At 41.1% G+C, this 562,103-nt stretch overlaps 3 protein-coding genes across 74 annotated transcripts; all 3 read left to right on the forward strand.

The window, feature by feature from the left end:
- Positions 1-1,244: 1,244 nt before the first annotated feature.
- Positions 1,245-49,979, forward strand: LOC103554661 (putative zinc finger protein 487). 50 transcript variants are annotated; one of them, XR_011531856.1, is made up of 9 exons: positions 1,361-1,456; positions 2,528-2,698; positions 2,847-3,195; positions 3,373-3,597; positions 3,850-3,903; positions 8,464-8,588; positions 19,497-19,552; positions 46,977-47,108; positions 47,345-49,979. XR_011531856.1 is itself a non-coding variant. In XM_070590859.1 (6 exons), exons 1-5 carry the CDS (start codon positions 5,659-5,661, stop codon positions 46,993-46,995), a joined length of 333 nt encoding a protein of 110 aa, XP_070446960.1. In that variant the 5' UTR covers positions 5,514-5,658; the 3' UTR covers positions 46,996-47,108; positions 47,345-49,979. The 50 variants fall into 50 exon arrangements, 8 of the variants coding, with proteins under 8 accessions (XP_070446960.1, XP_070446961.1, XP_070446957.1 ...); XR_011531835.1 differs by lacking the exon at positions 3,373-3,597 and adding an exon at positions 19,672-19,779; XR_011531843.1 differs by lacking the exon at positions 3,373-3,597 and adding an exon at positions 19,672-19,779 and having other exon boundaries at positions 47,348-49,979.
- Positions 49,980-98,062: 48,083 nt separating this feature from the next.
- FRMD3 (FERM domain containing 3) lies at positions 98,063-383,917 on the forward strand. Of its 23 annotated transcripts, none has more exons than XM_070590815.1 (16): positions 218,451-218,644; positions 220,709-220,805; positions 242,734-242,838; positions 258,718-258,760; positions 284,155-284,233; positions 288,915-289,012; positions 294,951-295,074; positions 310,901-310,988; positions 312,737-312,825; positions 315,871-315,934; positions 316,780-316,868; positions 326,629-326,703; positions 327,018-327,086; positions 332,620-332,744; positions 378,147-378,608; positions 383,694-383,917. In XM_070590815.1, exons 2-16 carry the CDS (start codon positions 220,755-220,757, stop codon positions 383,705-383,707), a joined length of 1,575 nt encoding a protein of 524 aa, XP_070446916.1. In that variant the 5' UTR covers positions 218,451-218,644; positions 220,709-220,754; the 3' UTR covers positions 383,708-383,917. The 23 variants fall into 23 exon arrangements, with proteins under 23 accessions (XP_070446906.1, XP_070446912.1, XP_070446904.1 ...); XM_070590808.1 differs by having other exon boundaries at positions 218,458-220,187; positions 220,709-220,791; XM_070590813.1 differs by having other exon boundaries at positions 218,461-218,644; positions 220,709-220,791.
- Positions 383,918-422,800: 38,883 nt separating this feature from the next.
- Positions 422,801-452,458, forward strand: LOC139078762 (uncharacterized). The gene is made up of 7 exons (XM_070590780.1): positions 422,801-422,875; positions 433,277-435,407; positions 436,678-436,792; positions 444,149-444,231; positions 449,760-449,818; positions 450,223-450,444; positions 451,967-452,458. Exons 2-6 carry the CDS (start codon positions 433,277-433,279, stop codon positions 450,232-450,234), a joined length of 2,400 nt encoding a protein of 799 aa, XP_070446881.1. The 5' UTR covers positions 422,801-422,875; the 3' UTR covers positions 450,235-450,444; positions 451,967-452,458.
- Positions 452,459-562,103: the final 109,645 nt, after the last annotated feature.

The following is a 562,103-nucleotide window of genomic DNA, read 5'->3' on the forward strand; positions in this document are numbered from 1 at the left end:
GGGAGCTAGAAAAGAATAAGACTGGAAAATTGGTGACAAAAAGGTCTGGAGGAGATGTAGATGGATGGAATTGTAGGAATAGGTAGTGAATGGAGTTTACAAACACTCAACGGAGAATGGGACATTAGAGGGATGACAACCAGTGAGATTTGGGTATTTATTCCTTTGGCTGTCTGTGCTGAGCCATGTAACGGCCATTACAACGTTTCTCTTCCTAAGGCCACAGCTCTCATACGGGTGACCTTTTCTGCCAGGGTCTGGTAATATAACCTACCCTCATTATAGGCCTGGAGTGATGATGACTCCCTACCATCACTAGTTACAGGATGCCTCACTCACCCTACTCATGTTTTTATAGTCTTGTTAGTAGACTCTCCTCAAGTGTTCTATTGTTTCTTGACAATTGACATCTGTTTCTTGAGGGGACCCTAATAGGTCCCCACAACAACCATGATCATAAACTCCATGGGGGGAGGGAATTTAATCTCTTTTATTTGATGGTGCTATCCAAGCATCTAGAATGATGTCTATTGCACCACAGGTTTTCAATAAATGTTTGTTAAATGAACATACGTAGCGACCACTTTTTCTCCATTAGTCACTTTCATGTTAAAGTCTATTATGATTGATTTAATATAGTTTGACCAGAATTGTTGTGCTTTTATTTGTAATTCGTTAAAGAAGGACAAAAAATAATAAATGTCAGGCAAAAGCAAGCAAACTCTTCGTTATGTGCACGGAAATCCAAGATGATTAACATGAACATTTGTTGAAACAATCAGAGAATTCGGCAAGAAACAGTGTTAACATTTAAAAACCAACAGCCTTCCTGTAAAGGTCTACGCCTGGAGCCCCTGTCTCCACCCCCAGTAGAACCTCCACCCTGGGCTCCAGGGGCTCTGGGACCAGGCTCAGGGGTTGGTGAATCCGAAGGCTGTAAAGGGGAGAAGTTTCCAGGTTGAAAAACTCTAATTTTACAGCTATATAATTTCAATCCTAAATACTTCAGTCGTCATGGCTGTTTTTTCCAAAATAAAACTTACTACATAACTCCAAAATTTTTTCACACTTCATCTAACTAACGGTAATTTTAATATTTTCAATATCCATTCCATATTCAATTTTCCCCAATCTATCTGCAACTGACTCACAAAAAAATGCTATTTCAATCATGAGCCAATAGAGGACCACCCTTCGCATTTAGTGACACAGTTCAGGTTTAACCCTTAAATTCTTCGGGCTACGGCTCAGAGAGCACATCATTCTCCAGCTTTCTGAAAAGCTGAGGCGCTGAGAGAACAACCTCAAAAGGGGCGCTGAGGCCTATGGGAAATGTAGTCTTGAATCCTTCTGGCTCACCGCGCGGCACTCTGGGAAGGGGAGTCCGGGCTCCCTCTGCGCATGTGCAGCCGTAGCCCCGCCTCCTCCCTCGTCTTCTCCGGAGTCCGCGGTTACTGTAAGTTGCCTGAGTCTCCTCAGAAAGTAAACGGCTCGCCTGGGGTGAGAGTGAGGGGGAACCCTAAGGGCGGGAGGTCTGGGGCCCCCGTCGCCCCCAGCGCCATGTGTGTGCCCAGGCCGGACCTCGGCGGGGTGGCGGGTGGGGGACCTCGGGCTCTCGGGGCGCAGGTGCGGCGGAGCCAGTTAGGAGTGGGCGCTGGGGCGGCCCGGGCGTGCGGGGACCGTGTGCCCGGCTCTCCTGCAGCCAAAGCCCACGTCGGCGGCGGGAGGCCGGTTAAAACGCGGATGGGGCCCGGGTCTGCGGGGCAGCCGAGCTCCGGAGCCGGAAAGGCCCGGTCAGTCCCGGCTCTGTCACCTGTGAGCAGGGGCGACAGAAGGGCCTGGGTCAGCGTGCTCATGTGGACGTGAGGTTAATAGCGCCGTCTCACGGCGTCGTTTTGAGGTCCGAGTCATCGTTGTACAGTATTTAGACGAGGGCCGGGTAGGAAGCCCTGGGTAAGGGACAGCTGCTGCCGTAGTTGGAAGTCAGTTTGTTGGTGTCGCTAGATGGCCTGATGTGCCCTCACGACCGCTTCCCCAGCGCCCAGGCTCAGGTTGGTGGCCCGATGTGCTGGGTCGGGAGGTCGCAGCGCGGGATTTGGGTTCAAGGGCAGGTGGCTTCCCTTCAGCCTCAGGCTTTGTCTGATGTCACACCTGCCCAAAACTGGCACTGCGGCCTTCCCGGCTCTTAGGAACATGGCCTGTCCCCACATCCCCAGGGATGTAAGGGAAGGGATGTGGATGGAATCCCACCGTGTGTTACATGTACCCTGGGATTTCTAGTGTCTCTTCAGGTCCCTTGGGTCAGACAGAGGGGCCTGGCCCCTTCTGCACTGACGGGATGTCCTTCAAGTCTGATATTATAGTGAATTTTAAGAGTCAGTCTTTGGCCTCTAACGTGAATTTATTTCCCAGATCCACCTCCCAGTTTCCTTGAACAAAGCAACCCTTGTGAGGCAGGAAGCGGGGGCCTCTGTGCAGGCGTCTTACCTGGAGGAGAGCACCCCTCTGACCTTAGACCTCTCTCCAGAGCTTCAGAGCGGAGACAGAAGAGCCCAGAAAGAGCAGGTCCTAGATTTGCAAGGTCAGAAGCTGTTCTGATCCCCTTGCCCAGAATGAGCCAGACTTGGTGATGATGCCACCTTCAGGAGCCGCCACACCGTGTGACAGTGGAGGGTTTGTTCGTCCCTGAGAAGAGCAGGTGAGCTGGGGTGGCCCAGGGGCAGGCTGCTCAGGAAAGGCTGCTTTGTTGGGGAGCTTGTGAGGGCGAGGTCCGGGGGACAGGAACAACCAGGCAGAGGGAAGAGGTTCTGGCTCTGGTCCCCTGAAATGGCCCCTGCTCTTTACAGAGGCTGCGCTGCTGTCAGACGTGTCCATCACCACATGTGACATTAATGACATCATCCTGACCTCGCAGGATCCCAGAATAATGATGCTTGAAGGATTTTCCAAAGTCATCTACTTGCAACTCTCTTGAAAACTTTGAAGACATTGGGCCTGAAAGTTTCAGTGACTTGTCCAGGGAAACCCGATTTGTGACAGAGTCAGAAGGAAAACTGCAGTTCCCTCTCAGATAAGTCACCAAAAGCATCTTATCAAAGGGGCCTTCTCAGGAATACATCCCAGCTGAAATGAACAATTAAAAATTCCTGCCTTCAGGCATCCCATCTCTTTTCTGTGAATTGTCTGTACCAAGAGGTGAATAGTATTACTGAGAAAAATAGATAAATAATGTATACTGACTATTCTTCTTCTAAGTTAATTTTAATGAAAGAATGGTGTCTTATCCTTTCGTGTAGTTTAATTCAACTAATCTGTTGTTTTTATTTCTTTCTGTTAGAAGGACCCATGCGTTATTATTAATATTTTTTTTAGGAAGATTAGCCCTGAGCTGACTGCTGCCAATCCTCCTCTTTTTGCTGAGGAAGACTGGCCCTGAGCTAACATCTGCCCATCTTCCTCTACTTTGTATGTGGGACGCCTACCACAGCATGGCTTGCCGAGCAGTGCCATGTCCGCACCCGGAATCTGAACTGGGAAACCCCAGACCACCGAAGTGGAACATGCGCGCTTAACCGCTGCGCCACTGGGCCGGCCCCCGTGCGTTATTATTAAATCAATCAAGAAAAGTTTATATTCATTCATTAAAAAACTGCAGATGATCATTTCAGAGTCACACAAAGACAGGTGGTGCCGCCTGTCTGTCATCCTCCTCATGCCTTTTCGAGGCACAGATGGCCCTATGTCTAGGGGAGGATGATCCCCAGCTGAGGTGCTGAGATGTGGGGAGGTGACTCTAGGAGCTGTGGCAGGTCAAATCTCAGGACCCCTGTCTTCTTTCTGTCCCCTTAGCTGAGCCACAGTTCTCTACACGCCCAGGAGCCACAGAAAGTGAACGTCCCTCGGGTGAGCGCTTTCTCCATTCCCCACTTTGTATTGTAAGGGATTTATAGGTTTAGAAGGATCCATGCATGATATGGAAAAAGGACAAATAGAAATAGATCAAGTCAATCTTGAGGGAAAATATACCCTGTCTGACTATTAACTATGATGTTTGCTGTCAGCTTTTGTAAGTGACCTTGTCAGGGTAAGTAGGTTCCCTCCGGGCACCAGTTTGCTGAGATTTCATGTTAGTCATGACTGCAATGCATTATATTGATTCCCTTTGTGCAGCTATTGGAGTAAAGCTATAGTTTATTTCCTTCCATCTATGGATACTGTAAACGGTACAATGGATTTTCTAATATGAACTTGAATTCCTGTATAGACCCTAGTTGTTAAGTGTGGTAAGTTGCTTCTTACATATTTTCCTAGGGCTTTTTGCTAATACTCTATTTAGGATTTTTATTTCTGTATCCACAGGTCGGATTAGACTGTACTTTCTAGTTTCTCTGTTCAATTATGGTATCAAGGTCACAGTCTCATAAAAGAAAATGGTTCTGCTCCTTTTCTTTTCTAATAATTTAGATAAGGAAATTGTGTTACATATAGCTTTTGTGAAACTCACCTGTAAATTTGAGCCTTGTGAAGACTTTCTGTGTGAAGATTTTGATTAATTTATTCATCATAAGGCTATACCAGATTTGTATTTTTTTCTTGGTATGACTTTGGTCATTACATTTTCATAGAAAACTGTTCATTTTTATGTATGTTTTTCAGTGTATTTTCATGAATTGATTGATATTATTCTCTTAAGGTTTCAGTCTTTTATCCATTGTATCCATAATTTTCTTTTCTGATCAGCTTTTAAATTCTGTTTTAGTATAAAGCTGCTAATCAGAAAAGGACAAAATGTGTTCTAGTTGGTTCAATCTGAAACCTAGAATTTCAGTATTGGGGGTCTTGATATTTTGTGCTGGCAGTGGACTGTAAACTTCGGGAGTAGAGGAACAGGCCCTTGCCATATTGTGCTCTCTAGCTCTGCACAGCCCCCTTGTCAGCACCATTTGCTGCAAGACTATCCTTTCTCCATTGAATTACCTTGGCATCTCTGTGGGAAATCAACCAGCAACGTAGGTATGGTCTGTTTCAGACTCTGTTCACGTCTTCTTTGTTTTTTTTAACTTTGCCATCCCTGATGGTGCATTTGGTGCTTCTGTCGTAGAGGGAATCCTGGGCTGGTAGACTGGTCTTTTTTTTTTAAAGCTTGGCACCTGAGCTAACAACTGTTGCCAATTTTATTTTCTTTCTTCTCCTCCCCAAAGCCCCCCAGTACATAGTTGTATATTCTAGTTGTAGGGTCTCTCTGGTTGCGCTGTGTGGGATGCTGCCGCAGGATGGCCTGGTGTGCAGTGCTAGGTTCACTCCCAGGATCCAAACTGGCAAAACCCTGGGCTGCCAAAGCGGAGTGCGTGAACTTAACCACTCAGCCACAGGGCTGGCCCCTGTTCACTTCTGATGGTCTGTGTTAATCCTATTGCTAATACCACACTATCTTGATGAGTGTCTCTTCAGTAAGTCTTGAAATCAGGTAATGAAAGTCTTCCAACTTTGTTTTTTTTAAAAATTGTTTTGGATATTCTAGGTCCTTTGAATCTTTACAGAATGTTTTAAAAATCAGCTTTCTTATCTCAAAAGAACCTGCTGAGATTTTGGTTTTCATTGCACAGACTTGGAGAATTTGTAGTGTAGATCAATTTGGGGAGAAATTACATCTTGATCATGAGTCTTCTAGTTTATGAACACAGTATCTCTCTCCATTTAGTTCGGTAATACAGAGGGTTTAGGTTTTTATACTTCTGAGTCAAAAGGAGAGTTTAGACTTAGAGTTGAAAAGAATAACTCTGTCTGCTGTTTGAAAATAGACTCTAGTGGGGCAGTCCTGGAAGTAGATACAATGTAGGAGGCCATTTCTGTAGTCCTAGCAAGGAATGATGATCATAAGGCCCTTAGTTAACTTTGAAGTGGTTGGGTTGTGGGTGTGATTGAGGGTAGAGCCAAGAGTCTGGGGGAGTGTGTTTCCTCCTCACAACCTTGCAAATAGAGTGTGCATCAAACTTTGGATTTTCACCAGCGTGACTTACAGCTGATCTCAGTTTAGTTCTGTAAGCTTTGCTCTTCTCATGAATAGGTGGGGCATCGTTGTTTTTTGTTGATAGTTCACTATAGTTCTTTGTTGTTGAACCCTTTATCCCTTATCCATTCTCATATTTATGTGCTGATTTTAATGACTGTATCCAGTATACCCTTATAGCCCTTTTTCTGTGAAATAAATTGTGCAATATTCCTGCAGTTTTTTGTATTTTTATCTGGCTCACGATTTAACAAAAGTTTTTTTTTGTTATTATTATTTTTGGTGAGGAAAATTGTCCCTGAGCTAACATCTGTTGCCAGTCTTCCTCTTTTTGCTTGAGGAAGATTGTCCCTAAACTAATATCTGTGCCAATCTTCCTCTATTTTATATGGGCTGCCACCACAGTGTGGCTTGATGAGCAGTGTGTAGGTCTGTGCCTGGGATCTGAAACCGTGAACCCCAGGCCACTGAAGTGGAGCGCACGATCTTAACCACTACACTGCCGGGCCAGCCCTGGCATTTGATTTTTATGTTGTCAAATTTAGCATCTTTTTCTTTTCTGATTCCTGGATTTTCAGTCATAGTTGGGCATTTCCCACTCTAACGTTGTAAAATCATTTTCTGTGTAGTCCTCTAGAATGTGATTTTATTTCTTGCATTTGAATCTTGAATGCATTTTATTTTATCCTGCTCTGGCTTGAGAGATCTGACTATCTTTTCCCAGGTGGCCTCCAGCTATCCCTGTGACATTAGTCTCCAGCCTTTCCTTGCTCATTTGAATGATGTCACCTGTGTTCAAACAGGAAGTTTACTCTGTTAATCGTTCTTCCCACCACACACTTTGTTCCAGGTCTTGTTCATTTGAAGCTTGGACTTCTTTCTGGGTTCTCATCAGTGCCTTGCTCCTTCTTGCCCACTTCTCTGTTTGCATTAGATTGTGGGCTACATTGTCCTGTCTTTGTTATCTAATACGACCTTACCCTCTGTCTTCCAAAATTTGTTCAACTTTTCGGGCAGCCTTCTGGGATGTTTCTCTGCAATCCTTTTTTGTTGTACTTCTATAGTAGGTTTTGTATTTTATCTGAGTGTGTTTATGGAGGCAGGGGATGTAAATGTCTGTGCCCAGGCTATTCCCTTGAACTAGAGGAGTCATTAATGCTTCTAAATCTCTCTTCTCTTAATTTCCACTACTTTAATCTTTATGCTTTCTCATTCCACCAGTTAGAAATTCTTTCTCACCCTTCATGGCCTGTTCATTTTATGCTTGCCTCTTCAATTTTGCTATTTCCCTGAATTCTGTATTTAGTGCCTTTTCTCTCCTCAGTTTCTATGTCCTTTCTCAACCAGGACTTTTTCTCTGATGACTTCAGTTGCCATCTAAATGACTAATGTCTCCTAAGTTCTAATTTTTGTTTTAGACCTCCCTCTCTGTTTCAAAAGCATGCAATAATAGTGAAATAAATAATTCCATTTGTATGTTCTACCAGCATTTTGGGTACAAATGAAAAACATCTGCCTCACCGTGACCCAACCTCTGACTCTTATTTATTCTTTTGGTCTCTGTGTATGGCATCAGCATCCACCCATTTGCTTGTGGAGCATCTCTGTGTGTAGTTGCACAAGAAAATGATGACCAGACTTTGTTTACTGTAAGAATTAGTTTCCCATTCTTTATCTTTGTTGCTTTGCCTTAATATCATAATTTCTTAAATTAGGTCTTTTGTTTTGCTGCTTAAGACCTTGTCCACTATTCATGTAGAGCAGTGGTTGCAAGCTGCAGTCAGTTTTCCTCCCCAGGAGACATTTGGCAATGTTTGGAGATAGTTTTGATTGTCACAACTGGGGATGCTGCTGGCATCCAATCAGTAGAAGATAGGGATACTGAAAAAGATCGTAAAATACACAGCACAGTCTTCCACAAAAATAGCATCGTCTGGTCCACAGTGTTGGTAATGCCATGTTGAGGAAATCCTGTTCTAGAGCATTGCTCCTGAAATAAAACTCCAGTGATGTTTAATGCCTCCCTGGGCTTACATGTGTCTCCTGCTGGTTTCCTATTACCCCAGAAGAGATCTCCAGGCTGGGGTGTGTATACTCTGCAGAGTGCTCAGTGTAATCCATTGGTGTATGGGAAATATATACAAGAATCCTGTTTATAATAACTTTACCTAAAAAAATAAGGCATTAAGGTTTCTCATTATTATATTAAGCGACAATATACATATATAAAATAAAAATAAATATAAATAAATCGGCATGAGAATAATTTTTTTTTTACTGATGATGTACGTCTCCTCAAAGTATAAGACAGAATTAGGGCCCCGTGATGGTCATCCTTTATAGCATTTTGTTTTAAATTGTGAACAGTAAACATAGTAAGACTTAGTTTCTAAAAGTGTTCTCTATGTCACTGCTTCTGGACCCTCACATTGAATAGAAATGTGCTATCGCAGGTATCAGTGTCATTCAAGGATGTGACTGCGGAATTCCCCAGGAGGAGTGGCAGCAGGTGGAGTCTGCACAGAGGACCCTGTACAGAGACGTGGTGATGCTGGAGAACTACAGTGGCCTTGTCTCGGTGGGTGAGCAGACCTTACCATGTGACTCCCTTTAGTCTGCAGATTTTGTGTTTTCTTTTTTAACTATTAACCAGTTTTGTCGAGGTGTGTATAAGAGAAAATAAAACTCAGCACTTTTCAGTGTACAAGTGAGTGAGGTTTCAAAAATGATATAATAGATGACCATCATCAAAATCATGATTTGGAATATTTCCGTCATCCCAGAAAGATCCTTGTACTCCTTTACGGTAAGTCCCCTCCCTCCACCCCTACCTCTCTGATGCCTGAGAACAATCACTGGTCTGTTTTCTATTGCAGTAGTTTTGCCTTTTCTCCACTTTCATATCAATGGAATCACAGACTCTTTTTGTGTTTGAGAAAGATTGGCTCTGAGCTAACATCTGTTGCCAATCCTCCTCTTTTTACTTGAGGAAGATTTTAGTTGAGCTAATATCTGTGCCAATCTTCCTCTATTTTATGTGGGCTGCTACCACAGCGTGGCTTGATGAGTGATGCTAGGTCCATGCCTGGTATCCGAACCCATGAACCCCAGGCCACCAAAGCAGAGCCCACGAACTTAACCACTATGCCACCGGGCCAGCCCCAAGTATAGGCTGTCGTTTGTCTGGCTTCTTTTACTCAGCAGAATGCTTTTGAGACTCATGCATGTATGTGAATCATTAGTTTATTCTTTCTGTTCTGAGTAGTGTTCCCTTGTGTGCATGAACCACAGTTTGTTTTCCTTTCAGTTGATGGACACATGGCCTTTTTTCCATTTGGGGCAATTATGAGTAAAGCTGCAATGAATATTTACAAATGATTTTTTGTGTCAACGTGTTTTCATTTCTCTTGTGTAAATACCTAGGACTGGGCTTGCTGGGTCTTCTGGTAAGTTTATCTGTAACTGTGTGAGAAGCTACAAATGTGTCCAAGCTGGCTCTACTGTTTTTCATGCCTATAAGCAATGTCTGAGAGTTCTCACTGCTCTCTGGTTACCAACAGATGCTCTGGTAAGTCTTAATATTTTTAGCCATTCTAGTTGGTGTCTGGTTGTATCTTACTGAGTTTTAATTTGCATTTCCCTGGTGACTCAGTGTTGAACTTCTTTTCATTTGCTTTTTAACCATTTATAATCTCCTTTAATGAAGTGTCTGATCAAATATTTAGCCTGTTTTTTATTGTGTTTACTTTGTTTTGGTCTTGTTGAGTTGAAGAAGTTCAGACCTTTATCAAATGTATTTTTGCAAACTTTTTTCTCCATCTCTAGCTTGCCTTTTTAAGAAGAAAATGCTTTCAGATTATTTTTGGCTTTTACATATACTTTGTAAATAACTTTTTATGTGACATAATTATAGATTCACAGGAATTAGCACAGTTGTACTCTTCACAAGTTTCCCCCAATGGTTATGTCTTAGATAACCATAATATAGTCTCAACACCGGTAAACAGACACTGGTACAATGTGTGTGAATAGCTTAGGGCCGTTTTGTCACATGTGGAGATTCGTGTAACCATCACCACAATCAAGATACAGAATTCTTCTATCACCACAAAGGGTTCTCTCGTGCTGCCTCTTTATAATCATACCCGTCCTTCTCCCACACCTTCGCTAATCCTGCCCACTACTTATTAGGTCTTCAGCTCTATAATTTTTCCATTTCAAGAATGTTATATAAATGGAATCATAGACTATTTGATGTGAGATTGAGATCAGTCCAAGTTGTAGTGTGTATCAGTTGTTTCTTTTATTACTACATAGTATGCCACTGTGTGAATGTGTTGTAGTTTGTTTAGCCATTCTTCTATTGAAGAACTTCTTGGTTCTTTCTTGTCTTGGGCTTTAATGAATAAAGCTGCTATGAACGTTCATGTTCAGGTTTTTAGGTGAACATAAATTATTGTTTCTCTGGGATAAATGCCCAGGAGTGTGATTGGTGTTGTATGGCAAGTATATATTTTGTTCTTTAAGAAACTGCCAAACTGTTTTTCAGAGTGGGAGTACCATTTTGCATTTCCTGCAGCATTGTATGAGAAAGCCAGTTACTTCCTGTCCTTCCTAGTACTTGGTATTGCCACTATTTTTTGTATTTGTGGTTATGTTATAATAGGTGTATAGTGATATCTCCTCATGGTCTTAATTTGCATTTCCTTAATGCCTGGTGATGTTAAATATCTTTTCAGTGTTCATATGCCATCTATATATCCTTAGACAGTAAGATGTCTGTTCATGGCTTTTGTGCCTTTTTTCCATCTTTATTGACACATAATGACAAATAAAAATTGTATATATTTGAGGTGTACAACTTGATGTCTTGATACAGGTATATATTATGAATTAATTGCCACAATCAAGCTAATTAACATATCCATCACCTGACATAGTTACCTTTATTTCTTTGTGGTGAGAATACTTAAGATCTATCCTCTTGGTAAATCTCAAGAATATAGTACAATGCTGTTACCTATAGTCACATTGCTGTACATTAGATCTCCATAACTTACTCGTCTTGCATAACTGAACTTTGTGCCCCATTTCCCATCACTGCAGCCCCTGGAAACCACCATTCTACTTTCTGTTTCTATGAGTTTGACTGTTTTAGATTGCACTGAGATCCCACAGTATTTGTCTTTCTGTGACTGGCTTATTTCCCTTACTGTAATGCCCTCAAGTTTTATCCATGTGGTGCAAATGTCAGGATTTCTGTCTTTTCTGTTTGGCTGAATAATATTCCATTGTGGATATATATACCACATCTTCTTTACTCATTCATCCATCAGCAGACATTTAGATTATTTCCACATCTTGGCTGTTGTGAATAATGCTGCAGTGAACGTGGGAGTGCAGATATCTCTTTGAGATCTTGATTTCTTTTCCTTTGGATATATACCCAGAAGTGGAATTGGTGGATCATAGGGTAGTTTTATTTTTAGTTTTTTGAGGAACCTTCATATTGTCTTCAGATGGCTCTACCAATTCAGATTCTCATCAACAGTGTACAAGGGTTCCGTTTTCTCCACATCTTCACCAATACTTGTCTTTTGTCTTTTGGTAATCACCATTCTCTAACAGGTGTGAGGTGATATCTCACTGTGGTTTTGATTTGCATTTCTCTGAGGATTAGTGATGTTGAGCACATTTTCGTAAACTTGTTGGCCATTTGTATAGCTTTTGAGAAATGTCAGCCTAGATCTTTTGCCTATTTTTTTAATCTGGTTATTTGCTTTTTAGCTATTGAATTGTATGATTTCCTTATGTATTTTGGATATTTACGCCTTATAATTATTATTATAATTTGCACGTATTTTCTCCCCGTCTATAAGTTGCCTTTTCACTTTGTTGATTGTTTTCTTTGCTGTACAGAAGCATTTTAATTTGATGCAATCTCACTTGTTTATTTTTGTTTTCATTGCCTGTGCTTTTGGTGTTATATCCAAAAACCATTACCAAGTCTGATATCAAGGAGCTTTTTCCCTCTGTTTTCTTTTAGGAGTTGCCAAGGTCAACAATTACTTCCTTACAGCTAAACCTAATAGACATCTTTCCATCTTTGTCTCACTTGACCTTACAGCGGCTGTGGATGATGATAATGTCCTCTTGGAGACACTCTCTTTGCTAAACTTTGAGAACTCAGTAGTCTTCTGGTTTTTCTCCCGTGCATATTCAATTGTAGTACATTGTTTTAGATTTTACAAAGGTGCCCAAAACTCAGCACTCCTCAACTAAACTTGCAGTCTTTCTCTGCAGATACTTTTTCTCCTATGTCCTCCTTCAAAATGAATGCCTCCAATTTGCATAGATGCTAAAGCTAAAGACTCAAGCAACATCTTTGAATCTTCCCTCTCCCTTAGTATCCAATGTCTCATCCCACCATCAGCCAGTCAGTGCTGATTATGACAGTCTCTAAATAGCTCTCAAATAGTTTCACTTTTCTGCATCCTTTCTGAAACCACCCTAGTCCTAATAACCAACCAAATAACTGAATTATCTTAATGACCTTATGCTTCTGAGCCTTAATATCTTGGTTTGTAAAATGGGGCAATTAGAATGAACACCAAGTATCTTCTTTCTCTATATTCTGTGATTATAAGAATTTAAAGCTAAGGAGAGGCTCAGGGCAAAATCAATTCTAGTGCTTTGGGAGATGATCTCACTTTCTCCATTTATTTATTTATTCATGCATTTATTTATCCTTCCTTCCTTAATCCCTTCCTCCCCCCCCCCCCTTCTGGGAGCATGCAAACTTAACTACTCAGCCCTGGGGCCAGCCCTGCACTTTCTCTATTTAAATTAACTCTTGGGGTGACTCAGATTGTGCCTCATATCCTCCCATAGCACTGCTTTGTAGGACATTCTCAGGGTCTTCATGACAATTTATAATGAGGCCCTTTTTCTTAAATAGGAATCTGCTTTATGCCACGTTTTAAACTCTAGAAAATATTTTAAAATCAGATTCTAATGTTGGTAACAATTTTACCTTGCTTTGTTAATTTGTCTGCAAGCTCCTACTGAAAATGTCACATGAAACAAAAAGGTCCTATGTAAAAATTTAGTCCATCTTTGTTAACTCCCTCTTGAGAGTATATTAAAAAACCTGGATAACAGGAGAATGTTGATGAAGATTGGGGGGAGGGCCAGTGATGAAGGAGTTTGGCTGATTTTCAGCAGAAGTAAGGTGAGAATAAAAGCATTATAAAAGAAGAGTAAAGGATTTAGGTCAGGGCTTTCTATGAAAAAAAATTAAAAACCATAAGCAGATGGAAAAAGTTGTGATATGATATGGCAGATTCCACTAATCAGTTTAATAGACAGCCATTTTAATGGCAGAGAGAGTAGAATGCAAAGTGAGAAAGTGGAAAATGTCAAGGAGGCAAGAGCCAGAAAAGTCAGGGGGGTCCCTTCCTGTCCTGAGGATTCTTTTGGTTCTGAAGTGCTTTAGCCCAGCTGAGTGAAGACCTGGGGAGGATATCATATATGCTCTAAAAGGGGCATCCATCAGCTGCAGGAACATGTGCCGTCTCTCCCCAAAGCTCATTAGCAGATTGGTCATTACTCTTATTAAGAATTAATTTTCTAATTCCAGGGATGGAACTCTCCTCTGCTTGAGTCAGGTTTCACGCAAAAACAGACGCACTTGGTGTGGATAAAACACAAGTGATGGTTACTGCTGCCTCCCATCTTCCCAGGACCCAGTGGGAAGGAAAAGGGAGGTTCTCTAGCAAAAAGCAGAGCTAAGGGTGGAGTTTTCCAGCTCTCCAGGCTGGGTGCAGGTCCCACGAATGAGGGAGAAGTGCGATGCCATCTTGCTGGCAGCCTGAGACCTTGAGAAAACTAGGTCCTTCTGATCTGGTTAGGGAAGACACAGTACTTCCAACAGCCACTGCCACAGGGCAACAGCAGCATCACAGATGAGATGAGGATCCTGTTACCTCAGGACCTCCCAAGGAGAGAGAGTTTGGGCTCCTACCATTTCTTGAGATAACTTGTTCCTGGCCCTTTGGAAAATGCCCAGACATCCCAAGGCTAGACTTCTAAGGAAAAGTAACTTGCCAGTCCCCTTAAAATATGTAACTAAAAGCTATCTACACTTTTATATTTTAAATATATTGTTGGGGCTTCATTTCAAATTGGTATACTGTAAAACTGTTTCAGATAGCTTTAAATCCAAGGCAGTGGCTTTCAAACTCCTTTGACAGCAACTTACAAAAAAAAAATGAAATAATTTTTATATAAACCACTATACAGACACACACACACAAAACTAATACAAAAGTTTTATGAAACTTTACTTCCCCTTATTACATGTGATACCCTCTAATATTATCTACTCCATTTTGTTTCATTGTTTATTAAGTGCTTGTCATAATCTAATCATATAGGTCAGGACGTGCAGTTTGAAAAACACTCTTCTGAAATTATGGATTCCACGTACTCTAGCTGGTAGTCTCTTGTCCAGATTTTTAAAAGGCTCATCAAAAAGCAGGATTTGCTAAAGGAACTTCAGTCCCCATTACAGCACTGTCTTTGGGATTCCTACCATAAGTTTCCAGATGAATAAGCAGCTTTTCCTTTGCAGAATTGTGATGTAAGTTCAAGAGCAAGTGCACAGGACGTAAAATAAGAATAGAGTTGAAAAAGGAGGAACATCTCCAAATGCAATGTGTGTCCCTCTGGAAAACATAAAGCAGCCTAGAGGGAGGTGAGGGAGACAAAACAGAAAAAAAAAACTAACAGAGAAAAGATCAAGCTTGCAGCATCATATCTCCAGGCTTTGCAAGGTGCACTTGTACTTTCAACCCCATGAGACAGAGTGATGTTCAGCATGACTCCACTAATCATGTGGCCTTGAGTATCTCAGCAGACATCAGTTAAGTCATTTAAAAGGATAACTGCAACTTAAATTAGTTCATCCTATTTATGCAAAAATGGTAAATTCAAATAAGCAAGGTAATTTGCTTCTATGTATTTCAATTTTAAAATTTTTTTAATCACTTGTCATCTCAAATCAAAGCAAATGGGTAATATTATCAATTATATCTTAAATACGTAAACATATGAACTGATTTAAAACTCTTATTTGATATGCACTTGTTAACATTTGCACTAGAGTAGGGAACCACATTCAAGACTTAAAACTTAAAACAGGGTCATGTCCTTGAAAACCAAAGAACGTCATCAGAAAAGCCCCCTTGTGAGAATCTAGCAACAGAGTGAGTCCCTAAAATCTGTTAAGCTATTCCATAGGGAAAGTACGGTAGATCACACTAGTAAAGGCAAAACTGTGGAAGCTTATGAAATATTTATCAAGGGAAATGTTTGATAAATAATAAAAATATTCAGTTTTAGGAAGGAGTATGATGAGCTTCAACATGGTTGCACTTATGAGCACAGAACTTTCATAGGAAAGAAAGAAGTAGAAATTTATTGAGTATGTTTTGTCAGGCATCACTAAATCTTTCAAATACATTATAGCATTGGAAACTGGGAATCAGAGATGTTAAGTAACTTGTCCTAGGTCACACAGTGATAAATGACAGAGCTAGAATTTAAAGTTGATCTTCTAATTACACATCAATTTTTTTTCACGTTGATAATCATTTGATCCTGAAGCAGTACTCCAGATATGATAATGCTTAAAATATTTGCTTAAGCATTTCCTAGGATTTCTGATCAAGGTGAATTCAGATTTCAGTTTCAAGGCTAATGAATGATAAAGTGATCTTTAAAATAAAGAAAATAGATTATAAATATGCATGCATTCTGAGTGGCATATGAATCTCTCAAACATTTGATGAAGTGTTCTTCATGTCTCATGTAAGGATGAAAGAAGTTATCTATTGTTGTGTAACAAACCACACCAAAGTATAGTAGCTTAAAACAGGAACTTTTTATTGTCTCTTATTGTTCTGTGGGTTGGCTGTGGTTGGCCTGACACTTCTCTCCTGGGGTCTCTTAGGAAGTGCAGTCAGCTGTCAGCTGGGACTGCGATCATCTATAGGCTCAACTGGGCTGGACTTCAAGATGGTTCACTTCTAGGATGGCAGGGGATGCTGGCTTTCTTACTTGGGGCTGCCAACTTGAGGGCCTACATGTGGCCTCTTTATGTGACTTGGGCTTCTCTCAAAGTGATGGCTGGGTTCCAAAAGAAAGCATCCCAGAAGAAATGTTCCAAAAGACCTAGGCTTCTTATGGCTTAGCTTCAAAAGTCCCAGAAACTCTCTTCCACAGCACTCTGTTGGTTGAGCCAGTCACTGAGGCCTAGGCAGAGGGACGTAGACTCTGCCTTTTGATATGAGAAGCAGCAGGCAATAAGGGAGGGAGGGAGACTGCCCATCTCACCTTAGTCTTTAGCCTCCCATCCTGGCATCTCTACTTTACGCAACTGAGTTAGAAGGGGAAATATATGCTACAACTACAATAACACAAATTATTGTGTGGTATTTTCCTATTTTTTTGGCACTGTCTCTTTCTCTGGAAGCACAGCCCTTCTTAAATGAATGAATAAATGAAAGTCTCTGGTCCTCCCCTTCCCATTCTACTCTTTTGTTCCCTCGTTGCCTCTCTTCTGTTTTCTATCCTTCTTTCTAACTGAGGATAAAGGGTGTAAAAACATTTTTTTTTAAAAGAAGCAACGTACTCTAATCAGTTAATTAACCTTATGGTTAATTTCTACCCAAATCTACCATTTGATATCTGCCTGACTGATTCAATCATCATTCTATATAGGAAGGTAATAAGATAATTTCTTTAAATGCAGGCAAAGGAACGAGAGGGAAAAACGGGAAAGAAAAAGTAGGTTACCAAAGGAGGAAGGAAAATATAAATGGGAAGTGAAACAAATCAGGAAGCTTGAATGATATTAAACCCAAAAGGCTGAAAAAACAAAAGGAAAGAAGCCAGATTCTCCCCTTATAATACTGTGTCCATCCTGCCTTCCTTTCCAGTCCATTGCCACCCGTCGCTAGCCGAGTCTAACCTTGTTTCTTAATGCCTGAATTATTGCTGTGTCATCTTACCTACTCTCCCTGCCTACGGTCTTTATCCTCTTAGAAACCATCAAAAGCACCGTTTTCCTCATCGTGCTCCCAATTTAAACAAAAAGAAAAAAAAGAAACACTAAATGACTGCTGAAGAATGAAATCCAATATAAGCATTTGAATGATTTTCATAATCTGACCTAACCTTCCTTGCCATTGTTTCTCAAGTCTTCCTTACATGAAACTATTGACTCAACCAGGACGCTCTACTCACTGAATCCAAATACACAGAAAAATGAGCCTAGATCCCACTGTTTATTACATCATGAAAAATATCAAACCTGAAACAAGGAAAAATAATTAATAAACAGCAAAAATCTGTTTCACAAAGCAGTGTGGCAACATTGTAAGCTTATAATTACAGCAGTTGTGGTCCAGATCACTTCTTAGGCATACAGCCTTCTTTTTGTCTTCTGTCCTTTGCTCTAACAGATCCTATCACCAGGAGTTTTCCCTGCTGCTGTCTGCCTTAGCAAATCCTGTCTCACCAGAACCCACAAGAAGTCCTCCTCTTCATGGAAACTGATGGTAGTTGATTAATCTGGAAGAAGTGTGATTAGCAGGATTATTCTGGATCTGAAGTACCTTGTTAACACTACAGCATCTGATTGGCTTCTCTATGGAGACCTAAACACTAAAGTTCCATTTCAGTTTTTACTCTCTAAATTTGTTGAGTATACAGTAGTTTAAAGGACCGTTTCACCCCAGCTTGATAGATAATTCAACTAGCATCCAATCATTTGTACAACTTTGATTTGCAATAATTATGAACAGTAATTAGAGAAACAGTTAAAAAACACCATTGCTAATATAACTCTGGGAGCATGCTATAAGTGGGCTTTTTAAAAAATAGGGTGTTTGAAGATAATGATGGGTGCAGTCCATGATCAAAGAGATCTTGTGATAAGAGAAGTTTATTTTCAGGTATAATTAAAGCTGTAGATACCATTTTGAAAGTACAGACTTTAGGGAGCGAGGGAAGAGAGTTTTTGAAGCATAGTATAAATCAGGAATAATTACATTGATGATTATGAAATGCCAACATCCATTTTATTATGAGGAGCTGTCTCCTTTGTAGTTCCATTGATTCCAGGAAAGCATTAGTATAAGACCAAAGGAAGCTTTGCGACGAATGCTTTTGAAGGGTATTAAAGAGTAGAGTGACTGGCAGTTAGCAAACATAAAAGTGGACTAATGAGTGAATGTTCTGATCACCCATAGAAATTGTACACTTCAAAATATCTTATTGAAAAAACTAATTTTCGTTTTCACGTCCAATGTTGAATGTGCATGCAGTTGTTTTTATTGTTTAATCTATTTTCATTTAAAACTGGGTAAAACTAAACTTTTTGGAGCAGTTTACAAAGGTGATAAAATTATAACAAAAAGTAGGTTATCAGAACAGGAGAGTGGAGGCTTCTGGGGCACTATCAGTGTTTTGTGACTTGACACGGGTGGTAGTTCATTTTCCTTGCTTATTTTTTATGCATTTTACTGTTCATGAAGCAGTTATGTAGAAAACCCACTGATAGTAGTGCCCCGTTCACCTTCAAGACTTTATTAGCCCACGGGTGTCAATTACTGCCATAATCCGGGCTTTGCTCACGTTCCCTTTTGCCCATATGAAGTGGTTGTACATTAAGAGATGACTTCTTGGGGCCAGCCCAAGTGGCCTAGTGGTTAAGTTCAGTGTACTCTGCTTTGGCGGCCAGGGTTCCGGGGCACAGACCTACATCACTCAGCAGTGGCCATGCTATGGTGGCAGCTCAGATAGAAGGAGAAAAGGGGGAAGATTGGTAACAGATGTTAGCTCATGGCAAATCTTCCTCCCCAAAACCAAAAAGAGATGACTTCTTGTTATAGAAGAAATAGTGAGCGTGGTCTGGCCCTCGGTGATATTTCAAAACAGTCCTATGAATGGACATGAGAAGAGGTCCTTCTTCTGCCGAGGATCAAGTCTTATACTTTGTGTTATTTAAAGTACCTGATGCAGTGCTACAAAACTAGTGTGTATTCATGCATTCATTTGACAGATATTTATTGACTTACCTACCACTTGAATCCTTGGAAAACTAGAGCAGTTTGCCAACTAATATAGTTAAATGATAGTTTATAAGTGCTATATAGACACTAGAGATTCAGCAGTTTCTCCTGGCTATCAGATTTATTTTGGCTAGTGGATATCACTCTCACTCTCATTGAAGTCTTAGAAAGGGATTCTAGAAGAGGATTGACCAGTTAGAAGGTGGAGACTTAATAAAAATGGAAAGAGTCAAAGACAGGAGGGATAAAAGCAGCAGAGGAAGAAGGAGGCAGAGACTGGACAGCCAGCAAGGCCTCAGTGCCCTGTACAGTTTAAGTTGAGTCACGTATTCTTCCTGTTTTCTTGTTAGATCCTTCCTCTTGCCCATGAACCCACCTGGAGGAGTCAAGCCCAGCATGGATGCCAGTGAGTTGGGTCAAAGCCAGGGAAAGGTCCTGGGATCAAGAACTGGCTGAGTAGAGTGAAAATTTCTGATCAGCCAGAAGTAGAAAGAGCCAGAAGATAAACCAAACCCATTTTCCAAGGAGTGCCAAAGGTGAAAAGCAGGAAAGCCAAAATACTCATCAAGACCAAAGGGGGAGCACAGAGCCAGAAGCTGGGAGGAGAAAGGGAGTCAAGAAAGTCAATGCCAGGTAAAAACAGAAATAGAGACTTGAATAAAAACAAAGCACAAAATGAAATGAAGGGCCCAAGACAATGATTGGGAACATTCCTTGGGGTTCGATACTGGATTTTGTTGAGTATGGGTTACTTAATTTAAAAGCACAGGCTCTGAGCAGGTACATTCCCTCCTTATGACTTTATTTCCCACCTAACTGATAGTCCACTATTAACCAAGGCATTAAAAACACTTAACCAGACAAGATCTGGAAGCTGTTTAGGCAGTCCTGCTAAGGAACCAACTTAGTCCAGACTGATTTTGCCATGACGATGACCACATCTCTTAAGGACAGTTCTCTCTAGATTCCTCCGTTGATTATTTTTGGAAACAAAATACTTGAACAAATGGTCTGCTTAAATAAATGGTTCAGGTGTGAGCACCCTAAGATGCTGGCAGGTGGAAATGCCTCACTTACCAGCAGGAAACTGACTGAGTGCTTACCCTGTCCCCTGCAGCATGCTCACCCAGATTGCTTTAATATAATATCCCAGTGTATTTAACATTTTAGTCCATTTGGTTAAAATCAATTAGGTTTTTTTGAGGATCTCGATCCTCCCCCACCCAGTTTAAACCATAATCTCCTGAAGACTAGGATTATCTTGCTATATTCTTTTTAACGCCCCTCATTTCTAGTCAAGCCTCAAAATGTTAAGTCTGTACTGCAGGTTCATAGCACCTCAGAGATCATCTCAATTCTCCCCGCCCCACAGTGGGAAAGTGACCTGTTCAGTCAACATGGAGCAAAGTCACCCTTAAAATAAATGTTTTCTGTTTTTATTCTTCTTTTCCTTTCTGCTTTTCAGAGACAAAGCACAATAATTTGAACTTTTCTGCTATGTGACCTACACTCTACAGGCACTCTATAATAGTTGAGCCAGGGCTTAACAAAGGACTTGGCGGGGGGGAGGTGTGCTTGTGTGTGTGTGTGTGTGTGTGTGTGTGTGTGTGTGTGTGTGTTACACAATGTGATTGCCGATGTACAGTGGGAAAGTGGAAAGAATGTTTAGGCACATGCATATTTATATCAAAGAGATGGTAGAACCCACAAAAAAGAATTCATTTTTTGTGGTCTTAATGTTATGGTTTGGGGAGAGGTTTGGGGAGACAGAAGAGGAGCTGCTAATAGGTGGATTCATATCTTTCTGGGGAGGCTCAGTTATGAAGACAACTGAAGTCTCTCACAGCATTGGGATATTTCATTCTGGAAAGGAGAAAATACAATACCCTTCCTCCCTCCCCACTTCTTTGGTGCCCTTCCAAGGTAGGGCCCCTTGGTGCTGACTGCTCAGTCCTCCCTCCAGGGAGGCTTACCAAGGCCAAGAGGGCCAGAGGGGGCTGCTGCCGGAGATGCTGCTGATCCGGCTCCTCACCCCACTTTCCCTCTGCTGGTGCTTTTGGTGGCAGCGCCTCTTCCTGACGAAATTAAAATTACCACTCTTTAGTAGGGGACGTGTGTACCAGCAAGCATCAAGTTGATTCACTAGTTACCCTGTGACTGCGCTGGGCTGTGATGTGCCATTGTCTTCCTTCTCCCATTTTATACTTCACACAACAGCTTTCTCTCCAGTCAGTTAACCACTAACCACTTTGAATATCAGGACCATGGGCTCATTTATTTTTTCTGTTTTAAAGGATTGTGCTGGTGTGCACAGGGAGCAGTCATGTTGATTTCCACAGTTGCTGAGGTGTCTAAGTGTGATCTACCTATCACGGTGCTGACTTTAATGAAAGGTTCTTTTTGTGATTGTTATTGAGCATTTATGTAGCTCCACACAACAACCCATTATTCCTCAGAGTACCTGTAATGGTGATCATTATTAGCAACCCCCATTGTAGAGGCAATAATTTAGGGGTCCTAGAGAGGTTTTAGCAACATCTCCAAAGAACACAAAGTGAATAACCACGGAACTGCCTGGCCTGGAGCCCCCTGCCTCTAGCATACTCGGCGAGTTCACTCATTCCATCATCTGGTTAGCAGACTTGCACAAGTTGGGCTCCTCTTCTAGGTTGCAGCTGAAATACCCTGAGATGCCTTCCTTGGTGGCTTTATCTACAACAGCATCCCCTCCCCAAGGCTCTATCACATTCCTGTGTTTATGGACTTCACAGAGCTTAGTGCTACCTGAAGTTATCTTGTTTGTGTTCTTGTTTGTTGTCTGTCTACACCATTCAGGAAGGTCATCTCCATGAGGGTAGCAGTCTTGCCTGGGTTGTTCATTGCTGTATCCATCCTCTTTGTTGAAAGTACCTGGCATACTGTAGGTGCTCAGTAATACTTGTTGCAGGAGTGACAGTGACAGGCTTTGTAAATGCTGTTACTCACATGTCATTTCTTTTGCCTTTTCATCTCTTTCTGGACTTTCTGGCCTCACACAGTCAATTATTCTCAGTTATCTTGGAGCTAATGATCTAGTTTGTGGATGGCCCAGGTTCTTGGCTTCCTTCCCTCCTTGGCTTCCTCTCCTCTGGAGATTTCTCCAGATCTTTCTGTCATTTCTGGCCTTTAGCTAAGTGGGGTCAAGAAAAGAGTAGGGCGATGAAAGTCCTATTAGACAGTTTTACTAGTCCTAATAACTTTGGAAAGATTCAAAGTTGAAATTACGGATTCTAAGGTTACTTTTTTGCTTTATTTGTGGATTTCAAAAAATTTCATGTTTTTTATACACAATACAGTGAAAAGTGGATTGAACAAGTTAAAAGCACTGTATAGATGTAAGATATAATTATGCATGCATGTAGTCCCATTAACCTTGGTGATATAGAGCTGGTTATACATTTAAGGTTTAATTAGTTTTCGTAGAACAGTAGCTCACATTGTTCTAATGGATGGGGTGAGATAAGGGCTTGGAAAATGTGCCTTTGGTTGATGTTCTTTTTCAACCATCAAATCAAGATTAAGCTTGAAGGCCCCTCAAAGCCTAATGTACACCTGAAATTACACAATGTTATAAACTAATATGGCATCAGTAAAATAATTATGTAAAAAAAAGGTTGAAGTTAGAATAGACAAAAGTTAAAGTAAGAATAGATGAAAGGCCCTAAACATTTGAATTTTCTTGCTTCAAATTTTGGACGATTAGAATATAATTTCCCCTGAAAAATCTTCGACTTATTTTGGAAGAAAGACCCTCTGGATAATCTAAAAATGAAGTTTTCTATTTAAAAGTTGTTTTTAATGTTCCTTAGAGCCCTGTGTGCAACCAGATAATAGGGTTGCACACTTTTCTTTTTAAACATAAGGAATCAGTACAATACCTTATATTTGATAACATGTGCTGTTGTATTTGGTCCTCCCTACAACTCTGCCCATGGATATTATTGGTGCCACTTTATAGGTAGAAGAATGGAAGCAAAGCTGTTAAGTGCCTTTCCCAAGGTCTTAGAAGAAGTCAGCAAGAAGATGGTCTGGCTCAAGTCCCCTGACTCCAGTTTACTATTCCCCACAATAATGTTGGAAAACCACATTAGGAAGGGAAGACTCATTCCTAGTACTGTTGTCACACCACTAAGCTTCAAAGATCAGGCAAATATTTTACTTTATGGTTAAATTGGTCACATTTACTCCCTGTGTACCTATATTCTGGGCCCTGTGCTTTGCCCTGGGAGAAGTCAGAGAAAGTAAAAGACAGGTTAGACTTCCCTGGCTCTTACCACCCAGTGGGGGTGGGAGAGACACACATACAAATGTGGCTGTAATACAAGGGTAGGGAGGTCGGACATGCATTAAGAGATACAAGATGAACTTGGCATGAATAAGATTTAACTGAGGTGAGATTGAGAAGAGTCAAGAGGGGAATGGTGTGTCGACCAAATTTTATCCACCAGAATTTCAGCTATTCACGTTTTACCTACCATGGCAAGCAGTTAGTAGATAATGTTTTTAAATTACTTTTAAATAGAAGTATTCGCCTATTATTTATATAAATAGAGGTAAATGCAAGAAGAACTGCAATAGAAATGGCTAAAGTGGTTTCTGTGGGGAACGGAACTGGGGGGATAGGAAGGATTGGGGTTGTGAGGTGAGAGAGGGCGTGTTGTGGCTCTTTATAAACCTTTCAGTACTATTTGGTTTTAAGGGCATGGGTATGAATTACTTAGGTAAATATTATTATGGGGGACTGGAATTGGCCACCCCAAGATATATCTCTTTGGCATGAGGATTGTTTTGGGCTGGTTACTTTTAAAAACTGCAGACAGGAAAGAAATGATGAAAAGTAGAATTTACTTACCCTTTGTTAAGAGACATTTACTTTGTAAAGGAAATCTCCATCTGTAAAGGTGTCTCCCTCTGTGTACCTGGAAGGAGGGATGACCTTATCTCTAGAAACTCTTAGCAATGTGAAAGGCAAGGACTCAAGTCTGCATAATAACCTGACTCTTGTTTACTGTACTTGTGTGGTAATCTCCCATGCTGGACTTCCCCCCACCCCCAACATCCTCCTTTGTCTTTAGCTGAAGGTGATATTTAAGATGGTGGCTTCAGCCATTTTGGCTACTTGCTCAAGTTGCCTGAGCCTCTCCTGTGTATACATGTTATAAAGCTTTGTTTAATTTTCTCCTGTTATTCTGTCTCATGTGAATTTAATTCATTCTCCAACCAGAAGAACCTAGAGCTGGTAGAGGAAATGTCTTCCTCACCTACGTTATTAAGTGGGCTTTAAAGAATGAGTAAGGTTTCTACAAGGAGAGGGAGGAGAGGGATGGTTGTAGCAGAGGACCCAGCATTAACACAGAGGAAGCAGGAGAGCAGAGGAAGGAGCAGGTAACCCATGAGGATGACAGTGTGGAACACACCTCCAGGGATAGGGACACATGCTCAATTGCAGAAGGGCTTGGTTAGAAGGACATGCACACACGCTCACGTGGTTGTTGGCAGGAAGGCAGTCAAGGGTGTTGGGCAAAGGGGTGATATGCTCAGCACTGAGCTCTATGTACAGCGGTGGTTCTCGCCTTGGAGGTTACCTGCTTGTTGAAGCAAAATTGCTGGGCCCCACCCCACAGCCGGAGTTCCTTCCTGAGTAGGTCCAGGGTGAGGGCCAAGGATTTCCATTTCTGATGACTTCCAGGCAATACTTATGCTGCTGGTCTGGGAACCACAACTTGACAACTGGTAACAGAGTAATCTAGCAACAAGGAGAAGGTGAGACTAGAGTAGTATGAGAATGGAGGTCAAGGGACTGTTCCACCAGGACAGAGCGGAAGGAATGGGGCACTGATGGGGAGCTGGTGGGAAAGTACAGAATAGTGATCAAGAGAACAAACCAACTGCTTAAAGGACAGGGGACCGTAGAACCATTGTTTTGGATCATGTCAAATCAGAAACCACCAGTGCCTGTGCCAGGTACACAAGAAGCATCTGAAATTCATGTTTTAAATCGCAATCCCGTCTAGAAATTAAGCTGTAAGATTTATCTTACTTTTCCTTTCTCTCACATCAATAACTTCAATCTAGTGCAATTTAGGTGGCAAAGGCATCTTCCAGGGAGAGCATCCATATATGCACCTAGTCAGAAAGTATATCTATCTGTATATGTAAAATCATGCTAGAACTGGTTTGCTTATTATTTCATTTTATTACATCCTTGTAGCTAAATACTGTTTAAAATAAATACAGAATACACGAAGCATCCACCTGTACCAGGTGGGGCGAAAAATGATTAACTCTCTATACCATAGAAATACTCCATGAAAACATAGAGGAATCCTTGAACCAACCAACATTCACTGAGCATCTACCACCTGAAGAGCACTGTGGATGTGCTTGGATACAAAGATGAATAAAACATGGGTTCCGTTCCAGGTCAACATCTAGCAGTCTTTGTCCTGTTCTCTTAAATCTGCCTTGGATTTTGTTCATAACAGAAATTCTGAAGCAGGCCAGAAGAAGATAGTTAGCTTTTCTAAAGTGACCACCTGTGTCGTCTAATTATTCCACTGAGGAGAACACTTGCTCCTGGATTATTTCACTGAGTTCAGATATGTTTTGCTGACACACAGAGACAGTCTGGGGAGCATCCAGCCCCTGATTACTCCCTGGTCTTTAAGTCTAGTGAGCATTTTATTGCTTACACCTTTTGATGCTAGAGAGTGCAACCTGGGGTTTTGGAAATACCATTTCCTTTACTACCTCCTCCAATAACAGGGTCACTTCAGGACCAGTGAGTGGTTGTAACTAGGATGTGTTTCCCAGGGGTACTAATAGTTCTGGAGAGGAGAAAGTATTTTCACAGCTGCAGCTCTGGGTGTTGAACTTCCTACTGTCAGTGAGAATCATGTCCCACTGAAACTATAGAAGTGGAATTGACCCTCAAAGGGATAAGGTGACAGGGAGTGGTGTTTACTTGAGTCAGAGAGCAACAGAAATTGACTTCTGCAGCTGGGAAAAACAAAGACAAGGGTTGAAGGTGAACTTCCTCTTTAATTTTGGCTAATCAGCAGCCCAAGTGGCCTTTCTCAAATGTTTCGGGTCTGCTGACTCTTCCAACTCTATAAAAGACCCCATATGTTGTATCAACCTAGACCTCCTGGGCACTGGAGGGAAACAAAAGGAAGAATGTTCCATCTCAGAATTAATGAAGTCATCCATGGCACCCAGCTCTCCCTGCCCCATCCTCAACCTCATCCATCTCCAAATGTTAGGAATTTTGTTAAATACCACTCACATCCATCCTCATCACTCCCTTTGGCCACCACCAGCATATTCCCTGCTGATGTCATCGCTCTCGTAGATCACTGCAGTAACCTTCTCACTGGCCTCTCACATCCTATTTATCCCCCTCTAAACCATTCTTCACATTAAATCATAACAACTCATTAATTCACAGTATTAATTCATGGTAATTCATTCACAGTAATCTTTTGGAAACTCAAATACTACTACTAAAATTGGAATACCCTACACATACACATAAATCCTAACTTTAAATTTTCTCCTGGGTCCACATTGCTCCAAAGACTTAACTAGTTGATTTGCCCCAGAGAGATCTGCGTAATCTGTGCCCCCTGTGCTTTTCCCTCTTGTTGCATCACATTCCTCCCTCCTCACTGTCTGCTCCCATCACCCAGATTCCCCTGCCCGGAGCACTCCTCCCTCCCTGCTTTGCCGAGTTGTCTCCTACTCACCTTTTACCTCTTAACCTTTATCAGCTCTTGAGAGACGCTTGAGGAAGACCCTCTCCTCCATGGTTAAGCCAGATCCCCGTGTTTTAAACTCCCTTGGCACCATCAACCAGCTCATGAACCCCTCATAGAATGTTATACAGGACATTTACATGAACTTGTGTGATTAATTTCTATTTGGTGGTCTCACTACACTGTAAGATCCATGAAGGCAGGAACTCTACCTCTTTTTGCTTTTCATTGTATTCCAGAGCCTAGCACAGTTTCTGGCACATATTAGGTACTAAATAAATGTATTTGTTAGGAAGGAAGAAGGTAAGGACATATGAGTGGAAAATTGATACTTCTAAAATAATAAAGAGGATGTCTAGCATTTTAAGTGAATGGTAATAATGGGTAACACCTGTTAAACTTCTAATGTTAGAAATTTAACTGTTCTAACTCTTCAGAGCTCTTTACTTGCTCATTCCAGTTCTCGGGGCCAACCCTATTAGCACATATTAGTATCTCTGTACTTAGTAGATGAGATCTGAGACTTAGGTTACTTGTGCAAGGCCAGGCAGCTAGTGCAAGGCGAAGTCTTAACGTGTCAATATTGTTACTCTATTTATTACTGTGATCACCTCTGTGGAGTTCCCTCAAGTCCCCGTGGAAAGGACCAGTGTCTGGCAGATGCAACCCCGCCTCCAGACCTCCAGGCTTTTTTTGAGCCAGCGAGTCAGGGTTCATGCTGAGAAGGCACAAGGCCTGGCTGGCCAGGATGGAAATGGCAGATGGAGGGAAGGACCCTTCAGGCACAGCAGGGGATAAGGTCGCTTGGGCATCCGGAAACCTGTGTGAGAACCTGTCTTTGAGTTAAATCTGAACTCTTGTCTTCCAGAAGCAATGGAAACAGGATCCAGCTGGCCTTTGCTGCTACTACTAGGTCAAACAGTCTCTCAGGCCCTGCCACTGAGTTGACCCCACCCCTAGAGGACGCTGGGTGGGGCCTCCCCTTAGGAATCCCTCCCTTTTCCTATATGTTCCTCCAGAGGATTCTGATCTCGGCTAGGTGTCCCTGGCTGTGATCGGGGAAACATGGTCTTGCTCCTCTGGGAAGGTAGATAATTAAGCCACATATTCCATACATGTGAAAAGTGTTGTGAATTGGAAAGCAAGGGCAGATCTCAGCTCGCGAGGATCAAGGAAAGCATTGAGGGAAACCTTTCAGTATAATGGGAAGGGAAGAAGAAAGAGGGAATGGGACTGCATTTTTGTTTTGTTGTGGTTTTCACGGTTTTATCGTGAGAAGTTTTCATTTGATGATTTCTCATTCCCCTGTGGCGGTCCAGCATATATGCTCAAGTGAGGAGTGTGGACAAGTTGTAGGAAAGTGGAATTGTGAGAACTTAGGCGAGAGAGTTGATTAGAAAACAAGCGCAGAAACTCCACCGAGGCAGGGACTCTGTTTGTTGCCTCCACTGGGTGTCCCATGTGGTGAAGAAGAGTGCCTGGCTCATGTTAACACAGGAGGAATGACTGCAGATTCTCAGGCAGTGGTGGAGCTGACCAGTAGCTGTAGAACAGACATTTATGGGGACCCAAAACTCTTATTCGTGTGATTTCATCCAAGAGGAATCAGCCCCTTATTTTAAGGCGGGTCTAAGAAAGGCAGAGTTGGATTTTGCCAGGCAGGACAGATGAAAGGAGAAAGGGGTAGGCCATTTAGATTAGCGCTGTTTAGGCCTGGGGTTAAGTGATGGACCATAAGGTTTTCCTTGGAGAAATGGAGACAGAAGGTTGTCAGGTGGACAGGGGAAAGTATAAAGTGGCTTATAGTTCCTGAATAGGTTGAAGAATTGGCATACCGAGGGCATAAGCTGAGAGAATAAAGGGTGGGATTTCAGACTGTCTTCTTTCAGAATGTGGAAACGTTCCTGGTGGTAATGTCTAGGATATGGCCATAACTGACGTGGAATGGAGGTAAAGGGCTCTAAGATGAGGAGGGGTATTCAGTGACAGGCCAGATTTTGGATGGTCTATCCACAAGGATGTTGGGACCTCTGACTGGTTCCTCCCCCTTTGAGTTCTTATCCTGAGCCTCTTTCCTCTTCCAAGGTCTCCACAGAATTGGCATTTCCTGCAGCTGTAAGCTTCAGTCCATGGCATGAGTTTGGACAAGAAGGCAGAAGTGGGGCGGTGAGAAAGAGGGGTGTGGTAGACATCTGTTTTGTTTTTGTTGTTGTTGTTGTTGTTTTGATACCCAGCATTCACTCACCTTCTGGAAATAGTCCTTCTATTGCCCTTTGGAGGACTAACCGAGTTCTCAGTATCAGTCCAAGTGCGCATGGAATTGTCTGTCATAACACTCTTACTTTAAGGGTGGGTGTTTAACTCAGGCTGGGCCAAAAAGATTGGTCCATGCTTTTGGCAACAGTGATTGGTCAGGGATGGGCATGTGACCCAACCAGAGACAATAAGACACAGTGGGACTTTTGAAGGGACTAGTGAGAGAGACAACCCATTTTAAGCTGCACTTTAACTTGGAAGATGTAGCTACTAACTTGCCAGACAGAAAGTCTTACAGTGAAGCCAGTCCAGAATATAGAGCCAAGAAATGGATAGAAACTGAATCTTGATGGCATCAACTGAGCCCCAGCATGAATCCTCCTGCCTGAGGGCAGCCTTACTCCCAGACTTTTTCAGGTGCCTGAATCAACAGATCCTCTTCGTATTTGCTGTCATTTACATCCAAAGAATCCCTCACAGTATAAGGGGGCTCTCCATCCCTGTCTCCCTCTTCTGTGCTAGCACATTAAATATGTATTACCTTCTCTGTCGTTCAGGTCATGCCCTTCTGTAAAATAGGGTAAATAAACCTATTTCAAAGGGTTGTAAAGATTAAATAGCATAATATACATAAAAGCATAACTTTGGGCCGGCCCAGTGACTTAGTGGTTAAATTTGCGTGGTCTCCTTCAGTGGCCCAGGGTTCTCAGGTTCGGATCCCAGGTGTGGACTTAGCACCACTCGTCAAGCCACGCTGTGGTGGCATCCCACATAAAATAGAGAAAGATTGTCACACATGTTAGCTCAGGGGCAGTCTTCCTCACAAAAAAAAGCATAACTTTGTTCCGCAACATTGAAGTACAACAAGCAGTACTTAATCTAAATTAAATTAAATCTGGCTCAAAGCCCCATTTTAAAGAGTAAAAAGATATCTCTTATTAGTCATTACTGGGGGCGTTTTGCCTGTATAGTTTAATATTCACTGTGAAAAAATATGTAGGAAAGAGCCTGTGATATTGAGTCCACCTGGGTTGCCCCTGGGATGTTCATTGTCTAAGCCCATCTGGCCCATTAAAACGCCAGTGGCCGCACAGCCTCTGTGCTAAGTGTGAGCGATGCAATGTCTGTTGCAACTCTCAGGGTGATGGAGCTTGATGATTAGTCATCTCAGCAACATCACTTGATCCTGTAAAACCTGCGGTGTCTCCTAGAGGACGTCCACACAGAACCCACCCACTTAAGGGACTCGTCTTTGCATTTTTACTCTCAAGACATTGGAGCTGCTGTTACCTTTAGGCTACTCTCCTTTCACCCAACACTTGTGTCAACCCCTATCTCCTCTTTCCTGGGGACACCCAGCTATCCTCCTCCCACATGATGGTCTGGACAGGACTGTAGAACAGGTGCATCACAACTTATGTTCAGGATCAGGAAACGTGAAAGCCATTAATAACCCCTGAGACCAGAAGCCCACAACTTGCTGTGAGACAAACGGGGAAAGATAACATTTATTCCTTCTGGAGCCCCTCTGGCAGGGAGTAGAAACAGCAGTCAACAGCTTGGTAAATTATCCTATTTCAAATGAAGGTTGCCTCAAGCTGGGCAAGAATCACTGTAGAGGAATATTGCCCCCTCTTGTCATTGTCAGCCCAACCCCCTCCCACAGTGAAACATTGTTAAACTTGCATAATAGTCAGTTCCTTCCTTGCCCCCTGCCCCCTGATGCCCCTAGAAGGAAGGAAGAGACCCTCAGTCTCCTGGGAGATAAGGAGACAGCCTCTAGAAGTCTTTGAGCTGCTACTTGGCCTCCTTAATGAAAAGTGAACATGTCCTTGTAACCCCAGGAAAATAGCCTAATTTAAGGCTGTGATCCAGAGCCAGTGGAAGTTCTAGAAGAAAGCCCTCAAGAGAAGAGCCCCTTCTCATAGCCTGGGCCCCTTCATTGTGACTGCAGATTGGGGCACAGTTCGCAGTGTTAATCCCCACGAAGGCTGACTCAAGGAAGCTGATTCCCTTAGGCGGCACCTGGCACAGGAGAAATTCACGATGCCTGAACCTGGGATCTGGGGTTCCCTGCCCAAGCCATGTTAAGGTACCAGTCAATTCATGCATTTTGTTTGTCCTGACGTGAGATTTGGAGTGTGGGCTTGAGGCTGTAAAAATTCAGGTAGCCCATTCCCATTGCATTCTATGTCAGTGATAATTCTTCAGGCACCACGAAATACGTGAATGAGACCCCCTGAAATTGCACAATACTGTGATACCTGGACATGGGAACCAAGCACATGAAATCTTTTTCTAGAGAAATTGGTCCTTATCTCTGTAATCATTGTTCAGCTAATACACATGCCTTCTTTTGATGACAGTCCTACTTTCCCATAGGAACAGGAGTCTGGGAACAAGGAAAACAGTCCTAGAAGCAGAACAAGAGTGTGGGATCACTTGTGGACAGTGCTACCATCTCATTTGGACAGGTCACTTCCTAGACGTGCTGAGTGTGTAAATTCTGTCTCCTTGTCTCATCCAGTGTTTCTCTGAATGGAAGCAAATATCTGGGTACCAGGTGTGACTTGTTATGTGACCCCAGCCAGTACATCAGCCCCTTTAGCCCACCAACTCTCCTTTGGTTAAAGTCCTCGGGCCATCGGTAGGTGGAAAACATCCCAGAATGGGAGTGACATGCTCTGAGTTCCCTAGTGCTGGCTTTGCCATCGATTGTGTGACTCATTCTGCTGTTCAAACTGTGAGGATCAAATTTGAAATGATGGATATGTTATATTAAATATATTAATAAGAGCAGAAATTAAACCTGTAGGGTTTAAGTGCAACCTGTAGGTTTGCTTCCTCTATAAGCCTGGCTGTCTCTGCAGGAGCTGAAGGTTGCTTCTTTAGGCTTATTGTCTTGGAGCTAGAGCAGAGTGGAGAGACTGAGGTGGAGCCAGGGTGAACCATATTGCACCTAGCTTTTCCTCCCCTCTAAGTCTGAATACTGGCAGTGGTGAGTCAGGTGGTTCTAAGGGCTCCTTTCACTTTACCGTTCATGATGACCCCACACCACCTCTACCTCCACGCCACCTTTGTCTCCTTCTTTGGATGCTCCAACGTCTTTGACGTTTTTCAGCCACCACTCCACTTAGCTCTTAAGCAGCTTTGACCTTGAGGACATGGATGTGGTTGAGAACAAGGATCCACTTGGCACCTTTGGCCACTTTTGCTTCAGTGAACTGAGTGGGGTGTCCAAGAAGAAACCCTGGTGTTAGGAAGACTTCTAAGAAGGTTCCAATGATCCTTGCCTCCTGATATTCACACCTTTGTGTAATTACGCCTCCCCTTGAGAGTAGGCTGGACTTAGTGATTTGCTTCTGGCTAATAGAATAAGGGAAAGGTGATGGGATGTCATTTCCATTATTAGTTTACAAAAGATTGTGACTTCTGCCTTGCTGTCAGACTCTCTCCTGGCTTTGATGAAGCAAGCTTCCATGTTGGAGAGGCCCACAGGACAAGGAACTGAGGGTTGCCTCCATCCTACTCAGCCCACAGCCACCAGGAATTGAGGATCTCAGTCCAACAGGCCTTGAGGAGCTGCATCCTGCCAACAGCTCTATAAGTGAGCACAGAAGTATGTCCTTCCCCACTTGAGCGTTCAGATGAGACCCCAGCCCCAGCTGATATCTTAGTTGCAGCCTTGTGAGAGACCCTGGAGCAGGGAACCCAGGTAGGCCTTGCCTAGACTCCTGACCCGGAAAAACTGTGAGTTAATAAATATGTTTTTTTTAAGCCAAGAAATTTTGGGGTATCCATTACATAGCAATAGATAACACACCCCTAAATTACTGTAACCTTGGTGTAAGATATAGCATGGCTGGGAAGGCGGGCACCAAATAGGAGGAGACCCTCTCTGACAGTCTCCCTGGAGAAACTGTCTTCATGCTCAAAGACTATCCCACATCCTCTTATGCTGCAGTGATAGTATTCTGCTCCACTAAGCCCGATCAGTCTCCAGGAAGCAAGGCCTAGGTAGTGTTGGGTGGAGTGCATGGCCAGGATGGGGTCATGAAGAATGATGATGAGGTCATTCTTCCCCTTCTCATTTTTTTCTTCCTTTCACACTCACTCCACCATTACATTTTCTTTACTCTCTGTTTCTTTCCCTCCCATATCCTGAGTGGCTGCCCGATGACCGTTCCTTCAGTGATGGCTCGGTGATCTCTTGGTCTTGTAATGCTGCTGTCAAGCTAGGCAGCCTGAAGAGATTTACCTGAGGGGCGGCTCTTCCCAATCTTCAGCGTCCCTCACAAGCAAGGAGACCTCTTTGTAGATCTCAAAATATTCCTTCTAGACAGATTAACACCCTATGTATAACAGACTCTTCAGCTGGATCCACCCAGTTCCTAGACCCTGCCCTGGCCACTCCAGTGTCCACAATCACAAAACCCATCCATACACAGCCCCCCATTGACTGCCCACCTGTGAGAGTCTCTGGAGTCAGCAACTTTTTCTAAATGAAAATAAGCCACTGTTTTCTGGAAAATATTCGTATCTCTGATCCTTTTCAGAGCTGCAAGCTCTGTTCTCCCTACTGTTCTGGGAATGGTAGAGGAAGGGGAAAGGTGAACTGCTCCCCATTTTCATCAGGGTCAGGTGAGGGGTGGGGACATGGCCCACACTCCAGACTTCCTGAGGGAGAGAAGGGCTCTGAGGAGCAGGTGACATTTATTCCTCACCAAGAGATCCAAGAGCAACATTTCCCCCTACCACTCATGCCAGGGCCTAAACACCTCCACACTTCCAATTCCAAAACTTTCTGAAGCCACAAGGGGGAATTCTGGCTGTGTTATTCCAGAGGAATGCATCCCACCCTGCAGCTGTGTATAGTTCAGGATAGTGAGGGAGCAGATGGAAAGACAGGTTGAGCCAAGTTCTGGACTTGAAGGGTTTTGCCCACTTTGAAAATGACTGAAGTTTTTAGAGTAAACTTTCTGTACTTTTTATGAAAGAATAAAGTGTTTTAAATAGAGGACATCTGAGCCGGGTCAAATAAAGGACCCAGGATAAAACTGAGATGGCCACTGTCAGGTCCCCTACAAGGGACTTGTCATCTTTTAGAAACCAAAAGAGGAAATCAGAGCTGACATCCCTCCTTCCTTTCCCTGAGCATAAGCCTGAGAGTACCCCAAACCTACATGCCCAATGCACTACACAGAGAACACCCCTCTCTGTTAGCAGAAAAATTTGAGGAGGATCAGTTTTCTTGGTTGTGGCTAATCATTGTTCTCATCAGAGGATGTGTTCTCATGAAAACTGCGATGCTTTCTCAAGAAGGACTGATTGATTTCTTTGGGGACATATTTCCTCCCTGGAAGTATTGGAGAAGCATTTTCTGTTTGAATAGAAGAGTCAAATCCCTGAACCCAGTACCTTCCTCAGGGGTGAGGGTGGCTGGAGGGACCTGGCATAGCTGACATGCAGGTGGGGCTTGGATGGGGCACAGACTCCCTGGAGGGCAGGGAAGGGGGTTGACTCTGGCATAAACACTGATCCTTGAAGGCTACAACTTTCCAGGGATGTCCGATCCTATCTCTGTTCTGGCTAACACTTATAAACAACTCTGGTCAGCAGTGCCAGGGTCTTGGCTGCAAGACATGGTCCTTGCCCATTCCCCTGGCTGGGAGTCAGAGAGAGCTCCGTAGTTGGCGGGATGTCCCTTGTCAGGCTCTACTGGGCCTGCAGTTTGTCCTTCTGCTGACTTAACTCCATCGCCTCAGGTTTGTACCCACATGCCAGTTTCTCTTCTAGTATCTTCCCGATGGTTGCCATGAGCTCATGAGCTTCAGGAGGCCAACAACTCACAAAGAGAGCTGTACTTTCAGTGGGGAGTTCATGTTGTGCAAAGCTTGACATGAACTTGGGTTTTTGCTGGGGACTTTGCTGCCCTATGATTTTTCCCTTGGAATTCATCCATTGAAAAAAAAATTGCCTCCTCTTTTTTCTGAAGTAACTCTCAGGAAGAAACTGTTCATTCTGTGACAGAGATGGGGAAGTGCCCTCTAATTCTCTGTCCTCGATAGAGTGGCTCTTCTTTCTAGCTTTAGATGTCCCTACTCCTGAGAGTCCTCACTTCCACATTCTGCTTTGGAGCTTTCAGAGGCCTCACTCTGTTTGCAGCTGATGGGAAATTCTTGTCTTGGAACTTCCATGACACACACTTAGAGACCCAGGGCTCCTGCAGCTACTCCATGCTGATCCCGGTGTTCTCCAAATGGATGTGCCCCACCTGGAAAACTCCCATGTCCCCACTGGAAATGCTCTGGGACTGAGTCAGGGAGGACTTAGAAGGCAAGCTATCTGAAATAAAGGACATGTCTTGAGCCTGGCTATGCTTCTCACTTTCCAGTTGAAACTTTAACTCACTTAGGAGCTGTATTTTAAGGTATGATCATTTAGAATCTTGGGGAACTGATATTTTTGGTGAGGGACATTCAGTGTGATAACATGGGAAACAACATATTCTTAACATGAGTCTGCCAGCAACTGGATTCTGAAATTGACAGGCTTGAATGGTCAGGACATCTGATTGTTGGGACAAGCGGACAACTTACCAGGGCTATCTGGAGGTGACTTCTCTGGAACAGGCCTCAATAGGATGGAAATCAATTTAGATTGAGTTACAGGTAATGGGCAGTGTGGTGGTTGTGAAACAGGATTGGTGGTGTGTGATGACAGGCCAATCAGTCAGTGGGATTCCTTGTCTGGGACAAATCTGGTAAAGGGTTGATATCTCGGGAAAGGGTGTGATCAAGAGAAAAGATGGAGTACAGAGATAAAGTGGCCTTTAATTGGAGAACAGGATCCACTGTCTAAGTGTCATGTCGTTGGAGAGGAGGAAAGGCAGGGGCTGGGCTGGGAAATAGTCTGGGAATTTGGAATCTAAGGGAGGAAAAGGCTCTGGTGGCATAGAGAGACCTGATGGTGAGGGTGAAAGAAAGTCAGCTAAGGGTGTCATTAGGTTAGGTTAGAGAATGCAGGTGGGTGAGGAAGGCTCAGGTAGAGGGGCTAGTATTAGGTCTCCTAGAGGGACTGCTGAGAAGGCAGAGGACGGAGTGAACAACGACTCAGTCACAGAAGCTGTGGAAGCCAAAGGGGACATAGAGGGAGGAGTATCTTCCAGGGCCTCCAGGCACTTCAGCCAATTGACTCAGCAGTTGCAGTATTACGCAACTCACGGAATGAGTCTGGACATAACAGTTGATGAAGGCAGAAGATATCATGATGCTGGCCCAGGGGACTGCAGGAGACAGGAGGTACAAAGCTGCAGCCAGAACCAGAACAAATGTATGGGACCTAGCAGGTCTGGCAGAGGTGGGGCGCCCAGTGTATACTGTCCTTTCACATTTCCTCACTTCCTTGAGCTCACAATGTAACTTGCTTCCCTCTACCCAAGGCTTTCACATTCTGACTCAGGATTTTCCCTCCCATGGCAATCCCAGGCTTCACTGAGGTCCTAGAAATTCATAGACTTTACTAAAAAGAGGGATGTGGGAAAGAAGGGTAATGTTTAGTCACCTTTGCAGAAGAGAAAGCACCTTCCTTGCCTCCTCTGCTTTGCTCTGGCAATCTCTCCAACCTGGGAAACCAGGAGGAGGATGAAGATAGAAGCAAAGATCTCTTTTAGGAGGCAGAGTAGAATGTCCTTTATGGTACCCTTGGTAGATTGGACTTGGAGATCCCCAAGAATTAGGATTCAAGATCACATAGTTAATGATAATAACAAAGCTCACATATGTATGTTGCTTTACTGTTCACAAAGGGTTTTCATGTATGTGTGTGTATGTGTGTGTGTATATATAATGCCAAGAGGTGCTCAAAACCACCCTGTGAGGAACATAGGTCAGTGGTTACCTCAAAGAGGCATCTGATCATCCAGGAAGTCAAAGTACTTTCACAAGGTCAGGAGACAGAAGTTCTGACTCTCGACATCTCACAAGGCCACCTGTTGGTCAACACCCATTGCCCAGGTCCATCACTGCTTCATGCCCAGGGATGGGCAGAGCTCGAATCTGAGAAGTGTTTCTGGTTCTGACTGCTTTCCTTTGAGCCTCTCCTCTGAGGACTGTGTTTCCTGAGAGGGACTGTATCTAGCAACTGACATCCTCAGAGATCATGGACCTGGGACCTCATGGAAAGGATGGGAAGGGTCACCCTTGGAGAGCTCAGGTGGAATAAGCAGGATCTTACCTCTCTATGTTCCACTTTTCCTTCTCCTCTTGGCTCTGCCCTTACGCTGAGAACAAAAAGAAAAGAATAGGGTGCTGGGCTCATTTGTCTCCCTTCTCTTTCTAGGAAACTCAGATATCCATTATCCAAGAATAATATGACTCTCTATTTTAATTAATAGAATTTTGTGTTCCTTCCTTTAGTTAATTTTTAAAGGTGATAAAATATTTTCACTTTTTCTTTCATTGGAAAGCTCAAAGGAGGATTTTTTTCTATGAGGTCCACACTTGATATTCTGAGTCAGAAGTCCTCTCCTCAAGGAGGGTATCGACTCTGAGGCCAACAGTCACGCCTGTGCTCTCTCAGAGAGGAGCCTGTATCCTGGGACAGAGCTCAGACTCCAGTCGCTGCTCAGAGGCTCAGCCCTGCTCTCTTGATCTGCCCAACACACAGGAAGCCTTCGTCAAGTGATACCTGAAATGGGAATGTGACTCATGATCAAGTGCTGGGAACTCTTTTCTCCTGCACAGATCCCAAACTCTAAATAACCCGATCCAGGAGTGCAGAATCACTGAGTTTGGGATCTTATCCTGGAATCCTTCACCCCTCTCGGTGGACTGTGAACTTCCTAGGGAAACATTCCAGGCTGAACCCCTAGCCCTGCCCAGCCTATTCCCCTAGAAGGATGCTATTCTATCCTCTACTCAGACTTTCCATCTTAGGTGTCTCTCTGAGCCAACTAAACTCATTTTAAAATATGAGGATAGAGATAGAAACAACAATAACGAGTCCCTGTTGGGGGCTTGCTGAGAGTTCCTTACCTTTTGGAAGTCTTTGGTTTTCCAGAAGGTTGGTAAAGTTGGAATCCCCACCAGGTAGCCCAGGAACGGAAGGAGCAACCCCAACCCACATAGGAAGGTGAGGTTGGAATGAGTATCCAGGAATGTTGACCCAAAGCTCAGACATGACTCAATAGGGCTATTCAGAAATGAGAGAAAAGTCCCTTGTCTGAACTCCATTGTCTGAATCACAAGCCTACCTGAGGGAACTGGGCTCTGAGGGTGCAGTCATTTGACTATAGTCCCAGGCCTGCATTACAGAGCATTGAAGTGTCACAAAGAGTTTTAGAGTGTGGGGGAGGGGACAGCATGAAGAGGGGTACCCACAGCCCTTCCCCACCCCCCAGACTGGCAGATCTCTCCACCCCTCCTGGGCCCTCTCTGTCCTTCTATACCTTGCCTGTCATCCTGTTTTCCAGCTCCACCCTTTCATCATATCATATATTTACTTCAGTGAAATTTTCTGCTTCTTTCATCTGTACCCCAGATATCACCTGGGTCCTCCTTTACTCTTTGGAGAACTTGACTTGGGTCTCACCAATTCTACTGCCTTGAAAGTCTGAAATGCTGCCTGGAATTTTTGCCTGTCCCGAGACATTTACACTCAGGATCATATATGGCCTCAAATTCATCTTCCCTATAGAATGTTTTTGCCTTACATGAATCCAGATATAGAACTTAAAGTTCTACACTTATTTAGCTTTGTGAATATTCAATAGCAAATTTTAGTTTTTTGCTTCAGTTAACCTTTATCATCGTCAATCAGAGAGGCTGACTCAAATAATTAAAATGAGTAATTCCTTATTCAACATTTGCAAAACTAAAATCAGTACAGATGTATGTCGCTTAACAATGGGGATATGTTTTGAGAAATGCCATTAGGCAATTTGATTGTTGTGTGAACATCATAGAGTGTACTTACACAAACCTAGATGCTGTAGTCTACTATACACCTAGGCTCTATGGTATTAGTCTTATGGGACCACCATGGTGTATGTGGTCTGTTGTTGACCAAAATATGGTTATGAGGCACATGACTATATGGGCGACAGAGCAGGAGCATTGGTGATGTGCAAGTGAAGTTTCCCAGGTGGCTAGTTCCTCAGTTTTGCTTCTGTTGCCTCCTCTAGAAATTAAAGTCATTTTGAAAATAATGGCAATGGTTGTGCTATGGACTGTAGCTGAATCTGTTTGGACTTTGGTTTCACAATAAAACAGAGAGTACTTTTCTCCCTAACCTCTAGGACGTTGAAGTTTAATGCCATCATGAGGGACAGTGCAGTGACCTTTGGGAGATAAGTTGCTCTGTCATACAAGCTGAGCCAGTAGCATTCTCGCCCCAAAGCCTTTGTATTTAAATGGACTTCTCTAATCAACTTTCCAGAAACAAGTTCTTTTTGTAAGACCAGGATTTCATTAGAACATCAGTGTATCTAATAGTAAAATGGTGCTTTCTGATCTTCTATCACATTTTCTAGACTCTTTATTTGCCCCAATGCTCAATAAATTTTTAGTTGCTAGAGGGTACATGAACGAGAACAAGAGCCTTTGTTGAAGTTTTGTGGTGAGGGTGGTTTTCCAGAATATTCCATGATGATTTGAAAATTAAGAACTCTGTGCATGACAGGGTCACAGTTGCTCTGTACACATTCTATGAGACTTTTCTTATTTCCCTCTAGGGCTTTCTGCACTCTGCCCTGTGGATTTCTACAACGTTGTTTTCATATTTGGCAATTGTTCCTCACTGAATGAATTACGACTATGCCAAATTCTTGTATTAAAAATAATTTTAAATGAATAAAGGCATTCTATTATTAAAGTTAACTACTTTCTTTCTTCACGTATTCACAAGAGATACCATAGATCTTACTTGAAGTTCTCATAAACTTAAAAAATCACCACCAAGGAATAAGCTTCTGATTATTCAAGTGACCACACTAACCAAAGACTGATCCACTGGTTTTTTTCCCTCTTCCTCTGAGAGATGCTCATCACAGGTCTTAATTTTTCCAATAGGGTCTAAAACAGGGATCAGGAAACTCTAGACCAAATCTGGCCAGCAGCCTTTTTCTGTAAATAATCCCTATGGGACACGGCCCCCCCATCCACATCAGCACTGTCCCTGCTGCGTTTGTGCTATGACAGTGCAGTGGAGCAGTCGCAACAGAGAGCAAACAGCCTGCAGAGCAGAAGACTTTTACTATCTGGCCTTTCATGGAAAAAGTTTGCCAACCCTGCATTACAATATGTTTCTAAATATTCTTTGACTATCAGTTAAGCTCCGAGCTCCTTGAAAGCACAGACCAAATAGGATTTCTCCTTGTGTCTTCGTTGCCCATCATACTGTCTTATTGGAAAGAAATGCCCAAGTTCAGAAAGAATGAAAGTAACCTAATCTGTCTGTATAAATAATCATACTCCCCTCACCCGCGACCTTAGAGACTATGGGAAAGAACCACTGAAAACCAGGGATAGGGTGATTTCCTATCAGGACAATTTGGTTTTGATTTTCAGGAAAATCTGTATCAATAGGGCAAACTGACCTTGGTGGCGGCAACCGGTTGCTTCTGTTCTCGGTCCAGCAATCCAGGGGTGGGAAGGCAGGGATGTGAGGGAAGGACCCACGCAGCCTTTCTGCCCCAAGAGCATCTTCATACCTGTGATTTCCCACAAGTCTTTGTAAGGACGTCGCCGTGTCAGGTGCTGGGCAGCTTGGCGGAGGACTGGCTCAGCGGCATGCTGGGGACATCTGTGTTCCCCACTCACTCATCCCAGCAGGCAGAGTCTGTTTGACATTTGATAATACGTGAAGAGGGTTCTGGGGAAGCACATGGAGCCTCTCCTCTGTTCTGCTTCTGCCTTGGTTTGGATGCTCTTGGTTGACTTTCCCTACATGTGTAAATCTGGGAAATGACTGGAATGTAAATTCATTTTTTAAAGGTTCTTGGATCTAATATTTTGTTTGAGTAGGCATTGGAAAGGCCTCAGGCAAATACTCTTGGCTTGTTTCCTTAATAACCAAGCCAGATGTGGCAAATTTGTACTAAGTTTATTACCACTCTGACCACTTATTGCACTTCTGCTGTCAGACATCACTAGTAGATCACTGTGTTCATTCAGAAAAAGCCTCAGAATCCTTCTTAACATGTTCCAAGCAGCCATCACCAGTTAGTCAGAATTGGCACATGAGATGAAACCTTATTTTCCGAAGCTAGTTTTGCATATTTCTAAATGTGAGAATCTTATTCCATCCTTTAGTTTTTCCATAGCTCTTCATGTGGTAATTGATCCAGGCCTGAAGGCAGGAACTGGGGATGCCTGGCAAACCAAGGCATTCTCATCAGAGTGCAGAGCACAGACAAGGTGTGAGGTGACCAGATGTAGTGAAGCAGAGTGTGCACTGGAAAGTCACATGCAGGCGACCTGGAATAGGAGGGAGGAGCCAGGTTAATGTGGGCATTGGATCCAGGCCAAGACATTTGAATGTGATTTGGAAAGTCAGTGTTCCTAAAGGCTGGTAAGCGTGTCAGGGTTCTCCAGAGAAACAGAACCAATAGGAGAGGATATGTATACACACACACACACACACGTAGAAAGTGAGACAGAGATAGACAGTGGAGTGGTGGTGATTTATTTTAAGGAATTGGCTCATGTGATTGTGGAACCTGGCAAGTTCAAAATCTGCCATCAGGCCAGCAGGCTAGAAATTCTGGCAGGAGTCGAGGCTGCAGTCTTGGATCTGAAGGCCGTCTGGAGGCAGAGCTTCTTCCTCTTCAGGGGACCTCAGTCTTTTCTCGCGAGTCCTTCAACTGATTGGATGAGGCCCACACACATTGTGGAGGGCCATCTGCTTTACTCACAGTTTACTGATATAAATGCTGATCCCATACAGAAAACACCAGAACTGCAACATTGACTGGTATTTGACCAAACAACGGGGCAACATAGCCTAGCAAAGTTGACACATTAAAATTAACCACCACAGTCAGCATAGGTGATTTTCAGTGGGAGACATTCATATTTTCAAATTTGTATTAAATATTTTAATTTCATTTACAAAAAACTTTTGACTTCACAGAAATATTGGTTAGAACAAAGATAAATTTATAGTAAATAAATATTAGGCACAGATGGTATATGGATATAGTAAGTATATGAAGATCAAACTGAAATGACCAAGATTAGAGAATGGCAAGTGACAGAGAATTGCTATTATTGATCTTGAACAAATGACAGCCAGTTATGTCCCCGGCAAAAATGGATTTATTTGGGATCAGCAAAGAATTGCAATTCAGGATCTGTGGCCATGGCAAGCCAGGTACAAGTCCCTAGCAACAAAGAGAAGAGAGACTCTTTGATAGAGGGAGAGAGGAAGCTGGAGCGCTGTTGTAAACAATGAGTCCATTGGAGGAATTGAGAGCTCGAAGTGTAGTGGCTTTTCATTGGCCGAGTTGTGACAGTCTCTCATTGATTGAACTTCTTACTTGTCAAGAAGAGGAAGTCTTTCTTCTCCTGTTGGGCTCTACTATGATGTCATCTGTGAGAGCTCCCCTTATCGGCCTCCCAACTCCATTTTAATAAGCTTTCTGCTTATTAATTTCCGCACTGTACTCCTGTAACAAGGAAATGTCATAAGGAAACAGGGTTTTAGGAAGACTAATTTTGCTGCCCTGTACAAAGGCCACAGACAGAAAAAATTCATCAACAAATAATAAATGTGAAAATGTTTTCTCATTATGGTGATAAAAATAATGTATTTTCTAAAGATGCTTTTTGCCCTATTTTCTGAATGTAATTTCCCAAATATGCTATTTTTTAAGAAATTGCTTATCCTACTTTTTTTTTTTTTACAAATAAAAGTTTTAAATTTTATGTAATCAGAGCAGTTGGTCTTTTGCTTCATGATTTCTTAAAAGTATTTTAAACTTAGGAAGTCATCTTTGGTTTTAAATTCACAGATCTAATACCTATGTTTGTCTCTAGAGTTGAGATGTGTTTCCTGGAGGCAGTATATTGTTAGGTCTTGTTCTTTGATCCATCCTGCCACTCTGTGTCTTTTGATTGGAGAATTCAGTCCATTTACATTTAGAGTGATTATTGATATATGAGGGCTTAATACTGCCCTCATCAGACATTTCAAGGTTCTTCTGCCTTTCCTTTGTTTCTCATCCCAAGTATTTCGGACTACCAATTTGATTAGGTAGTTTTCTCTGTTGGTTTTCTTCGTTTTCTCCTTGTTTATCACAAGTGTCTCTGTTCTAATTATTTGTTTAGTGGTTACCCTTAGGTTTGCATAAAAAATCTCATAGCTGAGATAGTCCATTTTATGATTGCCTCCTATTTCCTTAGACTATACTGATTCCATCCCTTTCCTCTTCCCTGTCTAACTTATTTTTTGTCATATCTCTTTCCATCTTGTGTTGTGAGTTTGTGGTTAAAAAGATGAGATCATTTTTGTTTTGGTGTTTTCCTTTTATTTACCCTTGATGTTGAAGTTAATCGTTTACTAACCTGATCTGATAGAGAGCTGCCATTTTCTGATTGTTGCCTACCATTCATCTCCTTGCTCAGGGCTTTGTAGCCCCTTTCCTATTTTTGTTTTCAGGTATGAACGCCTACTTGAGGACTTCTTATAGTGGGGGGTCTTGTGGAAATGAACTCCCTTAGCTTTTATCTGGGAAAGCTTTTATTTCTCCATCGTATCTGAAGGAGATTTTCACTGGACAGAGTATTCTTTGCTGAAAGTTTTTGTCTTTCAGGATTTTAGATATATCATTCCATTCTCTCCTAGCCTGTAAGTTTTCTGCTGAGAAATCCACGGATAACCTGTTAGGGGTTCCTTTGTAAGTTATTTTCTTCTACCTTGCTGCCCTTATTATATCTTCTTTGTCCTTGACCTCTGCCAGTTTCACTCCTGTATGCCTTGGCGTGGCTCTTTTTACATTGACAAAGTTAGGAGATCTAGAGGCTTCTTTCACATGGATTTCCAGCTTCCTACCCAGGTTTTGGATGTTCTCAGCTAATATTTCTTTGAACAAACCTTCTACTCCATTCTCCTTCTCTTCCCCCTCTGGAAGACCTATAATCCTTATGTTGCCTTTCCTGATTGAGTCAGATATTTCTGTGAGAGCTTCCTCATTTCTTTTCAGTGTTAGTTCTCTCTTCTCCTCCCTCTGAAGCATTTCTATAGTACTGTCCTCTAACTGGCTTATTCTGTCCTCCATACTGTCAGCTCTGTTGTTTAAGGAATCCCGATTTTTCGTTATTTCATCCATTGTGGTTTTCATCTCTAACAATTCTGATTGGTTCTTCTTCATGGTTTCAATCTCCTTTGTGAAGAAGCTCCTGAATTTGTTATTTTGTCTTTCTGTGTTTTCTTGTAACTTGTTGAGTTTTTCTATGATAGCTGTTTTGAATTCTTTGTTGTTTAATTTATGGACTTCTGTTCCTTCAGGGTTAGTTTCTGTGTACTTGTCACTTTCCTTTTGGTCTGGATCTTTAAGATACCTACTCATAGTGCTTGATGGGGTAGATTTTTGCTTCCTTATGGTGAGCTTGTCAGGTTGCTGTGGCCACATACTGCCACAGGATGGGGATCAGGCGCTGTGTATTCTTGCCCGGCACAAACAGGGGCCCCCCCAGCTCCAGCCACTGACTGCTTTCCTCTCTGAGTGACTGATCGATGGCAGATCCGGAGCACCAGGCAGGGGATGGGGTACTCTCCTTCCCCAGCACTTCTCATAGCCCCTGCTTGTTCCTCTGTGTGGAACTCTGGGCAATTGCAGGACTGTGCACTTTCCCTTTCTCCACCACCACTGCCAAGCTCTCTGCACTGTTCTCCAGACAATTCTGGCTCTGGAGTACTGGGCAGGGTCTAGCATGCCTCTCTTTGTTGTACACTTTTCCCTCTGCAGCTGCCACACACTCCACAACATGCTTTGGATGATTCTGGGGCTAGACCACCAGGTGGAGACCAGGATGCCTCTCCTGGCTGTGCAACATCCCCTCCACAGCTCCCACAGTCTCTGCACTGGTCTCCAGATGACTCTGGGGTTGCATACTTTTCCTGCCACTGCCGCCAAGCTCTCTGCACTTTGCTCCAGGTAAACCTGGGGCTGGAGTGCCTGCACCCTTTCCCCACTGCCACAATCCCACTCAACACAACATGCTACGGATGATTCTGGGGATGGAGTATGGGTGGAGACAGGGTGCCCTTTTCTCCTGCACACTTCCCGCTGCCACAACCAGTCTCTCTCCACCGAGCTCCTTCGGATCAGCTTCCACTTTCCAGAGGATCCAGCCCCACTACCACCTTCAGGCATATGGCTGCTTGGGTCTCCCAAATGTCTTTTGCGATGTGTATATGTCCTCTGTTGGTGTATGAATGTCCTTTTATTTGTATCTTAGAGGGGAGAGTCCAAGGGAAGAGTTTACTCTGCCATGATGCTACGTCACTCCGCCAATCTATGATATTCTTGTAATAGCAGCCTGGACTGACTAAGACAGGGATTTGTACACCTGTTAGGAAATTGATATAGAGGGCAAGGACTGTCTGTATTTTAGGTAGAATAAGAAAAAGTAGAATCAAAATAAAAAATGAAAGATTGAAGTAAAAGGACAAAACTCTTTATTCTTCGATTTGAAAATACCAGGTTAGTTTGTCAATGGTTGGGTGAGTATGTGTGTGTATGTGTGTGTATAGCCTGTGCCAAAAGTCCTTTGCAGTTTAAACTTCACTAACTTCAGAAAAATAAGTGCTACAGACTTACCCCCAAGATCATTTGAAGGTTTTAATTATTTATGTGTATTTTATAGAGTCATGTGTCATGTAACGGCATTTTGGTCAAGAACCAACTGCATATATGCTGGTTCCATAAGATTAGTACCGTAGAGCCTAGGTGTGTAGGAAGCTGAACCATCTGGGTTTGTGTAAGCACTCTCTATGATGATCACACAATGACAAAATCACATGATGCATTTCTTAGAATGTATCCCCATCATTAAGTGACGCTTGCCTATACTAGTCAGAGTGGTGGCAGAAAAAAGCACGCTCAAGGTCGGTCATTTGAAAAAGGTTTAACAAAGGGAGTATTTACAGAGATGCAGGTTGGGTTAGTAAAAGCAACAAGGGGCAGTGTCCTTGTCCTATTAACTGAGGGTAGGTGTTACAGGGTGATGGGAGAGAGTCTTTATGGGGGTCGGGAGACAGAAAGAGGGAGAGAGAGAGAGCTGTATGGATAGAGATGTCTGTCATGAAATGTAGCCTTAGGAAGAGAGACAGACACCATTTGTTGAGCCAGCAGGGAGGGGATCAGGAGAATAAATGACCTATCCTCGCCTTCTTTTGCCCTCTGATCTCCTGCTAAAGATCAAACCCCACTGACCAAAACCAAATGGGAGGGAGAGAGTTAGGTAGTCTGTTGAGCTGGCCCATTCATGCCAATCTCCTGTGCACAGAGCTTGGGAGAGAAGGGCAAAGAGTGTATCTGGTGAGACAAACAAAAGATTTCCAGCACTTTTGCTCTCAAGAGCCAGTGGAATAACCCTCCTGTGCTTTCTTCCAGGACAGCAGAACTCAGAGGTACCCAAGAGCTGACTTTCACATTTTTTTGGCTTCCAGAGAGAGCCACCTGCTAGTTCTAGTTGTCTCAGGGGTTCTCAGTTGTTACTAATGGTCAATCAGAGACTGAACATGGGTCTGGTATTAGGTCGTGTCTGTCTGTTGCAGGAACTGCTATGCTACCTGAGGCACATGGTACCCTGTAAACCTGAAGAGATGCTCAGTGAGGCACTGCTTCCTGCATGAGACACTATAGTAACCCAAGGCCAGATCACCCTCAGGTTGAGGATAGCCTGCACTGTAAGTCTCGCCCAGTAATGGTGGCTGTGGAAAGGCTCCTGTGTACAGCTACCCATTCCATAAGGGTTAATTGGGGCATAGTGGCTAACACCTTCTCTTAATGCACAGAAGCTCTTCCTGGGAAGTAAATCAACTACCATGATGACTGGGTGGGGCAGATATTCCCATAAAAGGTGCCTCACAGATCTGACATGTCTCATTAAGAAGAGGTTATGTCTGTATCACTTCTCTTCCAGAAGAGTCCTTCATCTTGGTTTAACTTTAAGAAGTCAAATGGATGCATGAGAAAGCTCCACAGACCAAATCCAAGATCTTAGCCAAGCCCCAAAGTAGCCTGTTACACATTCTTCTGGAAGTAATGACTGTACTAGCTTCACATCTTCATAACTAAAAAGGGCCACTTGAAGGGCCCAGAACAAGGTTTGCACAAAGGCACCATGATTTCTGCTACCTCAATAGATGCAGAAAAAACATTTGACAAAATCAAAATCTCTTCCTGATCAAAATACTCATCAAACTAGGAATACAAAATCCTCAACTTGATAAAGAGCATCCATGGAACCCCACAGTGCACATCATACTTAATGGTGAAAGTCTGCGTGTTTCCCCTATGATCAGGAACAAGCAAGGATGTCTGCTGTCACCACTTCCATTCCACATTCTACCTGGTGGTTCTACCCAAGGCAACCGGACAAGAAAAAGAAATAAAGACACCCAGATTGGAATGGAATAAGTAAATCTATATTTCCAGATGACATGATCTTGTATATAGAAAATCCTAAGGAATCTACAAGGACCCTATTAGAGCTAATAAATGAGTTCAGCAAGGTTTGAGGCTACAGGTCAATGTGCAAAAAGCAATTATGTTTCTATACACTAGCAATAAACAATCTGAAAATGAAATTAAGAAGGAAAATCCCATTTACAACAGCATCAAGAAGAACAAAATAATTAGGAAAAAATTAATAAAAGAAGTACAAAACTTGTACTCTGAAGATGTATGTATGGGATATGAAGAATTGAGAACATTCATCTTCTGCTGAAAGAAATGTAAGTTGGTATCACCACTTTGGAAAGACAGTTTGGCATGATAGTAAAACTGAATATGCACAAACCCTTCAATTCTGCAATTCTGTTCCTCGGTTTATACACCAGGGAATATGTACACAAATGAGCAAGAAGTCACATTCATAATAGCCCCAAACTGAAAAAAAACGTGCATATGCATTAGTGATGAGCTGGTTTAGTAAATCCTGACATATTCAAACAGTGGAACACTGTATAACCAATAATATGAATAAACTACGGCTAAAAAAGCATATCAAAACTATAATTCCGATTAAAAGAATTAAATCTACATAACTCCCATTTACAGAAAGTTTAAAAACAAGAAAATTAAGCAATACATTTATAGTATAAGGATATATACACATATAATAAAAATATGCATGGAACTGACTCTGTGGCCCAGTGGTGAAGTTCCCATGCTCTGCTTCGACAGCCCAGGGTTTGCTGGTTCACATCCTGGGCATGAACCTAGCAGCACTCATCAAGCCATGCTGAGGCAGCATCCCACATAGAAGAACTAGGAGAACCTACAACTAGGATATACAGTTATATACTGGGGGACTTTGGGGAGAAAAAAAAAGAGGAAGTTTGGCAACAGATGTTAGCTCAGGGCCAATCTTCCTCACCAAAAGAAAGTGATATAATTTTAAAATAATAATAAAACTATGCAGAAAAGCAAGAGAATGATTAACCTAAAATTAAAGTTGAAGGGTGTCAGAAGGAGCACAAGACGTCTTCTGGTGAACTGGCAATATTCTGTTTCTTAACCTAGATATTGGATAGTGTGATGGTTAATTTGATGTGTCACTTGACAGAACTAAGGGGTGTATTTGTGGGGATGATTTCAGAAGAGATTAGCATTTTAATTGATAGACTGTGTAAAGAAGATGGCCCTCCACAATGAGAGTGGACGTCATCCAATCCTTTGAGTGCCCACATGTATGGTAGTCCCCCTTTTCTGTGGTTTTGCTTTCTCAGGTTTTGGTAACCTGAGGCCAACCGAGGTCTGAAAATATTAAATGAAAAAAACCAGAAATAAACAATTCATAAGTTTTAAATTGCATGCCATTCTGAGTAGTGTGATGAAATCTCACACAGTCCCACTCCATCCTGCCAGAGATGTGAATCATCCCTTTGCCCAGCATATCCACACTGTATACACTACCTGCCTATTAGTCACTTAGTAGCCATCCTGGTTCAGTGCTTGCATTCAAGTAACCCTTATTTTACCTAATAATGACCCCAAAGCACAAGACTAGTGATGCTGGCTATTCGGATATGCCAAAGAGAAGCCATAAAGTGCTTCCTTTAAGTGAAAAGATGCAAGTTCTAGACTTCATAAGGAGAGAAAAAAGCTATATGCCAAGGTAGCCAAGATCTTCATTATGAATGAATCTTCTATCCAAGAAATTGTGAAGAAGGAAAAAGAAATGCTAGTTTTGCTGTCTCACCTCAAATATGTATGTATAGGAAAAAACATAGTATACATATAAAGTTTGATACTATCCATGGTTTCAGGCATCCACTGGGGGTCTTGGAATGTATCCCCATGGATAAGGTGTGATTACTGTAATGGAAAGGCAGAGGAAGGGCAATTCCTTCTCTCTGCTTGAGCTGGGACATCTATCTTCTCCTGCCCTTGGACTTTGGTGCTCCTGGTTCTCAGGCCTACATGCTTGGACTGGAACTATATCACTGGCTTTCCTGGGCCTCCAGCTTACAGACAGCATATTGTGGGACTTCTCAGCCTCTATAATCATGTGAGCCAATTCCTCATAATAAATTTCCTTCTGTATATCTCTATATATCCTATTGGTTCTGTTTCTCTGGAGAACTCTTACTAATACAGATACAAGGGTGTTGTTTTATTTTTTCACTTTAAACTGTACAAATACATTGTATATACTTCTGTATGTAGGATATATCATGCACACATGCAACTGGGATCTTATCTGCTTAATATACAAGTCCCAGCAGCAGTGAGGGACTCAGGAAAGTGAGCTAGCAAAGCAGGAATGAGGAATGTCTGATATGCTAAGAATCTAAATTGATCTTGACTTTCATCTCCTCCAGTTTGATTTATTCCTTAACCTGCTGCTAGTGTTTCTGCTGACATTGCATCTGAGTGTAACTGTCTCTGACACCAATGATATTGCACAATGCTCCTTCATAGGTATTGGTTTGTGAATGCTTGCCACTAAATAAGAATTACACTTTAGTTAAAAAAATATTTGCACTTTAAGATAAAACAAAACAAATATGCCCTTTACCTTATCTTTATCATCTCTTCTATCTCCTCTACCAGTGGCCAGTTGATTCAGGAAACACTTAAAATGATGACCTGCATTACTTATTTTATTTATTTTCATTTTCATGCACTCCAGGTACATTTTCTCTTACCTTTTGGTCAATACAAGTATGATGATAGTTTTTACAAGTAGAAATCCACTAGATAACTAAGCTTCTCCTCCAAATTCTCTTTGAATGGAAGATACAGTTATATTACATAATTCTTATAAAAATAACCTCTTCTTTAACCTCTTGAAGAAAAGTTAGTTGACTATTCTTAGTTTAATTCGAAGTATGCCAGCCTTTCAAAACTTTTGCTCATGTGGTATACACTTTGCAAATTTTCTTTAAGAGTGTGTTCCTCTAATTGAGTGAAAATTTCTGAGTTGCTCGTTATTTGGCTCCTCTCTCTTACTGTTTCTCAGTTCTTCTCTATAGTAAACTCTTAGAAACCCTGAAGGTTAGGGGGATATGCATTTCAGCTTAATCAGCCCTCCTTGTTGAGTGAGGGTTGCGATTAATGTCACCCAGGGAATTTGAGTATACTAAGCCTTCAGCAATATCAGTAGGCTGTTTTCAATTACCACTTCTTATTGAAGATTCAGAAAATGCATCAGGATATTTCAGTGCCCTGGATCATCTTTGCAAATATCAATGATCATCACGTAGGATATTAGTTATCTGTTGCCATGTTACAAATTATGCCAGATTATGAGAGTGACATCAGCATCATGGCAGACTCCATGTAGAGTCCCTTTGCCTCTCCCCTCTAAATTACAACCAGACATCCATTGACCAACAGAGGATTCTCTACACAGCACAACAGGATGACTAAGAGATCCAGGCAGCTATACATCTGAGGTGGGGGAACTGGGCCTTCAGGAAGCAGTGAAACTAGGGGAACAGCCTCATCTCTCTCCACTGGTGGCAGTAATCCAAGGGTGTGGATCCTCACCCAGCGGCCCGTGTGATAGTGAGTAGAGGCAATGGTGGCCTGGCCCTGTGCACCTAAAGACCTGTGGGAAGGCAGCAGCTCCAGGCATTTGTGAATCCCTGTGGGGCAGCAGAGGCAGCTAGCAGTAGCCCCTACCAGTGTGAACACCCAAGGAGTGGTGGCAGCCCCTCCCAGCAACAGTCAGTGGAGTGGCAGCAGTGGCAGTGGCCTGACCTACACAACTGCAAGCAGACCAGGTAGGAGCACCTAGTCCCCAGTGGCAGCACCCCTGACACCAACTTCATGAGGAGCAGGGGTTGCATACAAGTCCCTGGGTTCCCAGGCCCCTGCCAGTGACAGCAACACTAGTGAACCCAGCACACCTGACAGTAGTGCAAGGAGCACACCCAGACAACAGAGAACATCAATGCATGTGGTGCATGGGACAATAGCACCTGTGCCCACAGACAGCCAGTGGAGGAACAGGAGACCCAGGTAACCAGAACCAAAGTTACCAAAGCCATACAGAAATAAGAAAAGTGGTTACAACCACAAATGCACCAGCAGAGGATCAATTCATCAAAGACCATGAAGAACTACAGTAACAGAGCAGAACAGAAGGAAATGGTAACTCTCCAGAAATCAAATCTCAAGTCACAGAAAATTACAGTCTAACTGACAGAGAATTCAAAATAGCTCTCATAAGGAACTCAACGAATTACAAAAACCATCAGAAAGACAGTTCAATGAGTTCAGTAGTAAAATTAGTGAACAGAAGGAATACTTCACCAAAGAGATTGAAGCTCTAAAAAAACCCAAACAGAAATTCTGGATATGAAGAACACAATTAATGAGGTTTTAAAAAAAATGTAGAAAGCATAAAAAATAGAGTAGATTCTATGGAGGAAAGAACTAGTGAGCTAGAAGATAGAAACAGAAATGATTTAGGTGTAGAGTAGAGAGAACTAAGATTTTTTAAAAATGAGGAAATTCTTTGAGAAAATTCCAACTCATTAGGAAAAGTAACATAAGGATTATAGATATCCCAGAGGGAGAAGAGACAGAGAAAGGAGCATAGAGCTTGTTCAAAGAAATAATAGCTGAGAATTTCCCAAACCTGGGGAAGGAACTGGACATGCAAGTACATGACGCTAATAGAACTCCCAATTACATCAATCCAAAAAGACCTTCTCCAAGGCATACAAAATTATAATTGTTGAAAGTCAATGACAAAGAAAAAATACTAAGGGCGGCAAGACAGAAGAAAATAACCTGCAAAGGAATCCCCATCAGGTTTTCAGCAAATTTCTCAGCAGAAACCTTACAGGCTAGGAGAGAGTGGAATGATATAGTCAAAATACTGAAGGACAAAAACTATCACCTAAGAATACTGTATACAGTGCAATCGTCATTGAGATATGATGGAGAAATAAAAGTTTTCCCAGACAAACAAAAGCTGAAGGAGTTCATCACCACTAGACCTGCCTTACAATAAATGTTTAAAGGAACCCTCCTGCCTGATACAAAAAGGCAAAGATTTTAAAATCTTTGAACAGGAGATAAAGGGAATGAAAAAATCATAAAATTGCACCTCTCTATCAGAATAAGTTAGCAAACAATTATAACATGAAGGATACAGGAAAATAATGCATCAAAAATAGCTATAAACACTTCAATTTGGTCACAAAGTCAGAACACAAAAAAGAATCATTTTTGACTACCAAAACAGAAGAGGAAAGGGATGGAACCTGCATAGGCTAATGGACATAAGAGGCTATCAGAAAAAGGACTATCTCATCTATGAGATCTTTTATACAAACCTCATGGTAACCACAAAACAAAACAAAAAAATTAGAGTAGAATCACAAATGATAAATCAACAGAAAACTGAGAAAACCATCACAGAAAACCACCAAACTGAAATGGCAGACATAAGAACAAAGAAAAAGAAACAATGGAAATACTGAACAACAAGAAAGCAAAACATAAAATGGCAGTATTAAGACCTCCTGTATCAATTATCACTCTAAATGTAAACAGATTGAACTCACCAATCAAAAGGCACAGAATGGCTGAATGGATTTAAAAACAAGACCCAATAATATGCTGCTTCAAGGAAACATATCTCAGCTCTAAAGACAAACTCAGAGTGAAGGAATAGAAGATGATACTCTAAGCAAATGGCAAGCAAAAGAAAGTGGGTGTAGCCATACTTATATTGACAAAACAGACTTAAAGATAAAAAAGATAATGAGAGACAAGGATGGGAATTATATAATGATAAAAGGGACTTTGCACCAAGAGGACATAACACTTACTAATATATATGCACCTAAAGCAGGAGTACCAAAGTCTATAAAGCAACAATAGCAGAACTAAAGGTAGAAATTGACAGCAAAACAATAACAGTAGGGGACCTTAACACCCCACTTATGTCAATGGACAGAACATCCAGACAGAAAGTCAATGAGGAAACAGTGACCTTAAATGAAACACGAGACAGATGGATTTAATAGATATACATAGAACATTCCATCCAAAAACAGCAGAATACACGTTCTTCTCAAGTGCACATGGAACATTTTTAAAGATAGACTGTATGTTGGGAAACAAGGCAAGCCTCAAATTTAACAAGATTAAAATCATATCAAGCATTGTTTCAGACCTCAATGCTATGAAACTTGAAATCAAGTAAAAGAAAAAAGCAATGAAAGGCACCAATATGTGGAGACTAAACAACATGCTACTGAACAACCATTGGATTAATGAAGAAATCAAAGGAGATATCAAAAAATACATGGAGGGGCCAGCACAGTGGCCTAATAGTTAAGTTCAGTGCGCCCCACTTTGGCGGCCTGGGTTCACTTCCTCGGTGCAGACCTACATCACTCATCAGCCATGCTGTGGCAGCAACCCATATATAAAATAGAGGAAAATTGGTCACAGATGTTAGCTCAGGGTGAATCTTCCACAAGCACAAAGAGGAAGAGTGGCAACAGATGTTAGCTCAGGGCAAATCTTACTCAGCAAAAAAAAGAAAAAATACCTGGAGACGAATGAAAATGAAAATGCAACATACCAAAACTTACAAGATGCAGCAAAAATGGTACTAAGACAGAAATTTATAGCAATACAGGCCTACCTCAAAGAACAAGAAAAATCTCAAATAAATAAGCTTACAGTATACCAAAAAGAACTAGAGGAGGAAGAACAAACAAAGCCCAAAGTTAGCAGAGGTCAGGAAATAATTAAAATCAGAGCAAAAATAATGAAATAGAAACTAAGAAAACAATAGAAAGGATCAATGAAACTATGAGCTGGTTCTCTGAGAAGGAACAGAAAATTGACAAACCCTTAGCCAGATTCACTAAGAAAAAAAGAGGGAGGACTCAAATAAATAAAATCAGAATTGAAAGAAGAGAAATTGCAACAGACACCACAGGAATACAAAAGATTGTAAGAAAATACTTTGAAAAGCTATACACCAACAAACTTGATAACCTAGAAGAAATGGATAAGTTCTTAGAATGCTACAGCCTCCCAAAACTGAGCCAAGAAGAAATAGAGAATCTGATTAGACCAATCACAAGCAAAGAGATTGAAACAGTAATCAAAAACCTCGCAAGAAACAAGAGTCCAGGACCAGATGGTATCTCTAGTGAATTCTACCAAAAATTGAAAGAAGATTGAATTCCTATCCTTCTCAAGTTACTCCAAAAAATTGAAGAGGATGGGACATTTCCTAACTCATCTTATGAGGCCAACATTACCTTGATACCAAAGCCATATAAGGAAAATACAAAAAAGGAAAATTATAGGCTGATTTGTTGATGAACGTCAATGCAAAAATCCTCAACAAAATATTAGCAAATCAAATACAACAATACACTAAAAGGATCATACACCATGATCAAGTGGGATTTATACCAGGGATGCAGGGATGGCTCAACATCCACAAATCAATCAATGTGATACACCACATTAACAAAATGAGGAATAAAAAATCACACAATCATCTCAGTAGTTGCAGAGAACGCATTTGACAAGATCCAACATCCATTTATGATAAAACTCTCAATAAAATTGGTATGGAAGGAAAGTACCTCAACATAATAAAGGCCATATATGACAAACCCACAGCAAAATCCTACTTAACAGTGAAAAACTGAAAGCCATTCCTCTAAGGACAGGAACAAGACAAGGGGTGCCTACTTTCACCGCTCTTATTCAACACAGTATTGGAAATTTTAGCCAGAAAAATAAGGCAAGGAAAAGAAATAACAGGGTCCAAATTGGAAAGAAATAAAACTCTCACTCTTTGAAATGACATCATTCTATACATAGAAAACCCTAAAGAATCCACCAGAAAACTATTACAAATAATAACTACAGCAATGTTACAGGGTACAAAATCAACAAACAAAAATCAGTTGCATTTCTATACACTAATAATGAACTAGCAAAAAGAGAAGTCAAGAATACAATCCCACTTATGATCACAACAAAAGGATTAAAATAAATACATTTAAACAAGGAGGTGAAAGACATATATACTGAAAACTCTATGACATTACTGAAAGAAATCGAAGACACAAAGAAATGGAAAGATATTCCATGCTTATGGATTGGAAGAATAAACATAGTTAAAATGTCCATATTATCTAAAGCAATCTACAGATTGAGTGCAATCCCAATCAGAATCCCAATGACATTCTTCACGGAAATAGAACAAAGAATCCTAAAATTTATATGGAACAACAAAAGACCCCAAATAGCCAAAGCAATCCTGAGAAAAAAAGAACACAGCTGGAGGCATCACAATCCCTGACTTCAAAATACACTGCAAAGCTATAGTAATCAAAACAGCATGTTACTGGCAGAAAAACAGACACACATCAATGGAACAGAATTGAGAGCCCAGAAATAAAACCATCTATCCATGGACAGCTAATCTCCAACAAAGGAGCCAAGAACATATAATGGAGAAAGGACATTATGCTAAGAGAAGTAGGTCAGACAGAGAAAGAAAAATACTGTATAATGTCACTTGTATGTAGAATCTAAAAAAGCTGAACTTACAGAAACAGAGAGTAGAATGGTGGTTACCAGGAGCTGGGGGTAGAGGAATTAGTGAGATGTTATCAAAGGGTATATACAATCTGGCAACTAGAAGATAAATAAGTTCTGGAGATCTAATGCATGACAGACTGATTATAATCAGCAATACTGTATTACATTTTTCAAAATTACTAAGAGACTAGATCTTAAATGTTCACACCACAGAAAAAGAAATAATTGTATGATGTGATAGAGGTGTGAGCTAAAACCACAGGAGTAATCATATTTCAGTATATAAATATATCAAATCAACATGTTGTACACTTTAAAGTTATACAACATTATGTCAATTGTATCTAAGTAAGAAGACATCAGAACTCGTTAAAGAGGTTTCATCATGGTTGAGCTGACAGGTGAGGTGGGAGGTTAGGGTGGGGGCAGACCTTTCCTTTCCATCCCTCTACAAGATAAAGCTATCTGTGCACCAGGGACTCAGATGCCTATGCCATTCATTCTGTGTTACCAGAAAGACCTACGTTTTTCCTTTCTTGTGCAGTTTTTCTCATTGTCTTCAACTCTGTGCTTTTTATTGCATTTTCCTCACTTTCTGCCCATGATGACTGACACTAAAGAACAGCTAGCCCATTCTGAATTTTGTTGAGAACATATATTCATTCTCTCCATGTATACTTTACATCTCTCTCTTTTCATATATTTAGGGAAATTCCAACCATACACAGACGATTGAATTGCTATAGGTAAGTACAATCAGAGACATTTGCACTAGAACAGCCCTGGGAATCATCTCATCACAAACCTCATTTATGAACTAGGAAACTCAGTCTCAGCTCTGTGAAGTGACTTGAGTTGATGGGAGAGTTGAGACCTGAGCCCTGTCTCCTACTGCTGTGTCCAGAGCTATTCCTACGATAGCAGGTTCTTCCCTGATACAAATTTAAGTCATCCTAGAAAGTGAGAACGGGCCCATTGGGCCAGAGGTTGAAGGAATCAGGCTATATCCTGAGAAAGCTGACTCCAGATAATTGGGAATGTTGAAAAGGCGAAATGTTTGGTCTGGCTCACTCAGTCAACAAAGTGGGGAATGAAATGAATGTGGTTCTTGCCCTCAAGGATTGTACAGACAGGTGGAGAAGGCAGGCCTTATGCAAATCATTCCACACACACTGTAAGTATTTTCTTTCACACGAAGGAAGACAATGGGGTGCTATAGCAGAGGGACCTAGTTTGGATTGGGGTGGAGTAGGAAAGGTTTCCCTAAAAAGGGACATTTTTAGCAAGATCTTAAGGGTAAGTGGATTTGTCCAGGCGAAGAGGAAGAAGATCCTAGAGAGAGGGAGGAGGAAGTTGAAAGGCCATAGGGGCACGTGCAGAGTCCCACTGCTGCCCCCTTGACTGTGGTCACCCTGAACTGAATTTGCTACCAGCTAGTCTAGCAGTGGATCTTCGGGACTTGTGGTGCAGAAGCCTGGTAGCAAGGTTTTTGCTATATGACCCTGTTCCCCAGACCATAGCCATTTGGTCTGGGGTGGACCAATGATCGATGCTGAGCCAATCATATTTTCTCTCCTGGAAACTTAGAATCTGGAACTGAACCTGGGAGATACCCAGGCCAGTTGGGTGAATGGCAATTTTCTAGAGCAGAAGGCCTCCTGTCGAGGATGCTTGAGTTGTCCTGGTGCTGGCCCATCTCAAAGCCTGAAGGTTCGTCTCTTCCATCGATTCTATGAGCTATCCCAGTGTCTTTCCCTATTGGTTTATATTAGGTTCAGCTGCTTGTAACAGAGTGGAAAAAATAGTGGCTTATATAAGGCATAGGTTTCTATCTGCTCATGCAGAAGACATTTGCAAGTCACCAGTGCAGGCTGGTGTGGAAGTTCCCATGGTCATCAGATGCCGGGGCTCCACCATAGGGATCATGTAATAATAAATGTGTAACACATGTAAAGTTCACCCCACAGTTTGGCACATGGTAAGTGCTCAATGATTGTTAGAGACTATGGTCATTCATACCAGCTTCGCCCGATGACAGCCTGACCCTTGTCTCTAAATGTTGGGGCTCCTCAGGACTCTGTGTTGGGCCGTGTTCTCTCTCTTTCTGCCCCTCCTCCAGTGCCATGCCTTTATATACATACAGTCACAGATTCCAGGTGTCCCCCCCTTGCCTGTCTACATGCCAACCCTCTAGTCCAAGCTGCCTGGTCTCTCCCTGAATTGCTGTAATCGCCTGCTATTGCTTATCTGGCTTCCACTCCTGAGATGCCCTGAGCCTCCCCACCCCTAAAATCCATTGCACACCTGGCAGTCTGAGGATCTTTTAGAATTGGACCATCCCTCTTGTGCTCAAGAGCCTTCAATGGAGAATCATTGCACTTAGAATGAAATCCAAGCACTTTAACGTTGCCGACAAAGTCCCATGTCATCTGGCCCTTGCCCAACTCTCACCTTGGGCTGCCCCCCTTCTTTGTCACCCTGCATTGGCCTTAGTTAAATCCCTGTAACTGATCAAGTGCATTCCCTCCTGAGCCTTTGCATGTGCTGCTTCCTCTGACTGGAACGTCCCATTGCATCCCTTCCCTCCTCATTCCTCTTAGCTCCTGTGTTCTCCTCTGGTCCCAGCTCACATGGGCTTCCTTCACTTCCATTTCCTCAGAGGTGATTTCCCTGACTGCCCCTCAGCAAGTCTCTCCCGATTATAGAACGCACTCTTTTCCCTCATAGCACTCATCATAATTTATACTTAGACATTTATTTTAATTGTCTAATGTCTGTCCCCTACTCAACTGTTAGCTCTGTGAGGGTCTTGATCATGACTGTTTTCCTTCCAATTGTATCCCCATCACTAGTGCAGTGCCTGGCATGTGATGGGTACTGGGTAAATAACTGTTAAGTTAATGAATGACTCATCAACACAGTCGAATGACTGCCTGACACATGAGGATTACTTTTCCCCTCTAAGTTCTAACAAGAAACTAAAAAGGGAGGATTCTGAGAGCATAAAGAGGTCTGAGAGGGCACACCAAGGAGAAGAAGTCATAGTACAACAAGGGAGAACATTCTTTGACCGTGACTTGGCGGGGGGGATGCGCATCCATGTTAAGCCAAAATTAAGTTTAGAATCTGGTTATTGTCTGCTGAACTGCTGGATGGTGAACCCTCTCTCAAGGTTGCCATTTGCCTGAGTGGATATAAATGTGAAGGGAGAGGCTCTACAAGGAGAGGTGGTCTGCAGGGCGCCTCAGGTAATGGAGAAAGAAGGCAGGGAGCAGATGGAGTCTGACCATGCTGAGTCTCTGGGACTGGGCCTGAACCCCCGGGACGGTGGTGAACTGAACCATGTGAAACACTCAGCCCACCTCTGCTTGATCTCAGTATGGCTCTGGGACAGTGAGGACAGCATGAGGCCCAGCAGCACTGGGTCATCTGGAAACAGCTCTCCAGGCTCGAAAGCCCCTGCTCACACAGCCACTGGCATCAGAAAGGATGTCCAAGAGGAAGCACCTACGAGGAACCCCAAGAGCACCATCCTGTTTTATTCCCAGTGCCCTCTGGTTTCCAGAGTAACCATCTCAGCCTTTCTCACCTTTTCTCAAATCTCAGCTTACCCTCCACCCACAGCCTCCTGCACTCTCCACAGATGACTTACTCACTTTCCCAGTGGCCAATACAAAAGAAATGTCAGCTTCCTCCCATCATTCCTTAAAGATGGTAGTTCTGAAAGTTTTCGGTCTTAGGACTCTTAAAATTTATTGAGGACTCCAAAGAGCTTTTGTATAGGGATTATATCTATTGATATTTACTGTATTAAAAATTAGCACTGAGAAATTTTAAAATATTTCTTAATTTGTTTGAAAATCAAAATAATAAACCCTTTACATGCTAACATAAATAACGTATTTTAGGAAAAATGTCTATATTTTCTACAACAAAAGTTATCAAGAAGAAGAGTGACATTATTTTAGATTTTTGCAAACCTCTTTCCTGTCTGGCTTAATAGAAGATTGGAGGACTGTTATACTTGCTTCTGCATTCAATCAATGTGTTGCTCTTGTTTGAAGTATATGAAGAAAATGTGGCCTCACATGGACATGTGCTGGAAGCAGGGGGGTGGGTGGGGCTATTTTAAAAGCCTTTTAAGAGAGTTCTCTATATTCTCCTTTGGTATTATATCAAATCTGAATCTGAAGCCGTACAAATGAGCATTTTGTATTATTACATTAAAATCCCTTCATCTATCTTGCACTTTGAATAGATCTTTTACCCATGCCATGATTTTGTAACGTCATGTGTTGATCATTTGGTAAATATTGGTTCACTGATGCAAATTTATCCAGATGTTGACACACTTCGTCATACAATAGATAAAAAAATTGCATTCCGTAATATCAAAATTGATCTCATTAGAGAACTCTTTAAGTCTTGGGAAGATGTCAAGCTCCCAAAGGACCCCAGTGCTCTGTGGATCTCACTTTGAGAACTGTCATTTTAAGAGTTGTTCATTAACTGCTGACTAAGGACCTTAGCTTCTGTTCTAATTACTTTTTCTAACCAAGGTTGTGTAACAAATGATAAGGTATTTTGTTGTCTATAAACTTCTGTTACAGAGTGTTAGTTTCTTTTTTCTTGAGATATAATTGACAGATAACGTTGTGTATGTTTAAGATGTGCATTTTTCTATTGTGATATGATTACCCCCATAGTGCTAGCTAACACTTCTATCATGTCACGTAATTATCATTTCTTTTTCGTTGTGGGAACAATTAAGATCTAGTCTCTGAGCAACTATGAAATTTATAACACAGTATTGTCTGTAATCACTGTACTGTGCATTAGATCTCTAGGACTTATTTATCTACTAGTTGCAAGTTTGTACCCCTAACATCTCCCAGTTCCCTCACGGGTTAGTTTCTTTCCATGAGACTCATGTATAGGCCCCAGAACTTATTTATGCATTTGTGATTTACAACTCAACTCATCCCTTTGAGGTTCCAAAAACCTGAGAAAACAAATGATTAATCAGAAGATTGCTTGGGGGGCATGGATTCAGAGTGAAAAAGTATTGAATGACATTTACCACAAGCCCAGGAGGATCTAAGGAGCCACGGTCCTTACTGTGCATGTTCAGTTTCCTGTCTCAGGAATCACCGCAGACCTGCAGGAGACCTGTGATTGTAGCTCCTCATCTGAGGAAGGCCAATGCACGTCCTCTCTCCATTTTCTATGGGTCATCTTTCTTTTTCTTACTGTGTTGTAAAAGCCTCTTTGTGTATTTGTTTGTAATATTTTTTTTCCAATTTGTCTTTTATTACTTTATTCATGGAATTTTCTTTTTGCCCTGGAGAAGTTTAAGATGTTTATCTAACATAATTTCTGAAATAATTTTTTTCAAGTGAAACTAGAAGTCATGGCACTTTTTATATAATACACTGAAATTTTTTGATATTTATTTCTGTCATGTCAACTAGAAATCCTTTTATCAGCAAAAAAATGTCTTATGCATATCAGAAAAAATACATAATGAAAAGATTCAGTAAATATTTTTATCAGTTTATCATTTTAATCATTTACTGGTGATGCTCATCTATAGACAAGATCAGCATGTATCCAAAAATGTAAGAAAATATTTGGGAGAAAAACATAATCTTGAGAAAATTCTGTCCATAAACTTACTTTAATTCTGTGGATTGGTAAGATGTGAACTGCCATTGTATGATTTTAATTGGTCCATCTCATGGAAAAATGTTCTTTGTGAACACAGTTTGCAAATACCAATGTCATAATTATGAACTTCTTTCTCTCTGTAGGGCCTGTAAAGTATATTCAAGTAGCATGTGAACCAAAAATTTTCAGTTAATTTAAAAATATATTTGTCACAAAATTGTTTTTTGTTTTCCTGAGGAAAATTCGCCTTGAGCTAATATCTGTTGCCAGTCATCCTCTATTTTGTATGTGCGTCGCCACCCTAGAGTGACCACAAGTGATGTAGGTCCATTCCCAGGAAACAAATCTGGACTGCTGAAGCAGAGCACGCTAAACTTAACCACTAGGCCACTGGGGCTGACCCTACAGATTTTTAAATAATAAAATTTGGGATGAATCTCAAAAAGTTGATGATAAAAATGATAATAGTTTCATATTGATGAGAGGGATAACATTGATCTCTCTCATGAGGCATCTATATAAGACTTGATGAAAAGCTTAAGTTATAGGTGAAGTTCAATAGCTTGTTGGTTTTTTTGTTTAGACTTTACTTCTGTGAATTTAGAGAATACAAATTCACATTGATAAGTCATCAGGATGACAGCATGTGCAGGGGGCTCTGTCAGATGGTGTTGGATTGTAGGAAAATGATGGTCAGAGCTCCTTAGTGACTGCATTCAGATGCTAACCCAACCAGCATGTCGCACATATGTTGTCATGGAGGAGGATTCCTACTCCAGTGTGGCTTCATTCAGACCTGGAAGGTCAGTCTTCATGTTCTGTTACAAGAATATGCATATGGCATAAAAATAAGTCCAACAACGTGCCATTGATTTTATTATTGAACAAATGAAGAAACATCAACTATTGGGAAAAAGCCAAACTCCACAGTCACTTGTTTGTGCAATCGTCCATTATTCTTAAGATATCTTGATAAGCTTTTTTTTTTCCACAGTAAAACCTGAGATATTTTGGCCCTGAAGGAATAGGTAAGACAACTCACTTGAGAACTATTAAGTAGGCCAATTGAAATAATAAAAATCCATCGTTACTTTGCATTATTGGTATCATAAAGAAATCCTTGTTTTTGAAAAGTATTATGCCTGAGATAGTTCATAAAGAGTATAATGAAACAAAAAAAAGTATTTTTTGATGGCAGTTCAAATGCCCCTCATAGTCAGTACAAAGTGATCTGGAAGAAAACCAAAAACCAAATTCTCTAAATCATGCATCTTTGTAAAAAGAGTGATGGTTTCTCTGTTGCCTTGCATTATATTTCAAATTTTGGTGGAGCTACATTAATGGATCAGAAGCTATCGCAACCTTGGGCAAACCACTTAAATTTGGGGGGCTTAGTTTCTTCTAAATGAGGGGCGAATACTTGTTCTATGTACTTCATAGTGTTGTTGAAATGAAGCTGAAAGCATTTGTAAACTGCAAAATGCTATAGCAATGCTGGTGGCATATATTAGTTCATATCAGTTTAGAAGAAAATTGTTCAATTGTTAAGTCTATTCCTATCTTAGCTACCATATTAGATAATACTACTTTACATCAGGGGTAACATGCTGGTGAGGTGAAAATACTCCAAGATTAATTAAACAACAAAGTCCTTGAAACATATGTACAAATTAAAAAAATATATATAATGACTATTAAGAATGTAATAGGATGTCTGTGAAAATTGTGATTTACCATTACATTTCAAATTTCTGAAGTCTATGTAAACAAAATTATTTGATCACATTTTCCTCTGAAGTGGCCAAACTATCAAAAGACCGTCTGATAGAACTTTGTGAACCACCAATGTTTGTGGACCATATTTGGAGGAAGAGAGCCCCATATCAATGGACTGGGATCTGTCCCCACCATGGGCATACACTGGAAAGGCCTCCTGACTGCCATGATTGTCAACTGGGTAACAAGGCTCTTCCCAGCCTGCCAGTCTATCATATGGCAACTCCAATGCTTCTGGTAACCCCTGGTTCATCCTCTCTCCTTTAAGCAGGGTTGGATGTCTTGAATTGGCAGTATATATTGTTAATGATCATTCTATGGGTGGAAAAAATGAGATGAAAGTCAAAGATTTTCCCAAGGTCACAAAGCAAGCATGATTACCATCTAAATTTAACTTGATTTTTATACTTGGGTATGGGATGATGTGTGTCGGGGGAATGAACAGTTTTTCATTTGTAAATTCACAAAAAGTTCACTTTATTGTATACATTCTTACTGTCTTGTTTTTTGATTTAACTGTGGCTTTTACCATATGACACTGAAACTAGACATCCGAGTCCAACTTATCATGTTTTAACCTCATACAAAACTTCAAAAAAACGGTGGAATGGAAACCCCCCATTAGCATGGTCTGAGGTTGAGAGTGAAAGGAAGAGTAAAGAGACCATGAGTGAACAAGAGTGAGTGAACAGGAATCATCTGACAGATGGCTCCACCTCAGGGGAACTAGACAAGTGTTGACTCACTGACCTTCTTCTTGTCTGCTGACACCATTAGCCTGCTGAGTTGTGAGTGTGCTATGTTAAATGACCTGGATCCTTAATATGAAACAGTTCATTTCAATTGTTGCTGCTTTAGTTGTGTGTGGGAGGTACGTTGTCATAAGCACATAAGAACAACGGGGTAAATGTTGAGGGGGAAGCTTCTGGAAGTAGAAACATTCTGATTCAAGAGTGCAGTTAAAATGTTGTGGCAATCTTACTTAGGAAAAAGGAAACCTGAGAAGAATTACGCAAGTGAAAGGCTTCTTTGTTCCAGTTCCAAATATTTATTGACATCCAAGCCAGGTGATTGAATTTCTTCTTACCCTTTCTGGTTGGATATCCTTCTCAGAACGCAGCTTTTCCTGTCTCTTCAACCTGAGAGAGGTTTTCCCAATGAGTCTTTATATAGCGGACACTGAGAAATGTTGAAGACAACATCCTCTATTCCTTCATCACAGACTTTTCTTTAGCAGTTTTCACATGGCTCTTTCCTAAACATCCCTCCATACCAGGCAGTGGCAGGAGGCCCATGGGGAGTTCACTAAAAATCTACACAGCGGCAAACACGATGTGGTCTAGTTTCACCAGAAGGTCAAGTTGCACATGTAGGAATGGACAGACTACAGGACCTCCATGAAGACAAAATCTTGTATCAGGTGCTGATGAGATTCCAGCCTCAGCCTTCAAAGTTATGTCCTCAAGCAAACACCTTTGCTGAGATGTTAAGTGCAGATACATGGGGCTGGCCCCATGGCTGAGTGGTTAAGTTCCTTCGCTCAGTTTCAGCAGCCCAGGGTTCTCTGGTTCAGATCCTGGGCATGGACCTACACACCACTCATTAAGCCATGCTGTGGAGGCATCCCACATTGAAGAACTAGAATGACTTACAACTAGGATATGCAGCTGTGTCTGGGGCTTTGGGGAGGAAAAAGAATCAGAAAAGAGGAAGATTGGCAACAGACCTTAGCTGAAGGCCAGTCTTCCTCACTAAAAATAAATTAAAAAAAAAAAAAAGCAGATACAGAGATGAGAATGAGTCCAATATCTTCTTACAGAAAATAAGAAAGATTTGCAGGTCCTTTCTGTCCTGGCCAAGGTTCCTGGGTTCCTGTAAAGGCAGAGCCTTAGGCCTGGGCTTGAGTGTGAGCAGTCGATTTGGGGGTGTGATCTCTGGAGCATGGGTGAAGGGCAGGAGTGAAGCAGGGAAGGAGCAAGTGCCAACACAAGATGCCTTATCAAGTCCATCACCACCACTGGCTGAAGCCAATGCAAGATGTCCCAGAACTGTCCTTAGGGGATGCACACTTGGCATTGGCTCCTGTCCCCCACTGGTCAAGGGCTGTCCCTAGTCTGTCAGCTCCTCCACACTTCGGGGCTGCACATGTGAGTACCCAGCTGGGCCTGGTGGGCACTTCATCCTATAGCATCAGCAGCAAAGCCTTGGGTGAGGAGTGAGAGGCTCCTGGCTCTAGGGAGGTGAGGGACCCTCAGGTACACCTGCACAAAGCTGGTCAGGGCCTGCACGGGACTGGTGACTGAAGCAGCACCCAGTCGGAAGTGAGGCTGACAGGATGTGGAGTTTCCCGAGAAGAATCTGCACACACGTGTGCCAACACAACACCTACCATGAGGCCACGCACACAAAGCACAGCTCAGCACAGGTATAAGCTGTCTGCCAGCACCGGCAAAGTCAAATCAACCACTGTAATTCCCCAAATGGCCGACCCCTATGGCTTCTCTTCCTCTGTTCAGAAGGTGTCACTCTCTCAGGCATTTAGTGCTCAGAAATGATGCTATTCCTTCTTCCCTTTGACCCTGAGTCTTCTTCCTCAGGCCTCTCTCTCACTCATCCCTTCTCCCCATTTCCATGCCAGCTGCTGCTTCCTTCTCCTGGGACTCATCTCCCCATCCCTGGGTCCAAGAGACAAACCTGGATGGTCTCCTGTATTAGTCAGGGTTCTCCAGAGAATCAGAACCAGTAAGGTATACACACACACACACACACATATACATTTATGTGTGTATATATATAAATGTGTCTCATATATGTATATACACTTCTGTTTCATATATGTCTGTGTTTATATATATAATGAGGTATATTATAAGGGATTGGCTCATGCAATTATGGATGCTAAGAAGTCCCACGAGCTGCCATCTGCATGCTGGAGACCCAGATAAGCCAGTGGTGTTAATTCTAGTTTGAGTCCTAAGGCCTGAGAACCAGGAGAGCCGATGGTGTGAATTTTAGTCCACGCACAAGAGAAGATCGATGTCTCAGCTCAACCAGTCAAGCAGAGAGAGAATTCAGCCTTTCTCTGTCTTTTTGTTCTATTCTGACCCCCAGCAGGTTGGATGATGCCCACTCACACTGGGGAGGACGATCTGCTCTAGTGAGTCCACCGATTCCAGTGCTAATCTCCTCTGGCAACACCCTCACAGACACACCCGGAAATGATGTGTAAGCACATATCTGGGCATCCTGTGATCCCATCAAGTTGACACACAAAGTTGACCATCACATCTCACTCAGCCTAGTCCTTGCCAAGTCCATTCCCAGTATACTCTATCTCTGACCCCACTGCCCCTGGCTCTGCCCAAACAACCTACCTGGCTTCTTGTGACCTAGAGCAGGTGTTTCAAGCCTTTTCACATCAAGGGACATAGAGAAAATGAAACATTTTATTACACCCAAGTGTTAACTGGAGGGAATTGGGGTGTATGCATGGTGTGTAGTGAAAAAAATAATTGCTTTTCCTTTAAATAATTATAACAAGAAAATAAAATGCTAGATATTTGGGAAGATATGAAATTATTAATTTGGATGAAACTTCCAAATAATGCTTCTTCAATTTATTTTACTTATTGATGTATAACATATTCAATAAAATGTAAAGGTAGATGTGATGAATGTTGCATGTACACATACACACAACCCTGTAATCACCTCCCAAGTAGAGATATGGAACATTGCGGTACCTCAAGAGTTTCCCTTTTGCCCTTCTTCTAGCTCATAACCCTTAAGGGTCGAACGCAATTTTGACTTGTATCTTCATAGTTCAGTTTTATTTATATTTGAATGTCATGTACCTGGAATCATAGAATATGTACTCTGTAACTGATTTCTTTCATTCGACATCACGTCTATGTGGTTAATGAATGAAATGTATTGGAGTCCACTTTGTAGTTGCTGTGTAATACTCCGTTGATGAACATAACACAATTCATTTATCCATTCTGCTATTGATAACATAATGGTTGTGTCTAGTTTTTGGCTATTGTAAGTAAAGCTGCTGTGAATATTCTTGAACATTTCTTGGTGGACATAAGATCTCCTTTCTTTGAGATATACCCAGGAGGGAATTGGACTCCTTTTGTTTGTTTGTTGGCTTGTTCTATCAGTTGCTAAGAGAGATAGTTAAAATCTCCAACTTTGAGGATTTATCTCTCCCAGTAGTCTGTCACTTTTTGCTTTACATAATTTGAAGCTGAGATATTAACTGCATACAAATTTAAGATTAAAAAAATCTTTTTATTGGAATTAGTATTTTCTTAATATGAAAGTTCCCTCTTTATCCCTCATTTGCCATTTGGTATATTCACTATTCATTTCTACAGGAACCAGGATCAAATATCTAGTTTCTCTGATTAGGTTGTATACATATAAATTTTAAAAATCTTATTAGATAACTTACTTCTGTCAAATTTCTGCATCAGTTGGGATTGCATTTGTCTGTATGTATCAGAAAAGCCAAAAATAACAGTGGATTAAATAAATTGGAAGTTTATTTCTCTCTTGCATAAAAGAAATCTGGAAGTAGGCCATTCAGGACTGGATGGCAGTTTCACAAAACCATCAGGGACTCAGGCTCTTATCTCTCTATGTTAAGACAGGCTTCCAGGTTCAAGGTCACCTCAAGGTCCAAGATGGCTGCTTGGAGCTCCAGCCATCATGTCTGCATTCCGGGCAGCAGAGAGGAAGAAGACAGAAAAGCATAAGCTCACTTCTGCTTACATTCCATTAGTCAAAATTTAGATGCATAGCCACACCCAACCTCAAAGGATCCTGGGAACTGTAATCTTTATTTATGGGTATATATGTAACACTTTCTGTTACTGTGTTATATGTAGTATTTCTTCCAAGACTGCCCCTTTCTTGTAGGGTTCTTTTGGCCCTCAGGCTGCCATCCTGGGCCGCTGGTCTACTCTTTTAAAGGAACCACCCCACTCCTCCCAACCACCCTGGTTGGGAGAGGTCTCTAATTTGTACAGAATGAGGCTGCCCTGTGGCTGCCCTGTGGGTTTCCTGAGTCACTCACATCCCCTCTTCACCTGCCAGTGACAATGCTACCTATGGGGGTCAGCAGGACACCTCCCACCCCCCCAAAGTTTACAACCAAAACAGAGGAGGACCCAGGATGTTGACAGTCCCCCTGAGGGGCTCCAAATGAGAAAAGCGGACATTTCTAGGACTTTGATGTGGTTCTAGTTTAAGAAACCTAAGACCTAAACATGAGATGAATTGAAATGCTTCATTCTTGCTCCCAGGTAGCCCCTGTCTTTCAGTGTCTTACTATGAAATCTTCATTCACTTAATCCAATAATAGGAGTCTTGAATAATGATAACGGCTAACACTTACTGCATGCCAGGCATCTTACTTGTACTATTATAACCCCATTTCACAGACCAGACAACTGATGCACAGAGAGCTTAAGTAAATTCCTGAGGTCAGGGAGACAGTAAGAGGCAGGGTCCTGAGCTGTGTCCTGAGAGGAGCACTGGCCCTCCCTCATATTGCCTCTTAAGGGAAACTGGAAGAGTTATGCCACAAGTCTGAAAGCAAAGTGAAACTTGCTTGAAATCCCCAAGATGCCAGTTTCAAGAAACATCACTTTCTTGCCACCTTCCAAGTGTTCAGTCCTTCATGCCCACCAGGGTTTAGAGTTAGGAAGAACAGCGAAGGGGGTGCTTCAATTATCTTCTCATCTCTCCCCTTCTGTTTCAGTAGCCCAGCCGCCCCTCCCTTGCTCTGGGCTCTCAGATGCTCTCATCCCACTGAGGTGACAGCTGACAATCTACAGGCTGCCACGCCCAGGAGCAGTATCTGGTGGTGGAACTCCAGGTTCCAAGGAGGCTGTGCAGGCAGGATGTGTTTCTTCAGAAGCAAGTCCCTTCTTAAATCATCCCAGGTCCAACTTTCCCTCTCAACTTGCCCTTCTCTATCTATGTTTTCCTCGAATTAAAAAAAAAAAAACTGTATTTTTCCTTATTGTTTCATTATGTTATTATCTATATATCTCATTATATTCATATAATAGTGTTAGAAGCTTCAAAGCCCTGTGATCCAGGTTATGGTATACACGAACAGCAGCCTGAAGGTACCCTGTCTCCCCCAGGTTCCAGGAGGAAGCTCTTCTCCTGCAGAGTACAGAGCCCCCTGCCTCCCACAGGGCTCCTCCCTTCAAGTGGCCTCCAGCAATGGATTCCCTTAAAGGAACAGATGTCCTAAGGCAAAGACTCTTACACTTTATGCACCTCAGACTCCTCTGGAGGGCTCCTTAAAACACAGATTGCTGGGCCCCACCCTCAGGCTCTTTGATTCAGCTGCTGTGGAGCCTGAGAATTTGCTTTCCTAGCAGCTCCAGGTGCTGCCGCTGCTGCTCCAGGGCCCACACTTGGGGCATCCCTGCTCTGAGGGGAGCTGCCATAGTCCCCAGGCTGGAGGGCCTCACCTGCACTGAGCTTCCCACTGTGGCCAGGGGCGGGCGTTGAGCCAGCTGTCCCTGTTGTCTCCAGCCACACAGGCATCCCAAGGAGACCAAGCAATACTCTGAGTGTTGCCCAACTTGTGCACGTTCTACTTCACCTTTGTGCCTCCCTCTGTTGGAGGGGAAGGGAGGAAAAGGTGCCAGGCTGAGAACTTTCAATGGTCTTTTTCAACATCTTGCTGCTTGACTTAAGTTACTGGGATTGGATGCTTAACTAGCTGTCCCCAAACTGTCCTTCCTCTTGTTTATCCATCATTAGTACCATGGTCTGCAGCAATAAAAGTGTAGGATCTCATATTATATACAACAATGTCAGGTAGTAATTTCCTGGGATCTTGGGAGGGTCTTCCAGAAGGTAATAGAGAGCAGCAAATCTTTGCCATTTTCGCTGGGTCTAAAAAAGATCACGCAAAGCAAGAACGTGTTGGTTGTAAAAATTTCAGGTGGTATGGGCTTGTGTAAAGCATGAGTGAACATCCTCCTCTTCTCTGCCCAAGGCATCCAAAGCTAAAGGTCTAATATGTTTCCTCTTGGACCTATATCTGAGCTCATATTCAGGGTGGTACCTAGCTGGTTCCCAACTGTAGGGCTGTACCAGGTACTGAAATATTGAAATGCTTCTGTAAGCATTGGAAAACAGCTTCTGCCTGAGACCACCCTCCACACCCCACCCAACCCCCTGCCTTCCAGTTTTCATACTGCAGGACACGTTTTAAGTTGGAGTTCTTTGTGAACAAACTCAAGTCAAAGGAAACCGGGAAGGGTAGCTGGGAGCCCATAGTATCCACAGGCAGTTGGAGGATAGGCTGAGAAACAGAGAGGAACCAGGAAACTCTGGAGGCAGGAAGCACTGGACAATTTGGGCAGTGACCAGAGAAAATGGATCCAACCCTGTTAGTCTTGTCCCTCTGCTCAGGGTCTGATTCCAATGACGCAGTGTCTGGATGCGTAGTTGGTCCAGTGCCCTTCTTCTGGCTCTGGTTGGACATGGTACCCTCATGAACCTCTCCCCAGAGTGTAACCAAAAGGGGAGAGGCTCGTACCCCAAAGGAGATCAGGTGCAATTACCATCAGAAGGTAGAATGGATGCTGAGAAAATCAGGCAAACTATAGCATATCCTAATTTTCATAATTGTTTATTTCAAAATTTTCTACCTAAGCTCTTTTTAAAGAGATATTTGAGATGGCATACAATAAAGAATATATCTAAAAAATAAGGTGGGTAAAACAGAAAAACCAAGATCATTAAAATGAAGAACAGGGGCCAGCCTGGTGGCACAGTGGTTAAGTTCGCAAGTTCTGTTCCTGCAGCCCAGTGTTCACCGGTTTGGATCCCAGGTGCAGACCTACGCACTGCTTATCAAACCATGCTGTGGCAGGTGTCCCACAGATAAAATGGAGGAAGATGAGCACAGATGTTAGCTCAGGGCCAATCTTCTTCAAAAAGTAAAAAAGAAGAAGAAGAAAACATACTGGCAAAAGAGATAATATATTTGATGGGGCTGGCCTCCTTTCTTGAAGCTCCTGGTAGAAGGAAAGAGGTTATATGTTCTTGTTCTCAGAAAGGATGAATGATAGCAATTGTTAAAAGAGAGTTCTGGGAAAATTTAATAGACTTTTTTTTTTCCATGCAAGAAGCACTGACATGATGATGAACAGTATCTTTGACAGCAGTTTAATGCATGGAGAAGGGATAAACACAGTTACTTCTGGGAATGATTGTGGTGAAAGCTGAAGACTTACCATTAGCATGCACTTGACTGAAAGCAATCCTGTGGAGAAGAGCATGGAGATTTTTTGTTCATTCATTTAATAAGCATTTATTGCCTAATTACTATACTCAGGTACTTACTAAGTGCTGGCTCTGCGATGGTGAGCAAAGCTGACCTGGTCTTTGCCCTCAGGGAGGTTATAGAAGTGTCCAGTATGGTGGCTACTAGTCACATGTGGCTATTTGAGTACTTAAATTTGTCCAATCCAAATGGAGATGTGCTGTAAGTGGAAAATGCACAAACGATTGTGAAGACTTAGTACAAAAAAGAGAATGTTCAATATTCCATTAATAATTTTCATATTGATTACATGTTAAAATGGTATTTTAAATATACCGAGTTAAATAAAAGGTATACAATTAATTTCACCTGTGGCTACTAGAAAAATTTAAAGTGCACGTGTGGCTCATATTCTGGTTCTATTGGATAGCACTGGTGTAGAGGAAGAGGCAATCATCATCAAAAAAATAAGAGAAAGTACCCATATTAATAAATAATTAGAAATTGGGGTAAAAGAGAAGTAAACTAAAAAAGTTTGGGAACTCAAAGTTTAAGATCTTCTTGAGAATGTGGTACCTGAAAGAGAAGTAGGAGACAGTCTGAAGGAGGGAGGGATTAGTGATGGGGTGTTCTGGGAGACTGACGATTTTGAGCAGGGTGGTGGCAGGGTAGGTGGAAAGAAGGGAATGATTGAAGATGCATTTAGCTGGTAGGTTGATAGAACTTGGTGATTGGTTGGATGTGGAGATGGTAAGGGAAAGAGAGGAGTTAAGAATGACTCCCAGGTTTCTGTTTTAAGAAATGGGGTGGGTGAAGATGCTATTTCTGAGACAAGGAGGAGTGGAGGAGGAGGAGGATCATGGGGGAGGTCAAGAGCTCCTTTTTGGACAGAGTCTGTGGAGTCCCAACAGTTAGAAATCAGGTAGAAGAGGAGTCATCATCAAAGGAGACTGAAGAGGCATGGCCAGAGAGGTGGGAGAAGAAGAGAAAAGCTTCAAGGAGCTGCTAACCTTCTAATGCAACTGAGAGCAAGATGGGGATTGAGGGGGACCGGCTCTGTGGCCAAGTGGTTGAGTTCGCGCGCTCCGCTGCTGCGGCCCAGGGTTCGGATCCTGGGCGCGGACATGGCACCGCTCGTCAGGCCACGTTGAGGCGGCGTCCCACATCCCACAACTGGAAGGACCTGCAACTAAGATATACAACTATGCACGGGGGGAGGTTGGGAAATAAAGCAGAAAAAAAAAAAAAAAAAAGGTTGGCAACAGTTGTTAGCCCAGGTGCCAGTCCTTAAAAAAAAAAAAAAAAAGATGGGGATTGAGTGTGTGTTCAGTGGTTTTGGTCACACAATTTCAATTATTATTTGAAAAAATGATGAAATGTACTTTCCCTTTGTAAAAAAATATATATGTAACAGAAACGTGCTCAGTACTATGGGAAAATTGAGGGGGAGAAAAAGAGAAAGCTTTTGCATTTCAAAATTGCTGATAGTATTGCTTGAAAGGGCCTCTACTCCTCCCTCTGGTGGCTGGGATGGGACATGGCTGTTTCTGTGTTTAGGGGAACCAGTGTCAGCAGGGTAATGTAGGGTTAAGTATTTAAGGTTGAAGTTTTTCAAAGTGAAATTTATCCAGCATCTTCTTTGTTTTGGAGAAGAATAATATGAGCAAACTAAATTTTTATAATGATAAGTTTGTGTGCAGAAAAGGCAGTAAAAATAGGAAAATATAGTTTCACTTAAATGAATTCTCAAAAATAGAGGAGATTTGAAAGTAACAGAATTATTTGGGATGGAAGTTATTTGTGTCTGGCGGTGAGTCCCAAGTCATGGCCAGTGAGGATTCTAAATATCACCTGAAAAGGACTTAGAGTTTAGTAGAATAATGTCAATTCTTAGAACGCATTGCTTCATTATGAGTGAGATGTGTCCTGCGTTCAAAACCTTTGTGCACAAAGATGCTGCCGGCGTATCTACCTCAATTGCAATTTATCTTATAATTTGAGATTGATTTCAGGATCTGTTTGAGAAATTTTCTCAGCTGCTTCACTAATTGTACTTGATCTCAATTCTAGCTCATGGAAGGATCTTAAGTTTGAGACCTGACTCACTGACATGCTGAAATAAACTTTGGAACCGCTCCAAAAGCTACCAATTCCAGGGTCGTGAAATTGAAAGGGAGCGTCTCACCAGTATTTCCTTCTACTATTAATTCACCTTAATGTCATTATCAAGGATGTATAATGTGAGTAACTTTGTTGTGTTTTTGTTTGTTTAGTTAACAACTTCCACTTCGGAGAGTTTTAAACCTCATCCAAGATTGTCACTAGAGCACCATCTTGGGGAAGTTGGTGATTTGGGGGTGTACCAGCATAAGAGGAGTTAACATCTTTTTCTCTCCTGGAATTTTAAAATAAAAAGACAACTCTTTATTGAAATATCCAAGCTTAAACAAATGTTGTGTTCCCTAATGAAGCACGTTTAAGAGACAATAAACTGTGATATCACTTTAGCTGAATTTAAGAGTTGCAAGTGGGCCAGCCCAGTGGCACAGCAGTTAAGTTCGCACATTCCGCTTCGGAGGGGGTCGCTGGTTTGGAGGGGGTCGCTGGTTTGGAGGGGGTCGCTGGTTTGGATCCCCGGTTCAGACATGGCATCACTTGGCAAAAAGCCTTGCCGTGGTAGGCGCCTCATGTATAAAATAGAGGAAGATGGGCATGGATGTTAGCTCAGGTCCTGTCTTCTTCAGCAAAAAGAGGAGGATTGGCAGTAGTGAGCTCAGGGCTAATCTTCCAAAAAAAAGAGTTGCAAGTTTTCTTGAAGATCCATTGGATATGTTTTCCCTAACCTGGAATGCTTCACTCTCAACATTTCATGACCTGAGTCTTATCTCAACACTTGATTAAGATATTGCTTTTTATTTTTTATAACAGCTTTACTGAGATATAATTCACATACCATACAATTAAAAGTATTTTGTAGTATAGTCACAGAGTTGTGCAACCATTAGCAAAATCAAGTTTAGAACTTTCACTGCCCCAGAAGGAAGCCTTGCACCCATTAGCAGTCCTGCCCATTTCTCCCCAAGCACCCCACCCATTCTGGACATTTCATATAAATGGATTCATATTATATGTAGTCTTTTGTGATTGGTTTCTTTCACTTGGCATAACATTTTCAAGGTTCATCCATGCTATAGCATGTATCAGCATTTGGATTATTTCCACTTTTTGGCTATTTTCAATAATGTTTCTATGAATATTTGTGTACAAGTTTTTGTGTGGATATATGTCTTCATTTATGTTGTATACAAAATGTATATACCTAGGAGTGGAATTGCTGAATCATATGATAACTTTATGTTTAATCTTTTAAAGGAACTGCCACACTGTTTTCCAAAGTGGTTGCATCATTTTGCATTGCCATTAGCAGTGTATGGGGTTCCAATTACTCCACATCATCGTCAACACTTGTTATTATCTGTCTGTTTCATTATAGTCATTGTGGGTGTGAAGTAGTACACCACTGTGGTTTTGATTTCATTAGTGATGTTGGGCATCTTTTCATGTGTTTATTGGCCAGCTGTATATCTTTATTTAACTATTTATTCAGATCTTTGCCAATTTTTTAATTGGCTTGTCTTTTATTAAGAATTGTAAGATTTCTTTATACGTTCTCTATATAATTCTCTTATCAGATATATAATTTCCAAATATTTTCTCCCATTCTATGGGTTATCTTTTCATGTTTTTGATGGTATCCACTCAAGCATAAAAATTTTTAAGTTTGATCATGTGAATTTATCTATTTTTCCCATTGTTGCCAGTGCTTTGGCTGTCTTATCTAAGAAAACTTTACCTAACTGAAAGTCACAAAGATGTATACCTATGCTTTCCTCTAAGAGGTTTATAGTTTTAGCCTTCTCATTTAGGTCTATGATCCATTGTGTGCACAGGGTGAGGAATAGGTCGAATTTCATTCTTTTGTATATAGATATTCAATTGTCCCAGCACCATTTGTTGAAAAGGCTCTTCTTTTCCTCATTGAATTGTTTTTACATCCTTGTTGAAAATCAATTGACCATAAATGTAAAGGTTGATGTGTGCCTCTGATTCTGTTCCATTGACCCAAATGTCATCCTTTTGTGACAACAGTGTCTTGATTATTGTTCTTTGTAGTAAGTTTCAAAATTGGAATTTGTGAATCTTTTACCTTTATTCTCAAGATGATTTTGGTTCTTCAGGACCCTTTATATTTCTGTATGAATTTTAGGATAAGGTTGTCAATTTCTGTGAAAAAATAAAGCCAGTTGGGATTTTGTTGAGGATTGCGCTAAATGTGTAAATCAATTTGGGCAATACTGCCAACTTACTGTTCTTCCTATCCATTGACCTGGGATGGGATGTCTTTCACGTAGGTCTTTAATGTATTTCAACAATGTTTTGTAGTCTTTTAGAGTTTGTACTCCTTTAAAAATTTATTCCTAAGTATTTAATTTTTGATGCATTTGTAAATGGAATTATTTTATTAAAATTTCAGATGTTCATTGCTTGTATATAGAAATACAATTCATTTTTGTATATTGCTCTTGTGTCCTGCAACTTTGTTGAACTTATTCTAATAGCTTTTTAGTGGGTTCATCAGACTTTTCTGTATGCGGTCATGTCAAAATAGAAGTAGTTTTAGGGGTTGGCCCAGTGGTGTAGTTGTTAATTTTGCTCACTCCACTTTGGCGGCCTGGGGTTCATGGGTTTGGATCCTGGATGTGGACCTACACACCACTCATCAAGCTGTGCTGTGGTGGCATCCCATATACAAAATAGAGGAAGATTGGCACAGATGTTAGCTCAGGGACAATCTTTCTCAAGCAAAAGGAGGAAGTTTGGCCACCGATGTTAGTATAGGGCCATTATTTCTCACACACACACACACACACAAAAATAGAGACAGTTTTTTTTCCTCCTTTCCAATCTGGATGCCTTTTATTTATTTTTCTTGCCTAATTGCCTTTGGTATGATCTCTTATACAACGTTGAATAGAAGTGGTAAGAATAGATGTCTTCTTGATTTTGGGGGGAGGGCATTCAGTCTTTCACTATTAAGTAGGATGTTTGCCGTGGGTTGTTTGGTAGATACCTTTCATCAAACAGACGAAGTTCCCTTTTATTCCTGGTTTGCTGAGTGTTTTTATCATGACAAGGTGTTAAAGTTTGTCAAATGCTTTTTCTGCATCTACTGAGATTATCATGTGGTATTGTCCTTTATTCTATTGATATCATGTATTATATTAATTGTCTTGGAGCTGTTAAACTAAGTTTGTATTCCTGAGATAAATGCTACTTGGTCATGTTGATTAATTTTTTATATATTGCTGGCTTTGGTTTGCTAATATTTTGTTCAGAATTTTTGTGTCTATATTCGTAAGAGATAGTGGTCTGTAATTTTCTTTTCTTATAATGTCTTTGGCTTTGGAATCAGGTCACATAAAATGAGTTGGAATGTATTTCCTCTTTTTCTTTTTCTTGGAAGAGTTTGTGAATAATTGGCACTTTCTTCCTTAAATACTTGGAAGAACTCATGAGTGAAGCCATCTAGGCCTGGACTTCTCTTTGTGGGAAGTTTTATATTTTTACTACTTGAATTCTTTACTTGTTATGGGTTTATGCAGATTTTCTCTTTCATCTTGAGTCAGTTTTGATAGTTTGTGTCTTTCTAGGAATTTGTTTCATCTAAGTTATCTAAACTTGTTGACATACAGTTTTATGTGTTTGTTGACCAACTGTATCCCCTCTTTATCAGGGAGCTGTCCACCCCCATTCTCTGTGGTTACAGTGGTAGAGTTCCTTACCCACATTTATAAGATGTGAGCCAGGTTGCTCAGGTACCCTTGATTGGTTCATCTGACCACTGGGGGTTGAAAAATAGCTCTTTTCCCTCCAGTCACATAGACCAGTAACATGTAAGCTCAGAAGCACTTGGCAGCCACATTTGCCAGCCCATTGCCAGAAAAACAGAGAAAACCACTGTAGTGAGAGGCATCAGTGAAGCCAACTCAAGGAGTAAACAGGGGAGGCAGAGGTTTGATTAGGATTAAATCCCCAGTTTTAGTTCATATTATCGAAATTGAGTTGCATCTCTGCCAGTGATTCCTCACTCTCACAACATTTGTTTCTTAAGTCCTTTGAGAAGACATCTTTCAAATACAAGTGATAGAATCTTGACTAGTAGAGAACTTGTTCTTGGGAAGGGAGCATTGTAACTGGAGGCAGGCGAGGCTGTATTCTGTGTTCTCAGGGTGGTGTCACAGTCTGTGGTGAGCCTCAGTCAGAGAGTGACAGAACAGGGATATAACTCAGCCAGGCACATCCTTCCTATTAGTAGCTAGTGAACTGAGGCAACATAGGATCATAAAATTACTCATCTGGGTGAATAATAATAGCTGCATTCTCTGTTATACCCCATTTCTAAGACTAAGATTGAGGTTCTCATTAGGAAGATGGAGAATCTGACAATGAGAAAAGAGAAGTCTTGGAGGACCTAGGTCCCCCCCCCAAAGCACCTTCTTCTAGGTCCTGCATTAGACCAAGAGATGTAGCTTCCAGGAACAGGATAAAGCCTGAGGTTCAGGGACAATATTCCAATGTAGCTTACGAGGAGAACCACCTTGCTATCATACCCCATATTACAATTTTGCATGTGTGGCCCAAGACCAAGGTCCTTAAATGGATACAAAAGGGATGAGCTGATTCCTCAGTGTTTGTGCTAAGAAACAGAAGCTGTATGGACATGGGCCTATTCTCGAAGTACCACTTAGCAGACCTAGAGCTTTAAAGGTAATGAAAAGATTTGTCTCATGGAGTATTGTCAGTGGAGTACCCCCAAATGGAAATTATTAGTAATCCATGAAATACACCAATAATTTCATGTGCCTTACAGTCCAACAAAAAATGATGAGATATATATTTGGGGCCAGTGTCCAACTGGAGGTGTTTTGTTTGTTTTTTGTAGTTATCTTGTTTTTTCTCCACCATTGTATATTGGGTAAAGGTACACTTATCATTTTCTCACCAGTTGCAAAATCAGGAAGAGCTATATCTGGACCGGATTGAAATCACACTAAAGAAATAATAAACACTACCTAAAGATCCTGAATGAAGAACAGTGGGTCTGTGAAATCTCCTCTTGGTGCAGTAGCCATTGGGGAGAAGATAGTTGTTATTGTCTTAGGAAAGGCCACTTTTGTTTTTTTATGTGTAGTGGAAGAGTGTGTGTATGTGTTAGGTAGAAAAGAGAAGGAATGTGACTGATACCTACTTGGATGATAGCCCTGATATTTTTGAGAATGGCCTGTTGCTTCCATCCACATGCTTACAGTGGTGGGACTCTCTGCAGCTATGGTTTGAAATTATAATGCAGCCCTTGGCCACATTTGATCGGTTCAGAGGTGGCTATCTGACCCCAATGTAGCAAAAATACCTTTCTTAGACTCTGCTATTTCATCAGTTCAGTGATGGCTGTCTCAAACAAAAAGGAAATGTTGCGTGTTAGATGAGAGATTTAGAGAGAGAGAGAGAGAGATCATTCTTTTTCCCATGACTGGCCGAGTAACAAATAAAGCTATTCCAGACCATAATTTTCCACCATGTGGACTGTGGAGATGAGGAAGGAAGAGAGAAGAATAAAGGCAACATTCAGAGCAGAGATAAGATGAGAGTCAAAGAGACTAGTTGTGTTCAGATCCCTGCTTTAATGTGCTTCTGAGGTCCTAGTGTCCGGCCCTGGGGTGCTGTGATCCAGTCTTTAAATCAGATCTCCCTTTTTGCTTTAGTTGATTTTAGTAGGTTTCTGCTACTTACAACCAAAAGAATATTAACTAATGTGGTGCAGTAAAGAAACTAACATCCAATTTGCTACATTTATGATAATAAGTTTAATATAATGATTTGTCATGCAAACAAAAACATGGCAATATCTTTATTAGCCTATAAGCTTCTTAAGTGAAATAACTATAATTTCTCCTCCTCCTCTTCTGTCTTTTTTGCATTCTCCTCCTTTTGTGTGCTTGTGGAGCCTAGCACAGTTCCCCACATCAATAGATGCTCAATTAATGTTTAATGACCTGACTGAACATAAATAAAAAAAAAGTAAAAAAAGAAATTCTACCAAATCCCACTGCTGAGTCAATCAAACCATTGCATTTCTCCCTGGACCCAGATTTGACCAGATCTTTCATCGTTTTTATTTCAGTGTGATCCCAGGACAGACTCAGTTTTGTATTCCACTTTTTTCCAATAACAATGTATTGTAAGCACGTTTCCATGATGTTCACAGCCTTCAAAATTGCTATTATTATTACTTCACTAATGGGAGAGATAAATTTAGAAAACGTTTATACTGAATATTTCATAAGGGAAACAGAAATTGGAAGTGCTTTCATCACAGTCAACAAGGCAAATTCTCTCCTCTCCTGCTGCACTGTCTTCCCTTGCAGAACCACATCCTGCGCAAATCCAGGTCTTCTCCTACACCACACCTGCCCCTGCACTTCTGAATGGGGCTGGAAAAAACCCACCACCACGCTGACCGGTCTCACTTTCATTCCTGATCACTAACACCCAGAGAGACCATGATGCTGTGAGGCAATCATTCTACACTTCCCCAGTCTACTCATGCTCCCATTCTCCTAGGGGATTATTTAGCATTTCGCCTCCAACCTCTAACATCATCCCCTCAGCCTCTATCTGAGCCAATGAACTTGTGCTTTCTTTCACTGAGAAATGAGAGGCAATCCCAAGAAAATTTACAAGACCACCTCTCCTTAGCTTCCTCCATTTTTTCTGATACACTCTGCCTGTGCTCCTGTTACTACGAGTGAACTGAACATGCTCCTCTTTAAGACCAGCTCATTCTTGGTGCTGATTTTGTCCTCTCTCACCACCTCAAGGATTTTTCTCCAGCTATGCCCTTCACCCCACCACCCCCATCTCTTGCATCACTATTATTTTCTTTACTGGACTCTTCTCATTAGACTAAAAATGTGTCATTACTTCTTTCCTGAATACACATATACGTGCATGTGCACGCACACACACACTCATGCGTGTGCACACCCAAAAAACTTCTCATGACCCACTGCACCCTCCAGTTACTGCTCCATTTCTTACCTTCCTTTTCGAGCAGAATTCCTTGAATCCCATGGTTCTCAAAATGCGCTTTGAGATGGAGTATTAGCATCAGCAATTCCTGGGAGCTTGTTAGAAATGCAAATTCTCAGGCTCGACTCCAGATGTACTGAATCAAAAATTCTTGGGGTGTGGCCCAGCAATCTGTGCTTTAACAAGCTTCCAGGTGACTCTGATGCATGCTAAATATTGAGAACCACTCTAGCCTACAGTTGCTGACTCCAATTTCTCTCATTTCATTCTCTCTTTTTTTTTTTTTTTTTTAAAGATTTTATTTTTTCCTTTTTCTCCCCAAAGCCCCCCGGTACATAGTTGTGTATTCTTCGTTGTGGGTTCCTCTAGCTGTGGCATGTGGGACGCTGCCTCAGCGTGGTTTGATGAGCAGTGCCATGTCCGCGCCCAGGATTCGAACCAACGAAACACTGGGCCGCCTGCAGCGGAGCGCGCGAACGTAACCACTCGGCCACGGGGCCAGCCCCTAATTCTCTCTTAACCACATTCCAGCCAAGCTTCAGGTTCCTACATTCCACAGAAACTGCTCTGTCAGGATCAAGAATGACCCCTTTTGGTGGGAGCCACATTTCTCATTGTAAGAGAGGAAAGTTACAGATCAGCAAGGCCAGGAAGCTAGAATGAACCCTGTAGTACTGGAGTAGAGTTAGACACATGATATGAACTTACGTTTAGTTTAATATAAGTATACATACATACAGATATATAGAGACAGAAAAATGGAGATATATGTGTATACATGCATGAGCATACATGCACATATTATCTAGCTCTGTCTGCTGAAAGGAGCTGGGAACAATGACACCATGGTAGCAATGAGCATACTCAAGTTCTTGATTTTGGTTTCTAATACCGTTCTTCTACAAATGGGACCAGGGTTCCTTGAAGAAATGGCTGATTTTAGGGCTGGGATGGGGAAAATACAAGATGAGTTGGAGTATAGTGCAGTACTAGAAATAACGAAGTGCTAAAAGAAAATATGTTCCTTAGTCCAGGATACCATAGGCCCTGGTTTTATTTTTATCTCACTGGGTAATTGTTCTGAGTCTCCTTTGCTGATTCCTTCTCATCTCTCTGACCTCTAAACATTGGAGTGTCCCAGGGCTCAGTGCTTGGACTTTTTCTCTTTTCTGTCTACAAATCCCTCCCTGGTGACCTCATCCAGTTTCATGGCTTTCAATACTATCTGAAGACTCTGAAATTTCTATCTTAGCCAGTCCTCTCCCCTGAGCCCAGAACTGTATATACAGTTGTCTACTTGGGATTTCAACGTGGATGCCAACAGGCGGTTAAAATTCAGCTTGACCAAAACTAAGCTCCTGATACCTCCCCAACAAACTTGCTCTTCCTACAGCCTTCCTTGTTTTCGTAAATGGCAGTTTCATCCTTTTGGTTGCTCAGGTCAAAAACTTTGGAGTCGTCTTTAACTTTTCTTTTTCTCTTATCTCACATCTAGTCCATTAGCAAAATTCAGCTCTACTTTCAAAATACATCCAGAACCAATCACTTCTCACCACCTCCATTGCTACTGCTCAGGTCCAAACCACCATTATTTCTCCTCTAGATTCCAGAAACAGATTCCTAATTGGTCTCCCTGCTCCTTCCTTTGATGTTCTCAGTCTGTTCTCAACAGATTAGCAAGTGATCTTATTAGTTTGTAAGTTAGATCATGTCCCCTCTCTGCTCCAAATCCTTTGTTGACTTCCCAGCTCTCTCAGAGTAAGAGTCAAAATCCTCTCAATTACCTAGAAGCCCCTACATGACCTACTCACCCCACAGTGCCTTCTGACTTGGGATTCTATTGTTCTCATACTAACTCAGTCCATTCCAGCTACACCAACCTTAATCCAGGTAGACAAATGCCTCAGGATCTTTGCAGTCCCTTCATTTTTGCAGGAACACTGAGTTTGTGGTAATTTCTTATGCACCTACAGAAAACCCATGCAGATTGAATGATATGAAATTTCCAGTGATCAACCATGACTGACCTCCAAAATGGCCATTTCATATAGTTCTAGCTAATGAATTGTAATATCCACCTGTACTCTCAACACCTCCACTTCCTTTCCTTGCTTATTTCCTCCCAAAGAATGCATCACTACCTATTTTACTACTTTTCTTGTTCATTTATTATTATTTCTCACTGTATGATGAGCAGACGCCTTTATCTGTTTTCATACTGTAGCCTCAGTGCTTTGAGGAGTCCCTGACAAATAGCAGATATTTAGTAACCATGTGTCCACTGTTGCAGGAGTGATGGAGGTAGGTGGAGGAGCTGGGAGTTAGCATGAATCACTTTGTTGGACAAAATCTCAAACTAACAATCTGGTGAAAACTTGAAAAAAAAAAAACCAGGAGTTCTGTATCCACCCTTAAACTTTGGAGTTTCCAGAAATCAATCTTCTAGAGAATTTTAGCTTCTGTGCAGAAATGCTTTTGATTCAACATACACACAAAAAAAACTGAAATAAAACTTCCATGAAAATTCTCAAGTGATTTCACTCTCAGACGAACAGGTCAGAAAATCTGGCAGCCAAATTTAGCAAATTGGATATGGAAACAGCAGCAGTCAAATGGCTGCTTCCTTCACTTCCTGGATTTGAGGCTAATAGCAGGACAGAGGAAGGAAACAATGCAGCCTTCCGAGCTCATGCTGGGCACTGGACTGTGCACCTTTCCACGGGCAGCACACTCTCACCTCAGCTCTAGGACAGGTGGGTGCCTGTGGATGAATGGCCTTTCGGTTTGGGGGAAAGGCCATTTATCCAAAAGCATCCATCTGCAAGAGGAGAGAGATCTCTTCTAATGTCACTGAAGTTTCCCAGCCCATCTGAGAGAAATGTGCTTCATTAAAATGATAGCATGAGTTTAAACAATGGCATTAAGTATCTACTTGTTTTACTCAGCGCAGTCCAGTACCTGAGCCCACTTACCTCCTTGATCTGCCTTCAGAGTCTCTGGAACATTCAGGCTAGAATGTCTGTGATAATATCCTCTCTTCCCTTAGACTATTTTCTTCCCCAGAGAAGAAGTTTATCTGGACAACTTCAGGAAAAAAGAACTGGCTCTATAATCCTACCCCTTACTCATATGGGCTGTTTACATTTCCTAATACTGTGTCAAGTAGTATCCACATTTACATGTGTTTTAAAAATAGATACAATTGTAGTACAGATACTATTTTTATTTTTTTCACTTGGGATAATTTAAAATGTTTGTTGGCATACTTCTACATAATCTTCATAACTGCAATGTCAGTAGCTGTACAAGTTTCCAGAGAATGAATACATGGCCATTTCCATAGTTTGGGATAGTTGGACTCTTTAGTGTAAAGAATTCTTTAGCGCCCCACTTAAGAGCCTCTGTTCCTCTCACAGATGGCATGTGCAGAGCTGACTCAACATGTCAGCAGAATAACTAGTGGCTTATTTGTTGTGAAATGAGACCTTTTCCCCAACTCCTTTCCAAAAATACCTGCTATATTGCCTAAAACCCCCATCATTAGCAAAAGTCAGATTAAGGCTTAAACATTAGTTAAATGCATATTATGTTCATTTGGAGGGACAACACATGGGTCATTGTCACCCATTACTTGCCTATCACTGACTAATGTGCTAGGTTGACCCACCATTCACTAGCCAGACGTGAAAGGATTGGGACTGGGGACAGTCGAGTTTGACATGGGGCTTGGGCGGTGTCTCTGCAGGGACAACTGTGTCTCAGTGGGAGCCTGTGGCCAGCAGGGAGGCTCCAAGAAGAAGAGGCGCCCTGAACCGAGAGTGGCCAGCTCCACCCCTGACATCAGCTTCCTTACACTCGCCCTCTGGGTGAACAACAGCTAGCATGTGCTTTCAGTCATCCGAAGTGACACAGAAATCAATAGAAAATCTCTAACCTGAGGCCCTTTCGTATCTGTATGTGATGACCTGGTATGGTGGGGCCCAGTGAATACTTGAAGGACCAGGAGCCAGCTGCCTATGTGATGGGCAATGATCTCTGCCTCTTGCTTCCATTTCAAAAATAGCATCAGCTGTCTCTGGAAGACTGCAGCAGAATAATTGAGTAAGGAAGGCACTGGAACATTCGTGTACCTGATAATCTCATTATTATTATTATTCCCAGGAAATGGGCTCTCTGGATTAATGAGTTCACACAGTGTTTACATGGGGAAAATTAGGTTAAATATCTCTGGCATCAAGAACCTAACTATCAGCTAGCTCCAACTGGCAGCCAAAAAGCCTTAAATAGAACGCGTTTCCAACATCTGCTGCCTCTGCCTTCTGAGGTGATTGATTATTTTTCAACTTTGGCTCCTTCAGTGCCACTAGGTTGGCCAGCCTTTTCTGCCTGATGGCCTCTTGGTGTTAAAAGGTGAATAATCAGCTCTGCATGTTTCCTGGGCTGCACCTTGTACAAGTGCCCCCCAACTCCCCCTTTGACAAGCTAAGGAGAAATTCTTTAAGAAATATCTGTATTTTGTGCCAGCAATCAGAGCTACCTGGTGACTGAAGTGAAGGTTCTTGAGCAAGGAGAGTGTGTGTATTTTACTCCCTATAAATGGTCTAACATCGTCCAGTTCCACATAGACGCCGCCCAGGGAAGATTGGGTAACTGAGGCCGACTAGAGATGCGCTTTCCCTGAAATGTTGGGTAAAGGACACGATTTTCTGCTGAGCTTTAGTTGGGAAAACCAGCCCCTGTGTTCACACACTGCTTTCAGTTGGGCTTTATCAAACGGTCAGGTTATAGACAGGCTGGTTCTAATAGGAGACCCTCTAGTCATACAAATGTGCAAACATGGGACACTGAGCCTGCTGGCCTTGACACTGGGGGCTTTCCTAGGACAGTCCCGATCTTGGCATTTACTAAGAATTTAGAAAATTCCTCCCTCCTTCTTTCCCTTTCTTTCTATTTATGTGCAGTAAAATTGGAGAGGAATATTTAGGCAGTAAGTGGAGATAGTTAAAGGTTTATACAGCAGTGGGGATCATTTTTTTTTTTTTAATTGGATGCATTGCCAATGTTCTCAGTAAGTTATTTAACAAAGCTTTGATTTTATTCTCCACTTTTGATGATGAAACTAATTTTAAATAAATATGTCAGAATGTGTACAAGCAACTTTATTTCAAGTAGTCACCTTCTAAAGATATATTCTTAGTCCAATAAAATAATGCCAGTTAAATGTTCTGAATACCCTCAAGCACTTTGTGGCAGGATAATGTTGGAGATATTGAGTAGTCTCCACAGCCCTGAGCCCCATCATTTGTTACTTTTTTTTCCCTCCTTAGCAGAAAGCAGAGAAAAGAAGGTTTCTTTCCGGCTTTGCATTTCAAAAGCCCGCACCCTCTGTGAGTGGAGAGGACTCAGGCACAGCTCAAGTGTTGGGAAGCCAAGGAAAGGTTCCTGCTCATAGACTAGCTGGTGGGTGGGGTGCCAAGAGAACAGAGGTCAGTGGAGCCAGAGGGAGGAGGTTTCCCTCCGGGACCACCAGGAGCGGCCTTGTGGGCTTTCTTTAAGCACCCAGGAGCCAGCTGGGAACCAGGTCAGCACTCACACTTGAATAACATCGTTCATCAGCTGAGTGGGGGCTAGCCAGCTAACCTGGCTTTCTGTCGGGTTCCATGGAGCGTTTACTTCCACAGTCACCAGAACTTTACTCAGAGGCTGTGCAGCATGATTGTCATTTGAGGACAGTCCCCCTACCCTGCACTCCTTCACGACACCTGTGAACCCAGAGAAGTAGCATGGGGTCCTAGACACCCAGCGATTGAGGGTGGGGTGAAGGGAAAGTCCTTAAATCTATCTTGGCAAGAGTAGGGGTGAGGGGCTGAAAGAAAAGAACTTGGGAGTCCCTGCACTGAGACAGGGTTAACACAGCCTCGTGATGCCGTAAAAGGCCCTGGCTGGATGCTAGGGGGCCTGCCTTTAATCACAGCTCTGCCTGCAACTCACCATGTGATCTTGGGCACAAAACCACATTCCCTGGGTCTCAGTTTCCACACTGTGCATGCCTTCATTCATTTACCCTCTCATTCAATTTTCGTTTTCCCTTAACAAATACTTGCTTACTCCCCACCTCTTCTCTAATTCAATGAACATGTATTGAGCAGCATTTATAGGTGAAACCCTGGGCTGGGCACTGGATATACAAATGGACATGGACTCTGTCCTCAAGGAACTTCCAGCCCAGAGCACCAAAATGAGAGGGTGTAAGCACTTGGTCTAATTTTCTGCCAATTCTGCCATTCTGTAATTCTATTATTACTGCAAGTTTTACATTGATATCTTACCCACACCCCCAAAAAGATATAACCCCTCTTTCACAGAGCTGTGGCTCAATGACAGCAATTTCTTGCCCTGAGGGATTGGTTTCAATATTTAGAAATGTCTAAAGGCAATTTTGAGCCAAGTGTGGTGGAGAAGGCAGCTAAGGCGTAGAAAAGAACCAAGTTCCAGGTGGGCTGGCAGCAGAGTCTTCTGTTCCTGTATTTATTTTTGGTTGAAGTCACTGTGAGCACAGCTTTCGAGTGCCCTGTGGTGGTCTGCCCAGGGATGCAGTTTTTGTTAAGGTTTCGAATCATGTCCCCTGAGCACAGCTTGCTGATGCCTGAGTGAGAGCCTCCCAGCTGCTTGTGGGCAGCCTCCATCAGCCAGCCCATTGCAGTGACTGGCTTTGTCATCAGGATTATTTTGTGTCTCTGCCTCTGCCATAGTTATGGTTATTTAATCTTCCCTCTCTCCCGCCTTCCTTCAAGGACTGACAAAGCAGTAAAGGATGACCCAACTAAGAGCATACTTGTCATGAATGCTAATCCCATGCCCTCGCTCATCCCAGTTTGGAGGTAGTTTTGTACCTTCTGGGTGAAGAAGCCTGTTGAATGGAAGCAGCCATTGTCATTCCATTAGTACTTCCTAAATATTGAGCCAGATTGTTCTGTGAGTGTTCATTTGCAGATCTCCCACCTTCTCTAGACCAGGACTACTTGATTCCATCCACTCATTTACTCGTTTATTCTCCAAATAAGTAAGAGTCACCAGGAACCAGGCAATGTGCTAGGCTGGGATGATGCATAAGACATGATCCCTTCCTTGTGAAGCTCACAGTAGTGGGGAAGGGATGGACATGTACACAGTTATTGTGAGACGGCACAGTAGGTGCAGATAGAGAAATACATAAGAGAACAGTGGAAGCGCAGAGGAGAAGAGGGCAGGCTGGGCCCTTCTTTGTGGTAGACTGTGTTCTTGTTTGCAAAGATACACTGCTCTTCTCTGTGCTGAGCTTTGTACTTCCATGCTGTTGTTATTTTACTTCTCTCTATTAAAGTCAGCCTTGGCCATGGACTTGCTTTGGCCAATTAAATGAGGTGTAACATTTTCATTCAGAAGCCTTAAAATCCAGCATGTGGTCAGCCATAGTCTTTCCTTTTGCCCTTTGCAATGATGACCAGCAAATACTCAAGGTTGTTCTGTTTGTCTGGGTCCTGGAGTGGGGCTGACATAGGATGGTTATGCAGAATAATCAAAAAGTAAATTATCGTTTGAAGTCATTGAGATTTTAAGGTCATTTGTGACTGAAGCATAACCTAGTTAATTTTGACTGATACACTTTTATTTGTCTTTGTTCCCTAGTGTCTGATGTGTAGTAGCTACTTCATAAAGTTTGTTGAATGAACCAAGAGCTGAAAGGTTCAATATCCTTGAGCGATAGAGTGAGGAAGGGAGGTACTGTGGGGTCTGGAAGGCCTTGTGTAAAGACATTCAGCAGGAGCTTGGTCATGGTGGGTGTCATAATCTTTTCCAGATGAACTTGACAGGAAAGGCTCACAGGGCTTTTGTCTCCCTTTATGTCTTCTGTTTGCCGCTATGTCACACACAAGCTTTGGGAGCTGATGCTACTGATTAGCCAGAAAAGAAGTGATATTCATAGGATATTGGGAGGCTCATAAAATAACTGGGGAGGGGGAAGTGGGACAGAGAAGCGGACTTGGGGCTAAGTTTCCAGGAATAATACCACAGAACTTCTCAGAGAAGGCAGTGTTTCCCAACTCCACTAGTAAGGGTAAAAATAAATGGCTGTAACAAAAGCATTCGAAATATGGTGCCTGTAACAATATAGAACTTACTTCTCTTTCATCCAGCAGTTCCGAGGGGAGCAGCCTGGGTCATCCAGGTGCCCAGAATCCTTCCAAATCCTTGTTCCATTATCCCTTAGGGTACTGTTATCATATGGATTATCAAAGCTGAATGACTTCCATATCTGGGTCGCAGCCAGTAGGAAGAGAGAAGAGGAAGCACCCTCACAGTCTTGCCTAAATCTGAAAGTGGCATCTAACACTTGTATTTATATTTCATTGGGAAGAAGTTAGTCACATGTCTACATCCAACTGCAGGTGACATAGAGTCTAATGAAGTAGTCATGTGTCCAGCAAACATACATTAGTATTTGTGTTTGTCAACTCTCATTGCAATAATGCTGTGTAACAAACCCTCCTAAACCTGGTGGCTTTTAAACAACAAGAATTTATTCTCACCCTCACAAATTTGCATGCTGGCTGCTGTTCAGCTGCTCTAAGCTAGGCTGTGCTGGAAGGCTCTGATTAGTCTAGAGGTTGGCTGGGCATGTGCAAGGCTTTGGGCTGAGTTTAGATCTGCTCCACCTGGGGTTTTTCTGGGGCTCAGGATGAAAAGGCAGTGTTCTCTTTGTGGCACGTTCTTCTCATGAGAGAAGTGCGTAGAGTGAGCAGAAATGCTTGATCCCTTTGGAGGTTCAGCTAGAAAGGCCACATTGTCACTTTCATCCACATTCCAGTGATCAAAGTAAGTCATGTGACCAAGTCCAACATCAACAGGGCGGGAGAATACTCTGCCTCCTCTATTGAGAGATGCTGCGTACTCATATAGCAAAGGTGTGGGTTTTTAATTCTAATAGAGGGAGTGCATGAATAATGGAGAACAACATTTCAGCCCACACACTGTGAATGAAGAGGAGAATGTATTTTGATGGATAGCTAGAAATCTCTGCCACATATAAGTTTTTCATTTCTTGGGATTTTTAATTTTTGTATAGCACATCGGGATGAGTTGGAAGGAATTTGGGGCCATCTATATGGGACTGGGTGAAAAAATTCAGTATCTACTTATAATAACATAGATAAAATACAAAATATTAGTGTAGTGTTAAACTTCTAATAAAATATTTTCAGTGGGGTCCAGCCCAGTGGTGCAGCTGTTAAGTTCACACGTTCTGCTTCTCTGCGGCCTGGGGTTCACCGGTTCGGATCCCAGGGGTAGACATGGCACCGCTTGGCATGCCATGTGGTGGTAGGTGTCCCACATATAAAAAAGTACAGGAAGATGGGCATGGATGTTAGCTCAGGGCCAGGCTTCCTCAGCAAAAAATAGGAGGACTGGCAGTAGTTAGCTCAGGGCTAATCTTCCTCAGTTTCTGAGTTTTTATTAGAAACTTCAGTTTGCTTCTGTGAACCTAATCATTTTATTGAGGTATAATTTATATAAAAATCTACCCATTTAAAGTGTACAATTTGATGACTTTTGACATTTTGATATGTAACTTCATTTAGATCAAACTTTATACTTGAAAAGCCTACTTTCACTCCTGTGGAAGTTTCTTGTGAAACTTCCTACTACCATCTTCAACCTACTACAATCAAATTTTGCCTAATAAATTAATTCAAAAGAAAGGTGAAGCTTTTTATTTCAGCACATTTTGATAACAACATACTAATCTTAACAATTCACTAGTAACATTGGCTAAGTATCAGATGTGAACCATTTTAACTTCACTTCACCAAAGTTGCATTTTGCTTTGAATCTTTAATACTTGTTAACACACACACATTTTACACATTTTTAAATTTTAAAAATTTGCAGCTTTGAATTTAACTGCAGGTAAACAAAAATGTTAGTAAATAAGCTATTTTGTTTAAACCAGGAATATCCTTCAACAAATCTGCAAGGTGAGATTCATTTCTAAAAAGTCCTCATTTCAACTCACACATTCTTGACAACTCTTACTTTGCATGCCAACACACTTCAGTATGAAAACAGAGTGGTACCCTGATCTAATGCTTCACTGAAAGCTGAAACCAGATGGACTCTAGGAGCTTGTATTTTGTTAGATTTCCCCATTTTGGTTTCATCATTCAATGTGCATTTTGGAGCTATAGAGAAACATTTACATATGAGAGCTTCACTCTGAATAAAACAACGTGTGTTGGTTGAATCTTGGGATTTCAGAAAATTCATGCTGTATAGGACCATTACATCTTCCTGACCTTGCAGCAGAATCATGAGTGCACAAACGCTTGCAATGTTTCAATCATTTCATTTTGAAAAACATCTTCGTTTATCCCCTCAATTCAGCTGCAGTAGTAGATTTGGCACTTTCCTTGTGGCACAAGTACTGTTCCTCCAAGCAATTATCTCTGGACCTTCTAATTAGTGCTATTAACTGACACAGTTCCTCATATCTGCAGTTACATGAATCAATTACTAAACTTTGTAATTAGTGTGGTTTCTCCATTGTATGAAATGTCATCCGTGTGTTTGCTGAGAGTATCACCTGATGGGGGCTCTTTTCTGTGTCTTTTACTTTCTGTGGTCCCAATTAGGCTGTGGACAATTTCCATGCAGGCAGATGAAAAGCGCAATTCTGCATTTGTGTGATATATTTCAACTTTAGCTGTTACTTTCATGACTTTGTAACTAACATTCTGATATTTTTACTAATCTCATAAAAGATCTTCATTTCTTATTTGGAGTATTCAGATGCTTAGAAATGATTGCATATTTTTCTGTTTAATATATTAAACAGGAATTGGGCTGGGGTGGTGGTGTGGTTTAGATGGGGCCACTGCTTCATTTGCTAACTGCAAATATGACATCTAAGCTGAGGAAGAGAACATTTATCAGGGCAGACAAATCTAAACTTGAGACATTCCTTATAAATTCCTAATTAGTGACCCAAAATACTTTTTTACTGTTGTGTCTGTCTTATGAATCTAATAGCTTTTAAAGTTTACTTTAAACATTTTTCATAAATATGTGTAAAAAATAAATATTTAAATATAAAACTTTCAATGGAACTAGAGGCTATAATTTACAGCTTCAGAAAATCTTTTTGTCAATATATGCCTGGTCATCGTCATTCCTTGGAATGTTTTAAAATAAATTATGGCGGAGGGTTCTGGGAAGATGGTGGAGGAGGAAGTAGCAGGAATGTCTCTCCCCACCTAGACAATAATTGCTTTAGGAGAATCTGTCTGATGTAACCATACTGGAACTCAGAAGTCTATTGAAGGCTTGCAACTTTGAGGAGAGGCTTGGACAGGAAATTGTAAGTTGTAGTTAATCTCATTTAATTTTGGCTCTTAGTGTAGTAACAGCTACCCATCCTCACCCCTGGGTCCCCTGGCAGAAGGCCTGCACTCATTTCTGGAGCAGCCTACCCACAGCCTGCAGACACTTGAATGGGCAGTAAGGCCCCTGTCTTCCAAATATGAGGGATCTGTGCTCTGATTGCTGATTGATGCTTCTGAGCACAGATGTACAAAGAAAGAAAAGGGTGGCTATTGTTGGTGCACCTCCCTTTATACTTTCAAGCCCCTCCCCCTCTGGCTAAAGTAACTTCCAGAAGATTGAAGTGGCAAGCACCCTTTCTTCCCCCCTCTCTTCATTAAAGATTTGGACTTTCAAAAACAACTGCACATACAGGGAAAATTAGAAAGTGACCATGCATGACCACGGAAAGATGCAGGCTCAGAAAAGACTTTAGAATACGTTAAATTTATACCTCAGGCTGATCCTTTGAACAGACAGCCTACAACAAACAAACAAACAAATTTTAAAAACTAACTGAAACAATAGGTAAAAACAATGAAAAAAAGCAGTCTTCCTGGAGAAGGAGAAGAATGTATTTTTAGAGTTACAACATTATTAGATTCAAATATCCAGTTTTCAACAAAAAAATCACAAGGCATACAAAGAAACAGGAAAGTATGGCCCATTAAAAGGAAAATAATAAATCAACAGAAATCATTTCTGAAGAAGACCTAACGGCAGATCTAGTAGGCAAAGACTTTAAAAAGATTTTTTAAAAAATTGTCTTAAACATGCTCAAAGAACTAAAGGACGATGTGGAGAAAGTCAATAAAACTATATTTAAACAAAATGGAAATACGAATAAAGAGATAGAATCCTAACAACAACAACAGCAAATTCTGGAGCTAAAAAGCACAATAACTAAAACAAAGAATTCTCTAGAGGGGTTTGAAGGAAGAATTGAGCAGGCAGAAGAAATAATCAATGAACTTGAAGATAGGATAATGGAAATTATTGACTCTGAGGAAGGGAAAGTAAAAAGATTGAAGAAAAGTAAACAGAGCCTAAGGGACAGACCTGTAGCACACCATCAAGCAGACCAACATATGCATTCTTGGAATCTCAGAAGGAGAGGAGAGAATGGGGCAGAGAGAACATTTGAATAAACAATGGCTGAATGATTCCTAAATTAGATGAAAGACATGAATATAAACATCCAAGAAGCTGAAATAAAATGAAATCAAAGTGACCCATGTTGAGACACATTATAATCAAACTTTTGAAAGCTAAAGACGAAAAGAGAATCTTTAAAGCAGCAAGAGAGAAGCAACTCATCACATACAAGAAATCCTCAGTAAGATCATGAACAGATTTCTCATCAGAAACTTTGGAGGCCAGAAGACAGTGGGCTGATATATTCAAAGTGATAAAAGAAAAAAAAATCAACTAAGAATTCTATATGTGGGAAAACTTTGCTTCAAAAGTGGGAGAAATTAACACATTACCAAATCAACAAAAAGTGAAGGATTTCATTACCACTAGACCTGCCCTGCAAGAAATGCTTACGGGAGTCCTGCAGGGTAACTCAAAGCTGTATGAGGAAATAAAGATCTCAATAAAGGTAAATACATGGACCACTACAAAGCTGGCATTATTGTAACCATGGTTTATAACTCTACTTTTCCCTTCCACATGCTTTAAGGGACTAACACATTAAAAGAAAACAATCATTCATCTAAAAGGCAGTATTACTACAATTTTAGTTTGTAACTACAAATTTTGGTTTCTACATAATTTAAGAGACTAATTCATTGGAAAATATTATTAGTTTATGGTTTGGGGCACACAATACATAATGATATAATTTTGTGACATCATCACTAAAAGTGCTGGGAACAGAGCTGAAAAGGAGCAGAGTTTTTGTACACTATTGAAGATAAGCTAGTATAAATTCACATTAGAGTCTTATAACTTTAGGATGTTAAATGTAATCACCATGGTCACAACAAAGGAAACAGCTATAGAATATGCACAAAAGAAAATGAGAAAGGAACCTAAACAATTCACAAAATTGTGGAAATTAAACAACAGTCTTAAACAACTAGTGGATCAAGAAGAAATCACAAGGGGAATTAGAAAATACTTTGAGATGAATGAAAATCAAAATATAACTACCAAGGCTAAATTACAAAGAAATAGAAAATCTGATAGACCTATAAATAGTAAGGCTATTGAATCAGTTATCAAAAATCTCCTAAAAAAGAGCCCTGGGTTTGATGGCTCCACTGCTGAATTCTACCAAACATTTAAAGAAAAACTAATACCAATCCTTTTGAAAATTTCCAAAAGACTGAAGGGGAGGGAACACTTCCTAACTCACTCTATAAGGCCAGTATTATCCTGATACCAAAATTAGACAAAAACACTACATGAAAAGACAATTACAGATCAATATCCCTTATGAACATTAAAGCAAAAATCTTAACAAAATGTTAGCAAACTGAACTCAACAGCATGTTAAAACAAATATACACTATGACCAAGTCAGATTTACTCCTGGAATGCAAGGATGGTTCAAGGATTGATCAATGTAAATCACTATGTTAACAAAATGAAAGAAAAAACCACATGATCATCTCAATGGATGCAAAAAGTGTGTGTGACAAAGTTCAACATCCTTTCATGAGAAATACACTCAACCAACTAGGAATAGAAGGAAATTACCCCAGCATAATAAAAGCCATATATGAAAAACCCACAGTGAACATCATAATCAATGTTGAAATATTGAAAGCTTTTCCACTAGGAGCAGGGACAAGGCAAAGATGCCCACTCTTGCCATTTCTATTCAACTTAGTACTGGAAGTTCTAGCCAGAGAAGTTAGGCAAGGAAAAGAAATAAAGGTGTTTAAATTGGAAAGAAAGATGTAAATTTATCTCTTTTTGCAGATAATATGATTTTATATATTGGACACTCTAAAGATTCCACAAAAAATCCTGTTAGAAATAATAAATGAATTCAGCAAAATAGCAGGATACAAAGTCAACATGCCAAAATCAGTTGCATTTCTATACACAAACAATGAACAATCTGACATGGAAATTACAAAGACAATTCCATTTACCAAAGCATGGAAAGAAGAAAATACTTAGGAATTAACTTAAGGAGGCAAAGGACTTGTACAATGAAAAGAACAAAACATGCTGAAATAAATTAAAGACATAAATAAATGGAAACAACTCCCATGTTTGTGGATTGGAAGAATTAATATCATTAAGCCATCAATATGACCCAAAGTGATTTATAGATTCAATACAGTTCCTATCAGAATCCCAATGATAGTTTAGTTTTTTCAGAAATAGAAAAACCCATCATAAACTTCATATAGAATCTTAAGGTACCCTGAATAGCCAAAACAATCTTGAAAAAGAACAAAACTTGAGGACCCACACTTCCTAATTTCAAAACCTACTGCAAAGCTACACTAATCAAAACAGTGTGGTACTGGCATAAAGATAGACATAAAAACCAATAGAATAGAATGGAGATCCCAGAAATAAACTCTCAGATATGTGGTCAAGTGATTTTTGACAAGAGTGCCAAGACCATCCAATGGGAAAAGGACAGTCTTTTCAACAAATGATGCTGGGAAAACTGGATATCCATATGCAAAGAATGAAGTTGGATCATTACGTAACACTCTATACAAAAATTAACTCAAAATGGATCAAGGACCTAAATGTAAGACCTAAAACAATAAAACTGTTAGAAGAAAACAAAAGTTTATGACATTGATTTGGCAATGATTTCTTGGATATGACACCAAAACCACAGGTAACAAAGGACAAAGTAGGCAAATTAGACTTCATGAAAATTTAAAAATTTTTACATCAAAGACACTATTGAAAAAAGGTGCTATCAACAGAGTAAAAAGGCATCCCACAGAATGTGAGAAAAAATTTGCAAATCATATATCTGATAAGGGATTAATATTCAGAATATAGAGAGAACTACTAAACTTAATAACACGAAAACAAACAACCCAATTCAAAAATGAGCAAAGGACTTGAGTAGACATATCTGCAAAGAAGATATATGAATGGCCAACAAGCACATGAAGAGATGCTCAATATCACTAATCATTAGGGAAATACAAATCAAAAGTACAATGAGATGCCACTTCACACCCATTAGGATGACTAAAAACCAGAAAACAACAAGTTTTGGAGAGAATATGGAAAAATTGGAACCCCCTGTTCACTGTTGGTGGGAATTTAAATGGTCCATTCACTGTGGAAAACAGTATGGTGGTTCCTCAAAAAATTAAAAAGAAAATTACCATATGACCCAGCAATTCCACTACTGAATATATACTCAAGAGAACTGGAAGCAAGGTCTTGAAGAAATATTTGGATACCCATGTTCACAGCAGTTTTATTCACAAGAGCTAAAAAGTGGAAGCAATCCAAGTGTCCATCAACATATGAATGGAGAAGTAAAATGTGCTATACATACAATGGAATATTATTCAGCCTTGAAAAGGAAGGAAATTCTGACACATGCAACAACATGGATGAAGCTTGAGGACCTTATGCCAAGTCAAATAAGACAGTCACAAAAAGAAAAATACTGTATCATTTCACTTATATGAGGCACATTGAGTAGCCAAAATCGTAGAAACACAAAGAAGAATGGTGGTTTCCAGGGGCTGGGAAATGAGGGGAAGATGGAGTTACTGTTTAATGTGTATAAAGTTTCACTTTTACAAGATGAAAACAGTTCTGCAGATGGACGATGGTGATGTTTGCGAGCAGGGAATTCCAGAGACCCTAGTACCCAGAGATTGGTCTAAAACGAGACGGGCACATCTGGATTCCTCCGCAAGGGGGAGCAGGAGGAAGGTTCCTAAAGGAGGAGGGGCAGGATAGGGACCCTTTTGCTGGGTCTAAGGTACGTAGGGCTACCAAAGATCACAGGAAGATATTGGGAGACAAAACCGAGAAAAATTGCTTAAGGGAGGCTCTGAAATTCTTAGAGGAGGAGACTGATTCCTGGTTAATATTAAATAAAATACAGGCTTAAAAAAAACTCCCTATGAGTACCAGAGATTGTTGTTGCTATTAGCCACATTCCTGGTGTAGCCCTGCCAAGGCCTCGTGTCCCTCTCCGGGGTTCGCCCCTGGTCCAGCAATCCTCTCCCGCAGTGGAATCCTCCCCGCGAGTGTAGGCCAGGATCGCCCTCCACCCCCGCCCTCAGCCAGGTCCCTGGGGCCAAGCCGAGCAGGGCGCTGTCGGACGCATGGGGGAGCCCGGGCAGGGACGAGCGCGACCAGGAGCCAGAGAGATCGCAGCCGGAGAGGGAGGCGGCCGGGCCCAGCCTGACGCAGCGACGCTGGACCAGGCCACGCCGGGCGCCTCGGCCACCAACGCCAGTCGTCCCTCCGCCTTCTCCTCCCGCTGCTCCGCACGCGTGGGAGTGAGGGAGTCGCGAGCCCGCCGGGGGTCACGGGCTCTGGGCGTCCTGGGCAAGGGAGCCCAGGCGGAGGGAGGCGCAGGAGCGCGCGCGACGGGCGGAGGCGGGGAAAGGAGCGGGCGAGGCGGAGGCGAGGGAGGAGGAGGGAGAGCGAGGGAGGGACCCGCCTGCCGCGCCCCGGCTGCCCAGCATGTGTGGCCGCAGGCGCCCGTCGCCGCTGCTGTCCCGTGGCTGAGCCGCTCCGGGTGTCCGGGACGGTGCGTGCGCGAGGGTGTGTGTCCGCGCCGACCAGCGCCGCCCCGGCCCCTAGCCTCCGGCTCGCTCCTCCGGGCCGCGGTGCATGTTCGCCTCCTGCCACTGTGTGCCGAGAGGCAGGAGGACTATGAAAATGATTCACTTTCGGAGCTCCAGCATCAAATCGCTCAGCCAAGAGATGAAATGCACCATCCGGCTGCTGGACGACTCAGAGATCTCCTGTCACATCCAGGTGCGGGCGGCCCGGGGCAATGGAGCCTGGGACGCGCTGGACGCAGGGCAGGATGGGGGGGGGGGGGGCTCTGCGGGTGGGCGTGTGCTGGCAGGGGCGAGGAACCCACCCTGGCGCCTGCTAGAAAGCCAGATTTCGTTTCCTCCGTCCTCTGAGGCTGGGAGCCCTACCCAGCGATGGGGTCACTGTCCCGGGCAGGCGCCAAGTGCATGTTATCCGCGCCCCGGCCCCTTCTCCCGCGTGCACGCTGCGCGCACTTCTCGGTGCGCCCAGGCTTGGGGCGCGGAGCAGCTGTCTACTGGGGGATTCTAACCCTACTGTCCCCTACCCCGCCAGGAAACGGGAGCTCTGAGAGCCTGAAGAGGCACCTGCATGTCGCCCACTCTTTCTTTCTCCCTTCCTCCACGTGGAGAAGGCATGCACCAGCCTGAGTTCACTCATTTCTCTCTCAGGCGTCTGGGCTCCGGGACCCGCTCCCGCTCCCTGCCGCCCTGTTCCGGTGGCCTTTTTTTCGCATGGGGCGGCGGCGAAGTTTCCTGAGAGTGAGAGAAGCCAGGCAGCTTGGAGCTCCAGCCTTGAGGGATGGCGCGCGCGCTGCGCAGAACCAGAGCTACCTCAGAAGGAATCCTGTGAAATCTATTTCAGAGAAAGGAAAAGGGCTGAGAGGCAGGCAGGGAGGGAGCCCTACGGAACCTGAAGCGCCGCTTGGGTTATTGGTGGACGTTCGCTCTTGTCCAAGCTGGAGCATGGAGAGTTGTTTGGGCGAAGGCAGTTTTGCTGACAGCCCCATCCTTGGGTAGTAAGTGCCTTTGTGCTTGCAGGAGATCTGGTGTGAGCTGTGTGGACGTGTGTGTGCGTGTGTGGACTTTCGGTGCATGTATATGTAGAATGGTGTGTGCCGGCTGCCATGACCCACTCAGCGAGCACAATCTGGAAAGGTCTTGTCAGGGCTCAGCACTGCTAACTTCTGACTCTTAAATCTACTTGCGTTTATCTCTGGGATTTCCTCTTCTCACCTACTCCAAGGCTTGAAGCTCCAGGATTGAGCTGTTTTTTAAATACAGGGCACCCTGCCCTATTCTGGTGAGAAGAGCATAGGGGCTGCCTCTCCCAGTGGCAGGAATCCATCTCTGGGTTGTGTTAACCGAGAATGAGTGAATGAATGAAAGGTCTTTCTTTTTTTTTTTTTTTTTGGTAGTAGGAGTTTGTGACAGGGCGACAGTGTCAACTAATTTATAAGTTGACAGCTAGACAAGTTTCAAGGCAGGAACTGGTGCCCCATGACCTCCGAGGAAAGTAGGCTCCCAATGAATTTTCTGCAGGATCTTCAATTTCATTCTGAGCTAAATTTAATAATGAAAGGGGGGCCGGCCTGTGGCAGAGTGAAGTTCCACGGCACCTCTTAGGTGGCCTGGGGTTTCACCGGTTTGGATCCTGGGCTGGGACATCCTACCACTCATCAGGCCATGCTGAGGCAGCGTCCCACATAGCATAACTAGGGGTACTCACAACTAGAATATACAACTGTGTACTGGGGTCAGGGTGCGGCTTTGGGGAGAAGAAGAAGAAGGAACAAAAGAAGAAGATTGGCAACAGACGTTAGCTCAGATGCCAATCTTTAAAAAAAAAAAAAGGGATTAGCAACATGGGCAGTTTTCCTGCTGCCATAGGGTTGCACACAAACGTTTGTTGTGTACTGTCCTGTGATCCAGAGAGAGTGGTTTGTGCCCTTTGCTTTAAGTCCTAAAGTGCATGTACAAGTCCTTTAACCCATCCTGAATATGGCGATAATGAGGGGCAAGAGCAGGCAGTGGGCTGTGGAGTTCTCCTCTGCTCTCTCAGCCCTCTGTCTGCCCCATCCTGGCCCACTTGGAGTGGGTATCACTGTGTTGTTTCCCCTTTTAGGGATAAAGTCATCCCCAAAGAACATGTATTTATTGTCTGGTGTTCTGGGAAACAGTAAGTTGTCTCAGTCCAATAACAGTTTGGAAAGTTGGAGTTTGTATGGCCCAACTGATGCCAAAGAGGTTAAAATGCTGTGTTCCAAAATGTTGATTTGGGTATTGCTGACAAAAAATAAAATGTTTCATTTTGTGGCACATCTTTTTCTGCCCCTTCTACCCCTAAATGAAAATTATCATTCAACCAATTAAATGAATTAAAAGGTTTTTGTTTTGATAATTTTGGACCTTGTACCTTCCTAGAGTGTTCTATACCCAAGAATTGAGATTGCACTTCTTGGTGTAAGGTCACAAAAATCTTTCCAATCATTTAGAGTGAGAACAAAATGATTTTTTTTAAAAAAGAACCTTTTGGAGTCACCAGTCCATGCCCTGGGGAATCCATCTGTCTTTCCTTCCTTCCTTGCGTTTTTCTTCCATTCCAGGGAATCAGAAAGTTAAAGGGGAATATGGACTGTCACACAGTGTCACACACCTCTTCCCTTTATAAACTGCACACAATGTGGGTTATGGATTTTTTTTAAAAAAAACAACAGCTTTTAAATATTATTTTTCCAAATTATATAATTGTGGTTGTATTTTGGCAAAGAAGACTCCCCATCAAACAACCTAATGGCCAGTCTCAGCAGCCTGATAGCTATTCCCAGTAGGAGATGCCAAAAGTCACTTGCTCTGTCTTTTTTCACAGAGTCTAGGATGCTGTCCCGTCATGTCATTTGCCTATGGATGTTTAGGTAGAGTGGAAGAGGAATTCAAATGGACAGAGAGCAGAGCAGAGTCTAGGGCACCAGACAGAGCCCTGGGGAAGGGAAGGAGTTGCTGGAAGCTCCCCACTGGGCTTTTCTGATTGAACCAACTCTGAGTCTGGAGACTGTAGAAGGACATGGCTTAGCTCTAACCTCTTTCATTCAGTCTTGCTCTTTCAAGTAGAGTGGAGTCCTGGCCATGTTTCCCATCTGTCTACTTTTTCAGATGCCAGCATGGTATTCACAAGTCCTTCTAATGAACTTGCTATTTTTATTCCTGACTTTTATTGAGTAAAATGTAGACTTTTCACATTATTCATTCTTTAGCAAAGCCTGGTACACATGGTTGATATCGTTGGAATTGGCTGTGAATTTGGATCTGGATTTGAATAGAAATCCTAGCATAGTCTTAGCACATAGTAGGCACTCAGTAAATATTTATAGATATAGATTAATTTTCTTTCTAGACTATTAAATCCATGAGCTTAGCAACATTTTGTTATTGTAATTGTTCATCAAGGATTCCCCAATACCTAGATTAGTACCTGGCATGTAGTATGTGTTTAGTAAACACTTTCCGAATGAATGAGTGCCCAACTTTTAGGCTAGCTCATTACCGAGCAATATGAGGGGAACATGACAACATTAGATTGGGAATCAGAAGATGTGTGGTTTAGTTATGTTACCAACCAGTTGTGTGACATTGAGTGAGTCATTTGACATTTGGAGTCAGTGTTTCTTCTTTTGTAAAATAAAGGAATTGGGTAGATGGATGGCTTCAGTTTAAAAACTTTGTAGTTTATTTATTACCTAAAACCAATTACATTTGAGTAAAATGTTGCTATTGACAGAGTAGTTTATACATATTATCTCATGTGATTTTCATAACTCTCCTGCATTACCTCCATTTTATTGATGTTACTGTGTCACTGAGTGTTATCCCAATCTTATCAATTGAAAAATGAGGTTTAGAGAGATGGAGCAATTTGGTTCACCTAGGAAGTAAGTGAACCAGAACCCAGTCATTTGACTCAAAGTCCAGAGCCCTGTCTTCTCTGGAGCACTGCCTCTTGAGACTTGAGAGTTAGGATACTTTTGGCTGCAAGTAAGACAGCAGCCCAGCTAAAGTGGCTTGAATAGTAAAGACACGTATTATCTTACCTAAGGAGAAGTCCAGAGGTAGGGCAGCTTCAGTGTTGTTCAGCAGCTCTGCACGGCCCAGGCACTTTCCACCTTTCCACTCTGCCATCCTCAGCACACCAGCTATGTCACTATAGTTGTCATGATTATAAGGTGGCTGCAGTAATTCTAGATGTCAGTAGGCACTACCACATCCACCATATAAAATGTGGCATTTCCTCATGCATTTCTTTTAACCATGGAAAAACACCTTTTCTAGAGGCCCTCATAAATCTTCTTATCAGATCCTATTGGCCAGGATTGGGTCATTTACCCATGCCCTAGCTGCAGAAGTATCTAGGATGCTGTGCGTCTGATGTGTTCACTATTCACTCTCTATAATGGGAGATGGACCTTGCCATTATGGGGGGAATGAGAAGTGTGTGTGTGTGTGTGTGTGTGTCTGTGTCTGTGTCTGTGGTAGGGGGCGGGGATGGCTGTTGGCTGAGCAAGCAGTAGTATCTGTCAGAATAGGTCAAATTGACTTACACTTATTGTTGCAATAAAACTGTTAGGAGAGTTTAGTAAGAAGTTGCATAAACTCTGGCTTATTTCAGGCAATCTTTGTATGATCAAATTCCAGAACAAGAAAAATTGTTGGGTAATTCTTCATAGTTTATGTTGTTAAATATCAGCTCAGTCCTTACTGAACAGGTAGGTTCTGGGCGGCTACAAGCCATCTCGTATAGAGCAGGCACCTCCACTCTTGTTGCAGTGGCAGTATGGAAAAGTGGCTGCAAGCTTGTGTTCTGAAGCAGTACTCTCTGGGGTTTGAACCATGGCTCTGCCGTTGACCAGCCAAGTGATTTGGGGCAGGTCACTTTACCTCTTTGTGTCTCAATTTCTTCATCTGTAAAGTGGAGATGATAATTGCACAGACATTATGGGCTTGTTGTAAGGATTAAAGGTGCAATATATGTCAAGTGCTTAGTCCCTGGCCCACAGTAAGAGCTGAAAAAATATTGACTGTTATCTTAATATTATGTGAAGGTGTGTTAGAGGTAATCCTAAGTAGCAGGAAGACTTTGACTTAGAACCTAATGTTTTTAAGCCCAAACTCCATCACTTTCTGATTGAGCAAGACCTCAGGCAAGTCACTGGGACTCTGTCTTTCATCTGTAAAATGGGCCCAATAATTCCTCAACTGGGTCCTCCGCTGGATTGTTGAGACGATGTGTGTAAAAGCATGTTGTGACTGTCAAAACATCACCCAAATGTAGAATACTATTCTAATCAATTTAGTTAAAAAAAAAAAAAGGGAGTAGTTACTGCTCCCTGAGTTTCTTATCTTTTGAAACAGGAATTGGTCACATGTGTGCTAAATGTCAGGCCCCCGTGATTATCCTGCTGTGAAATCCAAGCCAGGTCCAGCAGACAGCCACGCCTTTTCTGCTAGAAGGACAATCCCACACTTTTCTCTATCAAACTCATCTAGAATGTCATTCAGAGTCCACTGAAAATCAGACACAAAAGGAATAGAAGGGAGAGACAGTTTTTTAAATACTGTGTCCCAGCTCTGACATTTTTAGCCTTAGATTACCCGGGCCAGCTCTTTATATTAAATATATTCTGAAAAACAAGTGATGTTATTTCAATGGTGTGCTAAGATCTTATCTCTTGATGTCCTCAAAGCAATGGTAGAGTGTATTGACTGTGAGGAAAATGCAGTACTCTTAGCTCCACATCGGTTGGACAGTATATCAGCTGGATGCTTTAACTCATTTAGCAAACTCTAATTCAAACTGACTTTAACATTAAGGACATTTACTGGCTCATATATCCGGAAGTCCTGAGTTAAGGACTTAATTCAAGGACCGTCCTGCCATTTGTGATGGCTTTATCCTAGGACGGGTGTTAAAATGGTTGTGGTAGTTCCAGTTCTCACATTTTCATAGGGTCCCCTCCAGAGGAAGAGAGAAACCACGTCCAACTGAGCATTCCAAGCAGAAGTCCTACAGTCACTCTGATCAGACCTCCTAGGCCACATGCCCAACCCTGAACCGGTGACTGCAATCAGTGGAAGAGAATGTACCGATTAGCTTAAGGTGACCAGAGCCTGACCCTAGGACTCAGGGTGGGACCAACTTCCCTCCTGATGGTGGTCTGCATGGGGGAGGAGTCAATACCTAAAATCAAGGCTGTCTTTGGAAGGAAGAGAGGGGGAAAGAGGAAACGATATTAGGAAGATAACCCCCAATCCTAGCCAAATGCTTTGTCTGGGTCAGTGGTTCTCAAAGTGTGTTCTGGGGACCTCTGGAAGTCCCTTTTTAGTGGGTCTGTGAGGCTCAAAATATTTTCAAAATAATACAAAGATGTTGTTTGCCTTTATTAGGTAACAGTTTTATTGAGATTGTCAACTTAAAAGAAATTTTTTCTATAATTTTATTTCAAAATGAGTTTATTTAGGAATAATAAAAAGAATTACAATTTGGGAAGTGCATGCTATGGCAAACCACAGTCAAAAAGAAAGAAGGGGAGCTGCTTTTACAGAGAAAAAGAGGAGTAGGGAGGAGCTGTTCTAAAGGAAAGTTCATTAGGGGAAAGCAACAGTTCCATGTGGCAACGCCTTCTCATTGGCTGAGGTGCAGCGTTTCTCATTACCTGGGCGGTTGCAGTGGGGAGAGAAATCTTCCTTCAATAGTGAAGTAGTTTTACTTCCTGTCCAAGATGGTAAGCCTCAGTCTCTTCTTGGTTGGTGTAATTGATGGTGTATGATAGGGCGTGAGAGCTCCCCCTACAGGCCTTCCCGACTCCAGTTTAGTTAAGATTTCTTTTATTAATTTTCACGAGATATGGTTCACATACCATAAAATTCACCCACTTAAAGTGAATAATTTTAACATATTAACAGAACTGTGCAATCATCACCACAATCAATTTTAGAACATTTTTATTATCCCCAAAAGAAACCCTTTAGCAGTCATACCTTTTTTCCCCCTAAACCTCCCAGCTCTAGATAATTACTAATCTACTTTCTGTCTCTATAGATTTCTGTCTTTATAGATTGTAGACATTTGATAAAAATGTAATCATACAGTATGTGGACTTTTGTGTCTGGCTTCTTTCACTTAGCATAATATTTTCAAATTTATCCATGTTGTAGCATATATTGGTATTTCTTTCCTTTTTATTGCTGAAAAAAATTTTGTTGTATGGATATATCACATTTTATCACTTCATCGGTTGATGACAGTTTTGGTTGTTTCCACTAATGTTACAGTGAACATTCTTGTAAAAGTTGCCGTATAGACACATGTTTCATTTCTCTTGGGTATACGCCTAGGTCATATGGTAACTCTATGTTTAATCTTCTGAAGAACTGCCAAACTGTTTTCCCAAGTGGCTGCCCAGTTTACATTCCCACCAGCAGTGTATAAGGGTTTCAGTTTCTCTACATCCTTGCCGTCACTTCATCTGTCTGTTTCATTATAACTGTCTTAGTGGGTGTGAAGTGGTATCTCATTGTAGTTTTGACTTACGTTTCCTTGATGTTGAACATCTTTTCAAGTGCTTCTTGGCCATTTGTATATCTTCTTTGCAGAACTGTCTATTTGGATCTTTTGCCCATTTTGAAATTGGATTGTCTTTTTACTATTGTCATGTAAGAGTTCTTTATATATTCTGGATACCAACCCCTTATACAAGAAATGATTTGCAATTTTTTTTCCCATTTTGTGGGCTGTATTTTTACTTTCTTGATGGTGTCAAAAATTTTTAAATTTTGAAGAAATCCAATTTGTCTATTTATTCTTTTGTTGGTTGTATTTTTGATGTCATAGCTAAGAAACTATTGCTTAATCCAAAGTCATGAAGTCTTACGCCTTTGTTTACTTCTAACAGTTTTATAGTTTTAGGTCTTTGATTCATTATTATATTAATATATAATTGGCATACCATAAAATTCACCATTTTAAAGTGTACAATTAGTGGATTTTTGTATATTCATGAGGCTGTACAACCATCACCACTAATTCCAGAATGTTTTCATCATCCCCCAAATAACCCTGTGCTCATTAACAGTCTAAGAGGGTTCTGGTACCAATTCCACTGTATGAGGGGGTTTCCCCACACATCCAACAATTCTCTGACACCAGCTACACCTACACTTCAACTCAATTCTGACACTGTCTGCCTGGAAATAGCATGAGAACCCACAGGTTAAGGGCTCAGTCCCACAAGACTCTTCCCCCTTCAGATGCCAGTCTCAAGTCCAGGTTGTTACCTGGGCTTCTGACCCACTGGCTAAAGATCTTAGGTTCCCATGACCTCCTGCATGGGTTCAATTAATTTGCTAGAGTGCCTCACAGAATTCAGAGAAACATTCTACTTACTAGATTACCAGTTTGTTATAAAAGGATATAACTCATGAAAAGCCAGATGGAAGAGCTGCATAGGGCAAGGTATGGGGAAAGGGCTCAGAGTTTCCATGCCCCCTCCGAGGGTGCCACTGTCCCTAAATGTCCACGTGTTCACCAACCAGGAAGCTCTTTGAAACACATCCTTTTGGGTTTTGGCAGAGGCTTCATTACGTAGTCATGATTGATTAAATCATTAACCACTGGTTATTGAACTCAATCTCCGCCCTCTCTCCACCCCCCAAGGTCAGGGGGGTAGGACTGAAAGTTCCAACCCTCTAATCACAGGGGTTGCTTCTCCTGGCAACCAGCTCCCGTCTTTAGGTGATTTCCCAAAGTCACCTTATTAACATAACATAAGACACCTTTATTGTTCTCACCTCTTAGGAAATTCCAAGAGCTTTAGGAGCTCTGTGCCAGAAACTGGAAGGAAGACCAAATATGTATTTCTTATTATAAGTCACAATATCACACAGCCACTCCCCATCTTGGATCCACTTTGAGTTAATTTTTCTTTAGGGTGTATAGTAAGGGTTCAACTTTATTGTCTTACATGTGGATATCCAGTTGTCCCAGAGCCATTTCTTGAAAAAACTGTTTTTTCTCCATTGAATTGTCATGCCACCCTTGTTGAAATGTTTGCCTTTCTGCTCTCGTTCTCTCATAAGTGTACAGTGGAGTTTTCCAGAGGCTGTGAGATAGGTGATATGGCAATACATTAAATAAAGAAACTGATGTGAGTATCCAGCTGTATTCTCTTGAGCCAGACATAAAAGATATTTGCAAAAATGTAAAACAATGCTACTTTTCTTACTAAATTAGTTATTATTTTTAAGTCAAAGTTATTTTTCATAAAAATATGTAATTTATGTTAATGTGCAGTAATTTATTATGTTTATTTGACTCAAAAATTGAATATTTAAAAAACTTCTCAGCAGATATTGATATATGCAACACAAATAAAAGTTCCATAGATCCTCAATAGTGTAAAGGAATTTTGAGGACAACAAGCTCAAGAATTGCTGGTTTTGGTGACTGTCAATTTACTAAAATTCCTGAAAAATTAAAAAAAACGACAAACAGATAAAACAAAATAGAACTCTCATGCATCTTGGATCTCCAAGATTGCAAGTTACAGCTACTTGAAATGGTGTTAGTTAAATAAAAACACCCAATATATACATGGAAAATGTGTATATGTGTATTTGGAATTCTTAGTAGTAACTGTATACCTGGATGTGTGTTTGTGTGTGTCACAATGTTAAGAGTAAGGACAGAGCTAGTCTCTGCTGTAGTAAGCATTTCCCAATTGTACTTGCTCTCCAGCTGAATCTAGATTTTTCAACTCTAATAATTAGATGAAGCCATGTCATACTTTGAGACTCATCTTTTGATTATGGAAAATGTACAGCAACAGTGCATTAATAGTGTGAAATGTGAACCACTTGAATGAGGTCTGTTAGTAACAAATTCTTATTACTACTTTTTCGAAGTAACATTTTGGGAAAACTTAAAAACATTACAGGAATGGAAATATCAGAATTTGTCCCATGGAGAATCTAATATGAGATTCACATGTGCGTGATAGGCATTCTGTAGAGAGAGCAGTGTGCTTCTAGTTCCCACTTTGTGTGAAGAGGGATTCAAGTTACTCCTCCTGTGAAGTATCAGAGAGCCAGATGGGGAGTCTAGAGATGGAAAAAAATGGGATTATGATCAGGAGCCATTCGGACAGGTTTTGCTGTTCAAACTAAAGTTTGAACTCGATTCAAACTAAAAGGAGTTGGTCTTTAGCTCTGAGAGGGATGTGTAAGTGCTTATCGGCCTTCGAACATGATCAGATGTTCATGTGGATCTTCTGTGCTCTTGTTAAAATGCAGATTCTGATTCAGGAGGTCTTGAGAAGGGCCCTGAAATTTGGAATTTCTGGCAAGCTTCCAGGGGATGCTGATGCAGCTGGTCTGTGGACCACACTTGGAATAGTAAGGTGTTAGTGAAATTTATCTGTCTCATAATAATATTCTTAATTTCCTTGAATGTGAGGACTTTTTGGCCCTTATCTGCCTTGATAATGCCTCATCCAGCACATTTCCCTTGGTAGATATTCAATGAATGTTTGAGTGAGTGAGTCAATAAAGAAATCCATCCTGTGTCTATCATAGATAGACTGGAGTGCTGATTAGATACTGATGATGGGGATGGAGTGTTTCCTTTTAACCCCCTACCCCATCCCCGCTGGTGAAATCAAGAGATTATTTTTTAAACAGGATTTCATATGATGGCCAATCTGATGAAATGTTGAAGGTCCCTGAGAGCACATGGTGGCCCAGAGTTAATGATTGATTTCTTGTCCCTCTAGGCCACACTTCCCAATCTTGCTTTCCTGTATCCTGGACTCTTGGTGCCATTGCAGAGGAACTCTAGCAACTTCTCAGCACAAACAAATCATTGTGTATGAGCCAGCAGTGTCTGGAAGCTCCCAAAGGCACAGGAGGCCCAGCTATTCTTACTTGCAGAAGTGACCCCAAGGGACAGTGACCCCAGAGGACAGTGAAAAATGCATTCAAGGTGTAACATAAGCTCTGGAGCTGTTTGCTATGGTGACTTTCCCTGAAAGTGCAAGAGGGAAATGAGTGGATCACTTTAGAAAAAAAGGAAGCTCGTTAAAAGGAAGAACATTTATATAGATCAAGCAATTATGTTTTTCAAAAGTGAATTAGTAAAGTTTTTTGAAAGAACATGAATCTTATTTGATAAATATTTTTTTTTTTTTTTTTTTTTTTTTTTTTTTTTTTTTTTAAAGATTTTATTTTTTTTTTTTTCCTTTTTCTCCCCAAAGCCCCCCGGTACATAGTTGTGTATTCTTCGTTGTGGGTTCCTCTAGTTGTGGCATGTGGGACGCTGCCTCAGCGTGGTCTGACGAGCAGTGCCATGTCCGCGCCCAGGATTCGAACCGACGAAACACTGGGCCACCTGCAGCGGAGCGCGCGAACTTAACCACTCGGCCACGGGGCCAGCCCCTTATTTGATAAATATTTTAAAAATATCTTCTATATGCCAAACACAGAGCTGAGAATGAGAGATAAAAAAAAATCATCCACCAAGAGGCTCACAGTCAGTTGAAGGAAGAGAGACAAGATAGTGACACAAGGACAAAATGACAGATATAGGGACAGGTCTATGCAGGTGGAGGACTAAGAGGAGGAGTCTGTAGCAGACTGGGGCATCAGGAGTATCTCTTGTAGAGATGACTTTTGATTAACAATGAAAGGACAAGTGGAGGCTAGCTCTCTGAAGATGGGGAAAAAAGGCTTTCCATGCAAGGTGATCATTTGCTTGGTACAAAACCCTGGGCATGAAAGAGCGTGATTGGGCGTGGAAATGAAGGAAGGGAGAATTGGGGAGTAATCAATGGTTTGGTTTCAGTGACAGGAGTAATGGCGATGCCACTCCAGGTGTGACAGGACTGGCCACACAATTTTGGGGGCCCAGTGCAAAATGAAAATATGGGGCTCCTTGTTAAAAAATTATTAAGAATTTCAAGATCACAACAGCAGACCATTATACCAAGTGTGGGGCCCTTCTAAACACGGTGCCTGTGCAAATACACAGGTCACACGCCCGTGAAGTTGGCCCTGAGCAGCTAGAGTAAAGGAGAAGCAGCTTGGGGAGGAGGTGAGGAGTTCCATTTGGGCATTCACTTCAAGGTGCCTCAAGGGTATCTGAGTGGAGAATTCCCAGCAGACGGTTGGAAGTAAGGAATGAAAGTCAGCAGAGGGGTCTGGTATGGAGACACAGATAAGGGAGACCTTAGTGTTCATGAACATGGAGGTCGAAACCATGTGGTTTCTGTTTGAGGCATCCTTGTAGATCAAACCATTGGATTCTGAGCTCTGGAATTGTTTCCTAGAGTACTTGATCATTTTTCCTTTGTTTAGCAACTGCAGCCTGAACAAGGGCATCTCCATGTTCTTCCACAAACAAGGCAGCCAAATAGAGTTATCAGTGGAAAAGCATTTTCCTGCTCTTAATCCTCATTTCCCAGCTAGGACCAGCAAATGAATAAGTCCTCTCTCAGCTTTAAGGTTCTGAGTTACAAGCATAGGATTTTCACTCTAGGAATCTTGATCTTTGAGACAGTATCATGAACATTAACTAGATGAAACATTCTCTCAATGTGGCACCAAATTAAACATGTTGTATAAGGAACAGCTTTGCAAGTTAAGCTGTAGTAATTTATCCTTTATTTAATATTATCTATATCCCAGATATCTTCTATGGCAAATTTTGTTTTCTACTTGGTTTCCAAGGAGTTATTGTGAATATTAATAAAAATAAATTCCAGTTCTGTAAAATTGCTCAAAGAAATAATCTAATATTAATAACATAATGACCTGGATCTTAGATGCACAGTAGAGTTTTGTCTGAATATATCTATGTACTATGCTAAGGTTTGAAATATGATGATTCTGTAGCAGTGGAAAGCAATTAGCATGTTAACAGATCAGCATTTGTTTTATTATCTGTCAGCTCAGAAGCATAATTTGTTGCTTTAAGGCACTAGGCCTTGGTGGTAAATGTTGGTCTGGAAAGGACTAACTGAACCAGGGTCTTCACACACAAACTGTGAAAATTCAAACAATTATCATTTACTAGTGGATTGATAATAAAGTCTTAAAAAAATCAGTAGTAATTAGCCTTATTAATAGAAGAGAGGACCAAAACTTAATAAGTTGGCTAATAGTTCTTCCTTGATGTTACTAGCTGATGTTATTTTTGGGGCTCTTCTGTATACATATTACTGCTTACTGTTCTGAAAATAATGTGGTCTGTATCTGTATGTAGGTGTCGTCTACAGTGTTACAGTGCTGTTGGGTATTTATTGGTTCTGTGATTAACAGCATCCTTTCTCTCCACTCATAGGCCTCTTGATATCCTTGAGTCTTATGTAAATAATATGCATTAGCTAGTTGACTACATTGAGATCCAGAGATGGTATGTGATTTGCCTAAGGTTGCATATTTAGCAAAGTTAGGATGAGATATGGATGGAGTTTCAGGTTTGCTCCTACTGTATTAAATATTACCATTATTTTGGTTTTGAATCTTCCTTGGTAGTCTAAATGATGTAGTTGTTTTCCACTGACAACTTTTTTAATCATATAAGAGAAAAATTGTACACTGACCACATTTCTGGGGCAAGCAAGCATCTTGATATCTTAGACCTGTCATCTAAGGACAGAGTTTTAGTTCTTCTCTACTTTCTTTTAGTCAATATGTGGCTCAATGTATATCAAAATGAAAATTGCAATCAACTTATCATGTATTCATGAATATTTTGCAATCTAATGTAACTAGGTAATTGAAAGATATCCTCCCTTTCCCTTTACATGTTTGGCGTGGTTCAGACATTGTTTGTAGTTTGGAATTTCAAATTAACTTCCAAGAAATTGCAAAAAAAAAAAAGAAAAAGCAATGAAGGATGATGTCAATAGAATTTTCTATCTATCCTCTATGGTAGTTTACCTTACAGTTTTGAGGTTGACTCTGGAAGTGGAAATCTTAGCAATCCTAGACCATAGTATTTGGAGGACTTCTAGAAAAATATGAACACGAAGTGTTCATTGGTGAGGCACTAGCTATATCCTTGTCAGGCTTTCTTTGTTTTGAAGGCCTATGTAGTAGAGCAATAAAATTGCTAGAGTCAGGGATGGAAAAAACACTTCATACCACCTGGAACCTTGTCAAGGATAACCTCACTTCTAGTGTTCCCAAACCTCAAGGGAGATGTATTTCTGCTGAGGAGCATCATGGCATGGGGGCACCTTGAAGGACACCTTTTGTCCCCAGGTTTGGAGACATAGCTTCTCTACCAGGTGTAGATGGCACCTTGTTGGTTAAGTGCTGATTAAGAGGAAAAAAAGGAGGAAAAGTGGTACAGTCATTCAAGGGCAACACCAAGTCTGAGTTTGCAGTGCCAGCAGCGGTGTGGAAATTTGAGAATAGAAAATTAGAAGAACAAAGCAGATTTTAATCATGTGCCACAGAGAAGAAGGTGGTTCAGGTTTATCTCCAAATTGTACCTTCATTAGAGAAAGGGAGGCTTTTAATGCTATTATCCAATATTTACTGTTTAAGATTTCTTTCTTCCTTTCCACCAGTCTTTCTTTAGACCACTCATTGGGTGGCAAATGCCAGCCTTTTTTCCCTCAATGTATTGAGCAGTTAGTAAATATAAAACATTTTCTTGGTGTTACTGGAAATGGAGGGAGGGAGAAAGAAAGAGAGAGAGATTTATTTTGAGATTCAAGATCTTTACCCTTTAGGAGATTTCAGTCTGAAGACAAAATTGAAGATTAAGAATTTTTCCCCTCCCATCTTTCTATACATCTATCTGTCCACTCATCCGTCCATTCATCTATCAATACACCCACCCTCTCCTCTACTCATCCATCCATCCACCTGTCCATCCATCCAGCTGTCCATCCATCCATCCATCCAACAGACATTTATGGAGCACCTCTGTTAAGGACTGGTCTGGGTACCAAGATACAAAGATAAATGAGTGTGATCCTTTCCAGTTTAGTAGAGAAGACAGGCACATAAACAGATTCAAGGTTGCACCACTATGATAGAAAAACACCAAGACATTATTGGAGCAGATGGAGGAGCCAACAGTACAGCTGAGGGGTAGCTCGGAGGAAGATGTCACCCCCCTTTATCTTTAGTCACTATGAAGCCACTACTCCTCAAAAGGATATTCTCTGAAATGGATCACTGATATTTTCTCATTCAGACTGAAGTGTGGATAAGGGCATCTTTAAGAACTTTTCCCTTCTTCTTGAAAACATCTCAGCAAAAACTGTACCTTGCTATAAAATGTGATTTCAAGAGAAGTCACACAACCCCTTCTGTTTCCTACCAGATTTTCACTCCCAAAGTTTGTCCTATATAGAAATTCTGAAGCAGCCACTGGGGCTCCTAATCCAGCCTGGGAAGGACAGCATAGGTTTTTGGGAGGAGATGATATCTCAGATGAGTTTTAAAGAAAAAGTAGGCATTGTCTGGCAGATAAGTTGGGAAAGTGTGTTGAATGGGGGCAGTTAGGGAAATAAGGGCATTCTAGCAGAAGGCTGAGCATAGGAAAACACATGGTGTTTGTGGGGAACTAAAAGAAATGCATTATGATTTTGTGTATTAACAGAGAGGTCCATGAGATGCAGTGGGGTGTTGGCAGTTACCTGTTCAGTCTATGAAGATGATGGAGTGGAAAGTTGGAGTCTAGAAAATAATATTGGCTACTGTTTACTATGGAATAATTAAGACAATGCCACTGAGACATGGTTTGTATGGTTCAATGACCTGAAGATTTGTTTTGCAGGGCCAGCTTGGCTACACTTCCAGAGCTAGAGGTAAGATGCATTGGGTGTTGTATCTCAGGCTTTGAATGCCTGAGGAATTCTGGAGTTTTCCAGTTCTTAGTTAAGGTTTTAAACTTTTATGTGCTGTTGGGTGATGATGGTTCCACGACTTGTGACCTTCCATGACCTGGAAGCCCAGCAACGAAGCAAGTCTTTAATTACAGATCAGGAAATTGACAGACCTTTCCAAGGCAACCTACCCCATTAACCTGTTAGGGTAGTCCCGAGCCCAACCAGAGAGGGCCTGATGGAAGTAGTTGTTGAGCTCCAGGAAATAAGTGTGGAACAGAAGTGACAGGAAGTGAAAAAGGGCTTCCAATCCGCTTTAGACCAGTGCTCTGCAATAGCATCTGGGCGATGATGAACTGTTCTATATCTGTGCCTTCCAGTTCGGTACCTACTAGCCCCACATGGCTATTAAGCACTAAAATGTGACGAGTGTCACTGAGGAACTGAATTTTCAAAGTTATTTAATTTTAATTCATTAAAACCTAAATTTAAATAGCTGCAATGCTCGATGCTACCATATCGGACAGCACCGTGTTAGCCTCTTAACGATGTTGCCTCTGCAAGGGGAGAGGAATTGAGAGTCCAGGTGGAGAGAAGCACAGGAGAACTTCCTTGCTTTTCTCTATTTACTTCTGTACCATTTGAACTCTTGGTAAACATGTGTTACTTTTGTAATTTGTAAAACATAAGTCATTTTGAAGATATACATGCCTTTATTCCCAGAGAGGGCTTAGAAAGTTGGTAAGGATTTTCGACTTTTAGTCCAATGCCTGCATCTTTCTCAGGAGAACCTGAAGTCCAGAGAAGAGAAGGATGCACTTAAGCTGGTGAGTGACGGAGAGGACTTGGACCCAGGCCTCCAGACTCCCATTTGCATGGTTCTTTTCTCTTCACGATAAGGCAATGTTTATGTGAACTTGGTTACCACTGCTATGTTTTTTTCTTTGTACATGGAAGTAAGTGACATACAATGATTGAAGTTCAAATTCTACTGTCCATTGCTGGTATATAGAGCACAGTGACTTTTGTGGTTTTTGGTTTTGTTTTTTTTGGAGAAGAAAATTGGCCCTGAGCTAACATCTATTGCCAATCCTCCTCTTTTTGCTTGAGGAAGATTGACCTTGAGCTAACATCTGTGCCAATCTTTCTCTATTTTGTATATGGGATGCCACCACAGCATGACTTGATGAGAAGTGTGTAGGTCTGTGCCAGGATCTGAACCTGTGAACCCCGGGCTTCCAAAGCAGAGTGCACAAACTTAACTGCAATGCTGCTGGGCTGGCCCCTGACTTTCATATAGTAACCTTGTGTCCTACAACCTTGCTATAATCCCTTATTAGTTCCAGGAGTTTTTTGTTGATTCTTTCCAATTTTCTACATAATGATCATGTCAGCTGTGAACAATGACAGTTTTATTACATCCTTCCCAATCTGTATGCCTGTTGTTGCCTTCCGTTGCCTTTTTGCACTGGCAAGGACTTCCAGTGTGATGTTGAAAAGGAGTGGTGAGAGGGGACATCCTTGCCTTGTATCTGATCCTAGTGGGAAAGCTGTGAGTTTCTCACTGCTGAGTGTGATACGAGATGTAGGGTTTTTTGTACCTATTTTTTATCCAGTTGAGAAAGTTCTCCTCTATTATTAGTTTACTGAGAGTTTTTATCATGAATGGGTATGGGATTTTTGTCAGATGCTTTTCCTGCATTTATTGATATGATCATGTGATTTTTCTTTCTCGGTTTGTTGATGTGACGGATTATATTAATTGATTTCTGGGTGGCGAGCCTGCCTTCCATACCTGGGATGAATCCTACTTGGTTGTGGTGTGTAATTCTTTTTGTACATTGTTGGATCATCTAATGATTTAGACAAAGGAAATTAACTCCTAAAACTTCTAATTATTGATAAATAACATCTCTCAAATCAGTAATTTTACCCCATCATTTATTTTGGAGATAGTGTCTTTTCTCTTTAATAGTTATTATAGAGCACATAGTAAAAGTTCAAGTAATACAAAAGGTTATTCAATGAAAAAATCACCTTCCAAACCTGACCCCATGTGTTTCTCAGAGGTCACCACTCTTCACATCTTTTATTAGGGAATAATAACAACCCCGTTGAGGGGTAGCTTGTATGGGCCAGAATGAGGAGAATTGTTTTATAGGGTTAACTTGGCTGGCACTTCTAGAAGTAGAGGTAAGACATGTTGGGTTTTTTGTCTCAGGCTCTGAATGCTTCCAAAAATGTCAGAGCCCACTTTATATTTACGTTTCTCTAAGTTCCTTTATTCTCTTTGGTGGGCTTGTATTTGTGCTGGATGATTGATAGTCACATCCCAGTTTTTTGGGGTGTCCTCACTGCTTCTTCCATCATGTCATTTTATTTTCCTCCTTTCCAGTGCGACTGGAATAAATACTCTTCCCCCTTCTCTGCTTGCCTCTGTGTCTTGCACACTTAGGATGCTTCAGAGAGGACCTTTCCCCCCAAGGACCTTGTTTAAAATTCCACTCCCTCAGTGATGTGTGAAGAAGAGTCAGAGATGCTGAAAGCCATCTGACCTGTGAGATTCCTTCCAAGGAATAGTGATTCATGTAGATCCCTGAGGACCCGACACAGTGGGGACAAGAGGAAAGGGGCCTGGCCTCAGGGAGGAGGAAAGCGGAAAGGGAAGGCCTGGAGATTTCTCAGTCGTGTGTGAGCGGGATGCAGCGAGGGTATCAGGTGCATGTCTGACCACTCGTCCCTGGTCTCACTTTTGCAGGAGGGCTTAGAAAGGTTCTCCAGTCGATCAGTTGATCAACCAGTGAGCATTTACGGAACCACACAATTTTAATGCCCCATCACACACACTGTCTGAGTCTTCTCTCTAAAGTGACACTCCTGATCACATTGCTCCTTGTCACTTTTTCATAGCACTTATGGCTGTTTATTAACTCCTTTCTTCGGGTGCCTGCTTGCTTGTCTTCCCAGGTAGATGGGGGCAGGGATGCTGCTGCTCCCAGGGTCTAGCACATCCCCAGCGCCTGGGACACCACAGGTGCTCAACACAAACATTGGTTGGCTGAAAGAATCCATACGTGAACACACTTTACCAAATAGTCATGACAGTGGTGACAGGGACTGCCACAGTCTGTTCAGTACTTGCTACAGTGCCAGCCCCCCACTAAGCTCCTTTCCTTTCATTTCATCCTAGAAGCAGCCCTATGAAGTGGCAATCCATGTCTCTGTGTTACAGGTGTGGAAAATGGGCCACAGAGATGTATCCTGTCCCAAGTCCCAGAGCCAGTGAGTGGGGGGCTGAGATTTGAAACCTGCTCTGACCAAGACTAAGAAGTTTAACAAACTAAAGTGTAATCCCTAGAGATGTCAGGCTAAGCGGTACCTTCAGAAAGGGGGCCGGCCATAGAGCAGGTTTCTGCCTTCCAGGTGAGGTCTGGCGATGGTAGGAGACCAGGCACCTGCTCTTCAGAAACTGAGATGGAGACACACACACACACACACGCACACACACATACAGAGACACACACAAAGGCCATCAACAGAGTGCTGTGGAGCGGGTTTATCCCTGATTCGGGTTCATGGGAGATATTTTGAGCAGTTGTGAATCATTTAGGTGCTGAGGCAGAAACGCTCCCTGGCATTGAATCCTAACTGAAAATTGTGCATGAAGTTAAAGTCAAGCACTTCAGCAGTTACTCATTTATTTTCCTGTTAATGAATGGGGGAGGGAAAACCACCCTTCAGCCATCAGCCATGTGTCTGACCTTTTTGTTTTTCTTTCCTGGCTCTCCAGATGGCCCTTCCGTGTTGCGAGTCTTTTTATTTTTGTTATGTCATGTGTTACCAAATACCTGAGAGCCATTTTCCCCTTTGGGTGCCCAGAGAGCGCTCAGTCTGATGCATTTTCCTACCAGGAGAGCTCCAGCAGAGAGAAGAGGCCTAATGAGCGCCTTTATGCTGTTTGGGGACCAACTGAGCCGATTATGGTGAATTTATACAGCACATTGTATTTTGTAAAAGTCCTCACCTTCAGTTTATGGTCATTGCCTAAGTCATTCATTAAGCAGGGAAGGAGAAGAACCTGGAAGATGCAGGCCCCACAGCCAGGCTCAGGCTGGTGAGGTAACCGGGGCAGGACAGAACTTTCAAGAGGGACCAGGTACATCTTGTGAATGAGGGTCAGGCCAGTTCAGAGTCTCTGAGCGGGATCCTCTCACGTCTGTTTGTTTAACAGCTTTATTGGGATATAAAATACATGCCATACAAGTCACCCATTTAAAGCCTGCAATTCAGTGGTTTTCAGTAAATTCACAGAGTTGTGCAACCATCACCACAGTCAATTGTAGAACGCTTCATCCCCTCCAAAGGAGACATCAGACCCCTTGGTTGTCACTCTTCCAACCTCTGCATTTCTTCCGGCCCTAGGCAACCACTAATCTGCTTTCTGTCTCCATAGATTTGCCTGTTCTGGACAGATCATATGATGGAATCATACAATGTGTGGTCTTTGTGACTGGAGTCTTTCAGTTAGCATAAGGTTTCCCAGGTTCCTCTATGTTGTTGTTTCAGGACTTCATTTCTTTTTATTACCAAATAATTTTCCATTGTATGGTGGTACCACAATGTGTTGATCCATTCATTGGTTGATGGATATTTGAGTTGTTTCCACTTTTTGGCTCTTATGAATATTGCTGCTATGAACGTGTGTGTGTGCGCACATTTTTGTGTGGATGTATGTTTTCATTTACCTAGGAGTGGACAGAATTACTGGTTTATGTGGTAACTGCATGTGTAACTTTTGAAGAACTGGCCGACTGTTTTCCACGGTGGCTGCACTATTTTACATTCCCACCGACAGTGTGTGAGGGCTGTGATTTCTCCACGTCCTCACCAGGAACACTTGCTATTATCTGACTTATTGATTGTAGCCATCCTAGTGGGGTGACGTGGTGAAGCGAATTTGCACTGTGGCTTGGGCTTGCATTTCCCTGATGGCTTCAACCTGCATCTTGACAGGAAATTTTTCCTGAGGCTGCTGGACGTTCTGTTGGGGTTAACATTTGAACAGGTGAGGAGAGTGGGACTGTCTCTGGAGCCCGACTCTCCTCAGGCAGCCTCATGGCCATGGGCACCCCCACCCTGAGCCTTTTCCATCTGTAGGGCATGGTGGACCATGACCGAAACACTGCCCAGGCCCTCACTCTGTTAGCCACTGTCAGAGTTGGCCTTCTGCTGTACTGGCCATTTTTAGTTATCACATGATCCACTAGCAAAATGAAGATTCAAATCAATTTGCTTTGAAAAGTCAGTTACAGAGTTGTCCTGTCATACCTACAACATTAGTTATGAAAGTTTCTAAGGTCATAAGCGTTTTTATGAAGACGCTGTACATCAAGCCCACAGCACAGAAGAATGTATATGTGTTCTAGCTTTCCTGTGTCCTCGAGAATGAAGAGATAAGCAGAGCCAAATCCTCTGAAATGTAGTTTGAATTAAATTCTTTGTTTAGAGATAGTTGTAAATTCACAGGTAGCTGTAAGAAGTAATACTGAGAGATCCCATCCTTGGATCTGTTTCACTGTGAGAGAAAGTGAAGATTTACTGAGGAATTGGAAAATAACTCTGGAAGTGAGCCAAGAATTCAAACTCTGCTGCCGTCAGCTCCTGCTTTTCCCAGGATGAGGGCCATAGGACCCAACGATCTTATGAGCTGCTCTCAAGGATGGTTCTTTCTTGACAGGGGCTCTTTAGCTTTGCGATTTCTTTTGGCTTAAAGTAGACAAACCTAATATCACACCCCTCTCTTCCCTCTCATCTCTGCTCTTAAGGGTCAGATGCTAATATTGAGTACTTTCTACCATGGCTGCTGCTACCCCTAATCCACTGAACTTTTAAAGGAAATTACGCCTGCCAAAGATCTCATTTTAACTTAGACCTACCCACACTGGGGAAAAAATCCTCTAAATGAGGCAAAGAATGTAGATGAGCTAAAGACTATAAAGTTAGTCAGTGTGGTACCTGGCATTCATTTGGATTCGGTGCTCTCATTGCTTCCACACGTATTTATAGAATCATCACTCTGTGTGAGGCCCTGTTTGAGGTGCTAGGGTCACAGTGAGAGCACAAAACCCACAGAAAGCCCTGCCCTAATGGAGCTTACATTCTCCTGATGGGAGACCAAAACATTTAAAACAACAACAACAACAACAAAATAAAATACAGAGTATGCCAGTTGTTGGGAAAAAAGTGTATGGGGGGTGCTGGTGGGAGGGGGAGGGACTGGAGATGGATTCCAGTCTTTAGAATCTTTTAATATGATGAAATATGTTACTTTTCCAGGACTTATTTATGATCTAAATGGAAGGTTGTACGTGTTGACCACCTTTACCCATTTCGCTCACCCTCCACCCCCACCTCTGGAAATCACTAGTTTATTCTTTGTGTCTATGAGTTTGTTTTTTAGTCTTTTAGATTCCACATATAAGTGAGATCAAACAGTATTCATCTTTCTTTGTCTGACTTATTTCACTTAGCATAATGCTCTCACAGTCCATCCATGTTGTTGAAAATGGTGGTTTTTCTTCTTTTTTGTGGTTGAATAATATTCTTCTTTATCCGTGCTTCTGTCGATGGATACTTATGCTGTTTCCACATCTTGCCTATTGTAAAAAATGCTGCAAAGAACATGGGATGCAGATATCTTTTCAGTATAGTGATTTTGTTTCCTTTGGATAAATACCCAGAAGTGGAATTGCTGGATTATACTGTAGTTCTATTTTTAATTTTTTGAGGAACTACCATACTGTTTTCTATACTTGTTGCCCCAACTTACACTCCCACCAGCAGTGCACAAGAGTCCCCTTTTCTCCGCATCCAGTGGATTCCAGTTTTAAACGAGGTCAGGGAAGCCCTCCCTGGGAAGGTGGCCTCAGAGCAGGGGCTGGTGAACCTTTTCTGCAAAGGGCCAGATAGTACGTACTTTAGCCTTTGCTGGCCAACTGCTCAACAACGTCCTAGTGCAAACGCAGCCCTAGACATTACGTAAAGGGATGAGCATGGCTGTGTCTCATGAAACTTCGTTTACAGAAATAGGCGATAGACCAAGTTTGGCCCAGGCTGCAGCTTGTCAATCCCTTGCATTAGAATAAAATGTGAAGGAGGTGAGAAATCAGGCCCTGCAGATATCTGTGGGGAGAGCATTCCAAGCAGAAGGATCAGCCAGTGCAAGGCCCTGGGGTAGTGTGTAAGAAGAACAGTAAGAGCTGAGTGAACACGTGGAAGGGCAGCAGGAGATGAAGTGAGAGAGACGGTCAGGCCAGTCCTACAGGGGTTCGCAGGCCAGTGTAAACTCAGTACATGTTTATTAAGAAGATTCAAAGAATAGTCAATGAACTGCTTTTTTAACAATGGAAGTATGAGATGCATATAGAAAAGAATGCAAAATTATAAGTGTACAGCCTGACACACTTTTATAAAGCTAACACTCTTGGGTGAAGCTCCAGAAACACCCCATGACTGGCACCCCAGAAGCCCTCCTCATGCCTCCTCTGGGGCGCAACTCCCGGGGGGTGACCACCATCTTGGCTTCTAACACCATAGGTTAGTGGTGCCCATTGGTGAACTTCATAGAATTTCTCATAAGGGCATCGTGTAGTTGGCACCCGGTTGTCTTCTTGCGTCTGGCTCCCTGTACGCATGGCCATGTTTTTGAGATGCATCCTTGTTGCTGCTTGTAGTTGCAATTCTTTAATTCTCACTGATGTGTGGGAGTCAATTCTATGAATATGACATTATTTAGTTATTTTTTCTACTGTTGATAGACAGTTTGGGCCATTACAAACTGGTTTGTTAGCTTTAACTTTTTTTTTTAATAAATAGTAAACTCTTAAGTACACAGAGCCAGCTAAATATTTAGGGGCTTTTGGAGTTTTTGGAAAGCTTTTGTTTGAGAACAGGACAGGCCAGGACCATTCGCAGACCCGTCCAGGGGTGAGGTGGTCATCCTGCTGCTGCAGCTGAAGAGGTCAGAGCCGTCCGCGCTGCAGCTGCCTGGGCCTGGCAGGCAGTGGACGTTCATCACGAGTTGATGCGGTTGCTCAAGTTATCCTCGGCACACTCCTCCTTCCTCTTCATTGTTCCTCCAGCAGGTGTTTGTCTGTTCCAGAATGAGGCTCCTGTGTGGTGGGGCCTCCGGGGCTCTCACGAGCTCGTCCACAGCCACGATCTGTAGGATCACGAAGAACCTGCTTTCTCCAGACCTGTAAGCCCACGATGCAGGAAACTTTCTTCCCACGTCCTGGGAAGGAACTTAAAAATATAGCAACTCAAGGTGGAATCTGCCTAGAGAAAAGATGACTGTGTTGGCAAATATTCTTCATGAAGTGCTCAAGCAGCACCGTGAGCAGATCACTTTTTGATGATTTTGAAGCTGAACTTTATGAGAACGTAGTTCTTGTGCTGAGAATGCAGACCAGGTGCAGCTGTAGCATCATGAGCTGGAAATCTGATCACCTTATTAGGATGAACTTGGTGGCTCTCCCATTTCTCCCAGCCCCACCTGTCCTCTTGACCCTCTGCTCAGCCTGCACAACTCCCCTCCCATCTGTAAGTCATCCTCTTAGTAAACAGTGTGGCCCCAGCTGTTGATCAGGTGGTCTCAGCACCTGGCTAATCATGGAACACTCCCAAGTCACCAGCGGGTTTCCGTGGCCTCCGTGTCCTTGAGCACTCTCTGATCCGACTGGAGAGGGAAATTCCTCCTTGTGGACTCATTCTAAATTGAGGAGCCCAAAGAAGACAAACAAACTGGTAATCTGAGGAAATAATTAGGCTGGAAAAAGCAAGAGAGACCTTGCAAGTTAGCAGTTCTGAACATTCCTACATGTTTATACATATATGACACATATATGACCAGTTCCCAATAGCATGGGTATTTCTAAAATATTCCATTACTACTATGAGAATCACTGTAAAATACTCCTTTTGTGGTGAATTATTGTAGGAGGGGTGCTCTCCTTCTCCTGCGTGGAAGAAATTCTCATGACAGGAATAGACACCTGGCACAGAGTAAATGTGTGGGAATTGTTTACTGAAAGACTGAATATGGAAAGTCTGTCTTTGAACTTCCTGCAGCTACTCTGACATCCACTCTACTGGGGTCTCCAGAACCCAGCATTGCTCGTTGTTTGACTCTGGCTGACCCAGTCTGACCACCCAACATCTTCCAGAAGACTTCCTGTTGTTCATTCATTCATCTGATATTCGCTGTGCCAGGTACCCAGAGGGGATCTTGGGAAACAGCGGTGGACCAGATGAGATAACCTTGTGTTCTGTGGGGAGAGGTTGACAGGAAGCAAACACTCACGCAAATCAAAGTCATGACAGGTGCTAATGAGGTCTGTGCAGAAAATAAAGCTGGGTAAGGGGGTTAGAGTGCAGTAGAACAGGGAAGAGGGGTGTTCTCCATAGGTGGTCTTGGAAGGTCTCTGTCCTGAGGTGATATCTGAGCAGAGACTGAAGGAAGTGAGGGAGAGAAGTTAGTGGATATCTGGGAGAAGAGCGTTCCGGGAAAGGAGAAGAGGCTCAGAGGTCTTGGAGCATAAGAGAGTATGGTGTGTTTGAGGAACATGAGGGAGTGGAGCGAGTGAGGGGAGAGAGCTGGGAGAGAAGCCCAGAGAGGGAGTGAGGGCCCACCAGGAGGGTGTTACAGGTCACTGGAGGAACTTGGGGGCCACTGGAGGGCTCTGGTAGAGGCTGGCCTGCTCAGACTGTATGTTTTAACAGGATCCCTCAGTTGCTGTGTTGAGAGTAGGCCCAGGGGGACAGGAGTAAAGGCAGGGAGACCCCTTAGGAGGCTAGTGCACTACTCCAGGGGAGATGTGCCCTGTGTGGTGAGAAGTTTCAGTACGCCCAAGGCTGCCAGAATGTGCAGTGGTCCAGAACAGGCGGCTCTACTTTTGTGTGAATTTCAAGGTCAGGAGATAAACACCATCTTGGCCTTGGAGGGGGAGCTGGCAAGGGCTTCCCTAGTCCCCAGCCCCCACCTTCTTCTTCTCAGAGGGCTCACCACAGAACACAAACCTCAGCAGAGAGCAGTGTAGCATCGGGGTGTCACACATTCAGTGCCCACCTGAAATTACAGTAGGACCCCAAGTGTATCCTCCTCCTTCATCCGAACCCTTATTGTCGCAAGCAGGCAAGCAGCCCTACCCCCCTGAAAAGCTGGAAAAGCTCTCACCTAGCATTGGTCACACAGGGCCCCCACAAACTGTGCTTCCCCCTGACCTTCTTGCAGGACTGAGTTGGGCCATTTCTTTATTGAGATATAATTGGCCTATGACATTGTCTAAGTTTTAGGTGTAAAACGTGTTGATGTGATACAATTATATACTGCAAAATGATTACTACTATAGTGTTAGCTCATGCCTCTATCATATCACATAATTTTCATTTGTTTTTGAGGTAGGAACATTTAAGATCTACTCTCTTAGCAACTTTTAGTATGGAATACTATATTGTTGACTATAATCACTCTGCCATGTGTTAGATCTCCAGACCTTATCATCTTGTAGTGTTAAGTTTTTACCCTTAAGCCACATTGCCCCAATTCCACTACCCCCGGCCCCTGGTAGCCTCCATTCTGCTCTCTGTTTTTATGAGTTCCACGTTTTTAGATTCCACATGTAAGTGAGATCGTACAGTGTTTGCCTTTCTCTGTCTGGCTTATTTCATAATGCCCTCAAATTCCATCCATGAAATGGCAAGATTTCCTTCTTTCTCATGGCTGAATAATATTCCATTGTATAAATAGACCATATCTTCTTTATTTATTCATCTGTTGATGGATGCGTAGGTTATTTCCATTATTTTGGCTATTGTGAATAATGCTGAATAAATGAGAGTGCAGATATCTCTTCGAGATCCTATTTTCATTTCCTTTGGAAATATACCAAGAAGTGGGATTGCTGGATAATTTGGTAGTTCTAGTTTTAAATTTTGAGGAACCTCCATATTGTTTTCCATAGTGGCTGCACCAATTTATATTCCCATAAACAGTGTACAAGGGTTCCCTTTTCTCCACATCCTCTTACCACTTGTTATTTTTTGTCTTCTTGGGTATAGTCATTCTTACAGGTGTGAGGTGGAGTCAGGCCTTTTCTGTCCATGATTTCGACTAAATCAACTGGGGCACACTTTCCTCAGACTTTTCTGAGTCTGGACTCGCCTGGTTCACTTAGCTGGTAGAGGTGTGGCCCTTGAGTGTGGGCCATTCCAATCCTTCTGTCTGGTTTACACTGCTTCATCTTCACCATTTGGATTCTGGATTGGTTATCTGTTGCTGTGTAACAAATGACCATACTGAGTGCCTTAAAACAACACCTCTTTATTAGCTCTGTAACCAGCAGTCTGGTGGGCTCAGTTGGGTCCTATGGCCAGGGAATCACAAAGCCAAAATCAAGGCATCGGCTGGGCTGGGCTGTTATCTAGAGGCTCAGGGGAAGAATCTGTGTCCAAGGTCATTCAGGTTGGTGGTAGAATCCAGTTATTTTCGGTTATAGAACCGAAGTCCCCCTTTTCTTGGCTGTCGGCCAGGAGATACTCTCAGCTTCCAGAGGTCACCCACATTCCTTGTCATGTGGCCCCCTCCATCTTCAAACCAACAATGGTGCATCGAATTCTTCTCATGCTTTGACTCTCTCTGACTTCCCTTCTGCCACCAGCCGGAGAAAGGTCTTGGCTTCTAGGGCTCACGTGATTATGTTTGGCCAACCTGGATGATCCAAGATAACCTCCCTGTGTGAAGGTCAGCTGTGCCACGTAGCAGAGCAGAAGCATGGATGTGTTCTCTCATCACAGTGATAGATTCCAAGGATTAGGGCAGGGCATCACTATGGGGAATTTGGGAAATTCTACCTACCCCAACAGTCTTTGCTTCCAATATCGATGGTATTCACATACTTGCCTTTGCCCTCATGACTGGTGTACCTTGGCAATTACTACAGTGCATTTATTGCCAGGACCTGAGTTCCTTCATTTTTAGAGAGGCAGTTGGCATTTTGAAGCTGCTCAGTACCCCAGAACTCAGCATAGTGACCAGAAATCAGTGCTTAGTATTTCTGACTCTGAATGGCAGGGAACCAAGGAATTATGGCCTATTATATCATTATCTGATAGTTGAATCTTCTCATTAAAGGTAAAATTATGAGGGCTGAGATGTTCAAGGCACTTTTTGTGTTTGATTTAAAGTCTCCTGAATCATAATATGGGAAGGAATCTCTAATGTCCCTGAGCATCTGCTTTTACCCGTCACAGCCAAATTCCAGGTAACATACCAGATGAGTCTTCTCACCTCTGCTGGAACCTCTCATGATCGGGAGCCCATTACCTTATGATGCAGTCTATTCCATTCTATTTATTAAAACATTCTTCCTTCCATTGGCCCATATTGGCTTCCTTCTGACTTTCACTCAGAGTAGCCATTTATGGCCTATAGCCACACCAAATGCTTCTTTTCTCTTATAAAAAATGGTTATTAGGATGTTTGGAGGCAAGTATCAAGGCTGGGAACATCTCTTCTCCAACTAGACTCCAGCTTTGCCAGGTCACCTGGCATGTTACCTTCACTTCTGGTGCTGGATCCTCCTTCAGAATGTAGGCTCCATCACTCGCAGGAACCTTCTCTGTTGTACTCTGCTCCATATCCCTAGCTCCTAGCAAAAGGCATCATACAGATTAGGTACCATTACTATTTATGTTGGGACGCAGTCGCCTTTGGAACTTAGGTGTTTGTGTGTCCTCCCTATTGACATTGCTGAGTCTTGTGAGTCATCCCAAGTCTCTACCTAGAAACATTTAATGCTTTCTGTCTTAAATCCTTTCCAGAACAAGTCCCTTAAATAGAAAAATAAAAGAAGTTAATAAGTTAATGATTCAGCCACTTGAAAGAAGTTGCTTCCATGAGTAACAAATTTTGGTGCTTGATTTAAATTGTACCTCTTTTAGATTTGCAGTGGAAGGAGCATTCCTTCCACTTCATTCATTACTTCCAATTCATTACAGAGCAAAAAAGATCATACTAAACTTGGAATTGGTTTTCCTTCTCCTCTGTACTCAAGTGCGTGGAGTCACTTAATCAGATGTGTCTCTGAATGTGGGCAATTGCTGCAAGCGTGGAAATGAAGATTCACCAACAAGAAGAAGGAATTCCTCCCTAGAACAAATACATGTGGCTGCCTTTCTGCTTATTGCATAGCAATCACCTTGTTTACCCAGAGGCAGCACATAGGCATTTTCGTGGTGGGTACTTCCTGCAATATTCCAACATTGCTGCTCTGTTTTAAATGCTTAGTTTGTATAATATAATTATTGACACATTTGTATCATTTTTCTACAGAAATAAATGTGGGTGATTGTATCTGTAAGAAAGTACATTTAGAGCAACCAGCTTGGTAGCTCAACTCCATAACCTGAATGCATTATAATGTTCCCATGAAAGAACATTCCACACTTATAAAAATTTCAGGATGTAGTTCTGCTCTCTGAAAAATTAATGTGGTACCTTATATGTAGAACAAGGGATCTTGCCTTGTCTTCACAACATTTATCTTTCCTCTTTCCAACAGATATTTACTGATTCCTGTGATATGTAAGGAACTGCAGTTTTTAAGTAGAATTTTCATAGGAAAATCTCTGGTTGTATCATATAAGATCTATAGAAAGGCAATTAATGCAAACATTTTTTAGTGTCCTTTAATACTGTTTGATAAACATCAGAATAAACTAGATTAGTTTGTTTTTGACAACTTTGATCTGGACATAATGTATTTCACACATTATTGTAAAAATCAATTTTTAAGATAGAGCTAACCATTCCAGGTAGGAAATTTCAGGTGTTTAATTCTTTCTTTGTTATCTCTCCTAATCGTGTGCTAATAATTACCTGGCAGATGATTATAACGCACTTAACTGTAAGTTATAAAGTGCTAGAGAGAGGCTAAGCCCTATTCTCTGGTCTTCTCTTCTTTTTGTATTTTGATGTCTATAGACGTTTGTGTGTTGTCAGAGTCCAAAGAATATATTAATTCTGTAACATTTTTGCCAAGTGCATTGACTAATTAGTTGACTCTGATTCAGCAAGTGTGTGTTGGGCCAGCCTTGTGTTTAGATCACAGCACTGGAGACAGAGAGAAGAAAAAACTTTGTAAAAGATAAAGGAGAGTTACCTTTAAAAAAACTATTTTTCTTTTTAGTTAACACATTTGTCACCTCACATAATTATCTTTTTTGTGTCTGTGCTGGGAACATTTAGGATCTACTCTCTTAGGAAATTTCAAGTATATAATACAGTATTCTTAATTATAGTCAGCATGCTGTACATAAGATCCTCAGAACTTACTTATCTTATAGCTGTACCCTTTCACCATCTTCCCATTTCCCTCACCCCTCACACCCTGACAGCCACCAATCTACTCTCTGTTTCTATCAGTTTTGTTCTTTTACATTCCACATTTAAGTGAGATCATATAACATTTGTCTTTCTCTGTCTGACCTATTTCGCTCAGCATAGTGCCCTCAAGGGTCATTAACGTTGTCTCAAATGACAGAATTTTGTTCTTTTTTATGGCTGAATAATATTCCATTGTATGTATATACCACACCTTCTTTATTCATTCATTCCTCAGTGGATACTTAGGTTGTTTCCACGTCTTGGCTATTGTGAATAATGCTCCAGTGAACATGGGGTGCAGATATCTCTTTTAGGTAATAATTTCATTTAGAGGAGCTTTACCTTTAACAAGTCTATAGACCAGTACTTCTCAAAATGTGGTCATACCCCAATATTGACATTGTGTGTGTGTGTGCGCACGTGCACACGTGTGTATACTGTATACATGCTGACAGCCCTGGAATATGCTAGAGTAAGAAATAGGCATCCAGGATGATTTAAATAAAGTTAATAGACTTTAATTTTTAGAGAAGTTTTACGGGTACAGAACTGTGCAGAACATAGAGTTTCCATCCACTCCCCCTCTTCTACTCCCTTCTCCCCTAATATTAACATTTTACATTAGTGTGGTACATTTGTTACAATTGATGAACCAATATCAATACATTATTATTAACTAAAATCCATGGTTTACATTGGGTCACTCTTTGTTTTGGGTAGTTCTTTGGGTTTTGACAAATGCATATCATTACAGTATCATACAGAATAGTTTCACTGCCCTAAAAATCCCCCGATTTCTACCTATTCATCCCTCTTCCTCTCCCCAGAGCTTTGGCAGCCACTGATCTTTTTACTGCTGTCTCTGTAGTTTGCCTTTTCCAGATTGTTGTATAGTTGGAATCAGACATTCTGCAGTCTTTTCAGACTGGCTTCTTGATTCACTCAGCACCCATGCAGTTAAGGTTCCACCATGTCTTTTTTTGTGCTGTGATAGCTCATTGAAGAGTAAATATGGATTCCATTGGCTGGATCTGCTATAGTTTATCTGTTCGCCTACTGAAGGACATCTTGGTTGCTGCCAAGTTTTGGTAATTATGAATAAAGCTGCTATAAAGATTCATGTGCAGGTTTTTATGTGGATATAAGTTTTAAACTCATTTGTAACTATTAAGGAGCACAGTTGCTGGATCATATGGTAAGACTATGTTTAGGTTTGTAGAAACTGCCAAACTCTTTCCAAAGTAACTGAAACACTTTACATTTCCACCAACAATAAATGAGAGTTCCTGTTGCTCCACATCCTCACCAGCATTTGGTGGTGTCAGCATTTGGGATTTTAGCTCTTTAATAGGTGTGTAGTGTGTGATCTCACCGTAGGGTAATTTTTTTAACAAGGCAACCTAGGCACGTGAGCCCCACAGATGCAGCGCACAGATGGGCAGGGGTGGAGAGCTGTGACTTAATAATGTGTTCTGAGGCCTGCAAGGTTCAAAGATAATTTTCTTCATCTTCGTTTTTGTTCATTAATGTAGCTGTTTTCAGTCAAATGTAAGAAATGATGAGAGCTCTCTGAGGCCCCCTCATCAGCTCCTCTGCTCAGACCGAGTGTTTTTTTCTAATAGCATATCCTTCACAGTTCCTCAGGTTTACTGGCTCTGTGGGGTTTCCATCCTATTGTCGGTGCAGTGAGTTTGGAGCTGATTTGCCTGCAGGGGAAAAGCATCTTGCTGTAAGGTGTCTTCTGGCATCATTTTGGACAGAACCTCACAGAGTTTTTGTTTAAAGAGACAGTCCTATGGTATTTTCTAAGTTGGGTTTGCTTTGGTGCCCCCGTGGGAGTCAGTATCCGTAAGAGTCATGATCATCAGCTTCACCAACTCTGCCTGTTTCAGGAAGATTTTTGCATCTTAGTGATAAAAACAAAAGACTCAGTAAATCTATAAGGATGTTGCCGTGTTAGAGATAACATATGCACTTCACACATTATGCCCCGTCTCTGAACTGTTCAAAAGGCTGATATGGCAGATCTTATGGTAAAGCCTCTCTTTATCTGACAGATATTTCTCTCAAGTTTTGCTTTTCTCACTTTTCTTCCATTAATAATAAGGATAATATTAGTTGGGAGAGGGGGCTGCAAGTCTTGTCCTGGAGCTGTTTTTGCATGCCAAGTACAGTGCTTTTTCTTTGTATATATATGTTATATATATAAATTTAAATTTAATTTTATTATTATTTTTTTGCTGGCTTTTGTCAGGGTATTCTAGGCCGGTGCTGTTCAATAAAACTTCCCTGGTGATAGAATTGTTCTGTGCTGTTCAGTACAGTAGCCACTAGCCACATGTGTCTGTTGAGCCTTTGAAATGCAGTTAGTGTGACTGAGGTACTATATTTTTCATTTTGTGTAGGTTTAATTAATTTCAATGTAAATGTCAGTAGCCCCATGTGGCCGGTGCTAAGAAATGTGGAGGAGTGCACACTGCTTGTGGAGCGCTCGCTCCTCCCTTTGGTAGAATCCTGGAGATTCTATGGGAGGTGGAGCTAAGCTAAATCTGAAAGACTTTTAGCCTGTTACCTTTCATCATGGAATTTGAGATGACTACTTAAAAATGTTTCTTGATTTGATTTTCTGGGTCAAGTCTGGTTCTATATGTTTGTTAAGAAGTTCGTAAATGACACACAGGAGTTTTGTGGAACAGGAAGCGTCTGTCTTTCCTTGATGTGCTCTCTGGCCCAGTGCAAAGACCCCAACAATTCAGAGCTGCAGGTTCCCACATGCGATGAGAACCATGGAGAGGACACTGTAAAGCTTTCTAGTTCCAGTGGTGATTGTGACTTGAGCAGAGCCATTGAATGAATTCCCTCTGCTCTGGAGAATTCTGGTTAGGAAACCAGGGAAGTCAAGTGACTGCCAAGTATATTAGTCAGGATTGGCTAGGTTAAGCTGTGGCACCAAATTCACCCTGAAATCTCAGAGCCTTAACACCACAAAGGTTCAGTTGTTGCTCCTTCAAAATATAATGTAGTTGGGCAATTGTTCAGGGCATTTGTCCTCTATGTAGTCTCTTAGCCTTCCTGGCTGTGTGCATCTTGTTCCTTCATCATAGACACCAAGATCCGTGCAGGAGAGAAACAGAGAGAGCTGGAGGGTTGTATGCCAGCTCTTAAATGTTTAGACCCAGAAATTACCAAGTTAGTCTCTTCTGCTCGCACTCCATTGGCCAGTGCTTGACCTTGGCCCTGACCATGCAAGGGGGCTGGGTAATATGGAGAAGCCCATCAATATTTGGTAAGTAGTAAATATTTTTTCTATACCAAACCCTTCACACTTAAAAAAAGTTCAACACTTTAGAATAGTTTTAAAATTTTAAGATATTTCCAGTAAGTCACTTAGATGTAATTTGGGAGGTTGTGCAAAGTATTTTATTTCTAGGTATTGGTCCCCTTTTGGAATTTACTCAGATATCCTATTTCTCAGTAAATTTCACTTCCATTTCATTTTTATATTTGTTTTTACAATGCTAAGTCACCCAGAGAATCTTTGAGCACAGGTGCTTATAACTAAAAAAAGTTGTGGTAATAATTTCATCATCTAACTGAACAATTTTAGTTCCTATCTTTTGGCATATGGATTGCAACACAAATGGAAAGCGTATTGTACGTAATTCCTTCAAGCTTGTACTGAACTTGGTCATTACTGTGACATTTTGTAAGCATATTCTGATTTATTTTGTTTTTAGTTTTGCAAAACCCAGTGTACTGCAGGTCTTGGTAAAATGCATTCTTTGCAGCAGCCGGCTTTAAAGTGACAAACATGGAGACATCTCGCCATTTTTCCTAAATCTCCTCTTTCCACAACTATCATTTTTCTACCTTCAAGTGGAACTTATATATATGTGCTTTCTGTCATCAAATCCCAAAGTTCTCTAATCACAGGAATCACCAGGGCTTTTATCAAAAATACAGATTCTGTTTTCAGTGGATCTGAGATGGAGTCTAGGAATGCGTATTTTAACAAGTACCTCCTGGTGATTTGTAACAATGGGATGGATTGGGAACTCTCTTATATCTTATTTTAAGGTAACCAAGTTGGTTTAGGATTAGGAAGTTGGATTCTTGTCAGGTTAGAGTAGGAGTCTTGTCGCATAAGTAGGGTTAATCACAAAACACTAGCTAGTGTCCTTGACAAAATACAGTTGACAAGTTGGGTTGTATTTCATCAGCTTCCCAAACTTCAGTCATTGCTCTGCCATTTTCACAATTTTTCCATGGTCTCATACCATTTGTATAGTTATTTATTTAATTTTTTTTCAATTGTATAAACCAGCTTATTTAAATTGGAAATTTTATGCTGTGAAATCATGATTTTTAACCTTAAAAAGTTTATGTACCACTTATAATTATTTCAGGTATTCATTGAAGAGCATGCACCGTATTTGGGAACACAGTGTAACATAATTCATCCTGCCGGTGTGAGAAGGTCTCTTCCTTATAAAGTACCAGCTTGTGAATTTGTTGACTGAATTATGCCATGTAAGCTTCAGACATGCGAACACGCTTGTCAAAATTCAAGCTTTTACATTTCATTTGTAGCCATCATTTTATCAAAGGAGAACATTTTCGGTTACACTGATAAATACTCAGATATGATAATAAATGATCGTCACAACTGTCATTTGTGAATGGAATCATTTGTTTGGCCCTGTGTTTAGCTGGATGTGTTCATCTCTGTGTTTATTTATGGTGACCACAGAAAAATACTGTTTTCAAATATACTGTTTTATAAAAAATTTTAATTTTAGTAAATATGATGTTCATTCATCATGATTTTTATTTCGGAAAAGAAGCTCATTGTACACATCACTAAGTAGGAACATGTACATATATGTTCAGACTTGGAACATTTTCTATGTTCTGTGGAAGGTTCTGTGAGGGAAATTTAAATGTGTGTGTTGTTGGTACTTTTGATAATTTGAAATGATATCTAATAATTCCAGCTTAGCTGATAGCTACATCCTTTCTATTTTCTTATATTGACCATCAGCTTAACCCTCTCTCTTGACTGCACTTCCCCTTTAGTCACCACCTGTTAGAACAAAATTTCTTGAAAGGAAATTTCTCTTCTCCGAGCTTTCTTCACCCACTCCAGTGAGGCTTTTGTCCCCTTATCAAGGGCACTACTGACTTCCACTTTACACAGTTCAGTGTTCCGTTCTCGGATCTCATCTTACTTGACCTATGGGTGGTGCTGACACAGATGGCCGCGCTCTCTCTCCCTGGAAACTCCTTCTCATTTGGCTCCCAGGATGTCCCTCCCCCAACCTTGATTTCCTCCTGCCTCTGGGTCTCTACTTCTCAGTCCCCTTGGCTGATTCTCCCTCATCTCTCCTCCCCTTTACCCTGGACTCAGATAAAGATGAATGTAGAGGCATCATTTGCAGCATAATTTATACAAGTAAACAACTGGAAACAATAGGAGGATGGTTAAATAAATCATGAAATGGCCATGTAATGGAATATTGTGCAACTGGTAAAGCATTTTTTCAAAGAATAACGAATGATGTTGGAAATGTTAATGATCTTTTAAATAAAAGTAACATATACAACTGTGTTTATAGAATTGTGCAATTTTATAAAAGATCACTTTTATACACACACATACACATGCATATATATCACATATATGCATAGACAAAAGGCATGTATAAATATGTCACAATGTTAAAAGATAAAACTATCTTTAAAAAATTCCGAAAGGAATGTATATTACTATTATAAAGAAAATAATTTTTGAGAAGAAAGAAAGCAAAATTTGTAAAGATCTGAGAAAGAGCTTCTTCCACTGGGTGGATTTCCAGGGAAGAGGATGTGAAGGGGGCCAGTGGAGAAATATCCCCGATCTTCCTGAGCCACATCTTTTGATGTTGCTTTTTAATTTTAAATTGGCATGTCATCCAAGGATATCATGCACATGCTTGTTCTAATGTTAGAAGAAAAATACCTGTGGAAAAACATAATGTGATTTTATGAATATCCATTATTTAAAAATATTTTGCTCCATTTCATTAATGCAAATAATTGAAAAGTAATATACCACCCCACACACTCTGAGAGAATTGAGAATGATTAAATAAATTTCATCTATCCAATTTCCAACTTTTACACATTAATGGCAATAAAAGTAATAATATTATCATCATATGTGAACATATGTAAGTCAAGTGAGAGAAGACTAAATCTAGTTTTAAAAAATCAATATACTCCCCAAATAGATGGAAATAAGCACCACACTATACTATTTACCCTGAGGTATGCAGAGAAATAAGTGGTGTAATTCTTGCCACAATGTAGCTGTAATTTTAGTTGGTAAATGTATTATTTAGGAAATAAATTGCTGTGACAGATCATTTGTGGTGGCTCAGGCAGATATGGCCAAATAGTTTTCTCACATACAAAGAATCTGGAAGTAGATGGTTGCAGGCTTGTCCGGTGGCTCAATGTGGGCAGTGTTTCTGTTTCTCTGAAATTCTCTTGGCCTCTTCCTCATGGTCATAACCTGGCTGTCCAAGCTATAGGCATCACATCAGTATTCAAGGAAGAAGAAAGGGAGTAGGTTGCAGCACTTTCCCAGAACCCGTCCAGTGTCAGCACTGTTGTCACATGGCTCTTCTATAAGGTGGGCAAGGAAGTCTAGTTTTCCCAGCCTCTATAGTGAAAGATGACAAAGAAGAAGGGGGTTGGGAATGGCTTTTGAGTCACAGGGAGATAAGATTAGCACAAAAGAAGAGTCATAGGGCAGGACATCCGAGTTAACTAACTAATGGTGTCAAGAAACATCCCAGCAAGTGCCTCACAAAGGGAACTATGGGGAGCTCCTGAAGATACTGGGAGGGGAGGGGCTTGAGCTGGGCATGAAGTGATTGCTAGGACTGCGTAGAATCTACGTTTCCCAAAGTCTGTTTCTTGAGATGTTCGTAGGTGTTCTGTGACTAAGTTTGAGAACTACTGTGCATTATCCCTGTCTTGTAAATTCTCAAGTCACATTAGCATATTAAAAGCTTTGAGAGGTCCTAAAATTTAAAAAAAAAAAAAAAACAACTAAACAAACCTATTTACCTTTTAACTACATGACTGTGTTTACCTCAGAATTTCCCAAAAGTATTTGGCCACAGAGCCCTTTCATATGTATCAGCTCTAAGTCTCTGTTGAACGAGTGTTTCACAGAACAGGTTTTGGGAAGCACTAGGTTAGCTGGAAAGTAGAGGAGGGCAGGGACCAGGAAGATTCCACAAACCAGCTAGTTCTGTGTGTAACAATATGTCAAATGAGTTTCCCTGGACTTAGGGCCAGTGCACAAAGCTGAGAATAGAGGATATTAAACTTCTCACTTCCTAAGGTAATCCTGAGGAGGTACCAGCTATTGAGGCCAACAGCTTTTGGGGGTGGGCAGTGTTCATAGAGATAGAGAGAGGGTGCTTCTCCTCCCTAATGTTAAGGGAGGGCCTCTAGAAGGATCACTTGTAAAGTTGAGGGCATCTGCAAGAAGGGAGACTAGTATTCCATTTTCCAGTAGGATGGCTCTTGTCCACTGGACTTGCTCTCCCACTTCTGTACTCCCTGAGCAGTGGAGAGGATGCAGAGGGGGCTGCTGTGAGGCCAGGCTCAGCAAATCTTCCATTAACAAACTGGGTGCCTGGGAATGTAGCTGAGCTTGAGCTGAACTGCTGTGACCCGTCAGGAGGGCTGCCCATAATGTCAAGCGACGAGTAAATTGTGGGTGGTGGAGGCTGTGGAGGTGGTGGGAGAGGTGAATACACAGCTGATTTTCCTGCATCTTAGAACTGAGTGGAGAGGAGACCCCATGAGACCCCTTCAAGGAATACAATAATGCTGAGTATCAGGGCACCTCACCCCCAGAGGCCTCAGTGGCCAGTCAAGGTTAGGGGGTAAGCAGCAGCATCCAAGAAAAAGGGGTGCAGACTTGAAGCCCCTGTGGTTCCTCCCTGCCCCTGCTCTGGAGGAGCCAGGGCGGAAGGGAGGACCAGGCATGGAAAGAGCCCTTGCATCTGTGCTGGTGCTCATGGGCTTTCACTTGAGCTTGAGGTTGAACTCTTTAATTGATGAGGACTGTGTCTTAATACCTACATGAACCTGTTCTAATATCTGAGAGTGACCAGAAAGTATGAAATCTAGATATCTTTAAGGAACTCAGTAGGAAAGTAGAGTTTGATGCAAAGCATTTGGGGCTAATTGTTGGGAGAAAACCAAACTGAATCCCATGCCTTGTTTACAGCCCAATGATCTGGGATTTCTAAATGGACTGGCACGGGTGCTTTATCATCATCTCCTCCGTGCAGTGCTTCCGCATTAACCAGGCCCCATGGTGTGGTTGTAATCTCCTTGTTTAACTCTCTCAGTGTATGAGTTTTAGGTTCCAGTGGGAAGAGGGTTTAATCAAATCATCTTCCATTTAGGGCATTAATTAATTGAGGACTGAATTGTCCTGGAGTGACCTGGGATAATGACAGAAATCTTGAGTTATTCCTGGTATATATGGGACTTTTTCCTTGGGGGCCCAGAGTGTGATGCATATACATTTTTAAGTTAAAATTAAATGATATATTTCACAAGTGCATACAAGAGTAGATAATAACAAACACCATGAAGCTGCATCCAGCTTGAGAAGTAGCACATTAACAACTATGTTAAAAAGTATTAATAAAAGTGCCCCACTGCCTGTGGATGCCTGTCCCTTCACATTTCCTTTTTCTCCTCCCCTGCATCAGTGCCATTTTGGGTCTGGTGTTACAGATGCATGTTGATTCTCTTTGAGGAGGATAATTTTTCCAGGCAACTGTATCAGTTAAGTAGATGGGAGCTCAAAACACCACTTCCTGACTGTAACGTAATCGCTTTCTTCCCAGTGATGGGGACAGGAGGCCTCCAAGGTGGTTTTCTTGGCTGACCTTCCCTTTTTCCATTGTGCTGGCCCCGCAAGGATTTGTGTGGAAGGACAAGGGCTGACTGAAGCGTTTGGAGTTGCTGATGTGGTGGAATCTTCCAGACAAGTGACTGCTGCGGGCTCATCACAGACTGGAAGTGCTGGTTGGTGCCTTCTGCCGCGTGTGGTGTCTCTCTCTGAAAGGCATGGGGGCTCACTGGCTAGCCTGTCTTGAGGATTCATTACTTAGGCAGGGCCCGAGTGCTTGCTGGAGGAGGCTCCCCAGCATGCGTGTCCCCCTAGCCCCCTGACAGAGAACATTAAGAGTCCAGGAGTCAGGAGACTCAGCAAGCATCATCTTTGTATTGTCACCAGTCATATTTACCATCTTTTCTTGATCAGGGCTCAATTTGTTATCGACACCCTTCCCTCTTGGCCCTGGGGGAACAGTGAACTGATTAGTAAGTCTCCTTTTATCTCCAGCTCTGTACTCAAATGTAATCAAGGTAGCTAAGAGGATGCAAAGTGAGTGCAATCATATTTCCTGAAATATTCTAGGTATTCCACTAAAAAAGGGATTTCAGGAGAGATTCAGGCTTAAATCACAACCCCACCTCCCCCCCCCCCCCCCCGTTTTTTTAAGTGGTGGGACTTCAGAGCTTCAATGTGTTAATGTTTATTGTGAGTCTCCAGGAGTGCAATGTACATGTGGTGATTATCAAAGTCATTTGACTTGGAAGTTTTAAAAATAAAACATCTCATGAAATGTTGGTCTCAGGACACACTATAGCATCTGCTGGAATATAGTATTTGACTTTCCATGCATTTTTCACTTTTTTATGCTTGCTTTTCTAAATGGCTGCTACTGGCAACAACAAGAAACTCTGTGTGTGTGTGTGTGTGTGAGAGAGAGAGAGAGAGAGAGAGAGAGGGAGAGAGAGACTGACAAACTGGATCTTTCACAAACTGATGAATCAGTATATCAGTCTGCAAGTTATAGAAAGCTTATTAAGGATTTAAAAAAAAATAAAGATTTTGTTTTTCTAGTATCCATGTCTACTACATTCTCCAAATCTCTTTTGTGCCAAGTAGATTAAAAGTTGATTCCATCATAGAATGTAGAACTACAAAAGGAAGTTAGAAAAATGCTGTTTGTTTTCCGTTGCAACCTTTCCCAGGAGTGTCCATCTTCGGGTGGGCTCTGCTGCTAATGGTCGAGTGCTGTTGACAGATTTGCAGTTGTCTCTGCTTCTGGGATGAGCAGACCCCAGGGGCTTCCTGTAATGACTGCAGGAAAGGCACAATTAGCAGATAAAAAGCCAGGTGATAGAAGATAAAAGGGAGTTGGCCATTAGGGTATTTTAGAGTTGGGGGATTGAAGAGAAGTAGGGCAGGGCACAGCCATATTTATTAGGATTGGAGCAGAGTCTGGCTGCCTTCCTATCTGAAATCTCAATGCTCAGGCCCACTGAGGGCATCTGTTGGGGAGGCTGAATGTGAGTCATGAGCCCCCTCGTTTCTCTGCATTTATCATGTATGGTTCTTTCATTTATTGAGACTTTGATTAGCAAGTTATCTACCTGGAAGGTAGCTGCAAGTAATAGCAGCTATGAAAAATAATTTTTCTACAGCTATTCGAGGTTGAATTGATAATGAACTTTTAGAAGTGTTCAATATGGTTGTATATAAGACCAGTGATACAATGTCTGAGACGATGGGAAATGACCGTCCAGGGGCTTTGCTGAGTTTCATGATGAGCTGACATTCATTTATTATTCCAAATGGCCATCTCTCAAGTGGCCCTAAAGTATGGTTCCAAGGTCCCACAGTACAGCATCTGGAATATTTTTCTTTCCTTCCACCTCTCCTTCCTAATATGGGATCCTATGGGCTTCTGCCATGGGTCATGGCAAGGCCACTTGAGAGGATTGTTGAGATTGCCAGAGACTGAGCAGAATGTCCTCCTGTCATTTAACAAATACACATATCTGTCTATGGGGCTGAGTTCCAGCTGAGGGGGAAATGGGAGACATTCTGGGAGATTAATACTCAGTCTCTCATAGCCTACTTAATTTCTTTACCCCATTTTCCTTGTAGAATTTTCTTCATTATGCAATATGGACAATGTCTAAAGTCATTTTCTGTTCATGTTCTTTAATGAATAAGTCAAACATTTAATGGGGGTGATGGTGATGGTCCAGTATTAGGTTTGGGGAGTGGGAAGGAGATTTGTCGATGAATGAGACAAGGCGCCTGCCCTTAAAATCCTCACCATCGAGTGGGTGGATCTCTGCGATTAGCTAGAGAGGTCTTCATGGAGAAAGGGAGTTTTGAGTGAAATGAAGTGAGGAGAATGACTCAAATACGCCAGGAAGGTGGAAGTACTGTATCTGATCTATTTTTTAACAGGGGTCTGCTTTTCTAAACTGTAGATACTCTGTTTATGGCTTCATTGACCATTTACCATCTTCTGTGCCCCAAGTGTCTTAATCCATAGTTTAAGCAGTTGAGAATTTCCTTTCACTGTTGATCAGTTTCCACTTGGGTTTCAGTGGCATCCATGACTAAATTTGCATTTGAAGATGGCTAAGTCAGTGGAGCTGCAAAATTAACCTTAGCTCAGAACTAATGGTGAGTGAGGGGTTTCAAAGGGGTTCCAATCAAAATACTTTTATTTCTGTCCTCCTCTTGTGTGTTGTTATGTTTCCTCTGCAGCTGAGCTGAAGGGGAGCATATCACTGAGATGTTTGTGCATCTTCCAGGCCAATTATTTAGTTGTATGCAAATTGTGTGACTGTAATACAGTTGTAGAAAAACCTCTGTTTAAGTGTGCTTCTTTTAAAAGGAAGAAAGAGCAGTATGTATTTTGTGATAAACAGATATGAGACTAGTGATGCTGATAGAAAAAAATCTAAGAGTTGATACCTTAGGGTCTGTTTCTATGCTGGCTGTAACAAAAATTGGTGAAAATTCAGTGTCTGTTGTTCTTGATTGGAACCTGAATGAAAATTTACCTTGAGCTAGCCTTACATTGCTGTGACGGGCAGTTAACTTTATGTGGTAAGCTTCTGGTGAAGACATTTTGATGAGATTTTCATCATGTTTTGGGTGCTGGAGTTTGGGGAGAGTCTACGCTTCTCCCCAAACTCCACCCTATTCATGTCCAAAAGCTCCTCTGAGGTGTACTCAGCCCTGGGAAGTCTCTTCACACTCCCATGAGGCACTTAATCACCCCCTCCTCTGGGCTACTTCCTATGTTTGTTTTTGTGCCTTCTACAGAGTCATCTTTGATTAAATCTCTCTTCCCTACTTGACTGATCAGGGGCTCTCCCAGTGCATCTACATTCCGTAGTCTGCAGATCAGGCTGCCGTATAGGGTGTGCTCAGGAAATAGATGTTGCAATAAATCCATTTGTTCAGAGTCTAACCACTACTGTAGTGTTTGAAGTTCACCAGCTCCAGTGGCATCCTGGAGATCTGTTATCACATCCCATCTGTGTCTTCAGAAGCCTTTCAGCAGATTTCTGAGATGAGGAAAAGGTGGTTGGTATTAGAATTCAATTTCCTACAAGTAGAGAGAAATATCCTACAGTCTTTAGCTCTCTCTTCTTCTATTGAGATGGGTTTTTTGGGGTGGGGTGGGGAGGGGAGTGAGGTGGTGAAGGCTTGGTTTTTAGGAACAAGAGAATAGTTAGAAGGGCTTTCAACAAATCCTGCTTGATTCATTTTGGAAGGTGGCTATTCAGTGACCTTTCATAATCCATTGCTCATGGTATTTTCCCCACAGGATGATGACCGCTGGTATAAATTTTACTTCCTGATGATGATAACTTGGGTGACACCATTAATATTCTCTTCCTTGCTCTGCTGAAGATGAACAACATGTTACATGAGATGAATGGCAGGGGTTAGATGGGAAATAATGCTATTTGCCACAAAAGCAGTGTTGCAAGGATCCCTACTGATCAAATGTTCAGACAAAATGTGCTCACAGTAGCTCTTGGGAGAATATTCATCAGCAGTCTATGGCATCATGTTGATTCAAGATGTCGTTGTTAATGCTAGAGTTTACTTCAGTTTTTCATGTTTTAAAACTTGGGCATGGAGCTGAATATTCAGTGATTGCTATCAAAGGACTTAGTGGGGTATGTGTGTGTGTGTGTGATTTGAAACATTAACTAATGTTCCTTTAAGCAAAGGCACAGAATAAGCCCCCATCGTGTTACAGGTTTTAATGCCTTAGACATAGATTCATGGCCAGTGGAACCAGGCAGGCTCACCTAGAAGAATACACATGTGAGAAGATGGACTGGGGAAGGGTTGGCCACTTGAATGACATGCACCCTGGAGTGCCATATTTGGGAAAGTGCATCTCTTCTCTCTGCTGCCCACTGGCCACTGAAGGTAGCTTCCAAAGGAACTATGGAGGCCATGATGGTCAAGTCCTTAGGCTACTGCAGAATGTACAGCCTGGAAGAGATGCTTTGTGATGGTCGACGTAGGTGAGCTCTCAACATCATGAGTAGGCAAAGTAAGTTTTTATAGCTCCATTGGTCTCAAATTTCAAAGTTGTTCCTCTGGATAGAATTTGGTGAATATATGCATGGGCTTTTACTCACTGTTGATCAGCATAGATATATGCTTGTGCAAGGAGGTAGTGATTCTTTGCTGTACGATATACAGTAGTATATTAACATATATATTATACACTCCATTGTATATTACTTGTGTATATTATATTTATTCTATTCACTATACATTATATAATATATACGTTAACATATTTGAATCTGGTAAAGAACCTTTTATTCCTTAAAAGTTTTTTGAAATTGTTTAAGAATCATTGGCCTGTAAGAGAATTTTGATCACTCTTGCTTAAATTCACCTAATTTTTAAAGATAAGCAATATTTGTGTGTGTATATTACATAGTGCATTAGTGCTGAATGGGAGCTGGAATTGAGGTTTCCTATCGCTTAGCCTAACATTCTTCATACCACTTCACAGTGACTTCTTTCCTTGCTCTTCTCTGGTTGAGGTGAGTCACATCTGGGTAGTAGGAATCCCAAAAGCAAACCCTTAGTGATTCACGGTGGTATTTCCCATCTGTCCCTGAAATGGGGGATCAGTGCAGGTTGTGCTGCACCCTGAGGGCTTTGACAGGAAAGCCAGCTGTAGATGTGAGACACGATGTGTCTCTTGTTCAGAATTTAATGACCTGAATAACTTAAATACTTCTAAATTGTTTTTCTTGGTTTTAATGAAATTTCTTAATGTAATTAAGGCTATGCAGCAGTAAAGAATGACACACTATTTACAGATCTCCCATCTCCTGAAGATCAAAAAGGAAATGGAAAATTAGTCATGTGCTTGTTAAATTACCTGAGGTCTAATGAGATGGATGTTAGTGTTGAAAGCAAACCAACTGATTTTCCACGTCAGATGACCAAAGGACATTTTAACATCAGAAATATGAACTATAAATGCATGTAATTCTACACACCAGGGAGAAAACAGCATAACTCAGGTTTATTGTCATATACATGTTCCCCAGCCCTTCTGTGTAGAATTCTGATTTAGGTTCCTCTCTCTGGTGTCGTCTCAATGAGGATTTATCAGTGAATGCCCAGACAGAGCTAGTCATCGATATTTTTTTCGCTGGTTGAGGCCCGCGGGACAGAATTACAACAGTCCTCCAGTACACACGGAAGCTAAGTCATTGACATATGTTTATTTAGTACCCAGAGCGGTGGACTTTATTTTATTAATTTTTTTGATTATCAGACTTTCTGTGTCTCTAGACTGATATGTCTGTAAGATACAGCATTTCTCTATATTGCTTCTTTTTATAACTGCTTTGATTTCTGAAACACATTTCCCATGGCCCATAGGAGTGTGTGCAGGCTCAGTACGTGCATTTGGATTCTTCATACCCAATGAATTTTTAAATTCACATCCTCTCACTTTACATTGTGCCACAGTTTACATTAGTATCAGGCAAGGTTTTAGTTGCAGACTTTAGGATCCACAATAGCTCACTTAAACACATAAAAGGATTTATTAAGTGGTATAGATGCTCACAGACTCATAGGCAGTGCTGAAAACAGATTCTAGGCTGAGCTCCCAGAAATGACTCCAAAACCACGCTGATAACAAGACCACTGAAGGCACTGCTGCTTCTGCCATGATCAGGGAGCTGCGTGTCGCACTAGGATGCCCCTGCCGCAGCTACTGGTCCAGAGCCAAACCTCCTCTGCCATCTTCTAAACTTTTACCAACACAGCACACAGGGCTGTCAGGGATGGGCATGGGCGCAGTGTATGTATGCGGGTTCTTTGACTCATATTGGTCTGCTAGGGGTACCTCCGCTCCTCCCTGCCTGTGTGTTTGCATGTGCCCTTCTACCTAACCGCACTGCCTCTATTTCTTCTCCTCCAATTGAATTTCCATCATCCTTCCTTTGGCTTGTAACCCAACATGTTTTACTTCTTCCAAGTGTCTATCCTCAACAGCTTCTGGCTTCAGGAACTTTCCTGTTTCATAATATCCTACAATACTTTTTTAAAAATAAAAATTGTATATATTTAAGGTATACAACATGATGTTTTGATATATGTATACATTGTGAAATGATTGCTACAGTCAAGCTTGTTAACATATCCATCACCTCACATAGTTACCATTCTTTGTTGTTGTTGTTAGAACACTTCAGATCTACTCTCTTAGCAAATTTTAGTATACAATGCCCTGTTATTAACTATAGACACCACACTGTCCATCAGATCTCTAGAACTCATTCATCCTACATAACTGAAACTTTGCACCCCCTTGACCAACGTCTCCCCATTTCCCCACTCCCCTGCCCCTGGAAACCTTCATTCTACTCTCTGTTTCCATGAATGCAACTTTTTATGTTCCATATATAGGTGAGATTGTGTGGTATTTTTCTTTCTATATTGGCTTATTTCTCTGAGAATGGTGACCTCCAGGTTCACCTATGTTGTCACAAATGACAGGATCTCCTTCTTCTTCTTCTTCTTCTTCTTTTTAGTGAGGAAGATTGCTCTCAGCTAACATCCATTGCCAGCCTTCCTCTTTTTATGCTTGAGTAAGATTAACCCTGAGCTAACATCTGTGCCAGGCTTCCTCTATTTTGTATGAGGGATGCCTCCACAGCATGGCTGATGAACGGGGTAGGTCCGCACCTGGGATCCAAATCTATGAACTTGGGCCACTGAAGTGGAGTGTACGGAACTTTAACCACTTAGCCATGTGGCCAGCTCCAGGATTTCCTTCTTTTTAAAGGCTGAATAATATTCCACTGCGTATATATCTCCCACAATTTCTTTATCTATTCATGCATTGATGGACACTTAGGTTGTTTCCATATTTTGGCTGGGTGAATAATGCTGCCAATGAACGTGGGAGTTCAGATATCTCTTTGACATAGTGATTTCATTTCCTTTAGATATATACCCAGCAGTGGGATTTCTGGATCATATGGTAGTTCTGTTTTTCATTTTTTGGGGTGACTCCATATTGTTTTCCATAATGACTGTACCAGTTTACGTTTTTACCCACAGCACACCAGCATTCCCTTTTCTCCATGTCCTCACAAACACTTGGTATCTTTTGTCTTTTTAGCCATTCTAACAGAGTACTTATTGTATATACCAATCATTCTCTTATTAAATAAATATGCATGTCCTATTTTTGTAACTAGCTTGCAGCTCCACATTGTAGACCTGTTTCCATTCCCTAAACCTAGTAGAACTTGCTGTAAATGACCTCTATACAGTCATGCATTGCTTAAAGACAGGGATACATTCTGAGAAATGCTGCGTTAGGTGATTTCATCTTTGTGGGAACTTGAGAGAGTGTACTTAGAGAAACCGAGATGGTAAAGCCTACCACAGACCTAAGCTGTGTGGTACTAATTTTAAGGGACCACCGTTGTATATGTGGTTTGTCATTGACCAAAACGTTGTTGCGCAGCACGTAACTGTATCTCTAGTACGCAGAATAATGTTAATGTTAACCAGAATCCCTAGTTCATGACACAGTTGCTTCATTGGAACATGCAAGGGCTCCTCTTATTTATTTGTTTGTTTGTTTCTTTATGATAATGTAAGAAGCATCATAAACCTGGGATCATAACAGTAAGTGACATCCATGTGCGTCCTCTCAATCTCATCTTCCTATGTCCTTCTACCTAGAGTACATCACCCCGATTCTGAGTTCATCATTCCTTTGCTTTTCTTTTTATTTAGTTTTCTTGAATCTGTATGTTTTCCTCTGAAATTTTCTTTTGTTTTTGGGGGGGTTTCTTTTGGCTTAGGAAGATTCACTCTGATCTAACATCTGTGCCAGTCTCTCTATTTTTTGTGAGTTGCCACCTTGGCATGGCCGCCAACAAATGGTGTATGTAGGTCTACACCCAGGAATTGAACCCAGGCCGCCAAAGCGGAGCACACTGAGCTTAACCACTAGGCCACAGGGCTAGCCCCTCCTATAAAGTATTTTTAAAAAGTTAGTGGTTTTTTATTTTAGAAAATGGGTATATCCTGCTCTATGTAATCTTTTGGAACTTAATTTTTTTCCACTCATCATATTGCCACAGTTCAGTCATATTGTCGCATATTGTTTTAATTCACATGTTTTGACTGCTGCATAATATTCTGTTGTGTGAACAGACCATGGTTTATTCATCTATTGTCTTATTCATGGGTGCTGTGATTGTTCCTAGGTTTTTACTATCATGAAAAGCAGTGCTATGAACATTTTTGTACATGTCTATTGTTGTACTTCAACAATAATTTCTTGTGGTATCAATCTAAGCATGGAATTGCTGGTGTGAAAATGTTCCACTTTAGGAGATATTATCAAACTATTTCCTTAAGAGTTGCACTAGTTTACTTGCCTAAAGTAGTTGCACTACTTTACTACTTTTCTTGGCAAGTACGTAAAGCAGTATGTACAAGATCCTGTGGGTCCACATCTCTCCAACATCTAGTATTGTCAGACTTTAAATTTTTTCCAGTTGAATCATTTAAAATGATATCTCATTCTGGTCTTGACTTGAATTTCCATAATCAATCACTGCTGATTTTGATTAGCTTTCCTTTTCTTACTGGCCGTAGTTGTTTCCTCTTCTATGAAGTGCCTGCTCACGTCTGTTCATTTTTCTATTGGGTTGTTTGTGGGTTTTTTTCTTTTGATTTTTAGTTCTTTATATAACTTTCGTGTTAATCTTTGGACAATTATGCATATTGTGAATATCTTTTCTGTTTGGTAACTCATCTTTTATCTCGTATAAAGATATCTTTTAATGAACAAAGGTTGATAATTTTATTAGTCAAATTTGTCAATCTCTTCTCTTAACATTTTTGTGTTTGTTGAATAAATGTTTTACCACACAAAGATATAAAAGATATGTGCTTACATTTTCTACTAATAGTTTACAAAGAATTAAAAAACATTTGTCTTAGTTAATTTGGGCTGCTATAACAAAATACCATTGATTGTGTGGTCTATAAAAAATTGGAAATTTATTTCTCATGGTTATGGAGCTAGAAGTCCAAGATCAAGGTGCCAGCAGATTACATATCTGGTGAAAGCTGCTTCTTGGTTCGTAGACATCCATCTTCTTGCTGTAAGCTCACATGGTGGAAGGGGCCAAGGGATCTCTCTGGGATCTCTTTTATAGGGTCACTAATCCCATTCATGAGGGCTCCACCCTGATGACCGAATCACTCCCTTAAAGGCCCGACCTCCAAATACCACCACGTTGGGCATTAGGTTTCAACATATAAATTTTGAAGTGACACAAACATTTGTCTATAGCAACATTTATATCCTTGACCCATCTGGAGTTAATTTGTTACAGGGTGTCTGGTAGGAATGAAATTTCATATATTTTCTTATGGAGAACTAATTTTTCTAGTTCTGTGTAGTAAAGAATCACTCCTGTCCTTACTGATATGACAAGGCACTTCTGTTATATATTAAAGTCCTATGTGTGTAAATGTCTCTTTCTGGGCTCTTTATTGTATTGCACTGCTCACATTGTCTATTTCTGTGCCGATACCCATAATTTTCATTATTATATCTTCATAATAAGTTTTGATATCTGGTAGGACAAGTCCCTCCTCTCTCTTTTTCTTTATCATATGTGTTCTAGCTATTCTTAGCCCTTTACTCTTACATATAAACTTTAGAATAATCTTATTACATTTAATGAAAAACCTGTTGTTATTTAGATTAAAATTACATTGAATTGTTACATCAATTTGGGAGAAGATCGGCATATGTATAATAGTAAGTTAATGTCTCCTAATAACACTTTACAAATTTCCCTAAAGAGGTCATACAATCTTTTGCTATATTTATTCCTAGACACTTGATATTCTCTTGTGCTACTGTAAATGATGTCTTTTCAGTTACTTTTCCTGGTTATTTTTTCCTGTTGAGTAGAAATGCAACTGATGTTTGTATATTATTCTTATATCCAGAAACTTCGCTAAACTTTTCTGTAATTTCTAATACATTGTTTTATTACTAATACATTGATGGTCATAATTTTGGGGGGTTCAGGACTCTATTTATTGTGCTCAAATACACAAAGTTCACCATTTTAACCATTTTTATTGTGGCAAAATATACATAACATGAAACTTACCATTTTTACCATTTTAAGCATACAATTCAGTGGCATTAAGTACATTCACACTGTTGTACAACCATCACCACCATCTATCTCCAGAACTTTTTAATCATCCCCAACTGAAACTCTATACCCATTAAGCAATAACTCCTCATTTCCCTTTACCTCTAACCCATGCTAACCTCTATTCAGCTTTCTGTCTGAATGCATTTGCCTATTCTAGGTACCCCGTATGAGTGGAATCATACAATATTTCTCATTTTGTGTCAGGCTTATTTCACTTAGCATAATGTCTTCAAGTTTTATTCATGTTGTAGCATGCATCAGAATTTCCTTCCTTTTTAAGGAATAATATTCCATTGTATAGATATACCACATTTGGTAAATTCATTTATCCTCTGAGGACATGTTGATGCAAATAATCAATAACCAATCTATAGATAACGAGGATGTTTAATGACCTATTGCTGAGGACTAGTCCTGAAGTGTTATCTTCCCCAGGGAAGAAAGCTCTCCAGAGAAGTGAGGTTTACAGCATGGTTGTATATGGTTTCAGAACAAAAAATATACATCAAACATGACAGAAATACAATTTTTTCTCCCAAAGTCACAAGGAGATGTTTTGCCTCAGTTTAGCACATACACTACAGGTCAACTTGACCTTGGTTCTCTGAGAAGAAAAGCTTATCTTCAAAGATGTACTGGTATTGATGTCAGAGAAAGGGAGCTGTTCATCCCTCTCTTTAAAGAGCACATTTGCTTTGGGAAAATGTTTGAAGCAGATGTACTGTGCATGTTTGGTGGGCTGTAAGTCAGGTTCTCTGGGAAAAACAAGCTTTAGGCCAAATCGGATTTAAACTGGAATGGCTTCCCCATATACCTCAATATGTGAAAACTTATTGTTATTCTTCTTATTATCATCAGACATTTGGGTTGTTTCCACCTTTTGGCTATTGTGAATATGCTGCTATAAACCTGGGTACACAAATATCTGTTTGAATCCCTGCTTTCAATTCTTTTGGGTATATTCCCAGAAGTGAAATTGCTGGATCATATGGTAATTCTATGTTTAATTTTTTGAGGAACTACCATAATGTTTTCCACAGCAGTTGCACCATTTTGCATTCCCACTAGCAATGCACAAGTGTTCCAGTTTCTTTCCACATCCTCACCAACACTTTTCTGTTTTTTAAAAATAAAAAAAAATCATAGTATCTGTCTCAGTGAGTGTGAAGGGGTATCTCGTTGTGGTTTTGATTTCAATTTCCAAATGATTGGTGATGTTGAGTTCATTTCACGTTCTTCAAGACTCTTTTGAAGATATATTAAAATTATGGATTTTATGTACAGAAAAGTATACATACCTTCACCATATATATTTTGCATAACAGCCAAGAGGAGGGCATCACAGACTCCCTGAAGGGGGAAACCACAGGCCCAGATTTAGAACCCTTCTTAGGGGATTAATAGTATGGTTATGTAGCTCTCTCTTAGCTATTGCTGTAAGGAGAATGAACTGCATAGTTGTGTTATTTTTTTAAATTTTTCCTTTTTCTCCCCAAAGCCCCATGGTACATAGCTGTATATTTTTCATTCTGGGTCCTTCTGGTTGTGGCATGTGGGACGCTGCCACAGCATGGCCTGATGAGCGGTGCCATGTCCGCACCCAGGATTTGAACTGGTGAAATCCTGGGCCGCCAAAGCAGAGCACACGAACTTAACCACTCGGCCACAGGGCCAGCCCCTGGACTGCATAGTTTTAGCTTTTGTTAAGAGATGTGAGAAATTGATAGTTATAAATTGAAATATCAGTCTTTGGACACTGGAGCTTTCCTTCTTCAGGATGTAGTTTTTGGGATGAGGGAAAGGATAAAGAAGGGAAGACAGTTCTGGGAAAATGAGTAAGGCTGTGGTTCAGGCAAAGAAAATTGGTTTAAACATTAGAGCAGAGCAAACAAGCATATTTTGGGATGAACTCATGGGGTAGAGTGAGAGACTGATGGCTTTTTTCACACTGGGAGCTCAAGTCACAGTGGGAAAGGACAAACAATTTGTGAATTCTTTTAAGGAAAGATCCAAGCAAGGTCCAAGGCTTGAAATGTTTAACTTGCATGGAAGAAGTGTGGAAAACTAGAAGCCCAGGTTGGTAGCATCAGGGAAGCCTGCAGGCAGAGATGGGAATGGCAAGGCGACTGAAGATTCAGGACCAAGAAGCTAATAACTGAGTCATGGATAGCATCTGGAAGGACTAGGGCAGAGCAGAATACTTTTGCTCTACAGCTCAATCAAATGGTGCTGGTATACGAGACAAAACCTCTTTCTTCATCAGTAATAGAACCTTGACATGGGAAGGTCTTGGTGATTGGCTGGGAGAAGTACAATCATTGAAGAACTTGGCAACAAAGCCTTTGTGTTCTAGGAAGGGGATCAGAATATGATCAGGTTCTGAGTGAGCCAGCTGGCTGCTGGTCTCCACTGGTTGAGTGGTCACCCACTGCCCTAGGGCTCAGCAAAACCCATGTCTAGAAAGAGGCTTGGTCACAGTCTGAGGCACACCTGGTTAAGAGGCTCCAGCTGTAGGAGTTGTGATTATCTACAGCAGTGATTCTCAATCTTGGCTGCACATCAGAGTCACCTAGGAAGCTTTATAAATCCTTGTGAACCATCCAAGCTCCTGACTCATTAAATCAGAATCTCTGGGCAGGGGAGAGTTTGGACCCAGGCATCAGGATTTTCTAAAAGTCCCAAGTGACACTAATGTCCAGCCAAAGTGAGGACTTCTGATTTAGTGCCAAGCAGTCAGATAGTCGTTACACATCCTAGTTGTCTTTGAAAAAAATAAGTTCTCAGATAGTTTTGATTGAAACCAGGCTGCTGAGTCAAAATCATTTCTGTCATCTCCCTCCACTCATTCAGGGGGAGGTTTTCTTGGCCTAGTCATCAAAAGTGCTTAAACTGAGCCAGTGCTTTTCAAAGTTTTCTGTGCATACTAATCACCTGTGAGTTGTAGATCTGGAGTAGGAGTTGAGAATTTGCATTTCTAGCAAGCACTCAGGTGATGGTGTTGCTGCTGGGCCACACTGAGTAGCAGGATTCTAGGCTCATAATCATTGAGCCAATTTTACTCATTCTTTTAATTATCATATTTATTGAAAGGTACTTACTTCCTGGAAGACATTTTCCTAGTTAGGTCCTGGGGATGTAGAGGAGAACAAGAAAGAGACGGCTTCCACCCTTAAGGATCATAAAATCTAGGAGGAAAGGCAGTAAAACCATCATTTCTTGAAAATTACTTAAGAACTACCCAACGATGATTAGGGCCACAAAGGAAAAGTACTAGCTGCTATGAAACCACATGATAGGGAGATGTGATCTAGTTAGTGGGACATGATTGTGACTCATGAGGTAAAGTAAGCCCCAAGAGACCCATGTTGTGTACTGATGCTCACCCTGGCTGTGGGAACCCATTGACTTCCTGCAGCTTCCAAAAGCACTGGCTATATTTAGTATATTGACTCTCTTTTCCCCGCGTACATTTTCCCATGGTGGCCTTAGCCAATCCCTTGACTTTTCTGATCCATCCAATCTCCACTTCTGCCTCTCTTCTGAGCTCCGGTTCAGGTTTCTAACTATTGATGAACATCTCCAAACTGGCGACATATTTACTCCTAAAACTCAACATCTTCTGGGATAAACTCCTCACCCTCTTCACCAACCCAGCTCTTTAATATCTCTGACTCTGTCACCACTATTATTTTAGCCAGTCAGGCAAAACCCAGGGTGTTCTTTTGACTTATATGGACTTCATTATTGTTGGACCAAGGATGCAGCGTATATTTTTGCCATAGGATCTGAAATAGGTGTACATGATGTTCCTTTGATTGATAGGTGACCTAAGTGGAATAAGTCACGCTCTCAGTGAATACCGTTTAAATAAGTGAGACTTGAGGGAGAAGGGAAGGGAACTAACATCCACTTCGTCTGTGGGATTTTGCTATGTATTTTATGTACCTTAACTCAATTAATCCTCGCAGAAGCTTTCTAGGAAGGTATTCTTGCCTTTCATAGGTAAGGAAATTAATGTTCCTAGCATGTCCAGGTAGTGGATGACAGCAGCATGTGCACCTAGTTTTTTCCAGTTTTGGAGACCATCATATCCTTTTACTAGACTTCACAATTTGTACATTTTTTTTGGTGTTTTTGGTGCGGAAGATTGGCTCTGAGCTAACATCCATTGCCAATCTTCCTCTTTTTTTTTTTTGCTTGAGGAAGATTGTCCTGAGCTATCATCCTTGCCAATCCTCCACCATTTTGTATGTGGGATGCCACAACAGCATGACTTGATGAGCAGTATATAGGTCTGTACCCAGGATCTAAACCCATGGACTCCAGCCTGCTGAAGCAGAGCATGCAAACTTAACCACTATGCCACCAGGCCAGCCCCCACAGTTTGTACATTTTAGAGTGCACTTTAAATTGTTATTATTATGGATATATTTTTAAAATAAAACTCTCTGAAATATCATTTATGAATTTTTTCCTCAAATTTGTATAATACAAATAAAAGTCTTTTATGAAATTAGACTTAATTGCTTGAAAACGACTTGTCTAGCCCGAAGCATGTATGTACTCCAGAAATCTTTGACCTCTTTCATAGATTCAAATATTCCCATTTTGGTTTTCTTTGGATTTTTCTTTTTCCTTTCCATGTTCTACTCTTGATGTTTTCTACTGAACCATCAACTTCCAGATCACTAATTCTCTCTTCAGCTCTCTACAGCTATTCTGCTGTAAATCCATCTATAGCATTCTTAATTTCTTCTATTACATTATACTTTCCAGTTCTAGAATTCCCATCTGATTCCTTTTTTTATATATAGATTCTAGTTCTTTGGTGAAATTCTCATCTTGTCACCTCTTTTCTTCAGCATGTTCATCACTACTTTAAAGTCTGTGTCTAATAAACCCAATATCTGGCTCACCTGTGAGATTGTTTCAATTGTCTGTTTTTCTTTTCCTCTTGATCCTGTCTCTTCATATGCCTGGTAATTTTTAATTGATTGTTGGGCATTATAAACGAAGAGCTTTGGAGGCTCTTGATGGTATATTCTTCCACAGAGGACTTTTTCCTTTGGCTTCTGGCAAGTAGGTGAGTTTTAGAGTAGAAGCAGATCATCTTAATTCAATCTCTCTTACCTAGAAGGTGTAGCTCTTCAGGGGTCCCAACTGAAGCCCTGGAGTATACAGCAGAGCTTCTCCACTGTGGTGGGCTCTCAACTCCAATTATGTCTCCCTATTAGTGGTAACAGCTCTGCTCAGTTTGTCATCCTTCTCGCAGCTGTTTTGTGCTCTGCTTCTCTATTCTCTGCCTGTGAAGTTTATAGGTCAGCACGTGCCTCAGTGGAGGTCGGGGGGGGAGAGTCTGGGGCAGCTTCCATGCTTCCTTACTCTGGGAACTTGGCCTTTGAGGTTCTGGTTGTCTTGGTAACTCTTAAATGCCTTCAAAGAGATTTTTTGTTTTTAAATTTTGTCCAGTTTTTCTGTGTGCTTGTCTATCATTGCTGGAAGGTGACAGCTGTTCTTTTCTTTTTTTTAAAAGCTTTGAAATGTAAGTAAATAGGGCTGGTTTTTGATTCATCAGATTGCTCCAGAAACAGGTGCCATTCAGATGCACAGGTGCGAGACCTCTGCTTGAGTTGCAGTCAATCTGCTGCCTGTTGTCCTGGGAGAACCTTTGGCTTTTCCTATGTGATCACTTTTGCTTTGCACTCTGAGGGAGGGAACTTGAAAATGAGTGAATTGGATATTATGTACTTTATCAGCTGTAGAATGGTAAGTTTGTTTAGTAGGAAAAGGTTTAAATAAATGGCAGAGACAGGGTAACCAAGGAGACTCAGATTCCTGGTGTGGTCTCCAGGCAGTAAGAAAGAGTGGCAATTCTTCCACAGAGGAGGGAAAACCATGCTGATTTCTAGTGGCCTCACCGTGCTGATATTTTTACTACACTTTATACTTTTGAAAGTTTGCGTTTTTAAAGAGTATGGTAACAAGTTCTGAAGTGTTTCCAGTGCTGTTTCTCTGCATTTGTGTCTGTGTATTGATAGCATGTGTGCATATAAACACATACACAGTCCCCTGCCCCTGTTTGTATCCCCTGTTCTTAGAAGGGCATTGAATACAAAAACATAAGTTCTCCTCAATCTCATCCTCTAGGAGAGGAAAGAAAATTTAAACCACAAGGTTGTTAACTTTGACAGGGGTTCATGGCTCTAAGATTTCATCACCTTGCTGTCTTATCTGGTACAGATACATCTGCCCCAGTTTATTCATTTTTCTGCTTCCTTCTCTGCCAGCAATGAACCTGGAAACTGAAGGAAACCCAGCTGCATTCTTTGTGGTAATTTTGAGGGAGGAGCCCTGTTCTCTGGAGACTGGAAGTTGGCCAGAATGCCTCCCTTCAGAGGGGTGAACTTCCCACCCAAGCTTGCAGACCAGCCTGCTCCTTCCCTCTCCCCTCCTCCCATCATTATTATTGTTAGTGGGATTACAAACAAAGTGGATGATGTGCTTTCTGTCCCTAAGAAAATGGGAATTTAGTTGTGCTGAAAGTCAAAGCCACATGAAAAATTAAATAGCAACAGAAAAAATAAAATAGCAACAGAAGTTAATGAAAGACGAAGTACTCAATGGAGAGTACAGACCCTGTATGGGAATTTGATGAGGGGGGGACTGGCCTGGAGTCATGTGGAAAGATTCTGTGGCCTTGAGGACTGGGAGTTCTTATGGATTTAGAGTTGGCAAGGAGCAGGTGGACATCTTCCTCAGGGAGACTAGAGTGCACAAAGGCTCGGAGTTGGGAAGAATCAAGGCGGGCATAGGGTCTCGAGGGTGTGGGTATAAGAATGTGATGAAAGACGTGGAGAGTGGTGAAGTCCCATGGTGGATAGCCTCACCTGCCAGCTGCTGGGTTGAGTGTGGACACCTCATGGGCAACGGGGCCATTTGTGGTCTCTGAGTCGGGGAGCGCAGTGATGATTGTCTCAGGAAGGTGAGGCTGGTGGGAAGGGGATGTATTGTAGGTACGGAGGGTGCCAGGTTTCACTGCGATCCCGTGAGTGTGGTTGGGGGTGGTGACATGAAACGAAATAAAGAGGCAGATTGGAGAGTGCTTTTGAAAGAACACTGGTGACTCTTTGGCTATGAACAGAGGCTGTTGACATTTTATGCCAATACAAATTATGCACATTTGAAGTAGTAGAACATGAAAATATTACCAAAGATTTTTTTTGAGAAAATATTTGAAATAACCATATTCCCTTCCTTCTCACCTGTGACAAATAGTCAACTGTCATAGTACAGATTTCCACACTTTAAAAAATGGATCCATTCACACAAAAAAATTTTTCAGTAAAGGGAATCTGATTTTTCTGTTGACATGCATTATAAATGTAAAGATATGTTCTTATGAAAAAAAAAGAAAAGGCCCTACTGGATACTGTGTTGGGCCTCTAATGAGGAGGAGCTGGGATGTGCCTGGCTCCCCTGGATTGATACTGGTGGCTCACATGGGCCAGCTGGTGTGGAGTTCCTCTGGCTGGCATTCTCCTTTCCTGGCAACATTATCATCATTCCTGACTCCAGAATGTCTCCTCCTTCATGGTGGTGCCTGGGCAAGTACCAATCAGGAAATGTCATACTCCATAGCGTTACTGAGCCAGCCACTCTCTCACATGCATTACTGACCTTTGTTCCAGATAAGCATTTCCTGAACTGGGGGCCATGGAACACTCTCCCAGGGGATATTCATGTGTATGTCAGAAAAGGAGTTCCTGGCAGGATTAAGTTTGAAAAATGCTGCGTATTTTATTTTTATACCCCGCCTTGGGTCTTCTCTGAAGATCCCTGTGACATTAGCATATTAACGGCTCTGAGCAGTTGGGCAAGGGAAGAAACTGCTTCAGCATCGTTGAACCCAAAGTTTCCTGTACTTACTTTTCCCATGGAACACTGTTATTGCATCACACTTACTGACATCTGGGTGTGGAAATCCAGGTTGGGAAGTGCCGTTCTTCCTGGTGGCCTCCGTGATGGCAGCCTAGTCCCTTAAAGGAAGGAGCAAAGGAAGGTTCTGAGTCCCCTGCTCTGTGCTGTCACTGTGCACAGGTTTATGTGTATCTCACATTCAACTCTCAGAATACCCCTCTGAAGCGGATCTAAGGAAACTGAGGCTCAGATGAGTCAGGACACCTGTCTAAAGTCACACAGTTAGGAAATGACAGGGCCAGAACTGGAGTCCAGATCAACCCCACATCCAGTGTGGGACCCCTTCACCAGCTCTCTGGGGAGAGTTTTGGGTTCTGTCAATAAAAAACTCTGTCATCACAGAGGTTTCATGCTTCACCACTCAAACCAATACAAAGATCTCTGGCAATACAACCCACATCCCAGGTATTTTCAGAGGCAATCTGTTTCATGGTGGTCAAAAAGGAAACTTCGAACCGGGTGACTCTGCAGTGGTTCCTTCTCAGCCCTCTCCCAGTGGAGTACAAGTGCCCACCGACGCCTCCCTCCCTTTGCTCCGAGCAGTGTGGACCCTGTGGACCCTTTCATTCAGTCCTCACCTTTCTGCTTTCGATTTCCTCGATCTGGTAACCCACCCACCTCACTGACCCACCTGTCCTCCTGCCCTTCCCCTGTGAGTGATAGTTCAAAATGGCTACAGAGGGACACAGTCCCCTCCTGAGCATCACAGCGTAAGGGGGCCATTGAAATGAGGAAATGGAACAGGGACTTGCAGATAATTACCTGTTTTCCAGGTGCCAATAGGTGGCAGGATTCTCTGACGGGCCTAGGAATTTCTGAGTAGCTCAGAATGTTTCAGTTTCATTTTCCTGCTTCCTCTTTTCAGTCCTTGTCCCTGCTTGGCCAGGAGAGCAGGAGGCCAGAGCAGCTCCCTGCACTGTCTCGTCTGTTCTGAGTTTATGTTATTGAGGGAGTGCTTGTCATTTCATGTTTTCTTCTCAGTTTCCTCTTACCTGTCAAGAGGCAGAAGGCTGCACCTTGTTCCCCTGAAATTGGAGCTTTCTAGGACAGAGTTAGATGGGAGCACTTGTCCTCTCGTATTAAATTGCTCTCTACTGCTGTTTGCGTCTCTATTCTGTTCGTAACAATTAATTAGTTTTGAAGACTTAGAAACTAAGCAGATGAGGGAAAATGTTCCAGCTTAAGGTTCTGTCTTTCAGTCACATTTATTGAAAGTGAGGGAAAAGGAGAATCACGCTAAAATGAAATTGACAGGTTGTGTCCACACCTTCTTTGACAGCCCTCAAACATTCATTTATGACTCATCTGCAATGTGCAAGGCATAGGCAAGATCTTGCACACCAAAAGTGTTGTATCAGACCCTGCCACATTAATCTGTGTGTTCTATTCATGTATCCAGACCCTCCTGGGGCATCAGAGTTAGCACCTTGCTCAGGGACAGGCACATTCGGGTGTGCTGCAAACCTGGAGAGCTGGGTTGTCACTAGCAAGGGGAATTTTGAGGCTGAAAATCCACCCTCTGTAGCAGCAGAGTCCCTCAAAGTCACGAACAAATGAACATTTATTAGGCCCCTGCTGTGTGCAGTCACTATGCCAGGGATTTACACATGTTCTCTCACCTAAATCTCTACACAGCCCTCTGTGGTGGATCTGAGAAACTGAGGCTCAGAAGAGATTGGAACTTATCTAAAGTTATCTGGGACATGGCAGGGCCAGAATGGGAGCCCGGATCAACCCTAAGTCCAGTGTGGGACCCTATTGCTCCCCCTCTGGTGTCAAGTGCAGTGGGGCGGATCCAGAACCTTCTCTGGGCTCTTCTAGCTGTGCTCAGGTGGAGGGAGAACTACAAATGGAGCTTTGAGGCAGCTGGAATCGGGGACTGTGGGTAGTAAAACCTCTCCTTCATTTAAAAAAAGTCTTAAATTTGCTGCATCAGTTTTTCCTGGAAAATTGGAAGTGGTTGTGAGCTCATAGCTCCTCTTAGCCAGATTTAATGATTTCAACATCCTGGGCCAGCTGCACTTTAAAATGTACAGAAGCCCAGCCCTATCCCCAGAGGCCCCTGTCCTGGGAATCTGCTTTTACAAAGCTCCGGGGATTCCAGTGTGCTTCTGCGTTTGGGGACTGGGGGACCTGCGTGGACTTTCTGGCCCTTCTAGCTCATTACTCCTGCCCAGGCTCCCTCCCCTCCCCATCTTAGTTTTCCAGATGTCCCAGGGGGAGGAGGGTCTGGCCTGTGAGTTTCAATTATCTATGACCACAGAGCCTTTACCTGACAGCCACTGGTGTCTAATTTCCATCTCAGCTTTGAATTCAGTCATCTCTCTGTCCCCCAATTTAATGTTCTTTTGTTTATTTTTTGTGAAAAAGATGTTCTTCCTCTTAATTCCATGCTTTCGGTGAGATGGTTTATGTGTGTTTATCAAGGACTTTGAGAATGTGCAATTATTTGGTTTTCAGTGTCTCCTCCACAACTGATGGCCTCATGAATGAGATGTGACTCCTTTCTCTCACCAGGCACCTGCCTGCTACCCTGCTGCTCTCCAGTTTGCCTTTGCTGGTGTGGCCTGTGGAAATTCACATCCTCCATGGCAGGTGTGAAATCCTGAGTCACGTGACTTCTAGAAATACCTTCTAGTGATGGTCTGAGAAGCCGCTGACTCCCTTAGAAATGGCATTACCAGAGGACATGTTGACTGAGTCTCTCCTGGATTGATTTTTGCCACAGTTGAGCCCTTTACAGTGACCTGACTGGTGGTTGGCCCTGGCTGTGAACTGTTTACCAGCTATGGAGACGAGGTTTGTCCCCAGCCTGGTTTGGACAAACTGAGTTTTAATTTCTGTCTGACTCTGCCACTGACATGGGCAGCTTTATTCACTTGGTGTTGGATTGTCTCCAGCAGTGTCATTTCTCAACCCTGCTGACATCCGTGTCTTGTTACCTTTCAGTTCAATCTCCTTTGAATGCTTTGCTGTGCAGTTGGGCATCTGTAGAGCACATCAGGGCGACATGCCTGGATCATCTTTAGTGGCAGCTGCCTCTCAGCTCTGGGTGTTCCTGGTGCTGATGTCTGTGATCAGGCTGGAGGGTTTGCATATGCTCATTGTGTCACCATGCTCTTCAGAGGGGGCTGGAGGTCAAAGCCATGGCCATGATTTGGCTGCTGGGTGACTGTCAGGGGCATGGCCCCAGAGAGGAGCTTCCCTGTCCCTCTCCACTCACCTCCCAGGTGCCTGCTCCTCCCCTTGCCCAACGTCAGGACACTGTGGGGAGCAGTTGCTGTGTTTCTCCTTTCTGTTAATCCCCTAATTGTTTCCACAGACAAGTTTACTAATCCTGCTATTGAGGAGGGTGGGAGCAAGCTACTAAGCCTCCAATTTTCTGAGGAATCTGGGGCAACTGGGATCTGTGGAGCTGGTGATGGTGCTGAGAACTCAATCCAGCAGGACTTGGCTTGTCCAGGCCCTGAGTCTAAATAATTCCTCATGGTTAATAAGGAGGAGATGTGAACCTTTTCAGAACCTGAAGTTTGGGCCAACCCTGTTCACCTCACTGTGCCCCTCTGTGGGGCATGTGTTCCAGCATCATTTGGTTCTGAACTCTGCCCACTGGAAATTCCTGGTTTGACTACTTCTCTCCAAATAGCAAGGGCCATTTAATGTAATTTGAGAACACAGCTTCAGGTGGTTGTTATGGTTTTGGTGGATGATATTCCTGGAAAAGACACATAAATGGAAATGACTTAAGTCAAATCTTTATTCTTATGGAAATAAAGTTTGTAAAGTCTTGGGTCTATCTTTCAGTTTGTTCTAGAAATGATTTTAAATTACTGCAAAAGCTCTATTTCAATTAGTCACAGAAAATGATTTCAAAACTACATTTAATCAAATGGCTTCATCTCTATGCAATGTCAATTTAACCTGATGTCTAACAAGATGTATTACTGACAATGAGCTAAGAAGTAGGTGGTTTTTTGGATAACGTCTTTATTCCCACTAGAATTTTTTAGCTTTTTTTTCAAATGGTAGCCGGGCCTAAGACTTAATCATGACCCACATCCATCTGCTGTTGTCTGACAGAGAAACAGTAAAACTTCCCTCTTAATATCCAGCAGGTCCTTGACTGATTAAAAGCATCTCATGTTTGTTAATCCTTTAGAAAACCATCACACTGTTTACTGACAGAAATCAGGAGGTAGGATTTTGGTGGCAGTGAGATCTCTGTGCGTGAACAATGTAAAGTTCAAACTGAAGACAGCTTGGAGGGTAGCCCCAGAGCTCCCAGAGACAGAAGACAAGATGGCGGTGCTCTCGAGTGCTGTCCAGTTGTGGTCTAACAAATCCATCCCATCTCGTCAAGGCAAGGGGAGGTTTACTTGTACAGCTTTCAAAGATATGTGTCAGTCAGTTAAAATCAAATCATTTCAGGGGCACTTTTATTTAACCTGATGTGTGTCATGGACTGCTATGCAATGCTCTGCATTATTTTTACTGAAAGAAATTAGAAGGAGGTGTGAACTCCAGGAGGGTCTCTTTTGGGGAGCTTTTAATAGGTATTTTGGAGTAAGCTTTTTGTTCTTCTTTATGGTCTTTTGAGAAACAAGCCAGAGCTCTCTGTTTTATTATTTTTTTCTCTCTGAGTAAAAATTCTCCACATCTCTGTGGTGATAATAGATCTGAAGGTGGATTGTTTCCTGACCCAGCATGGACAACAGGGACTCAACCACGGGGCTTCCCGCTGAGGTCAAGATTGAGGTATAATGCTTTAACCTTGGCCAGGCAATGTCTTTTGGTTTGGGTGACATCTGCCATTTTCTCCACCATTTGTGAAAGAAATCTTTCTATCATGAATGCTTTATTTTCTCATATCTTCATGGCAAATAGTTTGGTGGTTTTCCAAAGGATTAGGAAATTTGAGATTCTTCTGACTGTTTAAGAACCTGCTAGATATTAAGATGCAGGTCTTATGGTTTCTCTCTCAGACCTAAGTCTGGGTACCAGTTACCAATTAGCAGGGAGAGAAGAGGTAGGTGGAGCCTGGCCTGGCAGCAGTTGGAATGTGATTTTTCCCAGCCCTTCGTGTTTATTTCAGCAGTACCAACATCTTTTTGGGTGGTCCAGATTCTTCCATTTTAAACCTTCTCACAAACACTTGCCATCTCTGCCTTGTTTACTGAACAATTGAGCATTTTGTAGTTAATCTCCTGTATAATGCCTTGTATACACATACACATGTGTATGTGGAGAGATGTTAAAATTATTCTCAGCTGTTCACAGGGAATTACAGTTGAAGTTCAACTTGACAGAGGTCTATTTTGAAAGACATACCTCCAGACACTATTTCAAGCGCTCAATATTTGCCTACACCAGATGGTCCACATTTCCCTGGCAATCTTTCTATGAATTGGGTACCTAGAAAGGTTGGCTCTCAGAGTGACCTGGTGGGATGCAACGTCTGTTTAGGTAAATGCTCAGGACACAATGTGTAAACCCACTACTTTCCCTGGTGAACTTACTGAGATTGCTTTCTCAGAAACGTGTAGCAAATAAAACATGCAACGGAGCCCAAGTCCCTTGGGCTCAGCAGGATTACCGAACTCAGTCTTGTAGCCTTTCTTTGTGAAACAAAATATGGGAATTGCGTCCTCCTAAAATTCACATGTTAAAGTCCCAACTCCCATTACCTCAGAATGTGACTGTACTTGGAGATGGGACCTTTAAATAGGTTGTTAGGATACAACAAGGTCATATGATGGGCCCTAATCCAATATGACTGCTGTCCTTATAAGAAATAGAGATTAGGACACAGACATACACAGAGGAAGACCACATGAGGACACAGGGAGAAGACAGCCACCTACAAGCCAAGGAGAGAGACCTCAGAAAAAAATCAACTCTGCCAATACCTTGACCTCATACTCGCAGCCTCCAGAACTGAGACAATAAATGTCTGTTGTTTAAGCCCCCTCGTCTGTGGTATTTCGTCATGGCTGCCCTGGCAACCTAACACACACCCTGATAGGCGGTCTTTCTTGCCAGAAGAAAAGCATAATGTCTTTTGGAGATATTTGGCCCAAACCAAAATGCAAATTCTTATACAAATAAAATGCAGAAAAATCAAACCCACCTGTACTACTTGTGATAATGTCATAGACAGGAGCTCTGCTCCCCTTGGGGGTCCCTCAGTAATTACAGGGGAGACCACTAATGCCACATTGACTAACAGGGTCTTGATGGCTCTGCTCGTCTCCTCCTACTTTGTTCCGTGTTGTTTGCCCCAGGACTGGATGCTCACAGTCCTTGTGTTCCAGGGTATTGAGGAACCTGGTTGCTGCCCGAGTCACAGCAGTTGGTGTCTGTGAATGAGATGAGGGCCTTCTGAGTGGTACCTCTTTCTTAAGAAAGTCCCAGAATGCTCTAAACAGATGGGCGCTTTTTAGGCATTTCATGATTATCTCAAGAGCCTAATTCAGAGTTTTGTTGTTGGTCAGTTTACAGCCTATGATTAAGACTTTTTCAAATTTAAAAAAAAAATTTAAATGAGTTGAACACCAGTCTAATTGATTAGATGGCAATAGTTTCTGGTACTTTCTTCCCCACTATCTCCAAATTTTACAGCTGAGAGAGACAATTTCAGTTTAGCCGAGGGAGCTGGCTGCCACGGTGCACCTTGCAGACAGGCCCCATTGTTATGTCCTCTATTATCTTATTGTCACCTTTAATTCTGTACAAATCTCCCCTTCCCACAGAGTTTAGTCACCAGAGTGTCGTAAAATTACAGAACACTGGAAAAATGAAAAGCAATAGAAAATCAAGCCAAAAGGCCTGGCATTTTTCTATACTTTGGTGGAGGATTTGTGTAACATCCGCACAAAGAAAGAAGGAAGGAAAGAAGGAAGGACGAAGAGAAGGAGGGAAGGAAGGAAGGAAAAAGGAAGGAGAGACTGGAGTTTTGGGAAGAGCGTGGAATAGGAGTGAGTATGTTCAGTCGTCATGGACTTGCTGTGTTCTCCTGGGCACATTCATTACAGTTTCCTCATCTGTCAAATCTTCCTCTTACCCTTACAGCCTCCCAGAGCTGTTGGTGAGATTGAAAAGAAAGTGTATGAAAATGAAGAATGAAGAGCCAGTTGAGCTTAATAGATTCCCTAGGATCCTCTGATCCTATTCTAAAGAACCTCATTAATCTTTGATCAGTTTTAATGTCCAAGTGGGAGAGGGCTTCTCAGAGGAAACGAAAGCCCACGTCACAGGAGCAGGGTGGCCTCTTTGACTCAGATCAGTCCAGTGTGAGTTTTGGTCAGACTCCGGTGTGTTTGGGAAGCTTGAGCCCACTTTCTGAGAGACTTCTTTCCCCAGGAAATGCTGACCATTAAGACCTCCTGGGAGAGTGAGAGGATTTGATCTCAGAGTGGAGAGATGTGATCATGACAATGAGATCTCCCCTCCACCCTATCATGTGACAGAGCAAGAGCCAGAACCCAGCTGGCCCCCTTTGGGACATCACTGGTTCCAAATGTGACAGAGGATTTGGTCTTAGATCTGGAGGCAAATGCCTGGTCCATTGAGAATCCAGAAAGTCATGGTTGGATGACACTGCAGCTTTCAGTCAGAGCAGCCATTCCTTGCCAGCCCAGATAAAGAAGCTGTTGAATAACTCAGGAATATTGCTGTCAGCACTAACAATAGGAATTGTCCACTCTGACGTTCAAAGGGTGTTGGCTGCTCCCAGCAAGTGTCACAATGGGAGAAAATTTGACGGCCTTGGTTACTAGTGAATGATTATAAGTTGCACATCAGGTGTGTGCAGTTAGAGTTGGGCGTCTGAACAGGTGTGCCGAGGAGCAGAGGAGGTGCTCAGGAGTCCGAGACAAGGAGGGATGCAGTGGGGCTGGGAGGAGTGGGAAGAGGAGGCTGTGTAAGTTCTCACAGGACCTGGTGGCCAGGCAGAGGTGTCTGCACATCAGATGGCATGTCCTCGCCTTGCTCTACCTGGCAGAAAGGAAAGATTCAGATGAGCACCTTGGCCATCCTGGGGTAAGGGCCCAAATTCTCTGTGAGGTGGGTGGTAAATGTGAGCCATTTTGTAAATAATGTCACACTGATTCTGAATGGGTCTTCCCTGGGGTAGTGTTGGGGAGGGCAGAGCATTTTCTTTCTAGGCTGGAATGAATTTCCTTTGCAAAGCAAAATAGCAAACAGGTTATTTATTCATTCACTCGTTCATTCGTTTGTTCGTTCAGGGGGGGAACGAACAAACGAATGAACGAATAGGGGGAAAGCACCCTATTGTTTATTATTACCAATAAGGAATCCTGAATATTTCAGCGTTTAAGGTTAACATCCTCTTCAGCAGAATAAATACTCTGAGCATGATGCTTGCTGACCAGCTTCTGAGTCCCTGTTCTGGTCTTCAGTGCTTTCATTTCCTTTGCTGTCAGAGAATCCCCAGAAGAGTGTGGTGCCATTTTCACACGATCTGTCAAGTATGGAATATTTGCGTGACCCTGCCAACCCCCAAGCAAACATGATCATGTGTTTGGACTCAGTATACTGAGAGACTGTTGTTATTTTGGAGATAATATTTGTTGATAGAGACAACTTTACAGCCATCAACACTCAAATAGTTTTTTCCCCTAGAGAGTTAGATATTAACAAAAAAATCATGATCCCTTTTCCAAAAACATAGGTGTGCCAGGATACTTTATTGAGATACTAATTAGTTAACATGTGGTCTCCCTCTATAGCCTGCTCTCCTCTCTGATTTAATTAGGGAGGAAGCTGAAACTGCTGGAAGACTGTAGCTCTTCTTTTCCTCTGTCGAAGGTGAAATTCTAGAAAGAGGTATCTCCAAGTGTTTCTGATGGGTAGAGATGAAGGAACAGGATCCTTTGAGATCCACAAAGGAGTGAGAACGGGGAGGTTCCTGAAGCCTGGAAAGTGGTTACCATGGGAGCGGTGTTCTAGGGTGGTGGGGTAGCATGGGGTAGATGGCATCATGGTGATCCCGTTGAGGGTGGACCTTGGGACATGGTCTCCCAGTCTTGCCAAAGAGACATTGAAGCCACTGGACCTGAGATGCTGGCTGGGACAATGGGCATCTTAGCTGTAATCACTGAGAACCAGTGACCTGACTAGTAAGACCACAGGGGACTGTTCGATGCTTCGATGCTTCTGAGACAGCAGGGCACAAACTTGGCCAGAGTAGAGGGCATGTATATGTACCAGTCATAGCTGACATTGAATTTCCTTCTAGCTCAATGGTATGGGGGACCAGAGCCAGATTTATATGACAAAAATAGAGAAATGTTTTATTTTTTTCACGCCTGAGCTCATCTGCTAAGTAGTCATAAGAAGGCATAAGTTTCAACTAATCTAAATTGCTTTACAAATGCAGACAGTGATGCTCATAACTGTGAAACTTTTTGAGGTCCTTCAACCTCTCTGTCTCTTATTCATGATCTGTAAAATGAAGGGAGTTGGCTAATAAAAATCCTAAGAGAATTATTTGAGAAATTGCTGAAAAAATTGGGAATTTGGTTAACAAAATCTATAATCTTGCCATTTTAAATACCTTGAAATTCTCTGAGTGGATACCACAGGGCCTTTGAATATGTTCCTTCCACTGCTTGGAACTTCCCGCCCAAACCTCTTTATCCTTTAGGACCCAGACAAATGTCATCTTGTCCAGGAAGCTTCTTCCAAAACCTCTTGTCCTCCGAGATTGGGTTCGGTATCGCCCCTGGCATCCCAGGTTTACCCTATGTATTAGATTCTTATTGCTGCTGTAACAAATTACCACAAACTTCGTGACTTGAGACAAATGTATTATTTTATAGTTCTGGAACCCAGAAGTCTGAAATGGGTGTTAGTGAACTAAAAATCAAGGTGTCAATAGGGCTGCATTCCTTTTGGAGCCTCTAGGGGAGAATCTGTTTACTTGCCTTGTCCACCTTCTAGAGGTCTCCTGCATCCTTGGCTTATAGCCCCTTCCATCATCTTCAAAGCCAACATCTTCAAATATCTCTCTGACTCTGAATACCCTTGCCTCCTTCCACATCTATGGACCCTGTGATTACATTGGGCCCAACTGGATATTCCAGGCTGAGCTTCCCATTTCAAGGTCAGCTGATTAACAACCTTACTTCCACCTGAAACCTTAATCCCCCTTTGCCGTGTGACCTAACATATTCATGAGTTCTGGAGATAAGGACGTGGACATTTATGGAGGGCCATTATTCTGCCTACCACGCCCCATCAGTGCTGTTGTTGCTTTGTGTGGTAATTGCCTCTCACTTTGGCTGTCTGCTTCTCTAGACTCTAGAGCTCAGAGTCTGTGTTTGTTTCCTGCTTCAGTCCCAATAATTTGTATAGACATTTCAAACTGGAAGCTTTAAGCTGATGGTGTGATCTGTGTAGTGTTATGAATAGATTTAAATTCGTTACCAACTTTTAAAAATTGGGAGACTGCATAATAGCTATGAGTCCCTTTTTTGTGAAAAGTGTGAAACTTGGAAACACTGGACACGTGACACAGGGGATCTTGCTCTCACTTGGCCCCCTTCACTCATATGCATTAACCACCTGGGACCTGTGGGCATTTTGCACTAGGATCCTGACCTGTAAGAGGAACTCCATTAATTTATTTTTTGAATGGACAAATAACTCAGTGGCTGACTTAAAGCCTAGGTGATTGGATGGGTTAAATTGGGAGGGGGTGAGAACAAAAGACCATCCTGTGAGGGCCATTATTTATAGGACCGGCAGGGAACATCTGGCCAGGTGGGATTAAAGTGCGGTGCTAGGTGACACACCATCTCAGCTGGGTCTTAAAAGCAGATCCTGAGAGAAGGACTTGTGTGCAGGTGATTTATTTGGGAGATGATCCCAGGGAGCTGGAGTGAAGGAGTAGGGAGACGATGGCAGGGATGGAGGAGAGCCAAGGTAAGCATGCTGTTATGACTGAACGTTTGTGTCCCCCCAAAATTGATATGTTCATGTGGCATTATTAACCTCCATTGTGGTGTTATTTGGGATGGGGCTGCTAAGGAAGTAATTAAGGTTAAAAGAGGTCATAAGGGTGAGGCCCTGGTCCAATAAGATTAGTGTCCTTATATATATACATACCACACATATGTGTAGGTATGTATATGATATCCACTCTTTGACTGAACAATTCCATTTTTAGGAATGTGTTATGGGTGTTCTTGATCATTCTGAAATTCCATGTGTTGGGGGGTATTCAGAGCAGCACTGTTTGTTTCAAAGGTTTTGAAACTACCTCTCAATCTATGGGAGAGAGACTAAATCGAACATGGTGCGTGTATATAATGAATGTGACCATTACAAAGAATGAGGCGGTACATACAAATATCAAATCATTGTGTTGTACACCTGAGACTAATATAATGTTGTATGTCAATTATATCTCAATGAAAAAGAAAGACTGGGGCAGCCCCATATACACCAGTTTGAAAAGACCTCCAAGATACACTATTAAATGAAAACAACAGGTTGCTACCATTTGTGTTAAAAAGAGGAAGAATATGTGCATGACTGCTTGTTTATGTTGGCATTTCTCTGGACATAGACATGAGAAATGACATTGCTTATCTATGGGGAGGGTTCCTGGGTGGCTGGGGGCAAGGGCACAAGGAGGCTTACTTTTCACTGTAAACCCTTTTGTATATTTTGTACCACTCAAAAATTCTACTTTAAAATTTATTATAGGGAGATGTAGGCAAGTTATGTCCAATCTGCCCATTCAAAGTTTTTAATGATTATGGAACACACTGAACTTCTGTCATTCTTACTATGAAGTGTATGCTGTGTGTATGCACATAAATAATCATATGTAATATTTAAAATTATACTCATTTATATGTGACTTTGGTGGTGAGAAAAATAACATTTATTTTTCTATCTGCAAATTTGGAAAATTGTTGAGGTTTCTAGTACAGTCTGCCCTCTGTATCCACGGGTTCTGCATCTGCAGATTCAACCAACTGTGGTCAAAAGTCCTATGATGGTTGCATCTGTATTTAACATGTATAGACTTATTTTTCTTGTCATTATTCTCTAAACCATGCAGTATAACAACTATTTACATAGAATTTACCTTATATTAGGTATTATAAGTAATCTAGAGATGATTTTAAGTATACAGGAGGATGTGTGTAGATTATATGCAAATACTATGCCATTTTATATAATAGACTTGCATCTGAGGATTTTGGTATCTGTAGGTGTCCTGGAACCAATCCCCCATGGACACTAAGGGACAGCTATATAGTCAAAGATAGTTGCTTATCCCAACTTTATGTAAGTTGTTTAAAATTTCTATTTAAAACACACATGTATATGCAGTTTTAAAACATGTCAAACTACATCTTGCTTAGGGATGCATGAATATGAGAGATACATGAATATGTAGTAAAAGTATAAAGAAATGCGCAAATCTAGTGAACAGTAATTCGGTGAGGTCAATGATGAGGGGAAATACGGAATGGAATTCAGGAGGGATGGGTGCATGATTGTTCATTGCATTTTTCTTTATAACTTCTTGCATATTTCAAACATTGCATAATAATTTAAAAAGTTAATTTGTATTTCTAACAAACTGCCAGGAAATTATAGTCAGAATTCTGTAGAAAGAGGCTGAAACAGTGTGGGTATTGATGACCTTTATTTTTCTTGTTCTCTGCTGCGTCACACCAGTACATGGAATAGAGCCTGGCAGAGGGTGACCCCCACAAAATGTTTGTAAGAATGAATAAACAGATGTAAAAGCCCTCTGAGTGACTGAAATGGTGGCTGATGGGTTATGTGGTCTTCTGGTGTGTCACCTTGCGTAACAAGACCCCAGGAAAAGAAGTATACCTAAATGATAATGTCTACAACCTTTCAGATAGGTAGGAAAAAAGAACTTTGGGAATTTTCTCAATAACTGGAGATAAAGATGAAATATGGAGAGGTGATTGGGACTATGATAAAATTCAGTTGCCACCTGTACTCCAGAGCTTGTAGCTTGAAAAATACCTTTTAATGGTTTGTAGTAAGACTGGGTGTTTTCTTTATGTGTCATACTCAATGACCCTCTTTATAAATACTGTATACAGTCACAGGCTGCATAACAATGTTTATGTCAATGACGGACTGAATGTGAGACAGAGGTCCCATAAGATTCGTACCTTATAACCTGAATGTCTAGTAGGTTTGTGTAAGTACACACTACGATGTTCACACAATTAAAAAATCACCTAACGGTGCATTTCTCAGAATATATCTCCGTCGTTAAGCGATGCATGACTGTACTTGGTTAAGATGGCCAGTGTGAGTGTAACTCTTGAGTTCCCCTTAGTGATGCTGTTGCTGTCTGTCCTGTATCTATGCCCAGCCCAGGAGCCAGGCTGTATGGGAGTGAGTGGAATGACTGCCATTTACTACTGCCCACTGTCAGTGGAAGAATAACCTTTGTGTCTTAGGGTAGTAGTCAATCATTTGGTTCACATATTTATTCAATACCTAGAGACAGGGTGATATAGGTGTAAGAAAATAATAAATGTAGTTATCCTACAATAACTACAAAAGCTGTGTTAATATACGGAGCCAATAAGTGAGTAACATGCTGTTGTAGCTAGCTGCCCCGTCGTATAAGGTTAGCTCGAGAGGTACTGTCCAATAAAAAATAAGATGAGCCACATGGGTAATTTTAAACTTTCTAGTAGTCACATTAAAAAATAGAGACAGATGAAATTAATTTTAATTATATATTTTATTTAACCAACATAAAAATATTTTCATTTCAATACAAAATCAATGTTAAAATTAATGAGATTTTATATCCTTTTTCTTCATACTAAGTCTCAGAAATCCTATATTCCACATCTCCTGTGCATTGTGTCATGTGCATTGTACATCTCCAGTCAGATGCTAGATTTTTGCAGAAATATTTGATCTGTATTTGGATTTTACAAAATTTATGGTTGAAAAAGTAGATTCACATATCCAAGTTGTTCCGTACATACTTAAAAACTTTTCAATAACTGAATGGGCATCAGATTGTAAATTAAAATATGTACAATTAAATACTTAGTTCCTCAGTCTCACTAGCCACATTTCAATACAGTGCAGAGCTAGAACTTATTCAGGAATTTCTACATAAGATTTTTTTTCCTGATCCTAAGAACCTGTTTGTTAATATTTTTTTGAGGGTATATAATAAAGACTAGACATATCTTACTCTTGAGTAGATCATAAACTAATAAAACAGCTGTATATATTGCTTTGAGTTAAATTAGTTTTCTGAGTGAGTGTTGCAGCTGTTTTGATGAACCTGATTTTGAGAATTCAGGTTTAGATCTGAGATTTAAGATGAATAAAATTCTGCATGTTAATTCTTCCACAAATATCCTTAAGCTTGGGTCATAAGATCCAAGTAACTCTTACCCTAAGAAGTGATATCTAGGGGCTGGCCCAGTGGCGCAGTGGTTAAGTTCGCATGTTCCACTTCTCGGCGGCCCGGGGTTCTCCGGTTCGGATCCTGGGTGCGGACATGGCACTGCTTGGCAAAAGCCGTGCTGTGGTAGGCGGCCCACGTATAAAGTAGAGGAAGATAGGCATGGATGTTAGCTCAGGGCCAGTCTTCCTCAGCAAAAAGAGGAGGATTGCCAGTAGTTATCTCAGGGCTCATCTTCCTCAAAAAAAAAAATAAATAAAAATAAAAATAAGAAGTGATAGCTAACTTTACTAATTTTTTAGAGAAAAAGATAATAAATTTGAACAAAAATGAAAGAATCCATCCACAAATAAATTTCAAAAAATAGAGAAAATATAATTTCATAGTTTAAATGAGTCTCAAAAATTAGCTAACGGGATGGTTTATTTAGTTACTGAACATAAGCAAGTAGAATTTGAAATTGAGCAAGTATAGATTTTCTTCCAGATTTTTGATACCTCCCGTATCATGTAGGAGAAGAGTCATGTACATGTGGCTAGACTGTCATGTCAAAGGTCCAGTTGGCTAAACGAAAACTGTTGGAGGAAGGCCACAGGTATTTGTTCCCCAATCACGATGGCTGCTGGAAGCTCTCAGAGCCCAGAGATGGGGTGAGGGTCTTTAGTGCTCCTGTCTCCATGTCTTGGTAAGATCCCTTGTTAAGAGGAATCAAGTCCTGGGACTTGGGGTTTTCACAAGAAATAAAATTATTTCTTCCCCTTAAACTCACAAACCACAAAGAATTCACCAGGATCCCTGAAAAGTTACTAATAATGTTCAGACACCCTGACAGGCAGTTTTGTCTGTCAAAGGGAGGGGAAGGGAAGGGACCAAATCTGACTTAGTGCTATTTTGTGGGATGGATCCTGGGGACGACTCATTTTCAGGAGGGGAATGGCTCTCTTCTCACCTCATCCCTGCCAGCTCCTGCTTCACTCTCTTGCCTGGTTAAACCTTCAACCTGATTTCACAGCACATCCTGTAAGAAGCCAGCCAGGAGTGCTCCTGAAAAGTTCCTGTCAGCATCCCTGTCAGGCATTCCTTGGGCTGTCTGGCAGCAGCCTGCACCCAGCTGTGGCTCTGTCACCCTGCAGTGTTTCCAAGAGAATCACCCCGGTGGGTCCCATTACAATACAGACACAATGGGGGTATTTAGTATTTACATGTGTGAGATGTGCATATTTGTGTGCATGAGTATGTGTGCATTGGGACAGTTAAATATTTCCTTCTATTACTCTTAAAAGAAGTTCAAATACTACCTTTTCCAATAAATACCTGCATATTATGGAAAATATGGAAACCCACAAAGGACAATATAACCTCTCTTAATCCCCCACTTCAGGATAATCACTGAAGCAACCTGTCTCCCTCCAATTCTTTATGAAAAATTCCACTGGCTTTGTTTAAAAGGCTAAGGTATATTTTATTTTTCTGGTTGTAAAAACCAGCAAACAAATTGCTTGCAGCTCCGAGGAACTGCGCTCAGCGCTCTCGGGCTGAGGGGGGTTTTGCGGTGGGGTTTTGCAGTGGATTGCTTACGTCCCAGAGCTCATACAGATGTGATGTTTCACGTGTGGGTACTTCTTAAATGGGCGTTCGTTACAGCCTCATTCCCACATTTTATCCGTTTGCAAAGATCGCCCCCATCCTCCAATTTGAAATTCTGTCTTTCTTACACTGCTTTCGACTCTGAATGATCTCGCCAGAGCAAGCATTCAGCTGTCCCTGTTGCTGGCTCTGGCTCTTGGTTCCCAGCACGGCATTCTTCTAGAGAGGCAGAATTTCTTCTCTCCTGCCCAGGACGACGGGCAGGCAGTCTCTGCAGCAGCAGCCTTGGTGGATTGGTACCCGGCCCAGTGGCCACAGAGCCCCCTGCTCTGCTGTGTCCCTGGAGTCCCCGCCCTCCCTTCCCAGGAGCTGAGGGTCTTTGTTCCAGGCTGCCATGTGGGCACCCTGCTGTTGCAAAGAAGAGGCGGAAGAACGCTGATGGTATGCGTTCTGCCCATCACTGCTTTCTGAGCAACGGTCTTGGGAGGAAAACGTGAAAAACAGATGTAAAAACTGAGGGTGACACTGGAATCTCATTAGCTTAGTGGCTGTCACAGTATATCCAGGAAGGAGGCTGTGGGCATGCGGCTGATGGTGTCTGAGGAGCTGAAACTGCACGTGTGTGTGTGCGCTTGTGTGTGTGTGTGTATATGTGTGTGTCTGCACTGTGTGCCTGGAGGTGGGGCAGACATTTCAGTCTTTGCCATGTAATTTACTTGCTTCAGCTTTAAAAAACATTGTCAGTTGGGTTGCATCAGGCTTAGTTATTTTTCTTTATGGGTGCTTCTGTGAAAATCTTTAAATTTCAGTGTAGGCTTCTTAGAGGGGCATTCGCTGTGAAGAATAAACATAGTATGCCTTTGCTTTTTTTTTCTTTCATTACTGTGGGCTCAGATGCATACAGTAAATGACTCCAGTGCACTATTGTAAGCCGACAGCCCCGATCAAGGTGAGAGTGCTCCCATACTCTGGAGGGTACGGGCCTTCATTTGATCATTGTAGGAATACATGAGTTTCCCCTCTCAGCGTCCACCACTGCCCTGCCCTACCCACCCCCCTAGTCCAGTGCCCAGTTCCTGAATCTTCATGTAAAGCTCCTGAGATGAAGTTTGTCACTTGGTTATAGTTTCCAACCAACGAAAGTGATGCTAAGGCTGCGATATGTCTGCACCTGTCTTCACCGCAGACGAAGCTGAGGTTGGCAATAGGGCACGATGCCATGGAGGTCAGACGGACTCAAATGGGAGACTTTGATGCCTGGAGATTCCTGGAGTGGGAGCCGGAGGCCAGTGTTCTGCACCCAGCTCTGTCACTAGCCAGCAGGGAACCTCACTGTATTTGGGTTTGATTTCTGAAGTCCTGCCCTACAATGTGACGGCAGCATGATTCCAGTGGAAATATGGCCTGTCATGTAAAAACAGAAAACCCCAAAACCCCAAAGTTCATCCAGGAAACTTCCGTGATCCGGGAGCCAGATCAGATGTCTGTTTTCTAAAAGACATCTTACAGCTGTTCGCCGGCCTCATTGTGTCTTCCTAGAGGCAGTGGCCAGGCCTCTCAGCAGGCTGGACGCACGTTCACAGAACCATTCACTAGTTCTGTGCCAGGGTTTTTATTTTTTGAATATTTGTGCTAGGTTTTCAAAACCACAAAATGTGGATAATAACACTACTTTCTCCAGGGGCCTGTTGGCTGCTGGGACAATTGTTCTATTTGGCAGGGCCACCTTGTCATCTCTGTTGTTACATGTTTTGAATATGGTCCCTAGCCCCCCAAAGCATCCCATGTGAACTGGGCACCTCCGTCAATAAATGCAGTGTCCCCTCCTGACTTCCCTGCTGCCTACAGGGGCTCAGCCAGCCTTCCGCTTGGAACACAGTCATGTTTCACGTGAATAAAACCCCAGGACTGGTTCAGCTGCATCACAGTGAGCTGAGCAAGGCCACAGGCTGCAGGACACCTGGGAATCTCTAGCAAAGCCTGGATCTGCTGTCGGGGGGTGTCTGCTTTTGCTTCTTCCCGCTGTACCACTAGAGCTGCAAGAAATCCAGAGAAGAATGTGTTGGTCACTGCTCACTCCACTGCGGCCAGGATAATGGGGAACTTGTGGGACGAGGTGCTTTCAAGGTTTCAATAGCTTAAGTCATCTTAGCCAAAGCGAAGTGGAAGCTTGAAAATCAGGTCCGATTTCAAGCATCTTTTCCCCTCTGAGGTCTTGGGGAGATGATTAGACACTGGCTCATGTGCCTTTATTTACCTGGGTAGTTGTTTCTGTTCTGAGCTTCAGTGGAGCTTCAAAGACTGAGCTGATGCTGCTGACTTGCTACTTGCATTGGCCGCCCCCAGAAGGTTGCTGATGCACCTCCTTTCCTCACCACCTCGCCAAAGCACCCTTTGTCTGATGCCGCCTCAGGACTCAGAGCTGCTCTGCTGGGTTTGGCTCTGTTGTCAGGGGGTGTAGCTACTGTCAGCAGTAGGGTGGTCATCATGGATTGGTGGCTGCCTGTGATAGGGTTGAGGGTGGGCAATATGAGCTGTTGGCCTTTATCTCTCATATACCTGGGCCTCTGCCTGTCATTTATGCTGATTCTTGGCTGAAATGCAGGGGTCACAAACTCAAATGCCTGTAGGGCCAGGCAGGTAGCATTAATGTGCAAATCGGGTCAGGGGGAAGACAATAGGGAGTAGTGGAGACTGTGGCAGAGATGGACATGCCTTTCGTCAGATAAAGATGTTTACTTTTAGGTATGTGACATAATGTCTGTTAGAGGAGGGTATTTAGGAATACCTTTAGCTAGATTAGAAAGGTGTGAAGACTGTAGGGGAAGTAACATTGAAATTGGACTCTTGTACACACTCAATAACCAACATTTAGGTATTCAAACTAAAAATAACAAACAACAGAAAAACCCAAGCACACGTCTGCAGGTATTTAGCTTGGGCGCTGAGAATTTTCTACTTTCAGTAGAGTCTTGAAAGAAAAAGAAAGATGCACTAAGCACCTACTATGTACCCGATAATGCACCAGCATTTTGTAAATATTATCTCATTTAATGCTCACAACAGTCCTGTGAAGTAGGTCTGTCATCTCCAATTCTTGGATTAAGAAACAGGCACAGTGAGGACCCACCATTTGGGGTTACTCAGCCAGATGTGGTGGCGTTAGGATTTGACTTCTGTCTCCAGTCTGGAAGCTCCTGACCTGCACCACAATACTGCTGGGTTTGTGGCCTCTGCTGCCCTCTGGTCTCCTCCATCCCTGTTGGTTGCCCTTTGCCCTCTCTGGGGACTGTCTGCCTGCTCTGGGCAGACCCTCCGACTCTGAGGTCAGGCTCTCCTCCACAGCCTGTGTCCTTGCCATGCCGACAGCAGCTCCCCATTCTGCTCCCATGGCGGGTCTCACACCAGCCATCATGCTGCCTTCGGCCCATGGATCAGTCCTTCCAGCCTGGCTCAGTCCTGAGGTCTGATTCCCTGTTGGTCTCCTCAGGTGAGGATCCCTGTCTACCGAGTTTAGGTGTTTGCTAGGCGAGGGCATGAACCTCAGCCCACAGACTGCTTCCACAAACTCAGGGCCCAGAGGCCCACCCCACAGGACCACTGGAGAGGAGGGCAGGTGACCTCTCTCATTTTGTTTGAATGTGATCTGCTATCTGCGGGGAGGGCTTGGACGTTGGCAGCGTGTGTGGGGAGGAAAGTAATTCACTGTGCAGGGTTGTGTTTTCCTTCCCTTTCATATATTCTCGATTATAAATAAATTAGAACATTTGGAGTCCAGTAAATTTCACACCTCCCCCTCCAGTGCCCAGAAACGCTCCCTGATCATGGGGTGAGTGAAGGGCAATTGGTGAAAAGTACAAGGACTTTCCAGTGGCAGGTGCTTTCTCGGGGGTGGAGGTCGGCTGCGGCAGATGAGAGTTTTTTTTTTCAAGTGTGGGTTACAGTTTCGCTCAGAGATCCGTATTCAGGGTTCCCTGAAGGCTGCTGCGTGGAGTGAAGCCCCGGCTCTTGAGGACTCACAGTGAGGTCAGGTTCCCCCGGGGCATCCTGCTCCAGGCCTTCCTGCTGGTTTGTTCCACCCGCATCGTGTGGTTCTGCCCTATGGCTGATTTCTGTGGAAGGGACCCGTGCTCTTCTCTCACCTCTGCCACTAGATAAGTTGCACCCTTGGACAAGCCACTAACCTCCCTGAGCCACAGTTCTCATATTTACATAATAAGGAGAATAAGGGGGAGAATAAGGGAAACTTACAGGGTCATTTTGAAGATGAAATGAGGTAATATCCATAGAGAGCTCCTTGTGAGCTCGGAAATGCTATGAAGTGCTGGTACTAGAAGCATCAAGTCCTCACCACAGACTTGTAGGCTTGAGTTTGATGTTTGTACCAAATTGTGAAGTAGGTAAATGAGTCCTAGCCCCCTCCCACTCCCTCTCTGTGTCAAGAAGCCCTGTGTCTGCGAGCTTGCTTGTCCCAGAAAAGCAGCTCCCCACTGTGCGAATATTCCTGATCCCCAAACATCCCTTAAATCCTTCATTAAACTCAATTATCCTTCTTCGTACGTTTTCTCTCTTCCTAAACCCACACCTGTGCCAGGCTGTGTGTGATTAGACAGGATCATAGTAAACTCTTTGCAGGGATGGACAGTGCAGCCTCCCTCCCAAGTGTATTTGCTTTATCTACCAAGAAGAGAAGGAAGTGGTTTTGCTAAATGAGTGAATTTCAGATGGTGAACTATGGTGCATCTGAGACGACGTTGTGGCGGGGAGGGAGAGGCCCCTCTGATGCCCTTCAGGCTGTACTCTCTGGGTGGTGCCTCTTTGACGTGGCAGTGCCTGCTAGTGGCGTCTTGTTAGTTTATATCCTTTATATAGGATTTTACATATTTTATATTAGATTTGAGTTGGCTAACCAGTGGTAGTAGAATAAAAATATTAAGAAATAATACAAAGTAATAATCAGGATAAATGGAATGTCCAGCCATGGGGAGAAGCGGAATGCAGGTTTGCAGGCTGTGTGACTTGCACAGTTGTATCGAGTGGGCCATGCATTTGTGAGGTTTCTGGAAGGTAACTTGAAAAAGGAAATGTAATCTAACCATGAGAGGAAAAATTCATCGGTTACCGTGGAGGCAAAGATTTCTCAGGGCTTAGCTCCCCCCAGGGCTGCACGGACAACAGGAGATGTTGTCAACAGCAGCCTCAACATCTTACGCTGAAATCAGAGCAGGTTTCTAGCCTCTTGTTTCTTGGCATGTGACTTCCAGACCCTGGTGTTAATGGTACCCCGCCACTTTGGGTCAATGTGGTCCAAATAACACAGCTTTCTATGGCTGTATTGACTGTGGTTTGGGACAGTGAGAACTAACTTCACCTATGCCATGCTGAAGGACACATGATTTTTGAAGGACACTCCAAAGACAGGAAGATGTGAGGAGGACAGGCTGCATCTTATTCCTGTCTTGAGTTTTCTGAGGCCGTCTGGGCAGCCCTGACCTACAGAAGCTAAGCCAGACCTAAGCCTGGTTTTCTATATAGAAATGGTCACTTTGGGACGGGCGGGGGAAGGTTTGTCAGGAGGAGCTTGGGTGAACCTGGCTCTCGGACTGAAGTCCAGCCTCCTGTCTCGTGCAAGCAGGTCCTGTGGCTGTGAGTGGGGGTCTCCCCACCTCCCTCTGGAATAAATGCTCATTGTCTCAGGTCCCCCACAATTATGGCAGCCTGTTCACAGCATTGAAGGAACGTCAAGCTAATCAGCTCTAAGTGCAGACTAAATTTTTTCCTGTGCATTAATTGCAGCTTTTGAACATTTTTTTAAGTAAGCAAAAAGAAAGAAATATATTTTTAGTGACTGAAATACCCTTGTTTATTTTGGAAACAATATGCAAGTGTTGAAAAAATTAAAAAGAGCCCAATAATCTCCTTTTATGGCTTTGAAAATATTTTTTTTCCTGCTTGTCAAAGAAATGCACACTCTTTAGACACAGTATGAAAAACTTAAAGATGTTAAAACCCATCCATGATTCCACCACCCAGAGATAATCTCTGTTGACATTTCTTTCCATTTTTTTCCTGTATTTATGTCTATATATACACATCTAAAGCCATGTATATTTTATGTTGATATTCATATCTTCATAGATTAATGGGAAGATGAGTATGAAGGTCCAGATGTGTCCCAGAGTCTTTCTAAGACTACTGAAGATTCCAGGTTCAGAAGGAATATTCCAGATACACCATTAGGGGAAAAGGTGGAAAGATAAAGAAAAGCTAGTGGATGGCATGAAGACAATGAGGGAAAGGAAACGAACGCTGGCTGTGTGCGGACTTGGGGTCAGGGCAGCGCGGGGACTGACCTCACACGCTGTGATTTCTGTGACCCCAGAGGGAGGCTTAGAGTGAAAGCCTTCAGGAATAAGAGCTCAGGCGCAGGAGCCAGACAGAGCCGAATGTGTATCTCAGCTTTACTTCCTGCTGGTTTAGAGCCTCTTTTTTCTCATCCATAAGATCCATATAAATCCTCCCTCATGTGGTTACTGTAAGGGCTTGAAGATGAAATGCACACGAAGCACTTACTTTTGGAAGATAGCAGGCCCTCAAAAGTGGTACTGTTATTCCAAATGTGAGTAAACTGAGTCAGAGAGGGTAATGTGCCTAAGACCACACAGCTAGTGAGTGGTGAAGATGGGATTTGAACTCAAGCCTGTCCGGCTTTGGAGCTCACATTCTTCATATTGGAGTAGGTCACTGGAAAAGAAAACAAGACTATGTTTATTTAATGGTACAACATATTTCATTTCTTCTACATCCAGTGTCTGTGAGGGTGAATGCTGGTGCCTGGGATTTGATGCTGGCCTTTTCTGTCAACATCAAGGAAAGGGAACCATTCTGTTCTCTCTCTGGCTGTGAAGCGTCCCTCCTGTGTGGCATCTGTAGCTGGTGGCATCTGCAGATAACAAGGGAGGAAGGGTTAATGTGTGTTTCTTTTCCCAGGAAAATGGCAATGAATTTCTTGCTTAGGAGTGCTGACTGCTATTTAGCAATGAAGCTTTTTTCCACTATATTAGGAAACAGATGTTTTCTGGTCCGTGAAGGCTAGAAATACGTAAGAGTTACTTTCCAAGGCTGTTGACCTCAGTTCTTGGATTACGATCTTTCTGGCTGGGGTCCACGCTCTCGAGCTTTTAATCTGAAGAAACTCTTTTGTGTATTTATCTCCCTACTCAATGTGACCCTTTAAATCCTTAATTTATGGAAGCATAGTTCAGATTCAGGAACTGGGATTATGTGTTTTTGCTCCTTTTAAGTCTAAATAACTAAGGTGTCAGAGTCCTTGCCTGGTGAACTGCCTTGGGTTCAGTCTTCACTCAGTTCAGTCCAAGTCTTTGACTCCTCAGGCATTCTCACCTTCCTTTTGAAGGCGGCATTTTGAAATAATGAAACAGAATCATGTTAGCTAGAATTCACTGAGTACTTGTTCTCTCAGTCAGGATGGGAGAGGTCATGGGCAGTAACAAAATCACTCCCAAATCTCAGCCACTGAATACAACATCTCTTTCTTACTTATGCTGCAATGTCCTCTGTGGGTCTGTAGCGCCCTTCTTCTCATGATGGTCACATGGTGACCCAGGACGACAGAGGCTTCATCTCGAAGCTTCCATGACCATCACAGTAATGGGAAGGGACTGTGGGGAAGGGAGTGAATATCTCACTGGCTCCTTAAGCTTCATTGGCCGACACAAGTCACCTGGCCAAGACTTACTTCAAATGGAGTCAGAAAATACAATTCTACCATGTGCCTTGAAGGAGAGGAGAACCAGAATACATAGGAGCCCCCCAGATGGCCACCACCCGTCCTGGGTACAGACTGAGTTAGGTGTTTCACATGTATCATCTGTAATCTTCACTGCTATTCTATAAGGTACAGCTTCCTATTATCATTTGATATATAAGAAAACAGACTCAGAGAGGTGAGGTGAGTTGCCCATGGACATACATGGTTGCGATTGAATCTAGACACTAAAATATATACACTTCCCTCTATATTATCCTACCTTTGACAGCTTTGACTTTCACCTTTTCCCCCAGCTGGACATTTCCCCTGGATACAGTGTTGCCAGTTAATCCTCCTCCCATCATCAATTTTTATATGCCCTTTGACTGTTGAAAATTTCCCTGGGAGGCTGGAAGGGACAACAGCTGATGGCCTGTGAGAGTCATCTAGCTGGGAGCTGGTCCACTGAATCATGTCTGTAGTGATATGGAGAGTCCAGAGGTGACTAGAGAAGAAATCGAGGTCCTTTGGGACAATCCGAAATTGGACAAATGCTGTCTTTGGTCACTGGACTCTAGGGACCAACACATGACTATTATGCCAACATGATATACTGATTAAGTTTACATTTACAAGGAGAGCTTTGTGTGTTATTTATCTAAGTGACAACTTGGTCAAAATTTTTCCTGGGCATGACTTGTATTGCAGAATGAGAATAGAGGTGAAATGCTCTCCTTGAAATGACCAGGCCTCCAGTCAGCAGCTAGAAAAAAGTCTCAGTTTAGTCTCTTCTGCCGATAGAGACAAGAATGTTCTCTTGGGCAGCAAGTCTATGACAAGACACCTACTGATGTCCAAGAACACTGTCTCTGATTCTCATAATGACTAGTTCCAGGGAAATAGTGCCACTGAGGTGTAAGTGAGTGAGTTTGGGGACCTTGAGATGGGTCTTGAGAAGAAATTCCTTGCTTGAAAAAACATCTGAATTATAAGGAAATGAATTTGAAATAATAGATCAGTGTCTTGTATCTGGTCATTCTACCAGCTTCTTCCTATTTTATACACACCACTGCTCATGTCACCTTTTGAACTGAGTGCTATCTTACAGTCACTTGCTGACTGAACAACTTCTGATGGCTTCTCCTTGCCTGCAGGGTAAATGTCACACACCCTAGCAAGGTACACATAGCTCTTCGTGATGCTGTCTCTACCTACTAATAAAATATTCACAGTATGGAGGCCAGCCCCACGGCCTAGTGGTTAAGTTCAGCATGCTCTGCTTTGGCGACCTGGGTACACATCTATGCCGCTTGCTGGCGGCCATGCTGTGGCAGTAGCCCGCATACAGAATAGAGGAAGATTGGCCTAGATGTTAGCTTAGGGCAAATCTTTCTCAAAAAAGAAAAAAAAGTATTCATAGTATGTATGCAATGGTGCTGTTCAGGAAGTTTCTGCATAACAGAGAACCCATTTTTAACTGCCCACCAAACAGAAAGAAAGAATTCCTGCTAAGAGAGTGTAAAGAAAACCTCAGTCCTCCTGCTGGGTTTTTCCTTTACTCTCACCCTACTCACACTCACAGTCCTCTGAAACCACATGTGGGGGATTTCCTCAAAGCAAGAAACCCTCAGACACCAGCTGAGTGTCCTGCAATTTAACTCAATTCTGACTCTGTCTACCTGGAGATAGTGTCAAATCCCACAGATTAATGGCTCAGTCCCTTGAGACTGTCCCCTAACTTCAGATGCCAATAACAAGTAGTGGGTCCACAGGTTGCTCCCAGCTTCTGTCCAACTTGACTGCAAATTGGAGGTTCCCATGACCTCCTCCCCCTTGGATTCAATTATTTGCTAGAACAGCTCACAGAACTCAGGGCAACGCTTACTTATGTTCACCAGTTTATTATATAAAAAGGGTATGGTAAAGGATATGGATGAACAGCCAGATGAAGAGATACATAGGTTGTGGTCTGGGAGGGTCTTGAGCATAGGAGCTTCTATCCTCATTGAGTTGTGGAATGTCGCCCTCCCATTATGTGGATATCTTCACCAATTCTCCAGAAACTCTCTGAACCCCATATTTTGGGATTTTTATGTAGACTTCATCACCTAGGTATGATGGATCATTAACTACATTTCCATCTCTCTCTGGAAAATGAGGAGTGGGGCTAAAAATTCCAAGCATTTAATCATGGCTTTGGCTTTTTAGTGACCAGCCCTCATCTAGGTTCCATCCAGGAGTCACCTCATTAGAACAAAGGATAGCACTATTACCTAGGGAATTCCAAGGGATTTGGGAGCTCTGTGCCAAGAACTGGGGGCAGAGACCAATATATATATGTTCTCTTTTCTCACAGAGGGGTTTCATCTTCCCTCCCCACCCCACAACATGCTGATCCTGCAGAGAGAAGCTAACTACAAGAAAGATGGCGGGCAAGGAGTGGTAGCTTTAGAGAGACAGATGTTTCAGTGCTTTGTAACCATTCATTGCCTGCGTCCAACGAAGACTGAGGGCTCTCACTGGTCCATAATAAGCCAGAAGTAAGCTCCTCAGAGTAGACTAGACCTGAGGAAGAAATATTCCATGTTGTTACTGAGAGAAGAGGATCTAGACCCAGTCATTATAGGGACCTTCCCTTGGTCATTGGTTATGTTGTTACTGTGTCCATAAGGAAGAAGAATTGGAAACTAATATCCTAATCCACTCTGGAGCCTGTACGGACACTATCCATTTATAGACATTAAATATTTTATGGATTTCATGTCTTAAATCATATTTTACCATCCTCATCAAATATTAATAAAAAATAAATTATTACGTATAGTTTCCCAGACTGTGTATGGCCCCAATTTAGTGATGATCAAGATTCTGGGGCTCAGAATGGGCATGTCCAGTGAGCAGTGCTCACTCAAAGACGCCTTTTTAAAAGAAGCTCACGTGTGTAAAGGTGCAGCTCACACAAAGGGGTCAGGGTTTGCAGGCATCTCCTCCCTTCTTCCAGAACAGTTTTCTTTCTCTGGACAGCAACCTTTGCAGCCTATTCCTTTTGTGGGAGGAAGGCTATGCTGAGGCAGAGCCCAGAGGCAGGAGTAGTTCCTCTGAATGGCCTCTGAGCTGCCTCACACATAGAAGGCTCAGAACAAGGAAGGATGTTTCTGCGTCTTGCCCCTGATGAGGTTGTTTGGCCTAAGTCAGGCTGTGCCCACGGTCAGTCCTGATGGTACGAGTCGGCATTTGTGTGGAAAAAACACTCCCTCCCTTCTGAGTCACGTAGACTGGACAGAGGGAAACCATCTGGGACTCCTCCTGAGTCCCTGTGTTCAAGACGCATTTAAGACGTCTTCTGTAAGTGACAATCATGGTTTTCCCCAAATAACCAGTCAGTGTTCATTTCAGCAATTTAAGAAGTGGAATTCATAGGTTTTGTCCCTTTGGGATAATGTCTATGTGCTTAGCCACCCCACACTTTGTGGCTTGCTTTGGAAAATACATTTTCCTTTTTAAATCTAGTAAGGTGTTTCCTTGAGTCAGATCTTTTCTTGGCGTGCTTAATAGTAAAGCAGAAGAAATTTTGAGCCTTGCACTGGCACTGGCAGCCTCACTGGGAGTCTACTTAGAGCACCAGAACAGCCAGTGTGTAGGAGGTGAGGCTGAGAGTGGAGGCTGATTCTGCAAAATTAAGTGTGTTTCCCTCACGTGCCCTCACATGGCCTCATTCTTTCTCTTCCTTGGCTTCCTTTATCTCACACTCCCTTTTGTGCTCTTGAGGATAAGTCCGGCTTCATTCATTTAGCCTTGCTCTGTCACTTCCAGTGACATACACATGCTTCCACAGTGATGAGTCTGATACAAACTCCATGCCCTGGAGCGAAATGAAATAGGACACCGGACTTAAAGAGACGCAAGTGTGTCTTGTCTCTCTTTTCTTTGCATTTTGTTCTGCTTCCACGGAAGAAAGACCCAGATCTGTACACCTTGGTGAAATGCTGAGTCTTAACCTGGTCAGAGGATGGTGGGGTCTGTGGAAAGAGCTGTTTGGTGTTGGCTACAGGAGCCACTGTGACCTTGGTCAGTGATGATGGAGCAGCGACAATGGTGCAAGCCAAATGGAACCTTCCCAGGCTTTACGGTATTTTGGAAGTAATTTTCAAGCTCTGACTTCAGTGAGAAAGAACAGAGCAGACATTTGCTTCCAGGGCAGGGAGATAGGTGGACCGAATGGTAAAGAAATTCTCAATGTATAATTTTCAATAAATGAAAATTATGACTCTTCTTATACAAACATACAGTAAGCATGTGTCAAAGATTTATTTACCTCATTAATGAGGGAACTGGCAGAATGGCAAAGCTGATTCCAAGGAGAATGTGGAGACTTAAGTATACACAGTCAATGAAACGAAATAATGCCCAAATAAGGTTTGGTGAGACAGGACTGAGATATATAATTTTATATAAGGTTATAAAATCATTGCCTTTGGCTTATGGGACAAAAAGAAAATGGGACAGAAACTATTTTCAGCTCATCATTCTTCTTCAAGTTAACATCTAACTTTACAGGCTGCACCCTAAAGAGTAGTAAATATTGTCAAGTTATTTTCCATAAAGCATCAGGTGCCCTATGTGGCTTTGTAAGACAATGCTCTATGTGACCTGAAAGAAAACCTAGTCATATTCTTTACTTATTTCCAAATTTCAGACAATCTTTCTTAACAGTACATAATGGAACTGTTGCAGAAGTGGTTCCACTGGTGAACATCTGGACAGCCTTCTGATTTCATTTGCTGTTTATTCTAAATGGTTAGCTATTTCAGGGGTACCTAGGACCTGAATGTTGTCTCAGTTTGCTCGATCCTCCTTTCTTCCCAGTGTGGTCTGATGGGACTGTTTTCAGGGACGACAGCGTCTAGGAAAACCATCTGGATCGATATTCTTTTCCTGTGCATCTCTCTTGTTTTTTTAATCTTGGTCCATGTTGGAAAACTTCAGTCATAGAGTGAAAATGTATATCCTTAAATGGCATGATTATTTTTGGAAGGGCATAATTTAAAAACAAAATTGCATTTTTGTCTAGTTCCAGAACAGAATTTTAAATGAATTTTGTGAATTAACTGGTTTCAATATAGGAAATGACTACTATATCTTTAATATAAGCAGCAACATTTTATATTTTTGAATTGAAAACATTCAAATTACCCCTTTATTGCCCCTGAAGCAAGGTTTTCTTTGCTAATGGATTGATCTTTTGTTCATGCATAGGCACACAGCACACAGACACACATACAATAAATCTTATTAATTTAGACTTCATGAAAAAAATGAGTGAGTAATTCAGACACACTAGATTCTTATTTAGGAAAAGCTAAATATCATGAAGCCCTTCGAGTCCATTGTGGTGTCTGCTGTGCAGACTGCTTTATGTGCCAATTACTTTACTTAATTATGTTTCAGGAGCTATGATTTGACCCACAGCATGACAGAACAACAAATAGTTTTAATGGATTTCCACAGTCATTTCTTTCTTTGGGGAGCTGCTTAATCTCAAGGAGGATGCTGCAAAGTCAGAGTCCAGGATCAGAAGGCTAGGAGAGGGATTTCTGGGAATAGGAGCAGGGTGAGCTGCAGACTGAAGCTGGGACCCATGAGTCACGAGAGAAGACCCAACTATATGTCATCTACAAGATACCCACTTTAAATATAAAGGCGCATATAGGTTAAAAGTCAACGGATGAAGAAAGATATACGATACTAACACTAATCAAAAGAAAATGGGAATACCTATATTAACTTCAGACAGAGCTGACTTCAGAGCGAGGAAAGTTATCAGGGATAAAGAGGGGCATTACATAATGATAAAGGGGCCCATTCTCCAAGAAGATATAACAATCCTTAGAGTGTGTGCCTGGCAACAGAGCGTCCAACTACGTGAGGCGAAGACTGGTAGAACCGCGAGGCGAAGTAGATGAATCCGCTGTTGTCGTTGGAGACTTGACCACCCCTCTCCCTGCAATGGAGCCGTGAGTGAAGGGAGTGGGTGCGTGGTGGGGGCTGCCTGGGAGGCCTCGGTGCTCCAGGAACTCCCGGGCATGTGCAGATTCAGGGCACTCTTCCTAATAATTAGTTTGTGGGGATTAACTTTTGTTTCAAGCTGGGTTCTAAGGTCCTAGGGATTTTTGGGTGGTCCAGCCAGTTTCTCTATATTGTGGTCTGAGGACCCCATTAGAGTCACTGGGGCAGGCGATCGTTAAAAATATGTAGATTCCTGGTTTCCACCTCAGATTTGCTAAATTAGAATCTGGGGGTGGGTCAGGAAGTCTCCATTTTAAATAAGCCTCTCAGGTAATTCTCAAAAATTTGAGAATCACTGAAATGAGTGTTGTATTGCTTGTGCCTCCCTCTTTTACCCCTCAACCCTCGTCCCAAATAAAAAGCAAAGGAGGCATTCTTCGTTGCAATCATCTTGACTTCTTGTTAAGACGAAAGCTGTATATTAAAATAATTCATACCAAGGAGAAGTAACAAGACTTGTGGAGGGTGTTTTTGGTTTAGGGAAGAATTTTTTATCCTGGTGACTCACCAAGAGGCCCAATGTTCAGTGGAAGCTTTTTTGTTGGGTGTGAGGGGTGATCTTTTTTTCTCTTATTGTGGTAACATTGTATAAATTTCAGGTGTACATCATAATATATTTCAAATTCTGTAGATTACATCATGTTCACCATCCAAAGACTAATTACAGTCCATCACCACACACCTTTGCCTAGTCACCCCTTTTGCCTTCCTCCCTGCCCCTTCCCCTCTGATAACTACCTATCCAATCTCTGTTTCTGTGTGTGTTTGTTGTTGTTTTTATCTTCTGAGTGACATCATATAGTATTTGATTTTCTCCCTCTGACTTGTTTCACTTAGCATAATACCCTCAACGTTCATCCATGTTGTCACAAATGGCCAGATTTCATCATTTCTTATGGCTGAGTAGTATTCCGTTGTCTATGTATACCACATCTTCTTTATCCATTCATCTCTTGATGGGCACCTATGTTGCTCCAAGTCTTGGCTATTTTGAATAATGTTGCAGTGAACACAGGGGTGCATGTATCTTTATGCATTCATGTTTTCATGTTCTTTGGATAATACCCAGGAGTGAAATAGCTGAATTGTATGGTAGTTCTATTCTTAATTTTTTTAGGAATCTCCATACTATTTTCAATAGTGGCTGCACCAGTTTGCACTCTCACCAGCAGAGTATGAGAGTTCCCTTCTCTCCACATCCTCTCCAACACTTGTTTCCTGTCTTGTTAAATATAGCTGTTCTGATGAGAGTGAGGTGATATCTCATTGTTGTTTTGATATGCATTTCTCTAGTAGTTAATGATGTTGATCATATTTTCATGTGCCTGTTGGCCATTTGTATATCTTCTTTGGAGAAATGTCTCTTCAGATCTTTGGCCCATTTTTTAATTGGATTGTTACTTTTTTTGTTGTTGAGATGTATGAGTTTTTTATATATTTTGGATATTAACCCCTTATCAGATATATGATTTGCAAATATCTTCTCCCAATTGTTAGGTTGTCTTTTCATTTTTTTGATGGTTTCTTTTGCTGTGCAGAAGCTTTTCAGTTTGATGTAGTCCCATTTGTTTTTCTATTGTTTCCCTTTCCAGGTCAGACATGGTATTTGAAAATATGCTCCTAAGACTGGTGTCAAGGAGCATACTGCCCATGTTTTCTTCTGGAAGTTGCATGGTTTCAGGTCTCACATTCAAGTCTTTAATCTATTTTGAGTTAATTTTTGTGTGTGGTGTAAGATAATGATCTACTTTCATTCTTTTTGCATGCGGCTGTCCAGTTTTCCTAACACCATTTATTGAAGAGACTTTCCTTTCTCCATTGTATGTTCTTGGCTCCCTTGTCAAAAATTAGCTGTCCTTAGATATGTAGGCTTATTTCTGGGCTCTCAATTCTGTTCCATTGATCTGTGTGTCCGTTTCTGTGCCAGTACTGTGCTGTTTTGGTTACTATAGCTTTGTAGGATATTTTGAAATCAAGGAGTGTGATACCTCCAGGTCTGTCCTTTTTTCTTAGGATTACTTTGGCTATTTGGGGTCTTTTGTTGTTCCATATAAATTTTAGGATTCATTGTTCTATTTATGTCAAAAACGTTGTTGGAACCTTGATAAGGATTTCATTGACTCGGAAGATTGCTTTGGGAGGTATGGACGTTTTAACTATGTTAATTCTTCCAATCAAAGAGCACGGAATATCTTTCCATTTCTTTGTGTCTTCTTCAATTTCTTTCAACAATGTCCTATAGTTTTTCAGCGTACAGATCTTTTACCTCTTTGGTTAAGTTCATTCCTAGCTATTTTATTTTTTGTTGCAATTGTAAATGGGATTGTATTCATAATTTCTCTTTCTGCTGTTTTGTTGTTAGTGTATAGAAATGCAACCGATATTTGTTGATTTTGTATCCTGCAACTTTACTGTATTCATTTATTATTTCTAAAAGATTTTTAGGGGATTCTTTAGGGTTTTCTATATATGAAATCATGTCATCTGCAAAGAGTGACAGTTTCACTTCTTTTCCAATTTGGATCCCTTTTATTGCTTTTTCTTGCCTGATTGCTCTGGCTAAGACTTCCATTACTATGTTAAATAAGAGTGGTGAAAGTGGGCACCCTTGTCTGGTTCCTATTCTTAGAGGAATAGCTTTCAGTTTTTCTCTATTGAGAATGTTATTAGCTGTGTGTTTGTCATATATGGCCTTTATTATGTTCTATACCCATTTTATTCAAACTTTTTGTCATAAATGGATGCTGTATCTTGTTAAATGCTTTCTCTGCATCTGTTGAGATGATTATGTGATTTTTATTCTTCATTTTGTTAGTGTGGTGTATTGTGTTGATTGATTTGCTGATGTTCAACTATCCCTGCATCCAGCGGGAGCTTTTTGATCTGGAGCCCTGAGTTTCCCCGCTGATTTCCTGGTTCACAGTGGCTTCAGACCCCACTTTGAGAGGCATCAACTTTCTCTTAAGTTGAAAACTTGATTTCATTAAAACTTCCCTTTTTTAAACCACGTTGATTTTCTGGGTAGTACTGGATATTTGAGATCGGAAGTCCCCTGGGCACACTGCATGTTGTCTGAGAGGAAATGAAATGAAGTCTTTGTGTGAAGTTCATATTACATCCCAAGTGCCAAGCATGTTTATATCTAATGTGTGTATTCCAGTCTTTTCTGTCATTCTGTGTACACATGTGTGCACGTATGGGCAATTTTGTGTAAGTGGATCCATATGTATGTGTATATAGTAATATATATTGTATGTGATAATATGGTCGTATTCCATAAATACATATACACAGTTATAAAAAAATCATTGAAGTGATGGTCCAATTTCCACATGGGCGCCTGCAGAACTGGAGAAGCACCAAACAAGAACTAAATAAAGGATGCAGATATTAGCATCTAATGTTAACAATAGTTTTCTCTTTAAAGGAAAGGTCATAAATTACTGATCGTGGTGCAACACTGTTTTCCCCTTGCTCTACATTGGAAACCACAAGAATCCCTAAGCTTTAAGTCTAAGACATTGGGAGAGAATTGTTCACAAACAATGGCCTCTGTCTGCTTTGGTATGAGCTGGTTTGCTTTTAAAATCTCGTTGAATAGCTTAATGATCCAGAAACCCCACTGTTCTACTACAGTTAAGTAGGAGGTGATGGTTGAGTTGAGGTTTATTGGGCTGGTGCCATGTGCCAGGTAGGGGGCCAAGTGCTTCATGTGCACCATCTCATTTAGTGGGGGACACTTGCCCCAATTCACAGTTGAACAGACTGAGGATCAGAGAGCCAAATTGCTTGTTCCAGGTGACACAGCCAGGAGGGGACAGGGCTAGGGTGTGAACTTAAGTCTCTTTGTGTCTAATGCTGCTGCCTGGGACAAGAGACCCAATTCTTTTTTTATGCTCTGTGGAGACCAGTGACACAACATCCTAAAAGTGACCTGAAACTCTACCTGAGACTCAGGTGGCCAAGAGTCCAGGAATGAAGGCACAGAACAGCCTAGCCAGCAGGAGTGTGCATATTCTAGTTTGGGGAGGATTTGTTATTCATGAAAGCAAATTGCTAAGCCTGTGGCCTTAAGGAAAGAAGTCTGTGGAAAAGCCTTCTGCCTCCCACTGTCTCAAACAGTGCGCCCCCTGCTGCTCTGAAGAGGAGGTGGTAAAGTGGGAAGGTGCAGAACTGAGCAAGATGGTGGCTTCTCAGGGATCCCCTTTAAAGAGTGTTGCCTGTAAGGAAGACAGGAGAGGGACAGGCGTGGTTCTGGGAGAAGGCCTAATCCCTCTTCCCCTTATCTTATGGTCTCTCCTCACTTCTTGCTTCCTCCATCATTACTGAGCATGCAGAATTTTATGATGGTTAAATGTCACTTCCACCCGTGTCCTTTGTTAATATAATGCACGAAGCAAGTTACAATTGGGCTTCTTATGGTCTTCAGATTTTTTTTTGTAAAGACACAATTTAAAAATGAAAATGATTCAAGTGCCTATATATTACACTTGCACTTATATTGCATATGAAGTTATTTCGTTTTTATACTGTACTTGTAAACAGATATTTCTGCAGGTTTTGGATGAGTGACCTATGACCTTTGTTTTCAAAGTTTAACCTGCTGGGCTGGACAGCCTTGAAAGTTCAAGAGGGCTTGGGGCAGTGGTGGCATTCTCTGTGATGTGGTGTCAGGGTTCACCATGCTTCGCACATGAGACCTTGGAATGTGAGTGGGCTGTGGGGGAACATGGCTGGCCAGGCTGTGGGCAGGCAGCCACACAAAGGGCACACAGTTGCATTCCTCCAAGGCCACCAGGCAAGCATGGTGGCTGCTGGCCATTTGGCAGTGTTCTCTGGCATTCTCCTTGGAGTGAATTCCTGGATTCCTTGGTGCAGGGGAAGCACAGTGACCCAGGCAGACACTGCCTCTGGCTCAGTGTCAAGGCCAGAGCTGTAGAAGCAGTTGATGGGGGGGGGGAGGGGTGGCAGGGCTTCTAAAGGGTTCATCATCCCAGGAAGAGACTAGGCATGCAGAGGGCAGGGGCACGGGGAAGACTCTTGAATTGCAGTGTTTTGATCCCAACCCTGCCAGGTGTGTGGCACAGTCCCCTCCAGCTGCCAGATTTGGGAGGGCAGCAGTGGTAGGGAATTGGGTAATGATTGGGATGTTCAGTGCCCAGTGAGGATTGTCTGTGCCTAGAGCTGCCACGGGTTCCTCTGAAGAGTCCCGGGGTTTCTCTGAAGAAGGCAAAGCCCCACATGCAACTAGGTGTCCTCTCTCTGCAGAACACAGTGCCAGCAGCTGGCAGGCAAGCATGTTCACTACGTGGAGATCATTCAATAAGAGCTCTTTCCTGAAAGGCAAATGGAAACTTCCGATTAGAACTCAGGCCAGGCCGTGGGGCGAGAGTATTGAAAAATAACGACAAATGCAGGCGCAAAACTGGGAAAACCAAAATAATAAGGGAGTTTCCAGTTTGCAGAAATTGAAAAGGGTATTAAAATCAACAGATCACCGAAAAGGGAGAGCCAAGGCAAGTGACACTTTTGACACCTTTGTAGGTTCAGGAAAAGCTGATACTCCCGGGAACTAAAATAGCAGAGATGTCAAATGTTTAATTTCAGTGTTCAAAAAAGAAACAAAACTAAACCACAAAACTGTTTAAGATTATAACCTGTGAAATACAAAGTAAAAAGTTAAAATAGAATCGAAAAAAGTCAGAATAGACTAATGATGAAAAGTATTGAAAACAAATTAAGATAAATTGAAACTTTGGATTTAATTAAGTTTGTCCTCAAGTTTTTAAGAAAACAAAGATGACCTTGGAGGGCAGAACAAGTCCTTCTAACTCCTATTCCTGGAAATGGACTAGAATAAATTATTAACAAGAAAATAGTAAACATTTGGAAGCACATGTGGTGCTAGATTCATTTTGCAAAACAAGAAATACGTTACAGCAACGTCATGTTCATTTATGGCTGAGGGTCTGGCTGGACAAGGGAAACAATGCATCTAAAGTGGGCAACGTTCTGAAACATCCACACCATCTGACAGTCCCAATAAGCTGGAAATGCAGAATCTGGAACACACAGACTGCTTAAACGGGTTCATAAGGGGCCAGTGGATCCCATCTAGAAGGCAGTGCTGCTCAATGTGAACTTACATGACATGCTTTGTGTGTCAGAGGGCTCCAATGTCATTTTAAATAAATCACAAGAAAACCTCATTGCTGAGCCTAGGGATCAAAGCCTAAAATTCCTAGTGAGATCAGACAGGTGATCTGAGTGAACTAATGAGAGTAGAGTGGGTGCCTGGCCAAAGGGGCAGCTGTTGGTTACTCTCCCCTGGCTCACTCCCTGATGTGCTGAGCTGCTGTTACCTGATCAGGTGAGTTTGCAAGGGAGTCCAGCTTTTCAGATTTTGGGGGAAACCTTCTAATTGTAAAACATTGGCTTTGAGACATCAAAGATATGATTTTTGGGCCACCAGTGTGCTAACTCTGGCTTTCAACCTTAAAGGATAGAACAGGCAAATGTTTGCTGTCTCCCTGGTGTGAAATCAAAGAATTTATTTATTTATTTATCTATCTGTCTATTTACTTATGAGGAAAATTAGCCCCGAACTAACATCCCACTAATCCTCCTCTTTTGCTGAGGAAGATTGGCCCTGAGCCAACATCTGTGCCTATCTTCCTCTATTTTATATGTGGGATGCCTGCCACAGCATGGCTTGATAAGCAATGCATAGGTCTGCACCTGGAATCTGAACCAGCAAACCCTGGAGCATGAACCCAACCACTACGCCACTGGGCCACCCCCAAAATGAAAGAATTTTTTAAAGAGCAAGTTTGTAAAAGCAAAAAGAGTTTTCCTTTATCCTGGTCAGGGTTTCATGAACTTGAGGGATAGATATGTGAAGAGATTGATGATGTGTCAGCTTACTAATTACTCTTTTCTCCTCTGAGCAGTAGTCAGATCTTTGTGATCTGTGTGTATCTAGACACATATGATATATATTTCTCTATATATACGCATGTACATAGATAAAAATTCCTGTTTGGCTCTTGGTACTTATTACTCACTTTCTCCCAAATTGAGCTGATCCTTGGGTTTTATTTGGCAGATGCAGTGGGCTACATAAGGACAGGGTAGTGGCAGAAATAGGGCTGTCCTTTAGGAAAGTCTCTTTGCAGTGGATTGTAGAATAAACAGGAGAGGGATGAGATAGAGGAACAGGGAGATGACATAGGCAGGAGTCTCTTGAAGATCTCTCAACTAAGGTTGTTGAGGCCAAGTGTGAGGATAAAGTAGACTCAATGAGATAAGGAAGGGCTTGATGAAAACATTATGGGTTGTATAGGATAAGACAAGATTTAGTAAATGGTTAGTGATGGGGAAACAAAGGAGTTCATGGTGGTTGCAAAGACTCAAGTCTAAGAAACTGGCAAATGGGGTGAGGGGAAGCAGTTGGTGAGTAGTGGGGTTCTGTTTGATCAGGGAAGGTGAGTTTTGCTTAGGACCTTTTGATTTACAGGTGAGATATCAAGTCTGGATATACAGCTTGAGAGTCATCTGCTTCTCTGCATAGAAGTCAAAGTTGGATCTAGGTGGCAGAGATATCTAAGCAAATGATAAGCAGATAAGAGACAGAGACCCACGTTCAGGAAAAAGAACTGGAGCTAAATGTAATACCAAACCTCTTAATTTCAAATTTGTGTGCCCAATACACTATAAGCCAATCACTGAGACACGGATGCTTGGAGGTAGAGAAGGGTATTCAAATTGGCAAAAACAAGAAGGCAGGAGGACAGGTTCTCTCAAATCCACCTTAACAAAAGAATAAAGGAGGAGGTCTTTATGGAGCTAAGGGGCTTGGGAGGAGGCGTTTTGGGGAAACACTGGGGAAGTCTGTGTTTCTTTTACCCCAGATAAGCCCTTGAGCAACCAGACTTCTTGGCGTCAGCAGCAGCTGGGGGCTGGTTATCTGGTGGTCATAATTTCCTGAAAGGCATTCTTTTTCTTCTGCAGAACAAGCTCATAAATCCTTGTGACCCTTGAGTTACCCCTCTGGTTAAACAAGAAAACAGTGAATTAACAAGCTGTAATGATGCGTGGGCTCCAAAGGAAGCATTTGGGCTCAACAAATACATGTAACGGGGACTAAGGTTATTTATCTAGGATTTAAGTGGGTACTAACTTCTTTTCATCTGTGGCTGTGTTGGGAACAAGGTCAAATAGTAACCATGTTCTTATTGAATATTTACAGTAACCCTCAGGTACCTGGCTTCAAATGGAAGCCAAGAGAGAAAAGAGTTTCAAGAAGTGGTTGACTAATAAGCTCCCGCTTGGTACCTGGTGTCATGCATATGTTCTCACTGAAGCCTCATAAGGGTCAAGCAAGAGATGTGATTTCCCCCATGTTATAGATGAGGAAACAGGGTTAAGCAATGAAAGGCTAGAAAGGAAGCGGGACTGTGGGACAGACTGGGTTCTTTCTAGAAGATGGGTGTTGAAGGGAGTGAGAGACAGCTTGGTGCATGAGAGCATATCAGAGTGAAAGGAAAGGGTGTTTCTGAGAATGTCATGGGAGCATGTGTGTCACCCAAAGGGAAAGGTCAAAGGGAGAGGGCGATACAGATGAGGCTGGAGATGGAATAAATAATTGATGGGCAGAAATGAAAAGCAGGGTGTGAGACATCTTCAGAGTGACAGGAACCTGAAAGGAAGCTGACTATGAGCAGAGGATCTCGGCCCCAAGCAATGGTGAAACATCACAGAAGGAGAGGAACTACAGATTTGAAAGGAGTGACCTGTCCTAGGAAGCTGATGGCCATTTACGCATTACTATAAACAGAAGTATTAGTTGTTGCTTTTCTTTTTATCTGAACATTTTCTCTGGATCATTTGTGTTCATTCTCATGAATTATAAATACTTCAGCTCAAATTAATCCAGCCTAGATTAAGTAGAGATGACTTTAATTGGCTTTCACTTTTTTCCCAGGAGACCATGCTATTATTAGTTGCTGTCACATGAGTGTTTTGTTTTTAGCTTCAGTGAAGAATAGGGCTACATATCAAGAGCAATATTGGAGGGATTAATTTGTTATTGTGCTTGCATCATTATCAAGATAATGGGTTTGACATATACTGCTGTGATTGAGAATTTTCTGGAAAAAGCTCCCTATAATGTGGGAAGAAGGAACTTGGGATTTGGGGTTATTGGGTACAAATCTAAGGACAGTATTTCCTAGGGGTGTGATCTTAGGCTGAAGGCATTGCTTTAGAGTCTCCAGTTGGAAGGTAACAATTACACCTTTCAATGTTTATGTTATAATTAAAAATATGTGAAAATACCTAGCACATGCCTTAGTAAACGGTGGAAATAATAATAATAATAAATCACTGAATGAACTGGGGACTGAATGTTGTTTATAAAAGGTATCAGACAAATGTAAGAGTATAGTGTATATATACTTTGTGTGTATGGTCTGTGTGTGTGTATATGCATATACATGTGTATATGAACTGTTTCCCAATTCCCTCGTTGATGGATATTTGAATTGTTTCCAGTTTTATTCTATTCTATTAAAATTCCATTCTATTAAAAAGCATGCTACTATAGAAATTCTTGTACATCCCTCCTGGTGCGCACGTGCTAGACTTTCTTCAGACTTTCTCCCTGAGAGCGGAGGTCCTCGTGATGTCCATCTTCTCCTCTGCTGGGTAATGGCCAATCATTTTCTAAAGTGGTTCTGCTCATTCACACTCCTACCAGCAGGGTGTGAGAATTTCCAGTTTCTCTGAATTCCAACAACCCTTGGAAATGTCAGACTTTAAAATGTTTGCCATTCTCGTGGGTATGAAATGCCATCTTGTTTTATAATTAGTATTTCCCTGATTACTGATCAGTTGAGCATCTTTCTGCATGTTTGTTGGCCTTGTAAGTTTTCTCTTTCATGAAATGCCTATTCATGCTTTTTGTTCATTTTTTTCTAGGCTCATCTTTTTAAAACGTATAAAGGCACTGAGTCAGGCATATGTATATGTATATATGTATACGTATATATATATATGACAAAGTTCAAGAGTCAATTCATGCTAATATTAGCTGATATTCTTATTTTATGTGGCAGAAACATGAAGTGTAGTGCCTGTACCCAATTAGTATCTGTCATAGCAGGTGCTGGATGATGAGTATTGCGTGAATGAATACAGAGAGACAAACAGGTCTGCCATCAAAGATGCACACTTAGCACATCACAAGAGGGGCTGTTCTAAACCAGGACCCTGCAAGCCTGTTTTCCACGTTCTGCTCCCTAAGGATTGGGTGACTGGACAACCCCTTAGTGGTGGCTCCTTCAGTGAAGTCTGCACCTCTGGGGCCTCTGGGGTTATTGTGACGGAGGGAGGGGAGCCCAGATGTGCCACCCCCCACAGTGATAGAAGCCAGGTACCCTCCATACCATGCCCCAGAGGTCCCAGGTTTCCTGCTGTGTGGAAGCACCTTGGCTGCTCCCCCAGGATTCACATTCCATGGGGTGTGACCAGGGCCTGGGAATCTAACTTGTCAACAGATGCCCCAGGTAATTCCTATTTCTAGGTGACTTTGGGAAATCCTGCTCAAGCCCCATTCCTGGAACTGAGATCCAGTAGGGAAGGTCCCTTGAGTGCTTTCCTTTTTACTTCTTTGGCACAAATGGAGCTGGGAAGCAATATAATTAGGGGACAACATGTGGCTCTAGAATGAAGATTTCTTGGTTTCCCATAACCAGCTATGTTCCCTTTCCAAGTGCTCAAGTCTGTGCCAGACGACTCGTGGCTCCCTCCAACCAGCAGCTGGCCCCCGGACCACCTAACTTCCTTGGTGTCTCCACTGCCACGTACATTGATGTGTCACATAATTTTCTCCATGGCCCCCAAACCTGCCCCTTCCCCACTGCAGCCAGGCAGTCTTTCTAAATGTCCCCTGCATGAGACCTTTCAAGGGCTTCCAGGGCTCTTAGGAAAGACCTAGCCTGGTCCTGGAGTCACAAGGACCTTTCTGTCCCTTCCTGGAAGCACTTTCTTTGACCACTCCTTGCCTGTGACTTATTCTGTGCTTCCAGCATGTTGATCTCTGCGGTTTGGGAACATGAGACCCTCTCTCTCACCAGACATTTTGCTTCTGCTCTTCCCTGCGTCTCAGATCTCCCCTCCCACTTATCTCCCTCTGCTTACTCGTCGTTATCCTTTAAGACAGTGTTTCTCAGACTTGAATGTGCACACAGATAAACTAGAGAGCTTGTTAAAATGCAGATTCTGATTCAGTTGGTCTGGGGTGGGCCTGAGATTCTGCATTCCTAGTGAGCTCCTAGGTGCTGCAGGATGTTGCTGAGTCTGGGAACCTCACCTGGAGTCTTAAGACTTTAAGACTCAGCTTGGGCATCACCTGCTCCTCCCCAAGCTATAAGTGCCCCTCCTTTGTGCCCTTTAGCACCTGGGCCAACCTCTTCATGCATCTCACCCTGTGTTATAGTAACTGCCTTTCTGTCTGTAAGTTTCTCAAGGGCAGGAAATGTGTCCTGTTTGTTGTTTTTTATATTTGCAGTGCCTGGCACACAGGAGATGCTCAGCAAATATCTGTTGAACAAACGAATGATTCCCACACTCCAGACAGATATTAGTCTGGCTGCATTTTGCTGTTTGTGGCTGTTTCCCTGTTGAGGCCACTGACTTGCTGCTTTTCCAGATGATGCCCTGTGGCCTGAAGGGTTGGCTCCACTTTCTGTAATGCAACAAACTTGCCAGGGGAGGAGCAGAGGAGTGGGTGGTGAGCTTTGGCATTGGGAAAATTCAACATCTTTGTACTAATTTAAGTCATTTAGATCAATTTAGATTAGTGAGTTTAAAATTAGCCCCAGCTTCTGGATTTTCTTTGGCTCATTTGCTCATGCTTGTGAGCACACGTGCACACATGGGTTATGGAGTAGGTCTCTGAGGTTTCATAGCCTCTTCCTCTTCTGACTCCATTCTCCACAAGGTGCCAGAATGGGCTTTGTGACATGCCAATTGGGGTTATGCCACTCTTGGTGCCTCCCTCTCCTTTCAGGGAAAAGTCCAAACGTCCCATCATTGCTCATGAACAAGGCGCCCAGGACAGTCCACACTTACTCCTGTTGTCCCTGAGGGCCCCGTTTCACTCTCAAGGTCTCCAATGAGGATGGTAAATGCCATGACAGCCCTCATGGGGCCCTTCAGTTACTGGCCCTGGCCTCTCCCCACAGCCTCCTGCTTCCCCTTTTCAGCCAAGTCGCTTGCTTGAGAGAAGGTGCTTGCACAGCTTGTCGGGTCCCAGGCTTCCAGCTCTGGCCATTAATGCTCATGAAGGGGTCTTCTTCCCAGCTCACTCTTGCATTTAGTCTCAACTGTTATTCTGTAAACTAGAATATATGTTCATTTTAACTTATAAATACTGTACATCTTCTAAAACCCAGCCAAATCAAATAATAAGCACAAGGGTTTATGATCTCCCTCAGCACTTTCGGCAGAAATCTCTTAATGATTGCAGTAATCCTTTAATGGACTGATGGGTGGGGCATTCTACTTGTGGGTGAGTAGAGAGTAGATAGATGGGAGAAGAGGTTGCCAGTCTGCAATAGTTATTTTGCTTAAAGGATGTAATCTCCTCCCTCTCATCTTTATAAACTCGTTTTTCAGTACTGTTGAGCAATAGCCCAGGACAATAGAGTATTAGTTGCTAAGTCAGAGAAACCTGGTCTCACTAGGCAGCTTCTTAATTCCCCTGAGAGTTTGTATTCGCACCTGTACAAATGAAAATATGGAGACCTGCTTTGTGTGGATAGGTTTTCCGATTAACTGAGATAACATGGAAATGTTGAGTTATATAAGCCATAGATAAGACTTGCTCCTTGTTTTCAAAGACTAAACCAAATGAGTTATTTCTGTTCGGAAACAGTGTCAGTGCTATAGATATATTATTTGGTATTTACCTGTGGCACTGTGTTTTCTTATTGTTCTGTTCTTAAGCTGGCAGAACCTCTTTCTTCCCCTTTATTACTCTGAATATGTTTTACTAAGGCAGCCACATTGCATCCCTGCACCTGCCTGACCGTTTCTCTCTGAGATCCCACTGTGTCCGGGATAGAAAAGGACTGTTCTGATCTTCTGAAAACACATATGCTTCACTCATATCAGCCCAGGTTTTCTGTTAAGGAAATCTCCACTGAAGATAGTGGGAATGTAGCAAAGATAGAGATTCAGTGCTCTGCACATTTTTGCTGTGAATCCTGGAATTTTTTTAAACCAGAAAGAGCAAAGATCTCAGAGAAGTAGGCAAGGAAAAAGGATTTAACAAGTTCTCTCTTGTCTGATGCTCACTGTTTTGTAGAACTGCAACTTGAACATAAGAGTTGCTCCCTGTATCAGAACAGGAGAAACATTCACAATTCAGCCCCAGGACAGCACTTAACAGGATCGCTGTGAATCTTCTCTAGCCTGTCAGTGTGGTCCATGGACCAGGGCCATGAGCACCCCCGGAAACTTGTTAGAAATGCAGTCACAGGCCCTTCCCCACACCTACTCAATCAGAGCCTGCATTTTAACAAGATCTTCAAGTAATTCAAATGCCCATTAAAGTTAAAGAAGCTTTGCTCTTGGCCATTGCTGTCCACTAGAGCTTTCTGCGAAGATGGCAATGTTCTATATTTGTGCTATCTAACGTAGTAGACACTAGCCGTATATGGCTAAGAACTTTAAATAGGGCCAGTGCAACTAACGAACTAAAGTTTAAATTATATTTCATTTTAATTAATTATAATTTAAATTTAATTAGTCACATGTGGTTTGTGGCTACTAAACTGGGCAGTGCAGTGTAAGATTCTACTAGGCTTTGCTTACAGGATTCTTGGTGATGGTGAAGTCGGCTCCCCATCACTGCCAACAGGTAGTCGGTTTTCCTTGCACTGACAAGGGGTACCTCTGCACCTTCTAGGGTCTTTGTCCATGACTGTGGCTCTGTGTACAGTCCCTGGAATGAGTCTAAGAGCTTCAACGTTCTTGACATGCTTTCTTCACTGGGGGCTCAGAATGGTTAGCTTCTCAGTCTTCAGATTGGAAAGAAAAGAAACAACTTGGCAACCAAACTCTTGCTCTAAATCAACACAAGACATTGAAAACTACCATTTTCTAATTGTGTATTTCTATTATTTCAAAAATCTCTGAAGATCAGAAGACATATTTCTCTCCTTTGCTTCATCTACAAAGTATCTGGCTTACGAAATAAAAAGTGGTGCTTGTTCTTGGCTTTATTTCTCCTTTAGTATTACTCTTTCCCCATAGGGAACTCTAGTTCAAATTATTTTAGTTACGGTCTTCTGAAGAGGCCTTAAGAATCCTTTGCTTCTACATCCTTCTCTGTCCTCTTGGCCTAAGCAGTGCCCAGCTGGGGGCAGCTGTTGCATAAACATCACTTGTGTGATTGTGATGATTTAGGCGGGTTCTATAAGACTTCTCTCATTTTTCTACCTTCTCCATGCTGATTATCTCTTATCATTGTTCCAAATTTAAATTCGTTTTATCAAATTTGGCAATACTAACACTTCCCAGCTGCTCACTGGTGATACATGGCTAAGTGATGATGCAAACATCTGTTCTGGCTGGAATAACCCTCATATTTCATCAAATGGAGTTCTGTGACCATCTGTCTCGCCCTTCTTCCATGTGACCCCAGAGTTCCGTTGACATAAGGGAAAACCAAGAGCGATTTGCTGAATTAAAACGAAGCTTAGTGTGATAGCAAATAACATTTATTCTAAAATTGAAATATTTATCAACAAATGTAGATTTGATTACACCTGAGAAAGGTTTTGTCATCAGATATAGGGGAGCTTTTCACCTCTTTATATTAATTTTGTCCTTAACTGTTGCCTGACTGATTAGGAGACATCCAGACTTGGACCCTAAGAGTGGAAGAGACTGGAGTGTCATTTCACAGTGTGGAGGAGCGAAGGGTCTTCTGTGGGGCTTCCCTGGGAGTGGCAGAAGAGCCAGCTTAGGAACTTGGGTCTCTTGACTTATAGGTCTATAAATGGGCTTCGGGGGACCCACGAACCCCTAAAATTGCAGCAAACGTTAGTGTGTATGTGCAGTGTTGGGGCAGAGAGTCCAAATATTCCTCATATTAAAAAATAGAGGGAGAGTAATACCTGCTTTGCAGGCCGTGATGAGGATTCAGTGCCAGATTGTATAGAGAGTCCCGAGCACAGAGCAGGCCCTCCACAAATGACAGCCATTTCCATTGTCCTCTGCTAACTATTTCAGAGATGCTGTGGCATGACTTGTGTCTTTCTAGGTCAAAAAGTATCTTTTCGGGGAGCCAGCCTGGTGGCACAGCAGTTAAGTTCACACGTTCCACTTCGGCGGCCCAGGGTTCACCAGCTCGGATCCTGCATGCAGACCTACGCACCACTTGTCAAGCCCTGCTGTGGCAGGCATTCCACATATAAAGAAGAGGAAGATGGCCACAGATGTTAGCTCAGGGCCAGGCTTCCTCAGGAAAAAGAGGAGGATTGGTGGCAGATGTTAGCTTAGGGCTAATCTTCTTCACCCCCCAAAAAAAGCATCTTTCAGGTTTACTATTGTCATAAGCAGAGGGGTGGGTGGCTGTGGAAACACAATTCCTGGGAAAGCTTACCATTGAGCTACTTTGGGAATGAGTGTGGAATATGTATATTTGTTAATTTGGAGAATGCAGGAGGCAGAAGTAGAACTATGTTTGCTTATGTCTGATTCCTTAAAATGTAAATGTCCCGACACCCACATGTGTGAAGCCAACTGGCCCACTTTCTGCTGTTCAGCCTTTTGAGGAATTCAGGATGATGTGGTGGGTTATTCTTTTCTTCAGTAGCTTTTCCACTCTCTTTCTGTCACCACCCACGAGACGTTCCCACCTGCTGGCTGGAATTCTACTGCCTGCAGCAGTTACAGGATAATGAGCACATGATCTTCCAGGAAACTCAGTGCTGGCTGGACGTATCATTTGGGGAACAGAGCCATGAAGACATTGTGTTTTTGGCAAACATGGATCTGTTTTGTAGGGAGAAATAACAGAGGGATATGAATTTCTATTTCAGGCCACAGATGAATCTTCATGTGGAGGGAACATCTAGAGTTTCTAGTCCATGGCCTATCTTTGTTTTGTAGCATAGTTCAATTCACTTTCCCTCATCTCTGAAAGAGAAGTGGCCCCAAGAGCCGGTGTAAAAGATCAACATTTGTTTTAAAATAATAATGATAAAATAAAACAAAACAAATTCAGGAGAGAGTTAAGTTGGCTGATATAAGCTCTTCTCAGAATAAGGTGAACACAGAATATGAGTGATGCCTCCCAGATATTTCCTGTCCTGCTCCCCACTGTACCCACATAGCATATACATATCACACACACACACACACACACACACTCACATACACACCAGACCCCATGATCATGAAACCTGTGATGACTTCTCTTGCATCCAACATGCTTGTGAGACTAGGGACACATTGTAATGCCTGATAAAACTATCCCTAACAAATAGTTTCTTTTAGATTTCTCTCTTCCCAAATTAAAAAAATAAATAAAGTGAAAGCAAAAACAAACTTAGCTTCAGACTTTATTTAGCAACACAGGAGTGATGTCAGCATCTTAAAAGAGTGAGCACTTCCCTTAATCTTTCCCCACTAAGATACAATGAAAAGTACGTTCATTAACCAACAGAAGACATCCACATGACACAATAGACATATGAGAGATCCATGCAGCCATACATCTGAAGGTAGGGGTACTAGATCCCCTGGAAAGCAGTGGAAAGAGGTAATATCTCCTCCCCCTCCCCAGTGGCAGTTGATCTAGGGTGCAGGACCTCATGCAATGGCCAGTGCATGACTGAGAGGAGATGAGGGAAAAGGCAGCCCTCTGTGGGAACACTTTCACTATTGGAGTTGCTTCTTAGCCTGTCAGAACACTCCACACAAAGGCAGCCCAGTCACCATGGGGCCACCCCTACCAAGCCAAGCAGCCTAGGTGGGCTGCCAGTGAGTGCAGAGTGGGAGCTTGTGTGGGAAGGATAGTGCCACCCTATCCTTCCTGGTGCACCAGTGCAGCCATCAGCCAGGGCAGAAGATCCCTGCCAGAGTGCTTGGGCATGCATATGTGAAGCGGTAGTCAGACAGACAGCCCTATCAGCACAACTTTCAATGGACAGGCACAACTGCCAGGGGATATGGAGGGCTCACCACCCCAGTCATGGCAGGTGGAATCTGTGACTAGATACTACCACTATGTGCCAGCAAAGGTCCACCCCGTAAAACAGCATGAAGAAATACATTAACATTCCAGACCAGAAGGAAAATGACAAGTGTCCAGAAACCAATCCTGAAGTCACAGAAATTCACAATCTAAATGAAAGAGAATTCAAATAGTTACCATAAAGAAACTCAGCAAGTTACAAGAAAACTCAGAAAGATAGTTCAACAAACTCAGGAATAAAATTAATGAGCAAAGCCAGTTCTTCACAAAAGTTGGTTGAAACTCTAATAAAAACCCAAACAGAAATGCTAGAGATGAAGAACACAATGAATGAGATTAAAAAAAAAAATCTAGAATCCTTAAAAAACAGAGCTTACATTATAGAAGACAAAATTAGTAATTTAGATGATAGAAATATAGACCTGCTTCAGGTGGAGGAGGAGAGAGAAATAAAACTAAAAAGAAATGAAGTAATTCTCTGAGAAATATCTCACTCAATTAGGAAATGCAACATAAGGATTATAGGTATGCAAGAGGAAGAAGAGAGACAGCAAGCAGAGAGCTTGTTCAAAGAAATAATAGCTGAGAACTTCTCAAACCTGGGGAAGGAGCTGGAATTACATGTAAATGACATGACATAACAGAACTCCTAATACCTGTAGTGTAAAAACACCTTCTCCAAGGCATATATTAGTAAAACTAGCAAAAGTCAATGACAAAGAAAAAATATTAAAGTCAGCAAAACAGGAGAAAATAACCTACAAAGGAGCCCCGGTCAGGCTTTCAGTGGATTTCTCAGCAGAAACCTTATAGGTGAGGAGAGTGTGGAATGATATATTCAAAATACTGAAAGACAAAAACTTTCAGCCAAGCATACTGTATCCAGCAAAACTATCCTTCAGATATGATGGAGAAATAAAAATAAAAACTTTCCCAGATAAACAGAAGCTGAGGGATTTCATCATCACAAGACCTCTCACCCCACAAGAAATGATCAAGACGGACCTCATACCTGAAAAAAAGGAAAAAGCTTTACAAAGTCTTGAGCAAGGAGTTAAATTAAATAGACAGACAAAATCAGAAAATGGCAACTCTTGGTCAGAACAGGTTAACAAACAATTATGTTAAAGATAAAGGGAAGGAAAGCATCAAAAATAACTATAATCCTTTTAATCACAAACTCACAACACAAAATGGAATAACTTGTGACAACAATAAATTAGATAGGGGAGAGGAAAGAGATGGAAGCTGCTTAGGCTAAGGAGATAAGAGGCTATCAGAAAATGGACTATCTCATCTACAAGATCTTTTATACAAACCTCATGGCAACCACTAAACAACAACAACAACAAAAAAAAACAGAACAGAGACACAAATGATAAATGATGAGAAAATTATCATAGAAAATCACCAAACTGAAATGACTTGGAAATACACAGGACAAGAAACAAGGGAAATACAGAACAACCACAGAAAACAAGAGACAAAATGATAGTATTAACCCCTCTTATATCAATAATAACTCTAAGTGTAAATGGATTGAATTCTCCAGTCAAAAGACACAGAGTGGCTGGATGGATTAAAAATAAGACCCAACAATACGCTGCCTCCAGGAAACACATTTCACCTCTAAAGACAACAGGCTCAGAGTCAAGAGATGGAAGACAATACTCCAAGCAAATGGCAAATGTAAGAAAGCAGGTGTTACCATAATTCTATCAGACAAAGTAGAATATAAGATATAAAAGGAAATGAGAAACAAAGAGGGGCAGTATATAATGATAAAAGGGACATTTTACTAAGAGGACATAACACTTGTAAATATATAGGCACCTAACACAGGAGCAGCAAAGTACATAAACAACTATTAAGAGACCTAAAGGGAGAAATTAACAGCAACACAATAATAGTGGGGTACCTCAGCACCCCACTTACATCAACGGACAGATCATCCAGATAGAAAGTCAACAATGAAATAGTGGAATTAAATGATAAACTAGACCAGATGGGCTTAATAGATATATATAGAACACTCCATCCAAAAACAGCAGAATACACATTCTTCTCAAGTGCACATGGAACATTCTCAAAGATAGACTGTATGTTGGGAAACAAGGCAAGCCTTGATACAATGAAGAAGATTGAAATCATATCAAGCATATTTTCTGACTATAATGCTATGAAACTAGAAATCAACTATGAGAAAAAAGCTGGGAAAGTGACAAATATGTGGAGACTAAACAACATGCTATGGAACAACTAATGGATCAATAAAAAAATGCAGGAGAAATAAAAAAATTTGGAGACAAATGAAAATGAAAGTACATCATACTAACTCATATAGGATGCAGCAAAAGCAGTCCTCAGAGGAAAATTCATAGCAATACAGGCCCACCATAACAAACAAGAAAAATCTAAGAGAAGTAATCTTGAACTACACCTGACAGAGCTAGAAAAAGAAGAACAAACAAAGCCCAAACTCAGCAGAAGGAGGGAAATAATAAAAATTAAAGTAGAAATAAATGAAATAGAAACAAACAAAAAATAACAGTAGAAAGGATCAATGAAACTAAGAGCTAGTTCTTTGAGAAGATAAACAAAATTGAGAAACCCTTGGCCAGACTCACTAAGAAAAAAAGAGAGAAGGCTTAAATTAATAAAATTAGAAATGAAAGAGGAGAAATTACAATGGATACCACAGAAATACAAAGGATTCTAAGAGAATATTATGAAAAACTATATGCCAACAAATTGGACAATCTACAAGAAATGGATAAATTCTTAGACTCATACAACCTCCTAAAACTGAATGGAGAATAAATAGAGAATCTGAATAGACCGATCACAAGTAAAAAGATTGAAACAGTAATCAAAAACCTCCCAAAAAACAACAGTCCAGGACCAGATGCCTTCTCTGGAGGATTCAAAGAAGATTTATTACCTGTCCTTCTCAAACAATTCCAAAAAATTGAAGAAGATGGCATGCTTCCTAACTCATTCTATGAGGCTAAAATCACCCTTTTCCCAAAGCTAGACAAGAACAACACAAAGCAGGAAAATTACAGGCCAATATCGTTGATGAACATAGATTAAAAATCCTCAACAAAATATTGGCAAACCGAATACAGCAATAGTATATTATTAAAAAGATCATACACCATGATCAAGTGGGATCTATACCAGGGACTCAGGGATGGTTGATCATCCACAAATCAATCAATGTGATACACCACATTAGCAGAATGAGGAGTGAAAATCACATGATCATCTCAATAGATGCAGAGAAAGCATTTGACAAGATCCAACATCCATTCATGATAAAAACTCTCAATAAAATGGCTTATAAGGAAAGTACCTCAAAATAATAAAGGCTGTATATGACAAACCCACAGCTAACATCATACTCGACAATGAAAAACTGAAAGCCATCCCTCTGAGAACAGGAACAAGACAAGGGTGCCCAATCTCACTACTCCTATTCAAGATAGTACTGGAGGTTTTGGATGGAGTAATTAGGCAAGAAAAAGAAATAAAAGGTACCCAAATTGGCAAGGAAGAAGTGAAACTCTCACTGTTTGTAGAGGACATGATTCTATATATAAGAACACCCTGAAGAATCCATCAGAAATCTACTAAAATTAATCAACAACTACAGCAAAGTTGCAGGGTACAAAATCAACTTAGAAAAATCAGTTACATTTCTACACTCTAATAATCAACTAACAGAAAGAGACCTCGAGAATACAATCCCATTTACAATTGCAAGAAAAAGAATAAAATATCTAGGAATAAATTTAACCAAGGAGGTGAAAGACCTAAACAATGAAAATTATAAGACATTATTGAAAGAAATTGATGATGACATAAAGAAATGAAAATATATTCTATGCATTTGGATTGAAAAAATAAACATAGTTAAAATGTTCATATTACCTAATTCAATCTACAGAGTCAATGCAATGCCAATCAGAATCCCAGTGACATTCTTCACAGAAACAGAACAAAGAACCCTAAAATTCATATGGAGCAACAAAAGACCCAGTATAGCTAAAGCAGTCCTGAGGGAAAAAGAACAAAGCTGGAAGCATCACAATGTCTGACTTCGAAATACACTACAAAGCTGTAGTAATCAAAATAGCATGGTAATGGTAAAAAACAGACACAGAGATAAATGAAACACGTTTTAAAGCCCAGAAATAAAACCACACATCTACGGATAGCTTATCTTTGACACAGGAGCCAAGGATGTACAATGGAGAAAAGAAAGCTCTTCAATAAATGGTGTTGGAAAAACTGGACAGACACAGGCAAAAGAATGAATGTAGACCATTATCTTATGCCATACACAAAAATAAACTCAATGGATTAATGACTTGAAGGTAAGATGTGAAACCATAAAACTCCTAGAAGAAAATATAGGAGGTACACTCTTTGACATCGGTCTTAGCAGCACCATTTTGAATACCATGTCTACTTGAGCAAGGGAAACAAAAGAAAAAAATAAACAAATGGGACTACATCAGACTAAAGAGCTTCTGCAAGGCAAAGGAAACTAGGAATAAAACGAAAAGACAACCCGCCAACTGGCAGAAAATATTTGCAAATCATATATCTGACAAGGGGTTAATCTTCAAAATGTATAGAGCTTATACAACTTAACAATAAAATAAACAAACACCCAATCAAAGAATGGGCAGAGGACATGAACAGACATTTTTCCAAAGAAGATATACAGATGGCCAATAAGCACATGAAAAGATGTTCAACATCACTAATCATTAGGGAAATGCAATTCAAAACTACAATGAGATATTATCTTATACCTATTAGAATGGCTATAATTATCAAGATAAAAAAATAACAAATGTTGGAGAGGATGTGGAGAAAAGGGAATCCTCATACACTGCTGGTGGGAAGCAAACTTGTGCAGCCACTATGGAAAATGATATGTAAATTTCTCAAAAAATTAAAAATAGAAATACTATATGACCCAGCTATCCCACTACTGGATATTTATCCAAAGAATTTGAAATCAACAATTCAAAGAGATTTATGCACCCGTATGTTCATTGCAGCATTATTCACGATAGCCAAGATGTGGAAGCAACCCAAGTGCCCATCAACTGATGAATGGATAAAGAAGGTGTATATATATACAATGAAATACTACTCATTTGCAACAACATGGATGGACCTTGAGGGTATTATGTTAAGAGAAATAAGCCAGACAGAGAAAAACAAACACCACATGATTTCACTCATGTGTAGAATATATACAAACACATGGACAAAGAGAACAGATTAGTGGTTACCAGAGGGAAAGGGGCCAGGGGGTGGGCATAAGGGGTAAAGAGGCACATATATATGGTGACTGACAGATAATAATGTACACCTGAAATCTCACAATGCTATAAACTATTACAACCTCAATAAAATTTTTTAAAAGCAATACATATTTCATAAGTCAAGTTTTCTAAGAATGGAAAACTCCTAATTCAGAATAAAAGCACTGGCTTATAGGTCTTGCCACCATCAGAAATATTGTTGTATCCCCAAATATATTTAACTAACGTATCCCGTGGGAAGTATTTGCGTGTTTAGACTTAGGTGTTTTACTCACTATTCAGTGAGTTTCCTTGACAGCAGCATTGGTGAAGGAGCAATTCCAATGGCCATATTTCATTCTCACCTGGGAAGAGCTCCTTTCTTCTTAGTCACCACCCCGGTGGTCATGCCCCTTCCTCTCTCTTTGCATGAGATCTAGGAGACTCACTCTAATGACTGAATTTGGTGGCTTCTCTCTGGCCCCTGGTCCATCTCTCTAGTCTGGTGTCTCCCTTGAAGTTCACTCTCCCTATTGTTTGGCCTCACCAGCTCTTCCTTCCCGGTCCTTCCTGGAGCCCATGGTCTTGAACATCCCTCATTTTCCAGCATCGCACTACACCAGTGGTTCTCAGACAATCAGCCTCAGCATCACCCGGTCTGGTAGGAAGATTGGTGACCTCCCAAAGAGGCCCATGTCCTAATCCCTGGAACCTGTGAGTTTGTGAAGTTACACGGCAATGGAGAATTGAGGTAGCACATGTCATGAAGGTTGCTTAGCAGTTGACCTCAAGATAAGGAAAGTAACCTGCATTATCCAGGTGGGTCCAATGTCCTTTAATCACAGGGGTCTTTAATGTGGAGGAGAGAAGCAGAACAGTCAGTGTCAGAGCAAAGTGATGTGAGAAAGACTTGCCCAACTATAACTGGCTTTGAAGATGAAGAATAGAGGCTATGAGCTAAGGAATGCAGGTGGTTTCCAGAAGCTGGAGGAAGCAAGAAAATGGATTTTCCCCTAGAGCCTCCAGAAAGGACTATAGCTCTGTGGACACCTTGATTTTAGCCCAGTGAGATCTATTTGGACTCAAAGTTCTGAATTCCAGAAGTATCAGGTGGTAAACTTGTGTGGTTTTAAGTTATTAAGTTTATGGTAATTTCTTACAGCAGCCCTAAAGTAATACTCCTGGGATCTTCTTAGAAATGAGAGTTCTAGGGTACCCCCACTCCAGACCTACTGAATCAGAAACTGTGGGGATGGGGCCCAGGAGTCTGTACTTTGACAAGCCCTCTGGAGGAATCTGATGCACATGAAGTTTGAAAATCTCTGCTTTAGGACATCTGTTCTCCCTTAAGGGAATCCGTTGCTAGAGGCCACTTAATGGAGGAGCCAGCTGTGGGATGCATGGGGCTCTTTACAAGCTTCCTCCTTGAAACTTGGGCAAGAAAGGGTATATTCAGGCTGCTGTTTGTATATTCCACAATTTGTATCACAGGGCTTTGAAACTTCTAACATCATTACGTACAATGATGAGAAATACAGATTTTTTGAGATGTAATTGACTTATATTAGTTTCAGGTGTACAACGTAATGATTCAATATTCGCGTATATTTTGAAATAACCACAATTCACTGCATCTGCCTGCAAGCTCTCCCTCTTCCCACCTGATTCAGCAGGAGAGGTTGCTCTCTCCTCTTGTCCAAACCTGGTCTCTGATCTGTGTGCTTGTAATGCCCTGTCTCATAATCTCTCATTGCTCTCTCATAATCTCTCATTGCTCTGCTCTCTGACATTTGGCCTCTCCAGCTCTGTTGGCTCTTACCCCTCAGCCTTGTGTTTTTCTTACTTTAAATATCCTTCTCCTACCCTCTGCTCTCCCTCTTCTCCAGCTATTGTGCTCTTGCTTGCTTTCTTTTCTGTCAAGCTTGTTGAAAGCATGGTCTTGCTTTAATGTTTCCCATTCATGTCTCAGTCATCGTCGGCCTAGCTTCTGCCCATGGCTCACTCTACTGCTCTACGAAGCAGTGGTCCACACACATCCCTAACTGTCAAATCACATGTGCCAAATGCACATTTATCAGCATTATTTATCTCTTTGCAATGTGGATGCTGTGACTCTTTTGGGAACTTCCTTCACACCATTCTGCTTTGGTTTACTGTCTGTCTTCGTCTTCTTCGAACTCTGCACATCCCTTAAATGTTGGTGTTCCTCAGGGCATCCTACAGCCCAATTTTTAAATAAAAGAATTTATACGCTTTCTTTGCAACTCTTCATTCATTCCATGGCTGACTCCCAGGTCTCTATCTCCATCCTAAACATCTTCTCTGAGCTTCACATCTGTACATTTAAATGTCTCCTAGACGTCTCCACTCGGATGTGTACAGGCACTTCCAGCTATTGGGCTCAAAGTGAAACTCTCTTCACTCTTTTAAACTTGTTTTCATATCTATAAAATGAAAACATAGGATCATATTAGTAGTTTTCAAGCTGTAGTTTATGAACCATTAGTAAGCCTGGGAAATAATTTAGAGAGTTGCAATCAGCATTAATATAAACAAATCGGCAAGCAAGTCAACAAAAGATAGACACACACACATACACAGAGGTGAGTTTATGTTAGAATGTAAGCCCTGTGAGAGCAGACAGGGTTTTTTTTTAATATGTTTTGTTTACTATTTTATTTTTAGCATCTAGAACACTTGGTACATGTGCCAACTCTCTCTCTTTGAAAACTCTTGGACCAAATGAACTCTAATATCCCCTTCATGTCAAAAATTATAAGTAGATGATTGTATTATTTTTCTTTCAATGCTTGGTTGTTTGGTTTTCTTTTTTCTTTTCTTTTCTTTCTTTTTTTTTTTCTTTTTTTTTTACCAGTGGCCAAGGTTTGTGGCAGGACTCTAGGTCTTTTCACTTGTGTGGTGAACATTAGAGAGATCTGAGTGGGAGGAGAAAGGAGTGTTATATGGTGAATGTGGTTGGGAAGATGCTGTGGACCAGAAAATAGTGTGGTCAGATGGCTGCATGTGTGCTGACTATTGAGCTGGCTGGCTTAGCACAACATGTGTGACCTGAAGCAAGATGGCGGACTCTGCTCCTGCAGCTGGCCAGGCAGCTTTTCAGACAGAGAGGTGTTTTAAGGCGTATCTTTAAGTCTCTTTAACTTATCACAAGTGTACTTTTATTACAAAGGTAGCTGAGTTAGAGTGGGTGGCAGACTTAAGGCCAAGTGCTGCTAAAGGAGACATTGGAGAAAGGACGTCACATTCAATTACTTGTTTACTTATTCAACGTGCATTAAGCCTGCTAGGTGCCAGGCACTGTGTGAGGCTCTGAGGATACAAGCTGAACAAGAAGGACAAGGTCTCTGCTCGTGTGAACCTTCACACTAGTGGAGGAGACAACACACATATACCTTGATGAGGGTACAAGATTATTTCAGGTTCATAGAAGCCTCCTACACAAAACAGCTTGGTTTGTTTTGTACCACAATGCAGAGAAGTTTAGAACAGGAAGCAACTCAGCAGAGTCCCAGATCACCTTGCAGGCTGAAGCTTGAGCATCAGCATGCTTTTCGATGGACACTTTTAAAACCTTTTAAGAAAATCAATGCAGACAGTGTCTTGGATCCTGCACTAATGGAAACTGTGGTTGAGAACTGAATTAGAATAAGTGATGAAGAGAAGAGAGTGGGCTCACTGGGGTGGGGTAGGGTGGATAAGGAAGTGTATTGTGATGGAGAGGTGACCAGGAAAAGGCTGGAGGGTTCAAAGTAAGAAGTACCTATTGAAGAGGAGATTTGCTTTGTATCTCTGTGGGATAATAACCTTCCCCAAGTGCTCAGATGCTGGCTCTGAAATGAGTTTGAGGAGGAGAAGTTGTATCATTTACTGCTGAGGATGTCAATTCACTTTTGGACAGGAGTCAGCTCTACGTCCAATCAATAGAAAATAAATTATGCAGGGCGTTATCGTGGTTGGCTATATGATAACAAACCACTACCCTTTGCCTCTTCCTTCTTCTCCTCCACAAATTGCCCATGAAAAGCTAATATAATGTCTCCAAAGAATCTCCTGTTCCTGTTCCAGGAGCTTAGTTTTACTGGTTGTGGTATTTGTTCATTATTTATTCCCTGCATATTTTAAAAGAGACTCCAGGCAGCCTACAAGGGAGTTCCAGATCTCTTCCATTTGCTCCTCCAGCGCCACTCTCTGTCTTCTCTTCCCCAGGAGGCAGACCTGATCAAGGACACTAATACAAGAGCCACCTTGTCCTTTGGCTTCCACTTCAGTTTGACCAGTGGGAGCCCCAGCCAGGTGGCCACAAGGATGAGAGAATGAGGTCTGGGTATTTTTTCCCTGCCTCTTTCCCTGTGAGGTGGCCTTGGGCTGGCTGTGTTCCTGGACCTGTGGTCACTGCTTCACCTGAGGCTGCTCCTCTACACAACTCTCTCCACTGGGCCCTAGTACCTGCTTCCTCCCTCGTCCCTTTACCCCTGGTTGGGGTATATGTCTGTGGTGGGGGTGACAGTTCTGCTGCTCCTTACCGAGTGCCCGCACTACCTCTGGTGGTGCCCTTCCACGCAACTCACACAATTGTAGAAATCTCTTTGGAAAGGAAACCTTCTTGTGATATCCTAAATTGAGTGTGCCCTCTGCTTCCTGTTGGGATTTTGGTAAATATGAATATCAAAGCATATAATAAGTAGATAAACACCATTAAACAAAGTGGAAGGCATAGGGATGCAGAAGTAGGAATGGAGATACCCATGACATTTGTGCACCTTTCCTGTGTGTTGGCCAAATGGATCTCTCTCTATCTTTTGTGAACTACCTGTTCAAGACTGTTGCCCATTTTAAAATTGGATTGTTTATCTCTTTGCTTATTTGTAGGAGTGTCTTAAAAAATATTCTGAACATGAGTTTTTTGTCAGATAGAAGTATTGCAAAGATCTTTCCCCACCCTCTGGTTGGCTCTTCGTTATCTTATTGACATCCTTTGTCTAACAGACATTCTGAATTCTAATGAAGCCCATTTTATCATTGTTTTTATTGTGTGGTTAGTGCTTTTAGTGTTCTATATAAGAAATCTCTGCCAGAGGCTGGGCCGGTGGTGTAGCGGTTAAGTACATGCCCTCCACTTCAGTGCCCCTGGGTTCGCCACTTGGGATCATGGGTGTGGACCTACACACTGCTTATGAAGCCATGCTGTGGTGGGTGTCCCCATATAAAGTAGAAGAAGATGGCCACAGATGTTAGCACAGGGCCAATCTCCCTCAGCAAAAACAGGAGGATTAGCAATGGATGACAGCTCAGGGCTAATCTTCCTCAAAAAAAAGAAAAAAAGGAATTTCTGCCTACTCCAAGTTGCAATGATGATATTTTCTTCCAGAAAATTTATTGTTTTAACTTTCACATTTATGTCTATGATTCATCTCAGATTGATTCTTTAAGACAGCTTTATTGAGGTATAATATACATACCATTAAATTTACTCATCTGGAGAGTACAATTCAATGATTTTTTTTAGCATATTTACAGAGCTGTGCAGCCATCTCCACAATCTAATTTTAGAACATTTCCGTCACCCAGAGAAGGAACCTCATGCCGATTAGCAGTCACCCCCCCTTCCCACGCCCAGCCCCAGGCAGCCACTAATCTATTTTCTGTCTCTATAGATTTGCCTTTTGAATTTGTGTGTGTGCGTGTGTGCGTGTGTGCATGTGTGTGTTATGCATAGTTATTTTGTCTGAGTGCAAATGTTAACTCTAAGCTTTCTGGAAGCCAGAGCAGAAGGAGAATCCCAGTGCTTTGCATGGTCCTCCTGGCTGGTTGCTGCTAGGACTACAATTCTATCATTTCAGGAAGAATGATTTGTATAAAGTCTTATAACAGGCATTGGGTGATATAATGGGCAATGTCTATGACAGCATTTTGACACAAGTTAGAGAAATCTTGAATAGTTGTTTCTTCCGCTGCCCCTCTCTGAGAGTTAAGGAATCATCTGTCACCCACTTGAGATTAGGGAAGGCAATCTGCATAAATAATAAGGTTTACTCCCACGGATTTCTGATGGTCTAAATGAATACACTAGGAGAACCTAAGGAAGCTAAGGAATAGGCAGGCAGGATGATTCTGTTAAATACCACGAGGCTGAAGCAGACTTTTGGTGAGGGCAGATCAGTCATTTTCTCAGTTGGATTCTCTGACAGGCGAGTGCCCAGAGTGCTGAAAAGCTGTACTATTTGTTTAATTTTTCTTCTTCTAAAATTTCCCCTGGCTTTATTGAAGAATGATTAACAAATAAAAATTTCATATATTTAAGTTGTACAATGCACTGTTTTGATATACCTATACGTTGTGAAATGATTACCACAATCAAGCTCACTAACACATCTGTCACTTCACACAGTTACTATTAGTGTGTGTGTGTAGTGAGAATACTTAGATCTACTCTCTTAGCAAATTTCAAGTGTACGATGCAGTATTACTGACTATAATCACCATGCTGTATGTTAGGTCTCCAGCACTTATTCGCCTTATAACTTAAAGTTTGTACCCTTTGACCTACATCCCCCACAGCCTCTGCTAACCACCATTCTACTCTTTGCTTCTAGGAATTCAACATTCAGCTGTATTGTTTATTAACGTAGGATCCATGTGCTGTGTTATGCAGATGGCAGAGCTGACATATTGGTGGGAACATTGAAGGTTCTGCTGTGTCCTTGTATTTCTACCCATCAGTGGCTGGCACACTTCTCCCTTGTGCATGGATAGAGGGCGTTCTGTGAGTAGGGCCAACATTCCTCACTGAAACACCTTCCATTCTGCTCTGACACCTGGAAAAATAGATAGCCAGCTCCCTAAATTTCTGTACCATAAAGTATGAGAGAAAATGGTTTGGAGCCTAAATAATTTTAATAGTTCTTACCACTTGGACCCTTCAAAAGATAGACATATACTTTGATATACTAAACTGGATCAGTCAATTTCAAAATACAGCCTTGCATAGCTAAATGAATTGACTTGTTGGGCAGAGTTACTCGTAGCCTATTAAATACTGAAGAATGTCTACCAAATGCAATGACTTTATTTGGACCGTATTTTGATGTTTGATGAAATGTTTTCAAGGCATCATTTAGCCAACATGGTCAGCTGCTCACAAAGGCTACTTTTTGGTCAGTCATGGCAAAAGCCACATCACTGGCATAGAGAAGGTTGCTTTCCTGTTTGTCTCACAGTTGTAGCATATCTATCCACTCTACCCAAAAGCTATATTAACTAAACATGTTTAAAAAGAAGGATTCTCATGCACTGCCTGTGGTGCAACCACTTTAGAAAGCTCTCTGGCGGTATCTACTGTAGGTAAACACACACACACTGTGTCTCAGCAATTCCACTCCAGTAGAAATAGTTATACATGTTCACCAAAGATGGGTACACGTATGTTCAGAGCAGCTTTATTGTAATAACCAAAAACTGGAAACTACCCAAATGTCTGTCAGTAATAGAATGGATTAACAAATTGTATATTTATAAAATAGAAATACCATAGAACAATAACGTGAATGAATGGTTTCACGTAACAACGTATATGAAACTCAGAAATCATGTTGAACTGAAGAAGCAAGACACAACAAGAACCACACGTAGGATTCCATTCATGTAAAGTTCAGAAACAGGCAAAACTGATGATAGAAATCAGAGTAGAGGATACTCTTTCGGGAGGTAATGACAGAAGAATATGAAGGGGCTTTGGAGGAGCTGGTCATGTTTCATTGCTGATCTGGGTGGTGGATGTATAGATTTGTCCACTTTGTGAAAATTCATTGAGCTGTGTACTTATGATATGTGTACTTTATATCTGTTATGCCAATAAAAATATTTACTTAAAAAACAAGAAGGGCAGCTAGAACAGTACTGCCTTATGTGTTGAGGATTATCTGAGAAAAGTCCATTTCTGTGCATACATCGACTCCAGAATTGGTGCAGAGTTTGAAGAATCATGAAGAACCTGAGATAAAATGTGAATGGGTAGCTTGGCTCATAGAGGGTTTCTGCATTTAGACACAAAATGTGCCATGGATTAATGAATGAGGTGGAAATTTGCATGTTTTCTAATGTTCACCCCTCTTTGATGAGGTGAAATAATGCATAATAGTGAGTTTTAGTGAAATAGTTGTATCTAAAGCTGTTTGCTTCTTCTCTAAGATATTAAATTAAGAAACTCAGGTTTCTGGAATCCCCCCCCCCCCACTTCTCTACTCACCTAGATGAAATAGCAGCCTAGTTTTACAAAGGGGTATCTGGCAGAGTAAGAGTCTGGACTTCTGAGGACTTCCTCCCTTCCTCTCTCTGTGAGGAACTAGTAAATAATGCCTCAAGTCCTTGTTAGAGTAAGTTGGGGGTTGAATCATTTGGTGCAGATTGGGACCTACCTTCTCCTTGTCCAACAAGATCTGTCCACCTTCACCTCTCTGACCTCATCTACTCCTGTCCCCTTGGCTCACTTTTCCCCAGCCACACTCCAGCCCCGCAACATTCCTCAGACCCATCCTGACTCTCCAGCCTTAGCACCTTTGCCTACCTGTTCTCCTACCTGGGATGAGTTTCCTTATTCATCTCCATACCTGATGCCTTCACGTCCTTCAGGTCTTTGCTGAAATATCATCTACCCAATGAGGTGTACTCTGACCTTCCTGCTTAAAACTGCAGCCAGCCTCCCCCACCCCTCACTGCATGGCTGAGACATTTCTAGACACGTGTAGGAGACAGCATGAAGGGATGAAAGAACCATGGTCTTTGGAATGAAATGAAAATGGAGTTTGAAATGTAGCTATTGGATCTTGGGGGAGTTCCTTAGTTTTTCTCTGGGCCTCAGTGTCCTGAAATGTAAGATGAGGTTACCTTATAGTATTGTTGCTAAGTAGGATCCTATAGGTGAAGCACTCAGCCCACAGCTTGCTCATAGCAAGTCTCAATAAATAGAATCTCTCATCCCTTTCTCTCTAACCATTTCCTCCTGCATCAGTAGGGACTGATTTAGACAGTAAGATATTCCAGGAAGTCAGTTCCACATGAGGGTTAATATACTTTCACAGGGAGAACAAGCTGGCATTGAAAAATGGAACCCCTAATATATTAGCTGAAATTATTATGGTTAGCCTCATCTTACGAACTCAAAAATGACTTTGTTAAAAGCCTGAAAGAGGAAATAGCCTGAAGTCTTAGACACAGATGGGAACTGACTATTTGAGAAGCCAGGTCTCTAAAGGGCAGGTGATGTTACAACCCTGAAGGAAGGTGAGAAGATGAGGATCTTCACTCCTGCCCCAGACATTCCGAGGCACTCCAGGGAGGAGCTGTGTCATTAAGAATCATGTTCCCAAACACCCAGAGGGTCAGCAAAAGGTACCATTTACCTATGGGGTACATTCTAGTTACTAAGTGATCACAATCTAGTGATTCTAGTTACTAAGCAACTCACCCTTCTCAGCTGGCCTGGCCTCATTATTCAGCCTGCAGTGGAGGGGAGCAAATCTGTTGTTTTTAGAAAGAGATTGGAGGGTTTCCTGGCCCTTTCATTTGTGAAAGGAAAGATCCTGGTGAAAAATCAGTAAGACCCAGGAAGGATTTTTCCCTTTTGTGGTGAGAACAGGATTAGGAGGGGTTATGACCTGGAGGGAAGACTGTCAGTAGAAAAGTGAGCGGTGGGTATCTGTCCATCACTTTCACACTTAGTCCAGTGAATATTCAGGAAAACTGTGAGAGAGACTGGTTGGTTGGGTAACAGAAGAGCTCATTGAAAAAGAAGTGTTCTCGAAGGTGCACACCAATGTTTGAGGACATATGACATGGTGGAAAAGAGCAGAAGCTTTAGAGAGGCACAGAAGATAGTGTAAGTCTTGAGTCCAGCTTATATTTTTTGCTCGAGCCTCTGTTTCCCCATCTGTGAAGTGGGGATGATAGCAGTGCTATCTACCAAAGTGATTGTGAGGATTGGATGAGCTAATACATGTAAATGGCTTATCACAGTGCTGGGCACAGAATATAAGCTAAAATATTTGCTCTTACTGAAAAATTTGGATGGTTGTCATTGTACACAAGAGTGTGTTGTGGACACTCTGAAGAGTCTCCCATTCTCTTACAAAAGTTGTTGTCCATCTTCTTCTGAATCAACATGGGAAGAAGCTGGTAGAGATTTCCCTGTGCTGATGGAGTGTTATTTGTTTGTTTCCTTGGGGAAAGGCAGAAGTTGGTTGACAAGGCAGGGAACCACAGTCAAAGAGAAATTAGGAGTTTCATAAATGGGTGTCTGATGATTGGAGTGAAATGCTAGAAAGGAAGATGGAAGCCAAGGGCAGCAAAAGTGGGGCAGCCAACCTCATTCTCAAACCAGTAACTTGCAAAAGGAGCAAGCTTTCAGTTCCACATGCCTGGCTTCTTGTTCTGGGGTGCACACTCTGTGCTTTTAAATCACCCTCTGCCTCCATCTTCATGGCCTTTCTACTCAGCTTCCCACCTCTATTGGGGCTACTCTCTGCGAGACTGGCAATGAGGAAGTTAACCTTCATGCCTGTGGACCCACAATGTTTGCACTCCCCAGTGGGCTGCTGACCTGCACTGAAGTGATTATTTGGGGGAACAGAGTGGAGTGTGTAATTTGTTGCAGCATTCTTGGAGCTGCCTAGGAAGACTTTGAGGACAATGGATTGGGGTTATGTTGGTTCTGGCTGAGTTGCTGTCTCTTCCTTCTCTCCTCTTTCCCATCATGAGATGGAAAATCCATCTCCAAGTTGAGCTCTGCATTAGTCTTTCCTCCATCTTCTCTTCACTTGAATGGTTGATCTTTCAACTCACATGCTGCTATGTGGACTGTGCCTCCAGGTGCCTGTGGGTAGCTTTAATCTGTTCTGTTAGTTGTGATGAAAGGACACAACCAGAGGGCTCAGCTTTGAGAGACAGAATGACTCTTCACTGGAGAGTCAAGTCGGGGGAAATAAAATTTCAGGTCTGATACCAAGTGTCATAACAAGGATTCCCTGTCACCAAACCCAAGGTGGAAGAGATATTGCAATTCTATTTTCCATGAATAAACCTAATTTTGATGCTAATCTCCCATCCTACTGAGGTGATTGGAGTTCCTCGTCTGTCTTTTCTGAACTTTCCCCACTTGGGGAGGCATGGTCATCATTGACTATACATCCATATCAGTGTTGGACTTGGTGGATATTCCTGGGACACGGCAACCTGGTGAGTCCAGAAAGCCTAGTTCTTATGGTTTAATCTCTCTGGGTATACCATACCTTTCCTCCCTGGTATCTTTTTGGCAACACAGAGCATATCCAGGGAGCAAGCTCAGGTCCATAGGGTGTGTCCCCTTCCTTCTTTTTAATCTGGAAAGAGTCTCTTTTTCCCTGTGATAAATTAAAGGTAGACACAAATTCTTTGCTACTGCTCCCATTGAGAGGGAAAGTCTAATTGCCCTTCCCTTGAATCTGGGCTGGCCTTAAGGAGTCACTTGTAACCAATAGAAAGCAGTGAAAATGACATTGCATGAAAGGCTACTTCTGCCTGGACCCTTTGGGAATGCTCATCCTGAGGGAAGCAAGCTACCAATTGAGACTGCCATGCTGTCAGGAAGCCCAGGCTAGTTACAAGCAGAGGCTGCATGGAAAGAAAGAAAAAGAAGAGAAAGGGGGAGTGAGGGAGGGAAGCGGGGGAGGAGGGAGAAGTGGTGGAGGAGAGACTTCACCAGCCTCTGTCTGTTCCAGCCAGCCCAACCCAACGTATCAGACATATGAGTGAAGAAATCTTCAGATGCTTCCAGCCACAGCCACCATCTTACTGCAACAGTGTAAGGGATCTCAGGCAAGAACCATCCAGCTGAAATTACACACACAACCATGAGAGATAAAAGTAAATTATTGTTTTAAGCCCCTGTGTTTTGGAACAGTTTGTTACACAGTAATAGGTAACTGGAATACTCTCATGTTCTATTCTGTTCAGTGGGTTTAGAGATTTGAAAACCAATACAGGAGGTTTTGTCAGCTATTAATTTTCACTCTGTCACATACATCTTCTGAGGTCAGGGATTGCAGAGCCTGCTGCCTCTTAAATGGGGAAGAAGTCTCAATCAAGGGAGGGAAAACAGGGATTAAAAAAATCCCCTAATTAATATCTAAAATTTTTCTCTCATACCCAACTTAAATTTGACCTCTATTAGGATGTAATTCCATTGTTGCACTCTTGTTGGGGTGGCTATTTTTAGAATTTCTTGGTTTTGTGAAATTGATGGGTAAAAATGGTATTTTGTTATTGCTTACTAAATATTTTTAATCATCTACTATGTACAAATTATTCTATGAAGCCCAATGAGAATTCAAAGAAGAATAACTTTACTTGAGAAAAGAAAGCTTGAGAGAAGAAATAAAACAAGAGTTACAGTCACACAGGACAGCAGTAGGAGAAGCCCCAGGCAGTGTTTCATCAATTTCAGATGCCATCAGAGGTCAGAGGTGTCCTTGAGGGCATAGGTAGTCTGTGAGGGCTCTGATGTAGGGGCAGGTCCTGCAGCAAATTCTCTAGCCCAAGCAGGCGAACACGTCAACAACAGGGTTTTGGTATGTCAAGGGGAGGGCTTGTGCAGGGAGGGCACGAGTGAAACCATGGTGGGGGAGCATTTTGCATAGTATTTGAATGATAAAATGAACTGGAGGAAATGGTGGAAAATAAATCAAAAACAAGCAATAACAAGAAAAAATAAAACTCAGCTGCTTGAACAGGAGATACATACAGCTTCCATTTCTGGCTTTGCCTATTCTCTTCAGTGAGGTGTGTCCTCGTTGGCATCGGGTAGCATCTACCAACCACCAAGTGAGGACCCTTTGACTCCTGTGCATTGTCCAAAGCCCAAGGAAGCAACTTTCCGAGGTGCATCTTCTTGGGGGAGCAGCACTCGTGGGTTGAAAGATGTGTCCTGAACTGGGAGGGTTATCACCAGGACCTTTCCTTGGCCTGCATGAGAAAAGCCACCTCATCTTCCCTTCTTGAGATCTTTATAGTTAACCAGTGATTGTTACCTGTGGGGACTTTCTTCCCTCCCAGGGGGCCTAGGTGGAATCTTTGGGGTGCTGGTTCTCCTTGTTTGCACAAAGCATGTGTATATCCACTGTGCAGTGGAGCAGTGGACCCAGAGTAAGGCTTCCAGACTGGTCCTCCGAGACACTTCACCTCATCGTGAAGAATTCTCTGGCTTTGGTGGCCTCTGACTTTTGTCCTTCTCATCTTCCAAGTTTTGGCCATTTAGATGGTGAGGAGAGATGGGAGGCCCTTCATAGAAAGAGATAGAAGCTAGCAGGTGTGGGGTGGAGGGAGGTAGATGGTGTTCCCTGACTGGAGGCAGAAGAAGCAGAGAAGGACCATTTTCTATGTTTTGGGAAGTCTGGAGATATGTGCAGTTTCTAAGCAATACTGTTTATCTGCTTTGTTGATTCCTACGCCTAGCTGCCTTGCATGAATCTCAAGCCCAACTTCTCAAAGTGTGCATGTGTTGAGGGTAGGAGGAGTGGGGAGAAGGAATGGTATGTGATAGAAGTGATGCAAAAGATAAGAAATTAGCTATGTAAAATGAAGCGTAGGTTATTTTTTCTGGTTTATTCCCTGGTTATTAATCTTGTTAATCTCTGGATATTGGAGATAATCATGGTATTTTTCTATTTATTTTGTTTCTTCCAGCTTTATTGATAGATAGTTGACATATAACATTGTCTAAGTTTAAGGTGTACAACACAATGATTGGATTTATGTTTATATTGCAAAATGATGGCCACAATAAATATAGTTAACAATTCCATCACCCTGCAGAGTTATAACATTTTTTTGTGGTGAGAAATTTAAAAATCTTTTCTTTCAAATATACAGTATGGTATCAACTATAGTCACCATGCTGTCCATTACATCCCTGAACTTATTCATCTTATAACTGGAAGTTTGTGCCTTTTGACCACTTTCACCCATTTTCCCCACCCCCATCCATACGTTACTATTTAATATAATCTGTGACTGAGTAAAATTGGCAGAATTTTCATCAGGACAGAAAGTAGAGCCAATCATGCAGTCTCACCCCACTCCCAACAAACTTTTCAAGCTAAAAACCTCTGTCAGCTCTGGTCCTACCCTCATCACAGGCATTGGCTTGGAGGAGGGGTGATGGACACTTTCAACATCATCTCTCTTTATCTCTGAGCTGCCCCTTCCTTGTCCCATCATACAACTTTCAGGGACCCCTGCTAGTTACATTTAGATGCAAATAAATATGCTTCAGCCCTAGTCAAAGTGGGGCAGCCCTCTGCTGAGGGAGATGGTGTGGACGCCCAGAACTGCTGGAGCTCAGGTCTGGGAATGACCTTCACCGTTATCCGGGCCAGCCCACTGTTGCATACGTGGGCACCCTGAGGCCCACGAATGTTGGTAACATGCCCATGGCCATCATTTTGCAGAGGCAGGGATCTCTACACCTATACTGGGACTTCAAGATCAGAGACATCCTCATGACACCCAGCTTCTTGTCTCTTCTTCTCCTTCTTCCTGGAGGAAAAGGAGGTGGGACTTCCCGATAATATGATAATAACTTGAATTCTGGCTTGTGCGAATCTTAAGGATACTTATAGCCATTGGCCTGTGGGAGGATAGTCTGTATGTCCCCTTCCAAGAGTAAACCAGTGATTAAACCTTAATGATTAGAAAGCGATTAGAAAGAAACACGTTACACTGATAACCAATCTAATGCTTGTTATTCATTGAAAAGCTAGAAAATGCAAATAGGCACAAAGAAAAACTAAAAATAACCTGACTCTCATCTCCCATAGATATCACCATAAACATTTAGCCTTTTAACCTTTAAGTCATTATTCGTTGTGTTGATATGTATATATAAATGCATGTGTATAAATATACATGCATATGTAAAAAAGGGAATTTTCCCAAAATTGTTCATTCCATCTTCTAATCTTTTTTTTCATTTTGTGTTGTGTCTTGAATATCTTTGCATGCCTTCTTAAGAGTCCTGAAGTGGTTCACACTTCTATACTCGTTTTTGAACAGGCGTTTCTCTGCATTCTCATGTGTTTACATGGTGCTGTCAGGCTCCGTGCTGTGCATCACTAACCAATGGACCAGCATGTTCTTCAGGTGTGAAGAGCTGGTGGATGCATCTGATATTTTCCTTTCTTCAGGAAGCTTGTGTCTGCTGCAGAGAGTAAAAACAAGGCAGAGGAGAGTTTGTAATAGCTAATAATGGCTGTTAAAATTCACATTACTCATTCTATGTTTAGTTTCATAAAAAACAAAACCTCATTGGCTAGGATTGCTGTGTAGTCAGAAGAGATATAAATACAACCAAGATAATGTTTCTCCTTTGTGACTATCACTGGAAGAAAGAGGGAGTGTGATCATCAGGAACCCAGCCTACGCCTTTCAGTCTTTAAATGTTTGTGATAAATTGTTCTCGTGCATGTGTGTGTGTGCAGGCAGGAATCCCCCAGCACACAGAGGGTTGTTTCAGGAGTTTCAGGGGCTGTGTGGGCTACAGGCCTGCTGATCGCCTGACTACTGATGTGAGAACATTCTGGAATGAGGCATCAGGCCTTCACAGAGCAGAAATTATGGACCATGCAGGGTTGATCTTTTACCAGAATAAGAAGTAGAGATTGAGAGGAAAAAATGCAGCTTAGAAGAGTTAGGAATGGAAGTGGGTGGAAATCATACATTTCTAGAAGGTCATCCACCCAAATAAGGCTGGTGCTAAGGTTGTTGGAAGGAGCGAATGACACAGTCTCCATGCAGCTCTCAGCACAGGCCCGTGTTTATAATTAGCACTCAGCAATTTGTAGCTGTTATTCCTATTATGGTTCTGACCTTTGTCATATTACTTATCACCCTAAATTATAATTTCCTGTGGGAGGCCCTGTCTAGACATGTGTATGCCAAGTAGTGGAGACATTCTGGGGCTGACCTGTTGTCTGATGGGATCTCCTTTCCCTGTCCAGTCTTCTCAACTTCCTCAGAGTGCTTCTCGGGCAAGCTGCACCGAATATGACAGTGATACACTTTGGGCCATTGCACGTGCTCTTTGAAACCACATTACCCCTGTAGTTCAGAGCACACAGGAGTGTTTAGCCACCCTTCTGCTTGGCCTTCACAGTTTCCCCTTCCTCCTCTCTCCTGGAGAGGAAAGGTTATATCTTGCTGTAAAGGAGGCCACCGACCTCCATATTAGTAGGGGAGAGGTGGCAGGTGGAGAGATGAAAGATAAAGCCTGTGGGTTTGCCACTGGGGAGGGAATTTTAGAGAAAAAGGTGTTTTCCCAGCACCTAGAGGTTACAGGAACATGTGGAGAGGCTAAGGGGCTTTGGGAAATGGTGTTGTGGGTTAGATCGTGGGTTCTCTTTAATGTTCCTTGAAAACAAATAAAGAAGAATTGAATTTCTTTCCAAGTAGTTTTGCTATTGATCTATGGTTCTTTAAATGTGTCAGGTGTGCAAAGAGCCGTGTGGACACCCATGGATGCGTTAGGGCTACGTGTGCACAGTGTTCTCTTACATTCGTCTCTCTGCCTTTGTTCAGTTGTCTTTTCTTACTGACCTTGGTTGAGGGGATTTCTTTCCTACCTGAGTGAAGCCTAGCTAACTGTGTAAGTGGTTTCTCCACAAACCATTCAACACCACTTGTTCTGGCTGCTTTACCTCACCATCCTAGATGGACCAAGAGCTGCCCTGTCAGATTATCTCAGAAGCTGGGAATCCCTCTGCCCCAGGCTCTCGACAGATAGCCAGGACTATGGAAGAGTCCTATGCTTAAATGGACCTGGTTGTCTCTAAACTATTGAGGTCAGTGTATATTATGTGCAATTTCCAGAGGAATTTTATCTTCCGTATTAAGCTCCTGGGTGCATTACATAAGCTCCTTCTATAAACAAAAGCAATCTCTTTTTTGTCCCTGTGTGTGAATGGCAGCTCCTAATTGACTATTGCCATATTTCCTTGGAGCCTTATATTCTCAAGTCATTTTAAAAATAATATTAGTGGTGGGCTATTCAATTGGATCATGGACTCCAAACTCATTGAATTCCTTCTGTCATTATAGAGATGCTCAAGGTAAATTTATGAGGATTGTAAAATAGGTGGCTATGTTGTTCTTTTAGGTAAGTATTTAAAAAATACTCTTTTGGAGGGCAAACCTGGCATATTATGCTAATTAAGCAAAGTGTTGAACCAGCCGTAGTACGATAGGTATTAGGATTCTTCACAAGCATTCCATTTGTCATCCTGTGGGCACATGGCATTTCAGTTCCCTTCCCTCTTTAAAGTTAGGCAAGATTTTTAACTTTCTTTGGCTAATGAGCTGAAGTGACATGTTGAAAAGCCACTGTGAGATTCAGCACATTCCTTTACCACTGATGGGGTGATTGTTGAAGCTGCTGTCAAGAGGAGGCCTCCATCATTCTGACCCCTAAGCAATGATGAAAAAAGCCCTCCCCTGGCCAATCAGCATTGGCCATAGATTCTATGTGGGAAATAAACCTTTGCGGTGTTAACCCACTGATGTGTGGAATTCTTTGTTAGTGCAGCCTAACCTAACCTATGCTGACTGATACATCTTGGTTCCATCTCTTGATTTTAAATCTAAATTCCAACACTAATTTGTGTTATTTCATCTTAACCTCTCTGGGTCTAGTTTCCCCATTTCTGACATGAGGGATTTGAATCGACTTCTCTCTATACTACTGTCAAACTCCAACATTCCATGATTCTGCCTCATTTAATATGCAAGTTTGTACTGCTCCCTAACTATTAATAATTCTAGTGTTTTCTCTTTGGACTCTGAGGAGCTAGGGTTCAAACCTGAATTCTTCCATTTGTTTCCTCTTTGACCTTACTCAACCTCCCTAAACTTGATCTTCCTCTCCTAGAAAATGGAAAAGCAACTAGCTCCTGTAGATTAAATCATATGAATAGTTGAGATAACATAAATAAAGAGCATTGCCCAATGTGCCAGGCACTAAGGAGGTTCTGAGCAAACGCCTGCTGATTCAGATCTGGGGAGAAGAGAAGGGGATGCTCACATCTCCTGGTGCAGCTCAGGGAGACCATGAGGCCCTGAGGGCTTGGCATGTCAGTTCACACGGCTTGTTAGGAAAATGAATGTTGCAGCTCATAGGCTAGACTAAGGGGAAAAGCAGGTGTTAAATGAAGATGTATTTAAATTCGGGAAGTGCCGATCCATGAAGACAGCTGACTTCTGAAAGCACTTTGCTTAACGTCTTGTCTTGGCTACTGGAGTGGGGATCACTTAAAAATGTATTTTTCTCCTTTGGAACTTCAAATAATGAAAGAAAATATCTTTATGTTTACTTTTATTTGGAATAATTACAAGATTATTTTCTTGGTCAGTCTCCTGATTTGGAATTTTTATGTTAATGTTCCCCCTGAGGTGCTCTACGGTTTCTTTCTTTTCCCTCCTCCCCCCTCCTCCTTTCCTCCCTCCTTCCCTTTTTTCCTGTCTCCCTCCATCCCTCCATCCCTCTCGTCCTTAATTAATAGATTTTATGTTTTAGAGTAATTTTAGATTTACAGAAAAATTGAGCCAAAAGTACAGAGTTCCCATATAATCCCCCCCATCCCTGAATTTTCTCCCGTTATTAACATCTTGCATTAGTGTGGTACATTTGTTACAGTTGATGAACCAATCCTGATACCTTATTAACTGAAGTCTGCAGTTTATATTAGGGTTCCACTTTGTTTATATAGTCTTTGTGTTTTGAGAAATGCATGATGTCCTGTATCCACCACTGAACTATCCCACAGAATAGTCTCACTGCCCTAAACGTCCTCTGTGCTTCACCTGTTCACTCCCTACTCCAACCTCATCAGCCCCTGATCTTTTTACTGTCTCCGTAGTTCACCTTTTCCAGAATATCATAAATGGAACTGTGCAGTACGCAGCCTTTTCAGACTAGCTTCTTTTTTATTAATATATTTTTCATTGTGGTCATAATAGTTGGTAACATTGTGAAATTTCGGTTGTACATTATTATTTGTCAGACACCATATAAGTGTGCCCCTTCACCCCTTGTGCCCACCTCCTACTCCCCTTCCCCCAGCAACCACTAAACTGTTCTCTTTATAAGTTTGTTTATGATCCACAAATAATTGAAGTCATACAGTGTTTGTCTTTCTATGTCTCACTTCTTTGACTTAACCTAATACCCTCAAGGTCCATCCATGTGGTTGCAGAAGGGAGAATTTTGTCTTTTTATGGCTGAGTAGTATTCCATTGTGTATATATACTACATCTTCTTTACCCAGTCATTGGTCAATGGGCACTTGGGTTGCTTCCACATTTTGGCTATTGTGAATAATGCTGCAATGAACATAGGGGTGCATAAGCCTCTTTGTATTGTTGATTTCAACTTCTTTGGATAAATACTCAGTAGTGAGATGGCTGGATCATATGGTATTTCTATTTTTAATTTTTTGAAAAAATCTCCATACTGTTTTCCACAGTGGCTGCACCAGTTGCCATTGCCACCAACAGTGGATGAGGGTCCCCTTTTCTCCATAACCTCTCCAACATTTGTTATTTTTTGTCTTCATGATTATAGCCATTCTAACAGGCATAAGGTGATATCTAAGTGTAGTTTTGAATTGCATTTCCCTGATTAGTGATGTTGAGGATCTTTTCATGTGCATATTGACCATCTCTATATCATCTTTGGAAAAATGTCTATTCATATCTTCTGCCCATTTTCTGATTGGGTTGTTTGTTTTTTTGTAGTTCAGTTGTATGAGTTATTTATATATTATGGAGATTAACTCTTTGTCAGATATATGATTTGCAAATATTTTCTCCCAGTTGGTCGGTTGTTTTTCCATTTTGATCCTGGTTTCCTTTGCCTTCCAAAAGCTCTTTAGTCTTATAAAGTCCCACTTGTTTATTTTTTTTCTCTTGTCCAAGTAGACATGGGTATTCGAAAAGATCCTTTAAGACTGATGTCAGAGTGTGCTGCCTATATTTTCTTCCAGAAGTTTTATGGTTTCAGGTCTTACCTGCAACTCTTTGGTGCATTTTGAGTATATTTTTGTGTATGGAGAAGGATTGTGGTCTAGTTTCATTCTTTTGCATGTGGTTGTCCAGTTTTCCCAGCAACATTTATTGAAGAGACTTTCGTTTCTCCGTTGTATGTTCTTGGCTCCTTTGTCAAAGATTAGCTGTCCATAGATGTGTGGTTTTATTTCTGAGCTTTCAATTCTGTTCCATTGATTTGTGTGCCTGTTTTTGTACCTGTAGCATGCTGTTTTGATTACTACAGCTTTGTAATATGTTTTGAAGTCAAGAATTGTGATGTCACCAGCTTTGTCCTTGTTTCTCAGGATTGCTTTTGCTATTTGGGGTCTTTTCTTGCTCCAAATGAATTTTAAGGTTCTTTTTTCTATTTCTCTGAAGACTGTCATTAGGATTCTGATTGGGATTGCATTGAATCTGTAGATTTCTTTAGGTAGTATGGCCATTTTAACTATGTTTATTCTTCCAATCCATGTGCAAGGAACATCCTTCCATTTCTTTATGTCATTATACAGTTCTTTCAATAATGTCTTATAATATTCACTGTATAGGTCTTTCACTTCCTTGGGTAAATTTATTCATAGATATTTTATTTTTTTGTTGCAATTGTAAATGGGATTGTATTCTTGAGTTCTCGTTCTATTGGTTCATTATTGAAGTATATAAATTCCACTGATATTTCTAAGTTGACTTTGTATCCTGCAGCTTTACTGTAGTTGTTGATTATTTCTAATAGTTTTCCAATGGATTATTTAGGATTTTCTATATATAAAATTATGTTGTTGGCAAACAGAGCAAGTTTCACTTCTTCATTGCCTATTTGGGTTCTTTTTATTTCTTTTTCTTACCCAATTGCTCTGGCCAAAACCTCTAGTCCTATGTTGAATAGGAGTGGTGAGAGTGAGCACCCTTGTCTTGTTCCTCTTCTCAGAGGGATGGCTTTCAGTTTTTCCCCATTGAGTATGATGTTGGCTGTGGGTTTGTCAATATATGGCCTTTATTTTGTTGAGGTACTTTCCTTCTATAGCCGTTTTATTGAGAGTTTTTATCATGAATGGATGTTGGATCTTGTCAAATGCTTTCTCTGCATCTATTGAGATTGTCATGTGGTTTTTGCTTCTCATTTTGTTAATGTGGTGTATCACTGAGTGATTTGCAGATGCTGAACCATCCTTGTGTCCCTGGGATGAATCCCACTTGATCATGGTGTATGATCTTTTTAATGTATTGCTGTATTCAGTTTGCCAATATTTTGTTGAGTATTTTTGCATCTATGTTCATCAGTGATATTGGCCTGTAGTTTTCCTTCTCTGTATTGTCCTTGTCTGGCTTTGGGATAGGTGATTTTAGCCTCATAGAATGAGTTAGGAAGTGTGCCGTCTTCTTCAATTTTTTGGAATAATTTGATAAGGACAGGCAATGAATCTTTGAATGTTTGGTAGAATTCTCCCAAGAAGCCATCTGGTCGTGGACTGTTGTTTTTTGGGAGGTTTTTTATTACTGTTTCAATCTCTTTACTTGTGATGGGTCTAGTCAGATTCTCTATTTCTTCTTGATTCAGTTTTAGGAGGTTGTAAGAATCTAAGAATTTATCTATTTCTTCAAGATTGTCCAGTTTGTTGGCATATAGTTTTTCATAATATTCTCTTATAATCTTTTGTATTTCTATGGTATCCATTGTAATTTCTCCTCTTTCATTTCTAATTTTATTTATTTGAGGCTTCTCTCTTTTTTTCTTAGTGAGTCTGACTAAGGATTTGTCAATTTTGTTTATCTTCTCACAGAACCAGCTCCTTGATTCATTGATTCTTTCTACAGTCTTTTTTGTTTCAATTTCACTTATTTCTACTCTAATTTATATTGTTTCCCTCCTTATACTGAGTTTGGGCTTTGTTTGGTCTTCTTTTTCTAATTCTGTTAGGTGCAGTTTAAGATTGTTGATTTGACCTTTTTCTTATTTGTTAACATGGACCTGAATTGCTATAAATTGCCCTCTTAGGACTGATTTTGCTGCATCCCCTATGAGTTGATTTGATGTGTTCTCATTCTCATTTGTCTCCAGATATTTTTTGATTTCTCTCTTTCTTTCTTTGATGATCCATTGCTTGTTCAGTAGCATGTGGTTTAGTCTCCATATTTTTTTTTCCTTTCCCAGCTTTTTTCTTATAGTTGATTTCTAGTTTCATAGCATTATGGTCAGAAAAGATACTAGATATGATTTAAATCATCATACATTTATTGAAGTTTGGCTCGTTTCCAAATATATGATCTATCCTTGAGAATGTTCTGTGTGCACTTGAGAAGAATGTGTTTTCTGCTGTTTTTGGATGGAGTGTTCTGTATATATCTATTAAGTCTATCTGGTCTAGTTTTTCATTTAATTCCTCTATTTCTTTGTTGACTTTTGTCTGGATGATCTATTCATTGATATAAGTGGGGTATTGAGGCCCCCTACTATTATTGTGTTATCATTGATATCTCCTTTTAGGTTTCTTAATAGTTGCTTTATGTACTTTGGTGCTCCTGTGTTGGATGTATATATGTTTATAAGTGCTACGTCTTCTTGTTGGAGTGTCCCTTTTATCGTTGTATACTGCCCTCTTTGTCTCTCTTTACTTGTTTTGTCTTGAAATCTGCTTTGTCTGATATAAATATGACAACACTTGCTTTCTTTTGTTTTCTGTTAGCTTGGAGAATCATATTCCATCCCTTCACTCTAACCCTGTGTTTGTCTTTGGAGCTGAGATGTGTTTCCTAGAGGCAGCATATTGTTGGATCTTGTTCTTTAATCCATCCTGCCACTCTGTGTCGTTTGATTGGAAAATTCAATACATTTACATTTAGAGTGATTATTGATATATGAGGGCTTAATATTGCCATCTTATTGCTTGTTTTCTGGTTCTTCTGCATTTCCTTTGCTTCTCATCCTGTGTATTTTTGGCAACCAGTTTTATTAGTTAGTTCTCTATGGTGGTTTTGTTTGTTTTCTCTTTGTTTATCATATATGTCTCTGTTCTAATTGTTTGTTTAGTGGTTAGCATTAGGTTTATGTAGATGAGATAGTCCATTTTCTTATAGACTCTTATTTCCTTAGACTATGCCAATTCTGTCCCTTTCCTCTTCTCCTTCTAAGTTATTTTTGTCATATCTCATTCCATCTTGTGTTGTAAACTTGTGGTTAAAATGATGAGATTATTTTTATTTTGGTGTTTTCCTTCTGTTTATCCTTAATGTTAAAGTTAGGTGTTTACTAACCTAATTTGATAGAGAACTGCCATTTTCTGATTATTGCCTTCCTATTCATCTCCTTGCTCAGGGTTTTGTAGCCCTTTTCCTATATTTTTTTCAGGTTTCTGCTGAAAAATCCACTGAAAGCCTGATAGGGATTCCTTTGTAAGTTATTTTCTTCTGCCTTGCTGCTCTTAGTATTTTTTCTTTGTCATTGACTTTTGCCAGCTTTACTGCTATATGCCTTGTTGTAGTTCTTTTTACATTGATGAAATTAGGAGATCTACTGGCTTCATTCACTTGTATTTCCAGCTCTTTCCCCAGGTTTAGGAAGTGCTCAGCTATTATTTATTTGAACAAGCTTTCTACTCCATTCTCCTCTCTCCTCTCTGGAATATCTATAATCCTTATGTTGCATTTCCTAACTGAGTCAGCTATTTCTCTGAGAGTTTCTTCATTTCTTTTTAGTCTGTAGTTCTCTCTTCTCCTCCATCTGAAACATTTCTATATTACTATCTTTTAGATTGCTAATTCGGTCCTCCATATTTTCAGCTCTGTTGTTTAGGGACTCTAGATTTTGCTTTATCTAATCCATTGTGTATTTCATCTCCAACAATTCTGATTGGTTCTTCTTTATACTTTCAATCTCTCTTGTGAAGAAGTTCCCGAATTCATTGATTTGTCTTTCTGTGTTTTCTTGTAACTCATTGAATTTTTTATTATAGCTATTTTGAATTCTTTGTCATTTAAGTTATGAATTTCTGTATGTTCAGTGTTAGTTTCTGGGTGCTTGTCACTTTTCTTCTGGTCTGGAGACTTAATGTACTTTTTCATACTGCTTGATGGCATGTATTTTTGCCTCCACATAGATATTATCTAGTCTCAGCTTCCACCTGGCACCACTGGGTGGGGCTCAGGCCCTGTGTATTCTGTGCCTAGCATGATCCAGAGCTCCCCTGTTCTAGCCACTGACTTCTTTTCCTTCTATGTGACACTCTGATTGAAGGCAGATCTGGGGCACCAGGTGGGGGAGGGGTGTTTTCTTTCACTTGCCCTTCCCCCAGCCTCTACTTTTCTCTCTGTGTGGAGCTCTGGGTGATCAAAGGGCTGGAGTGCTGGGTGGGGGTAGGAGCACCTTCTTACACCTGCACACCTTTCCCAGCTACCAACTCTCTCTCTCCACTGCACTCTGGGTGATCATGGAGCTCGAGTGCCAGGTGGGAGAAGAGGTGCATTCTTTCACTTGCACTCCTTTTCCAGCTGCCACCTCTCCCCACTGCACTCTGGGTGATCATGGAGCTGGAGTGCCAACAGGGGAAAGGGGCACTTTTTTTCACCTGCACACCTTTCCCAGCCACCGCCTCTCTCTCCCCAGTGCGCTCTGGGTGATCACTGAGCTCAGTGCCTGATGGGGGAAGGGGCACCTTCTTTCACTTGTGCACCTTTCCCAGCCCCTGCCTCCCTCTCTGTTGGGCACTCTGGGCAATCATGGAGACCTGCATGCCTTTCACAGACACCACCTCTTTCTCTGCACAGTTGTCTGGGAGATGAAAGGGATGGAGTGCCAGGTGGGTGGGGGAAGGAGCACTGTCTTTCTTCTGCATGATCCCACTCTTCTCCCTGGGCCCTCGCCCACTGCTTTCCTGGGGTGTAGTTTCCAGTATGATGTTGAATAGATATAGTCAGAGGGGACATTTTGCTTTGACCTGATTTTATGGGGAAAGCATCTAGTTTCTTTAAGTATGATGTTAGCTATGGGCCTTTTGTAGACCTTCTTTATCAAGTTGAGGAAGTTATTTCTTTCAAACATTTAAAAATTTGGCTATAATAACCAAATCAAGCAGACCTGGGTATAAATATTGACTCTGCTACTTTCTAGCTGTGTTGACCTTGGGTAAGTTAATTAGGCTTTCAAAGCCTTTATTTCCTCAGCCTGAGAAAAAATACTTTGTTGAAATTTTAGAAAGAATTGGCGTTGGAAAGCTTTCATATTATTCAGAGGTGAGTGGCTTCAAGAACTGGGTCTGGCAATGGCACTAAATCTTGAAACATGAAGAAGAAAAAAAGATGGGGAAGGAAGAACCTTTTGAGCACTGAGCAGTGGCAGAAATTGCTAAGAAGAGCTGACACACCAAATATGATTCCCCAAGCATTGGGATGGATCTGTGTGCCAGTCAAAAGAGAAATGACCCCATGCACACAAGCCATCTTTTAGAATGAAAGCTGTGGAACACAGGAGAGGTAATGGAGGTGGAGAACACCCAGGAGAAAACCAAAAGGAAACATTACCGACTCCAAGCCACTCTGCCTGCTTATTCAACCATGCCATTCCCTCAGAAACACCATTCAGGACCCAGACAATGCAGTGGCCAACCTGTTATGATTGTTCTCCCTTCTTGTAGTTGCACTGTTTCTTTGTCTTTCTTCCTTGGGGCCCTTTTATCTTCCCCAACCTTGATAACTCTAAGCCTCTTGCTGTGAGGATGGCAGTACATTTCTGTCTTCTCCAAATGCATAGTGGCCACCATGGACTTGAGATTGGCAGTTGTGTTTTGACTCTCTACCAAAGGGCCTTGCTGGGCGAGGCGGCCACTTGTGCTTTGCCTTTAGTTTTTTAGACAGATGCTCACTTTCAGGTAACTATTGATTTTTCTATCCCAACGAGTGTCTGGCTTGGTGGTAGTTTTGTTGTTATTCTCTGGTTTTTAGGTCACTCCTGCAGTCATGCCCTTCCCATTCCCCAACTTATGAAGGTTTATTGTGTACAAAAATGCTTTTAATCAATCTAGCTTATATTTTCAAGTACCTTAGCCATAATATACTGATTATTACTATGTAACATGTGTGTGCAGAATTGGGTACTGCAGGTTCCCCAAACCTTGGCATTACCTTTCGTTCATCTGAAAATGTTTGAGTAACACAAATCAAAGCAACTTTTTTTTTCTTTTTCTCCCCAAATCCCCCCCAGTAGATAGTTGTATACTTTTAGTTGTGGGTCCTTCTAGTTGTGGCTCAAAGCAACTTTTAATTTCTGTGTGAGAAAATGGATTCTCCCTCTATTCTTATTTTTCTTTAGTTTTCTCCTCATTTAAAGAACTTTAATATTACTTCTTTCCTCACTGTCCTGGGATGATGCGATTTTCTGAATGTTATGTCACAGCCAAATATCAAATACCAGTTACTGTCTGCAATGGGAAAGAACTATTAACAAAACAATACATCACTTGCTATTTAAAATCCAATTATAAAAGCTAATTTCTTTCTAAAGAAATGCTCTGTTTTGGGTAAAGCTGTGGTGCTTACCATAACAAAATTAATGAATTTATACAAATATACTTGAATTTTTTTAGCGGCGATATAAACAGAATGTTTTTATGTTGTTCAATTAAACCACAATTTTTCTTAAGTTAAGAAATGCGTGTCCTTCACAATAGAAGGAAAACTATTTAGTTCACCAATTTCTCATTACTATTCTTAGTTTATCTGCCTATGAAGGTAAATGGATTGAGGCTCTTAATTCATGAAAGAAATGCAACCACCTGTCCCTAGAAGACATACTCTTGGCAGTGAGCCCTGAGGATTCAGTTGCTGTTCAGGGCCTTGTGGTTATCCAGAATCCCTCTGGAGTTTCTAGGTATCCCTGTGGGAGTTGGATTCCTCCTTCCCAGGTAGAAGAATCATCAGAGACTGTCAATTCTGTCTTCTCCGGATGTGCATATGTGCAGGCTGTACCTTCTCCTCAAGAACAACTCTGGCTAGCATAGGGTGCCAAGCCACAGAGCTGTTTGAACAATAACCTCACAGCCTTTATTATCAGAAAGTGAGGTCTTGCAGTCCTACTTCTGTTTGCCAGAGAGGGCTCCTGGGGCCACAGTGCCAGCCCCCAGATGAACTGTTTCCAGTGTCCAGGATCTGTGCGTCTGCTTCTTCCAGCCGTTGCCTGCTCCCCTCTTCTTAGTGATCCTCCCTTAAGCCTGTTCTGTGTTGGGCCCTTCCTCCTCCCACGAGTCCTAGGACTTCAGTGGCTGGACAGTCTTAGAAGGCAGCTAAAAGGTGTAGATTGAGGATGTTTCCTCTCTGTGTAGATGCTCCCAAGTGGTTTTAAGGAAAACATTTCAAGGAACCCTTTCAAAAGCCTCTAGTTTGCCTTAGATCAGGGTTGTAAACTCAGTTCTTCTGGGGTCCTGGGAAGTGTGGGAAATGGAAGATGTGGAAGACACTAGGATGAAGGGGAACATGGTAGACTGCAAGGTTCACTCTCTGTGGAAGGGGCAGCTAATACTGAGCTCCAGCAGAGCTTTATGGGCCAGCTTCCAGACCCTCCAGCTCTTCCAGAGCAGCCAGCATCCAGATTTTCTGTGCAGTCTCCCAACTTAAAAATATGAAAACACTGTGCTGACTGAATAGACATGTTGGTAGATGCACTTGGTTCTGTGGTTCATTAGTCGATAACCTCTGTGATCATGTTTCACACTTGCAGTATTGTCCTTTCCATGCTCTTCTACTTGGCCTGAGGTTGATTCACCTTCTCTTCCAAGTGAACATTTTGGGTGCAACAAGCAGAAAAACCAATTTGTACTAGCTGAAACAAGAATTTTGTTGGCATCACTGGGAGTTCACACTCAGGGTGAGCTTCATGATTGATAACCTGGAGACAGAAGTTCCATTTTCCTGTGAGTATTTTGGCTCAACCCTGTGTTGGCTTCATCTTCAGGCCGATTTCAAGATGGCTGCAGCAGTTCCAGGCCTCAGGCCTTTGTATAATGACTTCCAGAGTGAAGGCAAAGTGTCTTCCTGAAGGTCTTTCAGAAGAGTGAACAAGAGCCATCCCAGAAACCCCAGTCAATTGCCCCTCATGTCTTCTTGACCTAAACTGGAGGTAGGGGTGGGTTATAGTACCCCGAGGCTCATGGACTTTGTATGTACCCGTGTGTGTGTGTGTGTGTATGTGTTATATGTATGCACACACATGTACATACCTGAACAAAGTTTGGGTTCTAGTAGGGAAGACAGGGTTGTATGGATGCTTGGAAATTAACCAATGATGTCTACTATAATGTGGTGTGTGTTTTATAAAACTGCCTCTCCCTGGACCTGGTGTGGTGGTAGATGACCTAGTGTTCCTTCCTGCCAGTGTCCAAATTCTAAGAACTGGGGAACTTGATACTGTTCCCAGATCCCCATATTGTTCTTTTCTTCTGTGTCCACATAGAGAATGGGGAAGATAGGAGGACTGAATTCCTACAACAGCTTGGGCGTAGGTGTTGGACCTGGGTTTGACACACTTACAAACAAACTTAACATTTCTGAGTCTGTTTTTAAAATCTATAACATGGGAGAATAGTAGTTACCTCAGTGGGTTGTAAAGAGATTAAATGCAAAGTATGTAACAGTTCTGGGTGTACAGTAAATGTTCAATAAATAGTAATTATCATTATTATGTTCATACCTTCATTCCTGAAGGTAGATATTCAAACTCTAAAACTTAGTTTATAACAATACACTAGGTATTTTGGGGTTAGTACTCTTTGCCTCACTTAACCAGTATCTAAAAGGTAGCAAACTGTCTTGGCCTAGAGTTTTAGGAATTGAGGATTGAAATCCACCATACTTTTCCATTGAAGACAAGACATTGCTGACTTACCAATTGATTTCTCTTGCTCTTTCTTTAAGCACAAATATATTATTGTTTTAACTTTACCACTGAACTGGAGAGTTGAAGTAAATACATCATCAGCAATTGAGTCAAGAGGAATTAGGGGAAATAAATGAATTATTTGTTTCTTTGTTCACTTTTTCTACCACTCAGGCCAGTTTTGGGAGGTGAATCCTGTTCCTCTCAACTTCCTTGTATCTAGAAGGATCTATGAAATTAGAGACAAAGATTTAAGTTTAAGATATTCTCAGTATTGTTAATAATGACATCTTACATTGGTAAAATGCTTTCACATTTTACAAACCGCAGGGTTTTAAGGTCTGTGAGAGTATAAATTATATTTTGCTCACTATCTCTAATCCTTATCCCAATGCCTGCTGTATAGTAGATGTTTATCAAACACATGAATGAGCCTCAAAGTAACCCATTGGTGTAGATTTGAAAGTTATCATCATAATTCCCCTTTTATAGAAGAAGAAACTAAGTCTCAGAGAGATTTCATGACTTGCTTAAGGCCACCCAATTGGTAAGTGGTGGAAACAAGACTAGAACATAGTGGCTTGTTCTGTTTTTCTAGTACATAGTTTGTGTGGGAGAGGCGAGGTGGGATTTTCTGAAAAGTAGGCTAGTTTGTGATTACAAAAATTAGGTTCATTTCCCACCTATGGGAGGGCACCCTGAGAGAATGTGGGGTTATTGCAAGGTGTTCAGGGATCCACACGCACACCAAGAATCGTGTAAAATGTGGTTGAGAAGGTGGAGAGAGGACCCAGCCCCTTCACACTTTGAGGCTCCTGGAGTGAAGAAATCCCAAACAGAAGCCCAAACATGGTAGCTCAGTTTAGATCAGAGCATCTCAAACTCTCTCTGGTGAGAGACCAGTCCTAGGTTTTGTTCCCCCGATCTATTTTGGACTAATAATTGTAAAAAACACTGAAAATAAATCACTCAATTTCTGATTTATGTCATGAACTAGTAACACACAGCACAGTCCATAAACCATAACTTGACTAGCATTGGTTTAGATTTTTAACACATTAAAGTATTACAATTGTATTCGCAATATTTTAGTACAGTATTTGTGAAAAAATATCAATCCACAGTGCGCTACAGGCGGTGAGGACCAGTAGAGGGACACAAGTTTAAATGTGTGCTGAACCAATTCTTCTTTCAACTTTGTCCATGCACTTCTGACTCTATGACCTCATTAAGAGGCAGCATCAAGAGTCTAGACTTAAGGCACTTTCGTGAGGTACAGATTATAATAACCTACTGCCCCCTGATAAGCCCTGCTCACACATTCATGTCCTACTGCTTTTCCAATGTGTGAAACACAGTTGTGTTTAATAAAACACAACTTAGGCACCAGCTCTAAAGAATTTGTATTATCTCTGTAACTTTCCCCTATTCAGTCTGTATTGAAAGTACAGCTGCTATCTTGTGGGAGAATTGACAGAATTTCAACATTAAAAATAAGTCTTTACACTTAGAATCTTTGGTAACTATTTCTCCACGTAGACCTTGAAGGATCTGGGTGAAAGTTGACTAATTCCTCTCTCTTTGCAGAATCTCCAGTGCAAGGACTCTGCTTTCTTGCCGGGGGCTCATTGTCAGTTCCCAGACCCCAGGTTTTCCAGGAGAGAAAGCAACACCTCATTCATTCACTTGATACCATCCGGTGTGCCAGGCACTGGCTTAGGCAGCAGGACAGGGCAGTCAACAATGCCCTCTCCCCCCAGGAAGCTCAGGAGGAAGTGAATGGAGGGTTTGAGTCAGTTCACCAGGGTTCCAAAGGGTGGGATGTGGAGGGCAGAACCAGCATTCACCCCCAAGCCCCTCGCCTGAAGTGACACTGTGGGGCTGGGAGCTGGACTTCTGCCCCTCACACACCTGACCCTGAAGGATCGCTTCCAGCCCTTGGTACCGGGCCTGGATGGCCTTGTCTTTAGTGCAAAGCTGGGCTTAGTGCACAGAAATGGTAGTACTAGCAACTTACGTGGCCTAAGAACACTGTCCACAGTTCCAGGCAGGAGAGGAACAGAGCAGAACAGGAGGCTGCACGCTGGCTTCCTCAGCGCGAAGCAGTGACATGGAGCATCTCAGGATGATGAGGTTGGCTGACAGCAGACTCAGGGGTGGAGCTGCAGGGTCCTGCCTCTGACAAAGGCAGAGGGAGTTTGTGTACTCGAGGTTGGGCAAGACTGACTTTTCTGAGTTGAGAAACAGACAATTCTCAAGGGAAAATGGGCTTTTGTTCTAGTGACCTCTGGAGACAGGTACAATTTTTGCACTTCTCCTGTGTCAGGGAAATTCTCCTAGACCAATGCTGCTCACACTTGAATGAGCATGTGAATAACCCAGGAACTTGCTAAAAGGCAGGTTAGTTCAGAGGGTCTGGGCAGGGCCTGGGACTCTGTGTTTCCAACAGGCTCCCTCCTGGGTGAGGCTGAGGCCTCTGCTCTGCAGCATTGCTGCCCTGCGGGTGGTGTGTTCAGGAGCAGGGACCTAGAACCCACCTGGTGGCAGATACCACTGGAACTGGCCTCACCTGCTCTTGAGGAAGGCAGTGATCCCTGTTTCGGCCACACTGCTCACTCCAGTCGCCACATTGTCTGCAGTGGCACTTCCTTCTCTCAAGGTCTTAGATCGTCTAAGGAGTTATTGCTGCAGAATATGTATTGGTTTCTGTGTTTAATCATTAAAACAATCTTTGTTTTGGGGCCGGCCCGGTGGCACAACAGTTAAGTTCGCATATTCCACTTCTTGGTGGCCCGGGTTTCTCTGGTTCGGATCCCAGGTGCAAACATGGCACTGCTTGGCAAAAACCATGCTGTGGTTGGTGTCCCATGTATAAAATAGAGGAAGATGGACATGGATGTTAGCTCAGGGCCAGTCTTCCTCAGCAGAAAGAGGAAGATTGGTAGTAGTTAGCTCAGGGCTAATCTTCCTCAGGAAAAAAAAAAAATCTTTGCTGCGCTTTTGAGAACATCTTCAGGGCAAAGTGCCAGCAGTAGCTGTCAGGCACAATCAAGGTCTGCTTACTCCGACGTCATTACGAGGCATTGCCCTGACCCACACATCTGGCATGTATCGTACATGGTGGGGGTTGTCCACCCCAGCAAATCCTCCTTCAGAGACCTTGGCAATCCAGCCATAAAATGATGGACTCACACATTATGTTTAGTGATTTGATCCTGCAGCAGCCTCTTTACAATGGATGGATTGAAGACTAAATCTGTAAAAGGAACTAAATTCATTGGTTATATTCTGGGCACTGGATTCGGCTATTATCAGATATAGCTTGTCATCTGAGCCTCCTGGGTTAAAAACAATTACAGAAATCTAAAAACAAATGCCATTTTGATGTTTTGTCCCTTTTGAGCCACATCAGATAGAATTTCTCTTGGAAAGAATGTAAAGGCTCAAAATTCATTCAAAATTAAACTGCAAAGTGATTTCGGGAGACTTGAGGCTTCATATCACCATATGTGCTTATAAGCCTCAGTCCTTCATTCAGTGCAGTGCATCCCAGGCCAGTGAGTTGCTTTTTCATCAACCCTCCGAGCTGATGGTAATAGTTTCTAATGAAAAGATAATCATGCAACATAGATCACACTAATCTTCCAAAATTATTTTTAGTGGATTGGAAGAGGGGTTCAGTTAATGTCTGTAATTTCTTAATTTATTTTATAGGTCACATTCCATCCCTAAAACATTCCATGGGTCTGTCAGTGACTTTGATTGAAGCAGAAATTAATCTTATCAAATATCCTGATGAGGGCTTGGAAGAGTCTTTGGTATTAAGAGGATTTTGTGGTAATAGTATTTATCTTAATCAGATTTGGTTGGAATTTTAGAAGGAAAAGTAATCCAACCAACTTGGAAATCATCTAGTCCAGCCAACTCATTTTACTGATGTGGAAACAGCTGGGGAGTTTGCCCAAGGTTATCTTGGCCCAGTGCTGATCCCTCCTGCCTCAACGTCCCACAGTGCCTTTCTGTGTTGATTTATGGATGTGATACAGTGGCTTTGAGGCCTGAGGCAACAGGTTTTCCACCTTTCCTCGTGAGAGTCAGGGTGTCGCCATTCGTTGCATTTCCACACCATTCAGACTGGGCCTTCCAGCAGAGTCACAGTGGATTCACCAATGCTCCAGGGAGACAAAGTAGTGTGGTAGGAGCCCGGATTCTGGAGCCTCTTGGCCCTGGTCCAGTCCTATACTGCTCTGTACATGTTATGTCACTTTGGGCAAGCCACTGAGCCTCTCTATGCCTCAGTTTCTTCAGATGTAAAGTGGGTACCTTCCTCATAGGGTCATTGTGAGGACTGAGTGAGTGAATACCTACCGAGCAATTACAGCAAGAAGTCAGGTGCATTGTATGTGGAATTGTGTGTGGGTTTTCAAACCAAGGGTCCCCATTAGGTATTGAGTTGTGAAATCAGTGTTCTGAGTCCTAAATAGCTTTAGAAAAATCAAATGGCACATAACAGAATAAAATAGAGCATATTAGAGTGCATTGCATCTATGCACAGTATTGTTTAGTGTCTCTTTGGCTCCTCTTTTTGGTGTTCCTTTGGTTCTGTGTGTGTGTGTGTGTAATGGCTCACAGTGCAAAATATATTTCTCACTGTGGTTGGTGATTGAAAGAGCTTGGAACTCCCTGCTCCAGCGACTGGAGTGAATGAATGCATTTCTCTAAGCACAGACCTATTGGAGTGAAGGAGGCAAATTTTAGACATCATTGTACAAGGTGAGCTCTGGCTGAAACTTAAATGTGCTTCCTTTGCAGAGGGAAACCAAAGGGCAGTTTCTCATTGACCACATCTGCAACTACTACAGCTTGCTGGAGAAGGACTACTTTGGCATTCGTTATGTGGACCCAGAGAAGCAGCGGGTAAGAACCCACCTCTGTCCGGACCCATTTGCGGGAGTGACTCAGGCTGTGGGGTGCTTAAGTTGTTCCTCTCAGAGCAGTTGTGATGCACCCTTGTTCTCATGGCTGCTGATCACATGAAACTGACCAGTCCAGTGTGTGTGTGAGTGGAAGTGCCTGGTACTGTTCCCATTGGACTGGGTGGGGCAGGAGAAGAGAAAGCTTACCTTAGGTCTTTCCAGAAAGCTGCTCCCACTTGAAGAGAGAATGTTCCTGTGCCCTTTCAACCCAAAGTTTGCTAAAGTTCTTGAAACAGTGGCTACATAAAATCTCATTGTAGAGAAAATCTACCCTTCACTGTAAAACCATTAAAAGAGAGAGTAATGGGGGAGTTACTGATTAAAGGATATGATGTTTTCTCTTGGGGTGATGAAAATGTTTGGAACTTGATATGGGTGGTGGTTACACAACATTGTGACTGTACCAAATGCCACTGAAATGATTAATTTTATGTTGTGTGAATTTCATTCCAATTAAAAAAAGATTTTGGTGGATGAAGGCTTAAGATAGTTTGAAAGCTGCTCTTTGGGCACCACTAAACTCCACAGCCCCCATTGTATCCCTGCTTCTGGACACACCTCTGCTTCCTGGTTTCTGCTGGTGTGTAAGAGTGAGCAATGGAGTGTTGCCTTTTGAGCTGGTGTCCCAGCCTATGTGCATTCAGGCATGGCATATGCTGGAATCACAGTGATGTGTGTCCCTCACATCCAAAAGGTCCTGGGAATCTTCATCCCAGCTCCCACCCCCTGGGTTTTCCTGTGTCTGCAACCTTACTGTGAGCCCAAGCTATGTGTCAGGGGCCCCAGTACCTGCTTCAGTCTCTGCTTCTTACCCTGCCCCACTGCCAAGCAGGGCAGTGTGTGAAAGGTCAGCTGAGGGTCATCAGAGATGGGGGGACAGGTCTCCTCTGCTTTCTTTAATTTGCTGTCCTCTTTACTAGTGTCCCTTGTCATCTTCCTGTCCCCTCTTTTCTCCTCACACCCTCACTCGGCACTTGGTTTCGTATTTATTGACCCAATACAATGAGGAAAGGCTCACAGAGTATATTTTTTGTAAAAGAGCAGGCTATTTAAGGAACAGGTTAGATTTCCTTCTGAAACATGGGAAATCTTACTTAGTTTGTAGAGTCCAGTGGGACCTAATCTCCTACAAATGGATGCAATGCAGGGTGTCAGAAGAAGGAGATTTTCCTTTCCCATAGAAATTTGAGAAACCCTTTAATGGGACAAGCATTCACCTGAGTGAGAGGAAGAGAGCAGGACACTGCTGAGGGTGTAGGGCTGACATGAGATCACAGAGGGAATTTGTGTGGCATTTTCTACTGTTTAACTGGCCCTGCAACAAAATCCCTTTAGGTGTTAGCTACAAATGCTTAGTGTTATCCCTATTCTAGACTTTCCGATTTGGAATCCCTGGGGCTAAGGTCAGGAACATGTATTTTAATTCATCGCAATTCTACTTTTGATGCAGCCATCCAAGCTTTGGTTGTCTGACTGGTGTTGGGGACCATGGGATAAAAATATGCATAGACATAACTTCTTATAAGCCTATGAAGATATCACCCTGGTATGGAGAGAAAAACAAGCTCAAAAATGTTGTTAGTTGCCCACAGGTTCCCACAGCTAGTAAGTGATTGAGTGAGTATTGAGTTTAGGCTTATGGTTCAAACCCTAAACCCTATGAGCCAGACAGACTCTGTGGACTGTATTAGTCATCTAACTGCCACTGAAAATAAATTATTTTCATGCAAAATTCCATTCCAAATTCTGAACAGTCAACCTGAAGAAGTAATTCTAGCTACAATTAGGTGAGAATCTGTCATGTGCCAGGAATTTTACTCACTTAGTCTCTAGTCTTCTGTAAAACCCTGCAAGGAAGGGGGCAGTAGAGGTTCAGAGAGGGTCGGTGGTTTGCCTAAGGCCACATGGCTAGTAATTGTTGGAGGAAGGATGGAATTTGAACCCATATTCTTTCCATTCCATCTCCCAAATGAAAATTTGAGTCATAGCTTCAACCAGGGATCTGTAAACCTTTTCTATAAAGGACCACAAAACATATTTTCAGTTTTATGAGCCATACAGCTTCTGTCATAATTACTCAATTATTCTATGCTAGTGGAAAATAGCTGTAGACAATACCTAAATTAATGCATTTGGCTGTGTTCCAATAAATCTATTTTACAAAATACAGACAATTGGCCATAGTTTGCTGACCCTTGGCCTGGACAATAGCTGGAAACCACTTAAATGCATAAACTTTTTTCATTTCTCTTGACTCTTTTATTGGGGAGATATTGGATAAAATATTAAGAGAAGTCTTTACCATTGGAATCTGAGATATCAATTTGAACTCATTTTTTAAAAAATACATAATGGATGCAGAAGTAAATATATATGTGTGTGTGTGTGTCCAAGTTCTGTCCACAGAGATGCCCTAGCAGCAATGATACGCCAGTAGCAATGAGCACACTCAAGGCCTCAATATTGGTTTCTTTTTTTTTTGAAGATTTTATTATTTCCTTTTTCTCCCCAAAGCCCCCTGGTACATAGTTGTGTATTCTTCGTTGTGGATTCTTCTAGTTGTGGTATGTGGGACGCTGCCTCAGCATGGTTTGATAAGCAGTGCCGTGTCCGCGCCCAGGATTCGAACCAACGAAACACTGGGCCGCCTGCAGTGGAGCGCGCGCGAACCCAACCACTCGGCCACGGGGCCAGCCCCTCAATATTGGTTTCTAATACTATTCTCCAATGAAGAAACAAGGGCTCCTTGAAGAAATGGCTGATTCTAGGGCTAGGACAGGGAAATCACAAGATGAACCTGGAGCATCTCATGGCACCAGAAAGTAAGGAAGTGCTCAAAAAACTAAAAGATAGGGCACTAGGAACGGCACAGAGCCAACCTGAAAGAACTGCCAATGGCCAAAATGGAACAATTGGAACAGAAACAATAAATAACAATATTTTTGGATTATATTCCACAGAATAAATATCCATGAGTCCATACTGATATAAATAAATAAAAGATGGAGAAGGAGCAGCTCTTTCTTACAGAAGAATTCCAATTATTAAATGTTGAAAGAATGACAGAAATAGAAAACTGTGATTAGAACACCACAATAATAACTATTGTGGGCAAGATCCATAGATTAATGCTAAAATTAGTGGGCAAAGGTTTGAGGAGAAACAAGATATTAGCATAGTCTCAAGGTATCTCCTCAAGATATTTAATTGCAGAGGGATGAAGAATAACATTATAGTGCAGAAAACTGGCAGACGCCACTTTAACCAAGCAATCAAGGTTAACATCACCAGTACAGGCATACCAACATCACATCCCCCCTGATATCATGAACTGAAGGACACATCATCTCTGTGGTATTCTCCCCAGTAATTCATGACCTCATTCACATCTTGAGGAAACATCGGACAAACTAAAGTGATAGACATTCTCCAAAATAACTTACCAGTGCTCTTCCAAAGTGTTAAAGTCATGAAGGATGAGGAAGGACAGGGGCACACTCACAGGTTAGAGAGACAATTAACCAAGGTAATGTGGGGTCCAGGGTTGGATTCTGAAAGAGAAAAGAATGGTAGTGGGAAAACCGGTAAGCTCAAATGAAGTCTGTGCTTTAGTTAATAGTGTGGTGTTAATATTAGTTTCTTAATTTTGGTAACTGTACTGTGGTTATACAATACGCTAACCTAAGGGGAAGAAGGGTGAAGGTTATATTATTTTTGCAACTTTTCAATATGCCTAAGAATTTTTTTTTAAGTTAAGAAAGGAAAAGTCTTTAGGTTGGTGTGCTTCACTGTTCTTTATATTTTGACTTGGTTTAGCTTAATTTTTACTAGTGGATTAGTGGAAAAATTATGGGCCACTCCCAAAATAAAACTATCTTGGGGCTGGCCCTGTGGCTGTGTGGTTATGTTTGCGTGCTCTGCTTTGGTGGCCCAGGGTTTCGCTAGTTTGGATCCTGGGCCTGGACGTGGCACCGCTCCTCAAGCCATGCTGAGGCGGTGTCTCACATAGCACAACTAGAAGGACCTACAACTAGAATATACAACTATGTACCAGGGGGCTTTGAGGAGAAGAAGAAGGAGAAGGGAAAGGGGAAGGGGGAGGGGGACGAGAAGGAGAAGGAGAAGGAGAAAAAAATTGACAACAGATGTTAACTCAGGTGCCAATCTTTAAAAAAAAAGAAACAATCTTATCAGATGTGTTCATTCAGTTGCTTAGAGGACTGCCTGAACAGTTCTGTTTCTCCCCCACATCACACAGCTCTTATAGCCTTTTGATTTTGAGGATACAGTGTGAGTGTGGCTTCCACATAGGTTGTAGAGGGGGTGCTACACAAAACTGCATGGCCTTTGCACTCAGAAAGATGTGAATTAAATCCCATCTCTGCTGGTTAGTAAGCTATGTGATCTTGACCAAGTTCCTGAGCCTCTCTGGGTCCTTGTCCTGATTGTTAAAAGAGATAATATTACATATATGTAGGATTGAGATGGGAATTAGAGATAAAGTATGTAAATGCTTAATAAATGGTATATACTGAGGACATGCTATGTGATATTTTTGTTATTAATTGTTGTTGTTATTACAATTATTTTGCATTGCTAGGTCTAGGTGCAGCAATTGCATGAGGAAATACAACCATGATTAGCAAGTCTAAAACCTAGAAGTGTCCATAACAGCTTTTTTTAAAGGCAGGAAGGCCATTATTAGGATCTTTGGGGAGAGAAGGGGGAAAGTGGGACTTAGATAATTGGAAAAATGGGCTCATCAAAGGCACAAAGATATCCCAATATGGGAGTTTTAAGCAGAGATTAATTGACCAGCATTGGTTTTTTACCAGCTCATGTACTTTTACTCAGTGGACAATAAAACAAATGAATTATTTGGATAGAAGGCTAATCACCAGAGAAAATCAAGTTAGCTAGAAAAGCTAAAGTGGAACTCACCTCTGCTGTGGGAGGTGGGAGTTTGCGTACAACTCTTCCCAACTTGATTGATGGTAAACCATTGTGGAATATTAAATATTTAGCCCTCTTACATGCGGAACACCATATGGTTGACAAGATGTCTCATACCGCATATGCTCTGAAAGTAGTGAGGATCGAGTCAGCAAATGATAACTATCTTTTGCTATTTTAATGGCAAATACTTAGAATTTCCATTATTTTAAAAATTTGAGGTAGGGAGGACAGATTCAATACAAATACCCTTGAATTTTCACCACATTCATCTTCTGAGGAATTCATATAATCTTAATTGCCTACAATTAGAGAAAAGATGGGTGGTAGTCCCCTCATTTTACTGATAGAGAAAGCTGGAACTATACATTTAGAAGTCTTGGAAGAAATAATTCCAGAAGAAAAAGGTTAAGCCCAGGTATTTTTTCTTAAATCTCGCATATTCTTTCCACCACTTCTGCTCAGGTGTTTGGGTAACTTTTCTTTGGAGAGATGAAGTTTTGAAATAATAAGTTGGGTTTCCTAATTCTAGTTTCTATGGCTACGCTTTGAGAGGTCCATTGTCCTAGATTTCCCTTCTTGTTCTTGCACCCTTTCCCAAACCCAGGAGGGAAACCACCCCCAGTGCCTTAGAACTAAGGATGTACCCAACCCCAGCCCAGCCAGAGGAGGAATTATAGCAGGACGTGGTTGTAGGTGGTTGATGCGTAGTCTGCAGGAGATAGACCCAGTGCTTTTGATGTTAACTTCCCTATTTCTAAGCATTTGTTCAACCCACTTACATCAGTGTCATTGACTTTTCTAATTTATGACCATTCTTATTCATACTCAAAGACAACAAATTCACATTGGAAATCCACACCTCTGGGATGATCTCCTCAGGCACCCTTGTGTTAGGGCATTGTGTGTCATGTGGCCACCAGACACAGACACACTTTCAGGTAGGATGACCTGGGAGATCATGGGTGCAAGGACACGCTGAACACTGATGCCTCCTCCCTCCAAATGTAATTATAGCCATGGGGTTTTTATGTTGGCAGCCGGAAAGAGCTAGTGAGCGTATCAGTGAGTTTTACTAATAATGGCAAAAGACCTTTTCTATGTTAGAGCAATTTGCTTAGACAACCTGGAATGGACTAAAAACAGGCCCAATGATTTGAAGTTTCACTCTGGGGATGGCGCCAGGAAGCCAGGCAGCATTATGTCCCACAAGCTGCTCCTGCCATTGAAAGGCTGCTTCCTGCTCCTGGGGACAAATGCTTCACAGATGCTTGTAACTAGGATGAGAATGGTACCTAAGATTTAGGGCAGTTCTGCACGAAGAGAAGGGTGTACTGCTGCCTCATGTCACTGGTCACGAATTTGTCTCCTTCATAAGTCCTCTTTTAAGTCTCAGGCGTATTAAAAATCAGGACTGCTTGGATGCTTGTTTTGAGAGGGAGTACGGACAAGTAACTTGGCTTGATGGGAAAGGACTTTGGGCGCTCCAGTTACAAGGAAGGCAGCACTATCCTCATACCTTGAAAATTGGATACATTCTCTAGTGGTTCAATTGTGGTGCAGGGTGTTAACACTAACAGATTTGGGGAAAGTGTCACATTCTTTCAGTAGAAAGCAGAACTTGGTGTTTAACTAAAATGATTGCTTATAATTGACTCTGTCTACAGCTGATGCCCTCTCTGTGGAAGGGACAGGATGCCTGATAAAGACAGGTTGCAATCTGGAAGTCACTTAGCCAACTGGCATATCATAATTTTAGCGGTGGGAGGAGAAAACACAGGAACTGGTTATCTTGTTTGGGCCAAAGGCAGATATAAGGTTGAGTGGGCTGGGAAAATGCCATTTTATCCCAATTTGAGTTAGGAAAAAACAGGAGGCTATCCAAGGTCAGGTGGTCTTCCTTCTTGTGGTGGGAACCTCCTGGGCTTGGTTCAGATGAGGACAGAACTTAATCAGGGAGATAAGGTTTAAGTACTGTCATTAGAGAGAGAAGCACTCACTGGAGGCTTCCAGCAGGCAAGAACATCAGAGCTGACTGGAGACCGGCAGGTTTGGAAGTTTCAAAGTAGCTTTAAAGACAATTTTTAAGTCAAGGAGGGAAGAAGACTAGAAGGTAAGTATGATGTATAATTTGGAGAAATAAAAACAGTACAGGTTAGGAAGTGACAATCTGAAGCAGACTTATTTCTTTTTCATGCATGCTCCAGCAGGTGTCTTTCAGAGGTTCAACTATATGTTATATCCATGGAGGGTAACAGTGAAGGGTGTCTCAGTTAGCTTGGGCTGCTGTAAGAAAACACCCTAGACTGGGTGGCTTAAACAGGACATTTGTTTCTCACTGTTCTAGAGGCTGGAAAGTCCAGGATCAAGGTGCCCATAGATTTCGTTCCTGGTGAGAATTCTCTTCCTGGCTTGCAGACAGCTGTCTTCTCCCTGTGTCCTCACATGGTGAAGGGAGAGAGAGAGAGCGAGTGAGAGAGAGAGAGAGAGAGAGAGAGAGAGAGAGAGCTCTTTGCTCTTTGGTCTCTCTTCGTCTTCTTATAAGGACACTAATCCCGTCATGGGGGCCCCACGCTCATGACTTCTCCTAAACTTTATTACCTTCCAAAGTCCCCACCTCCAAATACCATCACATTGAGGGTTAGGGCTTCAACAGTTGAATTTCGGGGTGGGAGCACACACATTCAGTCCATAAACAGGAGCGAGAGTTCTAGTTATCTATTGCTGTGTAACAAGTCTCCCCCAAACTCAATGGCTTAAAACAGCACAATTTTATTATAACTCAGGATTTCGTGGGCCAGAAATTTGAGCAGGGCTCAGCTGGATGATTCTTCTGTTCCACATGGTGTTGACTGGGCTCACTCAGTGGTATTCAGCTGGTGGCTTTTCTGGTCTGGAGGGTCCAAGACATTTTCATTCATATGACTGCTGCCTTGATGGGGGTGGCTGGAAGGTGGGACTTGGGGGCCCCCTCCCTCTGCATGTAGTTTCAGGGCCTCTCCACACAGCCTCTCCAGCAAGGTGTTTGGACTTCGTACATGACCACTTTGGGCTCCAAGTGCAGGTAGAATTGCTTATGGAATAAACTGTACAAAGAGAGTGGGGTTTGGGGAGAAGTGATAAGCTTCAGGAATGTTGAGTTTGGGATGCCTGTGAGATGCTGAGGTGGAGATGTTCAGTGTATAGTTGCAAAGATGGATCCGAAGCTTAATGAAGAAGTTTAGGTCACAGATGGAGATTTTGGAGCCCATGAGGTCTCCACTACTACAAAGCCTGAGAATGGATTGTGGAACTAAAGGAGAGAGAATGGAACAAGAGGAGTATCTGAAAGACAAAGAAAATCTATATTTTAAAGGATGATCCAGAAAGAGAAACAGCAAAGGAGACTGAACAGGAACGTACAGAGCAGAAAGAATAGAATGAGGAGAGAGAGACATCCTGGAAGCAAAGGTAGTTATAGACATAATACAGGAGAATGGACCACAGTTTCAAATATCAAGGAAGAAGGAGGGTTGGAAGACGTTGTTGCTCAGGTGCTAAGAACTTTGACACCAGGAAAACCGGGTCAAATCCTGTCCCTGCCACTTGCTGGTTGTATGACTTTGAGCAGACTCCTTAACGTATGCCTCAATTTCTTTACCTGTAAAATGGGGATACCAATAGTATCTATGCCACAGCCATAGAGTTGTTATTTAAATGAATTAGTCCACATTATCAACAGGTGTAACTGATCTTTTTACTGTTTCATGCTTTGAAGAGTCTGAAAAGATCCATGGGTCTGGCAACCAGGAGATCTTTGCACCTTAAAACAATTTGATGGCAATGTTAAATTTATATGGCTCGACAGCAGCCATTACCAGTGGTAAATTCCATTGTAAAAAGCTTGAAGGAATCTCATAATTTCCCTCATGACTGCATTTTGCTATCCTAGTGTACTTTAATATAAACAGCAATAAATGATTTGCAACCTCTATTGTGTTTTCTTTTTACAATACTGTTTTTTCTTTAAGTGAACATTGTTATGAGAACACAGAGCAGCGGCTGGAACACAAGGGTCAGGATTTCCCCCTTCTCTTTTCATAAATAAAGTTTTATTGGAACACAGCTACTACTATTCAGTTATGTATTGTCTGTGACTGCATTCATGTTCCAGCAGCAGCATCGAGTAGTTCTGACAGAGACCATATGGACCACAAAGCCTAAAATATTTACTATCGGTTCTTTACAGTAAAAAAAAAAAATGCTGCTTCTGCTTTCTTAGGCTTCCAGTTTCCACCTGTTTTCTACAATGTTTCTTCTCCTGGCTCTTACTTCTATTTAGCTCATCCCTGAGAACCTAGAATGCAAAGGCAGTTATGGCTGAAGGAGGAAAAAACACTACATAGAAGAAACGAAGATTTTCTTACACAGATTGACTTCCAAAAGGACACTCACCTTTGAGTGTACCTGATCTACAGATATTTTCATTGTTGGTGGTGTTGTGTGGTCGATTTTATTGAACCTGGAGCAGAAACCATTGTTGCTGAAGCTAAATCACTAGGCCCAGCTCTCACTTGACTGTCCAGGTCACTGTTAGGCTGCATTCATTCAGATGGCGTTCTTTCCCCTAAAAGAGGCCAAAGGACCTAGAAATGGCATAAATTGGCTACATAAAGTAGGGAATGAGTTACTCTGGGGCTTTGTCCAGGGGAGACCTGAGAATGAGGCACCTTTTCAGGGCTGTGATGGGAACTGGTCAGATTTTGGATCTTGTTACTCAGAGGGAAAAACAAGCTCCTGTTTGGGGAGGTACATTCATTCTGTTTAAAGCCCCATTGGTTATTTGACACATTTCTCTCGGCTACAGATTATTCTGATTTAGGGCATCAAGCGTTTTGAGAGAGATAACAGAGAGGTATGTAATTTGTTCTGTAATCATAGCCTGAATCCAACATTCATAGATAACTAAGTGTTATACTGTTTACATTGGGGAGCCTTTTTTTTGGTCTTAGCAGCTACCAAATTAAAAATCAATCTACTTTGTCACAAATCACCACTTCACACCCACTTCTTTTTTCCCAAAAAGCCAAAATTAGAAAGTACAAAAGAAATGCACCATTTCTAGGATGGGGTAGAGAAAATTATCTTCTTAGGGCTTACTGCAGCTGGGCCTAGCAAAATTACAAAGAAAGAAATATCTGTTGGCAACGTTCTCATCCTTCAGGTTCAGAGAAGGTGGCCCGTGAGGGCTGACTGAAGGACTCTTAGGGTCCTGGACTCTATTGCCCCCGCCCCAAGGTCCCAGGTGAGGGAATCAGGGCCTGGAGGGTTCAGGCCTCTCTCTGCTTTTCACCCTTTTGTGTAGCTCCTTCTGCTCTTCCTCTTTTTCTTCAAGCTGCTGTCAATCAAAATGCATTTGTTCTAAGAAATGACTTGAAAAGTGTTCAGGCCAGATGTCACTACTGAAAACCCTGTTCAGTTGGGCCCTCTCACAGAGGCCTTGCAGGTTCCCAGGGCTCAGGCCTAAGGCATAAGCAATAAACCTCCAAGGGAAGGATTTGAAACACCACGGAGGGCAGTTTCTGGGGGAGACTTAGGGAGCCTGTCTCAGGTCCGGTTCCCAGGAAGCAGATCCTGAGATGAAAACTCCAGTCTTAGTAGGAAGTGTTCCCAGGAAGAGACTCACAGGAGAGGGGGGATTGGGACAGGGAGGAGAAGGAGGCCCTGCAAGTGTGGATGGCGGCACAGTCGTGCAGATGGGAACATGGGCTCAGGCCACAGAGGAGCCCTGGAGCAGTGGAGGTCATGCCTGAGAGTTGTCCTGGCCCAGGGGCGAGGGAGCAGAGGCGTCTGTCCTCCCACCCTGTCAGTTGTTAGTTAAGAGCTGCCCTGCCGTGGGTGGGGGAGTGGGGAGGCTCACCTCACCCTGCAGTGGACTCAGTGACCTGAGGGCAGCCTTCCTATAAAGAGTGGGACGGCTGTGTACTGAAAGGGAAGGGCACCCGAGGGTCCTGGGCAGAGCCCTGACAGTGCTTCTGCAGACACCTTCCTGATCCTTCACATCAGGCTGAGGGAGACAGCCTCGGGGTCATCTTACTCCCCAAGCTCAGTCGGAGAATCAGTGGTTGAGTCTTAGCTTCCTTACCATTTGCAATTTCTATTCTCAATGAGATTTGAAGAAATGAAGGTTTCAGCTACAGTAAACAGCCACAAATTCAAATGTTTGGTTGGCAGGCTTTCCTTTCTGCCTCTCTTAGGGAGTATCAGTTTCCAGTACAGAAGCAGACTTTAAAAATAGCGTATATTCCAAGTAGCAATTGAAAGGAAAGTAGCAGTGCAATAAATGTTCTGAGCCTCATATCTAAGCAGCAAGTCATTACATCATGGTTATTTTCTCATGGGTGTGCAATCCGTCTGTACCTACAGTAACGTTGGTGTAGAACAGACGACTTCATTGCCCAACCCTAACTCTGAAAGGAAGAATGAAAATGGGGAGGAGAATTATCTGTCCATGCAGAGCAGAAGGCAGGTAGGGCGGGGAGTGAGAGAGGAAGAGAATGAGAAGGTGGGCTCACCAAGAGGGGCCATTGCACCAACCCAGGAGTCTCTCTCAGTGAACATGAGGAAGGTGGGAGCAGCTGGGGTTTATGGAACCTGCACTCTGTTCTAAGGGCTTCTTAGTGAGGTAACCCATTCAAACCTCCTGGCGATGCCATAAGTGAGGGAACAGGAACTTGCTGGAGGTCACACCACCAGTAAGTGGCAGAGCTGGGATTCAAACCCAGGCCTGCTGGCTCCTGAGCTGGACCACAGTGTCAGCCCTAAGTGCTCAGCTGGATTTGGCATCTGCCTGTTATGCATGAAATTCTTTCTCATGAATCTAAATTACGTGAAATTCACCCTTATCCTCTGAGTAGAGCTTAGCTTTCTTTCTTTTTTTAAGTCGATTTTTAATTATTGGTGTAAGGCACTGGTACACATAAAAGGTTTAAGTTAAAACACCACAGATGAAACTTCAGGAAAGTCATGGTTTCCTTTCACCAGCACCCCTGAATTCCTGTTCTCTCCTTGTTACCCACCCTCACTGGTGTCAGTTTAGTGTGTATCATTTCACATCTTTAGAAATACATTTAGATTCTTATTCTGTATTTTTTGAAAATATATGGGAGTGTTTTGTACTTTTCATTTAAAAAAGAAGACACATCAATTGTATGATAGCATAGTTCAGAGGTTCCCAAACCTTCTCGTTTTATGGCTCCCTTAGTATCTTAGTAATTATTTCCTGGTGCCCTGGGTCAAAAGGATATCTATCAGTTCCATCTAGTAAGAGTTAGACCCAAGCAACTTAGTATTTATGTCCTAGCATGGCCATTATGGCCTTAGTGGCCATTTGAAACATTACACACAGGAAAATAGTATTTTCAGTTCATTCTTAACCACAGTTACTTACTAATGGCATGTGTGTGCCTGTCGGGCACCCCATGGCTTCTCAAACTCTGGAGTTGGATCAGACACTGACACACTCATTGCCTGTTGCACACCTGTTTTCAAAGTACTTCCTTTTTATCACAGCAGCCACTAGAAACCCAGCTTTCTGAAAAGTATGGCATCAAAGGAATATCGCATGATCTAATGTTGCAGTTGTGGACTTCCTCCAGCTCATGGTTCGCATGGCGTCCGACAGAAGTCTAGTATGCCTGTTTCCCTGGGGCGCTTCAGTGCGTGATTTGGGAACTAACTGCAGCCATAATTATAAATTTTGCAGCTCACCTTTTTTATCCCACAGTGTGCCTCAGAGATCTAACCATGTTCCACATAAAGACCTACCTCATATAAAACACTGCTGCAGAATCATCCAGAATATGAACAGACCACAGTTTTTACCATTTTCCTGGTGATGGCCATCAATGTTATTTCTAATATTTTGTAATTTTATATAATATTGCAGTGAAAACCCTTGTTACGCTCCTCTGTGTTCACAAGGGCAAATTAGAGAATAAAGGAACTGCTGGGCCATAGGCCAGTCAGGTTTTTAAACGTTAGTACATACAACAGGTTGAGCTTCACCCTCTTTGGAGAAATGATTTCCTGTAACCCCTTGAAGGATGGTTACCGCTGGCTTATTTTCCTTAGGGCTCTGTACCCCATAACTGTCCCACTGAGAAGAAGAGCTGTCCTGGAGAAGTATGTTGTGATCACACTGTGGACATAGGTAACTGAGACACACGAGGCCTGGGAGACAAGGACAGGATGTGAACAGGCCGAGAGGAGGAAGGTCGAACGGATCACAAAGTGCGGGTGTTTCCTAGGACAACGAGGAGGCCAGTTCATTTAGGGAAAATAATTGATTTAGAACACAGGTGGTGAATACCTTGCAGGCATGCCTCAAATGTTCCCTACCCCTCCAGGCAGACACAGCCAATCCATCATGGCTCTCATTCCCACAGAGCCTTCACCCAGTCTTGGGATCCTCCTCACAGTCCTGGGAGATGGCCGCTGACTAACTGGTGTGGGCACACAAATGAATCTCACCTGTCATCCCTGGAGGCAGCGAGAAGGTGGAGAGGTAGGTTGAAGCTAGGCAGAGAAGGGCCAAGGCGTTCAAAGGGTGCCAAGCAAAGAGAATTTGGAAAATATGTTTATATTTCAGATTTTATTGGCAAGATGACTGGTGATCCTCCCTCTGTGAGACGATAGCAATAGGTATTGATCTCTGGCTGCATTACTTGTTTTCTCCCTTTAGTTCTATATTATCCTATTTATTTATTTCAAGAAAAGCGATTTCATCACCAGAGGCCCCTTTTATTATTCTCCTCCGTGAGTCCTGTATATTGAAAGATGTATCTCCCAATTAAACTGTACTTATTAAATAGTAACAGCAGCATCAGCAAACAAGCACTGATTATTTTTCACATGCCAGTGTCTTAACATTTATTAACTTTTAGCATCCTCACAACAACCTTGTAAGGTAGGTACTATTACTATTACTATTCCCATTCTATAGTTTTGGAAATAAAGACACAGAGAGGTTAAACATTTTTCACAAGGTGATACAGCTGGTAAGTTTTGTAATCAATACATTTTCTACTGTTTGATTATAGCTATGTAAAGACTAAGCATAATTTCTGATTAGAAGGAATAACCAAAAGTAGAATATTGATTTCCAAGGGCCAGGAGGAAAGGGAGACTGGGGAGTTATTGTTTAGTAGGTGTAGAGTTTAAATTTTACAAGATGAAAAGAGTTCTGGAGATGGATGGTGGTGATGGTAGCACACCATTATGAATTCATTTAATACCACTCAACTGTACACTTAAAAATGGTTAGGATGGTGAATTTCATGTTATATGTATTTTACCACATTAAAAAAAAATGGAGAATAAAGGAGATAACCGGCATTCCCAAAATGAGCTGATATAATTTAGGCCAGAAGCATGGAAACTTCCTATTTTATTTGTCTGTGCAGCATGTCAGGGGTAAATGTATGGTTTTCTGTTAGATTCTCCATATGGAAATAGTTAAAAGACCCCCATTCTTGTTTTTTGAGGGCTGTAGAGATCTGACTACCCTGGATTGGAAACTGCTGTTTTTACTGCTCAACTTTTCTGTTCCTGGGGAAAGAGAGAGTGTTCAGCAAGGAAAATAATACATTTTAGAGCAAACTGACCCATCCAGAGGCCACATGGCCAAGGTCACAGGCCTGTGTTCTGGAATCCGACTGCACGCTGGCTTCCACATTTATTCACTGGGGACCTTAGGCAAGTTGTGTAACATCCTGATCCCCAGATTTCTCACCTGTAAGTGGGATGGTGGTGATAGCCCATGGAAACTTGTGGAACAGCACCAGGCACTTAGTCAGCACTCAACAAATGCTGGTTCTTATTAAACTTTATGATTATGTGTTTACATCAAACAATAGGGGTAATACAGACCCTTGAGGCTTACTGGAAGACAGAAATGAGAGAATGAGGTAACTTATGGTAAGTTCCCTCTTATTCCTTCCCCCTCAGTATCAAGCAGGAGTGGGGGTTGCCCCATAAGTGAGGGCTTCTTGACCTCTTGATGTATACCCATTGCCATTCCTCTTATTGTCTTTATAAACCACAGATGTAGAAACTCTTCCTGACATTCCCTAAGCAGCTTCAGGGACATTGTGGCCAGTGATATCAAAAGCTTCCTGGTTCTCGGCATGTATAAGTGACCTTCACATGTGGTGTGGAGAGAGTTGGCCACCGAGGCCAGCATGTTATCTGCTTCAAACACCTCTCAGTAACACGATTCTGAGCTTCCCAGGTCTTGGTGCTTCTTTGTTTTGTGATGGAGCTAATTTTTCTTCTTGATGACCTCAGCCCTCTGAAATAAGATATTTCATTTGCTCTTCCCGACCATAGAGGGGAATTTCCTCTGTGTGATGGGGCTAATACTGGCTTGGCCCACTGTTAACCTGAAAGGAGGCTGCCTGGAAGGGGAGCAGGGTGCTGATGCTGTCTTGGACTGTGACTCTTTGAGGTCATGGATGTCAAAGTCTTTAGCTGTCTGTGGCTTGCCCAGAGCAATGGAGCTCAAAGAATCACCTAGGAGTCAACTGAAGCAGCTAGAACCTCCCATTTCAGTGTATAATCTACCCCCATCCTTCTCTCCCAGCAACTGTATGACTCAAATACTCCTCAGACAGTGTTAGTTCCCTGTAATTTACACCCTTGCCTGTGGTGTTATTATTGCCAAATTGTTCATGTTGACCTTCAGAGGGTGGAACCCTGAGGAATATCTATGGGAACCAAGGCTGTGCTTTGGAAAAAGAATATCTTTATTAAATTCCTTTTAGTTATTAGGTATGCATTATATGGTCCAGCCATCTGACCTAGAATCTTTGGTTTTTTCTCTTCCCAGCACTGGCTTGAACCTAACAAGTCCATCTTCAAGCAAATGAAATGTAAGTGTCGATCTATGGGTTCACTTTTGCTCTGAAATGTCCAGGGATAGATTCTGTTTCTTGACAAAGTTTCCCCTGCTAAGGAAGAAACGGATGGAGTTGAAGCTCTGTGGGTGGATGGGGGTTGTCTCTCCCATGAGAGCTGTGTACCTTCTTCTCTCTTATTTGCTGGCCTGGGTCCTCCTTGCAGTCACTATGCCTGTAGCCTCCTGTGTCTTCCCCTCCCCATCATCTTACCCTCATATTTCAGATTTGAATAGCAGCGTTCGAATTAGATGGTTGAGTACCTGGTAACATAATCACCAGGTGCCTGGTTCCTTTTGATGGTGAGGTTGTTATAGTAAATGGTTCAGGATGGGGGGTACAGTCTTGGGGGGATGAGTGAAGCACATATGATTCAAAACTGGAATCTTGCTTGTCACTTTACTGAAGATTGCATGATTCTTTTCCACCCCCCAAACTCCCTAAAATAAATATTTTTTTCTGGGTGATTGTTTTCAAGCTCTGGTGTTCTGAACTGTTTTGGTTTTTTTTTCTCTTTTCCTGATGAGCTCTTGGAGAAGTCAGCCTGGGAAATATCTCCCTAAAATATCTGGTCATCCCCTTGGGGCATTGGAAGGAGGGTGTTGACTGGTGGTCCTGGGTGGCATGATGTTTTGCCCTGGTCACTGTGACAGGATGTAGTCAGCATGCTTTTATTTATGTTTGGAGGAGAGCTCCTGAAATGCTCCTCAGAAATTCATGAACCGCCCTGAAATCCATCTATCCCTCATGTCAACTTTCCCAGGGCTCTGAAATGTAGGTGACAAATGAGTTTCTCACTGGAGATCAGGTTAGCGCATGTTAGGTCAGTTGTCATCATTCAAGGGAACTTTTTTTTTTCAGATATGGAGAAATTATTTCCAGGCAGGGTTTTCAAGTGGGAGAAGGAAGAAACTGAACATGTATGGCAAACTAGCAACCAACACGTCTATCCTTTAGCTATCTTCTTTTCCTTTCTCCCTCCTCCTCTGTCCTCCCTATTCCTCCCCCTTCCCTCACCCACCCCTCAAGAGCAGGCTCTGTCTGGCCAGTGCAGTAAACTCAGTGGCTTGTTCTGGGACAGGGTACCCATGGCTGCTGTGGGCAATGGGTGCTGCAGGGAGAGGGCAGGAAAGATGTGAGAGTGAAAACAGGGGTAGCATTGCGCTTGGGAGGTCCAGTGAGGTTGGGCTGTTGGGGAGAGGCTGGAATAGAGTTGGGACAAGCATCCAAGAAGAAGTAGCAGGACAGAGGTATTAGGAGGCTCTGTGTACAATGATGTGCAGGATAAAGAGAACGAACTGACATGCCTGAGAAAAACAGCTGTGCCCAGCTTTTACCCCTTAACTACCAAGTTTTGGTAGTTTTGTTTATATATTTAGAAATATTTGGACAATTTCCTAGTAAACTTGTTTATAGTAAATGATTCTTTGACTTTGGTTCTTAAATGTCTTGAACTATTTCTTTTAGGCCACATACATTTTTGATATATAAATTTATCTCTAAAGGAAGATGTATTTCAATACTAAATAGAAGAAAAAATTTTAAATTTGTGAAGAATTTGCTGCTTAAGAGCTTTGCCTCTATAATTAGTAAATCTGAACAACCAATGCAAACTTTATAGTGTTTTGTAAAAGTGGTTTAAAGATTGACATGTGACTCCTGGCCAATTTCAACCTAATGACAAATGGAATCTGAATCTGGAAAAAAGAACTGTGTTAGATTCAACCTCTAAACCAGACACGGTGACTCACCGATTGTATGAACTGGCAGGGGGCTTACCTGTCACCCAGACCCCTGTTGTTAAGGATATGAACATGCATGATCAAAAATTATGTAATTTTCTCAAGATCACAGACCTAGCTTTGTTGTTGGTGATGATGTCTTTTAGTATCAAGAATTCCTGTGTTCTTGTACATCTGTCCTAGAAATGTTAACTTTAATGTAAATTACACAAAAAAGAATAAACTAGGGCTTATATATTGTTAACCCAGAGACACTGTGTCCAACCGCTGGGACTCATCCATGAATTTACCAAAAGGATCTGGCTGCAGAACCCAGACAGCTTCCTCCGTGGTATGGGATGCATTTTATACTCTGACTGCCTTTGAGAAGGCAGAGAGGGCATAATTCCTTGGAGGAACATTTTCTTCTATTCCCATCTCACTTAGAGGTGATGACCAACTTTCAGGTCTTTTGCCCTGACTTTGTTAAGATCCCCCTGACTATGGGTGTTCCCAGGAATGGTGTTTCCCAGGGTTGGCTGAAGGTGAGTTGTCCTCATTAACAAACTCTTTACAAGGGCATTATTACTTCTAATTAGTATTTTTTAAAATAGTTTTTTAGTATAGTCATTTGCTGCATAACAGCATTTCAGTCAACAATGGACTGCATATATGATAGTGGTCCCATAATGTTAGTACTATGTAGCCTAGCTGTGTAGTAGTCTATACCATCTAGGTTTGTGTTAGTACAGTCTATGATGTTCCCACAAGGACAAAATCATCTAACAGTGCATTCCTCAGAACGTATCCCTGTCATTAAGTGACACATGGCTCTAATATCATATTCGTGGCATTTCCAAAAGTTCAGAAAAGTTAAAAATTAAAACCAAAACGATTTCCTTTTTACTCCCACTGTATCTCCAAGCCCACCCCAAAGAAATAACTATTGTTAGCAGTATTTTACATACATTTCTTGGAATTTTAATGTATATATAATCTCCCCCAATATATCTAAGTCTTTTTATAAACAAAAATAAGTTGAATCTATATATTATTCTTAACCTTGTTATTTTTTCCTTAATGATTTTAGAGATTTTTAAATATCAGTGCTTGATGATTGGCCCCATTTTTATAATAGCTTTCTGAAAGTTAATTGTATACATGTATGTAATTTACCTATTAATAGACATCAATGTTGTTTCTGGTATTTTTCTATTATGAATTATGCTGCATTAAACATGCTTATATGTACATTCTTGCATATTGTGCAAGTACATCTATACTAGAAACTCCTAGAAGCAGAATTGTTGGATCAAAAGGTACACACAAGTTACATTTCCTTAGTGATAAATATCCATCCAAAGAGCTCATAGTAATTTACTTCACTAATGTTACATGAAAGTGCTTGTTTCCCCAAAACCTTGTTGAGAAGAGGTATAATCAAATTTATTTGCATGGAGACCTCAAATTTATTAAGAAAGAGAAATACTTAATTGAAAAACTAATTAATTGGACAGTTACTTAATTGGATATAAATTTTAAAGTTGGGAAACTTCTTAAACCAAAGTCTTATTGCTCCTCTAAACTTGGGAATCACTTTAAATTTAATTGTTGAATGGACATTTGGTAAAATTGATTTTATTTTGTTGTATAGTTCTATGAATTTTAACATATAGACAGATTTGTGTAACTACCACCACAGTCAGGATACAGACCAGATCCATCACCCCAAAAATCTCCCTCATGCTGCTCTTTTGTAGTCACAGCTTCTTCCCCTAACCATGAGTGACCACTGATGTGTTTCCGTAATAATAGCGTTTTGTGTTTTGAGAATGTCATATAAATGGAATCACATAGCATGTCATCTTTTGAGACTGGCTTCTGGAACTCAGCATTAATAACTCTGAGATTCATCTAAGTTGCTACTTTTATCAATACATGATGCAGAAACTCAATGAAAATAAAAGTAAGTCTTTGAAAAGATAAGACAATTAATGAACCTCTAGCAAGACTGATGAAGAAAAACAATAGAAGACACAGATTAAACTACTATGAGGAACAAAAGAGGGGATATCACTACAGACCCCACAGAACAACTTTAGATACATAAGATTGCCAACTTAGATGAAATGGACCAATTCCTCAAAGACCAAAAACTCACCCAATATGATATACATAACTTGAGTAATTCTATACCTATTAAAAAAATTAGGTTAAAAACATTCTAGAAAAGAAATTTCCAAGCCCCTGCCTACTGCAGATGTTGCTGCCAGAGCCCACTGTTCTGTTCCTCGAGCCTTAACTAGGAGTGTCTCTACAAGCGTTCTTCGTCCATATTGATGCCCTTCCAGGTGTCTCTGAGTTCTGTCCAGAGATACTGAGTAAAAGCATGGTAAACTCAACACTGGTTCAGTGGTCCTCTGAATTCTTGTCTTCTTTTTCAATCTGCCTGCTACTGTTTACTTTCCAGAGTCATTAAATAGCTATGGACATATTCTGTCCAGGTTTTATAGCTTCATTCAGTGAGAGAGACAGTGTGGGGTGCAATTAGTCCATCCTACCTGGAATTGGAACCTCAAAATCAAATTTTTAACCATTCTTTGTCTCCTAGGTAAAAATGCAGGTAGGTGGCATAACTTGTCTGGGCAGCATTTCACTTTCCCTATTCCATCATTGTGTGTCTATGGGTACAAAAGCAGACTGAGAAGTTGGTCTTTTCTTTTTCTTTTTCTTTCAAGAATACTCAGATAATAGATTGCCTGCAAACAAGGAGTTAAATGAAGTGACATATTTTGGATGTTTGATTTCCAGAGTCCTTTCTTTCCATGGAGGAATGTTACTCTGTAAGACACAGTGACTCTTTTCATTTGCAATCTATGGCTTTTAGCCTTGTCCCCAAAGCTGTGCAACATACCCCAGTGTGTGTACATGTGGTGGTACACATCAAGAGGACAAAGATTACATGTCTGACAGGGTCTACATAACCACACAAATCATACTAGCATGAAAAGGTTTTAAAAAGTTACGCACTTTGACTCAGATGTGCAGAAATGTAACATTATTTCCCCATGACTGAATTCAACTTGCTGTGAACCTCTATTTCCTCTGGGGCAAAAAGTTTAATTTTGCCACTTCAGGGTACCTCAGGATCTGCCAGTTTAGAATTTGATCTCTTTCAGCAAATTACCCAGAGAATTCGTAATTTGAACATAGTTGCTTGAAAGCATATACTCTATAGTGGGGTAGTTTTCCCAAATTAAGAGCTTCCCCACCCCCAGAATGGCATCCTGAGGCAGGGAAAGCTTACATACCATCATGGCAGTGAGCAGGGCATCTGTCTTGTGCAGTCTTCCCCTGGCATGTCTTATGTGGTTTGACCTTTGATTGCTGGCCTCTTTCTCCACTGCACCCTCTCTGGGTGTAACTGGTCCCACCTGGACATTGAGTGTGCACTGGCATCTTCTGTTACACCTGTGGTTCCCACCATGGTCTGTCCTGCACATCTGTAGACTCTGCCCTCTGTGGTCCCCACTCCAGGTCTCTTTCACTCGTTGGCTGTCAGAACTTCTGTATTCACCACTAGGACAGGCAGAAACTGCTCAGCCTCTTCCGTGCCACGCTTAAGCCTCGGGGAAACTTGTGGGTACTCTCTAAGGCTTCATCTCTGCTTAAACACACTGTGCCACCATTTCTTCAGTGTTCTCAGTTCCAAACAAAACACTTCCCCTAAACTACTCTGAGATTTCTTTGTCTTGCCCCTACACCTCACTCCATTCAGCCAAGCCCAGTGTGCTAAGGGGTGCGAGATTCCCTCTCAGAGCTCCAGATAGCATCTTAAACCTGGTATTGTCCTCTTTGGATCTCTTCAAGCTCTCCACCTGCCCTGCTCCCCACCTCTTCCCCACAACTAATAATGGTTTTTGTCCTTGGATACAAGATTAATATCCTAGGGGCTGGCCTCATGGGAGAGTGGTTAAGTTCAGCATGCTCTGTTTCAGTGGCCCAGGTTCACAGGTTCAGATCCCAGGCAGAGACCTACACCGCTCGTCAGCCATGCTGTGGTGGAAACCCATACACAAAATAGAGGAAGATTGGCACAGGTGTTAGCTCAGGGCCAATCTTCTTCAGCACAAAAAAAAAAAGGTTAATATCCTAAAACAATATCTTTTTAAATACAAGAGCAGTAACTATTTCTCAAGGGTAATGGAAAAAAGTACTTTTGTTTACAATAGCAATAACAAGTAAAGACATAAATTTCTTATAAATAAATGTACAAGAAATGTGTGAGATCTATATAAATAAAACTCTGAGAGCCAGCCCTGATGACCTAGTGGTTAAAGTCCAGCATGCTCGGCTTCAGCAAACTGGGCTGAGTTCCTGGCTGTAGAACCACGTCACTCATCTGTCAGTAGCCATTCTGTGGTGGTGGCTCACATAGGAGAACTAGAAGGACTTACAACTAAAAGATACAACTATGTACTGGGGCTTTGGGGAGGGAAAAAAATGAGAAAAAAGAATATTGACAACAGACATTAGCTCAGAGTGAATCTTTCTCAGCCAAAAAAGAGGAAAAAGATTAGAAAAAAACCTCTGAAATTTTACTGTGGAGGTATTTAGAAAAGAGCTCAATAAAGGGAGACTTCTCGTTTTTCTGGTTAATATTGTTAATAAAAGCAGTTCTTCACAAATTAATACATACATTCAGATCAAAATTTCAGTGAGATTCTTTATAGCGTTTAACTAACTGATTCTAAGGCTCATTTGCAAAAGAAAGCGCTTAGGACTAGCCAATAAATATGTAAAAATGGACAATGATAAGTCCTTGTTCTATTAGGTAGCAATTCAAGGCCTTGTGATGGACACACATGGTGATTCCGGTGGACCCAGGAAAAGGAGAAGAATCAGTGGAACAGAAAAAAACAGTTCCAAACTGACCCATTATGATGGGAATATGGGTTATGATGAAGATTGTATTTCAGAGACAGAAAGGCAGATTATTCAAGGCATAATTTTTGGATCACTTTGCCACTTGGGAAAAAAAAGCTAAAGACATAACTTCTTGTATGAAAGTACTCCTAAATTCCAGATGAATTCAAAGGCCAATATATTTAACAATCTATAGAAGTTTTAGCTAAAAATTTAGGAGTATTTTTAACAGAACATTTGGTTTGTTCACTGAACAGAGCAGATTCTCAGTAAAGATTTGTTGAACGAATGACTATAAAATGAATTATAAACAAATTAAAACGCGAGCAAAATAATTGGAAGAATATTTTCCAAATATATAACATACTTGTTATATATATCAGTTGCAGAGGATGGAAAGTGGATACTGCAAACCCAAAGATCAACAACTCAATGAAAAGACACATTGAAGGAATAAAAATAAGTGGCCAACAAACTTATAAACAGATGCTCAAAATCATTAGTAACAAGGAAAATGCAAATTAAAACAAGATATTTTTGTTTATTATACTGAGAACATTGTAAGTGTTGATAATGTCCAGTTGATGAGGATGAGGGTGAAACTTCTGGGGGGAGTGTATAAGCTGGTACAGCCATTTGAGATGGAAATTTGGCTGTATCTTTCAAGATTAAAAGGCCTATGTTTCTTGATCCAACAAGGTCGTTTTTATGACTCTATCTAAAGCGAAGTTTATTTCAGCACAGGTGTGTATTATGCAAGGATGTCCATTGGAGCATTGTTTATAACTGGAAGCAATAAAAAGCCCAGCAATTTTGGCAAGGATAAATAAATTATGTGGAATACATGCAGTCATTAAAAGGAATTAGGCAGGCATATTATTGACGCTGAAAGACTTAGTGGATATATTCTAGAGTTAAAAAAGTTAGTAAAAATACCATATATATATGATCCATTTATATGAAAATAAATTATTTTATATGACTATATAAGTGCATAGAACAAAGACTATAACGATGCGAACTATCTGTGGTTACCTCTGGGGAAGGGAGTAGGGTGGAGGGAAGTGAGGATCTCACATTTTGTTATATCTTGTTATAGTTTACTCAGATCTTTTACAATGAGACTATTTCATATATCACTTGGTAATAAAAGAAGAGGAAATAAAAGGAGAGAAAGCTTTATGCAAAAATCAAGAAAGAAAGAGAAGGAAGGAATCAAAGCGCATTATGCACTGAGCGTGTACTGTAAAGATAGAGCCCTGGATGAAAGGAAGCCCGCTTACAAGTCTTTCACAGAAGCTCTCTGTTTCATCTTGCTTGCTGCCTGATTAGCCCAGCAGAGTAGTTAAGATCTTCTTATTCAATTTACCAGGCACTGTGCTCAGCCAAGCACCCTGAAGAGACAAGGGTGCTTGTACATGGCTTCTGCATGCAAATCAGAGTGGGAGGACCCCCAGCCTCTGCATCATACATGGCTTACTCAGCCATAAGAGCAACGTTGAGTCAAGTTGCTGGCTGATGTCTGTAGTGCTCCCTCCCTGAGGTTACAATGACTTTTCCTGGAATCCTGAGATGGCATATCTCTGATGGTGATATTTGTGAAACTCCATGTTTATGCGGCATTCCTTAGCATTCTGGTACCCCTTGGGTACTGCTTGCTCCAGTCCCCTCACAGCAGAATGATTTCGTCCGTGGGGAACAAATCTTCTGTAGCACAGAGAATGTACCAGGAGTGTAGATTTTGCTCTGGTGTAAGGAAGAGAAGGAGAGAAGCTGTAGGTCCCATGCCCATTCATCAGGCCAGTTTAGTGCCTGCCTCCCAATTCTTTTCTTCTTCCAATTACTCCCCTTGCTGAGTATATTAGTTTCCTTTAGCTGCCATAACCAACTAGCCACACTGGGTGGCTTAAAACAACAGAAATTTATTCTCTCACAGTTCTGAAGGTTAGATGTCTGAAGTCAAGGTGTCAGCAGGGCTTTGCTCCCTCTGACGGCTTTAGAGAAGAATTCTACCTTGCCTCTTCTAGCGCTTGGTGGTGTCCAGCCATCCTTGGCATTGTTTCATTGGCTTGTCACTGCATCATTCCAGTGTCTGCCTCCATCTTCACATCACCTTCTCCCTGTGTGTCTCTATGTCCGAGTCTCCCTCTCCTTTCTCTTATAAATACATCAGTCATTGGATTCAGCTACCACCCTAACCCAATATGACCTCATCCTAACTTAATGATTTACATCGACAAAGACCCTATTTCCACATAAGGTCACATTCTGATGTTCTGGGTGGGCAGGAATTTCTGGGGAACACCACCTTGCCCATTGCATGAGAGACCCCACTCAGATTGCCCACCCTTCAGTATTTCTGTTTGCTCCTTTATGATCTTCATGCTTCTGCTTCATGGCTCATTATTCCCCCTTCATGAGTGTGTTCTTTTTTGCTAAAGTTTCATCATATGCTTCTGACAGTAAAGCGTCACACATTTTACTTCTTTGAATACCTGTGTTGACAGTAATCCCATCTCTGACCTTTTGGGGCATCCTGTCCCATTGTCCTCATTCATATACTTGTCTAATCATGTCCCCAGTATTTAGTTTAGAATATTTCTTCACCTGGTCCATGGCTTAACACAAGGCTATGTGTCTAATCTGTTCGTAATAAATGCTTGTTAACTAGAATTGAAATGCTTCTTTTAGGGAGCAACTAACATGTTCTTTAAAAAAATCAAGACACACAGCTGAACAAAACTCATTATTTCATAAATCAAATAATTCTAAGTCCCCACCTACTGCGGCTTAGTATTGGCTGTTTTTGCTCTTTCCTGTTTTCTCCATTCCAATGCTTCTTTCCAGCTTTGTAAGCCGACTTCTCTTACTCTAGTATGAGGTCAGTATGTTTGGTAAGATATCTCGTTTTTTCCCAAGTTCAACTGTTTCATCAAAAATTTCCATGTTTGGGGGCCAGCTCTGTGGCCGAGTGGTTAAGTTCATGCGCTCCGCTGCAGCGGCCCAGGGTTCGGATCCTGGGCGCGGACATGGCACCGCTCGTCAGGCCACACTGAGGCAGCGTCCCACATCCCAGAACTAGAAGGAGCTGCAACTAAGATATACAACTGTGTGTGTGTTGGGGGGGGGGGGGGTTGGGGAGATAAAGCAGAAAAAAAAAAAAGATTGGCAACAGTTGTTAGCCCAGGTGCCAATCTTTAAAAAAAAAAAAAATTTCCGTGTTTGATCCTTCTCTCAGGAAGTCCAAATTTGTGACATCAGCAACATGGCAGAGTGAGGTACTCCCTTTGTCTCTCCTCTCTAAGTTACAACCAGTAGGACATCCATGGACCAACAAAGGACTCTTTCCACAGCACACCAGAACGCCTGAGAGATCCATATATCTATACATCTGAAGGTAGGTGGACTGGATCTTGTGGAGATGGTGGATCCAGGGGAGCAGTGATGGCAACTCCTGAGACCTGAAGCCCCAGGAACTGTGGTAATGCCTGTGAATGGAGATCCCAGGAACCCAGGCAGCCAGTGCTCCCAGGGGTGCCAGGAAACACTGTGGGGCCCATGACCGGAGACTCCAAGAACGGTAACAATGGTGTGATCCAGTCCCCTCCCCCTCCCATGGTGGCAGTGCCTTCAACACTGGCCCTCCCTGTAGTGAGGACTGCATCCAAGAGCCCAATACCCTCAGCAGCAGCAGTGATGCCCACAACCTGAGGTTCCATGAATCATGCTGGCACCTGAGACCAGAGGCTGCAGGAACTACAGCAGCACTTGTGATTCAGCTTCTCTCCCTCCCTCAGCAGTGACAGGTGATGCCTGTGATCTGTGGCTTCAGGAACTACAGTAGTACCTGTGACCAGCCTCCTCCCCTCCTTTGGTGGTGGCACCTCTGACACCAGCCCTTCCAGCAGCAGGCCTGCATCCAAGACCCTGGGAACTTGACAGCAGTGGCAGTGCCCCTAACCTGAGGTTCCAGGAACCTTGCTGGCAGTGCTCATGACTCAGGTACCACTGCCCTCATAGTGGTGGTGGAGTTGCCTATGACCCCAGCTCCCCTAGCTGTGGTGGTGACACCCATAAACCTGGAACCCCTGGCAGCAGTGGTTCCGGCACCCCGAGGAAACCCGGGAGCAGTAGCACCAGAGCCTGCGGAGAGCCAAGTAACAACAACAATGGAGCCGACAGCCCTGGTCCCCCCAGCTGCAGTAACACCTGCAGCTTTGGCCCCCTCACCCATAGCAGTGGCACCTGTAGAGCCAACAAATCCGGATGAGGTGGAGGTGTCTGTGACCCAGGCTCATGCCCAACTCTCCCCCTCCCTCCACTGCAGTGGGGGAACCTGTGACCCAGGTGACCCCAGAAGCAACAGAGGTGCTCGCCAGCCCAGTGACCTTAATGGTGACACTTCTGACTGTAGCAACATTGTAAGAAACAAGGTACGAACAACTTCAGAGGTACAAGCAGCTCAACAAGGGCACTGACACCTCTGGCAGAGGCATTGGAGGGTGGAAAGTGCAAGCTCTCATACAGAACCAGAAGCAGCTCTGAATCAGAGTAAACAAAGCCTTACCCAAATAAGAAGGGTGTTTGCTACCAAAATGTGGCAGAGGAACGACTCATCAAGCACTATGAAAAACTACAGTAACACAATATCACAAAAAGAAAATGACAACTCTCCAGAAATAAAACTTGAAGTCATGGAAGATTGCATCTAACTGTTAGAGAGAATTCAAATTAGCTGTCATAAAGAAACTCAGTGAGCTACAAGAAAAGTCAGTTCAGTGAGCTCAGGAATAAAATTAATGAACAGAAGGAGTATTTCACCAAAAAGATTGAAACTCTAGAAAAAAACAAATAGAAATTCTGGAGCTGAAGAATACAAAAATGAGATGAAGAATAAATTAGAAAGCATTGGAAATAGAGCAGACCATATGGGAGAGAGAATTAGTGAGCTTGAAGATAGGAATCCAAAAATGATTCAGATGGAAGAGAAGAAAGAACTAAGATTTTCTAAAAATGTAGAAATTCTATGAGAAATGTCTGACTCAATTAGGAAAAACAACATAAAAATAATGGGTATCCCAGAAGGAGAAGAAAGAGAGGGAGCAGAGAGTTTATTTAAAGAAATCATAGCTGAGAACTTCCCAAACCCAGGGAAGACACTGAATATACAAGTACGTGAAGCTAATAGAACCCCAAATTGTCTCACACCAAAAGACCTTTTCCAAGGCACATTATATTAAAACTGTCAAAAGTCAATGACAAAGAATATTTAGGACAGCTAGAGAGAAAATAATAACCTATTCAGGAACGTCCATTAGGCTATCAGCAAATTTCTCAGCAGAAACCCTGCAGGCCAGGAGAGAGTGGAATGATATATTCAAAATATTGAAAGATAAAAACTGTCAGCCAAGAATACTTTATCCAGCAAAGTTATCTTTCAAATATAAAGATGAAATAAAGGCTTTCCCAGATAAACAAAAGCTGAGGGAGTTTATCATCACTAGACCTGCCTTACAAGAAATCTTGGAAAAAGCTCTTCTACATGAAACAAAAAGATGCAAAGGTATACAAAGCTTTAAGCAAGGTGATAAATAGATAGAATCAGAAAATTGGAACTTGGGACAGTCCTGGTGGCCTAGTGGTTAAGTTCAGTGCACTCTGCTTTGGCAGCCTGGGCTCAGTTCCTGGGCACAGACCTACACCACTCGTCTGTCAGTGGCCATGCTGTGATGGTGGCTCATGTAAAAAAATAGGAGGACTGGCAGCAGACGTTAGCTCAGGGTGAATCTTCCTCTGCAACAAAAAAGAAGAAGAAGCAGCAGAAAGAAAATTGCAACTCCATAGCAGAATAGTTTAGAAAAAATTATAGCATAAATCCTAAAGGAAAGAAATCATTAAAAAAAACTGTAATCACTTCAATTTGGTAACAAACTTACAGTACAAAAAAGGCTAGCTTGTGACAATAAAAACATAGAAGTGGAAAAAGAAAAGGACAGAACCTGTATTGGCTAAAGGAGATAAGAGGCTATCAGCAGAAAAAGGACTATCTAATCTATGAGATCTTTTTCACAAACTTCATGGTAACAACAAAACAAAAATTCAGAGCAGAGTCACAAAACTTTAAAAAAAGAGGAAACTGAGAAACACATCACAGAAAACCACCAAACTGAAATGGCAGAAAGAAATACAAGGAAAAAGAAACAATGGAAATATAGAACAATGGAAAACAAAATATAAAATGTCAGTATTAAGACCTCGTATATCAATAATCACTCTAAATGTAAATGGATTGAATTCACGAATCAAAAGACACAGAGTGGCTGGATGGATTAAAAAACAAGACCCAACAATATGCTGGCTCCAGGGGACCCATTTCAGTGCTAAAGACAAACATATCTTCAAAATGAAAGGATGGAAGATGATACTCCAAGCAAATAGCAACCAAAAGAAAGTGTGTGTAGCTATACTTACATCAGACAAAATAGACATAAAACCAAAAAAGCTAACAGGGGATGAAGAGGGACATTAGTCTGTTAAGAAGACATAGTTTTATTAATATTTATGCACCTAACATAGGAGCTCCAAATTATATAAAGCAACAATTAACAGACCAAAAGAAGAAATTGATAGCAACACAATAATAGTAGGGGACTAATACCCCACTTACATCAATGGATAGATCATCCAGACAGAGAGTCAACAAGGAAACCTTGGCCTTAAATGAAACACTAGAACAGATGGACTTAATAGATATATAGAGAACATTTCATCCAAAAGCAGTGGAATACACATTCTTCTTAAGTGCAAATGGCACATTCTCAAAGATAGATCATATGTTGGGAAACAAAACAATTCTCAGTAAACTTAAGAAGATTGAAATCTTATCAAGCGTCTTTTTCAACCACAATGGCTTGAAATTAGAAATAAATTACAAGAAGAAAGCTGGAAAGTCACAAATATGTGGAGACTGAACAACATGTATTAAACAACTATTGGATCAATGAAGAGATCAAAAGAGAAACTAAAAAATACCTCGAGACAAATGAAAATGAAAACACAACGTATGAAAACTTATGGGATGCAGCAAAAGTGGTTCTGAGAGGGAAGTTTATAACAATATAGGTCCACCTAAGGAAGCAAGAAAAATCTCAAATAAACAATCTAACACTACACCTAAAAGAACTAGAAAAGCCAAATGAAGCCCAAAGTCAGTAAAAGGGAGGAAATAATAAAAATCAGAGCAGAAGTAAATGAAATAGAGACTGAAAGACAATATAAAAGACCAATGAAACTAAAAGCTGGTTCTTTGAAAAGATAAAATTGGCAAACCCTTAGCTAGACTAACTAAGAAATAAAGAGAAAAGTCTAAATGAATAAAATCAGAAATGAAAGAGGAGAAATTACAATGGATACCACAGAAATAGAAAGGATTATAAGAGAACACTATAAAAAGCTATATGGCAACAAATTGGATAACCTAGAAGAAATGGATAAATTCGTAGAATCATGTGATCTCCAAAAAATGAATAAAGAAGAAATAGAGAATCTGAATAGAATATTCACTAGTAAAAAGATTAAAACAATAATAAAAAACCTTCCAAAAAACAAAAGTCCAGGACTAGATGACTTCTCTGGTGAATTCTACCAAACATTCAAAGAAGAAGATTTAGTACCTATCCTTCTCAAACTCCTCCAAAAAATCGAAGAGGATGGGACAATTTCTAACTTATTTTATGATTTTGACATTACCCTGATACCAAAAGGAGACAAGGACAACACAAAAAAGGAAAATTACAGGCCATTATTGCTGAAAAATATAGATGTAGAAATCCTCAACAAAATATTAGCAAATTGAATATGGCAAGACATTAAAAGGATCATACACTACGATCAAGTGGGATTTATTACCATATGCAAGCATGGTTCAACATCCACAAATTAATAAATGTGATTCACCACATTAACAAAATGAAGAAAAAAACCCACATGATCATCTCATAGGATGCCAAGAAATCATTCATTTATGCTAAGATTCAGCATCCATTTATGATAAAAACTCTGAATAAAAATCTCTGGGTATAGAACGAAAGTACCTCAAGATAATAAAGGTCATATATGACAAACCCACAGCCAATATCTTACTTAAGAGTGAAAAACTAAAAAGTATCCATCTAAAAACAGGACCAACACAAGGATGCACACTCTTACCACTTTTATTCAACACACTATTTGAAGTTCCAGCCAGAACAATTAGGCAAGAAAAAGAAATGAAATGTATCCAAATTGGAAAGGAAGAAATAAAACTGTCACTGTTTGCAGATGCATAATTTTATATATATAGAAAATCCTAAAGAATTCACAAAAAAACTATTAGAAATAATGAATACAGTAAAGTTTCAGGGTACAAAATCAACATGCAAAAGTCAGTTGCATTTCTATACACTAACAACGAACTAGCAGAAAGAGAAATCAAGAATACAATCCCAATTACAATCGCAACAAAAAGAATAAAATACCTAGGAATAAATTTAACCATGGAGATGAAAGACCAGAATACTGAAAACTATAAGACATTATTGAAAGAAATTCAAGAAGACATAAAGAAATCTAAGAATCTGGAAAGATATTCTGTACTTATGGATTGGAAGAATTAACATAGTTAAAATGTCCATATTACCTAAAGCCATCTACAGATTCAGTGCAAGCTCAATTGGAATCCCAATGACATTTTTCATGGAAATAGAGCAAAGAATCCTAAAATTTATACAGAACAACAAAATACCCCAAATAGCCAAATCAATCCTAAGAAAAAAGGCAAAGGTGGAGATATCACACTCCCTGGTTTCAAAATGTACTACAAAGTTATAGTAATCAAAACAGCATGAAAAACAGATACACAAGTCAATGGAACAGAATTGAGAGTCCAGAAATAAACTCACACATCTATGGACAGCTGATTTTCAACAAAGGAGCCAAGAAGATACAATGGAGAAAGGAAAGTCTCTTCAATAGTTGGTGTTGGGAAAACTGGACAGCCACACGCAAAAGAATGGAAGTAGACCATCATCTGACACCATGCACAAAAATCAACTCAAAATGGATTAAAGATTTGAATGTAAGACCTGAAACCATACAACTCCTAGAAGAAAACAGAGGCAGTACACTCTTTGACATCGGTCTTAGCAATATTTTTTTTGGATATGCCTACTCAGGCAAGGGAAACAAAAGAAAATATAAACAAATGGGACTACATAAAACTAAAAGCTTCTGCACAGCAAAGGAAACTATCAACAAAACGAAAAGACAACCTACAGTTTGGAGAAGATATTTGCAAATCGTATATCCCATAAGGCATTAATATCCAAAATATGTAAGGAACTCATACAACTCAACAACAAAACAACAAAGAATCCGATCAAAACATGGACAGAGGATCTGAACAGACATTTTTTCCAAAGAAGATATGCAGATGTTCAACAGACGCATGAAAAGATGTTCAACATCACTAATTATTAGGGAAATGCAAATAAAAACTACAATGAGATATTGCCTCATGCCTGTCTCAATGGCTATTATTAAAAAGACAAGAAGTAAGTGTTGGAGAGGATTTGGAGAAAAGAGAACCCTCATACACTGCTGATCAGAATGTAAATTGGTGTGGCCACTATGGAAAACAGTATGGAGATTCCTCAAAAAATTAAAAATAGAAATGTCATATTATCCAACTATCCCACTACTGGGTATTTATCCAAAGAATATGAAAATATTAATTTGAAAAGATATATGCACTCCTATATTCATTGCAGCATTGTTCACTATAGCCAAGACTTGGAAGCAATCTAAGTCCCCATCAATGGATGAATGGATAAAGAATACCCACACACACACGCGTAATGGAATACTGCTCAGCCATAAAAAAGATGAAATCTTGTCATTTGTTACAACATGGATGGACCTTGAGGGTATTATGCTAAGCTAAATAAGTCAGACGAAGAAAGAAAAATACCATATGATTTCACTCATATGTGGAAGATAAACAAACACATAGATACAGAGAACAGATTAGTTGTTACCAGAAGGGAAGGGGTCGGGAGAGGGAGTAAAGGGTAAAGTGGCATATTTGTACAGTGATGCATGGAAACTAGACTTTTGGTGGTGAACATGATGTAGTCTATACAGAATTCAAAATATAACAATGTACACCTTGGGGCTGGCCCCATGGCATAGTGGTTAAGTTCAGTGCATTCCACTTTGGGGACCTGGGATTGTGGGTTCAGATCCCAGGCATGGACCTACAGCACTCATCAGCCATGATGTGATGGCGACCTACATATAGTGGAAGATTGGCACAGATGTTAGCTCAGGGCTACTCTTCCTCAAGCAAAATACAAGGAGGATTGGCAACAATGTTAGCTCAGAGCTAATCTTCCTTAGCAATAATAATAATAATAATAATAATAATAATAATAATAATGCCTGAAATTTATATAATGTTATAAACCAACGTGACCTCAATAAAAAATTAAATAAATAATTTTATAAAAGAAAACCCATGCAGTTCGAGTCTATAAATGGTTTTCACATTGTGTTCTTTATTTCCCCATATGGAAGAAATAATGGTAACAAATAAAACTTGATTTTATAGTGTTGAATTCTGAATGATGCATGCATTTGATAAGCCGCAGATTTATAGTTTTTAACCTTATCCTTATGGTATGGTTGGTGGCGACATTGATGTCATTTTGATCAGGTACGATGGTGGATATTTGTGCTTCAGGGAGGACCCGACACTCCTCCTTGTGGGAGGGAGGGGATGTGGCAGGAGTAGTAGAGAAAGCAGAAAGCAAAGGAGCAGAAGCCTTTATATCACTGAGGAGGTACTTCCCGGGGCTTCCTTCCTCCTTCAGGAACACCCACCTTGTTTCGTAGTGGGCCACATGATGCAAAACTACATGTGTGTTGGCAGCATAAATGTCTGAAGGAGAACCACGATGGGCCGAGAGATTCTGTGCCTGATACGTGAGTACTGGAGGGGATTCAAACGTGGGTAGGAAAGCTTATTCCTGTCTGTTTCACTTTGGTTGGAAATCCTCTATAATACCTCATTTTTGGATGCAATTTTATGGTGTAAAATCTCAGTTACAGAAATAATTGAATTTGGCTATTGTAATTATGATTATTACTAGTTGATTTACACCTACCAACATGACTCCAAGGGGGCAGTTAGTTACACAACACCTGCAGCAAGCAGGCACCTGGAACTCTTGCCTTCAGTTTCCTGTACTTACGTTAACTTTTGTGGCTGAAATTCTCAGGTCACTGCACCCTGGGCTCAGGCAGCAAAGCTCTTCAGTAGAACCAGGACTGCCAGATATCTCTTCATGTGTGCACCTGTTGCTTGCCTATTTCATCCCTGCTCCTTCCTGAGAAATGACAGTTCCCCTCTCACCCTTTGAACCAAGATGTAGGGCTGGGTCAAGTTGAAGGGTTTTACCTCAACCACATCAGTTTCTTCTTCGGCCTCTAGAGTGATAGCTCCTGTGGGTTGGGTACTTAGGTCTCAGGCAGTCTGCGGAGTGCTTTGCATCAGTGACTCATTTCATCCGCATCGAGGTCTCTGTCAGGAATCAGTAAACCCCGGCCCCTGGGCCAAACCTGGACCCCCATCTGTTTTCATAGGACCTTCATGCTGGGAATAGGTTTTATTTTTCACCCAGCGTTATTGAGTTATAATTGACAAATAAATTTGTAAGGTATTTAAAGTGATGATTTGATATATGCATACATTGTGAAAGGATTCCCCATTGACTTAATCAACACATCTGTCACCTCACAATTTACCTTTTTTTTTTTTTTTTTGGTGAGAACATTATTCTACTCTCATAGCAAATTTCAATTATACAGTGTTATCAACTATAGTCACCAAGTTATGCATTAAGTACTCAGAGCTTATTTATCTTATCTTAAAATGTAAAGTTTATACTCTTTTACCAACCTCTCCCTATTTCCCCCACCCCCCAGCCCCTGGCACCCACTTTTCTACTCTGTTTCTAAGAGTTTTACCTTTTTTTTAGATTCCACACTGATCCCATGCAGTGTTTCTCTTTCTCTGTCTAGCTTATTTCACTTAGTATAATGCCCTCCAGATTCATCCATGTTGTCCCAGGTGACAGCATTACTTCTTTTCATGGGTAAATAATATTCCATTGTGTATATATACCACATTTTCTTTACCCATTCATCTGTCAGTGAACACTTAGGTTGTTTCTGTACCTTGACTACTGAATAATGCTGCTATGATCATGGGGGTACAGATGTGTCTTCAAGATAATGATATTGTTTCCTTTGGATATATCATATTTTTAGATGATTGATTAAAAGAAAAGCAAAACAATATTTTGTGACACACAAAATTTTTATGAAATTCAGATTGTAGTGTTTCAGTGGAACACAGCCATGCCCATTTGTTTCCATCTTGTCTGGGTTCCCTCACATTACAACAGCCAAGTGGAGTAGATGAGACAGAGACCTTGAGGCCACAAAGTCGAAAATATTCACTCTCTGGCCCTGTACCGAGGAAGTTTGCTGATGTCTCCTCTAGGTGGTTAGTTCCATTATTATCCCCATTTCACAGAGGAGGAAATGGAGGCTGAGTTTTAAGTTTGGTCATAACAATTTGTCCAGATGGTGAACCTGAGATCAGAAGTGTTGGACACAAAGTCGCTGTCAGAGCTTCTCCTGAAGGACAGGAGGCAGAGAATTCTGAACACAAGTATTTGTGAGGCAGCTGCTCAGCGCTGCGGTATCCCGTAAGAGAGTTGTTAGAGTGTGACCTCGCTCAGGACGTGCATGTGTGGGCGCCTGCATGTGCTATTAAAGCTTAAGAGAGAACTGCCCCAGGAGGAGGAGGAAGTGAATATGATAAAAGCCCATCTCTGCTCTGGAAGCAGAGGCAACACAGTGCCAGGAGCATCTTGGAGGCTGCTGGTTGTCATCAAGTAGAAGAGTGATGGAGGGATAGTCACTGCTGTTGATGAGGATGATGGTGGCAGTTGTCGTTGAATGATGACAATAGTTTCCACCTAGAATAGAGCAGTTCTCTGTGGCTGGCTCATTTAAACATATCCCAAGAGTTACAGTTTGTTGAATGAATGGGTAATGCTCTGCCCTATTGGTGCTCAAGTGTCATTTTGCACATGTGCAGGAAGAGTTTGTGCTCCTGAGCTGTTTCATCATCGACTGCGACACAGATGGATTCTCAGCGTCACTATGCATGATGTGTGCATAACGAAGAAGTGGGAGTGTGCTCCTGTTGTCACTCTAAAGCCCCCTCCTCCTTTGGAAAAACATGGGAAGGACACTGTTCATTTAGCTTGGAATAAGAAGGTCTCAGTTGTGCTGAAAGGAACTGGAGCTCCTGATGCCTGTTTGGGGTCCTCATATTTCCACAGAATTAGTGGTCCTTTCTGCAATGCTAAACCCTTTGCAGTATTTCTTCCGAGTCTGAAAGTCTGACAAATTGGTCACACTTTTTTTTCAATGGAGTCCCAGAGGAGGGAGACATAAGAGAGGCAAATTCTAAGTACAGAAATTGCCCTAACATCTGCCAGAGCTACTGGCTCTAGGCCCCAACTGCTGTTCAAAGGAATTTGGGGAAATTTTTCATAGCTGTCAGCCAGAATGTATATGAGAAAGATCTTAACTTTATATATATATATATATATATATTCCTGAAATTGTGCTTTTTTCTTTTCCTATTATTCTTTGTGATGATTGGAGAAAGACTTCTGCATTCTAAGAAAAGCTACTAAGTCATGTTTCTCAAAAAAAGCCTATTTGTTTTACAAAAATTTCAGGACAGTTATTGGTTAAAAATAGAAAGTCTTTTTTTTTAATTTTCACCCAGAAGCCTGCTCAACTAATTGTTTCGTATCCCATCCCCATTTCTGGGCAAGGTCTCAAAGTGGAGATGAGGAAGTCTGTCTCTGCTTTGCAAACAGCTGTTCCTCTCCTGATGTTCTCACTGTTAACAAACTACCAAAGTGATAATACTCCTGGATCTGCTGATGCAAGAAGGGGCCACTGAGCTGCCCCATGGAGCCACTTGACTGGCAGGGGGCAGGGTTGTGAGAGGAGCCCTACTGTTCTCAGTGCAAGTACATGCTCCTGGCATTTGGAAAGCGGATCTTTGCATTTTCTCCTTCTCTGCTACTCAGTGGTGTTCTCATTTCTAGCACTTACATGGCTGAGTCAATGCTTTCCAGCTGTCAACTTGAGTTGAGTTCAGTCTTCTCCATCTCCTCCTCCCATTGCCAACTCGTTCTTTCCTCCTCTTCTGATGGGAGTGTCTGTCCCAACAAAACAAAAGCTCACATTTAGGTACTGTGCCCTGTACACGTGCCAAAAACCCAATGGATCAGTCCAAACAGCCCTGGGAGGTAGCTGTGGCCCCTGGTGATGTCCCCTCTTCCAGAGGGAGAAACAGAGAAGCTAGGTGGCTTGCTCACTGTTGAAAGTCCCCTTCAGAATTTGGACACTCGTCCTATGGGGGATTTGGGGTTCCCACCATCCCAGGTACCCCTGACACTGATGCTGAAGCCTTAGTACCAGAGTAGAGATGGAACACAACATCTTCCCCTGTGGGATGACCATTTGCCTGGTCTGGTAAAGACACACAGTGGCTGTTCATGATGACACCATGCCAGGTGCTTCCTGCTCCCCAGATAGCTCCTTCCTCAGACATTTCCAACTCTGATTCTGATCCAAATGGCTGTCCCAGAAAAGAGTCATCCTTTACTTCTTCCCCCTTTCCCTGTAGCTTGAGAACAGGAAGACATGGAAGCTGGAATGTCAGAGACACTTAGCTGCTTGGAGAAGGGGACAGAGTCATCCCCACAAGGGGATTTCCGACCCTGGACATAACCCAGGGAGTAAATGCCAGCTGCCAGGTTGAACCTGGGAAGGCTCGTTTTCAGCTGGTGTGGACACATGCTAATGCTCCAAAGCAGAGCTTTTGACCCCAAACCAAGTGCCAGCACATTTAAGGATGACTTTTCCCCATCCTCTTGTTTAATGACTTAAAAGTTTAAATGATTGTCTTTCTCCCCTGGTTTGGTTTTCCAGAAGGTGGGAAAGAGAATTGTACTTACCTTTGTGGACTTGGTTATAGGGAAGATGAGACAAGGAAAAGAGCTGGGTGGTCTTCTCTCACCCCTTAAATCCTTTCTGCCTTATTCTTCTCCACTCCATCAGGACCTTCTAATGTCCTACATACTTCACTTGTTTATTTTGAATTTAGACCTGTTTACACATGAGAATGTGTCCTCCACAAAGACAGAATTTTTGTGGGTTTACAGCTGCTATTATTTGTACATCTAAACCTGTGCCTGGTACCCAGTAGGTGCACAATAAGTATTTGTTGATTGAATTAATTGATCCTTTCACTAGAAGTAGCTGTTCTAACCAATCCCAGAGTCCCTGAATTTGTTCTCTATAGGACCAGAGGTTTTCAGAATATAAATCCTAGAAATTGCTGTCGTGATTCAGACTGTGGACCAGTATTTGATGGGATGAATGTGATGGCAGGGCCTGGCTGTTCTCCTTGACATCTGCCTCAAAGGTTGGGATCATCATTCCTTCATTCATTCAACCAGACAGGCAGAGAGTCAATCTTTTGTCAATAATTAGCTCTGAGGATAAAATGCTGAACAAGACATAGAGGTCCATATCCTCATAAATCTTGCCATGCAGAACTAGATCAGCATTTTGGGGGAAAATTATTTATCTTTTCAGCCTATTCCAATCCTGTGATGAAGCATTCTGTAGCTTTACTACTTGCTTTATAATGAAATTGTGCATCCAGAGCCTTAGGTGAGCTCTTCAAGGAGAAGCGTGCTGCCACAGTGGACTCTTCAGACCCAGAGGATGGGGTCGAGCTTCTTGTCGGCACAGGTCTCTGGTGCTACTTGTGGTTCACTATGTCAGAAACATGTGACACTTTTAACTTATAGGGAAATAATTTTTCTTCAATTGGTGACATGGTGTCAAGGATTCTGGATCAATATGAGAGAAAGACACAGTAGGGGTGTTTATGATGGTAGAAGAAAAAGGATAGAAAATTTCAGACTTGAAATGTGCCTTCTCCTGTTTTTCCTCCTGCTGACTCTCCTCCCTTCTCTGATAAGGGATATAGTGGTGAGTGCGTCACTAGTACTGCGTATTAATTTCTTCCATGGTCACATCTCAGGAAGTGGAGGGAGATGTCAGGAACTTAGTGACTTTTTCTGTATGACTTAGTGATGGCACATATGAAAAGAATCCAGAGTGTTGGTCTATTGTAAACTCAGGGTGAATCAACACTGAGATGAGATGATGGGGAACAACAATTATGTCCACAATGAGGCTGGTGGTGGTCCCCTCGCCTGAGTGGATGTGGCAGCCTCTGGGGCCCTGTGCTGGAGGAAATACAGAGTAGACAAGAATATACCCAGGGTGAGTACACTCAAAACTGTCCCATATGAGGAGCAGTTAAAAGAACCGGGGACGTTTGTTTTATTGAAGACTCAGAAGGACCATAAGGGCTGTCTTCAAATGATGGAAGGGCTTTCCATGTGGGAGAAACATCAGAACATTCTGGAGCCTCAGGTCTTGGCACACGGATGACTGGGTGGAAGGACTTCCTACAGTCAGGGGTAGTCAAAGATGGCTGCCTGGGGAGCTGCCTCTGAGCATCACTCACTGCCTGATCCCCTAGGAAGAGTGTGAGTCCTGATCTGTAGCCAATGAGCTCGGATTCCTCCTGAAGCCAGCCTAGGGTGCGGTAAGCAGATATGCTGACCAGGTCGAAGAGAAAATGATAGCTCTCGTTTGAGACCATCTTTTGTGATTCTCCTTTCCCCAATTTGCCTTCAGTCAGCTTTATTCTTCTGCTCCCTTTAAAATATCTTCCCATACCTGTTGACCTAACAATTCAAATTTTGGGAGTCTGTATTACAGAAATGAAATGTAAGTGTTTAATGATTTATATATCTTCTTTTGCGCATATCAAATACATAGAATTATATATAATTATGTATTATACTTATGTATAATAGAATTGTTTGAATTGATAAAATGTGGAAAAAACCTGGATGATTATTAAAGGGAAGAGTGGAGTGAATTCTAGTGTATCCATGGTATGAACTCTTATGCAGCTATTATAGACAATGAGTTAGATCTCCGTCTACCATCCTAGAGGTGTGGACAGAATGTAGATTTAAGTGAGAAACATAAGAGAAACATATAAATTATGACCTCATTTTGTGAGAATAAATTACAAGAAACAATCCCTCACCTACGCAATCATGTTGGCATGCTTTTGTGTAAGGATGGCGAGCAGTGGAAGAATAGAGAGGGAGTTGTGAACAGTGTTGGAGAGTTGGGGGTGGGGCAGGAACCTGAGGGACAAAAGGGGTAGGAATAAAGACAAGCAGAGTGGAAGGATGGCTCCTGCATCTGTCTGTCTGTCATCTGTCTATCTATCATCTATCTATCTATCTACCATCTTCATTGGTTGTGCTTAAACATGTATTAATTTTGAGGACTTTAATAAAAGATAGAAAGAAGAAAGGAAAGAAAGACAAAAGAAAAATTCCTTTTCTCTTTTATCTTATTTCCATTTTTTTGCTCTGTTGCTCTTGCAAAAAGTGTCTCAACCTTTCTATTTAGGACGACTCAGAGGTATTATAATAAACTGTTAGTTTTAATCTTTTAAAGGTAATGACAAACAAATTAAAATAAATCTTGGAGGTGTGTAAAGATAAAATATTTTGAATCAAAACTGAATTCCTAGATAATCATGAAAGATGAATGACTTGAGAATCATCTATATTTTTCTTCACCATTTCTTTGCTGTACAGGAGGTGTCCATTTTTTTTACTACACTGTGTGCATTTAGTAGGTTGATATTGCAAGTCAACAGTGGTCTTATAATTAAAGGTGTTAGAAATCCTATTAGAATTAGAAGTGTTCTAATTCTAAAAGGTGTTAGAATCTCATGAGTTGGTCATCGAGTTCCAGATATTTGAAACAATTAAAACATTCCAGAATCATCAACCTCAACCAGAATTTCAGTCTGCATAGTGCTATCTTGATTTAGACAAATCAAAAAGTTATAAAAGTGTTTATTTTCTTACAAGTGACTGCCTCATAGACAGATCCTACTTTGTATATTTTAGTATTATCTGTGCATGGCTGCCTACATTTTTAAAAATCTCAATTTTAGTTCAAAGGCACCATCAATTTGGGAAAACTAGTCATGTGCAGTGACATTATTCCACCTCACAGGCTAAAAAATATTCCACTAGACAAAAAACCTGAATGGTGCTTGTGGGCAATTTATCTGTCATGGGAGGGTGGGGGAAGAATTGGAAGAGAAAATGTTATTGAAACTGTGACCTGGCGGGAATGAAGGAAGGAAGGGAGCTGTGAGGTGGGAAGCTGTACTCACTGACTAGAGGGCCTGTGTCCCTCATTGGCTCTGGGCGTCCTGTCCACCATTTTCTTTGAGTCTTGTTGTCGCTGTTGCTTTGTTTTCTTGGGCATGACATCTGCTTCTCCTGGCAGGTCACCCTCTCCCCTGCCCCAGCCCAGGCAGTGTGTGGGCTTCATGCTGACTTGCCTATGTGTGTGTGACTCCATGGTCTTTTGCTGCTTTTCTCATGCCTTTTCTTTATGACGTTTCAGCTCATCCACCATACACCATGTGCTTTAGAGTGAAATTCTACCCACACGAACCCTTGAAGATTAAAGAAGAGCTCACCAGGTATTTCCCGTTTGTTTGTGTGTTTAACGTGCCCCTCTGCCCAGCCAGGGCCTCCAAGTCTCACAGGCCAGACGAGCTCCTGCCTAGGGCCGAGCATCGCAGTGAAGCAGGCGTCCACTCAGCATTCAGGCTTGCAGGGTTTCTCTTGCACTTAATTGTTTTGGGATTTTTCAAACAGTTGTCATCGGGAGTGTAATTAACTGTACAAGAAAGCAGTGGTTATGAGGAGGAGGTCCTCTCTGAAAATGTCTGACAGTGGGATGCTAAAAATAAACAGAAAGCGACTCCCTAGGATATGGGCGAATTCCTAGCTAGTGCAGCCCTAGGGCCTGTCTTTTGGGTCTAAGTTTCTCTGGGGGAGAAAAGATCCCCTGATAGAATGGACTGTTTGTCATCCGCCTTTCTCTTGCTAAGTGACCCACTGTAGGAGGGCCAGCTTCCCTCTACCTGTAGACTCAACTCTCACCATTTTCCAGTCCTCGGGCCTCCTCCCTTCTCCTCTCCCTCTGCTGGGCCCATGTTCAGTCCACTTTCTGGGGGGTTTGTTTCCGTGAACAGCCTCGGCCAGTGCAGCTGAGCAGGGTCCTGGGAGGGCCACTGCAATGGCTGGAGAAGCTTCCATGTGTGCTTAGTTCTTGACGAGGCTCCGATCAGGCGACGGCGAAGATCACTGGGCATAGTCCTCTCTCAGAATACTCTGCATGGGTCTGAATGCCGCAGAGAAGCAAATGCAGTTTGCTCTGATCGTCACTTGCAGGGAGTCATGTTGGGTTCTGGGATATTTTGCTTTCTTGTTATCCACGAGCATCCGGTAAAGCTTGACCTTAGTGGCACTGAGGTGACGTTGGAAGGGAGCACATGGCTCGGTTCTCTACTATTAATTTGTGTGCAGACGTTTAGTGAGCTGGTGCTTGGGGGCGGGGGCAGGGTGTGTGTGTGGAAGGAGGGACACGTAGATGGTGGACATCAGGACTGGTGTTGGTATTTTGCAATCTGGCCAGCTTGTTTTATTTAATTGATGTAAAATTCACATAAAATAAATTAATTTCAAAGTGTACAATTCAGTGGCATTAAGCACATGCACAGTGTTAGGCAACCATCCCCACTATCTAGTTCCAGAACATTTTCTCATCACCCCAAAAAGATAACCCAAAGAGACCCTGTTCTGTTTATTTCATATAAATGGAATCATACAATATGTGGCTTTGGCCTGCTTTAGGCTTGACAAATTTATTCATTTATTTCATAAATTTTTCGTCAGTTCCTACTATCTGCACAGCCCAGGGGGCGGGGGCTGTATGAGCGACAAAAAGAAAAAGAGAGAGATTTGTCCTGCCCTCCGGGTGCTGACAGTGTGATTAGGAAGGTCAAATCAAATCCAGACTAATGCCAGGCATTATTTTGTCAGGTCCCCAAACGGCTCACTTTTCTCATTTGTTCCTCTAAAATCTTGTCTGGAGGATAAAAATTGAATATGTGTCACAATATAAATTAAAGATGGATCTTTTATTGTCGAGAGAGTCTCGTTTGAAGGAGTATGAAGTTTTAGTTAGTAACCCTGGTTAAACACCTGTCAATTAAATTTGCTACCATTTCCTGCATTTGACTGAATCGCTAAGGTATGAATAGTGGAAAATTGCAAACGTTTTTATGTCTCCTAAGGCAATGAAGACAATGCCGTGTCCTTGCACAGGTAGAAATAGACTTTTCTTATTCAACACAGTCCTTAGAATTCAAAACGAATCTAGAATCTGCGGAATGTCCCTCGTACTTACGGTTTGAACCCTATCTTGAAAATGTTTAGTTTTTCTGTTTCATAAATTGTTATTTATTGTAAGATTAATCTGAAGTCTAAGAAGAATTTAATATATGAGAAATTAAGACCACATTCATGACCATGCTCAGGGGTAAAGAAACATTGAGAAAAGGCAGGTTTAAAAGAAGAAAACACCAAAAATACTCACAAAAAAGGATATTTGAAATCACCTTTCATGCTTTCTTTATCTGTCCTTTCAAGCAGTCATCTTACAGTTCTTTGGATTTCTATGGCTTTTGTAAATGCTGTGTAAAATTGAATGTAATCTACATACGTTGATTTTAATTTTTTTGGTAAGAGCCATCTTTGAGTTCCTAGTAGGTAGAGCAGTAGCATTAATGGTGGCACAGTAGTGTAGGCCCCTGGTTCTCTTGTGCTTCTGCTCCTTACTCCTTGTATGCAGAAGTGATACCAAAGCATGATGCGTTATTTATTTATTTAATTTGGTGGCTATTCTATTCAAAAATGAACATCTGGACATGAAGCCATTTGTAAGGCTCAGTGGATTATGCTGAATCCAGAATGACCCACAGTCATCTCTAGTGACCACTGATATGAGCAGGGACCCGAGCTCAGATGTTGTGAAACCTGATTTTCTTTTCTCAGGAAGCTTTCATCAAACTTGATTTCTGAGTTATGGGATTAGAGCCCAAACTTCTCGTTCATCGTAAATAGTTATTTGAATCTATTTTTCCCTACTAGACTCATCAAAGAGTGGAAAGGAATGCTTTTATGTTCAATGCATACATTCAGCAAGCATAAAAGAAACCCGGTGGCCTTTGGCCTGAGTGGTTTACAGTCTTTAAAAAAGAAAAGATTCGATCATTTCAAGTGTTTGTATCACACTGATATTCTGAATGGTCTAGGGCCACGGTCCTCAAAGCAAGGTCCCCCGACCCACAGCATCAGCATCCCCTGGGAACTTGGCCCCTGCCCTATAACTGGGATGGGCCCAGCAATCTGTGTTTTCATATGCCCTCCAGGAAATTTTAAAGCATGTCAAAATTTGAGAACCACTACTCTAAGGCAATTGGATTTTCAAGAGTATTAGTTTTGGGGGGCAGATTGTACAGTGTACACTTCAGTGGGTTTAGTATTTTCACAAAGTTCTACCACCATCACCAGGGTCTAATTCCAGAACATTTTTATCACCCCAGTAGGAAACCCAGTGCCCAAGTGGTCATTCCCTGTTCTCCCCTCCCCCAGCCCCTGGTAGCCACTAATCTACTTTATGTTTCTATAAATTATCTTTTCTGGTCATTTTATACAAATGGAATCATACAATATGTGGTATTTTATGTCTGGCTTCTTTTCACATAGCTTAATGTTTTAAAGATTCATCCATTTTGTAGCATCTATCAGTATTTCATACGTCTTTATGGCTGAATAATATTCCACTGTATGAATATACCACTTTCTTTTATCCATTTATCAGCTGGGCATTTGGGATGTTTCCACCGTTTAGCTACTAAGAATAATTCTGCTGTGGACATTTGTGCACGAGCTTTTGTCAGGACCCAGATTCTGATTTATTTGGATCTGGGGTAGGGTCCATTAGTGTTGGTACTTTTCAGAAACTCCCCCAGGTGGTTCTAATGTGCAGTCAGGGCTGAGAACCTTTGGTTTAGAACCTTATTATTCAAAGTGTGGTCCTGGGCCTGCAGCACAGCATCGCCAGGGAGCTTATTATAAATGTGGGCTCTCATGCCCACCCAGACCCACTGAGCCAGAACCCACATTCTAACAAGATGTGCAGGTCACTCATGTGCTCAGTGAAGTGTGGGAGGCACTGGTTTAGGGAGCTGCTCTGGTCCTTCTCTACCAAGTGTGATGTTGTCCCTCTGCTCAAATGCACACCAAACTCCAGATATGAAATTTGTTAGTGACTGCCTTTATCCCCTGCACACAATTCCATACAAAGTTGGGGACAGAGAGTATCATCTGAGCCTCCACCATGTCCCCAATGCCCATCACAGGGCATGTGTAAAGCAGGTGAGATAAAGATTCATCAAATGAGCCCCTGAACCCTGCAGGGTGTCCAGTGTGCTTTAGGTGAACCAGCGCCCAGAGAGGGCAAGCTCCAGCGCCCTGGGGTGGCAGTGCCTATGTGATCTCAGCATGTTAATCACACTCTCTGGATGAGGTTTTGCACGTGGCTCCTCACAGGCTGAGTGAAGATCAGATTATTTCAGCACTAGAGGTGGTGACTGGGACCAATTGAGTCGTGTCCCCTCCCCAACCAGTGCTCTCCATCCTGACCCCGACCCCCTCAGCCTGCCCATTTCACTCATTATCAGGTCTGCCTGGTTCTGTGGGCATCTGAGTTTGCCATCCCTGGAGAGGGGAGAGGATGTTAAACAGATGACAGCTCTAGCTGTGAAGACACTGGCTTCTGGCCACATAACCAAGTCTTTCTGACATTGACTAATGCAAGTCTCTCTGACCCCGAGACTGGTCCCCATCTGACTGAGTCCCTTTCCTGACTCTCCATTTCACACAGAGCCTGGGCAGCATGTACTTGAGGTGCGGGTGGTGGTGACAGTGGCTGTGGTTGTCATCATGTGGGAGTTCCTGCCAGGGACAGTGGCTTCTGGGCCCTGTGGCTTTCCTTGGTCCTTCTCCCATCTCTTTGGAAAGGGCTAGCCACCAGCTTTGGAAGCTGCCGCAGACACTTCAGATTTTCTGGATTCTGAGGGCCCCTCTCAGGCTCCTCTGCTTGCCCTCCGAGGGGCTTGGCATGTCTCGGCCACTCCTCGGAGCTGGGTAGGGCTCTGGGGACCCAGGTGGATAGGCACGAACAAACCTTCCTCTTCTTCCAGGCCTCAGCCAAAACTGAGGGCGACTCTTTCCCCTTTTGTATTGCAGGTACCTCCTCTTCCTGCAAATTAAAAGAGATATTTTCCACGGCCGACTGCTCTGCTCCTTTTCAGATGCTGCCTACCTGGGTGCCTGTATCGTTCAAGGTGAGTGTGGCCGCAGCTGCCCACCCCACCATTGCACTGGACTGTAGAGCTCTGGCTGTTCAGCCTCCCTCCTGCCTGACCTGTGCCCATCCTGCCCGTGTCCATCATTTGAGGCCAGGCAGGGCTGGGGACTTAGCAGCAGAGCCCTACTCACCTTCCCTCTGAAGCCAGTGGGGTCCTGGGGAAGGCTGAGCTGGGATGGTCACAGGGGCCTCTGCAAGAGCAAGGGGGCCTCAAGGCCCCGTGGTGGAGCTCAGAGTCTCTCTTTCAAATGGGATGGAATGTGTGACTTTATAAGAAGCTCTGAGGGGATGTGGGGTGTTCTGTGCTCTGAGCTCCAGCCACCAGCTGTGGACCTAATGGGTATATTGATGAGGGAAAGTATGTCCAGGGAGATAGGTGTCAAACAGGTGTCATTTCAGACATTTGAAATGAAGTGTCAAAGCATTTATATATATATATATATATATATATATATATATATATATATATATATATTCATAGGTGAGGTATATGTACATATGTGTACATGGGCACTGTGTTTCATTCTTCAGCTTTTCTAGCCACGCAGCATGGCGAGGAGAGCACCAGGTCACAGTCTGTTGTATCTCGGTTTGAAGCTTACTTCTCATTTCCTGGAGATTTCACACCAGACAAATTATCTAAGCTCCTAGGTTTCAGTTTCTTCATATGTTAAATAGGTGATCCTTCCTCCTTCACTGCCATGTGAAGATTTCATAAGACTTATTTTCAGGGTTCAACGAGCCCCAGAGGGTGGGGCAGTGGGAAACAGCAAGTGCGTATGACTCAGAGCAGGCTACTGGATGTTTCCACCTGTAAGAAAAAGCGGTTTGAGGGAAGGCAGTCTCCAGGGCCTGAGGCAGCGCATCACCAAGGGGATGGCCTAGGAGCCCAGTAAAGAATGACTCAGGTGTCCTCTTCCCCTGGGCCCGTCGGGAGGCAGCTGGCAGCAGGGCCTATTTGGAGGGACCCAGGTGATCCAGCCATTTGTTGCATGAACGCTAATGATGTGTTTATGAGAAAAGGCGAGGGCAGGGAGGAGAGGCAGGCACGGAGAGGAGGGATGGAGAGAAAGAGATTACTCTGTGAGCATGTCACCCTCATAAAGGGTCTGGAATAACAAAGGAGCTTGTGATGGGTCACAAGCAAATCATGACAGTCTTCAGCCTATCACGGTTCCAAGCTTCATTCACAGCTTCAGAGAGACAGCCATCCTTGTCTTGTTGCCACCACTGTTGCCACCACTGTCCCATGGGATGCTCTGTGCTTGAAATAGTTCCTTGGACCTGTCTCCAGGCGTGTGCTCTCTGAGAAGTCTGAAGAGTGTGTCTGTGCTGCTTTGGCCTCCCCCTTGGAGCACCCTAGTGCTCTGTAGCAGATTTGGGCAGAGATGTTAAAACCCTTGGAGGTATTCACATTTAAAGTCAGAACTATAGTGACACTGTGATGAGAAATCATGCTTCCATCTGCCCCGGAGTGGAGTATGTGCTTCCGCGAGCCACCTCTCTTATATCAGAGCTAAGGGATGTTAAAACCCCATAGTTCTTCTCCTTCCCTGTGAAGACTGCAGATTCCTAGTTAGGGAGCACTGCCTTCCGAAAGGGAAAAGTGAATCGATACTAATCCAAGCAACAGACCGGCATATGAGGATTTCAGAACGCATTTAGGCATTAGTGAATTATGGTCAATTCTCCAAGGACAAGCTCAGTATGGATCTGTAATGGGAAGCTTTCCATCCTGTTTTACATTTGAAGTAAAGCCACACGGGCTCCATCCAGACAGTTAGGGCCCTCTTTTATCCCTTATCGCTGTTACCAGTGACCACACACACAGATGCTATAGAGTTGGAAATGGACTGGCAGACTTCAAAAGGACCTTTCAGCACTAAAATACATCAGTATCCATGGGCCACTTGTAGCAAATCCAGTAAAAGCTGGATTCATTAAATTCTCTGATGCTCGGGAGATGCTTAAGCAGCACTAGAGATCATTACAAATGCGGAGGAAGATCTGCTTTGTGGGATCTGCCTGTGCTTACAGAGCGTGATGGGAATGTGGAGCAAATGATGAGAAAGCAGGAGGCCCCGTGTTTTCACTGGCTTCCTATTTGCTGATGTTCTTTGAAAGAGCATGTTTTAAGCTTCAGCGTATTCTGAGTGTATAAAGAACAGACAGCCACCAAGAGTTTTGCCTCCTGTACGTGCTGGACACAACAAACATATTCGATGCATGCAATGCATATATTTTCTTTCATAATGCAAATTGCAAAACAAACACACAGAACCCCAGGGATCTATTTGTCTCCTCTCTTGCTAAAAATATCTTTCCTCTTCCTTCTACAAAACAGCAACATGGCAGGATTATTGTTCTTATCTCTCTACCTGGTGTGTTCAACCCCTGTGGCTCCTTGTGGGTATTCAGAACTCAGTTCAGATGTCACTCCCTCTCAGAAGTCTTCCTGGGTTACTAAAACAGCCTCTGCCCTGCACATTGTTCTTTCTCACACTCCTGCTTTGTTGTCTTTTAAGCAGTTGTATCTGAAATTACTTCTGTTGAGTTGTTTTGGCTTATTATGCATTCCCCGCTATGTAGAATCTAAATTCCACTGCTGCAGGACTCTGGGTGTCTTTTTCACTGCAATCTCCATGTCTGGCACACCGTAAGTTCTCCACTCAATGTGTGAAGTGAACCAGGGCACCTGCCTAAATTGCACCAACGTGTGCTTTGTTTTTATACTTGGGAAAGACTGGTTGGTTCACTACCACCTTCATTTATTTGTTCATGTGCTCTCCAAACATTTGTGGGACAGCCGCTAGGTGGCAGGCACTGCAGTGTAAGTCCCTGTGGGGGGTGGGGGTGGGGGACAGACAAGCACACAGGCAACTGTGATGATGTATTGATGTCTAAATGGAGGGACACACGGGTCCCTGCTATGACCTCAGGAGGGCCCCTGACCCAGCAGGGAGGCATCAGGGAAGACTCCTGAAGGAGTTGGCACCAAAGCTGTAACATCCTGTATTTCAAGTTCATTTGGAATGGGTCCTCTACAGAGCAGGGGAAATGCCATGGCCAAGCTTGCCCTTTGTGCTCACCATCACTCGATCACACTCATCCATTAGCTTCAACTTTTTGGATTTTTCTGACAGTTAAATTCTCTTAGAAAAGTGCTAGGGCCTGTTTCAAATTGTAAGCCATCCAATGTGCTTTGTGTCATTTGCCACAACTTTATCCTAAACGTGATGTATAGGAGAGAGAACCACAAGCTGCTTACTCAACTCCTTTTGGTATGGAAATAGTTAGAAGTCCTTAATCATTTATATAAACTGCCTTTTGCTTCAGAGTTTGAAATCAGAGTTAAATACAAGCTTTAAGGGACAAAAAAGCAGGGCCTGTGATGGGGGAAGCATTGACATTTACCTTGTGAGCAGCCCTGTGCAGGTTCCGAGACATTTCTTCTCTTAGATCTCTGGCATTTGCATTGTTTAGCAATACAAGTCCATCATACCTCACAGGTTTTCCTGGAAAGAGAAGTACCCCCCACAAACAATGCCTTCCCTCACCAATCACCATGCAAGCTGACACTTGCATTGAAGATGACCCAGTTTCGTATCAGTTGTCCCTTCCTTGTGGAAAATGGGATTATTGAGTTATACCATCTCCTAAATTTTTAGGCCCATGACCAGCCCACAAGGGCGTGTGTGTGTGTGTGTGTGAGTGTGCACGCGTGTGTAGATATGTTAAATGTGTTTCTTTTGAAATTTAGGTTGAGTTAATCATCAGTTCATGGCCCATTCTCATCATGGGTCCCTTTGGGCCCATCCATTGATTGATTTCCCTCTTTTCATTATTCTCCATTTCCATTCCTAAAGGCAACAACTGGGTTCATATGTATCTTTGACTTTGTCTACATCTTTATAAAATGGTTAGTAGTGTTTTGTCTGTATACATTTTTAAGTTTCATAATTAAATGGAGTTACAGAATTCATTTTATTTCTTTTTTTTTATGCTTAGAACACTATTTTGGGGATCTATTCACATTACATCTATTTTGTTGCTTTTAATTTCTACACAGTATCCAGTAGGGTGCATCACCCATGTTTTATTTATTCCTCCCACCAAGATGAGTACCAAGTTGCCTCCATGTCCTTTTTGCACCCAGAGTTTCTCTAGAATCTGTGCCCAGAAGTGATATTACTGAGCCATAATATTTTACTAAATGCTCTCGACTTGCTCTCCAGAAGAGCTACATGCATCAAGAATCCTATAGAAGTGGATGAGTATTTCCATATGCTCATGTTTCTGTCAACACATAGAATCATCCGACTTCCTAAACTTCTTGACAGTCTTATAGCTGTAAAGTGATGGCTTGTTTTGGTTTGCATAGCTCTGATTACTGGTTAGTCTGAGCATCTCTGTGTACACTAGTCCTTTTGGTTTCCCCTTCTGTGAATTGGCTGTTTATATCCTTTGACCGTTATCCTATTGGTCTTCCTGCCCATTTTCTTATTCATTTGTAGGGATTTCTTTTTTATTCTAGATATTAGCCATTGTCAGCTTTACATTTTGCAAATATATTCTTTCAACTTGTCATTTATTATTTTGACTGTGATATCCTTTAATTAACATAAATATTTTAATTTTGATATGATCAAATTAATCAATTTCCCCTCTGTGGTTGATGGTATTTTGGGTCTTATTTTAAAAGTCCTTCCTCATGTGGTATACATTTTAGGTTGTTGTAAGAACTCTATAATTTGAATTCTATTAAGAAGCTTTAAAGAGCTTTGCTCTCCTCCCAATTTTGTCCTTTTACAGTCATTAGATGATTCAGCAATGAAGGGACAGTAGATACAAATTACAGAGCTGGATGTGATTTTGCAGATGTGCTCAAGACATATTGATTTTTATGTACTTCAAAGTCATGTTGGTGATCAAGTTCTTCTAGTACAATTTTCCCACCATGTTTAATCTACTCTCCTGGACCATTTCTGCCTGAGATGCTTGCCCCTTCCAGCTCATTTTCCTTAGCAAGCTTGTAGAATCAATAGAAAATATTCCCACTGCCAGAGCATCATCTTTGCTGCTCCTGGCTGCGGTCGGTGCACATCCCAGGTCCATCCTCTCCTAGACCCACCAGCTGCTCAGAGATGTGCAGGCATTTCTTTTGACCCTTAAAGACCCTCTGGAGGTGCCCTATATTAGAATCTAGCAATAGCCTTCATCTGGTATGCTTGTCCCTACTTAGATACACACTCTTTAATTTGAGGAGAAATTCATTTATTTTTAAGTGCAATCCTCTTGGGAGTCTTATGTTGTGATTTTTTTTTTTCATTGAATGAGCCACACCTGCACAAATCTCAGAGTGGGCAGCTCCAGCCAGGGAATTCCTAGACTCCCAGAAAATGACCTGTGAAAGGAAGCTTGAGGAGCGTCCAGTGGTTTCTAACTAGAAGTGGGACCATGTCCTATCCTGGGAAGCATTTGGAAATCCTGGGGAGGGGGCATTTTTGGTGGTCACAATGACTGGGTGTGCCACTAGCACTTGGTGCCTGAAGGATAGGGGTGCTAAATGTCCTACCATCCCTTGGAAGGTCTGAAACGGTAAAAAATCATTTATCCCCTAAAATCCCAATAGTGCCCATGCCACACTGAGAACCAATGATTTAAATTCCTTTATTGTATAGATGAAGAAAATGAGCCGCAGAGAGGTTGACAAGTACCCAAGAAGCTCACACAGCTAGATCTGACTAGAATATGAGTCTCTGGACACTCAGGCTGTGGTCTTTCCATGGACACAAATGCATTTGTTGGCTGAGCTTATTCCAAGCTCTTCTGGGTGGCAGGAGCCATTCCTTGTGCACCCTGCTCTTGTTGTTTTTAATCTCTCTCTCTCTCTCTTTACTTTTTACTGGTTACAGCTGAGCTCGGTGATTATGATCCTGATGAGCATCCTGAGAATTACATCAGTGAGTTTGAGATTTTCCCCAAGCAATCACAGAAGCTGGAAAGAAAAATAGTGGAAATCCATAAAAATGAACTCAGGTAATATGCGTAGACATTTGTAGGAATGATAGAAATGAGAAAGTATTCTTATTGCAGGGAATGTGGAAATCATGCTGCGAAGTAAGAATATTTGTAATGTATAGGTAGACTGGGTCTGGTGGCAGAGCAGTATTTCTGGGCACTGTCAAGGTCCCCCATCAATAACAATCTCAATAGTTGGAGTGTCCTGGGTGGCTGTTTATGAACCATCAGCAGTTATTAGAGCCATATCTTTTCTTATAGGTTTTATCCACCTGAGTTTCTGAAAGTGAAATTGAGAGTCAATAAGTAATCCTTTCTATTTTTAATTTTGCACTTCCTCTTCCCCTCATGTGGCCATTGCTGGAAGCCTTGACTCCAAGTAGGGCAGAATCTACCGACAAGGTTTCCTTTGCTGAGCTGCTTTCAACATGATAGATTCAGCACCTGCTCTTCTTTTCCTTGTCTGTGATGCTCCAGGATGATTGTGATTGCTGACTACAGAATAGTAATATTAGGAGCAGCAAAATCACATACAGTGCTCACTGTGCACCACATACTGTTCTAATTACTTGCACCTATTGACTCATTTAATCTTTGCAACAACCTAGGAGATAGGTGTCATGGTTGTTCCCACTTTACAGATGATGGATGAGGCACAGAGAGAGTGAGCATCCTATCCAAGATCACACAGCTAGCAAGTAGCAGAGGCACAATCCAGGCAGCCTGGCTCCAGAGTGCTCTTAGCAATGTAATGTTTCTGCTCTGCATAGGCTATACCAGGAATGAAATGAAGTGGGCATAGGTAACAGCACCAATTCAGAATCCAGGTGACTCAGGTGTTCTCGTCTGTAACTAGAATTTAGATCAGTGCAAATCGCAGAAAAATTCATTTTAAGAATAGCAAGTATAGGCTGTGCTATGACAAGTATTAATGAAGAACTGTAAGAGCTGAGATGCTTCCATCTTCTGGGCCTCTGGTAATTATTAAAAAAAATAGTGTCTCTGGATTATGAGTTCTGGAACAAGTAACTGTCCCCTTGTGAGGGAGTGCTGGAGCTCCCTACTTTATGCAGGCACACCCCCTTCTGGTGAGTCTGAGAAGAGTATACATGTGGGTTTTAAAAGTGGCAACACAACTTATAGATGAATTTTTGGATGAACATTGGAATTTCAGTTTGGATGAAGCTTGGAAAAGATGACTCTCTTAGAGATAAAGATGATTAGACATCAAAAAATTGTACCAATTTCAGAAAGCAATGTACCACGTCCGTGGGTAATTTTAGAGTATTATCTCCTAGTGGAAAGCTTTGTTGAAAATATATGACACAATGACTATTCCTTTTACATTTGGGGGCAAGCACACTAGAGGTAAAAATAAAGTTCCAGTGTGCCAGTTGAGGGGTTCATGGACCGGCAGTGTCTGAGGAGCACAGGGGGAGAACCTCTCAACAAAAGAGTCACATCCACTGTGTGGACTGGTAGGAGATGGGAATTGAATGTCTGCTGTGACCAAAATTTGTAGGGCCTCAAATGCTCAGATTATATGATAATCATTGATATTGATATATCAATATATAATAATAAACATTTATTCAGCACTTACTGGATGCCAAAACACTGTGCCAAGAAGCTTACTTGCTTTACTCCATTCAATCCTCCCAAACTCTATGAGGGAACTGCCATTGTTGTTCCCAGTCTGAGGAGAAGAAAGCACCACCTGGAGTGGCTACAGGACTTGCCCTCTTAGTGGCAGAGGCGGGCCTTGAACCTTGCTCTTCTCCAACACTAGCACTCATGCTCTTGTCCACTGTGTTGAGCTGTGGTGAAGCAGTCAGGAAATCATGTTCCACAGTGACCAGCATGGCAATGAGGCCTGAGGGTGGAGACTGTGGGCAGCAGAAGCAGTTAGTTATTCCTACCGTCCAGGCAAGAGATGCCATGGATCTGAAAAAGTCAGGAGTAGAGAAAATTGAAAATAGAAGAGAGTCTTGCGAGACATTCCAGCATACCTGGTGACCCACTGGATTTCACGAGTGCATGAGTGAATTGAGGAAGATCCCAGATTGTCTTTTATAAGCAGAGAGCTGTGGATTGGACCTTGTGTCAGCACCTGAATTTGCTGATAACCCTGAAAGCAGTCATCATGAACCCGGAGGATATAGGGGGTCATCAGTCAGCTATGGTTTATAGGTCTCAGAGGTAAATTCCATGGCTTGATCAAAGTTGCCATTCTGTGGCACTACCCATTTGTAACATCCAGAAAGCCCTTGTGAAGAAGTCAAAGTTGTATGTCTGAAGGATGAGACAGGTAGAAATCATGTGATATTGCCAGGAGAGTTTCAGGGGGTATTTCCCTGTGTATTTTTGCTCATCTTCCTCAAGTCGTTGTGCATTTCTATCTGTGTCAGTGCAGCAGAGAGAGATTTTAGGTTTGGATGGGAAGATAAGAAGAGCAGAACAAGCTGACAGTGCAGAGGGGGAGGGGCTTTCTAGAATTGGTTGGCAACCTGCTATAGAGACTGAGTTTGCTCTGGGGGCTCAGTGGACCCTTTACACACAGGTGTGAAAGGGTTGATCTTTCAACTGTGGGAATTGGACCACTGGATTCTGGGAATTGGATTACTTTGCAAACCTGACAGTGTCAGGAAGGAGTCTCGGATGGAAGATACCTGTAAGAGGCACCATGACCCTCCCACACAGCAGGAGAGAATGTGTGGCCATTGAACTGTTGTTATGGAAACTTCCTGAGAGGATTCCACTTGGCCTTTGGTGGGGTTTGAGGAGGCCCAAAAATAATAGCCACCTGCTTCCTACCTGATTTCTGAACCAGTTGAGAAAGAAAACAAAATAGATGGCCATAGAGATACTCAAATATTAGCAGAAATGATGGTGATTTACAGTGAGGGTTCACAACTTTCTCTAGCCTTTTTACCTGGTTAGCACTGTTCTCCTGCACTCTCTGAGGAAGGGACAAAAGCTGTGACTCTTGGGAGAAAATTAATCAGGGAGGAAGAACTTCTCTCCCTAGGAGGCTCCGCACTTATTGAAGGTGAAACCCAGTGGCTTGATAGACAGGCATGAATAAGAGAGTTCTTTAGAGGAAAGAGAGGGAGAGAGAGAGATTCCTTGGAATTTGGAGGTGCTTGAAAATAGATTTTAGTAAGAATTTCCGTGAACCAAGTGCTTAGACTCCTTTAGATGTTTAAGAGATTTGCAAGTGAACGTTGAAATTCATGCCTGTGTCGACTTTGCTTCCTTAAATGTGCCATATCTTTGGCTGCCAGGAGAGTAGGGTAGAGAGAAGTCACAGTTTTGAAAATATGATAACATAGTTATTGACCATCTTTATATCAGTCAGGATAAGCCAGATTTTGCTGAGGAAACAGCCGCAAAAGCTCAGTGGTTTAGAAGAAAGGCTTATTCCCTGTTCTGCCCTGTATCCACCAGAGGTCAGCTGAGGGGCTCCGCTCATCATTGTCACTCAGGGCAGTCACAAGCTTGAATTTCTCAGTTGTTGAGCCAAAGGGAAAAGAGACCTCTAGAAGGTCTTGTTTCAACTTAGAAGTGATACTTGTAACTTTTGCTTCAGCACTGACAGCAAGGAAGCACAATTGTATCAGATGTTCTGAAGGTACAAACTGGAAACAGGTGGCAAACAGCTCTTAATGGCCTTCACAGTCTTATTAACTAATAGAGGTGTATTTTTTTTAGTAGACTTCATTTTTTAGGGCAGTTTAAGATTCACAGCAAACTGAATGGAAGGTACAGAGATTTCCCATCTAGCCCCTGCCCCAACACATGCATAACCTGCCACATTATCAACATCCCTCACCAGAGTGGTACATTTGTTGCAATTGACAAACCTGCATTGATATATCATCATCACCCATATTCCATATACCTTAGGGTTCACTCTTGGTGTACATTCTGTGGGTTTTGACAATAGTATAATGACATGTATCCACCTTTTTAGTATCATACAGAATACTTCCACTGCCATAAACATCCTCTCTGCTCTGCTTATTCACCCCGCCTTCCTCTAATCCATGGCAACCGCTGATCTCTTAACTGTCTCCATAGTTTTGCCTTTTCCAGAAAGTCATATAGTTTGGATCATATAGTATGTAGCCTTTTCCATTGGCTTCTTTCAGTTAGCAATATGCACTTAAGTTTCCTCCATGTATTTTCATCAATAGCTTGCTTCTTTTTATTGCTGAATAATATTCCATTGTCTGTATGTACCATAATTTGTTTATCCATTCACCTACTGAAGGATATCTTGGTTGCTTTCAAGTTTTGGCAATTATGAACAAAGCTGCTATAAACATCCATGTGCTGGCATTTGTGTGGACGTAAATTTTCAACTCATTCAATTAAATGCCAAGGGGCTTGATTGCTGGATTGTATGGTGAATGTATGTGTAATTTTGTTAGAAACTGACAAACCATCTTCCAAAGTGACCGTACCATTTTGCGTTCCCATCAGCAATGAAAGAGAGTTCCTATTGCTCCACATCCTTCCCAGCATTTGGTGTTTTCCATGTTCTTGACTTTGGCCACTCTAATAGGTGTGTAGCTAATAGAGTTTTATTTAGAAAGATTTTATAGAGGCATCTTGGGACTTCTTAATATCCTGTGAGCTAGAAGATGTGAAGATGTATGATTCACATTATTAAATAGAGGTTGGTGCTAAAACTCAGGCTTAATGATTCTTCTAGATCAGGAGTAATTAATAATTTTTTTTGGCTTTCTGTACTTTCTATTGCAGCCACTCAGCTATGCTTTGGTAGGACAAAAGAAGACATAGGCATTACATAAATGAGTAGGCTATGATTCAATAAAACTTTATTGACAAAACAGATGGTGGGCCAGATTTGACCATGGATTCTAGTTTACTAACTCCTATTCCAAACACGTGGCAGAGCACATCTTGAATCCATTTCTGCTATACTCTTCTGCCTCTGTAGATAATTTTAAGGCAACAAGAGCCATATTTGTTTTGAAAACTGTGTATAAAAAAGAACCTCTTATAATTTACAGATTTCATTTGAGTTTGATACGCGGAGATGAGGCCCTAGCGCTGGGACTGCTTAGAAATAGGTTATTCCTCCTGCTAGAGCCCTCTAGTGGCTGGGGGGAGACATTGCCACAATCCCTGGGGACATGACAATTGTATTATTTTTGATTGTCTTGGTTTCTGTTTTCCAAAGCTTTAATCATTGGCCATCTGGGTTAAGAGAGAATACCGATTCCATTCGTCCTGACGGTGCTCAGAGGGGGTTGAAGATCAAGAAGAAGATTGATTTCACTATCAGGGACCCTGATTGACTTTTCTGGAGGTTTTCCTAGAGTTTTTACTCAGCTGGTCCTCTCATCACCAGATCATCAGGTTTCTTATTAGAGGCAAAGACATTTGGATTAGCTTCAGTCACAGGTCATCAGCTTTTAAATAGTCAAAAAGCTCAATTGGCAATGAAGTGGTTTTGATGAAGTGTATTCCTTGCCCTTGAAGAGCAGAAAAATCATCCAATTAGCCACCACCATAACGACCTGATACAGTGAGGTTTGTGCTGGAAGCAACAATGACACTGAGTGTATTTTAAAGAGTCATTATCTCTTTCTGTTTCTTAAAACTGACATTCTCTGTAAATCATATGCCATGGCTCCCTGGCAAGGATTTATAGTTTGAAAAATGCCTAGCTTTCTAGAAATAAGTGCCCTGCTGTGATAAATACCCTCTACCTGTGCTTCTGATGAATAGATCAGGAGGGCCCCCTTATGAAATGTTTTTGTGCAGTTTTGAGATGAGTGTTTATTGTGTAAAAGGAGGAGAGGAAATGTCAGATTATTTTGTAACCCTATCTTTCTTGAAATGTGTTTTTCCTCTGCCGTCTCTCCTCCCCGCTCCCTGTGTCCTTTCCCTTCTCAAGTCTCTCATTCCAAAACCCTAGAATCTCTCTTTCTGGTTGGTCATAAAATCCTTTTCCGTTCTCTGTTTTTATTTGATATACCACCCTTCATAGGAATGGGAAGATGAAATGATTTGGCATCAAATGCTTCTCTGTAAAAACTAAATCCTTGTGTTATGTGTCCTAGAGTCAGGGATATTTCTAGGGAGGGTTGGTCAACGGACAAATGATGTGTGCACCCAAGCTGTCAACATTTTTTATATAGGTGAAATCTTGCTAAAGTGACTTGGAGGGAGAAAGAGCAATGTTACTGAAGTACAACATGGCCTTGAAGAAGGAGAGAAGGGTAGTACTGAAAGCTGGAATCAGCCATCACTTCACACATTTTTTTGATCGGCCCTGGCATGTGATTCTAACTTATGCATAGAGTCAAAGACTTTTTGAACTTTTTATGAGACTGTAACAGTGTATTTATCCATCCATCCATCTGTCGACGTACCCATCCATGATTCATCCACATATCCATGCATCTATCCATCCATCTGTTCATGCAACAAATATTTCTTGAAGGGCAACTATGTGTTGGGAACTGTAGAAGTGTTAGATGACCTACCCCAGTGATCTTCAACTGCCTCACCACCAAGCTGGCATCCCCTTAATCATCTCCACTCGCCCATGACCTCATGTTTTAAAAGATTTTATCTAAAAAATGATATTCATGAAGCCACAATTAATTTGCTTCCTAATTTTTATTAGTCATACCCAGCTACCATCTAGAGCCCTTGAATATCAAGAGGTCACTAGCCAAAAGCAAAGAAACTTGACACCCAATTATTACACTTGAGGGACCCTTGGAGTCAAAGCAGGGGTTATAAAATGACAGTCCTTGGACTACACTCTGACCCAGATATATGTTCTTTGGGCCAAATAATAGTGTTTAAAAGTGGAATCAGTTGCCATAAAGTTCCAGCTTTACTCACAACTGGGGAATTTGGTAACACTAGGCCCTGATCCCTACGTGGCAACATTCAGCTCAAGCTAATCAAGAGTGCCTTTTAAAAGAATCATTTGCTCTCCAAATTTGCCACTGTCCCTGCTCAGCCAATTCACCTTCTGTCCATTGGTATTGAGTTTGTGACCATCTTCTTTTACTAATGAGGAAGCAGAGGCCTGAGAAATTAACTTATCTAAGGCTATACAATTATGAAGCCATAGACCTTGGCCTGAAACCTGAGTCTTCACGTACAGTGCTCTGATATCTTTCTAAGTGGCTGCTCTCCTGTAAGTATTGTCCTTGCCTGGCCCCAGGGCATCACCACTGTCTCCCTCATAGCATGGTAGTTACCCAAATTTGCAGTGTTCTGTCTAATGCTCTGTATAGAGATGGTCCCTAATGGTTCCCAAGGAGTTTGAAAGAGATGATGTCCCTCTCTAAGTAAAGAATTAGAAATGACAGACTGGATTTTCCCAACATCATTTATTGAAGAGATGTCATTTCCCCATTGTATATTCTTGCCTCCTTTGCTGTAGATTAATTGACCATACACTCATGGGTTTCTTTCTGGGCTCTTTATTCTGTTCCATTGGTTTATGTGTCTGTTTTTGTGCCAGTATCATAATATTTTGATTACAAGAGCTTTGTAGTATAGTTTGAAATCAGGGAGTGTGGTTTCTCCAGATTTTTTTCTTCTTTCTTAAGATTCTTTTGGCTATTCTGGGTCTTTTGTCATGCCATACAAATTTTAGAATTATTTGTTCTAGTTCTGTGAAAAATGACATTGGTATTTTGATAGGGATTGCATTAAATCTGTAGACTGGCTTGGGTAGTATGGACATTTTGACAATATTAATTCTTTCAATCCATGAGTGTGGTATGTCTTTCTATTTATTTGTGTCACCTTCAATTTCTTTCATCAACGTTTTATAGTTTTCAGAGTACAGGTCTTTTACCTCCTTGGTTAAATTTATTCCTATGTATTTTATTCTTTTTGATGCAAATGGAAGTGGGATTGTTTTCCTAATTTTTCTTTCTGATAGGTCATAATTAATATATATAAATATTACAAATTTCTGTATATTAATTTTGTATCCTGCAACTTTATTGAATTCAGACTGGAGACTCCCACTTCCAGTTAGGAAGTAGGAAAGCATGAGACTTTGATTTTCCCCAGCCAAGATAACATTAACAAGCTGCATAAACTACAAAATCATATTTTTAAAACCTATCCTGAGAGTGTAGCTTGCAAAGAAACCTAAATGTACCAAAAGTCCAGAACGTCTTTCCTAGGAGAGCTGAGACCTGCAGTTTCTTTCTCTTCTGGTGGAGTGGTGGGAGAAGGAGAGACATCCCACAGGTGGGGTGCAAGAGGAACTAGCTAAACCTTTAACAAGCTTTTAGTGCCCATGAATGGGCTAACTTGTCCGATTGGGACCCCAAACACTCCAGCTACAGAATGAGTTGCACTTTCCCACCACCCTTGGGCTCCAGGCATTCACTGACTGAAGAGGAGCAGTATGCCAAAGTCAGACAGGATGGGAGAGCTGAGTGAAATCCCTCTGAGGCACTCCAGACCTTTAACCAGCGCGGGGAAGCTCTTGACAGTGGTGAGGGACAGGACCACAGGGAGGAAAATGATCTTTTGAAGTGCAGACAGCCAGGGATGGGACTAAAGAGCAAAGAAAACTCTCTGCAGCTCAAAAAAGTTGCCAGCCAGGCTACGAAGAAAGCATAGAGAGATCTCCAGAGTCTCCTGGGAGCTAACATCCCAAGCCCTGCCGAAGGGCGAGTCCTGAGAGCACCTACAAGCACTTGAAGCCAATGGTGAGCAAATCTAACTAAAATTGCAACCAAGTCGCAGCAAAACCTAACCTAACTCATACTGAGAATTTTACTTTTCAGTAGAAGACAATTATATTGGTCTTTTACCAATGAGTTTAATTCTGGAGTTCATAGACCCAAGTGGGTCCAGCGGAGCCCAGTCCACCTCCTTCCCTGCCAAAATGCTCCAAGCAGTCCAGATCACTGCTGGCAAGATCCACACCTCTTTCTACAATTAATGTCCACTGATAATTTGCATTCATCCTTGGGATGCTGTACACTTTTGTACTGTGTGTGATAGCATGCTAAAGGAAGATCAGTAAGAGAATGTTCCTCTTTGACAAAAAATATTCAAGATAGGCAGAAGGGAAAAACATAGCTAACTCTATAATTACTTGACCTCACCTAATTTATTAGAAAAGCATATCTTTAGAGAATTGTTAGCTCTTAAAAAAGAATTCAGCTAATCACTAGCCTTTACTTCTAAATGTCTCATTAGAGACACTATTAATCTTAGCAGAACAGCTCCTGGTGCAAGATTTAAAGGATAGAAAATCATTAATTTCCATTACCAAACAAGATTTTTGCCCGAAACAAATGTCCAATGGCAGATTTGAGGGGAAAAAAATTCTATTTAATTGGTCTTAGTGTCTTCCTGAAGACCTGATCACTAAGTGGTTTCTTCCTCAGTGAGTCGGGGGACTCAGGAGACTTCAGTGCTGTCGGGTCTCCACCTTTTCTCCATTGGTTTTGAACCCTTTCCTTTCTCTGAACATTTGCATTAGTCTTTCTCTGTGTCTGACTTTTTAGATTAGTCTTTTAAACACTTAGCTGTTGGACATCTGCAGTTAAACCCAAAGCAAACGATACCAATTTGAGGATTTATTTGAGAGGCCTTTGCTTTGCTGTAAATATCTCGACATGCTTCCTGACATTTCCTCCACCATTGTATTTCTGATTTCAGTCATGTGCATGGCCAGCAAGGAAACAAATGCTATTCTGAGGGTGAGGGGGGAGCATACTCTGTGCCAGGCACTAGTCTAATGATCTATTAACTGCCTACTCTTTACACCAAATCTGGGAGCTAGGTACTGCTTTTTATCCTCATTTTATGGAATCAGAGAGACATAGCTTCACTTGTTCTCTATTCCTGTGTTCAGTTCCTAGGTCAGGGTTCAGCAAACTTTTGCTGTGCTAGGCCAGTTAGTAAATATTTTAGGCTTTTCAGAACGTACAGCCTCTGCTGCAACTGCTCAGTTTTGCCATTGTGGCATGACAGCATCCATAGACAGGACACAAACCAAAGGGCGTGGCTGTGTTCCGATAACATTTATTGACACTGAAATCTGAATATTATGTAATTTTCATGGGTCATGAGATATGATTCTTCGTTTGATTGGTTTAAACCATTTAAACATGGAAAGATCATTCTTAGCTTGAGGGCTGTACAAAAACAGGCGGCAGTATGGATTTAGCCCGCAGGCTTTAGTGTGGGGAATCTCTGACCTGGATTAAAATTGAGACACCGCTGCTCTCTAATCAGCTCTAAATATCAGTCATCTGGAATGGCTTGCTTCATCATGGATAAGGTGCAATGTTTGGAATTTGGAAAATGCTTTCTATAAGAACTTATAGAAACCACGTCATTTAGCAGTGCTCTGCCGTGGCGTCCGGGAGGGCAGGCAGACAGCTCTGGACCATATCGTGTTGGGACTGATGAAGGTGCAGGCACTGAGCAATGCTTTAGAGCCAGGCACACTTGGATCTGCACCTCACTTCTGCACTTACTAGCAGTGTAACCTTGAGGAAGTTACTTTCCTTCTTTGAGTATCAGAATCCTCACCTGTAAAATGAGGATAAGAATTCCTCCTCTATGAATATTAAGTGAAAAAATATGTTTAGAGCTTGGCAACATAAACAATTGTATATTGCTCAGAAAAGTATGGTTTAGTAAAAGATAGTTCTGCATACTTAGCCATCATATTTGTCAAAATCAAATTTGTTTAGTTCAGCAGTGCTTTTAGACTGTATAATATTCATCCAATAATTCTTTTATTAAGAGGGCAGGAATTTGTTTCTCTTTCAATCATTGTAAATATATAATACATAAAAGAGTATATACAATATATGTAAAACTTAAAGAATGGCTGAAAACACCCATGACCCGCTAATTCTACTTATGAATTAGAATACGGCCAGCTGCTCTGATGTCTCCTGTGTGCCTCTCCCAGTTCGCCTCCCTCCCTCCTCTGCACTATTCTGAATTGGGAGTTATTCATTATCCTGTTTTGCTTTTATAAATGTACTTCATATGTATCACTAAATAACGCATTGCTTGGTTTTTGCCTCTTTTGACTTTCATATAAATGGAATCATACTACTCTATTTTTGTACCTCGCTTTTTCCCCATCAACACTATGTTTTTGAGGTTCTTCCACACTGATGCACGTAGCCATAGGTGTTCATTTTTCCTTCTGTGTAATTAGTTTTCTATCCTATAACATGTTGCATTTTATGTATCCATTCTGTTGATGGACATTTGGGCTGTTTCTAGGTTTTTGCTATTACAAAGAAAGTTGTTATGGCTTCTTGAATAATTCTGGTGGGAGCATATGTAACAGAGTGCCCAGTCTAGGTACAAACCTAAGTGTGGAATTTCTGGGCCATAGGCTTTGCACAACTTCAGCTTTTCTAGAACATGGTAGCTTGTTTGCTAAAGGGGTTGCTCCAGCTTACTTTCACACCAACAATATATGAGGCTTCCCAGTGCTTCACAGCCTTTTTTCTTTCTTTTCCTTTTTTCTTAAACTCTTAAGAATTGAAATATAACACAGATACAGAAAAGTATGCAAAATGTAAATGTAAAGCTCAGTGAATTATTATGAAGCAAGCATGAATGTATCCACCACCCAGGTCATAGAGAGAACTGGTAACACCTCAGAAGCCCCTGTTATGCCCCTTCTCAATATGAACCTTCTCCCTCCTCCCCAAAGGTAATCACATCTCTGACTTTTTTTTTTTTGAGGAAGATTAGCCCCGAGCTAACATCTGCCAATCCTGCTCTTTTTTCTGAGGAAGACTGGCCCTGAGCTAACACCTGTGCCCATCGTCCTCCACTTTATATGTGGGATGCTACCACAGCATGGCTTGCCACGCGGTGCCATGTCTGCACCCGGATCCAAACCCCAGCGAACCGCAGGCTGCCAAAGTGGAACATGTGCACTTAACCACTGCCCCACTGGACTGGCCCCCACATCTCTGACTTTTAACACTTTAGTTTTGTTTTGCTCATTTTAAAAGCCATGTAAATGGATTTCATTCAGTGTGTATTCATTTATATCTTCCTTCTTTTGTTCAGTTTTCCTTTGGTGATAGTCACCCATCTTGTGACATTTATTTTCCTAGGTGTATAGTATTCCATTGTGTATCCGTTCTACTGTTGATAGACCTTCCTCGAGCTTCTTCCTCCCCCAGCTATTTTTTGCTATTACAAATGGCACTATGAAAATTCAATATATTTCTTGGTGCAACATATACTAGTTTTGTTGCATATATAATTATGAATGGAATTGCTGTATTATAGGGTAAACATGTTCAATTTTAGTAGATAATGCCAGTTTTCCAGATAGTTCTACCAAATTGCTCTCCCACCATCAGTATATGAGAGTTGCTTTTGCTGAACATCCTTATGAGTGCTTGGTCCTGTTTTTTAAATTTTAGCTATTGGATGTATAAGTGATGTCTCATGGCTTTAATTTGCATTTTCTTGATCATAAAGAAATTAAGCACATTTTCATGTGGTTGTTGGCTATTTGGATATCTTATTTTGTGAAATGCCTGTTCAAGTCTTGTGCCAATTTTTCTTCTGGGTTATCTCTTTTTTTTAATTTATTATTTATTGATTTACAAGGTTTTTTCAAAATTCTATATAGGAGTCATTTTTTTGATTGTACATGTTGCTGAGATCTTTTCCCAAACTAGGGCTTGCCTTTTCACACCCTGGATGATATTTCCTGATGGGCAGAGAGGTCTTTGAGTTCAATGGTGCATCCTTTGGAGCTGTGCAGCACCACACCCTACTGTCATCTGGGGTCGAGTGTTGCAATTAGAAATCAGATGTCCATCAGAGTTACTAAGGATAAGGAAGTGGTCAGAAAGAGACCACCTGGGCAAGCAAAACTTATCTTCCAATGTGAACTTCCAAATTATAACCTTTCACATTTAACTTTTCCCAGACTGAATAGAAAAGAAGGGTGTGCTTCAAAACCAAACTTGAATTTTAAGAACAATGTGTAGCTTGTATAAAGGTGCTGACAACTTAACCACTAAGGAGAAAGGCCAACTCTCAGGAACAGAGGAGCTCTTATTGGTGTGGACAGAGTGAGGGCCTTTCATGTCAAGTGGGAGAGCTATCCTGGGAGCTAAGCTCATGGCCTGTGGCTGTGGGAGGCACTGGGCTGCTTTGGCCCCAGTCCTGGTTCACTTTGGCCTCAGTCTGGGTCATTAGGCTGTGTTGAGGGCCACCAGAGTGGGGTCCCGCTTAGTAACATGCTGGATAGCTCCACTGCATGCTTTGTCCCTAGTCAGGGGGGTGAGATGAGTGTATGAGTGAGTGAGGCAGAGAGAGAGAGAAAGCACCCCAAATTTGGATTCAATAATTATCTTGATTTTCTGGTGAAAGGTAAGCTATCACTTTAGGAACTTATGAGAGAGCTATGGAGAGAGAAATACTTATATGTATTGAGAAAACTTTCAAAAAATCCCTTTCTCCTCCCCTGTCAATATAGTTGGTGACGTTTTTGAATCTATTGCTACTTTATCAAGAAGAGGAATAATTATAATGACTGTAACTTGAAAAAAAAGAATCAAAGATAGGAGTTGTTGGATTGAAAGGGCCCATACAGTGCTGATCAGGATGAATAAACACAGATACTCCCTTTACATAAATCACAGTGAAATTTCAGAACACTAAGACTAAAGAGGAAATTGGGAAAGGCTTTTAGACTTTGTTTTCCTAAAGCAAGTGTTTGAGTAAATCCCTCAGGAATATATTCTGTAAAAGGTGAATTTAAAAATTATCTCTTCTATTAAAAGATAAAGGTAGTGTATGTGGCTACCTTCCATTTCTTCTCCAAGTCCCTATGGATTATAGAAAAAGTATTAGAAAGCAGATACAAGAAAGAATGTCATCTTTGGATCAGAAGTCCTGCAGTGTCTCTGGAACACAGGAAACAGGTGGAGGGAATCTGGGTCACACACTTGTATAGGATGGGAGTGGTCCTGGGTGCTTCAGGCAACAGATACACAGATTGGCCATCATGGTGAGTGGACAACTGTGTTTGGAACAGTTGGCAGCTTTGACCCCTTCCTCTGGTTCCTTGTGCTGAGTCGTGGGCAGTAGCAGGCCTCAGCTGGAGGGACTTTGTGTGTGGGCAACACCCAGAAGGAACTAGAACCTTCAGCCTGAAATCAAGTTGTTAACACATGCTCTTCCCATATGGCATGTCCTACCCTACCCTACAATCTCTGGAGGCCACTGCATGAAACAAATAACATCAGATTCCAAGATGAGCATCTAAACAAGAATCATGAAACACAGAAACATCAGCTTAGTGAATGAGAGACTCTGACTCAGCAAACCAAGGGCCATCACCAAGAAAGCAGCTTAAGGAGCAAACAGGATTGAACTTTGTTTCTTTTCAAATGGATTTCCTCAGAGGAATCAGCAGATTTTATTCCATAAAATAAGAACAGGCAGCGATTTCAAGAGCCAAATAGATAATACATTGGAAATGAAATAATTGATGTTAAAAAATAAACTCATAAATGGGATGAAAGCAGGATGCACACAGCTGAAGAATAAATTAGCAATTGGAGGTTTGAATTAAGAAGTACTTCAGAATATAATACAAAAGACAGATGTAAAGAATGAAACAGAGGTCAAAAGACGTGGAGGATAGACCTAGAAGCATCACAATCCATTTACTGGGGCCTCTCGAAGGAGAGACGAGAGATTGTGGTTGGAGTGACGGAGGAGGTTGGGAGCAGAAGAAAAGAATCAAAGACACGGCCAAAGAAAGATGGGAGTTCCTGGTTTAAAAGGGTCCCCGCAGTGCTGATCAGAGTGAATAAATAAAGATGCTCCTTAGACATAGAAGAGTGAAATTTCAGTCCACTCAGGTAACCGAAGATCCCAAAAGGCTTTAGGGAGAAGGTAGATGGGATCCTATTTTGATTTAGAGGCGTGATGACTCTTAGCTGTCTTGAGGGGGTGGAGATAGGAGAATCTGTCTTTGGGGAGAAGCTTGGGTAGAAATAGAGTTGATATTGCAATATAGTTTTACATTTTGAAAATAAAAATGAATTGTGTTTTCCTTAGCAAACTCTTCTTGGTTGTTAGAGTTACATAGTTGTCTTTGGGGAATGGTTGAGATTCTCTAAGATACACGTGGGATATTAATGTTGGTCAAAGCAGAGTCTGACATGCTGCACAGTCCTGGTTTGGACGTTAGCTCAAAAGGCCTTCACTACCATCTCTATTTGTAGTCTCTGCCAGTCCCCGCCAAGACCAGGACCTTGTTTACCACCCTGGAGGACAGTGCTGGGACTAATGGCTGAGATTTCCTTTCAAAATCCAGGGCTTTCCAATGGAATGGTTGACAGTTCTTCCTACCCCGACGGTTCTGTTTTGGGCTTGTTGACGGAGTAACAGGATTGCCCACTTTCTACCCTGAGCAAGAAGGAAATGCTGTCTACCCTGGATCATCTTTTTAAATCAGTAGGAAAGAACAGATGCTGTATTTTATTTCATATTAAGATTGAATTTGCAAGCGCCTACTAATTGGTAACTTGATAACCTTGATTAACTGTACAGGTCACTGGAGTCCTCAGAGTGCATGTGAGTTTATTATGGAACAATTAACCAGGGAACATGAGCTCAGATTCCGTAGCAAAGGGCTCCTTGTGGTGAGAAATAATGATTAGCCTTACTGATTACTATTCATATAGGGATTTCTCTCTTTATTTAGTTTAGGATGTCACATTTTATTGAAGGAAGGAACACCATGTTTCTATTATTTTTTGTATTAACACCCTAAACTTTTCTTATGTGATTTTAGAGGCCAGAGCCCACCAGTTGCTGAATTTAACTTACTCCTGAAAGCTCACACTTTGGAAACCTATGGGGTGGATCCCCACCCATGCAAGGTAACTGCCCCTCACAGCAGGTCAACATTTAATCATTGTTTTGCCCAAAAGAGAGTTAATTGGTGTGCAGGCCTGGAAGACCCCTCCTATGACATTTCCCCAGTCTGACCCTCTGCCCCTAATTGGAAGGGATGACAGTAGGCTGCAGTCTCATGTTTTGGCAGTTAATTCTCTCCATCAGGGTCTTCCAGTTGCTTGCTAATTGCTTGTAGTCACCGCATTTTCCTAAATTAACCTACATGGATTAATTTATCAAGTAGATGGTTTTACCCCTGAGAAGTTACAAGATCCTAACAGATTTATTCTCCAGGCCATTACCAGCAAGAATGCAGTCTTAAAAAAATAAGTGCAAGAAGAAAGGAAAGATTTAAAGCTGTATTTTGACATTAGGAGTATTTGTTTTTCTGTTTTCCTTCACTCATATTGTTTGACAGTATTTCTACCAAACGTGAAACCAGTCACATGTCTTGGAATCACCTGGGCCCCACCCCAGCTACTAAGAGTCACTGGGGGTGCAGCTGGATAATCAACCTTTTTAATCAGCTCCCAAGGTGATGCTCGTGCACAAATTTTCCAGAAATATTTTATAAAAACAATGTTCTCCTTTCCATGTCCTAAACTATGCATCAACCAGACACTAACCTGAATCCTAAACTAAGCAATTATATCAGCCAGGCTCTTAAAAGTAAGTTTTTGAGTCATACCGGAACATTTCTTTACCCAGATGGGACCAGCTAATAGGATTTGGTAAAGTATTCATCCTCCAGCTCGCAACTCAGGCTGCTCATTGGAAGCACCTGGGGAGCTTCAGCAACTCCTTCTGCCCAATTACAGCAGGATCTGTGGGGGCGCAGACCAGGCTCTGCAGATGATTCCAATGTGCAGCGGAGGCAGGGCCGGTGGTACTTGCCCACGTGGGTATGTGCATCTTCCTGCTCTGCCCACACAATTGTTTATTTTATTTTATTTTCATTGGCCTAATTTATTTTTTTCTTGAGTGATTTTTATTTACTTATTTTCTTTGTTGAGTTCTAGTTGACATACCATATTATAGTAGTTTCAGGTGTAAAACCACATAATTATTTTAGAATGTTTGCCAGATGCCGCTTCCTAGTAGTGGTATCAATCAGATTATTCCATTTAGTGAATTCGATTTTATCCGCAAATTTGAGCCTCTCTGTTTATTTTACTTATTGCTTGGAGACTGATTTGATTTTTCTTCTTGTTGTTCCTTTGCCTTTACTTAACTTATCAATGCTTAATTTTCTTGGTCAAAGTTGGAAGCAGGTAGGCCTTTCTGGACATATCTTTAAATTAAAATTGCCAGAAATCCTGTGTGGCTTTGAATCAAGTTACAGCAGAAGCTCAGGGCTTTGCTTTCACAGCATCTTTGGTTCCAGAGCTAATGGCCACCAAGAACAGTTTGCCCACATTACAGGGCAGATCTGAGAACTCCAGTGGCCCCCGAAGGCACTTGGAAGTAGACATGGTAGTTTGAGACTAATCTATATTTTTCCCAGGAGGTTCCTGGTGAGGCAGAAGGTCTGTTCCTCAGAGGGAAAGCTACACATTCCTGGACCTCTCCCAGAGTCTGGAAGTTCCATCCTTAAAAGTCCCAGCTCAGAAACTTAGTTTATTGCTACAGTCATTGGGATTAATCTGAAATTAACCCAGGGTGACGTGAATAAGCATACCATTTATCATTTATTTTCCTCAAACCCAGTAAGTTTTTATTTCTATTTTTTCAGGATTCAACAGGCACAACAACATTTTTAGGATTCACTGCTGCAGGCTTTGTGGTATTCCAGGGAAATAAGAGAATCCATTTGGTAAAATGGTGAGTACTTCTTGGAATACTGACTTACCATTTTTCTTAATCTTGTTTTTCTTTCTCCACCTTTGGCTTTTTTTGGGGAAACATCAGGTAGAATGCCTAGTGCCCATTTCTTTGCCTTCAAGCTTCATTTTAAAAGGATTTATCACCTATAGATGAAACCCAATCTAGGCTGCCCTATCTTAGTGGAGAATTGGATTTTTCAAGCTCAGGAGTCAACCCAGGAGACCTGGGATGTATCCTGGGCTCAGGGGCTCTGCCTCCAGAGAAGGTTTCCAGTGTTTCCTCACCAATAGCTTCTGCTTTGGCCGGAGGGGTGACCATGGAGTGCGTCAGGGTGGGTAAAGGTGAAAAACCTCATGGGCAAGTCAAGACCCACTCTCTCCCACTGACTTCTCTACTTTCTCCTCTGTTGAGTCTTTGGTGCTAACTCATGCTTTGTTATCCAGTGTATCAGTGAAGATGCATTTTGTTCAAAGGATCAGGAATGTCTACTCACAATGGTTTACAACTAAGAGGACTGATTATCTTACACAACAAAAGTTCCAGAGATCAGGCAGTTCCACGGTCCATTAACTTAACTGCCCAACAACACCATGAAGGATTTGGGTTTCTTCATTTTCTTCTCTGCCATCCCAGGGTGGTGTGTTTTGTCCCCAGGCTGGTGCTCATAAGATGGCCATGCATGCAACTCTGGCCATCACATCTTCCCACAGCAACTCCCAGAGCCTGGAGGAGAGCAGCCCCTTCCTATGTATCTCCTATTAAAACATGGATAACTTTTTCGGAAACCCTGTAGGGATTTCTTGTGTATCTAATTGGGCAGGATTAGGTCACATGCACCTACACAAACCAATCCTTCCAAGAAGAATTGGAACTCCATTACTGGGTTGGTCAAATCCAGATTCATCCTCTTGAGTCTGGGAAGAGTAATCTGCATGACCTCAAGGAAGAATAAAGTCTAGGCTGTGTCAGTAAAGAAGTGGGACGATGGAGTGAAGTAGGTAACCAGCAGTTCCCACTATGTCCAATCAAGGAACAAAGTGGTTTTGTCAAGAGTAAAGAAGGCTGAACATTATATGTGGAATATTGTAAAGGCTCAGTCTTGTTCATACCTTCAGCTTCATTCACTTCCTTCTCTGATGGCCCCTGACAGGTTTGTCACCTCTGTTGTGTCTCACTGGGTAGTGGGCTCACTCCTTTGGCCTCAACCCTTAGGTCTGACATTCTTCTTGATGGGCCCGTGGGCATCCATCCTCTGTCCTGGGTTGGAAATGCTCTCTTGCACTAAACTGAACCTCAGTTTCCTGGTTCTTTTAGCTTCAGGATTTCTTCCAGCACCTCTTTATCAAGTCCTCCCCCACCCCTGCTTGGCACTCTCCTCTTAGCACTTGCACACTTGCCTTCCTTTCAAACCTTCTCTACTAGCATCAGTCAACTAATGTCCACTCTGCTCCCTATGTCTCCTGCTCTTGTTTATGATCAGTCTATCATTGCCTTTTACTCAATTCATACTTTGAACTCCCCTCTGTGCCCACTTCTTCTCTTATTCTACAATTAGCACTCTCAAAACTCTTGTCTACCTTTAATAAATCACTTAACTTCTGAGTCTCAGTGTACTCATTCATAAAATGGGGATCGATTATATCTGACTGCCTTACAGGGAGGGAAGGAGATGGGGGAGAGGCAAATGAAATAGTGTGTGTGAGTGATGTGATTCATGAACTGTGACATTATATACATGTAACGTGCTGGTGTTACCCAATTTTCTTCTCTGTATTTCAGCACCTTGTAGAGAAGCTCTAAGTTAGTCACTATTCAGTCCATTCCAGAATAAGTTTCCTAAGGATTCCTATGGACTTTGGGGAGTATAGGTAATTCTAGGACTTCCCTCATCCTACCCTATGGCTACAAAAGTCTTAGGGATCCTAAGGGTGTTAGATCCTCAGGTGTCTAAATTGCTTGAGCTCTGGAGTAGTTAGGTTAGAACCTGACTTGTCTCAAGTGCAGATTAATTGCAAGTCTCTCCCCTTTGGGCTTCAGTTTCTTCCTGGGTCCAGGAAGAGTTGACTGAGATGGACAATCCCCTGCTTGTTTCTGGTTTCTATGTCTTGATGTTCCTGGTGGGCTCCTGATGTCATCCCCATCCTTTCCAGCCTCTGCTTAGGCACATGTATTTATAGCAGCCGTGTAGATGTTACTAAAACAAATTTTCTTCCCACGTTAATCCTAGATTTTTTTTTTTTTAACATCCATTGAGCTTTGTCACTCTCACAAATCCTCTCCTGAGTTAAAACAGCTTAATGTGACCTCACTGTTCTTTTTCCCCCAGGAAAAACACAGGGGCACACATGACTGTCCTTGGAATTAGATCAAAGGAATAAAAATAGAATTCTCTCCTCTCTTTACACATATGTTCTCACCAAGGAGGTGACCCAGGGTCTACATTTCAGGCAGATTTTAATCCAGCAGCTCCTTAAGATGGAAACTAAAGTCACTCTTTTGACTATAATTCATCAAGTTGTTCTCACAGTTTTGAGCATCTCAATATCTAACAACACTATTCTTTATAAACAGGGAGAGCAGAAATGAAAATTTTGCACTGTGGTGTGTGTGTGTTTCTTGGACATGGATGTAAAAGAATGAAGGAGACAGATCTTGTGAATCCGTGTGATTTCATTAACTGAGTCTGAAAGAACCACATTCTTCCTGCCTTGAAAATTGAGCCTGCCAATTAATATTGTTTTGGACATTAATGTTCATGAAACCTCTAGAGCTCCTGGAAGAAAGGTGCAGCTTAACTGTAAAAAATGGAATAAATAATTCTGGGCTGCCTACGGATCCTCCCTTGGGAAGAAAATTGCCGTATAGTTCTCTCAGGGGCTTTCGCTGCTCATTAGGCCTTCACGGATGATGAGATAATATCTTGTTTCACTGCAGTCTGTGTTGGCATTTGTGAGTCAGCCGGATTCCTACGGGAAGGCCAGGTACTTTGGTTAGCTGCCACTGTTTTTTTCCTTCTTACCCAAAGAGATTTTCTTTTCTTAGGCCCGATGTCTGCAAGTTGAAGTTTGAAGGAAAGACTTTTTATGTGATTGGCACCCAGAAGGAGGTCAGATACCACTTTTCTAACTACCTGTTTTAGTGTGCATATGTGTAAGTGTGTGTGCATGAGAGAGATTCAAGCATAAAATGTGCCGTTAATATTGTAGCTTTAAAGTTTGTGATGATCATGGAAGCTATATGCAGAAAACAGTTTAGAGGTAAACAAACACTGAGTTTGTACCTTTAAGAATAAATCATAGCAATGCTGACCATCTAGCCCCATGTGAAAAATAGACTGGATAGATTGCAGAAATGAAAATGGAACCTCCCTCTCCTCTGTAATTTGCCAAAATACAGATTTATGAAACAGGTGAAGAGTACTTACAAAGCTAGATATCAACCAGCGCTGGTTAGAGTTTATAAACAAAGCCTGTGAGTCCTGGGAATCTTAAGATAATAGATAGATACAGATACAGATAGACACAGGTTGGGTTCTTCAGGAATGTATTCGGTTAGAGGCCATTATCGAAACATTGAGCCTCAGAGCTACGTCTGGAAGCTTGCTGATTTTCTTGACCCTAGTTTTCAGTTCAAGAGACAGTTATTCAAGGATGCAAATAGTTTTTAAACTAATTCAAGTCTGATTGAGGGGTAGGCGATGCCTGGAGCGTCAAGAGGCATTACGAGGCTGCTTTTATTAGAAATAGGGCCTAGATAGATTAGTGATGTCTGCACAGGGTGAAGGGGGCAGGGTACCACTTTAACAACACCTTTAGGAACATAGTAATGCATTAGTGACTTCAAATCTGTTTGCTAGGTGGGATGCAAATAGGTAAATATCTAAAGGAAAAACAGGAAAAACGTAAACTGTGTTTAACATGCCTTTTCTTGTCCTGTTATTTTTTTTACTAGAAAAAAGCCATGTTGGCATTCCATACTTCAACACCAGCTGCCTGCAAACATCTTTGGAAGTGCGGGGTGGAGAACCAGGCCTTTTATAAGTAAGTAGCTTTTATTTATTTAATCATAGGTTTTAAAAGCACCCATGGAACTCTTTATGTTTTGCAAATAGGTGCATCCTCATTTCTTTTAATATAGTCCTTTGTGTTGTATTTAAGTGAATTATAAATTTGGTGCATCGTTCAGGGTGACTCCCAACCACTGTTGGCCTCACCAAGTCCTGAGCTCTATGGTGGGGGTGTCCCATAGAATTTCTGTGGGCTTTTTTTGCTTTTTTCCAATGTTGCTGTTTCCGTTCAACATGTCACAGGATCTCATTTTCGTCGAGTGCCCCCCTGAGAAGCAGACCTTGAGAAGAGTTTGGAGCAAGAAGTTTCTTAGGGATGTGGTCCCTGAGTGTACCAATGGGGGTGTGGGGAAGGGAGATGGGAAGCAAGCAACACAGAGTGTGTCATTGAGCAGGTCATTCCTGTGGGCAGCTGGGCTCAGTTCTGCTGGAGAACCCTAGAAGACACTAGAATATGCCTCAAAGTTCTCCCCTAGACCAGCAAAGAGGCTGGGCTGTTTATGTACCAATTCCCCATTCATTTTGGTTGTAGGCCACTTTAGAGGGCAGAGTTCATATTCTCTGGCATGTCTGGTTTACTCTGAGTGTGGGTTGAATGTGTTTTTACAACGAGAAAAAGAAACCTTTGGCAGAGAGTCACATGTGTTCATAAGTAAGAAGCCTTCAGTATATGGAGATGACAGCCAAAGGTTTATGGGTGGAATGCCATCAGAGTCTAGGATCATAGAAAGTCAGTGCTGGACAGGACTTCAGAAACCATTCATAAAGCTCTCAGATTTCAAAAGAGTTTCAAATTTAGCATCTTTCCACTGAGTCTCAGCTTCTCCCCTTTGAGACATACTTATTGATTGGAAGAGCAGTGGTGATGGATGCAGTTAAGAACCTTGCCCAGCCCTGCCCAGTGTATCAGCACCACTGACCCCTGGAGCTCATCCTGGTGGCTATTGCTCCACATCCCCCAACACTGAGATTCTATCTTACTCATTAGACTCACCTCCCTGAAAATGCTGACTCTCTGAACCTTCTGGGGTTTGGCTGATGAGGACCATCAAGAGAATAATGACTTAGACAATGATTTTCAGCCACAGAGCTCTTTTCCTTAAACAGAATTGTAGGTAAAGTCTAATAGATAACAGAGAAAGGAATAGAAAAGCTGTGCTTGTTAATAGGGACCAGAGTTGGGACTGGGGACTGGAGACCCTTCACCCGTTACTGTTCCTCAGGAACGTGGGTGACCAGTTGTCCTGTTTGCCTGGAACTTTCCCAGGTTTAGTATTGAGAGCCCCATGTCCTGAGAAAGCCCTCAGTCACGGGCAAACCCTGTATCAAGAGCATAATTTGAAAACCTCTTCATGAGATGATCCACAAAATACTGCGCTTCTAGGAACGATGAGGTGTATCAGCAGACCCCCCCACAACCACCTGCACCTCAGGGCATCCGTGGGTCCCCTGGGGTAGCTGGGGACTGGCTGAAAAAGGATACCTGATGGCCTCTGAAAAATCAGCATGTCTAGACCTCTCCTTGACATGAAGCTGAGACAGAGAAAGCAGAGGGTTTGGTGCTCTTAGTCTGTAGGTGGAGCCTGCACATTTTTTATTTTTGTTTTTAATTACTTTGTAAATTGAGATAATACTCATATACCATAAAATTCACCTTAAAAGTACAATTCACAAAGTTATGCAACCGTCACACTATCTAATTCCAGAACATTTTATCACCCTGAAAAGAAACCCTGTATCCAGTAGTGGTCACTCCCTATTCGACCCACTCCCCGACCTTGGCAGCCACTCATCTACTTTCTGTATTTATACATTTCATATATTCTGAATATTTCATAAAAATGGAATCATAAACTATATGGCCTTTTGTGCCTGGCTTCTGTCTCTTAAGGTAATGTTTTCAAGGTTCATCCATGTTGTAGCATGTATCAGTACTTCATTTCTTTTTATGACTGAATAATATTCCATTGTTTGAATATGCTGCATTTTGTTGATCTATTCATCAGTTGATGGACATTGGGTTGTTCCCTCTTTTTATCTGCTGTGAATAGTGCTGCTGTGAATATCCATATAAAAGTTTTTCTATGGACTATTCTCTTAGGTTTATACCTAGGAGTGGAATTTCTGGGTCATAGGGTAAGTTTCTATTTAACTTTTTGAGAAACTGACCAACTGTTCTTGGAGCCTAAGCTTTTGGAACTCTTCTGTTCCTCCTTTAATGAGATCAAAGGATAACGTAGAGATGTTTAGTTAGTTATTATGAATGAGTATTTTCTCACAAATGAGGGGGCTAGTAGATGGAGTCTAGAAGCAAGGTAAAAGCAAGATATAGCATGACATTATTTTATTGTAGATTTTTATGTCATGTCTGTACTAGATTTGATCTCTCTGAGGGTAGGAGCTAGGTTCTGTTTATCTCTGTATTTCCTAAAGACCCCAGGCATTCACGAAATATTTTCTGGATCAAAGCACTCAGGCATGGTTCCTGTCCTCTGGAGATTTGTCCCCTGCAGTTGTCTGTGGCTGCTTCAGAAGACCCAGATAGTTTAGCTGTGAGCACAAGGGGCACTGCAGAGAGTTGACTGAGTCCTTGCATCAGCACCTCTGCTTTGTTTAGGCTGGGCTACCCCGTCTCTCTCATTAGGACTTTTAACCCCTAATGTTTGTGCTGATCTGAGATTTACCAGAATCTTTTCTTCCTGCATTATCTCATAACCATCCCTGTTCCTTAGGAAAAAGGAAAGATACCACTTGTTCTGACCCAGCTGTGTGACCTTGCACAAGTCCCTGGCCTCAGCCTCTCATCTGCAGAGTGGAGGGGACTGGAACTCAGCCAGGACTGGCTTGCCTCACTGTGGCCTGGCATTGCCCACTGTGGGTTTCTGAAGCCAATGGGCTTGGGTTCGAGTCTTGACTCTTCACTTACTAGCAGTATAGCCTGGAACAAAGCACTTAAACTCTTTGAGCCTGATCTGTATTTTTTTGTGTGTTAACATGTGACTGTTTAATACCTGCCTGCAGTGTTTAGTTCTGCCTGGAGCACTGACCATCAGTAAGCGGTGGCTGCTATGACCACGCCTACTAACGCCTCCATTATTGAAAGCTTTTTGAGTGCCGGTTGGTTGCAGAGCCAGTCCCTTGATTCTGAAGGGCTCCGGTTCTGTTAAGCTCGGGGATGGGTGCCTGCTTCCTCCACTGCCCCATCCCTTTCCTAGCAGAGGTCCTAGACCTGCTTCCAGCTCGTTCTGACTAGCACTGCATCTTAATGGTTTTGGCTGGCAGAGCAAGGCCCTGATATTGTTTCCTGAGTTGGAGGTGGTTTGCTCCCTCCTTTTCTACTTCACTTGCCATGGGAACGGCTGCCTGGTGCCTGGGAATTCCCTAGTGTGCTTTTAAGACATGAATGTGCTGCTGGTTGTCAGCTGGCTCCAGGCCACCGATCAGGTTGGAAAGCCCTGCCTCTGAGATCTGCTGCCTGGGAATGAAGCCCAGCAGCAGAAACTCTGATTTCCCCTCCTGCTCCAAACCCCAGGGGATCCTTGATGCAGACTCAGTCACCGTTTCAGAGCTTCCTTTATGCCATGTGTTTTCTAGGCACTGCCACCCCAGGGCACTGGAGCTTGCCCTCTCTGGGTGATGGTTCACCCAAAGCACACTGGACACCCTGCAGGGTTCAGGGGCTCACTGGTGTTTCCATTTGATGAATCTTTATCTCACTTGCTTTACACGTGCACTGTGCTGGGCAGTGGGGACACGGTGGAGGCTCAGATGACGCTCACTGTCCCCAACTTTGTATGGAATTGTGTGCAGGGGATAAAGGCAGTCACTAATAAATTTCATATCTGGAGTTTGGTGTGCATTTGAGCAGAGGGACAACATCACACGTGGTAGATCAGGACCAGAGCAGCTCCCTAAACCAGTGAGCACACTTCACTGAGCACATCAATGACCTGGAGATCTTGTTAGAATGTGGGTTGTGGTCCAGTGGGTCTGGGTGGGCATGAGAGCCCACATTTATAATAAGCTCCCTGGCAATGCTGTGCTGCAGGCCCGGGACCACACTTTGAGTAATGAGGTTCTAAACCGGAAGTTCTCAGCCCTGACTGCACGTTAGAACCACCTGGGGGAGCTTCTGAAAAATACCAAGACTGTGGACCCTACCCCAGACCCTATTAAATCAGAATCTGGGTCCTGACAAAAGCTCGTACACAAATGTCCACAGCAGAATTATTCTTAGTACCTAAAAGGTGGAAACATCCCAAATGCCCGACTAATGAATGGATAAAAGAAAGTGGCATATCCGTATAATAGGATATTATTCCACCATAAAAATACGTGAAGTGCTGATACACACCACAACAAAGATGGACCTTGAAAACATTACGCTAAGCGAAAGAAGCCAGCCACATAATATCACATCTTGTATGATTTCATTTATTTGAAACGTCCAGAATATGCAAATATTTAGAGATGGAAAGTAGATTAGTAGTTGTCTGGGATTAGGAGTGGGGAAGATAAGGAGGGGAAATAGAGACTGATTGCCAATAGGTATGGGGGTTCTTTTGGAGTGATGAAAATGTTTTCTGATGATTTTTTTTACTTTATGAAGCATACTGAAAACTACTGAAGTGTACAATCTAAGAGGGTGAATTTTTTTTTAAAAGATTGGCACCTGAGCTATAACATCTGTTGCCAATCTTCCTTTTTTTTTCCTCCCCAAAGCCCCCCAGTACATAGTTGTAAATTCTAGTTGCAGGTCCTTCTGGCTCTGCTCTGTGGGATGCCGCCTCAGCATGGCTTGATGAGCAGTGTTAGGTCCATGCCCAGGATCCCAACTGGTGAAACCATGGGCCGTCGAAGCAGAGCGTACAAACTTAACCACTCAGCCATGGGGCCGACCCCCTGAATTTTTTGGTATATGAATTATATCTCAATAAAGCTATTGTTTTAACAGTCAGAATCTGGGATGGGGGTCGAGATATTGGTAGTAATGAAAGTTTCCCCAGTGGTGCTAATGTGCAGCCGAGGGTTGAAATGCTCTAATCCAGTGATTCTCAGAGTAGGGTCCCTGGACCTATATCAGTATCTCCTGGGAGCTTGTTAGAAGTGCAGATTATTAGGCTCTGCCCCAGACTACTGAATCAGAGACTTGTATTTTAAAAAGCCTGCTGAGTGATTCTGATGCTCTCTGAAGTCTGAGGACCTGCATGGCTAAAGCTTTATTTTCAAAATACAGACAAACCTCGGTTTGCAACCTGCTTCCTCCAGCTTCTATCATGTGACCATAGTTAAGTGACTTAACCCTTCTGTGCCTCAGTTTCCTCATGTCAAAATGTGGATTGTGGGGCCAGTCTGGTGGCATAGTAGTTAAGTTCTTGCACTTCACTTTGATAGCCGGGGGTTCGCAGGTTCAGATCCCAGGCATGGACCTACATACCACTCATCAAACCATGCTGTGGCGACATCACACATATAAAACAGAGGAAGATTGGCACAGATGTTAGCTCAGGGCCAATCTTCCTCACCAAAAAAAGAAAAAAATAAGTGGATTGCTTCTTCCTGTGAAAGAGCTGTGAAGATAAAATGAATTTGCATATTGAAGGTGCTTCCAATGGTTTATGGCCCATAGTAAGTGCTCAGTAATAATGTAGGTTGTTGCTATGATTACTCCAGAAGCTCTAAACTGTGATTTCAATGGGAAATTGTATTGTTAATTCTATAAGTGGCCCATTGGAGCAGCACCCATTGTCTCCCCAGCACCTCCATCCCTAGCCCCTATAGTGGCAGGTGCCAGAGGAGAAGTTAGAGGCAGGGGTGAGTGGGACGCGTGCCTACAGAGCTGTGCTGTGTGTGCATCATGTGATACTGACACTCAGCAAATGCTTTGCTTGTTCCAGACCCTGTCGGCATACATGGCACATCTCACATGTGTTACCCCATTTAAAGTACAGCTTTGTGTCAGAACTGGGCAGCAGAGCTCTCTGGTGCGGTGGGAAGGGGTCTTTGGGTTCCGTGGCTGCCCCGGCAGTTCTGGAGTGAGGAGTGGTGGAGAGCTGTGACAGCAGAAAGGTGAGTCGTGACCAGGCCACGATTTGAATACACAGTTGTTCCCGAGTCAGGTGTTGGTAAATTGGGGACTGCCTGGATTTCTCTGTGAGGTCACACACATTTGAGAATAGCCAACACTTTGGTGCTGGGATTCTGATGGGGAGGTGGGAGTGGGGAGGGGGCGGGCGGGGAAGCACCCGGCAGAGGGAGAATTGCTATTTTAACTAGGTTGTCTGCAGTGGGAAGGAGACTTTGCTCTGGGCTCACTGATGTGAGAGCCCAGGAAATGCAGCGCTGGGACGCGTCAGCTGGAATTAGGGCGTGAAGGCCTCTTACTGGCTTTCAGAATGTTTGACAGGGTCCCCGGAATCTCCCTGACTGAGAGGATCGGCTTTAGTAGCTGAGCAGTGAGAAGGCACTGGAGAGGCTTGGAGAGTGATCAGAGGGAGGGAGGGCAGGCAAGTGTTACATAATGAGCAGGCACGTGCCAGGTGCTTTCACATCCTTTAATCTCACTAGCCCTCCTCAGAACACTAGGAATTAGGGACTAGTATACCCTCCCCCTTTAAAAAATTCACGGAGAAATCGAGGCTTGTGCAAGGTCACAGGATCAAAAGCAGATAGGAATCCCGGGCCTCTGCTCCTTTAAGGAAAATGTCACCTCTCAAGTCTTCAGGGAGAATACAGGGACTCAGAGGTTCTCAAATGAGAGTGGGCTGCCTTGGAATGACCTTGGGGTGTTTGATAAAAATAGCAACTCCTGGGCCCTCTCCAGACCTGCTGAATGAGACTCTAGCAATGGAGCCTGAGAACTGGTGTTTTCAACCCCTACCCCGAGTGCTGCTGGTGAGCAGCTAGGTTTGGGAACAACTGGACGCAGGTCCTGCAAGCCAGCCACCTTTCTCCTTCCCCCTCTATTTCCCTTCATCCCACTGTCTGTGTCCCAGTTCCCAGTGGGTTTGTGTTGTCCAAGATCTCCTTGAACTCCCCTGTTAAAATTCCATTAAAGATCTCACCCCAAACACTATGGGGAGTCTACATGGGCATTTGGGAGGGCAGGGAATTGGCGATAAAGCTCCCGGGAGAGCATCTCTGAGCAAGTCAAATGACAGGAGTAATCACCCAGGGCAATCAGCTGCCAGAGGGAAGCCAGTGCTGTTTTCCCTGGGCTCACGCTGAGCAGACAGCTATTCGCTTTCTCTGTGAAATGTGTCTTTTGACCTGTTTTTTGTGAGGCTCTTTGAAGGTTTGGGTGGATGCAGCGCAGGCCTGAGGCCTCCCGCCAAGAGGCATTTCTGGGTGTGAGGAGAAGACAGCGGCCTCCTCTGGGGCCTGGAAGGGCAGAAGCGGGGAGGCTGCACCAGTGAAAAACAGAGCTGCCCACCTCTCCCCCCGAGAGGTTCCCTGGGACTGCTGCGCTGGCCACACTCCTTTGAGCTTCTAGTATCTTCTATAAACTGGACACAGAGTTGAGTTTGAATTTCAAAAAGGCCAATTAAGGTTCCTAATAATCTTCTTTTTAGCAGACTACCTTGCCCCAAGGATCCTTAGAGACCTAGAACAACAACAACAAAAAATATTTAAAAAGCAGAAACTTCTTTAAAGTTCTCTCCTCCGCTTCTGCGGACTTGGGAGCAACAACCCTGCCGAAAAGATGGGCAGAGGGAGATGGTGATGGTGACAGCTCTTTTCTCAGGCTTCAGTAGGTGTGTCAGGCCCAAAGCTCTCTAGGGCTCAGGGCAGAGGGTGTCCTCACAGGACGGGGAGGGCACTGTGGGATGCTTGCTAGGGACTCTTCTCCTCTTCACCGTGACCCAGCTCTGGCCAGCAGCCGGTGCTGCCTGTCCCAGGTGTCCAGAGCCTCAGCGTGTGGATCTCTCTCTCTCTCTCTCTCTCTCTCTGTGTCTCTCTCTGTCTCTCTCTCTCTCTGTGTCTCTCTCTCTCTCCTGCTCCCGCCTGTCCTTAGGGATCCCACGTGGTCTTCTCTGAGCCCTGCCTTGCCAAGAATCCCCCTCCCCGAGCCTGCTACGCCTCCCTTGCCCATCTCACTCTCCCTGCTCCTCCTTTCTAGCCAGTGCCCCTCTGCTGACTCAGGCTGTTTGCAAAGGTGGAGGGGAGAAGGGGCTTCTTTGCAAAAGAGTGCTAGTTACTATGGCTTTCCATTGTTCTGAAGACAAAGACCAAAATCCTTAACAAGGACAGTACAAGGTCAGGTCCTGCTAAACGAGGGGGAAAAAATTGTGTGTGTGAGAGTGTGTGTGTGCACGCGTATATAATAACAATAATAGTAATACCCTGGGGAGATACACTTAAGATCTTCTTTTAGTTCCTCCAGGGCTCAGACTCAGGGCTTTTGTGCCTGCTGGGCCTTCTGCCCAGACATGACCCACTGTCCTGCCCTGGTTAACCTTCCCACCCTTGGATCTCAGCTCAGGACACCTTCCCTGGCCCCCAGACAACCTCAGTCCCCCCCCCCGCCCCCCCCCATGCTCTCAGTGCATCTCTCCTTTCATAGCTTGTAATTTACATTTGTAACTTATTTGAGCAGTTTCTGAATTAATATCCATTTCCCCTCTAAGCCTTAGATGGCACGAAGGCAGAGACCCTGTGTCTTCCCTGAGCTGGGGAGAAGGGAGCAGGCATTCAGTTCACAGCTGCAGAGGGAATGAACACAGGCTTCAAGACACTCACGGGTGGGGATCACTGCCCACAGGGAAACTTCTCACCAAACCCCTGCGGTGTACACTTCCTTGCTCAGAATTCTATAGAGCACAGTTTTGTGGTGTTTTTGTAATTAAGATTTTATAACTATCAATATTTTTAAATGATCCTGAACTCTGGGAGACCATTCTTTCTAACTTGTTGGATTTAATTGCCTAAGGCTTAAAGCGATTGATTAGAGGCATCCTCAGCGGCCAGAGTAATTTAGTGCCCTGTGTGCGGCCTCCGGGCAGCCCATGTCCTAGATTGTTTTTCAAAGTGTTGTTGTTTGTGCGTATTTATGGGCAGGGCTCAGACGTGCTGAATCAGTGCTTGGCTGGCTTCTCATTCCACGTGTGTCTTAGTCATCTACCAGGGCGGGTTCTTCGAAAGGGCACTGGGTCACGGTGACTTAGCCAGGGAATACTCAGAAGCCAGCAGCCATTCCCATGGTGACATGGGCCCCTCGTGCCCTCTCTTGGGTAATACACTGCAGTTGGGTCTTTTGTGAGCTAGTGATTGACCTGGGTCACTGGGAAGCTGTCTCCTGCTGCAGTGTTGCTCAAGGCACAGCCAAGAAAGTGGCCCCCCTGCAGGAAACTGAATGATACCATGTGACACAGTCAGTCCTCTCCATATCCTTCAGATAGAAATGGGAAAGAATCCCTTCTGATCACCAGTATTGCCTGCTCCTGTTTGCAGGTCGTGACCTGGTAATGGATTATGAGACCAAACATGTGGGTCATCACCAGCATTTAAAAGAATGAAAAGAGATAGCATAGAAGAGACCAGATTGCAGTACACATGGTGAAAATAACTATGCTTTTGTGGAACTGTTCTTTCAGGATTGTGTGTGCGTGTGGCAGGGTCATATAATACAATGTATTTCTTTCTTTCAGTCAAAAATACCTGATTACCATGCCCTATAGCTTGTCCCACTTGGACTTTCCAATGTCACTACCACCCCGCTCTGCTTTTTCTTAAAGGTATGCAAAATCCAGTCAGATCAAGACTGTGTCAAGCAGCAAGATATTTTTTAAAGGAAGTAGATTTCGATATAGGTGGGTACCCATGGTTCCATGTTGATGGCAGGGTTGGGGTAGAGGCAGCCATTTACATTTAAATATTTTGCTTATAAATCAGTGCACGTTGGCTTGTGGGCTGTTTTGGTCCTCCCTTTCCAATTCATTCATCTCTTATGCTCACGGGCACCCTTAAACTCTGTAGTAAGTTCCCCTTGTGGAGAAAGAGAAGGTGGGGATTCCCAGTGCTGGGTCAGACCACTGTGAAGTTAGAAAACAAAGATACATGTGCACAGCCCTCACCTTCTACTCTGAGTGTCCTTGAACAGATGTTGTGTTTCTGTCTTTTGCAGCGGTAAAGTTGCCAAAGAGGTGGTGGAGGCAAGCTCCAAAATCCAGAGGGACCCTCCGGAGGTGCACAGGTGAGTGGGGTGCTCCCAAGGCTCCAGGAAGCTTCTGGGATGGACAAAGGGATTTAAAGGCTGGCTTTGCCAAAAAATCCTCTATAATGGGAGAGGGTGTAAGGGCACCAGCTCTCTACTGTTTTGGGCTCCGACTGCAGGCATGACACTCTCACTGTTCTGGAAATCTCCCTCAGACAGATTTGGCCTGGCCGTGGCGTGAGTGCGACTGGGCTCCATTTTGAGTTACTTGCCCTGTGGGAAGTCATCGGCCCAATTCGGCCTGGAATGTCACATGAACAAGCAGGACGTGGGTGAGGCACGGCTGTGTCATCTCCTGGCTGAGTCTTTCATCATGTCCTCTTAGAGCCTCTTGGTTCCTGCTTCTGTTCATCAGATATGGCCAGCTCCCATTAGCCCGACTCCTTCTAGGCTGTTTCACACAAAGGGACATGGGTGCTCATGTCTCATTGGACTCTTTACTCCCAAAAGTCAATCAGAGGAATGAGGAACTTAGTCATTAGTGGTTCAGGGGTACGCATCTTCATTAACATGGCATTATATGTAAGTCTTAGGAATTAAATATTCTCTTGGTCATATTGGACTTCATACCACTACAAGTTACACAAATCATTGTACACCCTAAACCCCAAACACGCTAACTGTCTGAAGCTGAACATTCTCATCATGACGCTTTCCCTCTTGAAGGTAAGATGATCATAAGCCATATGCTTCAGGAAGTTCTTGCACACTGATTGGCACCTGTCCTTCCTTCCCTGTCTTCGGACTTAGAGGAGTCTCCTTTATGCTCAGGTTCGCCTGGTCCCCTCTAGTTCCTGGGTGACCCAGTGAGCCGGGTTGTTGGGCACTGCCTGGCATATAGTAGAAGGTCAGTACATATTTGTTGAACGAATACATGAACTAGGAGTGTGGATGACAGCAGCACTTCTGCTATTTTCTGGGACCTGAGATCTGTCCACGGTGCTGCCCAGGGACCTCGACCTCCCAAGAGGCAGCACTGTAGTCAGAGCCGTGGTGACGGGGGCCACTCTCAGGAGCAATTTCTCATTCCTTCCCAGTAGCCAGTCGCATGGTAGGGAATTGTTTCATTTTCAAATTATTTTGACTTCTCTGATGTGGCTGTCAAAAGTGAGAGTATAATATATAGTATATATATTTCTCTGGCAGTGTTCAGAGATGGCCACTAGTCTAGAATGGTGAGGATAAAGCTTCAATCAGCTCTCTTTGCTCACACTCGAGATTCTACTCGTCAAAGAATGACAAGTTCATGGACTCCTACCTCTACTGATGTGCGTATTTAGAGACAGATGCAGACAGACTGAGAACACTGTCTTGAGATTTTTCTGTTTTTCAAAAACAAAAGCAGCTAACTCTCATGGTGGCTCACTGGTCTTTGCTGGATGAGAATCACCTGCACACCCCCGAGGCCTGGTGAGCCCTGGGCTGGCTGTGTGAGCCGCCTGGGCATAGCGGCCACCACCTGGGGACCCCCAGAGGCAGAATTTGTACCTGAAACGAGCACCTGTCTGAGGAGTCATGAATGGATTCTAATCTTGGCTATGTTGCTTAGTGCTGTGTGGCCTTGGCTTAGTCACTTAACTTCTCAGATCATCAGTTTGTTCATCTATAAAATGACATTCATGTTTCTTTGCCGGACTTCTAAGTTTTGTTATGGGGATTCAAATAAAGTTCTTTAAAAATATAAAGTGCCATACAAATGTGAGGTGGAGATATTATTATCGTCTCTCATCCACAAATGAGGAGCTAATGTCTGACAGACATGTTCACAGTAAAGTCTCTTCTGATGGAGATTTGCCAACAGGCCAGCAGCAGCTCCTTTCCCTCCGAGGAGTGGTGCAGGGCTCCATGAGCCTCATTTTAGTTGCTTTATTTTATGCCACCATTTTTGAAGCCAATCTTAGAATATATTTGCAGTTCCCAAAGGAAACCTTTCTACGTCAGTAGAATTCTTAATGACAGTTTCATTTGGAAACCATTATCTGCCAGATTATGCACATGTGAGCGGGCTGCAAAGCAGGTCAGGCATTTTTGCAGAGTCAGCTGATGGGTGCATGGGAGGAACACAGCACAGACCCTCACCAGGCCTGGGGAGACCGAAGCTATGGAAGCCATTACCACAGGAACTCAGGTGGAAGGGCGGAGTGGGAGCCCACTGGAATGTCGGCACATCCTTTAGAATGTGCATCTTTTAAGGATATGACACAGAGGGAGTGCATGCAGCCACAGACAACACGGCATTAGGGGTAGTGAACGGAGTCCCTCTGGGGTACAGCAGGATAAATCATGCAGAAAAGTAGTGTGGAGTGCAGCAGAGGCCCTGGGCTGGGAATCAGATGATCCAGCTTTGAGTCCTGAGTCTGCTTTTATAAGTGTCTTTAGTCAAGTTCCATAACCTCACTGAGTCAGTTTCCTCATCTGTAAATACAGTATTTTTCTTACCTATCTTATAAGCACATTGAGAAAAACAAATGAGGTAAAGTGTATACAAATCACTTTGTAAACTAGAAAACAGCCTTCTGAACCCTGATATCATTATTATTGTTATTATTATTATTATTTGAGGAAGATAAGCCCTGAGCTAACATCTGCTGCCAATCCCCCTCTTTTTGCTGAGGAAGACCGGCCCTGAGCTAACGTCTGTGCCCATCTTCCTCTACTTTATATGTGGATGCCTGCCACAGCATGGCTGGACTAGCAGTTTGTAGGTCTGCACCCAGGATCTGAACCAGTGAACCCTGGGCCACTGAAGTGGAACATGCAAACTTAACCACTGTGCCACCGGGGTGCTCTTACTTTAAATGAAGCTTGCATCAGTTTGCACCTTCACAAAAGATACAAGGAGAGAGGTCAAAAATGGTAATCTGTGGTCTAAAGGAGTCAGTAGGGAAGGTGGGAGACTTGCATTTTGATTCTCCTTCTGCTGCTTCTCTCTGCCTCAAGCTGTCCTGGTGTCCAGCACCAAGTCCAGAGCGCTGGAGTCCTTGTGCTCCAGGAAAACCCCTAGTTGTACCACCTTTGAGTTTATCTGAGTCTTGTACTTCCCAGGGAAGTAATGTTCATCTCTGAATCAAAGAATTGAAGAGTCTTGGGGTTGCAATCGACTGTAGGGGTCATCTGGCCTAACCCTAGGCAGACCTTATAACCCCCTGCCCCCGGCCATTGACCTCTGCTACAGCACAGCAGCAAGAGCTCATGAGCGTAGGGGCTGAGTCAGCATCTTCCTGACCATCCAGTGCCAAGCAGGCTCACACATGTGAGGTCACTCCTGGTGAGCTCAGCCTGCTCCAGCACTGGCAACTGCCCAGACATTGCAGTGTGGTGGGGGCGGGCTGTGGGCTGCTTGATATCTCCAACTGAAGAGTGTTGGGAGGAGGGCTGATGGGGCTAAAGACCCTCCGTAAAGGCTCACTGTGGGCCCCTCCTTGCTGCAGCATATGCAGTGATTTCTGGGGGCTAGGACTGCTGCCAGCTCAGTGGGCATGGATTCAGTGGGGCAGAGCAATTCTGAGTTGGTTTGTGCAAGAAGGGAAAATGGGCTTTTCCGAGGTCAGAAAGCTACATGGTCCACACAAACATGGCAACACGCTATGCTTTGCAGAGCTGGCACCACAGTCATGAAGGCCACAGGGCCAAAAGAAATCCCATGAAAGCTCAAAAAGTGGGAACTCTTCACAATCAAAGAAGGAACTGCTTGTGGTAAATTTTAATCTCCCCTCCTATTCCTTCCTTCCTTCCTCCCACAAGGGATCCCCATCTCCATTTCTTTCCCCATAAACCCCCCAAGCTTGCTAGGACTCACAGCAGACATCACCTCCCCTGGGAACTCATTCTTGGTTCTCCCCTCACTCATGGCAGGATCATAGCCCCTCCTTAGTGCTCCCGTGGGGTCCTCGGCCATCAGTCTCCTCTATGAGATGCATGCTTTTCTAGCTGTGGCTGCAGCACATTAATGAATTATGAAGTGAAAATGGGGGTCAAGACCAGCCTTAAAAAAAAAACTGAAATAGAATGAAAAGAACAAATACAGTAATTCATATGAAATATCACTTTTGTTGGGTGTCTTCCTGCATGTGTGCATGTGTGTGTGTGTATATGAATAGCCAATATAAAATGTATTTGTTAATGTGAGTCTCAGCCAAAAAAGTTTGGAAATCGTGGTTCTAGAGAGCGAGTTACTTAAGGTGGGGACCACAGTTCCCCAGAACAAGGCAGACCGTTCAATACAAACTTATCAGCTGCATAAGTGGTCAGAGAATGAAATAGTAAAGAAAAGTACTCTACAGTTAAGCTAATCCTTATAAATTTCCCTTCCAGCCAGTGCCAACTGTTGGTCATTTTAATTCCAGATGTTAACAGGCATCCTGATCTTCCCCAGCCCACTCCCATGCCCAACAGAAACTCCCGGGCTATAAGACAGTCTCATCAACCAACCTAGGGAACTTCTGGGCCAGTCTGAAATGGCAAATTATGTCAAGCCAGGATATATTCAGTTTACTTCAGTTTCCATCCTAAACACCCCTTAAAAAGATGCCAAATGAGGTACTGTAAGGCGCTCGAGGATTCATAGGTCAGTGTCTGCCCTTAAGGTACTTCTCAAGGTGGGACTCATTAGTGTACCAGTAATTACAGAGAGACAGAAGTGACAAACGTGGTGAGTCAGGTGAGAAGAGAGAGAGAAGGGAAACTTGTGTGAGAAGAGAGAGAGAGAGAGAGAGAGTGTGTGTGTGTGTGTGTGTGTGTGTGTGGTGAGTGCAATCCACGAGGGCTTCAAGGGGAAGGAAACATTTGACACCATCTTTGAAGGATGGGTTGGTTTGATTTTGACAGGAAACATGGGGAGGGGAAGGGTGCTCAGAACCCACCACCTGCCTGTGCCCCACCTCCCTGTCTGTCAGGGAAGACAGCCGATAGTCTTGACAGGACACCCGCACAACTTCCTTGCCATCTGCTGCCCTTCGCAGCCACTGACACACGTGCATGCTCCTTTCCAACGGAGAAAGCAGAGCTGGGTTCCATGGCTGGTTGGCGAGTGGGGTGTGAATTTGAATTGGAATGTTAAACATTGATATTAAATGTTGGACATCCAGCAATACCAAGACAGCTCATAGCTGTAGAACATCTGTGCTGTCTGTCTGGCAGCAGGTTTTTTTGTTGTTTTCTTGGTGGTGTTTAAATTACTTTGAGCCGTGCTCCTCATTCACTTTTCTGGTTACCTAGTTCAGTGATACCTGCCTCCCATGTATTTTTCCAATGCCTGTGTTGTCACCTAGCATGCCCACATCTGATGACATTGGGGAAATACCTTTTCTTTCACTATATTGCATAAGAACACATGGACATTTTATCAGGACCTTAAGGATAAAAAGGGCTGTGTTGAGTGTTATATCATCTTTACCACTGGCCTAATCCACTGTGTGTCTAGAAGCAATTCTCAGCTTGGGTAGCCATCTGAGATGGAGAGGCCGGCATTCACAATGGAAACCAACTTCATCTGGCTTGTGTCTGTTTTCAGAACCAACATTACTCAGAGCCGCAGTTCTCACTCCTTGAACAAACAGCTCATCATTAACATGGAGCCCCTGCAGCCCTTGCTGCCGTGTCCCAGTGAGCAGGAGGAGGAACTTCCGTTGGGTGAGGGTAAGTCCACTTCCTTCTAGAGGCCAGCATTGCAGGCTTACCCCAGAGGAACAAGCGAGGCACTAATCCTGGGTACCTTGGGTAATGGTCGAGGTGGAGGACAAAGAGAGTCATGAACTGTGTTTTTAGTAAATGAGCTGTTTTTGCAGCCAGAAGACTGCATTATATTGAGAGTTCTATCAGTTTCTCCTAGAGAGTCACTGGTACAAAGTATTCCTAAAATTACATGTAAAGCAGTAATGGTGTTAGACCTGCACTGTCCAATATGGTAGGCACTAGCCAAGTGTGGGCTATTTAAAATGAAGTTTAAATTAGCTAAAATTAAAAATTCAGTTCCTCAGCCACATTAGCTAGATTTCCAATGCCCTGTAGCCACATGTAGCTAATGACTACCATCCTAGATGGTTCAGACTGAGAACATTTCCATCATCATAGAAAGTTCTATTGAATGGCAATGATTTGATAATAATCACAATTAAATTAGTGTTTAAAGAATTCTCCACCAGTATCTCTACACTGGTTTCCCTTTCTGCCTCAGTATTTCTCTATCCTCAAGTTCCTTTTCCACAGGTCCTTGTCTCACAGTTTTGATACAAGCTAAAATATATATGGTCCACTTCAACCCAAAAGTTGTTATATTTTTAAAGACCATGGTATATGTGCTTCTAGGCTGCTTCTTTTGCTTTTAAGGACTTTATTTACTTCAGGGAAGTATCTTACCATGCTGCTTGCTGCAGACACCTGGTGAGGCAAATCTCACACATTAATTTCAAAGTAAATTTTAGAAATTCACATAGGGGCTGGCCCTGTGATGTAGTGGGTAGAGTCCAGCATGCTTCACTTCAGCAGCCTGGGTTCACAGGTTTGGATCCCAGGCATGGACCTACACCATTCATCAAGCCATGCTGTGGTGGTGACCCACATACAAAGTAGAGAAGGATAGGTAATAGATGTTAGCTCAGGGCTAGTCTTCCTTAAGCAAAAAAAAAAGGAAGATTGGCAACAGATGTTAGTGCAGAGTGAAACTTCCTCACCCCCCCCCCAAAAAAAAAGTCACACAGAAGTTATTGGAACCCTGAACACAAACATGACTTGCTTTTCCTTAACTTTATGTAATTTTAATTTTATTGTTTAAAATCTGGAGACTGGGTAGTTTCAAGAGGGCAGGTCACTCTGTCCCCAAAATATCACCTTCCCCTGCAGCTTCAAGTCAAGAATTCCTTCCATAGAGGAGAACTCTTCAGCCCATAATAAGAATATGGGTTGGGATGCAAATACCCTTGGGAGAGGCAGCAGCAGCTGATTCACACTGAAGTGTAAAGAATTTTAGTAAATCTTTTCCTGAAAGGAAGCTTTAATGGTTATAAGGAGAACTGGGCAACTGGATGCCAAAAATTCTATAGATGGAAGGAATATGTGCAAAAGATGATGGATGGGGTCTCAGAAGACACATTTATCCCCAGCGGGGCAACAAGATGATGGTAATGAGAACAGTCTTGTTATAATGGCCTTTACTCTCTGTCTTAACAACTAACACTATAAGTTCCAGGCTGAATTAATTTTCGTAGCCTAAAGGTCTCTGGGTCCATGTTGCTTGTTTACATTTTTCAACACCTTCTCTGTTTTTCAAGTGAGATAAGAGAAGCTTCCATTTCTAATCATGAATGATTTTCTGGGCTTCCTCCCATATGTCCAGAATATTGGTTTGAATGGAAATGACTCTTTCTGGAGGTCATAATTACCCTAAGGTTGAATGAAGGAGGAGTAGCTAATGGAGAAGAGGAGGGAGAAAGGACAACCCAAGCTTAGGATTGTGACTGTCCCTTGTCTGCAAAGATGGAAGCCAAGATAGGAATAAAGATTGGAAGACAAGTTGCCACAGGGAATATGGAAGCTAGGCCACTGTTGCCTCAGGAGCCCCCCAGGATATGAAGGGGAGCCCAGACAGCTTTCCAGTGGGTGCATCATGCCATTCAATTGGAAACTTCCATTTTGCTACATTTTCTACAAGGAAGTTCTACTGCTAAATATAACCTTGTCTTTAACATGACAACTGTGTGGACAAGAGACACATACATTATAATTAACTGCAATAAAAATAAAAATTTTCATGATATATGATAGAATGTATAAGCCACCTTTTCAATTTTCCACTTATTTTAAAGAAGGGTCTTAAATTCTTTCACCAGCAATAAAGTCAAACTGATGGGTCTAAATCTTAAAAAGCCCGAAATAGCTCTATAAATGTCTAATAAAACTTTTTTCTAGGAAATCCGTCCCCTTATGGGACATCTTTGTGGGTTCTGAAGCTTAGGAAAATCATAACCTCCAGGATATAGAATCAACTTAAAATGGAAGAAAAGTAATAATGACAGTATTGTTACATGTCCAATAAATAGAATGAACCTCCCAATCTAGAGAAAGAGAGCCAGATCATCTTAGGTACCACCCAATTCAAAGTTATGATTCCCACGGTGAACCCAGCTCTGCGTTCTTGACACCATTGTTATCTCAGTTGCTATTGCAGAGTCAAATTCTGCTCCACATGTCTTGTGTTTAGTGTCAGGCAATGGGATTTAGACATTCCATATACAGGATAAATACTTATTTTATAGAGTTTATATTTTTCTGATATATAAAGAGAAGAGAGGCAGAGAATATAGTTTTAAACAAGATGTCTCCATCTTTGTGGATGCGCTCTCTTTCTGGGTACGCACAGTGTGATGAATTTAGTTTCATCCTTGTATTTTGTTATTTTAGTACCTTTTATGCCTGAGCAAGAGTCAAATTGCAAGAGGCTAGGAATTCATCCATTCTGTAATACAACTACTAGGACAAAGACAAGGTGTACCACTAGTAGACCACACTTAGGTTGTGCAGGTTGCTGTGGCCCATAAAGATGAAGACTCTCTCTCTTCCCTGGAGGCTCACAGCCTGTTGGGGAGATGGCTGCAGGATCACAGAGGTGATGAAGAGATTCTCCCTCTGCTGATTGAATTGCATGCTCACTTTTCTGCGCGCCTCATGAGATATCAGTGCCTCCAGCTGCCTGGAGAGCACCCTGTTCCCTTTTAGTCTCATTAGAGTATCTGATATAAAATTGGGACAAAGGAATGAATGGATGCAACTGAAGGCAGAGGGAGTTGTGGGTGTTCTGGTCACCTGCATTGGTTGCTTGTGTGGCTTTGGGGAACAGGGGTCAGGGCAACAGTGAAGGGTGAGGCAGAAAGTTAGGAAAGGGCCAGATCGTGGGTCTCATGCGACTTGCTGAGCAATTTAGACTTTAACCTGAGGGCGATTGGGAGGTCCTGGAGGAGTTCAGGCATGGAAATGACCTGATTGGAACTGTTTCATATCATTTGTGTGTATAGAGGACAGTTTAGAGGCAGGTATGGCTGGAGCAAAGTTTCTCAACCTCAGCACTAATTGGCCTTTTGAGCTAGAATATTCTTTGTTGGGGGCTGGACTGTGCATTTTAGGATGTTTAGCAGTATCCCTGGCTTCTACTCAGTCGATGCCAGCAGCACCTCGCCAGCCTTGATAACCAAAAATGTCTCTAGGTATTGCTAAATGTCCCCTGGGGAACAAAATCACTCTGGTTGAGAATCACTGGGTTGGAGGCATAGAGACCACACAGGAACCATTGCAATAGCCCAGAGAATAAATAAACAGGGCTGAACTGAGGCAGAGAGAGTGGGACTGGAGGATACAGTGGATTCAAGCTAGTAAGCGGCAGAGTCGTGGAGACGGGGTCACTGATCACATGGCAGGTGAGTAGCACCTGGTCTCCTCCTATCCAAGTTTTGTCCTCGTCTCCGAGACTTTGACGAGAGTGAAAAGACTTCACCTTCTTTAAAGATGAGACTCTCGAGACACAGGAAGATTTAAGTGACGTGTCAGCATCACACAGGGAGTCAAGGGCAGAAACGATTTCGTTTAGGTGTTGGAGCCATCCAGAGAGTTGGGACTGTGCTTCCACTTCAAACGTGGAGCGGAGGACACTCGGACATCACTGGTCGCCTTTGATATCACTGTTCCCACCTCTGCATGGTGGTTCACTTTCTTGTTTGGGGGAGTTTCAAATCACACATTTTGGAACTAGAGCCATAAACAGGTCAAGGTTGGCAGCCTGAGTCCTGTTAAGTGTTGTCTGATTAGGATTTTGTTAAAATCAGGTTGAGAGAAGAAGGAAAGTCTTGACCCGAACACTTGGAAACCCCATCTCCGTGAAGATGGGGAGGTCTTGGCGCCCTATCTCACATGAGTGCCATGGTGGTGGCATCTCTGCTGCCGCCATGACTCTCTTGGGTCATGACCAGCCATTTGTCTGACAAGCTCTTTCTAGTCTTCCTAGAACTTAAAGTTTCTCAAAGACAGCTGGGCAGAGCATTCTTGCCCAGACTAGCCCAGTGGCACTCTGGGAGAACATGTGACTGCATTCACCCATATGACAGCTGGAGGATTAGCTTTGAAGTTGGCTGTATCTGAGTAGAGAAAAAACAAAGTCAGTTCCTAAGCACCACTAGGCAACGGGAAAGTTTTCCGTGTTACCCCAAAGTTGCTCGGTTACAGGATCCGAGTAGATTAGTGCTGTGGAATGGCAAACCATTTGAAAAGTGCCACTTAGAGTTTATGAAAGTTTTGGGAGAAGAAAAAATTGAGAGTGGGAATTGTTCTGGGTGAAAATGACATTTTAAGGAGTCATTAATCTGAATAAATTCACATGCAAAATGGAGTAGGACCTCCATAGTGTAGATTGCAAAATGCTTACATGTTTTATTAGTGGAGTATATTTTTTGTTATGGAAAAATGCTGGATTATGGTAGAGAAGAGGAATGAAATTAATCACATGAGACATGAGAGCTGGCAATTACTGGCGCTCAATGAAGATCATTCCTGTCTTCTAGAACAGTGGTACAGGCTGGCATAATTAAACAGGCAGGAAAGCCATGCTTTCTTCCCCTTGGTAGACAGAACTAAATAAGAGTTGAAAATGTTTGATACCCTCCTGCTAGCAAAACAAACGCACAGTGGAGACACCGGAATTTCTATAAGGGAGTGTCTTGGGGGTCACAATGTTGTTGGATTGAGTGCGGCTTGAAGCTGCATTTGCCTGTGATTGAGAAAATGGCTACTGCAAAGAATAGGCAGAAATCACGGAGGGTGATAAAACTAACTCTCCCAAGCCACCCCTTAGCAGTGTCCCTGTAAAGATGTGTGTGTGTGTTTGTGCATGCGTGTGTCATGGATGTGGCTCTGTAGGGGGAGAGGGGGCCCGGGTCAGTGGCATTGTTTAAAAGGTTGTTTACAGCATCTAGCCCTAACCATAGAAGGCTTAGGGAGCATCATTGAAATTCTAGAAAATCTGTATGGGAACATATGAAAGCATTTTGAGTATTTAAAGAGAGTATTGTCCTCACCCAACAAGCATGCCGTACTCTTGACCCCATTCCACCCTGCACCCCAACACAGAACAGGTGACCTGTGGGGCCAACTGCATTTTCCATGTGCAGGTCTTTCAACATACCAGGCAGAGCCTTTCATATACTGCACAGTATATGAGGCTGTCGGTGTATCTAACAGCCCAAGCTGCTGTGGTTACACTGACTGTGAATTCTTTTTCCCCACTCTCCACCCAGGTCTCCTCCCTGCTTATCTGGGATGAAACTTCTCCTCCCTCTTTTCTCCCTTTATAGAGCTCTGTGGCCATAGCTTAGGCAGATTACCCTCTTCTCAGGGTTTCCATGTTTTTCTTCCCCACCATTTTCCCCATGTGCTGAATAATTTCTTCCCCTTGGCTCAGGGTATTTCAGAACATGCATTAGGAGCAATGCACTGGTCTGTTTGAAATGTCTTTTATATTATGTTCCATCAAACAGTAGGAGCTGCTTATAAATCTTATGGAAACACCTTTCCCCTGTGGTTACAGCTACCTGGTGATGGCAGACCAATGAGCACCAGCTCTAATTGCACTTGTCCCTGCCAAAGGGTTTGTGTTTGCTATTTGTTTTTATTTTCTTATTATAGAACTAATTTGTCATCTTTTAGAAAATTTAGAAAGTAAAAAAAATTATAAATAAGCAGAAAAAAATCACCTCCCATATTGCCCCACCTCCTAGAGGCAATCGAGGTCAATGTATTAGCAATTTCCTTCCCTGTGCATTTTGATGCCATTGTGATCATCCTGTGTGTATGGTTTTTTAAATTCCTGATTTATTTGCTTAATGTTGAAAACATTAGTGCATGAAAACATATCACAAATTGAACTATATGTCAACAATGAATTGAGAACATATTTAACACAAATGCAGACAAGTGGGTTAATATCCCGAATTAGAAGGAACTCATACAAAGTGCTGTTTTAAGCATCATTCTAGCCTTGCACAGGTCTGGGCTCTCCCAAACTTTTCCATTTACTGGCACTACAGTCTCCCGCGGCTGACAGGCACACAGCAGCCAAACCTGCTTCTCTAGGAGCTAAGAGCCTCCACGGAGCAGAGGTCACCTTCTGGTTTTATTTATAACTGCAGTATCGGATTAGCAGAGTCAAAATTCAGAATTCATTATCACATCTATTGAATTCCAGAAGAAAGAACCACAGTTTGGGTCGGCAACTCCTTTAGGGTAGGAGATGCCAAGAGCAACTCAGGGGACAGGATTAAGTCCTGAGCATGCTCTGCAAATTCCCGTCTGTAAGCTCCTCAGAGCTTCTCATTGTCCCCTTTTGTCCTTTTCTTCAGAGTTTGTTTTTTCTTTGGAACTTTGGTTTCTGGGATTTACTGACAATTTAAGTACTCATAAGAAGGTTGTATCGTTTGAAAGGTCTTTGAAATTTTAAGTATTTACACTGCTGTAAGGAAGCTAAATGCCTTGCTCTTGATGCACTTTAAGTGCATTTTATCTTGTAAGGATTTTGTAGTTTACACCATAAGGGGCCAGTAGTGTGTGTGCATCATTTCAGTTCTGTAGCTGGCTAATTCCCACAAATTGTTCATTTTATGAACTATCATCTTAAGGTAGCCACTCTGTTTCTGCATCAATGCCTTGGACAAGTGAGGAAGTATGAACTCTGGTCTCAGCTCCTCCACCAGGCAGCTGGGTGACCACAGACAAGATGCTCCACCATTTGGAGCCTCATATTCCTTGTCTATAAAACAAGAAAATTGGACTTGACCACCACTCAAATGCTTTCTAGCTCTAAACTCTTTGATTCTTTTGCTGAATGCCCAGGTCAGATTTCAGGACCATGGCTTGAGGCCTTTTACAATGAGAATGAGAACGTGGGGACAGGAGTATTTTCCTAGCCCATGGGGATTAGAGGGAATGTTGTAGATGTTCAAGCACAGGAGTTGGCGACCTATGGCCCATGGCTGGCCCACCGCCTCTTTTCTTTTTCCGGCCTAGGAGGTAATGATCACATTTTAAGTGATTATATAAGTGGCTATATAATATCCTTGATTTTACCTCTTAGTCCACAAAGACTTAAATTTATTATCTGGGGCTTTATAGAAAAAGCTTGCCAGTCTCTGATCTAGCACACCCCCTTGGGATTCTACAGATGAGAAAGCCCAGAGAGGGGAGACAGTTTGCCCAAAATCACATTGCTGGGTAACTATCAGGGTTGGGATCAGGTCCTGCCTCTCAAATTGCTGGCCCTGGTATCTTAGACGACCTCAAACACATCTAAAATGGCTCAACTCGTTCTTGCTAACACAGAACTGGTAACTAAGGAACTGCCTTTATTTTTCAATTATATCAAATGAATTATCAAAAGAGATGACTTCTCTTATATAAATGTAGGGAATCTCTGTGATTCAGTGAGAATTGCTCCTGCATATTCGGGGCAGTGTCTGAGTCTTTGGTCTCCCATCCTAGCAAACCTGGATCAAGGAATCCTCGGAGACCTCTGGCACAAGGGAGAGCATCACCTCCCCTCAGAACCAGTGGGGAGGAGGCTGTGGACAGAGTGTGGCACCAAACAGAATCCCTAGCAGAGCCAGGCTGCAGGGGAAACAGACTTTGCTTAGGAAGGCTTGCTCCCTTCTGGGAATCACGTTCTGATTTTAAAGTTGAATTTGTTAAATAAGGAATGGCTCACTCCAGATCTAGTTCTAATTACTCATTTGTTCATCATCTGTTAAAGCTCTTTGTTTTATTAGCACAAGTAATTCAGTGTGGAATTTCCCAAATCATTGCTCCTGCTCAGGTTGGCACTTTGCTGCTGCACTTAAGCATTAATAAGTAAATGCTTTAAAGGATTTGGCTGGGGTGAAAAAAAATATGTCAGTCAAGAGTCCTATGAGGTAATCCAGTCATAGGCCTTGAGGGTTGGGACGTGAGCCAGGGGAGAGCGTATATGTGAGCAGCTGTGACAGCCAGAGTGTGGTCTGTGACGGGGAAGACATTTTGCTTGGCACTTAGACAAGTAAACACTCCCATCACATCCCTAAAGAAACCGCAGGAGAGGAAGAGTGAAAATATTACCAAACCAGCATCATTACAAAGGAGGCTATCATTTTCTGATTTTTAGACGCATTACACAGTCAGCATGGAGTTCTATTTTCTGGTGTTTTTGTTAGTGGGTTGGTGGTGAGTGTTAAGTAAATGTTCTTTGTGACATCCAGGCTTAAATGGAGGCAGGATCTCACAGAATCTCCGTCCCTCCTTGCTCTTCTGTTAAGACCAGAGCCAATTACGTGGAAGAAAGCATTGTGCAGTGTGTGCTAACTCCACTCTTTTAGGCCCATAATGGTAGGTCCATGGCAATAAGGGCATTACAGGCAGGGTCCAGAAAAGAGGCTCTGGTTGTTTTACTTTTAAATGATGATTTTTAAAATTTTGAGTGTATTAAAATTTTTTATTGTCTGCAAGAATGGTGTCTGTTGGCACAGATAAAGAGAGGAAGTTAGTTGTGTCAGGAAATTATAATACTGAGTAGCAAGAATAACGTGTTCTCATTTGATTTTATAACCTCTGAAGTTTCTGGATTCTGCCAAGCAGTGTAATAAATATATAACAACAACAACAAAAACAAAAGGAAAGCATGCTCTGGTCCGTCGGCACAGGCTGGATGTTGGGGGTGTCCACTGGGGTGCGCGTCCAATGCTATCTGTAGAGGGGTGCAGCTTGCTTGCAGCTCCTGCTTGGTTGGGCTGATGGTGAGCTGGGGGCCCTGGAGCCACGGTTTCCAGAGCGGGTGCATGTGCAGTGGGTACACACACTGGCCCACTGAAGTGCAGGAAGAGCCTATTCAGACTTCTACTGGCATTTTACTTTTATCACCTCCTTATAAAATTTCTATTGTGTAGGTTTTCTAATGGACATGATATATGAAGACAGCTGTACGTGTATCTAATTTATAAATAAATATGCATTTATTCACAAGCATGCAGAAACATTTTTTCCCGATTAAAGGTCTGGATACAGCTGCTCTAGACCTCACAGAAGTATCCACAAAGAAGAAAAGGCGGGGCATGTTTTTGAGACTCTGAAATCCCTGTTCGTGCCAAAACTCCAGATTCCTAAAATAGACGTGAGATGTGTCTGCTCTAGTTACGGTGGGGACATGCCATTTTACATGCTTTTGGCCTTCGACGCTGAGAAACCAGGGTGAGTCAGCCGAGCACAGTCTAGGCCTTTGCCAAGCGATTTGGTAGGTGCTGTGTCACGCACTGAAGTGCTCTGTGGTGGCCCCGAGCCCCAAGTATGCATGGGAGCTGGATTCCACTTTCCGAGGGGACACAGGGCACAGCCTTAGTGGGGATTCTCTGGTGGTTGGAAGAGCATTGGATAGAGTGTGAGAGGACTGGGGTTCGTTCATTCATTCATTCATTCATTCAATAAACATTTACATCTTATCTGGTACATGCTGGACAGTGACATCACCTGGATCTTACTTCCTCTTTTGTAAAACGAGGTGAGATGATTTCTGTTTCCTCCCCACTTTGACTGTTCTTTACTTTAATAATTCTTCTCCCAAATTCATGCTGTTCTTAAATATGTACTTTTGGATCTTTCATCAGTACCTTGGAAAACAGAAGGTATAGACATCTTCTGCTTAAATGTGGTTAATGAAACAGTAAGCATGTGGCACAATAATCTATAAAAGCAGGGTTACATTTTTTCCCTTTCTTTTTGTGAGTTGCAAATTTCCAGCATAAAATTGAAAATTAATAGCAGCTAGCTTAAAAGGGAATATAAAATGAATATTTCCCCGCTTGAAAGAGCCCTCACATCCTTTAACATCTCCTCTTAGAAGAGAAATCCAATTTGGAACCTTTTTAACCCCCAAATCACTTCAGCATAGGAAGTGTGAAAATGGGTAGATGCTTTGGCTGAAAGAGAAATAAATAGGGTTTCCAGGATGACCCACTTGATAATCTGAACATAGACGGGAGTTTGCTAATAAAGGAAGAAGTATCCATATTCAAAAAATAGAGCACCCTTGCAATCTACAGGCTTGCCAGTCCCTGCCTGAGCCCTCTGCCACAGCCACACAGTTTGGCCCCTAAATTCAGGCTCTGCCCACCCCCGACTCTAGGGCCAGTCCTGCCCTTACCTGGGACCGAAGTAGGAAGTAGGAAGACAAAGCCCAGCCCTGTGGACCAGGCTTCTGGCCCTGCTCTCTCTACTGCTCTGCTCTGTCATCTTCTGCTCCTCATGCCAGCCTTGCTCCCTTTCCTGAGTCTCCCTCTGCCCTGGTGGTGCCCCTGATGCTCTCCTCCCCCAGGAGCTCGACGGCCTCTCTCCTTGGGGCCAGGCCATACTCCTGACCTCCACCCACTGGCTGGACCCTGCCTGGCTCTCCCTTCCTGTCTGTGTCTCTTGGGGCCATGTTCTATTCCTTCCAGAGCAGACTCTTTCCCAGAACTTGCCCCATCCTGAGTAGAGGAGCCTGGTTTTAAATGCCCATCTTCTTTGCTTAAGCCTTCCCCACTGCCCAGGGGTCATAAGATAGTAAACTGTCAAGTCCATCAGCGAAATCTTATTCACTTCAACCTTTCAAATATAGCCCAGAATCATTGCCACTCACCACCACAGCTATAGCCCCTCTTCTCTGTGCCCTGGATGGTGTTATCTCCTGAGGGAGATAATTCAGATCTTGTTAGGATAAAATCTAAGTTCCTCACTCTGGCCTATGAAACCCTGCATGTGTTGCTCCCTGCCCACCCTTAGACCATTTCCTACTGCCCTCCTCTTGAATTGCTGTGTTCCTACCACACTCATTTTCCCACTCTCTGTTGAATATGCCCAGCTCACTGTCACCTCAGGGCCTTTGCACAAACTGTTTCATACACCTAGGAGGGCCTTTCCTCTGGTCTTTGCAGGGCTGGTTGTTTCTTTAAGTTTTAGCTCAAATTTCAGCTCCTTGGACAGTCTTCCCTAAGTACTCAATTCTGAGTGGTTCTTCCAACCTACCCATTGTTCTCTCTCATGCTGTCACCCTGTTTAATTTTTGTCAGAGTGCGTAGCACTCTTCAACACTTTCTCATTTACTCATTTGTCCTCCTGTTTGTTCACCATCTTCCCTTGACTAAAATGTCAGCTCCACAAGAGCCAACACTGCCTGCCTCGTCTCCTACTTTATCCCTGGCACTTAGAGATGTTTTGGTACACAGCTGGAGCTAAATTAATACTTCCCAAGTTTGTGAACAAATGAATGAATGAATGTATGAATTCTAAATTCAGCCACGACAGCCTTTATTTATGTAATAGAAAGCACGTAAGGAGAATATTCTCCTGGGATTATGGTTTTCCAGAGGCCGACCATGTTCTTTCTTTTTGTTTTGTTCTGTTAATCTGAAATCAAAAGCCATACTATAACCATTGTAGAAAATTTGGAAAATACGGAAACCACAAATAAGATATACAAAGCACCTGCAATCTCCTATGTTCAAACTGTGGTATGAATGTGCCTAATCCATCTATATACTTTTAACAAATATCGAATTACACTAGAGACTATTTTGTAATCAGCTTTTTCACTTATTAATATAACATGAGCATTTCTCCATGACATTATTCTTTCACAATTTTAATTTTAATGGACATTCCATCACCTAAATACACAAAAGTCTCTCTCACCCCCTACCTCCCACTAAATATATATATGAATGTCTCTTATTGTAGCTTTACAAAACTGGGTATAACAATTTTTTTAAATCTTTGATAATTTAAAAGGCAAAACTTAGAGTGGTTGGACATTTTTCTCGCATTTAGTGGCCTTTTCTGTTTCTCTTTTTGAGCATGAAACTGGGATGCAAGCGAGGGAGGCCCTCGGCTGGTGTGGTGGGTGGAAAGATTAAGTCTCTACCTTTAGGTTCTTGATTACATAGCAGCTGCACAAGGAGCCCATGGTTCCAGAACAGCCTGGTTTTTTCCACAGGGAGACACAGATACTTGTTTCTTAATACCATCTGCAAAGCTGTTGGAAAATATGGAGAAAAAAACTAGAGCTCCATTTATTAATGCTGCCCAATTTAATTTCCTTTACTCAGAGAAAAATGGTTTATCTGTAATGGTGACTTGTGCCTGGAGGTAGTGAAATAATAAAGCAGAAGTGATGGGAAAACAAATTCACCCCGTACAGAGACAAAGGAAATAGATTCTTGGTCGAGAGTCCTAAACACAGACCAAAGGATGCTGTTCTAATTGGAGCCAGTAAGGACAGCACTGTCACCCATTTCTTCTTCCAAGGAAACCTCTGGGCAGCTACATTGGCATCTGACAACGCTGCACTGTCAATAGATCGCCTTGATGTATCTAGGTCAGGGAATATCAGGGACTGTTTAAGCCCTAGGTGCAACCACGATAGAGGAAAACACTGTTTATATAGAAGGAAGAATCTGAATTATGGGTAGCCTTAGTCAGCGAGATGGTTTAAATTCTACTCCGAGGGAATTCCTCATGTGTGTTTCTGAAGAATGCATTATAGCCGTGAAATTACTAGTCACTCTCCAACCTCTGTGGGAGATTTTCAGCTGGTTTCATCTATAGAAGGTTGCCCTTTATGCTACCACCACCCCTCTAGTGGGGGTAATTATAGGTATTTAGGCCCTATCTTTATTCACAGGGTTTTAAGAGCGCCTTGGACCAGTGAGTAAGGGTGTCTCAGAGCAGATAAGTCAGAGAGAGGACGGACAGTTACGTTGCTGCACCATCTATGGGTGGCTTGTTGGGTAATGACTCCCATGAGGCTCTCTGGTGCTGTCAGTGGATGGTACTTGATCCTTGGAGGTTGGGATCCCTTATTCACCCTCTCCTCCACTTGTGGCCCCTTCAGTTCTCCTTTTACTCAAAGCATGGATGCTTTTGTCCAGTCTTCAGGTGGGGGAGGTCTTTCTGTCTTGGAGTCATGGTTGGTGAAATTAATGGTCCAGTATTTGTGGTCATTGTTTTATTGTTGGATGGGTTAGGTTTGCTCTATGGGCTCAGGATCACAAAAAGGTCTCCAGGAATTTTGTGAGCATGGGTGGAGGGAGAAGCCCATCAATTAATATTTCAAAATATTATCTTACAATGATTTTAAGACAGTAAAGCTTGCTCTACACTTGTGTTTGAAGAGAGACAAGGTAGCAGAGAAGAGAAACCCTTGAATGTGGAATAAGGAGATCAGGACTCTAGGTGCAGTGTTTTCACTCAGATATTGACACTGAAAGGTTGGGACAAAAAGAGCCAGGGACAGGAGGCAGGAAGTGAGAGCAGAGCAGGGTCTGATGGTCTTCTTCCCTGATGTGCTCTGTCTCAGTTTTTCTGCCTGTTTAGAAATAATCACCGGCAGCTGGGCAGACAGAGAGAGGCCCTGCCAGCCTGCCCCCACCCTCTCCCCTCTCGTCCCCACCTCTCTTTCTCTCTTCTTCGCTCTCTCTCCCTCCCTCTCTTTCTCCCTCCCTCTCTCTGGCATGGCTCAAAGAATAAGCGGGCTATTTAGAGATGCCACACTTCTCAGTGTATGGGAGGGTCAGGAAAACAGATGGATGCTCCTTATGCCGGGCTGCTCTGCAGCCATGGAGTTCTCCTTCCCCACAGCAGTTCCAAGGAGAGCCCAACTGTGCTGTTTGAGTTCTAGTCTGTCTGCAGCTATAATTCTCCAGAGGATTCTTACTGGCCCTTCTCCCACCACTGCAGGGTGATGCCTGGCTGTACAGAGCAGTGCTCTCAATGCACAGGCAGGAACCATGCAGTGAGTGCCTCATCTGATGAGGGGATACTCAGGAGAGGAAGAGTATCTGATACGCCAAAGCATCTTACACATTTTCAGGTTTTTCTTCATGGAAGTTATCATTATTTGAGGCTCATGACCACTTCTTTGAAATGGATAGGACAGATATTGTTGCCTCACTTTACAAATGAGGAAACTGAATTATACTGATGACTGACTGCTTACCTGGCCGCACAGCCCTGCCACATAGTGGTGTTGGCCACTGCCTCCACCTCTCCTTACTATACACCAAGAATATGCCCATCCAATCACAAATATATTATTAAAATATTTTATATCATTATTATATTTTATTGTTAATAAAATATTAGAAAAGTCCTCTAAGGTATGTGATAGTCCCAAGGACTGTTAATAATCGATAGTTAATGTTTAAATTTATTACACAGAATATTTAATGTATATAATAACTTTCTATTATTTTTCTAATTGGAGTTAGCAGTTAGCTAGAATTTCAGTGACTCTCCATAACTATTTTAACTAATGACCAAATCCACGACAACTGTGAAATCTGTTAATTATCAAAACAGCTAATGAGGTACATGCTATTGATGATGATACAGTAGAACAGCTAGCATTTATTAAGTTCCTACTATAGGTCAGCCAACCACTTACATAAGCGCCACTATCCTTACTGTTTTACAAACAGAAAACTGCCTTTAAACCAACTTATGTAACTTCCCCAAGTTTACAGGGCTGGTCAGGTAAACTCTTAACAATGCTGCTCCCCTACTATCTGGGGAGAAGTAACTAGAAATGTTAACGACAGATGGTTGACAGAAGGGAGAGAATCCAGACTATTTAAAACCTTCACACTCTTCCCCTTGAGTAGTTAAAGGAGAGAAAGAAAGGAGCATACGTTGGGAAAAATCGCTCATACTTCTTAAGTGATTCCTGTGCCAGGCCCGGATCTGAGCATGCCACGTGGGCGAACTTCAGGAATCCTCACAACAGCCTTCGGAGTTGTTTGCTGTCGTTGCTGTGCTCATTTGGCAGGAGTAGAAACTGAGGCTCAGAGATGAAAAACATCGCAGCCAGGATTAGAACCCAAGGGCTGCTCCAGAGCCTGTGCTTAAACCTTGCTCTCTACAAAGACTTAGTAAGACCCAGTTCATTGACAAGGAACCGGCACTGAGCTAGGCAATCACTATGATCTCATTTCCTTGTCGTTACAACCACGAGAGGAGTGTTGTCTCCATTTTACAGTTGCACCAGGGCTCCGAGGTCGTCGAAGAGCTCCCGGTCACCCACAAAGCAGAGGCAAGCCAGTTGCGTGGCCCCATATCTGCATCAGGAAGTCTGTCGCAGAAGCAGACATGGAACCCAGGCCCATGAGCAGCTCTTATCTCTGAACTCTGTTCCTCCTCTTTGGCTTCTGCTTAGTTTATCAGTGTTTCTGGCACTTCATCATGGGAAATCGATTCCCCTCTTCCCACATCCTCTGCTCTCTTTAGCCTCTTGTCACTGCACAGACATGCACTCCTGATCCTTCAAACAAACAGATGAATCTCAACAGGAAGAGTGTTCAAGGGCGTCCGAATGTTGTGTTGTTGATTCTGTTCTTTTGAGCACAGCGCCTGGAACAACAACAGTCCTCGCTGTTCCCTATCTCACACCATCCTCGGGTTAGCTCTGCATCCTTGCCCCCCTTTGCTTCTTCCTCTTGAAAGGCAGCCACACCTTTGGGCCAAGCAGAGCAAGGCAGAGAGAAATGGCCAGGATGACATGGAATGCTCATCCTGCCAGCTTCTCTCTCTCTAAATAAAAGCAGAAGATCCCAGAAGAAAGAAGGTGAAAGAATCTAGGTAGGATCTCTGGAAAGTAGCATAAAGAGTGAAAATGAGTTTAAGAGAGGGAAAAATTAAAAACATATGAAATGCAAGATATTATGACTAGCTATAGTTTAAAAAATAATGAAAGAAGGAGACATTTTAAAACTATGATGAGATTTTAAGCTCAGGAAGTAATAGAGAGTAACTCCGGGTGGAAAAGAGCAGAAATAAAGTATTGTGGTGGTTTTGTTTCAGGATTTTTACTTGCTTTCTGTTTTGTTTTCGGAAGGTCTGTTTGTTTAGAGTGAGCTGTCAAGTCACATGTTGTTTTAACGTAATGATTTATGTCACAGATTTATCTATATTCCTGCCAAACAGGCAAAAAGGAGGTTTTCTAAGTTTCTGAGCCTTGGCCTACTGCCATGCATATGAGCCCACCATAATCTCTGAAATCCTTGATCTGTGTTACTGCAAATCACTGATTCATCTAGAACAGAGATTGTCAGATTTGTTCCTCAGCGTCCTCAAGATTGTCAGTGGTTCTTCAAGAACCACCGTTGGTGGCTAGTGAGGGAAGGCCTAGGAGGTACTGTCCCAGGTCCCCACCTCTGTGTCAGTATGTCTATTTTATATATGGGCATTCTGCTCAGCATCATTTTGTGAATTTTTAGTAATGTTAGAGATATTTTCCTTTCAAGTTTCAGGTGTGGAAATTGATTAACCCCTGTGAGAGTAGGAACTGCCACTGCTACACCTTACCTGGAACTGATAACCTGTGGGAACAGCCCCCCCACAACCGGCTTCATTCCCCCCACCCCAGAAGTGACTACCCCCACCTCAGTAAACACTGCACAGCTCGCTGCCCTCCTCCCCTTGCAAGATTTACAATCCAGGCTTACTTTTTCTCCTCTGTACATTTTTATATAGTTGAGGTCATATTGCTTATATAAACTGCTTTTTTCATTTAGCAATATATTGCAAGCTTTTCCCCCACATCATTAAACTAAACATAAATTAAATTGCATGTACCATATTCCATAACATCCATTTAACCATTTTCCCACTGGAAATTTAGGTTGACTTTTTTTGCTATCATAAATGATATTCTGATGAACATCTTTGTCCTAAAGTTTTTGTCAACATTTCTAATCATTTCCTCAGGATAAATTCCTAAAAGTGGAATTTCTCAAACAATATTACACCTATGAAACTCAATATATTTTGCTACACTTCTTTCCAGAAATGCTAATTCAACCTATATTCCCACAGTGAATATAGCAATGCAGAATTTTAGCCGACTGCTCTGAATGTAATGCTTTGTTTCATCAAGAAAGAAAAATATATTTTTATTAGAAAATCATTTTTCTGCTGCAGTAGCTATTTAAAGTAGAAAACTGCATGCATGCATGCATGATGAAATTGTGTGAGAAAAAGTTTTTTCTTCTGAAAATGAGGGTGAGAAAAATGTACCCACAAAGAAATATAACTGAAAGATAGTATGTGGGTCACAGTTGTTAATCAGTTGACGTTTTTCAAATATAGCATGTCTTAAAAAATGAAAACAGTTTGCTCCCTGAGCAGTGACACAGATGCAATTTTATGAGACAGACATGCAAGTGCAGGACTTTCAAAGTGCTGAGAGTTAGAATGTAGTATTTGCATCCTGCATTTAAAACACCTTTGGTTACAGGTAGGTAATTACTCTCATCTTGGAGCCCTGTTTTTTCAGTCCACATGTTCCTGGGATGCCTAGGTTCAAACCATGGCTTTGTCACTTACTAACTTTGTGAGTTTGTAAGTTTCAGGTCAATTACTCTCTCTAAGGCTTGTTTCCTTCCCTCTAAAGTGAAGAAAATACTAGCGTGGTTGTGAGGATGGAGATAACGCTGTGAGGAGCTCAGCACTCTGTCCAGAGCTGTGCGGTCCAATACAGCAGCCTCAGGTGGCTACGGGGCACTTGAATTGTGGCTGGTCTGTACTAAGATGTGCTGTAAGTGTGCAAATGCACACCAATTTCAAAAGACTTAGTGCCCGAAAAGAATGTAAACCATTTTATTAGTTTTTTATTGTTACATATTGAAAGGGTACTATTTTAGATATCTTGGCTTCAAATAAGACATATTATTAAAATTAATTGTCATATATTTCTTTGACTTTTCAAATGCTTCTTTTTCCATTTTTAATGTGGCTTGCATTATATTTTCATTGGACAGCACTGCTCTAGAACATAATAAAGGCTTAATAAATGTTTTTTAAATGAAATCAAGGTGGGTTGTTTCTCTCTTGTAGAGTTGCTGAGTTGTCACTTTATCTTCGGGGGGGGGGGGGGGGGGATTCGACTCAGGACTGTAAGGCATTTGGGTGGGGTCCTCTGGTCCGGATGGTTTGGAAGAGCCTGGGGGAGGGATGATGCATAACATTTCATTGTTTGTTAGAAGAGTGAGTAGAGAGTTTAAAAATAGTATCCCCCTCCTCCTGCTCCGGCCCCATGCTGATCCCTCCTGAGTTATTTCTGTTGGCCGCATTAGGAACCTGACATTTGATTCATTCAGTGGGCCCTGCCTCGGTCCTTTAAAACAGAATGGACAGTTAGTGAAAGGTCAAAGCCACTATGGCTGGTGGTAGCTGCCCCGGGCCGTGACAGGCACAGGAGACTGAGGGAATCGGAAGAAGCGGTATGGCAAAATGCTTGGTCAAGATCCAGACTCGGAGGGGCCTCCGCTTGCACATGGTGAACCACTGCCGCAGCGACGTGTTTGTCCGTCTGCTGAGACACGGCTCCAAGATCACAGCTAGAAACACCGGTAGGTGCCCTGCCCTGGGCTGTCATTCTGTGCCTGGGGGAGGGTGCGGGCTTCCAGCTCACTGCTGGCTGGCAGCTGGGAGAGCAGCCAAGGGTGAACCTAGTGTCAGAGGTTTGTGATAAGGATGGGAAAGAGACAGGGAGGGAGAAAGGCAGAGAGACGGGCAGGAAGGAGAAGGAACCAGCGAGTGTGAAGGGGAAATGGGAGGGCCTGAAATGAGGATTCTGACTCCGTTAATAAGTGAAAATGGTATGAAGTTGTCATAAAGGCTAATAAATACGCTCTAGTCAGCAGTCAGGTTAGGCAGGAGGCAGCGGTGGTGTGTCCAATCCAGATTGCTCAGGAATGACAGAAGGTTGTGGAGAAGGCAGACTGGATGATCAAAACAGGCTCCCCACCCTTCATTGTTTAGAGGGTAAAGTCTTCAAGCCTGCTTGCCTGGATGAGGCAAAACCCCCCTTTATCTTCACCGCAGAGCTTTACTGAAAGACGATATCAGTTAAAGAATTGGGATCAAACTGATGTTCTTCCAATTTACTTTTCATGGAAAATGTCATATTTTGTGTGTTATTTTGTGGTCATTGAGGAAAATAGAAATTGAAATAGGAATTTTAAAAACCAGAGCTTACAACAAGAAAGAAGCTGCTGTTATATATGTATATGTGGTTTTCACCAATTGATTAAAATAAAAGAAACCTTGGGGAATGTCTGGAACTGGCCATACTTCATGCACACGTGTGGAACTGACTCCTAAGTAAACTGAAATGAAATTAATTGTATTTTTTATAATGACATAGATAATAGATATGTTCTTGTTGTTAAAGATTTAAAAGTACAATTATATAGAATATTTTCCTTGACCCTAATACTCCCAGCAGCCAATCTATGCATATTGACAGGTAGGATATAGGATATATATACATATATATTTTACACGAATGAGCCTGTTCCATATGTATTATTTTACAATTCATTTTTTTCACCTTATCTTATGACTTGAGGGACTTTCCATATCAACGTATATTAATGTATATCCTTTTTTAAAAATGGCTGAATAATATTATGTAGTGTAGAGGTACTGTAATTTATTTAATCACCAAATTATTGTTGGGAATTGATATTTCCTTTTAATTGACTATAAGAGACAGTGCTGCTGTGAATGTGCATACACAGGCATCTCTCTATGATTGATTCTTAAAAGTGTAATTGTTGGGTTGAAGGATATACACATTTTAAATTTTGATGGAAATGCACAAATTATCCTCTAAAAGAGTAACCCTCACTAACAAGATGAGCATGAGAATGTCTACTCCGCCACATAATCACTAACCTTGATGTAAGCAATTTCTTTTGCAAAAAGGTTGAAAGAAAAATGAAATGTTATTTTAATTTACATAGCCCTTTTTACTAGTGAGGGTGAGCATCTTTTCAAATGATAATTGTCTATTTGCATTTCTCCTGGGAATTGCTTGTTTTCTTTGCACATTTCTGTTGTGTTTTTGTCCTCTCCTTATAGATTGTAGGAATTCTTTCATATTATAATCTGAATATTAATCCTTTGTCTTTTACAAATGTTAACTTTTTTCTCCTAATTTGTTCTTGGCTTTCAATCTTTTCAGATGTTAACTTTGCAACATAGGCATTTTCCATATCCACAGACAAATTCTACATGTGCACACTAATTGATTTTTATATATTCTAAGTTTTACTTCTTTTTTTATTGTCAGTTTTCCTCACTCCAGGATTATAAAAATGTTTCCTGTGTTTTCTTCTTCATAGTTAACACATTAGCTTGAACTATGAGAAATGGCTGATAATCAACTACTTTGGACCTATAAAAATGGCGATTTCACATGACTTGATCTAATATTTGTTTTTATTTAGCCTGTTAATTTATTTGGAATTTTTATGTATGTATGACATGAAGTAGAGATACACCTGGGAAAAAACCCAGATTGGTTAGCAATTTTTCTCAAAGTTAGTTATCATAAATTTCTATTATTTTCAAAGGTATGTTTCTGAATAATGTATTTTAGTGTTCCTGCTCCATTACTAACTTTATAGTATAGTTTTGATATCAGGTGGGTCAAGTTCTCTCTCAGCGATCTTTTTCTACCCAAAATTTCTTGATTATTCATGAGCACTTTCTCCATTTGTCATTTTTGAAAACTTGTGGAGATTTGTTTTGAATTGCAGTGGATTTTGGTTTAGAGGAGATCTGAATCTTCAAAATATTGAATTCTCCTATTCAGGAACATTGTTATGTTTCTTCAGTTTTTCAAATTTTCTTTTATGTTACTCAGCTATGTTTTAACATTGTCCTCATGCAAGTTGCATATTTCTTATTATGGATTTTCCTGGATATTACATAGCTATTCTAATTTGCGTATTTAGCTATTTTGAATGGGATTTTGATCCCAAATGATACATTGATCTTGCATTTGAACATCTTACTGAACTCTGATGAATTCCCCTAGCTTCTTATTTGAATTTTTTACTTTTTCTTGTAGAATGATAGTATCACCTGGAAATAGTGAGTTTTGTGCCTTCCTTTCCAATATTTACGCGTCTTATTTTTTCCTTTATAATGCTGTGTTACTGAGGGCCACCAGAATATTACTGAAGTGCAGTGAGGGTTTCTGTCATGTTCCTGACTTTGGTGTCATGATTAATTGTGATGACAGAGAGATCCACGAGATGGTATAACAGCTGCATCAGTTAGGATGCCACTAGCGCCAAGTCACAGAAAATCCTAACAGTGGTTGAAATAATAAGGTGATTTATTATCCAAGACAACAGGAAGTCCAGAGTCAGGGAGCGTTCCAGGATTGAGAACCCAGGTTCACTTCATCTCTCTGCACTGCTCTTCTGAGTTGGCCCAAATTCCCTTCAGACCAGTTGCAGTCAGCATCAGAGGATGGCTGCCGGAATTCCTGGTGTCTCCTTCAGATACAGCCACGTCAAGAGAAAGAGCGTATCTTTCCAGGATGCTCTTCTTAGAAGCAGGAAACTTTTCTCCGAAGCACTTCCCCACCTCTGGACTCTTCCCTTCAATATTTATTTTTAGGATTGGCTCACATGCCCATTTCCAACCAGACACCACCCTCTGGTCAAATAAATTTGGAAAATATTGAGTTAAATAAAGCAACATTTCTTCTGGTTTCTTCTCTTCAGGACCTGCAGACATTTTTATACGCTAATAGTAACGTTACTGAGAGCTTACCGTGTGCCAGGCTTCACATGCTTCTCCACACAATAGCCCCATGTGCTGTCTCCTGGATTTCTTCCCAATTTCTAGATGAGGAAACTGAAACAGAGTGATTAAGTAACTTGTCCAAGGCCACAGACACTTAGTACAAGGTCTGGATTCAAACACAGAAAGATATCTTCAGAACTTGTACTTTTTGGGTTTTTTTTAAATTTCAGCTTTATTGAGGTATAATTGACAAAATCGTAAAATATTTAGTATACATCATGGTGATTTGATATACATTGTGAAAGAATTCCCCCCAGCTACTTAATTAACACATCCATCATCCCACATATTTATCCTTTTGGGAGGGAAAGTGAAAACTTAAGTTCTACTCTCTTAGCAAATTTCTATTATACAATACAGTATTATCAACTGTAGTCACCATATTATGCATTAAATACTCAAACCTTATTCATCTTATAGCAGAAAGTTTGTATTCTTTTACCAACCTCTCCCTATGTCCCTATCCCCAGCCTCTGGCAACCACTTTTCTACTTTCTCCTTCTATGAGTTTGACTGCTTTTTTTTTTAGATTCCACATATAAGTGATACAACGCAGCATTTATCTTTCTATATCTGGCTTATTTCACTTAGCATAATGCCCTCAAGGCCCATCCATGTTGTCACAAATGACAGGCTCTCCTTCTTTTCCATGGCTGAATAATATTCCTTCCACTGTGTGTGTGTGTACATACATACACACCACATCTTCTTTTCCATTCATCCATTGATGGACATTTAGATTGTTTCATAACTTGGCTATTGTAAATAATGCTGTAATGAACATGAGAATAACAATATTTCTTTGATATCCTGATTTCATTTCCTCTGGATATATATCCAGAAGTAGGATTTCTCGGTTGCATGGTAGTTCCATTTTGCAGTTTTAAGGAATCTCTATACTGTTTTCCATAGTAGCTGCGCCAATTTACCACCAATAGTAGGTGCACAACAGTATACAAGGTTTCCCTTTGCTCCACATCCTTGCCACCAATTGTTGTCTCTTGTCTTTTTGATGCTAGCCATAACTTTTTGATGAGAGACTATACTCTTAACCTTGATACTAATGTTCAAAAGGGTGATAGTGTGCAGTTTTCCAAACTAATCTGACCACTCTTTCAAGGAACAACTGGCAACACCTTTAGCGACACAAGTGACTTGCCGAGCGGTGTTGAGCAATGCTGCAGTAGTAAATTAGAGCCATGTGATGGTTGAGACTCCAAAGGAGAGGGTGCAGAGTGACAAGAGCAGAGAGTTGAGGCCACCACAAATAGAGGAGAGGAGACTAGAGAAGACAGAGGTAGCTTAGAATCATTAGATGAAAACCAAGAGAAAGTGAAATCTCAGAGGTGGAGTGGTCAGTAGGAGGACAGAAAAGAACACACATTATCTTTAGCAATATGGTGATCATTGGAGACGCTGGTGAGAGCCATTTCAGTTGACTGGAAAGGGTAACTGACAACTGCAATTTAAGGACAAGGACTGACTGAATCATCCTCTTGAATTCTAGATATTAAAGTCGCCCAAAACAATGGTAAGACTAAGAGTGTCGAAATGTTCACCTACTCTTAGAGCATGACTAGCAGGTTGGTAGATGATGACCCCAAGAAGAGAGATTGGGGTGCATGGGTGGGCAGAACATTAGCATTTGCTCTGTGTGGGTGTGACTTAAGTTTCCATTCATCTCTGCTTTCCTGAGTCACTGGGATGATTCTTCATGGGTTTTAAATAGAATGAACAGGCAGCCTCCCAAGGGTATTTAGAGGCATCAGTACATTTCTAATAAGAGGTATTTTGCAGTAGCCATGCCTGAGAGTGAAGCCCTTCATCTGGAAAAGTAAATGTCATTCTTAGGATCTTTTCCTTAAACTCACGGGACATGAGCTTCACTTAAAGGATTAAACTTTATCCCTAACAAAAGGAAGATAAGAGAGTCACGTGGGAGGTTACTGTCTTACTAAATTTTGAAAGTTTACATGCTGCTTAATGTGGATAGAAAACATTTTAGGGACTGATAGCACATGCAGAATATAGTAAATTTTAAAGTTCATTTTATTTCTGTCCTGAACCATTAATCCCCAAAACAGCAAGTGATTTTTTTTTTTTTTTTTGCTTCTAGCCTGGCTATGATACAATCACAGGAGAGCTGACATATAATTAGGTGACCATGAAATTTATTAGGCAAACCTTTGGAGAGTGAAAGGGGCACTTTAATAATGCTTCTAGGATAACATGCGTACAGCGGGACTGTCCTGGGCAAGTGGGGACAAATGATCACCCTACATATAAAGACACTGTGATTTCAGCAAGTGAAATTGGGCCAATAACAGAAGACTCTTAACTAAGACTCTTCCTTAGTTAAGAAGCGAGGGTGTCTCTGGGCCTCTCAGATCCCCTTCTCTTCAGGCAACATGGTGGTTTGGAACAAGCTTTGCAGTCAGACAGGCTGGGTATAAACCCCTGCTCTGTTGCTTCCTGGCTTCATGACCTTGTGAAAGTTGGTTAACCTCTCTGAGCCTTAGTTTCCTCATCCCCTCTAATGAATATCACGTGATCATGTACTTAAAGTGTCCTGCCCTGTAAAAATTAATTAAAAATCATAGTGCCCTTGCCTTTTCCCTTCTCCCACACATTTCTCAGTAGATAAAGGAGACATAGCTCTGCTTATTACAGGCAGGTGAACAGTGCTTTCAGAGAAAATATATGTATAGTTTTAAGTGGGACAGTGTATTGATAGACATAGACTAAGATGTAGCCACAGAACACTGGAACTGGAAGGGGTCCGGACCATTTGTAAAAAGTCCAAGACTCCTAGAATTGAGGTGACACGTCTAAGCACACACAGAGAGTTCTGCCTCAGCTGGGAACTGAATCCAGGTCCCCGGAATTCCAGACCACTGCTCTTTCCACTCCATCGTACTTCCCAGAAGTGGAATGATGACCTGACTCCATCCCCTCTCTCACTCGTCCTTTACTCTTCTCTTCCCTACTCTCAACTCAAGAGTAAAGCATACTTCCAAAGCCAGCATGGCTAAGCTGATCAACATAAGTAGACCAACCAGAGTTTAGCCACCTCAAGGAGGATGGTTCTGGTTAATAAGCAACAAATGTGTAACCTCTGTAGAAACCTGACAGTTGGTGTGTGCTTGGGCAGTGGTTGTCAGCCCTTCCGGGTCCAGTGTCCCCCTTTAATAACAAAGATCTTATAATGTTCTCTCTACTGTCCTGAGACGAAACTCAGAAAATAACAGTTTTCTTACACATAACTTTCAAAGTCAAAGTAATGTTCTAACTGTAATGTCAAGAGAAATTATAAGAGAGAAATTCATAATAAAATAGTGAGTCTTTCCAAAGGTTTTCTCAAGCATGACTCATGGGGAGGCAGAATGAAGGAGTGGGATGCTGGCCCCCCTGAAAATGAAGTGGGGGAACACAGGCATCGAGGGCACCAGCCAACAAATGCAGGAACGTGTGCTACTATGTAGGCAACATGGACCCCTTATGGATTCTGTACGGCAGTGATGTGATAATCTGAACAGGTACACAATTCTTGGCAAAGATCTTCCTTCAATTTACCGAGTGGTTGCATTCTTGAAAAATTCAAAATATGTTAAAATCATACTCAAATGCTTTGAGTTTAAATGTAAAACAGGTAGGCTCTAGATTCAGATCATTCTAATGGTTTTCCATCTACATGGATAATATTTCACAGGACATCTGAAAGTTTGTAGATGCAAAATAAGTCTTTGTTTTGTGGAACCATCCTACACATTTTAGGATGGCTGCCATCCCTCACCCCACCCACTAAATGACACTAGCCCCTCCAATCACTGCGACCTCCAAAAAAGCCCCTATGATTTTCTAAAACACCCTCCTCCCTGCAGGGTGGTGGTACCACTTTCATCGTCCCCCTGCTCTGCACGTTTAGGGGGCATTCCATAGTTGGGTATCAGCCTGGGGTGACTTGGGGTGCTTCAGAGGGAACCAGAATGGTGGTTCCCAGTGGTGCTGTTTGCCAAAGCCTGAAGCAAGGAGGAAAGCCTGATGATCATAGGGAGAGCATCATGTGGCCATGGCACGGGGAACGAGGAGCCAAGTAGAAGGAGTGCCTCCTGCAAAGGGAACCAGTTTGGTTTCAGCCAAATGACAGCAATGACAACGGCAGATTCCAAATGGGAAAGGCATTGCCAAGTGGGTCTGAAGTTACCCCGAGTAATCCAAACTCCACGGTCATTGAAGTTAGTGCAGATGTGTGCACATGACAGGCGATCAGTGATGTCTGGATAGCGCTATATTGTCCCTAAAGTGCTTTTTCATTTTTCTTTTCTACATACTTTTGATATAGTTAGGGGTTAGAATTATTGTCATTTTAAGATGTTTGTTCTGGTGACACCCAATATCGCATTGCTTCATTCATAAAGATCATCACACACAGCAAAATAGATGAGGACCATGAGCCGGTCTCTTTAGCTGTTCTAGGCACACACAAGCTGCTGGTAATCTTGGCTGTAGTATTTGGGTTTGTCACAGATATGCTCAGAGTTAATACAGGGGCTGACTGCTAAATGTAAACAAGAGCAATGCTTATTCTATTTTTACCTGCCACTAATTTTGCTGTGTACTAACAAAGGTCTCCATATTTTGCTTTCAGCAATAAGATGAAGAGCAACTTTTTCAGTAACAGCATCTGTCAGGAGCCTGCTGAGTAGGTTGTATTGTGGTGCACGGCGTATCTTTAGGGAATGCCATTATATTGGGATCATGTGAATGGTGTTGACTGGAAATGGGCAGTGCACAACCTGCTTGACTGTACATGACAGGCACACTGCCTGTCCATCATCAATGGCCAGTCTTTTCCATCAGCATCTTTTGACTCTCACTATTTCACTTCATAAAGTACTTCTTTGAATTCAATAATAACAATAATGGTATAGAAACATAGTTATACTAGTACACTAAAATATAATTATAATACCTAGCATTTATTGAATGTTTCCTATGTGTCAGAAACTTTATAGCTATATTCTAATTTAAATGGGCTGCATAGTTATATAAATTTGAAAGCTATTTCCTTTTCCTCAATCACTGTCATTTCACTTCTAAAAAAAGTTTTCAGTCATTAAGCTTTGTGAATATATTCAGGAGGCTTCTTATATATGGATGAAGTAAAATAAATTTAATGAAGCAGTGTAGATAATCTTACCTAATTTAGTATTTCTGCTGTCTTTGGATGTTCTTGTTGAATTCACCATAAAAGGTGTGTAGCAAACTTTTAAGCATCTGTCATATAAAGAAAATTAAGAAAATATGGATAACTATAATTCTCCTCGTACTCTATAATAGCTTGTTATAAAACTTGTTAGAAAACTAATCTACGTGTTGATAAAATGATTTTGCTTAAGTGTAGCCTAATATTCTAATATTATAGCCTAATAATGTAAGAAAAATAAATGACGGAAGGGGAATAGGGAGTTCTGGGGTTAGGGACTGAAATTCTACGTGGTGTCGCTAGGAAAGGCCTCACTAAGAAGGTGACATTTGATTAAAGACCTGCACAGAGGGAGAGAGTGTGAACCTATCTGAAGGGAGAGTGCTCCAGGCAGAGGGGACAGCCAGGGCAGAGGCCCCCGGTGGGAGCACGACTGGCCTGTTTGAGGGACGGCCAGGCGTCTGTGTGGCTGCAGTGGAGGGAACAAGTGAGAGTGTCAGAGGAGAAAAGCTCAGCGAGGTCAGGAGAGAAGTGGAGGGCACACTGAGGAGGGTCCTAGACAGCCCTGCAAGGGCTCGCCTTGTACTGAGTAAGATGAAAAGCATTAGAGTGCTGAGCAGGTGGGCGGCATTATCTGCCTTAGGTTTGAAGAGGACCACTCCAGCTCTGTGTTGATCGCAGCCTTTACATGGGCAAGAGCTGAAGCAGGGCAGCCAGATGAGGTGCTGTTGCAATAATCTTGGTGAGAAAGGATGACAGCTTGGACCAGAGTGGTAGCAGAGCGGGTGGTAAGAAGTAGTCCACTTCTGGATATGTTTTGAAAGTAGAGACATAGAAATTGCTGATGGGTCTAATGTGGGTGTGAATAGAGGAAAGTCAAGGTTTTGGGTCTGAGCAACTGGAGGAACAGAGTTGTCATCGACAAAATACTACAGTCTGGAAATGAGATTTCCCTTACCCTCTTGTTATAGGAGAAAGATACGGAAGCAGAAGACAGAGGGAGAGTGGTTGTGTATTAGGAAAAGGAGACTTAAGGAGGAAAGCCCATACACATGAGAAAATGCTGTTAGGTAAGAATAAAGAGCATGGAAGATCATGGACCAAAGGAGCAAAGAAAATAGCCAAAGGGGATGGGAGTGGTCTTTCTAGAGCAATAGCACCACTCATATACAATACTTTACTTCCACTGCTTTCCAGAAGAGGAGAGTACAATGACTCCTTCTGGAGATGCAGAATACCAGATATGTAAAGATGTAGCATTACCAAAAGTCGTAACTCTTGTCATCTTTCCCTACACTGTGAATATTTTCTCCCTTCAAGTTTCATGGAGTATTATATGGTAATAAGAAAGTTATGGTTTGCATTTTTAAAAATTTTTAGGGGCCAACCCCCATGGCAGAGTGGTTAAGTTTTCACCCTCCACTTTGGTGGCCCAGGGTTTCGCCAGTTTGGATCCTGGGCGTGGACATGGCACCGCTTATCAGGCCATGTTGAGGCGGTGTCCCACATGCCACAACCAGAAGCACTCACAAGTAGAAGACACAACTTTGTACTGGGGGGATTTGGGGAGAAAAAAGAAAAGAAGATTGGCAACAGATGTTAGCTCAGGTGCCAATCTTTAAAAAAAAAAAATTAATTCACTCTTTCAAAAAGAAAAATTTTTACCAAAGTGAAGTTCACATAACAGAAAATCAAGCATTTTAACGTAAACAATTCAGTAGCATTCGTGCATTCACACTGTTTTGCAACTAACACCTCTGTTTAGTTCCAGAACATTGTCACCATCCCAAAAGGAAATCCTGCACACATTAAGCAGTCACTCCCCATTCCTCTCTTCCCTCAGCCTCTGGCAACTATCAGTGTGCTACCTGTCTCCAGGGATTTACCTATTCTGGATATTTCATATAAATGGGATCATATGTTATGTGGTCTTTTGTGTCTGTCTTCTTCCGCTTTGCGTGTTTTTGAGATTCATCCATGTTGTAGCACATATCCATACTTCGTTGCATTTTATGGCTGAATAATATTCCATTGTATAGATATACCACATATGCCATCTCTATTCATCCATTGATGGACATTTGGGTTGTTTCCACCTTTTGACTATTAGAGCAGTGCTGCTATGAACATTTGTGTACAAGTATTTGTTTGTGTACCTGTTTTCAATTCTTTGGAGTACACACCTGGGAGCAGAATTGCTGGCTCATATGGTAATTCTATGTTTAGCTTTTTAAGGAACTGCCAAATTGGTTTCCACAGCAGCTGAACCATTTTAAATTCCCATCAGCAATGTACAAGGATTCCAATTTCTCCGTATACTTACCAAGAGTTGTTATTTCCTGGTTTTAAAAAAATCATCACCATCCTAGCACATGTAAAGTGCTATCTCATTGTAGTTTTGATTTGCATTTCCCTGATACCAATGATGTTAAGCATCTTTTCCTATGCCGGTTGCTCTTTGTATACGGCTTGCATGTTTTATGGTATCTTTCATCTAGGCTGCTCAGTGCTAGCATACCAAAGCTGTCAGGAAACATCTGTTGATTTTTTAAAGCTAAAACAGTAATTCATGCCTGCACATCTGTTTTTCCAGTTTTATTAAATTACAATTGACATATATCACTGTGTACATTTCAAGCGTACAGCACAATAGTTTGACTTACATATATTGTAAAATGATTACCACCATAAGTTTAGTTAGTATCTATTATCTCATAGAGATGCAATAAAAAGAAAAAGCAAAGAAAGAAAATAAATTGTTTTCCTTGTGATGAGAACTCTCAGGATCTACTCCTTTAATACCTTTCATATATATCATATAGCAGTGTTTACTGTTGTCATCATGTTGTACTTAATATTCCTGGTACTTATTTATCTCATAACTGGAAGTTTGTACCTTTTAACCCCCTTCCTCCAATTCCCTCTCACCTCCCCCACCTCTGATAACCACAAATCTGATAGTTTTTTCTAAGAGTTTGGTTTCCTTTAGTTAGATTCCACATATAATTGAGATCATACAATATTTGTCTTTATCTGCCTGACTCATTTCACCTAGCATAATGCCTTCAAGGTCCATTCACAGTGTTGCAAATGGCAAGATACCCTCATTGTTTATGGCTGAATAATATTCCATCGTATGTGTATATATGTATATACACCACACCTTCTTTATCCATTCATCCATCAGTGAACACTTAGGTTGTTTCCATGTCTTGGCTATTGTGAATAATGCTGCTATGAACATGGGGGTGCAGATATCTTTTCCAGTTACTGTTTTCATTTCCTTGGGATATATTCCCAGAAGTAGAATTTCTGGATCATATGGTAGTTCTATTTTTAGTTTTTTGAGGATCCTCCATACTGTTTTCCATAGTGGCTGTATCCGTTTACAATCTCACCAAGAGTGTATGAAGGTTCCCTTTTCTCTGTATCTTCACCAGCACTTGTCATCGCTTTCCTTTTTGATGATGGCCATTCCAACAGGTGTGAGGTGATATCTCATTATGGTTTTGATTTGCATTTCCCTAATGACTAGTGATAATGAGCATCATTTCATGTACCTGTTGGCCATTTATATCTTCTTTGGAAAAATGTCTACTCAGGTCTTTGCCCATTTTTTAATTGAGTTATTTGCTTTTTTTGGTGAGTTGTATGAGTTTCCTTATATATTTTAGTTGTTAACCCCTTATCAGATATACGGACTGCAAACAGTTTTTCCCATTTCATAGATTGTCATTTTACTTTGTTGATTGGTTCTTTTGCTGTTCAGAAGCTTTTTAGGTTGATGTAGACCCACTTGTTTATTTTTTATTTTGTTGCTTGCACTTTAGGTTTCATATTTAGAAAATCATTGCCAAGATCCATGTCAAAGATCCTTTTCCCTATGTTTTCTTCTAGGAGTTTCATGGTTTTGGGTCCTATATTTGAGTCTTTAATCCATTTCAAGTGAATTTCTGTGAGTGGTGTAAGATTGGGGTCTAGTTTCATTCTTCTACTTGTGAGTATCCAGTTTTCCTAGCACTGTTTATTGAAAAAACTGTCTTGTCCCCTTTGAGTACTCTTGGTTCCTTTGTCAAATATTAGTTGACTATATATGCTTGGGTTTATTTCAGGGCTCTCAATTCTGTTCCATTTATCTTTTTGTCTGCTTTTATGCCAGTATCATTTTGATTACTATAGGTTTATAATAGCTTGAAATCAGAAGTGTGAAGCCTCCTGCTTTGTTCTTCTTTCTCAGGATTGCTTTGGCTATTCAGGGTCTTTTATGGTTCCATACAAATTTTAAGATTGTTTTTTCTACTTCTGCAAAAAAACTGTCATTGGGATATTGATAGGGATTGCATTGAATCTGTAGATGGCTTTTGGTAGTATTGACTTTTGAACAATATTAATTCTTCTGATCCATGAACATGAGATACCTTTCCATTTATTTTTGACTTCTTTCGTCAATGGCTTATAGTTTTCAGAGTACAGATCTTTCACCTCATTGGTTAAGTTTATTCCTAAATATTTTATTGTTTTGGATGCTATTATAAATAGGAGCATTTTCTTTATTTCTTTTTCAGATAACTCATTGTTAGTGTATAGAAATGCTACTGATTTTTGTGTGTTAATTTTGTATCCTGAAACTTCACTGAATTCTTAATTAATTCTAGCAGTTTTTTGGTTGGTTCTTTAGGATTTTCTATATATAAAATCATGTTATCTGCAAATAGAGACAATTTTACTTCTTCCTTCCAATTATGATACCCTTTATTTCTTTTTCTTGCCTGATTGCTCTGGCAAGAACTTCCAGTACTATGTTGAATAGGAGTGTTGAGAGTGGGTACCCTTGTCTTGTTTCTGATCTTAGAGGAAAAGCTTTCAATCTTTCACCACTGAGTATGATGTTAGCTGTAAGCTTGTCATATATGGCCTTTTACTATGTTGAGGTAGGTTTCTTCTGTACCTATTTGTTAAGAGTTTTTATCATGAACAGATATTGAATTTTGTTAAATGCTTTTTCTGCATCTATTGAGATGGTCATATCATTTTTTCTTCCATTCTATTAATGTGATAGATCACATTGATTGATCTGTGTATGTTGAATCATCCTTGCATCCAAAGTATAAATCTCACTTGATCATGGTGAGTGATCCTTTTAATGTGCTGCTGAATTTAGTTTGCTAGTATTTTATTGGGAATTTTTGCATTTATATTCATCAGAGATATTAGTCTGTAGTTTCCTTTTCTGGCTTCAATATCAGGGTAATGCTGACCTTATAAAATGAATTTGAGAGTGTTCCTTCCTTTTGATTTTTTGAAAGAGCTTGAGAAGAATTGCTGTTAATTCTTCTTTAAACATTTGGTAAAATTCACCCATGAAACCATCTGTTCCTGAGCTTTGTTTCCTTGGGAGATTTTTGATTCAATCTCCTTACTAGTAATTGGTCTGTTCAGACTTTCTATTTCTTGGTAGTTTGTATGTTTCTAAGATTTTTTCCATTTTTTTCTAAGTTGTCTAGTTTGTTGGCATATAGTTTGTTCATAGTAGCTTCTTATGATTCTTTGTATTTCTGTGGTATCAGTTGTAATATCTACTTTTTCTTTTATAATTTTATAGATTTGGATCCTCTCTTTTTTTCCCTTGGTTACTCTAGCTAAAAGTTTGTCAATTTTGTTTATCTTTTCGAAGAACCAACTGTTAGTTTGGTTAATCTATTCTATTTTCTTGTTCTCCATTTCATTCATTTATTTTCTAATCATCATTATTTCCTTCCTTCTGCTAACTTTGGGTTCAGTTTGTTCTTCTTTTCTAGTTCCTTAAGGTGTACAGTTTAGGTTGTTTATTTGGGATCTTCCTTGCTTCTTAATGTAGGTGTTTATTGCAATGAACTTCCCTCTTAGAACTGCTTTTGCTGCATAACATATGTTTTAGCATGTTGTGTTCCATTTTTGTTTGTCTCAAGATAAATTTTTTTATTGAGGTAACATTGGTTTATAACATAAATTTCAGGTGTACATTGTTATATTTTGACTTCTGTATAGACTACATCATGCAGACCATAAGGAAAAGAGAACTAATGAGCTCAAAGATAAAAATCTAGAAATTATTCAGGTGAAAGGGGAGGGATAAGTAAGATTTCTTTTAAATGGAGAAATTCTACAAGAAATATCTGACTCAACTAGGAAAAGGATAATGGATGGTCAAGATACAAAAGGATAATGGGAGGTCGAGATACTTTTTTATTTCTCCTTTAATTTCTCCTTTGAGCCATTGATTGTTCAGGAGAGTGTTGTTTAATTTCCACATATTCATGAATTTTCCAGTTTCCCTCTTGTTATTGATTTCTAGTTTCATACCATTGTGGTCAGAGAAGATATTTGGTATGATTTCAGTCTTCTTGAATTTGCTAAGACTTGTTTTGTGGCCTAACGTATAGCCTATTCTAGAAAATGTTCCATGTGAACTTGAGAAGAATGTATACTCTGCTGTTGTCAGATAGAATATTCTATATATGACTGTTAGGTCCATTTCATCTATATCGTGGTTCAAATCCACTATTTCCATATTGATTCTCTGTCAGGATGATCTGTCCATTGTTGAGAATGGGATATTAAATCCCCCAACTATTATCATATTGCTTTTGATTTCTCCTTTTAGCTCTGTTTTGCTTTATGTATTTAGGTGCTCCAATGTTGGGTGCATAAATATTTACAATTGTTATATCTTCTGATATATTGACTCCTTTATCATTATATAATTCTTTATCTTTTTTTACCATTTTTAGTTTAAAGTCTATTTTGTCTGATACAAGTATAGCTACCTCTGCTTTTTTGGTCACCATTTGCTTGAAATGCCTTTTTCCTTCCCTTCACTCTCAGTCTATGTGTGTCTTTAAAGCTAAAGTCAGTCTCTTTACGCACCATCATTACCTTGTTACAAAATCTAACTTTGACTGTATTTTTACCATTATGTTTTACCTTGCCTTCTTTTTTTTAATAATTGCAGTAACATTGGATTATAAGATTGTATAACTTTCAGGTGTACATCACAATATATTTCAAATTCTGTGTAGATTACATCATGTTCACCACTCAAAGACTAATCACAATTCATCACCACACACGTGTGCCTAATTACCCCTTTTGCCCCCCTCCCTCCCCCCTTCCCCTTGGTAACCACCAATCCAATCTCTGTTGCTATTTGTTTGTTTGTCATTGATTTTATCTTCTACTTATGAGTAAGATCATACGGTATTTGACTTTCTCCCTCTGACTTATTTCACTTAGCATAATACCCTCAAGTTCCATCCATGTTGTCACAAATGGCCAGATTTCATCATTTCTTATGATGAGCAGTATTCCATTTTGTATATATAGCACATCTTCTTTATCCATTCGTCCCTTGATGGGCACCTAGGTTGCTTCCAAGTCTTGGCTATTGTGAATGATGCTGCAATGAAGAAAGGGGTGCATGTATCTTTATGCATTTGTGTTTTCAAGTTCTTTGGATAAATATCCAGCAGTGAAATAGCTTGATCATAAGGTAGATCTATTCTTAATTTTCTGATGAAACTGCATACTGCTTGCCATAGTGGCTGCACCAGTTTGCACTCCCACCAGCAGCGTACGAGGGTTCCCTTTCTCCACATCCTCTCTAAAACTTGTTGTTTCCTGTCTTGTTAGTTGTAGCCATTCTGACCAGAGTGGGGTGATATCTCACTGTAGTTTTGATTTGCAATTCCCTGATAGTTAAAGACGTTGAACATCTTTTCATATGTCTGTTGGCCATCCATATATTTTCTTTGGAGAAATTTCTGTTCAGATCTTTTACCCATTTTTTAATTGTGTTGTTGGTTTTTTTGTTGTTGAGATGTATGAGTTCTTCGTATATTTTGGATATTAACCCCTTATCTGATGTATGGTTTACAAAAATATTCTCCAAGTTGTTAGGTTATCTTTTCATTTATTTGATGGTTTCCTTTGCTATGCAGAAGATTTTTAGTTTGATTTAGTCCCATTTGTTTATTTTTTCTATTGTTTCCCTTGCCGGGTCAGACATGGTATTTGAAAAAAATGCTGCTAAGACCAATGTCAAAGAGCATACTGCCTATGTTTTATTCTAGAAGTTTCACTTTGAATTGATTTTTGTACATGGTATAAGATAATAGTCTACTTTTATTCTTTTGCATGTGGCTGTCCAGTTTTCCCAACACCATTTATTGAAGAGATTCCTTTCTCCATTGTATGCTGTTGGCTCCTTTGTTGAAAATTAGCTGTCCATAGATGAGTGGATTTATTTCTGGGCTCTCAATTCTGTTCCATTGATCTGTATGTCTGTTTTTGTGCCAGTACTATACTGTTTTTGTCACTATAGCTTTGTAGTATATTTTGAAATCAGGGAGTGTGATACCTCCACCTTTGTTTTTTTTCCTCAGGATTCCTGTGGCTATTCTAGGTCTTTTTGTTGTTCCATATAAATTTTAGGATTCTTGGGGCCGGCTCCGTGGCCGAGTTGTTAAGTTTGCGTGCTCTGCTGTGGCGGCCCAGGGTTCGGATCCTGGGCACGGACATGGCACCACTCATCAGGCCACGTTGAGGTGGCGTCCCACATCCCACAACTAGAAGGACCTGCAACTAAGATATACAACTATGTACCGGGGGGCGGGGGGGGGGGGTGAGGGAATAAAGCAGAGGAAAAAAAAGAAGATTGGCAACAGTTGTTAGCCCAGGTGCCAATCTTTAAAAAAAAAAAAAAATTTAGGATTCTTTGTTCTATTTCTGTGAAAAATGTTGTTGGAACTTTGATAGGGATTGCGTTGAATCTATATATTGCTTTAGGAAGTATGGACATTTTAACTCTGTTAATTCTTCTAACCGAAGAGCACAGAACATCTTTCCATTTCTTTGCTTCTCCTCAGTTTCTTTCAACAATGTTTTATAGTTTTCAGTGTACAGATCTTTCACCTCTTTAGTTAAGTTTATTCCAAGCTATTTTATTCTTTTTGTTACAATTGTAAATGGGGTTCTATTCTTAATTTCTATTTCTGTTATTTTGTTGTTATTATATAGAAACACAGCTAATTTTTGTATGCTGATTTTGCATCCTGAGGCTTGACTGTATTCATTTATTATTTCTAAAAGATTTTTAGTGGATTCTTTAGTTTTCTATATATAAAATCAGTCAACTGCAAATAGTGACAGTTTCACTTCTTCTTTTCCAGTTTGGATCTCTTTTATTTCTTTTTCTTGTTTCCTTGCTCTAGCTAGGACTTCCAATACTATGTTAAATAAGAGTAGTGAAAATGGGTATCCTTGCCTGATTCCTGTTCTTAGAGGGATAGCTTTCAGTTTTTCTCCATTGAGAATGAAATTAGCTGTGCGTTTATCATATATGGTCTTTATTATGTTGAGGTACTTTCCTTCTATACCCATTTTATTTAGAGTTTTTATCATAAATGGATGTTATTTCTTGTCAAATGCTTTCTCTGCATCTATTCAGATGATCATGTGATTTTTATTCTTCATTTTGTTAATGTGGTGGATCATGTTGATTAATTTGCACATGTTGATCCATCCCTGCATTGCTGGAATAAATCCCACTTGATCATGATGTATAATCTTTTTAATGTATTGTTGTATTCAATGCACTAGTATTTTGTTGAGGATTTTTTCATTGATGTTCATCAGTGATATTGGCCTGTAATTTTGTTTTTCTGTTCTTTTCTGGTTTTGGTATCAGGATAATGTTGGCTTCATAGAATGAGTTAGGAAGCTTTCTCTCCTCTTCAATTTTTTGGAAGAATTTGAGAAGGATAGGTATTAGGTCTTCTTTGAATGTTTGGTGGAATTCACCAGGGAAGCCATCTGGTCCTGGACTTTAATTTTTGGGGAGGTTTTTGATTACTGTTTCAATCTCTTTACTGGTGATTGGTCTATTCAAATTCTCTACTTCTTGATTCAGTTTTGGAAGGTTGTATGATTCTAAGAATTTATCCATTTCTTCTAGATTATCCAATTTGTAGACATATAGCTTTTCATAGTATTTTCTTGTAATCTTTTGTATTTCCGAGGTGTCCATTGTAATTTCTCCTCTTTCACTTCTGATTTTATTTATTTGAGCCTTCTCTCTTTTTTCTTGGTGAGTCTATCTAGAGATTGGTCAATTTTGTTTATCTTTTCAAAGAACGAGCTCTTGGTTTCATCAATTTTTTCTAATTTTTTTTAGTCTCTATTTCATTTATTTCTGCTCTGATTTTTATTTTTTCCTTCCTTCTGCTGATTTGGGGCTTTGTTTGTTCATCTTTTTCCAGTTCCTTTAGGTATACCATTAGATTTTTTATTTGTAATTTTTCTTGTTTGCTGAGGGAGGTCCAGATTTCTATAAACTTCCCTCTTAGAACTGCTTTTGCTGTATCCCATAGATTGTGGCATGTTGTATTTTCATTTTCATTTGTCTCCAGGTATTTTTTAATTTCTCCTTTGAATGGACCCATTCACTCTTCAGTAGCATTTTGTTTAATCTCCACATTTTTGTGGCTTTTCTGGTTTTCTTCCTGTAGTTGATTTCTAGTTTCATACCTTTGTGGTCAGAAAAGATGATTGGTATTATTTCAATCTTCTCAAATTTATTGACACTTATTTTGTGGCCTAACATGTGATCAATCCTTGAGAATGTTCCATGTGCATTTGAAAAGAATGTGTGTTCTGCAGTTTTTTGATGGAATGTTCTATATATATCTACTAAGTCCATCTGGTCCAATGTGTTGTTTAACACCAGTGTTTCCTTAGTGATCTTCTATTTGGATGATCTATCCATTGGTGTAAGTAGAGTGTTAAAGTCCCCTACTATTATTGTATTACTGTCTATTTCTCCTTTTATGTCTGTTAATAATTGCTTTATATATTTAGGTGCTCCTATGCTGAGCGCATAAATATTTACAAGTGTTATAGCCTCTTGTTGGATTGTTCACTTTTTCATTATGTACTGCCCTTCTTTGTCGCTTATTACAGTTACTGTTTTAAAGTCTATTTTGTCTGATATAAGTATTGCTACCCCCACTTTCTTTTCTTTGCCGTTTGCGTGGAGTATCTTTTTCCATCCTTTCACTTTCAGTTTGTGAGTGTCTTTAGGTCTGAAGTGTGTCTCTTGTATGCAGCATATATATGGGTCTTGTTTTTTTATCCAATCAGCCACCCTATGCCTTTTGATTGGAGCATTTAGTCCATTGACATTTAAAGTAGCTATTGATAAATATGTGTTTATTGCCACCTTGCTACTTTTTTTTTATGGGTGTTTTAGTTGTTCTGCTCTGTTCCTTTCTTCTTCTCTTGCTCTCTTCCCTTGTGGTTTGATGGCTTTCTTTAGTAATATGTTTGATTTCTTCCCTCTTACTTACTTCTTTATTTATTATAGGTTTCTGATTTGTGATTACTGTGAAGTTCCCGTATAATATTCTATGTATATAGCAATCTGTATTGAGTTGATAGTCTCTTTATCTTGACCTCTTTCTAAAAGCTCTACTCTTTTACTCCCCTCCTCCTACATTTTATGTTTTTGAAATCATATCTAATCTCTTATTTTGTCTGTGTCTATCCATTACCCTCTTATCATTGAAATAGGTAATTTTATCACTTTTGTCTTTTAGCCTTCATATCATCTTCATAGGTGGTTGATCTTCTACCTTTACTGTATTTTTGCCTTTACCAGTGATTTTATTGCCTGTTTGCTTTTTCTTTTTTTGAAAGGTTTCTTATCCATATTTGTGGTCTTCTCTTTTCCACTTAAATAAGGCCCTTCAGCATTTCTTGTAGAACTGGTTTCTTGGTGATAAGCTCCTTTAAATTTTGCTTCTCTGGGAAACTCTTTATTTCTCCTTTCAATCTGAATAATAACCTTGCTGGATAGAGTATTCTTGGCTGTAGATTTTTTCCTTTCAGCACTTTAAATAAGTCATGCCACTCTCTTCTAACTTGTAGGGTTTCAGCTGAGAAGTCCACCAATAGCCTTATGGGCTTTCCTTTGTATGTCACTCCTTACCTTTCTCTTGCTGCTTTTAAGATTCTCTATCTTTAATTTTGGACATTTTAATTATAATGTGTCTTGGTGTGGGCCTCTGGGTTTATCTTGTTTGGTGCTCTCTGTGCGTCCTGATTTGGATGTCTGTTTTCTTCCTTAGGTTCGGAAAACTGTCAGCTATTATTTCTTCAAATAGATTCTCTGCCCTTTTGTCTTTCTCTTCTCCTTCTGAGGAACCTATAATACAAATGTTAGTGTGCTTGATATTGTCTCAAAGTTCCCTCAGACTGTTCTTATTCTTTTTCATTCTTTTTTCTTTTGTCTGTTCTGCTTGGGTGATTAACTCTAGTCTTTTGTCTAGCTCACTGAGCCATTCTTCTGTATCCTCTACTCTGCTATTGAATCCCTCTAGTGAATTTTTCATTTCCAGTATTGTATTCTTCATTTCTGATTGGTTCTTTTTTATATTTACCAATTCTTTGTTGACAGTCTCACTGTGTTCATCCAGTCTTCTACCAATATCAGTGACCATCTTTATGAGTTTTTATTTGAACTGTTTATCAGGTAGATTGCTTTTTTCTGCTTCATTTACTTCTTTTTCTGGGGCTTTGTCCTGTTCCCTTGCTTTGAACATATTCCTTTGCCCCCTCATTATGCCTCTTTCTCTGTGCTTATATCTATGTATTAGGTAAGTCAGCTATGTCTCCTGATCTTGGAGAAGTGGCCTTATGTAAGAGATGCCTTTTGAGGCCTGGCAGTGTGCTTCCCTCTCCTCACCAGTCCAAATGTTCCTGGAGTGATCCTTGTGTGGGCTACTTGTGTCCTGCTGTAGCAAGGTTACTCTTACTGCAGGTACTCAGGGAGTCTAGGCTTTCCCTCCCTGTCCAGCTGTTTGTAAATCGGGTTTAGCAAGCCCCAGCACTGTTGGCTACAAGGTCTAATGGTACACTCCTGTTGCAGTTTTCCTGTTAATTGGGTAGGCACCCAGTGTAGCTGGTTGCTAGTCTCAGGGGCTTACAGTTGCTGTAGGCCTCAGGCCTGCAAGTCTGTTGTCAGCTCTCTTAGGATTGCAGCTGTGTTGGGCTAGCCCCAGGCATAGGAGCACCCAATTGTGTCAGGCTTTGGAAGGTAGGGCTGATCTTCTTTGTTGCTGTTTGTGAAGCACAGGTCTTCTGCCACTGATAAGCCCCACCTCCCACAGATCCACACTCACTGTCAACATAGTCCTGACCTGTGCACACATCCCAACCCCCTGGAATGAACCCAGTAATCCCACTGCAGAGGCCCCCACCTCTCCACCAATGTCCCTCACAGTTCACCTGTTCCTCACACACGCCCTGCCCCACAGAGGCAGACACACTTGCCTGCCTGTAGAGGATCAAGGCACCCAGTCTATGCAGGCCAACAAGTAGCCTGAGGGCTTGCTGTTGGGTGGGGCCAGTCCCTAGGGCAGGCTGCCTTCCCTGCCTGAACTGGATTAAATCTGGGCTCTAGTGGGTGTGGCAGGCCCCAGGGCTAACAGGCCAGGGAAAGAACTTCACTGGCATCTGCCAGCACCTGTGTCAGCATGCCTGTACTAGGTCACAACAATGACCACCACCAATGTCTCAGTCTCTGGAAAGGTCTCACCTCTCACTGAGATGCACCCAGAGCCCACCAGGTGAGTCTCTTCACCAAAGGACTATGCAGCTTTCTTTATGATGATTTTAGGTTGCTCCCTGAGATGGGAGAATTTGTGCATGGGCCCTTTAAGAGCCAGGTATTTTGGGCTTTCATTCAATAGCTTTTCTTGGGGTATTCCAATGTTGCAGTTAATAGCCAGTGAAGCCAAATAGTAGGACACTCGTCTCAGTTGTGCTGAGTCTGCAAGATGCTTACATCAGTAATGGGCCCCACTCATGTCCCCACTTCTCCAAGGAAAGCTACATACCTTAGGGTGGCTCCTGCCGGGCTGGCTGTGAATCTCTGTGGCTCACGAAGGTGACTTTTTTCTCTTCAGAAGGAATTTCTGCCTTTTCTGCCTCAGTCAGGACTGTCCCTTGTTGTGGGGGTTCTTTTTATCCAGTTTTCAGTTCTCTCTCTGCAGTAATTTTTCCAAGGAAATTTGTAATCTGGTTGTGTTTGTGGGAAGAGTTGAGTTCAGAGTCTGCCTATGCTGCCATCTTGACAAGATCTCGAAAATACATTGCCTTCTTATTTATTTATTTATTATTTACTTGGCGAGGAAGATTGTCCCTGAGTTAACATCTATGCCAATTCTCCACTATTTTATATATGATATGCCGCCACAGCATGGCTTGATGAGCAATGTGAGGGTCCACACCTGGGATCCGAACCCACAAACCCCGGGCCACTGCAGTGGAGCTCGCGAACTTAACCACTATTCCACCGGGCCAGTCCCTGCCTTCTTATGTTTTTATGATGTTAATTCACATCCTTTTATTTCAACTCAAAGAAACTTTAGCATTTCTTTTAGGGCAGGTCTAGTGATGAATTCCCTCAGCTTTTCTTTGTTCAGAAAAGTCTTTAAAACTTCCTTCATTTCTGAAAGACAGCTTCACTAGACATAAAATTCTTGGTTTACAGGTTTTTTTCTTAGATATTTTGAATATATCATCCCATTCTCTTCTGACCTGAGAAGTTTCTGTTGAGAAATCCACCTATAGTCTCATGGGATTTCCCTTTTATGTAACTTCTCTCTTTTCTCTTGCTGCTTTTAAAATTCTTTGTCTCTGACATTTGACACTTTAATTATAATGTGTCTCAGTGTTGACCTATTTGGGGTCCCTTGGGCCCCTTGGATCTGGATGTCTATTTCTCTCTCCAGGTTTGGGAAGTTTTCAGCCGTAGTTGCTTTAAATATACTTTCTGTCCCTTTCTCTTTCTCTTTTCTTCTTGGAATTCCCATAATGCAAATATTGTTTCTTTTCCTTGTCCCATAAGTCCCATAGGCTGGCTTCACTCTTCTTCATTCTTTTTTATTTTTGCTCCTCTTACTGGGTAATTTCAAATATCCTGTCTTCCAGATTGTTGATTCTTTCTTCTGCACAGTTGAGTCTGATTTTGAAGCTCTCTATTGAATTATTCAGTTATTTTCTTTTTCAGCTCTAGGATTTCTGTTTGTTTAGTTTTTTTTTATGGTTTCCATTTTTTTGTTGAACTTCTCATTTTGTTCACTCATTGTTTTTTGTTTTGTTTTGTTTTACTGAGGACAATTCGCCCTGAGCTAACATCTATTGCCAGTCTTCCTCTATTTTGTATGTGTGTTGCCATCACAGCATGGCCACTGATAGATGAGTGGAGTAGGTCTGCACCTGGGAACCAAACCTGAGCCACCAAAGAGGAGTGCACCAAACTTAACCACTAGGTCACCAGGACTGGCCCTATTCATTGTTCTTTTACTTTTGTTTAGTTGTCTATGTGTTCTTGTTGTTTGCTAAACTTCTTTAAGAGGATTATTTTGAATTCTTTGACAGTTCATAGATCTCTATTGCTTTAGGGTCAGTTATTAATGCTTTATTAGTTTCCTGCAGCGTGTCATCATTTACCTGATCTTTCATGATCCTCAACTCTTTATCTTGGTGTCTGAGCATTTGAGGAGGTGGTCTCCTCCTCCAGACTTTGCAGGTTCACTTTGGCAGAGACAGTTCTTCACCAGTCAGGTCACTTTGGGTTTCTGGATGTATCTGCCAGTAATATCCTTAGGCAGACCCTGCTACTAGGGTCTATTTTTGAGCCAGGAAACTGTTTGAGCTCCAAGGTCGTGGGTGGAGGGGTGTGCCCCTGGCTGAGAACAGCGGGATACAGCTGCTGGTTTGGTTCGCTGCCCAAGCAAGGTTGTAGGATAGGCTCTGCAGATTGTCTGGTCAGGCTTACTAGATGGTATGGGCTGGGTACTCTACTCAGCAGTAGGTGGGGCTATGAATTAGCTTCCCTTCCCTGATGAGGGAGCAGGATGGGACCCAGGGCCTGCATGTCATATTGTTTTGGGACCCAAATCAGGCAAGAATGTGCACTGGATATCCTGTTCTGGGGAGGCCACCAGTTTTGCTCTGCAGACAGGGAAAGCCACAGGCTGTGCTCTCTGTTCAAGTGCCACTGTATGCAGTGCTGTTAGATGGGTTATACAGCTTCCCATGTGCTCTGGTAAGATTCCCTGGTCAGTGGGGTGAATTCTGTATTTAGCAATGAGTGAGGCTATGAATTAGTTTCCCTGCCTGGGTGCAGTGGGAGAAGCAGCTCCAAGGCCACCAAGGCTCTTTGTGGTCTTCACACAAGCTGACCCATGCTCCAGTTTCTTTGCTCTATGGGTAGTCAGCTGTGTCTGCCCACCTCTTGGCTCAAGTTTTGCTGGGTAATGCAGCTTCCAGGTGTTCTCGCCAGCTCTTTCTATCAGATGGGGCTGGAGGCCACTCTTTGCAGGAGATGGGGCTGTGACTCAGTATTTCTGCCTGGGCATGGGCAGACCAGGCTCCAGGGCTGGCAAAACCCCTCATCTGAGGACCCAAATCAGGCAGACCTGCACCCTGCCAAGCTCCCTGGCCAGAATACACCACCACTTTGGTTCTACACATGAGCATAGCTGCTGGTTGGGATTACTACTTGGGCTTTGCAGGAAAGAACTTGGTCTGCCAAGATCTGAGAGCTGGTTTTTGGAAGCCCCTCCCCCTTCTCTGTCACAATCAGATTCCCAGTGGTTGAGCCTCACAGATTCCCCTGTGATCCCTGTGGGGCAAAACCGAGTAAAGGATCCCACAAAGCAACCCACAGTGTTCAGGGGTAGAGAGTCTAGATGTCACCCCTGGGTTTTCTTTTCCTACTGTAGGAACTATAGGCTCCTATAAACCTAGGGGGACTTCTCAGCATGGTGCTGCACCAGCCTTGGGACGGGGCAATGTGATCAGTGTGTAGCTGCTCCTCTTACTCTTCTAATGCAGTCTACCTTGGTCTCTGTGGTATTGGGCCGGGAGGGGTGGGGTTCTTCAGCCTCACTCCCATGTTCTCTCAGTGGTGTCTTGTCCATGAACAGTTATTAATTGTTCTTCTTGTGAGGGGGAGTGAAGAAAGGAACAAACTATGTCGCCACCTTGGTAACATCACTTTCTGCTCATCTTGCAGTAACAGCAATCCTGAAATGTATCATTAAAAGGTGGTTTCCACTTACCTGATACACTTGGCTACCAATTAGGTATTATATTATAGAGCCATCCTTGGGAACACTTCTTTGATTTTGCCTTTATTTACCACTAAGAACCCAAGACTCAAAATTAGGAGAGCTAACCTTAGGCCTGACAGTAGGTAACTGGGTTTCCCATCTGTAAAAATGAGGGCTGAGAAACACCTCTCCCTGAATAAACTCTAAGAAATAGTGCTCATACCCTTTGACCAAGCAATTTTCCTTTCAGACATCTATGCATGGCAAATGAACTGAAATAAGAGGGGAAAAAAAGGCTTTATATGTAAAAATGTCTCATGGCATTTTTTTTTTACAGCTGCAAAGCAATCTAAATGTTTGCTAATAGGAAACTAATTTATTGTATTAACTAAATAGAGAATTCGGCAACCATTATAAGGAATACCAATGGGAGTTCATGTCAACAGAAAATGTCTAAATTAAAATGTCAAATGAAAGGAGGAAAATGTAAGTCTGTGCATACAATATAACTACAATTATATAAAAATAGAAACCACAAAATTGTGCCTAAGATGAAGACTAGAAAACAATACATAAAAATAATAAAGTGATTATCATTGGATGGTAGATTCTATATTTTACCATAATACTTTATAGGATGACAGGTTGAGTTCTAAAAGATACCATTCACAATTATAATAGTGATTTATTGTCATTTTATTCTTTCAGACATGACCAAAGTTGGAAGTTTGCAGACCATAATTGCACACGTAAATGTTGTAAATATTGCCAACCATTTGAGTTGTGGTGGTTATTTTTGGTTTAGCATGTTGACCTTAGAACGTATGGTACAGGGTCTCTTACTAAAATGACATTGTTAAAAGTCAGGATTCCACACAGAACAATTTCATGGATTCCTTGAATTCCATTCTTTTTTTGGTTTGTTTGCATCTGCAGATCTTTGTGGAGAAAGAAAACCTGAAATTCTAAGAAAAAAATGTCTGTTTACAGGTGTTCCATTACCCAAAGAAGACAATATTTCTGCCCCCTTGATCTCCAGCTCACCAGTGAAGGAAGCCCGGGAGTATGAGAACCCCCCAAGAGAAGAGGAAGATAAAATAAGAGAAGAGCCCTTGACCATCTCTGAACTGGCATATAACCCAAGTGCCAGCCTGCTCCCCACTCCCGTTGATGATGACGAGATTGACATGCTCTTTGACTGTCCATCTAGGCTGGAATTGGAAAGAGAAGACACAGATTCATTCGAGGATCTGGAAGCAGATGAAAATGCCTTTCTGATGGCTGAAGAAGAGGAGCTGAAGGAGGCTCACCAAGCTTTGTCGTGGAGCTATGACATTCTGAGCGGCCATATTCGGGTGAACCCACTGGTCAAGATCTTTTCCAGGCTCCTGGTGGTGGGCCTGGGGCTGCTGCTCTTTGTATTCCCCCTGCTCCTCCTCCTTTTGGAGTCAGGTATTGATCTCTCCTTCTTATGTGAAATCCGCCAGACGCCAGAGTTTGAGCAGTTTCACTATGAATACTACTGTCCTCTCAAGGAGTGGGTGGCTGGCAAAGTAAACCTCATTCTCTACATGCTGGGTTGCTCATAAGGCTCATATCTCATATGACTAAGGGCTATATTCAATACTAGTGATTTGTTTTTTTCAGCAAATGCCTGGTTCTGAATGGTCACAGGGCCATCAACAGGTGTTCTTTACTCATAACTGATTATTCAAACCTTTAAGTTAGCTTTCCATAATTCACTGCAATTAAATAAGTTTAAATCAAATACATTTATTTTATTTACAGGTCAGGAAGATGGCCTTTAAATAACCAAAAATATGTTTATTTTTTATTATATTACAGACATACTCTTTATCTATTATATCATAATACGTTGAGCTGAATTAGATTTCCCCTTTTTTAATAGTTAGCAGCATTACAAGCTATAAGGTTCAGAATCAGAATTTTAGTAAAAACCCAAGAGAACGTTTTTGAATATAATCCTTAGTGAAAACAACATCTTCTAACCAATGCCTATACAACTAAATTTATGCTGGGCTTTTGTTTTTGTTTTTTTAAAAATATTTTTATGTGTTCAAAATATTTTGGTAAATTTTTAGCAAAAAAAAAAAAAGAAGAAGCCACCTGGAGTTATTTAAGTGTACAGATTGTAAGAATAATGCACAAAGAGTATGTCAGGAATTTTTTTAATGTTTTGGCACTGGTTTGTTTTTAAAAATGTTTTTGGCTAAATCATTGCATAATTTGTTGTTACCTGCATATGAGATAGAAAATAGGTAGAAAGACACTGTAATAAGTAAGCTCCTAAGATGGATGATGGAACCGGAGGATGTAGAAACTGAGAGCATCAAATGGACACAGGGTGGTCCATTTATCAAAGTATTTGGACAAGATGACATTACTTTCATTTGCATTCTGTCCATATATTTTGGCTGGGGAAGTAGAATGTTTTTAAAGGAAAGTGAAACTTTAAAGGAAAATAGTTAAAAGATATGCTAGTTAATTGCATATTATTGTACATTAACCCAAGAGTGGAAGCAGATGGGAATGGGGCAAATGGCAAGTAGCAAAACAGAGTTCTGGTGAGGCTGATAGGCAAGTGGCAGCTGGCAGATGATCTGTTTGATGAAAGTGATGATGATGCAAGGTCCTGGATGATGTAAAGAACAGTGTACTCACTGTCCGAGTTGACATGAATATGCGTAAGTGGCTCTAAATAAAAGTGGGGAAACTTTAAGTCATGTTTTTTGGTCCCTCAGGCCATTCATTGTGATTCTCTAGAAGAAACTTCAAAAGAAGTGTGTGTTTGAGAAAGAGAGAGAATGAAAAGAATGGATTTTGGGTTTTTGATAAATGCCGATGATCTTTCTTTGTGGTGGTCATTATACTCCCTTCCTTTCCTGGTTTCCTTAAGATCGTAACTCATTCATAATTAAAATGAAAGTGGAGGGGACTCTAGATGATATGGTGTTTCTGCTTGGGTGAAGTAGTGAAATGACTCCCTAATCAGACAGTAGATGGGAAACATGCTCTTGAACTTTCCTTCAGACCATTAAAGCCATGAAGGAAAGGCTCTAACGTCCTCCCATGGAGAAGTACCTACCAATACTGTGGTACAAATGAGAAAGAAAAGCATATGGAGCTTAGAGCATGGAGCACTGGGATTTCTCCGTGGATCGAAAACATTCCATTGCCTTCATTTACAAAGACACTGGGCTGCCTGTGATCTCCCCCTAACTCTAATAGACACTCCAACTCCATCATTAGCACAATTTCCAAATTGGCCATTCCAGTCCTACTCAGTGGATCTCTGAGTGCTTTACTAAATACTTAATTTTGAAAATAAGTTTTAAAAGTCAGCTCACGGAGCCTTCTGTTGAGCGAATATGATACACATTGGCTGTGAAGTTTGTAGGGTGTTCTTTCCCATGTGCTTTTGGTGATTGATTTTGCTTTTTAATAAAGAACATTTAATACCTGAAATTTGATATAAACATAGAAATATATCGTCTATAGTTTATTTTGGAAGTTTTCAAATGGCCAGCTTTGAAATTGAAGATTTCTTCCCTCTTCTTTTTTCATATGACTTCTAAGTCATACCTTCTGACATAAGGATACTCCAGTGTAATCTGCATAGAATTAGTCCCCCTTCTAATCATGCTTCATATCATTTTCTTTGAAGTTCTAACCATAACAAATCATTTAGCCCTCACCCTTTTAAATAATATTGAATAATATTTTTTAAATTATGGAAGTAATCTATTTCCCATTATAAAACATTTGAAAAATAACTGACAGGATAAATATCACATGTAGTCCAACCATGCGAATTTATATTAAAGAGTAATAAATACATTCTTTTAACATTTCCAGCTAACATCTCTTTTCTCTTAGGCAAAAACTTAACTGTTGAATAGAATTTTTGTGTGTGTGTGCGATGAAGATTCACCCTGAGCTCATACCCATTGCCAATCCTCCTCCTTTTTCACTTGAGGCAGGTTAGCCCTGAGCTAACATCTGTGCCAGGCTTCCTCTATTTTTTGTACGTGGGACGCCTCCACAGCATGGCTGATGAGTGGAGTAGTAGGTCTGCACCTGGGACCCAAACCTGCGAACACAGGCCGCCAAAGAGGAGCACGCAGACCTTTAACCACTCGGCCATGGAGCCAGCCCCTGAATAGAAATGTTTTTAAGTGAAGGAGCTGACAGGATAGGGTCTGCTGAATTTAAACAATAGCCACCAAAAGTAAACTGGGATCCTAAAATGCCATTATGCTGGGGTAGAATAAGAGCCTCTTAGAAATATCCACTTAAGCATTGTTAAAAGACAGTCACGGGTTGCCTGAATCAAATGAGGAAAAGACTGCACCCACAGATGGAGGGGACATAATAGCATGAGATAGAGAGTTCACAGCAAGTGTGTGAGTATATGTATATTCCATATTATTGGTATATATATGTTTATATATGAATCTGTATTTATATACACACAACTGATATGCCCTTCACACATAGTTGTGTTTATTTTTCCCCAATTGAGGAATTTGTGACATGTTATTGTTCCTTTTCCTTCTCAGATATCATGGTGGATAAAACTCACAGTCCCCAAGGTTTATATTTTCCATGAAAACCACTGTGTGTACATTTGTGGTTATATATACGCATATATATGGCAAATACATATACACACACAATCCTGTCTTTAGTGCTAATGCAAGTTGGATCATGCAAAAAATGTAGGTAAAGTATCGTGTATTTCTGTCTGTGCTTGGAATATACTGTAAAATGTTATGTATTTGGAATATATTTTGTGGTTTGTCTAATATTTATAAAGACAACTCTGGGAAGAATTCAAAATGAGTGGATTTCATTGAAATACTAGCGATATGGGGCCATGTTACCTATGATTGGAGCCTTATCTTTGTATAGTGAAATTTGCATTTCTATGTCAACATCCAGATTGTTTTATATGTTAACATGGTGGCAGGAATCCCTAATAAAAATACTCTGGGGAAAAATGTTTCTGCAATCATTTAGTTTTATTCGAAGTAAAGTTGAATAAATAGCCTTTTGGAAACTACAGAAAAGTGCCACGTAGTACCATGAATGAGGTCATGCTTGAATGGTGATAATATGGGGAAAAAAAATCACAGGTAATGGATAGGATTGACCCTTTGCAGAAGTCACCCAGGCCAAAACCAGGAATACTGAGTGCACTGAAAATGCACCCAAACATAAAAGACAGTATAGCCTAATTAATGGCATTAAGATAACAAGAGAGAGAGAAAAAATTAAGAGGAGCGTTCTGCATGACAGGTAGGAGGAGGGATTTCACAATGCTAGATGTTAGCATGTCATCACTTTTGGCCGGAAAAGGATGACTTCCTGTGCCAGAGAGAGCTACAGCAGACTCAACGCTGTCACACTTGCCATTATACTTCTCCTATCTGTTCATGGGCCCTGGAAGAATCTTACTATTCTACTCCTATCTTGCCCTGCATACAGCGTGACCTGAAAGGCCCTCTGCTTTGGTTTGGCATAAAGCTAACAACTCCACACCTGACAGTTCAGTCAGAAGGTGTTACTCTGAATGAAGCAAAGGGGGCTCTCTTTACGATAGGAACACCATAGATATCAAGCCAAGTGGTACCCCAGCTGCAGTGGCCTCTTAAGTCTGTCAAGTTCTTTTTTGCTCCAGTTTTATTGAGATTTAATTGACATACAACATTGCATTCATTGTAGGTGTACAACATAATGATTTGATATATGTATATATTGCAAAGTAATTACCACAGTAAGTTTAGTTAACATCCATCACCTCACATAGTTACAAATTTTTTTTCTTATGATGAGAACTTTTAAGATTTGCTCTTTTAGCAACTTTCAGATATGTAATACAGAATTGTTAACTAGAGTCACCATGCTGTATATTATATCCCCAGGACTTATTTATCTTATAACTGGAAGTGTGTACATTTTGACCACTCATTTCACCCACCTAGGGGGCTGGGAGTGGGGGAAGTTTGTCAAGTTCTTGCTCAGCAGTCCTCGGAGGTTCAGACTCTAGAGTACAGGCAAAAAAAAGGAATTCCGTGGTAAATTCAGGCCTGAAGTGACTTATGGACCTACAGTCCCAACTCCAGCAGCTCTAGCCAGCCCCTTCGTTTGGATTAGTGTCTGCAGACTGGAAGGCTCACACAAAATGGCCCTTGGGCACCTATTCACTGAGCAGTCCAGGCTCCTGACTCAACCTGGCCGCTTAGGAGTAGCTCTTTTCCTTATTCCCACATTCCTTGCTCAGCCAAATAAGGGAAAGATCTCCTAACTACACTTCAGCTTGGAAGGAAAGCACTGGGGAAAAGCTCCCACCTGTGGGGTGACCTTGGGATGGTTGTGGTTGATGAACTTGAGACTCTTCGCGCCATCTTTCTCTACTGGGTGGAGATAATATACTAAAGATCTCTGCTTACTTGTCCTCCTGCTTCTTGTCTCTCTCTCTCTCTCTTTCTCTTGGACCTGCTTTTGGGCTTCCAGTCTACATGCAGTAAACAGACCCAGCAGGACCTGCCCATAGTGGGCCCAGCCAGGACTCGGCTCTCCACAGTCCAGCCTCGGTTTGTGACGGGGTGGGTAAGTTTGGTGAGCCCTGCCCAGTGGGTTCAGCTGTCATCACTTCAGAGAGGACAAAGGAAGCCTCACTTGGGCCTCAGACCCCAGCTGTGTTCTCCAGTCTATTAATAAAGCTGATTTTAATCCTCTCCTGGCCATTGTGTCTATTGTCAACTGGGAACTGGAGTGGGAGAGTGGGGCAGGATGGTGGTGAATATTTAGGATCTCTGCAACCTCCAATGTTGCTAGGAAAGAAGGAGTGGAGAAGGCTGCTCCTGGCTGAACCTCAGGCATCAGGGGATATCTGCCCGTGACACTGGCTTTGACAGGGCTTGCAAACGGGTGAGAGAACGTGGGACTTAATGTTAGTAAAGAACAGAGAGTAGATTGGAACCACACATCCCTATTCTTTACCTGTAGCTGATGCTTACCCGAAATAGCTCTTTGGAAAGAGAACCAAGACCACATTCCTGGTTATAAAGGAAAACTCTTAGTAGGACAAAGGATATGCTTTGTGTGAGTACCAAGTATTAAAACCTGTCTTACAGATTATAGCGTCTCCTCTCTCGGTCACCTTGAATCTCCTCATCCTCAAGAATGATGACTTTGATAATGGGCTTTCCAAGGAGACCACCCTTCAAGGGAGGGAACACACTAAAAGACCCACATTAGTTTCTACTCTGCTTGGCAGTTACATTCTTCATAGTAAGTGTAAACCCAGTGTTCTAGTTTAAGCATCAGTCTCCTGTAATTTCCTTGGTGTGACCCAGCCTCCTCCCATCCTGGATCATCCTAACGACCTGAGCTGCTGGTTCTGCAAAATTGCAAACCAGCCCGTGAACAGTGGTGGCCACATAAAGGGACTGCCCCCTGGTCATAGGGTTACTGTATAACTTATCATCCAAACCAGGACTCTTGTGAGGGTGAAAGGGGGTATTTTTAATGACTGTATCACAGCAACGGGCATTAACTAGGACCATTCCAGAAACTCCACCTGTAGGGCTTTGCTCAGTCAGTTGATGCCCTCTTTCAACAAATTCTCCAGCTTGTTTCTCTAAAATATCGACAAGCTGAAATAGGGAAGGATAGCCCTATAGTCATAGCTCTCTTACTTGCCATCAAGAATCAGATTAAAATTCACCAAAATTAATTCTATCATGTGGTTTGTGTGACACTGAATTGCACAGATTATTTTAAATGAGACTTCTGGCATTGCGTATTTAATGCTATACACTCAACTTGTTTACCATTTATAATGTTGAATTTCTTGTTTCATGTGAGGTGGGTAGAGGGTTAGAATAATCTCAGTGCTGCTTTTACCTCCATAGTCCTGCATCTGACATTTCCGATCTGCGCCTACAGAATGTTGATGATCAGCTTAACTGAGCAGCTGATTCACACGAAGGATGACTCAAGACTGAGCTGTGCAAAAGCCAGCTTGATCATTTATAATGGAAGTGTCAGTCAGCTTGGCATCAGTCTGATGCTGGATGCTCCGTGAATGCTCTTCTCAGAATGTAAGCTGTAATACGAACCAAACACTATCCGCGAGTGCAAGGAATCACAGCTAGAAAACTCTCTCAGAGCTGTATGCCTCAACAGAAGACGTCCCCATCCCATAGCCATACCTGTCTCAGAAGGGCTGGGGACGTGTTATACACACTTGACTCCAAATCTCCCATTTTTGCACATCTCTTGTGGCAGAGGCTGGCAGCTGATCATCAAAACTGCTTCCTCTTCATCCTGTGTGCAGAATTAGACTAGATTTTCCAGGCCTCATGTACATAAGTATAGCCAGATTCCTGAGTGCTGGCCAATGGAATTTGAATAGGAAGCAATCTGTTTCACATCCAAGCTCTGGACTAGGTGTGAGCCTACATTTGCCACTGGATGTCAACACCTGCAGTGACCTTGAAGCCACCAGTTGAGGATATTAGAGCTACCAGCAACTTGGATTCTTGAATGACTGTGGAGCAGAGTACCCCACATCTCACCCTAAACTGAACCCATCTTGAACTGTTACTTGAACAACAAAATCTTACTTGGGTGATTTCCAAGTCAGTTGCTGTCACCACTTTTTCTCCCACTATTCGAGTTGGCTAGCTCTCCCAAGAAAGAAGAGTACAGCTGGAAGCAGGGATAGGAGCTGCCCAGCACTGGAGTCTCCCCGGAGATTCTACTGTAGAACCACCGTGTGGAGGGGAGAAGATGACCTTCTGTGCCTTAGAATGCCAGACTCTGGTGAGGACCTACTTTGGTAACATATCTTGTCACTCATCTTTCACAGGCTCTTCTTTCAGGGCTTCTTTCAGAATCTCACGCAGGTAGAACACAAGGTAGCCCACCCCAATGGGCAAACTTCAGCCCTGGCTGAGAACTGGATTCAGGAGTAGTTTCATGGGCATGTGACCTGTGAACTTGTACAGGGCCCTGCTCGCAAAGGTTTGGCTTAATGCTCCGCTCTCACCATCCTGAAATTCTTAACAATTCTATCTTCAAACTTCTGTTTTATAATCGAAGTCCAATGGGACAATGAAAGCTGTGCAGGAGATCCGCCAGGCAACAGTGGACACCATGCATGCTGAGCAGTTGGCCTGGATCCCAGGCATGTACACACACATACACAGAGCAATCTGAGGCCCCAGGGGTCCCTGAGGGGACTGCTTGCACCAGAACCTGAGCCCACATTAATCGCGAAGAAGACAGCTGCAGCAGAAGCTGGCCCTGGAAGAAAGGAGGCAGCCACATAGGGGCAGTGCTGGCCCACACGGTGGGAGGCCAAGTGCCCATCAGTCCCCGCAGCCCACCCCTGAAGCATCTGCACAGACACCAACTCTCTTGCCTGAACACTCAGGTAATAAACTTGGTCAGTAACTTATTACAACATAAAAGTATACACATGGACATTGCAATAAACTATGTCAGAGTTATTAGAATTCTTCAAAGAGTTTAGAACCTTTGGTTTTGAAAAACACTGCAGCCTTAGGTAACAAATATCCACAGGCTTGGAAAGAGAAATTAAATTTAAAGATCCTCACGTTCCACAGAGAAAACCCACTATTTTCATTAAAAAACTTGCATGGACCAATTATTTAAAATAATTACAATTTACAATGGTAAAATTACTTTTCCTTGTGATTGAACATATAGTTGCATTAGAATTCATAGACAGGCTTTTAAAATTATATACAAATCCTGAAACCATTTTCAGCTTGTTGTACAACCTCGGCAAGTTACAGGAAATGTCAGGGGAAAAGTTAAAATGCTTATATAAATTAACATTTAATCCTAAATTGAGACTTGCAAAAAACAGATTTGTAAGAAGAGGTAAATCTCTTCAGAAAAATTTTTCTGCAAGAATCATTAGCTCAAATACACTAAAATTTGTTTCAAAATAATTTATCAGAAATTTATCCTAATGTTGTTACAGCCTATAAAACTTTCTTAACAGCTCCAGTAACAGTTGCAATAGCAGAAAGATCCTTCTTAAAATTAAGACTTATTATAAACTATTTGTGGTCTTGCATTTGTCAAGAGCAACTGATGTTATTTTAACTATATCAATTGAAAATGAAGTTGCTAAAATAAGTTTTGATGGCTGAATAAATGAATTTTCAGAAAAGTGACCCCTCCAAAAATCTATGATCAATCAAGATATTTATATATTGATATATATGTTGATATAATAAAGTATTATTTATTGTATTATACAAAATTATGGCATCAAAGTATTGTTTTTTGTAATTTGTAACATTATATGTTGTAACATAAATGTTGTTACTCATGTATCACTATTACCCTATTATGTTTTATAAGTAATAAAATAGTTTTAAAAGAAAAAACTTTATCTTTTAGTACCTTTACCTGCACTTTTCCCCTGTAGTTTGAACAAGGGTCTCCACATTTTCATTTTACACTGGGCCCTGCAAATTATGTCACTGACCCTGACTGGGTTAAAAGAAGCGAGGGTGGGAGGCATGAAAATGAATTTTCAATGATCAGAACAGAAGATTTAAGTGTGAAAGCCAAATGCATATGGCTAATTTTTCTTTCACTGAAGAATTTAAAATCATCTAAATAATAATGAAGAGTTTATCTTATAGAAAAGATTTCCTCTTCATCAAAATGAGGGAGTGATCTTTTTGCTAATATTTTGATTTTCTCAAACTTTTGTGATTAGGTTGGGTTAAACAAGTTGCCTTTAAGTGAAAGAGAATGAATAAAAATTAAAAGTCAGCATCTAAGATTTGGTAAAGCCTTTATGGTAAAGCCAAATTCTGTATAACTGAGAGGGTGAATGATCCTAATGACAGTGTGACAAATCCTTTTGCAGGTCAGGTCATTACTGACTCTTTGCTTTCAATAAAATGGAAAGAGTAGCTAGTTGAACCATTAGGGGACAGGTTATTAAAATTATATTTGAAGAAGCACTTCCAGAGGGTTGGAGTAAGGACCTCTGAAAATCCATTCTTCTATAAAAGCAATGAGAATACTGGCAAAAACTGTGAAAATTAACTTTTCAAGAACTATGGAAATTAACCAAAGGCTTGCAAATAACTAATAAAAATTTATCCAAGGAAAACCTGCTGAATCTTGGTAAGATGAGCAAGCTTTGATGCATTTTAACTTGCCCTATTCCCACCTCCTTCTCACCAGCCCTGCAATATCCTAAACCAAAAACATCATGACTATGATGGCTGTGAAAGACAACAGCACAGTAGCCACTGGAGAGGCCAGAATGGGTTTGGAGTTCCCTAACAGCTCCATCCCCAGAGAATTGTTACTATCTGACCCTTAGGGCAGCTCCTTGAAAAGCTCCATTTTCAGACTTCTCTGTGTTTTACCTTATTCAGAGCTCCCTCTGTGCTCCTAGCTTTCCTAGAACACTTCTCAAACACAATTAGTGGCAACAGTTTAATACTGCAGCTGCCTGAGGTGGGGATACAAGCTGAGTCTAAAAAGAACTGAACAAAGAGGAGCGACCTGAGTAAGATGGTGGAATAGGAATTCCCAGATCCCTGTTCTTCCATGGAGACACTAAATTAGCCACAATGCATGGATGAATTGCCCTTGTGAGAAATCCAGAAACCAGGTAAGAAGTACCTGCATCCCAGGTGAGAATGAAGCCAACGGCATTGAAGCTCAGCAGAAAAATTTGTGACATGCACTCACCAGAGCCTTTCTCTCCAATACAGCATGGCGTGATTGGAACAAAACTCCCAACTTCTCCTAGAGGAGGGAAAGAGAAGAGTGGAACATAAGTCTGACATCCTGATTTTTCATGGGACTGACAAAAGAACTGATTTTTGTCTTGTCTGAATCTACGTGTTGATAGGAACAAGACACGGGATGGCGGGGGGGGGGGGAGACAGTTGAGAACAAAGGCAATCAGTGTGCACCAGAGTGCAGTTCCACAAATAGACACTGGGTGGAAATCCAGTACCATAGCTTACTTTAGCACCAGAGAGGCTGCAGTGCCAAAGAAAGCCACGAGGGGGAGCTCCTCAGTAGAAACTGGCAAAGCTCTTCAAAAAGGAGATTATAAGCACAAGTCTAGAGAGGACACATCCCAGAAAGGCTTGAGAGGTCTTCAGAATCTCTAACAAGGCTGATCAGAGGAAGTCCCCCCCTGTATGAAATCAAACTGGAAAGACTAGGAGAGATGGCTGATTTCACTAAATGCTGAAACCAAATATAAGATAGCAAGGCATACAAAGAAACAGGGAAACATGGTCTAATCAAAGGAACAAACGAAATCTCCAGACACCAATGCCAAAGAACTGGAAACATATGAATTACAGACAAAGAATTCAAACTGTAAGGATGCTCAGTGATTAAAAGAGAGCACAGAGAGACAAATAAATGAAATCAGGAAAACAGTGCATAAACAAAATGAGGATAACAACAAAGAGGTAGAAACTATGACAAGAACCTAACAAGAATTCTGGAACTGAAGAATTCAGTCAATGAATTGAAAAATTCACTTGAGGGACTCAACAGAAGACTTGACTAGGCAGAAAGAAGAATCAGTGAACTCAAAGACAGGACATTCTAAATTACCAGGGCCAGGAGCAAAATTAAAAAGAATGAAGAAAATGAAGATAGGCTAAGAGACATATGGGACATCATCAAACAGAACAACATATGCATTATGGGAGTCCCAGGAGGAGATGAAACAGAGAAAGGGGCAGAGAGCCTATCTGAAAAATAATGGATGAAAACTTCCCCAAAGTGAGGGCATATAAATTAAAGGAGCTCAAGGAACTCCAGTTAGGATAAAGCTTAAGAGATCTATACTGAGACATATCATAATCAAGCTGTCAAAAATCACAAAGAAAGAATCGGGAAAGCAGTAAGAGAAAAGCAACTCATCATGTACAAGGGAGCTCCTATTAGATTATAAGTGTATTTATCAGCATAAACTTTGCAGGCCCTATAGGAGGCAGTGGGATGATATAATAAAGTGCTGAAAGAAAGAAAACTGTCAACCAAGGATACTATATCTGAAAAAACTGTCCTTCAAAAAAAAAGGAGAAATAAAGACTTTCCAGACAAACAAAAACTGAGGGAGTTCATTAGTAGGCCTACCATCCAAAAAATGCTAAAGCACGTGCTTCAAGATGAAGTGAAAGAACAATAAACAGCAACACAAAACCCTTATAAAACTCCCTGATAAAGATAAAATATACAGAAAAATATAAAATCCCATAGTATAGTAATGTAGGTACATAAATCACTTTTAAATCTGATATACAATTAAAAAGACAAAAGCATAAAAATAATTATAAATCTATGTTAATGGATAGAATATAAAAAGAATTAATTTGTGTCATAAACAACATAAAATAAGGTGGGGATAAGAGGTGTAAAGGAGTAGTTTTTATACATAATTGAAGTTATCAGTTTAAAATAGATTGTTATAACTTTAAGATATTTTATGTAATTACAATTGTGACTGTAAAGAAAAAATACATAAAATATAGACAAAGGGAATGTGCCACAAACAGAAGGACCCACAACTAAAATATACAAGTATGTATCGGGGGGATTTGGGGAGAAAAAGCAGAAAGAAAAAAAAGAAAAAAGAAGATTGGTAACAGTTGTTAGCTCAAGGTGCCAATCTAAAAAAATAGAGAGAGAGAGACAAAGGAAAATGAAAAGGGAATCAAAGTATGTCACTACAAAATAAATCAATGAAACACAAAAGAAGGCAGCAAAAGAGGAAAAGAGGGACAAAAAGGCTATAAGACATATAGAAAACAATTAACAAAATGCCAGTAGTAAATCTTTCCCTATCAGTAATTACTTTAAGTGTAAATGGATTAAATGCCCCAAATAAAATACATAGATTGGGGGTGAAATGAAAAGAGCTGGAAGACAATAGGGGCCACCTAAAGAAGATGTTATAAGGTGGAGGGAAAGAAATTTTCTGACATAAATTGAGGAGCCTGAAAAAAACTACTTCATTATTTTGACTGAAGTTCCTGAATGTGATTAGAACCACCAATATACAGATTCAGGAAACTGGAAGAACTGTAACCAAAATGAATAAAAAGAAATCTACACTGAGGGACATCAGCATCATGGCAGCATATGATGTCCCTCATTTTTCTCTCCCTTCTCAACACCAAAAGTTTGGCATCCATCCATGGACAAAAGTGCCTTTGAGGGGGCTGTGGGATCCGTATCATATGCCAAGGGATCCAGGAGGAGTTTTGCCCAGCCATGCATCTGGTAATAAGCAGACAGACCTCAGTCCTGGCTGTGAACCCTGCAGTGGCCCGAGAACTGGCTCCAGCCCCTCTAGGCCATGGTTGGGAGTCCCTGAAGAATGCTGACTTAGACAACCACTCACAGAGAAGAGAGCCTTTGTGGAAGTCCAGGATTCCAGAGGAGAAGTTCCAGCACCCCATTGGATAAAAAGTAAGAGTTTGGATGCATTAGAGTGGGTAAGAAGAATAGTTTGACTTTACCCACATCACACTTCCCTCAAAGCAGCACAGCTTAGGGTCAAGACAGATCTTCCTTAGCTTGTGATTTATCCTGTAGGGGAAAGGGAGAGTATGTGAGTGAGCACATAGTGTCCCCAGTTGTATGGGATTCTGCCAAAGAAATTCATTTCTCACTCCACAGAGAGTACTGAATCATGAGCCACATGACTGGGGGCAGAAAGCAGTGGGGAGAGCAACAGATAGAAATATCAGAGCACATTAAAGGGGTGCAGATCCTAACTGCATTGTGGATTCCATCAAGGAGCCTGCCCATGAGCTTCTGGGCACAGCTCACCCATTGATCCCCCCACCTCGTCCATGGGCACCCCAGCACTCCCCATGTTTCACCCTCTTGTTATTGATGGAAATTAAACAACACTGTCCTGAACAACCAATGGATCAAAGAAGAAATTCAAAGAAAAACAAAAATGTTTTTTGAGTCAAACAAAAATGGAAACAGGATATACCAGAACTTATGGGTTGCAGCAAAAGCAGTCCTAAGAGGGAAGTTCATAGCAATAAATGCCTACATCAAGAAGCAAGAAAGATCCCAAATCAACAACCTAACCTTATGCCTTAAGGAACTCGAAAAAGCAGAAAAACATGAGCCCAAACTTAGCAGAGGAAGGAAATAATAAAAATTGCAGCAGAAATAAATGAAATAGAGAACAGAAAAATAATAGGAAAGATTAACCAAACTAAGAGTTGGTTGTTTGGAGAGATAAACAAAATTGGCAAACCTTTAGCTTGACTAATAAAGGAAAAAATAGGGGCCAGTCTGGTGGTGTAGTGGTTAAGTTTGCATGCTCCACTTCAGCAGCCCGGGGTTCTCAGGTTCAATCCCGGGCGTGGACCTACACACCACTCATCGAGCCATGCTGCGGCGCCATCCCACGTACCAAATAGAAAAAGATTGGCACAGAGGCCAATCTTCCTCACCAATACTCACAAAACTCGTAGCAAAAGAGATCAGATCTGTGGTTGACAGAGGCAGGAGTAAGGAGAGGGGGAATTGGAGGAAGGCAGTCAAAAGGTATAAACTTCCAGTTGTAAGATAAATAAGTCCCAGGGATGTAATATGCAGCATGATGACTATAGTTAACACTGCTGTATGATACATAGGAAAGTTAAAAGAGTAGATCCTAAGAGTTCTCATCACACAGAGAATTGTTTTTTCTTTTTCTTTTTATCATAAGAGATGGATGTTAACTAAACCTATTGTGGTAATCACTTCACAATATATGCAAAGCAAACCATCATGCTGTACACCTTAAACTTATACAGCGATCTATGTCAATTATTTCTCAATAAAACTGGAAAAAAATTAAAAAGTACAAACTTACAGTTATAAGATTAATAAATTCTGAAAATCTAATGTACAATATAGTGACTACAGTTGATAACACTGTATTGTATAATTAAAATTTACTAAGAGAGTATAACTTAAATATCTTCACCAGAAAAAAAAGAAGCCTAACTATGTGAGGTGATGGCTATGTTGACTCAAAGGAGGAATTCTTTCAAAATGTATATGAGTATCAAAACATCTCATTGTACACTTTAAATATCTTTCAATTTTATTTGTCATTTATATCTCAATAAAACTAGGGGGAAAAGTCTTACTTAAAAAATCAAAAAAAGAAGAAAAGGAGAAGGATAAATAATCTAAGTTTTCACCTTAGGAAAGTAGACAAAGAAGAGCAAATTAAGTTCAAAGTAATAATAAGGATAGAAAAGATAAGAAATAGAGAAGAAATCAATGAAATTGAAAACAGGAAATCAGTAAATAAAAATCAATGAAACCAAAAGCTGATTATTTGAATAGATCAATAAAATGGAATAAACTTCTAGCCAAGCTAACTAAAAAATAAAAAGAGAGAAGACATAAATTGCTAACATCAGAAATGGAAGAGTGGAGATCATTACAGATTACTAGTAAACAGACAAGCCATGAAATGGGAGAAAATATTCACAAAATATGCATCTGGTAATGGGCCGTTATCCAAAATATACAAAGAATTCTTAAGTCTCAACAATAAGAAAATACACAACCTGTTTTAAAAATGAGTCAAAGACAGACCCTCACCAAAGAAGATATACTGATGACAAATAATCACATGAAAAAATGCTCTCCATCATAAGTCATCAGGGAAATGCAAATTAAAGCAATGTGATACCAATGCACACCTATTTGAATGGCCAAAATCCAGAACACTGACAATACCAAATGCTGACAAGGATTTGGAGTGACAGGGACCCTCATTCATTGCTGGTGGAAATGTAAAATAGTACAGCCACTCTGGAAAATGGTTTCATGATATCTTATAAAACCAAACATACTCTTACCATACAATCCAGCAATCACACTCCTTGATAGTTACTCAAAGGAGCTAAAAACCTATGTCCACACAAAAACCTGCACATGTGTGTTTATAGCAGCTTTATCCATAATTGCCAAAACTGAGAAGCAACCAAGAAGTCCTTCAGTAGGCAAATAAATAAGTAAAGTTTGGTACATCCTAACAATGGAATTTTTTTTTCAGCACTAAAATGAAATGGGCTATCTAGCCATGAAAAGACATAGAGGAAACTTAAATACATACTCCTGAGTGAGAGAAGCCAGTCTGCAAAGGCTATATACATTATGATTCCAACTATATGACATTCTGTAAAAGACCAAACTATTGAGACAGTAAAAAGATCAGTAGTGGCCAGGATTTGGGAGGGGGTGATGAATAGGCAGTACACAGAGGATTTTTAGGGCAGTGAAAATACTGTGTATGATACCACAATGATAGATACATGTCATTACACTGCTGTGAAAACCCATAGAATGTAGAATGTACAACACAGAGGGTGAACCACAATGTAAACAATGGACTTGGGGTGATTATGATGTGCTGATATAGGTTTATCAATTGTAACAAATATACCACTCTGGTCAGGGATGTGGATAATGAGTGAGGCTGTGGGTGTGTGGGAGCAGGAAGTATATGGGAAATCTCTGTACCTTCCTCTCAATTTTACTATGAACCTTAAACTGTTCTAAAAAATTGTTTATGTTATGGAAGTAAACAAGCATGCAAAAAAAGACAAATGAATAAAGCAACAACTATAAAACTGTTTTATGGGGTTTATCATGTATAATAAGATGTATAAAGTAGGGTGTAGTAAACAGAACTATATTGGAGTGAAGTTTTCCTATGCTATTGATATTAAGTTGGTATTAATTGAAAATCGATTTTTAAAGTTAATATGGTAATTTCAATCCCCAAGTCAAGATTAAGAAAATAACTCTAGAAATATAGTAACAGAAATAACAAGAATTTACAATGGTATGCTAGGGGCCAGCCCGGTGGCGCAGCAGTTAAGCACCCATGTTCCATTTCGGCAGCCCAGGGTTCACTGGTTCAGATCCCGGGTGTGGCCATGGCACTGCTTGGCAAGCCATGCTGTGGTGGGCGTCCCACATATAAAGTAGAGGAAGATGGGCACGGATGTGAGCTCAGGGCCAGTCTTCCTCAGCAAAAAGAGGAGGATTGACAGCAGATGTTAGCTCAGGGCTAATCTTCCTAATAAATAAATAAATAAATAAATAAACAAAATGGTACACTAGAAAATATCTAATTACAATGAGAGAAGGCAATAACTTAAGAAGGGAAACATAAAATGAAAGACATATAGAAAACAAATAGCAAAATGACACACATAAAACCTACTTTTCACTAATTACATTCAATGTAAATGAATTAAATACTCTAGCCGAGTAGGGGAAAATGCATAAAAAAGCATATCCAACCATATGCTATCTACCAGCAACACAACTTAGATTCAAAGGCACAAATTGGTTGTAAAACATTGGTAAGTAAAACATAGGAAAAGATATACTAGGCAAACAGTAACCAAAAGAGAGTTGGAGTGGCTGTATTAATATCAGAAAAAATAAACTTTAAAGAAATTGTTACTATATGGAAGGACATTTCGTATGATAAAAGGTTAATCCATCAAGAAAGTATAACAACTATGTATATGTAAGCATCTAACAACAGAATTCCAAAATACATGAAGCAAAACCTGATAGATTAAAGGGGAAAAAAATGAATTAACAACAGGTGGAGACTTCAATATTCCACTCTCAAACATGGATAGACCAACTGGACAGAAGATCAACAAAGAAATAGAAAATGTGATTAACACCATAAAAGAAGCAGAGCGAACAGACATTGATAGAACACTCCACGCAACCACAGAAGAGGATACATTTTTCCAAAGCGCACATGGAATATTCTATAGGATACACCATATGTTAGGCCATAAAACAAGCCTTAATAAATCTGAAGTATTGTAATCATATAAAGAATGTTTTCTGACTATAATAAAATGAAATTAGGAATTAACAGAAGGAAATCTAGGAAATTCATAAATATGTGGAAATTAATGTATCATATCCCTAAATAACCAATGGGTCAAAGAAGAAATCACAAGGAAAACTAGAAAAATATGTTGAGATGAATAAAAATGAAAATACAACATACCAAAACTTAAAGGATGCAGTTAAAACAGTGCTTAGGGGGAAATTTATACTGGCAAAGTGCCCTTATTAAAAAAGAAGAAATATCTCAAGTCAATAACCATCCTCCCAACATAACCAGAAAAAGGAAGAGTAAACTAAATCCAAGATAAGCAGAGGTGAGGAAATAATAAAAATTAAAATAGGAATAAATGTAATAGAAAATAGAAAAATAATGGAGAAAATCAATGAAACCAAAAGTTGGTTCTTTCTGAAATGTCAACAGAATTGACAAAACTTTAGCTAGACTGACCAAAATAAAGAGAAGAGTCATATTACTAAAACGCAGAATACAATAGAGGATGTTACTATAGACCTTACATGCATTAAAAGGAATATAGAGAATACTCTGAATAATTTATGCCAACAATTTAGCTAGCCTAGATGAAATGGACAGATTTCAAGGAAGACACAAACTGCTCAAACTGACCTAAAAAGAAATGGAAAATTTCAATAAATCTGTCACAAGTAAAAAGATTGAATGAGTAATAAAAGATTTTCCCACAAATAAAAGAAATTCCACGTTCATGGATCAGAAGACTCAGTATTGTTAAGATGGCAATGCTTCCTAAATTGATTTCCAAATGCAAAGCAACACATCAAAATCACAGCTGTTTGGTTTTTTGGGTTTTTTTTAAAGATTGGCATCTGAGCTAACATCTGTTGCCAATCTTCTTTTCTTTTTTATTCTTCTTCTCCCCAAAGCCCCCCAGTACATAGTTGTATGTTCTAGTTGTAGATCTTTCTGGCTGTGCTATGTGGGACGCCGCCTCAGCATGGCCTGATGAGTGGTGCCATGTCCGCGCCCAGGATCCAAAACAGAAAAACCCTGGGCCGCTGAAGCAGAGCGCATAAACTTAACTGCTTGGCCGTGGGGCGAGCCCTGCAGCTGCCTGTTTTGCAGACAGTGATGCTAAAATTTCATATGGAAATGTAAGAGACTTAGAATAGCTAAAACAATCTTGAAAAAGAACAAAATTGGAGGACTCATATTTCCTGATTTCAAAACTTCATACAAAGCTCCAGTAATCAAGACAGTGTGGTACTGGCATAAGGATAGATAGATAGATCCGTGGAATAGAATTGTGAGTCTAGAAATAAACCCACGCATTATTAACAAGTGATTTTTGAACAGAGTGCCAAAGCGATTTAATGGAGGAAAGAATAGTCTTTTCAATAAACTGAGTATCTACACACAAAATAATGAATTAGACCCATACTTCACACCATGTACAGAAATTAACTCAAAACGAATTGAAGGCCAAAATGTAAGAACTAAAACTATAAAACTCTTAGAAGAAACATGAAGTATATCATCATGACCTTTGATTAGGCAATGATATCTTATATATGAGAGCACAAGCACTAGTAACAAAAGAACAAAACAGTAAATCGGATAGTAGCAGATAAATTAAAAACTTGTGTGCTTCAATGAACTCATCTTCAAGAAAGTGAAAAGACAACCCCATGAATGGGAGAAAATATCTGGTAAGGGCTTTGTATCCATAATATGTAAAGAACACTTACCACTCAATAATAAAAAAAAATCAGTTTTAATAGGCAAAGGATCACATTGGTCATTTCTCCGAAGAAGATATACAAATAGCCAGTAAACATATCAAAAGATGCTAAACACAATTAGCATTAAAAAAATGCAAATCAAAACCACAACGAGATACCACTTCACACCCACCAGAATAGCTATAATGAAAAAGAGACGATAACAAGTGCTAACTAAGATGTGTAGCAATTGGAACCCTCACACACTGCTGGTGCAAACTTAAAATTGGGTGACTAATTTGGAAAACTATTTGGCAGTTCTTCAAAAAAGTTAAAGTTAGGTTATCATAAGAGCCAGCAATTCTTCTCTCAGGTATATACCCACAACAATAGAGAGCATATTCACACAAAAACTAGTACACAAATTTTCATAGCAGCATTTTTCATGATAGCATGAGAGTTGATACTGAACCCAGTCATCTTTTAGCAATAAGTAATATTTGTCCACGGATAAAGAATAAAAAACAATCCCATTTGTAACAACATTAAGGGATGTAATTCTAATAAAATTTTATCTTTTATTTTTAATAGTTACTTAACCTATTATGAAGTAACTATTAATATTTTAATCAGTAATTCATTAAATGAAACAGAATATTGCATTTTTTACAAAAATAACTTTGTGTATTATTATTATTATTTAGTGCTTTTGCAATAATGACAAACCGCCAGCGTATATAAATGGTCCCCAGAACACATTGATAAAAGCCTCGGGTGTACCTGGAACAGGAAATCAGGGCCGTACAATGATTAAGAGTTGGCCTTTGAGCCAAATGGCCTGGACTCTAAAGCCAGCTTTGCCATTCGTAGGTGTGACCTTAGGCAGGTCATTTCATCTCTCTGGCTTGATTTCCTCATCTTTAAGATGACATTATTCACAGCATTTATCTCAAAATTGTTGTGAGACAAACAAATTAGCATTTGCAAATCCCTTAAGAGTGCTGGACACACAGGAACTGCTTCAGAAGGGTTAGGAGTCCAGGAGCTCAGAAGCACTCCTCACGGCATTCCAGACTTACGGTAATCAGTTCACTTATCTAGGACATTCTGTTCCACCAAAGCTATAGTATCTTTGAGGCAAAAATCACAAGATTGGACTTGAAGTTTCAGAAAAAGATGTAACGAGAATCAGAATTTGCCTTTTAAAAGCAAATAGATCTATTTTTTTCTATATTTACCTATAAACAAAACATTTTGTTGCCTCTAAAGTAAATATACATGCAAAATAGTTTTAATTCTTCTGGAACATGTGTGCTAAGACTGTGTCCACAGCCACATGGTCACAAAGCATGGCATTCTTGCAATTTTTATATGGAATATGTAAAGAATAATGAGGGGAAACTACCCAGGATAATGGATTCCTGTGGAATATTAAAGTATAAGATGGAGAAGATGTAAATACATCAAAATTCCTTTCAGGAAGGAAACTGTATTTGTAAGAAATGCTCAGGTAAGTTGTTTGGGGGTAGGGAGTATATTGCAAAATGTGGAGTCAAGGTACAAACCGGAATGTTCCTGCCTCCTAAGGAAGGGCAGCCTGCTGCTGGAGGCTGTTAGAGTCTGCTCGCCCAGAGGAGCTCAGAGTAAGACTCGGGTGGAAACGGGGTCAGATCGAAATTGCCCTGCACGAGAGAGGGAATGAAACACAGTTGGAGGTGGGGTGGGGAAACTCAGGGAAGGTAGAAAGAAAAGCCAGAGGGGTTTGAGCCAGAAAGAAAAGAGGAAAATAAGAGAAGCAAAAATAGCTTTTAAAAAAAGAAAAGAAGCATGAAATAAAATCTAACTAACAGAAGGCCAAGCAGAAAATTTTCAGAAAAAAAACATTAATACAAATTTAAAATTGTTTACCTCTGGGTCATATAATAGCTCCTACTAGTCTCCTCTACAGAATTAAAAATCAATTTAGTCTCTAATCCTTGTGTGTGTGTGTGTGTGTGTATGCACCCAAATGAGCAAATGTGCGTGCTTGCAGATAATGAAAAGAGATGCTGAATTCTTTATTCATGTGGACAGGGGTTTGGCTTGGAGGTAGGGTGACATTCAAACAGATATCAAGGGACCAAGGATGAAGATACAGGTAACATCTTTTTATGCTTAATATTCTTTTGTAAGTAAACCTTGTTTGGAAAATCTGGTTCACATTATTCATTTGCTCAGTAAATGTTTTTTCTCCTGTATGGATTATACAGATGCATGACTCAGGGCAACCTGGGACTAAATTCTGGTTAATGGAGTCCAGCTCAATGTAGGTCTACAATGCATAACAGAAATCAAATGCAAGTGGCTTGAGTTCACAACACCTTCAGTGATTATATTCTTCTCTATATACTGTAGCCGCCCCTGACACAGGAAGGGTTAATAATCACTGGAAAAAGCTTGCCAACAAACTGTGACCTGGAAGTGAGAAGGCCAGTTAGCCAATGACAGGTAAGACCTCCAGGGGGAGGCAACCTAAGACAGGCATCGGCCGCCTGGGGGCACAGATGGAGACACCATATCGGGAGCAGGAGGGGCCGTTGCCTAGGAGGATTTGCATGCTCCGAGAGAAAGTATACGAGCACAGCAATAACACGATAATATCAAAACAGAGGCCAAGGGAGGGCTCCTTGAGAAATCACTAAGAATTCTTGGCATTCACTAATTACTTCATACACAACACCTGTGTATGTTTAACAGCTGTAAGCTATGTAGATATTGAAACGCTGGTTATAATAAACTCAGAGTGGCCAGCAGCCCTCTCCGCATCTATCCTGATGTACATTGGACTGCGACACCGACATATACAATTCAAATTTACCTTTTAAAATGCCAGTGGGTCATTCTGTTAAGAATAAACTTTTATAGGGGCACATGCCTGTTTCCCCACGGAGACAGTGGACCTCCATAATGCAAGGAGGAGTTAGCTTACAATCACAGCCCCAGGGCTGTTAAGTTTTGTGCCAAGCAGAGAGACAGACCATAGGTTTGCAATTCTATTATCCACTTTTCCAAATTAATTATATTAATGTAAGAAAAGTGGTGGCACATTTTCTCTTGGTACATAATTGATTATATTAAGGCAACTCTTATCACATATGGGGGAAGAATTATGTCAAAAGGGCTGATGGTATTCTCAAGCATGATACAGTAATTGAGAGTCGTTGTTCATGGAAATTTTGTTTGGGCACATTTCCTTTGTTAATAGCTGCTCACTGACCAGGGCAGGAATTCTCTAGTTTCTAACTTATAACTGGAACATCCTCCTAGGTTGTGACACTTCTTCATGGTGATATTTTGGCTAGGTTACACTAGAGTACTTGGGAAGAAGAACTGAGTCTTTCTCATTTTTCTTTTCCTAGCATGTAGAATTGTGCCTTGAATGTAACATGAACTTAATCAATATTTTTTTATTTGCCTGACAGATTCTTAATTCCAGAAGAGTTTAATTCATATATATTAATGTTGGTATATGTTAAGTTATCCAAGCAGATTAATATTAGTTTTCACTCCTGAAGATGAGGCATCCATAGGACCCTGGTTATTGGTTCTCTTCATTTCTGTTGTTTGTGGCTCCATAATTTTCCAGATTATTCAAAATATCAGGATGGGCATGTGAAGTGACTGACCTAGAGATATTTCCATTCTCCTGGGAATTTTGACTTGAACTCATTCCTGATGTTTGTTTTCTTGATTGTCTGAATTAAAAACAATTCAGTAGTTCATCCTGCCTCAGAATGACTTCTCATATCATCCTTCACGCGTCTTCACATTTCTGTTACCTGAAAATTAAATTTCAAAGTTAACCTCCAGCAGCTTGTATGTAAAATAAAATTGGGAAAGAGAGAAAAGAAAAAGATGGAAGATGGTTAGTATGCCCAAATACATACACATATATATCACACATATATAAAATTAGACACACACACACACACACAACTATTTAAAGCAGGAGAAAAGAGTGATTGGCAAAGCTACCACAGTTTTTGTTTCTCCTTGTCTCTGTAATTCACCACAAAGTCATATTTGGTATCCATGGCTTCCTTTTTCCACTAGCCATTCCATATTTCTTCTCTCCACAGCAAGTCTCAGGTGGTCAGAGTTCTTTACCTGACAGACTGTTTCAAATCTTGATTCCTAAAGGGTCCAAGTCTTCAATCATCCTGCTCTTTTAAAAAATATCTCATAATCCTCTGAAGAAATCTGCTAACTTTTATTTTCCTCCACAAACTTGGATTATCTTTTAAAAGAATTAACTTTATTTTTTAGAACAGTTTTACATTTACAGAAAAATTGCTAAGATACTACAGAGTTCTCCAATACCCTACACTCAGTTTACCCTATTATTATCATCTTACATAAGTATGGTACATTTGTTACAATTAATGAAACAGTATTGATACATTAACTAAAATATGTACATTACTCAGATTTCTTTAGTTTTTACCTATTGTCCCTATTGTGTCCGAGGATCTCATCCAGGACATCATGTTACAGTTATTTGTCATGTCTCCTTAAGCTCCTCTTGGCTGTATCTCAGACTTTCCTTGTTTTTGATGACTTTGACAGTTATGAAGATTAGGTATATCATAGAATGCCCCTCAGTTGTGATTTGTGTGAGTTTCTCTCATTATTACATTAGGTTATAGGTTTTGGGGAGGAAGACGAGAGCTTTGGGACAAAGAGTGATTTCATCTTATCATATCAAGGGTACATTCTATCAGTATCATGACTTATCAGTGCTGATCTTCTCCTTGATTACCTGGCTGAAGTAGTGTTTCTCAGGTTTCTCCACTATCAAGTTACTCTTTCCCCCCATTTCTGTACTGTGCCATTTGGAAGGAAGTCACCATATGCAGCCCACTCTCAAGGAGGAGGGAATTGTGCTCCACCTCCTCAGGAGCTGAGTATCTACATCAATTATTGGGAATTCTTCTGCATGGGTGATTTAGCCATTTTCTCCATTTATTTATTTATTCAGTCATTTATTTATTTCAGTAAGGACTCATGGATTTATTTTGTACTTTGGGTTATACTCCAATGTTACTTTATTTTTTTGCTCAAATTCTTCCAGCTTTGGCCACTGAGAGCTTTCATGTGGCTCCTGTGTCCTTTGACATACCTCATCATTGTGGGTTTCCTTTTGTTTGGCTTTGAATAATTCCTTACCTTCTAGCAATATAAGATGATCCAGGTCCATCTTTTTTATTTCCTGCCCTGGTCCTAGAATCAGACATTTTTCCAAGGAGGTCTGACTCCTTTTTATTGGATAATAGTATTAGAAACCAAGATTTGGGCACTAGATGTGCTTTTTGCTACTGGAGTGTCATTTCTTCTAGGCCTTTTCAGCAGACAGAGCAAGGAAAGATAGATATACTAATATATGTATACGCACATATCTATAACTATTTCTATATGTAATTATCTGTATCTGTATTGAGCTAAACTGAGTTCATACAGATGTCTCCCACTCTATTCTACAAACATATGATCATTCAAACCTCCTCCCCCGGCAATTCCGTAAACTCCCCCTCAAACAGTGAGGAACCTGCTTCCTACCATCCACCATTCATTTACTTAATTGTTCACTTTCAATATACACGTATAGCAGTATCAGAATTGTTAACCCGTACGCCCGTGGGAAGCATCTTTATGCACTAGAGTTCAGTGTCTACATACAGTTTCTCTTGCCATTAGTTTTACAGACTCCATTCATTTCCAAAGTCACTTAGGTCAGGACCTTTTCCCTCCACCCCCCCTTCAATGAAGTTGTTTCATACATTAGATTGTTTTGTCACGTTCTGCATTCCATCCTGGGATTTCTTGATATTCTAAGAGATTTTTAAAATTTGCATACATTACGATTCACTCTTTTTGCTGTCCAGTTGAGTGGGTTTTGACAAGTGCATAGTATCAAGTATTTACCATTATAGTATCATAGAGAATAGTTTCACTGCCCTAAACAAAATCTCCTGTGCTTTGCCTATTCAACCCTCCTTTTCCCCTGCTGAACGTGTATCTTGCTGTTGTTGGATGAGGTATTCTAAAAATGTCAATTAGATCCAGTTGAAGTCTCCAACTCTAATAAAGGATTTTTCTATTTCTCCTTGTAGGTTTATGAATTTTTGCCTCATGTATTTTGATGCTCTGTTGTTGGGAGCATACACTTAAGGACTGATATGGCTTCTTGAAAACTGAACCGTTTATCATTATGGAATGTTCCTCTTCATCCCTGATAATTTTTCTTGTTCTGAAGTCTGGTTTGTCGGAAATTAGTGTAGCTACTCCATCGTTCTCTTGATTAGTATGAGCATGGTCTATTTTACTCTGTCCCTTTGCTTTTAAAGCTGAGTCTTTATATATAAAGTGGGTTTCTTGTAGACATCATATAGTTGGGTCTTGTTTTGTTATCCACTCTGATATTCTGTCTTTTAATTGGTGTTTTTAGACCATTCATATTAAAACGATTATTGAGATAGTTGGATCAATATCTACCATCTTTATAACTGTTTTCTGTATGTGGCACTTATGCTTTTTTTTTTTCTTAATATTCCCCTCTTTTTCTACCTTCTGTAGTTTTAATTGAGCATTTTATATAATTCCATTTTCTCTCCTTTCTTAGCATATTATACTTCTTTTTAAAAATTTTAGCAGTTGCCCTATAATTTTCAGTATACATTAACAACTAATCTTAGCCAATTTTCAAATAACAACATACCACTTCGTGTGTACTGCAGCTACCTTACAAACAGAGTATTCCTCATTCTTCCCTCCTGGCCTTTAGAGCATTGTTGTTCTAGTTTTCCCCCATTCTTTCTTCTCTTTGCATTTCAGTTTGGAATGTTTCTACTGGTCTGACTTCAAGCTCACTGATTCTTTCTTTGGCTGTGTCTGGTCTACTGATGAGCCCATCAAAGGCATTCTTCATGTCTGTTACAGTGTTTTTATTTCTAGCATTTCCTTTTAAATCTTTCTTAGAGTTTCCACCTTTTTGCTTACATTACCCATTTATTTTTACATAATAATTTTTCTATTAGAGCCCTTAAAATATCAATCATAGTTATTTAAAATTCCCTGTCCTATCATTCCAACACGTGTGTCATATCTGAATCTGATTCTGATGCTTGCTTTGTCTCTTCAGATTATGTTTTCTTATTGCCTTTTTATCATGCCTTAAATTTTTTGGTTGAAAGCCAGACATATATCAGGTAAAAGGAATTGAGCCAAATAGACCTTTAGTGTGAGTTTTTATGCTAATCTGCCTAATAGCTGTGCTGTGTTTGATGTTTCCTGTAGCAGAAGGTGCCAGATGCCTCAACTGCTCCAGTGTTCTTGTTTTTATATTCCCTGTTGGCGCTGGGCTTCTTTAAGTATTCCTCCTCAAAGAGAGACTGCATCTTGCAGCTCTCTCATCTATAATCCACTATTATTATACCGGAGTCCTATTTGTGTGGTGGTACAGTATTGGAGAGGAGAAGCATTCTGTAATATTATGATTAAATTTTAGTCTTTTTGTGGACCTCTGTCCCTGGGCTGTGACCTTCATTAGATGAGACAGGAAGGGTAGAAGGGTCTGGAGTGAAAGGAATGCTTTGCCCCATGTGGGAAAACGTTCTGGTAAAGTACTTTTTCCCTGGAGAGTAAGGCTTTGCATGGAGAACGCTTCTGATGTATTTCACAATGGTTACTCTTTCCCTCCCCTCTGCCAGCACTATGAGAGGATCTTTCCAGGTTCTTCGTCATGAGAAAATCTGATGGGATTTCTGGAGGTAAAACCCACAAGAGCATGAGAACTCTCCCTAAGATTGAGAAACCTGGTGTTTCTTATTCTCATTCTAGTCCACACTCAGCCTCAGACAATTCGTCAAAATTACCATTTAAGGGCTCCTACCGATTTGTGGCTCTAGTTGCTTCTGCCCCAGGGAAGCGGATGTTGGCTATGACTCTCTGGATTCACCTGCCTCTCCAACCTCCAGGACGGTCACTTGTCCTGTAACCTCAGTTCTCTGATGTTCCAAGAAAAATCACTGATTTTCATTTTGTTCAGATTTTTCTTATTGTAAGGATAGGAGTGAAAATTTCCAAGCTCTTTACATAGTAGAGCTGAAACTTTAAGTCCTAAAGTTTTATATACATGAAATTGTACAGTATATATTGTTTTTTCTCCAGCTGCCTTCACTCAGCATGATTATTTTGCGAATCATCCATGCCGTAATATATCTATTCCTTTCCATTGCTGAGTAGTAGTCTATTAAATGGAATTACCATGATTTATTTATTGATCTACCTGTTGATTGATTATTAGGTTATTTCTAATTTTCACCGATGACAAATAAAGCTGTTATTGTGACCAGAAACCAGGCAAGGAAAGGGTTAATGAAAATCTGATCCATAACTAAACATAGTCTGTCAAATGTTTTCCAGACAAGGAGAAAACTAAATGTGCTGTTTTTCAGAAGTTGATGTCCTTGTTCTTGGAGAGGTTGCCATCCTACAGTGAAACTCACATGGTTGCAGCAGGACCCCTGCAAATTGCTACAGCTCTAAGTATCCAAAAGTTACCTTGGACCAGTTGTGTAATGGCATGTTGCAATTGAGCTCCTTATGTAAAGGCCTGCACATGGGCACTGATTAGGCCCAGTTATTACACAGTTGTAACATATTCTCTGATCTCTGGGGTATAACGTCTCCAACTGCACTAAGCTTGGTTGGGGCAAGGACACTGCTTTGGGAGCTAACCCCAATATTCTCCACTGCTTGTGCAAAGAGGTTGTGACATTTCACATTTCCAGTAGCAGTGTATAAAAGCTTAAATTCCTTTATGTCCTTGATGACATGTGGTGTGGTCAGTCCTTTAATTTTAGTCATTCTGATAGTGTGTAGGAGTATCTCATTGTGGTTTTATTTTTTATTTTCCTAAGGACCACTGATGTTGAGAATATTTTTATGTGTTTGTTTGCCATTCATGTATCTTCTTTGGTGAAGCATGCATTCAAATCTTTTACCCATTTTTTACGAGGTTGTTTGTGTTCTTAATATTGAGTTTTGAAAGTTCTTTATATATTATGGATAAAATTTATTTATCACATATATGCTTTGCAAATACCTTCTCCCAGTCTGTGGCTTGTATTTTTGTTCTCTTGACAGTATCTTTTGAAGACCAGAAGTTTTAATTTTGATGAAGCACATTTTATTGATTTTTTTTTATGGATCATACTTTTGGAGTTGGCAAAGTGATCTTCACCTAACCAAGGACATAAATATTTGCTTCTATTTTCTTCTAGATATTTTATAGTTTTGGGTTTTACACTTAGCTCAAAGGTCCATTTCTCCTGTCTTCCCCTTTCTTCTCCTTCGGGAATCCAGTTCCAGGTACAGCAGACCACTGATGCTCTTTTCATTTATTTAAATTCTTTTTTCTCCTCGTGTTTCATTTTGGATAGTTTGTATTGTTAGATCTTCAAATTCACTAATCTTTGCTTCTGCAATATCTGACCTGCTGTTAATCCCATCAAGTGTATATATATTTTTTATCTCACACAGTATAGTTTTCATCTCTAGAAATTTGATTCTTTTGGAAATTTATCTTCGATGTCTCTACCTAATCCTTTGAACAGACAGAACACATTTAATGTCCTTGACTGCTAATTATACCATTTTTGCCAGTTCTTTGTTTATTTTAATTAACTTTCCTCTCATTATGTGTCATATTTTCCTGATTCTTTGTATACATGGTAATTTTTTTAAAGGGCTTTTTTTTGTGGGGGGTGGGGGGTGAGGAAGATGGGCCCTGAGCTAATTTCTGTTGTTAATCTTCTTTTCTTTTTCTTTTCTCCTCCCCAAAGCCCCAGTTGTAGGTCATTCTAGTTCTTTTATGTGGGATACTGCCACAGTATGGCCTGATGAGCAGTGTTTAGGTCCATGCCCAGGATCTAAATCAGTGAACCCTGGGCTACTGAAGTGGAGTGGACAAACTTAACCACTTGGCTACAGGGCCAGTCCCCAACATGGCAACTTTTAAATGGTAATCTTTAACTGGACAGCAGACATTGTGAACTTTACTTTTTGGGTGCTGGATACTTTTATATTCCTATAAATATTCTTTTACTTTGCTTTTAGATGCAGCTAGGTTTCTCAGAAATAGTTTGAACCTTTTGGGTCTTGCTTTTAAGATTTATTAGTCAAGAATGGAGCAGAATTTGTTGTAGGGCTAATAATTCCCCAACTTCTGAGGCAAGAATCTTCTGTGTATTCAGCCAACAGCCCTGTGAGTTACAGGTTTTCAGTCTTGCTCATGGGAACAGGCTCTATTCCCTGCACTGTGTGAATGCCAGACACTATTTCTTCCCATCTCTTTGGGTGATTCTTTCCTAGTTATCAAGTAGCTTCCTCACATACATGCAATGATCATTACTCTGCTCAATTCTTGAGAGAGACCCTCTGCAGATCTCCTAATTCTTCTGTATGTGAAACTCTCTCCTTTCTGTTATCCTGTCTTGTGTTATGGACAAAGAAACTGACACTCACAAATTATTTAAATACCACATCCAAGCTCCTGCAGGCAGGAAGTGATAGGGCTGATATTTGGAGCCAGATCTTCCTTAGAACACAGCACAACCCAGGCCCAGCACTAGAACAGCCAGCAGGGGTTGCGAAGAACAACTGATTTCATTTCCATGGGCACCTGAGTAATTACGGTGGAAAGTGGGAGCAGAGGGCAGTCAGCTCTCCAGCAGTGAGCAGAAGAAAGCCCCAATGTCGGCTTTTGACGGTGGGCAGGAGATAATCTTCCTTCCAAAGATATATGGTCAGGGAAAACTGGGAAATCCATTTTGCTAGAAGCTCAGTTGCAAATAAAGGAAAACTCTAGTCAAGCAAAGAGGCAGAGATCAAAGGAAGCCCAGTCCTGCTTTCATAGGAAGGAATGTCTCAGAGGAGGATAGGGCATATGCCTTCCTCTTGTCCTTGGGGAGTAGATGATGGCGCTATTTATGGACTTCTCCCTTGGAAAAACACAAGACTCTTTCCTTCAAGCTGGAATTAGCATGTCTGCAAAAGGATTTAGCCAAGGTTAGAGATCTACCATTGGGGGAGGAGCAGGGCAGCCCACGTGGACTCCAGCAAAGGGAGCACTTTGCACCCAATTTAAATTTGATCTGGATATTACAGGCCAAACTTCTGGAAACTTAATTCTCTAGCTAGACCTGTGGGCTAGAGGCCAGGGTTCTGAAGCCATGCTGTGTAGAAAAGCCAGAATTGGATGCTTGGAGCCAACTAGGAGGCATGAAAGAGTAGAAAAGAGAGAAGTCATGCAGCGAGGGAAAGTAGGATGCCCCCAAAATAAGAACCCAGTGCTGCCACGGGGAAGGCTAGGGGTGGACAGATGATGGAGGCAGAAAGCCAAAGATAAAGGCAGATGGGTGTATTTTTATTGTGAGAAACCATAAAGCAGAACACTCTGCAACATGCTCTGCTCAGTCCCTTTGCCCCACATTGAGGGATTTAGCATTGTTCCAATTCTGAAAAATAAAAATCCAAAGTTAACATTGGTTATTCCTGCGTAGTAAGGTTATAGGTAATTTTTATTTTGTTCTTTGTAACTTTCTTTTTCAGGCTTATTGCCATGGATTTGGCTATTTTAATAATCAATTATTTTAATTGGAAAGAAAGCAGAATCTCTTTTGTAAGGAAAGACCCAATGAAGCGAACTTTAGAGAACAAGTGACAAAAACGCCCGGCTTTTCTTTTTATAAAGAGAGACAACCGGGAGGCAAAGAACGTTCTGCTTCAAGAAGATTTAGCACAGCCCAAGGAAGTTACCCTAAAGAAGAGGAAGGAAATTGCAGGGCTAACTGGACCCTCCTAAAAGTGTATATAGGGAGAAATACCTGAAGGTGGCATTGGCTACATTTTCTATGATCTTCTATATCACTTCTCCACTCATGGAAACCAAGTCATACAATCAAGACACAGAAGCTAAATTTGCCTTAGTCCCCCTAAATTCCTTCCTTTGGTACATACCTTCCCTGTAGTCCCTTCTACCCAAGGCCACCTCCTCTTCTCAAGGATATCTTTTACCAGGCTTCTTGTTGAACGTAACGAAAGCTTTATACAATCTTTCCTAGGCCCCATCACTGATTGAATTTCTGGGACCCAGCAACAGCCTTCTAGAAACAATCCTGGCCACACTCTCAGCAACATGGTGGCCACTGGTCATTGGCATCCCCCTGCCCTCTGTTGTTGCCCTAGCTTAGGCCTTCCTCCTCTCCTTCAGTTGGCTCTGCAACCCTCACTCCACCTGTGCTCTGCTCCTCAGATCTAGGGCCAGAAGCAAGTCAAGGTCTGTCACCGTGGCCCAGGGGATGAATCTGAAAAATGGAAGGCCCAAAGGCTATTCTACACTCCTCCTCACACAGTCCGCCACCTGCCCGCCCCTCACTCTGTGGCTGGAAGGCTTATCTGGCTATTGCAGCTCCCTACATACCACCCATCTTCTTCCTGTCCCTGCCCTGGCTCCATCTTGCTCTTCACACCATGTTCCTATCCCAGACCCAACCCAAAAGATTCTGAGTCTCAGTTTTCCTCAGAAATCTAAGTGAGCTTTTTTTCTTCTGTGTTTAATATATACAAAGACCCTTCATTGGTATTTAGGGCCTAAATAGAATGTAAGAGGAAGAAAAAAAGAAGGGGGAGGGGAAAACCTTTATTTCTCTTGGTCCCCAAAAGGAGCACTTGGAGAAAATCCCCCAAATTTGGTGTCATTTTTGGAAAGTGGTAGGAAGAGTAAAGCTATGAAGCTCTGGTTGTTCTGTGTCTCTGAGCCAAGGATGCAGGGACATGGGCACAAAGAACCATCGCTGGGTTGTTCCTAGACTCTCCGGGGCTTGAGGTCCACTGAAGGAAATCAAGGTGTTAACACACTTGAGGAAGAGCCCTCAGGAAAAGGCCCTTGTTTCCCTCACCTTCTCTGCATCCCTGACCCAGGCCCCCACATTCCTGCCTGTTTCTCATGCTCTTCTTACACCCTCTTCCATGACATAGGAAAGCCACTATTTGATTATTTGACAAACATTTATTAGTCCTGCTATGTTCCAGGCATTCTACCAGGTCCTGGGGGGCATAGAGAAGAAAAGGACACAGTCTCTCCCCTCAAGAGCCCACTGTCTGGTCAAGAACATAGACAAGGGAAGTAGCAAGGACATCACCCTGTGGTAAGTGTCACAGAAGAAGGGGGCGTCGGGTGCTTCCCATTACCCTGTACCACTGGGGCAACAGGTCCACATCCCACACACCAGGGGGTAAAAGCACGAGAGAAGCAATCACCCCGCAGCTCAGAACCTGTTCCCATCTGCACTCTTTCGATCCTGTTTGTGGTCTCTGTTTCTCTTTCTGACTCTCACCCAAAATTTGGCTTTAGCTTTCTGTTTTTTGGTATGTGTTTCTTTGGGCCCCAGATTCCCGCAAACAAGGACTTTAGCCCTTGCTCGACCTTTGTTTGGCCCTCGCTAACCTAATACTTCAGGTCACCTCCATTTCAGGACTCCACCTGAGCAGCTACTTGAGAATCCATCCGTTACTTTCTGTCCACTAGCCCACAGCTCATCCGAGCTGGCCCTGACCCCCTGGAGGGCAGGTTCGGACAGATTGGAGCCAAGGGAGTCCTCTGGTGTCACCTCCACTGAGACAGGGGAGCTCCTGGCCTTCAGAGTGGAAACTCAGAATGTTATATCCTGAAAATGCAATGTTGGGCCCAGTTGTCAAGTTTTATAATACACTCCAACAACTTCAGGAAAATACTGTTCCTCTCAAGTCTTCCCTATTTAGGCAAATGGCAATCCATCCTTCTAGTTACTCAGACTCCTTGCTCAGAGTCTACCTCTCACATGCTATATCCAATTCATCAGCAAAACCTGCAGCTATCTTCAAATATGCCCAGAATCCCATCAGTACTAGCCACCTGCACTGACAGCCCGCTAATCCAAGCCACTACCCTCACCTCTCATCTGAGTTACTGAAATAACCTCCCTGCTCTCCCAGCTTCCACTCTCGCTGCCTTGTGTCTACTCTCCAAAGAGAAATTAGAAACTTTTCAAAGGTCAGGTGATAATGGTGGAATAACGACCTCTTAAAATTCTCTCCTCCATAAAAGCAACAAGAAAACTGGCTAAAAGTGTCAGAATCAACATTTTCAGAACTCTGGAAATTACCCAAAAACTTGTAGCAATTTGGGGTGCATTTATGGAAGAAAAACAATTGAATCTAGGTAAGAGCAGCAGCTTTGCGGCATGTAACTTTCCCCACTCCCATTCTCCTCTCTCCAGCTCTGTGGTAACCTTGGAAACAGAGAGCCCACAATTATGATGAGAACCAGCAGCCTGGAAGCCACAGGAGGGCAGAACAGGGTTGGGGCTCCTTCCAGGCCTCATTCTCAGAGAACTGTCATTATGTGACCCATCGAGCAGTTCCCTGGAAGTCTTTGCTTGCAATACTGTCTTAATTTGACCTGACTCAGAGCTTGCCCTGACTGTGAAAAGCCTTTTCCCCAGGGACATTTGTCTAACACATTTAGAGCCAACTGCTTATCTTCACAGCTGCCTGAAGTAGTGACTAACAGTTGTGGCAAACGATAGGCTTATTAAAAAGCCTAAAAGAAAAACAAAGCTTAAAATGAAAATCTGGGGAATGAGATATCCTTAGGGCCTTTGAAAAGCTCTGATATATTTCTAGGAACCTAGAAAGCCATGAGCATACATAGGGCTGTGCACATGTCCCAGAAATATGTGAGAAGGCCCCAAAGTCTCACCTGAGGGTCTCAGCAAGCATGCTGTGAAAGCTAAGGCAGAGTTCTCATCTGCCTGTATGAGTGTTGAAGACATGCCCCAACACACATACATATGAACACGCACACACACACCCCTCCCCTTGGCAAAAACTGGGAGACGTACTGGTTTCCAGCATTTACAGAAATCTCTGTCCAATCATCAGCTGAGAACTAACTGAAACAAGCAGAGACTCAGCTACACATGACAAAGACTACAGACTTAACATAATTAGTTCAGAAAAATCACTAAACAAACAACAAACAGCAACAACAACAAATCCTAGGGAAAGGGAAATTCTGAATTTCAAATCTTCCATAACATATTATTTAAAATGTACATTTTCAACAAAAAATTATGAACACGCAAAGAAAGAAGCATGCCTCATAAACAAGGAGAAAAAAGGAATATAAAAAAGCCAATCCCGAGGGAGGCCAGACGTTGGATTTACTAAACAAAGGCTTTAAATCAGATATTGTAAATATGTCTAAAGAACTAAATAAAAGTATGAGAATGATGTATTGCCAAATAAATATCAATAGAGATAGAAATGATAAAAAGAACCAAGAAAAAAAAACCTTTTGGTTCAAAAAACAATAACTGAAATGAAAAATTCACTAGAAGGGCTCAATGTAGATCTGAACTAGCAATAAGAATCAGCAAACCGGAAGACAGGTTGATTGAGATTATCCAGCCTGAGGAAGAGAAATAAAAAGAATGAAAGAACATGAACAGAGCCTAAGAGATCTGTGAAACATCATCAAGTGTAACAACATAAACATAATGGGAGTCCGGAAGGAAAGAAGAGAAAGAGGCAGAAAGAATATTTGAAGAAACGGCTGAAAACACCCCAAATATAATGAAAAAATTACACATACCAAAAGCTCCACCAACTTCAAGTAGGATAAACTCAAAAAGATCCACACTTAGACATATCATAATCAAATACTTGAAAGACAAAGACAAAGATAGACTCTTGAAAGCAGCGAGAGAAAGTGACTCAGCACATCAAGGGATCCTTAGGAAGATTAATTAGAAAAGATGGAGACCAGAGTGCAGTGGGATGACATATTGCAAGTGCTGAAAGAAAAGACTATCAACCAAGAATTCTATATCCAGCAAAACTACCCTTCCAAAATGAAGAAGGGTTTAAGATATTCCTAGATAAACAGAGAATTTGTCACCAACAAACCTGCCCTGCAAAAAAATATTAAAGAGAGTCCTTCAAACTGAAATGAAAAACCACTAGATGGTAACTCGAAAGTACATCAAGAAATTGATAAAGGTAACTAAATAGATAAATATTAAAAACAAATATATTTTTGTCTGTAACTTTTCCTCCTATATTAGTTTAAAAGCTGCTGTATAAAGCAATAATTATAAATCTGTGTTGATGGTCATCAATGTATAAGGATGTAATGTGTATCACAATAACAACATGAAGGTTGGGGCAGGGACACAAAGCTATATAGGAGCAAAGTATAACATTTAAATAAAGTTGGTATTAATATGAACCAGAATGTTATAAACTAAGATGTTAATTGTAATCCCCTGGGCAACTACTTAGGAAATAACTCAAAAGATATATAGGAAAAGAAATCACAAGAAAATTAAAATGGTACACTAGAAAAAATATACTTAGGACAAAAGATGGCAGTAGTGGAGGAAGAGAAACAAAAAAGATAGAAAACATATAGAAAACAAATAGCAAAATGGCAGGTGCAAGTATTATCTTGTCAGTAATTATATTAAGTGTAAGTGGACTAAACACTCGAATTCAAAGGCAGAGATTGGCAGAATTGCCCAACTATAAGCTGTCTACAGGGAACACACTTTAGACTCAAAGACATAATTGTCTGAAAGTGAAAAGGTGAAAAAAGATATGTCATCAACGAAGTAACAAAATGAGAGATGGGGTGGCTATACTAACATCAGACAAAATAGACCTTAAGACAAAAATTGTTAATAGAGACAAAGAAGGACGTTTTATAATGATAAAAGACTCAATCCATCAAGAAGATACAACATTTACAAACATATATACACCTAACAATGAAACCCCAAAATACATGATGCAGAATCGACAGATTTGAAGGAGAAATAAACAATTCAAAAATAATAGTTGGAGATTTCAATACGCCCACTTTTAATAATGAATAAACCAAGTAACAGAAAATCAATAAAGAAATAAATACTTGAACAACACTATAAACTAGCTAGACTATCAGACATTTAAAGAAGACTAAATCCAACAATAGCAGGGTATATTTTTCTCTCAAGTACACATGGATCATGCTCCAGGACAGCTCATATGTTAGGCCATAAAACAAGTCTCAATAAATTTGAGTGAACTAAAGTCATATGAAGTATGTTCTCCAACTACAATTAGCAATCAATAACTGGGGGCCAGGCCTGTGGCCAAGTGGTTAAGTTCATGCACTCTGCTTCAGCGGCCCAGGGTTTCACCGGTTCAGATCCTGGGCATAGACACGGCACCGCTCATCAAGCCATGCTGAGGAAGCATCCCACGTGCCACAACTAGAAGGACCCACAACTAAAAATATACAACTATATACAAGGGGGCTTTGGGGAGAAAAAAAGGAAAAATAAAATCTTAAAAAAAATAAAAGACATCAACTGAAGGAAATATGAGAAATTTACAAATATGTGGAAATTAAACAACACACTTTTAAACAACTAGTGGGTCAAAGAAGAAATCACAAGGGAAATTAGAAAACACATTGAGATGAACGCAAACAAAAACACAACATGCTAAAACTTACAGGATGCAACAAAAGCAGTGCTCAGAGGGAAATCTATAGTTGTAAATGCCTATATTAAAAAAGAAGAAAAGATCTCAAATCAATAACCTAGCCTTCCACCTTACAAAACTACAAAAAGTAGAGCAAACTAAACCCAAAGCCTGCAGAATTGAGGAAATAATAAATATTAGAGCAGAAATAAATGAAATAAAGAAGAGATAAGCAATAGAGAAAATTAGTGAAACCAAAATCAGTTCTTTGAAAAGATAAACCTGACAAATTTTCAGCTAGACTACAAGAAAAAAACAGAGAAATTCAAATTACTAAAATCAAGAATTCAAGATACTATTTCTGACCTTACAAACATAAAAAGAATTATAAAGGAATACTATGAACAATCGTTTGTCAACAGATTAGATAATAAAGATGAAATGGGGGCCAGCCCAGTGGCGCAGCAGTTAAGTTCACACGTTTTGCTTCTCAGCAGCCCGGGGTTCGCTGGTTCAGATCCCAGGTGCGGACATGGCACTGCTTGGTAGGTGTCCCACATATAAAGTAGAGGAAGATGGGCACGGATGTTAGCTCAGGGCCAGGCTTCCTCAGCAAAAAAGAGGAGGACTGTCAGTAGTTAGCTCAGGGCTAATCTTCCTCAAATAAATAAATAAATAAATAAAATATAAAGATGAAATGGATAAATTTCTAGAAAGACAGAAACTACCAAAACTGAATCAAGAAGAAATTGACTATCTGAATAGGCCTATAACAAATAGAGAGATTGAATTAGTAATCAAAACGTCCCACAAAGAAAACCCCAAGCTCAGATGACTTCATTTGTGAATGCTACCAAACACTTAAAGAAGAATTAACACCAATCTTTAAGAAACTCTGGCAAAAACCATGAGGAAGGAACACTTCCCAACTCACTACCCCGATCCCAAATAGACAAATAAATCACAAGAAAACTACAGATCAATATCACTTTTCAATATAGATGTAAAAATCCTCAATAAAATATAAGCACACTAACTCCAGCAACATATAAAAAGGATTATACAGTATGATAAGTGGGATTTATCCCAGGAAGGCACTGTTGACCCAATATATGAAAATCAATCAATGTAATACACCATATTAATAAAATAAAGGACAAAAAACACATGGTCATTTCAATAGATACAGAGAAAATATTTGACAAAATCCAATATCTTTTCATGGTAGAAACACTCAACAAACTAGGAAAAGAAACTTCTTCAACTTTTTCAAGAGCATCTAAGAGAAATCCACAGTTAACCTCATATGTAATGGGAAAAAACCAAAAACTTTCCCCCATAGATCACGAACAAGAATGTCTTCTCTTGCCAATTCTATTCAACATTATGCTGGAGGTTCTAGCCTGGGCAATTAAGCAGGGTAACAAAGTAACAGGCATACAAATCGGAAATAAAGAATTAAAACTATCTCTATTCTCAGATGACATGATCTTGTAAATTCTATAGAATACACAAACTATTAGAGCTAATAAATGAGTTCAACAAGGTTGCAGGATATAAAGTCAATATTGAAAAATCTACTGTATTTCCATATACTAGCAATGAATAATCCAAAAATGAAATAGCACGATTCTATTTATAATAGCATTGTGACCAGAAACCAGGCAAGGAAAGGGTTAATGAAAATCTGATCCATACCAACATAGTCTGTCAGATGTTTTCCAGACAAGGAGAAAACTAAGTGTGCTGTTTTTCAGAAGTTGATGTCCTTGTTCTTGGAGAAGTTGCCATCCTACAGTGAAACTCACATGGTTGCAGCAGGACCCCTGCAAATTGCTGCAGCTCTAAGTGTCCAAAAGTTACCTTGGACCAGTTATGTAATGGCATGTTTCATTGAGCTCCTTATGTAATGGCCTGTACATGGACCCTGATTAGGCCCAGTTGTTACAGAGCTGTAACATATCCTCTCCTCTCTGGGGTCTAAAGTCTCCACAGGCACTAAGCTCGAGGTAGGCACTGCTTTGGGAGCAATCCCTGGTGTTCTCCATTGCTTGTGCAAGCAATAAACCTTTTTTCTTCACCCACTTCAACCTTGGTTGTGCTTTTCAGTTCCATATTCACCAAGAGACAGACCCATTGACTTTGGTTACAGCATCATAAACAACAAAGTACTCAGAAATTAATTTAGCAAAATGAGTGCAAGACCTGTACATTGTAAACAAAATATCATTAAAAGAAATTAAAGAAGACTTAAACAAATGGAAAGATATCCCATGTTCACAGATTAGAAGATTTAGTATTGTTACTAGGGCAATAATACTCAAATTGATTTCCAGATTCAAGGCCATCTTTATCAAAATCCCAGCTGCCTGTTTTGCAGAAATTGGCAAACTCATCCTAAAATTTCATATAAAAATGCAAGGGACCTGGAATAGCCAAAACAACCTTGAAAAACAAGAACAGAGTTGGAGGACTCACACTTCTGGATTTTGAAACTTAATATATAGCTACAGTGATCAAGGCAGTGTGGTACCAGCATAAGGACATGTAGATCGATCCATGGAATATAATTGAGACTCCAGAGATAAACCTGTACATTTATGGACAATTGATTTTCAATAAGGGTACCAAGACGATTCAAAGGAAAAAGAATAGTCTTTTCAACAAAAGGACAAGTGGATATCCACATACAAAATAATGAAGTTGGGCCCATTCCTCACATCATTCAAAAAAAATTAACTTGAAGTGGATCAAAGATCTAGATGTAAGAGCCAAAACTACAAAACTCTTAGAAGAAAACATAGGCATAAATCTCAGTGACCTTAAATTCAGCAATGTTTTTAAACATGACACAAAAAGCACCAGAAACACAATAAAAAACGGATAAATTGAACTCATCAAATGTAAACAGTTTTGTGCTTCAAAGGACACCACAAAGAAAGTGAAGACAACCCACAGAATGGGAGAAAATATTTTCAAATGATACATCTAATCAGAGTCTAGTATCTAAAATATATAAAGAAGTTTTACAACTCCAATAAAAACACAAATAATCCAATTTCAAAATGAGTAACAGATATGAATAAATATTTCTGCAAAGAAGATATACAAATGCCCAATAAGCCCATGAAAAGATGCTCAACATCCTCAGTCTTTAGGGAAATGCAAGTCAAAAACCCACTGAAATACCACTTCACACCCACCAGGATGGCTATTTAAAAAAACAAAGATGGTGAGGATACGGAGAAACTGGAACTCTCATACATTGCTAAGGTACAGCTGCTCTGAAAAATGGTTTGACATTTCCTCAAAAAGTTAAACACAGAGTTACCATATAACCCAGCACTTCCACTACTAGATATATACCCAAGAGAGTTGACAACATATGTTCATGCACAAAAAATTGCAAATGAATGTTGATAACATCATTATTCATAATATCCCCAAAGTGGAAACTACTCAAATGTTCATCAACTGATGAATGGATAAACAAAATGCAGTATATCCATATAATGGAATATCATTTAGCCATGAAAAAGAATGAGGTAGTGATGCATGCTACAACATGAGTGAATCCTGAAAACATTACGCCAGGTGCAAGTAAAGCCAGAGACGAAAGGGCATATATTGTATGATTCCATTTTTATATGTCCAGAATTGACAAGTTCACAGAGACAGAAAGTAGATTAGTCATTTCCAGGGACTTGGGTGTTGGGAGAATGGAGAATGACTACTAACGGGTACAGAGCTTCTTTGGGGACGATGAAAATGTTCTGGAAAGATACAGTGCTGATGGTTGCACAACACCGATTAGACTAAAAACCACAGACATATACTTTCAATGGGTAAATTTAATGGTATATGACTTATATCTCAATATTTTAAAAAGTAAGTCAGATCACAGCATTCTTCTTTTCAAAACACTCCAAGAGCTTCATGTCGCAGAGAAGGAGTTAAAAGAATACACGACTTTACAGAGCCAGGCTTCCCACTGCTTCTCTGAGGTCCCCTCCAGCCACACTGCCTCTGTTCTGTTCTTCAAACCTGCCTTCCTGATCCCATATCAGGGCCTTTGCACTTGCTGTCCCCTCAGCCCTCCACATACCTGCACAGTTAACTTCTGTGCCTCCTGACGTCCATGCTTGAGTGTCCCCTTTTCAGTGAGGTCTTCCCTAACCACATGCCCCAGCACTTCTTGTCCCCATCCCTAGTTGGTATTTTCCTTTTGCATTTATCACTATCTCATATACAACATGCTTTTCTTATTTATTTCTTAATTATTTATCGTCTGTCTCCTCCCACTAGAATTTAAGCTCCATGATAGCAGGAATTTCTGCCTGCTTGCTCACCGTTATATGTATTGCTCTCTACTGGGCACACAGTAGGTCCTGATTAAATATCTGTTGGTGACTACAGAACGGATGAATGCCGACAGGGGTAAACAGATTTGGAGCACCTGTCCTGAGGACGTGAGCTTTTCCAGCTTCAAACTGACATATAAATGACTTTTGGAATAACCTTTTCTGAAGGTTGGATACTGCCTGCTATCAAAGAGTGATTCAAGCAAAAGGTCTGCAGGATATTTTCTGACACCTGCTAGTTAATCATCGTAACCACACATGAAAGCGGCGAGCCCCAGGCTCTTTCTTTCAGCAGCTGAGCGTGAGCCTTGCTCAGCTTCTAATCTTTGATCCTCATGTTTCAGTTGCATTTCTGTCTAGGTTTCACCCAACGACACGGACTGCGGGTAACTCTCTCTCCCAGCACATCTGTGCTTTGAGTCTAACTGTGGGCCGGCTCTGTAGACTAAAAGACTTTCTGGGCGTGTGTGTCGACAGGAGGAGGAGCCCTCCGGCAGGAACTCCACACAGCTGACCCCACAGCCTCCTGAGCTCCAGAGGGCATCTTCGTTGAGTTTAAATGGGCCTTCCACCTGAGCCCTGCAGGAGTACCTATGATGGCAAACATTTAAGAGCAGGATTGATGCACAGACTTTGATGTTTTTAACTTTTGATTCATTCACCTTAGGGATTCAGCCTCTCTTTGACTATGAACCTAAAAGATGAGAGAGAAGTTGCTTGGACTTCTAAAAAAGCTATAGTGCTTTCTGGAACTGAGCCTTAGCATGAAGAAATCCCTCTGTACTTCTGCCATCTCGATTCTCTATTTTGCAGATAAAATAGCTATTGCTTCATGTCTGTGTAGTGCATGGCAAAAAGATAGGAAACAGAAAAAATTCAAAGGACTATCTCTGTTTCCTTCAAAATCTCCTTCTGCTCTGGCATCCTTAAATGTCTGTCCTGTTTATTCACAAAACATTTTCTCTGGAGCTGATCCTGTCCATGCCAATGATTTTCAGTAGCACCTGTACTCCAAATTACACAATCCAGCCCCAATTTCACACCTGTGTTTGGTCCACCTAAACATCCCACAGGCTCTGCAGGTTCATTCTATTCAAGGCTGACACATTATCTTTCCACCAAAACAAAATAAAAATCTTCTAACAACAAATAACAAACCTACTTCTCCTTCTGTTGCCAAGCCTGATTCATGGCATTACCTCCTCCCACTCAGCAAAACCAGGAAGTTCAACATCCCTACTCTGACTCTAGGCAAATTCTGTCAGTCATAAGTCACCGCTTTGATGCTATTCCAACGAACGTCCTAATTCTTCCTGACTATGTATATTTTGAAAGATTACCTCCTGCCCACCATCAAAAGCCTACACTGGGACTTCCTTCTGCTCACTATCAGAGAGCTGGCTGCCCTCTGCTCCCACTTTCTACCATTAATTACTCAGGTGCCCATGGAAATGAAATCAGTTGTTTTCCCCAAGCCCTGCTGGCTGCCCTGGCGCTGGCAGGGTTCTGCTGTGTTCTAAGGAAGATCTGGCTCCAAATGCCAGCCTACCACCTCCTGCCTGCACCAGCTTGGATACGGTATTTGAGCAATTCGTGAGTGTCAGTTTCTTCATCTCTAAAGTGGACATAAACTGATATCTATCTCAGAGAGTGGTTGTGAAGATTAAATAAAGAATGTCTAGCACCTGAAACATAACCATTAGTGTGTCCTTCTGGAAAATTAATTCTTTATCTATATGTTTCAAGTGACTACTCCCATCCCTCTCCTGAAGAAGGTAGCCCAAATGTATTTTGTCACCACCACGCTGACAAACCAGAAGTGTCCCAGGGCTCTGTTCCATCCTACCTCACCCAGACTCTGCAGGAAGGTCTCCGTCACTTCCGTTCAGTGTTTCCCAGCGCACATTCTGCAGAACAGGGGCTCTGCAAGTCACTCAGAAAACAGGTGCCACGGGAAATGAGTGTGAGAAATGCTGCGTGTTGCAGCTTCATCTTGAGGAGTCACAATACACACTCGCTTTCATAAGCTTCTGAAAAAAGCCCTGTGGTAAAAAATATACATTTAATCAAATGTTTTGCACAGTTATTTGACTGTAAGCTCTTTGCTTGCGTGAAACAACTTTTATTTTCCCAAGAGACAGACTGTAGTCTGCTCACTTGGCCTTAATCAGCTGAGTCCTGTCGTCACATTTTAGCAACAATACACAATTCAGAAGTTTGAACTGGAGGAAGTACCTTCTAGACTGATATTCTAGAACAAGCTGCCCTTACTTATTGTATGCCACGCATGTAACAACACAGAAGTCTGACCTATAAACAAGGTATCATAATAAGGCATTGTAAAAGCACAGGGTATTACAGACTCATTGATTTGCTCATTCTATTGAGCTGGGCCTCCCCAGACCTCCAAGGCAGGCTGTGCAAATATCACAGGTCCGTGTTTATGTCAGGGACGACTATACTGCGGGATCCTCATTAGTGCAGAGGGCGTTCCTCTTCCATTTCACCCCCAGGCTGCCTCCTGACAGGCAGATGAGGCTCAGGGTTCCCAGGGTTCAGGCCCAGCCCTCAAGTTCAGCCAGGGCTGCGGCGGTCTGCATCAATCCTGAGGTCCCCTCCGATCGTCCAGTCAAGGATGAGGCTCAGGACTGAGAAACCTATTGTCCAGCGCACATGCATTATTCTCAACGAGCACACCATTGCTTTACCAGCGTGGGTTCTTTGTTCTTCTGAACTCTAAGTGTAAGCCAGGGATTGGAGCTAAGGGCTTCTCACATTTCGAGCCCTAGGCTCTGCTACCGCCGCATTCCTCTTAGGGAGACATCCTGTGCATCCAAGCTCCGCTTTCTAGAGGAGCTTCTGTTAAGGAGACCGCAGCCAGAATTAACTGGAATAAACATTTTGGGCCACTGTGTTGCGGAAAGAACAGGAGCGAAGGACGAGGCTGCCCCCAAGTGGGAAATCCTCAAAGAGCAGCGACGCTTCAGTTTACACCTTAGTTCAAGGAACCGAACGGGCGCTGTATTTCCAGCTCCAAGACAGCCCCCACCCGTGAGAGCCGCTGCGGAGGAACCTGGGGTGCGGACGTTTTTACCATTATGGGGTGGTAGTCGGCGGAGAGGGGCTTTGAGAAAAAAGAATAGGCGAACGCAATGTCTCCCAGCCTCCCAACCCTATAAATCACCCGGTTAAATACGGATGCTGGGTCCTCGCCGGGGAGATTTTGACTTAGCAGGCCAGGAGTGGGACCCTGGGGTCTGGGTTTCTAACCAGTGTGATTCTGGTCATCTGGCAGATTTGGAGATCTGGGCTGGGAAGCAACTTGCTGTTTTCTTGTCCCGTCCAGGGCAGGGGCCGAGCTCTCGCGGGTCACGAACCGCAGAAGCCGCGGTCGTCCCTGTGCTTTCCCGCAGTCGCCAGCCGCCACTCCCCGGTCTCCGCGGCAGCCGCTGCCCGAGCCCGCCCCGCGCCGCCCCCCGCCGCCCCCCGCCGCCCCGCGCCTCCCCGCCGCCGCGGTTTCCATGGCGACCCGCGCCGCGCCGCTTCCACCCGGCAGTGTCCGGTTCCACCGCGCTGCCCCGGCGCCGGCCGCCGACCGAGACGGGGATTCTTGTCTAGGACAGTCAGGCTAAGAAGTAACTGTTATTATTATCATCATTTTGCTTATTGATTTGAGTATTTCTTCTGCCCATTTCTTATTTAAAATTAGCTTTAAGAGTTTTTTGGTTTTGTTTTGCTGGTGGGGAGGGAGGAGCAGAGGAGCACGTGCGATGTGTCTTTCTAGTACTTTTATGTAACATTTTCACCTTCAGATTCAGATGCTTGCGACAGACGGACCGACCCGCTGGCTGAAAGAATTCATGATTTGTACCTGCCTTAGTGATTGACCTTTGGATGCCCTTCCTTTACTGTCAGGTCCCGCCTTTCTCTCCATGGGCTGCTGCCGCAGCTGAACCAGCTGGAGGACTTGCTCTAACCTGTGAGCTCTGGCTCATTCTATCAACCTCCCTTAGGAGAGGGCACCCCTTCTGGACGCGCTGGCGGTTCTGGTGGTCAACCCTTCGGCCTGGGCATTCCCTCACAGGGCTCCACAGTCAGCAAGGCCCCGGTGTTTCAGCTAGTCAGGTCCACCCCAGGGGGCCTATCAGCTTTTATTTTTGGTTACCCAGGATGACCGCCGGATGACCGCTGAGTCAGGGTGCTTCCCCGGGGCAGTTTGGCTGTTTAGGATGACCTGAGGCTAAAGGGGAATCTAGACCTCTCAGGAGGCCGGTTGATGTGCGATGGGGGAGAAGTGGGGAGCGGCGCTGCTTTTACTTTTCACAGTAACCCAGTGGGGACCTATTATTATGTAACTCCATTGTACAGCAGAGGAAAGGGAGGCACAGAGAATTCCAGAAACTTGCCCAGTGGTGGAGTCCAGAATTAAACCCACACAGCGTCTGGCTTCCAACCTCACAATCGATACTCTGAATTTAGCTTCATTTTCTTTTGCCCTAATGGAGGTTTTATTCAAGCCCTACCCCCTCATTCATTTAATTTAAGTCAATTCATGCACTTATTAACAGTGAGCTGTTTCATTTCTGCCCCACCCCTTTGTTCCACTGGGTCGAACATAACCATATCCATTTTATTGACTTTTGTATCTGGCACACAGTAGGCTCTCAGGAAAGTTTGACAAATGAATAAAGAACAAAAAGAATGAGTGTTTCAGAGTTTTTGCATTTATCATATAAATTTGGAGGAGAAGGAAACATAGCAGGTTAACAATTATCTTTTCTGGAACAGGCACCTAAGATATTCTATCCCCATTTATTCCTGTAGCATGAGATAGGGAAGGAGTGTAAGTCCCATTTTTTTCCCTCTTTTTATGAATGAGGAAACTGACATTAAGACATAATGCTTACTCGTGGGAAGCTGAGATTTAAATCCAGGATTGTTTTTGCCTGACTCCAAAATCTGCGCTTTTTCCACATACCACCCTGCCAGCTGGAGCATCTAGAATGCTGTAGTCGTGGTTAAGGGGAAGGGAGACATTTTTTTTCCTAAGTGAAAGTTCGATTGTAGGTCTGTTATTCTTTAGCCGGTAAACAAGCATGTGCACGAGAGGAGAGAGATGGACGGCATGCAAAGGACAGCCAAGTGCGGAGGCTGGGAGGGAGCGCCTCATGGAGAGAAGGCTGTGCTTTCCCTGGGGTCAAGGATCCTGGCTTAGGGAATCCTGAAGCTTCTATATTAAAACAGGGCCTGGGAAAACTAGAAGCGTTTTATCTATCAGCAGCTTCTATCACAGGCTTGCCTGAGAAGGAATTGCAGGTGGTTTTATTTTAAAGCAAGAAGGTATTGTGTAAGCACCAGAAACAGAACAATGGAGTCTGTTGGGTTTTGGGGGAGAAGGTTTGCTGTGGAGTATGTGGTGTTTTTCAGAGTTTGTCTTGTGTTTCCTGGTTTGTATTACTAGAAGAAGAATCTCTTCTGCATTCTAGTCATTTACCAGGGCCCCTGTGGTTTGGCGTTAGGTGAAAGACAACCTCTGTTTCAAGTCTGTAACTAATACATTGTCCTAGTTTTCCCAGCACTTGTGTTAATGGAGTTAATACTTCTGTTTTCTTTTCTCCCATTGGTTGCCCTTTGTCTTTACTACCTACCCCCTGCTGTCCCTCTCATTGTGTGATTAGTACCTTAGCACAAGAACTAGTCTTACTAGTTCTTGTATTAACCACCCCCCTTGCCTTTGCCTTGCCTTCTGCTCCTCCCCTAAAGTCTTTAGGGGTGACAGTGAAGCAATGCTGGTGGCTGCCCTGGAGAATGCTAGCATCTTGTTATGCCTGTAGGTGGCATGACAGACTGCAGGCTGAGGAGGGGCTGGGAGGTAAGGCTTAATTCTTGGAAGATTCCAGTGGATTGCAAGAAATAGTATTGAAACAATGAAGAACTGAGGTCCAAAATAAAGATTGGTCAACGGTTTATAGTGACTGTGGCTCACCCTGCCCCCACGATCCGTAGCCCTTTGCCTAAGCGAAGATTTTTCTGGCTAAATTCTCTCATCTGGAAACCTCCATGCATGGTGTTCCTTCTGCCTGAAACATTCTTCTCTCCCTTCTCCTGGCTGGGCTAACCTGATATAGCCATCAGGTCTTGGCTGAAGTAATACCTCTCCAGAAGTCTATTGCTATGCCCCTCCAGTGTGACCCCCAGCATCCTAAGCCCCTAAGATCACACATGTGAGACTGCACTATATTTGCTCGTCATATGTAATCAAATCATATATCATCATATATAAGAATATTAATACTGCCCTCCCCACAGAGTCCCTGTAAATGGATTGGGTTTCTATAACTGGAGGCACCTCTAGGTATCTGAGGTTGAAGATTTCCCTACATAAAAAAGTTTGAGAAGCTAGGTTGGTGTCCTGCATAGGGGATGGTGGAGAGGTAAGGAGAAACCTCTGTTGATTGGAATCAAAGGTACTTGATTTTGAATAGGGTTTTATGAAGTTGTACCCTCTGGGTCACACAGTCTACCACTTATAGGAAATCAGAAAGGCTAATACAAACTTTTAAGTACTTGATGTGTTTAGATTTTTTTGTAGAAAAACTTATCAACTTAAAATAGACTGTTATAGATATAAGCTATTATATGTTAGCCTCATGGTAACCACAAAGCAAAAACTTACAGTAAATACACAAAAGATAACAAGAAAGGAATGTAAGTCTACCAGTAAAAAATCAAATCACAAAGGAATAGAGCAAGAGAAGAAGAAAGGAACAGAGGAACTACAAAAACAGCCAGTAGACAATTAACAAAATGGCAATAAGTACACACCTATTAATAATTACTGTACATGTAAATGGACTAAATTCTCCAATCAAAAGACTTAGAGTGGCTGAATGGGTTAAAAAACAAGACCAATCTATATGTTGCTCACTTTAGATGCAAGGACACACACAGACTGAAGGTGAAGGGTTGGAAAAAGATATTCCATGCAAATGGAAACCAAAAGAAGGCTGAAGTATTTATACTTACATCTGACAAAATAGACTTTAAAACAAAGATTGTAATGAGAGACAAAGTTGGATGTTACATAATGATAAAGGGGTCAATCCAGCAAGAGGAGATAACATTTGTAAATATTTATGTACCCAACATAGGAGGGCCTAAATATATAAAGCAGATATTAACAAACCTAAAGGGAGAAATAGACAGCAATATTATAATAATAGGGGATTTTAATGTCCCACTTATATTGATGGGTAGATCATCCAGACAGAAAACGAATAAGGAAACTGGTCTTAAACAACATTAGACAAGTTGGACTCAACAGATGTATACAGAACATTCCATCGAAAAGCAATAGAATATACATTCCTCTCACGTGCACATGGTACATTTTCCAGGCTAGCTCGTAAGTTAGGCCATAAAACAAGTATCAATAAATTTAAGAGGATTGAAATCATATCAAATGTCTTTTCTGACCACAGTGGTATAAAACTAGAAATTAGTTATCACATGAATAAAACTGGAAAATTCACAAATATGTGGAGATTAAACAACACGAAATCAAAAAAATCAAAGAATACCTTGAGACAATGAAAATAGAAATAGAATAGAAATACATATATATAAATAGAATAGAAAAACTTGTGAGATGCAGTGAAAGGAATTCTAAGAGGGGAGTTCATGGCAATAAATGCATATCTTAAGAAACAAGAAAAATCTCAAATAAACAACCTAACTTTACACCTCAAGGCACTAGAAAAAAAAGGGCAAAGCCCAAAGTTAGTAGACAAAAAAAAATAAAGATTAGAGCAGAGATAAAAGAAATAGAGACTAAAAAGACCATTGAGAAGATCAATGAAGCTAAGAGCTGATTCTTTGAAAAGATAAACAAAATTGAGAAGCCCTTAGCTAGACTCACCAAGAAAAAAAAAGAGGACTCAAATAAATAAAATCAGAAATGAAAGAGAAGGTGTTACAACGAATACCACAGAAATACAAAGGCTCATAAGAGACCTCTATGAACAATTATATGCCAACAAATTGGACAACCCAGAAGAAATGGATAAATTCCTAGAAAGATACAACCCACCAAGACTGAATCACGATGAAATAGAAAATCTGAACAGAAAGTTTACTAGTAAGAAGACTGAATCAGTAATCAAAAGCCTCCCAACAGAAATGCAAATCAAAACTACACTAAGATATCACCTTACACCTGTTAGAATGACAAAAATATCTAAAACTAATAGCAACAAATGTTGGAGAGGTTGCGGAGAAAAAGGAACCCTCAAACACTGCTGGTGGGAATGCAAACTGGTGCAGCCACTATGGAAAACAGTATGGAGATTCCTCAAAAAACTAAAAATAGAACTACCATACGATCCAGCCATCCCACTACTGGGTATTTATCCAAAGAGCCTGAAGTCAGCAATCCCAAAAGTCCTGTGCACCCCAATGTTTATTGCAGCACTGTTTACAATAGCCAAGACGTGGAAGCAACCTAAGTGCCCATCAACAGACGAATGGATAAAGAAGATGTGGTACATATATACAATGGAATACTACTCAGCTGCAAAACAGAACAAAATCATTCCATTTGCAATAACATGGATGGACCTTGAGAGAATTATGTTAAGTGAAATAAGCCAGCAAGAGAAAGATAATCTGTGTATGACTCCACTCATATGAGGAATTTAAAACTATGGACCAAGAACAGTTTAGTGGATACCAGGGGAAAGGTGGGGTGGGGGGTGGGCACAAAGGGTGAAGTGGTGCACCTACAACATGACTGACAAACATTAATGTACAATTGAAATTTCACAAGATTGTAACCTATTAATAACTCAATAAAAAAAAAAGCCAAAAAAAAAAAAAAAGCCTCCCAACAAACAAAAGTCCAGAACCAAAAGGCATCACTGATGATTTCTACTAAGTTTTCAAAGAACTAATACCAGTATTTCCCAAATGCTTCCAAAAAGTAGAAGAGGAGGGAACTCTTCCAAACTCACTTTATGAGGTCGGCATTACCCTGATAGCAAAAGCGGACAAGGACACACAAGAAAATAAAATTAAAGGCCAATATCCCTGATGAAAATAGATGCCAAAATGCTCAACAAAATATTAGCAAACCAAATTCAACAAAACGTCAAAAGGATCATATGCTATGATCAAGTGGAGTTTATTCCAGGAGTATAAGGATGGCTCAACATCTGAAAATCAGTCAATATGATACACCACATTAGCAAAATGAAGGGTAAAAATCCTATGTTCATCTCACTAGATGCAGAAAAAGCATTTGAGAAAATTTAGCATTCATTTATGATAAAAAGTCTCAACAAAGTGGGTATAGAGGGAATCTACCTCAACATAATAAAGGCCATGTAAGATAAGCCCATAGCTAATATCATACTCAACAGTGAAAAACTGAAAGCCTTTCTTCTAGAATCAGGAACCAGACAAGGATGCCCACTCTCACCACTTGTATTATAGTAGTGGAAGTCCTAGCTAGAGAAAATAGGCAAGGACAAGAAATAAAAGTTATCCAAATTGGAAAGGAAGAAATAAAACTGTCACTATTTGCAGATGATATGATATTATACATAGAAAACCCTAAAGACTCTATCAGAAAACTGTTAGACTAATAAACAAATTCAGGAAAGTTTGCAGGATACAAGGTCAATACCCCAAAATCTTTTGCGTTTCTGTACACTAATAACGAACTATCAGAAGGAGAAATTAAGAAAACAATCCCACTTACAACTGCATCAAAAATACTAAAATACCTAGGAATAAATTTAACCAAGCAGATGAAAGACCTGTATATTTAAAACGACAAGACATTAATTAAAGGAAATGAAGAAGAAACAAATAAATCAAAAGATCTTCTATGCCCATGGATTGGAGGAATCAATAGTGTTAAAATGTCCACACTACCCAAAGCAATCTACAGATTCAATGCAATCCCTACCAAAATTCCGGTGACATTTTTCAAAGAAATAGAACACATAATCCTCAAGTTTGTATGGAACTACAAAAAACCTGAATATCCAAAGCACTCTTGAGAAGACCAAAGCCGAAGGCATCATGCTTCCTGATTTCAAACTATATTACAAAGCTATAGTAGTTAAAATAGTGTGGTATTGGCATAAAAACAGATACATTGATCAATAGAACAGAATCGAGAGCCCAGAAATAAACCCACGCATATATGGTCAATTAGTTTATGACAAAGGAACCAAGAATGTACAATGGGGAAAGGACAGTCTCTTCAATAAATGGTATTGGGAAAACTGGACAGCCACAGGCAAAAGAATGAAACTTGACCACTATCTTACACCATACACAAAAGTCAACTCAAAGAGGATTGAAGACTTGAACATAAGACTTGAACCCATAAAAGTCCTAGAAGAAAACATAAGCATGAGCTGCTTGACACAGGTTTGTGCAATGATTTTTTGAATCTGACACCAAAAGCAAAAGTAACAAAAGCAAAAATAAATGTGGAACTAATCATACTAAAAAGCTTCTACACAGCAAAGGAAATCTTCAACAAAATGAAAAGGCAAGCTTTTCCTTCCACAGAAAAGGAGACAATATTTGAAAATCATCTATCTGGTAAGGGGCTAATATCCAAAATATATAAAGAACTCATACAACTCAATAGCAAGAAAACAAAGAATCTTATTAAAAACTAGGCAGAAAATCTAATGGACACTTTTCCAGAGAAGACATACAGATGGCCAACAGGTACATGAAAAGATGCTCAACATCACTAATCATCAGGGAGATGCAAATCAATACCACAGTGAGATATCCACACGTGTCAGAATGGCTGTTTTCAAAAAGAGAAGAAATAAGTGTTGTCAAGGTTGTGGAGAAAAGGGAATACTTGTACTTTGTTGGTAGGAATGTAACTTGGTGCAGCTACTATGGCAAACAGTATGGAGGCTCCTGAAAAAATTAAAAATAGAACTATCATATGATCCAGCAATTCCACTTCTAGGCGTTTATGCAAAGAAAATGAAAACACTAACTTGAAAAGATATATGTAGCCCCGTGTTCATTGCAACATTGTTTACAATAGCCAAGATAGGGAAACACCCTACGTAGCCATCAATAGAAGAATGGAAAGAGAAATGGTCGTGTGTGTGTGTGTGTATATATATATATATACGTATATATATAAAATATATATTATATATAAAATATACACACACACAATGGACTATTATTCAGCCATAACAAAGAAGGAAATCTTGCCATTGAGAAAACATGAATGGACCTTGCGGGCATTATGCTGTGTGAACTAAGTCAGGTAGAGAAAGAAATACTGTATGATCTCTCTTATATGTGGAATCTAAAAAAAAAAAACCCAGCTCATAGACACAGAGAACAGATTGGTGGTTGCCAGAGGCATGGGGTGAGGGAAGGGAGAAATGGATGAAGGGAGTCAAAAGGGAAAAAGAAAAAAAAAGGAATTATAGCTTATCATATTAAAAATTAAATAAAAGAGGTACAAAAAAATAAATAAGGGACCAAGTTCAGTGTATTGACTGGCATAGGGCCAAACTAGAATCATCAGCACGTTCAAGGAAACAGCCATACATCAGGTGTCTGTCTTCTCATCTGTCTCCTGCTTTAGACCCCAGGCAGCTGAGCTCCATGCATGGTTCCTGCCATGCGTACCATATAGTAGACCCTCAGTAAAAGTTGGCTGAATTGAGAACCTTGTTTCTAGATTGCAGTATGGAGTACATACCGAGTGTTTTAAGTAAGCTTTTGAAATCGGGACCATTTTTTTTTTAAAGATTTTATTTGTCCTTTTTCTCCCCAAAGCCCCCCAGTACATAGTTGTATATTCTTAGTCGTGGGTCCTTCTAGTTGTGGCATGTGGGATGCCACCTCAGCGTGGCTTGATGAGTGGTACCCTGTCCACACCCAGGATTCGAACTGGCGAAATACTGGGCCGCTGCAGCGGAGCGTGCAAACTTAACCACTCGGCCACCGGGCCAGCCCTGAAATTGGGACCATTTTGACAAGGCCAAATGGGCACTTGAAAAAAGTCAAGTGATGTCTGGGACAGACACTCCTCAATTCAGAGATGTGTCAGACCTGGGGACAGGATAGTGAGAAATTGAAAGATGTCCATTTCACACAATCCTTGGTAATTTAAAAAAACAAAGAGATTTTTTTTGTAATATCAAGAACCCCTTCAAAATGTCCTGATTCTCATGGAGCCCTTGCAGGAAGGGAGAGCAGTCCTGCCCCTAGAGTGGGGAGTTCTTAACCACTGAGCACCTTGGCTGGGACCAGAAGTCACTTTTCAGTACTTGTGAATCAGGACAGAGTAGGAGAAAAAGCACTGGATGTGGGACTAGAAGATCTGACTTGAAGTCTTGGCTCCTCGGGTGTTATTTTGTGTCTGGACAAATCACAGATGCCCTTGGTACCTCACTCCCTGCATCTGAAATGCTCAGGATGGCTGCAAAGATCAGAGGAGAGAACCCGTGGGAAGGGGCCTTGCATACAGGCTCTAAGTCTCAGAGTCATTAGTATCGATCGGGCTTGCGTGCATTATATTATTCCTTCATTCAGAAATTTCCAGAGGCTAATGTATGGCAGATATGCTGAAGGACTCTATGCATACAAACAGTATTTTTTTGGAAGGGTGTTTTTTTATATCAGTAATTTTCAAATTACTGGAGGTGCCTCAAGGGAGACTTGGTGAGTCAGGCAGAGGAGGGTGGAAAGCCTTACGTTAGGAAGAAAGGGCTCTACTGATTAATTTTTTTTTGAAGTGTGGATTTGTCAGGGGCCCAGCTTCCATGAGTAGCGTATTTGATGGATGGGTGACCCTGAGGTCACCTTCTCTCTTTTTTGCTTGATCTGGAGCCTTTCTGTCTGTCTTCATCATCCTGGCCCTCCCTGCCCTGGCCTGAGTTGGCAGGGCATGTAGGAAGGATAAATTGGTATGAGATGGTTCTACTGAGCGGATCTGAATAAGTTTTCTTGTCCTGCCTTGTCCTCTTCCTCTTTTCTTCCGCTTTTAGACTTCTTCCTTTTGTTCTTTTAAAATTCCCATTCCATTTATAAAAATCAAAGTAACTTATATACCTGGCTAAAAAAATATTAAACAGTAGAAAAATCTTGAAATAAACCAAGCTACCCTTATTTAAAAACCATCTTCTATTTTATAGTCACTTAGTTAGCATATATCCCCTGCAAAAGACAAAATTAACCTTTCTTATTCAGTGACTAAGACCCATAGCATGATTGAATGTGATAAAGTACTAATGATGAAATTTTTCATAGTTTCTCTTAATATTTTAGTTGCCTTGATATTATAATTACAAAACTGCCCTCAAGTTCCTATCAAAATCTTAGTTTGTTTGTAGGATGTTAGTGGATGTGGTAGCGTCACATTGTAGATAGAAGAATCATCGATGAGTTTTTAAAAATATTTTTGCCTTTTATTCTTAGATGGATCCCTTACCCCTGACACTGACTGGACATTCTCCATGGAACGAGGCCGACACTCCTCAAACCCGCGACCTAAAGCACTTACGAGCCAAACGTGTGGCTTACTATGAATGCATTGGGATCATCAAGAGCGATGCTTCCAGAAATGGCAGCCAAGCTGTGTCAAAAGCTTCCCAAGACAACAAAGTGAATCCCTCAGAAAGCCAAACCTTCGGGGTGAGACCTCAGAGGTCACCGCGTTACTCGGCAGTTGGAAAGAAACCTCTGCGCGAGGAAAGGTCCAAAGTGGCTCCTGGAGAAGCAGAGCAGTGTCAGGACCACAGGGCCCAGGAGGGGCCCAAGGGAAACAGCTGCCCAACAGAACTGGATCTCCATCTGTTGGCCGATGCTTTGGTCCCTGAGACACAGAAGCTGCGACATGTTATAAATTGGGCCCAGAAGTTCTTGTCCAACCCTCCAGAAGAGCGTGGGTTGAAGAGGTCCACAACTTCTCTAGGACTCCCTCTGTCTAACCTTTATCAAAGTTCAGAAGCTCTAGGAAGTAAGCGAAGTGCCCATCTGAGGTCATCTGATTCTCTACCCCTGAACAGAGAAGACCAGTCCAGCACACAGACAGACATTCCCAGCTGCCCTTCAAGGCCCCAAAAGAGCTGGTCAGAAACAAGCTTGTCTTCAGAATTTCCAGGTTCCTTCCTGAAGGAGGGTTTTCTGGGCAGTCACTCTTGTGGGTGGCAAGAAACTACATTTAGGAACGAAGGGGAGGGAAGAACCACTACGAGCTCTCCTGATAGTCTTCAGATGGAAGATTCTGCTCAAGAAAAGTATGAGAGAGCAGGAGATATTCAGACCCCCAATGAGGACGAGATGTTTCCCGAGGGGCTGGGGGCTCAGCTACAGTTGAGACACACTTCTGAAGAAAGTAAGGTTTTAGAGGAAACCAGACAGAACCCACCCAGAAATGGTTACTTCTGGACTCCACTGACAGACAGCTCAGAGGAGGAGCGTTTGGATGAACCTGGGGAGAGCAGAGGCACACCCGGAAGGAGTGTGCTAGGGAGGAGGTGCAGAGGGTTTTCAGGAATTGCCTTGTCTCCCACAAGTGACAGCACACTAGTGTCAAAGACCATGGTGCTGAGTGCGGCTTCCTTCCCTCAGGAAACACCCCTGGAGGCTGAAGTCAGGGAGGAGCGCAGAGGAGCAGCACAGTTCCCTGTGGGGACCCCCAAGGATGTCACAGTGGAATTCAGGGCTGACAGTTCCAGAGGTGAAGACCCCATCCAGAGACTGCTTGAGGGTCAACGTATGCCCCGCTATGACAGCTCCAGTGAAAGGAGAAAGGAATCAGACCATGTGGGGTTCACTTTGGGGCCCCCTCAGACTTATATTAAGCATAAAAATGAGTGGAAACACATCATCACAGAGAGAGCGGGGAAGACTATCACGGGGAGAGTACAAAGAGGCGGTCCGAACAGGAGTGTGCAGAGTTCTGCTGAAAGCAGTGCTCCTGTGACAACTCAGAGGCAGTTTGCTCTAACTCAGCCTGAAAGTTATTTGGCCCCTCAGATTGCCAGCCTCTTGCTGAATGTCTCAGAGGGCCCCTTGCAGAATGCTGCGTTTCATGGACGCACAGGTGCCGGTGTCTTCTGTGGACCCACTGCAGATGCACATGGTGCACGTGGCAGCACTTGGTTTGACGAAGTGCCACCATCTGAGATGAATGACAGATCAGTACAGACACCTCGAATGATCACCAGGCAGACAACTCATGAGCAAAAGGAAAAGACACTGCCTTCAAGTTGCCCCATTTCTGGAGAGATTTCCAAAACTGGTTTGAAGGGATCCTTCCCACTCCAGGATGTTGGCCTCTCCTGGAGTGATGAGCCGCCCCATGAACAGGAGCCAGGGGCCAGTGTACTGGAGACATATTATTATTATTTGCATATGTTCAACAAAATCAAGAGTCTCTCTTCAGAAGAGAGGAGCTCCTCTTTGCCTTCCCAGGAGCCTAGACTGTCCAAATCAGAGTCAGTAATCACATCTCCACGAGGGAAGGGCAAGTCCAAAGGGGCCAGCCTGGACAGGGAGACCAAGGAATGGAGAGATGGGAGTGAGAGCGATGCGGCTGTGGAAGGTGAGGGGGCCCCCTGTCCCCAAGGACATGGCTGTGCGGAAGAGGCAGCTGTAGAAGAGACCAGCTTTTGGGAACCTCAAGGCAACTACAGTATGAAACCAAAGCTGGGGAGAAGAGTCTCATGAGCAGCTCATTTGTACACTTGTACATGCCATGTGGCCATTGAGGATGAGACACAAGTTCCTTCTTCATGTATTGCCTCTCAGCTTCAGTTTCCATAAATATAAAATGGGAGCTGTCATAGTCTCTTTGGGCTGCTATAACAAAAATACCGTAGACTGGGCGGCCCAAATAAACATTTATTTCCGGAGTCTGGGAAGTCCAAGATCAAGGTGCTAGCAGATCCAGTGTCTAGTGGAACCTGCAACCTGGTTCATAGATGGCTGTCTTCTCACTCTTCTCACATCACGGAAGCAGAGAGGGGAAGCAGGAGCTCTCATGACTCTTATAATCTCATCACTGGGGATCCACCCTCATGACCTTGTCTAATTCTAATCGCCTCCCAAAGGCCCCACCTCCTAATGCCATCACACTGGGTAGTAGGGTTTCAACATAGGAATTTTAGGGGGACACAAACAGTCAGCCCATAACAGGGATAATTATCAGAGTCGAGTATAAATGGTAAGATATTAGGCAAATACTAGTTTTATTTTGGAAAACCAAAAGCCATTAGGTAATTAATAGTAATCTTAGAAAATAGTTTTTCTGAAAGAGAAATGCTTCAGCATTCTCCTGGGTGAATAGATATCACTCTCAGGTGCTTGCATTTTCCATGAGCATGATGGTTCTATTCATTGTGCTGTCTAGTAGTTTGTTTGGAAATAGGCATTGTATGCCCTTCATCTAAAATACATTTTAATAACCAAGCATTAGAAAATAGAATCTGCCTCTCTAATTTGAGTGCTGTGTAGATAGAAAATGAATAATGCATTTTCATTTCACAGAATAAGTTCAGATTAGAATTTAAAACACCTTACTAGATCTTTATCCAAAAAAAAATTCTTATTTGAATTGATTCTCTATTTTTTGGAACTAGGTTACATGATTTGTTATAAACAATAGCAAAATATAACATTCCAAAGCTATTTTGAGATATAGCTGAAATGGTAGAAGACATATATTACTAAAGTATACTTATAAATATTCTTATAAAATTTGGGAAGCTGAGTGACGGTCCATCAGTGCAGATAATAGAGTAATTCTGCAAATAAAACCTATGAGCTTAATATGAAATGTGAGGGATTTGTAACTTTTTATTTTATACTTTTAGGGAAGTTATGCTCTGCTTCCCCCAAAATGACATCCAGAATGACCAGCAGTGAGGGATACTGGGAAATGTCCAGCCCTGCATGTTCATCTCGCAAACACGGAGATGTGAAGCCAAGGTTTGACTACGCTTTTGTTTTGATAAATTATATTAGCATTTTCAATAGCTAAGTATCAACATTGACGGTCTTCTGAGAAATTAGTTAACATTCTAGTTTCTACAATGTGGTAAAATCAACTATGTATTGAAGGTATACATGGAAGATACTGTACAGAGACAGTACAGTGTATAATGGACACAAAAGGGAAAAAGAGCCACTTACTCCAGAGTATGAAGTTCTGTAAGAGATGTGCAAATAAAGTGCTTGGAGAGCAAAAGGAGAAATTATTGTAGAGGTGGAATCAGGAGAGGCCTTATTTAGCAGATGGTAATTAAGGAGCCTTTGAAGGGTGATTAGGAGTTCAACAGGTCAGAAAAGGGATACCAGTTGGTGGAAATAGCATGAGCACAATCTAGAGGTAAGATTGGATTTTGGATTTTGTTGAAGGAGTAATGAGTTCTCTAATGTCATTGCATATATTAGTCAGGATTATTATGGTTGCAAGTGATGGAAGCACTACTCAAACTAGTGGGGCAAAGGAAAAAATGAACTGGTTTATTTGAAAATTAGTTCAGGTTTCATCTAGCAACTCAACACAATGACATCAACATACAACATCTCTCCATTTCTGGTCTGCTTCCAAGATGGCAAGAACCCTCATCCATCTTTCATATTATATTTGGCTATGACTGTAGGGGTGTCTCCTAAAGCAAATTCTCCAGAGAGTTCCGCGACTTTATTTTCTGTTTGTTCTGGGATCCTTAACCAGTGCTGGATTACAGAAATTGAAGTCAAAAGCCTTGCATATGAATCATGGCCCTGCCACTTGTTAACTGAGTGGCTCTGGTTGAATTACTTACACTCTCCAAGATTCAGTTCCATCATCTGTAAAATAGGTATAATATTTACTCTATCTGCTTTGGAGGATTATTGTGAAGATTAAATTAATAAAGTATATAGAAGTGCTTTGAAAGTTATAAAGTGCTATACACACGTAAGATGTCATTAGTAGAAGTAATATTAATAGTATGTCTCTTTGGTATATCCCAACTTAGCCTCGACCTATCTGACCTTTTCCGTATATGTTTATACCCCTTTCATAAAACAGTCCCATGTCATTGTCATCATCATCACCATCCTTATCAAAACAGTAAATGTTTATTAAGTGCTTGCTCTGTATGTGTCAGGCATGTTGCGTGCAGTGTCTCATTTATTACTCCCAGCAGTCCATTTTACGGAAGGAGCCTCTCAGTTTAGAGAGTTGAGGATCTTGTCCAAGGTCACCTAGCTAGTAGGTGGCAAAGCCAGTGTCCAAACCCATCTGACATGAGAACTCCTGCTCTGAACACCTCCACTCTACTTCCTCTGCAGACTCCTTTTTACAGGCCTGCGGGTCATCAACACCACATTTCCTAATCACTTCACACCTATGCCTATGTCGCCACAGCTTCAGACTCTTTCAGGTACTGCATACATCTGTTCAGATTGCTTGTTGTCCTGAATGCCATCCCTCAAATGTGACTGTGAACTTTGGGCTGAGTATATTTCGCTGTGAAGACCTCTGTATGTTGTGTGATGTTGATGCATCCCTGTGTTGAATTATAGATACTGTGCACCATTAGATTACATGTTTGTGTGGTTTTTTGAAGTTTAGGACGTGGAATCCATTTTTATTATTTCATCCAAGGTGTTGGTGGACAACCCACCATCCAAGGGTATGTGGGTTAATTGTCTGGAACCAAACTTATCAAAAGCACTTTTCCCTTAGGAACCTTGATTCTTTCCCAGAAATGAGTTTGGCAACAAAATCTGTTGTCCCCCTAAGTTCATAGTACCCATAACCAGTGGAAGTGCAGGCCTTGAACCTTATATCTTGCACTCAGAATTCCAGACACATACATACAGACTGACATGGCCATTTGAGTATTTCACTGGAGCGCCACCCTTGGAAGGTCTGAAACTACATTCATGGGTCCTGCTGTTCATCCCATAATACCCCTGTTCCTCTGTAGTGTCCATCTAGTGGCTGGTACCACTGTGCACCCAACTTCCCTGGCCAGAACACTGAGGCCATCCCTTGCTCTTTCGTCTTCCTCACCTCCATATTTGATCCATCCCAAATCTTGTCCATTCTTATCTCTTAATTTTTTATGTTTTATTTTTTTGCTGAGAAAGATTTGCCCTGAGCTAACACCCATTGCCAATCTTCCTCTTTTTTCCCTTTTTTTTTTTATGTGGGCTGCTGCTATAGCATGGTTACTGACAGACGAGTGGTGTAGGTCTGTGCCAAGGATCCGAACCCGGGCTGCTGAAGCGGAGTGTCTCAGACTTAACCACTAGGCAACCAGGGCTGGCCCTTAAATATTTTTGGAATCCAGCTACTCTTCTTCATGCTCACCCCCTTACCTTCAGCTCTCCCTGGAGGACTGCCATAGCCTCCTACCTTGTCCCTCTTAACCGCTCTTACTCTCAGTCTGATCTCGTCTCCATACTGCCATCAAGTGATTTTTTTCAAACACTGAGAAGGTCACTCTGCAATGGATTGCTGTTGCCCTTGGAATAAAGAAGAAACATATTAACATATCCTGCTGGGCTCAGAGTGGTTCCGCCCATGCCTCTCACCCTCTTCACTCCAGCCACAGGGCCGCCTTCAGTTCCTATGGCACAGTGCATTCTCTCCCGCCCCAGGCCTCTGCACTTGCTGTTTCCCCTGCCTGGAGTGCCCTCCCCACTGCCAGCCCCTTACTTTCTTCAGTGATAATCACTCTTCAGATCTGAGTTTAAGTCTCCAAGGAAGGTCCCCACCCTACCAGCCTCAGACTAATTTGGTCTATTGTCTGTTTGCTCCCAAGGCAGCCTGTTTTCCTCTTTCAGGGAACTTATCTAAAATGTATCGAAATAAAATGTAAGGAAGGTCGACAAGAGCAGCTTCAAGTCAGTGTAGCTCACTAGGAACTAATACTGTGGTTAGCACTTACTAAGAGCTCAATATTTGTTTATTGAATAAATGCAGAAATTAAATATAAGGGTTGTGGGAAGCTATCCTAATTTTGTTTGTTTGTTTGTTTGGTGAGGGAGATTTGCCCTGAGCTAACATCTGTTGCCAATCTTCCTCTATTTTGTATGTGGGATGCCACCACAGCATGGCTTGGCTAGTGGTAGAGGTTGGTGCCCAGGATCTGAACCTGTGAACCCAGGCCACCAAACTCAACCACTACACCACTGGGCCAGCCCCTGTTATCCTCATCTTTAGTGGATTGCCATGTGCCTGTCTGTCTATCATCTATAATATATCTATAGATTATTATATATGAAATACATGTGTATTATATATTTCATATATATAATAATTTCCATTTTGCTAGCTTTAAGAGTTAATAGTTGGGTCCTTTTAAGGAATAATCCAGATAAGAACATCTTTCTCTTTTAAATATTCTTTTCTTTTTTTAAAAGCCATTTCTCGTTGAAACTTTTTGAAAATACATTAGAAAGCTTTCTGCCATTTTAAGGTATGCTGGTATAGTTAAATATTGTCTTGATAATTGACCTTCACTAGGAATGTTCATTATCTGTAGGTCTTTTTGTTCTCTCATTATTGTCATCTGTCTCACCCCTGAGTCATTGCAGCTGCCTATTACGTCATTTTCCTAGCCTGATTTTCCTTCCAATCTGCTTTAGCTTTAGAAATTAATTAAACATACTTGTTAAGCTTGTTTGTCAAATAAGAGTTAATAAGGCTTTGACTGAAATCCTAAGGAGTAAGTGCATGGTTCTCTGACACAATGTTATCTTAGCTCTTTCGCCTGTGCCCTGGCCTCGCTTCTGGATGCTTGAAATAGTCACAGGTCTGATAATCTGGGAAGAGAGATATTACCATATATATTCATGCATTTAAGAGTGAAAGCATTCAAAATAGAATGCAAACTACTCAATAAATAGAACTGAAGAGAACACAAACCAAGCATGAAATTGCACCAAGTAATTTTCCCTATCTACATACTAAGTAGAGCTAGATCTGCCGGAGGTAACTAATTTGTAGTTAGGAAGGGAAGAGAAAAAAATCCCATTAATATTTACAGTTAGCCCAACTGCTGTAAATTGATCCACATGGCAATAAATGTTTTATTCCAAAAATCTTCCTCACAATTCTATTTTTTGTGAAATAGGGCTAGCTTGCTTAAAGAGTTGCCCCCAGAATCCAATTAGTATTTCAGGGTATCTCCATTAAGAAGACCTCTGCAAAGAGAATACCCAAGCTATGACATTCTCTACTTTTGAGGCACAATTCAAAATTATTTCAGCAAAATATCACAGGAAGACACTTTCCACCCTGCCAAGAGTCCTGGCTGGGGTGTTACTCGGCATTCTGTTGCATCCTTTTGGTGCACAGTTTGAGGCTGAATGAAGTGGGCTGTGTGGAGGACTTCATTCCACACAAGGACACGAGGGCAGCTGTCGTCCCATCAACAGCCAGGGCTGAGTAGGCTGGTCTGACTTGCCAGGCAGGTGTCCTTCTTCCTCAGCTTCTCCAGGATTCTCCCAAACCTGTGTCATTGGCTGGAGGGGATGATCTTTCTAAGAAGAGGAGGACCATCTTTCCCATCAAAAGGACCAGCTTTCCATAGCTGTGTTCCCCTGTTGTAATTTTGCATCAAACTCTTTCAGATGGTGAAAGCCTGTGAGTACAAAGTCCTAGAGTCCGAGGCCTAACTGGAGAGGGACGCCCTTGATTCCTTGGACCCACTTCTGGAGCAAAGTCAACTGGAGGTCCTGTCCAGAGTGGCAGCTTCACCTCAGTCTTGTTGCCTTGGTAACCATAAGAACCTTCTGGATCTTTTCACATTTCAGAGGACTTGACTTAACTAATTCATGTAAGAAACTTTTTGAGACCCTATTACGAGCAGACACTGCCTTAGGCACAGTGAGCAAAACAGACAAAAAATGTCATCCGTCCCTTTGCAGAGGAGCTTACATTCCAGTGTAGTGAGACAGGAAGGCAAGTAAAAGTCAAAAAGTAAACTGTAAGATGTGGCAGGTGGTAGTAGAAATTTTGGAGGAAAATAAAGCAGCAAACGGGAAACAAGTGTGTTGGAGATGTTGCGATTTTAAATATGGGGGCCGGGGTGTCCTACTGAGACGATAATTGAGCAAAGACCTGAGGAGAGGCTCTAGGAAAGGATCTGGACATGGCAACAGCTAGTGCAAGGACACTACCTTCTTGTTGGTTTGTGTGTTTGTGTGTGTATGTATATTTTTTGGAAGAATTTTATGCATATGTGTGTGTGTGCACACACGCATCCTTAACAAATGTACACAAATACCATCTTTAAAGAGCATGCTGTCTACTCCTTTGTTACTGAAGCATGTCTTAGAGCTCTTTCCATATCCATTCTTATGACTATTATTAATGAGGTCTACCTCAGTCTTTGGTGGCTGCATCGTTTCCACATTGTGCATGTGTTGCGTGTAGTTAACCAGTTCTGTGTGAAGGTACTAGGCTGTGGCTGGTTCACGGTCTAGCTCCAGGTCCAAGAACTCAAGAGGCATGTTCCCAGCCTGTCGCCCATATGAGCCGCATGGTTATATCTTGGCTCCTCTCTTGCCACCGCCTGTGCCCTCCCTCTCTTTTCCTTCCTGTTCACCTTCAGTTCAGGAAAGAGCTGTCCACGTTCATTTCAGTTTCTGAGTCCTCGGTACCGGGTCAGCTCTTGCTAATGGATGTTGTCCTGTCGGTGCCTCGTTTGCTCACTGATTTAGATGTGGAAGGAAACTCTGTGTAAAAGGATTCAGAAATGCCTGGTGCTTGTATGTTGCTGACAGTTGTGGTGTCCCTCACTGACATTCTCTTGCTTCGTTTCTCCCTGAGTCTATACTCGCCTGGAGTCTGAATGGGCCTCAGCAGCTCTAAACTGACGTGACAGTCTCATTCTGGCCGCTAGTGGATGATGCCATGTCAACATGCAGGCTGGCTGGGTTGCTTAGCAATCCCTAGTACAGACAGACTGTGACAGTGAGCGGCTCACTGCTGTGCACACATCCTTTTGATAAAGGCTGTAACTCTCTACAGCAGATCTCTAACAGGAACATAAAACTGTCTTAATATCCTTTCAAAGGTCAAGTGTTTTGGGGGGTTTTTCTTGGTCTGTCCAGGGGCCTCCAAAATCTGTGGGGGACAATGGTAACTCTCAACCTCCACATTCCAAATGTGTAACCCAGTTTGTTCCCTGACCTAAAATCCTGCCAAATTTTGGAAGAGTGTTGTATCTTTTTCCTCTTGGAAATATTTGGGCAATTAACAACCAAGATAATCTGAGATGAAAGCATTCTAGTGCTTAGAACAGTGTTTGCCAGTTGTAACATTTTGTATAGTTCTCTGTATGCAGAGGTGGCTTTTGCGGCCATCCTCTTTGCTTCTTTCATTGTCGAAATACTTAAGGTTTTTGTTTCTATAATAAAGTATTTTTTCTATGTCCATCCCTTTTCCCTGTCTATTTATAACTTTGAAAATTGGGCGGGAACAGAAAGCTACTCCTTCTGCCTTTTCTCGTCCTCTTGGCTTTGTTTTCCCATCCCTGCGCACTCAGGAGACTGCAGCGCCCGAGCGTGTAACTGAAATGTGCTCTGTGAGTGAGTGGCGCAGAGGGAACATCGCTTTGTTTTCTAGGCCCGTCAGTTGGGCTCTTCCTGCCTGAGACATTGGGCTGAGGTGAATGGCAGGCAGGAAGTGCTGAGAGGAACCTGAGGTCGAGTAACTGGCGTCTATATCTCCATGTGGCGCCGCATTAGTCTGTCCAGTGTGTCAACGCCATGGGGCCACTCTCTGGGGTCTGCTGCCAGGGCGGCTGGGCTGGGGGTCCATCCATGTGTAAGAACATGCAGAAAATGGACATGAAAGGCGGTGAATTATGCATAAGGAAGGAGGTTTCCTTATGCTCAATAAAAAGGTCAGAACCGTTGTTGCGTTTTTCACAGAAGAGAAGAAGGGGTGAAGTCTGTCTAAATTGTGTTAGGTTGTGTGTTTCCTTTGAAGATAAGTGTTATGTAGTCATAGTCGTAAGGTGGCTCCTTATTTCCAGATTTTATGTCTTTGGGTAATTTAGCAAAGAACACATTATGTGGGGAGTCCTGATGTTACATATTAAAGGAATGGTGAACTGTGCTCACTTAACTGTAGTAAATAAAATGGCCCAAGGAGTCATTTTGTTCTGGGGCCATCTCTTAGACCAGAGAGGTTTTGTGAGCTGGGTATGATTGCAATGACTTTGAGGAGATGTGCACATGAACTTCCAAAAGACGATTTTCTCTGATAAGCAAGAGTAAAGTAGTGCGGCCATCAAGCAATTAAATTATTTCCCTGTGCTTTTATTGCCATAGATCTCAAACCATTTTGAGACCAAGCTCAGCTGAAGCAGAAGAGAGAACCTCCGCTGGGACTTATTCCAGTGCTTATGCTGTTGGTAGGTGGCCAAGTCGTTAATATGCCAAACGGTCAAATCTGTCAGAGGGATGGAAATGAAGAGCGAGAACAGTTGTGTGTGCCAGACCCAATTAAAATTTAAAAACCAGGAGGAGCTGATAAGCAAGGGTGAAGAACGAGAACCTAGATCCATGACTCTAAAACTGCTAGTTTGTTAGCATCATTTTCAGGGAAGTCCTCATTAAATCTGTAGTCTTGAGAAGAGTTTTTAAAACTTTCCTCCAAAACCTGCTTGTTAGAGAATCATCACTGAATGCCCCCAGCATCACTTTTTATACTCTGCTCTCACTTCTCTTCGTCTTTCCGCCACTGGAAGAGGGAGGAAGTGTCAGGCTCGATCTCAGCAGCTCCGTGTGAAGATGGACCACTGTGTCCATCAAAACTGCAGCGGAGACCTCTCTCCAGGTCGGTCTCTATGTGGTTCCTGTGGGCTGCGTTTACACTTGCAAGGAGGAGATGCTTCATGAAGACATAAGCAACTCCTGGCACCAGTGACTCGTCTGCCCCTCGGGACAGCACAGCCTGCCAGGATGGAGTGGCAGCATCTTGTTCAGAGTTTGAGTGACAGCCAGCACAGAAGACCAGCTCAGCCTTCCTGTTTAGGGAACCATCCATTCTTATTAAAGGGGCAGCACTAGAGAATTTTCATCATTCTAAGGTTGGGTAAAGATTTAATTGATCTTACGGGGTGGGTTTGCATGTCTATAGTTAGCTTCTTGCCTTCTGAGTTACAATAAAGACTGATTTGCACATATCACCACCTGAAGGAAACTCCAACTGGGAGATTCAGGGAGGCAATAATTAACACCTCTTTCTTTCCTTCTCAGTATGGGATGACAGGAGTCAGAGAGAGATTAATATCAGCTTTATTATGCAGCAGCACAGCTGTGGTTATGGGTTCAAGTTGGCATCAGATTCACAAGACACAAATATGTTTTAATCTCATATTACATTTAGGGGGCTTTATAGAGAGAGAAAAAGTGGGAGGTCCAGCAGGCACAGCATCTTCGTCTTATCAAGATGCAGCAAGCCGAGGACCAGCTCTTTTTGCCCTGTCTCTCACATGAGTTGTGGAAGGCTGCCAAGGACATGGAGGAAAGCCAAGGTGTGCGGGCTCACCTGGACACACAGAAGCCATAGCTCCTCTCCTCTAGTAATGTTTTATATCATTCTAGTCATGCAAGCCCAAGGCCTACATGCCAACCTGAGTGCAGAGTCACTTGAATGGGAAAGACACTCCCCATTTACCTTAAATGCTGTTTCTAAGGTAGTTCTGAGGGGGGTCCCGGTCTGTTGTAGGCCTGATGTTAATACTTTTCTCACCTTTACTAACTTATCACATCTCCAATCAGAGTCCTGATCCTCTCCACCCCAGCCTGCTCCTCTCGCAGTCTTTCCCGTTTTGATCAAGTCTAACTCCACCTGCCATTTGTGCACACCAAACACCTTTAGTAACCTGTGGCTCCTTCCCTCTTCGATGTCCCATGCCTACAGTCACCACCCTGTCCCAGGCCACCATCATCCCTGGCCTGGATGATTGCAAGAGCTGCCAAGCTGGTCTTCCTGCTTTTGCCCTTTGCCTTCCCGCTGCCCACGACTCCTATCAACAGGTGACTTTAAACATGGAAGTCAGAGTGGTCCCTAAAAAAAGAGAAAAGAAAAAAATATTCTTCTGCTCAAAGCCGTCTGAGGACCTCCCATGTCACTCAGTGTCTCTTGTCCTCTCCTTTTCTCCCTTCCCTCTTCACTGGCTCCCCAGCCAACCTGCCCTCTGATAGCCCCCTGACCTTTACGTATTGATTTTTGCATGTTATCTTTATTTTTCTGCAAGTATGTTAGCTCTGTGAGAGCAGGAAATCTGTTTTGTGTTTGTCTGTTTTTCTACTGCTGTATCACCAGTGCCTAGAACAGAGCATGGCATGTATAGGATGTAAGTAAGTATTTGTTAATTAGGAAACAGAGAAATCCATGAAGGATTGATTGACTGGCAAGACTTAGCAGCATGGCCACAGTGGGCCTCCTCATCCTCCACCCCGAAGTGGAACCAACTTTTCCACCCCATGGTCAGCTTGCTAGACAACCCCAGACCCTCCTGATGGCATCAGCCAGCTGACCACCGGCCCTGCTCTTCTGTCAGGCACTTTGGGAAGAGAGAGTCCTGAAGGGCTTGAGCAGACCTAGTTCCCTCTTTCAAACTCACCAAGCAACCAGTTCATTCTACCTTTCCTGAGGCAAGTGATGGGTGGGAGAGGGGCAGGAAAAGTACTCAAATGAAACCCCACCCCACAGAAGCATGAAGCTGGAGGCATAGAGGTTGCCCCTGATACATGACAGCCGTAATTCAGTATGAAGATGCTAGTGGACCAAGTGCACACCCCAGAGCAGGCCTCCAGAGGAGGGAGGGCCAGGCCTGTCAGATAGTGTGAAAACCAGAACACCCAGTGCACAGAGCTCGCTTTCTGGTACCATACTCTGAAAAGAGGAACCAGGTCTCCCTGGAGAAATGACTGACCTAGAGCTGGTACAGGGAATCTCCATTAGTACCAGAAAGTAAGGAATTGCTCAAAAAACAAAAGGATGGGGCATGTTAAAGTGACGCAGGAGCAATCCTGGCATTGCTGACCAAAGCTGGAGCTATTTGAGCAACAAAATAAATAACATAGTATTGGATTATAACTGAAAGTTTGAAATATCCTTAAGTCTGTGCTCATCTAAGTGAATGAATGAAGAGTTAATACAGAAGAGAGAAATCTTCCTTACAGAAGAATTCCAAATAATTTATGTATTAATTAATTGATATAGTAAGGAGGTAGAGCTTAAGCCCCCTCTGCGCACACACACATTCAAGTATGGGCTATACTTAGCAACTTACTAGAGTATGGAAAGAGAAAAAGCCAACCTTACAGTGGAGAGACCTGGCAAGCACTACCTTAGCCAGGAGGTCAAGGTCAACATCATCAGTGATAAGTCATGTTGCCAGCATGCAGCCTGTGATGGATAGCAAAGGCACGACACTTCTGCAGTCTTCTTCCCCCAAATCCCTAACCCCAGTCTGACCACAAGTAAAACATCAGACAAATGCAAATCAAGGAACATCCTACAAAATACCTGACCGGCACGCCTCAAAATTGCCAAGATCACGGAAAACAAGGGAAGGCTGCGGAACTGTGGCGGATGAGAGGAGCCTATGGAGACCTGATGACTCAGTGTGACGTGGGACCCTGGAACAGAAAAGGACATCAGTGGAAAAACTGTTGAAACCTGAATAACATGCGGAGTTTATTTAATAGTTATTTGCCAGTGTGGTTTCTTAGGGATGACAGATACACCATGGTAAGGTAAGATGTCAACAGGCAGAATGGGGTGAGGGGTACACAGAACTCTCTGTATTACCTCTACAGCTTTTCTGTATGTCTAAAACTATTCTAAAATTAAAAGTTTAAAAGAAAGCGATGAGGAATTAGTAAGCACTTCCACTTACAGCCCACCTAAGCCCGTGTGGCCTAGAACTTCATAGGCTGACCCTTCTTGATCCTTGGGGCTTTATTGGAGGGGACTGAACAGGCCTGATATAAAATGCCTTTATGTCACCAGGCTTCAGTATCATGGCAGCACTTGTTTATGCAAATTCCGTATCCCTTAGACCATGCTGGTTGGTATTCAGCCATTTATTGCCTAATTTACATTCTCTATCTTTATTTTTTTAGATGTATATGATTCTCCTTGTCTCACTTATCACATTCACTACCATAAAGAAACGTCTATTTAGATTTTAATATATAACTCCATATGGATGAGGCCCTTCACAGGGAGGAAACTACCATTTACCGGATACCTCCTATATACCAAGCCAGCCTTTGGTGCTCTTTCATTCAATCCAGATTCTGCAGAAGGTTTGAATTCTGCCTACCCGGGGAATGGGTTTTCTCTCTGGAGCTCATTGAAATGCTTAGAGTTGCTGGCATACTAATTTTGTGTATAAAATTCCATTCATCATAGGCTGGAGAAAAGATATTCTAAGGGTGCGTGTCCCTAGTACTTGAATTTTCTTTTCTCTGATTTTACATAATTGTAGGCAGTTATACTTTAGACAGGGAAGAAACCCACTCTCCGTCATCTCCCATCTCATCACAGGGATGGGTTTCTGTATTGCCCTCCTGCAGGCCTGGCCATGGAGTGTGATGCTGGTTAAGGCATATTGGTAGTCAGAGCTGCGACCTGGTACCAGGGCTGCCCACTGGGAGCGTGGGAGCACGGTCTGAAGGGCAAGCACGTGGGTTTGGGCACTTCCTCTCCATCCCACTTTGCAGCATTGTCCACTACTCCTGCTGTACTTGGACCTCAGAAGCAAAGACTACTAGGAGCTCTGCACAGCACGCACATTCCTTATTCGGCACTTGAAACCTCAGAAAGGGGCGGATATATTCATTCTAGCTTCTGGAGCTTATAATGTGTTTCTTTCTAGCATCCTGGGCACATTATCCAATGCACATTCTTAGGGTTTTTCAACAGTAAAAGCTTCTTTATAAGAAATAGTAATAAAACAGTTTGCATTTCAGCATAACATTACTATTTTTCTCTGTGATAGAATTGCACTCTTCATTGCTTCGATGCACCTGGAGCGATGAGCGTCACTTGCTCCTGGTGCAGTCAGCAGTCTTCGTCACTTTTGTCATGATCTAACTAGGGTTTTTTTCAACTTTTTATTTTGGAATAATTTTATATTTACAGAAAAGTTGCAAAGATAGTACAGAGTTCCCGTATACCAGTCATCCAACTTTCCCTAATGTTAATCTCTCTAAATAATGTTTTAATCCAAGTCGTCACAAAACAAAACATTTTTTGGCAGGGGTGAGGGTCAGGGAGGTGGGAGGAGGGGGCAGGAGTTTGACACTTTGATGTCAGTAATTCCTAAAAGGAAAAGAATGGTCAAGCTTAAGTCTTTTAAGCATCGTGGGCTAAAGGCCAATATAGTCACAGACCACATGGTTCACAGACCACAGACCATAGCTTCCAAGTGTTTAAACAATGATGGCTGAACATTGTGACCAAGCTGCGCCTGACAATTGTTCAGAGGAAATGAGGGAATCCACCTGGTGGCTTTCCTGTTTTCATCATCTGATGTTCTTTTATTCTTAGTCTGTCAAGAAGTAATAACGGGGTAGCTGTGAAGTGGAAGGGGCTGTTTCTGCAGGGCAGTATAATTGGTGCCTGCCAGTTCATTGCTCTGTAATAGGAAAACACGATCAAACTAAGGTGCCCTCTGTCTGCGGAAAGGCCATCGTCTTTTCTGGAGCCTTTTTAGCAAATTGGTTTTCCTGGTGACTGAAATTTCAATACCCACAGACTCGTCACAGCTTCCCAGGCCAGGCTTCCTTCTCTCTGAATTGAATGTGGTTACTTACGGCCTCCTTGAGGTTGCGGGGGTATTTGCTCATTAGACTAGAGGGATATATTGCTGTTTGGTTTCCTCTGATGAGTCTTGTGTGCTAAATTCTTTTCTTCTAGGATCTGTTGAAAAATTCCTTTGCAAGAATGTGCCTCAAGATGTGGAGAGAGAAAATGAGGTACCCAGGCCATGTGCTGTGTAAATAATCAACACGCTAGTCCCATTGTTACTTAATTTTGAATAATCCCAGCATTTCCAAACAAAAAAAAAACCTTGCTTGAGTAGGAAAGTCATTTGGTGATTGGATGGGCATGGAACATGGTGGATGGGGAAGCTGATGAGTCCTTCAATTATGGTTTTTCCTAAAGCCAGGTGAGAATTTCAGAGTTCTTTCCCAGTAGTCATTGCTTCAGCAGAGTTGTGGCAATTGGAGTGAAAACACCTTTAAAGTGAATCATTGGTAATTACGTATATTGACAAGTGATTTGATTCAGGTGGGAACCTTGGCAAACAGCCATGCCTTTTCCAGGTGTTCCTGTTCTCTTATTTAGACAGCTTTCTTTTTTTTCCTAATATGCAAAGTTGCTGTCATGAAGCACCAAGATGAAAAGTGCAGCATTCACAGGATAAAAATATGGAGTGTTGTGAAATCCAGAATCATAAGTAAGAGGAGAACCTGAGAGTGTAAACCCGAATCCTCAAAGACCTGAGGGATTGCTCAATTAAAGCCAGCTCATCAAAGAACAGTGGCTTGCTTTCGTGTGTGTGTGGATAGATGCCCATTGATCCATTAGAATTAAGTGGGTAAGTTACAGTTTATTTTGATGATTTAAAAATATATTTAAACATAGTTTAGTCATTTAATAATATAGTGTACTTTTCACACTGTTTTAAAGAGCGTGTTTCCCGTGGAGCTTAAATTGCGCATATAGATCAGATGCAAATACTTCACATTGCAGGGAAGACAATTTATAAATATAGGGCTATTTACAGCCTTTCCGGCTTCTTGAATCCTAGAAATGTGTGTTGATGATTAAAATATTGTGGGAAAAGTGCTGCAGAATTGGAGGAAGCCAAATGAGGCTCTGAGATCTTATAGTGGAAAGTAAGAAAACTAGGAAAAGGAGGAGGTAATCAATCCAGAAAGATCAGGGGTGGGAGTGGACTGGGTGAGAAGGACATCTTTGGGGCGCTTAGAGAGAGCAAGAATTACAGTCTAGGGGGCCACTCCAGAGTGTGAGGAAGTTTGAATGAGAAATAAACAGGGAAGCAGGAGTTTAAAACATTTTATTAGAATTGATCTCCTTTGATATTTTTAGAAAGACTCCAGTAAATATTTGAATTTTTTCTTAAATTATTTTTGATGGTTAAGTTGATGTTTATTTGAATGAGACACACAGGAGCAGGCTCTGGAAGAGATATAATTACATTTTTGCCACAGTAACATATAGGATTCTAGATTAGAGGTGAGCATCTCAGATTTATTCAGGAATTGAGACAAGAGTCCAAGTTTATCACATCTGCCTTAAGCATGGAACATACAAGGTTGTTAAGTGAGCAACAATAAGACATGAAACATCATGATCATTCTTAGAGTTACGCTGAAAGCCAGAAGGCCACCATGCTGAAATTGGGATTACAGCTTTTCAGAGAATTCGTGGTTTAGCACTAGAAGTTCCAGGTGGAGACCAGGTTAAATGTGATATTGTGACCAATCTCCAAAATGAGGAAGTCTGAAAAACTTCCTAATAAAAGTCTCATCTGGGAAGTGGATTTTCATCCAACCTCACTAGTAACCCAATTTCTCAAGAAACTGGAATCATCCATGGAAGGGACAAGAAGGCTGGTGACAAAGACACTTTGTCCAGTTCAAGGTTCCTTTCCAGCACCAGCAGCTGAGGCCACACCCCCAAATGTGGCCTGGGCTGTGGGTGTGGGATTGCAGTCAAACATGGAACCACAGGACCATGATCGGGGCTCCTCCCTGCCAGCCACCAGTGATATTTGTGCACGGAGGCCCTGAGTTGTGCTTAGCCAATGCCAATGAGACGCTGCACCATGTGAATCCAGGGTGGCTTAAAAATCCTCTGCTGGGTTTCTCTGTTGATGTTTTTCATTTTGGTCTCCAAACTTAGGGATGTGGGCTCTGTGTTGTGGGTGAGCTGGGCTGAGGTAGGTGGAAGGAAAGGAAGGAGGTACTTGGGCTCTGTGCAGCACATGCCCTTTGTGCAAACACGGTGCATTTAATTTCCTTTATTTTGGAGATGTGTGAACTTTCCTCTCTGCGTGGGCCTTGTAGTTACCCATTGTCTCTTGTTCATTACAGGATCACAAAAGAGATGCTGGCTTCTCACAGTGGCTACTATTGCCTGATGAAATATGGATTTATGTGTTTTCCCTTCTGTCGCACAAAGAGCTCGCTCAGGTTGCACAAGTGTGTCACCACTTCCACCAGCTTGCAAGTGATCAAAGTCTATGTAAGCAGACAAAACAGTATTCGAGATGAATGGGCCATCATTGGGAAGAAAATGTCCATTTGGCTTCATCAAGTTTGCTTTCTAACTTTTCCATTGTCTAAGATAAGTCCTTTGGAAAATGCAGTACACTTTACTGGCCATTGTCATGTTGACTGGTACAATACTGTGACTTATTCATTTGTTCATCCATCCAACCTATACACCAGGTGCTCTGGGGATGACGAAGAGAATGAGACATCGGCCCCACCCTCAAAGTACTTTTGTGCTATTGGGGAGACAGATCTAGAGCCAACTAATGGAGACATAGCTAATAATGGCAATAATAATAATAATGATCATTATAATCATTTACTGAGTACTTTCTACGTGCCAGGCATTATACCGTTTCATGGACTTTATCTCGTTTATTTCTCCCAACAATCATATGAATCAGAACTTTCTCCATCCCCATCTTGCCGAGGAAGGCAGGCAGTCTTGGAGAGGTTCAGTGACGCGCCTACAATCTCATGGCTGGTAGATGGCAGAGCTTACTCATGAACTCCAGTACTGCTGTTACATAGGTGAAAAGCAAAGTGCTGGGTAGCTGTGGAAGGAGGGAGTAATTCAGGAGGAAGTAGCATTTGTACCAAGTTTTGAAGAATGTGTCATATTTTGAGAAGTGGAGAAATGGAAGGTAGAGGGAAGAAGGGCATTCTGAAGAGGTTGAATAGCAAGAAGAAAGCAAAGAGACATTGCATAAATTAGGGATTATGTGTGGCTACAGAAACCCAAAATAACAGCTTAAACTTTCAGAAAGGGCTTTATTTTTTTCTCACATGACATGAAATCCATAAATGGGTTGCCCAGGACTGATATAATTGCTCAGTGATGTCATCAAGGAGCCAGGTTCCTTCTCTATTTCTGCCATCCTTAGGTCATAGCTTCTATATTTAAGGTTACTTCATGGCCACAAGAGAGCTGCTGAAGCCCCAACCACTGTGTCATAGATCCAGAAAGAAAAAAAAAAAGTAGGGAAGAGTAAAAAGGCACAAACTCCTTTTAAAGATTTCTTTTCTTAAAAACCCCTCCAATGACTCTTATATCTCATTGGCCACCTCTTTGTATAAGGTAGAGTAGGAAATTCAGATGTTGTATGTGGGTACATTGATTTGCTCAACATTATGGGGATTCTGTTGAGAAGATGAGCATGGATCTTGGAGCAGTAATTAGCATACTTGCTATAAATGAGAAGAGTGAACAAATGGCATGTGGCAAGTGGAGTTCAGAATGTTGTGGAGAAGGAGGCTGGGGTCAAGCAGTAGAAGGAGTCCCTGAAAATGCTATACTAGATTTTATCCTCTGGATAACAGGGAACATTCAAAAGATCCAACTAGAAGCAACGTGAAAGGTGCATTAGAGAAAACTGTAAATAGGAAGAAAATCTAATAAATTGGAGTCCGCAGTGTACCTTGGGCAGAAGAAGGTGGCAGGGTACCAGCAGCGCGCATGAGAAGAGGGGACACGTGCCCCAGACCCTCTGCTGCTGGAATCAACAGAGTGGGGTGGCTGTGGGGGCGGTGGGGGAGGGACTGGGTGTCCACAGTGACTGAGGTTTCCAGTCAGAGGGACAGGAGAATGCGGTGACTTCCCAAACGGTCTTACCGCGGCTTCATTCCATCATTAGAGAAAGCGCTCAACACCGTATTGAGGACGGATCGCAGCAGTCTAGCTCTGGTCTTTCAAAGGCAGGGAGCAGCTTCTAACAAGAGAGATTACTGAGCAGGGAGTTTCCTAATTTGGGTCACTTGGCTTTCTTGGATAATTTTCTCCTGGGTGTTTGTGGTAAGCTGCTTCATAGGATTCCCCAAACCAGGGATTGGTGAACTTTGGCCCAGGGGCCAAATTTGGAAGCCTCCTGTTATTGTAAATGAAATTGTTTTGGAATGCAGCCAGGCCCGTTTGTGAACATACTGTCTGTGGCTGCTTTCTTGCTTCAGTGACAGAGTTGAGCGGTTGCGACAAGGACCACATGGCCTGCAAAGCCTATGGCATTTAGGATTTCAAGTTTCTTCATAACTTAAAAAAAAGTTTGCTGGCTTCTGCCTCTAAAACATGAGACTCTACCTGATGGCTCTTCTTCCAGGGCGTTTTCTGTGGAGAGAGAACGCTAAGCATCCTTTCACTCCCGGGCCTGAGACTGAGGGGCTTAATTAGTACTTTTTGTAATGTTTGAGCTTTCTTGGAAAACAAATTTCAAAAAATAAACGACATCAAATAAAACAAAATTAAAATACAATTTTGTTCTATTTGCCTACTCTGCCAGGTGATTAAGTAAGTTATGTTGTCATAGAAACATTAGAAATTAATTATGAGCCCCTGACAGGGCTGTTTCATATTTCACGTTTCGTATATATTTGTTATTGCAATCTCAAGTGTGAATACTGAGTCTTCCAGTGGAGCAAATAATAAAAGCAGACCTCTTCCCTATTTGTGGCTAACCTTAATTGAAGGTCATTTTAAGATTATGATTTTAGGTGTTGCGCATTTTGACACCGGGACAAATGGTTACATAGAGAGTAGAAACAAACAGAATAACTTCTGTGGGGTGAAAGAATAATTCTCCTAGGAGATCTTTGTTCTGCGAACTATTGCTAAGGCAGCCCCTCAAATTACACCATAGCTTCACATTCACTAAATTGAGAGGGAAAAATTTCAGGAATAAATAGGACACCCCTGAGCTCTTGGGCACGTGTGGCTGTGGCTGTGTATGAGCAGCCCCACTGTACAGGCCCAGTTGAGGGAAAGGGTGTTTATGGAGGGGTAGCTGAGGCCTCCCGTTCACTTGTTCTTCTAGGCACCCTGCAGTCTGTCCCTGGCTTAAGTTCAGACCTTCAGGAGCTGTTTGTCTCCCTGCCTTGCAGCGTCCCCTCAGGGGAATTTCATCTGGCCTGTGGCCATCTCAGTTGCTATTGAGAAGCAGCCCTAGGAGGCTCATTGTACTTTCTGGAAGCTTGTTGTTGAGAACACCACACCCCACATTACACAGCTGCCTCCCTGTGGCACCCATGGGGACGTTGCACTACCCGAAGTAGTTGTCCTTCTGTTTCGTGGCTCTTTTCTCGACTGTGCTGCTTTAGAAAGCATAGAGCCATGTTGGTGGCCCACCTATAACGTGTATAAAGGACTTCGGGGGTATTTATTTTGTTGACCAAGCACAGTGCTGGGTCTGAAAGTTCTCTTATCCTTATTTTTTCTTTACATACCTTTTTGTTCCTTTTGAAATGATTTTCATAATTTAGAACACTGCTTTAAATTATAGACCGTACTGTCTACACTATCTATGCTGTCGGCAGACCGCCTGAACTTGTTTTGGGATTCAGACTTTGAAAAAAGCAGTGGGTCTTAAACTTGAGCATGTCCTGGAATTACCTGGAAGGCTTGGGTAAGACAGATGACTGCCCTCCCCCACATTTGTGATTCTGTGGGTCTGGGCCAGGCCTGAGACTGCTCATTTCTAACACATTCCCAGGAGATGCTGATGTCTTATTATGCAGCTGGCCCCAATCTAGGCATTGGGGGATGAAGGTCCTTGTCCTGAGGGAATTTTCTGAATGGCTGCAGAGATGAGGAATACATATAAATCAGAGAAAAGGACAATGCCTGGCCAAGTGTAGATCAGGGGTGGAACGATTCATTGTGAATTTGGTCTTTAGGAAGGAATGCAGGGTGAAGTAGGGCTTGAGCTGGTCTTGGAAGTGTGGATAGGGGTTGAATGGTGAATAAAAGATGATGGGGAGAGGCCTTGTGATTAAAGGACAGACTAGCATGGGCAAAGGGCCAGCACTGGAAAAAAGCCCCATAAAACCAAGTCTGGCTGAACGCAGAACACACTTCCAGCTCTGCAGAGCAGTGTGCCTCCTTGGCCATGGAGGAGGGTGCCCCACCCAAGCTGGCCCCACCCTCCCGTCTCACCTCCCCTCTGCTTTCCATTTGATCAGATCCCTCATCGTTCCCTGACAACTTTCCAAGGCTGTTCCTGATCCTTTGCCCCGATCGCTCCTTCACCTGATGGCCACTTTTCTTCTTTCTGTACTGGTCCCACAGGGCACAGCTCAAATGCCACCAATGACCCAATGAAAATGCTCCTGGTTCCTCCCCAAACCCTACATCAGTGATGAGAGAATAGCTTGCATTGACGAGGACATCATTCCTTCCCCATTTACTTGTGTCTGACTTTATCGTCTCTCAATTCTAGTTTCCCAGCTCTTCCTCTGTGACAACCCCTGTTCTCCAAGTGTGGTCCACAGACCGACAATATCAGCCTTACCTGGGGACTTGCTGGAAACGCAAATGCTCCAACGCCACCTCAGACCTGAATGGGAGACTCTGGGGCTGGGGCTCAGCAATCTGAATTTTCACAAGCCCTTCAGGTGATTCTAATCAGTGCTGCTCTATGAAGAAAGCTAATTACTGGCAAGTGGCCCCTGAAGCCCTCCCAGATGACATCCCAGCTCTCTAATTACTAACAGTCCATTTTAAGAGTTGAGATTTTTGTGTTTCTTATAAGATGAACAGTTTTAATTTCCTCAGCAGTTGGCTTTAAAAACAAAATGAAGATGTTTTCTCCGTAACTTTAACATTTCACTGACTTTATTAGGTAGTACAAATGCCCTGGCCACTTTTTTTAATGATGGTAATTCAACCATAGATAATGAACGCTTTGGAGTGCTGTAACAAATTGGATAATAATAATGATTTAAGAGAAGTCAAGCTATCTAACAGCAGGAAGAAAAACCCTGTTGATTAAATTCATTTTTCTAAAAATCACATCCGTTTAAACTATATTCATACCTAAAATCTTCTAATGCCTTGCATAATCTGTGTCTAGTATAAATACTTTCTCATAGAAAGAACTGAAGAAATAACAAGGAATTCTATCTAGAAACACTGCAGTTTTTAAGGATTTGCAACACGTTGCTTATTCTCCAGTGAAATTATAACTGCTTGGCCATGACATAGAGTATGTGAGAAAGCTTTTTCCACACAAACACAAATGTGTGTATATATACACAAATCTAAGTGTATGTAAGTGACCTGCTAAGTTCTTTTATTAATTTTTTCTCTTTTAACTTTATTGAGGTACAATTCACAAAATATACACTCATTTAAAGTATACGATTTGATGAGTTTTGACAGCTACTCATAAAACCACCATCACAATCAAGATATAGAACATTTCTTTTACCCCAAAATGTCCTGTGTACCCTTGCAGTCTATCCCACCCTCCAACCCTGGTCTCAGGCAACTTTTCATTGCTGTGGATTAATTAGCATTCTACATAAATAGAACTATACAGTATGTATTCTTTTGTGTCTGGCTTCATGAACTCAGCGTGATGATTTTGAGATTCATCCATGTTGTTGCAAATTATTAGTAGTTCATTCGTTTTCATTGCTGAGTAATGTTCCATAGTAAGGATGTACATTTTGTTTATCCATCCACTTGCTGATGGATATTTTGAATTTTGGCTATTGAAAATAATGCTGCAACGAGTATTCATATACAAGTCTTTGTGTGGACATACATTTTTATTTATCTCAGGTAAATGCCTAGCGAAGAATGGCTGGGTCATATGCTACATGTAAAAATTTGAACATTTTTTAAAAACTGCCAGATGGTTTCCAAAATAATTGTGCAATTTTGTGCTCCCATCATCAGTATATAAGACTTCTGGTTGTTGTACGTCCTCACTAAAACTTGGTATCATCAATCTTTTGGCCATTCTGATGTGTGTATTTTTGGCCATTCTGATATGTGTGTAGTGATATCTCATTGTGTATTTAATTTCCATTTCCCTGATGACTAATGATATTGAGCAGCTTTTTATGTGTTTATTAGCCATTTGTATATCTTCTTTTGTAAAGTATCTGTTCAAATAACTTGCCCTTTTTTTGTTATTTTTCTTATTAAATTGTAAAATCTTTTCATACAAGTCCTTTATCAGATATTTGTATTGCAATACTTTCTCTCAGTCTGTGGTTTGTCTTTTCATTTACTTAATGGTGTCTTTCAAACAGCAAATTTTTTTCATTTTGATAAAGTCCATTTTAACAATTCTTTTTTCTATAGCATGTGCTTTTTATAGCCTATCGAAGACATTATTGCCTACCACTAGGTCACAAAAATCTTCTATGTTTTTTTATTGAATTTTCATAGTTTTAGCTTTTACATTTAGGTTGTTTATTCACTTGAGTTAATTTTTGAGTGATGTTCATTTTTTTCCCAATATGGATATCTAATTCTTCCAGCACTGTTTGTTGAAAACTATCCTTTCCCCATTGAATAGTTTCAGTATCTTTATCAAAAACCAACTGACCATATAAGTATGGCTCTATTTCTATACTGTATCCTATTCAATTGATCTGTATGTTTACACTTATGCTAATTCTGTACTGTCTTCCAACTCATGAATATGCTCTATTTCTCTTTTTATTTCACTTTCAAAAATAATATTTCTTAGCTATGTCTTAGGTATCTTATTCTGGTAGAGGTTTGCCTATCTTTTTTAAAATTTATTCCTAAATATTTTGTGATTTTTGATGCTATTGTAAATGGAATTGTTTTTATAAATTTTATTTTTCTAATGTTTGCTGTTAATACAACATTTACAATTGTTTTTCTGTGTCAACACTGTATCCTCTTACCTTGCTAAATTCACTTCTCATATTTAATATTTAATTCTGGATTTCTGAGGATATAAATAATAATGTTACCTGAAGATAGAGACAGTTTTACACCTTCCTTTCCAATGTTTTTTCCTTTTATCTTAGTGCCTGCATGCAATGGCTAGGGCCTTTAGGACAATGTAGAATAGAAATGGTGAGAGCAGTCATTCTTGCCTTTTTCCCAATCTTAGGGGGAAAGAGTTTAATATTTTACAATTAAGTCTGATATTGGTTGTTGGTTTTTAACAGATGACATTTATCAGATTGTGGAAGTCTCTTACTCCTGGTTTGCTGAGTTTTTATCATGATTGATATTGCATTTTATCAAATGCTTTTTATGCATCTAGTAAAATGATACAATTTTTCTCCTATATTCTGTTAATATGATGAATTACATTGATTGATTTTGGAATGTTAAGTCAGTCCTTCATTTGAATATTAAACTCAAGCACATCATGGTACGTTATCTCACCCATTGAGTTCTTAATTTTTTTCCTTCTTATCTTTCAGTTCTAGAATCTCTGTTTCTTTATCAAATCTGCTATATCTCTTTTTAAAGTTTCCAGATCCATTTCAAGATTTTATTTGCTGGAACCTAGTGACCTACTTGTTGTATAGCCTGTGTCTGGTCATTTGGAGCTCTTTGGGTCTCTTTCTGTCGTCTCTTATTTGTTCTGGGTTTTGTTCATGTTATCTTCTCTTCTTATGAGCCTTGCTTTCTTTGATTATATGTGGAACATTGTTTTTGAAAATTTGTGGGAGAATTTGAGGCCTAAAATGGTTTTCTATTCCCTTAGCAGGTGCTTTTATTTGCTTCTGCTTGGCCCCTGGGGGCACTACTAATATGTTATCAACTTTATCCAATTTCAGTGCTTGAGATTTTCTTGACCACCTAGAAGAGTCCACGTTCCAGGACCGTTTACTTTCAGTTCACCCTTCTCCTAGAGTTCAGCGCACACCCACAGGCGGTTGCTTTGGGTCCTTGCAGGGCCTGCATTCTTTCTTTTGGTTCCCTCTATCCCAAAGAGCCTGTGAAAATCACTGCCTGGCCTCTCAGCTGTCCTTGCTGGATAGGCATATGCCCTAGGGCAAAGGGGGTTTCAAATGCTGGACTCACCACACTGGATTCCAGCTTTCCTGGCATTTCGGCTAGTAGTTCCTCACCACTTTGCTAACTTTTTAGCATTTTCAAGATGACTTTTAAAAAATACCTTTTACTTAGCTTTTTCAGTTGTCTTCAGTGGGAGGTTTGGTTTGAATTACCCAAAGCAGTTTCCCTGATGTTGCCTCCCCGTCCCCGATCCCTTTAGAAATGACCCCTAGGTGGTAGTCACACTATGGATGCCACATCTCCCTTTTCCAAAGGAGAAGAGTCACTTCCCAAACATAGTTCTCTGTTTTGCTCGAACATTTGCTTCAGCCTGTCTCTCACTCATGGGCATTTTTTTTATTCAATGGTGAGTCGGATACCAGTCCATCCTGTCCTGCACACTCCAGGAAGTGTAGACCAAGCTCCTTGAGAAGTCTTTTTAAATTATCTCTTGAGAGGAGGCCTGAGTATTTCTCCCATCGGGGCTGTTACCGTACTATATCAACAAGGCTTTCTAAAGAAATTCCCTCAGCTCCAACTTTTGTCCTCTCCACTTCAACCTTTTAATCCTCAGAGTAGATGAGTGGCTAAGGGTCGCAAAACTGGTTTCCAGAAACTCCCTGTATAAACATTTAGAGTCCAGGTAACTGGCACATATCGCCTTGGATGCTGACGTGGAAACATTTCAACATCCTATTATGTATTTTGCAAATATTTTCCCAGTTTGCCATCTGCCTTTTGATTTTCTATGGTGTTTTCATGTTCCAATGTTAAATTTTAATATAAGGAAATCTTTTCGTGATTTCTGACTCTGTATTTTTTTAAAAAACATATTTTATGCTTCTGGGGTTGTTTAAATATTTACCTATATTTAATTCTGCTACTTTTATGAGTTCCTCTTCTACTCTTAAATATTTAATCAATCTGGCATCTGGCAAGTTAGGGAATCTAACTTTATTTTCCCCAAAATGGTAAGCCACCCAAATACTTATATGTATTTATTTTTTTCTAGATTTTTATATTTTATTCTATTGGTCTGTCTATTCTGCTAACGATAACGTAATTGATTAATTGAAACCAAAATCTGGATGTCTTTGTCTAAGTGTTCACATTAATCCTGCTGATGTAATTCTTTGTTAGACAGTTGCTTTTGAATTAAATAGCCTTATTGAAGATGCTTCGATGAAATTATACTTAAGTTGGAATTTTTTAAATTGAATCACAGATTCCCTTTGACTCACAGTGTAATTTTTGGTTGTCCAATGACAGTCAGTCGTGGTATATGGGTGGAAAACTCCCAGTTTTCATGATCCAGTCAAAAGAAGGTTTAAGGCTATAAACAAAACACGTTTGAGGTGATGCCAACGTCAGTCAATTGATCTGAATTTCACCTGCTACTAGCCAAAGATTCTGGCTTTTGTGACATTCTCACGGTGAAATTCAAAGCTAATAATTAACTGACTGTCTTAATAGACTGCATGGCGGGAAGCAGCAGACTCTGGAGTTTCAGACACAATGCATCACAATGTATCAGTGTTTCAGCCATCAGGCCTGTTGTTTATTGTGAGCAGGACCCCTGGGCTGAGATTCTGCAAATGAGGCTAAATGTTTTAAGCAGGTGCATGGTTACAGGGTAGCCAAAGGGATCGTGTGGTCATCTTTGAGTCACATCAGAATCTCCATCATCTGAAATGGAATTCAACTCGCCATAAATAAGAGCAGACACTTACTCTGGGGAATGGTCTGAACTGGTTATGTTTTCCTGTTTCCAGGAGTAGATAAATGTAGAGAAAAGTTTGCACAATATTACCAGAGAATTTTCACTTTTGTTTACCCAATTATGTAAAAAAGTAGTTTTGTGAATACTTAAAACATTTTTATTATGTTATTTATTCTCTACTTTTTCCTAAAATAATTTGAGATGTTTATAAAAATGTTTGAAATATAAGAAGTTTCAATTTGTAAGATAATAAAGGAAAAGAAAAATCAGGATCAGGTAGAAAGAGAAAGGAAAAGAAAGAATAAATACATAGAAATCTGTGCTCTTTTTATCCTTTCATAATTGTAACATCACTGCACAATGGACTCTGCATTTTCGTGGACCTAGGAAAAGAGGTGAACATGATGAATCACAAAATTCTCATTGCTCAGAAAAGAAAAACAAGCCAGTTGCTCAGAGAAAAGGCTTTCCATGGGAGTTCATTCCTTATATGAGAGACACTTCTGCAGTGACATTTTTTAGGGCAGTGATGTCATTGTCTGTGTTACTTTTCTTGATGTTGTTTAGGTTTTGTATCTTATAAATAAATTGTATCTTATATGTGAGGAATAATCCATCAGCCAATTTCACAGACATTGTCTCTAACCCATATATGTTTAATCAATTATTTAATAATGCCCAGCATTGATCGGTGCTAAGAGATACAAAGATAACACCAGTTACTACATTTCCTTTTGAAATAAATCTAGGTAAACGAATAGTGATATAGGAACTATGCAAATAAATGTATGATGATGATGGTTATTACGACAAAAATCACAAAGGCAGTACTTAAATGACTGAGTTGGGGAAGATGGTTGTAGACAATATTGGTGCTAAATGAAGACGTTTTAACAAAGGATGACATAATCGGACTTGTGGTTTAGAAACATCACTTTGGTTGCCATGTCGAGAATGGATTGGCAGTGGGGAAAGGTGGAAGGCTGACAAACAATGAAGACTTGAATTAAGGCAGAGATGTGGGAAAAGCCAAGCTCTCAGGACAATTTAATGTGAATTGAGAATGGAGGAGGATCTGAGGAAAGCTCCCAGGTTCCTGGTGTAGGTGACGAGACACTTGGTTATAACTAACCACAATATGGAATATAAGAAAAGAAACAAACAAGCTTTGGATAAAAAGAGGAGTTCAATCTTAGAGGTGTTTAACAAGTTGGAGGTGTCTGTGGGTCGCAACAGAAATGTCCAGTAAGCAGTTGGACTCATGGTGCCAGAACTCAGAGGGAGTAATCGAGGCATGAGATATATAGAAAACGAAATGTTTCTCTATATGAGATATAGATACACAAGATATATAGAAAACAAAATGGATTAAACAATCCGATCAAAAGGCAGAGATGGTCAGATTGAATAAAAAAGATTCAACTATATGTTATCTATAGGAGACACACTATACATTCAAGATATGACATAAAGGGATCAAAAAGATTTATCATGCAAACCACAACCACGAGAAAGCTGGCGTGGCTTTACTAATATCAGACAAAACAGCCTCTGAAACAAAAGAAAAAATTACTAGAGACAAAAAAGCACATTTTATAATGACAAAAGAGTCAACCCATCAGGAAGATACAACAATTACAAACATGTACACACAACAAAGCCGCAAATACATAAAGCAAAACCCAACAGAATCAAAGTGAGAAATAGACAATTTAACAATAATAGTTGGAGACTTAAAAACTCCACTTTCAATAATAGATAGAATTACTGAGAAGAATATCAACACGGAAATAGAAAAATTGAACAAACTAGCACAAATTAGACCTAATAGACATCTATAGAACAGTCTACCCAACAAAAGCAGAATGCGCATTCTTCATTTTCATTCAGAAAAAAATCAGTTAATAGGGTCCAACTCAGAGGCATAGAGGTTAAGTTCACTCTCTCTGCTTCAGCAGCCCGGGGTTTGCAGGTTCGGATCCTGGGCACAGACCTAGCACCACTCATAAAGCCACACTGTGGCAGCATCCCACATACGAAAATGGGGGAAGATGGGCACAGGTAGCTCAGCAACAATCTTCCTCAGCCAAAAGGAGGAAGACTGGCAACAGGTGTTAGCTCAGGGCCAATCTTCCTCAAAAAAAAAAAATCAGTTAATACACTATATCAATAGAATAAAGATAGTAGCCACATGATCATCTCAATAGAAGCAAAAAAGCAACTGACAAAACCCAACACCCCTTCATGATAAAAGTACTAAACAAACTAGGAATAGAAGAGAACCTCTTCAACCCAAAAAAAAGGTGTCTATGAAAACCCCACAGTTAACATGATGCTTAGTGGTGAAAGACTGAATGGTTTGCCCTAAGATAAGCAACAAGCCAAGGATGCCTGCTCCCACCATTTCTATTCTAAATGCCAGGGCAATTAGGAAAAAGAAATAAGAGGCATCCAGATTGGAAAGGAAGAACTAAAACTCTCTACTCACAGATGACATGCTTTGTATATGGAAAATCTTAAGGAATTCACTAAAAAATGAATTCTATTATTAAAACTAATAAACAAGTTTACCAAGGCGATAGGATACAATATCAGCATACAAAATTCAGTTGTATTTCTATAAACATCCATGGAATAATCTGAAAATGAAATTAAGAAAACAATTCTGTTTAAAAAGCAAAAAAAATAATAAAATATTTCAGAAGAAATTTAACAGAAGTGCAAAACTTAGAATATTAAACTATAAAGCATTGTTGAAAGAAAGTAAAGATCTAAATAAATGGTGAGACATCCCACTTTCATGGGTCAGAAGACTTAACATTGTTAAGATAGCAATACTCCCCAAATTGATCTACAAACTCAATGTAATTCCTATCAAAATCTCAGCTAGCTTCTTTGCAGAAATTCACAAACTTATCCTAAAATTCACATGGAAAATCAAGGGACCAAGAATAGCCAAAACAATCTGGACAAAGAACAAAGTCAGAGGACTCACATTTTCTGATTCAAAAACTTACAAAGCTATATTACACAAGATCACGTGGTAGTGATATGAAGGTGGACTTATAGATCAGTGGAATAGATTTGAGAGTCCAGAAATAAACTGTCACATTTATGTCAATTGATGTTTTACAAAAGTGTCAAAACAATTCAATGGAGAAAGAATAGTCTTTTCAGTAAATCGTACTGTGACAACTGGACATCCACATGCAAAAGAATGAAATTGGTCTCCTTCACACCATATACAAAAAGTAACTCAAAATGGATCAAAGATATAAGAACTAAAACTCTTAGAAGAAAACATAAGGGCAAATCTTCATGACCTTGGACTAGGCAATAGTTTCTTAGACATGTCACAAAAAGCACAAGCAACAAAGAAAAATAGATTAATTTGACTTCATCAAAATAAAAATCTTTTGTGCTTCAAAGGACACCATCAAGAAGCTGCAAAGGGGGCCAGCCCAGTGGCACAGCAATTAAGTTCACACATTCCGCTTAGGCTGCCCAGAGTTTGCTGGCTCGGATCCCAGGTGCAGACCTGTGCACCGCTTGTCAAGCCACGCTGTGGCAGGCATCCCACATATAAAGTAGAGGAAGATGGGCACAGATGTTAGCTCAGGGCTAGTCTTCCTCAGCAAAAGGAGGAGGATTGGCGGCAGATGTTAGCTAAGGGCTAATCTTCCTCAAAAAAAGAAAAAGGAAAAAGCTGCAAAGACGACCTACCAAATGAGAGAAAATATTTTTAAAGTCATGTATCTAATACAGAATTTGTATCTAGAATATATAAAGAACTCCAACCACTCAATAATATAAGGACAAATAACTCAAGTAAAAATGGGAAAAGCATCTGAATAGAGATTTATCCACAGAAAATATGGAAATGGCCAATAAGTGCATGAAAAGATGCTCAATGTTATTAACCATCAGTATTATGTAAATCAAAACCACAATGAGATACCATTTCACACCTGCTAGAATCGCTATAATACAAAAGACATAGTAAATGTTGACAGAGATGTGCAGAAATTGGAACCCTCATTCACTGTCGGTGGGAATGCTGGTACAGGCTCTTTGGAAAATATTTTGGCAGTTCCTCAAAAGTTAAACATAGAATTAACCATACAGACCAGCAATTCCACTTCCATGTATATACCCAAGAGAATGGAAAACGTATGTCCACACAAATCTCGTACGTGAATGCTTGTAGCAGCATTATTTATAACAGCCGAAAAGTAGAAACCCAAATGTCCATCAACTGACGAGTGGATAATAAAATGTGGTGTATCTATAGAACAGAAAATTATTCCACAATATAAAAGAGTAAAGTACTGATACAATATGGATGAAACTTGAAAACATTATGCTAAGTCAAAGAACCCCAACACAAAGACCATGCATTGTACGGTTCCATTTATATGAAATGTCCAGAATTTATAGAGACAGAAAGTGGATAAGTGGTTGCCTAGCTCTGGGGGAAATGTGAGGGATGGAGAGTGACTGCTGAGGGATATGGGATTTCTATTCGGGCATGTTAAAAATGTTCTAAAATTGATCATGGTGATGAATTTGCACAACTCGGTAAAGATACTAAAGACCTCTGAATTGTACATGTTAAATGGGTGAGTTGTACGGTGTGTGAATTTTATGGCAATAATGCTATTATAAGAGAAAAAAATACAGGAGGCTTATCCCCAACATTTGTAGAACACTTTTTACAAAGTATTGGTATCTCCAATGTCTCATGGGCTTTCACAGCAATCCTGGAAAGACGGTGGTATTGCCAGACCAAGTTGCAGAAAATGAGGCCTAAAGACTTTAAATGATTTACCTCAGTTATTGGCTGGTCTGTGGTAGAGCCGGGAGATGCCAGCCCCACCTCTAAGGCCAATCCAGTGTTGTTTCCACGATGCTAGCTTTTTCCCAAGGTTATCTGCTCACTCCTTATTTACTTTGCTTCAATTGGCTTATTTAGAGAATCATAAATAAGTTTAACCTTGTGTCAGGCACTGTTCTCAGCCGTTCAAGTTCATTAACTCATTAAATCTTTATAACAACCCTTTAAAGAAGTGCTACTTTGACCCCATCTGCAGATTAGGAAATGGAAGCATGGAGATTAACTTTCCTAGGTCACTCAGCTAAGTTGCAAAGCTAGGATTTGAACCCTGGGAGCCTGGCCCCAGATATTATTGCTCTTAAACCTCTGCACTCTGCAGAGAGCTTCTCTTCCTTGAATGCTTGTATCTTGGATTTCATCCTCAATTGTAAAAAGAGATGTGGAGAGCCGGCTCGATCGGTGTAGACATCTGACACCAGAGGCCTACCTGAGTGTGCTGGTGGGGCTGGATTCCCCAACGCTAGAGCTGAAGGTGAGTGGTATCGGGGAATTCATGACTTCCAGACCCAGAGCTCAGCTGGAAGCGGTGTTTTCTGTGCAGTAACTGCGCAAATCCTTCATCTGTCAGGCGCTTGGGCTGGGGTGGGGGTGGGTGGGCAGTGCAGAGGAGGAGCTGCAGAGTTTGTACGTGCATACTCAGTCTTATGAAAACCCCGTGGGGAAACACAACGCCACTGAGGGAGACTGAACAACAGCTCTGAGACTCAAGAATTCTCTCACTGCGTGAGTGCACATGCACGTGCGCACACACACACACACACACACACTTGATGTGCTGATGGCAATACCACAACCCTCACTGTGTCTTCCTGCCAATGCGGCCACAGAGTTGCATGTTATTTTACGCCCTGGCTCTGGGGTTCTGCGTCAATGGGCAGCCCACAGCTCGTTCCTGGACTTGTCTTTCTGGTTGGTTGTTTAGAGAAGGCATACCAGTGCTTTTCTGGTGACTTCCAGTCTCTGTTTGCAATTCTGCATGCCAAGTGTAATTAAGAGGTCTAACCAGGTCACCCAGGCTGCACTCAGCAGTGTCTGTATCTGGCTGTCTCTGGGGAGGCCCAGTCACTCTTGCATTTGCTTTGTGAACGGGAGCCAGGTTGTTTCATTTCACAACGTACTGGGTTACTCAAAGAGTTAACCCAGCAGCTCTGGGGTTGGAGAGGAGGATATGCAATTTCCTAGTGCTGACTTGGGAGAGCCAGGCTGCACTGACCTGCACCAAGAGCTGACAGGCTTAGTGCCCATGCCGTAGTCAAATCAGGGGCCGTGGGGACAGTGTGTAACCTCAGTGAGGGTTAATATTGGCCATGTCTTTAAAAGCATCCTTTTATAGACAAGCCTTAGTTTCTTTAAAATGTGGAGCTTCTGCAACTCATCCTCCCTTTAGTATACCTGGGCACATCTTCTCCTTTATGTCCTCTTTACTCTGTTTTATTTTGAATACAACTTAAACTGAATTCTAATTTTATTTTAGGAAAAAGGTTTATAAATGCTTCTGTACTGAAAGTTGAAGAGTAGCTTAGAAAGATTTGTAGCGTAAAAGGACGATTCAGCTTTATGCTGCTATGTTTAGTGCGTTCTGTCTGGTTTATACCGTTTAGTGATGGCAGCTTCCACACCCCGAACCTTCTCTCCCTCTTTTAATTAGCTATTAGGGAACTACCATCTAAACTTAAGACCCATTTTCAGCATATATAGACATATATAGACATATATGGACATTATAGACATGTAATGTACTTGGGGTTCACTTTATTCCTACTCTTATTTTTCCTTTTTTCCTCATTGTGTCCCTTTTTTATCTTTCAAAAACCTGATTCAAATCCTTTTGGCAGTGAGATTGGACATAAAGAAATACGAAGATCAAATCAGGAATCCACACAACAAACATTTGTTGAAAATCTACCATGTCAGGATCTGAGCCTTGGATACAAAGAGGATACAAAGTTGACTTCTCCCTAAAGGAGTCCTGATATGAGGTTGTGTGTTTTTTGATGTTTGTTTCAACCTTCATTCTTCATTGTTCTTCAATCCCTCCTTCCTTTCCGTGACTTTACTAGGATTCATTTTCCTTCTGTATGAAGAACTTCCTTTAATATTTCTTTTAGTGCAGGTCTGCTGGTGACCAATTCCCTTAGGATTGGTTGGTTCTTAGTTATTTTGTCTAAAACATCTTTATTTCACCAATATTTTTGCTTGGTTGGCCAATTTTTCAGCAATTTAAAGATGTCATTCTATTGTTTTCTAAATTTCATTGTTTTTGTTGGGAAGTCAACTGTCAATCTACTTTTTGCACCTTTGAAGGTGAACTTTCTTTTTTCTCTGGCTGCCTTTAAGCTTGTCTCCTTCTCCTGTTTTTTCAGCAGTGTGACTGTGATGTGCCTAGGTGTAGTTTTGTTTTGTTTTTGTATCTTATTGTTTTGGGTTCACTAAACTTCTTGAAAATCTGGGTTGTTGTCTTTTACCAGTTTTAGAAAATACTCAGCCATTATTTCTTTGAATATTGCTTAAGGCTTCATTGAGAAACAACATCTGAGAAAAGTCCTAATGTGGAAAGAGTGTTCCAGGAAGAAGGACCAGCCAAGACTGCTAGGATTGTATCTGGCAAAGTTGAGACACAGTAGGGAAAGCAGGGTGACTGGCGTAGAGAAAGAGGAAGAGAAATGAGAGAAAGTGACAGTTAGCAGGGCCAGTTTGTATAGATTTTATTATGCCATTGTAAGAGCTGTAGCTTTTTTTTTTTAAGGAAGATTAGCCCTGAGCTAACTGCTGCCAATCTTCCTCTTTTTGCTGAGGAAGACTGGCCCTGAGCTAACATCCGTGCCCATCTTCCTCTACTTTATACGTGGGATGTGTGCCACAGCGTGACTTGCCAAGTGGTGCCATGTCTGCACCCAGGATCCAAACCCGCAAACCCTGGGCCGCCAAAGCAGAACGTGAGCACTTAACTGCTGTGCCACCAGGCTGGCCCAGAGCTGCAGCTTTTAGTTCTGAAGGAGATGAGAAGGCATTGGAGATTATTGAGCAGACTTTTAAAAAACGTAATTGCAAGACCATTATCATACCCCACAAAATTAAGAATAATTTATTAATATCATCATACACCCAACCAATATTCATACTTCTAATTATCCCTTAAATGTCATATTTTTAGTTTTTTTAAAAAATCAGGATCCAAATAAAGGACACACGTTGCAATTTGTTGATCTGCCTTTCAGTCCTCTTTAATCTTTAGGTTCCTCCTCTCTCTCTCTCTCATTTTATTTTTTTAACTTTTTAGTTTACTTGTGAAAAAATCCAGATTACTGTTCCTGGAGATGTAGAGATTTCTACATCCTGGATTTGCTGAGAGTATCTTTTTGATGCACTCTGAACTGTCTCTCTGCCCCCTATATTTCCTATAACTTGTTAGTTAGACTTAGAGGTCCACTCAGGTTCAGAGGTCTGCTCAGATCCCTCCCCTATAACCCTTGGAAACCACTGATCTTTTTACACTCTCCGTAGTTTTGCATTTTCCAGAATGCCATATAGTTGGAATCATAGAGTATGTGGTCTTTTCAGATTGGCTTTTTTCACTTAGTAATATGAATTTAAGTTTCCTTCATTTCTTTTCACAGCTTGATAGCTCATTTATTTTTAATGCTGAATAATATTCCATTGTCTGGATGTTCCACAGTTTATTTATCCATTCACTTACTGAAGGATATCTTGGTTGCTTCCAAGTTTTGGCAGTTATGAATAAAGCTGCTATAAATATCCATGTGCAGTTTTTTATGGACATAAGTTTCAATTCCTTTGGGTAAATACCAAGGAACGTGGTTGTTGGATCATACGGTAAGAGTATGTTTAGTTTTATAAGAAACTGCCAAACCATCTTCCAAAATGGCTGTGCTATTTTGCATTTCCCTCAGCATGTATGAGAGTTCCTGTTGCTCCACATCTTCCTTGCATTTGTTGCTTGTCAGTGTTCCAGATTTTGGCCATTCAAATGGATGTGCAGTGGTATCTCATTTTAATTTGCATTTCCCTGGTGGCTTATTATGTGGAGCATCTTTTCAGGTGCGCATTAGCTGTATATCTTCTTTGATGAGTTATCTGTTAAGGTTTTTGACCCATTTTTTTAAAAATCAGGTTGCTTGTTTTCTTGTTGTTGAGTTTTAAGAATTCTTCGTGTATTTTGGTAACAATTTTGGTGTTCGACTGGTTGTCCTCCAATTCATGTAAGTGTAAGGAGGTCTGCTATTAGTAGTCAAAACATGCATTGGCTTAGGGGCTGGAATATTAGTCCTTTATCAGATGTGTCTTTTGCAAATATCTTTTTGCAGTCTGGGCTTGTCTTCTATTTCTCTTGATATTGTTTTTTGCAGAGCAGAAGTTTTAAATTTTAATGAAATTCAGTTTATCATTCATTTCTCTCATGCATCCTGTCTTTGGTGGTGTATCTAAAAAGGTATCACCATAGAAGGTCATCTAGATTTTCTCCTATGTTATCTTCTAGGAGTTTTATAGTTTGGCATTTTTCATTTAGGTCTGTGATCCATTCGGTGTTAATTTTTGTGAATTGTGTAAAGTCTGTATCTAGATTCATTTTTTTTTTTTTTTTTGTCTGCAGTGCCTAGCTGTTCTGGCACCATTTGTTGAAGAAACTGCCTTTGCTTCATTGTTCCTTTTTAAAAAGATCAATTGACTATATTTATGGAGGTCTATTTCTGGGATCTCTATTCTGTCCCATTGATCTGTTTGTCTATCCTTTCACCAATATTACACTATCTTGGTTACTGTAGCTTTAGTAAGACTTGAAGTCGGGTGCTATCAGTCATCCAACTTTGTTCTTCTCCTTCAATATTGTATTGGGTATTTTTCCTCTCCATATAAACTTTAGAATCAATTGTCAATATCATAAAATAACTTGCTGGGATTTTAATTGAGATGGCATTGAATCTATAGAATAAGTGGGAAAGACTGACATCTTGACAATATGGAATGTTCCTATCCATGAACATGGAATATCTTTACATTTATTTAGTTATTTGACTTTGTTCATCAGAGTTTTATAGTTTTCCTCATATAGACCTTGTACATATTTTGTTATATTTATACCTAAGTATTTCATTTTGGGGGATGCTAATGTAAATGGTATTTTTTCAAATTCCACTTGTTCATTGCTAGTATACAGGAAAGCATTTGACTTTTGTATATTAACTTTGTACCCTGAAACTTTACTAATCACTAATCACTTATTAGTTCCATGAATATGTTGTCAATTCTTTCAGATTTTCTATATAGACATCCATGTCATCTGCAAAAAAAGATAGTTTTATTTCTTTCTTTCCAATCTTTGTACTTTTTATATCCTTTTCTTGTTTTATTCCATTAGCTAGAACTTCCAATATGATCTTGAGAATAAGTGGTGAGAGGGGACATCCTTGCCTTGTACTTGATTTTAGTGGGAAACCTTCAAATTTCTCATCATTAAGTATGATGATAACTGTAAGTTTTTTGTAGATATTCTTTATCAAATTGAGAAACTTCTCCTCTACTCCTAGTTTACTAAGTTTTTCTACATCTCTTGATATGATCATGTGAGTTATCTTCTTTAGCTCATTGATGTAATGGATTATATTAATTGACTTTCAAATATTGAATGAGCCTTGTATACCTGGATAAATTTCACTTGACCATTATGTATAATTGTTTTCCTACATTGTTGGATTCAGTTTGGTAATATATTGTTGAGGATTTTTGCATCTATGTTCATAAGAGACATTTGTCTGCGATTTTCTTTTCTTGTAATGTCTTTGCTAGTTTTGGAAATAGGGTAATATTGGCCTCATAGAATGAGTTAGAACTATTTCCTCTGCTTCATTCTTCTGAAAGAGATTGTAGAGAAATAGTATATCTTTCTTAAATATGTGGAAGAATTCACCAGTGGAATCATCTACACCATATACTTTCTGTTTTAGAAGGCAATAAATTATTGATTCAATTTCTTTAATAGATATAGGCCTGTGCATATGTTCTATTTCTTTTTTGTGAGTTTTAGCAGATTGTGTATTCCAAGAAATTGGTACATTTCATCTTAGTTATCAAATTTGTGGGGATAGAGTTGTTCATAGTATTCCTTTATCATCCTTTTAACATCCATGGGATTTGTAGTGATGTCTCATCTTTCATTTCTGGCATTAATAATTTGTGTCCTCTTTCTTTTTTCTTAGTTAGCTTAGTAGGAGGCTTATCAATGTTATTGATCTTTTCAAAGAACCAGCTTTTGATTTTGTTGATTTTCTGTTTCCCATTACATTGATCTCTGCTCTAATTTTTATTATTTATTTTCTTCTGCTTACTTTGGATTTAACTTGCTCTTGTTTTTCTAGTTTCCTATGGTGGGAGGTTTGATTAATTTTAGTTCTTTCTTCTTTTCTAATGTATGCATACACTGCTATAAACATTCCTCTAAGTACTGTTTTCAGTGCATCCCACAAAGTTTGATAAGTTGTGTTCTTATTTTTATTTAGTTCAAAATATTTTAAAATATCCCCTGATATTTCTTCTTTGACCCACATGTTATTTAGAAGTGTATCATTTAATTTCCAAGTGTTTGGGAATTTTCCAGCTTCCTTTCTGTTGATTTCTTTCTGTTGATTCTATTGATTTCTAGTTTAATTCCATTATGGTCTGCAATTAGACATTTTATAATTTCTATTCCTTTAAATTTGTTAAGGTGTATTTTATGGCCCAAAATGTGGCCTATCTTGGTGAATGTTCCATGTGAGGTTGAGAAGAATGTTTATTCTGCTTTTGTTGGATGAAATAGTCTATGGATGTCCATTATATCCAGTTGATTGATGGTGTTGTCAAGTTCAACTATGTACTTACTTATTTTCTGCCTGCTAGATCTGTCCATTTCTGAGAGGGTTTTGAAGTCTCCAACTATAATAGTAGTTGCATCTGTCTTTCCTTGCAGTTTTTGCCTTTTAATTTAATGCTCTGTTGTTAGGCACATACATATTATGGATTATCATGTCTTCATGGAGAATTGGCCCTTTTATAATTATGTAATGCCCCTCTCTATCCCTAATAATGTTCCTTTGTCTGAAGTCTGCTCTGTCTGAAATTAATATAAGTACTCCTGCTTTCTTTTGATTAGTGTTAGCATGGTATATCTTTCTCCATTCATTTTTCTTTTAATCTCTATGTGTCTTTACATTTAAAGTAGGTTTCTTGTAGACAACATATAGTTGGGTCTTGTTTTTGATTCGCTCTGACAGTCTCAGTCTTTTAATTGGTACCTTTATACCATTGACATTCAAAGAGATATAGTTGGGTTTTTATCTCGTCAACATGGCGCTGTGAGCAGATGTTGAACTCGCCTCCTCCCATGAACACAACCAGGTTACAACAATTTTGGGAAGAATCACCCTGGATTGAAAACTGAAAACTGGATAAAAAGAACCCCCACGACAAGGGACAGTCCTGACAAAAGCAGAAGAGGCAATAACTCCAGCAGGAGAGGAAAAAAGCCACCTTTGGGAGCAGTGGAGCTTCTCAGCTGGCCAGGCAGGAGCCACCCTAAGGTACGAGCCCTCCCTGGAAGAGTGAGGTCCGGAGCAGTGGCAATACTGCTATAACCATCCTTCGGACTCAGCCCAACTGAGAGGGGGGTCTTACTGTCTGGCTTTGCTGGCTATTAATGGCAGAGAGGACACCCCAGAAAAGCTATCGGCCGAAAGCCGAAAAGATCCGGGTCTTAAAGGGCCCATGCACAAACTCACTCATTGCAGCAACCTAAAATCACCAGAGAGAAGGCTGACTGTCCTTTGGTGAAACAAGACTCACCTGGTGGGCCCTGGGGGCATCTTGGTGAGAGGAGGATCCTCTCTGGAGACTGAGACATTGGTGGGGGCCATTGTTCTGAGCTGGTCCAGGCGTGCTGATACGGACACCGGTGGGGGCCATTGAGGTGCATCCCTTGGGCTGTTAGCCCAGGGGTCTGCCACACCCACTAGAGCACAGGTTTAATCCAGTTCAGCCAGGGCAGGCAACCCGCCCTAGGGACTGGCCCCACCTAACAGCAAGCCCTCAGGTTACTTTTCAGCCTGCATTGACTGAGTGCCTTGATCCTCTACAGGCAGGCAAGTGTGTCTGCCTCTGTGGAGCAGGGCTTGTGTGAGGACCAGGTGAACTGTGGGGGGCATTGGGTTAGAGGTGGGGGCGTCTGCAGCGTGGCGTAAGGGTATGCTCCAGGGGGTTGAGAAGTGTGCACGGACCAGGACTGTGTTGATAGTGTATGTGGTCCAGTGCGGGGTGAGGCTTATCAGTGGCGGAAGACTTGTGCTTCACAAATAGCCATAAAAAGGATCAGCCCCACCTTCCAAAGCCTGAAACAACTGAGTGCCTCCATGCCAGGGGCTAGCCCCACTCAGCTGCACTCCTAAGAGAACTGACAACAGCCTTGTTGGCCTCAGGCCTATCACAACTGTATGCCCCTGAGCCTAGCAACCAGTTACACTGAGTACCAACCCAATTAAGAGGACACTTGCAATAAGAGTGTCCTAATAGACTTTGTAGCCAACAGTGCTGAGGCCCCTCCAAACAGGATTTACAAATAGCTGGCCAGGGAAGGAAAGATCAGACTCCCTGGGTACCTGCAGTGGGAGCAACCCTGCCACAGCAGAAGAACACAAGTAGCCCACAAAGGGGTCACTCCTGGTTCTTATGGTCTGGTGACAAGAGGGAAGCACACTGCTGGGCCTCATAAAGCATCTCATACGTAAGGCCACTTCTCCAAGATCAGGAGACATAGCCGACTCACCTAGCACAAAGAAAATAGCACAGAGAAAGAGGCATTATGAGGAGGCAAAGGAATACTTTCCAAGGAAGGGAACACTACAAAACACCAGAAAAAGAACTAACTGAAACAGAAACTAGCGACCTCCTTGACAAAGAATTCAAACAAAATATAATGAGGATGCTCACAGATATGTGGAGAAGAATGGATGAACACAGTGAGCACATCAGCAAAGAACTGGAAGAAATAAAAAAGAACCAATCAGAAATGAAGAATAAAATACTCAAAATGAGAAATTCACTAGAGGAACTCAAGAACGGATCAGCGAGCTACACGAAAGATTAGAGGAAATCACCCAAGCAGAACAGAAAAGAGAAAAAAGAATTAGACAGAATGAGATCAGTGTAAGGGAACTCTGGGACAATATCAAGCATGCTAACATTCAGATGATAGGGGTCCTAGAAGGAGAAGAGAGAGACAAAGGGGCAGAAAATTTATTTGTTGAAATAATAGAAGAAAATTTTCCTCACCTGTGGAAGGAAACAGACATCCAAGTTCAGGAAGCACAGAGAGCTCCAAACAAGAGAAGCCCAAAGAGGCCCACACCAAGACATATTATAATCAAAATGTCTAAAATTAAAGACAAAGAGAGAATCCTAAAAGCAGCAAGAGAAAGGCCACAAGTGACATATAAAGGGAAGCCCATCAGGCTGTCAACGGACTTCTCAGTCAAGACACTACAGGCGAGAAGAGAATGGCACGACATATTTGAAGTGCTAAAAGGAAAAAACCTACAACCAAGAATACTCTATACATCAACATCTGTCATTCAGAATGGAAGGAAAGATAAAGAGCTTCCCAGACAAGCAAAAATTAAAGGAGTTTATCACCAAGAAAGCAGTTCTACAAGAAATTCTGAAGGGACTTATTTAAGTGGGAAAGCAATGACCACAAATAGAGATAAAAGAAAAAAAATTATCAAAAAAACCCAAAACAACAACAAGAAAAAAAAGGCAATAAAATCACTTGTAAGGTAAAAGTATACTAAAGGCAACAGGTCAACTACCTGTGAAGATAACATGAAGGTTAAAAGACAAATGTCATAAAATTACCTATTTCAATGATAAGAGGGTAATGGATAGACACACACTAAACAAAAGACTATATATGATGTGAAAAACATATAATGTGGGAGGAGGGGAGTGAAACAGTAGAGCTTTTAGAAAGAGGTCAAGCTAAAGAGTCTATCTACTCAATATAGACTGTTATATGCATAGTATATTAAATAGGATCCTCATGGTAACCACAAACCAGAAACCTATAACAAGCAGGAAAAAAAGTAAGACAAAAGAAATCAAACGTATTACTAAAGATAGCCATCAAACCACAAGGGAAGAGAGCAAGAGAAAAAGAAAGGAACTGAGAAGAACTACTAAAACACCAACAAAAAGAAAAAGTGACAAAATGGCAATAAATACATATTTATCAATAGCTACTTTAAATGTCAATGGACTAAATGCTCCAATCAAATGTCATAGGGTGGCCAACTGGATGAAAAAACAAGATCCATGTATATGCTGCATACAAGAGACACACTTCAGACCTACAGACGCTCACAAACTGAAAGTGACAGGATGGAAAAAGATATTCCATGCAAATGGCAAAGAAAAGAAAGCGGGGGTAGCAATACTTATATCAGACAAAATAGACTTTAAATCAAAAACTGTAATAAGAGACAAAGACAGATACTACATAATGATAAAGGGAACAATCCAACAAGAAAATATAACACTTGTAAATATCTACGCACCCAACATAGGAGCACCTAAATATATAAAGCAATTATTAACAGACATAAGAGGAGAAATAGACAGTAACACAATAATAGTAGGGTACTTTAACACTCCACTTACACCAATGGATAGACCATCCAAACAGAAGATCAATAAGGAAACACTTGCCTTAAAGGACACATTAGACCAGATGGACTTAGTAGATAGATACAGAACATTCCATCCAAAAACCACAGAATACACATTCTTTTCAAATGCCCATGGAACACTCTCCAGGATTGATCACATATTAGGCCACAAAACAAGTCTCAATAAATTTAAGAAGATCAAAATAATACCATGCATCTTTTCTGACCACAAAGGTATGAAACTGGAAATCAACTACAGAAAGAAAACCAGAAAAGCCACAAAAATGTGGAGATTGAACAAAATGCTACTGAAAAATGATTAGGTCAAGGAAGAAATCAAATAAGAAATAAAAAAGTTCCTGGAGACAAATGAAAATGAAAACAGGACATGCCAAAATCTGTGGGGTACAGCAAAACTGGTTCTACAAGGGAAGTTTATAGCAATTCAGGCCTACCTCAACAAAGAAGAAAAATCCCAAATAGACAATCTAAAAGTGCACCTAAAGGTACTGGTAAAAGAACAACAAACAAAGCCGAAAATCAGCAGAAGGAAGGAAATAATAAAAATCAGAGCAGAAATAAACAAAATAGAGACTAAAAAAAATAGAAAAAATTAATGAAACCAAGAGCTGGTTCTTTGAAAAGATAAACAAAATTGACAAACTCTTAGCTAGATTCACCAAGAAAAAAAGAGAGAAGACTCAAATAAATAAAATGAGAAATGAAAGAGGAGAGATTACAACGGACACCTCAGAAATACAAAAGATAATAGAATACTATGAAAAGCCAAATGCCAACAAATTGGATAATCTAGAAGATATGGATAAATTCTTAGAAACATACAACCTTCCAAAACTGGACCAAGAAGATGTAGAAAATTTGAATAGACCGATCACCAGTAAGGAGATCGAAACGGCAATCAAAAACCTCCCCCAAAATAAAAGTCCAGGACCAGATGGCTTCCCTGATGAATTCTACCAAACATTCAAAGAAGACTTAATACCTATCCTTCTCAAATTCTTCCAAAAAATTGAAGAGGAGGGGAGGCTTCCTAACTTCTTCTACAAAGCAAACATTATCCTGATACCAAAACCAGACAAGGACAAGACAAAAAAAGAAAATTACAGGCCAATATCACTGATGAACATCGATGCAAAAACCCTCAACAAAATTCTAGCAAATCGAATACAACAATACATTAAAAAGATCATACATCATGGTCAAGTGGGTTTCATTCCAGGGATGCAGGGATGGTTCAACATCCTCAAATCTGTCAACGTGATACACCACATTAACAAAATGAAGAATAAAAATCACATGATCATCTCAACAGATGCAGAGAAAGCATTTGACAAGATACAGCATACATTTATGATAAAAACTCTAAATAAAATTGGTATAGAAGGAAAATACCTCAACATAATAAAGGCCATATATGACAAACCCACAGCAAATATCATTCTCAATGTAGAAAAACTGAAATCTATCCCTCTAAGAACAGGAACCAGACAAGGATGCCCACTGTCACGACTCTTATTTAACATAGTATTGGAAGTCCTAGCCAGAGCTATCAGGCAAGAAAAAGAAATAAAAGGGATCCACATTGGAAAAGAAGAAGTGAAATTGTCACTCTTTGCAAATGACATGATTTTATATCTAGAAAACCCAAAAGAGTCCACTAAAAAACTTTTAGAAATAATAAAGGAATACAGTCAAGTTGTGAGATACAAAATTAATGTACAAAAATCGGTTGCGTTTCTATACACTAACAATGAAGTACTAGAAAGAGAAATTAAGAATACAATCCCATTTACAATTGCAACAAAAAGAATAAAATACCCAGGAATAAACTTAACGAAAGAGGTGAAAGATCTGTACACCGAAAACTATAAAATATTGTTGAAAGAAATCGAAGAAGACACAAAGAAATGGAAAGATATTCCATGCTCTTGGATTGGAAGAATTAACATTGTTAAAATGTCCATACTTCCTAAAGCAATCTATAGATTCAACGCAATCCTTATCAAAGTTCCAACAACATTTTTTACAGAAATAGAACAAAGAATCCTAAAATTTATGTGGAACAAGAGAAGACCCCAAATAACCAAAGGATTCCTGAGAAAAAAGAACAAAGCTGGAGGTATCACACTCCCCAATTTCAAATTATACTACAAAGCCATAGTAACCAAAAACAGCATGGTACTAGTGGGCACAAAAACAGACACACAGATCAATGGAACAAAATTGAGAGCCCATAAGAAAACCCACACGTTTATGGACAGCTAATATTCGACAAGGGAGCCAAGAGCACACGATGGAGAAAGGAGAGTCTCTTCAATAAATGGTGTTGGGAAAACTGGACAGCCACATGCAAAATAATGAAAGTAGACCATTCCCTTACACCATGCACAAAACTCAAAATGGATTAAAAACTTGAATGTAAGACCCAAAACCATGAGACTTCTAGAAGAAAACATAGGCAGTACGCTCTATGACACTGGTCTGAGCAGCGTATTTTCAAGTCCCATGTCTGACCGGGCAAGGGAAACAAAATAAAAAATGAACAAATGGGACTACATCAAACTAAAAATTTCTGCACAGCAAAGGAAACCATCAACAAAACGAAAAGACAACCTAACAATTGGGAGAAGATATTTGCAAACCACATATCAGATAAGGGGTTAATATCCAAAATATACAAAAAACTCATACAGCTCAACAACAAAAAAAACCAACAATCCAATTAGAAAATGGGCAAAAGATCTGAACAGAGATTTCTCCAAAGAAGATATATGGATGGCCAACAGGCACATGAAAAGATGCTTGACATCATTAGCTATCAGGGAAATGCAAATCAAAACTACAATGAGGTATCACCTCACTCTGGTCAGAATGGCTATAATTAACAAGACAGGAAACAACAAATGTTGGAGAGGATGTGGAGAGAAGGGAACCCTGGTTCACTGCTGGTGGCAGTGCCAACTGGTGCAGCAACTATGGAAAGGAGTTTGGAGTATCCTCAGAAAATTAAGGATAGATCTACCATATGATCCAGCTATTCCATTGCTGGGTGTTTATTCAAAGAACTTGAAAATACAAAGGCATAAAGATACTTGCACCGCTATGTTCATTGCAGCATTATACACAATAGCCAAGACTTGGAAGCAACCTAGGTGCCCATCAAGGGACAAATGGATAAAGAAGATGTGGTATTTATACATGATGGACTACTACTCAGCCATAAGAAATGATGAAATCTGGCCATTTGTGACAACATGGATGGACCTTGAGGGTATTATGCTGAGTGAAATAAGTCAGAGGGAGAAAGTCAAATACCATATGATCTCACTCATAAGTAGAAGATAAAAACGACAAAAAAAAAAAACAAAACAACAAACACATAGCATTGGAGATTGGACTGGTGGTTACCATTGGGGAAGGGGGGGGAGGGCAAAAGGGGTCATTAGGGTCACATGTGAGGGGATGCACTATAATTAGTGTTCGGGTGGTGAACATGATGTAATGTATACAGAACTCGAAATATGATGTACATCCGAAAAAAATACAAATTAAAAAAAATAAATTAAAAATAAATAAATAAATATTCTGACACACACACACACAAAATAAATAAAAAAGAAATTCCCATTTAAATTTTCTACTCACTAAATGGGATCTCTAAAAACAGGGTATCTCAGTATAAAAAGGAATATCTGGAATACAATTACTTAAAAATATTCCAGTTGGGATTTATAATACATTTCAAAATATGGAATGAATATTTTATGCAGAATTCATTTTTGACTTGAAGATGGTTTTATATTTAAAAGTCTCTACTCAAATGTGTTTTCAAAGAAGAATGTGTACGGGGCCGGCTCAGTGGCCGAGTGGTTAAGTTCCCGCGCTGCTCTGTGGCGGCCCAGGGTTCGGATCATTGGCGCAGACATGGCACTGCTCGTCAGCCCACGTTGAGGCGGCGTCCCACATCCCACAACTAAAACGACCTGCAACTAAGATATACAACTGTGTACAGGGGGGTTGGGGGAGATAAAGCAGAAAAAAAAAACAAAGATTGGCAACAGTTGTTAGCCCAGGTGCCAATCTTTAAAAAAAAAAAAGAATATTCAACCATTCATTGTTTTCATGTCCATGCTACTGTCAGAAGAAGGGAGTATTCAGTGATATTTCAACAGTAATTTTTCCATTTGTAGAAAAAATAAATGAGAATCTTTACGTTAAAAAAAAAACAAAGTGATATAGTTGGATTAATATCTACCACGTTTGTTACTGTTTTCTATTTGTTGCCCTTGTTCTTTCTTCCTCTGTCTTCCACTCTTTTCCTGCTTTTTGTAGTTTTTCTTGAGCATTTTATATGATTTTGTTTTTCCTCCTTTCTCAGCATATTAGTTGTACGTTCTTCTTCTTTTTTTAGTGATTGCCCTAGAATTTGCAATATACATTTACAACTAATTCAAGTCAACATTCAAATAACACTATACTGCTTCACAGGTAGTGTGAGTACCTTAAAATAACACAGCAATTCTTATTCCTCTCTCCTGTTCCTTTTATCATTACTGTCATTCCTTTCATTTATACATAAGCATATGTACATATCAATATGCCTACATAATCAACTACACTGTTAATTATTATTCTGAACAAACTGTGATGTGTTAGATCAATTAAGAATAAGAAAAAGAAAAGTTTTTATTTGACCTTCAATTATTCCTTCTCTGATGCTCTTCCTTTCTTTATATAGATCTGAGTCTCTAGCCTATATCATTTTCCTTCTCTCTAAAGAACTTCTTTAAACTTCTTGCAAGGCAAGTCTACTGGCAACACATTCCCTCAATTGTTTTTAGTCTTAGAAAGTAGTATTTTTTTATTACAAATTTGAAATTGTTGACACCTTCAATTGATTTTCCTCTGTAGATCGTCATATTTTTAATGGATATACTGCGCTCTTTATAGGTGCCTAAATGCCTAGTAAACTCACAGTAAATACTGCTGAATAAATAGTAATCTCAATTCTAATTTTTCTGTATTGAAATTTGTAAATGTAGCAGCCATAATATTTTCACAAATTTTGTCTCTATTCAACAACTAGTTTTACAAGACAAAACTCAGCAAATAAGTTGTCTATGCTTATTTTGAAAGTTCTTCCAAATATAAACACTGCAAATTTGTATATTTACTCAATTCTATTCCATTTCAATGTAGAATATAAAATTATCCAATGAAAAATAGGAGGTCCATCAAAAGAGTATTCCTATAGGTCAAGATATCCCAAAGCATGATTAGAAAATTTCAAAACTAAATATTGTTTATCATGTGAGTTTTAATTATTTTATTTTCTCAGTCCCTCCCTGTTTTTATAGGAATACATTTTATTAAATTTCTGCCTTTAAGCTTTGTTTTTATAATTGGAACTTTTTAAAGCAAATTGCAAAAGCTGAAGATTTTGATACAGCATTGATTATTTGGCTAAAAATTTCCAGATGCTGAACAAAAAGTAACCAAAATTTGGAGGACTTGTTCGTAAAATGTTCAATGTCAGTGTGGAAAATTTAAGGTAATTTTCAAAGTAGTTTTTAAAGGCTCAAATTTCCCTAAAATTTTATTGATGGTGTGTATCAAATAGAGAAAGTATATTCTACCTTGCATATAAATTTTAACATTAGCTTCATTATTTTGTAATTTACTCTAGGAATGTATATGTAGCTTAAAAGTATTATATATAATATGTATTACATTGTATGTTATATATAATAGAAATATGTAAATATATATAATATTAGTATGTTTTGACAACTGGAGTGTCTATTTTATTCGATGTCACAGCTTATTTGTTTCTAATGCGTGCACCACAGTCAATTCCCAGTACATCTCTGCCTCATGAGATTCTTAGTTTAGTAAGAAAACTTTTTTTTACCGTGACACAATGCTTTACCAAAACGTGTATTTATATTATTACTGCAAAAACAATTTATCTTCAATGCTGACTCTTTAAATTAATTTATGATGATATTCGCAAAATGTCAGATATTTCATGTTAGGCAGAAAACTCTTCCAAATGCTTTATTTTAATTTCATTAATTGGATTAAAAGAATTTAACCCTTATTGAAATTACCTTAAATAATTGTCTATTCTTAATTCCTGTTCATATTGAGATAAAACTGGCATCATTAACTGTTATCACTTCAATTTTCTTACATGCGAAAGAAAACTTGGAATCAAAAATGAGTTAAATTAATTTTGAAAAGCAGTCATTTAATTGATATGAAAATTCATGCTTCCTAGAATGATATTTAAATGTACCTTTTGCAGTTGCCTGCACTGAATCATCCCTGGGCATAGCCTTCTTACAATAACTATTAAATCAACTTTGAATTAAGTACTGAAACTTCTTTAGTTGATTTGTGTCTGGTTTTCACATGGTCCCTGATGTCACTACAGCCCGATGGTGGACGGTAAGTGTCAACATTTTGTAGAAGTTACACTTTAATTATCAGGGGGTTTTTTAGGCAGGTAAATTCAGTGCTTAATTTTTCATTAAATATGTACTTTCATATTGTTAGCTTATTGCTGCTGAAAAGATTTATTGCAAAAATAAAAACTATGGTATCAAAGAATAAAATAAATAAGTAGTTGCAGATTTATAGTACATAGTAAATGACAAGTCCTCTGTAACAAGATCCCCTAATCCACTAATCTTCTAAGCCTAATCTGCTCATAGAACTGTGCTCAGTCTCTATTTCCTGCATATTTTTCACGTCTACCTGATCTATAATTCCCATGTTTGCCACTGCCTTCGCTGACTGGCTGCTTTGTCTTCATACATCTTGCAGGCCATGGTGGTGTCCATGGCAAAAGTGGCTGGTACATCGGGTGGCTGGCTGCAGCAGTAGCTTCCAATACTTTTCCTACCACATCAGCACCAGGAGTTAGCTATCCCTTCTAGCCAGGACATTTTATTTTAACCAGCAAGTGTCCTGCATATTGTATTTGAGGGAGGCATTAGTTATATTTCATCTAGAAAGGGTTGGGAAAAGAGGGATGGGTTATTTCAAATGTAACCAGATGTTAAAGTGAAAACTCTGTGTATGCATCTTCCATATTACTAGATAAGACCATGTCAGGAGCTGGAGGTACAAAGTAGAGATCTCAGAAACTCATCCTGGCTTATTGTAATTAAAGTGATAATGAGAATACTTCATTTAAAATGAAAAATCCAGGACACATGCTAAATCAGATGAGATGCTGCTGGGATCATAGGCACAATCCAAGACTGTCCTATGCAACCAGAAAGGTTATGACATCCCACTATTAGATAGTCACATGGAGAGAGTCATGTAGGCAGTTAGATAAATGACTGTGGAGTTCCTGGGAGGCATCCATTCTGGAACACATTTGGGAGTCTACCCATTGTTCTTGGAGTCAATGACATTTTCCTTTCCGATTTACCTCTGGGTTCAGGCTGGCTGTCTGTAATAGGTAGCTGAGTGTTTCTTCTTGGCTGTGCCTCTTGTTTTTCCTGTGGAACCCACAAGGGGCAGTGGTTAGAATGTTGACTTTGAATCAGCTGGTGTGTGGGGCCAGCTATCTCTGTGGCCATGGAGCTAGTCACCCAGCCTTTCTGGGCCGTGTTTTTTTATTCTTTAAATTCTAAAGTAGGGATAAATACACCTTTCTCCATTATTTCCTTAGATGATTGAGAACCTACAATAAAGTATTTGTAAGATTTGAAATACTTTTGAAATATTTGTAAGATTTCAAAATTTGTAATTTGAAGTCTTTATAATAATGTGAGAACACATTATTAACTCTATGCATGTAAGATTCTTATTTTAAAGGCAAGCAGAGGGAAAGGGGGATGCTGGTGTAGAGAGAGGAAACTGGGGAGCAGGGGATTGCCATGGGGTGGGAAGAGGGGTGGCCAACTGAGATCAAGAACTGGCAGAAAGTTAACTCCAACTTTTTGTGCTTTAAAAGTTCCTGAATTTTCCATGTTTCAGACGCAATCACGTGTGCCCAGGGTCTGAGAACACGTGTGAGGGTGGGGACATGGAGGTCGGCTTCCCGCCCAGCTGTGAGCTTTCTCACTGTGACTCTAACGCACAGGGAGACCCAGCATTCCGGTGTTCCTGGCCCATCTGAAATTACATGACTGAAAATACGACTGTGGATGGTACTTTCAGTGCTGGGGAGAGAGGGCTCTGGAAAGGTTTGAACTTTTCAATGCGATCTGACAGGCAAATGGATAAGGCAAGGAAGCCCAAGGCAGGTGTCACTCAACCAATCACAGAAGACGGTGTAGTTCACAGGGCTTTTCAAATCCCATCTTGCCTTTCTTGTAACAGCAACACTATGCAAACTGGGCAAATATTACTGTCCTTGTTTTATAACTATGCCATATTGACCAAGAGCTGTAAGTGACAGAATATAGATTAGAACGTGGGTCTGCTATCTTAGTCTAGAGAGGTTAAGTGACACTTAAAAGGTCACACAGTAGTAGGTAACAGAGCCAGGACGTTAATCCAAGCATTCAGACTCTAGATCCCATGCATCCTCCGCTATTCCATGCATCCTCCCTAAGAGGCAGTGGGAAGGTTTTCTGACAACTGCCGGGTACTCAGCTACCTGGGGCTACCATTCCTGCCCAGAATATGCCACACAGTCTGTATTACATGTTTAGGTGCTGCTTTTGAGGTTCTATCTTTTTATTTCCCTTCTTAAGGCCCCCTGGTAGAGAGGACTAGAAGAGAATATCAAAAGAAGAGAAATTGTTAAACAGCCTCATACAGCGGGTCTGGTATGAAAACTCAATGTTATGGGGTAGGATTCAAGAGCTTTAGACAAGTAGTGAAATTAGTGGGTTGGAGGAGAAAGGCTGCTCTCACCGGAGAGGAAGTGTGAAGGGCAGCTCAGGTCCCCATGACAGAGACACACAGCAAAGGGGCCTTGGTAACTCGCAATTGGTGTGGACCTTCTAAGAGGTTTCGACAGCATTAGAGATGGTCTTCTTCATAAAGAGGCCATTCTTTAGGGCAAGATTAAGCAGCATGGAGTATTTCGTCAGGCCAGAGTGGAAGACATTGGTCTACCAAATTCTCCAATGATATGTTTTCTTTCGTTCTGAGTGCAGTGTCACTAACTGCCATAGAAAAGGTGGACGTGGCTAGCAAGGTTGGGTCTTGTCAACAATGCTGAAGTTTTTTATTTATCTCTTTGTTCAGCTGGCACTATCATTACTGTGCAAGGGGTGGGAGAGATTGATGGGAAATAAGTATTTGTTGGAAGATGACTCAGAAATGAGTTAGGCTTCAGTTAGTTTCCTCTGTGTGTGTGTGTACACATATATTCAGATAATCAAGTGGCCTTCACTGATAATTTTCAGTATGTTAGACCATGAATGTGGAATTCCAAGGAGTGAACCGTCGTGGCACTTTTAAAGAGAGAATACTGGGAAAAAACCCTATAAAACATTGCCATTATAGTTCTACATGTGAAGAAAGAAAATAGACCTATTGGACAGAACAGTGGCCTGGGAGGGAGATGTGGGTTTGAATCCTGACTTACCTCTACTGAAGTATAGACTCATTCTCAACCTGGGCTTCCTCAGAAGAAGCGGCTTAAGGAAGAGAGTTGGTTTGTAAGGCCCCTTCCGGCTCTGATTTTTTTTTGAAGAAGAAGAAAATTAGCCCTGAGCTAACATCTGCTGCCAATCCTCTTCTTTTTGCTGAGGAAGACTGGCCCTGAGCTAACATCTGTGCCCATCCTCCTCTACTTTACATGTGGGATGCCTACCACAGTATGGCGTTTGCCAAGCGGTGCCATGTCCACACCCAGGATCTGAACCTGCGAACCCCAGGCCACCGAAGTGGAATGTGCAAACTTAGGTGCTGCACCACAGGGCTGGCCCCAGCCAACTCTGATTTTGGAATCTGTGATTCATTCTGATGAATGGAGACAAAAACTTTAATTTTTCGGGAAGTGGTCATCCTTTCTGTAGAATTTTACAGCTGAAAGAAACTTTTTAGACCAATCTCAGATGAGTTAAATTATTTTATTAAGGCCGCACATGTATTTTTTCCTAGAGCTGGGTCTACATTCAGGTAATTGATTCCTAGCCTAGTGTTCCTTCTATTCCATCTGATGTTCCATCTTCTTTCAATTATTGAGCACGTACCACATATGAGACCCTGTGCTTAGGTACCAGGGATATCAGAAGGTGTGAAATCTACTCCTGTTCTCAAGGAAATCGTAGTCTCCTTGGGGAGAAGTGACTCCTGCCTGGGGAGGTAGCCACAAATGCCAGCACGGGCGGCCTCTCTCTTGTCCTTGAGATACCCTCCCCTCTTGGTTTTGGTGATGCCGTGCTCTTCAGGTTTTCTTATACAACTCTGGCAGCCTCCCTGGACTTCCTGAAACCATGTTTAAAGAAAAAAATAGATTTCTAGAGAAAAAGTCTGTGTCTCTCCTTTCACACCACCTGATCTTTGGGTCCCCTTTCCACCTGTCCTGGAGACTGATGCTGTCTGCAGGCATTTCTTCCCTGGCGTGGCAGAGTGACAGGCCCTTGAGTTTCTTTTCAACCTCTCCAAAGATGGTTCCTTCTTAAAATGCAGTTTGACAAAGTTACCGGGTACACATGATGAGGTCAAAAATTAACCCTGGCTCTTCGCCTAACTTGCTTTTGGAAAAATGATGTAAGCACTCAGTGCCTTAGTTTTCTAGTTGCAAAATGGAAATATTATTTGCCAGCAGATCCTCTTCTAAATATTAAATTTCATCAAGGTTTAGAACTGCTATGAAACTTTCTATCCCCAGGCAATGGGATCCATGCTTGTGGCTTCAGTCCCCCTCTGCATACCAATGAGTCCACCATCCTCCTGGGTGTCCCATTCAGAACACTGGGAGCTAACACAGCCTCCTTCCTATCCCTACCTGCATATCCAGTCAGTCACCAAGTCCTACCACCTCCATTTCTCTCAACCCCATTTTTTCTCCCAGGGCTTCCCTCCTTCGGGCCTCCTCCAAGTCCTTTGCTCTCCTTCAGTGCATTCTCCACACCAGCAGTTTCCCGAGGGCCAAGCAGACGGCAAGGTCTGCCCACGGTGTGGTCAGTAAGGAGGTACCTTGACTGTAAAGAATTTAAAAGCAATAATTACACCTATTAAAAATAAATCTTGGGGCTGGCCCCGTGGCCGAGTGGTTAAGTTCGCACGCTCCGCTGCAGGCGGCCCAGTGTTTCGTTGGTTCGAATCCTGGGCGCGGACATGGTACTGCTCATCAAACCACGCTGAGGCAGCGTCCCACATGCCACAACTAGAAGGACCCACAATGAAGAATATACAACTATGTACTGGGGGGCTTTGGGGAGAAAAAGAAAAAACAAAATCTTTAAAAAAAAATCAATCTTTTTTTTTTATTATCACCATGTACTGGCAATTCTAAACAATTCCAGCAATAAAGTACTGATCCCTAAAAAAAAATCTTTTGATGGTGTAAGTTCTATGCAGTTGCCATTGAATTTTAATCAATAATGTACGTGCTTTAAATTTGCCCATTTTAGGACTTTAATAAACATTATATTCTACGTACAAATTAACTCAGAGACCTCCCACTTACATTGCGGGCGCTGACACGTGTGGATTTGACAACCCACATTCATTTGAGAGTTAAGTTCATGATGGTTTGGGATCAGAGGAGCTCACTTTAGCTGCGGATTAGTTGTTGTTTGTGTCTCCATCCTTCTGTAACTACACATTCACACAAGTAAACAATGATGGCACAGTGATTATAAAGATGAAGAAACAGAACTTGAGTTTCTTCCATTCTATTATGCTATGTGACCACATGGAGACTTAATATGTTTAAAATTTAAAACAACAAAACTTTGGTATGTATACTTTTCTGTTCACACATAAGTGATTTACTAAATTCAAATAATGGCTTTAAAATGGAAAGGACTTTTTTAAAGCTATTGCTGTAAAGCTAAACAATTCCAGAAAATAATAGTTATTGAAAATAATTTTGCCCCACAGGGGAGGGGTTGCTAAAGATGATCTACCCTATCTCCACACAGTAGCCAGAGTGATCTTTTTTAAAAACTCAAGTCTGATCCTTGCTTAAAACCCTGGGCTCAAACCCTCATCATGGCCTGCAAGGCGAGGTCCAGTCTGGCCCCTGCCTGCCTTGCAGGTTCGTCTTGGGTCACTCCCCGCTGTCTGTCTACATGCCAGTCACACCAGCCTTCATTCATTTCCCTGTGGCATGCTCCTTCCCGCCTCAGAACAATCCCCCAGGTGCCACCAGACCCCTCTGCAATGTGAATTCCCAGCCTCCTTCACATCTCAGTGTAAATGTCTCTTCCTAGGGAAGCCTTCTCTAACTCCAATGTCACCCTGCGATGCTGTGATTGATAAGAAATATGTATTGGTCATTCAGGTGACCAATATATATTTCTCATATATATTTGGTATTCCTCCATGGTTCCTGGCTCACAGTTCCCAAAACCCTTGGAATTCCCTGAACATAAGAGCAATGGGAGCATCTTTTCTTATAATAGTTGGTCTCTTGTCATTGCCTCCTAAAAATGCTTCAGTGCCAGAAAGGTGGAATGGGACTCTTGTTATTCATAACAAGACCCTTTCCACTATAAATGGGTTTACGTTAATAAGGTGCCTTTTGGAAAGCACTTCAGGATGGGGCTGGTTGCCAGGGGAACCAATCAGAAATAGAGGCTTGCAACTTTCAGTCTCACCCCAATTTCTGGGGAGGGAAGAGGGGCTGGAGGTTGAATCAATCACCAATGGGATGTGATTTCATCAATTATGCTTCTGTAATGAAGCCTCCATAAAAATCTTAAAAAAGAGGGGGTTCAGAGAGCTTCCAGGTTGGGAACCAGAAAGCTTCCCTGTGCCACCGTGCCAGACCCCAAAGTCCACGAGGACAGAAGCTCCTTTGGTCAGGACCTCACCCTATGTTTCTCTTCATCCGGCTGTAGATTTGTACCCTTTGATATTCTTTGTAATAAACTGGTAATCTAGTGAGTAAACGGGTTTTCTGAGTCCTGTGAGCCTCTCTAGCAAATTAATTGAACCCAAGGAGGGGGTTGTGGGAACCTCTGATTTACAGCCAGTCAGTCAGAAGCCCAGGTGACAACCTGGACTTGGGACTGTCACCTGAAGAGGAGGGCAGTCTTCTGGGACTGTGCCCTTAACCTATGGGATCTGATGCCATCTCCAGGTACATAGTGTCAGAACTGAGTTGAATTGAATCTACGTATTCAATTGGCTTAAAAAGTGAAAATGAGGGGGCTGGCCCTGTGGCCGAGTGCTTGGGTTCCTGCGCTCTGCTGCAGAGGCCCAGGGTTTCGCTGGTTTGGATCCTGGGTGCTGACATGGCACCGCTTGTCAGACCATGTTGAGGCAGTGTCCTACATGCCACAACTAGAAGGACCTGCAACTAAGATGTTGCAACTATATACCGGGGGGATTTGGGGAGATACAGCAGGAAAAAAAAAAAAGATTGGCAACAGTTGTTAGCTCAGGTGCCAATCTTTAACAACAACAACAATGTGAAAATGATATAAAAAGATATGCTTTGAGACATCTTACTCTCACACATGTTGTATTAGTTTGCTAGGGCTATCATAACAAAGTACCACAAACTGAGTGGCTTAAACCACAGAAATGTATTGTCTCACGGTCCTGGAGTCTAGCAGTCTGAGATCAAGGTGGCCGCAGGCTTGGTTCCTTCTGAGGGCTGTGAGGGAGAATCTGTGGCATGCCTCTTGCCTAGGTTCTGGTGGTTTGCTGGCTATCTTTGATGTTCCTTGGCTTGCAAAGCATTCCCTGGATCTCTGCCTTCATCTTCACGTGACAGTCTGTGTGTGTGTGTGTGTGTGTGAATCTGTGTCCAAATGTCCCTTTTCATAAGGACACCAGTCATGTTGTATTAGGAGCCCACCCTATTCCATTTTGACCTCATCTTAACTAATTACATCTACAATGAATTTATTCCCAACTAAGGTCACATTCTGAGGCACTGGAGGTAGGACTTCAAAATATAAAGTTTTGGGAATCACTCTTCAACCCACGACATAAAATATCAAACCATGATATTTTAATGTCTGTTTGGACATTCATGCAGGTGAAAAAGCACTTTATAATTATCTGAGCATAGACCTTAACACTATCTCACATATTCACTCAAAGTAATTTTTGCAGTTTTAATATGCACTGAATTTCTCAGAAATGCATCTACCAGGTTTATTGAAGAAACAGTGTGCTTTGTTTTGTTGGGAAATTTACCAAGAGTTGTTCATGTCTCGAGAAAATCATTAACAGCAACACTTAGCATAGTATTTGGGTCACCAAGACAACACATCTAAAGCACTCTTCATTTATAGAAAAATGTCATGCTCTTGCAACTGTAAAAATGATCCGGAATATGTTTTCATTTTGTTACATAGTTTTCTTCTTTTGAGGTGAAAAGAATGTGATTGCAGAATGTTCTAATCCAGGTTTATAGACATTTCCTCCCAATACCTTATGGGAAATATATATGTGTGTATATATACACACACACACGTATACATGTATATGATACATAGGTGATATATATATAAAGCTACATATCTGTGATATCTGGGAGGTGCTGAGCATAATGATATTTGTAAAATACCTTGAAGATTCTACTACTACTTGTTAAAATTCCTCTTGAGATTTTCTATTTTTTTCTTAGTCTCACTTCCTTCCTTCTCATCCAACTGCTGGGGGCTCTGTCTTTTCTGCACAATTTTGTCCTCAAGTTTTCAAAAGCCCAACATTTTAGTTATTAAGTGTCTTCAGTTAAAGGTTTTTAATGGTGGGAAATATTCCTGGAACATTTCTGAATACAATGACACTTTAAAACAGTGGGGTGTTAACTGCCTCGTTTAGCACATGCACCCATGCACATATTAGCTTGAAAATTTCAGTCTGATAGAATCTGTCAAAGAGTTTTGAATATTCAATGAGAGGTTACAACCTTTATCTGAGTTCAGAGATAAACAATTTCGGAGGACAGAGGGTATTTGCTCTCTGTTGACATTCACAGATCAATTGATGTGCAAATATTGCATTCTTTCTGGCTATAATAACAGGGAAATAGCAGGAAATCTACTCTCCAGAATAGCAGAATTATGAAATACTCACTTAAAGGGTCTGGGTGTGTGTGTGTGTGTTTAGAATTCTTTTTATCCAGGGAAACACAGCACACATTAGGGGCTCAGTAAAAATGTAAACAAGAATCACAAACCTTTTTTCAGAACTAGAAGGACCCTTAGGGATTATCTAGGCTGTTCCACCTGCCTGTCATCTCTTTTTTCAAACTGAAGACACTGAGGCCCACAGGGATTAACTGGATTGCCAGTGATGGCTCTTATGCTTGGCCTATTTTGAGGGATCTTATAAAAAACATTGTCTTCCATTTTTATATGGATGTCTTTGAGGACTTAACTTGTGAGCCACCATATGGCTCCCCAAGGAGTGTCACCTTCAAGAACTCTATGCTTTTTGCGTTTTTAGCACTCAATTTGTCTGCTTCAAATATCATGGATCATTAAACTTTAAGGCAGAGCATTCTTTATAGCTACATTATAAATTGAACTCCTTATGAGGACCCACGGAATACATTTCTCAAGAACTCAGGCCTAGGGACATTTGTCATTCTCTGGGTAACTTGTTTGCGTTTTACTTTATGGAAGCTATGATTGTGCTTTCTTCTTCACTTTGGCTCCTGGGAAATCCAGACTCAGATTTGTGAGGTTAAATATCTCAATAGGACATGGAATGTTATGACATATTTTGTAAACTAACCTACCCTTTGGCTTCATTTTATTTTTCCTGACCTTTTTTTTCCTGTTTATGCCCATTTTCTCCCCTCTTTATTTTTATCTTATTGAACTGTGGGTATTTAGAAGTTACGTGAGATCCTTTTCAATATTATGGTTAGCCATCTTCTTCAGATCTATTATTTATTGCACAACAAAGTATGCTAGGAGCTCTCAATAGACTCGCCTTAGAAGCTGTGGCGAGAGAGGCTTAAAAGATAGAGAATCCAATTAGCTGTCTTTTTAATACTGAGAAAAACTCTGGGGCCCTATCAGGTCAGAAGAATATGAAAAGAACCTAGGGTCCTCTCAAGTTCCAAGGTCTCCTGAACTAAATGGGAAAATAAATTATTGTATTTAACACATATTAAAAAATACAGTATATTTTAAAAATATAATATGTTAAGAAGAGTGAAATTAATCTGGAATTCTCTCAGGTGGTAGAGTAACCCTTGATGGGGTTTACAGGCTCAACTCTGGCTTGAAAATTATGCTGTTATATGACTCAACTCCAGAGATGTGGGATGTTTACCTCCTTCTATAAATTTTATAGCGCTTGTTAAAGATATAAATAGGTTCTGTCTCACTTGTGTTTTGAACAAGAATTCAGTCTCCATTCCAGCCAATCATTCTGGTTCTTAGGGATTTTTAGCAAATTGAGGAGGCAGCCCCAAAGATTGCTTGGAAAAGTAGACTCAAAATTGTTTGGGATGATTTAAATTGTTTTCTTTATGAGTTAACAGATTTTAATCCTAGAAATTAAGGCTAGAAATGAGAATTAACCCATGATATTAATATTTTGTGTAAAAATCTTCACCTATTTGTATTTTAAGTATTTATAAAATTTAAGAGGCTTTAGCTTGGGGTTATCCTTGTGATTCTAATTTAAAGTGTATAATTGAATAAATGATTTATACATGTGAGCTAGGATTTGCATCCGTGCCACTCTGAGCCCTGGTTTTTCTTCTCCTTCATGTTGAATACTGTAAGAAAGTGACTGATTCATGTAGCTTGATTGCTCACCAGTATACAGGTTACTGCTTCATTTCTGGTGCTGTTTTCTCTGTGTACCAGCTGTCTCGTTTTCCCTGGATGTATTGTGCACTTTCACACCTGTGTGTGTTTCTTCACGCTGTTCCAGAAACTCACTACCAGTCCCATCTCTGCTTGGAAGAACTCACCCCATTCTTTAAGGCACAGTGGAAACGTCACCTTGGCTGACTTCTCCCCCCATCCCCCACTCCACAAGCAATGTGGTCTGTAGCCTCCATGATGGTCTGTGTTCCCAGCACTGGAATGAGTATGTGTGGTTTGTGTGACTGTCCACTGTGGGACAGCGTATCCATAAAGGCACAGACCAGGACTTGGGCCCACTGTCTGGTCCATAAAAATCACTTAATACATGTTAAATTACGTTAAATGGCGTAAATTAAATATACAGACCAGTTAGATAGCAACTGTTCATTTCTCGGCCAATTATTATTTAGGATCCCTTAAAATCATTGAGATTTGAAAGATAATCTAGTTCTGTCTGTTTCACATTCTTATGTTCTATGGAGAATTTAATTTGAAAAAAGGCTTCTACAGCATAAAATAGCATGAAGGCCACTGATTCTGGACAAAACCCTTTATTTTCAGATGAGTTAACTGAAGATTTTTTAACATAAAAATCTATATTTCTTATTTTTCTTGAAAAATTAAAAGACCCAGCAACACAGCTTCCCATTTTTGAAAAGTGTCAATCGGTTGGAACTCTCTCCAGTTTGCCACAGTCCTCCCCACTCCATATACTTTCCCTAATGCAAAGCTAAGTATTAAGAGCAGCACTAAACCCCAAAAATGATGACTCTGGCATAATATACCTGGCCATCTCCCTTTGTTTATGTTGCTTGCCTGTCACTGAAGGCAATTGAACGTGAGGTTCAGCTTTCGCAATAGTTGTGTTTCTATGAAATATCATGGGAAAAACATTGTTTACAAATCAAACCCCATCTGAAATGCGCGTAGTTTGCTATTCAGAGGAATCAACTGTAACTATAAACTCACTTTTTTGTACAGATAAATGCACTTGATTATATTTCTAGTTCCTTGACAAGAGGAACATCTTAGCTTAGCATATCATTCAGAGAGCTCAACTCATCCTATTAAAATTCTGTAAAAATGTCTTCTTTTATTATTGTGACGTTTACTTTTGCACAGGGAAGCCTGGGTTCTATGTGATCGTTCTTCCTTTGCAAGTAATCTGTGTGTTTGGCTTTCTTTTCCTGCATGGGTAAGATCGTATTGCTTATATAATTTTTATCATGAAAATAAAACTGTTGCCATTGCAAGTCAAAGACTGAGCTATGTTAAACTAATTTTCACCAGGACATGGTGAGCTCATTAGAGCTGTAGACTCAGACTTTTCTTTCATCTTAGAAAGTTTTCCTTTTTGTATAGAGTTTTTAAAAACAGTTTTATTGGTGTATAAATTTCATATAAAATTTACCCATGGGAAGTGTACAATCCAGTGAGTTTTGGTTTCAGACCATTGCCATCATCCCCCAAAAGTTCTTGGTGCTCACTTGCAATTGATCCCTGCCCCCACAACCCAGGCCTAGCCAAGACTGAGCCGGGAATATACTTGCCCCAGTCATGACCTCAACCTGGGGCAGGTCGGCCCTCCCTACTCACTCATCACTGAGATCATCACTTCTACCAACAATGACTTTGGATGTGGGTGTTGCCACCACTCCAAGTGGAATGAACCCCCTCCCAGTGAAGCACAGCCTGCCCCCTGCGCGGCAGAACCCCCCGTGCGTCCTGAGCTGGAGGGGCTGGGAGAGCGACTGGAGCTGCCTCAGACTCCCACTGCTCCTACTTGAAGCTCAGCTGTTTTTTAAGCATAAACATTTTGCAGATTATCGTTTACAGTTGTTTTGGGAAAGAGGATTTGCTGACCTCCTCACTCAGCCATAGCCAGAAGTCTCAGCTTTATGTATATATTCCACCTTTTGTTTTTGCAAAATTTTTTCTGGTTTCTTTCTCAACGATATCAATGACCAACTGATTGGATCTTGTGCTCTGTTGCTATCTGTTTTTATCTTATTGTCTTCATCTCTGTTTCCTAATGGAGCTTTTTCAGTTGACCCCTGTTCTCTCGGAATCTGTTTTCTAGCTGGTCCCTGTTCTGTTTTCTGCAGTGCATCTCCCGCTCTGCAGTGCCTTTGAGACGGATTTTAGTTAGCTATTGCAATATTACTTTCTTTATATTTCTTTTGTGTCCTTGCTATCTACCTTTTTATATCAGCCTGGCATCTCAGTTGGTTCTATTTTCATCATTTTTTTTCTTAATTTTGGAAAGTTATTTTTTTCCTGTGTTTTTGAAAATAGAAGCACTTTCTAAAATTTTTATCTAATTTCTCAGTATTAATAAGAATAAATTTTCTCTGCATCTTTGGAGCAATAATATCCATCTTTGATTTTGAAATGCTGCATGTCACATAATTTTCCTGATTACTCAACTTTGAACAAGGAAGACTGATTCCAGTCTGACGTCTGCCAGCTGACAGGACCCCCATATTCTATTTGGATCCTCTCACTGTCCACCAAGGTACCATCAGAATTCCCTTTTCAGGATATAAGCCAGAGGTCAAGCAGATGTACAAGTCCCTAAGACGCATCTAAGTTTTTAATGTCTAGAAGACATTTATCCAGTTCAACATCATTTTATTGAGGCAGGACTACTTCTGTTCCCATTGCTGGCTTTGAGCCACTGTATTTATTCTGAAAACTCTGAATCAGCTTGTAGCTCTTGCTTTTTTAGAAATAGAGCATGGGTAGGCCCAGTCTCCAAAGTGGACTACTTCCTCTTTCTGCCCTCTCTCACTCATGTCTTGATACCACAGGGCGCAGTGCACTAATGCTGAACCTGTGAGCTTATGGCCAACTTCAGTTACTTGGTGTTCTAGGCTCCAAAGTCAATCTGGCAACGAAGCACTGAAGAGTGCTCAGGGAAGAACTCCCTTAGGAGGAAGAGTCCCTTAGGCACTAGGTCTCTAATACAATGGCGAATTGTTGTGGCTATTTTGCTCTCCTTCAGAGACTCACATATGAGCTCACTTGCCATCATTTCTCAGTATGACTCATCTACATTGCACTTAAGACTAACTCCTCCCAGTGATTAAAAAATATCATTAATTTATATTCTCAGTTTCCACTGCTATTGTAATTTCCCCACCATGTTGGTATTTGAAAGTGGGAGAGGGAATTAGCAACCAGCTACCATATACTAAAAATATCTAAGTACTGGCTAAACTAACACTATATTTTCACGTTCAGAGGGATTATTTTTCCTATGATCCTTAAAGTTTTTAGCCTAAATCCCTGGAAGATACATTTTCTGCTCTAGGCTATACACAAAGAAATATCTTGGAGGAGTGCGTGCTAGAGCAGGAAATCTCACACTTTAATGTACAGTGCTTCTAAAACTTCAATATGCTTCCAAATCACCTGACGATCCTGTTAAAATGCAGGTTCTGCATTTCTAACAAGCTCCCTGGTGGTCTTGATACTGCTGTTATGATCAGTAAGGTGCGGGAGGAGCTGGTGTGCTGTGTCCCTGATTTGGAGCCCAAATCATTGATATTTGAATTACCATTCAGGAAGATGCAACTGGGAAAATTCTGCAACATCGCCATTTCCAGACTCACTGAAGACCTGGGGATCTGTTATCCCTGTCTTCAAAGCAGAGACTCTCACCAAATGATTGCTCTGTCAATGATCGTGTGCCATGTCACGTTCAAATGCTCATGGCCTTTTTATCTGGGAGGAGACTGTTAGAGTAAGGAGGCGGCAACTGCAGATAAGTCTTATCATTTTCATGACACCAATAGTACATTTTTATTTTTATTTTAATAAAGCTTCTAAGAGTTTGAAGTGGGGTTTGTTGTATAGCAGGTGATGTCTTAAAAATACAGACAGTCCTTTGAGGCTGTGGACAGAGCAAGAGGTCACATGGCTCCAGAAGGGGTTTTCTGAAAGGAATGCAGACTTTCTAGGAAAACAGCCAAGAGTGTGTTTGGAGCTGTGTGAAAGCTGTGGTTAAGAAGGTTGGCTCTGCTCTAGAAGAGCTGAGCTGTTGATGTTTTAACAGTCAATTCAATGCCCCTTTTGATTTGGAAGATATGTTGTAAAAGACCCCTCAACATAGATTCCACTCTAGTCCTCTGTTTGCCAGTGTGCGCATTTTTATGATGTCGTACTTAAACTGGAGTTAATTTTCAGGATACGACTGCTTTTATCCCCTTGTCTGCTTGACATCCACTATTTTCTACACTTCTCCCCCAGTATAATTACTTGCTTATTCTAATATTTTCCTTAGAGAACCATCTTCATGATTGGACATTTCAGTTTGTGGGGTATGTTTTCACTAAGAATTGTAAGGCATTTAAGTGGAAATGACTAAAAAGTAAACTTGAGACATCATGTAAAGGAAAGACGACGGTGGGGTGTCCAGGGACAGACCAGCTGAAGCGAGCCCGCTGAGATTGTCCGGCCAACAGATACAGATAGAAAAGCAGCATGCCCAGGAAGCTTTAAAGGCCTTTGATGTTTGGAAAAAGCAGATTAACACGAGTCCCATCGTCTCCAGTTCCATAGCTTTGGACAAATCATTGCTGTTGTTATTTAATTTCTCATCCTATGTGGTCTTTGTAAAGTAACTAAAATTGAAATTGCATTTGTATTTAAAATTGGTCAGCTCCTTCTGAGGATAATGTTCAAGTTTTGTATATCTTCCACCAAAGAAGTCAGTCTTTTAAGTATGTTTTATCTTTCTTTTTGAGAAACATAGCAATTTGCTGCCAGCTTAACCTGCGTCCATACTGCCCTTCCCTCCCACTCCTTCCCTCGCTGCCTCCTTGTGTGTAGGCCCTCCATCCATTCCTTGCAGTCCTCATTTATCAAAATCCCTGTGGCTGCTCCACTGCTCCAGACTGAATTTCCAGCCCCCTGGCTCTGCCTGGCCCCAAACTTTGTCTAAATCGCCTTCTCAAGCCTTTCCTCATCATTCTGATAAAGCAAGGTCCAGTGGACCCTGCCCCAGCTGACCCAGCTTCTGACTTTGGTCAGCAAGATTTTCAATATTTACCCGTGTCATTCTATTTTTCTTATTCCCAGCATGAACCCATCTGTTACTGTCTTACTGTCTCTACCTCTTTATCCTTCTTTCTCAACTTTCACCAGTGTCCTGTTTTCTGTCTACTAAATTATGTCCCACTATTTCAGGAAATTTCACTTGAAGATAGATCTAGCAATAACGTTGCTCAAGATTAACTTTTTTCTTTTTTTTTGGTGAAGAAGATTGTCACTGAGCTAACATCTGTGCCAATCCTTCTCTGTTTTTTGTATGTGGGATGCGGCTGCAGCATGACTTGATGAGTGATGCTTAGGTCCACGTGGCCGGGATCTGAACCCGTGAACCCTGCACCACCAAAGCGGAGTGTACGAACTTAACCACTACGCCACTGGGCCAGCCCCCGAGATTAACTTTGAATACAAATATTTTACAACTCTTAACTCTCTACTCCAACTTACTCAGTTTTTATGGTTATTATCTTCTTTATTACATAGTTACTATCTCACCTATTCATTTGCATCAAGTGACTATGCTCGTTTTTAATGTGTACTATCAGGTTGAGTCCTTATACCAATAATTCCCCAAACAGTATTTTGCTACAATAAAAATAGGAATACCAGTTAATACAACAGACTAGAGAGCACCAACATAAGGCAATTATATGTATGCAAAACAATGTGCGTGTTTGAAGAGGCTCAGGAACATTTTTCAATATAGGGTAGTATAGAAATGGGATACCATTTCAGTAAAATAATTAAGGTGAATTCCTGCTTTATCATATTTCACAGGCAATCCACATGGAATAAGGAATTAAATATAAAAATCTAATCAAATTATAATAAAAATTGACAAAAATTAGAACATTTATTCAATATTTGGAAGAAAGTTAACTTCATTTTTGAAGAAATAAAAGAAATTGTAAAGGGATGATTGATAGCTTCAAGAATATATACATTTAAAATTTCTATACCATTAAAAAATCCCAAAGGTTCTGATATATATAATAATCTCAAAAATTCGTATTTGTAAAGGAGACATCCGAACGTTAGAGGGTAAATGAAGAAGAGGATATGAATGCATTTCACTCGACTGTAAGCTCTGAGGACAGGGACGTTCCCTTGTATTTCACACATAACAGGGATGTAAGAATTATTGAATGAATAAATGATTAAGGGGAAACAAATAGAAAAAAACTTCTAAAAGCTCATCATTGCAAAAAATAAATATGTGAAATAAACGGCCCTGGACAATTAAACTATGCCAACTAAAATAGTTTTAAAAATTATACAGTATCAGCAATGTTGTAATAGAATTGGTACACATTCCTTGTAGCAGCTCTATAAATTGGTTACGATTTAGAGGGCAATATGATAATTTGTAGTAAGAGCTAATCATCACCCATGCAGAAGTTTATCTTAACGAAGTAGCCAAGGTCAAATATGTCATCTGTGCATATTAAATAGATAAAAATATTTAATATTTCCATATTCGTATGTATTTCTACGTTAAACCTGTTCAATCTAACTTTACCATAATTAACATTAGCGGAATGGTTATATGCATTTTCACTTAGCACAAAGGTGTGTTATGAAACCATGCAGATAATATTAATTCTAAAGATTCATGGAGACTATTTAAGTAGAAACAGAATGCATATTTTTATTATATTATGATTGTACTACAAAGATTCCATAGGTACATGGAAGACAATATGCATACATGCAGAAATAAAAGCAATTTTATGAGGGTGGTGGGGTTATAGTCTTACTATTATTGTTTTTATTTATTTTTAATATTATAGCTTTAATTAAAATATATAAAGCAGTCTCTACTATTTATATTATACATAATAGTATAAACTATATATTATTTATATAGTATTAATATTAATGTAATTAATATTATTTTAATAGTAACACTAGAATTATATATGATAATATTAAATTATATATTATTTTATAGACATATTTTATATATGTAACATTCTCATGAGCCTAGCAAAGCTGTTGGTCTCCCAGGGAAACTGTAATAATTACTTATTGACCAACAGACTCTCCACTGACACTGACATACTCACTAATGAGCAGAGTGCAGGACATGCATTTCAACTAAGCACTGAGGGGCAGCTTGGAAGAAATGTTCTTAAAGCACTGTCTACCTTAACATGCCTGTGAAGTATGGGGCAGGTGGTGTTTCCTGCATGTAGAGAACAAGGCTTGGAGGCATTCGGGCTGTATTTACATCAACAACCAGAGGGGACCATTTTCGAGTGGATTGACTGTGGACATTCATTAGGAGATAATTTGTAACACTGAAAATATTAATTGTACTTTTTTTATGTCTTGGACTTACAGGTGGCTTTTAAAGGAATAACTAGTTTACTGAGATATGATTTACAACCATAAAAGTCCCACTTTTAAAGTGTACAATTTAGTGGTTTTTAGTATATTCACTGAGTTGTGCAACTATTGCCACTATGTAATTTTAGAACACTTTCATTATTCCAAAAAGACTCTTGTACCCATTAGCAGTCAATCCCATTTTACCTCCCCCCAAACTCGAGTCATCACTAACCTACTTTCTGTCTCCGTGGATTTCCCTATTCAGGACTTTTCATGTAAATGGAATCATATAATACGTGCCATTTGTGTCTGGCTTCTTTCACTTGGCATACTTCATTCTTTTTTTGTGGCCAAATAATTTCTACATTTTGTTTATCCATTCATCAGCTGATGGACATTTGGGTTGTTGTCACTTTATTGCTGTTATGAACGATGCTGCTAAGTACAAGTTTTTGTGTGGACGTGTTTGTTTTCGATTCTCGCGGCTGTATACCTAGGAACGGAATTGTGAATCAAATGGTCATTCCATAGTGAACATTTTAAGGAACTGCTGGACTGTTTTCCAAAGCAGCTGCTCCATTTTACACTCCCATTGCAGGTGGGTTTGACTTTCTTCTTCATTTACTCATTCCTCTGTAATGGACGTATATTACTTTAGTAGTTAGAAAAAAAGAGTTACTTAAAAAAAATCTGTGGGCCCCAATCTGTGGGCCTGGACATTTTGCAAAGAGCTTTTAATACATTTGTGTCCCATCTTTATCCTTAAACTGCACAAAGGCCCTGTCTCATAAGCCATATGTAAAAGCTATTGTGATCAAAAGGGAACAAATTCTTTGCTGGAGGAAAGAATATGTTCCCAATTAGTTTGGCCACATGATAGACCTTTTGGGAAGAGGTGCGAACTATGCGCTCTTCACAGGATTTCTCTGTGTAAGTTGACTTCCTATCCCATGTGTTCTCTCTTACACTTAGCTGTGGAAGTCCAGTAAAACCACCTCTGTTGATCAGGTGACTGAGAATAGGGAGGGCAAGAAGAGGGAAGAGAAAGCCTGTGTGTGATGAAAGTACTTCATTTCAGCGCCTTTGGGATATAAGCTATATCTACACATATATCTATGTCTATACATCTATCTCCATACCCGTATCTGTATCTATAACTATATCTGTTAAAGGTAGCTACCAGAATTTTGACTAGTGCAGAGTCGTGGAGTAATTTGCTTAAGTAAATACTATGATCCCATGTAAAATAATGTTTCTGAGTTGCATGGGAGAACCTAAAACAAGGTAAGCATTGATTTCTTGTCTGTCACAATTATCACGTGTGATGACTTGGGGGCGCTCAATTCATCTGACTTTTAGGGCTCAGGACCAGGGCCACACTGAGCCATTCTGGAGCTTGAGGCAAAAGGAAAAATGGTAATACTGATCCTGTTTTGATTGAAAGTTTTGACATTTTGTTCATCATAGACTTTGTTTGCATTAATTTTGATTTTTAAAAACTATTGCAATAAATATTATGTATCTGGATAACTGAGATTTTGGACACCCTGTTAAATTTTATGCCCAAGAGGAGGGCCTCATTGGCCTCACCTGAGTCCCGTTCGTTAGGTAAAAGGGCTAGAAAACCGAGTGGCAATTTATTCATGGAGAAACTGAGTCATGGATTAGATCATTTGACATCGTGCGTTGATAGTTACATAGTGACTAACTGGGAATCAGAACAGCAACTCCTCATACCGTTCTTTTATCAAACCAGAAAGTATACTCCCTTATTCTATATTTACTAAGGTTCAATCCCTTTATGTTAATTCCATCTCACATATTTGATTAGAAAAACGAACTATTTCTAACTTTTTAAATACGGTTCTCTAATTTTTTAACATTTACAAAGTGGGCAAAAATTTCCTGCCAGTCACTAGCAGCTTCATCCTCATTCCTGGCCCTTCAGAATTTTCTGGACAGGAGAAGCACTCTATTCGAACAACACGTGGGGAACTGATAATGCCATGGAGTGGAATTTTCTGCATAAATCCTTCATTTCTCAAAGAGATTAGGGACAGAATCTCTCTGTCTCTAACTAACTTCTTAGAGCTTTTCAGTTGCAAGTGAGATCATCAGAAGAGCCAGAGAGTTATGAAAATTTCAGTGCATCGAAATGTTTGTCAAAGCCATTGGAAGAACAGCACATCCTGGAGCTAATATTGGCACAGCAAATAGTGAGTGACATTCAGGGTTTACGCTGTTTGCTCTCTGATAGAGCTAGAATGAGTTTACTTCACACGCAGGGCTTGCCAAGAGGTGACTCCTTCTGGGCTGGCCAATAACCATTTGTTTGTTCTTCAATTTATTATCATGATGAAGTAAAATCTTCATTTTCTATAGTTCAGATCACCAGGGCAGAGGGAGACCTCCACATGAGAAGACAACATCAGTGTAGACCAGCACTTCGCAAAGTTATCCCTTGAAAGTAGCTATAAAAATGGTTTCTTAGGGAAATAAATTGGGAAATACCGTATACTAAATGCCAGTCTTGGAGATGCACATGCTCATTAGCATATGAAGGCTCTGAGAAGTCCTGTGGGGGAAAGCAAAAACCTATACAATTTGGTTTAACAAGTTTTGTCCAAATTTTGGTATGCAACCTCTTCATATTGCTGTGAAACAAGTTGCCCCAAAACTTAGAGACGTAAAACAACAATCATTTTATTCTCTCATAGTTTTTGTGGATCAGGAATTTGGGGAGGACTCACCTGGGTGATTCTGGTTTAGGGCCTTTCACGTTAAAGGTGGCTACCAGATTAGGTGGTGACTGGTGCTGGAACAGCAGGTGGCAGGAGCAGCTGGGGACTGGCTGGCCATCTCTCTTCATGTCACCGTAGGGTTTCTTGTGGTCTCTCCATGTAGGTTAGATTGGGCTTCCTCACAGCATGGCTACCTCAGGGTAGTAGGACTGTTACATGGTAGCTGAGAGTTCTGACGAAAGTATTTCAACTTACAAGGTGAAAACTGCAGTGATTTTTATGACATAGCCTTGGAAATCACGCAGCATGACTTTCACTGCATTCTGTTACTTACAAGTGAGTACAAGACCGCAAGAGCAGGGGAAGTCAATTCCGCATCCTGATGAGGAAGTGGCAAAGTTCCATAAGAGCACGTAGAAAGGAGATATTGTTGCTACCATCTTTGGAAAATACATTCTTCCACAGAGGGAAAAAACCCCTCTTTTTTCCATGGAATCTATTCCATGTTGGTTCCATGAAACATACTTCATGAGTGTTGCTTTAGGCAATTATCACTAGAGCTGTGTCTAAGTAAAAAGACAGACTGGTCAAAAAAGCTCTGTCTTGGGGCCAGCCCCGTGGACAAGCGGTTGGGTTTGCACGTTCTGCTTCAGCAGCCCGGGGTATCACCAGTTCGGATCCCGGGTGCGGACATGGCACCGCTCATCAGGCCATGCTGAGGTGACGTCCCACATGCCACAAGTAGAAGGATGCACAGCTAAAAAAATATATACAACTATATACTGGGGGGACTTGGGAGAAAAAGGAAAAATTTAAAAAATCTTTACAAAAAAAGAAAAAGATCTGTCTTCACAAATTCTGGACACGTCCAGATATGCAATTCACAAAGAGCTTATCTAGCATGGCTATAATAAAAGACACCGTTATTTTAAATCCTATAGCCCAGCATGTACTCAGGTGTCTGTTTTTTAAGGCTCAGAGAGGGTTAATGCTCTAACTTTCTACATCGGTGCCAATGATTGAATCAGGTTGTGTGGAATCTCTTGGCATTTATGTATCTAGACTGGAGCAGGTTCAGAAGTGATCCACTGCAATCCAGAATGACCCTGGAAAATCTTCTCCAAGAAAAATGGGTCCTTATCAAACGGAACGGCTTCCTGGCAGTATAGTCAAATTTTGAGCAACATATCAATAAGCTATTGTGTTTTCTGAACCTCCCAACGCTCAAATTCTTGTCTCAAGAACTGCTTTGGGGATAACCCAAACTAAAATATACCGTTATTAGGAATTAAAAAGTACTTACAGACAGGAAATACTGTCTACAGCACTGCATGAATGCCAATTACATGAAGACAAGCAGTTGATCTTAGCATACAGACGGGGGAAAAGCTTGTGAGATGGGTTGTTAGAGAAAAGGAAGGGCCTTGTTGGACTGATAGACAATAATTTACCCAAAAGATCTACCTTCAGGACACCGTCACCCAGCAAGAAGCAACTCCCTAAACACTGTGTACTAGATTTTCAACATTTGAAAGCTGAGGGATTAGAGGAAAGCTAACTCATCAGACAGAAACATGACCTCAGAAATGCAAAGCTTGTTGATATGTCTCTCCAAACTTGGTTACATGGCCTCCTAGATATTTTCTCCCATCCTGTATGTTCTCCATACTTGCTTATTTTCAGGCTGAGCCTGCCTAAGGAGGAGCCACACATCATTCTAAAAGTAATGCACAAGCTTCCATTTAATACCTCACTCCTGTGTGAATTATAGTCTTAAACGAGAAGAGGACACTTCTCTTAGAAGTAAAGACTCCAGGATAATAACAAAATATTTGAATTTAAAACAATAGCTGTTAAATTTTAATTGACTTTAAATCAAGGTACTTAAAATTCATTTCCACAGTAGTGATGAATTTTTACTGATTTTATCGCAGAGCCATCTTCCTCAAATGAATTACATATTTCAGTCATCCAACAAAAGTTAAGAGTATATAATCTGTGACACAGAACATAACTGGATTTTTTTTTCTTTTTGTTTTTTGTTTTGTTTTGTTTTGTTTTAAGATTTTATTTTTTTCCTTTTTCGCCCCAAAGCCCCCCAGTACATAGTTGTATGTTCTTTGTTGTGGGTCCTTCTAGCTGTGGCATGTGGGATGCTGCCTCAGCGTGGTCTGACGAGCAGTGCCATGTCCGCGCCCAGGACTCAAGCCAACGAAACACTGGGCCGCCTGCAGTGGAACGTGCAAACTTAACCACTCGGCCACGGGGTCAGCCCCTCTTTTTGTTTTTATTTAAAGGTATCTGACCTATTTAGGGATAAAACCCATTGATCTAAAACTCTTTTCTCTGAATATCCATGTATATGCAACACACTCTTTGATGAAATAGTAATTAGTAAATTACTAGGATATGGATTTGAAAGAACAAAATAATATGGAATAAAAGCTATTATATTGAACTCATCATTGCTATTTTTAAAGAGTTTCAGAATTGCTAAGATGCTTCATCATGAAAATATTATGTCTTTATATAAATTACAGAATAGGAGAAGTGGAAGTGTTGGATATAATTCTATCAGTTTTTGAAAAAATCCCCTTTGCGGTAGTAGGCATTCCATTCTTCCACCCTATTCCTTGAGTTTTAGATCAATAAATAAGACCAAATATCAACTGATCTAAGCAATATCATGAGAAGTATTGTCCACAACCAAACCACAAACAGGCTTGCTGCTTGTTCAAATGCACAAAAAATGAGGGAAATCATCTTTAAATTGTTTTGATGAGTCAGTGGCTACTGCAGGCCCAGGGGCGGGAATCTTGGCAGATGTGCCAGGTTCCCACATCCTTGCTGTAGCATTCTGTTTCAGGGCTGCTCACAGACAAAGGGTCGCCTATGAATGTCGTCCCACACCCAGATCAGAGCAGTGCTGTGACTAACCCCCACTTCAGTGCCTGGGAAATGAAGCTCCCTTTATGGGTCCAGTCTCTCGTTTCATTTTAGTTCCTGCCCTTTGTTTCTGCCCTCTTACTGCCAGCACACACTTTCACTCACGCTTCTGGACTGGCTCTTGTCTGGACTGCAGTCTCAGTCGCTTCTCTCTCTCCTTCTCTCCCTTAGTCTTTTTCTTTTTTTTTTTCTCTTTTCCCCTCAGTTTTCCTTTCCCAGCTTGTCCTAAAGGAAGGATAGATAAACTCTCAGCAGGGGGCTCTTTTTTTTTTTTATTGAGTTATTGATAGTTACAATCTTGTGAAATTTCAATTGTACATTAATGTTTGTCAGTCGTGTTGTAGGTGCACCACTTCACCCTTTGTGCCCACCCCCCACCCCACCTTTCCCCTGGTATCCACTAAACTGTTCTTGGTCCATAATTTTAAATTCCTCATATGAGTGGAGTCATACACAGATTATCTTTCTCTCGCTGGCTTATTTCACTTAACATAATTCCCTCAAGGTCCATCCATGTTATTGCAAATGGAATGATTTTGTTCTGTTTTGCAGCTGAGTAGTATTCCATTGTATATATGTACCACATCTTCTTTATCCATTCATCTGTTGCTGGACACTTAGGTTGCTTCCACTTCTTGGCTATTGTAAACAGTGCTGCAATAAACATTGGGGTGCACAGGACTTTTGGGATTGCTGACTTCAGGCTCTTTGGATAAATACCCAGTAGTGGGATGGCTGGATCGTATGGTAGTTCTATTTTTAGTTTTTTGAGGAATCTCCATATTGTTTTCCATAGTGGCTGCACCAGTTTGCATTCCCACCAGCAGTGTATGAGGGTTCCTTTTTCTCCGCAACCTCTCCAACATTTGTTGCTATTAGTTTTAGATATTTTTGTCATTCTAACGGGTGTAAGGTGATATCTTAATGTAGTTTTGATTTGCATTTCCCTGATGATCAGCGACGATGAGCATCTTTTAATGTGCCTATTGGCCATCAGTATATCTTCTTTGGAGAAATGTCTGTTCATGTCTCCAGCCCATTTTTTGATTGGGTTGTTTGATGTTTTGTTGTTGAGTTGCAAGAGTTCTTTATATATTATGGATATTAAGCCTTGGTCAGATATATGACTTGCAAATATTTTTTCCCAGTTAGTGGGTTTTTTTTGTTTCAATCCTGTTTTCATTTGCCTTAAAGAAGCTCTTTAATCTGATGAAGTCCCATTTGTTTATTCTTTCGATTGTTTCCCTTCTCGGAGAAGGCATGGTGTCCGAAAAGATCCTTTTAATACTGATGTCAAAGAGTATACTGCCTACGTTTTCTTCCAGAAGCCTTATCGTTTCAGGTCTCACCTTTAGGTCTTTAATCCATTTTGAGTTTATTTTGATGAATGGTGAAAAAGAATGGTCAATTTTCATTGTTTTACATGTGGCTTTCCAGTTTTCCCAGCACCATTTGTTGAAAAGACTTTCTTTTCTCCATTGTATGCCCTCAGCTCCTTTGTCAAAGATAAGCTGTCCATAGATGTGTGGTTTTATTTCTGGGCTTTCAATTCTGTTCCATTGATCTGTGCACCTGTTTTTGTACAGTACCATGCTGTTTTGATTACTGTAGCTTTGTAGTATGTTTTGAAGTCAGGGATTGTGATGCCTCCCGTTTTGTTCTTTTTTCTCAGGATTGCTTTAGCAATTCGGGGTCTTTTGTTGCCCCATATGAATTTTAGGATTCTTTGTTCTAATTCTGTAAAGAATGTCATTGGGTCTGATTGGGATGGCGTTGAATCTGTAGATTGCTTTAGGTAGAACGGACATTTTAACTATGTTTATTCTTCCAATCCAGGTACATGGAATGTCTTTCCATCTCCTTATGTTGTCATCCAATTCTCTCAGAAAGGCCTTGTAATTTTCATTATATAGGTCCTTCAATTCCTTAGTTAAGTTTACCCCAAGGTATTTTATTCTTTTTGTTGCGATTGTGAATGGTATTGTATTCTTGAGTTCTTTTTCTGTTGGTTCATTACTGGAGTATAGAAATGCTACTGATTTATGCAAATTGATTTTATACCCTGCAACTTTGCTGTAGTTGTTGATTACTTCTAACAGCTTTCCAATGGATTCTTTGGGGTTTTCTATATGTAAGATCATGTCGTCTGCAAACAGCGAGAGTTTCACTTCTTCCCTCCCTATTTGGATTCCTTTTTCTTGCCTGATTGCTCTGGCCAGGACCTCCAGTACTATGTTAAATAAGAGTGGTGATAGAGGGCATCCTTGTCTCGTTCCTGTTTTCAGGGGGATGGCGTTCAGTTTTTGCCCATTGAGTATGATGTTGGCTATGGGTTTGTCGTATATGGCCTTTATTATGTTGAGGTAGTTTCCTTCTATGCCCATTTTGTTCAGAGTTTTTATCATAAATGGCTGTTGGATCTTGTCAAATGCCTTCTCTGCATCTATTGAGATGATCATGTGGTTTTTATTCCTCAGTTTGTTGATGTGGTGTATCACGTTGATTGATTTGCAGATGTTGAACCATCCCTGTGTCCCTGGTATGAATCCCACCTGATCCTCAGCAGGGGGCTCTTAACCTGGGGCCCCTGAATAAAATTCAGGGGTTTGTGAGCTTAGAAAAAAAATCATGTGTTTACTTTCACTTCTACCCTGAAGAAATTTAGCGTCTTCTTCTACTATGACTATTGGCAGCTAATCATCTAGTATGAGCAATACCTGTGACTTGGTCACCAATAGAAAGCAGACATTTTCATTTCATATTAAAGTTATCGGAGAATCTCAAAATGTAGTTTATGTCTATCACTACTTCAAAACTATGGTAGTTACTGGATCAGTGGCTAAATCATAATATATATTATAAACTGTGTTAATAAAGAAACAAATATGTTACTATATCACAAAATTTTTAAAATTTTGTTAACTGTTTCAATATAATTTGGTTTCCTTTGCAATCCTATATATTATACTTTATTTATTTACAGACTTTATTCTGACACAGGTCCATAGGCTTCCCCACTCTGCCAAAGCAGTTCAGGGCACAAAAAGGGCTAAAACCCTTCTACAAACAAATAGGCAGAGTTGGGGATCCATGGCTGCTTCTGTATTGGCCCAGAATAGCCCCAGTTATCATTAAGGGAAGAAGAAGCATGACATATCAAAAAATTAATTTTGGTAATCTTTAATTAGAATAATATTGCACATTATACTTTTGGTGCTATGGTGAACAGGGAATGTGTGGCAGTGTTGGTAACTTGAATTCTAGAAAGCTGAGAGCTGCTGTCCAGGGCAGTAGCAGATGCTGGGAGTCCTCCCAGGGAAAAGGGAAGCTGCAGGTGTAATGTACCAACTTGAGCCTTTAGCCGTGTTGACAAAGGAATGGCAGTGGGAAATCAAGAGAAGCATCTGCAGTGTGGGAAGCTACCTCAAGGTCATTATGATTTCAAATAATTCAGTTTTAACTTAGCCTCTCAAAGCTTTCAGATTCTACTGGTAGAAAATTCCTATTATCTGGGATGATAAGCTTCTAGCTCAGAAGGACTGACTTCTGTTCTTTTTTACATCAAATGGAAGTAGCTCCCATTAGGCATGTGAGGGGTCAATAAAAGCAAGTGTGGCCTGGGGTATCAGGAAGGCCGCCATTATGGAGAGCGACGTCCAAAAGTGCCTAGATTCTAAGGGTTCAATGAATCCAATTCAGCTCAGAAAAAATAATAGAGTGACATATCCAATGAGTAATATCCTCTGGCTATTTACTTCAAACGAATCACCTTTTAATAAAAATAGCACTTATATCCAAATATCTGTTTTAGAATTCTTAGTTTTCACTCATTGGGTTTGCCAAAGGTGGGCAAACCAGCGTCTCCCACCTTGGCCACTCTGTTGGTAATGTTGTTCTAAAGTGCTCTCGGCCATGGTGTGAAGCTCCAGTGTGGACTGAAAGCCAGACCAGACCTAGGCCTTGACTGGATTTTCCCATCATTTTCAAATGAAAAGTTTAAAATATACTTAAAAACTGAAGGAATTACATAGTTAACACCTATACTTACCACCTTGGCTTTACAATTAGCTGATGCTATATTCACTTTTTCACAAATCTATCCATTCCTTTATCTGTCCATCAACCCATCCTTTTTTTAAAAAAATTAATTTCAAAGTGAGTTATATACATCTGGTATATTTCACTCCTAAACATTTCAGCATTCATATCATTACAGTTCCTTTTTTCCTTTTGGAGGTAAAATTTTTATGTAATAAAGCATGCATATTATAAGTGTACCCTTTACGGAGTTTTGACAAATGCATACAACGTGTGTAACCCACCCCTATCCAGGTATAGAATGTTACCACCACCCCAGAAATGGACCCACTCCCCTTCCAACCCAATCCCCACACCACCATCCCCAAGGGCTAAACACTGTTGAGTCTTTCCTCTATAAATTAGTTTTGCCTTGCTGGCAAAAAAAAAAAAAATAGGCTACAAAATTAACACATATTTATTAAAGAGCATTTTAGAGCAGCATAAAAGAACATAATGGAAATTATAAAATATATAAAACTTTTCGTAGTCATCATTTTCACTTGTGTTTTCTCAATTAATTAAAAGCTCTTCGTAAAAATAAGTGTTAATGTCTACATAATCGTTGGCTGTGTGAATGACAAGTTACTTCTCTCCCCTAGTGTAACCCCAGCCATGAGAGGAAGGTGTGGTGGATTCAGTAAACTGACCTGAAGGAAGATGGGCTGGCCGAAACAGAAACATACTAGTTGTAATTGCTTTAGTCATGTTCTTCTTCCTCCTTTCCTGAGCTGTTTGCGTCCTAGCTGTTGTTGGCTTCTATGGTGATTTCTCTTACTCCCTAATCCTCTCTCTTAGTTACTAAAATCTCCTTCTGATCATGCCCTGTTCTAAAGGGATTCTGAAGGTTTCTAATGAATGCTCACTTGGTGTTCGTCACCCAGGAGCTGAATGTGACAAGTGGTCCTGGGCTCACGGGAGACAAGGTCCTGCTCCACGCAGGGGCCCTTTGCAGCAGATTGATAGTAGTGGACCTAAGTTGGTCCAGGGCCACAGATGTGGGTGTGATGGCTCTCATACAAGGAGCTTCAAGGTAACACAACAAAAATCACCCTGCCGTTCCCCTAATTAATTCATTGATAATAAAATTTTAAAATAACACTTCTTATTCTTATTACATACAAACAACTGTTCTAGGAGTTATAGCTGCGTTATTTTAATCCCCAGAGCATCTCTGGGAGGTAAGTATTCATATTATTTTCCTCATTTTGCTCAGGAGAACTCTGAGGCACAGTAAGTCCAGTCACTTGCCTAACTTCACACATCTTGCACATAGTAGAATCTGTACTGGAACCTAGAGAGCAGGGTTTCAGCGTCTGACTGCCCTCTGCCTTTTATCTCTTTCCTGCAGAAAGAAAACAGTGAGGATGTTTTTCTTTGGATTTAATGCTTGGCTCTCATCTAGCCACGATTTCTGTAGAGTCAGCTCTCTTAGTCTCAGTTCATGACCAGGAGCGCCAGGTTTCTAGATGGAGCAGAGTCCAGAGCAGGAATTGGAACACTTCATCTCTAAAGTGCCAAGTAGTTCACATTTTGCGGGCCATACAGTCTGTCATAACTACTCAACTCTGCCTTTGTAGCAGCCAGAGACAATATGTCAACAGACGGACATAGTCATGTTCTGGTAAAACTTTGTTTGCAAAATCAGATGGCAGGCCACATTTGGCCCATGGCCCATAGTTTGCTGACCCCTAGTCTAGAGAAGTGCTTAAAATGTAATGGGTAATAATTTCTTTGAGAATCAGATGAAAGCAATGGATTCCCTACCCATAATGAGCCACAGAAACACATGCATAAGACCTTTTGCAGATATTGATATGTATATCATTGTATATAAATATGTATATGTTGTGTATATGTATATTATGTATATCAACTGATACACATATGTGTATACTAATTGATATATTTACATATATTGATACATTGCCTTGAAAACTTCTCTTCAGAAAAATCAGAACATAAAATAATCTTACAAATTTATCTCATAAGTAATTTTTATGCAAAAATGAATTTCATTCCCAAGAAATGGAAATAATTCCAAATTGTATGATTAAAATAGAAAGCAAAAAGTAAATCTTCTCCAAAGCGACTCTAAAATAAAGGCTGCTCCTGAATGAAAATATCCTCTTTAACATCCTAATGGTTGTGCCTTTTTGTTCTGGTGGTAACAGAAACTGAGACCTGAGTTGAGAGCCCTGACTTAAGGAGGGGTGTAAGTGGAATCAGAATTCTAGTAGGTCTCTTTGTCAGACATATATGGAGGAACTCTGGTTTTCTCAGAGGCTCTTGAATTGATGCTGTTTCACTCTCTTTGTTCCTAAAGCAATGAGGTCATCCTGGCAAGGTTTTCATCTCTGGTGCTGTTGATGGCAGCAAGAAAGGATTACAGGTTTACATTTCAGTTTTAAGGGTCACCTGATTTGAAGAACCATATAAAAGAGCCCTGCAATATTTCTGATTTTCTGCAGAGTTCCACTTGCAGAAGCACCTCCTCTAGTGACAGGAGGTTGGCATAGTCCTTGTACCAGTCAGGAAAAGCTAGGTTGTGTTATGGTAACGAACAACCTCCAAATCTCAGTAGCTTAAAACAACAAAGGATTATTCCCGGCTCATGTCCACCTAGGGTAGGTCGGAGGCTCTACCTCACAGCTTCATCGTGCTCACTCCAGGGCTCAGGCTGGTAGAGCTGGTACCACCTGGAGCACTGGCAGCTGTCATGGAAGAAGTAAAAGAGAATGTGGAGAAGCGTGCCCCGGATCATAAAGCAGACAATTACCTTTCATGGTCAGAGCCACAAGCCCTATGGAACAGGGAATTGCAATCTGACCTCATGTTTTGAAGGAAAGAGAAAACCAGACATTTGTGAACAGCCATCCTGACAACATAGTTGACCTTCTCTAATCTTTTTCCTAGAGCAGAATTGTGGCCAAAGTAGTTTCAGTTTTCCACCTGCCTCTCTAACCACTTAGTCCCTAGCTCTGATGTAGTTGTTGATAACTGTGCCAGGAGTAGGCAAGGCTTCTTTCGGATTTTGTAACAGAACATCTGATGTCAATATATGTCAGCTGCAGAAGGCAATGAGTCGTTATGGCTTTTCCATCCAAAGCAGCAAAATCATATGTGTTGTCAAGCATCTCAAAAGTTCTTTCTGCATGTGGGGCCCATAAGAACTGTTTGGGAAATATATTTAGTATCATTTTGAAAATATCAATGTCTTTACCAGTTTCCTAAAGGTGAAAGTGAAACAAGAATCTGTCATTGAGAGTGTCTACATGTATATAACAGATGAAAACCAGGAAATGGCTGCACCGAGAGACAGTAATTTCATCCAGTTGGGTGTGTAAGGAAAATGGTGCAGCTGCCAACTCCTCCATGGCCTGCTTCAGAATTGCAGATGGTGTGCGTGCGTGATGGGAGGGAGATCTTCATTGTCAGGGCTATTGCTTCCATTTTCTTCCCTTGCCCCAAGCTATAATGTAGGATAACCATTTCTCTGCCATTTGACTTTATCAACAGTCCTCCAATCATGCTTCGCAATGTGAAAAGTTTCCTTATGGGATGAATTAAAATAAGGACTTTAAATTAAACCAACTCCAAGTTTTAGTAAAGTTCCAGCCTTTTAAAATTGAGCTTAGTTTTCACAAAGAATCCATTCTGCTGATATAATTTGGTATCAGGTAAGATGCTCTTTCAGCTTTTCTGATTTTGTGCATCCAGTGGGAAGAAATATGTCATATATAAATCACTGTTACTTTTATGTCCTGCTATATCTGGTGATAAATCTAAAATCAAACGTTATGTAAGACTCACCGTATTTCATTTATTGGTCAATTTCCAGCCACTGCTTAGCCTGGTGGTGAGCTGAGAGAATCTCTATAATGACCATGATGTCATTGTATGTTGTCCTTAATTTATCTCTATGGGAACCTGTTCTTGGTTTAATAGCATGGTGATGATGATGGAAACTATACTTTAAATGACCATGCCCAGGAGCATTCCATATCTCTTACATAACCATATTCCTTGGCCACAACCGAAGCCTTGATGAAATAATTTGAAATGAAAATACGTTTTCTACAAAATCAAAGCAACAGAAAAGAAATCCAAGAAATAAAGATATATATTTGTGCTTGATTCATTGAGCCCCCAAAGTTGATAAGTCAAAATTAAAGTACGCTGCTTACCAAAATAAAATTCCTCTTTAAATATTTTTGAGGCTATTCGAATAACTAATAACTGCAAGCTTTTGGAAAAAAAATCCTTCTTTTTAAATAAAGAAGTTATTGAGATATAATTTTCTTTTGTAAACTTTCAGCCTTCAAGGACTCTTGATTAATGGATGCCAAATTACAGACAAAGCCATTAAAGCTTTAGTTAAAAAGCATGGAAACAGGTAATAAAAATAAATTTCTCATTTACATGTACCTTGCATTTATGTATTACCTATCAGCCCACAGAGTGCATTCCGTTGTCTTATTTGTATTACATCATTTGATGTTTTCATCAAGTACTCATTCAGGCAGGCATTACACACATTTGTCACTAGAGTAAACTGAGGCCCAGAGACATTAAGTGGCCTGCTAACTGGCACACAGTACGTACAGAAGGTAGACCTTCCAGTTTCAAGCGCAGTGTTCTTTGTGTTATAGCACAACTCAAGGAGACGACTTGAAAACGTTTTCCCTCTCTCCTCTTGTTCAGAACCTCAAAGCTAATCACCAATAATTAGGACTTTCCCATCATGATTTGATTTCCACTGTCTTGGGCTGAAAGAGTTGATACCATGTATTTACCCCACCATTCTGGAAAGATTATAAAATGACTATATTTCCACTAGCTATCATTCTCCCACACTCTGGGGAAGGAATTACCCACCCACCTAGTACGATGACCAGTAGCAGATGGCACCTGCACAGAGGTGCTCCAAACTTGCAGGATTACAAAGGGACTGATGAGGTTTGACTTCTGTGCCCTGAAGGCTGACCAAGTCAAGGGTGGGCGGAGTCCTCTGATAAGGTGGCATTAGAGGCCTGTGTCTGGTCTCTCAGGGCAGCTGCTGCCGCTCCCACACCCTACAAAAAACATTTAAAAGGATCCTCATGGACAGCAATGTGGGCTTCTTCCATATTTCTGAGGTGAAGTGATTTGGAGGGTGACAGTTTTTATTCCTCTAATTTGAGTCTGCTTCTGATTTGTGGACATTCCAAGAGCCTGATGAGTCTCGCCCAGTGTGGAGACCAAGGTGCGTTGGATTTTATGTACAAACAACTTCTGGACAAATACAACTTGTATCTTGGTCACTCCCTGTAGAGAGAGGATGCTGCCTTCTCTCCAACTTTTTGTTTGTTTTTTAAATAAAATTACCCAATGTTATCACCTTGGGAAAGTCTAAATGAATAGTACATTAGATGTGATCGTGTGTTAAAAACATGGCAGCTGATGGCTCCAACGTGAATTGGGAGTTTGGTACATTCTCAAGAATCTATTTGAGACATCCCCAATTCAACCAACTCTCTTCCTTATAATTTTATAAATCATGAAGCATAGGAATAAGTTCATATCTTGTTTTTGGAAAGAGCAGCTGAGAGACTCTAGATATTTGCTTAAGATGGTGCTTGTTTCTGGTGCCTTAGAATTTCTACTTTATAAGGAGAAAAATATTCTACAAACTGATCCAGGTAATTGGTCTACTTGTTATGAGGAGGAAGTATTATTAGAGGGAATTTAATTTGTTTGCAGAATATTTATCCTTTTACCCATTGACATATTACTCATTTTTTCCTCAAAACTTTACTTCTCTTTGAAGCCATGTTTGACTAGTAGGAGGAGAAAAAACCATGGGAGTCATATAGACCTGTTCATTAGTTATGCGAATTTGGGACAGTTATGTACTTTCTGAACTCTAGTTACGTTATTTATAAAGTGTGAGTCATAATGATTATCAGGGAGAGTGTTTGTGAAAATTAAGAGATAATATAAAACTCTCAGTGGCTAGGATTTAGTATGTGCTCAATAAATGCTACCTTGTTTTATTGATTATCCCCCTCTGTGAATGTCTGTAGCACATAACTTTATTTCCCAGCATTTCTATTTATTTATTTACTTATTATTTATTTATTTATTTGTGGAAGATTAGCTGTACGCTAACATCTGCTGCCAATCCTCCTCTTTTTGCTGAGGAAGACTGTCCCTGAGCTAACGTCTGTGCCCATCTTGCTCTACTTTATATGTGGGATGCCTGCCTCAGCATGGCTTGATAAGCAGTGCATAGGTCTGCGCCCGGGATCTGAACCGGCGAACCCCAGGCCACTGAAAGCGGAATGTGCGAACTTAACTACTATGCCATCAGGCCGGCCCCCCAGTATTTCTATAATGATAACCTTGCCTGCTTAGACAGCTTTTAAAGCAAGAATACCTTTTGCATCTGCAGGATCTGGCACAATGCAGGAAATAATTTGGGGAAACACCATGAATCCCAAGGTCGACAGCCTGTGAATTGTGTAATAGCTTGTTTGGTAGAAAAACACCAAGGAGCATAGCCCCTGTGATAAAAAAAAAAAAACAAAAAACGCTGTAGCTGGCCAACAAAAACCTCATCAAATTGAATTCTGATTGGCAAAGCATACAAGTAAATTAAAAAAGCTAACATTTCTTAAATAAGTTGGCAGCAGGCTGTGGTTTCTCTGAATTATTTCAAGTCTTTTGAATTATAGTCCTTGGACAATTTTGACATAAGTCAACATTAAGTGGAAAGATAAAACTAGAAATGAAGTCTTGGCAGGGAATTCCAAAACGGTTCCTTTTGCCACAGTTTCAAAGCTCACCTTCACTCACTTTGGAATGTTAATGTCAACCCTCTGGTTTAGAAAAGGTCCAGTATATTTTTCTCGTTTCTTTGTTAAAACTGTTACTATTTGGATATATTTTCTACTACTTGTTTTTAATGCATAGGTTTTTTTTTTAATAGTTGTAGCTTTTTTATCTTTAAGAGCATTTTACCAAAGATTTTCCTACACTATTGAAAACTTGCCATTAGCATCATTTTAACATTTGCAAAATTTATTAGCCATCTCTCAAGTATTGAACAGTTAGAATGTTTCTAACATTTTAAAGTAAATGCTGTCTCAATGATACATCTTTTTCATGGAAATTCCTACCGTCCCTTCAACAACTGTGCATTTAGGCCAGAATCTCCAAAGTGGGATTTCTGGGTCTAACCACATGAAAAAACCTTAAAATCTTGACTCACATTTCCACATGTTGTCAAGGATTGAACTAATTTATACTCCATCAGCAGTGGAAGAAAATGCCTGTTCCTCATAGCCCTGCCAATCTCTGTTCTCGGTGGCCAGGTGGGGAGTTGAGAGGTGGGGGCAAAGTGAACTCCGCTGATTTTATAGGGAAAAAAAGATGTTACACTGTTGCATAATTGCACAACCTCTTTAATACTCCTGCTTTGATTATTTGGTTTTATCTTTATCCATATGTTAGCTATTATTTGTACTTCGTCAATTGTAAATTTTCTGTTCAAATCCTCTTAAAGGCATAGTGGTTTTGTAACAAAGAAATTTCATTCATTAATTTTAAGCTAAAACAGTTCTTTTCTATCCAGATGTCAGATTATTATATCCATTTTTTATTTTACTTCTTATCTATTTGTTGCAAATTGACTCAAATCTGTTGGGATATTAAATACAATGCTTATTTTTATTTATTTATTTCTTTTAAACAATTTTTTTTAAAGATCTTTATTTTTTCCTTTTTCTCCCCAAAGCCCCCAGGTACGTAGTTGTATATTCTTAGTTGTGGGTCCTTCTAGTTGTGGCATGTGGGACACCGCCTCAACGTGGCTTGATGAGCAGTGCCATGTCTGTGCCCAGGATTCGAACCGACGAAACACTGGGCTGCCTGCAGCGGAGCTCGCCAACTTAACCACCCCGCCACGGAGCTCCGGAACTTAACCATTCTGCCATGGGTCCGACCCCCAATGCTTATTTTTAAAATATAAGAACAAGGTATCTTTTAAAAAATTAGAACGTACAGAATTAAACAAGGAAGAAAATAAAAATTGCCCTTAATTCTACTACCCAGTGATGAGCACTGTTTATAGCATATGTATTTCCTTTCAGTCCTTTTCTATGTGTGAAAAAAAATGTTTTAAAACAAAACCATGACCACAGGACACAGTTGTATGGTATTTATTTTCACTAACTAAACTGGGAAGAAATTCTCAATTTAAATATCCTTTGAAAGCATGATTTTTAATGGTTGCGTAAAATGAATGTAAAAATTTACCAACAGATGTTTGGGTGGTTTCTAAATGTTTGCTATTACGTGTAATATGATGAAAAATCTTAGGACAGAGTCTTAGAGATGGAATTACTGGATCAAAGGCCTGAATGTAAATACTGCAAAATAGCTGTCTAGAAAGTGGTAACAATATGCGTTCCAGCAGACTGTAAAAGTATAATCTAGCCTCGTTTTGCTAACATTGAGCATTACTTTACTTTTAAATAAAAAAATTGCTTCTTTGACAGATTTGTTACACATTATGATTTTGTTTTGCTGGTCTTTGATTGCAAAGTTGAACATTTATCAGAGCATATATTTATAGTAAGTATATTGATTATTTGCCTCTTTTCTTCTGTGGAATACATGTTCTTATTGTTTTCACACAAATATTTCAAAGATTTTATTTCTTTTGAGAGCTCTAAATATAGAGGATATTAACCGTCTAACACAGCTATTGCAAGCATTTTTTCAGTTTGCCATTTACAGTTAAAAAGTTTTATTTATCTTCAGAATTATAAAAATTATTTAGTCCTATATTAATGTCCTTTACATTTCCTCCATTTTTTTAAATTTAAAAAGGTTTTGATTCCCCAGAAATTAATTAAATATTCACCAACTTTTTCTATTTTAAAATATTTTTTCTCAATTAACTCAAGATATTATTCTTTGGAAACTAAAAATGTACAAAGAAATCTAATTATATGTATTCTTAGCACCCCAAATTATCTATTAATATTTTTTCATTCTTCCTTTTTCTTATCTTTTCAAGGAAAAAGTCATCTACTTATGATTTTTATGCTCATGATACATGATTTATTTTGTTTTTCTCCATATTTGGAGGATTGCTGAGAATTCTCAGCATTTTGTTGACAGCTCGAATTCTCGGGGTGTGGATGGGGTTAGGGACCAATCATACCAGTCCTTCTCTGCTCCAGAATCTATTTCTTCCTTTCAAAAGCTTTTGAAGTTTATTGCATTACATGACCTTGTTTTCTTTTGGTTGCTTTTTTCGGTTGAAGAGTTTTAGACGTTTTCATCTTTTTCATGTTTTTGTTGCTCATTTCATTGGCTAATGGGGAAAAGAGATTCAATGTTATAGTTACACCCCAGAAAGTCCCTTCTCACTCTTATTTTTGTCACCAAAGGTGAGGATTTGGTATAACTTCTGTGACCTGGGCCAATTTTCTAATACTACTGGCTAGACAGTATTAGAAATATTTCTAAATAGCATCCTGTTGGTTTGGAAAGCTTTTTTTTAAACAGATAATAAGTTTTCCTCCTCATCAGAATATATTTAATGGCTATTCTATTACATTAATTTGTCTGTCAATTATTGTGCTAATATCCCATTTTTTCTATTATATTTTTATTAAATTTTCTGGTATATGAAAGAAGCTAATTTTATTTTTAAACATTTTTTTCCTATTCTTCCCTGTTTGCTATTCTAGATAATACTTAGAATTGTTTTCTCAATTTCCTTGAAAAATTCTCTTTGAAATTTTCTTATTAAGTTTTTTTTTAAACTTCAAGTTATTTGGGAAGAATTGATATCTTGTCAGCATTTGTAAACATCTGCTTTCTGCATTTTGTCTGCGGATGTTTTTCTCCTTCATTAATTCTTCCATGGCATGCAATTTGCCATTTAATCCATCAACTGAGTTTTAATTTTAATTATTACATTTTCATTCTGAGAAGTTTTCTTTTTTTTTCCAAATCTGCCTAACCAAGTTTAATAGTTTCTTATGTGCTCACACTTTCAATACTCTCTGTTATTTCTTTAGTTATTTTATGCGTTCTTATTTTGTGTTCTGCATCTAAAATTCCAGTACCTGCAGGCTTTGCACATCTGACTTTGCTACTTGTTGTTTCTGGCAATTCTTGCTCACGGTGCCTTGTTTCCTCATGTGGTTTGTGATTTGTAAATGTCAGCTTCTGTTTCAAGCTCCCTTGGGAACACCTGGAGCACTAGGTGAACGTACATTTCTCCAGCAAGGATGTGCTTTTTCCTCTTCCTAGTTCCTAGAATATTGCTAACCCAGAATCTCTTTAAAAGAAATTCTGGACTTAGGGCTTTTCAGAGCAAACAGGTGATACAAATTTAGGCCACAAAGTAGTGTGAGGGCCAATTTATGATTATAAATACTCAGGGGAGATGAGCAGTTTCTGTGGTGTCTTCCTTTGGGGGTGAGCATGATTTATTCTTTGACTGAAAGTGGAGATGTTTAGGATCCTGGCTCTGTGGGCATATTTCTCTTCTGACTTCCCTCTTGTACACACCCTAAGCTTCATATCCTGTCTTCTGTGATATCTTTAAAATATAAGGTTTGAGGCAAGTACCCCCACCTTCATTCTAAATCAAGTTGCTAGACTCCCCACATAGGACACACTGAGAGAGTGTAATATTAGTTTGGCAGGATTGCAAACACCGACTCTCAGCTTTTATGAGAAGAGGAGGTTGAAGAGCTGGGAGAAGGAATTTTTTTGGAAAAAGTTATTGGTATACTCTGATGGGACAGGGAAGTGCCCCTCAACCTCAAGTCAGGTGGGAAGCAGTGGTGAGAACCACCAGGAGAGTTTGACCCATGTCCCCTGTGGTTTAGGAGCTATAGGGACTAATGTCTGCTTTGTATTCTTTTGAGTCCATTGTAGCTCCTCAATATGGTTGTTCTGATAGTCATCATCTGTCCACACTGAGACGGCCACTTTGCACGAGCTGATGGATGCCAATTGCTCTGAGGCCTTAATAATGGTAACTGCAAGAAATGAATACAACATCTAATTTTCTTTAAAAATATAAGTGTGTAAGCAATAAAATGCTTTTTTGGATAAACTTATAGGAGTTCAATGTCAGCACAGATGTGTGGATTCTTATCAAATTGATACAAAAAGTAGCAAAATGGACAGAAATATGTTCCTTACACTTTGGAAGTTGATTCATGGGAATTAGGGAGATTTAGCTTCTTGATGAACCCATAAAATCTTTCTACTGTTGGGGAAAAAGCATTCACTCTTATTGAGGGGAGAATGTAAAACATTGCATCTGGGAAGAAAGTATGATGGGCTAAAGTTTGAACAGTGGTAGAAATGACAATTTTTGATTAACAAATTGTCACCATGGGGTACATTCCTTCAATTTTCGGCAATTTGAAATTCCAGGATTAATCAGCGTTTATAGAATGCCACCCACTGATCGCAGAGCAGGAAAGAAGGCAGCAAAGAAAAATTGTACAAGGAGCATTACAACAGAGATCATGCTGATTAGAGTGTCTTTATTTCATGTGAAGACTTTTTAAAAATTATTCAAGAATTAGTCAAAACATGCCCTGTCTTCATCCAATGACTTCTGTGAGTTCTTTCTTTCAGGACAATAAATGGTGTTAACAAGCTGGCAGGCCTCCCACAACTAGACCTTTGAGAGATGTTGTGTGAGCACATTACTATGAAATCACAATTACAGAAACACAGGGAGTGTTCCCCACTCATAAGTGTCTTTTTTCTGCAATGCAAAATAAATCAAACTATCACACTGCTCCCAGGAAGCCTAAACCATTTATAAAATAATGACTTTTGTTTTTATAAATTGGTTTAATTTGTTCATTTTCTTTATTGCTTATTAGGTTCCTACAACATATAAGGTGCTGCAGGGACTAAGGAGATGCACAGGCGCTGGTCCTGCTGTAAAACTGCTCACAGCATCCACATACGCTCCATCGTTTGGTCCACATGTTTTCACTTCCTCTATATTCTTGGTCTATATTCTTCCTCTATATTCTTGGTCTATTGAATAAACGTGCCTATATTCTTCTTATGTGAATGTGACACTGCTCACTCCTCTGTCTGTAATCTATTGTTGGTGCTTTTTTCTAGTACTGAGGCTAGGAACTGCCAGTTCATCACTTCTGGTGTCCTTGGTCTACCTCGGTACCAAACTATATATATTTTCAGAAAGACTTCTCAAGGCTAAGGAGTATATTGACTGTCACCTAGAGGGAAAACAAAATTGACTGATTGATACAGGATTGGATATTGGGCAACTCTGTTATTGGCTATAACCATGAGTAGTTCCACGGAGCTAACAAGAATGTGAAATGGGAGTTCAGTCATTTGCGGTTCAAAGAAAAGAAAGCCAACCTGTGGATTGTTCTCAGTAGAGTGGTTGAATAATTTGTGATGAAAACTTCAGACAGGAGGTCTTAAGTTGGGATTGTGACTGTGCTTCAGAGGATATATGAACTTCCTGAAATTATAAATAACATTTTATTTTTAAGAAGTTGTGTGTTTTCTTAAGGAGATAACCTGTAGCTTTCACTGCATTCTCTAAGACAATCGTGAATCCCTAAAAAAGTTATGAACTATTGGACTAGGTCAGGATTTGGTGAATTTTTGCTGAAAATCCCCAGATAGTGAATATTTTAGGCTTTGAAGGACATACAGTCTCTGTAAACACATGGGTGTGGCTGTGTTCCAATACTTTATTTGCAAAAACAAGATAACCCAGGGCCCGGAGTTCTTCAACCTCTGCCTTAGGCTATGATTTGGTAACACGGAACTTTCAAAATACTGTGCTGAAGTACATTCATTTTTTCCCTTTTATAAAAATCATATTTAATATATGAATTGTATTTATTTAATTTTGTTTTTTCTTTCTCATTGAAGTATAATGTACATGGGGTAAAATGACCAAATCTTAAGTGTACAACTCTATGAATTTTTACATATGAAAACACCCACATAACCACCCACATCAAGATACAGAATGTTTCCCTCATCCATTAAATTCCCTCATGTTCCTCTTTAGTCATAATCCTCTCCCTCTCCCTGCAAGTAACCACTCTTCTCTCTTCTATCACCATAGTTTAGTTTTACCTTTTCTCGAACTTTATTTAAATGAGATTATAGAGCAGTATGTACTTTTTTGTGTGTTTGGCTTCTTTCACTCAACATAATGTTTTTGAGATTTATCTGTGTTTTTGAACACACACAGATTTTTAACATAGATAGCCTGGTTCATTTATATTGTTGTTCCTAAAGACCCTACTTGCTTAAATAACAAGAATTTGTTGGTCCTTTTGGTGTTTGTAATGTTAGACTAGGAGCCACAAGAAGATGGAGGAGAATTCCTGTTTCCACCCTCCTACCACTTAGTTTTAAACCACAAACACAGAAACTGCAATTCAAGAAATCTTAGTCATAAATTTAAAGGTTTAAATGTATTCTTAACAAGTGAGGGCTCTTTTTTCTCTTTACCTTCAGATCAGAAGAAACTACTTTGGTTTTATGCTACCATTGACCCATAGAATTGTGAGGAAATTTCTAATGTCCTTTGGTCCAGTGCTTCTCAGACTTTTATGTATATATGAATCACCCGAGGGTCTTGTTAAAATGCAGATTATGACTCAGTTGGTCTGGGTGGGGGGCCTGAGAATCTGTACATCTGGCAAGTTCCCACATAGTGTTGATCTGCCTGCGTGTTTCACACGCTTTGAGTAGCAGGGTTCTCCTCTGGTAATCATTATTGATGTGGTTTAGACCAGAGATGATGCTATCCAAGGGCAGTGACAGTGAAAACTCAGAAAGAAGTAAGATATTTATGAATTAAAATGGGTAGAGGTTGCTGAGAAACTGGAATAGAGCGTGAGGAACAGAAGATACCAAGGATGATTCCTAGGAAGCTGCTAATGGAATTAGATAAATCCGGATTGCTATCTAGCTCGGGATTGCTTCTGGCTCTGGGTCTTTTGCAGCCATGGGAACTTAAGAATTCTGCTTCCTGCTGGAGCAACATATATTGTCCACTATTTCTATGTCGAAACTTTAAAGATCTGAACACTCTTTGTTTTCCTCTATTGGCTTTATTGTGGATTTTTTTTCTCTAGTTGGTTCTTGTGCTGCTATCTAACCACTTCTGCTTTTATGTAGCAAATATTGGCATAACATATGCTTTTAGATCGTTAACACATTTTAGGGCTATGATCTTCAAGTGGACTCATGTCGTCTCACCTTCCACTGCTGTCTTTGTTAAGTAAATATTACTTCATCACAGACACATTTTTAGACCCTCCTACAACAGGAAGATATTTTTACAAAAACATCTGATTTTGATTTTAGTCTGTTGCTTCAGCTTACCGACAATCATCTCCAGGAACCGTTGTTCACCACAGCTCATATTCATGTATATGTTACCTCTCCGCTGAGCCCCAAACGCACCCGTGTTAATTATTTAGGGACTTCAATTACACAATGATTGTGCTTACTCATCCCACATTTTATAACAAGCGCAGCCTAAATGAAGAGTAGCAGGTTGTACAGCTCTTTTGCCTCTGATACCTTTCCTCCCCTTCTCCACAATTCCAAAGCTCTGTTTTCAGATGCTTATGTAAATAGTACATTTCCCTCACAAGGTCTTAGTTTTATCTTTTAGAAAATTGTGTGTATTTGAAAAATCGCTTGCATATAGAATGATATTTGTAACATACAATTTAAAAGATAATCATAAGGCATAAAGACTAACTGGAAATCACTCATGTACCTACCACCTATCTTAAGAGATAGATTATCATCTGTTGCATACGAACCCTCTATGCACATCACCCTGCCTCTGGAATAGACCATCAATAGCCTGACTTTGTGAGAACCATTCTCCTGCTTTTATTTACAGTTTTTAACACATATGTATGCATCCTTAAAGAATAGCTTAATTTGGCCTCTTTTAAAATTTTATATCACTGGAAGCATTCTGTATATGTTATTTCGTGATCTGCTTCTTTTGTTTAATATTGTTTGTGAGATGCACTGATGGTAAAACATATAGTTATGGTGCATCCATTTTAATCAAAATATAGTATCCTATTGCATTGATACATTACACTTTTTGTATTTATCAGGTCTGTTATTGACGGACATTTAGGTTGTCCAATTTTGGCTTATTACAAATAATGCTTCTATGAACAGATAGAGAAAACTTGGAAATGAATGTTATTTGGGGAGGAAAGATTTGAGAATTTTCTTAGCTATACTGAGTTGGAAGTGCTTTGGGATATAAGTGGACATGTTGAGTAGGTATTAAGATGTAATATTCTGGAGCTCAGAGCAAGATCTACCTGGAGATGTAAGTCTGAAAAGCTACGGCCATGGTTGACATCCAGAGAGAGATTATAGTGTGAGGGGGAAGAGGGATCTTGCCCTTAGCCTTGAAAAACTCCTGTAGTCAATGATCAGGTAGAGGAAGCTGAGTTTGCAAAGACACTAAGAAGGAATAACCAAAGAGATAAGAGGAAAACCAGAAGAATGTGAGTCTTTTCTAAAAAAAGGAATAAAAAAAATAGAATGTTTTAAGAAATAAGCAATGGTTAACAGTGTCCACTACTGCTTAAAGTATGCAAAACGAGGATTTAAATAGGTCTGTTGGATTTATCTACTAGCAATCATTAGTGACCTTCATGAGAGTTGTCTTGGGGAGTAACAGAGTGAAACACCACATTGGCATGAAAATGAATGTATGAGAAATAAGAAAATGGAGATAGAAAATAGAGATTTTGTCTAAAAGAGCAGGAAAGTGAGATCAAGTGATGACTGGAAAGGAAAATGAGGTCAAAAGAGCCTTTTGGTTTTTCCTTGATGAGATTTGAACATGTTCAATTCCAGTGGAAAGGATCCATTTGAAACAGAATGATCAGATATATGGCAAAAGTATAGGCAAGGTGTTAGATGGGGTAGAGAAGGGATCGGTTGGGTCAGGGGCCTAGAAGTATCAAGCAGAAGGGATGAGAGTGGAGAAGAGAATGGATGACCAGAGCCTCATACTTTGGGTATTCCTGGTGAAAATGCATGGTGGGTTTTCAGTTAATGTCTTTGAGGAGAGTTGGCACTGGGCCTCATGTCCAGATGACTTTACTTAGATGAGGTTAGTCCCAGCAGCTGCAATTTCTACAGTCACTTGGCCTTGGGGGGCTGTTCTTCTGGGCTGCAATCTTGCAGCCAAGGCATGGGATGGTGTAAAACCGTTACTGTTATTCAGCCTACAACCAAAATTCCTGGCTATGATTATTTTCAGCTTTTATAGCCTAGCATCATACTCACTTGCAATAGTTGGCTGGGATCTATAATAATGCCATCACTCACTTGCATAGTGTTTACAGGCTTTAGAACAGTTTTCAAGCACATGATCCCATTTAACACCATGCATTTTTCTTTTATAAACACAAAGCTTTTCTCTTATGTATTACTTGAAATTCGGGGAAAACTTGGCTGAGAAAGGAGAATTTTATTTTGGGTTAATAATTTTAGTTAGGTTAACTGGTTTATCAAGCGGGGACAAAAAGCACATTGAGGGGGATTAAGATTTGAACAGTAAGCTTGGGGAGTGAGAGATAAGCTGTGTCCCTTGTCAATTTTCCGTGACCCTGAGTGGGTGAAGATGAAACTAATTTTAGCAGGTGGGCTTTCACACTGTTCTCTAGACCTGATGATGGCTTCCTTCCAGTCTTTATTTTCTCACTTTTAACATAGTGCTCCTCAGGGCAGGCGTCTACATTCTCCCATTTAGCTTTGCGACTCTTCAAGATTGGGGGTAAGTGGCAGATATTGTGAATGTTTGACTGGTAACGTAAAGCTCAGTTTGGCCTTGGAAGTAGCAAAAAGAGGTAGCAAGAGCATAAGATTTTGAAACTTAGCTTCTTACAGATGCTCAAGCATGAGCAAGCTACATAACAGCTCCAGAACCCCATTTTCCTCCCTGTTAACAATGAACATTATGAAACCCATTTACCTGGAACAAGGTAGACGTTCAATGAATGTGAGGCTTTCATTTCTTTCTCTTCCCAGCACTACTGTTTACACTTGGTGCTAATGTTAGGTTTCAAAGTGTAGGATGGGTGTAAAGAGGTCTTTTGTCCAAGGCAAACTAACCTTGGGAGTGGGCAAGTGTTAAATAACGTGACCTGTTTTATTTTACACTTTCTGGATATCCTGGTGCTACTTTGAGCAGTTAAATGTTGTTAGAAAGCAGACAACATTTTACTATCATTGTAGGCTATATTAAAGTACACAAAGTTAAATGAGAAGTTTGAAAGTTGGTGCAGTCTACCAAGAATTTAATCATTTGGGAAATGCAGAATTATTCGGTGAAAGGAAAGAATTTTTCAGGATTCATCACTGAGATGTTCTTTTATGGGAAGAAAAAGGAAATAATTTTTTGTAGTTTGGGTGGACTGATACCACCAAGTACATGTGTGTGGATTCAGCCTCTCTCCTTTCCTCCAGCAGACACATTAATTATCAAGTGTGCTGTTGTTCCATGCAGCATTTTGATTCAAAGGTCTCTTACCTAGCCCATCTCCTTTTATTGCGCAGACTGACTCAATGTTTCTACAATCTCTTTCAGTGACTTTACAGATACCATGAAAAGAAGACTCAGAGAATTGATTCTTTTTTTTAATTTCCTCTGTTGATTGGCTTATAGTTATGGTTCATGGATTTTTTTTTTTAAGTAACGAACTTGGGGAATGTTTTCTCAAGCAAAAAGTTGGACAATATGGAAATACTTATGTAAACCCAATACCTAGAATGTGCCTAAAGAAAAATCCGTTGAGTCCATTAAGATCAATATATTTTCCTTTCTCTTCTGTTGACAAGTCTTACAGAAATTTTCACACCAAGATTTCTGAGTGCTATTTGGAGGGTTCTTTCATCAGCTTGGCACAGATAGAAATGTCATCTTGACCTTGTTTCTGAAGGATGTTTTAACCTCACTAATTAAGCAACCTCCACCACTATTCAGTGAAGCTCTCTTGAGAGTGAAGGGCCTTTGATTAGGGAAATTCCCTAATTGGATAGGACCTCTCATCATAAAACAGTCATAACATGTTGATTATAGTTTTACCATTAGGAATTCCATTGCTTAACATAAATGGATTATAATAAGAATTTGATTAACCTAAGTCAGTTTTAGCCTGGAGATACTTGGAACCATTGAAAAGATCAAGTCACCTTAGCAATCCAGGAGTCTAAGGAAAGAGGACGGGCTTTTGATACATGATAGCAAAAATAAACTTTGTACAATAGAGTTTGGGTTTGTATAGAATAGCAATCTTCCAGTGATTGCTAAAGTCTAATACTTCTTTTCCCTATCTCTCCCAACTTGCATTTAAATTTTTTATTATGAAAATATTCACAAATACACAAAAGAATAATATAAAGAATTCCCTTGTACCCATCATCCAGCTTCAAAAATTACTAGTATTTTGTCAATCTTGTGTCATCAATCCACCTTTTTGTTTGTTTGCTGGGATGATTTAAAGGAAATCCCAGATAATATTATTTCATTCACAAATACTTCAGTATTTGCCTCTGTCAGTCTATTTTTATGCTGTTAAAATAACTATAAATGCTAAAATTTACACAGTGTTTTATAGTTTTAAAGTGCCTTATCTCATCTGGTTATCATAAAAAGTTGATATATATCACTATTGAGAAGATTAAAAATACCCAGAGGTTTTGATGGTTAAATGGCATTCTCAGGGCCTACTGAATAGTGACAATGGATTTCAAACATATGTCTCCTACAAATGTTTAACTCAGTTTTACACTCTGTAGCATATATGACGATGTTAAGTAAAAGGCTATATTCCTTGGGGATTTGACTTCAACCACCGTGAGCAGAGGCTTCCTTCTTTCGATAGTGTCTTACCTGGGGACCAACTAAAGGAGGTTGAGGATAGCCAGAAGACAGTGGCCACTGGAGGTGTGTATTAAGCATGTCTTTATTCTGATGTTTTGCTATCCAGGGCTTTGCTGACCCTAAGGAGACTGTCCCTCCCAGGGCTCCATTTCCTAGAGATAGTTAAGGACTCATCTGCAAGTGTCATCCTTCACACAAGTGAAGTGTTTTCATATGCAAACCAACCAATCCAAAGCCCATCCCCCCCAACTACCTCCTTTACCTACCTCTTCCACTCCAGGCCACTCTCTGCCTGTTCTAGTAACTGCAAGGCCAGGTACAAGACAATTGGGGACACCCCCTGTGCCCTAGAGCCCTCCAAAATTATTCCAACTAGTCAATCCTAAACCTGCTTACTCTGCCTCACCCATTTCTTCCTTGGAAACCACAATAAAGGCTCTTGCCCACATTTTTCCCTTGCTCCCTCTGCCTCTTGACTGACCCTGGTGCTTCCCCAGTGGCCCACTGTGGTGTGGTGTGCCCCCTCCTCTTGGGAACTGTGAGTATAATGAACTCTCTTTTCAATGGCAGTCATCTCCTGATCTGTTGGCCTCACCATACCTGGATAGTAATAAAACCTACATTTTAAAACAAGATGGTAAAGGCTGAGTAAAAGCTCTTGGGACTAATGTCAAGGCCATGCTGCTGGAAGACCTTGACAAGCTTAGTAGGAAACAGGTGAAGGTCCCAGGTCAGGTAATCAGGTTGGAGATCTAACTCCTCTGTAAAAGAATCACAATAGGGGACAGGCAATGAAGTCAGCAGCACACGGAAGACATCATAACTGAATGGCAATGGGAAATCGTTCAGTCATCTTGCTGGCTTTCTGAGGTGAGCTGAATTCCAGGGGGAATTATGTTTCTTCTTAGATATGAATATCATCTCAAATACATTCCCCTAGGACTATAGGAAAGAAGTGTTCCTTTGCACCCTGATGTTGATGCCTCCCCAGTATTTCTTCCCTTGGGCTGCCATTCCTGCTGGTCCTGTATTACCTACCCAATCTTGCAATAGTCAACAGCGAAGGACTACAGTCATGCACTGCATAATGATGTTTTGGTCAGTGATGGACTGCATATATGATGGTGGTCCCATAAAATTAGTAGCATATAGCCTAGCTGTGTACTAGGCTATACCATGTAGCTTTGTGTAAGTACACCCTATGATGTTTCATAACAATGAAATCACCTAATGACACATTTCTCCAAACATATCCCTGTCATTAAGCAACGCATGACTGTATATCTGAGGCTCTCGGTACTCGACTCCGCCTCAAGTACTTCTTCTCTGAGTCTCTAGTGCTCAAGCGAACTCTTACATTTCCAGCTCACTTTCTACCTTAGGTAGAATTTTACATCAGACAACATAGAGCTGTCCAAATCCAGTATCTTCATTTTGCAGATGAGGAAACTGAGCGTCAGAGAAATAAAAGACTGGTCCTAAGAACATGGGCTGCAAAAAGGGGAAGGCCTTTCGACACTAAAGGACACATTATCTTGCTATGCTGATAATTTTCAGTAATATCTGACTTCTATTCAATATAGACCATGTCTCACCATAACAAATTCCAGTGGACTATGAATTACTTGGCTATAGCACAATCAACATAATAAATATTTATCTAGATAACTGGGAAATGATTTCCTTATGAAAAAATGTTCTTATAGGGGCTGGCCCCGTGGCCGAGTGGTTAAGTTCATGCGCTCAGCTGCAGGCGGCCCAGTGTTTCGTTGGTTCGAATCCTGGGCACGGGCATGGCACTGCTCATCGAGCCACTCTGAGGCAGCATCCCACATGCCACAACTAGAAGGACCCACAATGAAGAATACACAACTATGCACCAGGGGGCTTTGGGGAGAAAACGGAAAAAAATAAAATCTTTAAAAAAAAAATTTAAAAAAAAGTTCTTATAATGGTTTATGTCATATTTGATTTTAATTCAGATGCTGTAATATGCTAGATTTTTCTTTCTGACTTCTGCTTACATATACACAAATACACTCAACACACAACCACACAACATAAACACACCCCACATCCAAATACTCACTCTCCTATTGCCGTTAACAAAAAAATTCTTTAACTCAAATTAACCTATATAGATGGATGCAGCAATAAATTAACAGGCCATATGTTAAAACACTTCACAATAACTCATTAATTTTAATATGAATTGATTTTAAATAATGTCCTAAAAGTCTACTATCAGTTTAAAGAGGTATTTTATTATTTTGTGCTGGTTCTGAGAAATATATGATTAAAGCTTCATTATTTAGTAATGAACTCAATTATCCAAGATGTAATCATGGACCCAGGACCCATGCGCCTTTGTTAACTACTGAAGTCACCTGGACATGATTAGGAAGATTCCTGAGGTCAGTGATTCTTAAGCTAGACAGCCATGAGAATCACCTGGAGGGCTTGTTAAACCAGCTTGCTGGCCCCACCCTCAGAGGGTCTGATAAATTAGGTCCGGGGTGGGCCCCAGGTATCTGTATTTTTATCAAGTGGTTGCTGATTGAGGAACCACATTTGGAGAGCTGCTCTCTTAGTTAATCGTTTACCTGAAAGTCATACAAAAAAAGGAGCTGGTGGGAGTTTCCTGATTCCTTCAGAGCCAACTGATAGGTTTACAACCTTACACCAAGAGAACAATGTTATTACCTATTATCTTCCCTGTGCCTTTACTATGACCTGAAATTTTCCAAGAAGAGGCTCCTAAAATACATGCAAGTAGCAAACCAAGTCAGACAAACAGGTGATAAATATGCAATAGCGCCAGCTACTAGAATAGATACAGTAACACCTGCAAGCCTTAAGGCTTTTAGGCAATCTGACAGGTTTTATACGTCCAGTAATTTGAGAATGAGGGACGGTTCCAAATTCTTGTGCACTATCAATTTGTAAGAAATGTGAAAATATTTTTGATAAACCTCCACTAGCACTGAGCATGGCTATCCTGTAACTTAGGTGTCACTGGCACAAACTAAGGTACTGCTGCTTCTATTGTAAGCTGCCTTTAGCCATATATGCTATTGCTATTTTAGCGCATTGATATTGTCGATCCTCATTATTCATGGATTCCATATCTGTGAATTCGTCTACTTGGTAAAATTTATTTGTAACCCCCAATTCAACACTCGTGGTGCTTTTCTGGTCGTTTGTGGACATGTGCAGAGCAGTGACAAATCTGAGTGGCCCAAGGTGTGTGTTTTCAGCTGAGACCCAACAGGACAAGGCTCCGCCTTCTTCTTTCAGCTGTCTTACTGCAAAGAAGTATCCTTTTTGTGGTCTAGTTAGCCATGGTTTTCACATTTTGTGCTTTTTGTTAGCAATTTTGCTGTAAATGGCCCCAAAGCATAGTACTGAAGTGCTGTCTAGTGTTCCTAAGGGCAAGAAGGCTGAGGAGTGCCTCATGGAGAAAATCTATGTGTCAGAATAGCTTTGTCTAGGCATGAGTTATAGTGCTGTTGGCCACGAGTTCAATGTTAATGAATCAATAATATATATCAAAGTAGGTGTCTTTCAACAGAAACACAGAAAACCAGGTAATGTGTTGATCAGTTGATAAAAATGTTATGACCAGAGGCCCACAGGGACCTATCCCTGCATTTCACCTGGGAGCAGTGATTGGGTATTTGCTAATCCAGTGTTTGCGGCAGCTTTATAGAACATAACTATCATGAATAAGGAGAATCAGCCTGGCTTGGATTTGCTGAGGATACCACACTTAGTGAATTTTATTCATCCGTTGATTAAATTTACCAACTCATTTCATGTTATCAGCACTATATATTCACTTCTCAAATATGACATTAAAATGCAGACTTTCCACATGAATAAGTAAAAATGTCACTCAGGTGACTTTAGGGATCTGCTTATGTGCAATGGATCAGGGAGCACAGTATGATATTTTACTGACTTTTTTTTCTTTTCTTAGTCTTCACAAAATAGAAGTATTTGGCTGTCTTGCTCTTACCACCAGGAGTGTACATTCCCTGGCCCTACAATGTCCACACCTACGGACCCTGAACGTCAGGAGAGTCCCCAAGGTTTCTGAGGCCTGCCTGGTCAGAAGCCTGGGGAACTTACAGGAAGTCACTGCGCTTAATGTTGCTGGCCTCAATATGGCGAGACTTCTTGGACTCTGATTGACTTTTTCATTGGTGTCTATATTCCTACGTTTTCACAACATAAAACTAATAATGCTTCCATGGCTATCCTACCCCATCATAAGTAATGCTCTGAAATGTGCATTTACGGGGAGAAAGAATCGCACAGTTCCTGTGTGATAGAAAGAGTTTGAACATCGGATTATGCCTACTCAAAAGAAGAAATATTTGAGACTGGAAGAGTAAATATGACCTCCCTAAGGAAACACCGCTATTTTGTTAGGGAGTAGGTTATAGGATCTTTTGCCACTTTTGTAACTGAACTAATACTTAACAGTAATTCAATCAAACTATTGAACAAATAAGAGATACGGATATGAGCTATCATTTATTAAGCCCTTCCCATGTTCCAGAAACTGTACAAGGCACTTGTTACATACATTATTTCATTAGCTTTCCATCTTCCCTGTGTGAGAAGTAGCATTATCCCCACTTTACAGGTAGAGTCATTGAGGTTTCAGGAGTTTAAAGAGATACAGTACAGGTCACAAAGCTAGGGGGCCTGGACCCAGGTTTGCTGATTTCCCCTCACTATATCACACTGGCTCCCATCTATGTGGAAGGAGAGGGAGTCTGACTTCTCCCTCCAGATATGATCAGCCAAATGTGATGTGACAATGGGACACAGGCTGATTTTCACAAATTGAATGCTGATTGCAATTCTGTGAACTTGGAGTGGACAGTACTTCTGGCTGAGAATGGATTGTCTTCATGCTTTTTGATACTGGTTGATTGGAAGCCAGTGAAAGGATGTTCTGACGTAAGCAGTTGAATTAAAATTTTTAAGTGCTTCGTTTTCTCTTTTGTTAGCTTCATCTTGGGCTCTGAAGTGTTCTTGCCTTGAACACTACTCTGAATAAGGTAATGAGAGAAGAACAATATGACATTTCTTTTTTTTTCATCAAAATATCAAGTGCTTGAAAGGAATTCTCCATTAAAAGTTGACAGTCTGCTCTCAGCTTGCTTAATGATGTATTTAGATATGTTTGGGCAAGTCTTTCACAAAATCAAAATTTGGTGAAGAAATAAGTTCTCATTCTTCACCTCTTATTATTCAAAACAGCAAACTCACTTGGCAACAATAGCTTAATCTTACTCAATTTCTAGGCATTCACATCTAATTCATGAAGAGCTCCTACATTAGCCTTATGTATGCCATGTTAGATTCCTTGATATCCTAAATAAGATGATGGGTGCTGTACAAGGGCAGAGCCTATTGCTCAAATTATGTGAGTCTGGTTTAATAAATGCTGTGTCACTATAATTTTTGAGGTTCCTTAGTTAATCTAAGCACAATATGGGATAAGCAATTCCATGACTCTCTAACTTATATATTCAATGGGGATTCCGTAGATTCTGGCACTAAAACAGACATGCAAGATCACAGACTTGGAGCTCAGCCACAAAAGGTCTTTGGGGCTGTAGAGGTTGATCATGAAGCAAAGCACAGTTCCTGGCACATGGGCAGTGCTCCGTAAATTTACGTTAACTTAACCCCTGGGGTGACACCAGGCTACAAAGGCTCTATCACAGTACATGACATGTCAGTTGAAATTTGCTAAATCAAATCTCATTTTGCATGCATAGCAAGGGCTTGTTATATGTAGGATCTGTGCCTGGAATTATTTGTACAATGAGTAGCTACTTCCTACTTTGCCTATTCCATAAGTTTGACTTTCTCTTATATAGGGTTTCCTTGAAGTGTGGATCACTGGAGTGTATGAGAAAATGACTTAGCATAACTAGTATCCTAGACAAGATCTCTCCTGTGATTTTCCATCTTTTTATGTCCTGGAAAGTCAAAGACCCTTTATGATATTCTCTGGATGTCCATCTTTGCAGAAAGTTCTTAAGAGAGTCACCATGAAGAAGGGCATTCCCTCTTTGCTCTTGAGACCAGCCTCTGAGGTCCAGATTGAGTCCAAGGTTTGCAAAGTGGGCTTTTGTACTCACTTCTTATATAAACAGCATAAATGTGTATAGGCACCTAAATCAGACTATAATGGGTAAAGGGAATAAATATTACAGCACAATTATAATACATCATAAGATTAGACAGATAGATGATAGAACACAGATCAATACAGATATATGTAAAGACAAAGAGATGGATAGTAAGAGTGGGTGAAGGATGTAGAGAACTTGATTTCCCCTCTTTGTGGGTGTGTACATTGGTGCATATACGAAAGAATAGGGCTTCTAAGATCCTGCTCTGTTATAAATAATGAGAGGGAAAATCTGGGTCTGTTCAGTGCCTAGCACCATCCTAGTTGTAATTACGTGCTTATGAGTGATTTTTTACAATGATGATATTAGGGAGATAAATGAAATCTTCCTATTAATAGAGTACTACATAGTCATTAACATGATGGTTAAAAATTAAAAACATAATGAGCAGTGGTTAAGATAAGCAGAAAAATCACATAAAATCTTGGGGTTAATCTTATATTTGATTTGACTTTCCTAAGTTTATCAGGTTCCAGCTTGGTACATTTTGACCCTTTATAACACTTTTCAATTTCTCAGTGCTTCATAACTCATTTTACTCTAGTAATAATTTAAAACTGAACCTACTAGGCCTAAACTTGTCATTCATTTTCAAATCTTCTAATTCCATTTTATATCATCAGTTTAGCAAGGTCTCCTTTGCTGATTTTATTAATCAGCTGGCTGACTCATCAGTTCTCAACTGAACGTGCACTACAAAAAATACAGGTGTTGGAACCATCAGCCCTAGATTTGACTGTTAGCTTTGCCATTTACTTAGGGACAATCTCAACAAGATGTTTAACTTTCAGACCCACAATTTCCTTATTTGTAAAGTGGGGATATTAATATCTATTTTGTAGGACTACTGCAAAGATAAGAGCTAGTGCGTATAAAGTGCCTAGCTCAGAAACTGACACGATTTAGGCACTCCTCAAATGAGAACTATTAATAAGCTGATAATGATGATTATAATGCATCTGACAAAATGCACATTTGTGTCTCTAACACACTTGATCTATTGCCCTGTTATCTCTGTGCAGAGAGACCCGTGCTTGAAAATAAATTCTTGATTGTTTCCTCCTATAGGTGAGAGATCAGATCATCCATCTCATTGTGATGCAGTGTCCTAAAGTGGACAGCCTAGTCCTCAACTCCTGCTCTCATGTAACAGACCTGAGCTTGGTGGAAATCAGCACCTATCTGCAAACCCTCAGGCACTTCCTCCTCTGTGAGCATCCTACGCAGATCCGACCACGCCAGTCACATTGTTCTTCTGGACTGTGACTTTGGTTTTTAGATTTTCTTTATTTAAACCACCAGAATGGCCAGTACACTCTTGTTGATGGATGAGTTAGAAGCCAGGATTCTGCCTACTACACTTTTGTGCCTCGGCAGAGCAGCCAGCATCATTCTGTGAAGCGACCTCACTCATCAACACTGACTGGAATGGAATGAGACAGAAAGGGATAGATGCACAGTCTGGGGATGTATGAGATTTTGTTTGACCAAAGATTTTTTTTTAAGGAAAAATTTAGGATATGATTTCAACAACAGCTGTGACTATTCTAGATTCCTAATGGGCCTGTCTCACAATATCATTAAATGGTTCTACTGCTTCTTCCTTTCACCATCACATATAGGCAAGAGCTGGGGTGATGTGATGATGGGAAGAGGGTCGAAGAAGGCAGAGCAGTCAGAGAGGAGATGCCCTCCATAACAGAGGCCCACTGACCCAGGAGTATTCACCAGAGAAAGGTGTGGCACTTCAGGAGGTGGTCTAGAGTCTGAGTACTATTTATGTAATTTATTCCCATATCATGACCCTTTTCCTCACTTTCTTTTAACCCAGAATTACAGAGCTGCAAAAAACATGGAGAACAACCTCCTATATTTATATAATGTGATATTATTAGTCTCTGTTCTAGTTACTATTCTGCATAATAAACCACCCGGGAATTTAGTGGTGTAATAACCATTTTATGAAACTCACAAATTCTGTGGTTTGTGAATTGAGACAGGGCATAGGAAGGATAGCTGTCTCTTTCCACATGTCTGGGGCCTGTGATGTTGTGATTTATAATAAGAAATATATATTTGGGCTTTGACCCAGTTCCTGGCACAGAGCCCCTAAGACCCTTGGAATTTCCTGTGATAAAAGTGATTGGGGTGTCCTTTGTTATGTTAATGAGGTGACTAGTGGAAAGCCCTTACGTACCCTAAGGTTGGGGGCTTGCTGCCAGAGGAACCAAGCATGTGATTAGAAGGTTGGAACTTTCAGGCTGACCCCTAACCTCCGGGAGGGTGAGAGGGGCTGGAGGTTGAGTCAATCCCCAGTGGCCAAAGATTTAATCAATCATGACTATGTAAGCCTCCATAAAAATCCAAAAGGACACAATTTGGAGAACTTCCGGATTGGTGAACACTGGGAGAATTGGGGAGAGAGGCACATCCGGAGAAGGGAGGAGACTCCGCACCCTTTCCCCATGCCTTGCCCTATACTGACTGTTCCATCTAACTGTTCCTGAGTTATATGCTTTTATAATAAACCAGTGATCTAGTAGATAAAATGCTTCTCTGAGTTCTGTGAGCTGCTCTAGTAAATTAATCAAATCCAAGGAGGAGCTGTGGGAACCTCTAATTTATAGCCAGTCGGTCAGAAGTACAGGTAACAACCTGGACTTGTGATTGGCATTCTGAGTTGGAGGGGGCCACTGGAACCTCCAGTGTGTAGGTGGTCAGTCAGGTCAGAAGCACAGGTGACAACCTGGACTTGCGACTGACATCTTAAGTGGGGTGCTGATGGGAAGGGGAGGGGCAGTCTTGCAGGACTGAACCCTTAACCTGTGGAACCTGATGCTATCTTGGCTAGATAGTGTTAGAATTGAGTTGAACTGTAGGACACCCAGCTGGTGTCCCACAGAACTGCTTGTTGGTGTGGGGAACACCCCCCTAATATTGGAATTGGGTCCAGAAGCTGTTTAGTCCTCAGCTGGGAAGACTCAAAGGCTGGGGTGACTTAAATGCTGGGTCTAGAATTATCTGGAGGCTTCTTCACTCACATGTCATGGCATCTGGACAGGGATGACTTGAACTCTGGACTCAGCTAATGTCAACCGGAGAACCCACACACGGCCTGTCCTATGGTCTGGGCTTCCTCACAGCCTGGCAGCCTCAGGATAGCGAAACTTCCTACATGGCAGCTCAGGCTCTAGCATGAGTATCCCCGGAAACAAGGAGGAAGCTGCATCATCCTGTAGGAACTAGCTTTGGAATTCGTGTAGGGTCATCTCCTCTGTACTCTATTGATTGAAGTAGTGACAAGTGTGCCCAGTTTTACAGACGAGAGCACACAGATCTCACCTCTCAATGCCAGGAATATGAAAAAATTTTGTGGTGATTTTAAAAAAATGGCCACTGCCCATTCCATAGTTGAGGTACCTAAGAGTCAAAAAGGATCACTAACTTATAACTTCTAAATTAATGATAGACTTAGAATTTTTGAACTGAAGAAAACCTTAAAGATCCTCTAATCCAAACACTTGTTTAAAAAATGAGGATATTATCGAGATACAGAGAAGTGCAATGACTTGCCCAAGCTCACACAGCTAGGCAATGGCAAAGCGGGATTCAGATCCCCGGTCATCTGACTAACAAGTGCTCTCTCCACCACAGTGAATGGGTATTAGCAACTGAGCAACACACACACCAAACAACTCTCTCCGTCACGAAAGAGAACTCTGGGATGGCAAATGACACCAGCAGTGGCATCAAGGACTATACAAAATAGGCACTCCTGCCATTACTGAAAACCTGCGGGACAGAGTAACAGCTGGGAAACCCATCAGTCTGCCACCTGTCTAATAAGATTGCCTTCTATTTGATTAGCACTCACACAGATACATGTATAATCATCATAGCGACTCTAAATGATAAGCATTTATTCCTTTTTCTTCCCTAAGGGAAACCAGGGCTCAAAGAATTAAGTAACTTGCCTAAATTCCTCTAGTTAGTAAATGGCAGGGTAGGCCTCTACATCAAGTCATCTGCCTGCATATCCTATGCTATTTTTTCCTAAGTGGGAAAACTGTTTTAATCTTTAATTTGCAACATAAATAGATAGGGGTACCCTGGTTCTGTGAAAGCTTGCAGTCTGAGAGGGAAGGGAGTGAATGTCGTGGAATGCATCGTAGAACAAGGATGCAAAGCCAATACTTTTGACCCCATCATCTGAACCCATCTAGCAAACTTTCCATTTCTCAAGGGTGTCCTCTTCCCTTTAGAAGAAGGAAAAGGGAGTAAAAGGCAAGCAACTCCATTCCTGCTGCCAGCAACACAGCCCTCGATACAGGCTCTAACCGATGACTCCCATCCAAGCCAAGCAGAGGCTTTCAGAAATGGGTGTTTGCTTTCTTGGAGAAGCCAGGCAGGTAAAGTGTGGTGGTTTTTGGAAATAAGACCCTAGAAGAGAAGACCCTGGAGGTGATTTTTGTCTTATAAACTCAAAGCGTCAAAAACTTTCTCCACAGGGTGAACTTAAGAGATGAAGGAGGAAAAGAGATTAATAATATAAAATACAAATAATATAAACAATACAAAAGTAAAATAGTTATTATTATTACTATATCTGTATAAATGTTGGTTTACAAGCTCTTGCCTATTATGAAAGCTGAAGCTATTTTTGCTCCTGTAAAAATGCAACAATGATTTCTCAAATAGTTTTACATTTAGAAAAGTCTTCATTCTATTTCTTCATTTTGATACTTAAAATACTTAAATGAAAGCAGCAAAAACATTTGAGCTTTATTTGAACTTTGCTCATGGAAATGTTGTTTATATTATCTTTTTAAAATAACTTTTTAAAACACCTTTTTAAAATAACTCTCATGATCAGAACATTCTATGAAAATTTAGGTAAGGCTAAACTTGTTTAGATATTTAGAGCCCATGGTACTTCACCAAGCAGATGTGGGGAGCACAGACGACAGAGCTTTTTGTTTAGGAAAGTGAGACTTGGGGCAATGCACAATGTGATTTGAATTGCACTGATGTATATCTTCTTTATAACATCAAAGTCCACTGGAGTTTCCTCTCAGCTAATTAGTTAAATATGAAGCTAATGTTTCTGCACATAGAATCCCACCAACTCTTGTCCTGCTAGCTAGGAGAGGGGAAGCTGGGTGTGCCCATTTGTGAAAAGGCCCTACTAAAGCCTTTTTACTTAAATTCTCCAGGTATCTCAATGTGAGTGGATGCCGACAGGTCACCAATGCAGGAGTCCACGCATTGGCAAGAAGCTGCCACCAGCTCAAGTATCTGGACCTAAGCTCCACAAGGAGAAGCAAAAGAGGATAGAACATTAGCAGATTATCTTTTTTTAAAAAATCCAGTTGCTTTAATAAAACGAGTCGTTAGTTATGTATATATTTAAGTTTAAGGAGATTTAGCCAATCAACTGAGGGGAAAATTGTCTGCTGAGAGGGATATACACAAATGGTATATTGTGTATAGTCTGTTGTGAACTACTCCACAAGCTTGGAATTAAAATAGTGTCATATTACTTTACTTTTCTGACTAATTGCTTGTTTAAGCAATTCCTGTCTCTTTTATAGGAAATCCATTTTCTTCCTCTTTATTTTGCCTCCTCTCTAAATTATCCTGCAACTCTGGGGGCTTACATAGTCTAAAGAGGATGGAAGGTCTATCCAGCTTCACCCGAGTGAAGAGACTGGAAGCTCATGAGTCCACTACTGCTGTTACTTCCTGCTTCCACAAGGTGGGGGATGCTGAAGACTGGTCCTTCCTGGTTCAATAGATTCCAGGGTCCTCTGCTGCAGAAATGTTATGGATCCAGATCTCTACTGATGCCAGCTGAGTTCTTGGAGGGAGAATGGTCTCAATACCTCAATTCTAAGCAGTGAGCCTTAAGACTGGGATCTCAGGATTGTTCCTATTGATATTCAGTTTCTTCAAATACCTTATGTAGCTACCTCCCAGGGTATCACTTGACTGATACAACTGGTTCTGACACCTGACAACTTGTGGTTCCTGAACCACCATCTTTCTTTCCTTCCCAGGCAGCATTTCTTTTTAAACCTCAAATCATAATTGCCCTTCCCCAAGATATTGGAACTAATAGACCACTCTTCCACTCGAGACTACTTCAGTCATTCCAAAGGACCCTACATTTACCCATCTGAGGGAGATTCTCAACTATGCCTGGGCACAGGGCAACCTTCACTAATGTTAACTAAAGTCAAATGTACAATGTAAGAAACAAGTAATCGTAAGTATCATTGTCAGAGTGCATGTCATTCCTGTACGTAACGTTAATTAGCCGGAACCCTTGTTAAAACAGCAACATATATTCAGCTATAATTGATCCATTTAACATTTAGAAGTGCCAGCCCCAGGGCAAGAGGTATTTGCTAACCGGACTCTCCTTTTTGAATATCTTCATTACGTTTTGGTCACATTTGTTGATTATCAGGATTCTTTACAAAGAAAACTCAGTATTAAGGAAATATCTTGATTTTCTGTGTCTCTCTCCCTTTTTTATTTGCTGAGGAAGATTAGCCCTGAGCTAACACCTGTGCCAATCTTCCTCCACTTTATATGTAGGCCGCTGCCACAGTACAGTTGATGAGTGGTGTAAGTCCATGCCCAGAATTTTAACTGGCGAATCCCAGGCCGCCAAAGCAGAGCATGCAAACTTAACCATATGCCACCGGGCCAGCCCCTCCAGTGTATATTTTATACTTATAATGCATCTCAGTTAAGACTAGCCACATTTCAAGTGGTCAAGAGTCACATGTGGCTAATGGCTATGATTTTAGACAGTGCAATCCAGAATGACAGAATCTTAGAGGACAGGAATGACATCTCAGACAGTGTGTCTGCATTAGTCTTTGGAACACCAGTCCCACAAAGCACCTGCGGAAAAAATAGTTTCATGTTCAGGTAAATTTGAAAAATGTGGTGCATTATCTTCTGTGTAGAGATTTATGATAGGTGACTTGTGTATCAAAGTCACTGAGAAGTCCTGCAATAAGGAAGTTTGTTAAACATTGTTCAAACCAATGTTATATAACTTACCTGATTATGAGACTTTCTTTGGTAAAACATCAGTTAACATTCAAGGAGATTATCATTCTGTAAATACACTTTCAAAATGCTATCTCATTGTAGAACATTTTATTATCTGCCATTTGGAGAGAAATGGTTTGCTCCACATTTGAAGATTTTCATAACTGAAGTTTTCCAAGATGCATCAGTTAAAACTGGCAGAGCAAAAACCTTCAAAAATGTGTCCCTCCATCAAAGCAACGAAAAACTGGCAAAAATTGTCAACCAACTTTTTCAGAACTCTGACCTGAAGTAACCCTGGGTGCATTTATGCAAAACTAAAGAGTTGAATCTTTGTAAGAACAGTGAGCTTTGTAAGTATTTTAACTTACCCTAGTCCCATCCTCCTTCCCCAGCTCAGTGGTCACCTTAAAAATAACAGCCCACGTTCCTGGTACTGGAAGGAGCAGACAGGACCTCATTCCCAAAGAAGTGTCATCTTCTGGGCCTCTGCCACTTACTTCTTTCTCTAGATGCTAGGGAAATCTTTCTATTTCTTGGGCATAGCTTTTTATAAGTCATTCTATATGGTTTCTTGAGCTCCTAATGATGTAACCCTCTCAATTTTACCATCTCTTGGGGTTTCTAGAAATACAGTTTTTGTTTTATTTCAAATTTATCTCACCTCCAGAGAGCAAAGAAATGGTGTGCCCAGAACCACTGCTTCCTTATGGCACTCTGGCCTTGTAGCACAGTCTAGCATAGGCTAAACTGCTTCTAACCTAGGGTGTGTGTAGTCTGCTCAGATTGCCATTACAAAACACCATATGGCTTAAATAATGTAAATTTATTTCTCACAGTTTTGGAGGCTTGGAATTTCAAGAAAAGGGTGTCATGTCAGCATGGTTGGGTTCTGGTGAGAGCTCTCTTCCTGGCTTGCAGATGCCCACCTTTATGCTGTATTCTCACATAGTAGAGAGAGAGACCAAGCTCTCTGGTGTCTCTTCTTATAAGGGCACTAATCCTATCAAGAAGCCCTCATCCTCATGAACTTATCTAAATTTATTTACCTCTCAAAGGCATCATCTCCAAATACCACCTCAGTGGGAGTTAGGGGTTCAACTTATGAATTTGGGGAGGGGGTTGTCCAATCCATACAAGGGTGACTTTCTGATTTTTGTCTTCAGCGTTCCTGCTGTTCCTCCCTGTAACCTGGCTTCTACTGCAATACCCACCCCTTGAGAGTCAGATATATATACTTCTATCTTACTGCGTTCCTGGGACCCAAGCTAGTCAAGAGATTTCACAAAATACTTGTTTTAAGTGATTCTGAATATTCTATCACAGCTACTCTTTATGGTAGCCAGCTTCCAAGATAGCCCCCAAAGGTCCCCAGCCCCTGGTGTTCACACCCTTGTCATTCCTTCCAACACTGTATTAGCCTTGGTCTGTGTAACCAATAGAGTACAGAAGAAGTGATGGTATCTCACACTTGAGATTAGGGGATTAAAGACAATGGCTTCCACCTAGGGTGGCTCTCTCGCTGTCTTTCTGTCTGTCTCTCCCTCTCTCAACACTTCCTCTAGGGGAAGCCAGCTGTCATATCATAAGGACACTCAGGCATTCTATGGAGAGGCCTACCTGGTGAGGAATTAAATTCTGTGGCCAACGGTCAGTAAGTAACTGAGGCCTACTTGCCAACGATAATGTCAATGAGCCTGGAAGCAAATTTTCCTACAATCGACTCTTTAAATGAGACTACAGCCCTCCCAACAGCTTGACTACAGTCTCACGAGGCACCTTGAGACAGAACCACCCAGCTAAGCTATACCTGGATTCCTGACCCAAAGAAAAAGAAATAATAATACATGGTTATTGTTTTAAGCTGCTAAATTTTAGGGTAATTTGTTAAGCATCAGATAACTAATACACACTGGAAAGTGTTCAGGGCTGGTATTATTATTTCCACTTACTGAGTAGGACATTGATGACCTCTGAGCAGTTGCTACCTAAACCCATATATCAAATCTGGTCCCTTTGATGGATGTATATTTTAATAAATATGTTCTTGAGCTCTGAATGGCCATCTTGTAAAAATATGTATTTATGACATTTATTTTTGTTCTTATCTTGCTATTGGACTTTTCCAAATGCTTGAAGTTGCTGTATACAGTGCCTATGATTTTAAGAGATTAATTCCACTTCTTCGCATCCCTCATGACACCTAGCACAATTAGTACACCACAAGGTCATTACTGGGCAAGCTCTAAATAATTATGGTTTACTTAAAGCATCTTCTTTGCCAAGGACACTTGAAAGCTTCTTTTAAAGACAAAAATACGAGGGGCCGGCCCAGTGGCACAGCAGTTAAGTTTGCATGTTCTGCTTTTTGGCCGCCTGGGGTTTGCCAGTGCGGATCCTGGCTGTGGACATGGCACCGCTTGGCACGCCATGCTGTGGTAGGCGTCCCATGTATACAATAGAGGAAGATAGGCATGGGTGTTAGCTCAGGGCCAGTCTTCCTCAGCAAAAAGAGGAGGACTGGCAGTAGTTAACTCAGGGCTAATCTTCCTCTAAAAAGAAAAAAGATAAAAGTACTGAAGAAACATAGAGGGGGTATTGGTTTGGAATGTGTGCAGTATGTAGGGTCACAGCCACATCATTAATTACTGTTTGAAGCTTTACTTTTTTTTAATGATACTTAAATTATTTGATCTCATGAAAATTGAGATTTTTATATCTGTAAAACGATAATTGTTTAGAATAACAGATTTTTATAGAAAATCAACTTCCTAATGATTATAAGAGGTCAAATGATTCCCCAGGTTCCAGATATTAACATTATTGCTATTTTTAGTTTGCAGCGAAGTGCTTACTATACATATTTGAATTTCACTTATAAATGTCTGACTGAAATATAATGAAGAAAACAGTGAATCAAGGGAATGCAGGGGCTAATGATAAGCCACTGTTAGATTTTTACTACTGATTTGTCTGCTGAGACAAAAGTGGCTCCCTTGGGTGATGTAGAACTAACCAAAGTGTTGTGACTCAGCCAGAACCACAGTTGTCCCTGGGTTACCAATGGCGGTGGGCTTCCCTGAATGACAGATAGATCAGGTCAACTTGCTAATGAGGAGATAATCTTCATTTTAGAAGAAGGCTGTGTCTCTAATTACACAATATGCAACAGAGGCTCCAGAGAGAGCTTCTTAAGGATAGAATGCTGCCAACAGGCAGAAGTGAAGACACTTTTTTCATTCTGGCTTGTTTCCAAAGTCAAAGATCACGCTAATTACAGTGCAGAGGCGAGAATGAACCCAGATTTAAGAGCTTATTTTGCTGCATTTTCAATATCTTACTGACACTGAGATTCTAGGCCTTGTGTTTCCTGGTATCTATGGCAACATCCCCGTTTTTGTTGGCTCTCCTGGCACTCTCTTACAGGATTATCCACTTCATGCTTCCTCAGTATCTTCCATTTATATTTTCCTTCCATATCCTCAATAAAACATTCAATTGATTCAGATGTGAATTCAAAACCAGTCACACTGCATTGCTTATTGCACCCAAGCCAGAACTTGAGGAGTTTAACCTACAGCAAAGCGATCAGGTAGGTAAATACACAACAGGCACCCGGACCCTTGGGTCTCATTGTTTTACGACAACTCTTGGAGCAACGGTACCCCTTGAGCAGAGCCTGGTCTATTTTCACAGGATTTACTCAATTATGAGAGAAAAGAATGCTCTATTTTAAAAGTGATAGTGATGGGGTCTTCCAATGGTGGTTGAATAATTCGAAAGAAACATGTCACAGCAATATAAAATCTGTCCTTACACTGCCTTCCTCACACGAGTGAATTTGTTGTCTTAGAAGAAAACATGAAACACCCTTCCTGTGCTCATGCAAACACTCCATAGAAACCTGTGTCTGCATCCTATGACGCAAACATGAGGTTTTTATGTTGTCATCTAGGTTCAGGCCAGAAACAGACAAGAACAATTATACAAAAACGGAATCACGTCCACTCACTTACCCATAGACTGTCAGGAATGAGAGGCAGAGTCCTTTTTGGTGTGAAGCTATATCTAACTTAAATAGTCAGGAAAAGACTTATAACATTCTTGTGTGAGTAATCTGAATCGTTTCTTTCATTTGAGAGGCTGGATTGACTTGGAGTGTGACCCCAACTTTGAAGCCCAACTCCCTGGTCCCAAACACAGCTCTTTATTACCTGTGTGACCTTGGGTAGTCACTTAAACCTCTTTGTGCCTCATCAGTAACATGAGGATGAAAATAATAGCACCTACCTCAGGATCACTGTGGAGACTGAGTTAACATAGGAAAAGATTCAGGAGTTTGACGGATAGAAAGTCCTCTGTAAGTGTTAGGCATTATTACTTATTTATAATACTATTAAATTTTTCTTTATTCCATATAATAAGTATTATTCACTGTACATAAACTTCTGCTACTGATTTAAAGAAAGGTGGTTATTTTTTATTTTAATAAGCATATATTTAAAAAGAAAGTAAAACTTAGTATTACTCAGTTTGAGTAAACCCATTATGAAGAATTTCGAATTTTCATAATTATTGCATGAAAGACTTCTTTCTTAGTTGGCACCAGTCTAATCCCTCACTAGAACCTAATGAGATATCAGAATTTCAGTATTTATAGATATTACCATGAAATTTAAAGTACCTCCAATTTTTCTGTTATTAATTCAAAATTATAGAAAATGTCCATTTTAAAGATGAGGACAGCAATGAGGGTTCTGTGTATGAATAATGTTTCTTAACATTGAAAGGCATAGATTTCTTACTAGATACATGTGTTCTCACCTTACAGAAACCTGGAGAATTACTTTAGAGGAAGTCAGTGGAAGCTTTTCCTTGCCCTTGTTAGTATTAAGAAGCACCCTTCTTTGAAACAACGTGGATGGATCTTGAGGGTGTTATGCTAAGTGAAATAAGCCAGAATGGAGAAACCAAATATCGTATAATTTCACTCATATGTGGAAGATAAAAAAAAAAAACCCAACAACACAAAATAACCTCATAGATACAGAGAACAGACTGGTGGTTACCAGAGGCGTAGATGGGGTGGAGGTACGGCAAAAGGGGTTAAGGGGAGTATTTCTATGGTGACAGATGGAAAGTAGACTTTTGGTGGTGAACACGATGCAGTGTATACAGAAGTCGAATTATAATGATGCACACCTGAAATCTACATAATGTTATAAACCAATGTCACCTCAATAAACAAACAAAAATCACACAAAACAGAAGCAACTTCCCTGGGAGGCTCTGTGAAATGTTCAACATCTCTAACCCAGGTCATCTTTGACTGTGTACAGGCCACAAATACCATGTGGTTCCATCATCTGAGGAGCAAAGATCATAGGACTAGGATTTAAATTTGAAAGGTGCTTGCCTTTAATGGTGGCATGGCCATCTCTATATGGGACTATCTCACGTTCTGAGATTGATGACTGTCCCCTTTATGCAACAGGTCTGGGGACGTGGAAATGTTGGCTACAAACCACTTCCCCTGAGTTCTCCTCTTTCTTGCTATTCTCCACTCTCAACTGTCTTCCCACAGTCCCCTGATTTTTGTATTGAAATATGGTAAGTAGTCTAACAGAAGAGTTTGAAATGAACAGAATTAATGCTTTGGGAGGGCATAAATATAATACTGAACATGGATTTTAAGTCAGAAGTATTAAATTATTTTTAGGAAATTCAACCTGAAGGCCAATTACAAATGCTGCTTAACAGAGATTTTTGACTTTTCTGCCTGTAAACTTATTTTCACTAATTTGTGTCTTAGAAGCATAATTTGTTGAGGTCGGTGCAATTGTTGAGAATGATTCTCTGGCATCTGTATGTTTTTAATCATCACGTCACCAGTGAATCTATTATGTGGCCAAGGCTGCAAGCCATTGTTTGAGGTCAGCGACTCTCAAATTTTATGTGCATCAGAATCACCCAGAGGACTTGTTAAAACGCAGATTGGTGAACCCCGTTCCCAGAGTTTCAGGTTCAGTCAGTCAGGGCTGAAGCCTGGTGATGCTGATGCTGCTGGTCCAGGAGCCATCCCTTGAGAACTAGTGATCAGCTTATACAGAGATCCTCCATCCTGGAAGAGAGCATTTAGCGATCCTCTTAAGATCTAGGTAAATGTTTGCTTAAGGTTATCAAAATTCCATGCCTATGATTTGAACAAATTCTGGGGTGGGACTTACGCTCTCATGTCCCCTCCTGCCTCCTGGCTTCTGGCTCCCTCTCACATGGTCAATGTTGACGACTCCTCTTCTTCTAGTTCCTTTATGAGCAAAATAAACCTCACTAAAAATGTTTCAGGGAATCCTAGGAGGGGCTTACATCACAGCTAAGAAAACACTTTCACAAGCCCTTCAACTGTCTCAGTAATAACTTTCACCTTGCGGGCTCCATCCTCTCTCCATTTTTCCCTTCTCTCCTCTGTCTTCCTCACCTACCTGTCAGGAGGAAGAAAAACCTGTCCCTGTCCATGAAAAGCGGCAGAACCGTCACATATTATTTTGCAGATTCTTTTCTCCTATAAGAGTCTATCAAGATATTATCCCAAGCAAAGATGGTTCCCTTCCAGGAGTAATTCTGGTGCCAGATGTTAAGATAATGATTACTTTCACTTCATTGTTATTAAATACACATCACTATGATAACACTGTAATCATTATCTGGACTTGTCTACCATTAGCATTTCTCTAAGATTCTCAAAACGAAACTCTGATATCTTTAGATCTTTGCCCTTGTTGCCTTTACTCTTTTGCTTGATTTTTATGGCCTGGAAATTTTATGAGGTGTGTTCATTGTGTGTCTTTCTTGCAGGAAGTTCCATTTGCACTCTCAGCCTGGCTGGGAGGGCAGCAGCAGTAGGGGAGGGGGGAATGGGGTAGGGTTAGTGGATACGCAAGGCCAGGGTAAATTTAAGGGTTAAATTTTTGAAAACTTTGTAAAAAGTGCATTTAACTATATTTAGTCTCATAATTTTTCGTCCCCTTTTTCCTTTTCAGAGTTTGTTCATTGGCTAATTATTGTCATAGTAGTTTGGAGTGTGTGAAACTCAGTTTCCGCAAGAATGTTATCCTGGATGTGGTTAAAAAATTTGGCAAGAACTGTAGACGGTAAGACATTGATTTTGCCCACTTTTGTCTCTTTCAGTCTCAAATGTCATCACAAAGGATGAGGAAATTTGCTATTAGCTGTGCATTGGTTTCTGTTTATTTATAATTCCTCATGCTTGTTTCCATTTTATTAACATAGTGTTCTAGCAATCATTCACTATTACCCAGAAAATAGCTTCTGGTAACTCATTTAAGACTGAACCAAGTTTTTGTGACCTCTCAAATAGCAGAAAATGTATTAGTTCCTTTGTACTTTGGATTTCACAAATAAGTTCATAAAAAATATTTGGAGAAACCTAAATGAAATATCTTTCAGTTATGTTGGCCTTTGTCCTTGGAATACCATTTACTAGAATTATACACTAATCCAGGGAAAGAAAAACATTTCTGGAGTGATCCAAGTTGAAGTTACCATTTCAAGTGTCCTATATTTGAAAAATTATTTGATTAGTCCTAGTCCACTCTGTGAAATCTGAGCATTTTGAGTGAAGTCTAAGATTTTGTAATGAATTAATCTTATGAACTGGAGAAATGCATAGCACAAAATACTTTCACGTGGAGTCCCGGACTTTTGTTGGTTTCAAAACAAACAAAGTAATGGAACAATTGGAGGAAGTTTAGTTTGCCAATTGTAAACATCTTATAAAAAGTTAACCAGTAATTTGGTTATTACTAGAAAACATGAACCGAGAGCTTGAAAGATATAATGAAATCGACATTGTTTTTAAAAAAAATCCTCTCTAAAGGTATGGCATTTCAACAAATATGTTGGTGGGCAAAGAAATCTGTTTTTTTTTTCACTAGCTCATTGTATGGTACAAATGTGACCTCTTAGTTTGTTTTTTTGTCTTTAAAGCTAACTTTCTTTTTTACTGACCCATCTTCTATAGCATTAAAGACTTTTAAATTAAGGAATACATGTAACACCATTAGAAATCCTGATTCTGTATTTCCAATTACTACATTAATAAAAAATTAGTGTCCTAGTTCATCGCTAACTGAGACTCTTGGGTATTGGTGAAAAGAGCCTTATGTGAATATTTCACCCTTTGCATACTGAATCACTGAATGCTTTCCCGGGGAACAGGACTGGTTTTAGAATTTTATAGATCTCTTTCTGACTGATCTGGTTTGTTTCACTTTGTACTTCTGGGAACAGGAGCTTTAATCGTCTTTAGTCTAAAAAAAGAGATTAATATTTTAACATCTCCTCATATTACAGAATTGGGAACTGCCTTCATGTTGCATAGAGATGTACATTTCTCCATTATTCTGGATGAATATAAATGTCTCTCTGATCTAACAATACAGACGCTGCATTCCCTGGAGCTAAAAGTAATTTTTGAGGGTTTGAGATCAAATTCATAGGCTTCACTAGGAAGAAATCCATTGTGGTCTTAGAACATGATCTGTCTGTTGTTGGAATAAGGTTTGGGAAAAAGCTGAGTGTATCCTAAGTAGCTCTGAAATAATTAGTAAATTAATAAAAGGAAATATTGACGTAGTTGTCATTCCACTATCATCAAAACATTAAAATGAACATAACTACCTAATAGTTGTTTAAAATTATTTGTAATTTATAAATCCTGCCTACTTTCAAAAAGGCTTTGGGACTATTTATAGTTAAAAACACACATATATTACACACATATAGCTAAGCAATTCAAAGTTATACTAAGAAAATATTGGACCCGAAACCAGCCAAAGATAGAGCAGAAATGGAATTGGGGTCAAGCTGAGTACTATAGTTTAATACTAAATGTAAGTTGGAATTTGGTGGCAGGTAACACAAAACGGGAAACACCATGAAATCATGGTCATTTTGCTTTTTACAAGGAGGCCTGGCATTTCTTCATAAAGGACAAAATTAACACATTCTAAAAGACTTTATCATAGGATCCTTCTATAATACTGAGAAACTGAGGAACTTAACAATAGTCAGACAAAATTGCACAAGATTCTACAGATGCTGGCAAGCCAGTATTTTGTTTTTAAAAATGTGAAATAAGTTACCAATGATAGAATTTCCAAACTCTTCCTTGATCTTATCACTATTCCCTTGTGATGACTTGACTTCTTTCCCTATAGGTTGAATTATTATATTTTTATTGAGTTTGAAGAATTTTTAGAGGTGCTGATGGTAGAGGACTGGTTTGAAAAGAAGGAGAGCTTTGCCAATGCATTAAGTTAACTTGCGCTAAGAGAATAAGCAAAACACACCCTACCTTCACTTCTTCATATAGAGCAGGGTTGGCAAATTTTTTCTGTAAAGAGCTAGAGAATAAATATTTTAGGCTTTTCAGGTCATATGTGTCCATTGCAACTACTCAGCTGTGCTCTTGTAGTATGAAAGGGAATGGCTATGACTGTGTTCCAATAAAACTTTATTTATAAACAGTGAGCATCTCTCACAGTAGGGCCCAAAACTCTTTCCTTTGGAACACAGCTGGCCTTTAACTTCAGATATTCTCATCACTCCTTCCCTAATGTGACAAACTTAAAAAATATACCTGTTATTCTCAAGTTTGATGCTATCTTTCTCGTCTGAGAAACACAAAGGTTATTTTACAGGCTTTTCATGCATGTATCATGCTTAGAATCTAGACTCCATTGTATCTACTCCACATAGTCTGTAGTCTTTTCTCTTCTTTTTTTTAGATTAAAGATTCTCCATCTCTATGGCTGCACCATCACTTCTGACCTGTGTGAAATAAAAGAAGTTTACAAAAGAGCCAAAGTATTTCACGATATTTCTGCACTTACCTGCTAGCATTTTCAGAAAAATAGAATTTTTAGCAACAAAGACTTTGAAAATACACTTAGCTAAATATGCCCAGAAATTTTCCCAAAGTGAGGTATAAATTATTTTTGAGTTTAGATGGAGATAATCAAGGAATAATTGCATGTGAAATTTTGACATCTCATACAGAAATAATGCATTTTTGTACAGCAAACATCTCCCCCCCCAAAAAAATGATAAAATTAAAAGTACAAATTTTAAATACTGGTATTTGCTTACTTGCTTGTATTATTTGTTTGTAATGTAAACTTTTACCTGAGATTACTAATTGGCATATTGCAATCTACTTCATTCACTTGGTGTATTACGAGAGAAGAATATGCAATCTACATTTCTTTAGTCACTCAATGTATTATGAAGGAAGAATAAAACAGATAACTCTGAAAGGAATATTTTCTCTTTCATATCCAATAAATATTCAATTGTATGCAGGTGGTTTTATATGTACTACAGCAATGTCAAATGTGGTGTTGATTTCTGCAGGATTTGTGTCAGGGTATTACAGTGGCTTCCAGGTAGCACATGTATCCCATGGGTCCTTTCTCAAACTGCAGACAATGCCACACCCTTGGACTTGAGTCTCTGTAGAGAATATTCCACACCAAGGAAGTAGTTGTGCCCTGCCTTCAGCTGGGGGCAGGTGCTGAGATGAGGATTCATGTGAATGTGGAAGGTGGGAAGACTGGGGTAGGTAGAACTGGGAAGGGAAGGTGGATAAGCAACAGTGCAACACCGACATCAAGCAATGGCACCCAGTGGGTGACTTTATCTCAGTCCCACTGCCAAAGACTGTGCAGGTCAACCTCAAGAGTTGTTTTACATAGAGGGCAAGGGAGCTGGGGTCATTATCCCAGCATTCATTGTTCAAGGTCTACTTCTAGAGGAGACACAAACTGCCAGGCACAGGCAAAGCAAACTCCAGCAGCTTGAGGGCAGTCCTCCAACAGATGACACAGGGTCTGGTTGTAGGGTGGAAATGCACAGGGATCTGTAGGTACGGGGCAGAGCAGGATAGCATCTACCACTGCAGCAAATTTGAGTCAGGTGAGCTGGGTTGGAATACTACTTCTACTAGCTGTGTCATTTTAGTCCTACTGCTCGATCTGAGCAATATGAGAGTTTTATGGTCTCTAAAATTGGGAAATCTACCTCATGAAGGATGTTTAAAGGATTAAGTATGATTGCATTGTGGCAAAACAGGGAAAGGATCCTGGGCAGAGGGAACAGCATGGAGGAAGCATAGAGTCTTAAAAAGGGTGCTTAATGTTTGGGAAACAGGATGGCTGGAGGGAAGGGCACCTGTGCATTAAGTGTGGGAGTGGGAATGGGGTTCAAGGGGACACTTAGGAGGGAGGCCTAATCTCTTTTTGGAAGGTCAGGGAAATGATACCTAAGTTGAGGTCTAAAGCCAAGGAAGAGGATATGTGGTCAATATGGTGGACTGAGCTGAAGTGAAAAATACTCCATCCTATCCGACTTCAAACATACGTATAGAGAGGTAGGAAAAAATACAACAAAAAGGGTGCAGTATGAAGAAAAACTCAAAGCAAGGAAGGCATAGTAGATTAAATATGGCCACAAATTCTTTACTACTCCTCTCGTTGAGAGGTGGTGACTATTTACCCTCCCCTTGAGTCTGGGTTAGCTTTAGTGAATAGCTTGACCAATAGAAGGTGGCTGAACTAACATTCTGGAACTTCTGAGGCTGGGCTGTAAGAGACCTTGCAGCTTTGGCCTGAGATTCTTTGAACACTCATTCCTGGAGTACTGAGGCACCATTTAAGAAGTCCACTTCTCTTGAGGGAGAGACCATGTGAAGAAGCCCTGAGACCACATGGAAAATGAAAGTTAGATTAAAATTTGAAAATTCATCAATATAATTCACCAGATTAATAGAATAAAGGAGGAAAAAAAACCATTATCATCTAAATAGATGCTAAAAGCATCTAACAAAACGCAAAATCTACCAATGATAAATATTCTCAGCAACGTAGGAACAGACAATTTCCTAAACCCAAAAAAGGGTATGTACGAAAAAACTTATAGTTAACATCACAATTAATGGTGAAAGACTGAATGATTTTCCTGTGTGATTATGAACAAAGCAAAGAGATCTGTTCTTATTATTGTAATTCTACATTGTACTAGAAGCCCAAACCAGTGCAATAAAGCAAGAAAAAGCAATAAAAGACATACAGGTTGGAAATGAAGAAGTAAAACTATCCATTTCTTCCTACAGATGACGTGATTGTGTATGGAGATGATCTTAAGAATTCTACCAAACAGCCAGTAAAACTAATAAGTAATTTTAGCAAGGTCTCAGGATACAAGTTCATTATAATACCAAAATCAACTGAATTTTTATATGCCGGCAACAAATAAACTAGAGATATATCACTTTTATTGTTGACAGACTAAATATTAAGATATCAATTCTCTCAAAATTGATCTATAAGATTCAAAACAATAACAATGCCAGGATATATTTTTATATAAAATGAAAAACTGATCTTAAAATTTACATGGAAATATCCAAAACAATTTTCAAAAAGAATAACAAAGTTGGAGGACTTATAAGATTTGATTTTGAGACTTATTATCAAGCAATGTAAGTAAGGCCACATGGTACTGGTGAAAAGATAAGACATACAAATCAACAGGACAGACAGAGAATCTAGAAATAGGCCCACACATCACAGGTCATTTGATTTCTGATAAAGGTAATTCAACAGGGAGAGGATAGTTTTTTCAAAAAGTAGAGCTGGAAGAACAATATATCCATATAGAAAAAAATAAACTTCAACTTTTACCTCACCCAATACACAAAATTAACTCAAAATTGATCATAGATGTGATAGCAAATAATAAATCTGTATTTCTAGAAGAAAACATAAGGAATATCTTTGTAACTCTGGGTAGACAGAGGCTTCTTAGATGGGTCACAAAAATATAAGCCATAAAATAAGACACTGATAAATTTGGATTTCATCAAAACTAAAACCATCTGCTCTTGAAAAGAACGCCATTAAGAAAATAAAAAGACAAAGCACAGAACAGGAGAAGATTTTCACATACATATAAATGACAGAGGACTTGCTTCCAGAATATATAAAGAACACTTACAACTCAGTAAAAATGGCAACCCAATAAAAAATGGGCACGTGATTTGAACAGACATTTCATTAAAGAAGACACAAGAATGGCTGATAAGCATATGAAAAGTTGTATAACATCATTAGTCTTCAGGGAAATGTAAATTAAACCCACAATGGGATACTAGTGCACATCCATTAGAACTGCTAAAATTAAAAAGACATACTACCAATGGTTGGCAAGAATGCAGAGTAACTAGAACTCTCTTACACTGCTGGTGGGAATGTAAAATTGCAAGTACTTTGGAAAGCACTTAGTCAGTTGCTTGTAAAGCCTTTAAACATATACCTACCATGTGAGCCAGCAATCTTATGACTAGGAGTTTACCCAAGAGAAATGGACACATATGTTCCTTCATACAAAGACTTGTACCAGAATAGTGAAAGCAGGTTTATTCACAATAGCCAAAACCTGGAAATACCCTAAATGTCAATTAACAAAGTAATGGATAAACACCCCGTGGTATATAAAAGCAAATGTTTGGTAAACAAATGTTTGCCATGCTATGGAGAGACAATGGAACACAGAAGGACTTTGATCGAACATGCCTTGCTAGGTTTTCCCCAGCCTACCATGCCTAGCTCATGTTCTTTGTAGCTATCTCTGGGGATAGCTCTTTTTCCTGGAATAAGCCCTTTACCTAAATTCTTTTAGGCAGTTAAGAGGGATGTAAAAAGAAAAATTTCCTGAGTCTTTTGTTTCTTTTTTTTTCTTTATGTTTTGAGGAAGATTAGCCCTGAGCTAACATCTGCTGCCAATCCTCCTCTTTTTGCTGAGGAAGACTGGCCCTGAGCTAACATCCGTGCCCATTTTCCTCCACTTTATGTGTGGGACGCCTACCACAGCATGGCTTGCCATGTGGTGCCATGTCCATACTCGGGATCCAAACTGGCGAACCCCAGGCTGCTGAAACAGAACATGCAAATTTAACCGCTGTGCCACCGGGCCGGCCCCCTGAGTCTTTTGTTTCTTAAAAATAATCAGCCTAAAGTAATCTTCATGTCAAAGAGACACATTTTGGGGTGGCAAATTTTGCTCCCCTACAATATTTAATATGAAACCCAAACTTTGCCTCGACTGATAGGAGCAAGATGGATGAGACACACAGTTTGCTAATATGGGAAAATGACATAAGAGCTTTGCTTGGTGATCACATAATGGGATCAGAAGTTTGAAACTCAATACTTCTCACTCAGTTGTAGGACTGAAGGCCTACTCTGCTCTTGTCTGAGAAATGGTGTTTGATATGGTTCGGAGCATTATAGAGACACAATTCTTTACACTGAAAGATTTACCAAAGTCTGATAACTCCCAGCACATCCACAGCACTGCTATATACTCATCACAGAAACAATATACACTCAAAGAGGAAGTTCAACGGGGTCCCTAATGCTTCATTTTAAAAAAACAGATCCGATGCAAATATGATAAAATGTTCGCATTTGCAATTTCTGGGTATGTAGGTATATTATTGTTTTCTCTTTTTTCATATTTACATAAAGAGTAAGTAAATCACTATGATGTAAATTTGCTGACAAATTCTTCTTCGTAAAGTGTTCAAAATTTTCCTATAACTTCCTCTGGAATAGTAAGCCATGAGTAGATATTCAGGCGAGAACTAAGACTCAAGTTCTTGCAGGGGTGCATATGTTTGAGACGGTTGCTGAACCTACATTAATTGGCCCCTCAGGGATATACTATTACTTGGATATCCAGTTCTATCTTAACAGGCTTATCGAATCTTTCTGGGACAGAATAAGTGCAGTGTTAAGCCAGGCTCTGAGGAAGGCTCCTATAGCTGAAGGAAATCCTATAGGGTAGATTACAACAGGCTTCCATTAAAAGCCTCTCCCATTTACTGGGTGAAGAGGAGGGTAAGAGGTGGTGCCCATTCCCCATTACAGGAGGTTGGGCCAATTTATGACGTAGTGGCAAGGGATAATTTCTCATGACTCATCACCCTAGTCATTGTCTATCACGAGGTTTCCCCAAGTATGCTCTCAAGAGCACCAACTCTGTGGAATGCCCACAGAAACTGAAACAAAAACAAAACAAAACCCCAAACTGAAATCTTCTATAATCAAATACATTCAGGAAATAATAAACAAGTACAAACTACTTTATCTCATCTAAGAAGGGATACAGCAGGATTCTCTTCCAAATTTATTTGTGTTTTAGAAATTTATTTGATCACAATACTATCTTTTCACTATTTTGAGAAACACACTCTAACCAGATTATCTCTGATTCTTAAAATCCTTGAGCAGCTACAGAGCAAGCTGATCTTTCTAAAAGCCATGCTGATAACTGGAGGCAAGCTCTCCTTACCTACCAATCCACCAGCTCTCAAAGGCTGCTCTGTTATCTCCAATTCCGGGCTGGCTGTTTCTGGATGCTCAAAGAGAAAAGAAATGCCTCGTATTTCTTTCTTCTTCTCTCGTTCTTGAAAAAATTAGAGACAGCTTACATAGTCTTGGCCTCCCCCTGAGTACACTGCCAGGTTATTCAGAAGCATTCCTCAGCACCTTCTGAGTGGCTTTGTAGCGGCATCTCACATTTTAAATAAACAGGGGCTTTCTTACCATTTCTCTAGATCAACTCCTATTTTCTCACTGATTTACATGACAGTTTCAGATGGACTGTCAATATGTACTTGTTCCTAACAAATAAGTCTTAAGCTTCACTGCCTTCTTCCTTCTTTCCTGGAGTCTTCTCTGCCCAGTTTTTAACAATGTATAAATAAACACTTAAACATATGAAAGACAAGCCAACAGGACTCCTTTAGGAATCTTTTTATAAGTTGAAGAGTCCTTTCAAAATGTGAGTGATTCCTCAATAGAACAGACGAGAAAGTCCAGAAATAAACCCAAATACATGTAGGAATTTCGTATATGGTAAAGGTGGTATTGAAATCCATGGGGAAGAGGAAGTTGAATAAATGGTGTTGAGACAGCTAGGTAGAAATTCAGAAAAAAAGTAAGGTTGAAATCTACAACTCACGCCTGACCCAAAATAAATTCCAGATGATCAGAGTTTTAACATGAAAAAGACACACACACAAAAAAGCATTCCTGTGACCTGTTACTTGAGTTGACATAATACATGTCCTTGTACGCAAGAGGTCACAATGAAATTGTGGAAACTTTGGTAGGAAAAGCAGGATCCAACTCTTCCAGTGAGGCTGGGAAATGGTCAGGCAGAAGAGAGACAAGCAAAAGGATGTTTGATATTTACGTTTTGTCATGACAATAAGGAGCTATTATGTTAATCACGTAATCAAGTGTGGCAAATTTGGGGGACAATAGGGGCCCGGATGCAGACTAAAGGGAGAGGTGTTTGGATACATAAAGTGGGACCAGATAGCAGAGGACTTTGAATGCCCAGATGAAGAGTCTACCCTTGGTTCTCTTTTTATTGGGAGACCCCTGGGGGTTTACGAGCTAGGGTGCAGGCTTTCTCAACCTGGGCACTACTGATGTTTTTGGCCAGATAATTCTTTGTCACGGAGGGCTGACCCTGTGCATCATAGGATGTTTAGCAGCATCCCTGGCCTCTACCTACTAGATGCCAGTAGCATCTCTCTCTTTTCAAATTGACAACCAAAAATGTCTCCAGATATTGCAAATGTTTCCTGGGGAACAAAATTATCACTGATTGAGAACCCCTGGGCTCTAGAATGAGCGAATAATTGGTGTTTAAGAAGGACTGTCCAGCTGTGGTTGTGCAGAAGGAAGAGGAGGGCAGCAGGATAGGGGCCCGAGAGAATGTATTAGAGGCTGTTCAGTCCCACCGATATGATATATTGTTACGTAAGGGCCTGCAATAAAGTATACCTCCCTGTATCCGTGACCTGTACAGTCCCCTCCCATGGTAACTTAGGGCTTGGCCATGTGACTTGCTTTGATCAATGGACTATCAGCAAATATGACACAAAGGGAGGCTTGAAAAGCATTTGTGCATTGGGACTTACCTTCTTGGAACAGTGTCACCCTATGACAAAGCTGGTACTAGCCTCCTGAAGACACATGGTCCAGGTAAGGGCCAGCACCAACTTCCAGACATATAAGTGAGGCCCTCTAAGACCATGTAGCCATAATTAAGCCCCCCGCAACTACATGATCCCAGGAAAGCCAGCAGGAAAACCACCTACCTAAGTCCTCCCCAAGCTGATGATAATGAAATTACGAACAAATAAAATGGTTGCAGGTTTAAATCACTGTTTGTTATGTTGTTACGCAATGATAGATAACCATAATAGTAGGCCTGGAGTAGATTAATATCAGTGGAAATGAGAGGATGTAGACACGAGACATTTGGAATAATCCATATTTCTTGATGACTCTGCAATGAAGGGGTTCAGGGGAAGGGCAAAGCAGGTCAAAGAATGCAAGAATCTAGAAATGAGTGCAAAGGCCAGAGTGAGTTCAGGAAATGAAGCTGCACTAGCAGTTTGCAAGAACCCACTTTGGCCTAAGCAGTCAAAAATATTAACTCATCTATTTTGAAAAATACAGATATTTATTAATTGCTAACAGTATAATGATTATATATATATATGTATATATTTTTGTGTATGTATGTGAGAAGACTGGCCCTGAGCTAACATCTGTTGCCAGTGTTCCTCTTTTTGCTTCAGGAAGATTGTCCCTGAGTTAACATCTGTCTCAATCCTCCTCCATTTTTTGTGGGATGCTGCCCCAGCGTGTGTGGCTTGACAGGCAGTGTTGCGTCCGCGACCCATCAGAATCTGTGGACTCCTGGCCACCGAAGTAGAGCCGGTGAACTCAACCACTATGCCACCGGGTCAGCTCCAACAATACTTTAAATATCCAGTTTAATTTGTAAAGATTCAGTATATTTGTAAAACTTTAAAGGCATTACCAAGCTTTATATGAAATTAAATTTTACTTTATATGAAAAATCAATCTTTAGAATAAACAGGAAAGCACATAAACTCAAAATCAATTAACAATTTATACTGAACTAATGATAAAATTCATTTCAATGTATTAGCTGTCCACTTGCATAGAACTGTATTCACTGAGCAATTAGATTGCAAAACCAAGGCTTCTAATGGAATGCCTCTCATAATTTACCAGTTAAGTCCACAGATGGTGATTATCAGTTCCATTTACAGCTTGATAGATGCTGTGAGTGTTGACGGTGTTTATTGTGCTATTCATGGAGAAACAGTTCCTCAGACTTTCAGAGCTTAGCTCTCTGTTTACGAACTCTAGCCTGAGGGAATGGGCCAGTCAAATCTCCTACTTTATTTTTCATCATATTAAAAAATCAAAGTAATAAGCAATAAAGAGAATCCAGAACAAGACAAAATGGAAATACAGTCATAACTAAAAGAAATGACAGTAAATTAAAGAAAGCCTAAAAAGTGGAGGGAATGGAT

This window comes from Equus przewalskii, chromosome 22 (assembly GCF_037783145.1).
Source record: "Equus przewalskii isolate Varuska chromosome 22, EquPr2, whole genome shotgun sequence".
NCBI lineage: Eukaryota > Metazoa > Chordata > Mammalia > Perissodactyla > Equidae > Equus > Equus przewalskii.

Bases quoted from the DNA above. Each gene is read 5' to 3' on its own strand.
- LOC103554661 (XM_070590854.1), top strand. From the start codon at position 5,659: ATGAGTCTTCTAGTTTATGAACACA. The intron at 5,684-8,463 runs GTATCTCTCTCC...GTGCTATCGCAG, and splicing joins TCTTCTAGTTTATGAACACA to GTATCAGTGTCATTCAAGGA. The intron at 19,780-39,927 runs GTAAAAACAGAA...ATTTCCCTCTAG, and splicing joins GTCAAGAAAGTCAATGCCAG to GGCTTTCTGCACTCTGCCCT.
- FRMD3 (XM_070590803.1), top strand. From the start codon at position 98,561: ATGTTCGCCTCCTGCCACTGTGTGCCGAGAGGCAGGAGGACTATGAAA. The intron at 315,935-316,779 runs GTCAGATACCAC...TTTTTTTACTAG, and splicing joins TGATTGGCACCCAGAAGGAG to AAAAAAGCCATGTTGGCATT. The intron at 332,745-378,092 runs GTAAGTCCACTT...TTGCATCTGCAG, and splicing joins GGAACTTCCGTTGGGTGAGG to ATCTTTGTGGAGAAAGAAAA.
- LOC139078762 (XM_070590780.1), top strand. From the start codon at position 433,277: ATGGATCCCTTACCCCTGACACTGACTGGACATTCTCCATGGAACGAG. The intron at 435,408-436,677 runs GTGAGGGGGCCC...TTATACTTTTAG, and splicing joins GAGCGATGCGGCTGTGGAAG to GGAAGTTATGCTCTGCTTCC. The intron at 444,232-449,759 runs GTAGGTGGCCAA...CTTTTCTTCTAG, and splicing joins TTCCAGTGCTTATGCTGTTG to GATCTGTTGAAAAATTCCTT.